The 576,716-nt window shown below is 37.4% G+C and overlaps 5 protein-coding genes across 19 annotated transcripts; 2 read left to right on the forward strand and 3 right to left on the reverse strand.

Annotated features, from left to right (window-relative positions):
• Positions 1-1,157: 1,157 nt before the first annotated feature.
• On the reverse strand, positions 1,158-22,585 carry KLF5 (Kruppel like factor 5). 4 transcript variants are annotated; one of them, XM_027589902.1, is made up of 4 exons: positions 18,005-18,613; positions 14,807-15,680; positions 13,728-13,787; positions 1,158-2,957 (listed from the first exon to the last, which is right to left on the reverse strand). In XM_027589902.1, exons 1-4 carry the CDS (start codon positions 18,263-18,265, stop codon positions 2,779-2,781), a joined length of 1,374 nt encoding a protein of 457 aa, XP_027445703.1. In that variant the 5' UTR covers positions 18,266-18,613; the 3' UTR covers positions 1,158-2,778. The 4 variants fall into 4 exon arrangements, with proteins under 4 accessions (XP_027445703.1, XP_027445704.1, XP_027445705.1 ...); XM_027589903.1 differs by lacking the exon at positions 18,005-18,613 and adding an exon at positions 22,420-22,585 and having other exon boundaries at positions 2,677-2,957; XM_027589904.1 differs by lacking the exon at positions 18,005-18,613 and adding an exon at positions 17,742-17,867 and having other exon boundaries at positions 2,677-2,957.
• A 3,348-nt stretch (positions 22,586-25,933) lies between these two features.
• Positions 25,934-257,389, reverse strand: PIBF1 (progesterone immunomodulatory binding factor 1). 8 transcript variants are annotated; one of them, XM_027589896.2, is made up of 18 exons: positions 257,200-257,389; positions 255,866-256,171; positions 249,351-249,451; positions 246,699-246,897; positions 244,319-244,438; positions 212,772-212,905; positions 207,830-207,938; positions 207,392-207,573; positions 206,175-206,300; positions 189,781-189,879; positions 136,389-136,554; positions 129,898-130,048; positions 124,476-124,566; positions 113,569-113,671; positions 89,159-89,289; positions 81,905-81,989; positions 63,295-63,468; positions 25,934-26,366 (listed from the first exon to the last, which is right to left on the reverse strand). In XM_027589896.2, exons 2-18 carry the CDS (start codon positions 256,115-256,117, stop codon positions 26,280-26,282), a joined length of 2,310 nt encoding a protein of 769 aa, XP_027445697.1. In that variant the 5' UTR covers positions 256,118-256,171; positions 257,200-257,389; the 3' UTR covers positions 25,934-26,279. The 8 variants fall into 8 exon arrangements, 5 of the variants coding, with proteins under 5 accessions (XP_027445697.1, XP_027445699.1, XP_027445700.1 ...); XM_027589898.1 differs by lacking the exon at positions 25,934-26,366 and adding an exon at positions 46,659-47,504; XM_027589899.1 differs by lacking the exon at positions 25,934-26,366 and adding an exon at positions 47,489-47,507.
• A 187-nt stretch (positions 257,390-257,576) lies between these two features.
• Positions 257,577-284,001, forward strand: DIS3 (DIS3 homolog, exosome endoribonuclease and 3'-5' exoribonuclease). Its single transcript, XM_027588673.2, has 21 exons — positions 257,577-257,955; positions 258,565-258,722; positions 260,455-260,648; positions 261,175-261,248; positions 267,454-267,621; positions 268,397-268,561; positions 269,693-269,806; positions 269,937-270,074; positions 270,618-270,764; positions 271,301-271,417; positions 271,678-271,779; positions 272,980-273,044; positions 273,132-273,216; positions 275,251-275,378; positions 278,015-278,101; positions 279,901-280,057; positions 281,551-281,765; positions 281,870-282,038; positions 282,172-282,330; positions 282,988-283,110; positions 283,761-284,001. The coding sequence occupies exons 1-21, from the start codon at positions 257,728-257,730 to the stop codon at positions 283,842-283,844; spliced, it is 2,877 nt and encodes a 958-aa protein (XP_027444474.1). The 5' UTR covers positions 257,577-257,727; the 3' UTR covers positions 283,845-284,001.
• Positions 284,002-284,159: 158 nt separating this feature from the next.
• On the reverse strand, positions 284,160-311,914 carry BORA (BORA aurora kinase A activator). 4 transcript variants are annotated; one of them, XM_027588676.2, is made up of 12 exons: positions 311,741-311,914; positions 310,643-310,810; positions 308,840-308,946; positions 307,449-307,494; positions 304,359-304,440; positions 299,142-299,207; positions 298,021-298,077; positions 297,379-297,605; positions 296,688-296,820; positions 294,316-294,929; positions 288,172-288,288; positions 284,160-287,110 (listed from the first exon to the last, which is right to left on the reverse strand). In XM_027588676.2, exons 2-12 carry the CDS (start codon positions 310,793-310,795, stop codon positions 287,084-287,086), a joined length of 1,629 nt encoding a protein of 542 aa, XP_027444477.1. In that variant the 5' UTR covers positions 310,796-310,810; positions 311,741-311,914; the 3' UTR covers positions 284,160-287,083. The 4 variants fall into 4 exon arrangements, with proteins under 4 accessions (XP_027444477.1, XP_027444478.1, XP_027444475.1 ...); XM_027588677.1 differs by lacking the exon at positions 284,160-287,110 and adding an exon at positions 287,123-287,690 and having other exon boundaries at positions 294,703-294,929; XM_027588674.1 differs by lacking the exon at positions 284,160-287,110 and adding an exon at positions 287,123-287,690.
• A 93-nt stretch (positions 311,915-312,007) lies between these two features.
• MZT1 (mitotic spindle organizing protein 1) lies at positions 312,008-331,796 on the forward strand. Of its 2 annotated transcripts, XM_027588679.2 has the most exons (4): positions 312,008-312,232; positions 322,092-322,237; positions 328,612-328,670; positions 330,071-331,796. In XM_027588679.2, exons 1-3 carry the CDS (start codon positions 312,157-312,159, stop codon positions 328,624-328,626), a joined length of 237 nt encoding a protein of 78 aa, XP_027444480.1. In that variant the 5' UTR covers positions 312,008-312,156; the 3' UTR covers positions 328,627-328,670; positions 330,071-331,796. The 2 variants fall into 2 exon arrangements, with proteins under 2 accessions (XP_027444480.1, XP_027444479.1); XM_027588678.2 differs by lacking the exon at positions 328,612-328,670 and having other exon boundaries at positions 312,026-312,232.
• The last annotated feature ends 244,920 nt before the right edge of the window (positions 331,797-576,716 follow it).

The following is a 576,716-nucleotide window of genomic DNA, read 5'->3' on the forward strand; positions in this document are numbered from 1 at the left end:
CACAGTTTTCAAGACCTTGACAATTCTGAGTATTGGTGTTTTGTAGGTCCCTCAACTGGGCTTTGTCTGGACTGGACTGAGGTTATGTTTCCAAGAGGAAGATGGTGGAGGCAAAGTTCCATTCTCGTCACATTACGTACAATCAACATGACTTGTCACTGCCAGTGTGGACCTTGACCACCTGGCTGAGGCTGTTGGGTGGGGTTGGGCAGGTTCTGCACTATACTTTCCCTCCACTCTTGGCCATACTGCCTTCTGTGCAACATGCACTTTAAGGAGTGGGGAGTTATGTTCTACCGTTCAGGGTAAAGTGTCTGCAAAAACTGGAGTTCTGCGGATTTATCTCCTCTCCCCTATTTACTCAGTTATTTCAGTATGGGCTCATGGCTGTTTTATACTCTGGGTTGTAATTCATTCCTGCTTTTTATTGTTGCTCTGACATACCGCTATCATTGTGGGATTTGAATGACTTCCTTACTTTCTGGTGCTGTCAAACGCTCCCGACTTATTTTGTCTACTTCCTAACCCAGTCCTAGAATCAGCCATCTAAGGAGCCCCATCCTTTTTACTGTTAAATGGTATTAAAAACCAACCCCTAGTTGTGCTTGCTGCTACTACATTAAACTTTTTGACAAATTTTTTTTTCCTTGGTTGAAAGCCCAATTCGTTTTATTTACCTCAGACAATAAAACTAGCATATGCGGGGACCTGGGTGGCTCAGTCAGTTGAGCGTCTGCATTCTACCTTCTGTTCAGGTCCGGGCTTCCTGCTCAGTGGGCGAGTCGGCTTCTCCATCTCCCTCTGCCCCTCCCTTTGCTCCTTCTCTCTCAAACAAATAAAAAATAAAGTTAAAAAAAAACCTAGCATATACAAGTTTCCTCTACGGTCTTGAAAAGGTTAATGCAATGTGTGTCTGTATAGTGACCAGGAAAAAAAAAAATCAACATTCATGAACTATGTGTGTGTATCTTCCTTTATACTTGTAATCATGTTTCTAAAACAAACCCCTTTTTTGTTTTAAACAAAGGTAGCTTTGGTTCAATGTGGGAATTGTTTTTTTATTAACTGCCCTGATTAGACAGACCCTTTTAAATAGTTTTGGGAATGGAATTTGCTGTTTTTGCTATTGTAGGTGAAGAAGGAAGGCAAAACATGAATCTTTTAGGCACTTTTTATTTTCCAAAAAAAATTGTCGTTAATATATAAACATCTCATTCTCTCAAAAAATTCTACAACTATACAGCTGTTTGCTCCATTATTTGCATAGGAAATGACCACAATACAAAAATAAGAGGGGAAAAGAAGCAAAACAGCAACGAATTTATGCTTTGTATGTAGGCATGTTTCCACGTATAAACATTTTGAAGCCTTACAAAATATTTACACCGTTTGTCATCTATTTACACGTTTTAAGAGCAACTTTTCTAACAAACAAAACTATAATTTATCAAGTTATGAAAATTTTCTAAAAAAACTTACTATATTACCACAAAATAAATAAAGATAAACAATATTTTAAAAACAAACTTAAATTTTCATTTTCAATTAAGACCCCTTTTGGCATTTTGCTTATTTATTCTGCCCTTTGGTTAACAGCATCAGCATCACGTTACTATTATATTGCATATATGTAGCACTTGCTTCCTTATGCTTTCAACATGTCATTTATAATTAAAGGCAGACACTGAGTCAGTATTAACAATGATTAACTAAACTGCACTGTAATTTAGGTAAAATTACTGTGTCTCACTGTATATTACATGCAAAATCCATATAAATTGTCGTTCAACCAACAGTACTGCACGAGCAACATTTCGGTATGTGAAAACTGCATCATAAATTCAACACTGCCACATGAGAGCTCAAGTAGTCCTTTTTTAAAATGATACTGTTCAGTTTATTGTTAGCCATTTAACTTTTATGTATGGTATCTTTAAGCTCTTGCGTTCACAATTCATATAAAACGTCTTTCATATTTAAAACAATCCTATTTTAATCAGTGCATGGAATCTGCTTTTTAAGTTTCATTTGAATGATGATTTCTTCCTCCTAAAGAAATGAATTTGGTGAGGTTTGTAGAGGTATTTTACCACAAATTCTAACTGTAAATGTCTTCATGGTTATTTTCAAACAGAATTATTTATGATTTTCCCCCAAAAGAATCTTAGAAAACTTGTAATAAACCTATAAAGCTGATCTGCATATTTACAAAATTTTGAATAGCAAATATAGGCAACTCATATAAAAACAAACAAAAAACACATTTGTTCAATGGCTATTTGTGAATTGCCAGGTACACTGCGCACCTCTAAGGAATTATCTAATATTGAAAAAAAAAAAAGCAAAAACAACCTACTCCATGTCAAGTAAAATCTTGACATACAATCCAGCCTTCTTCCTGTGCCTGCCAACTGACTTGTTTACTAAACACTGTCACGTTAAATGATGGTGCTTAGGTAGAAACACTGCAAACACACCCTGCACCCCCACCCACCTACCCACACTGAGATGTGGCTGCCTGTCAGGAGATGAAATCTGCTTGAGTAAAGCCATATACATTACAGCAAGCATTCCAGATTCTCAAAAGGACCAAACACTTTGGTATTCATACAATGTATTCCCTGTTTTCTCAAATATACAAAATATACATTTCCAGTTTTTTGTTTTCTTTTTTTTATATATATAGGTTAAGTTTGTAGTTGAAAACTTTGCCATTGCCAAAGGAACTGCAGAAGGTCAGTGTGAATTGCATAGGCACGGCAGGCCGCAGCGGGGCTCTTAGTTCTGGTGCCTCTTCATGTGCAGGGCCAGGTGGTCGGAGCGGGAGAAGCTGCGGTTGCACACCCCGCACTGGAACGGCTTGGCCCCGGTGTGCTTCCGGTAGTGGCGGGTCAGCTCGTCCGAGCGCGCGAACCTCCAGTCACAGCCCTCCCAGGTGCACTTGTACGGCTTCTCACCTGTGACAACAGACCAAGAGGTGGTGAGGGGGCCTGCTTGCAAGACAAACGTCGCAGACACTGCCTGTCTTAAAAAAAAAAAAATCATGGTCCAAGAGAAGGTTGGTTCATAAATTCCATTAGGACCTACATTTCCTTGAAGAATCTAGTGAAGAGTCACTGCTTCATAGGTAGTATTTGACCTAATTACAGAAAGCAGAAATCTGGAGTCCTTCTGAAGAGTGGGAAAATGGCAATTTCGAATGTGCAAGACGAATGGGTGCGTATACTGTTCCCCAACATGTAAACCCAGGAAATGACTAGATGAGCTCTGGGGGCTCTATCACTGCGATGGGAATACAACTTCTACACCAACAAACCCAAATTAAACCAGTACAGGACTAATGGCCGTCAGACGGCCGAGGGAGGGAAAAACCTTCTGCTCAAATCACCAATGCGCCCAACTGAACGTACCACAATCAAACCGGTCCTGTTTCCAGATTAGCCAGTCTAACCTTCACATAAACGAGTTAGCTCGTTTAAACATAGGGCCTCCAAAAGGCATTAAGGGGCACTCACTCTTCGAAATTCACACTAGCACACACACATTCACATCTTCCCATTTTTCAGTCAGATTAAAGCAAAACAAAGCTAGAAAAATATTGAAATTGGTGTTGAAGCTTTATGTATTTGGTATTTGATAAATTCCTCAACCACATTAGAAAGTCTGATACCACTAACTTTAGTGAAGAATCATGAAACAACTGTAGTACTTCTAACATTTGCTGATATAGACGTGTATCTGCCACATGTGTATTACCTGCCAGGCACCGTCCTGAGTGCTTGTGACACAATGGTCAACAAACAATGCCTGGCCTCATGGAGCTTACACACATTATACCTTAAGTCTCTAATCATTCAATCTCCCTATTCTTTCACAGCACTTTTTCACTTTAGAATAACATTTAGGCCACAGCCCCACTACAATTTGTATTATTCTTAATGTTGTCTGGAGTTTGCTAGTTGCTCATCTTTCAAATCCACTTAATATTGATAATGCAGTCTCAACTCCTTAATTAGCCCTAGCCCTATTTAACTGAGATCAGGTATTCCCCTAAATGAATTCCAAAACCTGAGGATGTTTCACTGAGCATTAACTAGTAACTTCCTGTATTTATGCTTCATTATTTTAGAATTTTCTATGAATTTGTTAGTTTGAAAGTTTGTGAGATAAATTTGCTTATTAAAGTACTACTGTTGGCTTACTGCTCAGTTTTATATGGGTATCTTTTAAAACTCTGAATAGTCAAACTCCTAAATTCCTTAAAACGTGTTTTCTTGTGAAAAAGAAGAGCCTCCAAGTCACTTTGAACACTCTACTTAGTACCAAAATGAAACCCAACCATCTTCGTCTGATTTAGCAGCATCATATTCAGGAAGTTGTAAGATTACTCAACTAAGTCCAAATTTTAAGACACTGTCCACATCAACTGAGATTTCTATAGCTTGTGGTTAATTTTTGCTGTCTTGATAACTACTCTTACTCTTAAACAAAATCCCGTCTTAAGGACAAAGAAGAAAGGGCCAGAATAGCTCTTGGAAATTTGTACCTATTATCTCCTAGGAGATTTTTCTTTCAACTTTTATGGTATGCATCCCCAAACCTCCTTTCCTCTGGCTCTGAACCAAGACACAATTTTTTTTTTAAATTTCCATTTAAAAAATATATCGTTTTAATTTTCTTCATTATAAATTCTAAGAATTTAAGCTAACACAAATATTTTAAGTAACATAAACCTTTTCTCTCCATTTATATTCACATATATTTAATACTAAGAGTAAATCTAGCTCTCAGTCTTGTAAATGTAAATCAAAGAGAAAAAATTAACTTTTTGCCCAAGCATTTGTTTTTGTTCCTCATGAAAAATAAATCGCAAAAACAAACATGTTGGTTAAATACTTCACTGTCAATTAATGGAAAGAGAAAGTTATTTCTGATGTCTGAGGCAAGGAAGAAAATTCCTACAGTGCTTCAATTATTAAAGAAATCATTCTAGTCTTTTGCATTTAATAATTAAATAGCAAGAGAACTGAATTTTCAGAGTTTATTTAAGAAACAAGGGACACTAGACTCTTTTTGTTGTTCACTATTTTTATTGGCTATGAAGCAATAAACTGCACCATATTTTTTTAAAAGTTTACTTTACTGATTGGTTGAAAAACGGTAGCCATTAAAGTTCCTAAAACATTTGGGGTTTTGCTCTCAATTTATGCACATCTATAGATTATTCAGCCAAGAATACTAGCAGTGTCTGGGACGTTAGTTATGGGGCCAAGTCTTTACTATAAAAGCAAGGACAACTATTCCCTACTTGGAGCAGTTTCTATGGGATTTGTTCAAGTGTCAACACCGCTCAAGTAAAACATCATAGAGGAAGCTGGTACCCAATTTCTGGCCAAATAGTAGATTTGAGCCTTTCTTCCTAAGCCAGAAACACTATGCACAGTACTTCTGGGAAACCAAACTGACTTCCTTTAAGTTATTTCAACAGGACAGAGCTTTCAAAAGTTTAATTGGATTTTTACAGAATCTCTTTCCAATACCACCAATTTAAAATATTTAGTTAAGCTCTTTCAACATCAACTGTATTTTTAAGTTCTCATGCTGTTAATGTGAAACTTTCCGAAGGCTAAAAGAAAAAAAGTGACAAGTTTGAACAGCATGGAAAACAAGCTTCAACTTTATCTCAAAAAAAGTATGTATTTTCTTATTCTACTTTAAAATTAACTAGGCGTATTCTGCTAGGAATCCCTTATCTTTTTAAAAATTGTTCAAGTTAAACATACACACTATCGGTACTGATAAAGCCAATTAAAGTATTTCATAAAAACGTGAAGCAAAAGCATTACCAGTAAGAGGAGGGAGCAGGCACAAACATTTGTTGAGTACCAACTCCAGAACCAGGTACTTCTCATTATTTCACTTAATCCTCACAGTAACTCCATGAGTTAAGACAGAAGTGAAAGAAACAATGAGCTCCAGATTTAAGAATCTGAGCCTGCCACTTTTCCTTAGTGTCCTCCTTACGTCCTCCATTAGCAACACTCATTCACTCTATATGAACGATTTAAGGAACACCTATTGTTCAAATTTATTTAAAGATTCTAAAGCCACTTGAGAAGGTCAGTTATGGAACAGCTTAATGGACTCAGAGCAGGCCTTAAACTGCAGACAGTGTGAAGCACAGGGCATATCTGAGCCAGCCTTCAGTGGATCCAGGACCCATAGGGTCCTGAAAACATGTTCTAACAATCCCCAAATATCCCTTAATGATTGTTTCCCTTTACCCCAGGCTAAATGAATTTCAGGTTAGGAGAACATGTTTACAACGTATTTGAAAATCTAAAAAATTTTTTTTCCTCTGATAAACAGGTAAAAAATGACTTCTGAACCTACCATAACAGAATGGGAGGTTTCTCTGCTCTGCTGAACATATTCAATAGACTCATACCAAGGCCTTTCCCTAGAATGTTCCACACAGATTCTTCTAACAAAAGAAGACTATCATAGATGGAAATATTTCTCAGAATAGTTGTTTTAGGTAACTTTCTATAAAAGTTTATTACAGCAAATTTGTACATTTGATCCCCTGCCTGATACCTAAAAGGTACTTCAATTATATCTAATACAGACTAAAAACCATCATGAATTAAAACCAATGTTTAGTAAATGAGAGTGTAATCTGCACTGAATGACTTGAAAAACACAACTAAGACTTAAAATTTTCTCCTTTAAAAAAAAAAGTCACTGGCCTCAAAGAACTTAAAATCCCTTTCCCATTCTGAAAAAAAACAAAACAATGCAAACAGTTAAAGTGGAATAAATTATTTCAATAGTTGGTATTTCTTATTTAAGTCCTTGCAGCTCAAATCAGCTCTTATTTCAGAAGGAAAATGTTTTTATGTAATTTAATGATAGACTTTTTTCCATCAGTAGAGACTGAGGGAATTTAGTCTGATGAAACAGTCTCTATATATTATAGTAAAAGGTCAAAAAAAAACCGGGAAACAATCACAAGATTAAAGTTTAAATATCTAAAAAAAGGTAAGGGAGGATGATTTGGGCTCCTTATTTTTATGTATCTATGCCAGTAAATTTTCCATTTAAAAAATCTTTTTATTAAAGTCATCTTATTATTAAAGCACATCTATACTTGGAACAGAAGGGTAGGCAGTTCATTTCAAAAATAGTATGTATTTGTATTTGCAAAATGCAACTAATATTAGTACCCTCTTTCAGGAAACTGATTGATTAAAAGGGTATATTAAAATTAAGAAATTCCTTCTTTCTCCCTGCCAATTTGTGGTCAGTTCATATGCTTATCCCTTTCTTTGAAATTCGATTCACCTTAACGCTTCCAGGGGAAGGAAGAGTCCAGGAGAGATTACTCCACTTCTCCGTATCCCCAGCACCACTTATATTTGTTTTGAATGACTGGTTTGCACTTGGACATACTTTGCTCTAAGAGTGTTCAAACAGCTGTGTTTTGCCTCCTTAACTAGCTTTGGAAGTTCCTCAAGGACAGAGACTATCTTCTATTCCAGCTGCAATGCCACACTTCTCATAATGCATCTTTGGATGTTTGGCCCAAGTCTGACTAATTCTGTTATTTTCATTAATGAAAAGAAGGGAAGGGATAAGAGACAGGAAAGCATATGCTGGAGTCTACCAGATTGTCTCTCTTTTCCCCCACTTGCAGCAGGGCTTTGCCTGGTTCTATTCTGCCTAGGACCACTGAGCATACTCTCACTAAATGTGTGTTCAGGTGAGAACCATGCTTTTAGGACATGTTCAGAATCCACTTAGCAAGGAACCCATTTATTATCCTATCCATCATATGAAGTTGTACAAGGATAAACAAACTCTATGTAAACAAGTTTTCCCTTACAGAATTGGACTAGAATTGATGAAAACCAAGGAGTTCTGAAGCTCCTACTGCTGGTTTCAAACACCAAAGGGACTTATGGGGCCACAGAACCTGATAAATTCAAAGGAGAACAGGTGGGGACATGCAGTCAGGGGTTACATTTGCAGTCTCCTTCCTGAGTGAATCTCTAGGCTCCTAAGTTTCTGCCACTTCCTCGCTCATTAATGGTGTTAATGAAATACCAATTCTTGAGTCTCGTGACAAAAAGAGGACACCCAGATTCACTTTATTGTAGTAAGAACCTAAACTGATTTTTTTTAAACCGCTCAATGAAAGATTTTACCTTTGCTTTTTTAACCAAAATAGAGAAATTCTGTATTTTAACTTTTCTAGCACTGAGTGACTACTAGATAATCTTTCCTCTAACTTGCACTTACTGTGGTTACCTTGACAAGATTTCTCCCAACTCTTTTAAAGGGTTTATATTTATAAAGTAGTCAAAAAGAAACACTCTTCTGCCTATTTTTTACTGAAAGTTACCTAAAGTGCACTTCTAAAACAGTTAACTCCCCCTAATCAGAGTTAAAGATCCTTGAATATAAATAATACAGGTTGACAGAACAGGATTACTGCTACAGATATACTTTTACTCAAGTAGGCCTTTACTTTTGTTTCTAATCTTCCACCAGAAAACAATGTAAAAAGTCATCCAGTAAACAGCTGCCGCATTCTATATAACTAAAAATACCTGCCGAAGTAAAAATCTTGGGTGATTATTTCATTTAAAAAAGGCGCATTACAGTCTACCTTCACAGCTGATTATTTATATCCGAGCTTCAGCAATTCCATTTAATCTGCTTAAGAACTACCTTCTCCCACTGGGGAGAAAAAAACAGAAGGGAAGAAAAAGATTCTCTGGATTCTCCACAAGATCAGTCAAAATGTTTGCTTAATCAAATTATACTTCTTAACCTTCGATAAGCTTTATCATCTCAAAGCAATGTTTAATCAATTTCCTATGTAAATGTTTTTCAGATGAAAGTCCTAGAAGCAAAGCTTAATTTTCCCAGTGAGTCATTAAAAAGAAATTGTTTCTAAGCTTTCAAGCTCATAAATACCTTTCCAGGGGTCTGAACTAGCAAGTCTCTTAAGCCACTACTTTTCTTACATAAGCTTGCAATTGTCAATATAGAGAATAAATTTCAAAGCTGCAAATAAAAATAACTAGTTAATTATCTGTATAGTATATATAGTATAAGCTAAATGTGGTACTTTTTCCTGCATGTTTTCAAATATAGACTCAAAAAATACACTGGATACTAAGTAATTTCATCCTGCACAACTTTTCCACCTCTACCAGTAACACAGGTTACCAAGTTACCCAGCAATGTACTAACCTCTAGATCCAAACTGTAGGATCTCCACTAAGGCCATCTATTTACCCACCTACCTACTATCTAGAGAGGAAAATAGACTTACGCTGATTTTTGCTCTAAATAATTTTCCAAGGAAGATTGTTTGAAGACTTTCCCTCCCTTCCACAATTCCACAAAAAAAGGAGTAACTCCTGTTCTGAACATTCTGAATGTTTCTTTTAGTGGCAAAGTACCATGAATGAAAATCGATTGTCAACACTGTCAATATTTTTAGGTGCAAATCTATACCTAATACATTAAATAGATTAAGTGTAGAACAAAGAACTAGGTAAGAAAATTATACATAAGGTGTTTAGTACCTAAACTGAAACTAAAATCACCTCGAGCAGAGATTATGCATTTTAAAGTACACATAGTAACAGCTTAATATAAATGTCATTAGGAAATGAAGTGTTCTAACATAAGCAATTAAGACAGAATATGGGAATTTACCTCCTTAAAACTAAGCTTGGCCTAAAAATCTTTCCAAAACTTACTGTGGATTTTTCTTAATTAAACAAAGCATCGCAAACAGCTCACTGTAAAATGCAGCACCAACAGTACAGTGCTTCCCTGAATCCATTTTGTGTTCCTATGTTATTGTAGGTTTCCATTTTCTTTTGTGGGGGTGTTTCCAATTGTCCTTTCCTTGTCAACCCTTGGCAAGTCGTTCTGCGATTTAGTGCCCACGTAACGGCCTGTGCATACAGTCTCGGTCTAAGGGATACTTGAGCCAAGTATGTGTGCTGCTCAAAGACTTTCTCTGTACAATTGCTCATTTTCTGCCCTGTTCCAGGTAGCTAAGACTGATAAATCATCTAAAAATGTTTCCATACCCTAATTTCTCAACCACTTTCGGGTATTCTTTAGGGTTAAGTACTATCTCACACATGTGACTAAAACCACTAAGATTTTAAACACCTGTACTGAGTTCACTAGTTTTCAGAACTTTCTCTTTGGCAAGTACTTTCTACTAAACCATAAATACCATTTTCAAAGGAATTTCCAAACTTAAAGTAAAAGCAGTATTTCATAGGCACACCAAGAAACCAGTAGTGGTAAATAAGAAAAATTTTCAATTTCTTGCAAATTTTTCCTTGTATATACAGCCTTAATCTTTTTTCCTACTGCATTTTACTTTTGGCCTCAAGCCCATGCTTAGAATTACTTTAAATCTTCAATACAATTAAAGAAAAGACAGCAAAGTGTATGAGCAGAAACAACTATCCTGCCGGTTGCAGATTATTCTACTAGATTATGAATCAGTTTAACAATCATGTTGATTTGTAAGGGCCAAGTGGCATGTGAATCTTTTCCTTAAAAGTGCTCAGGAGCAACTTTTATATGATGGCAATGGGTATAGTCCCTTATATACATCAAAAGGCATACACAAATGTCAGTAGAATGTTTGCATTTACATGCTTTTTTTGAAAGTACAATATACCAGTTGACACTGCATAATTATTTCTAACCAGAGGCATGATATGTATATACACACACATTACAAATAACACAAACACCCACACACCCATATAAGGGGTACCTCTACAGACCTATAAATATGTATCATGTATATATAGACATGTTTTTAAGTTATATATAACCATTTCCTAAAATACAGGAAAAGTACATTTCAGGTATTTTGTGTGACCATACAAAGACAGAACTTTGTACTACTTGTGTACGAATAAAGAAATCGAGTGTATGAGCTTAGAAAAATGCTTAGAAGAATGCTATGGGACTTCTGGTTCAAGAAACTGGTATCTTCTACTTTCATTCTAAATTTTTTGGAAAAGGCCTTGTTTTGGAAAGACCGTTCCTTTATGTTCAATTTGCAAGTCAAGAAGTACTTACTGTCTAAAAATCCAGAATAAGCAATTAAATAGAATTCAGATGTAGTTTTAATTGCTTAAATCATTTTTAAAACATAAGGTAACCTGACATTTTAAAGCAATTACAATTATATTCCATGGAAATGCTAGGGTGGCTTTTCACATTCTGCCTGCAAGATGGCAATCACTTAAAAAGTAATTTTTTATCAAATACAAGATCTATCCCATAGATTTTTTTAAAAATCTCCTAATAAATTGTATAGGGTGGGGGCGGATGGAGGGCACAGTAGGGAACATGTATACAAAACAAACGAGAAACAGCTATTAAATAAGAGAAGTTATTTAGAAATACCTGGGCCTTAAAGGGAAAAAGAGGAAAAACAAAAACAAGGATTTTCTGGCTTCAGATACATTCACTAAAAAACAACAAGCAGGGGAGGATGCAATGAGAGAGCACAGGTAATTTTAAAAGACATTGTCTAGAAACTAGAAATGAGGAGAAAACAACCTCAATGCTCTGTGATTACCCAAGAACGGGTTTAGCCAGATGAACAAGTCAGCTACAAACCCTCCCCAAGGCATTTGAGAGACTATCAAACAAAACTTTATTAAACTGGATTACACGGTCTCATTCATTAGATGTCGATGGCCACACATTTATGGTCAGGTGAAAAAGGTGATGCATGGGACTCAAACTAGGCCTGGGTCGTCTTTTTAGTTTGATTTTATTAGTATGATCATTGTTAAGACAGCCCGCTATTAAATTTCTTTGCCAGCAGTTCAAGTTCCAGAATCCCGGCTATAAGCATTCAGAGCACTAACTCCCGACAGGGGTTGCAAGGCCATTCAGATATGCTCTGACTACATCCCTGCAATAAGCAGTTGATTACAGTGTGATATGCAATTGCACTCTTTTTATTAGGAGACTTTAACCTCATGAAAAACATGTTCCCTCCTTCCTATCTCCCATTTGAAGGACTTTCAAAGAAGAAAAAACAATCATTCAAATGTTTCAAATTAATTTCTATTCCCATTAGTCAAAATTGAGGTAAAAAGCCATTTTCAATGTTTCCTTCCCTCAGAGAATATTTATTCTATAAATGGCTATTTTACTATTTCTATATGGAATGTTTTCATGGCCATCATTTACTTTAGACTGCGTTTATTATATACTTAATGGTTGTTTAACTATAAATGTAATTCCTACTCTGAGTTGCTTATACAGGATCTTGCCTTTCATATAAATCACTTTGTCTATATCTAAAAACATCAGGCCAAAACAACCGATTCATTTCATTGATAAATACATGAGCTGTCTTTTCTTTAAAAGCAATTTCTCAGAAAGTCCTGAAATCTACCATTGACGCAAATACTATTTAGATTTTAATAAGTAGTGTTTATCACTGAGATATCAAGTAATACTTTCTTACATGCATACAAAATGTCTGCAGCCATATTCCTCCTAGTGTTCTATCTCAGCACTGACCTTTGTTCAAAGGCTTTTACTTTTTAATGCAGCAGTTAGAGATAACTACTTCATTTATCAAAACTCAATTTCCATAGTAACATCTAGCCTGGGGAGATTCAAGTCCTCACACTAATCCAACAACCCATTCAAAGGAACCGTTGAATACTTTGGTTTCCATAGCAATGATGGAATAAAACATTTTGCTAGGTCATTGCTTTTATTAGCAAACTTATTCTTTGAACTTTAGGTAAGGCTGAATTTACTGAGAAAAAAACCCACACAATCGTTTCATATAAGTTCTTTCCTTTAGGGCTGGCCTTTTAAGAAAATCACACACAGTAACCATCTATATATTTGAAAATATTTTGGGTCTTTTTGGAAGCCTTTTATAATGCATGCCATGTAGTTTTGTCCTAAAATGGTTTCTAATATACAGTTTTAAAATTAAAAAGCATTCAAAAGTGGATGTATGGAGTTGACAAAATATTTATAAAATTAAAGTGACTCCATGTAAAGGCACATTCTAAACAAGGACTAGATATAAGCTAGAATAAAGATAGTCTTAAATACCTCAAATCCGGGCTGGCACAGGGTATAGAGTAACTTTTAAACCATGACCCCATCTTTGCCTGATTTTAATAGTCTGCAATTTCGGCCCTACCTTTCATCAGCCACAGAAAATATGCTGAACAGAGATTTTAGGTTAAAGGTGAAATTAAAGATGATGTATTAAGCGGTTATGCTTTACATCCTAAATGGAAAAGTTTTAGCATTTAATATACCTTACAGAAGCCAAATGATTTGTTATGGAAGAAAGAAAATGAGTTACATTTTTTCCCCTTCGAGATAGGAATAGCAGTGCCATTAAAGTTTTAAATCCATTAGTAAACATTGTTGTTTACATTTTTGGGTAATTCATTCTACGTGAGGTGACAGGGAAAGGCCTTGGTAAGGGAATATCAGCCTTCCTGGAACCAGACTTTTTCGCTGAACTGAATTTTGAGCCAAGCCAGTGCTGAAAAGGTAGGCCATTAAAAAATAAAGGTTGACAGAAGAAAGAAGAGATCAAACACGTGTTGGCTTTTAAAAGGATGAATACCACTTACACTATTTACACAACTCACAGAATTAACCAGAAAATTACATACCAGTATGAGTCCTCAGGTGAGCTTTTAAATGAGAAGACTTTGTATAAACTTTTGTGCAGCCTGAAATAAAGGAGAGGAAGAACAGCTTGTCATTTTGGAGATCCTTTTGAAATCTTTACATTTGATGATTCAGTGTTTAAAATCTGGCTTTAAAGAAGAAATCTCTCATGCTAGATATTTGAAGCGTCAAAGAGTGCTCCCCGGTTAACTTATTAAAGGTATAAAGTGATTTACTTTATGTACCACTTTAGCAGAAAAAGCAGATAAGCAAGGAAGCTACAAATGGGAAATGTGTGTTTATATTACAGTAGGTGCTTTATACTAGTAACACATACTTCAGTGATTTAAAACTTTTAATGGCTCTAGAGCTGACAGTGTTAAACCATTACCCAAGATGACTGCAATTTTCTGTACTACTACATTGGTTTTTTCATTTAGTGTTATCATGCTGTACCATGTACCATAGTCAATAAATTATACCCTGTATTAATCATAAACTAGCTTATGCCAGTAGATAGTCATCACCATCATCAGTTTAGATTTTGAGCCACATCTCATTTCAAGAATGAACATATGCTCATATGCTAGCAGAACTATCCTTAAATCTATTCTGTACGGAGTCTTGTAATAATCTACCATGAGAGCAGCCTACTCAATCCCCACTTCATTACCACACCTTATTTTCCCTACCTTACCCTCTTTTCAGGGCACTTAATTTAGAATTAAAAACCCCAATTTAGACGTTAAACAAAGTAACTCTGGCATAACTCAAAATTCTAATTTTTATTCAGTATTAAAAATAAAGACGTCCAAAGTAACTTTTCTCCAGAATATTCTAGCCATTTTTTTTTTTTAATACATAAAACCAGCGATAGACAAACAGTTACATTCCAGGGTACAGTACAGAGATCGAGATATGAAAAGAACAAAGTAGGTGGTTTTTTCATTGTCAAGTATTACTTTCCTATGTAAATTTAAAACCCGAGATTTAAAAAGGCATACACACATACATACATACATACATACACACACACACACACACACACACACACTTGCTTCAACCGGGTTAAATCACGTACCAGGGTAATCGCAGTAGTGGATGCGACGTTTCTCCAAATCAGGGTTACTCCTTCTATTGTATCTGACAGGTTGGATGCTTTGTGAATTAACTGGCAGGGTGGCAGGTAAATTTGGATTGTGAATTGCCAGTTTAGAAGCAATTGTAGCAGCATAGGATGGAGGTGGGGTCAAATTCTGGAGCAGCTCTGCTTGTCTATCTGGACTTCCCGGCTCTGAGCTTGGTGGTGACGGGGGAAAGTAAGTGGCCTGCTGTGGCAGAAACTGACTTGGCATTGTGTATGTGCAAGGGGGCATGCCCTGGAACTGTTTCATTGCAGTCTGCGGAACGGCAGAGGTGTGTGTGCTAAGGCCGGCCATGGCAGCTGACATAGAAACATTAAGAGTGTCCATTACTGCTGTCTGGTTTGTAGAAGTGGGCATATCTAGATCCGGTGTATTCAGTAGCTGGTACAGGTGGCCCTGCTGGGGAGGGACAGAAAGATGAAGATCTGGTGTAGGAAGTTCTTGTTTGATGAAAATATTGTTCACCTCTGGAGCTGCGGTCTGGTGGGAGCTGAATATACTGGTGAACTCAGGGAGGGCCTGGGTCGGGGCCGGAGGAGGGGCAGTCGTTTCACTCTGGTGGCTGAAAATGGTAACAGGCTCTGTCTTGATGTGTGTTACGCACGGTCTCTGGGATTTGTAGAGGCCAGTTCTCAGGTGAGTGATGTCAGGGAGGAAGACGTTCATGTTGATACTGTAAGGTAACCCTTCACTGTCAGTGAAGAACTGGTCTACGACTGAGGCACTGTCTCGTCTATACTTTTTATGCTCTGGAATTATAGAAACTGGAGGAAGCTGAGGTGTCAGATACTTCTCCATTTCACATCTTGTCTAAAAAAAGAAGAGATACAAACATGCATAATCCACCCATTTCATCATCTGAGTAAGGACGAACTTACTAAAAATTCCCAACAATACCTGTGAAAAGTACTAGGGCAAACTCCTAAGTGTCGCTTCTAAACATATCAAGTTTGTCAACTGTGTAATAACTGGTTTACCAAAAGCCTTATGAAACTCTCTATAACGTGTTATTTGGTAAAATCGCTCGCACAATCAGCCCCGGACAAAAGGTGAAAGAGGCAAATCAAGAAAAAGCAGCAGCACACAGAAAACATTCCTTTCTAATCAATAATACATATTCCTTTCTAATCAATAATATACTTTTCTTAGAGCTCACATACAAGCAGGATTCTCTGCCCCATTACAGTCGAGTTTGCAACTTAAAAACAGTATTGTAATGCTGCCAAACCACTTCATTTCTGTTCATGCCATATTTATATTAATATAGGTATGTTTAAACAAAACCTAAGCAAACCAACCTTAAAAATATCACAAAGTTCTCTCTTGTTTTGTTTGCTTAGACAGATATCATTGAAATATTTAATATAAAACATATTCCTTGGCTATTCCAGTGCCTTTTCTCATTTATAGGTCACTGGACACTTAAATACAACGTCTTGAGCAAAACATAGTATCCACTGAGAGAACAAAACAACTTCACTTTCAACATTTGATCTAAATGTTGATTTTAATCAGCAGATTCTGTAATTGGTTAATATGATAATGAAATGTTCCTATTCATATCCCTATCTAAAACAGATCTTTAATTACCTAGGGGAAAATCACTCCCTTGGTAGAGTGGTGCTAAGGAGTCCGTGGGTGGGGAGAGGCTGCTGTATCCCCAGCACAGTCATCAGCAAAACATTTATCATGTCCTCCTCAGTGGGCCAACGCTACATTCCCCCTTACTCTGTAAAAACCTCAATCATCCCTTATCCTCTTGGTGTCTCTTAAGCAGAAAAGTGACAAACCTGAAATAACCAAATCGTTTTCAAGTGGTGATTTTTTTTTTTAGATAATCCAGCTTGTAACTAGTCTCCCTCAGTCTTTTTACAGCTATCTTCTATTCTACTGCAACATAAACGTATTTAATTTTTAACACTGAAAAGTAAATTTTAAAAAAGAAAAACCCACCCCAATCAAATGGCTCATGGAACTATTAACCGTGGCACCGAAACTGGTGAATACTACAGTCATTTTTTGCTACTAAATTTCCAAAGCGTTTCATATCGGACCTCGTATCATTCGGGCTGGATGCAGATCGACACGATTTAAAAATAAAAATTAACGCTCTCGTCATGTGAGTCACATCTCTGACAAATGCCACTGCCCTTCCACAGCACGACGAAACTCGCAGACCACCCGGGCTAGGAGCTGAGGAGCAAATACGCAATATACCAAGGGGCTATTAAATGAAGCGTCTCGAAATAAACCGAACTTAAACCCTTTCGTGCACTTCGCTCCCGTGGTGGTTAGTGGTTTCTGATTTTAGCTCTTCCAGCTGTTTGCATGTGGGTATGTTTCCAATTTTTTTTTTTCCTTGGGACAGGCTAAAAGTCCCGGGAAGTTTTTTCTGGGCTATATGACTCCCTGCGTGGGCGAAAGAAACAGGCGGTTGCTCTAATTCGGCTGCCGGGCAAGTGTAAAAGCCAACTGCCAGCTTTCAACACGGCTCCGGGAGCAAATTTACGCGCACATGAAGAAAACACCACCCCCGGTCTTTTTTGGTCTTTCTTTTTAAGGAAAAACAAACGCTCCAATACAACCTTAGCTTTCCTAACTCTCGTTTCCCAAAGGCAGCCCCAAGATCACGTCTAAAGCAGGCTCAGCCAAGAGATATGAAACCAGCACCCGGAGGCGCCTCTCGCCGGCACCCCGATTTGCGTTTCCACTGAACCCGAGACGACGTGGGGGAACCTCCAAGGGCAGAGCACTGCGGGGGGTGGCGTGGGGGTTAAGGTGAAAGGCGGAATTTAAGGTTGGACGTGAGGTACGCGGTCTCATCCCCCAAACTAAGAAAACACTTAAGGTGCGTTGTGAGCAGCCACTTGCCTCTAACCTTTCCCGGACGGACACGTCTGGGGAGATTCATCTGGGACCCCACCTCTTCCGGTGCCCCCTACTTTCTCCCTGCGGATTGCGGGTGCCCAGGCCAGAAGGGCAGGGCGGGGAGGGGCTGCCCACCCAGCTCCGGCTCCCGGAGCGCCCCGACGCACGTCCCAGCCTGGAGCGGCCCCTGTCGCCCGCGCGTCGCAGCGGCGGGACACGCCCGAGCTCCGGGAGGGGGGCGGAGGGAGGGGAGCGGCTCTTCCTACCTGGACCAGCTCCTCAGGGGGCAGCCGCGGGCCCGCGGCGGGCGGCGGCGCCGGCTGCGGCGGCTGCGGGGGCGCGGGCTGCGCCTGCGGGTGGTGGTGCGGGTGCTTCAGCTCCTCGCCGGGGAAGAGCGCCGCGTCGCGGGCCGGGTTCGCGGCGCCCAGCACAGGCTTGAGCTGCGCGAACACGGGCTCGTCCTGCGGGGCCGGCGGCTGGGGCACGGGTCCCAGGCGGGCGCTCATTGTCAGCACCCGCGTGGCCATTGGCACTCAGGGGGCGGCTCCGGGCGCGGGACGCGGGTCGGAAGCGCTTCCCACCTCGCCCACGCTGATTCGGGCCGGCGAGCTCGGCGCGGGGCCGCGGGCGGAGAAGGGGAGGCTCCGGGCGGACCCCCTCAGCCAACAGCAGGCGCGGTTTTCGAAGGCGCGCACGAAAAGCAAAACTCTTCCGCTCCGCCACGCGTAAACGCCAACGTCCTCCGGACGGCCACTTTCCCCCGCCCCGCCCCACCGCGCTCTCTCACTCGCCGGAGCCCGCTCCCGCCACCGCCGGTCTCCGCGAGCGAGGTGCGAGCGCGCGTACCTGCCCCGCGACTACTGACACTTGACGCCCGCCTCTATTTTACCCAACTCCGGGTGGGCGGGGCCCGCCAACCTGACTGGCAGCGCTAGGGCGAATCCCGTAGCCCTGAGGCCGGCCTGGCTGGAGTGAGCAGCCTATGAGAAGGGAGAAGTTCTCCCAGGCCCCGCCTTCGCCGGGCTGACCCGCCCTCTCGGGCCACGAGCTTTCGCGCGCAGGGCGGCCGCGCAGTTTGTACACAACTTCTCTGACAGATTGGGCTGACGGAGCCGGGGGCGGAGGAAAGGAGAGAAGCGGGTGGAATCTAGGAAGAGAGGGAATTAGGGTGGAGACGTGGAGGGAGATCTCTTCGGACTGTTCTCTACCAGGATTAGGGAGAAAAAGAGTTTTGCACGTCTTAGGTGTTGTGCAAGGACCTGAAACTCAAAAGCTGAAACCCAGAAGGCAGCTAGGTGGGGGCGCCACGGATTTTAGAGACTTGTTTCATGAGTGTATATTTTTAAATATACAAAATGTACTTTTCTTTAGCGGAAAACTAGGGGCGGTGTGATAAACAAATTTAAAAACAGCTCTTGTGTTTGTATCTTTAGCAGTGAACATGTCCATTTAGCAAAGCAAATCCGGAATGTCCTGAATAAAAGGTTTAATGGCAAAAATTTTTTGAAGTCCTTGCCTAAAAGCTTGTTTTTCCCTACAGCATTTAAATGGTTAGAAGAAGTTTTCTCACACATTTCTACCTCGTATCCCTGTATGGAGAGGAGGGGGATGGGCCATACGAATTTTGAAGGTTTTTATATTTACACTTTTGATTGTAGCCGAAGCATGGAATCTAATTTAAGCACTAACGACTGACTACTTCCAATGTATTTACATAGAGATTACATCTTTGACTTGTTTTTGCTAGCACTGTATGTTCAAAAAAAATGGAGTTTTTTAATATTTACAAAACACAACGTAGCACATTTACCTAACACTATGGCACCTTTTCCTACGAAAAGACAATCAAAGCAGCCACAAACACTAGACGCGCAGCAGCTCTGAAAACTGGGAATCCAAATTTGTAGGAAAGTAATAGTCAAATATATGACCATCCATTAACCACATTATAATGGGAAGGTGAAGTTTTGCCAGCAATCACCTAAGGAAACCACTTCTCTAATCCTTAATGTTCTTGTATATGATTTTATCTGGCTTATTGAGAAGCCGGAACAATAAACTGCAATAAAAATGCCTGGTATATTACTACATATGTATATATGTTGACAGCACACTATACAATTAGACAATTTTACATATACAATAGCCTACTCATCACTTCACAGTAAAACAGCCTAAAAAAAAACGAGCTTAGAAAAATGTTCACTTCAAAGAGGTGGACCTATTAAAAGTATGGATCTCATTTCAGTGTGTAGATTAAAAAAATATACATATGAAATATTAGAGGTATTTATTATTAGAAAACAAAATTATGCTATAAATTTTTTTCTCCTTTTCATTTCCTTTTTGTTAATAAATGATTCATCTTTATAGCTGTGATCACTTCTTTCAGAGAATGGTTGACGACTACTTTCACGTTACCTAAGTAGTATTTAATAAGTGTTTTTGCAAATTTTTTTCTAAGCAAACAATTCCATAGTATCCACCGCCACCTTTTAAAAAGCTGTCCTGATTTTCTCTAAGATTGAACCCAAGGATGTAATTAAATAACTTAAAAACAGATTATAGAATTGGTATGGGATTTAATTACCTTTTAAAAAATTGAACTTTGACAGATTTTTAGTTATAATGCTGAAAACATGATCAAACCTGAGTGTGATATAAAGTCCTAACAGAAGTTTCATATTCTTTTTAACTTAGGTTTAATATAATTTAGTATCTATTTATATTTTAATTTGCCTCTCAGCCCATCTACACCTTTTCTTTTGTCTTTGTTTTATCAGAGCATCAGTGGCCTGTTATTTCAACCTGTTTTCACTACAATAAAATCCAGTTATTTTACTGGAAATGTTTCTATATTTCACACCATTTTTTAACATGCTTTCATTTACAAATGCTTTCCGAATAGCTAAACAAAATAAAACCCAACTGTTGGATAAGTTTTTAATAAAATACTTGTATAGTCCTGTTCTTTTTTTTCACGTTTCCATTTTTTTGTAATGAATAAAGATATGAACCTAGCTATGGTTGGGCTCCCAGTACATTTACATTAGAAAAGCGGAATTCAATTGGGTTTTTTTTTGTTGTTCAAATATAGTAGCATTTATTTAAATTTCATTTCTGACATAAGGATTCATAAAACAGGGCTGCTACTTTTAAGTAATGGTTTCTCTGAAACGCCCAGCTCTGCAATCTCACAGAAAATAACTAGCTTAGCACTGTACAATAGTACGGAAATTGGAAAGTAATCCTTTTCTGAGACATTTGCCATGCTATTCTGAACATAGAAAGAACATGTTCAACCAAGCTTACTTGCTGTTAGCACACATGCTACAGCTGCAAAGCTGATTCACCGACTTAACAAAAAGGGTTAAAACTTGATAAATATTTTTCAAATGTTCCAGGTTCTACATTGGCATGATGCCAGACAGTGTGAATGGACAGATCCTCAATTACTTTGAACTTTCTAGTTCTTTGCATTCTTTCCTGCTTAGTAGTGCTGTACCATTAGGGAAGATAGGAGAAAACAAAAAACAAATGTCAGGTTTCAGAAATCAATTAGTGGCCTGGCAGTGGTATGTTAACTGAACTGTGCCAAAACAGAGAAATCTGAGGGAAAGAAATAAAGTTGAGTAGTCAAGTTAGGTAGGAGGGTAAGCGTAGAAGCAGTGTGCATGCTTAAGTCCTTAGTCACTGGGCAACACAGATTTAGTCTTAGAATAAACCATAAGTGTCACTATCTTTACGGGAATAAATACGCCTGAATGTGTGGGGGCTGAACAGGCATTCAGTGATGGGGGGGGCAGGGAGGAGGCTTAAAGGAGGCAGTGGAAAAAAATGGATAAATAGCTTCTGAATGATGAGATGAGAGAAATATGAAGCTATCACTCGGGCAATGTTCACACGAAGACACGGCAAAAGAAGTATCTGTATTCAGTTGTTCAGCCAAAATGTCAGGGAGAGCTTGAAATTAAGACAATTTTGACAGGATTTTGTTCACTTTGGAAAATATTTGTGGAATATTCTATTTCTGTAAAGTCAGAATCAAATTACCGAGTGATATCGGACTACAGAAGAAGCACGAGAATGAGTAAAAATACTTTTTTATAAGGGAGTACACTCTTCTCTAGGGTAAAATTATTCCATTTAAAGTGACTTTCTTGATATTAACTGATTGTCTACCTAGTGTTAAACTTTGTATCAACAGAAACATAAAAAACATAATTATTGTCCTCTAAAACATTTCACATTTTTAACGTTTAATTTTTTCATTAATGGCAACTGCTTTAAACCACACTTCAAATTAAAAAAAAAAAAGTCATCGAGGAAAGAACACAGTAAATAGAAGCTTCAATTGAGATTAGTCAAACCATTTTGACTCAAAGGTTAACAGACATGAGAAAAGATTTCATCCCTTTTTGTTGAAAAAATATATAATTTAATAGGACTAATATACCTCTTATTTGTATAAATTAAAATGCTGTCTTAAGAAAAAAGTTAATACTCTATTTTTGTACTATCTCCCACTGTAGTTCTTAAGAAATTAAATTTTATATTAAGTTTGGATTTAAATGTGTTCTTCATAAAACTCTCAATGTGCACTTATTCCTAAATGTACTATAATTTATCTAACCTATTTTTAAAACTCTAGCAATAGACCAAAAAAACCCCAGAATTTTACCTTTTGGGGAGGACTGGGATAGCTTTTTCCACCTCGTTAGTATAATAAGCAGACAAAAATGACATAAATATAAATGCCTTGAACCAAGTTATAGGCCAGGCATACTGTAGCTTAAACTGTACAGCATTTGAATTCTGACTCTAAACATGATAGGAAAGATCAGAGAAAAATCCTGAACTGAAGCAGTTATACCAAACAATCTTTTAGAACACTAGGGAGGCCACATCACCAGGCCACATCATCATCACAATGAGAAGTGTTTTGAGCCAATTGCTGTTCATGTGATGACAAAAGCACTAATGGTCCTAGGGTGTGGGGCATGCACAATGAGTGCTCAAGTGGACTGCACAGGGGTCACAAAGGAAGACCCTTTTGGAGGTTAATTTGTAAATGAAATGTGTAAAAGTAGTGCTGAGACCAATTGGCCCTTCATACCTTAACTTCTATCCACTGGTGATAGGTGTGAAAACTCGTATAACTTTTGAGGAGGACAATTTGACAATAAGTATGAGGAAGGCTAAAAATGCAAATAACCTTGGGGCTCCTGGCTGGTTCAGTCAGTAGAGCATGTGACCCTTGAACTTGAGGGTCATGAGTTCAAGCCCGACACTGGGTGTAGAAATTACTTAAAAAAAAAATACAAAATAAAAAGATTTATAGGGGCGCCCGGGGGGCTCAGTCGTTAAGCGTCTGCTTCGGCTCAGGTCCTGCTCCCAGGATCCTGGGATCGAGCCCCTCATCGGGCTCCCTGCTCTGAGGGAAGCCTGCTTCTCCCTCTCCCACTCCCCCTGCTTGTGTTCCCTCTCTCGCTGTGTATCTCTCTATCAAATAAATAAATAAAATCTTAAAAAAATGGAAATAACCTTTAACATGATAGATAATTCCCCCTCTAGGAAATATATATATATAATCAAATAAAATTGGAAATATCCCAAGTGACCAACAACAGAATAGTTCAACAATATATCTATACAGTGGCTATAGTTCTGCCATCAGAAATTACATTATTTAAAATTTTTAGTCACATAATATGTCAAGTAAAAAAATTAAGAGGTTTTATAAACACACACACATAAAGACAAAAAGAAAATGCAAAAGGTATGTTTTTGGTGGCTACCATGGGATGGTCAAAGGATTGGTAGTTTTTCATTGTTTTTCAATATTTTCTAAATTTTCCACAATTTCCATGTGTTTCATTCATAATCAGAATAAATGTTTTCTTTTTTTTTTTTTTTAGATTTTATTTATTTATTTGACAGAAAGAGAGAGAGCCCAAGTAGGCAGAGGGAGAGGAAGAGGGAGAAGCAGGCTCCCTGCTGAGCAAGGAGCCCAGTGCGGGGCTGGATCCCAGGACCCTGAGATCATGACCTGAGCTGAAGGCAGACACTTGACTGAGCCACCCAGTTGCCACTAGAATAAATGTTTTCAATAAAAATGTAAGTAAATGTTGCCTTTACACAGATAAATGTTCATTGGGCCTGCAGATAATGACCAAGATTTTCCATTTGAGGGGCATCTGGCTGGCTCTGTGGGTAGAGCATGTGACTCTTGATCTTAGGGTTGTGAGTTCAAGCGCCAGCTGGGGGTAGAGATCACTTAAAAATTTTTTTTTGAATCTTAAAAAAAAAAATGATTTTCCATTTGAAAGCAACAAGTAAAGCCACAACTTGTGATCACCCTGTGCTGTGAAGATATGTAAACTTTCTTAACCAAACTTTTAGATTTTCAAGACTCACTGCAGAATAAATAAGCTGGAGATTACAAAGTTTGAACTTGGAAAGGGACAACCTGGGGAATGTTTGAAATATAAATATAAGTATGTTTCATTTCCTAAGTGATCAGTAAGACTTCTACAGTGATTTTTACTGAGGTCTTTTGGGTATCTCATTTTCTTGCTTTGTTTTCCTCTATTAAAGCTTATTTACAGTGTTTTGACAAAATGCATAGACTCTTAAAGCTAGATAAAATTTATAGACATCTTTAAAGAGCTGTTTGTGTTGTTTTTTTTAATTCTAAAATATTCATAGAGGAGATATAGAATGAAATAGTTTCTAATGAGATGTTTATACTTCCTTCTTCCTTGTTCTCCTTCCCAGCACCCAAAGTTGTTCAAAAGTAATTTCCAAGGGGCGCCTGGGTGGCTCAGTCGGCTAAGCCTTGGATTCTTGGTTTCCTCTCAGGTCATGATCTCAGGGTCCTGGGATCAGGCCTTATGGAGTCAGGCTCTGTGCTCCGTGGAGAGTCGCTAGAGATTCTCTCCCTCTCCCTCTGCCCCTCCTGCTGATTACGCATGCTCTCTCTCTCACTCTCAGTCTCTCTCTCAAATAAATAAATAAATCTTAAAAAATAAACAAGTAATTCCCAAATTTGCTTACTGGGAATTGAAAATTAATGCTGGGCGAGGGTGGCGTTGGTGGTCTAGGAACTTGATTTTTTTTTTTAAAGATTTTTATTTTTTTATTTGAGAGAGAAAGAGAGAAAGCATGAGCAGGGGGGTGGGCAGAGGGAGAAGTAGGCTCCCCACTGAGCAGGGAGCCCAACTCAGGGCTCAATCCCAGGACCTGGGATCACGATCTGAGCCAAAGGCAAACACTTAACCAACTGAGCCACCCAGGTACCCCTAGGAACTTGATATTTAAAACATTTTCTATAAACTATTCAACAGAGAGCTGATTTCTGAATTAAGGGCCCCCCTTTTTTCCCCAACTCCTGATCATGGTATCAACCCACATGTAAAACACACACAGACACACACGCGCACACACACACACACACACACACACACCAGTCCCTATTTTAAATCATCCTGTACATTGGTGCCTGCAAACATGTATCCAACACACTCCATGTGCTGAGCACTAGTATAGGCCTTGGATCTATGAAGAAGAATTAGACACGATCCCTGCCCTCGGCATCATCTGAAAAGTAACCCCCCCCCAAATATTTCATTACTTCTCACAATCAGTAGACGAGTCAAAACTCTTCTGAGTGGGACTTTGAGCTGGCCCCCATCTGACCTTTCCAACCTGGAATCCCACTATGCCCCCCTCCCAAGAAACTTAGGCTCTAACCGTGGGGCTTATTTGTCATTTCCCAAATATCGCTGCTGTTCCCTCCAACTCTAATGTCTTTCTTTGACCAAAAAACCACATTATCACAAGCCCAACTAAAATCCCACCTCTCTCCCAATGTCACTCCATATGTTCCAGTAAGAATTACCCTCTTCTGGGGCACTTGGCTGGCTCAGTGGGTGGAGCATGTGATTTTTGATCTTCGGGTTGTGAGTTTGAGCCCCACATTGAGATTACTTAAAATGACTTAAAATTAAATCTTAAAAAAAAAAAGAATTACTCTCTTTTGGTTTCTTCCCCTTCCCATTAGCTTTGTTTCTCCAGTAAAGCATTTCTTACTATCTGCCTTGTATCCATCTCAACCAACAAATCATATGTTCCTGCAGGACCCAAATGGTCTTGTCTTTGAGTTGTATGATGTCTCCTACCACAGTGTCCCATACAAAATAGGCAACTGATGTTCGGTGAACTCAATTTTATTCATTATATACATAAAAGGTAAAATTAAGAAAAAAAAGTTTGATAGAATGCCTTCTAAAAATGTAGAAGAAATAAGAGAAACATCTCCATTTATAACATTTACAACCAATATCATATTAATTGATTCAGGCAAGAATTAATGAAAGCTAAAATAATTGGGTGAAATTCTGATGAGCAATAAGATACTTACATAGTCATAAAGTATTTCCCCATAGATGAGGTATTAATTACCTCGTGGGAAAAATGGTAACTTACCAGTAGAAAAACTTGACAGATACTACCTTAAGCAAATGATCAAAATTAATATCATCAGGGGTTTCTGGCTAGCTCAGTAGAGCATGAGACTCCTAATATCACAGTAGTGAGTTCAAGTCCCACATTGGGGGTAGAGGTTACCTAAAAAAAAAAAAATAACATCATCATTAATGGGACAAACTGACTTCATGTCCTTCCTGATGCGATGAATTGAGAAGGATGAAACATTACTTATCTTGCATTCCTACCAAAAATTCATACCCTGAATTCAACCAGGAGGAAAGATCAGACAAATTCATATTCAGGAACTTTCTACAAACCCACCCTACTGTACTCTTCAAAAATGTAAATATCATGAAAGATCAAATTGATCTTGATCTGTTTGAAACAGATGTGGTGGGGGAGATTGTTATAGGGAACATTATTGAGGTAATTAGCAAAATTTGACTATGGACTGTAAATTAGCAAAATTTCAGTGTGGACTGTAAGTAAAACTTTCATACACTTTGAAATTCCATTTTTAGGAATTTATTTCTCAAAATCACTTAAATGTGCACAAAGACAGACTTACCAGAATGTTTATTGCAGCATTGTTTGTAATGAACATTCTTGGGGAAATTAGCAAAATTTGAGTATGGACAATGGTACATTCTAAACTTTATAATGTAACTCTCTATTAAGAGAATGTTTTTGGGGCACCTGGCTGGTTCAGTCAGTGGAACATGCAACTCCTGATCTTGGGGTTGTAAGTATGAGACCCCCATTGGGTGCAGAGATTACTTTAAAATAAAATCTTTAAAAAAAGAGAGAGAGAGAATATCCTTGTTCTTAGAACATGCATCCTAAATATTTATGGATAAAAGGTCAAGATGTTTGTAACAGTTGAATGAATCAAGCCCCCCCTCCCGCAAATATGTGTGTGTGTGTGTGTGTGTGTGTGTGTGTGTGTGTGTGTGTGTGTGTGTAGAGAGAGAGAGAGAGAGAGAGAAACAGAGCAAATGTGGCAAAATGGTGATCTGGGTAAAAGGTATATGGCAATTCTTTGTTTATTTTTGCAACTTTTTATGTAATTTTGAAAGGATTTTGAAATTAAAAGAATAAAATTTGGGGAAATATTTGATTTACTTCAAAAGTTAAGATCCTACTTTCTGGGACTGGTTTTCACAGACTTGTATTTGTAGCAGTCTTAAGAGTTAAATCCAAGCGAACCCATCACAAACCCACAAAGTAACTCCATTTTAGCTAAAACACATCCCTTCCCTCAGCCTTCATGGACCTAACATTTCTCTGTCACGACGCCTCTGATGTCCTGGGTACCATCACCATCACTGCACTTATCAAATTTGCTTTTATTATATTCCATGTTGCATTCATATTTGTTTCCCCAGCCTGGTCTCTGCCAAGTAGAGCAGTAAAAGAAAATGTATGACTGAATGAAGAACGCATGCGTGCACACACACACACGGTGAGCATTGAGTGAAGGTATGAATGAAAGATTGACTTTGAGTTAATAATGGTTGAAGCAATGAAATCTCAATCTTATTTTAATTTGGTTTAGATTCAGTTTTGCCTTTTCATTTTGAAAAACAAACAAATAGACCAAAAAACTGCTGCAAGGTCAGGGTTCCTCTTTAGTGGGCCCATGTTAGATCCCAACGAGCACTGTCATTGTGTTTCAGAAAACAGATCTCTTGTAGCATGAAATAAAGACCTATACCAGGGAATTAGTTGGGCTTTAGAGATGTGTCTTTCAAATTTGAAAACTACTAGATTCTTCTTTGTGCCACCAGAGAATTTTGAGAAAATCAGACCCTTAATATTGTTCACAACTTTATTTTTGAGGTTTTAAAATGTAGACATTAGAAGCAGGTGTAGCGGGTGCCTGGGTGGCTCAGATGGTTAAGCGTCTGCCTTCGGCTCAGGTCATGATCCCAGAGTCCTGGGATCGAGTCCCGCATCGGGCTCCCTGCTCCTTGGGAGCCTGCTTCTCCCTCTGCCTCTCTTTCTCTCTCTCTCTCCCCCTCTCTCTGTCTCTCATGAATAAATAAATAAAATAAAAAAAAAAAGCTAAAAAAAAAAAGAAGCAGGTGTAGCCTAATGACAAAGTGTAACAAAAGACCAATTACACAAAGAAAATGAAGAAATGCATAGGCAAATTCTCCACAGTGTGTATGTATAGGGGGTAGAGGGCAGATTCAATATTTCTTTATAAAAAATTTTTTTTAAAGCAACCAACAAATATTTACTAGATTCCTACCATGTGTAAAACATGAGAAGTTATGGTGAAAGCAAGGTCCTTTAGTGGAATAGCTTCCCAATAGCTTCCCACCGGTTGAAGTTACAATAGATGCACACACAAGATAAATGCATCATGTGCAAATGAATGGTAAACAAGGAAAAAAGAGATCACAGAGATCACCGTGGAAGTTGATTCTTGGATTGTCCCTTAAAGAAAAGACAAGATTCTCTGAAACAGTAGCTAGAAGGAAGGGGGAGGGAATTCCAGGCAAGAACTGGCATGGCACTTAGGGTTTAAATTACAAATTGGATCTACCGGTGAGAGCACCGGGCACATGGATTAATCAAATCCAGTTTCTACACGCTATATAAAGAATTTATGTAATACAGTCTAGGAGAATGTCTAACACAGTGGAGAGTCTCATGAAATCAATGTGACCATAATATTAAAAGACAAGTGACCCCTCAACTTCCAACCACCCAAAATAGTAAGAGACTATCTGGGAGAAAATGTTTGCAACAAAGGATTAATATCCACTATCATAAAAGAGATCTTGAAAAATCTATAAGGCAAAGAGAACCCAAGAGAAAATTAGGCAAGCATGGTAAATAAGCAATTCACAAAAGAAGATATACAAGTGGCTGACAAACATACAAGAAGAGCCTCAACCTCACTACTAGGGAGAAATGCAAATCAAAACAGCAATGGAATACCATTTTTGCTCAACTGATGTACAAAAATGAAAAAGATTCAGTGAGACTGGGGGAAAACTGTAAGTCTCATAGTGTTAGTAAAAATATAACTTCGTATGATTTTGTAAAATGTTTATCTGTACAGAAATCTAGAGCATCTATCAAAAGGTTCAATTTTCATACACTCTGAAATTCCACTTTTAGGAATTCATTCCTCAAAATCACTTAAATGCACAAAGATAGATAGACATATCAGAATGTTTACTGAAGTATTGTTTGTAATGATGAAAAATTGGCAACCATCTAAATATTCAACAATAAGTAACATAATGACCAAGTAAATGATTAAGTAAATTCTAATATATCCACATCATGGGATCCTATCCAACAATTTTAACGAACAAAGTAACTATATCTGTAGTGACATGAAAAGATTTCTAAAGGCATGACAATTTTTAAAAATGTCACTGGTTAATACTATTTCATGGTGCCATTCACATAAATAATTTATATGAAATATATGTTGTCTAAAATGGCTAACATGGGGCGCCTGGGTGGCTCAGTCAGTTAAGCATCACACTCTTGACCTCAGCTCAGGTTTTGATCTCAGGGTTGTGAGTTCAAGTGCTGCACTGGGCTCCATGCTGAGCATGGAGCCTACCTAAAAATAAAATAAATTAAATAAATAAATTAACAATAAAATAAAATAAAATAGCTAACACAAAATTACCAATAGTTTTCTTCTGGGAAGAAGCAAGAGATCGGAGATCATGGATGGCAGGAAGTGAGGGAGGTGCTACCTATGTCCTGATAGTAATTAAGACATCAATATTGTTATTCTTAAGCACTGGCAATTCCATGCATGAAGTAGCCTACCTTCATGAATGTTCTAATACTAGGGAGATAAGCCCGGATTCATGGAATTTATTGGTCTGAAAAGAACCAAAGGATTTATCTATCCTAAAAAAACAAAAACAAAACAAGACAATTTTTGGGAGCTTGGGTGGCTCAGTCGGTTAAGCATCTGCCTTCAGCTCAGGTCATGATCCCAGGGTCCTGGGATGGAGTCCCGAATCCAGCTCCCTGCTCTGTGGGGAGTCTGCCCCTCCTCCCACTTGTTCTTTCCCTCTCAAATAAATAAAATCTTAAAAAAAAAAACAACCTTTCAATTTAGAAGAAATGAAAAATCCATTATTAAATAAACATTTACTGAGTGACACAAACTGTGCTAATGAGCACTGGGAATCCAAAGACCAAAAGCATTATTAAATGTTAACCATAAAATACTATAAAAACCCAGAAGATAAAGTATTATCTGGGCCAGCTAGTCAAGGAAGGCTTCTTGGAGGAAGAGACCTATGAGAAGGGCCCTGAAGAATTTGAACTCAGTTGCTTGATGCAAGTCGAGTAATCTTCCACTGCATGACCCTTAGGCTTCTATGATAGGAACATAGAAAGTAAGAAGTAATTAAAATAATTTCATATTTCTAAAGGGAAGTCATCCATAAAAAGAGAGGCCTTGTGTCTACCCATTTAAAAATATATATTTGAGGGGCACCTGGCTGGTTCAGTTGGAAGAGCATGTGACTCTTGATCTTGGGGTTGTGAATTCAAGCCCCATGTTGGGTGTAGAAATTACTTAAAAAAAAATCTAAAAAATATATATGTATATATTTACATATATATATGAAACTAAGTATAGTTTCTCAATATACTGTACATATACTGTAAGATATAATGCTACTGGAAGTGGCTCCTGGAAAGATACCAGCAGAATCATCAGTTATTATGCTTGCTAGAGTCTTTTGCTAAGTCAATTTAGGAGATCTAATCCTTTCAATTTTCCTGCTTCATTATTTTAGGTTGATAATATCCCTGAAAAATCTCTCTCTTATTACAGATATTTGTTCATGTATAGTCACTTTTCCCCCCACAAAGCATCCTTTTATGCTTTTCCTTGTTTATTTGGTGAACTGGTTAAATGTGTTTAATTGTATGCCTCTAGTAATATGTCATCATTGGAATTACTGGGTGACTTTTCGGGGAATTTGGTGCCACGTCAGCCCTGTGACATTTGATCTACATAGGCTGTCCTGACATGTTAGCAGCACATACGTTGCACTCGTATGGGATGCTAAGCTGCAGCCTCATTCGTTTAATTAAGGAGGCAAGTCACCTCTCAGGAGTTCATGTTTTGCAAAGAGCCATAGTACATTTTTATGATAGCTTGGTAAATCTCTTAAAGAAACGAGAGAGGTTTATGGCAGAAATGGTGATAAAGCTTTAATGACATGTGTGTGGTTAACTCTGTTTTAGCCATTCAAGTTAACTTCTACCTATATTTATGGGCTCGATTGCATAATAATGAAGTTTGCCGGACGTACCCAGAAGATAAGGTTACAGAGACAAGTTATTTAAGTTTGAAAGCAAACCACAGCTCCTGCTGGGAAACTAGTTTATAGACAATTTTGTGACACAAGTGAATACGTCATTCATTTTCTTTATTTTTTTCTTATCTTATAGTTAACAGTAGGCTATTAATCATTGTTTGAATGGGCAGCATCATGAGTTAACCAAAGAATGCAGCTTCAGGGATTGATTAGCTGAAAAGTTAGCAAATTATATTATAAAAATGAAGATAAACATTTGATGATATTCAAACCACCCCAAGCAAAGGGATGGTTTGCACTTATCCTGATGTCCTACTAGACAATGGTTTCCTTCATGAGCTGCATTCAGTAATGAGACTCATTTCTACTGACAAATATTACTTGATCAATAGACCTTGCATTTGCCACAAGAAATGACCTTTTGTGGTTAATGTATAACTGATTATTGTTCTTCCTCTGTAGTAGCCTACATTTTACAGTACAGAAATACACTATGTACGTTAAGCACACTAAAACACTAAAACATGTCAAATGCTGGTAGTACACCGTCCTAGTGTGATTACGTTTGACATTCTACAACACTGGTGATACATTTGCACTGTGCTCACCTAGCATTTCAGTCTTTGCTGAATGCAATAAAACTTTTGCCATAATATTTAGACACTCAGAAAAATCAAGGATATTCTTCTTACACATTAGGGCGGGGGGTGGGGGGGGAGAACTCTAATGGTGACAACAGAGGGGCTGAATGATAATGTGTGTAGGAGAGAGACTACTCAGTGAAAGCAAATTACCCTAAAATCTTTGTTGTGGAAAATTAAAACTAATGACCTGTTCGTGTTGTAATGCAGAATCGCCTATAACCGAATTTCCCAGTGTGAGATGCAGTTTATTTTCAAACGTAAATAACTTGTCCATTTAATAATTTGCTTTTCCCCATTACTGGCGAGAGAGAGCCATTTACAACAGCCACCTTCCTATTCCATTAATTGTCAACAACAATTCAAAGGAGTTCCATTATTTTCCCTCTGATAATTTTAATAGATTAAGTGATTAAAAAAAAAAAGTGTTCCTATATTTGAGGTCTCTACCTTCCAAATAAATGTAAATAAAATGTGCCACTTTATTAAGTTTGAAATGGCCTGTTACCTGTTTTTCCTTGACCTTGTAGAGGTTTTCAGTGACAACTGAATTAACCAGGCGAGGGAGGTTCCTTGAGGGGGGCCAGTAACACTCTATTGTGTGGGATGGCACCTAGCAAGCATTTAAGATTAGGCTGTGGAGGGAACAAAGCTAGGTGTACTCTCTCCAGCTTCGGGTAAACAAGATTATTGTTCCCCATTCCTGCTGCTTGGAATGAATGCAATGCTGCAAACCTAATTGCTGCCATAATTAGGAAACACACACACACACACACACACACACAACTTGGAATGTGCTAATTTAATATGGCTTAGATCTCAGAGACATTTGCCCTCCTATACAGGTGTGATTGGCTCTATTCATAGTTTTTAAATGATAAGTTTAAATGTTATCGCGATCCCGGAAAAAAATCCTCCACATTCGAAGTAGCAGCTAGCCCCAGGTACAAGTGCTTCACTGTCACGAGCAGCCTAGCCAGGTGAGGAGAAAATCCCATTTTGGGATTTAATACGATGTATGATCACAAGTACAATCAGTGGAAACATTCTCTTCTCAGACCAGGCCTTGCTTGGCACGCAGGCTTTGCCTCACACCGTTTCATAAAATACGCAACTTTCAAACCACCTCCACATAAGGAAATTTCACTCTGCTGTTGAGAAATCCTTCCTCCTATCTAACTAAATCGCCCCATCTGCACTGTAGCAATCCCATTTCCTCACATCTTCAGCAACATCTAACATTCTATATTAACATGTATTTTCTTCCAACATCAACAAAATTAAAATGGAACAACTTAAAAAAAAAGTATTTCCTTCTCTCCCTACTGCACTCCTATACTGTGATGGGATTATTTAGTTGGTTTCAAATTAAAATGAAACATTTTAGGAATCAAACATTAAGTGGTGGATTCCCGCGGGGTGTGTCTAAAGGTGGAGACTGGAGAAAACAGATTTCTGAGTGAACAGAATTACGATTAACAGGTTAGCAAGTGCATCTCAGTTAAGGCTTTACCTTTTATTCCGTGCTTTATAGGAAAAATAGGACATTTTAAAGATTTAGATCTTGCTCTTCAATAAGATAACTATTTTGACCAATGGGAACATTAATCCACACACTAATAATTACAGCTTTTTACTGCTTGGCCTAAAATAATCTTTCTACTGTAATTAGATTTGAAGGGGAACCAGAAAAGACCGTCAGTAAAATGCTGTCACAAATTCCCTCCAAAACTGCTCGCCTGTAATTAAGGTGCATTTACAGATCTGATATTCCTTAAAAGAAGCATTAACATTACAAAGACCAATTATTCACGGTCAAACAAAAGAGATTCAGATTCTCTGATCAAAGCAGTAATCTCTTTTACAATTGTTATTTTTGAAGTATCTTCAAACAGAACAAACACACATCGACTATGTAAACAGGGATAGCTGTGGGCTAATCTGCTGTTTCCAGGATCCCAAGGGTTTCCCACATGGCTCAAATTTAGTAGGCTATACCCCACTTTCCATTCCAAACCCCAAGCTGACCGTGCTGAGGAACAGTAACTTTATATAAGGGAAAAATTCCAAATACCGTTTTGAGGACTGAAACTGTCATAATGTCAAGGTCGTCTGACATTTTTAATGTCACCTTGTTCATTTTTCCAAAGTTGCTTGTTTTGAGCACGTCAACAAGCTCGTTAAATGATCAAAGGCAGAGAAACAAAGATACTCGTGGAGTGTGAGAGTACTGACTTTGGTGTGAGAAATTCTGAATTGGAGTTTGGCCTCTTCTCTTGCTGTACAGCATTGAGGGAATTTCCTTAACAACTCCAGACCTTTCTCTGCAAATGAAAAATAAGGATCCCAGCACAACCCTAACCTCGGTGGTTATGAAGGCCAAAGGATCCCTCAGGCAGGAGGAAGCTTTCGGTGAACCTTAAAACACTTCCCAAAGACGAGGAATATTCGTTGAAATAAGAATATATGTTGAAACCTCATTGTATCTTTGGATAGACATCCTTGGAGTCCCAAAGAGTAAAAACTTAAAAAGACAACAACAACAACAACAACAACAACAAAACCCTAACATTTATGACAGTTTAAGCCAAATCTTTTTCATCAAACTCTAGCTCTGTGGTTCAAGAGAGTTAAAGGGAGTTCTTTTCTAAAGGGCCCCTTAGAACCTTTTGAATCTCCAAGAGAATGGCTGTAGTACGAGACGTATGTCAAACATTTGACAGAACTACTTTATCCTCAGGCTGCTGGAGGGACTGAGTGTTCCTTCGAAAACACTTTGGGAATTGTTGCCTTCTGGTGTGCTGCTGATTTAGTTGGGTAGGAGGTGCTTAGATGCTCAAGTAAATCTACTTTTTAGTCTATACCATTTGGTACAAATGAACAGTTAGTAGCAGCAGAATGTCCTAAAATAAATCACAGCAGAAGGAGTTTGCAACAAACTGCCACTTTGAGACAGTATAGCTCCCAGTTCCCCCATTTATAACCTGAGCGACTTTAGGTAGGTTTGCAAATCTCTCCAAGTCTTATTAGTTTCATCTGTAAGACAGAGATAATATTTACTGCATTAAGTTGTGGCCCAAATCAAATAAATCCCTTTAAAGAATAATAAATGGTAGGTTTAATGTTCTCATTCTCTTTTCGGAAATGTCTAGGTTAAAAGAGTGACCTTCTCTAGGTCACATAGCAACTCGATGACATTGTTAGAAAGGGACCAGAATTTTGGATACTACTCTCGTTTGGATTCACCTCTCTCGAAATTCTAGAATGGTTCATTAAAGAGAAGATTTGTAAGAAGAAAAGGAATAGTCACTAGGGACCAATATTATTTCAGTATAAACAAGTTGGGCCAAACTAAGACGAGCATTTTTTCTTTCCCAGAGGTGCTATTAGATTCATAGCCAGGGGGGATGCCAGAGGCAGGAGAAAAAAAATATCTTTAGTTGTTCTTGTGAATAAGATGGTTATAGGTAAAGTAGCCCACAATCCAGCAAGATTTATTTATAGCTATTTGAAAAAACTGTACCAAAAGAGTGACTTATTTCAACCTAGAAGGAAATGTGAGCATTTATCACAGGGCTCTCTCTTGAACAACATTTTAATCAGTGACTTGGAGGAAAACAGGGGAGTCACACAAGATCTCAGTTGGGAGGAAAAGCTTATACGCTGGATGGCAAAATCAGGAATCATAAAGGTTCCAACAGGCTAGAGTGATGAGTAGAATTAAAAATGATAGTTAATACAGAAAGATTTCACTTATGTCCTGAAAATTCAATTTGGGACTGCATCCCAGCTCTCTCACTTATGTAAGTCCTGTGACGTAAGTACTTTGAATCTGTTTCCCCATCTCAAAAATGCAGATAATAACTACCTCATGAGTTGGGAGAATTACATAATACAAAGGGCCCGCTTAAGGAGGTATCCAGTGCAGATCCTGACACACTCAGCTGGTCAGGTCAATAAGTACTAGCACTAGTAGTATCAAGAGACTAATAATACTAGTAATAGTAAAAAAAGTTACACAGAAAAAAGCTTAGGGGTTTTAACTGACTACAGGTTCAATAGTAGTGAATACTTTGATGAGGATGACAACTATTTAGGTGAGTTCTAAGTAGTTCTAGAACCCCATTTTTAGAGACCCATGGGCAGATGAGAATGCATCTATGCATTCGTGGCCAGGTGATAAAGAGTTGAGAAATCAAATCACATGAAAAGCAAATGACTTTGCGACGCGCCTTGGGTAAATTCCTTAAAAACAAAAACAAATACTTTATCAAAGTATGATTGGTGTACAAAAAGTTGTATATACCTAATGTATATAACTTGATGAGTTTAGAAGGAATTCCTCTTAAATATATCACTTCCTTTAATCCTCTCTGTAACTCATTAGGTACATATAATTATCCCAGTTTTCAGTTTATTTTATTTATTTATTTTTTATTATCCCAGCTTAAAGATGAGGAACTAAGGCTCAGGGAGGTTAAGTGGTCACACATCTAGGAAGAAGTGGCACTGGAATAGGAAGCTGGAATATGGGCATAGAAAATGTTCATAAAATGTCCAAGGGATAAAATCAAATTAGGATTCAATTGAAGGACAGTCTATAAAATAACTGACATGTACTCTTTGAAAAAAACCATCAATGTCATAAAAGACAAAGAATGATTGAGGAACTATTCTAGATTAAAGGAGATTTAAGAGATAGAACAAGTGAATGCAATGAATAATTGGAGATTTTCTTGGCATAAAGGCCATGATTGGGACAATTGCTGAGATCTGAATAAGGTCTTTAGATTAGATAATTGTGTTGTATCAATGTTAATTTCCTGATTTTGATAATTATCCTGTGCTTCTGTGAAAGAATGTTGTTTTTAGGAGATGTTCATTGAAACATTTGGCAGGGAAAGGAAATCATATCTTCAAAAGTATTCTCAAAGGTTCAGAACAGCAACACCCCCACCAACAAAAAGAGGTGGGGGAAGGATAAAGCAAATGTGATGAAATGTTAACATTTGGAGAATCTGGGTAAGGGATAAATGAGAATTATTTGCATTATTCTTGCAACTTCTCTGTAAATTCAAAAAGTTTCAAAGAATTAAAAAATAGGTAGGGTGATGAAAAAATAATAAATTTAGGAGGAAATACTCCGTGGACAATTGGTAAAGTGGGATTGAAAGTAGAAGACTCCAAGTATTTATAGAGGCTACAGAATTTGAAAGTCATATGTGATAACAATTGTTTCATTCCTTTTGTCCATTTTCTCAGAAAAATACTTATCATCCTTTAGAATGTTTAAAAAATATATAGTTGTACTAACTTAGATTTTACCAACACCTTTTTCCCAAAGTGATGAAGACTTTTCAAATAAATTTATTGTTTTTTAAATTTTATTTACTTTTTATTTCATCATCATCATTGTTATTATTTAAAGATTTTATTTATTTATTTATTTGAAAGAGAGCACAAGTGCAGGGAGGGGCGAGCGTGAGGAAGAAGCAGACTCCCCGCTGAACAGGGAGCCTGATGTGGGGCTCGATTCCAGGACCCCAGGACCACGACCTGAGCTGAAGGCAGACTCTTAACCAGCTGAGCCACCCAGGTGCCCCTATTTTATTATTTTTTTTCCAAAGTAGGCTCCATGCCCAATGTGGGGCTCAAACTCATGACCCCAAGATCATGAGTTGCACATTCTACCGACTGAGCCAGCCAGGCCCCCATGATCAAATTAAAACTTAGTTTTCACTGATTTGGGAGAAACAAGTTCTATACATTTGAACAGAGACCAGAAAGGTATCTCAGGAGGAGAAAGGATAAAAAAAGGGGATTTCACACTGTATCACATATGAATATACAGATCTCCTTAAAAAATAAAAAAATCTGGGGTGCCTGGCTGGCTCAGTTGGTAGAGCATGTGACTCTTGATCTCAGAGTCAGGAGTTCAAGCCCCGTGTTGGGCAGAGAGCTTCCTTAAAATAAATAAAATACACACATAGATAAATCTTTAATGCTGTGGAGATGTGAGGGGCTCAATGAATAGCTTCTTTCTTCCCAGGCAGGGTCTGAACAAATAGGTTAGGAAAACAAAAGTGGTGGGCAGAGATTTAAAATATCATCTTTCTTATTATTAAATGCTATATTGGAGGAAGTCTTTCAACGTGAAGGCCAAGTGAGGCTTCAGCCCTTACCTCTCTCCCTACTGGGTCTGACTTACCCGTTCAGCCACAAGGTGATGATTGTGACTTAGAAGAGGTACAGGGAACTGTTCTGGGAATAGGCTGGTTCTTCTGTAGGAAAAAAAAAATGGAAAGGGGGAGGAAAGGGATACAAGCACTGTCCCTTGAATAAAACGTACCAATCAGGAGGTGGAAAGAGGCAAGACTCCTTGAGGAAATTCCTCCTTGTGAAAGACATGGAGATGGGGTGGCAGGAGGGCAAGGGAAGATACATTTATTTCTCTGTGACGCTTTTTTCCTCAAAGAAGAACAGAGAAAAACAAAACAAAACAGGAGGCTCATGATTGAACATTGAGGAATGACTATCCAAGGGGCAGAGGGTTTAGACGGAAGTAGTGAGAGATGAAAGCTTAGAAATTCAGTCATAGGAGGTGTAGTAAGCACTTTTTGGGAAGAGAGTCTTAATTTGGTGGTTTAGGCAGAAACCAGATGGCAAGGGGTAACTGAGAATGAAGGAGGTTCTCCTTTCGGGTTTTCCCTTCCTTTGTCCTATCCTCACATGTGGGTATTCGTCAGTATCTTGCCTCTGGCGCTCTGCATTTTGTACTCTGCATTCCTCTGGACCCTCACACGCCTACCCATGGACCTTGATATAAAGTAAAGAGTGCAAGTATAATGGTGCTAGTTTGGAAGGGAGAAACACCTCTTCTTTTGAGATCAGGACAGAAAGAAGATGTAAAGATAAAGGGATTGAATAATGACCTTGTTTTTCTGGGTAACACGGGAGAAAGAGTATCCAATTAGTTAATAATTTTTTTTTTTTCTGCCACAGACTTTGTTTTCCCCAAAATTCCTATGTTGAAACCCAATTCCCAGTGTTTTGGTATTTAGAGGTGGGGCTTTGGGGAGGTGACTAGGTCATGAGGGTCAAACTTTCATGTATATGGTTAGTGCCCTTATAAAAGAGACACCAGAGAGCTCCCTAAACCCTTCTGCTGGTGAGGACACAGCAACAACACACAGCTACCCATGAACCAAGAAGTGGGACTCCACCAGACTTTGAATTTCCTGGTGCCTTGATCTTGGACTTCCCAGCCGCCAGAACGGAAAAATAAATTTCTGGTATTTATAAGCCAGTGTGGATGGTATTTTGTTATAGCAGCCCAAATGGACTAAGGCATTTTTCCAAACAAAATGCAATATGAAGGAAAAAAATTGGAAAGCAAATGCCATGTTCCCTCTTTCCTTCCTTTCTTCCTACCATTCAACACAATTTGCAGGGGCAATTTTTCTGTGCCTGGCACTGTGCTAGGTGCTGGGGATACAGCAGTGTCAGATAAGATTGTCTGCTTTCACGGTATGTATATTCTATTTAGGAGGGACAGGCTATGAACAAATAAAAAAATAAATAAGAATTTCCGATATTGCTCTAAAGTAAAACAGAGATGGAATATAGAGTGGCAGGTATGTATGTGAGGAGGAAGGGACTGAACCCTAAGCTTCAAAATAGGAATTTAAGGAATTATATGTCTACATATTGAGTAAATTAAAAAACTGGGTGGCTCAGTTGGTTAAGCGACTGCCTGCGGCTCAGGTCATGATTCCGGAGTCCGGGGATCGAGTCCCGCGTCGGGCTGCCTGCTCAGCAGGAAGTCTGCTTCTCCCTCTGACCCTCCCCCCTCTCATGCTCTCTCTCTCTCTCTCAAATAAATAAATAAATAAATAAAATCTTTAAAAAAAACCTTGTATTTAAAAAATTAAATGCAAGACTATTTATAAGAGCAAAGAAAATCATATCAACATCTGAATAGTTCTGCCAAAACCACTTCCTCCTGATTCTGTAAAACCAAAACAAATCAGTATCAGGGTTTTTCTTAAACACTCAATTCACCTGTCTGCATGAATATTTGCTAGAACAATCACATGCTAAATTTTATTTCACCTTTATTGAAACAACAGGTACACAATGAACCTGTGACTTAGGAACCCACGTGGAGATGTGGGGTATTTGGCCATATAATTTATTTTGATCAATGCATACACTTTAATCAAACTAGATGGAAACTGGACTGTTAATTCTACAATTAATTAAAATACATACATATTTGGGGGACCTGGCTGGCTTAGCAGAGCATGTGACTCTTGATCTTGGGGTTGTGAGTTCAAGCCACCCATTGGGTAGAGAGATTACTTAAAAATAAAGTCTTAAAAAAAAGGAAATACATATGTATTTGTGAGCATTCAGCACCACATGAGTAAAGACATGGCTGTTTTCCCTGCCTGTCCACAGATTCATTGATAAAACCATCCTCTATTAAGTATTCACGTGTAAGGTGTTGACCTACGCTCTGAGGATACCAGCAGTAAATATGCCACCCTAAAGATTTTTGCCCTCCTCGAGTTTGCTCTAATGGACATAGTGTCTTATCTTTTAGTCACCAAAGGTAATAGGAATGAGATAAATGTTTTCATTATTTGTTCTAGGTCCTTACGGTCATAGCTCTGTTCTAGCTCCAGGTGAAGGCCTTTTGGGGGGAAAGCGCTTTTTAAAACTTATAAAACACTAGAAAGAAGAAAATAAAAGTGGAGTTCACATTTTACGGAGCAGACAGTATGTTCCTGGAACTGTACTAGTAACCAGTAATGATAATGATCCAATCACACCAATAATAGCAAATCAAGATGATCGTACCAGAAATAAATGGAAAGAACTGGGAATAAAAGAGGCAGAAGATTTATGACTCTGAGTGCAGTACTGCAGAGAAGTGAGGAGAGTAATGAGAGAGAAGTCATCAGCAGTGTAGAATGTCTAAACACATTTAAGAGCACAATTTTTAATGTTAGTGACATTTCAGCTATATAACATGAACCACTTGCTAATGAAAGCACTCACAGATGGTGTTTAAGGAATTACAAATGTTATGAACTTTGAAGGTTTAGGGGATAGGTATTTAATTTTAGATTCTCAATAAATGTTTTAATTGTTCTATAGTTATTAAACAGAGGATAAAGCATGATTAGATAGAGAAAACATATATTCAATAAATACCAGATACAAAGTAACAGAGCAAAGAAGATACAAACACCGACTCATTCTTACTCAGGTACCAATTTATTAACAAAAGGAAATAAAAAAGAGAAATTTCTTAAGAAAAAGAAAGGGCAAAAAAAAAAAAGGCAAGATGAAGGAGGGAGGAAGGAAGGGAAGGAGAGAGAGGAGAAAACTTAATAGCCCCATGGAGTATTTTGTAGTACGTTCCTGAAAATGATGTCAATGGGAATATATACTGGTATAAATAAATCCCATTACTATGAAGACAATGTTTGTAAGATGATTAAAATGACTTATACTTCCATTGTGTTTAGTTTTTTAAATTCTTTAAAGATTTTTTAGTTTGGGGCGCCTGGGTGGCTCAGTTGGTTAAGCGACTGCCTTCGGCTCAGGTCGTGATCCTGGAGTCCAGGGATCAAGTCCCACATCGGGCTCCCTGCTCAGCGGGGAGTCTGCTTCTCCCTCTGACCCTCTTCCCTCTCGTGCTTTCTATCTCTCATTCTCTCTCTCTCAAATAAATAAAATCTAAAAAAAAAGATTTTTTAGTTTTTTTTTTTTTCGAGAGAGGCGTGCGCACTAGTTGGGGAGGGGCAGGGAGGGAAGAAGACTCCCCACTGAGCAGGGAGCCTGATGTGGGACTCCATTCCAGGACCCTGCGATCATGACCTGAGCTGAAGGCGGACGCATTTCCATTGTATTTAAATGATATAGGGAAGAAATGAGGTACACTCTTCTTTTTTTTTTTTTAAGTAGGCCCCACACCAAGAGTGTAGCCTGACAGGGCGCTTGAGCTCACAATTCTGAGATGGAGACCTGAGCAGAGATCATGAGTCCAATGCTTAACAAACTGAGCCATCTAGGCACCCTCCACTCTTCTTTTTTAAGAGGGTTGTTAGATCATTAGAAGTCTCATGACAAAATCACGTTACAATAGGAACATTGGAAATAAATGAAATACCCCTTGTGTAGCTGGCTGGTATGGGGAGTGAAGCTTTGTGGCCCATAAGAATAAAGTAGTCCTCTGCCAGTGAAACTATAAAATCACCAATTACTGGATTAGAGCTGATATGCAAAATCTGCTGGAAGGCAGGTTCACGGGTTCACAGGCTCCCAGAACAGAAGGACTAGAATGTAAACGGATGTGAGAAATTAGCCCAGCTAAGGAGATGTAGTAATGGCAGCGATGGGGTCAGGACTGGCAATCTGAGACCTATAAAATAATCTGTATGTCAATGCCCATCCTAGTATGTGGAGGGCAATGGTTTGGAAAGATTTTTTTTTTTTTCTTTTTAAAGAACTACATTTAGGGGCGCCTGGGTGACTCAGTCGGTTAAGCATCTGCCTTCTGCTCTAGTTGTAATCCCGGGGTCCTGGGACCCAGCCCCATATCCGGGTCCCCGCTCAGAGGGGACTCTGCTTCCCCCTTTTCCTCTGCCCCTCTCCCCAGTTCGTCCTCCCTCTCTCTCAGATGAATAAATAAAATCTTTAAAAAAAAAAAGACCTACATTTAAAAAAACAAAGGAAAAACCAAAAAACCAACCAAACAAAAACAAAAACCCCTGAGAACTAAAAACAAAGAAACTCCTACACTTTGTGTCATGACCCGAGGTCTCTTGTAATGCGTGTGTATAGCGGAAGCCTGAGATCTAAAGCACGAGGAGGAGCACCCCGGGACTGGAGGATGCAGTTTTCTGGGCAGAGAAAGCAAAGCAGCATGTGGTGAAAACCCTGAGAAATGAAAGAGCTGGGAGAGAATAAGGAACTGTGAAAAGGTCACGGAGTAACGTAGGGAGTAGCTCAAGAGGAGTTTGAAAGCACGCGGGCTTTGCACTCTTGGGGCGTCAGCAGGGGCGCTGGAATCAGTCGGCTCGCGCCTTGCAGCCCACCGAGCGCGTCTCTGCGCCTCTGTCGGGGTGTGATGCTGGCCCCCGTGGGAATATTTACTGCAGCCCACCGTGGAAATCTGGGTCTTACCAAATTCCGGTCTTCCCCCCTCCCCCAGAAGCCGCCTGTTAAACATTCACGACCACACCATTCATACTGTAACAGACACTTAAAAATTAAAAGGGTAAACTTCTCTTGCGTTTTTTTCTACAATTAAAAAAAAAATGTCGAAGACCTGGCCGAGGTTTTACCATTGCACATGCTAAGTACAGGGTGATAGAGTAAAATTAGAGTGTTTAATAAATCGTATGGTAGCAAGAGTATAATACAAGTTTTTACAAATATTTAGAAGTCATGACCAACAATCTTCCCACCATCCCTGGCTTTACATGGAAGGAAACTGTAGTGATAAATTAACTGAAGGGTTTTTAACGCATTTCCCTAAAAGGGCGAAGCTGATAGTCAAGGTTTTTGATCAACTTCTAACATTTCTTTTCATTTTTGGGAGTTCATGTTTTGATTATTCGTGTGTGTGTTAAGATTTCATTTACTTATTTGACAGAGTGTGAGAGAGCACGAACAGGGGGAGCGGCAGGCAGAGGGAGAAGCGGACTCCCCTGCCAAGCAGGGAGCCCAATGCGGGACTCGATCCCAGGATGCTGGGATCATGACCTGAGCCAAGGGCAGATGCTCAACCGGCTGAGCCACCCAAGCGCCCCCTGTTTTGATTATTTGAAGGACAGATTGCAATTAATATTTTCTCTGCTCTTAATCCATTTATCCACAGGAGAGGGCATTTTAGAAACTTAAAAACAATATCTACACCTTTACTCTTTTTCTGTGCTTGAAACTACTTAATAGTTTTTATGAAGCTGTCAGCAATAAGGAATACAACTGCTACATGCTGTGGAATTGGATGATTTATCAGAGCTTAAAACTTTCCCCCCTAGTAAGCAGTACATAAGCATTTCCATTATTAAAAGAAAAGGAACACTTTATATTGTATCTGGGTTAAAAGGATGGTCATTTTTATTCTATTCCACCTCATTCCATTTAGGACAATATGTTAGATTCTAAACTGCTTCATACAGTTTGGAGACTATTAGTCACAGAATTGAATGTATTAGGTAGTGTTACGTGTTTGAATTGGGAAGTGCTCAACTATAAAATAAGAAAAATAAAAGTAAAGCGCAAAAGACAAAATAATGTATCAACATGTGCTTAAAAGAAATTTATGAAGATTTTTCTAAACTACAGATATTCTCCTTCCACATAACGGAAGCATGACCTACTTCTTGTATAAGAACTAAAACTGGCTAAATTTAGGAATAGTTTTGAGATCTATAGAGTGGGGGTAATAAAATATATATTTTTATCCATCTACTTAGAAGTATTTACCTTAATAATGTTATGCCAACACAGCAGTCTTTTTAATTTAAATGTATTTTTATTTATTATTGAAGTATGACATACAATGTTCTATTAGTTTCAGGTGTACGACACAGTGATTTGACATTTCTCTATCTTACTTGATGTTCACCATCTGTCACCATACGATGTTATTACAATATTATTGACTAGGTTTCCTTTGCTGTACTTTTCATCTTCATGACTTATTTATTTCATAACTGGAAGTTTGTACCTCTTAATCCCCTTCACCTATTTTACCCAGCCCTCAACCTACCTCCTCCCTGGCAGCCACCAGTTTGTCCTCTGTATTTAAAAGTCTGTTTGTTCATTTGTTTTGTTTTATATTCCACATGTAAGAGACATCGTATGGTATTTGCCTTTCTCTGACTTATTTCACTTAGCCTAATAGGTCCATCCATGTTGCTGCAAATAGCAGGCTTTCATTCTTTTCTATGGCTGAGTAATATTCCCTTATATATGTATACACCACATCTTTACCCATTCATCTATCAATGGACACTTGGGCTGCTTCCATATCTTGGCTATTGTAAATAATGCTGCAATAAACATAGGGGTGTGTATACCTTTTTGAATCAGATTTTTTTGTTTTTTTTGGGGGGGTAAAAACCCCATTGTGGAGTTACTGAGTCAAATGGTATTTCTATTTTTTAATTAATTCTTTGGTATTTCTATTTTTAATTTTTTGAGGAGCCTCTATATTGTTTTCCACAGTGGTTGCACCAATTTGTATTCCCACCAAAAGTGCACGAGGGTCCCCTTTTCTCTACAACCTACCCAACACTTGTTATTTCTTTTTTTTTTTTTTTGACAATAGCCATTCTGACAGGTGTGAGGTGATATCTCATTGTGGTTTTGATTTGCATTTTCCTGATGATTAATGATGTTGAGCATCTTTTCATGTGTTTTTGGCCATCTTATGTCTTTTTTTGAAAAATGTCTACTCAGGTCTTCTGCCCAATTTTTAATTGGAATTTTTTTGTGTGTGTTGAATTGTAAAAGTTGTTTTTTGTTTTTTTTTAGGTAGGTTCTATGCCCAGCATGGAGCCCAACTCGGGGATTGAACTCATAACCCTGAGATCAAGACTTAAACTGAGATCACAAGTTGTACACTTAACTGACTGAGCCATCCAGGCACCCTGAGCTGTGTAATGTTCTTTAAAAAAGAATTGGATGTCAACCCCTTCCATGGTAGTCTTTACAGTTAAGATAATTGCCAGGGGTAACTGAGTGGCTCAGTTGGTTAAGCATCCAACTCTTCATCTCAGCTCACATCTTGATCTTGGGGTCATGAGTTCAAGTCCCATGTTGGGTTCCACGTTGGGTGAGGAGACTACTTAAAAAAAAAAAAAGTTAAGATAATTCTGGGAACTTGCCTATGGTTCACCATAGTTTTCTAGTCCTAAATTGCAATTTATCTGCTATTCCAGATAAACTCATTTTGTTGGTTTTAAAAAAAAAAAGAAAGAAAATATAATTCTGAACTTCTAGTCTATGAAGGCAACAAGTGAAACACCTTTGGCAACTACTGCAAAAAATTTTTTAAATTATGATCAATATAGTCAATAACTTAAAAATTTGCCAATGATGTACAATTTTATGATTAAAATGGTCATGATTGCATTAAATGAAAAATAAAATTATTCTCTATCTCATATGAAACCAATATTTAACATGGGTTTAGTAAAAAACAAGGCTCATCTATCTGGTTATTTAAAAATTTTGAATTAGGGGTGCCTGGGTGGCTCAGTCGGTTAGGCATCTGCCTTTGGCTAAGGTCATGATCCCGGAGTCCTGGGATTGAGCCCACCTTGGGCTTCCTGCTCAGTGGGGAGTCTGCTCCTCCCTTTCCCTCTGCCCCTTATCCCCACCTGTGCTCTCTCTCAAATAAATAAATCTCTTTAAAGAAATCAATACTCTGTCTCTCATGAATAAATAAATAAAAAGTTTAAAAAAAAATAAAAATTTTGAATTAAATTTATTGAAACATGGCATTATGTTTCATTAAATTATGTATCATTATGTGCTCTTAGCTTATACCTCAATTGCATTTTGTTCTGTTTTCAAGTTCATGACTTGTAAGTACTGTATATAAACTGTAGATTAAATTTTAAATAAAAAATCACAGTGTAAAGAAAAAGATTATTGTTCTGTGGAGAATGGTTTGGAGAGAGGCATGAGTAGATTTATGGAGGACAGTTAGAAGACTATTGACATAACTTAGGGAAGAGGGTACGAGGGCTTAAACTAAGGTTGACAGAAATTCACACACAGGAAATGAAATACAAAATATAAAATCAAAGAAGTTGAAATCGTCACAAAATCTTAAATTAGATTGAATATATCAGAGCTCATGATTTCCCCCCTCCATTTAAGAACACTTATTTCATAGCTCTGTCAATCAAAAAAGCCTACGAATAAGAAAGACCTAGAAACATTGGACATTTCCAATGGCCAGAATGTTCTACATTTTGGATTTAGTCAATTCCTTCTTCATGGTGTCATTCAGCTTGATCTATTTCTTGTTTTGCTTGTAGACTGACGTTAGATCTGAAGACTTGATTTGATTCAGGCTACATTTTTTTCCCCAAGGATACTGCAAAGGTGGTGTTTTCTACTTCACATTACATCACATCAATAGGCACGTAATTTTTGCTCACCCCACTTTTAGTGATGCTAAGGTTGATTAGAAAATTTAGGGGGTGCCTGGCTGGCTCAGACTGTAGAGAATATGACTCTTGATCTCAGGGTTGTGAGTTCGAGCCCCACGCTGGGTGTAGAGCCTACTTAAAAAATAAAAAAAATAAATAAAATTTAGGTGGTTATGGCTGATAGTAAGTTCCCTATTATCCTTGTATCTCATTGCTTTAGCATTCATTGGTGTTTGATGCCTGAATCATTTATTTCATCAGGGGTTACTAAGTAGTGATTTCCTGATTGTTTTTCTTTTTTTCTAAAATTAAAAAGGGGCGCCTGGGTGGCTCAGTTGTTGAGCATCTGCCTTCGGCTCAGGTCATGATTCCAGGGTCCTGGGATCGAGCCCCACATCGGGCTCCTCACTCTGCGGGAGGCCTGTTTCTCCCTCTCCCATTCCCCCTGCTTGTGTTCCCTCTCTCGCTGTGTCTATCTCTGTCAAGTGAAAAATAAAACCTTTAAAAAAACTAAAAAATAATAAAATTAAAACAAATTTTATTTATTTTTTAAGAGAGAGAGCAAGCTCACACGTGGTGGGGAGAGGGCAGAAGGAGAGGAGAGAGAGAATCCCAAGTAGGCTCCATGCTCAGGTCAGTGCAGAGACCATTGTGGGGCTTGATCCCATGATGATGAGATCATGACCTGAGCCAAAACCAAGAGTCTGATGTGGAACCAGATGCTTAACTGATTGAGCCACCCAGGTGCCCTTCTTTGTTCTTTTTAGACATCTTTATTAAACTACAATTGACATATAATAAACTGCACATTTAAAAAATGTGCAGTTTGGGGCACCTGGGTGGCTTGGTCGGTTAAGCGTCTGCCTTTGGCTCAGGTCATGATCCCAGCATCCTGGGATTGAGCCCTGCGTCGGGCTCTCCACTCAATGGGGAGTCTGCTTCTCCCTCTGTCCCTTCCCCCTGCTTGTGTTCTCTCTTGCTCTGTGCATACACTCTCTCAAATAAATAAAATCTTTTAAAAAAATGTACAATTTGATAAACATTGACACATGTAAACACCCATTAAACCATTACCACAAACAGTGAACATGTCTGTCTCCTCCTTTGTACCACCACTGTTTATTCTGCTCTTTTGTATATCTGGAAATTTTCATAATCAAAATTTTTGTAAAAAGGGGAAATATTTATGAGGCAGATCAACAAGGCTTGGTGACCGAATGCTTGGGAGTTAATGAAAGAAGGGTCTAGAATGATTCCTAGGTTCATGAGAGGAGTCACTGAGTAGGTGGTGGTACCATTTATTGAAACTGAGGGACTAGAGAAGAAACTTGAACTCATTTTTGTATATGTCAAGTTTGAGGTCACAGTAGGACATCCAAGTAGAGATGTCAAGTAAGCAGGTGTTAAATTAAAAGGAACAGTTTGGCCTAGAGGTAAAAATTTGGGAATATTGGCACATAGTAACTAAAGCCAGGGAGTAGAAATTATCAAGACATTAAGTACAGAATAGGAAAAAGATTTAAGGGGAAAAAGAAACTGAAAAATTCTCATGTTTTACGATCAGCTAGAAGAGGAGGAAGGAGGAAAATGATGAGTATACAGTATAGCAGAAGCCAAGGAGGAACAGGGAGAGAATCCTCCATCTGCACTGATCCTAGGGTCATAGTCTGTAGTTTTACTTTTTGTTCAAAATACATGATTTATACACCAGTAAGTGGGGGTATACTCTTGAAAGATGTCACCTTCAATGCATTAATAAAATTAAGTTTCTGAGCCTATAGAGCTGAGGTCTGGACTATGGACTCTTGTAAATCAACCAAAGTAAATGATATCTAGTGAGGACTCTTTGATAGCTAACTGGCTGGCTTTGTCGGGTGACCTCCAAGCCTCAGGAAATCTTTCCTTGAAGCATTTATAGTACTTACTACTTTCTAAAATAAGTGAGATTAAACTATATTTTTTCTCCCACCCTCCCCCCTTTTCTTTTTGCATATTCTTAGCCTCTCAAGATTTTAGAGTAAAAGGGCATCTGTCTCATTAATAGCTTCAACCTTCTCTAAGTGTGGGAATCTTGCTTTAAAATTTCTGATGGGTGATTATCCATTCACTGTCGGTGCAAGATAGTGAATTTGGAGTACTCTGAAATTCTTGTATCGAGGTTGATAAGAATAAACCTCTCCTCTGGTGTTTGAGACATCATAGAGTTCTTTTTCAAAGCCCCTTGAGAAAAGGGTGAGGACAAACAATTCAAAGTTTAAATGCCTTATACATTTTAGATTTTTCATGCTTGTTGAATGAATGCGTGAATTAACGCATAGAACATTCAGCTGGTTCTGCAAAGTTGACTATATACTATTAACTTAGAAAAGACTATTAGAAGAACATGGAATTCTTTCATGTCAGAATCCTTTATCACTGCAACATTATTATCTTTAGGAATAGATCTTATATCCATGGATTTTTCTTGAATGAAAATCCAACTATGCTAAGTCCTATATATATATATATATATATATATATATATATATATATATAGTTCACCCCCCCCCAAGAAAGCTGATAAATCAAGATTTTTCCCCATCCTTTCTATCTCACTGGGGTGGGGAGTGGGGATAGAAGCAGTAGAGTATACTGGAAAGAGCATGGCCGTTAGAATTAGTCTTGGTTCAGATCTACTTCTACTGTTTATTATGTGTCTGATCTTGGGCCATTAAGTTACTCTGAATCTCAGTTTCTTCATTGTAAAAATGAAGATAATGCTTACTTGGCAAAGTTACTGCGAAGATTAAGTTAATTAAGGAGTAGAAAGCATGTAATGCAGCAACTGGCTGATAGAATGAGCTTGATAATGGTAGCTATTACTCTAAATTTGGACGACATTTCATAAAACATTTAGCAAGGAAAAAAAGAATTTTATGTTAATTTTGTTTTTATTTATTTTTTAGTAAGAAAATGCCAAAGCCAGGAAAGGATATGATAAAGTTAGGAAGCAAGGAGATTCACAATAGCCAAGAGGTGGAAGCGACCCAGATATCCATCAAAGAATGAATGGCTAAGCAAAATGTGGTATACACATACCATGGACTATTATTCAGTCTTAAGTAAGATGGAAATTTTGACATATGCTACAACATGGATGAACCCTGAGGACATTATGCTAAGCGTAATAAGCCAGTCACCAAAAGGCAAATACTGTATGATTCCACTTACATGAAATCTAAAGTAGTCAAATTCATAGAAATAGAAGTATTTCCAGGGAGGGAAAAAGAGGAAAACAGAAGCTCCTGAATGAGTGTAGTTTCAGATTTGAAAGATGAAAAAGTCTGGAGATTTGCTGCACAATTACGTGAATATACTCAATACTACTGAACTGCATACTTAAAAATGAGTAAGACAGTAAATTTTATGTTATGTGTTTTTTACCATAAAAAAAAAGGAAGTGGTAAGGAGAAAAAAAAGTGAAAAAGTAAAGGTCTGGAAATTTGGAGAAAAGGCAAGGGTTGTAGTGACGTTAAGAAATGAGCTACAATAGATTGCATGATACTAAAACAAGCCCCATCTCTAATTTTTAAGACATTAATAAAATAAAAATTTATAGGTCAAATTCATCAAGTAAACATTTACTGCTTAAGTTCAAGGCACAGTGCTAGATACTAAGGACCAAAAAAAAGCGTTAAGAAACAATTCTTGCCTTCAAAGAAATGGACAAGTATAAACAATTATTGTAAAATATGGTAAACAGAATTAAAGAGATATAAAGTACAGAGAACTTAACACAGATTATTATGGTAGAACAGATAAAGCTTTCTGGAAGGAGTGACATCTGAATTAGAAACCCACAAAGGTCTTCCAAGAAGCTTTCATATCACAATCTATCAGGAGATAAAGGGTTGGGTGAAGGAGGCAACGGGATTAAGATGTACAAACTTCCAGTTATAAAATAAATACGTCCCTGGGATGTAATGTACAGCCGGGGAATATAGTCAATAATGCTGTATTAACTTCATATGGTGACAGAGGGTAACTAGACCTATCGAGGTGGTCATTTCATAACATATAAAAACATCAACTCACTATGTTGTACATCCGAAACTATTATGGTATGTCAAATATAATTCAATAAAAAAACAATCTAACTCTGAGATTTATTAATAGCTATTATGGTAAGAAATGATAGTAGGAACTTTTTTTTTTAACGTAATTACATCTAGAAATGAAAGGAAGAGGGAAGAAAATTAAGGATTTGGAGCGAGGAAGACTTCCTCAATTTCTTCATCACTGTAGTTTCTATTTCTTAAATGAGCTCCTAATTTTCCTACTTCTGTGCCCTTGTCCACACCATTACTTTAACCTGGATAATCAATCAGTATTCCTTTATATTAAAATATCATATAATAATGAACCGACTAAAGTAAATCATAAAATGCTTTCAGTTTTATAATTAGAGTTGAAAGTAAAATAAGACATTTTCTTCTATCATTTTAGAAGGAAACAAATTATGTCTACAAGTTAATTTAGTTTTAATGAATTATACACACATTCTGGATTTAAAATGCATGCCTAAGAAAGGTCATATTCACAAACCTTTGTTGCAGAAAATCATATGTTAGAAGATACTTAGCTAAATGGAACAAGGAGGGGGAATGGGATTAGGGTCTTCAGGCCAACGACAGATTTACAAGTATATATTACTATCAAAGGGGGAGATATTACTTATTACTTTTTCTGTTCTCTCACTCAACTAATAGTTCTGTACTATTGTGATTTTCAAAGAACACACTGAACAGATGGTATTCTTGTTTTGTATCTGCAAGGATAATCATCGATATCACTGGTTCTTCATTAGGATGCAGGGGGTGATTTTGCTACCCCAGGGGACAGGAGACATTTCTGGGTTATCACAACTGGGGGGGGTGCTACTGTCATCTAGTGGTGGAGGCCAGAGATGCTGGTAAACATCCTGCAATGCAAAGGGCTGCTCCCCACTCCCACCTGGAACAAAGGAATTACCCAGCCACTATGTTCAACAGTAGTTGAGAAAACCTGATACAGAAAAGTATATTTCTTTTTCTTTTCTTACTCTGTTTCCCTCCTTCCTCCTCTTCTTTAACTTTTATCTCTTGAATGAGAAATGGAATGTATTTTATGTTGAGAAAAAGAGAAAATGCTACTTTTTTTCCTCATTGACTAGAAATTTGGTCCATCCTGCTGCATCTGAATCAGCATTGTTTTCACCAATGTAATGAGAGACTTTCCACCAAATTTTTACTTGGCCAATAAAATAAGATTTTCTCCTCGATTTTATTGATTAATGATCATCTGAAGTATAAGGAAAAACAGCCCAAAGAAACAATCAGCAGGGGCGCTTGGGTGGCTCAGTTGTTAAGCAACTGTCTTCGGCTCAGGTCATGATCCCAGGACCCTGGGATCGAGCCCTGCATTGAGCCCCGCATTGGGCTCCCTGCTCTGTGGGAAGCCTGCTTCTCCCTCTCCCACTCCCCACTGCTTCTGTTCTCTCTCTCACTGTCTCTCTCTGTCAAATAAATAAATAAAATAAAATCTTGAACAAAAAAGAAACAATCAGCAATTCATATCCACCTACTTATGTGATATCTGACCAACATTACTGGGCATTTGTAGTGTCTTCTACTAGATTTCACAAATGATTCTAAATTTTAAAAAATGTACAGTGTCTTGGTATTTCTGTTATGACTTTTAAACCTAGTATTTATATAGTTAGAAAATATACTCACCAATATGACAATATTTAGCCAAATATTTATAAGCCACATACTTTAAAAATGCATTGAGAATTATGAAAGCTCTAAAATTTAAATCAGAAGAGTATATATTTATTTTGTAACAAAACAGATAAAACCAAATACAAAGCATACTACTGTTTGCACTTCATACATTTTGATTATCATGCTGAAATCTGTTAATTTAACATTCAGTTAAAATAAACTTTAGTCATTTAAAAAAATGCCAAGTACATGATTATGACAAACTTTCTGTTCATCAGAGAAAGAACTTCGGGAGTAAATAATGATAGAGCAAATCCATCCAAAACACTAGGTCTTCATATTTTCTTTCTTAGACCACTCTGGTGCTTCTTTTTTGGTCTGTTAAAAAAAAAAAGAAAAAAGAAAAAAGAAAAAAACCCCACAAAAATCAAGTAAAATGCTTATAAGGAAAATAAGAGAGGCAGTTCAGAGAACTAAGTACCTATATAATATTGGGGCTTTGTATGTAAAATTACAGTAAATAATTGCTTTTCTTAATTCAGAAAGATACTTTAGGGCAAAGGTTCTTCCTTTTGTCAGAAATAATCTCCCACCTGGTATGTCTGTAGAAAAAATATACATCTGTGTTTTCTGGCTCAAAGCCTGTATTTAACATATCATACATAGGTAAGTATTTATGAATTGATTTTATTTTCAAAGAGAATTATAAAAAAAATTGAAGACGTGGATCTTTTCATTTGTCTTATCTGTCTATATATGGATATTTATTCATGCAATGGATATTTACTAAAAAATTACTAGATCCAAATCACTGTACTTTGAGCTTCTGAATTGCTAAGTATTTACCAGAGAACTTCTTAGCTTTACTGCTCAATCATTTCAATCTAAAGAGAGCCTTGCTGTACATAGTAACAAAAAAGAGGGGAGGTGGACTGTTACAGAGATAGCACTCAGAACTTCTCACAGAAGGCACTGATTCCTATCAAAACGTCCTATTTTAATACAATATATTACAATAAATAAGCAGTTTACTTCTTTCCCACTTAGATCTGCTTCAAACTATGAAGGACCATATTTCTAAATATATGTATGTGTAGGCATATAGATAAGTATGACAGCTTGTAATTTTATCTTTTTTATATTGTTTTATAGTTGATCGTTGATGTACAAACTGTAGGAAGTGACTTCAATGATCAGCTCCTCTTGACCTTATTCATGGTTTGGCCAACTCCAATTACCACTAACTAAGCTGGTAGACTCTCCTCCACTCCCGAATCTTTACACTATGGCTCTAACTTGAGCTATAGATTCTTTCACAGGATGGTCTCCACGGGTGACTGAAATTCAGTATGTCAAATGAACTCTCCCAAACCTCCATAGTCTCTGTCTCGGTGAATAGTATCACACTTTATTCAGTAATCTCAACCAGAAATATTTGATTCTTCTTCATCTTAGATTTCTTCTTTTCACTTACTACATTCATTCTAAGCAGTCTAAAACTTAGCTTTTATTGAAATATCTTCTTAACTCATTCTGTTCCTATCTTGACAGCACTGGGCCTTCATTGTTTCTGGTTTGATTCCTGCAAGAGCTTCCTAATTCTGATCTGGCTCTCTCTTCAATTAATCATCCACAATTCTTCCAAGCTTATCTTTCTAAAGTGAAAATCTGTATTAAAACACTTCATATTTCCTTCTTAAAAAGAAAGTTCAAAGTCCTTAGTATTAAAGGGAAAAGAAAGGCTCCTGGCTGGTTCAGTCAGTGGAGCATGCAACTCTTGACCTCAGGGTGGAGCCTACTTAAAAAAAAAAGGTGGGGCACCTGGGCGGCTCAGTTGTTTAAGCGTCTGCCTTCGGCTCAGGTCATGATCCCAGGATCCTGGGATCGAGTCCCACTTCGGGCTCCCTGCTCAGTGGGGAGTCTGCTTCTCCCTCTACCTTTACCCCCTGCTCATGATCTCTCTCTCTCTCACTCTCTAATAAATAAATAAAATCTTAAAAAAAAAAAAAGAGGGACACCTGGGTGGCTCAGTTGGTTAAGCGCTTAAACATCTGCCTTCAGCTTAGATCATGATCCCAGGGTCCGGAGATTGAGTCCCACATCGGACTGCCTGCTGAGCAGGCAGTCTGCTTCTCCCTCTCCCTCTGCTGCTCTCTCTGTCAAATAAATAAAATCTTAAAAAAAAAATAAAATGCATAATATTAAAAAAAAAAGTCAAAGAAGCTTCCATGGCAAAATCAAGAAATCACTGGGAAGGCCAGATGCTGTCTGCTAAGAGAACTGAAAATTGGCAGAGGCCGGGCTCCTGGCTAGCTTAGAAGGTGGATCATGCAACTCTTGATCTTGGGGTTGTGAGTTCGAGCCCCATGTTGGGTGTAGAGATGACTTAAAAAAAAAAGTGGCGGGGTGCCTGGATGGCTCAGTTGGTTGAGTGTCTGTCTGAATCTTGGTTTCAGCTGAGGTCATGATCTCGGGGTCACGGGATGGAGCCCAGAGTTGGGCTTTGTGCTCAGCAGGGAGTCTGCCTGGGATTCTCTTCTCTCCCTCTTCCTCTGCTGTGAGCGCATGAATGCTCTCTCTCTCTCTCTCTAATGGATGAGTAAGTCTTTAAAAAAAAAAGGTGACCGAGGCTAACTAAATCCAGAAGAAACCAAAGTACAAATCAGAATGCTATTAATTGGTAATGAGACATATAATTGTCATTTGGCCAGGAATGCCTGCTAATTTTACCAGCATTCTTTCCTTTTTTTTTTAAACAGTCACAGACCATAAGAAGCCACAGTAAAACTGAAAAATTGCGTGGTTCTCAGATAAACAGATGGCGAGGTTTTGGGTGACCGGAAAAGGTGAGCCAGCTAAAAGTCTAAGGTTCGCACAGTCTCAGAAGCACATCTATGTCAGTGTTTTTGAAACTGTAGGCCTCTTCAATTATATCTCAATAAAACTGGAAGGAAAAAAAATGAAACTTTGGGTCCCCACCCATAAGTATGAAAATCAATTAAACGGCTAAAGACCAGAATTGAGAAAAAAAAGTCAACAGACTAGAATAGATAGAAAACGTCAGAGTTGGGTGCCTGGGTGGCTCAGTTGGTTAAGCGACTGCCTTCGGCTCAGGTCATGATCCTGGAGTCCCAGGATCGAGTCCCGCATCGGGCTCCCTGCTCAGCAGGGAGTCTGCTTCTCCCTCTGACCTTCCTCCCTCTTATGCTCTCTACCATTCTCTCTCTCTCTCTCTCAATAAATAAATAAAAATCTTAAAAAAAAAAAAGAAAACGTCAGAGTACCTGCCATAGCTGGGGTAAATTCTGTTTTGAGAAAGTGTGTAATCATCACTAGGTCACAATGCGAACTGGTTTTTTAACTGTGGCTCCTGGACAAAAAAAAATCTGAAAGTAGCTTCTACAGACCAAGCTACAGACCTTCAAGCTTATAGTCAAGGGTAGAGAATTTGTACATCTGTGTTTTCTCATTTGACTGATACAAAAAATATTATTGCTCTGTGTACATGGGAAGAAGATAAATAAAACTTTCGATATTAAAAAGGAATCTTAAGATCCAAAAAGGACAGTACAAGAATTTCAGTAGCAGACAATTCTTCCTGACTCCTTTTATCTGTGTTTGGTCCACAGCAGACCACCTCCCCCCTCCCCTCCCCACCAATACATTCTTTATCAGATGTGTTAATGAGGTAGATTTGCCACAGTCAAGTGTGCCTCTTTCCAGGGATTAGCTGCTTTTCCACTGCACAAACTGACTTTTGAGATATTTGATCTCTCATAGGTTCCATTACATGAAACCCTTTTTATATGTATATATGGCATATAGCTCTAATTTTTATGTGCTGGTTTAGGTTAATTGTATTTGTGATTTTACAAAGAAACAGTACGAATTAGTGAAAACTTTGGATTATCAGTTGAGTGTTAACAAACCTTAAGTAAACTGTACTCCAGATTTAGGGAAGCGCTCAGAGGGCTGTGGCAGAAACAAATGACAGGATTAACTGGAAACCTACCAGGACTAATCTACCTTGTTACAATGTGATTCTGGAGATAAATAACTGATAAGATAGGTACCTTTGTGTCATCGACAAGCAGTCAACTAAAACATTAATATATTCCTTGGGGATTCTAACACACTGAGAAAGTATTTTAAAAATGAGAAAGAATGATGATGATACAGATATCATACACCTGGTGGATTATTCCTGGAATCTAGAAAAAAAGCTAGAAATTAAGAATCTATTTGTGTTCAACCACCAGAAAAGTGCCACTTTTCTAAAGAAAAGAAAGATGCTGTCTAGTAGATATAGTAACTTTGTTTTCCAGAAAAAGATATAAGCTGGGAATCCCAGAAATAAATATTTAAAGAGTCTTCACAGGCAGGGCCCAACCTAAGTGAGTCTAGGACAGCTGACCTGGCTTTCCTACCAACTAAATGAGAGACTGTCCTGTATCATTCAACCTTCACTGCCCTACTTCCATTCTCACAAAGAAATTCCTTATTTCTAAACTAGCTTACCAGCTAAAGTACATCAGGAAGACGTTGCAATTAGAATTCATGATGCTAGGAACTGAAAAGTCATTTTTTTGAAATGTAAATGTGCATAGCTACATATCTTGAGGTCTGAGCATACTTTGGTGAGATAAATCTAGATTCATCATCAAAAAAAGTTGAGTCCAGAGTCTCAGTACAAATGTCACAAGGAAGCGTCATAGGTATGATGAACTGTTGATCCCCTCAGCCTCCAGAGATGGAGGCTTCAATCCACCAGCAAAGTTCTTTAACCTGGAGTGCCACACAAATGTGTGGTTATGTCTTGAGAAAGGTTGGGAGGTACAGAGTTAGCACACAACCCTGTAGTAAGGCTACCCCAGCGCGGCATCCTGTGTCACTTGTCTTAATACATCCAGTTGTATTCATTATATTACCATATTACAAGTAACTGCCAAATTCATTTGTGATGCGTGATGAGAAAAACTGCTTTTATAACCTATCTACTTAGAAAAAATAATTTTTAAATTGTGGTTAAAATACACGTAACAGAAAATTTGCCACCATTATCATTTTTAAGTGTACAGGTCATTTTAAGTATATTGACATTGTTGTGCGACCATCATCACCATCCATCCACAACACCCTTTTCCTCATGTGTAACTGAAATTCTGTCCCCGTTGAACAGTAGCTCTCCACGCCCCCAGTTCCTAGCAGCCACTGGTCCATTTTCTGCTTCTATGAATCTGACTACTGTAGGTATATCCCATCTACTTTTTTTTTTAAAAGACTTATTTATTTATTTGTTTGACAGAGAGAGAGAGAGAGAGAGAGAGAAAGAGAGAGCTAGAGAGGGAACACAAGCAGGGGGAGCGGGAGAGGAGGGGCAGGCTTCCCGTGGAGCAGGGAGCCCCGTGTGGGGGTCAATCCCAGGACCCTGGGACCATGACCTGAGCCAAAGGCAGACACTTAACGACTGAGCCACCCAGGCGCCCCTATGCCATCTACTTTTATTTCCCCTTTTGTCCTAAGGAAAGTGTTAATGGGTCATGAAGTGACTGAAGTCAGGGATAAGAATGTAGTAAGAAAGGAATAAAGTCCTGGGGCGCCTGGGTGGCTCAGTTGGTTAAGCATCCACCTTCGGCTCAGGTCACAATTTCAGGCTCCTGGGATCGAGTCCCAAGTTGGCCTCCTTGCTCAGTGGGGAGTCTGCTTCTCCCTCTCCTTCTGCCTGCCACTCCCCCTGCGTATGCTCTCTCTACTTCTGTCAAATAAATAAATAAATCTTAAAAAAAAGAAAGGAATAAACTCTAGATATAAAAAGTACATATTAGACATCCTATTACTGAATAATGGAAAGAAGCACAAATCAGAAAATAATTTGTGAATATTGTACTTTTTCTGCCTTTGAAATTTCTCACTCTCTAACCCTCATTTTCACCTGTCAAAATCTTACACATTCTTCAAGGCCTGAATCTCAAATACTTTCTTTCTGCAGGAGCACATCAACATCATAGTATCTCTTCTTTCTTTAAATTTCCATAGCACTTAGCATTTTATTTTACTTTAAAGTAGTCCACCCAATTTCATCTGTATCAAAATGATCAAATATTCTATAATGTTTAGCAAGGGTTCCTACATGTAGTCAGGACAAACCTGTTGAACTAAGTTGTACTTATTTGAACATTTTTTGTCTTCCAGATGACCACATGTAGCCTTCTAAATCACTTCTACAGAGTCATGTGGTGATATAGCCATTTACATTACATAAACGTAATTTACCTGTCCAAGAGATGCTAGCCATTGAGATAACCAATTGAAATTAAGGTCTGAACCCTATCATAAACTCACTGTCATCTGGAACCTCATACACAAAGTACTGGTGCTACTATTCTTGTGATGTTCCCTGCCCTCCCTGGAGCCTAAGGTTTTTTATTGTTTCAATGCTGACAATCTGCTTGGAGAAAAGACTAAGAGCAGGATTGCTAACATCTGCATTTTTTTTAAGATTTTATTTATTTATTCGACAGGGAGAGACACAGCAAGAGAGGGGACACAAGCAGGGGCAGAGGGAGAGGGAGAACCGGACTCCCCACTGAGCAAGGAGGCCAATGTGGAACTCGATCCCAGGACCCTGGGACCATGACCTGAGCCCAAGGCAGACGCTTAACGACTGAGCCACCCAGGCGCCCAACATCTGCACCTTTATTAAGAAAATAGTGACAATGATATGAATTCTGAGTAAAAATGCTGGTTTGGAAAAGGATGGTAGCAGAATACTAGCAAAAGTTAGTTCCATGCTGCTCTGGAAGGAAAAAGGAAAGTTGCTCCAAAGAGCATTAGAACAGCTCCAATTTTTTTTCTAGAAAGGAGCAAGGTAAGCCTAGAGAAAAGGGCTAGCACAGCTAAAAGCTACCTTGAGAGAGAAAGTAGGTGATTAGCGGGAATGAACTGGGTGATTATGAATGAAAGGGACCGAGTTGGTGCTGTCCATTGTAGAAGTAGCACTAACCATAGTCTTGGGCACTAACCACACAGCCTTGGGAGTTGCTGCTTTTCACTGTCCCTGTCCTTTTAGTGTTAACACTTAAGTACCCCACCCAGCAGAGTTTTAACAGCTAAGAAGATAAGTAAATCAGGAAGGCACCTAACCATTTCTTTTTTAAGTCCTCAATTCCAAATATTTATTGAGTATCAACTTTGTTCCTGGGCTGTGCAAGGCAGTGGAAACACAGCTCCTACACTTAACAGCACTTACATTCCATGGCTCAATCTAGTCTTTGTTGGGGCATTCAATGCCTGAAAAACAACTCTGCCCTATCTGTGATTTTAATGGCCAGAATTTGAGAAAGGTGTCTATCAAATGCACCTTTTGGGGTTCCCTTCATACATAAATTATCACATGGGTACTGTAAAAGGCTCATATGAATATAAAAGCATATAAAGACAAGTATCTCAAGTTCTTCTACATCACAGCTCTACCTCTACCCTATCGCCCCATTGACAGCAGTTGTGTTTTCCTCATCTTTTCAATGCATATATGAACACACATCCATCCATCTATTCAGCATTAAATTTGGTATCAGGGAAAAATATCAATAGCAAATAATTTCAGCCAAAGGATCTGGAAGCAAATTAGAAATGTTTCCATTTTAGTTATAAAACTGTAAGACTGGGGCACCTGGGTGGCTCAGTCATTGGGTGTCTGCCTTCAGCTCAGGTCGTAATCCCAGGGTCCTGGGATAGAGCCCCACATCGGGCTCCCTGCTTGGCAAGAGGCCTGCTTCTCCCTCTCCCACTGCCCCCCTGCTTGTGTTCCTGCTCTCACTATCTCTCTCTGTCAAATAAATAAATAAAATCTTAAAAAAAAACTAAGATTATAAAATAACTAGATCTTATTTTCAAATATGTGCATCATAAATTCCTTATTAACAAGATTAGATGAGATGTAAGAAAAATGTTGCTATGGAAAATTGAAAATATTCAAAATAGTAACTATAAAAATTATAATGCCTGAAAAGAATAATAGCATATTAGTATAAAAGATGTCTGGACCTCATTTCATATGATCCCCCCCCCCCCATTTTACAGATTAGAACCAGCTTAGAGTGTTTAAATGACTCCCTCCAGGTCACCCAGTCAATTCACATTAACAATTTTGCATTAGCACAGTCTTGGTTTGACTGGTTTACAGTATTAGCTCTCACTTTTCATTAGGGTATAGCTGAGCTCATGCTTTTTTTTTTTTTTTTTTTAAAGTAGGCTCCACACCCAACATGGGACTTGAACTCATGGCCCTGAGATTAAGAGCTATATGCTCTACTGACTGAACCAGCCAGGCACTCCTGAGCTCATACCTCTTTTGAAAAATTTTCCCTTATTATAAAAGAAATTAAGTTTATTATAGAAAAAAAAAAAAACAGAAAACACACATAGGCAAAAAGAAGGAAATAAAAACCACCCAATTAATACTTTATATTTTGAATCTTCTTAATTTTATTCTCACTGAATAACATTTTGAGGCACTGGAGAAATTTTACTGTTAATTATATACTGGTTGTAGTCAAGATATCAGAATCAGGTTACCAGACAAAGTCAGAAATGCAGGAGGTCAGGGTCAGAAGGAATAGTTCACTGCTTGGAACAGAGAAGGGTCAGAAAGGCAGATCAGACGGTGTGACAGGCTTTAAGTAATTGGCTGTATCTTGTGGTTTTCATCTGACCTTACTTATCCTATCAACATCTATGTATTAGATTATAATATAATAGACATATCATATTGTCTGCCATCATCTTAGCCCAGTTTCTGAGCCATGGTCCTTTGGAATAAATAGCTGTAGGCAGCTTATTTGGTACCATGCGATTTCTGCTCACTAGTAAGAGCGGCCATTCAGTAGCCCGACTAATAAATAACCTTACCAAGACTTGCCACAAAGGCGTATCACCCAACAAAAAGAAGCTGCGCCAATTAGATTCTTGTTTTTGGAAAATACACAGAGAACTAGGTTATAAGAGAGTAGATGTGGGAAGGAAGCATGTCTCAAGACAAGGGGCCAAGAGCAAGTTAATGAGGAAGTGGAAACTATGAGTAAGCAGAAACTGGGAGAGAAACAAAGAGAAGCTGGTGTACCACCAGAGGAAAAGATCCCAGGACACAGCTGCGGAAATCCGGAAATCCGTATAGCTGCCTTGTTTCCTGGCTGGTCAATCTAGGCTTCCTGTTTTCTCTCTCCTGTCAGCTCAGTCTCCATTACCGCCACATGGATCCTTACAGTAATTATCCCTTATTCTATCTAAATTGTAACTCTCTGTCATTTTTAAAAAAAGGATGTTGAACCATGTAATAATCACCAAGCAATCTCTCATAACACATTGATCTCGAGCAGCATTATCTGAATGTATAATGAAGTAGCTTAGATCAGAAGCTCCCATACTCGACCAATTATTATAATCATCTTGGAAGTTTTAAAAAACTACGATTCTGGGGTTTCACTAAATCAGAGTATCACAGAGAAAAATCTGTCTGGTTTTAAGTGTCTGGTCAGATGGTAAAAATCACATTTCTTCTGGAAAATTAAAGCAAGGATGGGAAACCATGTTAAAGTGTAATATTTAATAATGTTACTATTTTGATTCTGTTGCCTTTTATTTTTATTCTTATTTGTTAAAACATCATTTTCAGTATTTTCTCTTTTAATCCAAATTTTTCTAATTTTCTGTTTTTTGAATAATTACATGTACATTTCTACCTAAAAATGCATTTTAGTTTATGTTAATATGATTGGTTTTGTACTTTATGAAGAGCCTCTTAGAGCAAAATATACTAATTACAAGTAAGAGGGGGAAGGAGATATTTTGCATGTCTTTTTATTCTTAGGTAAATTAAAAACTCGTATCTTATACAAAATGTCCCTCTGAGTCCCCTACAAGTCCTGAAGACCAGAGGAGGTAAATGCTACATTAAGGCTCATTTCTGGGCAAGCCCAATATGTTAACTAAAAACCAACTATCAGTTGTAAGGTAGGTAATACATACATTCAGAAAAGGGATTAATAATAGATCTCTCAAGGCCTTTTAATAAAACTGAAAAGTAGTTTAAAGCCAATATGAATAAGAGGTAAGAAACTTAAATATACTTATGAAAATCAGAGATATTAAAATTTTAAGTTAATATTGGTTGTACTTACAAAGAGTGTTGGTTTGGGTATAAATATATTGTCTTCATGTTCCCTAGGCACATTTAAAGTCTTTGATTTATGATTCTCTGTCATATTTTTTGCATCTGTTTTAGTAAGAAGTAACTGGTCCTCAGAGTGCTTACTACGCATATTGGTGACAATCTGTTTAATTGCTGCCAATTCCTGTTGATAGATGAAAACAGAAGATAATGGCAAGTGTGATTTTAGCAAGCAGACTAAAAATGATGGATGGTAAAACATTTATTTTTACTCTTGAAGTAGAAGAAACATTTGAAGCAATCACTATATGAATGAGGTGAGCTATGAAACTAACAACATGTCAATGTACAATGCTGCACATAATTATCGATTCATACCATTAGTATTTTTAGGATGGTAAGTGATAAATATATCATTCCATGCTCTAGTGGGCCCCTGATTTTTCTGCATATTGGGATCACCTGTGGCACTTCAAAAACTACTGATGTCTGTGTCCCACCAGCAGAGATTGTGAGTAACTGGGCAAGGAGATGGCCTTGGCTTTGGAATTTTCTAAAGATCTCCAAGTGATTCTAACTGGACAAACCTCGGAACCACTGGCAGAGCTACTTTCCGCCGAAGCTTTTCTACACCTGTTTGTTGAGTCGATGATTTAGGCACTTCATTTTTTCTCTTCCTCCTCTTCAATTATCAAAATTTCCTTTTGAAGTTTTATAAGAAGATGGTAGGGAAAAAGAGTCCAAAACTCTTTTTCTTGACTACTAATCACCAGTTCAAACCTTAAGTTTAATACAACTTCAGGATTTCTTCAATCATGTCATTCCCTATTCTTTTACAAATGAAAACTGGAGTTGGCTTTAGCAGTTGCTGTTTGAACTAAGAATTAATTTTGCTGAACTTGTTAAAGAGCTCAGATCACAATTTTCAGTCATTCCCCTTCTCAGTCTATTTTGTCTTTTATTTCTCCCCACAGTCAAACTGTTAGCATCTAACACTACTTAGTGGATATTTATGATTAATTACTAAATTCATTCAGTCAAATACAAGCATGTGGAGAGAGGGCAGATTAAACTCTCCTTTACCTTATTATCTGTAGGACAGTGGTGGGCTAGGTTGGAAGTCATTTTTCCCCTATTATTTTATTTCATTTTCATGCCAAGACACCAAAGTTATGGTGGCAGAGAGCTATTCTGCTCCCTTCTACTAATCTGTTTATAGACATCAGCTCTGGGTCACAGCAAGTTCCTACAGGCCTTTTTTTTTTTTTTTTCCCCCCTGGCTGTCATTAGTTCTATTTAGAACCATCTCGCTTGAGTGGGTATTTTAACACAGAGCTGTTGAGTTCAAGCCACCAAGCCTTAATAAATCTTAGGGCCAACAGAGGAGCTGGATGAAATGCTGCTGGAATCGTTCTTCTCCTTTCTGAAGTCCTGGGGTTGGCTTGGTGGAGGCACATGAGAATGTGTGCACCTTCAGACACTGCCAATCTGATATAATATCATTTGAGCCTTTTGAGGGATCCTTCTGCTTTCAAGATTATGTTATGTCATTTATATGCTCTCCATAGTGAAGTACATAATCACTGATTTGATTTTAAACATGTCTGGTAAAACACGGCAGATTTTAGCTCCTGTTCTAGTTACCACTGTAAGGAGAAGGGGAAGGGGAGATGATGGGCTCTCAGGCTATCGAAAGAAAACTTTCTCTCTGAAAGAACCTACGTTTACTTGCCGTAACTTTTGTATCTTGGCATGAAGATAAAATAATAGGAAAAACTAACCTCTAACACAACCTACTACTAATCTACAGATTAGTAAGGTAAAGGGGATCATATTTGTTGGCGAAGGGGACGGGTGGGGCAATAAAGATGAGGAGGGAGAGGAGGAAGGAGGTGCAGGTACATTAGGCAGAGGGCTTTGGCCCCTAAGTGCTGGGGAGGAGGCCACCATTTTGTTTCTCTTTGCCTTCCTTCTCCTGCTGGTAGAGGAGCAGTTACAGGAAACAGCTCATTCCTGACGCTGGTCAGGAGACAGAAGGGAAATTCATAGGTCTTTGCTTCATCCAGACTAGGATCACCTCAATTTAGGGTGTTGGCACAGTCTACTTTCATTCTTCTGGCTGCATTAGACAATGTTAGCATGGTTTCTGAAATGCAGGTAAAGAACACTGTACAAGTAACACAGTTCTATAAAATTCCCACTACAAAAATGCAGCTACAGTGGATACCAAGAGAACATGTAGAAAAGTTTTGCTCAGTTTTATTATGTTTGGTTACATAAATGATCCATCCCTTTTATGCCAATGGTAAATGTGGGGAATGAAAATTCCCCTTTAACATCAAATAGTATCCACAATACCATCATGTACTGAACACACAGAAAGCCAAGCACATGTACTGGAAATATTTTGGCATTAGGTTAGAAGTCAAAGACACATCTATTCCTGACTCTGTTATTCACTATGTAAACTTAGGCAATCTACTCTGGTTCAATGAGCTTCAGTTTCCTAATTGATAAAACGTATGCTTGTGTTACCTTTTTGGATATTTGCCAGTCTGATAAGTGAGTATGTTTATTTTGCATTTCTTCTATGGAGAGGTTGAGCAGCTTTTCATATATTTAAGGGTATTTGATATTCTTGGCCCATTTTTCTCCTGGGTGATTGGTCATTTTCTTGCACATGTCAAGAAGCTCTTTATATGTTAGAGATTTTAGCCCTTTGTAATATGAGTGGGAGACCCCCCTTTATCTTTTATCTATGTTTATGCTTTTTTTTTTTGGCTATGCCGAACTTTCTGATTCTGATGTAGCTGAATATGTCAGTCTCTCATTTTACAGCCTTCTCTGTGTTTTCTTCTTCCATTTTCCTCAAGTTACTTTTATGCTTTCTTTTACTTTTCCTTTTCAAACGTTTAGACCTCTGATCTGTTTGAAGTTTATCCTGGATTATGGTGAAGGGTGTGGATTCCACATCTTTCCCCCAAAGCTATTCTGTGATAACATTATGTACTCACCCATTTCAGATGCTTATCTTTATCATACACTAAACTTCCATAAGTAGATGATTTATTCCTGGACTTTTAAACTCTATTCCAATAGTCTGCCAATTCATACACTCATGTCACACTGTTGTAATGTTTAATGATTTGGATATATTTTTGGCTCTATTCTTAGAGATAGGGGTGGACTTATATTAAATTAAAAGAAAAACTTAGAAGAACTGACTTTTATGATATTGAGTCTTTCTATCCATGACAATATTTTAATAGATCTTTCACCTACATTTTTGGCATAAATTGTCATGCCCTTATTGGTATTATAATTATAAACAGAATGGTTGTAATTATGAGATCTCAATTCTCAGACTGACAAAACAAAAATAAATAAACCAACATTAACATATACGAGCTAGAAAACTTGTCACTACAAAACAGAATCGTTTGGTAAGATGAAGTCACCTGGAGATCTTCTGGTTCGTTCCTGATCTGGTTTGGTTCTTACCATGTTCTTGTCTGGCTCTTGATTATTGGCTCCATCTCCTATTTAAGATTCTGCTCTTATTGTTTGGACTTGACTTTTGCATTTCATTTCCCTAGCTTTTGATTCTGCTTTTCTCTGGTTTTAAACCATCCTTTTCTGATTGGTCAGTAGGGTTATTTGTGCTTATATTTGATGACTTATAAATACTGTTCACTGTAGAGCAGAGAATGTGATTAGATGCACAAGAAAGGAACCTCTGATGTTCAAAGGAGAATGTTTCAAGTATCATGTTCAATTGAATTCTTTTTCTTACATTGCATCTATTGCTTAAAATCATGCAATTTACCTGGGTTCCTATTTGTACTCTGACTTTCTAAAAGAGATTTCCCTCCTCCTTAGAGTTCCTGCCTTTTATTTTTTTTTTTCTCATTGATGGAAACAATACATGCCTTTTCCCATATTACCTAAGATTATCTAGCTTCTTAATCATGCTATTTATTAGTTGGGTTCCATTTTGTAGACTGCTTTTAAGACTGATGCCCAGTTATTATTTTGAAATTTCTTTTTATTACTTTATTTCTTCATCATTTATCTTGGCAAGTTTTATTATTTCTGAGAGGGTATTGTGGAAGAAAGTATTGTGCTTTTCTTCAGGACTTTGATGGTATTACTTCGTTGTTTCCTAAAGTCAAATTTCTGAGAACTACGATGCCAAGCTGATTCTTATTTCATTTGTTTTTTTCTTTCCCAAAGTTTTTTCTTTTTTATTATTATGTTCAGTTAGCCACTGTATAGTACATAATTAGTTTTTGATGTAGTGTTCAATGATTCATTAGGGAAGTATGACACCCAGTGCTTATCACAACACGTGCCCTCCTCAATACCCATCACCCAGTTACCTCCTCCCCCGACTCTCCTACTCTCTGTACCCTTTTCCTGGCATTTTTACTTACTTACAAGAATTTCATGATTTTTATTTTAGCAATTTTTGGAAATAAAATATCACCAATGTTTTTTTTTTTTTGTTCTCTGTTTCTTATTTTATGGAAATACTACTTTCTCATATTTTTCTGAAAAAACGAATTACACCTTATAAGTTCTTTTCTGCTATGGAGTTTTGTTTTTGTTTTCTTTGGAGACCAGGGTCAGTTTCTCTGTTGTGATTTTTTTTCCCTTTTGTGTTACTAATTTTCTTCTAGTTTCTGACAGTCTTTGGTGTGTGTTCCAAATTATGAACAAAGAACCAGATTAAAAGTTTTCTTTCTGTTTTTCATTTCATTCATGTGAATGAAACAACGGAGTACTCTCTCTGAATACGTGGACGAGAAAATGTGTTGAGTAGGCTTCACTGTAGGGTTCATGCAGAAAGCAGGCTCTCTTCTCCAAAATGTCAAAATGTAGATTGCCCTAATCTGGAGTCCTTTATTTTGGCTGTTTTAGCCTATTCTTGGCAAATTCTCCATTAATTTCTCAAAATATTTTTAAAAATTCCCATTTTTTAAAATTATACAAGCATTACTTATTCATTGTAAAATTCAAATACCGTAAAAGTGACATGCCCCAATCCTCTTTCCCTTTAACCACTAGTTTGAGATATTTAAATACTATTCTACATACATAGTGTGATTTACAATAACAGTCATTAATTCTGACACTTTTATGCTGCTTTTCAAAAAGCTAGTAGTATATATGTTATAATCTAGTATTTCAAATACATAAAAAAATTACAGTTTCAAGAATGATGAACCATTCATTAAAATTAACAACTCTAGAATTGCATCTGGCTATACAATTGAGACTTAGGACAAAACTGAAATAAAATGAAACAAAACCACATTGCAGTAAAATAATTACTATCAAAATGGAAGAATTAAGGGCAAGGACATTCTTATGAAACTTGCAGATGATGATGAGGAGGAGGAGGATGACTCTCATTGCATAAATAATCTCTCTAAAAGAGATAAACTGCTCTCCTGGATCCCAAATCACATATCTTGGCCATTTAATATAAACTATTTGCACAGAGTGGTGGTATATTAAAACAGCTCAACTGCAGAGCAGCTGCTTAACACTATTGCAGAGCTGATGCCAATAAATTGCTGAAAGTTGTAAACTCTGCAAAGATGCTGGCAAGGGGACACATAGATGGCATTTCTTGATGAAAATAGCTCTGACAAGTATAATGCAAAGTATGTGCTCCACGGGAGGTCAAATGTAAGTGTTTCTGCATAGGAATAACAACGTTCTGGTTAACAAGTCTGGAAATTCTGTGCATCTTTCCCACTTGAGGTACACAGGAGGTAAAAACCAACCTTGTTTTAAACCAAGTACGTGCATATTTTGGATATTTAAATTTCATCTGAAAGGGTATTTAAAAAACATTTTATTATGGAAACTTTCTAATATGCAAAGAATATATGAAGCTCTCAGTTCTACTGCCCAACTGTAACAATGGTCAACATTTTGTCCATATTGTTTTTTAAAACAGCTTTAGTGAGATATAATTCATAACCATACAATCATCCATTTAAACTGTATAATTCAATGGTTTTAAGTATATTCATGGATATGTGCACATTACATCATAGTCAATTTTAAAACTTTTTTATCACCTCAAAAAGAAACCTGGATTCCTTTAGGAATTACTCCTCGATCTCATCTTCCTCTCAACTTCCCAGCTCTAAGCAACCACTAATCTACTTTCTGCCTCCATAGATTGCCCTGTTCTAGACATCTCATATAAATGGAATCATAATATATGTAGTCTTTTGGTACTGGCTTCTTTCACTCAGCATAATGTTTTCAAGGTTCATCCGTGTTATAACATATATCAGTACCTCATTTCTTTTTATGGCCAAATAATACTCTACTGTATGGCTATACCATATTTTGTTTATCCATTCATCAGCTGATGGACATTTGGGTTGTTTCCACTTCTTAGCTGTTGTGAATAATGCTGCTATAAACATTCATGCACAAGTTTTTGTGCGGACATGCTTCATTTCTCCTGGGTATATACCTAGGAGTAGATTGCTGGGTCATATGGATCTCTGTTAAGTTGTTTGAGGGACTGCCAGACTGTTCTGTCAACAATGTTTTATCTATTTCCTTACCAGTTTTTCTGAAATATTTCAAAGCAGATTTCAGACCTGTAGATGATTTCACTTACAAATACTTTAGTAGAGATTTTTAATACATGATTTTTGAGGATGTTAAAATATACCTTGAATGTCAATGCCACTACACTCTCAACAATGGACAAAGCAGATTTTGTATGGCAGAACTGTGAGAGAATTGTTATCAGTATCTACAACTGCAAACTCCTATTTTTCAGTCCCTCCCTCAGTCTTCCCTTCGAAATACTTGCTCCCATTTGTAGGATAACCTTTCCCTGGGGTTGTCCCTTTGCCTCAAGGGGAGAATATAAGGTTTTTAGGTGTGGGGAGAGGAAGAGAGAGGACAAGAGCTAACATTCACTGAGTATCTACTATGTGCTAGGCTTTGTGCTACGTATTTTATATAATAATTTAATCCTCTTCCAGGGGCGTCTGGGTGGTGCTTTTGGTCGGGTGTCTGACTCTTGATCTCAGGGTCATGAGATTAAGCCCCATATCGGGCTCTGCTGCTTAAGACTCTCTCTCTCTCTCTCTCTCTCCCTCCCTCTTCCCCCGCTGCACTCACTCTCTCTCTCAAATAAATCTTTGAAAAAAATAATAATTTAATGCTCTTCCAAATACCAAGAGGTAAATATTACTTCAGTTTTGAAGATGAAGAAACGAGCTTAGAAGGTTTTAAGAAATTTAGCCAAGTCCATTAGTTACTAATAAATGAAACCAGTTTTCAAATGTAGGTCTTTCTGCATTCAAAGCTGTTATTATTTATAAAATAGTGCATCTATCTTCTATCAAAGGCTTTGATACACACATACAAATTCAGGTTTGGAAGGGATCTTCAAGTTATTTAACCTGGCCTCTATACAAAACAAAACAAAACAAAACAAAACAACAGCAATAACAACAAAAAAACAAAGCAAAACAAAACAAATAAAACATGTCTCCTTATAATTTCTACTCTTAGGTTTTAATTCTAGCCTTTGGAGACGTGTATAACAAGTCTATTATTGCCTCTTTCACATGCTTACTTTGAATTTCTTAGATTTCTCTAAATCATTTCTTCTGTAAACACCCCCAGTTCACTCGTGTCTATTATGACTAAAAAGAATTCTTGAATTCTTTCACCATCCTGATTGTTCTCCTCAGAATACCTTCTAGTATTGAGAAGTTTTGGGCCTAGAACAGAACAAAGAAAGGAGTCTTGGCCAGAGCAGAGCAGAGCAGAGTAAGATCTAGCTTAGCAACTCCTTATTCTAAAGCATTTAAGATGACATTCACATTTTTGGAACCATACCTTATCTATGACTGAAAGCTTAGCAAGAGCTCAAGTATATACATGAATGAGAGACAACTGTGCTGTCATAGCCTAAGGGACATAACTAATCACCTGGTACATTCTTTCCTGAACTTGGATATAATCTAAGGTCATGCTCAACAGTGATCCAAGTAGAGGAAGCTAGTATTAACACAATAAAGTAGGCCCCTGAGTTGAAATCACTGCCATGGTTGACAAAACAGAAGTGTGGGCCCTTTGATTCTGTTCTCATTGGCTTGTACACACCCTTTACGTCCTCTGATTGCTGGATAGTGTATCTTGGACTTCTGACTGCTCTGCCTTCCGGTATTCACGCTCTCTTGGTGCCCCGCTCTCCCTCTGTAACAGTCTTCATCTAGTTGCTGTCTAGTTTCTGGCCTTTACTATCTCAGTATAATCTGACAGGTTTTGATGCATATTCTAGCTGATTTCCATCATCGACATCAGACTCTAAACACTGTGCTCTACTTTGAGGACCTGTTTCCAGAGTACTGCTCACTCCAGTGCCTGTACTTTCTCCATGTTGTATTCCCAGCCTTCTTGCAGTGTTAGCTCCCTGATACGTGATCAGTGACTTAAGTTTATATTAAAATACTGCCAATATGGTACCTGACGGGATTATGATATAATTACCTCATATCGTTAATCTCTCCTGGCCACCACACGTTTCCAGAGACCTATTTTATAGCTTTGCAGTTTTGTGTGTCTCCTCATGTTCTAGAATTGTTTGGTTTCTTAAAAACCTCTACAATTCTAAGAGAATCATAAAAACACAGGGATAGAAATGATAGCAAGAGGTCTTTACTTGTTCCTCACTGATTAAAAAAAAGTCAGAGAAGTGTACTTACTATTTTTTTTTTTTAAAGATTTTCATTTATTTGACAGAGAGAGGGAGAGAGCGCACAAGCAGGGGGAGCGGCAGGCAGAGGGAGAAGCAGGCTCTCCCCGCTGAGCCAGGAGCCCGATATGGGGCTTGATCCCAGGACCCTGGGATCATGATCTGAGCTGAAGGCAGACGCTTAACCGACTGAGCCACCCAAGCGCCCCTGTACTTACTTATTTAAAAGAAAATATGCCAAACTTCTAAAATACAGTGGGAAAAAATATTTCATTCTAAAATACAAAATCAAAAAACTAGGTAATAACAAGCCTATACGATACCTAAGAGATGTGAAAATGTGATGTGAAAAAAGTTAAAAGGGCATTATACACAGATAAAATACTTTTATGATCAGATATTATATTGCTTCACATAAGTGTTTCACTTGCAAGGTACAACAAAGATATTTGTAATTTTAAAGATGATGAAAAAGATTAAAGCAGCCAAAATACTTATGAAAATCAAAATAATTTAACCTAGTTCTACTAAGTTCTGTACAAGTCCACATAAACATAGAGGCCCACAGAGTACAATCTAAGAGAAATTCATGTGTCTTTTATGCAACTCAAAATCAAGGAGAGTTAACATTCCACGAGATGGACTGAGATTTAGCTGCTCCTTCTGTGAAATGGGTATAAGACCCTCACAGGTTTCTGTGAGGCTTAAAAAAAAGGGTATTAAAAAATTCCAAAGTCACGGGGCGCCTGGGTGGCTCAGTCGTTAAGCGTCTGCCTTCAGCTCAGGTCATGATCCCAGGGTCCTGGAATCGAGAGCCCCACATCGGGCTCCCTGCTCAGCAGAGGGCCTGCTTCTCCCTCTCCCACTCCCTCTGCTGGTGTTCCCTCTCTCGCTGTGTCTCTCTCAATCAAAATAAACAAATAAAATCTTAAAAAAAAATTCCAAAGTCACATATAAATATTAAACATTCTTATTATTAACTGAAAATTCTAGAAGGCAGAAGCATGGAGGAATAATTTAAAACTTTTCCTTTCTTTGATTCCTTAGTTTCTAGATATACTCGGTTGAAAGCAATCTATAACTGATTTGTAAGTATGTTAGTCTATCATAATTGATCTGAAAATGTTTTAAACATTTTGGAAGAAAGAAGCTATAAAAACTCAAGATATTATTATTGATATATAATAGGCTTGGTTCTGGCATACTTTTATTTCTTACTTAAAAAATTTTTTTTAAAGATTTTATTTATTTGAGAGAGAGAAAGAGAGTGAGCGAGAGACAGCACAAGCAGGGGCGGGGTGCGGGGTGGGGAGAGGCAGAGGGAAAGGGAGAAGCAGACTCTCCGCTGAGCAGGGAGCCCAACGCAGGGCTCTATCCCAGGACCCTGGGATCATGACCTGAGCCGAAGGCAGACGCTTAACCCACTGAGCCACCCAGGAGGCCCTGGTTCTGGCATACTTTTAAAAGTATGTGTAAACTTGGGCGCCTGGGTGGCTCAGTCGTTAAGTGTCTGCCTTCGGCTCAGGTCATGATCCCAGGGTCCTGGGATCGAGCCCTGCATCGGGCTCCCTGCCCCGCAGGAAGTCTGCTTCTCCCTCTCCCACTCCCCCTGCTTGTGTTCCCTCTCTCGCTGTCTCTCTCTCTCTGTCAAAAAATAAAATCTTAAAAAAAAAAAGTATATGTAAATTCGACATTAGCAATGAGTTATTTTTTGCAATATTTTAGTCCCCGAATTTCCTTGGACCTGAATTCACATACCTTTATGTGGAAAAAATAAGCATTCTAAAACTTTACAGAGAAAATATGACTTCCCTTGTTATGTGTGTTTTAGGTTTTCACTACAATAATTGTCCTTCTTTAAAATACTCACTTAAGGGGCGCCTGGGTGGCACAGTGGATTAAGCATCCAACTCTTGGTTTTGGCTCAGGTCGTGATTTCAGGGTTGTGATCTTAGGGCCCTGATCTTAGGGTCATGAGATCGAGCCCTGTGTTGGGTTTATGCTCAGTGCAGAGTCTCCTAGGTCTTCTCTCTCCCTCTGCCCTCTGCACCCCCCAACCCACACGAACGGGCACTCTCTCTCTCTCTCAAATAATAAATCTTAAAAGAGAATTCACTTAAACTCACTAAATCAAAACAAATTTTAACTGGCAGAGCATCACTAAGATGAGAAACGTATGAATCTGAGGATAATTACAACTTCATCTAAAGAAAAATTAACTTACTCAGTATTTTTTTTAGTCATGCTGATGTAAAATTTAACTACATAGGTATATAAGAAAAACATGTAAAAGGTATTCTTAAGAAAATGTCAAAACAGTTAAGTATGAACCAAAAGGCATGACACACATATAGAAATATGTAATTTGTTTGAACCCTTTATGAAGTGGATTGCCTAAGGGGCACTTGTGGTGCTGAAACGTCCCTGAAACTTTCCGAGAAATCACAAAGAACATACAAGTTAGAATCTGGGAACATAAACATACCATAAAAGAATGATAATTATACTGTGACTTCACTTTTAGGAAACCTGGCTAACTGCAGGTTTGTTTTCTTGTTAAGTGATACACACTGCAGTAAGAGGCAAGTATTCTGGGCTAATGGGAGTCCAACATTCAGGCAAGAATAGGGCTCTGCATATTCTAGGAACCTTAGTAAGGAGTGGTTAGTTAATTCTGGTTACATACTAACTGAAATGCCAGTAGACCCTGAAAGACATTATTGGTAGAAGCACTAACTAAAAGGGTAGAAGAATCTCAGGTCTTAGAAATATGTATCATTTTTGATACAGATATGATACAAATTTTGATACAAATATGTATCATTTTTAAGAGGCTTGATACCCATAAGGTTGCTTGTGGGTACAGGTACCATGTCCAGGGTTTTAGGAGTAGCTTTATTTTAGACAAACTTTACAGATATGACTTCCTAGCGGCTACTTTTAGATAATTCTCTGAAACTGTTCTTGGGTGTAGGAGAGCTTCTTCAGTTAAAATGATATCAGTTGTCAGTGTATTTTACTATCTGAGGGAAGGGGATGAGGCTATATTAAAGGTTAGTTTCTGAAGTTTTCTATTTGACTATTCTATTTGACAGTTTCAAGTGCAATTACAATTGAAGAGATAAAGGACCATAACAAACATTCAACTGAGTACTTATTATGTGCTAAATACTGTGCTTAAGGCTAATATATTAGGAAAAATGAGGCACTTTACTGGCCAAGTCATATGCGTAATTATATAGTGATGTGAACATTAATAGAAATATTTTAAAAATTACTGGAAAGAAGTAGAAAAAAGGGATAAATTTTTCTTTGTCAAACTGAGAGAACTTCAAAGAATATGTAACATTTGGATTGACTCTTGACACAGAAGGAAAATAGAAAAAGGAACCACATTCATTGAGTCACGTGCCTGTTACACGCCGGGAATGTTACTACAGTATTTAATTCTCATATAGTCCTGCAAGGTAGACATTACCTTTACACACGAGGAAAGGGAGCTTAGAGGGGTTAAATTACTGTCACAAGAATCCACAGCTATCAAGTGGTAGAGCTGTGATAGGAACTCATATCTTGTCTGACTTTGGCTTTTTCCACAGTAGTTTAAAATGTAGGTGACATAAAGAATATAAAGGTAATTCCAACCTTACCTTACAATTCTAACAAGAGATCTGAACACATATATACGCATGTACACTAGAAGGTAGAATGTAATTCTGGACCAATCCCATTGTCCATCTTCTCCATGTTTATACCTACCATGCTGAACGCTATGAGAGAAAAATTGCGCAGAATGGTACTACTATAAACACATGGTGTTTCAACTTGGCAATTATTTGGTGTTTCCATAATACATATTGCTCATTTACTGTGTAGCTATTTGAAAATTCTATTTTCCTCAAAATTCTGACGCTAGCAAATCTCCTGCCATTAGAGCACAGCCATTGGATGGGAACTGCCTATATTCTTACCACCAAACCCACAAACTCATTTTTATCTTTACATAATCTTTATTTCTATCTTCAAAATAGAAAAGGTGCCCCTCCTGTCTAAAGTTGAATCCCATCACTTGTGCTCTGGATCTCCTTCTTCCCCAACACTTTGCTCAACTGATTCTCTTGTTTGTACCTACAATGTCTCTCTCTACCTGGCTCCTTCCCATCACCATTTAAACTGGATACTTTCTGGCTGTGAGAGGTAAAAGCCCTTGACCTCATGCCCCTCCACCCCCATCATCCTATATTCTCTGATTTAAATATCTTAATGGTTGTCTATTTTTCCTACGACCATTTTTCAACTTCTGCTCATTCATCAATTCACTGCAGTCTGCTTTTTGGCTCCACTGAAACTGATGTACCATTTTGTTAAATTCAATCGATGCTTTCTTTTCATCTTTGTTTGATTTGGCCCCTTGACAGCCCATTGTCACTGGTCAGATTCTACTCTCTTTCTGATGTTCCTGTCATTTCTCTGGTTACCCCGCCTTCTAACTTGTGTAAACTCTTTTTCCTCTGCCCATCCCTTAAATGTTGGTGCTCTTCAAGATTCTGGCCTAGGCCTTTTTCTGCTCTCATTCTATGTAGTTCATTTACCAGGTCATTTAAACCCTTCCATATAAAGCACCATCTTTACTGGACATATCCACTTAGGTATTTCCTTGAGCTTTTCTTCTCCAAATCTATTTCTCCCATGTGTTTTGTGGCACCACCATAAACCCAGGACAAAAGCCAAAACCTTGGGCATCAATTCTCATACCTCCTCTCTTCAACATTTCCTGGATCCAATCACCAAACCCTATGATTCTGCTTTCTTTCTTTTCTGTTTCTTTTTTGGATTTATTTATTTATTTATTTGAGAAAGAGCGAGAGAGAGCACAGAGGCAGAGGGAGAAGCAGGCTCCCCACCGAGCAGAGAGCCTGACGTGGGGCTCGATCCCAGGACCCTGAGATCATGGCCTGAGCTGAAGGCAGATACTTAACGACTGAGCCACCCAGGCGCCCCATGATTCTGCTTTCTAAATAGCTTTCAAATTAGTCCATTCTTGTTGGACACCATCATCGCCAGTCTGGTTCTAGACACCCTCATAACTCACTGAAATACTGGAAAAGCTTCCTAATCGGGGTTCTAACCACTACCCTTAATACAGTTACAGAAGAAATCACAAAGGGGTTTTACATCAGCTTCTTAAAATTATGCACAGTATTCTAGTAGACATTTGGCTTATTAAAGATGCTTTTCCTACCCTTGAAAACTTATATTCTGAGGGCACATGATGAAATATATACTCAGAAAAGCAGAATGAGAATTTCCAAGTCAGCAAATCTTATTTTAAAAAGCAAAGATGAGTGGGTAAAAATGGATGAAAAATGAAAGCCACTTAAGAAACGATTCCTGAGAAGTACACTCAACAAGAAAGAAGATATTCTAGGGGCGCCTGGGTGGCTCAGTCATTAAGTGTCTGCCTTCGGCTCAGGTCATGATCCCAGGGTCCTGGGATCGAGCCCCACATCGGGCTCCCTGCTCATTCTAACATTCTAAGGAATTACATTTCTTATACTCAACTGAATGTTGAACTTGAAGCCCTGCTACCCTTCTCCAAGAATGAGATCCTATCAGTTGCTCTTTGCCTTTACCTCTTTTTTCTCATTATTTAAGATTTATATTATTTTATATTTTTATACCTAAGATGTGTTAGCACAAGTGAAAACATTTAAGGGTAAAAAAGATCACAACCCACTTAAAGGAAACTGAAAAAGTTATTCGGAGGCATCAAAAGTGAAAGAGGAAAAAAAGAGATCATAACACCTGGATAAGATATTCAGCTCTGAGTTTTTTGGCACCTAAGACAAAAAGGAAACACATTAAATTACACAGTTTTCACTTTCTGACAAAAAGAAAGAATATAACTTCATCTACAGAGGCAAAAACTTTCCTGGAACTAATGCAAGCAGTAATTCATCGTGAGATTTTTGTCTAAATGGGACTAAGGAAAAAGATCATAAACTTTTGTTTCAGGAAAAAAAAGTATTTGCTTTTAGTTTTGACAGTAAGTAGGTAATCATGGTTCAGGTCCGTAACTCTTATCAGCCTCAGTTTCATCTGTAAAAGTGGGGACAATGAGATTTAATTCTGTGATATTTAACTTAGCTACTTTTAAAGTGAATCATTTTGATCTAACACTAATATAGAAAATAAAACCCTTTATGGCCATGCCCCAATGTCCTAGAACTGTCAACCTAGAATTATCTCATCTGTTTTCTTTCTTCATCTAACACATACTTGCCTACTGTAAATGAGTGGATGATCTCATTTTATATTACACGACCGTCTAAAGTCTTATTGGAACTAAATGACACTGCTTAAAAAGTTAGAGCTAGAGGTGTCCAGTGTAAAAAAGACAATGAAAAATTTAAAATGTGCATTTGATCACATGTGGATTTAAACTCAGAAAATTTAGCTGATTAAAGCAGTGACTCATATTAGACAATTTTCCCAGGGTCCTGCCTAGTGTGGGGCAAGCTCTCATGTGCACTGTGCATGACTCTGGGAATGGGCCTCTCCTACATTTTGTGCCCTAGGGCCTTGCTGGCCTCACCTTAGTCTTAACCCTGATTTTCACTTTCAAAAAATTTTATTTATCAGAGGTATTCTTATCCAACTGTTATTTATTGGCTATTTTAAGAACTTGACTCTCATAGCCTTAAAACGAATATATCAATCCTGCAGACTCTGTTTCTTCTTCTTCTTTTTTTAAAGATTTTATTTATTTGAGAGAGAGAGAGAGAGAGAAAGGGAGGGAGCACGAGCAGGGGGAGGGGCAGAGGGAGAGGAAGAAGAAGACTCCCCGCTGAGCGCGCAGCCCAAAGCAGGGCTCAATCCCAGAACCCTGAGATCATGACCTGAGCCCAAAGACAGATGCTTAACGGACTGAGCTCACTCAGGTGCCCCGACTCTCTGTTTCATCAGGTAAATATTTAAGTGAATAGTCAAGCACTGCCCTGGGTCACCTACCATTCTCTTTCCATATAAGCAGTTTACACTTGCTTCTGTATCTGCATGCTCTATACAAGTTGGAATTAAACTGTTTCTTGGAAAAAGATGAAAAATTTGTATCACGTTTGTTTTATTAAACTTTAATTTTTATTTTGCTTTGAAAAGAAAAAAGCTCCTTTTCTTTTGATGTATGGCATTAAGAAAAATCACAATGTTGGATTATTAAAATATAATTGTCAAAATAAAGATACTATCAAATGCATGAAAATTACCTGATAATTAGATATGCATCCATGCAAATTTCATTGATGCCACATTGCAGTTTCATCTTGCTAGTACTTAACTTCTATGTTTAAACATATTTCCTTCTAAACTCACATAATTTTCAACCCACTAAGTAGAACTTTTAGTTTTTATTTGGACTCATGAATAATGTGATTCCAAGCATGATGTACAAAATATATAAAGTTGCTCATATATTTTTCAGAGTCTAGCATAATCTTCTAAAAACAAATGAGAATTGCCCTTCCAAAAAAATACTTGTTATGCAGCTTTGTGAAAAAAAAGTTGGTATGCCTGAATGGACATCTGCAATTACTATTTCTTCCTTCCTCCCTCCCTCACTCCCTCACTCCCTTCCTTTCTTGTTTTTGAGAGAGTATGCGTGAGTATGCCTGCAAGTGGTGGGCGGGGGAGGGGGGAGAGGCAGAGGGAGAAAGAAAATCTTAAGCAGGCTCCATGCCTAGCATGGAGCCCAAGGCAGGGCTCAATCTCATATCCTGAGATCATGACCTGAGCAGAAATCGAGTCAGATGCTTGGCTGAATGAGCCACCCAGGCAACCCTGTAGTTACTATTTCTTAAATATTCAAGTTTTAAAACATTTGTGAAAATCCACATAGTGAATGAATCAGGCTTCCACAGTGAAGAAACAATTACTTGAGGGCAGAATCTTAGGACACAAAAGGGAACAGATAAGGCCTGGAAGTCAGAGAAAAAGAATAAAATATCTTCACAGAAGCTCTTCCAAGTCTATATAACCTGTTGTTAGATCTAGTTATCTACGCAAAAGTCATCTCTGAAATCTAGTCCAGGGACACCTTCTTATCCCTTTCGCCTGTCAAATAAAATACACCTTTAAGAAAACCTACTTCAAAGGGCATTTCTAAGACAGAGACAACCCTGCAATTCCCTTGACACCATTTCTAGGATATGCACCTTTGAACTGCTTCCAGGAATATTCCCCAGTTCATCTCTCTCAATAATATCCTTCCAATAATTTCTTCCCAAATACCTGATATATCTTTCCCCGACTAGGAAACAATGTCTTCAGGATACTCATGAACCAATGATCTGTTTTTTCTCTGTATTTCTTTCTCTGTTAGGATAACAAAATGGTAAAAACATGGCCAAGACAAGGCACTGATAGTTCAGTGGAAAAATGCACTGGATTAAAAAACTAGGCTTCACAGTACCAACTGTGGGTGAGGATGCAGAGCAACTGGAACAATCATTCATTGCTGATGGGAATGCAAAAGGTACAGTCACTTTGGAAAAGAGTTTGGTAGTGTCTTATCAAGTTAAACATACACTCCCCATAGGACCCAGAAATCCTGCTCCTGGGGTATTTACCAAGAGAAAAGGAAACTTACATTTACACCAAAACATGTATACAAATCATTTACAGCAGCTTTATTACTTATAGAGGCCCCCAAATGGAAACAACTCAAATGTCCATCAACTGGTGAATGGATTAACAAACTCTGGTACATCCATACAATAGAATATTCCTCAGCAACAAAATGGAATAAATGACTAATATTTGCAACAACATGGGTGAATCTTTTTTATTTTTATATAATTTTTATTGTTATGTTAATCACCATACATTACACATCCTTAGTTTTTGATGTAGTGTTCCATGATTCATTGTTTGTGCATAACACCCAGTGCTCCACGCAGAATGTGGCCTCTTTAATACCCATCACCAGGCTAACCCATCCCCCCACCCCCCCTGGGTGAATCTTTTTTATGGTAAGTGAAAAAAACTGGTCTCAAAGACTGGTAATTTCATTTATACAACATTCTGGGAAAATGTAATACGTTTTGTTGGAAAAGACAGAACTACAGGGATAGAAAACAGATCAGTGGTTGCTAGGACTGGAGTTGAGGAAAAGGGTCAATATAAAAGGGGCATGAAGGAATTTTCTGAAGTGATGAAACTATTTTATATATTGACTGTGGTGATGGTTACAAACTGGGTGTGTAGGTCAAAAATCAGAAATGTTTGCTAAACAGCGCATGAATTTTACTGTACGTATGTTGTATTTCAGTAAGTCTGCCTCAAAAAATAAGAAAAATGGGGTTATCTCTTAGTTACTAACTGGCTTTACACAAGCCACTTGAAACTCATTTCTCCTTTTATAAAATGAGGAATTTTATATTAGCTCTGAAAGATTTTTGAGAGGAACAGCAACAAAAAATACTTTATGGACTCTAGGCATACATGGAGCATACGGGCAATACAATGATGAATTAAGACAGAGATACACTAAAGAAATTTACTGTCTAGTGAGATAAAGAGGTAAAACAAATCATTATTAAATAATGTGGAAATTCAATGACAGAGACTGAACAAGGCAATAAGGCGTCAACAAGAAGGGGCATTCCAGGAATAAGAATTAACACAAAGAATAAAGTATGAATTAATTCATAAAGAATAATAAAGTGTATCACACATTCAATATAAAGGACCAGATCACAGTCAGATGCAAATATGAGAAGTCATTAATGCACACGGATGACTGGGATCCAGTAATCTTAATGCAACATGGACTTTGAAAAAGCTTAAAGTAAAAATTATGACAAAATGGAAAAAGTACCTCACGATGATTTAGAAGTTGTTCTAAATCTAATGCCATTTGATTCTTCATCTGTAGTAAAGCTGACTTTTCTTTATTTAAATTGCTGGAAAAAAAATCAAGTTCTAAAGTCATCATATTGGTGTAAATTTAATTAACAAATAGTATATAGCAAAAGACTAATCTGACAAATCTCTTTGAATTAAAGAGAAATTAAATTTATAGTCCATAAGGATATCAGACCAGTCACTGTAATGTTTGATATAATCAACAGCTAACTATTTTCTAAGAAGACTTTTTCTTTTAATAATCATTTGACAGTGCAAATGAGATGTGTTCTGAGAATCCTTTCCTGCCTAGTAGGGGCATAAAAATTAGTGTTTTAAAGATGACTATTTACTCCTGAAATGTAAAAAAGATGAAGTGGGATTTATATAAAAGATAAAAAGCATGTTTGGGCAAAATATTAAAACTCAAGACACCTGAAGTCAAATTAAAACATTTATCCTTAAAACTAAAAGTAGCATTTTATAATTTACCATGTCCTAAATTACCAGGTATATAATTAAGTTAGATAAATGAATCAGATATTCAGTCTGTGATAAACTTGGGCAAACAATTTTTGCCTCCAAATTCTTAGTTCAGTCTTTAATTTCTAAGTCTGCATTGTGAATTTGCCCTTTGACAGGACCTATTTTCTGACAGGAAAGGGTGAGAAGTCTAAATGGAAGAACATATTAAGGTTTTAAGAGATAAATATTTGAGGCCTGTTTTGTATTGTCTGGAGTTTTATTATTCAACATATAAAAATTAATTAGAACCATTAAGTGAGATACTCTTTGAAAACCACTGGAATGAATCTACTCAGCACCACATCATGAATTAAGAAAAGCAACAATGAATTAAAACAACATAATTCCATAAATATCAAAACAAAATCTGTGAAGGTAAAATTAGTGAGGACTGTTTTGCTGAATAGGTAAGATGTTTTCAATTATCCTTTAAGAAAATGGAAAGCCACCAATTTTAAAAACATCAGACAGAAGTTTTTTCAATATTCAAGGAATAGTAGTAGGTATTCTGAAAGAACAGGTAATTCCAAGGACTTAAGAGGAAACAACTCACATTCCCCTTTTTCCTAGTAAATGAACTTCCCCAAGGAAGCACCATAGTTTGTCCTCTGAGAGAAAAACAAGATGCAATTCTGACTTCTGTTTCCAACTGTGACATTGACTCAAGTGTGTGGTATAGAGCACAACACACACCACCCTACTAAGCCCCAGTTTTCACATCTGTAAAAGTGTAAAACAATACTCATGTATGTCAAAGGGATATATGAATTACCTAATGAATGAGAATCGAACATATAAAACACAACATAAATGCCATATGGTATTACTAATTTAGATGAAAAACAGGTATCCCAGAAAAACAGTAATTAAATGCCATACAGGTTAGCCGCTCAGCAGCAAAACAGACTGACCTTCAGAATTAGGCATCAGAGATCCTAATGAGCCTTGGAGTTGAAAAGAACTAAATGATATAAAGGTAACTGAGTGTCAGATTCTGCCAGAGTTCTCCAAAGCATGGTAAAGATCAGATGTTTCTGTAACTGTAAAATTCGAATCTATCTTTAGCTAGAATCACCTTGAAGATGAAATATTTTTTAAAATTAAAATAAACATCCAGTAACACAGGAATAGGATTTTTCGAGGAACAGAAATGTGTTAATGTTCACATGCATGTATACATGTTAATGTTCATATACATGTTTTAGACACACACTATGTAAACATACACCCACGGGAAGTATACACATGTACACACACACATACTCTCAAATACCAACAGGCCCTTAAATAAAATGTATGCAATAGGAATGGAATGTTGATGTAATAAAGGATTTTGACTGGGTAATTCGTTAGAAATGTTTTATATGTAGGTGCTTAATTTTTTCCGGAATGAAGGAAGTATTCCATATTCAAATAGCAAAAATAATAGTATAATATAGAATAAAAGGTGGGTAGATAAAACTGGTTCACAGAGCAACTCTGTTCTATCTGCAAGACGTGCATTTATCACAAACAGTACAGGCTCCTCAGACAACACTTGGGTATATATTTTCAAAGTCTCAGCCTTCTCTATAATATACTCTTAAACCACAAGGGAGACCATCTTCAACACATGGGTCTCTAAAACTGCATATGATGATTTTTATACTCTGTGTTCTTCCAGTATGTAGGTAATTACTCAATTGAAGTTTAGTCTCCATAAGACACATTTCATAACAGTGGAAATTTACCTTTAAAAATACAAAGCTTCCATGCGTGACTCATAAAGCAACTACAAAACAAATCTCCTTATAAGCATATCTATCTTGAATGGTATATTACACCCATAACTGTTCAATTCACTGTTAATTATTACTCAGAAATTCATGTTTATGGCTCTGTGTCACCTGCTATATGAAAACATATTCCTGATATACTGTTCTTTAACTTCCTGGATCAATATACCCTGGCTTAGCCTTACAAGGCTAAGTAGTCTTTTCTTCTTAAACTACTAGTTAAGAATAAACTAAGAACTGACAATGGGGAAAGGAAATTTATGCTAATTATTCTCTTTCTGTGCTTCCTTCAGTTCTGGGCCATAGATCAAACTATATAACCCAGACTGTCTCTTGTGGCTTGGTAGAGGAGAGTTTAACAGTACTACCTCTAGAATGGATTATTACTTTAATGATAGGGGAATTTAAAGTGGTTAATAGTGATATCTCAAAATGCTAGCTTTTAATGTGTTTATAATGATTTCATTTTGTACATATTTACTCTAACCTTTCTAGACATTGAATATAAATAGCTAAATTTTCAAGTGGGGGTTGCTATAGTGGTATTGTTTTATTTTCTAAGAAAATGATAAAATTATTCAGTTCCTTAGAGAGCTTTCATTGTATAAGCTAGAGACATACTTAAAAAGGTAACCATTTAGGGGCACCTGGGTGGCTCAGTTGGTTAAGCGACTGCCTTCGGCTCAGGTCATGATCCTGGAGTCCCGGGATCGAGTCCCGCATTGGGCTCCCTGCTCAGCAGGGAGTCTGCTTCTCCCTCTGACCCTCCCCCCTCTCATGCTATCTCATTCTCTCTCTCAAAAAAAAAAAAAATCTAAAAAAGTAACCATTTAACTGAAACCATAAAACTCCTAAAAGAAAACATAGGCAATAAACTCTTGGACATCGGTCTTAGCGATTATTTTTTTGGATCTGTCTCCTCAGGTAAGGGCAGCTAAAACAGACATAAATAATTAGAACTACATCAAACCAAGTGTGTACACACACACACACACACACACACACACACACACACACACGGGAATATTAGTCTGCTATAAATAACATGGATGGACCTAGAGGTATTATACTAAATGAAATAAGTAAGATAGAGAAGGACAAACACTGCAGGATTTCACTTTCACGTGGAATCTACAAAACAAAACAAACGAACAAACAAAACAAAACAGAAAGACTCATAAATACAGAGAAATGGTAGGTGCCAGAGATACGTGAAGGGGATTAAGCGGTAAAAACTTCCAGCTATAAGATAAGTAAGTCATGGGGATGAAAAGTACAGCATGGGGAATACAGTCAATAATATTGTAATAAGTTTGTATGGTGACAGATGGTAACCACACCATGGTGAGCATTTTGTAATACATATAAATGTTTAAACCCTATGCTGCACACCTGAAATTAATATAATATGGCATGTCAACTATACTTCAATTTAAAAAGTAATCAATTCATGTAAATATTCCTTTCAATTAAAATCAACACCTAGCAAAAAGGATAGGCCTTTTTAAGGTATACTCACTTGTTAATTGTTTTGAATGGGACATTTGATGTTTAAATTTCAAATTAATGAAGGACAGAAGGAAGGGAAGTACTATTTACTGAGTTTCTCCCATGTGCCAGAAGCTTTATATACGTTATTTCATTTAATTTTCACATCTAACCCTTGGTATTCACATCAGTATCTGTATTTTACAGGCACATCTACCATGACAAAAGAAACCAGGCTGATACGTATTCAAAGCCCAGGATAATTCCTCTACATTTGAAATGTCATCGGCTCCAAGTAAGAGTGATGGCAGACAGACTGCTGGATCTGACTTGTCGACTGGGCTGTTTTTTATGGTATTTCATTCATGTCATGAGGGTACATTCAACAGCATCTCAAAGGCCATAATTAAACTACTGAAAGCACCTTAATTTTTCATGTTCGAAGGTAGTTGTTTCAATTAAGAGCAAGGTTTCATATCCTGTGAAATACTAGTTCAGAATCTATTACAATATTTATACAGTAAATTCATGAAACATAGCTTTAAAGGACTCAGATTTTAGCATAAAAATATTTTTTATAGTTAATTTCATAATTGACATAGTTTTTATGATGATGCTGTTATTAAGGGAGTCCTAATTTTTGTCAAATTCAAAATATTTTGAGAAATGTTATTTCTCATTTTTAAGGTAATTTTCAACATAAAAATTTGTTTCATGTAAGATATGCTAATAATAGCAAAAATTTACCCAGTATTCATAATGTGTAGGAACAGTGGTATATATATATATTACAAAGATTATATCCTTTAATCCTCAGAATAACTATATGAATTAGGTGTTGCTAGTTACTAGAGTACTACTCTCATTTCACAGATAAGAAAACTGGCTATACTGTCCAATAACATAGCCATTAACTGGCCACAGGTGGCAGTTAAAATTAATTAAAATAAAAAATGTAGTTCCTCATATGGGTAGTGGCTACCATACTGGACAGTGCAGAAACAGAGTATTTTTACCATTACAGAAAGTTCTATTGGACAATGGAGGTTTAGAGAGTTTAACTGACCGGCTCCAATTCAAAACTAAGTTTTGTTTTGAGTAAGTCATGGGGTTGCATGCTTTAAACCCATGCAACCTACCTACAGAGCCTGTACTCCCTTTTAAAATTTGTTTTTTAAAGACAACTTTATTTGGATTATTTCGAAAGAAGAAAGAAAATGTAACAAACCCTAAGTATCTATCACCTAGCTTCAACAATTATCAATTCATTAAAGCTCCACTTTTAACCACTCTTCTACATTATTTTTTTTTTACTTCTCTTCCTTAATTATATTAGTTAATGAAAAATTATCCCTTATTCAGACTAGAACATAGGGAGGCAGTATAACATAATGTTTAAGAGTACAGAATTAGAAAGCAGACAGATCTGGATTCAAATTTTGACCCTACCACAAAGCTGTACGTTCTTAGATAACAAGGTGCTTAATTTCTTTAGGGCTGAACTTGTCCATCTTAATAGTTTCCTCTTACAGCTATTATTTTTCTCTATATTAAATCTTTTCAGCTATTAATTTTTAGTAAAATAAATAACTCAAATAAATTTATTTGAAGGTAACTGTGAAAGGTAATTTTTCCACAGGCCTTTTATGTTCCTGCTCCAAGATTAAAAAGGTAAAAGGAGATTCTATACAAAATTTCAAATATAATATAGGAAGAAATATATAATACAGGAAGAAAAATTTATATTTAGGGTTCTTCCCTCAATTTCCTTAAGATAATCAAGTGCCCAGTGAGTGATAAAACATAATTTCTATTGCCCCCAACAGCTATTTACAGAAGAATGGCTTAATTGATTCACTGACTTATTTTAATTAATAATTTCTTAATTTGGTTTATTATTTAATAAGTTTAATTAATGTAGGTTATATATATTCAAAATATAATTTTTACCTTTAAAATTAATCCAGAACTAAATTATTATTTATATTAACATTTTAAAGCATAAGTGTGATTTAAAATTATTTTATCATATCATCCTGAGCCAATTTTTTGGTGGGGTTGAGATAAGAGAAGGTAATTATTCTGATTCATCAAAAAAAAACCCACCCATACTTTAGAGTTAATTCCCGCTAGTTTTATACTTTTGATTATATACCTTAGGAAATCTGAATTTAATAACTATATTCTCCTTATTGTTTTCCAATTCCTTAATTTAACAGTTTCTATTCCCATCTAATTCTCTGCTTCTACATTTATGAATTGGTTAATAATTTATCTAAATTATTCTAACAATCTTAAAATCCAGTAATAACTAAGCCAACTAATCAACCATCCATGAGTTAAAACATCTTTCTGTGTAACATCATTCTTTTACTTCAACTTAAAAAGACTAAAATGATTACACAGATGAACAGGTAAATAACTTCAATGATTATTAAATGGAGCAAGTCTTTTGGTTATGTAAGGCGTCATGTCAGAAAACAATTTCAATTTAAGGAAGTGAAAGGGATTTATTTACATTTAGGTAATTCATAGGTTACTTCATGTAGAGTCAGGGGAAGAAAAGTCTAAAAAATTGCTTGGCAATTTTAGATTCAAAAGAATCTTATAAGCAAATGTGTATATTTTGTTGGTTTAAAAAGCCATTTTTGGGGGGAGGTGCCTGGGTGGCCTAGCTGGTCAAGTGTCCAACTCTTGGTTTTGGCTCAGGTCGTGATCTCGGGATCCCCGTTCAATGCAGGGACTGCTTGAGACTCTCTTTCCCTCTCTCTCTGCTCCTCCCCCCTGCTTGCTCTCTCTCTAAAATAAAGAAATAAATTAAAAAAAAAATGTCTCTGATACTTCCTACAAAGTTCCCTAAATGATCCTGATGTATCCTCCCTCTGCACCTTCCCCCACCCAACGCTCCTTCTCTCTCTAAATAAATAAATCTTAAAAAAAAACCCGTCACTTTGGGGGTGGCTGGGTGGCTCAACTGGTTAAGTGACCAACTCTTAAACTCAGCTCAGGGCTTGATCTCAGGCTCGTGAGTTTGAGCCCCGCCGTGATGGGCTCCACAATGGGCATGGAACCCACTTAAAAAAAAAAAAAAAGTCATTTTGACTCCACAAATGGCATCTGATTATATTCTTCTTCTCCCTTCTCCCTTTGGTCAAGCACCAACCTATTAAAGAATTCTCGGGAAACAAGGACAGAACAGCTGCTCCAGTCCTCGGGTTGGTGGGGCGCTTGGCCGCCAGCGCAGCGTTGCTCGTTCCCGGCCAAGACCGCTGATCCTAAGGGGGAATGCGGATGCCTAATGTCATGTGACCCAGGCTCTCTAAGATAAATTACATTTAAGACCATGTTCACTAGGTACGTTTTTTCTTCACAGTGTACACACTTAATTCATGGATAGCACTGCCTTTGTTATTCAAATAAAAGATTTATAGATGATTTACCTGACATCTTTCTCAAGTTGTATAATACAGTCCTTCAGCGAATCAATCTTAGAATCTCTCTGACGCACTGATTCAATGAGGTATCTGTAAGGTTGCTGCGTCTGGTTTAACAGAGAATTGGCCCTGTTAAGCTAAAGAAAAACAGATTTCGTGAAAATCTAAAAAATTTTACAAGAAAGCAAGATTATTCAAAATGCTGTGGCATAGACACAGTACACCAAAACCCCCTTACGTGAATTACTCAGAAAAGTTTTTCTTGTGTAACTTTGAAGGTTTTAAAAATTATTAATCAATATAACTATTCTTTATAATAATAATAATAAGTAATACATAAATAGGAAAGAAAAATTTTTAATAAAATATGAATTGTTACCAATTTTAGGGATGGGTCACCTAAATGTTTTGCCATTTGTTGGTTTGAAAAGATATGTGACATAAAATTTATCTTCTTTTAATAAATACCCTTTAGCTAAAATAAAAATCTTTTATCTGAGCTTTATTTCTATTCAAAATAACATAATGACATTACAATTTAGCATTTTTCTCATGTCTTCATATACCCTTCCGTCTTTATTAAATGTAAAATTGATGAGCTGTAGCTAAATCATTATGTATAATGAAGTTTTTAAAAAAATTAGAGGTAAAATATAAATAACATAAAATTTATCATTTTAACCATTTTACAGTGTAGAACTCAGTGGCATCAAGCACATTCACAATGTTGTGTAACCATCACTAGTATTTCTGGAATATTTTTATCAATCCCAACAGAAGTATCCATTAAGTAAAAACATTCCCCACAATGCCCCCGCTACTGGAAACCTCTTTTCTACTATCTGTCTCTATGAATTTGCCTATTCTAGATACATAAGGGGAATCTTAGAATATTTGTCATTTTGTGTCTGCTTAGTTCATTAATATAATGTTTTCAAGGTTCATCCATGCTGTACCATGTATCAGAACTTCATTCCTTTCTATGGCTAAATAATATTCCATTGTGTGTTTATTCACCTGTTGATGAATATTTGGGTTGTTTTCACTTTTGGCTATTGTTAACTAATGTTGCTACAAATAGTGGTGTATTAATAAATATCTGTTTGAGTTCCCACTTTCAGTTCCTTTGGGTATCTACCTAGGAGTGCAGTGAAACTGCCAGGTTATATGGTAATTACATATTTAACTTCTTAAAAAATTACATTTTTTCCCCTTTATTTAACTTTTTGAGGAACTGGCAACTGCTTTCCACAGAGGCTGCATCATTTGACATGCCTATTAACAATGCACTTGATTCTACTTTCTCCACATCCTCACCAACACTGTTATTTCATGTGCCTATTGGCCATTGTATATCTTCTTTTGAGAAATATCTATTCAAGTCTTTCACCTATATTTTAATTAGGTTGTCTGCTTTTTTGTTGTTGAGTTGTAGTAGTTCTTTTACGTTCTGGATATTAAACCCTTATTAGACATATGATTTGCAAATATTTTTTTCTCATTCTGTGGGTCTTCTGAATCACAAAAGTCTTTAATTTTCATGAAGTCCAACCTCCCTAGTTTTTGTTTTGTTGCCTATGCTTTTGGTTCATTTTTTAAAAAGATCTTATTCATTTATTTGAGAGACAGACAGAGAGAGAGAGAGAGAGCACGCATGAGCGGGGGAGAAGGGCAGAGGGAGAGGGAGAAGCAGACTCCCCGCTGAGCAGGGAGCCCAATCATGACCTGAGCCAAGGCAAACGCTCAATGGACTGATCCCCCCAGGTACCCTCCTTAAGGATTTTACTAACTTCTGTACTCAACCAACCTTAGTTTTTTTGTTTATTGTGTTTGCTCTTTTCCTAAGCAAATATAAAATGTACGTCAGTATAGAACTAAACACAGCACTGTCAGTATCAGCAAGCCCATACTTTGGTACCTAAATGAGTTCTCAGAAAAAGTATTCTAAAGTTGGATATGCAAAAACTGAACAATCACTACAAAAGTGGTGGATACCTATTGTAAGACTGAGGGGTGGGGAAGGGAGTATTTTATTACACAGAACAAAAATACTACAAAATTCCTACTTTATGACCTTAAAATGTTCTTTGACAATAAAATTCTAACCTTTTATATGTTTAAATGTTTTTTCTTCTTTCCTTCATAGTCTCTAACGAGTTCAATGGAGGCTAAAGATTTGCTCGCTCTTTCTGGGACAAGAAATGATTTATATTTTTTTCTCAGGTGAATTACATTTACAAGATTTATATATATTTTATTTATTAAGATCTAAACATAGAGTTTATTTTGGTACTGCAATTTTTTGGTTTTCTACTCACATAAAATAAATGAGTGATTAGCAGCCTAGAAGCTGAAGGTGTAGAGAACAGTAGGAAGGGTATAGTGGAAGGTAGAGTGGAAGGCAGAAAGAATCAAAGGCAGAAACAATCATTGTTAAAATGATCAGTCATGTGATCTAGGTGTGTAAGGAGGAAAGAGAATGCAAAAGGTGCTTGACCAGGTAGCTGTTAGAGAATATCTGCTTGCAGATTGAAGACTACTTTATAAAAGTTATTTAAATGATTCAACTAAATTAGAAAATTTCCCTTTGGTTACATTAGCCCAGGAAAAAATTCCTCAAAGAAAATTCCTCAATGAACAGTGAAAGAAAAGAAGACTTCATTTTTTGGACATGATTCATTACAGTAAAAGCAAAGCCATAAAGAAAAAAAAAATACCATGAATATTTTCTATGGTTTGGGTTTTAGTTCCTTTTTCCTTGCTTTGATAATCATTCTTTTAAATCTATTACAATGTCACTGGAATCTTATTACTTACTTTACTAAGTTATTTTATTAACATTCAAATATGCAGCCGGACAAAAATAAAACTAAGTTCTACTTACCTGTATAACCAGTTTCACTAGTCAATTAAATCAAACAATTGCCTCGACTTTGTTTTCACGGAACTGACCTTAACTGAATAAACTGAACTGACAAGTTGCTTTGTGTTTCAAAGTGCAGAATAGTTGGGGGTGGAGGGGGGTGGTGGTGGTTGGGGTGCAACGTCAGGGAAGCACTAAGGGCATTTACAAATTGTAGTTAGCTGTAGTCTAGAATGAGCTATGCTTGAAACTTATCAGATCTAAATTCAACTGCCTAAAAAGTGTAACAGCAGTCATTAGTCTTAATTATTTTAGTTCCATTTTTTTTCCTCACAGCAATTACATGTTAGGTTTTAGTATTATAAACAAAATTAAGTTTCCCCAAAGCCTTAGTTTCAAAAGGTATCTCTAATATACAACCTACAAACTCCTCCTCCTCTGGATAAGAACTACTAAAGTGCTGTCAGTTTTACAAATGTATTTCTTTATAAACTTGTAAGATTTTAAATCCTAAAGTTTAATTTCTTAGGGAAAATACATGTCTGTCAATGAAAAGTGATGCTAATACCTATTTTTGAAATAATTGTAATTTGACAGAATTTAATTCCTCCAGTACGGTTTAAAAAAGCCTTTCTGTAACTATAATACTTAGTGTTCAAAAAGTTACACAATCACTCACTTTGCCTATTGTTAGTAATCTTTTCCTTATAGGAAAGCCTTAGTAATTAGTGACTCAAGAATCATATACGTAATAAATGACTCAGGAGCAAACCCATGACACAACATTTTACAGAATTGTTATCTTGCCTTTGTTTCAATAAATTGTACATATGATTCAGAGAAATGTAAGACCTGATTAAAACATAATTACATATTTTGATTCAAATTCTAACTTACTTTTGGATGATAATCTAAAATGATATATTTTCTCTTAAAATTAAAAAATATATATAAAGGTGACCACATTTTGTTGTGATTTTCCTAAATGTGGGATTTTTTTTCTTGTGGTTTATTTTTAAAGAAACTCCTGGAAATGGAGCTCTTTCTTGCCAGAGACAAAATGCATTTTGTTGAACAGAATTTAACACTGAATTAGTTTCTGTGGATAAAATATATACAAGTGATACTTTCTAGTACTGGTGGTAGTTTTTTTTTTCTTTAAGATTTTATTTACTTATTTGACAGAGAGAGAGAGAGACAGCGTGAGCACAAGCAGGGGGAGCAGCAGGGAGAGGGAGAGGGAGAAGCAGGCTCCCCAAGGAGTAGGGAGTCCGATGCTGGGCTGGATCCCAGAACCCTGGGTCCATGCCCTACGCCTTAGGCAGACGCTTAACCAACTGAGCCCCTGGTGGTAGTTTTTGAAGAAATTCCACATATTGTTATCTAATCTTCTTGATTGTGCCATGGAATGTAAAATGCCTATTTGAGGTCCAGTATGGAACAACACTTTGGTACCAATTCTCTGTGTTCTCAATCTATAGGAGTAGTTCTCAAATCTAGTTAAATCATCAGATCACTGGGGAAAATGTTAAAAAACAGTGATTTCTGGGCCCCACCCCAGTCCCAATGAATCAAAATGTCTCAGGGCTAGTCTTAGATTCTATCAGTCAAATCTGGAAAGCACAGCTCTTGTGATCTTGGACTTGCTGCAGGCCACTCCATCCAACTATTTTAGTAGATTTAACACTACACATAAATCATCTTATATCCTGAACTTACCATCCTTTCCACTAAAACCACTTTCTTATCCCTGTGTCTCACATGGTGAATAATACCATCATCTTTAAGAGGAGTGACATTTAACTGATACAATTCAACTAATTAAGATGCCAGTTTTGCATGGGAGCAGGTTCCTGGAGAAACTGTGTGGTCCCAGGTATTACTTCTTTGTTGGTAGACGGGGAGGAGATCCAGGGGGTTTCAGGAGAGGCACCAGGACAGACAGGAATGATATGCAGGGGCTTAGAACAACAGCTGTGTACAGGGTTCTTGCAAATATATATATATATTAGATTTTATTTATTTATTTGAGAGCAAGAGAGGGAGCATGTGCTCAGGCACGTGTGTGTGGGGGCAGATGGGCTGGGAAAGAGACAAGCAGACTCTGCATTGAGTGTGGAATCTGATGCAGGGCTCGATCCCAGGACCCCAAGATCCTGACCTGAGCTGAAACCAAGAGCTGGATGCTCAACCAACTAAGCCACCCAGGCGCCCCCAAATATTTTATTTTAATAACCAAAAGCAAGTGCATGCTAGTTGATCATCAGCCCTGCTCTGATCCTGATCATCAAAGTATGGTAATAAGGAGATATTAACAAGATAAAAGGAGAAATAATAGATAACAAGATGAAATTCTTGAGTAGAATGTTAAATATTTCAGAGTAATCAGCATGGATGTGATGGCCTATTTACTCATAAGTCACAGAGCACACAGGACTGTAGAGTATTATTTTTTTTCAAAGTGTGGCCATGCATCACTTTTATTAGAGTCACAAGAAGAGCTAGTTAAAAATGCAGATTCATTGGTTTCATTCCAGACCTACTTAATCACGATCTCTGAGGGCAGGATCTAGAAGCCTACATATTAAACAAGAATCTTTGGTGATTCTTATAGTCACCACCATTTGAGAATCATTAGTGACGTGTAAGAACAGAGCGAAGCGGCGGACACGCAAGCGACACCTACATGCCAGTGTTGTAAGAAGATGAAGACATCTGAGGGGTAATGGTGTCGTCAAGCAAAGGGAAATCAGAATTTCTAGATTATCTATAAAATCTATAATGTCATGCCATAAATCAGGAGACCGAGAAGAGAATAATGACAATTAGGAAGTCATTGGTGATCACTAAGGAAGGGCATAGCTGAACGGATGATCAGGGAGGACAGCAGAAGGGATTAGGTACACCGAGATGGGTGACTTTTGGAAAGTTACCCATGTCCACCCACACACAGACCTACCCACACACAGTCTCTTTCTCTCTCTCTCATTTTTTTTTTTTTGAAGCGGGACCAAAAGGGGGAAAAAGAGTAAGTGAAGATACTAAAAAATCCTCGGGTGAAAGAGGCTCAAGGAAAAGAAATTTAGATGACCTAATTATAATGACAGAGCTACAGATGATGGCAGATGATGGAACTGATGGTTCTGAGGAGTGGAAGTGACCTGCAATGGGGAAAGTGGGTAACAGGACAGATGCAGAAAAATAAAAACAGGGCAGCAGGAATGAGGGCCTGGTTGATGTTCAACAACATGAATTTGGAATACTTTCAAGCAGCAAAAGTAACAGGTTTCCACAAGAGATCTTCAGCACATTACCACAAAACCAAAGAATTTTCTCTCCCTCTCTCTCTCCTTCCTCCCATTCCGCATTTACAGGGTAACTCTCATATTGTAAGGGAATATGCGAAAGGTAGGGAATGTCAAGAAGAGCCTGATGGGTGACTTAGTGACCCAACAAGCTAGTGAATGGAGTGCTCAGATGGTTGGTAAGGTTGGTAGGAAGAAAAGTGAAGCCAAGAGGGGCTTGACGGATTGGGAAATACGAAGAATTTATGAATGCGGAACACACCATGCGTCAAATACAGCACAGATTTGGTAGGAACGAAAGGACGGGGAGAGCTGGAAGGACGGGAGATTAGAGTCAGAGAATGGAACTGTCAAGGTCAAGTGTTTTAGATTTCTTGCCCCTGAGAAATTCATTTTAATGTGGTTCAATTGTATAACAATCCTGACAGCAGTGGGGAGGGTGTTGCTGTGTAAGTTGTTAATAGTTCTTAAATAAAAAAACATAGTCATTCATGAGTTATCAAGGCAAACCAGTAAGGTAAACAGTTTAAACAATTTGTTTGATGTGTAAACAGGATACACTTTATAGATAAACCACTGTCTTCCCTTACTTCAGTGGTGGCCGGCATTTGGTACACGAACACACACACACACACTCACACTCACACACTCACATGAGCTGGTATGTGAACATACAAAATGCACGCTTACAGAACAAATTCTAGTATATTGTCCCGAACTCATGTAATTGAGTTTTTTTCCAGAATGAACCATAACAAAGACTTCTTGGCTTAAGCACTTGGCAAGGTTAGACACAGATCTGTTAGAAAAATGAAAGTGAATGTTTTGTCCATAAAACAAATTGGTCATTCATATGGTAGATAAATACATGTTTACCATTAAAATAAAAAGGTTAACCTTTATATAATTCCACATCAGAACCTCAAAAAATAAGAGACAGAATGGCAATAATCAGCCTCCTCACATTAGGTCTTCTCCATGGAACTTTATCATGGATCAACAATTTAATTATCCCTTATGTCCAGTTACACTGTATCTCGAGCATCCACAAAATACAGGAGAACACTAACTCCCAAGGGGTGAAGCACCACATGAAAAAGACACACAGAGAAAATGCAGTATCCCCCAAATTCTTTAACATTACAAAAAAGTAAATTGTCACCTATGTCAAAAAGCTAACTTCTCATTAGACCAAGAGACTTTCCAGGGGGCATTTTCCTGCTACCAACAAAACCAGCTGCAAGGACTGCCAAATTGTACAAGTGGCAAAAGGTGGCCACAGTTACCTTCATAGAAAAGGAGCCCCTGACATTTTCTCCCTCCTTTTCCTTTTCATCTCTCTCTTCTCCGTGGTACTCATATTTCATTCCCTTTCTTATCTTGTTTTTTAAGACTCCGTTACAGCAGTTTTTGGGTTCACAGCAAAACTGACTGGAAACACAGGGGGTTCTCATATACTCCCTGCTCCCCCATCCCACAACCTCCCCCAGCATCAGCGTTTGTGACAACTGACGAACATACACTGACACCCCATTGTCACCCAGAGTCCAGAGTTTACATGAGGGTTCACTCTTGGTGCTGTGCATTTTATGGGTTTGCACAAATGGGTAAGGACATGTGTCCGCAGGTACAATATCATAAGCAAAAGTTTACCGTAGGAGTCCCGTTGCTCTATCCATGCATCCCTCCCGCCCTCCTAACCCCAGCCTTTTCAGATTGTCGTTGCCTGTTTTCAAAAGCTATTTTTTCACCTTCTGTTTTTTCTCTACCAAATGTTACAAAACATTCTGTTGTACGTACGTATGTATGTATGTATGTATTTCAGAGAGCGAGAGAGAAAGAGAGAGAGAGAGAGAGAGAGAAGGAGCAGGAAGGGCAGAGGGAGAGAGAGAATCCCAAGACGACTCTGTGCTGAGCGCAGAGCCAACGCAGGGCTCAATCACACAACCCTGAGATCATGACCTGAGCCAAATGCTTAACCGATCTCGCCACCCAGTGCCCCAAACATACTGTTTTAAAAACTAAAAGTAATCCACTCATTTGCTTGGAAAATATTTCAGTGCAAATTATTTTATTTGGAACTTAATAATTTACAACTGAGAGTACTGAGGCACAGAGAGGTTAAACAACTTATCCAAGTTTACACAGCAAGTAATTACCAGAAATGACATTTTAACCCAGTGAGTCTGGCTCCAGAATCATGTCCTTAATAGCCAATATTCATTACTGCCTCAGAGTAGCAGAAAAGAAAGCAATAATATGTTAAGAGTAGCACAAAATGTGAAGAGCTAAGCATTTCTCTCCCCTACTACCTCAAAATAAAGAATGTGCACTAAAGGCATGGGTGTGCACAACGCACAAACACTAAAGAAACGTGACCAGTTATCCACACAGAAAAATGCTTCATAGCTCTTCTTCCATATTAAAGCTATCTAATTGTCTCTACTGAGGTGCCATGCTCCTGTGGGACTTACGGGTTCTATGCCCCTTCCCTTGCTGCTCTGGCCATTTCCAGAGGAGATGTAAGAACCATGGTGCTCACTCTGTGCCTTCTGTGGGTCCATTTGGCTGGGAATTACAGGCAGTGATAACTGGCTGTTATCCTCTTCCCTGCTTCACTTCTTTCATAAAACTTATCAAGTTCTAATTGAATATATATCTTACTTGAAAAAAACCTTTGTTTCCCCCGATTAGAATATAAGCTCCAAAGGGTAGGAATTCATGTCTGTCTTATTCAATGATTATCCCAAGAACCTAGAACAACACCTGACACACTGGTAGTGAATAAATATTTACTGAAAGACTGAATTATGTATCAGTACTACCTAACACTTAACAAAATTCCTTTTCTTAATATACTTTATTTCTTATGCTGAGTTAAATGGCACAGAATGGACTAAAACATTTTTTAATAACATTACCTTTATAAATTATTCTTACATAAGTTCCTCCTGTGTAAAGAGCCAATAAGGAAATAAATTTATTTGGGGAAAAGCGACACAGTTTCTACAATAGGAAATCTTGCTGTTTACTGGAGTTCCTCAAGAATAAGTCTATGTAACTAAGTGATAAAAATGTTAACACATAGATCTGAAACTCAATACAGTTCAAAGAAACTCAATACAGTTCAAAACAAGATTTACTTAAAAAAAGGAATCAATACAGGGTGCCTGGGTGGCTCAGTCAGTTAAGCGAATGCCTCTTGATTTTAGCTCACATCATGATCTCAGGGTCGTGAGACTGAGTTCTGCGTAGGGCTCTGCGCTCAACACGGAATCTGCCTGAGATTCTCTCATTCCCTTTGCCCCTCCCCCTGCTTGCAAAGGCTCTCTCAAATAAGTAAGTAAATAAATAAAATCCAAAAAAAAAAAAAAGGAATCACTACAGAACTAGAGGGATTTTTTTTTTTTGTGAAGATGAAGCCTAAACACTTTCTATAAATAAAGAAGAAAAGAGTAGGGTTCTCAGATTCTTATTCATATGTACATATTGTAAATAACTGGCAGGATCACAGTTAAAGACTAAAATTATGCAAATCTGTAAAAGGTACTAATTCCAAACAATGGGAGAAACCACAGTAAATTTGTTCAGAATTGTTCAGTGGAACAGAAAAAAGGCAGGACAAAAATATGGGAAATAGTAACATTTGCTTCAGCAGCATACTGTGTTAATTCAAAATGATATAGAGGTTAGATTAGCATTGCTCCTATATATGGTAGACACATAAACTGGGAAGCATTATAGGTTTTCACATGATAGTCACACCAGAGGTCCCTGTATTTCTTGAATAGGCTTCACCTTTTTTCTCTTCTCGATCTCTATGCTGATTTCTCAAGAAGGCTTCCGTAAGGAGAGGAAAATGTGTCACCTATTTGTCCAGATGAGTGTTTTCACACAGTGGGTTGCAAGCAGTATTAAAAAAGGAAGAGAAAAGAAACAGAACAGAATGGCAACTAATAGAATACGCTACATGTCATAAGGGTATTCATTCCTGTGGAAATTATTTCAAATACACACATGTGTATGTTTCTACCCACATACACACAAATACACACACATGTATACACTGGGATGCTAAGTAAGGTGTACTTCTTACTATAGGTAATGGCCAAAGAAAAGTACAAAAGCTGTTTGTCCAGGTGATAGCTAACATTTTAAATTATTATTATTATTTTTAAAGATTTTATTTATTTATTTGAGAGACAGAGAATGAGAGATAGCACGAGAGGAAAAAGGGTCAGAGGGAGAAGCAGACTCCCTGCCGAGCAGGGAGCCTGATGTGGGACTCAATCCCGGGACTCCAGGATCATGATCTGAGCGGAAGGCAGTCACTTAACTAACTGAGCCACCCAGGCGCCCTAACATTTTTAATTATAAAGGACAAAATTTACATTAAAAGCAGTCCAAATCCAAATCAGTCTCAGGTCAATTTTGTGGCAAGTTTTCTGTGGGTTTCATCACCTGCTGAAAATTTCAGATCTGAAGGGTGGAGGTGTTATATATTATAGCATTCGATATGTTACGGCATATCCATCAAAAACCTAAGAGCAGACTGAGCAGAATTTGCATCTGAGTCATTTTTCTCCTTTGATTCCTCTCTGATAAACATGCCAATCTAATGGAAGCCCACTCAGACAAAAGAGCTTCTTTAGTCCTCAGGAAGCCTGGGAAGCTGGTAAACCCAGGGATCTCACACTCTTAAGATCCCAGTTAGCCCTAGCAACACTCCTATGGTTTCATAAAGTAGTATGACTGGTATTAAGTAAGCACTCAAAATTGCTAGCCATTATTAATATCATTTATTCATGTAATAATTTTGATTTTAATGAAATATTTACTCAAAAATTTTGAGACTATGTTATCATTGCTATTAAATAATGTTTATCTTCATCATCTTATTGCATATTATTATTGCTTACTTTTTGCTTTTCTATACAGATCCAATAAATTTGTTGAATTTTATCAGTAATTCCTGTTCTCTAATTTAAATATAACAATTCTGGTTAATTCGAAGTTTTTATTAGTTTTTTTTTTTTAAAGATTTTATTTATTTATTTGACAGAGAGAGACACAGCAAGAGAGGGAACACAAGCAGGGGGAGTGGGAGAGGGAGAAACAAGCTTCCCGCGGAGCAGGGAGCCTGATGTGGGGCTCAATCCCAGGACATGGGAGTGGGAGAGGGAGAAGCAGGCTTCCTGTGGGGCAGAGAGCCCGATGCGGGGCTCGATCCCTGGGATCATGACCTGAGCCGAAGGCAGACGCTTAACGACTGGACCACCCAGACGCCCCTGAAGTTTTTATTAGTCTTAAAATATCCAGTTTTCCATACTTTTCCTAAAATGCTTCGTTTGTATGTGATTAAATATACTTTTACATTTGAAAGGAGCAGGTGATTACTCTCCAGAATTGCAGTTTTACTATCATGTACCTCTTCATAAAAATTACTTAAATTGCACAAAATCTTACTATACTGTGTTAAAATTCATTTGAATAGTTCATTCTGAATATTTCCACATAAGCAGAATAAGCATTATTTACTCCAATTCTGAACCTATTTCTTTAAAATGCCAAGTTTATTAATAAAAATTCTTATTGATACTATTGCCATTAGCAGAAAAATAAATGAAACACAGGACCAAAAAAACCCATCTGCATTTACTGAGTGATTAGTATATGCCAGTTAGTATGGTAAGTGCGTATCTTAGATTAAGATATCTCTAATTCTTGAGGTAAGCATGTATATAATATTATTACTCCCACTGCACAGGTTGAAAATTGAAGCCCACAGAGGGTAAAGGACTTGCCTAAAATCATACAAGCCAGTTGTCTGCCTAACTTGAAAATCTAGTTTCATATCCCAATGGTTAATGAATAAAGTTAACATACGATTAAGTGCTACACACATCTAAAGTGTTACCTTTATCATCTCCTTTTATTACTCAACTTTGTTCTTAGTTTCTTCCCTTTACACTGAAATAAATTCAAACGAAAGAACTCTAGTGTTTTCAGTAAAGGTTGATGGATCCTACTGATTCCATGTAATTGGAATATTTTTTTCATGGTGGTGGTGGGTGGAGCTGATATATACCCTGCTTTGGTTCCAGATGTGACATAAAGCATATGACTGAGTCTCTGACACTTAGAAACTAAAGCTTTCTTTCTAATTAGTGGGTCTGATTTCTTCCTCATCCTCTGCTCCTCTTGGTTGGGACTTCCAATCTGCTTCAGGTTCATTCTCGTATCCCCCACTCTCATAGACTTTGACCTATCACAAACAGAAGTTATTCCTTCAACAACATCTATTTACTATGTATTAGAAACAGGCACTGTGCTAAGCAGTGAGGATATATAGAACAATAAAAAAGAATCCTTCCTTTTAAGAAGCATCTAGATAGCTATGTCAACAACATCTCCACCTATCTAAATATATCTCGGTATATATGGTATCATGGGGATACATAAGTCATTTTTTTTAAAAGATTTTATTTATTTATTTGCCAGAGAGAGACAGAGGGAGAACACAAGCAGGGGGAGTGGCAGGCAGAGGGAGAAGCAGGCTCCTTGTGGGACTCGATCCCAGGAGATCATGACCTGAGCTGAAGGCAGACGCTCAGCAATCTGAGCCACCCAGGCACCCCACGTAAGTCATTTTTGCCTGGGGTTCAAAATAGGCTTAAGAGAGTAAATCACACTTGATATTAAACAGACAAGCACCTCTGATGCAAACGTGGGTACACTGGGAAAAATGATCAGAGTGCGCAGAAGCACAGAGGCATGAAAAACATAGAGTGCTTGGAGAATTCAAGTAATGCCCAAGAAGTTACATACGTGGGGAGAAGCACAAGTAGTTGTATACATGGCCGTGTGTGTGTGTGTGTGTGTGTGCGTCCGCGCGCACATGCGTGCACACAGTATAATGTAAGATGGAACTGGATATATAGGCAGGGGTAGGATAATAGATGGTCTTATTCTCTAATACCATACACAAAGATAAACTCAAAATGGATGAAAGACCTCAGTGTGAGACAGGAATCCATCAAAATCCTAGAGAACACAGGCAATAATCTCTTCGACATCGGCCACAGCAACTTTTTTCAAGATACATCTCCAAAGGCAAATGAAACAAAAGCAAAAATGAACTTTTGAGACTTCATCAAGATAAAAAGCTTCTGCACAGCAAAGGAAACAGTCAACAAAACAAAGAGGCAACCCACAGAATGGGAGAAGATATTTGCAAATGACACTACAAAGGGCTGATATCCAAGAGCTATAAAGAACTTCTCAAACTCAACGCCCAAAAAACAAATAATCAAGTCAAAAAATGGGCAGAAGACATGAACAGAAACTTCTCCAAAGAAGACATACAAATGGCCAACAGACACATGAAAAAATGTTCATCATCATTAGCCATCATGGAAATCCAAGTCAAAACCACATTGAGATACCACCTTACACCAGTTAGAATGGTAAAAATTGACAAGGCAAGAAACAACAAATGTTGGAGAGGTTGTGGAGAAAGGGGAACCCTCTTACCCTGTTGGTGGGAATGGAAGCTGATACAGCCACTTTGGAAAACGGTGTGGAGTTTCCTCAAAAAATTAAAAATAGAGCTACCCTATGACCCAGCAATTGCACTCCTGGGTATTTACCCCAAAGACACAGATGTAGTGAAAAGAAGGGCCATATGCATCTCAATGTCTGCAATAGCCAAACTGTGGAAAGAGCTGAGATGCCCTTCAACAGAGGAATGGATAAAGAAGATGTGGTCCATATATACAATGGAATATTACTCAGCCATCAGAAAGGATGAATACCCGACTTTTACATCAACATGGATGGGACTGGAGGAGATTATGCTAAGTGAAATAAGTCAAGCAGAGAAAGTCAATTATCCTATGGTTTCACTTATTTGTGGAACATAAGGGATAGCATGGAGGACATTAGGAGAAGGAAGGGAAAAATGAAGGGGGGGAATCAGAGGGGGAGACGAACCATGAGAGACTATGGACTCTGAGAAACAGACTGAGGGTTCTAGAGGGGAGGGGGGTGGGGGGATGGGTTAGCCTGGTGATGGGTATTAAGGAGGGCACATTCTGCGTGGAGCACTGGGTGTTATGCACAAACAATGAATCACAGAACACTACATCAAAAACTAACGATGTACTGTATGGTGACTAACATAACATAATAAAATTAAATTAAAAAAAGGATAATAGAAGGTCTTATGTTATTAGTCTTAGCAAACAGAGACAAGTCTAACTGTGGGAGAAACAAAAACAGATTTGTATTTAGAGAGAGTATTTTGGCAACAAGGTGGAGGACTAAATAGAGATGATGCCAGTCAGCTGGTTCCTAATTTAATTCACATGATAGATAAGAGGTTGTACCAAGTCAGTACCACTAAAGCAGGAGACTGAGTAAAGATGTTCAGAAGGTGGTATGAAGACAGTAGGGAGCACCTGGTACTTGCTGAACACTCCTTTTGCACTCTTTGAATTCTGATGATAGACATGCTTACCACATGAATCTTGGACTTACTCAAGAAAGGCGACAATGAAAAGCTACTGTAGCTGGTAGCTGAAGCCATGGAACAAGATGAAGTAAGACGCAGTAAGAAGAGAAGAGTGCCAAGACAGATGTCTGGGGCATGTCCACATTTATGGAACAATCAGAAACCAGTCAACAAAGGAGACTGAGAAGTAGGAGGGTAACAAAGTGGTGGACAGGAGCAAAAGACACACTACTTGGTGTAGGAGGGGCTGCAAATGAGGACCCGGGGAGAGGGGGTAGAAGATGAGGACGAGAAGTAGGTTAGGATCAAACTGGCCTTCTCTGCCATGGCATTGTCTGGTAGGCAGCAGACCTTTTTTTTTTTTTTTTTTTTTTAAAGATTTTATTATTTATTTGAGAGAGAGAGAATGAGAGAGAGAGAGCACGAGAGGGAAGAGGGTCAGAGGGAGAAGCAGACTCCCCGCTGAGCAGGGAGCCCGACGTGGGACTCGATTGCGGGACTCCAGGATCATGACCTGAGCCGAAGGCAGTCACCTAACCAAATGAGCCACCCAGGCGCCCGGCAGCAGACCTTTTAAAATGAAATCATGATCCACAGTATGAAGGACAGTTTGGGCTAGAAGAAAGAATTGTGATGGGCTGATAAACCTTGCCAAATTTCAAAACTGTCAGGCAGTGTAGTATCCTATGTGTTTATGTTTTAAGCCTTGTACTTTTAACGGTGAAATAAAAGCACTGTTCCTTATTAAAAGAATTTAAGCATCAACAAACTTTCAGGAAAACACTTTGGGAGGCAAAGGGACCCCGCAATCATACTATTTTTCATATTTTCTATGAAAATGGATGCATCTTACAATTGCTGTTGGTCAAGTTTACACATGTAAATTTGATCTCAGCTGTTTATATTTTGATTTCAGTTGAGTTCTCAGTATGGCTTATCTGTCACTGGTTCAGTTTAATTGCCATTTAAAACATCTCCAAAAAGATTCCAATGGGATTTGGCACATTCAGCACAGTTTGTGTTAGAAGGATAGAAACTGAGTTATGTAATAAATGATAAAAATCATTGCCTAAGGTCTAAAAGAATGTGTGCTTAAAACTAAAAAATTTGAAGTGATAAAGCATTGTATCATAGTTTAATTGGAAGCATCTCCTACTCTTTTACTCCTTGATGGTACATAAAATAGTGGATTTTTTTTCACATCAATGAAGGCTTAGAAATATGGAAAAAAAAATTGGCTTTGAAGTTTAGAGAGATTTAGTTCTTCTAGGGGTGTGGCTGGCAAGTGAGTCTCTTTAAAATACCGAGATGGGAGTTGTAGGAGTTGTGGGCTACAGAGTCCTTCCAAGAGACGGTACACTGAGGGTGCTGACAGAACACCCCCAGCAGTTGCTCAGGTCAGATAACTCAAAGGACGAAGGCACACGTTTTACTCATCTAGATACTTCTACTATGTTTGTAGAAATCATGTATCCCAGTATTATTGGTATACAGAACATACTGGCAAATATTTCAAAGACTCCATCAAGCAGAAAGTCCTGCCACATCTTTTCCTTGCCTGCGCATACATTAGACATCCTTCCTGTTTGCTTTTCTTAGTCCTAAAACTTTCAAATGCATGTCATGTTTTTAGAGGCTTCTGAGTTTTTCCTATAGCAAATCCTTTCCCTGATATTCTGAAACACTTCCATATCCTTTCAAATACTTGCTCTTGATAATGAAATGGAAGGAGGGAGATGAGGAAGAAAGTGAAGGGCGAAGGGAATAGCACACGCACATACTAAGTAATTTAAACTACAGAGAGGGAACATAGACTGAAAGGATCTCTTCCTTCCATTTAGAACTTCAGTGCCCCCTCCACAATGATAATCAGCAACAACGAATGATTTCTTTTGGTTTTTATTATTCCAGATACTTCTATGCATGTATCAAAGCATACATATAGATCTATGTATGGGTATCCAAGTATATATATGTCTGCATTTCCTTGGCAATAAAGTTTTGGGTACAATGAATATTGCTGGAATGTAATCTCTGTTTATAGATTTGTTTTAAAAAGTAGAATTTTGCCTCTTACTTCCATCTTTATAATCTACCTAAGTTTGGTGGAGCAGCTAGGTCAATGATCTATCTAATGATTCAACATTTACTTTATACCTATTATGAGTCAGATACTCTGTTGATCACCAAATCTATGCCTTAAAAAAAAAAATCTCATTTGAGTTGGAATAAATTCAAGGAATTCAAAAATGCATAAGGCAAAAATTAGTCATTCTGTTCTTCCCCACTCCCAATCTCAGAGGTAAGCACTGTTTGATGTTAGAGAGATAAATATGGATGGTCCTGGGGGCTCATTTTCTGTTCTACTAGAACAAGCTAATAGAGATTATAACCTACAAAGGCTCCTGCTCCCATTATGACTTAGGCAACTAGATGTTCCTTAACCTTCTCTTTAGATGTGTACAATGTTTTGGTGTGGAGTCCCTCTATCAGATCCCTTTCTGTGGCACATCTAGAGTACCTATGCCAGACCTAAGCATACTTTTCCGTGGAAAGAAAACTTGGGGATGGTATATACTCTGTTAATTCTTTGCCTGTAAGGTTACTCCAACCAAACATTTTTATATTCATATGGCAAATACTAATGGTATTTGTGTGCCCTTGGCATGACAGTTGTATATTATGTAAAGTTTTTTCTCTATGCTTAGACAGAAACACAATCCCATCCCTAGAAAGACAGACACATACACACTCAAGGTCAATATAGAGAAATACAATACAAATTATCCTGCAATTTTCTTTTTTGGAAAAAAATTATCAATATAGTTTAGATGTCTTTTAAGGTTAGTACACAGAATTCTACTTTATTCTACCCATGCATCCTATAGTCTTTTTCAAATCTGGCAATCTAAAGTTTTGTAACGAATGACCTGGATTCTGCTAAATGCCTCCTAGGTAGAGAATTTCAAGTAACTAAAACCTTGCCATTTGGTCACTTGAGATCGTGCATATCCCATTTTCTAGATAAGATTTCTAAAATTAAGTTATAACAGATAAATCTCTAAGTGGTTAGATTAGAAGACAAGGCCTTTGTGAACAAGGCTGTACATGTTAAAAGGGCAAGAGCATGCCTCTTTTGTTCATCAGTGGTTGAAGACAGTAGGAGTCTGAGAAATATTTACTGAATGACTAGAAAGAGAAAGCAAACACCAAGATTCAAGGTAGCTAAGGCGCAGCAATTCTGGTGGTAACATGGTATGCTTTATGATGTAGCCTAGATTTTCGACCCCACATCAGCACCCCTCTTCTTCCCCTTTTCCTTTTTTAAAACTGAGATATAACTGACATACAATATTATATTAGCTTTAGGTATACAACGTAATGTTTTGACACGTGTATATATTTTGAAATGATCACAATAAGTCTCGTTACCATCTGTTACCATAAAAAGTTAAATTTTTTTTCTTTTGTGATGAGAATTTTCAAGATTCACTGTCCTGGCAACCTTCAAATATGCACGACAATACTACTGACTATAGTTACCATGTTGCACACCACATCCCCACAACCTATTCATTTTGTAGGTAGAAGTCTGTACCTCCTGACCTCCTTCATCTATTTCATCCATCCCCAACTCCCTTCTGCTGCCAACCAACATTCTTTTCCATGACCATGTGTTTTGTTTGTTCATTTGTTTTGTTTTTTTAGATTCCACATATAAGTGAGATCATATGGTATTTGTCTTTCTCTGCCTGATTTATTTCACTTAGCATAATACCCTCTAGCTCCATCCGTTGTTGCAAGTGGCAAGATTTCATTCTTTTTTTATGGCTGAGCGGTATTCCATTGTAAACATACCACATCTTCTTTATCCATTCACCCATTGATCAACACTTAGGTTGTTTCTATATCTCGGCTATTATCAATAATGTACAATGAATACTGCACTGTTTGTCCCTCTCCCTCTGCTCCTCCCCCTGCTCACACTCTCTAAAATAAATAAATAAATACATAAATAAATCTTTTTAAAAGCTATTTTATTTATGTATTTATTTATTTATCTATTTATTTACTTAAGGAGAGGGGTTGAGTGAGCTGGGGGAGAGAGAGAGGGAGAAAGAATCTTCAAGCAGACTCCCCGCTGAGCGCAGAGCCTGATGTGGGGCCTGATCCCATGACTCATGAGATCGTGACTTGAGCCTAAATCAAGAGTCAGATATTTAACCAATTGAGCGACCCAGGTGCCCCTAAATCTTAAAAAAAAAAAAAAAAAAAAAAAATTTGCTCTTTAAAAAAAAGATTTCAACTTTCCCCTCTTGATCTATAGATTCAATGCAATCCAATCAAAACCACAGCAGCTTTTTAAAAAACTTTTTGTAGAAATGATTACAGAATTCATACAGAAATGCAAAGGACACAAAATAGCCAAATTTGAAAATGAACAGAGTTGGAGGACCAACAGTATCTAATTTCAAGACATTATAAGGTTTCAGTAATCAAGAGAATGTAGTATTGGCATAAAGATAAACATATTAGATAACTGGAAACAGAGAGTCCAGAAACAGACTCGCACATTTATGACTGATTTCCAACAAGGTCTTTTCAACAAATGATGCAAGAATAATTTGATTTCAATAAGCAAATAAACGAATTTCAATCTATACCTTGCATATAATACACAAATTAACTAAAAGTGGATTACAGACTTGAAACTATGAAACATCAAGACAAAAACCCTGTGACCTTGGGTCAGGCAAAGATAATTTAGATACAACACTAAAAACAAAATCCATAAAAGAACAAACTGATAAACTGGATTTGATAAAAACTGCTCTTCAAACAGTGCTAAGAGATGGGAAAACAAGCCAAAGAGTGGGAGAAAATATTTGCAAATCATATATCTGATAAGGGACCTGTACCTAGAATATATAAGTAATACTCAAAACTCAATAATGGGAAAACAATGTGATAAAATGGGCAAAAATTTTGAAGATGCTTCCCCCAATAAGAAGAGCAGAGGGCAAAGAAGCACATGAAAAGATGCTCAGTATCATTAGTCATTAGGGAAATGCAAATTAAAACCATAATGAGAGACCACTATATACCCATAAGACTGGCTAAAATTAAAAACACTGACTATATCAAGTCTTTTGCAAGGCGGTAGAAGAACTAGAACTTTCCTACGCTGCTGGTGGAAATGTAAAATGGCAAAAACGTTCAGAAAACAGTCTGGCAGTTTCCCAAAATGTTAAGTAGATACCTAACCATTTGCATTAGATCCACCTAGTCGACTCCCAGGTATTTACTCAAAAGAAATAAAAAGCTTCTGTTCATAAAAGGACTGTACATGGATATTCAGATCACCTTTACTCGTAGTAGGCAAAAACTGCAAACTACCCAAATGTCCATCAACAGGTGAATGAATGAACAACAGTGGTATATCCATAAATGGAATGTTCCTCAGTAATGAAAAGGAAAGAAGTATGGATGAATCTTGAAATAATTATGCAGAGTGAAAGAAGTCAGATAAAAAAAGAGAGTGTGTATATATATATATATACTGCATGATTCTGTTTATATAAAATGTAAAACATGGCCAGTCTACAGTGACAGAATGCTTGAGAACTATCTGGGGATAGGGATGGTTGGGAGAGATTCCAAAGGGGCAAAAGGAAACTTTTAGGCTGATGTATATGTCATTATCTTCATTTTGGTAATGATTTCGGAGGTATACATATGTGTCAAAAGTTATCATATTGTACACTTTAAATATGTGCGGCTTACTGTATGTCAATTATACTTCAATAAAGCTACTATAAAAGGAATGGTTCTTTTGAATATTTTTTAGCGTTCTCATTTTGGCACTTCATTTATGTTTAATTTCAGATATATTCTCAACAACATATATAATTCAATGGTTATTGCTTTAGTTATTTGTTTCATCCATGTGTTATTCTTAAAACTCCAAGCTAGTTTATTTTTTTCTTAAAGATTTTATTTATTTATTTATTTAGAGAGCATGAGCGGGGGGGGGGAGGTGCAGAGGGAGAAGGAGAGAGAATCTCAGGCAGACTCTGTATTGAGCACGTGGGGCTCGATTTCACCACCCTGAGATCATGACCTGAGCTGAAATAAAGAGTTGGACAGGCTTAACAGACTGAGCCACCCAGGCACCCCTCAAAACTCCAAGCTAGTTTAAATAAACTACTTAAAGACTATAGATCCTGAGAGAATTTCCTTCTCAATTATTTTCACCATGTATCACGCATAGTCAGTTGTTATAGAAGCATTCTAATACTATCATCTTTTAGCTAATTAGTTTATATAATTATTTTCAACTTAAACAACATAATTTTTGTTAGACAGAAAACAGATTTTTAAATCCATGGAATATTTCAAACTATAATACTTTATTTTCAATCTTAAGGGAAAGGTTATACACTATGATAGCCATAAAAATTTTAATATAAGGTTACTAATTGTTTCTTCCAATGTCTTATGAAAGATTTTCAAACATACACAAAAGTACAGAACTGAATAACAAACCCATATGTAACCTTTACCCAGCTTCAAACATGATCAATATTTTGAAATTCTTCTTTTAACTATGAGTCCTTCCCCCACTTTTTATGGGATATTTAAAAGCAAATTCTAGGCTTCGTATCATTTCATATCACATATATTTCAGTATTTATTTATTTATCTATCTATTTTAAAGATCTTATTTATTTATTTGACAAAGAGAGACACAGCGAGAGAGGGAACACAAGCAGGGGGAGAGGGGGAGGGAGAGGGAGAGGCAGGCCTCCCGCTGAGCAGGGAGCCCAATGTGGGGCTTGATCCTAGGACCCTGAGATCATGACCTGAGCCGAAGGCAGACGCTTAACGACTGAGCCACCCAGGCGCCCCAGTATTTATTTATTTATTAATTTGGGAGACAGAGAGCGATGGAGAGCGAGAGCATGAGCAGGCGGAGGGGCAGAGGGAGAAGCAGGCTCCCTGCTGAGCAGCGAGCCCAAGGCGGGGCTCCTCCTGGGACTCCAGGATCATGACCTGAGCTGAAGGCAGACCCTTAACTGACTGAACCACCCAGGTGCCCCTATAATTCAGTTTTTAAATCTTTTTCTCAATATAAGCCAACAGCTTGTTTTAAAATTGTTTCATAAAAAGTTAAAAAGTTAATTATACTTCATTACAAGAATACTTAATTTCTTACATTTCACCCATACAATTTGGGGCTGTGTGCTGTTTAGAAACTCCTATTTCAAAGGAAAAGAAATTCCTACTTTAATTAACTGATGTACTCAGGAAGTTTTATTTTTTTTAAGTAATATTATGACACACATATCCAACACAAATGTGTATGTAGTTTAGCTTTTTTTAGAAATATTTTTGATAGGTCATTCTGAAGTTAAAAGAAACATGAGGGATGTATAAAATATTAGCAAACAGATGTTTCTTTAACCTCTCATTTGTTTCTTTAATCATTTATTTATTTATCCTTCCATGCTGTGCTGGAGCTGGCTTCCTGCAGTTTGTGATGGCGAACTGTTAGTAAATTTTTAGGAATTCTGCGAGCCGGATGTTAAACACAACCATTATTAAAAATTATTTAAATGTATGATAAAATCAATTTTATTTAAAAAAGGGAACAGATATTCAAACTCACTGATTTTTAATTGTTTTACTATTTGCTGTGCTCTTGAGTTTATCTGTGTCTACCGTATCTGTGTAGTGGAAACATTATGTAGTGGTGCGCTACTGAACATCTTTACTCTGTGTTCAGGAACATGATGTTGGCAGCTCAGAGTTAGTCACAGGGGGGACACAAGCAAATGCTACCAATCAGAGCTTCTCTCATGCTCCCGCCTGGAGAGCTGGTGGTTAACATCTGCCAGCACCACATTGCTTCCATCCTGAGTGTAACTACATGTCAGGCACTGGAGTGATAGGAAGTATTTCTGGTCTTTTGGAATTTGAGTATAAAAATCCTCCTAATGTTACATTATTAAAAGTACTTTAATAGAGGGCACTATCACTATAAAGATAAATATGAACAGGTCCTTCAGAAAACAGACTACATCATATATATTAATAGTTTTTAATATATGTCTTTAAAAATCCCTTTATTGTAAGATCCACGTTTTAAAACATTAACATAATAAAGCTGTTATGCTGAAACTCAGGAAGTAAAAGGAATCCTAATGAGTTGGCATCTTTGGTTTTAACTGTTTTATTATTTGAATTTCAGAAGGACAGAAAAATGTAATTAGATGTTAAATAAAAGAATTAAAAACACCATGTAAAAATATATACGTTTTTTTAAATGATGTAATGTAAGGCTGAAGAAAATAAATATGAATCTGATTTTTAAAAGATAATTTGGGACTATCATCTACCAAATAATGTGAGAGCTTGAGAATACCAAGTTAAGGGGCACCTGGGTGGCTCAGTCGTTAAGCGTCTGCCTCAGCGGGAAGCCTGCTTCTCCCTCTCCCACTCCCCCTGCTTGTGTTCCCTCTCTCACTGTCTCTCTCTCTCTGTCAAATAAATAAATAAAAATCTTAAAAAAAAGTTTAAAAAAAAGAATACCAAGTTAAGTATGTTTAATAGAAAAATAATTTTTCATCAAAAAAGTCAAAAAGCAAACCAATTTTAAAAATGAGGTTTTAAAATGTAGTGACCTGAAGGGGCATGGGCACCCCAATGTTTACAGCAGCAATGTCCACAATAGCCAAACTACTGAAAGAGCCTAGATGTCCATCAACAGACAAGTGGATAAAGATGTGATATATATATACACAATAGAATATTATGCAGCCATCAAAAAATGAAATCTTACCATTTGCAATGACGTGGATGGAACTAGAGGGTATTAGCTAAGTGAAGTAAGTCAGTCAGAGAAAGACAATTATCATATGATCTCACTGATATGAGGAATTGGAGAAACAAGGCAGAGGATCAGAGGGGAAGGGAGGGAAAAATGAAACAAGATGAAACCAGAGAGGGAGACAAACCATAAGAGACTCTTAATCTCAGGAAACAAAGTGAGGGTTGCTGGAGTGGAGGGGGTGGGAGGGATGGGGTGGCTGGGTGATGGACACTGGGGAGGGTACGTGTTGTATGAGTGCTGTGTATTGTGTAAGACTGATGAATCACAGACCTGTACCCCTGAAACAAATAATACATTATATGTTAATAAACGAACAAACAAAAATGAGGTTTTAAACAGATGGTTACCAAAGGGGAGGTGGGTGGGAGGATGGGTGAAATAGGTGATAGGCATTAAGAACACACTTATGATGAGCACTGAGTAATATGTGGAACTGTTGAATCACTATATTGTACCCTGGAAACTAATATAACACTGTATGTTAACAATGCTGGAATTAAAATAAAATAAAAAAAAATGAGGTTTTATTTAAAAACTCAAAATGCTACCTGAAATTGCCAAACTTGTTTTGCCAGTTGATATTCTCAGAAATCAAAGCTTTGTCTGTCTAGTCTGCATTTATATTTAGTCTGGGCATTTAATCTCTTTTTTTGATCTTAGTTTTGCCATACACTATGAGTTGTTTTATAAGGCTTTAACATTAAGTTAGTTTCGTAAGTTGTAAAATCATTTTCTACTAGCAAACAGCTTATTTTAAAACTGCTCAGAAAATATACAAAGGAGTGACAAAGAATTAAAATGAACACCATGATTCTTAATATGTGTTTCTTTTAAGTTATTTACCTCTTCTGAAAGCTGTGTTACTTGCTCCTTTTGATGTTCCAGGTCTTTTAAAACCAACGAGTTTTGTTTTTCTAACTGAAGCACTCTTCTTGCCAAGTGGACACTAGGTGAATGAAATAAGAAAATTAATGCTTAAAAAAGAGGAATGTTTTCTAAAATATTAAAAATGTGTTTGTATGCCTGAAAACTGACTTGCCATTTCCTAGTAACACTTAAATATTTAAAGAAAAAATATGGAGTCAAATATTTTCAGGTGTCAACAGTGGAAGACCAATATCCCAACAGCTCAGAATTTTGAAAGTAACATTAAAATCTCCATAATAATATAATTGTGATGTATTGATTACTGCAGTAATGGTTTCTAGCCCTTGCTATAAAAGTAGAGAGCTACATTATACTTGCTTGAAAAGACCACAAGATAGCAATTTACAGCTTTTCGCCATTTTTATAAAAATTTCCCATTTACAAACAAATCAGGCAATTAGTTGAAACAATAATAAGTCTGTACTTTGAAAAGCTTCAGTGTTTACCTCAGACAACAAAATGCATTTTATACAAAAAACAACTGAATAGATTTTCTATTGAAAGTAGAGATGGAAAAGATGCATGAAAAGTGGAAATGTCTATAGTAAAGGAAGATTCTGTACTAAAAGATCACACTTTGACCATCACATGATGATCACAACTTGTACTGAGTGTATGTAACCTTTAGTATTTAATATCACATTAAATGTGAAATGCCCCAATTCCACTTTTAAGACACAATTAAAAAAAGGCTCAACTATAAAATCATTTCTCCTACCTACTAGGGAAAAAAACATGGTATAATTCTTTAAAGAACTGCTAATAATGTTGGGAAGACATGTTGCTCCGAAGACCTTCTCTGTGATTCCAAAAAACTAAAAATTTCCTATTTATCATATTTTCACGTTCAGAGGAGTTATCTATTATTGAACTGCAAAATCTGTGGAATCTGAGAAGACGAGATGTTATACAATGACATGGAATAAAATATTTTCACTTTAAATAAAATTATTTTATTTATTTATGGAACAGAAATAATTCTATTATATTTTTAATATTTCCTAACATTGGATAAAGGAATGCAGACAAAACTCTGAAAATAATGCTAAACATCTTCCTACACATCCATTTCTAAGAACTTGTTATCCCAAATGAAAAAGATGAGTTGTGGTAAAAGTTTATATAGTGAATTGTGCAGCTTGTTTAGATATGCTCATATCTAAGTTTCTACTGGCATAAGATTTTGCCTTAATAATCAGCTGAAGTTAGAGAGGGAAAAGACAGTCCTTATTTTTTGACAATCATTTTCTATAAAAAATAGCTTTAAAAATGATACAGAATTTTACTGCTATGTAATTTATATGCCACAAAGCCTACCCATTTAAAGTGTCCAATTAAATGTTTTTAGTACGTTTACAATTATGCAACTATATTCCAATTTTAGAATATTTTCATCACAAAAAAAAAATCTTCCCCATTAGCTTTGTTCCCCATCCTCCTGCCCATCTGTAGGGAATCACTAAGCTACTTTCTTCTATAGGTTTTTAAGATATTTACAGTTATGGCTACACAATTTTCTATCCCCCAATCTAAAACATGCTAAGTTCTCTCAAATTTGACCCTAAAATAAGATCTCTACAAATAAGTCTTAATGCTTATTTTATGTTATGTTTACAGTTTTAATCTGTTGGATTTATTATATGTTTGCAAATATCTGTACTTTATATCATTAACTCTGTTTTTTATGAAGTTAATATAAAATTCTTTGAGTTATCTTCATTCATATTTTCATTTTCTCTCCCATCCTTCATATATGTTAGGAATAAGTCTTTCCATCTTTCTGTCTCTCACAGAACTCAGCATGAGGTTCTTTTCGTACATGGTAATTTCTCAGTAAATGCATGTTGAAGGTACAGACCATATCTGTGTAATGCTCAGTATGGAACAATGAACACAATCAAATGCTATTACACAGAAAACAGTTGCGGATGATATGAAATGGAAGAAAAAGGGATGCAAGAAAATAATCAGATGCAAAGGTCACCCATTACCAACATTTTGAGGAAGATAATGACTTGAAGACAACACGTTTAATAAAAGTAAGTAGCTCATTTGGTTTGGGTGCTTTTTGTTTTGTTTGGACACTGCATAATGCTCTTATGCAGATATGGTGTGATACCACTTATCAATGCAAAATATCACATGACATAAAGTAGTGAATTCAAGAAATTCTTGGTATGCTGGTGCTTATGCCCTAATACCAGGGCTACCTCCTTCTACTAAGAATTGGCCTGATTTTAGTTGAGGATTCTAAGAGAGGAAAATCAACTCTAAAGAGAAGGAAGTTACCTTGATGCCTTGAAAGCTCATAATGTGTTTTACAGTGTTCTACTTACTAGTATAGAACCATTTTATTTAGAAAAACTTTCTAGGAACTGATGCTGACAGAAATGACTGTGACTTTTACTATGAATGTTGATCTCACTTACGACACATAATGCTTATAATGTAGAAGACACTGTTGTACAACTGGTCTCCAACTGATGCACGGATCACATTTAAAACATTTACTTTTAGGGCGCCTGGGTGGCTCAGTCAGTTAAGCGGCTGCCTTCGGCTCAGGTCATGATCCCAGGGTCCTGGGATCGAGTCCCACATTGGGCTCCCTGCTCAGCGGGAAGCCTGCTTCTTCCTCTCCCTCTGCCTGCTTCTCTGCCTACTTGTGTTCTCTATCTCTCTGTCAAATAAATAAATAAAATCTTTAAAAAAAATAAAACATTTACTTTTACTCCTAAAGTCATTGTAAAGACAGCAGAACACTTCAGAAATGGTATTAAGACATTTCAGAAATGGTATTAAGATTCTCAGGTTGTCCTAAATGACCCATTTAGTCCATGGATTACAGATGTTACAGAAAAAAAAAAGGAAAAAAGAAAGAAGAAAAAGAAAACAAAATATTGTGAAATCTAGAACACACAGGAAAAACAAGACATACAATTTTTCATCATTATCATACCTGCAATTAAACAAAAATGCTTATAATATTAGCATTTTTTTCTTCCTCACAAATATCAATGACTGTAGAAAAGCAGGTTGAATTAGAAGAAACATTATTTATTAATTCATCCAATAAGACATTCAAGAACATTCTCTTTTAACAAAATTTATAAAAAGCCTGTAATCTAAATAGGCACTGGGAATACACAGTGCCTACCTGGAGGATCTAATAGTCTGCTGAGGAAGATGAGCAAATAAATTACCATAGTGTGTTAAATGCTAAGAAGGGGCACACTGAGGGATGAAAACTAAGACTGACTAATCTGGTGAGGAAGCAAATAGCATTCTGGGTAGAGGGAAAAGCATAGGTAAAGGATGATGTGCGGGGGTATGATATGGATTGAGAAAACACATGGCGTGTGGTGAGAGCTGAAGCTAGAGAGACAAAGGAAGGGATATATGATGAAAGGCCTTAAATGTTAAGCTGAGTTTGGATTTTATCCTTAAATTGGTTAGGCATGACATGCTCAGATTTGCACTTGAGACAGTTCTCTGTCAACACTGTGGAGAAGGAAGAAGACTTGAGCCAATTATAAAGTTAAGATCACAGTCTAGACTGGTGGTCTCCAAAAGCAATTATGTGCAAAATAATCCATTGAAGTGTGGGAAATTTTTCTTACACTTATTTTAATATTAAATGTCTTTAAAATTTTATTACTTTTTTAAAGATTTTATTTATTTGACAGAGACAGAGAGAGAGAGAGAGAGAGAGGAAGAGAGAGACAGTGAGCACAAGCAGGGGAAGCGGCAGAAGCAGAGTCTCCACCAAGCAGGGAGCCTGATGTGGGGCTCGATCCCAGGACCCTGGGATTATGACCTGAGCCAAAGGCAGACACTTAACCGACTGAACCACCGAGTTCCAAGTGTCTTTAAAATTTTAATTTTCTATGTAGGTTTTATATTTTAATGTACATGTTATTCATGTGATAATACATGTATGTAATTGATAAGTAAATATATATAAATGTATTGGTAGGTGAACGCTCAATTATTTTTTTCCCAATAGGGAATTGTATCAAAAAGTCTGGAGACCATTGGTCTAGGCCAGTTTTGTCCAATAGAAACATAATGCAAGCCACACATGTAATTTAAAAGTTTTTAGGAGCCACATTAAAAATATTACAAAATGCTTACCTCACATGATATCAAAAATTAACTCAAAATGGATCAAAGACCTAAATGTAAAAGCTAAAATATTAACTCTCAGAAGAAAACACAGGAGTAAATCTTCCTGACCTTGGATTTGGCAAAGGATTCTCAGATATTGCACTAAAAGCACAAGCAACAAAAGAAAAATTAGATAAACTGCACTGCATCAAATTTAAACAGTTTTGTGCTTCAAAAGACACCATCAAGAAAGTGAAAAGACAACACATGAAACGGAAGGGAACATTCCAAAATATGTATCGGATAAGGGACTTGTATCTAGAAAATATAAAGAACTCCTTTTTTTTTTAAGATTTTATTTATTTATTTGAGAGAGAGCAAATGTGAGAGAGCACAAGTGGTGGTGGGGGGAGTGCAGAAGGAGGGGGAGAAGCAGGCTCCTTGCTGAACACGGAGCCTGATGCGGGACTCGATCCCAGGACATTGGGATCGTGACCTGAGCTGAAGGCAGACGCTTAACCAACTGAGCCACCCAGGCGCCCCTAAAGAACTCTTATAACTCAATAATAAAAAGACAATCCAATTACAGCATTCACAACAGTGCCTTATGCTGCAGAAAGTTCTAAATAATTACGTAAATATATCTTTGCACTCCTCATGCTTCCATGTCCTCAGAAAGCATAATGATAGGGTCAAACACACATGTATTACAGATTTTCTTTTTTTTTTTTAAGATTTTATTTATTTATTTGACAGAGAGAGAGACAGTGAGAGAGGGAACACAAGCAGGGGGTAGTGGGAGAGGGAGAAGCAGGCTTCCCGCCAAGCAGGGAGCCTGATGCAGGGCTCGATCCCAGGACCCTGGGATCATGACCTGGGCCGAAGGCAGACGCTTAACGACTGAGCCACCCAGGTGCCCCTGTATTACAGATTTTCAAACATTCCCCTTGAAAGGCTGGTATAAATTTAAATTCCCATGAACTAGAATGAAAGTTCTCCAAGGACTAGGATTTTTATTTATTTTGTTCTTGAATGTAGTCAAAGTACGTTGAATAATACCTGGTACAAAGGAGGTGTTCAGTAATAAACTGTTGAATGACTGAACTTTATATAAGACCTCCTGTTTCTTCATACCCTAGCTCACAATGGGCATAATCAATCTTTAAAAGTTTTGCTAATAACCTTATATAAACAATAGAATCTTACTTTAAATTTCTTCACTTGTGAGGTTAAACATCTTTTCATATGTCAGTCAGACATTGTATTTCTTATTTAATGAAGTGATATTTATGTCCTTTTCTCACCCACTTCAAATCTTACCTACATGGTTAATTCTACTCTGTCTAAATTATTTAAAAATATCAAGGCCTTCTGTAATCTCAACTGAACCAACTTATTTTCCATTAACGTCTACTCTTCTTAATGTCCCATAAACATGTTTTGTATATTCCTTCCACTATACCTCTGTTGGTCCCCCAGTCTGAAGAAGACAGGTTATTTCCTTGCTTGACAGATCCAACGTTTTTTTTTTGAAGTAGGCTCCACACCCAGCGTGGAGCCCAATCAGGACCCTGAGATCAAGACCTGAGCTGAGATCAAGAGTCAGATGCCTAACTGAGCCACCTAGGCGACCCAGACCCAACTTTTTCTTAAATTTCCCTTCAAGTTCCACTTCCTCTATTTCTGACCATGCTAGTCTTCACTGATCTCTGTTTCTCTGACACAGTCTAGCATACAATATGGCACTAAATTATATATTTTTCAATGTTTCTTGATATTCTTTCATGTGTGTTAATCTTTTCTTTCCCAACAGATGCAACTTACATGAAGATACGGTCTTATGGTGTGTGCTAAACAGTGGCATGTGCTAAACAGAGTACACACTTAAATCTTTCTGGATTGATTTTGTTCTAAGTGAATTTTGTTCATATGAACACACTGGTAGAAACCATATTCTTAGGCTGCAGAGTTTCAATATTAAAGCATGACTAATGCTCAGCATCTAAGCACTGAACTTGAAATAAAAATGTGCATAAAGTTAGTAAAAGCAGGCAAATATTACAGGTATCAGTTTATGTCTTCTATACTTTAATCTCCTGTATCTTTAAATGCGGCATATTGCTGTGGTCAATGATTTGGTGTCATAAGTGGATTCTGTGTAGAAATCTGGGGTGTTAGAAGTGGGAAGAAAGAAATTCACTTTAACTGAAATTCAAAGCAAGACAAATGAAGAATTTCTCATCTATATAGCTGAGTTTATGTTTCTTTAAGCACAATGCACATAGAATGAAAACAAGTCCTTCCCAAGTTCTTTACAAAAAGTAACTATGGATACAGTCAGGAAAAATGACTCCTGCTAAAGGTTATTATTTTTTTTGTACAGAATGTACTGAACTCAAGAAAGCACGCTTTTACAGGCTATGTGTTGGGACATTAACATAGGTACAACTTAACAATACTTCTTTGTAATTATATTCATTGCCATGTGATTTTTACCTGCACCAAGATTAAGTTCAACATCAGCTAGAAACTACTACAAGAGTACAGTTTTGTATCTAAATATTAAACAAAAATTTCAGCTGTTAGCTGGTAAAATTTTCTCATCAGGGTTATCTCCTAGCTCCCTTATCACTTCTTGACTCCAAATGAAAGTTATTCTCTTAGAGCTGTCAATGGCAGTAGCACTGCTGGTTATTACATATAATTTCATAATAGTGTAGCCCAGCCAATGTGGACATGGAGGATCTTCATCTATATCTGAGATGTCAAAGCACAATGGAGGACTGATGTTCTGTCCCAATTCCTTCAATCTTGGTATGATTTTCTTAGTATTGTCAAAACTCCAAATAAGTAAGTGCATTTATTTAGTGACTTGCTAATTAGTTACTTGTCTGAAATAACATTTGGCTTTTTGGTCTTTTTCAAGTTTAGCAGGTCAGAGGTCTGTCTCTTATTAGTATGGCATAAAAAATAAATTGTTCAATAAAAGGGCACCAATGCCAGAATGATTCCAGCTTCAGAACTCTTCAGGTTGGTGCCTGTACTTACTGCTCTGCTGGTAAATTCTTGAGAACCAAACAGCGGTCTCATGCTGACTATCTATAGTCATACGATACTTTCCCTAGTTTCTTCTACAGGTTTAAACTCTCCAGTTAACAATGAATAGAACATCAGTACTTTTTAAAGGACTATTCCTAAAACCAACCCAAATGAAGTAAGTACAACTTTCCCCAAGGACAAAAATGAGAACTCATCTACATGAGAATAAAGAGAGAAAACCAAATTTTCATTATACACCAAAGTTTGCTAGAGGAAAAAAAGTTTCGTCTGCTTTAATTTTTTCCTTTATTATAAAGCTCAATCTACTGTGAGAGTTTCAACTTAAAGTTTTATAAAACTAGACGGAAACTAAAACAAAAGGTCTACAGTATGCAGTAAATCTTGCCATTTGAAAGTTTAGAACCTTCAGAAAAGGCTATCCATTCAGATCTGCCAAAGCAAACAGAGAAGCACACACTGAGACCACGTTACTGCCTGGGTGTTACCCATTTAAGCTGCAGGTTAAAGAGCATAACCAAAACATGTAACCAGAAAATCTTGTTTGCTATTTTCAAAACAATCATGACCGAAACAAAAACATTACTTCAGATTTTCAAGTTTAGTCAAGTCAAGAAGAGCCCATTTCATTTTAATTTACTCTCATTGTATAAGCCCTTTTAACCTACCACAACTTTGTCCCAGCAAGAGTTTGATGTGATATCTTGTTATTGTTGATTATCTCCATTGAAACTTCAAAATATGAGTAAGCCTGATTTGAGAATTATAATAAAGTCAACTGTGCAATTTACTCTAGGAAACCTTAATGAGTCTAACTAACCTTTACTGAATAACCCACTATATGCCAGGCACTGTGTGATGAACTCTGCATCCATTTTCTCATTTTAATTTCATAATATACCTTGAGTAGCAACAGGCAACCTGTGAAAATTTTCAGTGACTATCGAATTTATTAACAACATGAAACTCAAAAACCAAAGGCCTAAAAATTAAAGTTTTGGATAACCATTAAAAATTATCTTTTTGGAGACTATTCAATGATACAAGAAAATGTTCAAGATGGAATTATAAGATAAATTAAACTTCCACGTTACATACCATAATATCTTAAATATGCAAGAAAATATGTGTCTATATAAATTTTGAATCGTTATCTTTGGATGGTAGGATTACCAGCAATTTTCTAAAATAAACGTATTATTTTTATAATCAGAAATTTACTCCAATTAAGCGTTACCCTAACATACCTAAATCTGGTTGCTGAATGTATGAGATTTTACATCAAACACAGTATGAATGGAATGTATTGTATAGCAGTTGAAAATAAGTTCCTTTGAAATTTTAATATATTTTGGTATAGACTAATGTATAATGAAAACTATTACGCAAACATTTCATTTGTGGCTCTGATTGAGTTGTTTTATAATGTACCTTCAGTTTCCACTGCTTTAATTTTAAATGTGAAGAATTAAATACAGATTCTCTTAAAAGCTACATTGCTTTCATCTTAAATAAGTTAAACAGAGCATAAAGTCACTGACTTCTTTACAAATATCTACTAAAAAATGAAATATAGACTTTGCAAACTTTGGAAATGTGTCAGATCCTAAAAGAGCGACCCTCTTTGCCACTGCTCAGTTTTGTGCATACAGTAGACACTCAATAAAAGATGTTGAATGAATGGGCAAAGGAATGCATAAATGTCCTCTTTGGATATCTAGACTTACTTTCCCTTCACTCAGTTTAGATGACCTGAGAAGCACTTCCTCAAAATAACCCTCTGGTTCACCATGAGATGAATGCCTGGCACCAGCTGGTAGGAGATATTAATAGTATGCCCATTAGGCACTTGTTCAAGGCACATAGATAGCTCAGTGATAAAATCTTTAGAAATATTTGGATAGTTAAGATTATTCAGAATATGAATCAGTTGTGGTTCCTTAAATCTTCACTCTAATTATTAAGAAATCAACATCTGCTTTTGGAAATTCTTTAAAAAAAAGTAAGGTAACAGCAATAATTGCTTTCCATTTTAGAAGAACCCAGCATTTAGGGCTGAAGAAAAAAGCTTGCAACAGCAAAATTCCTTTTTCTTCCCCCCCTTGTGACAAAGATTCTTTTGAAGGATTCATATGCTAAAAAAAGAAGAGAATAGACCTTTTCCTTCAAATTTCAATTTTTAGTATTTACCAATCATTTCCCACTGACAAAGAAGTCTCTTACTCACAAAAGTACATTTCTACTCCTCCCTAGGCAACATGATGCTCCAAAACAGTGATATGCTGATAATTACAAAATAGCCGAGGTCACTCTTAGTGACCTATGGAGGGAGTGGGCAGAGAATGCGAATGGAACAGGGCTTTAACTGATTTTTCAAATAATATATAATTTAGAAATACGTGCATCTTCACCAGACAGAATTAACCATTCCAACTACAAAATGACACTTGACAGTCACCTATCCTTGATCTAAAATTTTTCCAGATATTTTCTTTAACCAGTAAGGGACACAAATTCAAAGCATCCATTTGTTTTGTTATAAAATGGCCTATATCTTACATCACGGCCTTAAAGACATTCTATTCTCTGAGCCATCACTTCAAAGTTTCTACAAAAGTATTAGAGTTGGGATGAATTGTTTTTCTTACTCAGCGTGTAATGTCTCTAAATGTTTCAATCAACTCATATAAAAATAAAAGATAAGCAGCTTTGAATCCTCAAATACTCAGATGAAGAGACAATTCTACTAGGTATCTTACATCATGCTACATAAAGAAAGAGAATAAACAAGAATAAGATACAGTTGCTGACCTTGAGGAACCTTCCAAATGGCTGGGGAAATGACATGGGAAACAAGAGTTAATGAGGTAAGAGAGATGCTCTGTTGTGTCCTATGGAGAAAATAGATGTTTATAAGCACAGAGATATACTGCCCTCATTTTGGGTAGAGAAGCAAATGGGGCTGGAGAGGTGGGGCCAGGTGGAGGGGGGGCCTGGAGGTCTGGCAGAAATATTTACATTTGATATGGTAGAAAATGGGGCAGTGAGATGTTTTTGCACAGAAGGATGAATTAAAAAGTGAGAGAAAGGAGTTAGGTAAAAAAAAATCAGCTAGGTCAACCAGAAAACTGATTAATATAATTTTTCTCTTAGTGTACTTTAAGTAGTATCTTGAGTGGATCTCCCCCGAATTTTCTGGGCTTCACAGTCTTTTACATTTTCAATCATAATACACATTCTATCTCATCTCTTTCTCTCCCTGCTTCCCTCTTTCTTTTTCTCAAAAATATGTCAAAGAATATACACAGCTGAATAAAAAACAAGAGGAACAGGAAGCATAATTAATTAATTTTAACCTGAAAACTGTTGGTACAAAAGCATTTGTAACTCACTTGAAATTAATGTGAAAATAAAATTAAAATGGTGTCATTACCACTGAATCTAATTCTAGGAAAATTCTAATGTACACTTCTATTTTACTGACCATTAAACTCACTTAAAAATACATGAAATGCATGATTATAACTTACTCTGCTTTATTCTGTGAGCAATTTAATATTTATGCATACTAAGAATAAAGTAACTTTGCACATTATCAAAAAGCATAATGTAATTACATTTAGCTTGAGTAGATAAGTAAAACAAATATATATTGATTTTACCTTTGCTTTAGTCGTCTTTTGGCCGTTGTGGGAACATTAGCACCATAGCCATAGGAAAAAAGAACCCTTTCAGCCTCATCTTCATTTTCAACTGAAAAGTATTAAAGTGTATGATGTAAAATAAGTCTTTTTTTTTTCTTAAAAAGCACAGCAGAAGTGAAAATTAAAAAAAGGGGTCATATTAATGAATCAGGGAGCATAAGAACATTAGAAAGGGCTAACGCATAATCTCAAACAGTCCATTTGTAAGTAGAAGCATATTTCTTAAAGTATATGGTTGCTTAAATTTGTTCCATTTATTTTTAAAAGGTGTAAGGGCTTGCATCATATGACATGTTAAAGTTTCTTGTTATAAAGCATAATAATATAGACACTGGTTATTCTGAATGATTCTAAGGCTTTTTACATGGAATGTATGTTATATAATTATAAATAAGAAATGATAACATCAATTTGACTACTTCTCGATAAAAGAAATGACTATTTTTAATTAGGAAAGATGTGCATTATTTTATCAGAACAACTTTATCTTAACTAGTAATAATGAAACTGTGCATTTAAGTAGGCTAATCTGAGAAAAATGTGCAGTACTAACAATGTATTGATGGCCTTTTTTTTAATTAGAAAAAAATTCAGCAAAACCATTTACTTCTAAATTCTGCCACAGTCACCCCACTCTTTTTCAGAAGGAATTTTAACTGACAGGTTAACATTTCATTGTTAAAAAGTTTAAAGGCAATGGCAATTTTACTGTCAGTTGGGATTAAAAAATAAAGTCCATAAAAACTAAAGGTTTACTAGCTCAAATTAAAGCAGTCAATGATATATAACAATTTTTATAACATCATTAACAACAACCATTATTCTAACATTAAAAAGAGAAATCTTTTTTTTTTTAAAGACTTTATTTATTTATTTGTTAGAAAGAGAGAGGGAGAGAGCACAAGCAGGGGGAGTGGCAGGCAGAAGGGGGAAGCAGGGAGCCCGATGTGGGACTCGATCCCAGGACCCTGGGATCATGACCTGAGCCGAAGGCAGCCGCTTTAACTGACTGAGCCACGCAGGCTTCCAGCAAAACCTTTCAGAAGTGTTCCAGATTTAAAGCAAAGTCACATAGTTCACATTATTAAGTGAAGCTATTTGCAGGTCCATTACTGTAATATGCATATATTTGTTGACTGATCTTTTTATGGCACACTAAGAATTTTAAATTTTTTCAGTTTTCCTTCAATTTTATCCCTATTTTTCATGGCGAACAAGGGTCAGTTCTCAGAGGCAGAATTATTAGTTGTCAGGGAAATGTGGAAGCAAGAGATGACATATGCCATTGCCAATACTGTTATCGGCTGTCATGGCTTCAGATCCAAGATGAGTTCTCCAATTCAGCTCTATCAGAATGGCAGAATGGCTCTGTTAGAGCTGGCATTTAGATACCTATCTGACTCTTGTCTCTAAATTCAGAAGGAAGAAGGTAAATGTAGTTAACATCTCAAAAACCCATCAGTTAGATATTAATGGACATCTTAAATTTGAGTTTAATACCTAATGGATTGATAACTCATGGGATAACTAATCTAGTGGTGATTTAAGTACAGAAACAATGTACTATACAACATGGTAAATGGTACTAAAGCGATATGAATGTGTCTTAATAGTACAGAGCACTGAGCAACTATATCTGAGTGCCACCATTTTTCTTAAGCTAGAAACATTAGGAGGACAATGTGTGGGGAGACTAACATTCATAGAGAAGGCACAGGAAGGCCTGTGCATGTGTAAAGGCACAGAGCTGTGAATTTTAGTAACTGTGAGATAAGTGGATGGGGTTAGCTTAGAGAACAATAGTAGTAGAGAGGTAGGTTCAGTTCCAACTGGGAATGGAACTAAAGTCTTATTTGCTAGGCTAAGGAGTTTGGATTTTATTCCACAGTCAACAAGGAACTAATAGGAAGGTGACATGACCAAAAGATTGTTGTTGTTGATGCTGACATTGTAGAAAAATAACTTCTAATAATGGGGAAAAGAATCGCCTATATTGGCACAGAGAACCCCTCACAAGTTATAGTAATAATCCAGTTGAGACATGGTCCCTAAGAGCAATGGAGGATGAAGAAAAGAAGCTAGATTCTAGACAAATGAATAGGTGTGGAGGTGAGATAAGGCACTAGATAAAGGTTGACAAAAGCTGGATGGTGATTAGACTTTAATTAACAGATCAGGAATACAAGAAAATTAGTTAAGTTTCATGGACAGAAGAAAAAATGTAAGAAATGTTACACTTTTAATGACTGCAAGAACTCTTTACAGATCTACAGAATCATTAGCCTACAGACAGTAAATGAAATTGTGGAAAGGGATAAGATTATCCAGAGAGAAGGTAAGTAAGAATTAAAGAGTTGTTGAGGAGGAAAACCCCCGGTGAACAATTAGCTAACTCTTTAGCTCGAAGAAGAGACAACAAAATCAATGGAGAAGAAAGAAAGGCAGGTGACTCTGGAGAAGCAAGAGCAGTGTCTCAAGAAATGTGACAAATGCCTTGCAGAGGTTACAAGTAGTATGAGATGGATAGCAGGTTTCCAAAATCTGGTTTTCTTTTTATATTGGAATTTATTTAGCTTCTGGGCAACACTCTCTTTCTTTCTTTTTTTTTTTTTCTTTCTCTTTCTTTTAGTAGGCTCCATGCCCAGCATGGAACCCAATGTGGGATTTGAACTCACAACCCTGAGATCAAGAGTTCAACATTTAACCAACTGGGCCACCCAGGCACCCCACAATACATCTAACAACTGGATGAGCTTTTTGAAAACTAAACTCCTCAAATATCCAAATAATACACTTATTTAATTATAAAGAGCAATTCAAGTATAAATAGGCTATGTCATTTGCCACGATTACACCCTAATAAATAAAGTCTAACCATCTTCATATCAGCTGAAATTTGCTGTATTAGATGGTGATCCTTTGAAAATTGTACACAATGTAGTACTAAAAAAGAATGTTTTGTACTACATCTTTGAAATTTTTGTTACTAAGTATTCTTTAAGGATAGGAATATTCTAATTTCCATTGTGAACGGATAGAGATGAACCTAGTTTCTTATCTTCCAAGTAAAATATATTTTATTCTAAGATGATTTTAAGGTGGTTTAAACAATAGCAAAGCAAAAATGTATTTCTGTATTTTTTCTAAAGATTTTATTAAGAGGGATGCCTGGGTGGCTCAGTCAGTTAAGTGTCTGACTCTTGATTTTGGTTCAGGTCATGACCTCAGGGTGGTGAGACTGAGCCCTGCATCCAGCTCTGTGCTGGGCATAGAGCCTGTTTAGGATTCTCTCTCTCCTTCTCCCTCTGCCAGCAACCCCCTCCTACTCTGCTTGGTTTGCATGTTCACTCTCTCTCTCTCAAAAAAAAAAAAAAAATTTTATTAAGAAAATATTTACACATCTGGAAAAGCTGAAAGATGTTTATAGTGTACACTCGTATAGCTCAACATCTGGATTCTAAGTTAAACACTGCATTGTACATAATTTATCACACATCTATCACTATATACATTTATAAATCTATCTTACATTTCTAATGTATTTCCAAGTAAGTTGTAGATATTTGTCCTTCACTTCTCAACAGTTCAACATGTAAATTATCAACTATAGTTCAATATTTATTTATAGTTCTTTTTTAAAAGAATTAAGTTTACATATGTTAAGAGGTACAAATCTTAAGTCTACCATTCAGTGAGTTCTGAGAAATATACACATGTGTAACACAAACCCTATTAAGATATAGAATTCCAACACCCTGGGAAGTTCCTTAATATCTCTTTTCCCATTTAATTTTTGGTGACAACCATCCTTAGATACAACCACTGTTCTGCATTTTTTTTTTTACTATAGATTAGTTTCTCCTCTTCTAGATTTTTATGTAAATTTAGTCATACAAGGCTTCTAGGACTAAGCATAAAGTTTTTCAGATTCATCCATTTGCTGAAGACATCAGTAGTTTGTTTCTTTTTATTGAGGAGTAGTAGTCTACAATATAAAATGTATTATGGTTTGATTAGCCATTTTCCTGTGATAGTCTCCTGGGTTGTTGCTAGTTTTTGACTATCATGAATACAGCTCCTAATAGTATCCAGGTAGAACTCTTTTTGTATGCATATGCTTTCTTTTCTCTTGGGCAAAATACATAGGAATAGAATTGCTGTGTTATTGGATAGGTTGTTTGGTTTTATACCAAATTGCAGTTGTTCTATATTCTCACTAACATTGTTATAACCAGTCTTTCTAACTTCAGCCATTTTGGTAGGTACAATCAAATCTGTATTTTATAGAGATTCCTCTGACTCCAGGGAAGACACTGAAGACAAATTTGGAAACTTGCAGTTATCAGATATTGACCCTAGAAGTGGAAGAAAGATACTGATAGGAATGAAACAAAAGTTTTCCTTAAATGGGCCTACAAATATAACATACCCTTTACAAGAAAATGTGCACAAAATGGATTTGAATTCAACTTCAAATGAAGTTTAAACCCACTTGATAAGAATGTCCCTGATATTTCTGACTTTCGAACAAAAATAATGTGCTGTAGCAAACATCTCAGTCGATGGTGAAAGGTTAATTTAAAATATTCCTTAACACCAAGGATAACACAGGAAGATTGTGTAGTTAGAGGAAACAGAAGAAGTAGAAATTGAAGGTCCAGGATTATAACCAGGTATATTCAAGGAATTTGTTTTCTACGACTCATTCAAAGCATCACCTCCCCTCTTAGGTACTGTATTCCTCAACACCAAGGTGGAATTAACTTACAACCTCTTCTGTATTTCCACTGAGAAATGCCTATTTCTTGCTAATAGCATGTATCTTGCTACTTTATCTTCAATATGTTTGTCTTTTTTTTTTTTTAAGATTTTTTATTTATTTGACAGAGAGAGACAGCGAGAGAGGGAACACAAACAGGGGGAGTGGGAGAGGGAGAAAGAGGCTTCCCGCTGAGCAGGGAGCCTGATGCGGGGCTCCACCCCAGGACCCTGAGATCATGACCTGAGCTGAAGGCAGACGCTTAACGACTGAGCCACCCAGGCGCCCCAATATGTTTGTTTCTTCCAGTGGTCTAGGTTAGGAACTCTCATCAGGAAGAATTACCATGTGAACTCCAAAGCCCCAGATCCTGGCACATGTAAACTTTTAACTGTTCGATGAGGAACTGTATAAATGAAAAGATAAAATCTGTCATAGTTAACTGATTTTTTAAGTGCCAACTACTGAAATTAAGATTAATTTTTAAAATGTAAGATATATATTTTTTGAAAGTCACCAACTGGATTTTAAAGAAACATACCAAAGCGGTTTTAGAAACAATACCAGGTTCCTTGTGCTGCCAGAAAAAGAGTTGTGTGTGTGAGATAGTGGGAGACTTACTTTCTGCAGTTTGCATTATTATTTCATCGAGCTCTCTTTCCAATCTCTCATAAATGTCTAGCCTTGCCTGATGCTCAGAGTTTCGTGACTGAAGTTCAGTAATGCGTTTTTCAGAAGAAGCTTGGAGACTGTAAAATTCTTTAGTTAAAACCTAACAGTGGAAGAAAAAAAATTGCAAAGGCAGAATTAAACAAGGTTAACAGTTAAAGACAAATATGTGACACAAAAATACTTTCACATTTTTTCCCCTCTAATGATTTTAATATGAGAAAGTAGCTCGATTGAGATGACTGAGGACGTAGGATACATTTATTTCTAAGGCAAATAATTCATTCATCTGTAACTGAAAATTATCAAGCACGTTATTGTATGAAGTGAATAAAAAACAAATTTAAAACTTTGAAATAGTTATAGGAGTAAGATTAGCATTTACTTGTTAGAACTAAGAAAATGCAGGAGTGCCATACTTACCAGAAGGTCATTTATTTGGCAATTTTAGCCACTGGAGAAAGGCTTGCAGGCTTACAAAGCTGTGTGTAAAAATGATATACTCATCCTTCAGTTTTCCATCAGAGCTTATTTCATCTATGCTTACCATGGTTTTAATGAGATTTCTGGTTTCTTGAACAATCATAAATTCAAAGCAACAAATTAAAATGATAAATATGAAGTGCACTTGGGGCAGTAACAAAAAATGCCTTTGTATAGAAAGGAAGGAGTTAAAAAATTATAAAAAAAAGAGATATGGAAATTGGAGTTATTTTGTATAAGAACAAAAAATCCTACATTCTTCAATGGTGATATGTTGAAGGAATCACTATGATGATAATGAATTCACTAAAAAAAAAGGAGATATTTCTAGTGGCACAGGAAATGTTTTAATGCTTAAATTATACTCCAATTATCTAGAGAGTTGACTAACTAGAACAGACTAAATTATGCAGTGGTATTACACTTGCTTCCCAGTACAGCATAAGCAATGTAGTACTTCCTTAGAAGCAACAGAATATTATGGTTAAGAGTATGGGTTTGTATCCAGAAAGAGCTGTATTTCAATGCTGGCTTTGACACTTATTAGTTGTGGATCTTAGGCAATTATTCTGTCTAGGCCTACCTCAAAACATTGTTGGAAGGATTACATAAGATGATATATTCGCAGAGCTAATTATTAGCACAGTGCCTAGAATACAAGTCTGTATGTAAGTCTGAAAAATACAATTACTACTGTAAGAATTATGAGAACGTTGTATTAAATGGCTCGCAGACATAGAGATCCACCTGCTTAATTGCTTGGAATTCTCTATAATGAAACAATTTTTAACACAACTTATTTTCTCTCATGACATAAAGTTCCCTTAACAAATGTATGTGATTGTATGCTTCCAAGATGTGGAAAAAGGAAAAGATGCAGATCTATTTCCAGGTTTTACAAACAGAAATTACAGTTTCCTTAACCTATTCTATCTTATTTTCCTTTAATTATTTCCATCAAAACTTCTCCCCAAAGTAAATTAAACATTATCCCCCACCTTCCACATTTACTCCTTTGGAGGATAAAGAAAGAATAACACGGGAATAATGATGATTATGATGATAATTATAATGATGATGATGGGATGATTTTAGTGTCCCTGACTGGATCAGAAAAAGAAAATTCATCTTTTAGTATTATTTCTTCTTTATTCTTGCCAGCTGGGAATATGTTTTCTAGAGACTTATTAATTCATTATAACTAAATTGCTAGTCAGTGAAATAATCTAGAGCTTTCATATAATTTATTATATTGAGATGTAATTCATTAAGACTTTGGTGGCTGATGACACTAATTCCACGGTCAAAAGAGAGGATCAGTAAGGACACTGCTAAATGATTATTCTCACAGCACAGCTGATACTTTTCATTTGTACCCCACCTCCCTCAGTAAAAACACCACACAATGAAAAACTGCAGAAGTGGATCTCTAAAGAGATAAACAATCAAAATGTTGAAGATGGGGTATTTCATAAAGTATTATTTTAATAAGAGATTTTAAAAGTAGTATTAAATTGAGAGATACAATTTAAAATTCTCTCTTCATAACACAGAGGAGAGATCGCCAGAAACACCTGACACCTCTGTACTCTATGGTGGAGAATTCCCTTTTACTGTGGATTTGTCTGAGTGGTTGCTATAAATACATTTATTACTGAAAAGCCAAAGAAGATCTTGATTATTAGACCTATGGAAGGTTATCATAGGAAAGATTCTTTAGGAAAAACCAATACATGAACATTTGAGTTTGAACATGAATGCATAAAATAGATCATCAGCTGCTTTTAGAAATCCATTAGATATTAAGATTTCACAGTGGATATTTCCTTCCTTTAAAAACAGAATGATAATACAAAACTATAGGTCAATAATTGCTTTAAAAAGAGATAAAAATATAAAGCCAGTGTTCTGGGAGACTTTGCCAATTGATAATTAAAGTACAATAAATTGTCTCCAAGCTATAAATCAATGAGAATATTGGGTAAAAGACACAGAAAAGTATATAAATACAACAAACTTTATCCTTCACAAATTTATTTCTCTCTAAATTCATTATAAAAAAGAACTGTTTTAGAAATACTTTCCAGTATTACAGAAAAATGGATTAGAACAATAGTACAGTTTAGTAAAACTTGTCAAACCATTCATTCATTCATTCTTTACTGAGCGTCTACCATCAGCAAAGCACTGTGTTAGGTATTGGTGACACAATGATAAATGATTAGTCCCTGTCCCCTCAAGGCTCCCAGTTTAATGGAAGAAAAAATGTAAAGAAATTCCCCTAAAGCCTCAGTTTTATCAATCAGTTTTCAGAATCATAGTATGTTTTACAAAGTTGTTTCTCCATAACCTTTACACACAAAAAACCCCACAATAATTGCTAGTCAACTCATTCACTAACCAAGTGGGTAGGTCTATGGGAGAGTGGTTTTCATACTGCAAGTTGTAACCTAAGAGATCATGAAATCAATATGGACTGCAACCATCTAAAAATAGTAAAATAGAATGGTTCAGGAAACATCAGTACCGTGTGTTGTAAAGTATTATTTAGTGAAATGTCTGTGTCAGAAGTACAGAGAAGGAAGTGCTGCCCTGTCTTCCTATCTATACCTCCCATCCCCCTTCTACCTACCCTGAGACACACCCTCAAGCACAGTCATCCAATTTGGGGAAAAAAAAAACAACAAAAAAGGGAAGGCATTTTGCTAGGAATTATGAAATCTGAACCATGGAAAATATAACTTGTAAAAGATGAATTTCAAATTAGAGCCGATCAAATAGTCTAATTGAAAATGTGTGGGAGAATCTGCTGTTGCAGATTATGACTACAGTAGGTTCCAGAAGAAGGTATTTGAAAAAGTTTTAAATGCTGAACACTGGTTTGCTTTAGAAGTATACACCACCTACAATTTTTGCTTCTGTTTTTTTAAATATATATGTATTTAATATCATCTTTATTTTTTTTCCTAAGGCTTTATTTTCTGTGAGAACCTTTATCTTGTTAATCCTAGTTTTACCTATTACTTTTCAGAAATGTAATCTCTGAGAGATTATTGTAATGAAAACTTACATCATTAGCTAATTAATCATGCTAATGACATTATTACATCTTTCAATTTTTTAAATGAGTATTTCCCACAAATCTAAAATATTCAGGAACATGACTACATGTAACCATAGAATACATGAATATAGCAAAAAATTTGGTTCAAAATATACTAACTGAAAATTGTTTAATTATCAACTATTTAAATAAATTCCAATTTTTACTATAATAAATAATGCCATGATATAGTCCATTAATATAAACCTTTACAAGCATCTCTTATTATTTCTTCAGGTAAAATTCCTTTAAAATTACTGGATCAAATTTTTTTTAAGGATTTTATTTATTTATTTGAGACAGAGAGAGGGGAGAGGGTGTGCACGAGCAGGGTGAAGGGCAGAGGGAGAAGCAGACTCCCTGCTGAGTGGGGAGCCCAATGTGGGGCTCAACGTGGGGCTCGATCCCGGGACTCCAGGATCATGACCTGAGCTGAGGGCAGCTGCTTAATGGACTGAGCTACCTAGGTGCCCCTACTGGATCGATTTTTTAAGGACTTTAACATAGGTCACCATATTGTCCTCCAGAAGAGATGTTCTGTTTTCTAACTGCTTGAGGTTTCCCTTTTAAGGGTACTCTTGCCAGCAGTTTGAAAACAACAAACAGACCCATGTAAAAGTAGAAAAGAGTTTAATTTTACATTTCTGTAGTGCTTAGGGAGAATACATGTTTTTGTCTATTTCTCGGCAATTTGCATGTCTTTTCTTGGAAACAGTTCATTCCTTCTTCCCACCTATTCTCTAGAAGAGGAAGGTATGTCCTTTTGATAAGAGATCTTTTAAAAGTAAGGAGACAAGCCTTTTCTCTTACATAACATGAATATTACTTTTCAGTCTTCATTTTGCCCTTTAATATTATTCAAACTTTTTTTTAAACACGGAAGCATTAAAGATTTTATTTTTCCTATATGATTTCTTCCTGTTTTTAATCAACAGATCAACAGAATTAATCCCCAAACTGACATAATATAAAATTTCATCTGTATTTACCTTTTTTAAAAAGATTTTTAAAATTTTTATTTATTTGACAGCACAAGTAGGCAGAGCGGCAGGCAGAGGGAGAGGGAGAAGCAGGCTCCTCGCTGAGCAGGGAGCCCAATTGGACTCAATCCCAGGATCCTGGGATCGTGACCTGAGCTGAAGGTAGTTGCTTAACCGACTGAACCACCCAGGCGCCCCTGTATTTACTTTTAATAGTTTTACAGTTCTGTATTTACATTTAGCTAGGATCCATCTGAGTTTTACTTTGATATGCAATGTGAAGCATACAAGTAACTATTTTCTTTAAATACTAAAATGATCACAGCACTATTTGTTGTCCAATCCACTTTTCCCCCAATTTGTAATATAACCTTTACAATGAATACATTCTTTTTTTTTTAAAGATTTTATTTATTTGAGAGAGAGAATGAGAGATAGAGAGCACGAGAGGGAAAAGGGTCAGAGGGAGAAGCAGACTCCCCGCTGAGCAGGGAGCCCGATGCAGGACTCGATCCCGGGACTCCAGGATCATGACCTGAGCTGAAGGCAGTTGCTGAACCAACTGAGCCACCCAGGTGCCCTCAGAATGAATTTTAAAATGTGATACATATTTCTTATTTCTTTTTAACAATCTTCTTCAAAAACTGATTATTCTTGGGGCACCTGGGTGGCTCAGTCGGTTGAGCATCCAACTCTTGGTTTTGGCTCAGGTCATCATCTCAGTGTTGAAAGACTGAGCCCCACTTTCAGTGGGGAGTCTGCTTGAAGATTCTCCCCTTTTGCCCCTCCCACCATATGCACACGTGCTCTTTCTAATAAATAAGTAAACCTGAAAAATTGATTATTTGTTTTTTCTTCTACTTATACTACAAATTACTTTGTTCAGTTAAAAAAGAGCATGCTAGCATTTGATTAAAAATATATCACTTGAGGGCGCCTGGGTGGCTCAGTTGGTTAAGCGACTGCCTTCGGCTCAGGTCATGATCCTGGAGTCCCGGGATCGAGTCCCGCATCAGGCTCCCTGCTCGGCAGGGAGTCTGCTTCTCCCTCTGACCCTCCCCCCTCTCATGTGCTCTCTCTCTCTCAAATAAATAAATAAATCTTAAAAAAAAATATATCACTTGATAAAAATAGAAAAATATGTAATATTGCATATTACCTTTCAGATAGTATTTCTTATATATTAGTGAAGTTGTATGCTTTTCTTGATATAGGCTCTGCACTATTCCAAGTAATTATATATTTTTAGTTGCTATTGTGAATGATCTTTTTCTTTCTTTCTTTTTCCTAGCAATTCTAGTCCTTTTTGTTACACGTCTTTCTGAAATATACATATTTTGTGTGTGTGTGTGCACATGTACACATGCAGGGCAGTGCTAGGTCTTACAGGTAAAATAAAACTAAATATGATTTTGACCTTGTACTTATTAAGCTTACGTGTTAAGCTAATTTTATTACATTTTTAAATTATTTTTTAAAATTAAACTCTATGCCCAAAGTGAGGCTCTAACTCCTGACCCCGAGATCAAGAGATGCATGTTCCACTAACTGAGCCAGCCAGGAGCCCCATGTTATGCTACTTTTTTTTTTTCTTAAGATTTTTTTTTTTCTTAAGATTTTTTTTTTTTTTATGAGAGAGAGAGAAAGGGAGGAGGGGGTGAGTGTGTGAGCAGGGGTGGGGAACAAAGGGGAGATGGAGAGGGTGGGGAAAAGAATCTCAAGCAGACTACATGCGGAGCATGGAGTCCAACATGGAGCTCAACCTCACCAACCTGAGATCAGGACCTGGGCTGAAACCAAGAGTTGGACGCTTAGCCTATGGAGACACCCAGGTGCCCCTGTTCTGCTAATTTTAAAAGAAAAGTCTATATATGTACCTCTAATTTTTTCTGATATTTTTCACATTCCAATTGACACTGTGTGAGATTTCTTGCAGTTTCCTCTTGGATAAGTTGAACACGCTCACTTTCAAAAGATTTTAATTTACTTTGATGGAGATATTCTGTTACTTTGCTTTCTGTACTAAGTTGCAGTTCTCTGTACCTGAAAGAAGCAGAATGATTATGAGACTCTACAGAAATCTCAATGATTTATATAAACATAAACATTACTTCTACTTTTTCTACACCCCCATATTATTATGTAGTTAATAACTTATATTTATACAGCAAAGCTTTTGTAAATAATTTAGAAGGGCATATGTATGGAAATATGCTAAGTCTGGAGAAGAAAACATACTAACTAAACTACTTCTATTGCTCCCTTATTTTTATTCCTTCCATCCCCAAATAATTATTGCCTATTATTTTGTAAGACATTTAAAATAAAAAATAGTAAGAGCAAGTTTCAGTTATATTGCTTAAAATGATTTAATTTCTATACATTTCAAAGGCCTTCTTAAATCTATAGCAAAACTGATTCCAAGCTTGCTGTTTCTAAGTAATGTCAGATGGAGGATGGCAGGAAATATGCACATTGGACTGCAAATTCTTAGGACTTTTGTAAAATAAATTTTTAAGTTAGTAAATATATATATTTGGATATTACAAGAAAACATAATGCACAGATTACTGAGATAAATATATAACAAGTAGTAATATTACAACACAGATAAGGAACGTTTTCTTCATTCCATAGGTCTAACTAGTAATAAAACCCTTTCCATATATAAATCACCACCTATTATAAATTTGAAAATTTTTTAGGATGATTATGTTCTAGAGAGAAAAACACAGAAACATTATACTGTTTTAGGAGCCTATTATGAGCCCAATAGAATGCTAGATTATGTTATTAAAATTCATTTATTCAAATATTTAGCTAGTCACTATGCTAGGTAAATGTATATATAATGGTAGACAAGATGGTTTCCCTCCTCTTAAACAAGTTAGTTTTCTGGGGAAGATAGGCAAATAAACATGAAAATTCAATAGAGTATGGCAAGTGCTTCAATAGGGTAGTCCCTAGGTTCAATGGGAACATAGAGGAAGGAGAGACATAATTTGGTTTGTATGGATGTACGTGTGTGGTGGGGAGTGTATGAGGAGGTTTGGGGTGGGAAGTGCTGTAGAGAGAAGAAACAAGAGTATGTGTACAGCAGGGAAGCAGCACAGTGTATTTTATCCAGGGTATCTCATGTAATCCTTATCACAACTCTATTAGGGATTTTTCAGATGAAGAACCAAAGGCTCAGGTGATGTCAGAGAATTTCCTTAACAGGAAGAAGCTGCCAGTAAATTTCAGGTTGGGTCTCAAATCCAGCTCTATTTAGACTCTACAGCAATGATCTTTCCATGACTATGTGATATTCTTAACTGAGATTTCTGAGGTCAGATAAGCTTTTTAAAGGTCATTTCGCTATGTGACAATAACAAAAACATTCAAAGTACAGTCAGAGAAGATATGGATTAGGTATTTGCTCTTGGCTACTTCACTCTTGATACTTTTTTGTCTTTGATAAAAACATTTCACATTCAGATTGGTGGAAGTTCAATGTATATTGGTACACATGATTTAAGATATAGCAAGGCTTTTAAATAAATGCCAGCTTGTGTGTTTAACTTTTTGGAAAGTCCTGCCAGTAATTATATATATATATGTGATATATATATATATATAAAACTTTCCACAATTTTATTTTAAAAATATCTTTTTATACAGATAAGCAAACAATGACAATAATTTTTTATTGAGACATAATATATACACTGTAAAATTAACCCTTAAAAGTATATAATTCACTTTTTATAGTTTTTGGTATATTCACAAAGTTGTGCATCACCATTATCTAATTACAAACTGTTTCTATCACCCCAAACAGGAAACTCGTGTTCATTTAGCAATCAATCCCTCTCCATCCCCCTCTCCCCCCAGGCCCTGGCAACCACTACTCTACTTTCTTACTGTATGGATTGGCTTACTCTGGACAACGCATATAAATGGAATCATATAATATGTGGCTTTTTGATGTTTTCAAGGTTCATCCATGTTGTACCATGAATTAGTACTCCATTCCTTTTTATGGCTGAATAATATTCCACTGCATGGATATACCATAATTTGTTTATCCATTCATCAGCTCTTGGACATATGGGTCGTTTCTACCTTTTTGGCTATTACGAATAATGTTACCATGAACATTTGTGTAGAAGTTTTTGTGTAAACATGTTTTTGTTTCTCTTAGTTATATACCTAGGAAAAGAATTGCTAGGTCAAATGGTCATTCTATTTTTTTTTTTTTTAAAAACTTCAACCTCTTTTTTTAAAAAACTTTTTTTAAGATTTTATTTATTTATTTGAGAGAGAGAGTGAGATAGAGAGAGAGCATGAGAAGGGAGAGGGTCTGAGGGAGAAGCAGGGAGTCCGATGCGGGACTTGATCCCGGGACTCCCGGATCATGACCTGAGCCAAAGGCAGTCACTTAACCAACTGAGCCACTCAGGCGCCCCGGTCATTCTATTTTTTAACTTCTGAGGAACCACCAAACTGCTTTCCAATGTGGCTGGACTATTTTACATTCCCACCAGCAGTTATGAGGGTGCTGATTTCTCCACATCCTTATCAACACTTGCTATCGTCTGTTTTTCTTTTATTATAGCCATTCTCGTGGGTGTGAAGTGGCAAAAAAAAAAAAAAAATTCTTACTCAAACATTTATTAATTCAACATTTTACTGACATGAAAGTGTCTCTGGGGTAGGTTGTTTTATAAATATAAATGTATAAAACATGTGTGAAAACAATATCTATTTTGTGTGCTACACTAGGGAACACACTAGACTGCATTAGCAAAATAAATTCTAAATAAGTCATTTAGAAGGTGATATTGATCTTTAAAATTGCTTTGAAAAGATTAAACTGCGAAGTTTGCCTTCTTATGGATTCAAGACATTGTTGGGTAATCAATGCCAACTCCAAATGGGAAATTACATGCTCAGCTTTTAGCTCCACTTGTTCTTATTCATTACACAGCACTTGAAAGTTACTTTTAGCACTATTACTCTTCCCTATATTGAAAAGTTAAATAACGATAGTTATCTCCTAGAAATTTGAGAACACTAGGTTTACTAAATTGACACTTCTAGAAAAGTCAAGTGATAATTCTAAAGGACGACTCTATTCCTGCATTGTTTATCCAATGAAAGACTCTGTCTCCAGTCATGATGCCTGTGTAAAAATTCTGAATTTGTTCAAGTGAGCTGCGATGATGCTGAAGAAACATTAGAGCGGCAAAAGCAGTTCCAGCATGAGGACTGGACAATAAGAGCGAGCACCGCCATCCCAGGAAATTCCCGCTTGCTTGCTTTGCTAATCTAACCTGTCACATTTTACTTTGTTGATTCTGACTTCTCATCTTATTCTCATAATGTAAATATCTTATTTGAACGAAGTCATTATTATTCACATGTTAACAACTGTATGTTTCACATTCCAATAGGGTAGTAACCCTAAGAGGTCAAATTTCCTATAAAGTTAAAAGTATAATCAGAATCTCCAACTATCCTCACAATGATCTCATCCCAGGCCCCAATTTAGTTAGATTATGCTACATCTGTAACTGGGTTTTTAGTTTTTGTAAGACTCACCCATATATCACATAGTGCTTTAAAAATAGTAATATAAAATTCTAGAATTAATTGTTTGCTCTTAAAGAATACACTACAACAGATTTTTAAGCTGGAGATATAAGGAGACAGGTTAAAAGGTGAAAACCACCTATTAAACAGAGAGCTACAGACATGCTGACCATAAGAAACGCTCTCAGGCTATGGCGAAGTAACTCCAAGTAGCATAGTATGTTCTGCAATGCTAAGAAATAACTGAAGGAGAAAGATCAACATGGCATTCAATTCTCAGAAATGGTAGAACTCATCGGAACAAAAGCACTGCATAAAATACTAAATAACAACAGGTTTTTGTTTTTTTTATAAATAAGGTTTATTTATTTATTTTAGAGAGTCAGAGACAGAACATGAGTGGTGGGCCAGAGGGAGAGGGAGAGAGAATCTCAAACAGACTCTGTGCTGAGTGAGCATGGAACTGGAAGCCGGGCTTGATCTCATGACCCTGGAATCACAACCTGAACGGAAACCAAGAGTCGGATGCTTAACTGACTGCGCCTCAATAACAACAGGTTTTTATAACAATATTTATATGAGCAGTCTTTATATATACACTATGGTGAAAGTCTTGCTCATTACACTCTGATTATTAAGCCAAGAAATGTATATGGTTTATTTCCAACTCTATCAACAAGGTTATCATCGGGTAAAAAGGTGAAGGACCTATATAATTATTAACCGTTTATTTAATCTCAGTTTTTTTTTTATTCCAACAAGTAACAGCAACTAATCTTTGAATTTTGTCCACAAAATGTTCATGGCTATCCCAATATTAAAACTGGATATTTAGATACCCAAGCAGATTATATTCAGGAGTGACGTTTCTGTAATCACCAGGACCAGGAAGTGGTCCTTCTGTTAAGAAACTGTAAGAGCTGGTCCAATCTGGAAGGAAGGAAGCGCAGCAGTGGAGGCAAGGCGTTTGTCTGGGTGCCAGAGGACAGCCGCGTGTGGACAGAGTATAGGAAGCAAAACCTGCACAAGAAGAATGGCAGAGAAGCTAAGCAGAGTAACAGGATTTCCAGTGACCGGCAAAGGTTCAGGGGATCTTTAGTAGTCAGGCATTAGGTAGATTAACTGAGAGAAAGGATTGAAAGGTATTCTGGGTCAATACAGCGAAAACACTGTGGGACTCAGAAAAATACAAAACAGTCACAGTTGGACCACTACATCCTTTGTGTGAGGAGGATTATCTAATTCTAAATTTCAAAATCAATGGGGCAGAGGCTGCTGATAAACTTGCCACATGTAAAAGAAGTGCTTTGAAACGGAGATGCACCTGAGTCTCCAGATAGGAAGCCTTTGGTGGATTTTGCTGTGGGAAATCGGAGTTGACGAGGGCTGACATCTCTAATCAACTGAGAATCAGTCTTACCTAGGTGGGCTACCAATCTCATTTTACTTTGCTGTCTGCAACTCCTCTTCCTCCTTATTCTTTTTTTTTTTTTTTGAAAGATTTTATTTACTCATGAGAGAGAGAGAGACCCCAGCAGACTCCTCAATGAGCTTGGAACCCAATGCTGGTGGGGGGAGGTGCCGCCAATCCCATGACCCCGAGATCACCACCTGAGCTGAAACCAAGAGTCGGTTCCTCAACCGACTGCGCTGCCCAGGGGCTCCTTCTTCCTTATTCTTTTTAAAGATTTTATTTACTTATTTGACAGAGAGAGAGGCAGTGCGAGAGGGAACACAAGTAGGGGGGGAGTGGGAGAGGGAGAAGCAGGCTTCCCGCTGAGCAGGGAGCACGATGCGGGGCTCGATCCCAGGATCCTGGGATCATGACCTGAGCCGAAGGGAGACGCCCAACGACTGAGCCACCCAGGTGCCCCCCTTATTCTTTTAATAAGGCCTCACTGAGTTGATGTTCCTTTTCAAATTATTCATTTTGGTTAAGCTAATAACTAATCCACACCTCAACTAATCTGTGCGCCTGCTATTTCTAATTCCTATGGGATAAGGCTCATTTTTCATTCTTTTTACAGAGAATTTTGATTGTGTTTCTAGACTTATACCACATGTATTTCTAAACTTTTTTTTTTAAGGATTTTATTTATTTATTCATGAGAGACAGAGGGAGAGAGAGAGAGAGAAGCAGAGGGAGAAGCAGGCTCCCAAGGAGCAGGGAGCCCGATGCGGGACTCGATCCCAGGACTCTGGGATCATGACCTGAGCCGAAGGCAGACGCTTAACCATCTGAGCTACCCAGGCACCCTGTATTTCTAAACTTGTATCACATGTTCAAAATGTCTCTAGATAAATTACTGAATAATTAACCAAACCCTAAGATTCACTTACTCCAACTAAGAATTGAGAAAAAAATCTCCTGTTCATTTGGATTTTCTGCTTCTGTGGCTGAGAAAAACCTAATTGTTGCAGGTTAAAGAAACAAAACCACTGAGTTTTTAATTATGTCTAAAGCTTTTTTTTTTCTGGTTCTCAACAGTATATATTTATCTGTATATTTATAGCTATAGATCTATATCTAATAGTACATTAACTAGTATTCTACCAACTACATATTTAAAGCATACTCAGAGTGAGGCACAAGAAGACACAATACTTTTTACAAAAGTATATTTTTAATTTCTTCTTTTAAAATTGCTATTTTCTATAGGGCTAACTTTCCATTAACCAAAATATTTCATTCATCAACATCTAATTCATTTAAAAATACTTATTGGACACCTATGTTAGGTATTACTTATTAGATACCAGTGAAACACAAACTGCATCACTACTCTCCAAGGAACTCACATTATAACGGTGGGAGATAAACAAATGTAAGGTGATAATGCTAATAAATTCTAATAAAAATGCGCAGAGTACGGGAACAGAGAATGATAGAGATAGTCATGGTGCTATTTTAAAGACGCTGGGCAGCAGTCAGTTAAGCGTCTGCCTTTGGCTCAGGTCATGATCCCAGGGTCCTGAGATTGAGTCCCACATCGGGTCCCTGCTCAGAAGGGAGCCTGCTTCTCCCTCTGCCTGCCGCTCCCCCGGCTTGTGCTCTCTCTTTTTCTGACAAATAAGTAAATAAAATCTTAAAAAAAAAAAAGACCTTGGGCAGGGAAGGCATTTCTGTTAAGGTGATATTTCAGTAAAGACAAGTATATGAGCGTTTACTAAAACTTGTATTTTAGAACTTAACTAATTGATTGGTAAGAAAACACCTGTGGGCCATGTATCATATTTAAGATTTATATAATATAGACACTTTAAGATTTTATTTATTTTATTTGACAGATTTTATTTATTTATTTAGAGACACAGAGAGAGGGTCATGACCTCAGCCGAAGGCAGATGCTTAAGGACTGAGCGACCCAGGCGCCCCCAGACACTTTCTGTTTAAAGAGATACAATATCAAATATAGGAAGGCAAAAGTCCTTCACACTTATTTGAAACTTGGTTCCTTAAACCAGTAGTTAAAATTATGTGCCAAAACTATACTAATGGATTTACTAGACTCTAATCTACATGAATTACATGAACTGCAACTAAAAGAAAGAGGACTGAATTTTTAACGAATGCACCGGTGGTATCAGGACGAGTGCAACTATTTTACAGGACTGGGAAACAGATACTTACTTGAACAAATAATTCTGTTATTATTTAAAAAATAATTTTGAGGGGCACCTGGATGGCTCAGTGGGTTAAGTGTCTGGCTCCTGGTTTCGTCCTCAGGTCATAATCTCATGGGTCCTGAGCTCGATCCTTGTGACATGTCAGCCTCTGTGCTCAGTGGGGAGTCTGCCTTAAGATTCTCTCCCTGTGCTCCTCCTCCCACTCGTGCACACTCTCTCGCTCTCAGATACATACATAAATCTTTTAAAATAAACAATTTTGATTCATTTTTATGCTGAGGTAATTATAAGCCACATAAGAATTTTCTTTTCACCATTTACAATGTGTCTTTTTTAAAAAAAAGTCTTTTTAATGTTTGTACTGATTATATAATAGAAGAAAACTATCATTCATAAGCTCATAATAACTGCTGTTTATATCTTTATATATTTCCTTCTTGTTTTCTCTGCACAAGTAAACATTTTCAAATTTATTTTCAATTCTGTAAGGGTAAAAATTTCAAATATCACAAATAAAGATTAAAGGTCTCTTCATCACTACTCTCAACTTCATTTCTCCTTTTAAAGATAAACACTGTTATCAATTTTCTGTATATTTCTAGATTTTTTTTAAACAATGTGCATGTATTATACACAGATGGATATATTGGTCTCTTTTTTCTTTTTTTTCAAAAATGGCATCATGTCACAAATACTCTGTAAATTCTTTTTTTCACTTACGAATATGTTTTGGGATCTTTCCCTGTCTGTACCTCGTTCCTTTCATTTGCTGCACAGGAGATCACTATGCAAACAGAATTATTTAATTGATTTCAATCCATTTATTTAATTCTAGCTGATGAATATTCAGATTATTTCCAATTTTTTATTACATACAGTGCTTCCAAGACCATCCCAAATAATGCCTCCCATGCACAAGTGAATGTTTCTCTGAGATACCATGAAATGGAATTGCTGAGTCAAAAGATTTTAAATTTTAGTAGATTCTGCCCAACTTTCCTCCCAAATAGCAATATAAATTTAAAATATTACCAGAAGTATATGAAATATGGTTTCTCTACATCCTCACCAATCTTTGATATTATATATAAAATGTTTACTATGCACATTATATATGTAAATCATACCTTCATACAGAATTTGCTATCCTTGTTTTTGCGGATATAACTTAAAAAGCTTTTATACTATTACACCCCTTTCAGAAGTATTATTATTGGCCCTGTAATTGTCCATTAAGTATTTCTCTATTGTTAGACATTTAGCCTCTCCCCAATTTCTTAACCGCATTTTTCACACCAAATAGTAGCACCCAGTTTATTCACCCACACAATGCAATGGGTTTTACTCTGAATAAAGTCTGAATTTTCGAACCAAAATATGTCTTCGAAGGAATAAGGCCTTTACAATTGAGGGCTGCTCCAAGGACTGCTATGAAGCAACCCTACTGAGCACTGCCAAGACGGTAGGGAGAAGTGTATGAGCCCCAAATGTGCCTGCTTTAGTGGAGGATATTTTCGTTTGGATCCATGTATTCTGATCTGTTCTTTAAAAAATATAAACTTGACTCATTACTTACGTATATATCTAGACATGTGTTATGGATATATCTAATATCACGTAAGGATATTTACATTAACACAAAAAGAAAAGAAAAAGTGTAAATTCTAAAAAAATGTTATTACTATAGGTAAAGATATCTGGGAAAAGGGAAGCTGGAGAAAAAAGTTGTTTTTGTTACATGATTTCACTTAAAAGTATTTTCCTAAAGACACCTCAAAGTCTTTGAAATAGGCAAATTAAAAAATGAAACATTACTTTCGATATAAATAATTCTGGCTCAAATATATTTTACTTCTAACAATAAAAGTGTTATTACCCAAATAAGGGACGAAGTACATATCATCAATGTCCAGTAGAGTAAGTCTTAGCTGGTTTTTTAATATCCTGAAAATGTTTGAAAGATCTCTGATTCTAAGAATAGGCACTGGTGTTCTACCATACCCAGTCTACAATTTCTAATCGGTACTTCACAAAGCAAAAACAAAACAAAAGCAAAAAAAATCAACTCCCCCCCAAGTCCCTGAAGCAGACCAAAAAAAAAACCCAAACAAAAAAACCTCAGAACAATGTATATTAGAGTATATATCTGAAATTGTTTTCTTTTCAGTGATATTAAAATAGAAAATGTTATTTTTGACATTTTATTTTTTTGCATTATTACCTGTTTTGTCAAATGTTTTCTCAGTTTTTATCATCTTGATATTATCATACTTTAAAATATATACACTGATATTGAATGAAAACTATTTTTAATGAAAATTAGGAGAGCACTTAAGTTCAAAAATATGAATAATAAAATTACAGAGAATCAGAGTTCTGATCTTTTCCTTTCAGTTGTGAAATTTTCTAAATTGAAGAGAAACCAGATAGAGAAGAGTTATAAAAACAACCATCAATGTTGCAACAGTGGTTACTACAGGACAAAAGACAGGAATTTAAAAGGTACTGGGGTATTTCTCCAAATGTTTCTGCCATTTCAATTTCTTCAACAAGTTCACTTCTCAGCTGTAAGACTACATCTGTCATTTCTGGCTTACAGACTAATTCTTAAATGAATGTGAGAAATCTTATTTTGCTGGGTTAAAAACGCTGAGTATGTTTAACAACTGCACCATGGATTTATAAGAATTTCAAGCATCCGTTTAGAGTAATTCAATGCATCTATCATATCATGATCAAATAAAATATGTAATGTCATTAATAAATAATATGTAGTAATATTTGGCCATCTTATAAAGGCTGCAGGTATGTGAGGATAAAAGTACTTAAGTGAAATAAATGAGAAGAATGTTGCCTTAAAATAAATCAAAGCATGCATGAGATAAAATTAGAGTGAAATATTTTATAATAGTGTTTGAATGGATAGCTGTTTTCCCTTATGTGGCAACGTGACAACACTTAAAATTCAGCTTGAATCATCCTCTGAACCAAGAGTATTTATTATACCAGTGCTTTACAGCACTCAAACTATTTCCTGCTGCCTTTAATATATACTGCAGAGTGCTGGGATGCATCTAAAAAAATCAAAATATAGAAAACAATCCAAAATAGTCATAAGAGCTCTGTATTTTCCTCTTGATTTTGCTGTGAACCTAAAAACTGCTCTTAGAAAAAAAAAAGTCACAAGAAAAAGCACTTTTAGAGGATATTTTTATGGAGTAATGTCAAGTATGAACAGTAGTGGGATGGAGGCTAATCATAGTTTTGTCTTATTTTTCCATAATATATAGCTCAAAGAAAGGAAATCAATTTACTACAGTTAACACACAAAGTACTGAACAAGACAAAAAGGGATGTAAAAGATACTTACTTAGACCAACTTCCTATTAGCAGGCAAATGCTATAAATCTTAACACAGAACTGTTCTGAGAATGGGCTACAGAATTCCACGAGGACTCTAGGAAACTCCTGAACAGGGATCTAGAAACCACAGTCCTAGGTCTTCAAACCCAGATGTCTGGTAATAGAGCTGGATCATCAGCAATAATTTTTTCTTTTCTAAGGGTGAGGATGACCCCTAAGCTTAACTTTATCTAGCCCAACCCCTTGTGGAACTTCTAAGAACTCTAGATGCCATGGCTCCACTTTAGACCTACTGAATCAAAATTCCTGAGGACAGACTTGGGGATGTTGAGTTCTGAGTGATTAAATGGGCTAATATAAGTAAAACGCTCACACAGTGCCTTGTACCATTAAAAAAACAAGTTACCTGAGTGCTAGAATGTTGTTTAATGCATCTTTGGATTCTTAGGATTTATCTATCACCTGGTATATCATAAGCTTTTAATGAATATTTACTGAACTAAAGAATGCAGTCCTATTAACCATTTTTAGATGTTACACAATTTAAATTACTAAATAGGTTCAAGCCTGGGTAAAAAACACTAAAGTATCATAAATTAATTTGATGAAGGGCAATCTTTTCTGAAGTATGACAAAACCAGTGAATTAACATGATTACTTCCAGGATTAGGTGTCAGTGTAAGAGGAGAACAAATTATAGGGAGTGAAGAAAAAAGAAACCAAAATGATTACAGGATAGGTATGGCTGAGCTACAAAAAAGGTTAAAGTTTCTAAAAATGTACAGTTTGGTTAATGACTAAGGTGTAGAAGGAGAAATGACAACATCTTAAAAGCATTTTAAATACAGAAGTGCAAAAGAGGAAGCCAAGTTAGTATGATATGACGGTGTGAAATACCTAAGCTCTGTAATGAGTTAGAGTAGTTGCAAAATGTACACACAATTTTAGGAATGTAAGTGCAATTCACTAGCCTACCCACAAGAATGTAATGAAGTCTATCATGAGGGCATATAAATAAAACAGAAATGAAGAAGAAAAACATAAGACAATAATGAGAAGAACTAAATCACTTTGTTAGGTATACTTCCCTATCTTTAAACAACTAAATAACTACTTACTAGTTTTTCTGTAAACCACTATTTGAGGTTTTCAAACAAGCAGATATAAAATGTAATATTATGCCAGTTTACAGTTAACACATCATGTATAATCAATTTTTATTTTCTACAGCTATTTATCAAATGAGAAAGCTTATAAAATTCCAGAAAATGTCTATATCTCTAGGTATTTATTTAACAATGTTTATGGCTATAAATTTTATTCAGAATAAAAATGAAACAATAAATATAATAAAAGAAACTCAATAAATATTAATTGAATAAAAAAACAAACATTTTAAGAACTTCCAACTATTATTTTGAAGAAATGCCTTTTCTTAAATATTTTCTTAGCCCTCACTCTTCTCCCTATACTTTCCCTATGCTTCCACATCCCAGAAAGCGTTGCTCCTCTTCTCCAGGCTGGTAGAAAGTTGGGTGCTTTTATTATTGCCCTGCCTCCTCTTCCTTTTCTCTCACTTGCTTTTGTAACCAAGACCCAAAGAAGTGGCTGTGAGAGGCTTGTGATCAAACGTCAGAGATGAACCCTAGAGGCATTTACGAAGAGAAACGTGAATTGGCATGACTTGTCAGCATGTGAGGAGACCAACACAAAGGAAAAGAGCCTAACATTTTGGTGCCTTCGGTTTATATTTGCTTTCCATGTATATTTATTTTTTCAATTAACCATCTTCAAAACTCTAACACAGAATTTAGTATTATGCTTTTTTTAGAGATAAACTGAGACTCAGAAAAGTTAATGATGTGCCCAAGTAAGTAGCAGTGCTGGAATCTGCATCCAAGACTGCCTCAAATTTCTGGGCTCTTACCCTTCAACATATATGTATCCAAGAGAGAAAAAAACATTTTTAAAAAGTTAAAATAAAGCATGTGCCCAAAATACACACAAAATGTTCACTGACACACCACTGGCAGAGACAATTTAAAGGAGAAACAGACTAGAGACAACATGACTGAAAGGTGAACAAAGAAGAGGAAAACCAGTCCAAGGCTCTCCACAAAAAGAATAAAACACACAAAGGCTCTACATGGGCAGAGGAAAAGCTTTGTTTTAGGTCAGAGGTTTAAGGAGGTTGAAGGTCATTAAGGGTGTTAAGGTTGTCACAAAAGGAAATCGAGAGATGTTATTTCCCTTTGCTTTGGCTCCGTGTCTTACTGATACTTAAAGAGTTGGGTGTGAACAGAAGATAAGGCTTTTCCTTCAAAATTATCCTTAGGACAAAAAAGGTGTCACTTTTTTGAGTTCTTATAAAATCTCTCTCACTGAGTATTCTCTCAACTACTTTATCTCGAAATATAAAATACTATTTAGGGAAGACAAATTGGCTTGCCAAAACCATAATCAGTGCAAATTTTGAATGCTGATATTGTTCATTTGAAGGAATCTATGAACATGAAAACAAAGACATTTAACACAGATTTAACAAATATTTCTAGGATGCAGCTTCACAACTACACTGAAAACAGGTTTAGAGATTATTTTTAAAAATATATCTAAATCAGTCACATTTTGAAGATCACAAACATGCCAAAAGAAGAAAGAGAAAAAAAAATTTTCCCCCTATTATTTGAATGGATACTTGTGCCTAAAGATAAAAATCCAGTGACAGTATTATCAAGGGATTCAAACAGTGAAAAAATTCAAAAAGCAGTAAAGGTGATGTATTTTTGAAAACTGTGTATGTAGGATAATTCAGAAAGTGCCTCCGCTGGTCGTGAAGGTTCATGTGATGAGACTGAAGAGTATTTGTTTACATAATATAATTTTAGATGTTTATATATAACTATATTAAACAAGGATTCTGAAGCCAGATGTGTGGGTTCAAATTCTACACCTGCCCCTTACTACCTGTCTGTCTCAGTTTCCCTATCTATACCATGTGAATAATAACAATCTCATCATATGAAGATTAAATGAATATTAGTAAAATGCTTAAAACTGCTGGTACAGTAAATAGTACTATGTTAGTGGCTGCTGAATAAAATTAAATATTCGAGATTGCCAAATCCTTAAAAAAAAAAAAAAAAAAGCCTGTTGTGGGAAAAATGATAGGTGACCTTACATGCTCTCCTGGCCAAGCAGTTCCATTTTTCAGTCTGGCCAAGAAGTCTCATCATGTTTCATATGTTTTCCTATGAACAGTGGCGTGTTCTAATTGTTTAAAATATGGACATTTTGGAAGCACAGAGTTTTGTTTTTCTTCCAGTCAGTGGAATGTTAACAACTTAACCTTACAGAGAAATAGAACTAAGTCTTCAAAGTCAGATAACTTCCCATTTACTCAGCCAAAGAGATAAATGAGAAAATCACTGCTGATATCCAGGAAGGAATCTATAAATGGTGACCTATCTACTCAGGTTTGTGAACGGCTGTAGAGAAAGAGATTGATAACTGCTTAGTGACCACTGCTACTTAATTTAAGCTGTTGAAAAGCTGGCATAAATGCTTTAGATAAATGGGTCAGCAAACTTTTTCCGTAAAGGGTCAGAGAGTAAAAATTTTAGGCTTTGCAGGCCATATGGTCTCTGTTGCAACAATCTACCTGAGCAATTATTAGCACAAAAGCAGGCATGTATAATATTTAACCAAAGGGTGTAGTTCTGTTCCAATAAAACTTTATTCATGGACACTAACATTTGGATTTAATATAATTTTCATGTGCTGTAACATATTATTCTTTTGATTTTTTTCTAATAATTAAAAAATATAAAAACCATTCTTAGCTTGCAGGTTGCAGAAAAACAGATGGCAGGCTGGATTTGGTCTGCCTCTGGTTTTAATTGTCAACTTATGATTTGAGTTAAGAGAAGCTGTAGAACATTAGTGACAGCATGCTGACCAAGACCATGACCTGGCTCTTACTGCTGCTTAGAATAAACTTGTTCAAATCTATTAGACCATTATATTCTCTGTAGTGATTGTTCCAAAAGTCGTCTTGTCTTAAGGCTCTCAGATCATTCAGAGCCCAATCATTCGCATTTGATGACTTTTGTCTTTACTAAGATCGGTATCTATCCAGCAAAGGCTTTTTCTGGTTCCCTCGTCTCTACCTCAAAAGTTCATTTTACCCTAATTTTCTTTCTTTTCCAACACTCCTATCTGATAACGTTCCTTCTCTGGTTCAAGATCACAGTTCTCCATTTAACCTTCTAATACTAAAATACTCTAACTTCCTCAGTGATCACTTTCTGATTACATTTTCAAGTGTTTCCTTTTCAAAGTGCCTCTCTTCTGCTCACAAACACGCTTAGGGCTCCCGAGTCCAAAAGAAGGGAAAAAAGCTCAACTTTCACCTAACTCTGTCATCCCCTTAAGCTAATGATTCCTCCCCCTCTCCCATTTGTTTACAGTTGCTGCTTCTGTATCTTCACAACTTAACCTCTTAGAAGCTAGTTTCCACTTCCAAATGTCATCCAAAAATAGAAATCTTAAATTTTCAATGACTGTTTGGTCTGGCCCTACCACCGCTGCCATAGAAGTAGAGAAAGAGATTTGATTATTGGCACAACCATCCACTGCTATTCCTTTTTTCCCCACTTAAAAGCTTTATTGGGATATGAGGTACACATGTAAAATTCACACTTTTACATGTGCAGGTCTATGAATTTTGACAAATGTCTACAGTCATGTAACCATAACCACCATCATGATGCACAGCATTTCCATCATCCCAAATTTTCTGTGCTGCTTTGAACTCAATTCTGTCAACCTACCTCCGGTTCCTGGCAACCTCTGATATGCTTTGTCATTAGTTTTACCTTTTCTAGAATGTCACATAAATGGAATCAAACAGTATGTAGTCTTTTGTAGCTTCCTTCATTCATTTAACAAAGTACTTTTTAAAAGATTAACCATGTTGTTGCACATAGTACTTCATTCTTTATTGCTGAGTAGTAGTCCACAGTGATATGTAGGTGCCAAAATTTGTTCGTTCATTCACTAGCGGGATGTACATTGGGTTGTTTTCACAGTTTTGAGCCATTATGAATAAAGCTGCTAAAGCAGTTTTATACAATTCCTGTGTGGACATGTTTTTCTCTTGGGTAAGTAACTTGAAGAAGAATTGCTGGATCATACAGTAAGTGTAACACTATTTATGAGAAACTACCAAACTGCTTTCCAAAGTGACTGTATAAATTATGCATTTATATCAGCAATGGATGGTCCAGCTGACCCAAAATCTTGACAACATCTGGTAATATCAGTCTTTTAAAAGCTAGTCATTATGGGGTTGTAGTAGTATCTAATTGTGATTTTAGTTTCACTTTCCTTAATAATGATGTTGGGCATTTTTTCTTTTATAAAGTATCTATTCAAACCCTTGGCCATTAAGAATTTTTTTTAAAGCGGGCAGTTTGTCTTATGTTGTAAGAGTTCTGGATATTTATTATCTGTATTTGGCAGATATTTTCAAGTCTGTGGCTTGTCTTTTCCTTTCTTATCAGAAGAACATTTTCTTATTTTGATGAAGTCCAATGTAACAAGTTTTTTCTTTATGGTTCATGCTCTTTGTGTCCTATTTATATAATCTTTGATCAACCAAAGGTTACTAAGATTTTCTCTTATGCCTTTTCTAGTTTTCTAGTGTTACATCTTATATTTAGATCTATAAATGATTACAAATTAGTTTTTGTATTTTGTGTGAGGTAAGGGTTGAGGTTCAATTTCTTGCATATGGATATAAAAATGTTCCAGCATGTTGGATTCAACAATTCCTTGTTGAATTATCCTGGCACTTTCATTCTTAAAAACTGTTTTGGATATTCTGCGTCCTGTGAATTTCCATGCATATTTTAGGTTAGTTTGTCAATTCAACAACAACAAAAAAACTCACAACACAACAAAACAAAGAAAAAAACTTGCGGATTTTTCATCAGGATTGCACTGACTCTGTTAATCAGTTTGGGCACAACTGATACTTTACCAATACTGAGTGTTCCAATCTATAAACATGATTTCTCTAATTTAGGTTGGCCTTACCTTTTCTCAGCAATATTTATGACTTTTCAGTGTATAATAACTTGTGCTTGCTTTTTATCTGTTAATATTGTCTTTAAGTAGTTAATATTTTTGATACTACTACAAATGATATTTTTAAGAACTTTCACTTTACAGTTTTCAACTGCTTATTGCTAGTATGCAGAAATACAATTGGCTTCTTTTATAATGACCCTATATCCTGCAATCTTGCTGAAGTCACTTATCAGTTTTAGTAGTATGCTTGTAGACTCCAGCTAAGACATTTTAAGAAAACAACCCCCTTCAGCCTTAATTTCCTCATTAAAAAAATAGCATCTGTGAAAAATAAAATTGAGAATAGAATAAAATTACTCAAAGAAGGAAAATAAAACCCTCAAAATACTTAGCATAGTATCTGACCCACAGCAAATATTCAGTACTTACTATTTCTTCCCAAATCTCAGAGTTCTTACTATAAGTTTAATCAATGTGAACATATACCAAATCTTTATCTCCTAGGCCTGATCTTCAAACCAGGCTTGAGGTTCTTATTTGCATTTATCAACTATATTTTTATATGTGAATGGTGCTTTAAAATTCAAGTCCTAAATCAAAATCATAACCTTCATTCACCCATGAATCACTTCTGCTTTCTGGAGAAATGATTCTTCTTTTGAGTTGTCATCTCAACTACTCAGTAAATTCTGTAGGAATCACTAATAACTCTCCAAAGACACACTCAAATCTAGTCAGTTATCAAATCTTTTAATAACCACAATAGCTAATATTTAATGCTTATGTAACAAACACTATATCAAACACCCATTTTGTCCTCACAACAATTATATTAGTTACTATTATCTTTATTTTACACATGAGGAAATTGAGGCACATAGAGGCTAAAAAACTTTCCTAAAGTCAATCACCTGGTAACAAAAGAGCCAGTATCATAATCTAGGCAATCTACTTCCAGGAAAAGTAATTTTTTTTTTAAAGATTTTATTTATTTATTTGACGGAGAGAGAGAGAAGGAGGGAGCATAAGCAGTGGGGAGTGGCAGGCAGAGGGAGAGGGAGAAGCAGACTCCCCGCAGAGCAGGGAGCCCGATGTGGGGCTCAATCTCAGGACTCTGGGATCATGACCTGAGCTGAAAGCAGAAGCTCAACCAGCTGAGCCACCCAGGTGCCCCCAGGAAAAGTAATCTTAAACTATATTGCCTCTAATGCATGCAGACTGTAGATTCCCCTTGTTTGTGATGATTAGTGGGATTGAGTGCTATTATGCGGTATTTAGGGAAATCCTCAAAATGTATAATGCTTCATTAAAATAAGCATCCCTCACACCAAGATGTTCCTGAAAAGACAGGTAGAAAGGGGTCAGTAGCAAATGGGAAATATGATTATGTTAATAGCTGGGCTTATAGTGAAAACCCCAATTCAGAGGTCTCTGGTAGACAGGGATAGAGGATGTGATAGGTTTAAGAGAGCCTGTTAAGCCCCAATCCCATCTTAACACCGGTTGGCTCCTGGAGACTACATTAGAGTATACATATTGCAGAAGACTGAAAAGAGGTACAAGTGAGCTTCAACCTTCTGTTTTGTTCCAGTCACAACAAGGTGTACTCATGATTGTGACTTTTCAGTTAGAGACTACCCAACTAGAAACTTGGCCCAAACTACGTCTTGGAATATGGCCCAAACATACCATTTTTTTTTTCTAAGAGAGGGGTGGGTGAGTACAGAGGGGGCAGCAAAAGATCCATCATTCATCATCCCATAGTTGTATTTCTAAAACCAAATCTCCCATCTATTCCCTATGCCATCATACCAATTGAGGCCACTGTTACTTACCTCTCATCTAGACATTAGGAACTCCTATTCAGAGTATCTTATATTACTCTGAATCTATATCATATATTACTACCAAGTTAACTCTCTGGGATCTTTGACATGATTTTTATCATGTTACCTCTTATTTCTCACTGGAATAAACATCAGTTCTTTTTTCCTGACATTCCAGGCCTATCAAAATATGAAACCACACCTCCCCCTACTTGTAGACTCCAAATCAGCTGACTGAATTATCTGCTGCTTCCTGACAATCCTTTAATTTTTTGCCTCCTATATTTAGGTTTATGAAGTTTTTGGAATGCTCTTCTCTCAGATCTGTGTATCAAATGGTTGGAACAGACAAAGGGAATTAAGAGTACACTTATCGTGATGAGCACTGAGTAATATATAGAATTGTTGAATCATTCTGTTGTACACCTGAAATATAACATGTATTGTTAATTAAACTTCAACTTAAAAAATATTAAAATTCATACCTCAGATGCTTGTATCATATACCACCTGCTCTAAAAGGTCATTCCTGATACTCCCTTAACATAGATAGAGACATTCATAGATCAGTATGGACACTGCAAGACATAATAACATTTTGCTTTAAAATACAAATATGTATACATGTTTATTCTTTCAGCTCTTTGGACAAATTTTTTTTATTCTTCTATAGTATCATGAACAAAGGTTCAATGAATTTTGAGTTGAATAACTTCTAGCTCATGATTGGGAAAATTTAGAGAGATATTTTAGTTCCTGTTACTCTTATCATAGTCCACCCTCCATCAAGGAGAAATCTGAACACACTACATATTTTTCTCTATAATGCTGAAACTATGGGGAAAGCTAGGTTTCCTTGTTGCCTTTTGATGTAGTTCATAAAGTGCAGAGTTCATAATGTTGGCTCTCATTTATAATAAAAGGAAATTAGGCAACTAATGTTAAACATTTGGAATTCATAGGAAGGAAACCTTAGGTTCATCCACCCACCCGTTAATGAATTAAGGAAAGCAGGGAACGGTTCATAGAACTGAGCTATAGAGTCAATTCTGACAGGGAAGTCAGTCATGGTAATTGATTTCCATTAGGTTCAGCTATAAAATGATAAAGGAAAATCAGCTTATCTATATGGAATTTTACTTTATGTACAATTATGTAGGTACAAATCTATATTCAGATCGTATCTATAGTCAAAAATTCGTGTTTATAAAATTAAATCATAATTTAAAAAATAAAATTCAGAGGGGTGCCTGGCTGGCTCAGTTGGTGGAGCATGTGACCCTTGATCTTGGGGTTGTGAGTCTGAGCCCCATATTGGGTGTAAAGATTACTTAAAAATAAAATCTTCAAAAAATAAAATTCATAAAAAGAAAAAAGTTAGGTATATTTTTCATAGTCTTACCAAATGAACCCCAAGAAGTACTATTGCTATTCTTTTTATTGAAAGTTCATGAAAAGTTTGAGCCATTTAAAACACTGCTCTAGTGCCATCATTAAAGAAATATGTATGGCTTAAGAAGCCATAAACTTTAGCTTTACCTTGGTATAAATTATAATTTGTAAATGTAATACTGTCTAAAATTTGTAGGATAAATACATAAGCCTGCAGAAAAGCAGAGCTTACAAATTTCTTATAAGTGGAATGCTTAGGAAGTCTACTGATAGTGATGGGAAGGGGATGTTTCTATAATGAAGAGAGGCATTATTGGCTATACTGAATACCAAGTGGAAGAATACAGCTGCCAGAGATATGGAAAACTGGCTAACACATTATTTTTCTTTAGAAGCACTCAGTTAATATTTTTCCATTTTCAAAAATTAGACATCCGTGCTTTAGTTAAAGAAACTAATTTACTTTGCAAATGCTTTAACTTTGGACTAACAAAATCTGTGTTTACTATATATGAATGATTGAATTTCACAACACATATTTCTCATTTAAACATCTGTTGACTTATTTCTGGATCAAATGCACAGTTTAACCAATGGCAAAAGATGACAAATGAATAAGAATAGACATGTTTGTGGCACAAGCATACAGAACATTCCATTCTCATAAACCATACCTTGATTTTCCTGTAAAGTACTTTAAACAATTGTTTCAAAGCTAACATTTCATTGTCATTTACAGGTACATGAGTTCTTTTACAGGTTTACATATGAACAGCCTATCTGACTAGAATGATCTGGGTGCACTCTTGCCTGGAGGTAGGGAGATGTATTCTTTTGGTCATTTTCCATCACTGGACAAAAACAATTTTAAAAATGATAGGTATCATTACATTTGGAGTACCTATGCATAACCTAGCCATAGAAACTCACATTTGGGGTCCCAGTGAATTAAAAGAAAACATGTGAGTTCTAATAATAGATATGTGGATGTCACTTAAGTTTTGTGGTTTAAAGATGCATTAATTCATTCCTTACTTTTTTACAAATATATAGACTTCTCATTTTAAAAAGGGAAAAACAGGGGTGCACTGGTGGCTCAGTCAGTTAAGCATCTGACCCTTGGTTTCTGCTATGGTCACGATCTCAGGGTGGTGCGATTGAGCCCTGGGGCTCAGGCTCCCGCTCAGCACGGAGTCTGCTGAAATTCTTTCCCTCTTTCTCCCCCTTGCCCATCCCCTTGCGCTAGCATGGAGTATGCTCTCTCTCTCTCTTTCTCTCAAATAAATAAATTTTTAAAAAAGGCAAAAAACATTTAAGTTAAAAAAACACATCCATTTAAAATACGTGGATATATATTTTTTAAACTTACAAAAAATGCAAAGAAAATTTCAATAGTATAAATTACTAATAATTAAAATAAATAATAAGATGAAGAAAGGGCCCTCCTTCTTTAGAGAGCTTTGTAACAGTGAAGGTTATGCATTTGCATGAAATAGTTTTACCAAGTCTGGTCAGAGCCTGCTCCTAACCGTTTATCTTTATGATGCTAAAAGAGAACATAGGCATATCTTACTTTAAAAATCAACTAACTGGATGATGATAATAAATAATAGTTAACATTTATTGAAAACTTAAAATTGTATATGGAATTTCATTTAATACTAGCAAGGAATTATATAATATATTGGTTATGTTTCTTTCTTTTACAGTAAACACTTTGATGGCTAAAAGGAATTGAGAATATCTTCCCATCTAGTAATAATGACTTCTACAGAAGAAACTAAATGATCACATATCTGGCACATACCATAGAAATACACAGGTTATACATAAACATTTATTAAAACTAGAAAGGGCTAAAAGTTTGATGAAAAAAGTAAGTAGAACAAAGATAAAATCTGAAATAGTCATTATTGAAGCATTCGAGGTCTTATTTAATGAATCTCAAATACAGTAAAGCAAAATTTAATTGCTATATAAAAAAAGCAATTAAATAGTATAACTGAAGTTAATATAGCTTACCTTAGAGCTATATTCTTATACTGTGTCTTAAAAATGTCCAATTCTGTTTCTTTAACCCTTAATGTCACTGCCATGATGTTCTTAAAAAAATCTTACTAAAAATCATGTCAGATGACTTTTTATTCATAATATATGTCATATATCATATGGTACAGAGTCTAGAATCTCTAAGGAGCTATTTGTTGAAGAGCTGGTAATTTGCTTAATGTCACGTTAGAAAGTTAAAATAGTAACCTAACTTTATAGAATTTTAACAACTTCTAAAATTAGCTGACACCTTATAAAATTCTGGTTGGAAAATGTAAAAATAAAATGTTACTCATATTGAAGAACCTGAATAAATACTAACTCAGGTGACTTAAAGGCAAATTTTTTTTTTTTTAATGTAGTGGGTTGAATGGTAGCCCCTCCCCAAGATACGTGTCCATGTAGTAGTCTCTAGAACCTGTGAATATTATGTTATTTGGAAAAAGGAGCCTTGCAGATTTGATTAAGTTAAGCACCTTGAGAGGAAGACCCTGGATTATCTGGATGGACCCTAAATGCAATCATGTGCATGCATATGAGACCTACAGACGAGAAGGTAATGTAAAGACAGAGGCAGAGACGGTGTGGTGTGGCCACAAGCCAAGGAATCCAATGAAGCCAAGGAACTCCTGGAGCCCCCAGAAGACGGAAGAAGTAAGGAACAGATCGCTCCTAGAGTTTCTGGAGGGTGTATGGCCTTGCAGATACCTACCTGAGGATGTTATATAACCTCTTTGGATTTGTTAACTCATTTGCAAAATGAGTTGAATGTTTTCAATGATCTCAAAGGTTTTCCCAACTCTAAACTTTTCGGAACTTTCAAAGTGTTAAAAGTAGTAAGGCACAGTATAAAAATCATAACAGAAATAAAGAATATTAAAATAGTAACGATGGACAGGTTTGTTAACTGAAATCTGTCAGAAGATTCATAGGGTTGCACAAATTTATAAATGGTAATTATTAAATACTTGAAGAGTTGGCAATATGTAAAATTCTCCATAAAGTCATTAGCTTTTAGATATGGTCATACAGCTCTAGTTGTATGTCCAGAAATGTGCCATGCTCCATGTATCATAATAGAAACAAAACCTGAATGATTTACAGAACATAAACAATACTCATTATGTGGGCATTAAAAAAGTTAATACATAAAAAACACTTAAATAGTGCTAGGCATAGTAAAAGATCAATAAATATTAGCTTTACTGTCTGGGATAAATGTTATCTTTTCTTCCTTTAAGTATCTTCTATCCACAAAAATGATCTCATAACTACAGGTAATGTTAAAAGAGTTTATATAGTAATGAAGTTTTTAAAAGCTTAACTATCTGACTTTTATTCAGTGCTAACCATTTTTTTGCTCCTCTAAAACACACACTTCCAATCAATCCTGTTTCCTTTTCACTGAAAGAACTTTTTATGATGACTGCAACACTGAAGTATAATTTAGAAGCAGTCTCTAAAACTGGAAGTAATGTTCATCTAAATATGCCTGCCAAGTTTAAAAATGTATTAGGAGTTAAATTGAAACATGTTGAAAATGACTCATTGTGGACCAGAATATACACTGTAGGAAATAAGAGCTCATTTACAAGTGGGAGAAATACACTCACACTTCATCTGTGGTAATTCTCTGGACTTTCCTTCCAGTAAACATCATATTTTAAAATAATCGTGGAAAATATCTTACTTTTAACTGAAGTTTTTATGAGTTGAGTTAGTTAGCTAGCATTCCAATTTTTATACATATCTTTTTTTGGACGTGGGTATATTTACCAAATGTAAATCTATGAAAATTTCCCCCAAAGCAACACAGAGCAGCAGCCTATTAAAAAAAAAAAAAAAAGTCTACATAAACACACACACACACACACACACACACACACACACTCTCTCTCTCTCTCTCTCTCTCTCTCTCTGGTTCAGTTCACATGCATAATGACCAACTATGACTCTAGACTTCTAAGAAAGCATCCTAAAAATTGTGTAAACATATAATAATAGTGTGCTTTTCTTCACTTACAAACATGATGTTATTGATAAGTCACCAGGAGGGCATGTACTTGAGTTTTTTTGTAGTAGTACTTACATATTTGTACTGATTCTATCTACCGTCTCCACTTTTTACATATATCAGAGGCAGCTGGCTAGACTTAAAAAAGGCCATGGAACTCACCCGTCCTTCCACCCCTGCCACTGTACCAAAGGTCTATAAGATGAATGAATCTGAAATCTTGGGCTTACTACAAACATTCTCTTTAAGCTAGTTAATGAGACACACACTTAAATATATCTTTGATCATTAACTTTAATGTGCCCTCAAGATGAATTCAATGAAATGAAATGTGCCCTTAAGATGAATTCAATGAAAAAGTGCTTATGAATAGCAGTTTGTTTAAATTTTCTGAGCTTTGTTTCCTTATTTTATCAATTATTCATTGATTACTATAGAAAATAATTCATTGTAGTATCTGTTCAGCACCCTTTTATCTAGGAATTTTATCTAGAAACTACCCTTACACACTACGGTTTTAAAATGTGACCATCACCTCTGGCAACAATAGAGCAGTCTGGGCATGAACACGTAACCCAAATCGGGAAACAGCACTTTCCCTTTGGGAAATTCGATACATAAAGGCTCTTGAGCTATCTTCATTGTGTACACACTGTCATTACAGATTTATTCTCAAGATGCTGAATTCTTACTTTAAAACATTTAAAACAATTTTTAATAAATTTATTGTAGAATAGTTTTAGATTCTGTGTTATTTTTCCTTTTTCTTTTTATTCATTTTTTTAAAGATTTTATTTATTTGAGAAGAGAGTGAGCGAGAGCAGGGTGAAGGGCAGAGGGAGAAGCAGACTCCCCACTGAGTAAGGAGCCCGATGTGGGACTCGATCCCGAGACTCCAAGATCATGACCTGAGCCAAAGGCAGTCGCTTAACCGACTGAGCCACCCAGGCAACCCTCTTTTTATCTTTTCCATTTTTAAACATCCTTAATCACTTATTGGTGTGATTTTGACCCAAACTGTATTTCTTTTCTTATAGTGTTTATTACATTTATAATTATTGTCAGAAAACAACATTCAGTCTTCTGCCATCTTACTAATTTGTCCTTTTTTTTTTCTTCCTCTGCTTTGTCAACTATCTTTGGTTATAAGGTCTGTGCTTTCTTGTTGCCATAGGAATGTACATTCTATTGAAATGGGAGACCCCTTTGTCTTGCAGAATGTCACAAAAATGTGGTTACAAAATCTTCAATTTTAGAAGTCCTCCATTAACTTAACATTTCAGAATTCTTTTGAATTCTTTTAAAGGCAAATTCCTCTTTAAACCATAGGTCAGAGTTTCCTAGACTATTATTTTATGCAAAACTAGCTAGCTAACTTAGTATTCCCCTGTTAATCATTGGGAATGGGAGGAGGGACATCAAAATAGGGTATGAGACAGGTACAAGGTACTCAATTTATTATATTTATTAACTAAATGAAAGTGTGTTTAAAGTGTAAAATTTGTAAAGAATTACCCACTGGGCTCAATGTGAAATCTAGGTTTAACCAATCTGATTTAACCAATTACTGGTTAAAAAATAAGTAAAAAGCCTGAAAGCATTTAATCAGTAATGTTCCTCGAGGTTGAACTACTAATCAACATTCTTTGAAACTGATATTCAAACTGCTTTCAATTCATCATTTATTTACAGTGTTGTTATTTTCACATTTTTCCATGTGTCTACAAAGATATTCTTAATCTTGATAAAATGTTTTGCTGAAATTGGATACCTTCTGTCATTGACATTCTCCTCTAGAGGTTCTAGTAAATACTTCAAGGAAGAAATAAAAGTAGTTTGTCAAGACTTTAACAGTAACTAAAGGTGGCTTATAGTTTTCACCATCTCCTTTTCTAAATGCTCACTATCTTTTCAATTATTTTAGAATGTTTATGGTGGATTGTACTCAACTTTATTGGTGTATAGTTTCTGAAATCTCTCCTCCTCAACCATTCAGAGAATGAGGACATTTGCTTGTTTCCAGACTTCTGGTACTCAGTCTGATAACAATATTTGAATAAGATAACCAACACTTCCTCAAGTTCTTTCAAACCTTAGGGTACTAAAGCATTAGTCTTTGAGAAAAAGTTAACATCTTTGATATTTCTGGTTAAGGCACCAAGAAGGGCACAATGAAAAATGGTAATAACTAACATTTCTTTAATATTTACAGTTTACCAAGTGTTTTCAGAGACTATTACAGAGTACGTGTTTGAGGAAAGGATACATCAGGATCATTTAGGGAACTTCATGGAAGTATAAATTCCTGGGCCCTCTCTACAGAGATGTTTACTTTTTTAAAGATTTATTTGAGAGACAGAGAGAGAGAGAGAGAGAAAGCGCACGACAGCAAGTGGGGGATGGGAGGGGCAGTGGGAGAGAATCTTAAGCAGACTCCATGCCCAGCACAAAACCTGACGTGGGGCTCAATCTCACCACCCTGAGATCATGACCTGAGCCAAAACCAAGAGCCAGACACTTAACCGACTGCACCACCCAGGTGTCCCTACAGAGATATTTATTTACTAAGAGTAGAGGGAGGCAAAGGATTATGTCTTCCAGAAAAAAAAAGAAATTCTGTAGGTGACTGAAATTTATCTGTATTTGGGAACCACTGATGTAGTTAAATGAGGAAGAGCACTGGGCACTCTTCAGCATTCAAACTGCTTTCACACTGGAAAATCTTAAGTTCAAACGAATACAGAAAACTCTAATCAATTGTAGTTGATAGACATTTATTGAGAATTGCTTATCAAAGACAATGAATAGAGGTTCTTCTAGAGAAGCAAGGATGGAGAAGGAAAAAAAAAAATCTCTGACCTCAAAAAAAACCCCCAATACTTCACAGGGAGAAATTAGTAAATAAACTAACAATATAATGGGTAGAAAACAGAAGAGACTTCAATATTTCTGAAGGTTGCTCAGAAGACGTGATCACTGAGTTCAGTCCTACCAAATGAATGGGTATCTACCTAGTAGATGAATGGTAAGACATGTGAACAAGGGAAGAGAAAAGGCCATTCCTAGGAAAGAACACATATATAGGGGTTAAAAGAGAAAGCACCATACACTTATAAAACTACAAGAGATCAATTTGTCTGAAGTATATGGAGGAGAATAAGAAAAAGACCTGAGTCTGGGAAGATAGGCAGGGTGTCTGTGAATAACTTTAAGTGCTAAGCTGTGCAGTCTGGATGACACCCTGTTGAATGACAGGATCAGAGTTCTCAGTTTTAGAACAATTACTCTGGAAGAGTGAGTGATGAAACAAAAAGGACTAACCTAAAAGCAGAGAGATAGTTCTGAGACTACCATAAATAGTTCAGGCAGAGAAAATACAGACTGGACTAAAGTGGTGGCACCTGGGATTAAGAGAAGGAAAATGATTAGCTACACTTAGAAATGGAAAATAACAGGGGTGCCTGGGTGGTGCAGTTGTTGCATGTTGGACTCTTGGTCTCGGCTCAGGTCGTGATCTCAGGATCATGGGATCGAGCCCCATGTTGGGGTCTGTGCTCAGTGCAGAGTCTGCTTAAGACTCTCTCTCCCTCTCCCTCTGCCCCTCCTCACTGTGTGCTCTCTCTAAAAAAATCAAAAATCTTAAAAAAAAAATGGAATATAATATGACATTTGCTTATCTTAAGTGTCAGAGAGGCCTTTCTTGATTGTTGTATCATGCCCAGGCCATTATTCTTCCTCACAATACCTAGTTCATAACAATCATGAAAGCATAATTATAATACAGTAATTAATATCTAATTGCTTGTTTACTTTCTGTCTTCCTCAATTGACTCTCAGCAGGGGCAAGCTCTAGTTTTTTTTTTTTTTTCAAGATTTTATTTATTTGACAGAGAGAGACACAGTGAGCGAGGGAACACAAGCAGGGGGAGTGGGAGAGGGAGAAGCAGGCTCCCCGCAGAGCAGGGAGCCCGATGTGGGGCTCAATCCCAAGGACCCCGGGATCATGACCTGAGCCAAAGGCAGACGCTTAATGACTGAGCCACTCAGGTGCCCCAGGGGCAAGCTCTAGTTTATTCACTAATATATACCAGCATCTACCACAGTGACTGGCATATGGTAGTTATCACTAAATATTTATTAGTTGAATAAATGGGAAGTGGGGTGAAGTGAGGGGAAAAAAAAGTAGTTGTGAATCACCAGCTTTCTTGTTCAAGTGCCTGGGCAAATGATGATGTTAGTCAGAATGCAAAATTATGGGAGGAAGAACAGGTCTGAGCAAGAGGATTAACTGAGTGGGGAGAGATGGAGCAACCAATTAGGAGTTTACTGTACACAATTTCAACATGACACCAGTCAAGAAGTAATGAGAAGCTGATCCAGTATGTGGCAACAAGAGTGAAGAGGATTTTAGGGGGTACCTGGGTGGCTCAGTCATTAAGCGTCTGCCTTCGGCTCGGGTCATGATCCCGGGGTCCTGGGATCGAGCCCCGCATCGGGCTCCCTGCTCCGCTGGAACCCTGTTTCTTCCTCTCCCACTCCCCCTGCTTGTGTTCCCTCTCTCACCGTGTGTCTCTCTCTGTCAAATAAATAATAAATAAAATCTTATATAAAAAAAAAGAGTGAAGAGGATTTTAGATATATATAGGGGAGCAGAATGTAGTAGGGGTAGAATGACAAGCAATTACCCATAGGAGCAAGGGGAAAGGATTATTATTCTGAAGGCTCAAACAGAAATGGCTTTAAAATGGTGCAATCACAGAAGTGAAGTCAGCTGAAGCAAATTTTTGTTTCGGGAGGAATGAATGTGGGAGGGAGCTGAGTCTGTTTCAAAAATACTGAGTTTAAAGTTCCAGAAAGACATTCAGATAAAAATGTCAACAGGTAGCTGGAAATCTGAGACACCAAAAAAGGTATGGTTTGAGCTGAAAAACACTGGTGGTCATTTCCTAAGGTTACAGTTTAAGTTGAGTAGGAGATGAGATCTCAAAAGTTAGATATATATGGTTGACCCTTGAACAATGTGGAGGTTTGGGGTGCTCATCCCCCGTATTGTTGAAAATCCGTGCATAACTTCTGACTCCCCAAAACCATAACTACAAATAGCCTACTGCCGACTGGAAACCCTACTGATAACATGAACAGTTGACTAACAGTTGATTCTATATGTTATATGTATTATATAGTGCCTTCTTACAATAAAGCCAGAGAAAAACAAATGTTATCAAGAAAATCATAAAGAGAAAATACACTTTAGGTACTATACTGTATTTATTGAAAAAAATCTGCATTTAAGTGGACCTGTGTAGTTCAAACTCATGTTGTTCAAGGGTCATCTGTGGGTGTGTGTGTGTGTATAAAATTAAAAGAGGACCAAATGTCATGAAAACAAACAAAAAAAACAAAACAAAACCCTGAAGACTGTTTCAGATTAAAGGAGACTGAAAATATATAACTAACAGTAATGCATGAATCTGAATTGGATCCTGTGTCAGAAAAAAAAACTGTTACAAAGATATATTACTGGGACAACTGACAAAAATGGATAAAAGTATTGCTATCAATGTTATGGTGCATTTGATAAGTGTACTGTGGTTATATAAGAGAATATTCTTATTCCTAGGAAATAAGCTGTGAAGAAGTAAAAGTATACAATCCATTTAGTCTATTAAACCATTCAGAAAAGAAATTATGTGTGTGTGTGTGTGTGTGTGTATGGGTTTGGTGGGAGAAGAAAGAGAGAATAAGAAAGATAAATAAATGTAGCAAAACATTAAAAAGGGATGAATCTGGATAAAAGAAATGCAGTTGACCTTTGAACAACACAGAGGTCAGGGGTACCTACCGTCTGTGCAGTTGAAAATCGGCATGTGTGTTTTGACTTCCCCAAAACTTTACTAAATGCCTACTATTACTGGAAGCCTTACTGGTAACAAACAGTTGATTAACACATTATTTTGCGTGTTATATGTATTAAATACTGTATTCCTACAATAAAGTAAGCTAGAGAAAACATGTTATTAAAAACTTCATAAGGAAGAGAAAATACATTTATGGTACTGTTCTGTATTTATTGGAAAACATCAGCATATAAATTGACTTGTGCAGTTCAAACCCTTGTTGTTCAAGGGTCAACTATATTCAAGTTCTTTGTACCATTCATGTAGCTTCTGTGCTAAAGAAGACGCTAAAAAAGAATATGAACCAAGAAAGAATGTGAGAGCACAGTGTTGATTTTATAAGATACAAAGGGAATCAATGCTCTGAAAGTGACAATCATTCAATTACTCAGGACTGAGAAGAGGTTTACGTTGGCAGGTATGGAAAGAGCACTTCTCTATAGCAATTCTTCCATTTACACAACAAAATATGCTGATAATTCTAGTCCATTACTATATAAAGATGTTCTGTCCCACAAAATTTCAGATAACAACATTGGCATTCATCATTAATTCTCCTGATATAGAGTACATATCCTTTTTGACCACCAAAGCGGCCAGTTCTTCTTTAAGAGAAAAGAATGACAGAAAACAGTATCGAATTGCTTAGTGTGTGTGTGTGTGTGTGTGTGTGTGTGTATGTGTGTGTGTGTGTATGTTTGACTTGCTGCACAAAAATATTCAAGATATGTTCTTTTGAGGTGAAGAATTGGCATATCACTTTAGAATAGTACCTTTTAAACTAATTATAAAAAATAAATTATCCATGAATGGTGAAAGGATTCCCTAGGCCACTGTTCCCGGTGGGAGACGGAATATTAGATCATACCAATACCTAATAAAGAAAAAGGAAGACAGAGGAAAGGTGGCATAAAATAAAATTCATACATTGTGATGTGACTATGAGAGTTTCTTATCAGTTCCTTTCAGAGCCTTTAGTCTAGATTAAAAAGGAATAGATATTTTACATCTCAACAATAAATTTCTTAATGCTTTCATGAACACTATATTACCACTAATTCCAAAGCCTTTACTAGAAAAAAAAACAGAATTACTTAACATGTAATGAGTCCCACTTGAGTTATAATCCCATGCAAGTGGCCGAATATATGTCAGATGGAATAGCGGCTTAGAAGCAAAGAGAAAATTTTAGAACAACATAGGGCTAGATTATTTCAATATAAACAAAGCAAATCTATGGGCAAAAAGAACACTGCAAGGAATAAAAGAAATTAAGTAACAAAGAAAAGATAATTTTTAAATTTTGGAAAATCATTAGAGAAGTCCATTAATGAGAATATTCTGCAAATTATCAAACAAAAAAATCAGATACTAAAAAATTTCATTTTAAAAGTAGAAACCTGGGGCACCTAGGGTGGCTCAGTCGGTTAGGTGTCTGACTCCTTTTTTTTTTTATCTTAAGATTTCATTGATTTATTTTAGAGAGAGAGCGTGTGTGTGTGTGCACGCACGAGAGAGAGGGTGGGGCAGAGGGAAAGGGAGAGAGAGAACCTCAAACAGACTCCACACTGAGCATGGAGCCCAACATGGGGCATGGAGCCTACATTAAAGAAAAAAAAAAAAGAAAAATTTATTGTATTATTCTTTCCTTCATAAAGACAAAAGAGTAACTTATTTTAGGATTGAGAATTAGGAATTTCTCCATTCAAATAACAAGTATGATGTGAATTATTTTGTGTAACCATGAAACTAAGAATAATATGAATGAAGTTATTGTAATTTATTAAGAAAAATAGAGTTTAAGTACAATACCATAGCTTTTATTTCAATCTTAGTAACTTTACTTCATTAAGTTTATTTTGCAAATGACATAAACATTACTTGCTTGCTGAAAAAGCCAATAGCAGATTAAAAGGCAGATAACCAAAGATAAAACAATATATGAATATGAAAAAAGGCAGAATAAGGGAGACATGTCAAAACTGGTCTACTCTTGGGGATAAAGCACTGAATGGAAATTCTGGACAGCTGGCTACTGTATTAAGGTTTAAGCTAGCCCAGTATGACACAAAAATCACAAACTCTACCCAACAGATCTCCTATTCTCTCCTATCTTCTATGAGTAAAAGAGTGAGGACAAAATCCTGCTATTACCAGAGAAATTGTAGGGACTGATAATAATTTCAGGTAATATTCATTTAAAAATGCTTATGGACTGAAAATGATTCCAAATATATTTCAAAATATGGAATACATATTTTAAAACAGTTAAAATGACCATAACTGGGGGTACCTGGGGGCTCAGCTGGTTAAGCATTGGCCTTTGGCTCAGGTCATGATCCCAGCATCCTGGGATTGAGCCCCATATCAGGCTCCTGGCTCAGCAGGGAGTCTGCTTCTCCCTCTGCCTCTCCTCCTGCTCATGCTCTCTCTCTCTCTGTGTCTGTCTCAAATAAATAAAATCCTTAAAAGAATTGTTTTTTTTTTTAAAACCATAACTGAAAAGACTATTAAAATTAATTCTGGATTGCAAGCTTTCTATTTAGGTTCATATATAGACCTCTCTTGTAGGATCCCAAAGTTAACAATATATTCAACTTATTCTACTGTTCACATTGAGTTTTTAAAATTTCCCCATTTTGGTAGAAAGAATCCCAGAGTGCATGCAGATTCAAAAGCAACAAAACACGAGATAATAACTGTTTATGTATACGAAAGATGGATATTTGTTACTTATTATTAAACTGGTGAACTTGAATTGTTAGACACATAGGTCTTTTCTATGCCTGAGAAAAGTACATTTTTTTTTGTAGAAAATTAAAGTCCTTGAGTGAAAACCCTTCTTTCGTTCATGTCTGAAAGTGGCATACTACTTCCTTACATTTTTCTTTATAAAAACACAGGACATTTAACCATGAAAGGAATCTGATAAAGAAAGACTTTAACATAAATGAAGTTGAGGTTAACTACACTTGACTAGAAAATTGTGTATAGGCATGTCTGAAGCTTTACTTGATTAAGCATGACTCAGGGAAATCACAATCCATGTAAAGATTGAAACACGTTATTCTATTTTTGATACAAAGGTAGTCAGAATCACATATTTGAGTATTAAAAACTCAATCTCTGAAAAATAAAGAAATTTTTCCTTGGGTTTCACTATATACCAAAAATTTATACAATACTCTTACAATATATATGAGTTCAAATATTCCTAGGCAATTTGAACTTAAAAGAATTTTAGTGGATATATAGTAGTCCTAGGTTTTTATTTTGAAAAAACAGGAACTGCAGAGATTTAAAAAATAATACTCTCAAAAATACGTTGGGTTCACCATTCCTTTTGTAAGTTAACAAAACCAGTGTATTAGTTCTTTTGAGCTGTTGTCACAGATAATTTCAGAATCCAAAGGGACTTCAAACTCATCGAGCTACCCACTTGATGTTTCAATACTTATGAGCATATTCCTGCTGAACACTTGGCCAGCTGATACCTAAACACGTTTTTTTTTTTTTTTTTTTTGATGCCTAAATACTTCTGGTGGAAAACATATTAGATGCTAAGGCATTCCGAAAAGTCCTACTAGAAAGTTTACTTTTACTCCTTTTTGTAATGTTTATCCAGTGGTCCCAGTTCCACTATGAGAGGTCTTACCAAGTAAGAAAATCAGATCATTCATATGAGAACCTTTCAAATACTTGTAGACCGAGCACTAAAAGGACTTTTAAAAATTTTCCACCATTTTGGTCATTTTCTTTTTAAGCTCTTGGGTTTAAAGCTTGGGTGCCCAGCACCCAGCATGATTTTATAGATAAGGTAATCACAGACCACATTCTAGATATAGGCATACCTTAGAGGTACTGTGGGTCCAGTTCCAGACTGCTGCAATAATGTACCATAATAAAGCAAGCCAAGTCAAATTTTTGGCTTCCCAGTGCATATAAAAGTTATGTTTATACTATACTGTAGGCTACAAAGTGTGCAATAGCATTGTGTCTAAAAAACACAATGTGCATACCTTAATTAAAAAAATACTTTATTGCTAAAAAAATGTTAATGGTCATCTGAGCTTTCACTGAGTGGAACCCTTTTGCTTGTGGGAGGTCTTTCCTCAAAGTTGATGGCTGCTGACTGAGGAGGCTGGTGGAAGCTGAAGGTTGGGGTGGCTGGGCAATATCTTACAATAAGACAAGTTTGCTGCATTGACTGACTCTGCCTTTCACGAATGATTTCTCTGTAGTACGTGATGCTGTTTGATACCATTTCACCCACAGCAGAACTTCTTTCAAAACTGGAGTCAATCCTCTCAAACCCCACCACTGCTTTGTCAAGTTGATGTAAAATTCTAAAATCTTTGTTAATTGTTTATAATATTCACAGTTATCTTCAGCAGGAGTAGAGTCAAACTGAAGAAACCACTTCTTTGAGGAGCCATAAAAACTCCTCTTCTGTGAAAGTTTTACCATGAGATGGCAGCAATTCAGTCACATCTTCTGGCTCTGCTTCTATTTCTAGTTCTCCTGAAGTCTTGAACACCTCTAAGTCATCCATGAGAGTTGTAATCAACTTTTTCCAAACTCCTGTAAATGTTGATATTTTGACCTCTTCCCATGAATGATGAATGTTCCTAATGGCATCTAGAATGGTGAATCCCTTCCAGGTTTTCAATTTACTTTACCCAGATCCATCAGAAGAACCACTATCTATGGCAGTTTTAAGCCTTACAAAATAAATGTATTTCTTAAATAAGAAGACTTGCAACAAAAGGACTCCTTGATCCATGGGCTGCAGAATGGATTTTGTGTTAGCAGGCATGAAAACAGCATTAATCTCATTGTGCATCTCCATCAAAGCTCTTGGGTGGCCAGGTGCACTGTCAATGAACAATAATATTTTGAAAGCAATCTTTTTTTCTGAGCAGAAGGTTTCAAGAATGCGGTTAAAATATTCAGTAAAATCATCTGTAAGTAGATGTGCTATTATCCAGGCTCTGTTTTTCCATTTATACAGCACAGACAGAGTAGATTTAGCTTAATTCTTTAGGGTGTTAGGATTTTTGGAAAGGTAAATGAGTACTGGGGCTTCAACTTAAAAATCACCAGCTGCATTAGCTCCTAACAAGAGAGTCAGCCTATCCTTTGAAACTTTGAAGCCGGACACTGACTTCTCTTCTCCAGCTATGAAAGTGCCAGACGGCATCTTCTTCCATTAGAAGGCTATATCATCTACATCAAAAATCTGTTGTTTAGTGTAGCCACCTTCATTAATGATCTTGGCGAGATTTTCTGGATAACTTGCTGTAGCTTCTACATCAGCACTTACTGCTTCATCTTGCACTTTTATGTCACGGAGACAGCTTCTTTCTTTATACCTCATAAACCAACCTCTACTAGCTTCAAACTTTTCTTTTGTAGGTTCCTTACCTCTTCTAGCTTTGAAGAATTGAAGAGAGTTAGGGCCTTGCTGTGGATCAGGCTTTGGCTTAAGGGAAATGTTATGGCTGGTTTGATCTTCTATACAGACCACTCAACCTCTCCCCATAAAAGCAATAAGGCTGTTTGCTTTCTTACCATTTGTGTGTTCACCGGAGTAGCATTTTTAATTTCCTTCAAGAACTTTTCCTTAGCACTCACAATTTGGCTGTTTGGTGCAAGAGGCCCAACTTTCAATCTATCTCGGCCTTAGATATTCCTTCCTCACTAAGCTTACTCATTTCTAGCTTCTGATTTAAATTGAGAAACATGTGACTCTCTTCCTTTCACCTGAACACTTGGAGGCCATTACAGGATATCAACTAGCCTAATTCCAGTACTGTTATATCGCAGGGAATAGGGAAGCCCAAGGGCAAGAGATGAGGGACTGGTTGGTTGGAGGAGTCAGAACACACATGGTATTTATCAGTTAAGTTTGCTGTCCTATATAGGTGCAGTTCATGGTGCCCCAAAACAATTACAATAGTAACATCAAAGTCACTGATCACAGATACCATGACAAATATAATAATAATAAAAAAGTTTGAAATATTGCAAGAATTACCAAATTGTGACACACAGACACAAAGTGAACAAATGCTGTTGAAAAGATGGTGCTGACAGAAATGCTTGATGCAGGGCTGCCACAAACATCCAGTTTGGAAAAAAAACACAATATTTGTGAAGTGCAATAAAGTAAAGTGCAACAAAAGGAGTTATGTCCTTTGTATAACTGCATTATACATGGAAGTATAACTTCCATTTGTGTGGATAATATCTCCATATTGAAATCTCCCAAGTCATTTTCACATTTCAATTCGGAGCCTATACTAAAAGCACATGTTTTCTTGTACATGATCTTATTATGTTTATTCATTAATTTTCATTCAGCTCATTAATTCTGCCTGAAAAGATCTACTGGGATCCTCATTCTGTAATACAATTTACTTGTAATTCTTCTGTTTTATATATCAAACTTGTTTTATAGTATGTTTTCATTTTTACCCAAGTTAATGACAAAAATCATTCTTTGTTTATATATTTCATTAAAAACATTAAAAAAATAAGGAACATATTCACAAATTTGAATATTGAGAAGTACAAAAGAATATATTGTAAAAAAATCTATATCCAACATCTGTCCACCAGACACCTAATTTCCTGTTCTGCAAGCAATAAGTGTTTATATATACATAGGCAAATATATACAAACATGTACTGTTTTGTTCTTAATTTAAATACAAACAACTGCCTTTTATTTATAAATGTGTGTGTATATGTACATAAGTCCGTGTGTACATTTACACATACATGTATATGTGATAAATAGCCTGGGTGAAAAAAGTTGGTGTGTGTATACATACATACATATATATATATATATATATATATATATATATATATATATGTTGGTACTGTCATATATATACATACCTTTGCTTTCTTCCACCTAATAACATATCTTGAAGATTTTTCCTCATCAGGATATACAATACTTCATTCCTTTTATATAGCTACACATTATATTCTACATACTATAACTTATTTAACCACTGCCTAAATGTCAATGGACATTTGGGGTATTTTCAGCTTTTGTAATTGTAACCTCTGCTATAAATAATAAGTTGGAGGAGTCCAAGATGGTAGTGGAGTAGACCACCTTAGTCTTGTCTGGTCCCAGGAATTCAGCTAGATAGCTATCAAATCATTCTGAACACCTGCAAACTCAACCAGAGATCTAAGAAAAGAATAGCTGAAACTCTATAAATAGAAAAGTGACCACTTTCTACAAGGTAGGAGGTGTGGCGAAGTTAATCCGAGGGGATATATGGGAAGATAAACCGTGGGGGGAGGGAGCCTCCATCAGCTGGCTACAGAAAAGTGATAATAGCAGCAGAGCACAAAATCAGACCTTTTAGAAGGCTGCCCTGGTGAGGGACTTCCCTGCCTGAAAGGTGCTCAGGTGGCAAAGTGGGGTGGAATTCTAGGTGGGACAGTGTGGTCTCAGGATCCCTGGGGTTCAGGAAGGCCTGGGGTACCTGAGTGAGGCAGAGCTCCCAGGCATTGGAGTTGCAATCAGTGAGCCCAGGAGTGGACGTTCAGCTCAGTGTTGCCATAAACCATGAACCGTGGCATGACTGGGTGACCACTCTCTGACCAGGGGCCCAGCAAATGGCAGAACCGTGGTGAGACCCCTCCCCCAACCCTGGAAGGAGCGGCACGGGTGCATGCTGCAGGAGTCTGCAGGGTGTGGAGACTAGAAATGGGGTTGCATGGATGAGAAAGAAATGCTCGGTCACAGACTGGGTGAGCATGGAGCATGGACCAGAGAGACAAGAGTGACTGACAGCTTTTCCCTAAGGATGCACTGAGGAGTGGGGGGGGCGTGAGCTTTCCGCTCCGGGGCTGGAGATTAGGAGGCTGACATTTTCATTCTCATCCTTGAAAGCAGCTCAGAAAGCTTCAGGGAACAAAAGCCACATAGAGCAATCTGGAGCAGATTACTTAGCCTGGCCCCCTGGTAAGGGTAGTGCAATCCTGCCTGGGGAAAAGACACCTGAGATTCAGCACAACAGTCCCCTTCTCCAGATGATCAGCAACAACATCCAGCTAAGACCAAGTTTACTGATCACATAGAACTGCAAAACTTCAGTGCTAGGGGAAAATACAGTTCTTGTTTTTTTTCACATGATTCTTTAGTCTTTCAGTTTTAATTTTTTTTCTCTTCCCTTTCTCAATTTCTTATTTTATCAACTCTTTTTTGAAAGTCTTTTAATTTTCATTTTTACAGTAACATTCTATCCTTTCATTGTATTTAATTTTATTTTTGTGTATACATACGTTTCTCTTTCTTTACAATTTTGGGATGCAGTTTCCTCCAGTAAAAAGAACAAAATACACCCAGGATATAGTGTGCTGCTCTGTTCTCCTCATCTGTCTAATATTCTCTCATTTTTTCCTCTTTTTTTTTTTTAGTAAAGTCGTTTTTAAATTTTCATCTTTACAGTTGCATTCTATCCTGTCAATGTATTTAATTTTATTTTTGTGTATATATATTTTTCTTTCTTTACACTGGGATGCAGTTTCTTCTAACAAACAGACCAAAATATACCTGGGATATAGTATATTGCTCTGTTCTGTTCACCTGTCTTTTATATTCCTTCTTTACATTTTTTTGTCTTTTAATTTTCATTTTTACAGTTACAGTCTATCCTTTCATTGTATTTAATTTTATTTTTGTATATATATGTTTTTCTTTCACTGCAATTTTGGGATCTAGTTTTCTAACAGACTAAAATACACACATGATCCAGTCTATTGCTCTGTTCTGTTCACCTGTCTGCCTGTCTGATTATATATATATTTTTTAATTTCTTTTTTCTGGTTTCATGTCTCTTCTGATTTGTTTAGTGTATATTTCTCTGGGGTCGTTATTGCCATTTTAGTATTTGGTTCTTTTGTTCACCTATCCTTCTCTGGACAGAATGACAAGAGGGAAAAACTCACCTCAAGAAAGATAATGAGAGGCAGTACTGACTGCCATGGACCTAATCAGTATAGACATATGTAAGATGTCAGAACTAGAGTTCAAAATAACGATTTTAAAGATATTAGCTAGGCTTCAAAAAGCATATAAGACACTAGAGAATCCCTTTCTGGAGAAATAAAAGAACTAAAACCTAATCAAGTTGAAATAAAAAAGGCTATTAATGAGACACAATCAAAAAAGGAGACTAACAGCTAGGATAAATGAGGCAGACAAGAGATTTAGTGATATAGAAAACAAAATGATGAGGAATAAAGAAGCTGAGAAAAAGAGAGATAAACAACTACAGGATCATGAGGGGAAATTCAAGAAATAAGTGATACCACAAAGCAAAACAATATTAGAATAATTGGGATCCCAGAAGAAGAGGAGAGGGAAAGAGAGAGAGGTATAAGGTATATTGAGCAAATTGTAGTGAAGAATATCCCTAATGTGGGGAAGGATACACGCATTCAAGTTCAAGAGGCACAGAGAATGAGTCTCAAAATCAGTAAAGTTAGGTCAACACCTCGACATATAATAGTGAAACTTGCAAATCTCAGAGACAAATAGAAAATCATGAAAGCAGCTCGGGACAAGAGGTCTTTAACCTACAAGGGCAGAAACATTAGACTGGCGGAAGACATAGCCACAGAGACCTGGCAGGCCAGAAGAGACAGGCATGATATATCCAGGGTGTTAAATGAGAAAAATATGGAGCCAAAAATACTTTATCCAGCAAGGATGTCATTCAAAATAGAAGGAGAGATAAAAAGCTTCCAGGACAAACAGAAACTAAAAGAATTTGTAATCACTAAACCATCCCTACAAGAAATTTTAAAGGGGTCCTCTAAGGGAAAAGAGAGCCCAAAAGTAACACACACCAGAAAGGAACAGAGACAATATACAGAAACAGTGACTTTAAAGGTAATACAATACCACTAAATTAATATCTTTCAATAGTTACTCTGAATGTAAATGGGCTAAATGCCCCAATCAAAAGACACAGGGTATCAGACTGGATAAAAAAGCAAGATCTATCGGTATGCTATCTGCAAGAGACTTATTTTAGACCCCAAAACACCTCCAGATTTAAAGTGAGGGGGTGGAAAACCATTTATCATGCTAATGGACATCAAAAGAAAGCTGGGGTGGTGGCAATCCTTAGACAAATTCTATTTTAAACCAAACACTATAATAAGAGATGAGGAAGGACACTGTATCATACTTAAAGGATCTATCCAACAAGATCTAACAATTGTAAATATTTGTGCCCCTAACATGGGAGCAGCCAATTATAAAAGCCAATTAACAACAAAATTTAAGAAACACATCGAGGGGCACCTGGGTGGCTCAGTTGTTAAGCGCCTGCCTTCAGCTCAGGTCATGATCTCAGGGTCCCGGGATCGAGCCCCACATCGGGCTCCCTGCTCAGCGGGGAGTCTGCTTCTCCCTCTCCCTCTGCCTGCCGCTCTGCCTACCTGTGCTCTCTCTCTCTCTCTGTCAAATAAATAAATAAAATCTTAAAAAAAAAGAAACACATCGATAATAATACAATAATAGTAGGAGACTTAAACCCCTCACTCACTGCAAGCATAGACAGATTACCTAAGTAGAAGATCAACATGGAAATAAGGGCTTTGAATGACACACTGGATCAGATGGACTTCACAGATATATTCAGAGCATTTCATCCTAAAGCAACAAGAATACACATTCTTCTCAAGTGCACATGGAACATTCTCCAGAAGAGATCACATATTGGGTCGCAAATCAGGTCTCAACTGGTACCAAAAGACTGGGATCATTCCCAGCATATTTTCAGACCATGATGCTTTGAAACTGTAACTCAATCACAACAGGAAATTTGGAAAGAACTCAAATACATGGAGGCTAAAGAATATTCTACTAAAGAATGAATGGATCAACCAGGAAACTAAAGAAAAAAATTCATGGAAACAAATGAAAATGAAAACACAACTGTTCAAAACCTGTGGGATGCAACAAAGGCGGTCCTAAGAGGGAAGTTTATAGCAATATGAGCCTTTCTCAAGAAACAAGAAAGATCTCAAATACACAACCTAACCCTATACCAAAAGGAGCTGGAGAAAGAACAGCAAATAAACCCTAAACCCAGCAGGAAAAGAGAATAATAAAGATCAGAGCCAAAATCAATGAAACAGAAACAAAAAGAACAGCAGAACAGATCAACGAAATTAGGAGCTGGTTCTTTGAAAGAATTAACAAGATTGATAAACCCCTGGCCAGACTTTTAAAAAAGAAAAGAGAAAGGACCCAAATAAATAAAATCATGAATGAAATAGAAGAGATCACAACCAACACTGAAGAAATACAAACAATTATAAGAACATATTATGAGTGAGTATGTGCCAACAAATTAGGCAATCTGGAAAAATGGATGCATTCCTAGAGACTTGTAACTACCAAAACTGAGCCAGGAAGAAACAGAAAACCTGAACAGACCCATAACCAGCATGGAAATTAAAGCAGTAATCAAAAATCTCCCAAGAAACAGGAGTCCAGGGCCAGATGGCTTCCCAGGGGAATTTTACCAAACATTTAAAGAAGAATTAATACCTATTCTTCTGAAGCTGTTTCAAAAAATAGAAATGGAAGGAAAACTTTCAAACTCTTTCCATGAGGCCAGCATTACCTTGATCCCAAAACCAGACGAGGAGACCAATATCCCTGATGAACATGGATGCAAAAATTCTCACCAAAATACTAGCCAATAAGATCCAACAGTATATTAAAAGGATTATTCACCACCACCAAGTGGGATTTATTCCTGGGCTACAAGGGTGGTTCAATACCTGCAAATCAATCAATGTGATACATTACATTAATAAAAGAAAGGACAAGAACCATATGATTCTCTCAGTAGATGCAGAGAAAGCCTCTGACAAAGTACAGCATCCTTCCTTGATTAAAACTCTTCACAGTGCAGGGACAGAGGGAACATACCTCAATATCTTTATAAAAGCCATATATGAAAAGCCCACAGCGGATATCATTCTCAATGGGGAAAAACTGAGAGCTTTTCCCCTAAGGTCAGGAACATGGCAGGGATGTCCATTATCACCACTGTTGTTCAACATCGTATCCAAAGTCTATAAAGAACTTATCAAACTCAACACCCAAAGAAGAAATAATCCAGTCAAGAAATGGGCAGAAGACACGAACAGACATTTCTCCAAAGAAGACATACAAATGGCTAACAGACACATGAAAAAATGCTCAACGTCACTTGGCATCAGGGAAATACACAATGAGATACCACCTCATACTGGTCAGAATGGCTAAAATTAACAAGTCAGGAAACGACAGATGTTGGCGAGGATGCAGAGAAAGGGGAACCCTGTTACACTGTTGGTGGGAATGCAAACTGACGCAGCCACTCTGGAAAACAGTATGGAGGTTCCTCAAAAAGTTGAAAATAGAGCTACCCTACAATGCAGCAATTGCACTACTAGGTATCTACCCAAAGGATTCAAATGTAGTGATCCGAAGGGGCACCTGCATTCCAAAGTTTATAACAGCAATGTCCAAAATAGCCAAACTATGGAAAGAGCCCAGATGTCCATAGACAGATGAATGGATAAATAAGATGTGGTGTATATATAATGGAATAACACTCAGCCATCAAAAAAAAAAAAAAAAACAAACAAAAAAACAAGAAATCTTGCCATTTGCAATGACGTGGATGGAGCTAGAGGGTATTATGCTAAGAGAAATAAGTCAATCAGAGAAAGACAATTATATGATCTCACTCATATCTGGAATTTAAGAAACAAAACAGAGGCTCATAGAGGAAGAGAGGGAAAAATAAAACAAGATGAAACCAGAGAGGGAGACAAACCATAAGAGACTAATCTCAGGAAACAAACTGAGGGTTGCTGGATGGGAGGGGGGTGGGGGGATTGAGTAATAAGGTGATGGACATTAAGGAGGGCATGTGATATAATGAGCACTGGGTATTATATAAGACTGATGAATCACTGAACTCTACATCTAAAACTAATAATACATTATATGTTAATTAATTGAATTTAAATAAAAAAAGAGAATAAGTTGGTGTATATGTAATTTTGTAGCCAGCAAGAATATCTGCAGGATAATGTACTAGAAGTGAACTCCTGGATCCAGACCAATGTGCATTTGTATTTTTGATTGGTGTTACTAAATAACTCTCCCTAGGAGTTGTATCACCTTAAAATCCCGCTAACAGGGGTGCCTGGGTGGCTTGGTCAGCTAAGTGTCTGCATTCAGCTCAGATCATGATCTCAGGGTCCTGAGATTGAGCCCCATGCTGAGCTGTGTGCTCAGCGGGAGTCTGCTTCTCCCTCTCCCTCTGTGCTCTCTCGCTCCTGGCTGTCTCACTCTCCCTCAAGCAAATAAATAAAAACCTAAAAAAAAAAAAAAAAAAAAAATCCCACTAACAATGTATAAATTCCCAGTTTTTCCATATCCACAAAAAGTGTATTGTCAACCTTTCTGTTTTTTTCAGAAACATCAGTGTACTTTTAATGTGAAACTAATTTTCACTTATTATTGACTTGAAAGAGGGTCTTCTTAGAGGGAAATTAGTTACATGACTGTGATAGGAGATGCAAATCCTTTTCCCAGATTGCATTTCTTTTGACTTTCTTTATGGTAGTAATGCTACATCAACATTTTTCATTTGTAGGTAGTCACATTAATTCTTTTACAACTTTTGAGTTTCAAAAGACTTCTTCAATCCAAGATTATGAAAATATTCTCCTATAGTTTCTCTACTACTCTATTTTCATTTAAATTTCTCATCTAGGGCGCCTGGGTGGCTCAGTTGGTTAAGCGACTGCCTTTGGCTCAGGTCATGATCCAGGAGTCCCTGGATCGAGTCCCACATGAGGTTCCCTGCTCGGCAGAAAGTCTGCTTCTCCCTCTGACCCTCCCCCCTCTCATGTGCTCTCTCTCTCTCTCTCATTCTCTCTGTCTCAAATAAATGAATAAATAAATAAATAAAAAGAAAACCCTTTAAAAAAAAATAAATTTCTCATCTATTTGGAATTTACCCTGTTAAAATGTGAGAAATAGGTCCAAAGTTTCCTTTTTACCTGTCTGGTTACTATAGTGATTAGATGAAATTTGTAGGTTCTTATTCAGACACTCATTTATTTAATTTTTCCACATAAACCATAGATTTAATATGTCTGTTTTAAAAAAACTTGCTGTAAGATTATATAAAGTCTGAGGATCTAATGTATAATGTGGTGACTATAGTTGCTAACACTATATTGTGTAATTGAAAGTTGCTGAGAGTAAGACTTAAAAAATCTCACCGAGGGGCACCTGGGTGGCTCAGTTGTTAAGCGTCTGCCTTTGGCTCAGGTCATGATCCTGGGGTCCCGGGATCAAGCCCCATATCGGGCTCCCTGCTCGGCGGGAAGCCTGCTTCTCCCTCTCCCACACCGCCTGCTTGTGTTCCTGCTTTCACTCTCTCTCTCTCTCTCTCTCTCTGTCAAATAAATAAGTAAAATCTTAAAAAAAAAAAAAAAAAAACTCACCAAAAGAAAGAAAATGGTAACATGTAAGGTGAGAAAGGTATTAATTAACTTGATGGGGGGAAATCTCTCCATAATGTATACCTATAACAAACCATCAGTTTGTATACTTTCAGCATCTTACAGTTCTGTCAACTATACTTCAATAAAGCTGGAAGAAAAAAAAAAATCTATGAGATTCAGGAACCCATCACATATGTAACCCAATGTCTGACAAATGCCAGGGAATCTCCTCAAAAATAAGTTATTATTGCATCTTGCATATCCTCCATAAAGAAAGAAGGCAACAATGCCTCATTCCAGTAATGGGTACCTAAGACATATTCCTGGTTCTCACCACTTATGGGGGTTGGATAGACAACAAGAGTTGTCCTGGAAGTCACCGCTAGTAAGAAATGGCTAGCAATAATTTTACTATAAACAGAAATGAATGTAGAGCACTTAATCCAAATGCATGCCTAATCTACTTTCCCTTATCAAGATCCCAAAAAACCTGTGCTTACTCTAACACCAACCAACACAAGAGGAAGTTAGAGTCTATACTTAAAAACAAACAAACAAACAACCTGCTGATATTTCTACTTGGATCCCATCAAATGTATAGTTTAACTTAAGGAAACTGACATTTTCATGAAAAAACAAATTAGTTCTCTATCTACACCATACCCACAAATGAACTTTGGATGGATGAAAGGTACAATGTAAAAAATATAACTATAAAAATTCACATGGAAAAATGAAGGTACAAGAATAGGCAGGAACAAGAATAGCCACAACAACTCTGAAAAAGAATCTTAGTCATTTTGTCAAGTTTCACTAAAAAGTCTTTTGAAATTTTTGACATGAATCACACTGAATTTATAGATTAATTAAGAATTAAATTGCAGGGACATCAAGAATCCTTTTTTTACTTCATCCAAGAATATTTTAAGCCTTTGCAGGGGAATTCTTCCAGCTGCTGTTGTGCCACAACAGATGGGTGCACACCACACTTGGTCTGGTGAGCGGTGGGGGGGGGGGGGGGGGGGGGGCGGAGGAGAGACTGCAGTTCTGGGCCCCAGTGGACATCTATACAAAGTCACTCCCTGAAGACAAGGAGAGGTAGCCAATTTGCCTAATACATAGAAACAAACACACAAAATCAGGCAAAATGAGGAGACAGAAGAACATAATTCCAAATGAAAAAACAAGACAAAAACTCAGAAAAAGACCTTAATGAAACAGAGATAAATAATCTACCTGATAAAGGGTTCAAAGTAATGGTCATAAAGAGGATCAGCAAACTTGGGAGAAGAATGGATGAACACAGGGTGAACTTTAACAAAGAGAAAACATAAGAATATACCAACCAGAGCTGGTATATATAAAAACAACCAGAAAACAATGAACAAAATGGCAATATTTGCCTACCTACTAACAATTGCTTTAAATGTAAATGAAAAACAGAGGAGGGAATCAATAGCAGATTAGATGATAAGGAAAAATAGAAGACCAGTGGTGCAAATCACCCCAACAGAAAAAAATTAAAATAAAATTAAAAAAATGGGAATAGTTAAAGGGACCTCTGGGATAAAATCAAGTGTACTAATGTTTGCATTATAGGGGTCCCAGAAGGAGAAAAGAGAGAGAAAGGTGCAGAAAGCTTATTTGAAGAAATAATGTCTGAAAACTTTTCTAACCTGATGAAGGAAACAAATACCGAAGTCCATGAAGCCCAGAGAGTCCAAAACAAGACGAACCCAAAGAGTCCAAAACAAGACGAACCCAAAGAGTCCAAAACAAGACGAACCCAAAGAGATCTACACCAAGACACATGATAATTAAAATGTCAAAAATTAGATAAGAAGATAATCTTAAAAGCAGCAAGAGAAAAACAACTAGTTACATACAAGGGAACCTCCAAAAGACTATCAGCTGATTTTTCAGCAGAAACTTTGCAGGCCAGAAGAAAGTGACATGATATATTCAAAGTGTTGGAAGGAAAAAACTTACAATGAAGAATACTCCACGCAGTAAGGTTATCATTTAGAATTGAAGGAGAGAGAGTTTTCCAGACAAGGAAAGCTAAAGGAATTCCCCACCACTTAATCAGTCTTATAAGAAATGTTGAAGATTCGGACTTCTTTAAGCAGAGAAGAAAAGGCCATAACTAGAAATAAGAAAATATATGAAAGAAAAAAATCTCACTAATAAAGGTAATTATAAAGATAGACTAACCAGTTATAAAGCTAGTATGAAGGTTAAGAAAAAGAAGTAAAATCAAGTACAACTACAATAATTAGCTGAAGAATATACAAAATAAAAAGATGTAAAATATGATATTAAAATATAAAACGTGGTAGGGGGCAGAGTAAAAATATGCTTTTAGAATGCATTTGAACCTAAGCGGCCATTGACTTAAAACAGACTGTTATAAATATATGTAGAGAAAGATGGTAACCACAAACCAAAACCCTATAATAGATACAAGGAAAATAAAGTGAAAGGAATACAAACATGATCCCAAACAAAGGCATCACACCATAAAGGAAAAAGAGCAAGAAAAGAAGAAAAAAATGGAGAGAAACTATAAAAATAATCAGAAAACAATGAACAAAATGGTATAAGTGAACACCTACTAACAACTGCTTTAAATGTAAATGGACATAGTTCTCGAATCAAAAGACACAGGGTGGCTAATGGAAACAAAACAAAACAATAAACCAAAAAAAACAAGACCCATCTACACACTGCCTATATGAGACTCACTTCAAATCTAAAGATATACAAAACTGAAAGTGAAGGGATAGAAAAAGATATACCATACAAATGGAAACAAAAGCTGGAGTAGCAATACTTCTTTCAGACAAAATAGACTTTAAAACAAACTATATAACAAAGAGAAAGAAGAGAATCACACAAGGATAAAAGGGTCACTCCAACAAGGGGATATAACATTTGTAAATATTTATGCACCCTATATAGGAGGCACCTAAATATAAATATTAACAGACATAAAGGGGGAAATTGACAGCAACACAATAATAGTGGAAGACTTTAATACTATCAATGAACAGATCATCCATACAGTAAATCAGCAAGGAAATACTAGCCTTCCTTTAAACAATATACTAGACCAGATGGACTTTACAAAATCAGTTATGGGAAGAAAACTGGAAAAAAACCACAAACACGTGGAAACTAAACACATGCTATTAAGGAACCAAAGGGTCAACAAAGAAATCAAAGAGAAGATAAAAAAAATGCCTTGAGACAAATGAAAATGGAAAAACAATGTTCCAAAACCTACAGGATACAGCAAAAGCAGTTCTAAGAGGGAAGTTTATATCAATAAGGGCTTACCTCAAGAAACAACAAAAATCTCAAATAAACAATCTAACTTTACACTTAAATGAACCAGAAAAATAAGGATAAAACAAAGCCCAAAGTTCAAGAAGGAAGTAAATAATAAAGATCAGAGTGAAAATAAATGAAAGAGAACCCCCCCAAAAAAAGGAAGAAGAAAAAAAAAAAATCAATGAAATTAAGAGCTGGTTCTTTTAAAAAAGATAAACAAAATGGATAAACCTTTAGGTAGACTCATCCAGAAACAGAGAGAAGGTCCAAATAAATAAAATAAAAAATGAAAGAGAAATTGCAACCAATACCACAGAAATACAAAGGATCACAAGAGACTAACTACTATGAACAATTATACACTAACAAATTGGACAACCTAGAAGAAATGGGTAAATTCCTAAAAACATACAATTTCCAAGATTAAATCATGATGAAATAGAAAATCTGAATAGACCAATTACTTACTAGTAAGGAAACTGAATTAGTAATAAAAGAAACTCTTAACAAAAGTCCAGGGTCAGATGGCTCCTTAGGTAAATTCTACCAAACATTTAAAAGAGTTAATACCTATCCTTCTCAAATTATTCCAGGAAATTGAAGAGGAAGGATGTTCCCAAACTCATTTTATGAGGGCAGTATTAACCTGACACCAAAACCAGACAAAGACACCACAGAAGAAGAAAATTACAGGTCAGTATCCCTGATGAACACAGATGCAAAAATCCTCAAAAAATATTAGCACACCAAATTCAACAAGACATTAAAAGGATCATACACCACAAGCAAGGATTTATTCCAGGGATACAAAGATGGTTCAACATCCACAAATCAATCAACACAATATACTACAACAAGAAAATGAAGAATAAAAATCATATGATCTTGATAGATACAGAAAAAGCATTCAACAAAGTTCAACATCCATTTATGATAAAAACTCCCAACAGAGTGAGTATAGAGGCAAGGTACCTCAATATAATAAAGGCTATATATGACAAACTCACAGCTAATATACTCAATGGTGAAAAGCTAAAAGCATTTTCTCTAAGATCAAGACAAGGATGTTCACTCTCACCACTTTTATCCAATACAGTACTAGAAGTCCTAGCTACAGCAATTAGACTGAAAAAGAAATAAAAGGCATCCATACTGGAAAGGAAGAAATAAAACTGTCACTATTTGCAGATGATGTGATACTATACAGAGAAAACCCTAAAGACTCCACCAAACTATCAGAATAAATGAATTCAGTAAACCTGCAGGATACAACATTAATATACATAAATTTGTTGCATTTCTGTACACAAATAAACTATCAGAAGGAGAAATTAAGAAAACTATCTACAACTGCATCATAAAGAATAAAATATCTAGGAATAAATTTAACCAAGGGGTTAAAGAGCTGTACTCTGAAAATTGTAACACACTGATGCAAGAAACTGAAAACAAATAAGTGGAAGGATATACAATGTTCACGAATTGGAAGAATTAATGTTGGTAAAATGTCCATACTACTTAAAGCAATCTACAAATTCAATGCAATTCCTATCAAAATATCTAGGGCATTTTTCACAGAACTAGAACAAATAATACCAAAATTTGTATGGAACCACAAAAGACCCCGAATACCCAAGCAATCTTGAGAAAGAAGAACAAAGCCTCAATTATCATAACCATATTTCAAACTATACCATAAACCTAAAGTAATCAAACAGTATTACACTGGCAAAGAAACAGACATAGGTCAATGGAACAGACTAGAGAGCCCAGAAATAAACCCATGCATACATGGTCAATCAACGTATGATGAAGAAAGCAAGGGTATATAATGGGAAAAAAAGAGTCTCTTAGTAAATGGTATTGGGAAAACTGATAAGCCACGTACAAAAGATTGAAACTGGATTGCTTTCTTACACCATACACAAAAATAAACTCAAAACAGATTAAAGACCTAAATTTAAGACCTGAAACCGTAACTCCTAGAAGAAAACATAGGCAGTAAGTTGTTTGACATTGATCTTAACCCTTTTTGGATCCGTCCCCTCAGACAAGGACACAGCAGCAAAAATAAAAAAAAATGGGACTATAGCAAACTAAAAAGTTTTTACACAGCAAAGAAAATCATCAACAAAACAAAAAGGCAACATACTGAATGGGAGAGATATTTGCAGATGACATATACAATTAGAGGTTAATATCTATATATAAAAAAAACTCACACAACTCAATATTAAGGAAACAATCTGATTAAAGGGCAGAGGACCTGAAATAACATTTTTCCAAAGACATACAGATGGCCAACAGGCACTTGAAAAAATGTTCAGCATCACTAATCATCAGGGAAATGCAAATCAAAACCACCAAGAGGTATCACCTAACAGCTGTCAGAATGGCTACTATTGAAAAGACAAGAAATAAATGTTGGTGAGGATGTAGAGAAAAGGGAACTCTTGTGCACTGTTGGTAGGAATGTAAACTGATATAGCAACTATGGAAAATAGTTTGGAGCTTCCTTTAAAAAATTAAAAATAGAATGACCATATGATCCAACAATTCCACTTCTGGTTATTTATCCATAGAAAACAAAAGCACTAATTTGAAAATATACAAGCACTCCTATGCTCATCACAGCATCATTTACAACAGTCAAAATACCGAAGCAACCCAAGTGTCCATAGATAGCTGAAGGGATAAAGAAGATGTAGCGTGTATGCATGTGTGTAAATGTACGTAGATATGTGTATACACGCACACCAGAATATTAGTTCTAAAAAAGAATAAAATCTTGCTATTTATGACAACATGGATAGACCTAGAGCGCATTTTTTTTTAAGATTTTATTTATTTGACAGAGAGAGAGAGAGAGAGAGAGAGCGCACAAGTAGGCAGAGCAGCAGGTAGAGGGAGAAGCAGATTCCCCGCTAAGCAGGGAGCCCGATGCAGGACTTGATCCCAGGACCGTGGGATCATGACATGAGCCGAAGGCAGACGCTTCACCTACTGAGCCACCCAGGTGCCCCGACCTACAGCGTTATTATGGTAAGTGAAATAAATCAGAGAAAGACAAATACCTTATGATTTCACTTACATGTGGAATTTAAGAAGCAAAACAAATGAACAAACAAAAAGCAGAAACAGACTCAAATACACTGATGGTTGCCAGTGCAGAAGGAGGGTAGAGGGATGGAGGAAATAGGTGAGGGGGATTAAGAGGTACAATCTTCTAGTTATAAAATAAATAATACATGGGGATGTAATGTACAGCATAAGGAATATAGCCAACAACATTTTAAAAACTTTACATGGTGGGGTGCCTGGGTGGCTCAGTCGTTAAGTGTCTGCCTTCGGCTCAGGTCATGATCCCAGGGTCCTGAGATCGAGCCCCGCATCGGGTTCCCTGCTCTGCGGGAGGCCTGCTTCTCCCTCCCCCACTCCCCCTGCTTGTGTTCCTGCTCTATCTCTCTCTCTGCCAAATAAATAAATAAAATCTTTAAAAAAAAAAAACAAAACTTTTCAGGGTGACAGATGCTAACTAGACTTATTGTAGTGATCATTTTGTAATGTGTATAAGTACTGAATCACTATGTAGTACACCTGAAACTAATATAATATTGTATATCAATTAAACCCTAATGAAAAAAATGAGCTGTTCCATTTTATTCAAAATTCTAGTGGAAAATTATTTTGAAAGATCAACTTTTAAATAGCAAAAGTTCAGTTAGTAAACAGAACTAATTGAACAATTATTTTATAATAACAATAACAAACGTTTCTATATTACTACTTATGTGCAAGACACTGTTCTACACACTTCACAAACATTAAATTCTCAATAATTCAAAAGATCCCTTTAAGTACTAGGGCATCCCATGGCCTTTAGGATAAATACCAGTTGCTAGTATACGGACAAGTAAGATTAAGAAGGATTTTAAAGTGCCAGAGTTTAGGACATAACAGATATGAGTATAAATATTAAACAGCCAATTTTAAGGTCAGATTTACTATTCTCTTTTCTCCAAATTCACAAAAACATACCGAGGCTAGTAAGTTATGAAATTCTGCCCAAATATAATAGTTCTGGTGTACTACCTAAAATCTTGCACTTTCTTTTAAAGTTTGTTAGTTTGTCCATAAATATTATTCTAGAGCCATTCCTAAATAAATCACATTAAAAAACAACATCAACAAAAAGCCAAATAAATCTTTTGCGTACACCATATAGTTTTATAAATGGAAAGGTTAAACATAATAAAAGATTTTACAGCAGGTTTTAACAGCACTCCAATAAAAACAGCTGATTTATAAATTTATATTAAAACGTTTAGACTTAGATATACTTTCACATTACAGAAGAGACTTCTCTAATATTATTTTTATTAATGTACCAAGTTTATAAAGTTGATGTGAATTCAGAAGTATAACAATTTGAGCCATTTCTGAGAGATTTTGGTAATAGGTTAATTATATGAAGACTTACCTCAATTTTTAGTGTGAGGTATTGCTTAAATCACAAATGGATATGCAAGTCTTCATTTAATAATTAAAAGCTCCACTGAGTTATTTTCAAAGTTTATCAGTATGTGAAAGGTGTATGGAAACCTGATGTACTAGTTTAGCAACTTTTCTGTCTGAAATTATTTTCAAAATAAAAGTTAAAAAAAAAAAAGGTAATGATTCTGTTTACTCCGACTGTAGTCAAACCACTGAAAATCTAGGGTGTGCAATAGCACTTACCTTAATAATCATCAGTGATTTTACTATTAGCTAGGCTACTAAAAATAAATATAGTTTTCTATTGATAAATTAAAGACAAATAATTTTCTCTCTTCCCCTTCCTCCAACACACATGAACCAGAACATATAGGTTTTTAAGAAATGAACTGGGGAGCACATAATGGTATTAACACTTTGGACTCAAGTTTAGTAGTTTCTTTTAAAGTAAAAGTCCTTCTACTTTATGATTAGCAATTCCACTCCTAGAGAAAATTTATCCAACATAAATAAAAATCATATACCCAAAAAAGACTTTATAAAAAAGTTCATAGCAGCTTCATTCATGATAGCTCCAAAATGGAAACAACCTAAACGTCCACTGATATAGGTAAAGGAATAAACAAACTTGTGGTATATTCATACCCAGCAACACTAAGGAATGAACTACTGATGTAACAACAAAATGGATGAAAATATAATGTTGAGTGAAAGAAACTAGACACAAAAGAATACATACTGTACAATTCCATTTATTTTCAATCCAGTACAAGCAAAACTAAGCTCTAGTGACAGTAATGAGAGAGTGTCTGCCTCTTGAGGAGTAGTGATTGAGATGGAGAAAAGGCATATAAGAAAACTGTAGGGTGACTGCATGTGCTATATCTTCCTTTAGTATATGCAATAATTACATATTACAAAAATAATGCATGTAACTGAATTGAATTATACTTCTATTAAAAATATTTTTTTCTAAAAGAAAAAGTTACAGCAACAAAAATCAAAAGAGTTTTTAACATTTCCAGATTTTTAGAATGCTTACCTGTCTAAGAGCTGATCATGTTTTTCTAAAGCATTCTTTTCAGCCATCACTGCTCGGTCCTTTTCAGCCACAGCATTGTCCCTCGCTTCTCGGAGATTTCTAAAATTTAAACATGTACTCCATTATTCCAAATACAAAGTATCTATCTTTTAAAGTTTCATAAATGTGTTTGCTTAGAATTGGACTATCTGACAATCTTAAGGACCCACTGGAGGTTGGTGACCCAAGGTGTCTACTATATGAATTTACCTGGCTTGGTGTTTCTGTAGCAGCACAGTAATGTAGGTGCAAACATGGTCTATCTCTAAATGTCACATTACCTTTCTCTATAACTTATCTCCACACGGGTTGAAGGTAGGCTCAACAGTTTATATATACAGTAACTTGTTTAATCCTTACCATAATCTAGTGAAGTAGGTATGATTACACAGTATCCAGAAGAAAACCAAGGTCTTGAGAAGTTAATAAATGTTCTCTAAAACATTTTAAATGAAGCGTATAATATAGAGATCACAAGTGTCAAAATGGGAACAACGTCTGGGATACGAGCAACTTGAAGTGATGGCCCTTGGGATCTCACTTACAGAGGAATGGAAAAGAAGAGAACTCAAGAACTCAGGGCTGACAAAATAGAAGGGGCAAAGGACATGAAGTCTGGATAAGATGACAAACAAATTTAAGTAGTGTACAAGCAGGATGGAAGACTAGAGATTGCTGTTAAAGGATAGTGATGTGGAGGTAGAATAGTACTTTTAGTGACACCATTTTAGTTGATACCAAGATCAAGGGTGTGACCAGTAAAGTAGCTAAGTGAAGGAGAGATGAGATAAAGGTCAATATTCACGTAGGGCTCCAGAAAGTATGGAGCCAGAGTATTAGGTAAGTCATCCACTTACAGTACTGATGACAGCAGGAACTGAAACTGAGAGAAAGATACATTTAGTGACGGTTAAGGGTAACGTCCAAAAGGCAGAAGGTAACAAGAGTGCCACAACAAGATATGAGCCTTTAAAGATCAAATCTCATTTGTTTTTTGAATCAAAGCAGAAGTCTGGGTCAAGAAAAATACCAACAGGAAGCTTCTTTCAGAGAGCCACTTAATTTTTAAAAAAATCCTCTTCTCTAATATAGTTATAAATAAATGTAGAGTGCAACATAAATGATTTTGCTCACCTAATTTCTACAAATCCCTTATGTTGTATTTTCCAACCTGTCTTACAGTGAAGTAAACCGAAGTTCAAGAGCTTAAGTAACCTAGTTCAAAGTCACAGCCCATGTTAAAGCCATAATTTGAGCCCAGCTATGTCTTTACTGCAAAGCAAATGTTTTTTATATCATATAACCACATCTCCCATAAAGAACTGGATTGGGTATTAGAATTTTGTGTTTATTATTCATGGAGAATGTCAGTAGAAAGTCATGAAACCCCACATCGTTTGAATAAATCTATGTAATAACTATTGGATAGGAATGCTTACTTGCTGTGCCAGTATGAAATGTCATCTTTTACACTGTGATGCTAACAACAAAGTTAAAATTTAAAACATATCAACCAATGGAGATTCATCAGTCAAATGGTTATGAGGCAGAAATAAAATAGTTTAAAAAAACTGTAGTACAGATAACTTATTAAAAAGAAAATAGCTTTTGTATACTATTATCTAAGTGGAAGTGCATTTTAAAATAGATATCACAAAATGTCATGTCATTATTTTCTGACATCATCCTGACTGCAATGACCCTCTATCATCAAACTGAAATATGAAAAAAAAATTTTTTTTTGAAGATTTTATTTATTTATTTGACAGAGAGAGACACAGTGAGAGGGAATACAAGTAGGGGGAGTGAGAGGGAGAAGCAGGCTTCCCGCTGAGCAGGGAGCCTGATGGGGGCTCCATCCCAGGACCCTGGGATCATAACCTGAGCTGAAGGCAGACGCTTAACGACTGAGCCACCCAGGCGCCCCTGAAACATGAAAATTTAGTTTTATAGATAGAATTAAATTCTTCAGGCATATTAAACATTTATATATTTTTCATTCCTAGGTGATCTATATATTTCAGTCAGTAAATCATCACAAATTGGTTGTAATTTTCATTTCTCAAAGATAGCCTCATTATTCTATAAGTTATTTCAAAAGCAAAATTCCAAGTAGATTGCACTTACGCTTACTTAGTAAGCAGAGAAGCTTCAGTCCCTAACTATATTTCCTTTCTGGCAATAATGGGCATTAGAAATAAAAGCAGTCACAGAGAATGAAATGAAACCCAGAAAAAACTAACAATAGGGGCCTGTGAGCGGAGGTATGATTAGAAGGTTCCTGTGCATTCATGATGCTACAATCTGTACCACCCAGCTAACTATAATTAGTGCTATATTAAGGCATAAAAAAATTTCAAGGCCACAAAGAAGAGGAGTTGATTATGCTTTAACTGGAGGAAGAGAGATAAGAGTGAATGAAGGGAGGATATGTAAGTTGGACCTTGAAGGACAAATAAGTAAAGGCAATTAAAAAAAAAAAAACTAAAATGAATCGGAGAAAGTGCTAGAAGTTGAGGCTTCTATGTACAGGTCCTCTCACAGATGTCTTCTGGTAAGATTTCTGTGTGAACCTAACCTCGTTATCAGTTACCATACCTTCCATATCTCTACCCACAACCTGCATACAAGAAGTCACACAATTCCTTTTAACATAAAGATAGAGATACTTCCTTTCATATTATCAATCGACCTTTAAGGTTTCAAATTAAGTCTGAGATAAACTGAATGTATTCCACTGACAATAATAGCAATAACAAACATATATAGAGTGCCTGCCATGTGCTAGGAACTACTTTAGGCTCTTGCATATAATAATTCACTTAATTTTCACAACAACCCCACAAAATAGGTGGGGTTGCCATGTGCTAGGAACTATTTTAGGCTCTTGCATATAATAATTCACTTAATTTTCACAACAACCCCATCATTATCTCTATTTTACAAAGGAGAAGATGGAAACAGAGAAGTATTTATCTAAGGTTACAAGTTTAAGTAAGCTATGGAGCCCAAACCATCTGGTTCTGGAGTCCATGCTCTTCATCAAACTATGCCTTTCTTAAGATTCCTTTTGTTTCACAGTTTTCTCCTTGAGAAAACTTGTTGCAGCCATCTTGTTACAGGATTTTTTTCCTCCATCAGTTCCAGTGGTTCTTGGTCATGCCACTTGGAAAAATGAAGAGGTAGACTAGACAGAGTGGTGCGCAGCAAAGCAAGGTTTACTGAGCGATAGCAAAGTGATAGCACAAAGCTCCCAAGGAGGGAGGGGACCCGAGGGGTTTGCCATGGGAGTTTCTAAGTCTAGGGGTTTTTATGGGCTTGTTGGCGGGGCTGTTTTAATCTGATTAACCCCCCCACCCCGTGCTTGTCATCCAGTCAGATTTTTGTCATATGGGAAAGAGTGGAGGGCTCCTTCCAGGGTGGTACAAAATCCTTTTAAGGGTGGTTTCCTCTTAGGGCAGGGGCCCCTGGTCCTTGCCTGTGTGCCTTCCAATTATCCTTCATCAATCTCATAGCACAAATGTTAAATCAAAAATAAGCCTTGAAAGAACTGACTATATTATATATACAATTGTTTTTATAGCCCATGCTCCCTCAGACTTAAGACTCGTTTGATAAAACAACAGATGGAGTATATTCCGGCCACAGACAAAACCCTAACTGCCATATAACTAATAAATTATCCATTTTTAAAAAGTTAAATGCATTATAAAATGTAACAACACAATTATGGCAGAGCAGGAATTCTAATGTTCTTCAAAAGAAGAAACTCGAAAAATTGATAGACTATCCGCAGCATGTACAAGCTAATGAAGCTAATGTTTTAAAAGTCCAAATTGAATATATAATCAAATGTAATTATAATAACAGAGAATGATGTTGGGAGTTGGCCAACTGGTCAGCATTATAACAAATGTTTTAAATATAAAACTAAAATATTTCAACCTTAAAAATGCTTTTAAAAAGCTAACATTTGAGGGATACCTGGGTGGCTCAGTCAGTTAAGTGCCTGACTCTTGACTTTCGGTTCAGGTCATGATCTCAGGGTTGTGAGATCAAGCCCTGTGTTGGGCTCTGCACTGAGTTTGCTTGTCCCTCTCCCTCTGTTCCTCCCCCAGCTCATGTTCTTTCTCTCTCTCTCTCAAAATCTTTAAAAAGCTCACATTTGATTTCAAAACTGTTTTTCATGATTCTTTCATGTCGTTTCCTATAAACCCCGTCCCCCATATACACATACATCTCTCTCCTATCCATCCTGTATTTGTGCATGGGAGGTAGAGAGGAAAGATGGCAGAAAAGGGAAAAGAAATCTGATCAATCCTATGTAAAGTGCAAAAGTAAAGTGACCTAGGATATATTATAACTCGTATCCAAAAAACATATTTTTCAACTTGAGGCATTCTTATGAGTGAAAGGGGGTGTTATTAATAGTCATGTTAGAGAAATAGGCATAAACCAGGACTTAAGGGGACAAACAAATGGGAGATACTGTTATTTAAATTACAACATTCAAACAAGAAACTTAAGTTTTATTTCTCTAAATAAAAGGATTTCAATATTATAATATAATAGATGTATTTCATATGCAAACTAATGTATCTGTGCAGAGATGACTTCATGTATATAAAGTTTAGCCAGAAGTATCTTACAACCAAAACCTGAAGCCTCAGTACAAAACGTACCAATAGATTTCTGTACATGGAATGTATCTTCCTACGACTAGAAGATCAATATGCCCAATCTAAATTTATACCTGAAAAGAGGCAAGAAAAATGTTGGAAGAATGAGAAAAACCTTGGGAACCTTTGAAATTCTAGTAGGAACAAATCAGTGTTTGGGAATGCCAAAGGCATGCTTAGCCTGAATAAACATCACTAACAACTCAAAACTTGAAATTGACCAAGAATAAATAGTGAAAAACCATGGTTGTCAGAAAAGCTCAGCAGGCACAACTAAGCAACCATCCTCCTTCTGCCTCCATGTAAAAATATTTTTGGTTAATAAAACATTTTTTCCAGTTGTAACAAAAAGGGACTGAAACAGGCTCTTTATATGACAAGCTTATTTATAGGGAAAATGTTCGAATTAATCACTTCTACCTCTAGATTATTCTCCTGGACAACATATAAAACTGCTCATTTCCATATCTGATGCCTTTGTTTTTAAGATGGCATGAACAAGAAGGGTTGCAAGTGGATTATCTACTGTTTATAATCAAATTACCAATAATTGTTCCTTTAATTAACATAGTTGTTGAAAATGAATGAACAGGACATAGCAAAAAAGCAAAGTGGAAATTTTAGGTAACATAATTTCTTGGGAGAAGCTATGCATTTTCAGAGGAGAAACTTTTTGAGATTACTGTTGACTGAACATACTGTATTTTCCTAACCTTTTATTTTAGCTGGTGCTTAAGCAGATTATTTTTTTCATTTTATAGATGTGAAAACTTTATCCCAGAGTAGATATCTAGCGAAACCATGGTTTAAAACAAATTATGAAGAATTTAAGCATCAAAATGCAAAAACTTATTTAAAATCTTTTCACTTTAAATTAAAATTAAATTAAAATCTAACTTTTTAAACCTGTTGAGGTTTAAAAAGTAGCTGATAAAACACAATGTAATATATTAAAATGAAACTGGGTGAATCTTTTTTAAATTTTATTTTTAATTCAATTAATTAGCATAAAATGATTATTGGTTTCGGAGGTACAGGTCTGTGATTCATCAGTCTTATATAATACGCAGTGCTCATTACATCACATGCCCTCCTTAATGTCCATCACCCAGTTACCCCATCCCTCCATCCCCCTCCACTCCAGCAACCTTCAGTTTGAAACTGGGTGAATCTTGTGGATGGTTAACTGAGTGACTACTCTATTAAATCCATCTCATTATAAGTCTTTGTATAGGTTTTCATCTAAACCAATAGTTACCTGATTTCTCAAAAGTAGTTCCAACTAATTCTTTCATTCAACAAATACTTATTGAGCTCTTACTATGTACCAGGTACTGATACCTGGGAATGCAGCACTGAAAAACAGACGAAATCTCTACTTACATGGAGATTACATGCCAGTATGAAAGAAACCAAAGTATGTTAGTAGGTGCTAAGTGCTCTGGAGAAGAAAAAGCAAAGAAGGGGCTAGTGGGCAACAGGCATGGCAATTTCACAATTTTAAACGGGGTGGTCAGGAAAGACATCAGAAAGCAGGTGACATCTGAAGACATGGAGAGAGTAGGGAAACCAGACTCTAAGGTATCCAGGAGTGGAGGGTTAAGCAGTGGAAACGGTAAATACAAAGGACCTGAGGAGTATGCATGCCAGTTAAGGGAACAGGAGGCAGTGTGACTGGATGAGGGACTAGAACAGAGCTGTAAAAATGAGGATGGGACAACTGGGTGCAGATCATGTCGTGTAACAGGGCATTATAGTCAATCAAACTTTACTGAGTTGGATGGGAGCCTTTTCAGTTGAGCAGAGGAATGACTGACAAGAGACCTGGGAGGGCAAGGAAGGAAGCAGGGGGACCACTTAAGAGAATCTTGCAGTAATTCAGACAAAAGATAATGGTAGCTTGGACCAAGGTGGTGTCTCTGAGATGGTAAGAGAATCCTAAGTTTTGAAGACACAACCAAAAGCATCTGCTGATGAACAGAATACGGAATGTGAAAAAAAGAGAAGAGGTTTATGACTTCAAGGTTTTTGGTCTGAGCAAGTAGAACAGAGTTATCTGTAACTGATCTGGGGTCATAGTGACAGTGGAGCAGAAGTGTGCTTCTGCACACATTAAATTTAAGATGCTTACTAGATAACCAAATAGAAATGCCATGAAGCGGCTGCAAAAGATGACAAGGACAGGAAGAGGACCAATAAAAGGAGCAGGTGCAGCCAGTAAGAAAGGGGCAAAGTCAAAGTGTAGTGTCCTGAAAGTCAGTTACAGATGAATTTCCAGGAGTAGGCAGTGATCAACTGTATTAAATACTGCTAACAGGTCCAGTCAGACAGGAACTGACACCATGACCACCAAATTTTCGGCAACATGAAGATCTCTGGGGGTTTTGATATTAAGAACTTTGCTGGAGTGGTACGGGGAAGTAAAAGCTTTGTAACAGATTTCTAAAAATGAGGGTAAAGAATGAATATTTAAAACTCTACAGGAATTTGGCTACAATGGAAAATAAAGAAATGGAGCAACGGCTAGAAGGGGAAGTGGCAATAAAAAAGGCTTTTTAATGATGGGAGAAATGGTATGTTTGCTAGTAACAACAGTTGGGGATTATCTGGTAGAAAAGGAAAACCAGCAATACAGGAGACCGGGGGGACTTGCTGGAGATGTGTCCCTGAGCAGGAGAAAGAGGACAGTCTAGTCACAGGTGAAGAATCTGGCCTTACGGACATAGTGTAGAGAGACAGGTTCTGTCAAAAAATTATACCACTTTATGGAAAAATAAAGGCCTATTTATTAACTTTCAAAATTATAAATGTTTTTGTGAAGTTCTAATGATCCAGACTCAGCCCTAAAGTAGGAGTGGGGTTTGCAAACTCTTTTAAAAGAACCAAACTTCTTAGGGCACCTGGGTGGTTCGGTCAGTTGGGTGTCCGACTCTTGGTTTCAGCTCAGGTCATGCTCTCGTGGGTCCTGGGATGGGGTCAGGCTCCATGCTCAGTGGGGAGTCTGCTTAGGAGTCGCTCCCTCTGCCCCTCCCCCTACTCACTCTCGCATGCGTACGTGCATCTGTGCACACACTCTCTCTCCAGGATAAATAAATAAATCTTTAAAAAGAAATCATTTTTCCCAAATAAGTTACCACGAAAATTACAGTTTTGATAAGAAATCTCTTACCAATTTTCATAACCTTGACCAGTAACACAGGAATCTACATTGCACTGTAGAATCAGATGTATTTAGTTTCATCATTTAAAAAACCTATAATCATAGGCAAATCACACCCTCTGTGTCTGATTCCTCATTTGTAAAGCAGGGAAACTAATACCTACAACCTCATAAAATGTCCCATTTAATTCTCTCTACAACGTATGTCAAGTGTTGACTACAACACCTGATGTGTAACAGGCACTCAATAAATAGTAGATATTGTTAGTATGTTATCTAAATATGAAAGTCTACATTAAAAATTATGAAGGTAGTTGTTTAGAGAATGGTAATTGGGGGAGTGCTTCCCAAGATTTTTTATTATATAAAAAGAAAAAGACAATATATATAAGAGCATCCTAGGTAAACAGAGAAGACTGCAGGAGGGACATCAGCAGCTTAATGCCCTTCTGGCACCCTAAGGCTAAAGGTAGTGACATCTGGGGTGCAAGTAGAGAAAAATTTGTTGTTGTTGTTTTTTTTTAATTTTTCTCAACAGATTTTTTTTTTTAAAGATTTATTTATTTATTTATTTGAGATAATGACAATGGAGAGAGAGCACATGAGAGGGGGGCGGGTCAGAGGGAGAAGCAGACTCCCTGCTGAGCAGGGAGCCTGATGTGGGACTCGATCCAGGGACTCCAGGATCATGACCTGAGCTGAAGGCAGTCGCTTAACCAACTGAGCCACCCAGGTGCCCAAAATTTCTGGTATTAAATGTCATCTTACACAAGTACTTTTAGGCTTGGTCAGAGCTGCTGTATCTGTAAAAGATCAGGAATTAATAGTCATCTTCCTTTCTAAGTCTTGTCTGCAACCTTGGGTTAACGGCCATGCCCGATGACCCATCTCTCTGAGACCAGTAAAATAGACAAGCTGGAGTCATTTTTGATGTTCACTTACTGTCCATCATCAGGTCATCCCAATTCTTTCACCTACATATTATTTAAAATCAGCTTTTATTCTCTCCTTCCATTTCTCATCTTCCCTTAAACTTCGCAATACTCTCCTAACCAATCTCCCTACCTCCAGGCCCTCTTCAATTATAATCCTCCCCACATTGCAACCAGTTACAAAAAATGAATATATCATGTTACTCTTTTACTGTGAAACTTCCAAGAATTCCCCACTGACATCAGGGCCTTTTAAAATCTGACCCTGTCATGAATGTGACTACCTCCCTTACCACCCTATGAGCTACACAATAGTTAAATTTAAGTTCCTGCATAACCTGAACTCACCTCGCTTCATACTGGAACACCATATATACCTTGAAATAATTAAATATTATTAACTAAGCAGTGAACACATATGGTAATCACCTATAGGTATAAAGGATATAGCTAATAATAAAATATAGCTAACAATAAAATTTCATTTATAATTATTTGATAAGTTAATATATTGAAAGAGTTATCTGTAAAGCCATATACATTCAGAATAATTGAACTGAAAAGACAAAGTTGAATATTCTTAAGTTTTTCCATATAAGAACTGAAAAAATTATACAGATACCTAATCAGACATGAACGAAAAAAGTATAAGCACTAATGAGGACATACACTATTAAAAGGATGAATGGAGCCTCCATACACTAGTCCAGTCATCTATTCTAATGCATTATGTATACTAAACTAACCTTCATAAATAAACTTAGATTGAAGATTGAAAGGTGTTTAATATCCTCCAAGTTTATGTCATTAAGGTTTCTTCTTGAGTACTTTGGGAAGATGACAAATTCTGATCAAGATGGTTTTTATTGACATGGTGGGAAAATAAAATCACTAAAGCAATACTGCCACATTTAAAAGCGTATTTTCGATCTCCTTTTCCCCACTGCCTTGTCTTTTTCAAAAGCATAATATACCTCTAAAAACTCATTCTTCTCCTTTTTACAGTATCACTATGAGAATGGTTCTTTCTGGGTTCACAATACCTTAGGTAAAGATAGTTTTACTTTCTGGAAAAACTTATTCAGCTGAATTTATCTCCCCTTTATTATCTCATAGTGTTAATTAGGAACAACTCAGTTAGCATTTTATGTAGAAATTTAGACTGAAACAAATGACATTCAGATCCTTGATGTCTATATTGTGTCATTTAAGAAAAAACGATTCAATGCTATGGAGATCAATACTTAAGAATAATCACATATGTTGTAGTAGTGCCTTTTAATGATAAACAATTTCATAATGTCCTCAGTTGGCTTTTTTTTTTAAGTTTTATTTATTTAAGTAATCTTTACAACCAATGTGGGGCTCGAACTCATGGCCCCAACATCAAGCACTGCACACTCTCTTGACTGAGCCAGCCAGGTGCCCCTTGGTTGACTTTTACGGCATGTGCATTTTACTTATACTGTGAACAAATCAATAAAAGAAAAAATTTTAACATACTGCATACAGATAAAAGGTATCAAAAGAACTACCATTTATACATAGCTTAATAATTTATAATGTACTTTTCACATACATGATCTCATTTAGATCTTACAGACCACCTTGTGAAATAGTATTATTGGCTCATTTTATAAAAGAGGAAATCACACTTCTGGGATATTAAGTAATACATTCACTCAGCTAGTTTAGTGGCAGAGGCAGAATTTAAGTTTAGTCTTTTGATCCAAATCCCTTTCATAGTATACTCCCTGTTCAGGGAATAATGCTCTTTTTCCAAATGTGTAAGAGGGTCTGTACATTTCAGTTACAAAATATCTACTAAGCAAGAAGTTATTTATATAACAAATCTCACCACTAGAGTGAATTTCACTCATTATTTCCCACAGCTCCAAACTGGATTTTAAAGCAAATATAAAGTACAGAAGAAGACAAGAAACGTAACTCACAGATTGAGCAAAAGCATATATAACATGTTATAATCCCAACTACAGTATTTTTGATGTACCCAAATACCCAAGTTCTTTCTTTGCTTATCTGTGCCTTTTCTTAAGTCTTTATCTCTTCCCCTTCCTCTCAACCCCTTAACTTCACAAACTACTGGTATGATTACAGGGGCAGATGCCAAGATCAGATGGCATGAGTTCCATCTTTCTTTTCCACATCTAAGAGGAGAAAATAAAAGGCATTCTCTTAATATCCCCCCCAGTGTACAGAAAGCCAACCAAAGGCATAACATTTCTCTAATCTCACCATTTAATTTTCTTCTAAATATGTTAATTGAGGGAGAGGTAAGGAGACTAAGTACAAATATACAAGTGTAAATACTTCATCTGTTTAACTCATACTGTGAAATTTCAAAAGAAATAATTTATAGTTTATTTTTACTTTGTAAAAGACTAGTGAGATATAAGTTCTAAGTACAGTTAAATCTTGCCATAATGCAGAAAATGTGATTCAAAAAGTTTCAGTCATATAAAATACAGGGTTGGATTACTGTGAGGTTAATAAAATGACAAAGGTGAGCCTATGCTCACTAGCTGGCTAGGGGTCTCTGTGCAATTCAAATCCATTTGGATCTGTGCTGCAGTTTGGCACCATCTGGTGGCAACTGCCCACTCTAGTTTCAATATCCATGGGGTAATTCTGCGTCCCGGGGCTGGGTGAGGCTTCCAGGGCAGCAGCCCCAGTCCCAGGAATTTCCTGGTTAGGTGGTATCCATTTTGATGCACATATGGAGTCAGAACAACACCGGGGAAAAGGAAACCTGCTTTCAGTTTCCCTGCTTCCAGAAATGGTTCTGTCAGCTGTTTTCCCAACCCGACCTGTATCAAGCATCCTACAGAATACGGGCTAATTTGTCTAAATCTATGTTACCATGCATTTTAAAGGATTTTTTTTTTTAAAGAAAGCTAAAAAAAATCAAGAAATTCTCAAAATGATTATTATACCAAAGTTTATGTGGCTATGTAGATTGTTTGGAAGTAATTATGCATGTTATCATAGAAATAATCCCATGAATTTTAAGGTTATTAAGTCAGTCAATAAAAGCCTATAAAATCCCTAACAGAATTGAGTCACAGGACTAAAAGTACTTATTTGTAAAATAGAAATAATATCCCTTATGCCACAGTTCTATCTTATGTCCAAAACTTTCTCTTGAGATTTAGAACCTTATACAATTTTTCAATTGCCTACTACACAGAAACCTCAAATAAAGCTAAATTTATCATGTTTTCTTACTAAAGCCTTGTTTTTTCTAATTCTTAAAAACTACATCACCATCCACATTAGCTACCCAATCCAGAAACCTGATAACATACTTTACATCTTCTCATTTTTTTTCAAAAAATAAATACATTAAAAAAATAAAAATAAAATATATTGAGAAAAAAAAGATTGTCAGAGTAGAGGCACATTTAAAATATGAACATTTGTAAGTTAAAAGTAAAAACATAGGAAAAGGAATGTATAACAGGTGAATATCAACCAAAGAAAATGGCAAAGCTAATTTCAGCATAAAATAGATTTTAAAGCAAGCACATTACTAGAGATAATTCTAAACTTACATGCATCTAATATGAAGTTCAATTACAGAAAAAAAAATTTGCAAATCCAAGACCATATTGAGACTTTTAAACACATCTCTACCAGTAATTCGTATACCCAGCTAAAATAACTGAGTAAAAATACAAAGATTTGAAAGAACACTAGGGTTGTCAGTTAGCATTTGAAGTCAGTTGGTGTTAATACAGCAGGGATGGTTATTTAGTAGTAAAACTTTAACCAGAAGCCCTTTTTTATAAATGGTTACCAAAGGCTTTAGGTACCTTTATGTTTGATTATCAAGGAAGGATTCATTGATGGTTATTAGAAATGATCTCTTAAGTGAAATGGATTCAGAATACGTGGGTTGGTTGGTAGTACTGTACAGGCATCTTCTCACTTCTTAATCCAATCTAGTCACTGAATCCTCCAATCTAGGAGGTGAATCCACCTCCTAGGCAGGTTTCCAATCTGGCCCATTACTCTCCATCTCTACTGATACTAACCCAGTTTCATCATCACTTCTCATTCTGGTAACAGAAACAACCGCAAAAAGTAGTCTCTATGTCTACAGCTATATAGTCCAGTTCTCTAATCTCTCCACAACGCAGAGCAGTCTCTCTCTAAAAGAGAGAGAGCGCGCGCGTGCACACATGTGAGGGGTGTGTGTCTGTGTGTGTGTGTGTGTGTGTGTAGGGGGAGAGGAGGGGCAGAGGGAAAGAGACAGACAGAATCTCAAGCAGGCTCCACACCAAGCATTGAGCCGGACACAGGGCTCGATCTCACAACCCTGAAATCATGACCTGGTCCAAGATCAAGAGTCAGATGTTTAAACAACCGAGGCACCCAGGCACCCTTAGCAGTCTCTTTTTTATATAAAACCAAATCATATCGCACATATCCTTAAAATCTTTCAGTTGTTCCCTGCTGGTCTTACCGAGACAACGGTCCAAATGTATGATCTGGACCTCTGTTTCCCCCTTTTAACTCGTAGAACTCTGCCTTTCAGTCTACACTCTAGCCATACTGAATTATTTTCAATTTGTTCAAAAAGCTTCATATTGTCTAATCTCCAGGTTTTATCCATGCTGGACATTCATTCCCCTAATTCCCTTCCCTCCCCTAACTCAGTCTTAGTCATCACACAGGTATCAGCATGGGTATTTCTTCTGTCATGGAAGTCTTCCTTGCTTCTATATGGTCTCATCCTGTGTTTCCTGTCATCTTCTCCATTATCATCATACTTATAATTATTGTTTCTCTACTGTCTTTATGTCTATTAGACAACCAACTGTGTGAAGACAGGTCACTGCTATATCTATGGCATGTATCTGGCATCTGGTGGATCTCAATAAATATTTGCTCAGTTAGTGGATATGCTGCTTGGAGAGCTCAAATGTAAACTTTCTGAACATCAACCTTAGTGTGCATTTTGAACCTTAAGAGCAAGTAACCACAAGGTCCAGGGTCGTTCCTACCTAATACAGGGTTGGGACTAACCAAAATTCTGAAAAACATGGAAGAATTTCTTTGTCATTTTTTAATCTCTCTGTATGCATGTCTCTCTAATCTTCTAATGTCTCTGCTGTTCTAAGCATGAATTCATAAAAATGGTATACTTCAGTTATGACCGTGAAGAGCTAAATGCCAACAGCATATGAATCTTAAAATCATAAGGCTATATGAAGAATCACATAAAGCCACAAAAGAATATATATGGCATGATCCCATTTATGTGACACTAATATAATATGAAAAACTAAACTACATTTCTCAGAGGTACGTATTTATTGGTAATTTAGATAATAAAAATATAAGGAAAAGCAAGAAAGTTATTAGCACAAAAATCAAAACAGTAGTTATTTTTATGGAAGGAAGAAGTTAAGCAGGAAGCTCTCAAGGACATTTCTATGGTGCTCACACTGACTTCTTGATTTGGATGGTGGTTAAACAGGTATTTAATTTGTAATTACTTATAAATGTACATTTAAATATATACTTCTTTAATTGACTGAAGAAAATAAAGACACAAATAAATGGAAAGATATTCCATGATCATGGATTAGAAGGACTGGTGAAGTATCCATACTACCCAAAGCAATCTACAGATTCAATGCAATCCCTATAAAAATCCCCATGGCATTTTTCACAGAACTAGAACAAAACTCCTAAATTTGTACAGAACCACAAAAGTACCTGAATAACCACAGCAATCTTGAGAAAGAAGGCGGCATTGTGTTCCCTGATTTCAAATTATATTACAAAGCTAAAATAATCAAAACAGTATTGGCACTGGCATAAAAATAGACACAGATAAATGGAACAGAGTGGAAAGCCCAAAAATAAAGGAGTCTTTTCAGTAAATGTTGGGAAAACTGGACAGCCAGCTTTGCTTTTGTTGCCTGTGCTTTGGGTGTCAGATTAAAAAAAATCATTGCCAAGACTGGTGTTGAGGACCTTACTGCTGATGTTTTCTTCTAGGAGTTTTATGGTTTTAGGTCTTACATTAAAGTATTTAATTAATTAATTAATTAAATTTTTAAAGATTTTATTTATTTATTTGACAGAGAGAAACACAGCGAGAGAGGGAACACAAGCAGGGGGAGTGGGAGAAGGAGAAGCAGGCTTCCCGCGGAGCAGGGAGCCCGATGCGGGACCCAATCCCAGGACCCTGGGATCATGACCTGAGCTGAAGGCAGATGCTTAACGACTGAGCCACCCAGGCGCCCCAAGTCTTTAATTTATTTTGAGTTAATTTTTATGTATAGTGTAAGATAGTGGTCCAATTTCATTTTTTTCCATGTGGTTGTCCAGTTATTTAACTGCTCAAAAGTATTTCAGCATTATCATAAAAATCTCTCTCAATCTGTTTTATTAAAGTAACAATTTAACAACAACAACAAAAAAGTAACAATTTAACAATGATTTAAAAGTTACCTTTGCTGGTTTTCTACCCAAAGGATAATTCCGCACATGTAGTTCTTACATATTTTCCCCAGTAGAGGCCAAGGACATTGAGATTTTCCCCACAGAATCGAAGGGTGTAACTCTCAAAGTTTTTGCTACTGTACTTCTAATCGAATAACATGTTACAGTGATAACTACAGAATTAAGTCTGATTTAAAGTCTTGCTTGCTGCCAAACTTCAGAATATCATATACTTAAATCAGTACTGATAAACTAGTATGACAATTAAGTCAATTTCAAATTTTTCCCCTAAAATATAAACTTTCAAAAGTCATATGAAGTATAATGATAGTATATAAAAATAAATGCTATCGAAATAAGTAGTATTTATTTGCCCCTAATACTACTGATCACCAACTAAGGGAACCTAATATATACTAATCTAAAAGTGATTAAAATGAAGAAAAATGATCATCTCCAAGATTATCTAATATATGGGGCGCCTGGGTGGCTCAGTCATTAAGCGTCTGCCTTCGGTTCAGGTCATGATCCCAGGGTCCTGGGATCGAGCCCCACATCGGGCTCCCTGCTCCGCAGGAAGCCTGCTTCTCCCTCTCCCACTCCCCCTGCTTGTGTTCCCTCTCTCGCTGTGTTTCTCTCTGTCAAATAAATAAATAAAATCTTAAAAAAAAAAAGATTATCTAATATAATGAGGGCCACCAGATAAATGAGGTATATTTCATAGTATTATTCCAGTTTTTAAGAATTCCTTGGAGAAATCACTGGCATGTTACAGGAAGAACTACTGGTATCTCTTATTTCCTTTTATCTCTGTCCTCAATCTGAACTGCCATAAAGGCAAAAAGAAAAGTTACCAGGGTAATGAAGAGATAATGGGAATACCAGAGTGAAGACGCTTAACTTAAGGTCTGATAAACCTTGTTCTGAGCTAGTTACCAAAAATCTTAGAACTTTAATGTTCCATTATATTTTGATTTAGATTTGACAAATTTTCTTTAATGAATTGAAAAAGAGATTGTCATAGAAATAGTTTAATTTCAATAAAATATAAGTTTCAAGCAAAGAGAAACAAATTTCCTACTTTTACCTACAAATTTCTTTTAATACCTGTTTTCCCGTTCATACATTTCCCGAGAGGCACTTCGAAGTTGATCAATTTCTTGATTAGTTTTCAATCTGATTTGTTCCAATTCATCATGTAGCTTATTTTCATATTCTGTTTTATAACGATCTCTGCAAGGAGTCAAAAGTAACATCCATGAATTTTGCTTTTGTAAAAGAAACATTTTTGCCCTTCATGTAAGATTTATTATCTTATGTTGAATATGTTCTATATTCAATGTTATTTGAAAAGCACAGCTGTTGGATATATTGCCCAAAAGGCTTAATTACTATATAAAAGGTTAATTCATGTTGAATAACCATTAATCTTCAAAAATATTTTACTAGTTTTTAATGCATATGACCAGAGACTTGAAAACTGATGCACATGGAATGCCCTTCATTTAAAAATAATCTGGTGTGATACATGTTGAGATACAAATAAAATTAAAAACAAAACCAAAATAACTCTAATCAACTCCTTATAAATCCTCTCCTTCTAAGCACAACAACCATAACCACTGTAATCTCTTACCAAAGTCACAAAACATTACCTAGGCCATTAGCAGGAGCAAAAACTGATGTATTATACCATAGGCTAGGGAATAAGTTATGAATGTGTGAAGTGTTGAAGAATAAAATTTTAAATTTGTTTTAGTTTTTGATGTGCTGATAAAAATAAAAATCTCAAGGATTATAAGGGGTATTGGCATAAAGGAACTCTAATAGCTTATACATCTAGTTGAAGAGAGAAGACAGGATTGAAATGCAGGAGTCTGATTCCAGAGCTCCTATGCAGTGCTGTCTCCTCTCTTTTCTTACGTTTTACATACAGTCAGGAAAAGGTCAGCTTAGCTAGGCTCTGCACGGTTAGATTTTTTTCAAAAAGATACTTCTACAGAGATACTTACGTACTTTCTTTCAAAAAACACTTATACAGAGATCTTAGTTGTAGGGAATTAAAAAGTTTATGTCATAAGAAAACACAGTAGTTATAGCATATATACATTGACCTAAAAGAAATAGGCTTTACATTATTGGGAAAAAACCCCACTATGTCTTAAGAAAAAACCAACTAGAATAAGAATATATTACAAGGAAACAAAATGAACTATTTTCTTAATACAGTCCTATTTATCTTAAAAAAAAAAATCATTGTTCTTCCCTCAGAGAAGCTGGTGTTTATTTATATCTGTTTATGTGAAAAATAATGTAAATCTTGCCTCGATGTTACATATTTTTCATACATCTCTTCTCTAGCCTTTTTGGTTTCTTCAAGTTGAACCTGAAGTCTTTCAAGGCGATCTTCTTCATGGGCACAGCGAACACTAAGCTCCATGTTTTGGCGATTGAGATAGTCTTTATCTTTTTGCAGTAAAGTAACAGTCTGCTGTAAGGTGGTTACCTACATAGGTGCAGAGAGAGACAGTGTCCAAAGCAACTTCCTCTTACTTTTCAAGGTTTACTTTATTTTCTTTCACTTGGGCTTTGAAACATAAAAAGGGCTAATTCTTACTTTGCAATTTTCCATCCAAACAGAGCTACCAAAGTCCCTTTTTCTGTTAACTACATCAGAAAGGAAAACTGTCCCTCCCACAATTCTGCCCTAGGCTATGTCCACAATCACTGTAGATAAAATACACGTGACTCTATAAGCTTACCTCTTTCGATAATTCACTTCTTTCTTTAGCTTGAGTTATGTGAGAGGCTTCAAGTATTTCATGTTTTCTCCTTAACTCAATTATTTCCTGTTCAAGGGCATCACGTTCACTATAAAATTAAAATACATTTGTTTATTTTTACTAAAATAAAATTCAAATACATATGTATATTTTATATCCCATTTTATTTTTTCTTATATCTCATTTTACAATGAACATTTAAAATGCACTGACTATGTTTCAGGAAGCTGGACAGAGATACCAGCAGTTGGGCTTTAGTGTCATTCTAAGAACAATAAAGTATCTGCTTTTCAAATTTAGGAGACTATTCAAGACTGCTCAGATATATAAATATAAATTTATTATCTTTAAAAAGTCAGTATGTATACTACACTGGCCAGTAAAATACTTAATAAAACCTACTAAGGTACACTCTGGTATCTTTTCACTAATCATCATCAATCTTATCTTGAAGCCAAACTTTTAAAGAATTTATATATGGCTCTAGGCTTTCAGTTCAGTTAGCGGCAAAAAGCCCTTAACTCATCACTCAGATTGCATAGCAGATACACAAGGAGGCATTCTTGTGACTATTTCATTCACAAATTGTTTTTGATTACCCAGAGAGTCTAATTTCCATTTGCAGATAAGCTCTTAACCCAAAACAGTGAAACCAAGAATTGGAACAAACCTACACCAGCTATCTTAAAAAAGTGAGCAGAGAAACAGACTTACCAACTCTAAATTTATCCTGTCCAGTCAGAATCAGTTTCTTTGTACTTTATGTCATCTACCTACCTGGTGTTTCCATGCTGATGGCTGTTAAGAATTGTTTTTCTTTTAGTTAGATTTTCAATAATTGTTTAGAAAAATATTTTTCTCCTGGTTAACAAAGTTATGTTTATTGAAGAAAAGTGAGCAAAGCACAAATTATAAAATAACAATCACCCATAAACCCACTAACTAAAGATGACTGACAGTACCAGTATCTCGGTACATATTACTTTTAAGTGTTTTGTGTGTTTACACGCATATGTTCATATTCTCACATGGTAATGATCATACTCTGCTATGATTTTTAAAGCATGATATAGCAAAACATCCATGATCTTGCTATCCACAGCTGACAAGAGTTAACACTGGTATATATTTGCATTAAAGTTTTGTTTTGCTTTCTTAAAAAGATAAGACACTACCGGTAAAGTTGCCTACATTTTCCTCACTGTTCCTATATCATCCCCTAGATATAATGACAAATTTAGTGTTTCCATATTGTTTTTTAAAAATACTTTACTCAAGTGTTAACATTTTGTCATATTTACTTTGTAATATTTAATAAATAATACTTTGTCATATTTATTCTCTCTGTTGTTGATACAGATGAATGAATATATATACACATACACATACATAACGTGCAATTTTCCCCTTAACTATTTAAGAGATATATGCAGACAATAAGTCCCTTTATCCCTAAATAATTTGGTGTGAATTTTCTAAGATTAAAGATATTCTCTTATATAACCACAGTATTATGAGCCCTAATACAGTATCTAATAAATAATCCATTTTCCAATTTTGTCAATTGTCCCAATTGGCATTTTTCCTGCCTGGTTTAGGATCCAATGTATTATCATCCATTGCATTTGGATGTCATGTATCTTTAGTCTTCTTTAACTCTGAGTAGTTCCTTAGTCAACGTTGTAAAAGACATAGAAAGTCTATCTGTAGGGAGGAAAAAAAGGCTATTTGTAGAGCACTGGCCAATTGTTTTAGGGAATGTCACTCAATTTTCATTTGTCTGATGTTTCCCTATAATTGGATTTCAGGTTAAGCATTTGGGGCAGAGATACTACACAAGTGACAATGTGTCCTCAGTACGTCACATAAAGAGTACATAAAGTCTCAGTATGTCACTATCTCCCATGATTGGTGAAAATAACCCTGGTGACCTGATTAAGGTGGTATCTGCCAAAAAACTCAAATACAAAAGTTCTGTTTTGCCCTCTGCAATTAATAAGTAATCATGGGAGACATACTTTGAGATTGTATAAATATGTTGTTCTCTAATATCTTTTTACTCAATGGTTTTAGCTTCCATCAATAATTCTTAATCAAATAATATTACAAGGTTACAAGAGGATAACTAATATGCACGTATATTTATTGGTTGGCATTCTACTGTAAAAATCCCCTTCTATTATTAGCATGCACTCAGGGTTCTTATTCTAGTCAACAGATTATAACTCCTTTTGATACTCAAGTTGTACCATATCCGGACAGCTGAAGCCCCTTCAACTAGCTACTACGGCACTGAACTGGAATTGGAGGTATCAGTGCGATCTTACCCGGTGTGTTAAGCCATCTTCCCTATTCCCTCTCCGTTACCTCTCTTCACTGAAAGAGCCTAGAAATGATGACCAGTGTAGCAATGGCCGGCATCCAAATATTAATTTCTAAATAGTATTCCCCATTAAAAGGAACCAGGACTCATTAAAGAAGGGGCTAAGGCAATGAAATTAGAAAATAAACCTGAGAAAATTATGTTATGCCAGAAAGTAATGAACTGCTTAAAAAAAAAAAAAGATGGACACATCTTTTTAAAACAAAAAATTTAAAAAAGATGGACAAGCTTTTTAAAATATGTGTCTAATTTATCCATATAGATACAATCAGATCTAATTTAATGATTTTAACTACCACATTGAATTATACTGTAGAAATAAATTATAACTGATTTCCCATTCTGCTGTTGAAAGCATCTGAAATCTTCCTAATAATGATACAATTAACATCCATGTACCTATTTCCTTATGCACATTTATAAGAATTTATCAGGGACGTAAAAGTGATCTTTCCCCCCAGTTTATCATATATATTTGTAAACAGAACATCTCTTTAATTTATTTATTCTATTGAGTGCGCCAAACAGTTTGGTTTGAGCCCCTCTTGCTTGTTTTTCTGTTCTGTATCTAGCACATAAAGATGTTTATCATGTTTTTGATTAGGGCTCTGTTTTTCCTTCCTAGGTTTTTATTATAGAAAATAAAACATATATATAAATAGAGATGATATAATGAACCCCTTGCTCTCATCACCCAGCCTGAATAATTACCAACTCATGACTCATCTTGGTTCATTTATCCTTCATTCATGGCCATGCTGATTATTCTGATGATTAGGCTTTTTAGTTTTCCCTTTTCACGTTTTAGCTATTACTGCTACAGATTTATAGTGGTAGAGAGGACATCAAAACACCAACTCAAAATATTATCTTACCATCACAGTCTACTTACTTTTGAACTGATTCTTTTGAAACCCAGCTTATTTAAGAGCCACGGATTTCAAGCTCCAATAATTAACATACTTTGACATTAATACATACATAATAACATATACTGCACGTCAGTCATGCTGGGAGTTGGAGTACCAATCTGCTCCTTGAAATTTACTTATGTTGTTATATAATTTTTAAAGTGTCCATTCATTTAATAAATATTCATTAAGTGACTAGTATATTTCAAGAATTATTTTAGGTGCAGGTAGAAACAGCAGTGAACAATTAGAATAATGTCTCTATAAATACTTTCATAAATATTCCTTTATTTGATCTTCTTTATTTTTATAGTACATTTATTGGTATTAGCACCCTCTCATGGATACAAATTTTGGCTTAGAATAGTAAGAGATGTACCTAGGGACATATAGCTAAGTAGTGGCTCAACGTACAAACAACAGAAAAGTATACTCCAATAAAAGGAAAATTGTTTCCAATAGCTACTTAGTAGCACTGAGAAACATTCTCAGAAAGTATTATTTTTTGAAAGTGTGTATGCCCTTTGTCAGAAAGGAATAGCTAAAAAAACCTTCAGATAATACAAGGATTTACGTTGATTCCATAAAACAAAAATAATCATCAAGTGAGATTTAAAAAATATTTACACTCACGGGACTTTACTGGGTCTCTATCTTCTAAGATACTACATTTTAAAAGACAGCAGCAACTTCCAAATAAAATAAAAGCCGATATAAAAATACAATCTAACCCAACAAACTGCCAAAACTACATGCTTTTTGTACAATGCAGAATAAGGTATATGTCAAGAGAATGAAAAGACAAGCCATAGACTGGGAGAAAATACTTTCCAAAGACATATCTGATAAGGACTGTTATCCAAAATATACAAAGAATCTTAGAACTCAACAGTAAGAAAACAAATAACCCAATTAAAAAATGGGCCAAAGATCTTAACAGACACCTCACCAAAGAAGATATACAGATTGCAAATAAGCACATGAAAAGATGTTCCACATCATGTCATCAGAAAAATGCAAATTAAAACAACAGTGAGATACCCCCACACCCTTATTGGAATGGCCAAAATCCAGAATGCCAAATACTAGCAAAGACATGGAACAACAGGAATTCTCAATCATTGCTCATGGAAATACAAATTGGTACAGGCACTTTGGGACAGAAAGTTTGGTGGTTTCCTACAAAACCAAAAATAATCTTACCATACAATTGTGCTCCTTGGTATTTACCCAAAGGAGTTAAAAACTTATGTCCATACAAAAATCTGCACATGGATGTTTACAGCAGCCTTACACAGAATTACCAAAACTTGAAAGCAACCAATATGTCCTTCATCAGGTGAATGGATACATGAATGGCGGTAACAATGAAATATATTATTCAGCAGCAAAAAGAAATGAGCTATCAAGCCATGAAAAGACATAGAGAAAACTTAAATGTACAACACTAAGTGAAAGAAGCCCATCTTAAAAGGTCCCATACTGTAGGATTCCACCTATATGACATTCTGGAAAAGTCAAACTACGGACACAGAAAAGGAGTAAGATACAAAGTGGAATTAACGACGTCGACAGTAAGAATTCAGGTGACTTTGATGCATGTGAAAAAGCCATCTTAACAGCTTACCTTTTGACTCTATCATAGTTTTCTTGACGGTAGTCCCCTTGCTGAATTAACTGTTTTGTGTCTGCTAATTCTAAGGCCAAACGTTGACATCTAATTTGAAGCTCAGAGTAATTTCTTCGATCTTCCTCATAAGTCTAAAATCAAAACAATAAAACATTGCAAGCTAAACATAGTTGACCAAATTTTTTATTGAGTTCTTCTGTTACGCTGTGAATATCCTTGTAATTAAACAAAAACAACCTTCAATTCTTTTGTGTAGTAATTTTCCCTACTCGAAGACAGATGATCTTAAACTGACAGTAGTTTGTAAATTCATTTAAAACTTGAGCTCTGTTTTTCATAGAAAAAAGAGGGCAGCTATGCTTTGGTTATTAGAATGATCCATAAAATGACTATCAATGTTAAAAAGCTTTTTTGTTTGAGTTAACTATTAGATGCTAAAGACACAGAGATGAATAAAACAGAGCCCCTGTTCTTGAGGAGTTCACAACTTAGAGATGAAGGGCCACCTGAATATCAAATATCCACAGTGAAAAACAGTTACTGAAGAGATTAATCATGTAGTTTCAGTATGGTAGTCAGCAAAAAAAAAAAAAAAAAAAAGGAATTTTGTGGCACTTGGAACATATTTCTCCATTGATCGTCCTTCTACTCACCAGACCCGTAGAAAGGAACTATGGAGATGTAGGGGAGGGGTAGAAGGGAGCACTGTCAAAAACCACAACCTGGCCTGGCTTACCACAAACCTCATTTCTCACCATTTCTCATATTCACATACACCCTGTAACCCTAATGAAGATCTAAAGTTCTTGAACATACCATACTTCCTCTATCTTGTTCTCACTGCCTGAATAGCTGTGTATTATCTGAATATTTGCTTACTATCAGATTAGTTTTCTATATGCCTCACCAGAGTGTAAACATCTTAAGGGCAGGGACTATGTCTTAGTCACCACTGGATCTCCATCAGTTTATACAGCACTTGGTATACACAGGAAGAGTTAAATAAATGCTTTTGTATAAATTAAGGAGTAAATAAATATGGAAATGGGGAAGAAAAACAGGACACAGGGACAGAGTTCCTCCTTATTTCTGCCTTTAGAACTCACCAGATCTTGCAAGCAACTGTCAACTTCACCCTCAGAATGTTTAATACATCCTGTTCCAAGTCATTCTTTCTTTAGTAGCAGACCAGGTAAGTGCGGCCACACTCATTCGACAAATACTGACTGAATTATTCCTACGTGACTGGTCCTGGATTAGATAGTGTAGATAGAAAGATGAGTAAGATATTGATTTTGTCCTTTTAAACTATTAAACATAACTTTGAAATGTTAGCTCCCAAATTTCTATCCAAGGGCTGTTTGAAAAATGCAATTATGGAAAAACTACATATACATATATATATATATATATATATATAGACACACACACACATATATATGTATACATGGTGTATTTTATTTTGGTTTAATACTATGTTCTCCTACTGAGAAGTTCCTCATAAGAATGCAATGGTACTATGGTATTTGTTATAGGATCATAACAGGATACTCTATCATCTCCCCAAAGGATCATCAAATACATCATTTCAGACCTAAGTCCCAGAAGACTCTTTAGTTCCCCTGAAGAATGCTTTGCCTTTCTAAATACTACTAATCATGTAGTAGTTCTGGAACAGTGTACAGTGTTATAGTTAGGAGGCAAGCTCCAGAATTCAACTGTCTAGAATTGAATTATCTGCAGTAAGACTTTGGGCAGGTTTACCTCTCAGTAGTCAGTGCCCTCATCTACCTCACAGAGTGCTGATTATATCAAGTAATACAGTAAAGTGCTTATAAAAATGCCTAAGACATAGTAAATAATCATTAACTATAAATTAGTATCATAATGCTTCTTCTTTACTTTGGCTTCTTGAGAGATTAGAGCCAAATTGATGGCTCAACTTTAATAACTGCACAAAGACCAAGACAGAATCCTGAGGAATAGAAATATTTAAAGGGTGGCCACAGGACAAAGAGCATAAGGCACCCGATGGAGTATTCTCTGAAACAAGGGGTAAGCTGGGGGTGTGTGTCAGAAACAACTGCAGAAGAGAGTGCTTTGGGGAGACTAAGTCAGTGGTACTGAGTTCTACTGAGAAAAAAACCCAGTCAACAAACCCATTAAGTATTCAGGGATAGGGACAGAAAAAGACTGCCATGGACTAAAGCAAATATATCTGAATACTCATCTAAATATGTCCTTGTTTTATGCTATTTTATATGCATTCTCTCACTTAATACTATTATGACTGGGTACAAATACTACCCACATTTTCACAGTTGAGGAAACTGAGGCTTAGAGACGACAGCAGAAGTCTCAAAGCTCATAAACAGTAGCGTAAGGACTCCAATCGAACTTTGTCAAACACCAAACCTTCAGGCAAGCCTCTCTTTAGTTAAAATACAAAAGTGAGAAAGTACAGTAGCTAGAAAAGAAAATAGGGATAAACAAAGGTTTTAAAATATAGAACAAGCTTGAAAATGTTCAAATATTAGCGGGGAAGAACAAATAGCAAAAGTGGGATGGACACGGGAGAAAACAGGCATATTCAGGTAGGTAAAGTCCTAAAAAGGCCACAGGGAACAGCCTCCAGAGCTCGAATGTGGAGATTAGTCTTGGATCACCAGACATGCTCATCGTGACAGGCTTTATTCCAGCTGATAAGAGTATTAAAAACTGAAATTTGATGTACTTAGCTCTTATCAATTTGTTATAAGCAACAGAATTACTCCTTACCCTACTGCTTCATAAAATGAAATTATCCACTTGGTTTCTAAAGGCATGTGATTTTCCCACTCCTTGAAAGCAAGAAGACTTCTGCTATCAAAAGTAAGAACAAATAAACAAAACAGAGTGAGTGCAAGTTTGTATGTTTTGTGGCAGGAACTGCGGGGGTTGGGTTCTCATCTGAGGATTTCCAATTTCTCTGTGAAATGAAATACCAAGTCATCTGCTGAGAGTGGAAGGTTAGAGATGTGAGGGGAGCAGTGAATGTCTAAAACAATTGTGTAAAAAATGAGAGGACCAGAAAAAAGAGATTTATAGCACAACTGTGTGGGCCCATTTGAGGTTGGTAACAATAAACTTGTATACTTGTTATTCCCTATGGGATTTTTTTTTTTTTTTAATCCAGTAGTGCTCAGTTGGAAAATGCAGAGTTAACATTTTGTCAGGTGGGTTTGATAAAAAGAGAGTTGGGAGGAATTAAGAGAACCTTGGCAAGAGAAACGTTTAAGACGGATAACATGATGAAGAGGCAAAAAAAATAAATTTAGGAAGGGATTGATAAAGAAATTATATGAATTGGAAATTCTGTTGAAGATAAATTGGAAGCAAAGGATTAAGATATATGAAATAGAGGAAGTAGTATGTTCAATGATCAACCTGAATTGGTAACTTCAGAAGTAATGAGTTCTGGGTGACAAGGAACAGAATGTGGGCCATGAGACTGAGTGCTAAAGTGGAAAAAAGTCAGTCACTAAAGATGAGAAAATCAATAAGATGTCAAGGCCACGGCTATGGATAAATCACAGAAGTAACCCAGGCAAGAGCAAGGATTCCACTAGAAAAGGAAGAATATCCTTAATGGTCTGCAAATGAGGAAGGTTATGAGGTGTGGTGCCCAGATTACATGAATGCCCAAAGTAGCAGGGGTTTTGGTGAGTGGAAGTGCCAAGATCTTCTCTAAAGATCTAGAGAAGACATCAGCAACTAGCCCTGAAATATATGGAGCAAAGAATCCTGGTCCAGAGAGCAATTCCATGGGTGCTATATAAATTTTCTTTAAATATAAACACCATATGACCAAGAATAAGCAGAAGTTCAGTATAGGAATGTATATATTCTACCAACACTTTCTTCAGGGCTTTTCAACTGAAAAATTTCCCCTTACCTCAAATTAATACTTTATATTTTGAAAAAATATGTTCCCTTACTATTAACAACTAAAATAGGTTAAGGTAGAGCACTGGAAAATAGGAAAAGTAGCATCTTCCTTCAAAATGAATGAAACCCCATGACTGTGTGGAACTACCAGGTTAAGGCTGAAGAGAACAGAAAAGATTACTTTGTATTATCCCTATACATCCTTCTCTGTTTTGAACTCAAGATCAACTTATTTGGGAAGACTCAAGCCCCAAATCTGAGTTTGATGTTTGTCTTATATTTTGCCACAGCACCTGGTTCTTTCTGTCAGAAAACGTATCACATGTGCTGTGAGCAGCCATTACTTGCTTCCTACATTGTAAGAAAAAAACTTGAGGTTTTCTATAATCCTAGTACCTAGCTAGTACTCTGCCTATTATACGAAGGTTTGCAATTAATGTCTGTGGAAAAGAAGGAGCAAAAGAGGACATTAAATTGACTAAAACCTTTTCAAACATAAAGAAAGGGACACACATAAAACTTCCAGTCACCAGCCCTAACAGAAAATTTCTACATAACAGTAAACAGGTTCACAGCAAGAAAAAAAATTACATTGGGACAATAAAGACAATCCAAGTCATTGAGAAGATTTCAACTGTTTGCCCAGTTTTCTACATATCTAGAATGGAAATGACTGACCGCCAGTGTTAATGTTATCTTTTCCATCTCCTAAATTATACATATGAGGAAATAATAGAAGGCTATCTCCAGTCTGAAAAAAGTAAATGTTATTGTAATTGCATGTTTTCTTGTCTTGCCCATAACCCTCATCTTTCCCCATACCCACCTAAGACCTGGAGTTCCTTGAAGACCTGCTTTATCTCTGTACACCCAGTAACCCTTACATAGTGGTTACGTTGGAAATGTTTGCAGAAGGAACTACTGTTGAAATACAAATGGACTATGCAGCACTGGCATTTAAAATAACTAGCTCCAAATGTAGAAAAAGTGACTTTAAAAATTAAGTATTTCATACATTATCAGTTTTCCAACTGAAATTAAAGAATACTATCATAAGTCTGTAAATAAAACACATCATCTGAAACAAGGGTATCTGTGTAACATACATGCAGAATTTTCTCAAAGATTTTGAGAAAGACAGCATGAAAGGGGCTTTTTATTTTTGCTTTGGGTGATGGGTGTGTTCACTTTGTGAAAATCCACTTAAGACTTTTTTATGTATGTTATACACTTTTAAAAAGTGAAACGAGGCTTCAAGCAGGAAAATGTTAACTGGGGAGAAGTTCTGGCAGGGATGCTTGTAATAGGAACAGAAAGGGGGAGATGTGATAATCACATCAAAGTGGAAAGAGAGCAGGATGAAAGTGGGTAGTGAAGAGACACTTTTTTACTCTATTTCTCTATAGTTTGTTTGACATAAGAAACTGAAAATTTCATATTATACACTGTTTTGGAAAAGTTATTAGCTATTAGAACTTTCATATTTATAATGAGATGTCCTTTTTCTTCCAAGCTTCTTGTTTCCAAACACAGCAGCTAAACATTTTAGATTTATAGAATTTCAGAGATGAAAGATACCCTGGAGATAATCTACTACAATCTTCTTATTTTCAAGATAAGAACCTTAAAGCCTAGAGGGTTTAGATGATGTGTCCAGGATTCTAGGGCTAGCAGAGATAGAACCAGAATCTAGGTTCTCGAATTCATACACAGTTCATACTTTTCTTAATTTCAAGTTCCTGTTTTTTTAAGAATCAATTATGTGGAAACTATAAAACCATTGTTGGAAGTTAATAATATTATTTACTGTTCAAATCCAGGGTGTTAAAAGCATTTTAATTACAAATTTTATGGGTTCAAATATGGCACATACATAAATCACAGTTAATTTTGGACTCCTTTCCTTTAAAACAATTACTATAGTTATTCTTTAAGTACATAATAAGAAAAATAATTTGAGAAAATAACATCGAATCTAAATTTTTCTACAAAAAGTTAAAAAGTATTCAAAGATGCAATTAAATAGGCACATTTTAAACAGTCAGCAGCTGTGTAAACCAAAAGGCAATTATTTTAGGTATAATGAATTTCTAAGCATCATTTAAATCTTTCATCTCTCACACCATGTAAACTGAGAAGAGAGTGGTAACCTATGTGTCAAAATAAATCTTTAATAAATGAGGTGATCTCCTGCCTGTGGGGAGATAGGGCAGCTAAGGAAATTGGAAAGGTGATATAGTGACATTTACCTTAAGGTCAGTAGTTCAAATCAGAAGCCGTTTACAATGGATAGCAATTTAGTGAATGAGAAGAAATGGCATGGTTAGCTATTCAGCGAAAGTGAGAATTCACTCCTCAGAATTCTCACAAGTTTCACGTTATCTATAATCTAGTCCAAGCAACTAAATACAGAAAAGAAGAAGAAACCTAATGAACCTTTGATTGCTATAAACTGACCTTTAAGTAATAACAGAGTCTGTTTTGCTGCCAAAGGCTGCTCTTTGTTGTTGTTAAGATCCTCAAGAAATATTATTTAAGGGGTGCCTGGATGGCTCAGTCGGTTAAGCGTCTGCCTTCGGCTCAGGTCATGATCCCAGGGTCCTGGAATCAAGTCCTGCATTAGGCTTCCTGCTCAGTAGGGAGTCTGCTTCTCCCTCTCCCTCTGCCCCTCCCACCCTCATGTTCTCTCTTGCTAGTTCTGCGCTCTCTCTCAAATAAATAAGTAAATAATCTTTTAAAAAAAGGAAATATTATTGAAAATTTTTTTACTTCTAAAGTCTTAAAAAAAGAAAGACAAAAAAAGTATTATAAGTCTACTCTTGGTTAAAAAGAAAACAAGAAAATTTTAGTTTTTTTGGTATTACATGAAAATTTTCAATAATACCTATTTCAGTCAGTTAATGTGAATTCAAACATAAAAATTTAACCTTTTCTAAAAGGAAAAATTAAAAAAATTAGAGGAATGGAAGGAAAGATTCAGAGGAATGAAGAAAGGTAACTTTCATTAAGTGTGGTGGACATTAGAACACCCAGAAATGGACCCTCAACTTTATGGTCAACTAATCTTCAACAAAGCAGGAAAGAATGTCCAATGGAAAAAAGACAGTCTCTTCAACAAATGGTGTTGGGAAAATTGGACAGCCACATGCAGAAGAATGAAACTGGACCACTTTCTTATACCATACACAAAAATAAATTCAAAATGGATCAAAGACCTAAATGTGAGACAGGAATCCATCAAAATCCTAGAGAACACAGGCAGCAACCTCTTTGACCTTGGCCACAGCAATTTCTTACTAGATACATCTCCAGAGGCAGGGGAAACAAAAACAAAAACAAACTATTGGCACTTCATCAAGATAAAAAGCTTCTGCACAGCAAAGGAAACAATCAACAAAACTAAAAGGCAACCCAAGGAATGGGAGAAGGTATCTGCAAATGACATATCAGATAAAGGGTTAGTATCCAAAATATATAAAGAACTTATCAAACTCAACATCCAAAAAACAATAAATCCAGTGAAGAAATGGGCAGAAGACATGAACAGACATTTGAGTCTTCCAATGGCCAACAGATACATGAAAAAATGCTCAACATCACTCATCATCAGGGAAATACAAATCAAAACCACAATGAGATACTACCTCACACCAGTCAGAATGGCTAAAATTAACAAGTCAGGAATCAACAGATGTTGGTGAGGATGTGGAGAAGCAGAACCCTCTTACACTGCTGGTGGGAATGCAAACTGGTGCAGCCACTCTGGAAAAGAGTATGAAGGTTCCTCAAAAAGTTAAAAATAGAACTACCCTATAACCCAGCAATGGCACTACTAGGTATTTATCCAAAAGATACAAAAACAGTGATTTGAAGGGACACCTGCACACCAGTGTTTATAGCAGCAATGTCTACAATAGTCAAAATATGAAAAGAGCCCAGATGTTCATCAATGGATGAATGGATAAAGATGTAATATATGTATACAATGGAATACTACTCAGCCATCAAAAGAATGAAATCTTGCCATCTGCAATGATGTGGATGGAACTAGAGTGTATTATGCTAACTGAAATAAATCAGAGAAAGACAAATACAACATGATTTCACTCATGTGTGGAATTTAAGAAACAAAACATGAACAGAGGGGAAAGGAAGGAAAAATAAGATTAAAAACAGAGAGAGAGAGGCATACTCTAAGAGACTCTTAACTATAGAGAACAAACTGAGAGTGGCTAGAGGGGAGGTGGGTGGGAGGATGGGGTAACTGGGTGACGGACATTAAGGAGGGCACTTGATGTAATGAGCACTGGCTGTTATAGGCAACTGATGAATAATTAAATTCTACCCCTGAAACTAATAATATGCCATATGTTACCTAACTTGAATTTATTTATTTATTTATTTTTAAAGATTTTATTTACTTATTTCAGACAGAGAGAGAGCACGAGTGTGGGAGAGAGGCAGAGAGAGAAGCAGGCTCCCGGCTGAGCAGGGAGCCTGATGCAGGGCTCGATCCCAGGACCCTGGGATCATGACCCAAGATGAAGGCAGATGCTCAACTGACTGAGCCACCCAGGCGCCCCCCCAACTTGAATTTAAATAAAAATCTTAAAAAAAAAAAAGTGTGGTGGACATTAGACTGGGATAAAGAGATATGGGTTCAAATCCGTCTCTGCTCTGAACTGTTCTAGCAAGTCAGCTTCTCTGAATCTTAACTGCTGCCTCTGCAAAGTGAGTACACTAACTCATTCAATGGCTCATTTATTTTTATGTGCCTACAACTGTAGTACACCTTATATTACTATTGTTCATAACTAGCTCATGGATCTAGCAGAACCCTCCAATGCTAAACAATATGTTGTGTTGGGAAGCAATTTTTATAGCTTATATTTTATTTAGCAAACTACTGAGACAAATTTGAAATATTGGTCTTTCTGTAGGTATTGACCAAATACAATTGTACCAAACAAATTTAAATCCTAACATTCTAAATGAAAACAAGTTGCTAAATTATCTTTAAAATCTCACTTATTATTCAAAGAATTTAAGTTTATCAATGTAAGAAAATATAGCTTCCCATGCCCTTCAAGGGATTTAAATAAGCATTAAAAGTATAAACAAATGTGGATAAGAAGGATAAAAGATTAAAGTCGATTCACCCAATTTATAGTCAGGTTTCAGCTCTTGAAACACATGAGGAAGTATGGTGAACAAGTGACTTATTAATGGCAAAAGAATGTCATTTTTGTTTCACTGGTAAATTATTCCAATTTGATAGTATTTAAAATATTTTTATACTTTAAACACACACCAGCACAATTTTATATAAACAAAAGATATATGTATGTATGTATGTATATAAATATATACTGGAATTACCATATACAGACAGGTTTAAGAGCAGATTTTTATAATTTTTTATCTCTTTCCTCCCTCTTTGAAACATCCCATGTAACTCATATTAGTAATACATATCTTTATTTTTCTCCATATACTTCTCCATATGAACTGATATACTCATGTACACACACAAAGGGAAGGAGTTGTTGGTCATTCTTTTTCCTGATCCAAAAAAAAAAAAAAAAAAAAAAGACTCAGGGCACCTGTGTGGCTCAGTTGGTTAAGCAAATGACTTTTGGTTACTGCTCAGATCATGATCTCAGGGATGAGATTGAGCTCCATGACGGGTTCTGTGCTCAGCTCAGAATCTGCTTGAGATTCTCTCCCTCTCCTTCCCCATCTGTCCCTCCCCCACCACATGCACACACGTGTGCACACACACACACTCTCTCTCTCAAAAAAAAAGTCATGTTGAATATTTTTGTATCTAGTTTTACTCACTTAGTAATTTATCTTGTGGAAATACTAAATTGATATTCTCCAATTCATTCTATAAGTGCCTGCACAATAATCCATGGTATAGCTTGTATGATGGTTTATGCAACCATTTCCTTGCCATTGTATTGATGGCCATTTACTTTGTTTCCAGTCCATCTTTTCCCCTTTCAGAGCCTGTTGCCAGAAACACTGCTGCTATAAACCTTCTTGTACAAATATCTGTATGTACTTGTATTTTACTCTACCAGACAGAGTCTCAGTAGTGCAGTTGCTGTGTGTTGAAGGATGCTTACTTTCCATTTTAAATGATGTTGCTAGATTTCTTCCTTTCTTTTTTTTGAAAGATTTTATTTATTTTTGAGAGAGAAAGAGGGAGAGAGCACGAGCAGAGGGGAGGGGCAGGGAGAAAGGGAGACAGACAAGCAGACTACCTGCTGAGTGCAGAGCTTGACTTGGGCTGGATCCCGGGACCCTGAGATCATGATCTGAGCCCAGTGAAGTCAGACGTTTAACTGACTGAGCCACCCAGGTGCCCCGCTAGATTTCTTTCCAAAAGGCTGCAGTAGTTCACTTTTCCACCAGCAATGTGTATCTTTTTCCTTAGAAAATAATTACTTATTAGATCTTTTCCATTTTTGTCAACCTGAGTTCTACTGTTATTTTAATTGTATTTCCCCAAATGCTAGCTAGTTTGAGCACCTGGCTATTTCGATTTATATTTTTTTGTGAAACGCCTATTTATGTCTTTGCCCATGTTTCTTTGGAGTTGTCTTTTTCCTATTAATTTATAAGAGCTTCAAAAAGTGCTAGTATTAACTTTTGATCATCTGCACTCCAATTTTTTTTCCCCAAACGCATACTTTATATATTGAGCTTTGCCTGTGATTTTTTTTTTTTTTCGGTCTTTTTGTTTTAAAGCTTTTTGTTTCCCTGTCTTGGCTGAGATTACCCCAACCTCTTGGACAGCACCGTCCTATTCAATAGAACTCCTCTCCAATGATGAAAATGTTCTATGTCTCTACTGTCCAATACGATAGTCACTAATCACCTGTAACTATTAAGACTAAGGAACTGAATTTTAATTAACTTAAACTTAAATTGAAATAGCCACACATGACTGTGACTACTGTACTGGAAAAGTCACTTCCAGAGCTTAGCTACTCACAGTTCAGTCTGTGAACTGGCACAGGCCAAGGAGCACTAGTAACATCTGGGAATGTGCTAACTGTGAACAGTCTTAGGCCTTATCCCAGAATTACTGTGTCATTTCATTTTAACAAGATCCCCAGGTGATTTGTATTTACATTAAAGTTTGAGAAGCACTGTTAATAATCATGTAAATTAGGGACTGTTAAAACTTTTTTGTGCCATGGACCCCACTGGAATCTGCTGATGTCTGTGAACCCTTTCTGAGCCTAATATTTCTTAAAAGCAAAAATTAAATATACAGATTTATGAAACAAATTATACTGAAATAAAGCTATCAAAATATTTTAAAGACTTATACATGTCCTTCTTTATGAATGCATTAAAGATAAGCTCAGTGAGGGGCCTAATAACTACAGTAATGTTGAAGTAGTGATGAGCACAACTCTGATGTTGACAAGGCATTCGTGGCAGTCCTACTGTGGTGTTTGCCTACATCTGTTATGGAAGAAAGTGCTAAATTTTATTTAGAAGTGAAAATTTTTTTCCATACCACCTAGAGGTAATGTTGACCCTAAAAATCTGTGTTATTGTTCAAGTGATGGCCTAGATTTTCCTCTAAAAATTTTAATCAAATGGAATTGGTATTTGTGTAAGGTATAAAATGTGAGGACAAAATTTTTTTTTTTAAATAGAGGAATATCTAGTTGTTCTAGGACCCTTAGACGAAATAACTATTCTTTTTTAACTGAATTGAACTACCACTATTGTGGTACATAATTAGATCTAGTTTTACATTCTGTTCCATTGATGTTTGTTTCTATGCCAATATCTCATTTAGTTGATATATTAATTTTGAAATATATAGTGGGATCTTGGTTGGACCAGTACAACTTTCCCCACCTTGCATCTTTTTCTCTTTCCCACATTTTTCTTGGCAATTCTGAGACATTTATTTTTTCATATAGACTAAAATAATTTATCCAACCCCAATCCTTGTACAAAACTTCTCTTCACCAAAAACTAAAAACAAAAAACAAGTGTGGGGATATAAAATAACTGTATTTAATATATTAATATAGAGAAAATTGCTAGTTTTTTTCTTGTCTCTCTCCTAAAATATGGCGTTTCCAAGTTCAACACTAAGATTTTTATAGTTTTCTTCACAGAAGTCCATTACCTTCCTTATAAATTAAATATTTTTCTCCCATGTCCCTCTACAGCAGTTAGTGAGCAGTTATTTCTCTAAGCCTAGAGAAATGCTACTGATTATATATTTATCCTGTATTCAGTCACAATATCAAAATTAATTTTAGCTGTTTTTCAAACATAACATAGAAAAAAATTTAAAAATCTCCTTTCTAATTTTTATATGGACAGTTTTTTTCTTACTGTATCTGCTAAGACCCTCCGAGACCATGTTAGTAAATAATGAGCGACCCAGTCTGTGTCTGGTTACTTAACAGAAAAAGGTTTTATTGTTTTCCCATTTAGAATAATTTTTTTTGGTTAACATCTTATTTGTAAATATTTAAATGTCTTTAATAGGAAGAGTTGCCAGATTTTATTTTATCATCTTTTATCATCTACTGATATAATCATACAGTTTTTCTCCTTCAGCTTGCTGATATACTGGATTATCCTTTCTATTCTAGAATATACTTTAATCATAAAGTATGACTCTTTTGCTACAATGCTACAATTCATTTTTGAACATTTTAGTTAGAATTTTTGCATGTGTAGTAATAAGTAAAACTGACCTATAGAATTTGTTTTGTTTTGCTTTTGCATTTTCTCATAGCTTTCCATCTTTTTCAATAGTTTGGTGTAGTTTAATTAACTGTAATCAGCTCTCCTTGTGGAAATCAGCTATGAACCCATCTGGGTAATCCATCTGTGAACCTAATAACTTCATAAGTAGTACATCTTTATTCACTTTATAATACCCCTATGGTTATTATTCTATTCAAGTTCTCCACTTCTGTCATCTATACTTTGTTGGGACATTTCACTTTTCTTTCAGTTTTCAAGCTTGCTACCATAGAGCTGTATTTCCTTAACATCTAATAATTCTATACTCCTTATTTTTATTGTTCCTTTTCCTGCTTTCTTAAAATAACTACTGCATGTCTTTATTTTTCATCTTTCTCTTTAGTAAAGGCATTTTAAGGCTATAGATATTCCTCTGGCACAGCTTTAAATGTCTCAAGGATTTTGATATAAAACATTCTCATTTTCATTGCTTTCTTGTTTATTTTTAGTTTCTCTTTGATCTAAAAGACATATTTCTTAATTTCTCAGTAAGTTTATTTCACTCACCTCTTAATTATCTCTAGTTTTACTAAATTATAACAAAAAAGTAACTATAAAATCTATACTTAAAAATTTATTATGGGGCATCTGGGTGGCTCAGTTGGTTAAGCATCCGACTCTTGATTTCTGCTCAGGTCATGATCTCAGGATCGTGAGATCAAGCCCCACAGCAGGCTCTGCACTGAACATGGAACCTGCTTGAGTCTCTCTCTCTCTCTCCCTCTCCCCCTGCGCGCCCCACATCCCCTGCCTGCCCCCCCTCCATTACTATTTTACTATGTGGTCAAGTTTATAATGATTGTTTTGGAAACTTCCCATTGACATATAAAAATATTCTCTGGTTAAAGAACGTTAAACTTTGTATATGGCAACTAAATCAAAATTATTCACTGAATTAATTCTTCTAGTCCTTACTTACTTTTTTTTATCTATTAAATCCATCCAGTTCTGAAGGAATTAGATTATAAACTTTCATTACAATTTCATTAAGTTCTTCTTGCTCTTCTAAAAATTTTTTCTTTACAATTATTGTCATTTGATATGTAGAAGTTGGTGACTATATCCGGATTTAAGCTCAGGTAAGGTCTCTCATGAGTAAAACTCTCATGAGTAATACCATCTTGGCCACTGGGGTCAAAATTGTATCTCAGATACATGAAGCTGCCACACTAGAATCCTAGGCTGTTTATTAAAATTGAGATTCTTAGTTCTATCTTGGACCAAAAGAACCTATGGAGGTATCCATGAATCTAAATTTTAAGAAGTGCTTATTTACTTTAAATTTAGTATAAAGAGACACACTTATTGTTGTTTACTAATGAATTTCTTAGTCTAATTATAATTGATGAATATCATCATAAACATGTACCTTAAAGAGGAACTTAAAACTCATCAGTTAGGTAGGCTAAAAAAAGAAATTTCAGAAAACAGTTAATATCCCTTTTTTTTTTTTAAGATTTTTACTTATTTGAGAGAGAGAATGAGATAGAGAGAGAGAGAGCATGAGAGGGGGGAGGGTCAGAGGGAGAAGCAGACTCCCGGCTGAGCAGGGAGCCCGATGCGGGACTCGATCTCGGGACTCCAGGATCATGACCTGAGCCAAAGGCAGTCGCTTAACCAACTGAGTCACCCAGGCGCCCAACAGTTAATATCCTTGACATATAAAAACCTGAATAACAAATATGTGTCATACTTCATTTTCATATAGTTAAAATCAACCGGATTACTCACGTATGAATACCTAACATGAGCCTCAAGGTAATCTTGCAGAATTTTTCTCAACAAAAGTAACTATGTTTCTAAACAAGGAAGTTATCTTAAACAAAACACTCTTCTTGCTTCCTAGTTACCAAAGTTCTCATAAGAAAAAAATATTTCACCATTTCCTCATGAAACTTTATAGCTTCATTAAGGGCAAACTCATTAATGCCCTACATAGTACTGTCAACATTTCTTTTCTTTTGAAATGAAAGAAACATACTAAAAAAATTCTACAATAGCAAAACAGCTGCACACAGTTTAGCTATATGCATTGGACCAAAATTCTGACCTGCTATAAAGAGATTTAATAAGTAGAATATAAAAGTACAGTACACATGAAAACACTAAGTATTGTACACAAGTTTATGCACATAATCCAACTCAAAATATGCTAAAATTAGACTAATTATTGACACTTATAAAAAACTCTAAGCTTGGAGAGGATGAGGCCTATTTTCCAATGTTAGTATCTAGATATTATTTCCAAATTTAATTGCAGATATGGAAAAAATTATGAAGAAAGATCTCAGAAATCCATTAAAACTGGCACATCAAGAAGAGTGACTTCTTGGGGGCGCCTGGGTGGCTCAGTTGTTAAGCGTCTGCCTTCGGCTCAGGTCATGATCCCAGGGTCCTGGGATCGAGTCCCACATCGGGCTCCCTGGTCCGCGGGAAGCCTGCTTCTCCCTCTCCCACTCCCCCTGCGTCTCTCTCTGTCAAATAAATAAATAAAATCTTTAAAAAAAAAAAAGAGTGACTTCTTTTTTAAAGATCAAAAATGACTTTCTGCTAAATTTCTAAAGTAGTTTTTACATGGTATCTGCCATGAATCAGATTATATAAACAAAAACAGAGTTAACTGCATACTTATGGGGCTTTAACATCTCTGAATATTTTTGTTAGGTATAATTATGAAATCAGCGTAATAGTTGAGATACCCTTGATCTAAAGAATACAGGTTACGCCAGAAAAGTTTGTTTTTATAAATTCTTTCTCCCAGTTATAAATCTGAATTTTATTAGGAAAAATAGTATTTGATTGATTTTAGGCAGTGGATATGAAGTAAGGAATATAAAGGAAAACAAGGTAACAATGTAACACTTTGGCCTTTAGGTCAAAAACGACAAGATTTTCTGAGTAGACCAAAACTGGTTAAAGAAATAGATGGATATATGCTGCCACCATGTGGTGAAAAAAATTAAGACCATTTTGGAGAATACTAACTCAGTCTAGGAAAGTCTTACTCTAAAGTAGAAAATGTCTTCCGAGCTGTCAGTCTCAAACTCAGAGACATTACTAAAGAATATCTTAGTTTCTCTTAGTAAACCACAATGGAGTTGTCATTCTTGCTGCCATTTTTGAAGCACCTACATTTGTTGGCTACTGTTTCCTTTTTTAAGTTTCTATTAATTTACTACTTGTTCTGACAGAGCACTTTCCTGCATTTGTCTCAAGTTTATACTTTTGCAACTCAATCCTCATCTGTATTGTGATTTTTATAAACTTCAATCACATTGTTTTCCTGTTAGTGTTTATTCGACACATTCTAGTTTTTATATATCTTTAAAGAGAAAACTCAGCTCCCTCATTGCCCGAATTTCTAAGCTCCAAACTCTATGGTTTTACCAGGAATTCAATAATTATTAATAAGTAAGAAGTACAAACAACCAAAGTTACAGTGTTCAAAACTGCACATTTCGTTCAAGGTCTAGTAATATGTTTGATTTTGCTTCTAATATTTTTCTTAATATTTTAGTAATGCCTGACATGTCACCATCCATGTCAGCACAAAGCCAAATATGTTGAAAAAAGTCTCCCATGGAGCTAAGACCCTTTTTAAAAAAAGTAAGGGGATCTCAAAGTCAAATATTCTAAATGCATAGACTAGATTTTCTCTTTCTTCACTTATGCTTAAAACAAAATTTAAGGTGGTCCTGCTTCTGGAAATGGCTCTGTAAGTTCCCATCTGACCAATTCTACTGCAGAACAACTATAAATTCTGGACAAAATATAAAACAACTACTTGAAGGTACAGGAAAGTGACCCAGGTCAGGCAAATTCTGGAGGGGAGTCCATCTGCACAAGGAAAAGGGAACAGCACTGGATGTGTCTCCTGATCTTAACTGATTTTTTTTTTAAATGACTTTTAGCTTCAGGGTAGCCCTACTCTGTGCCAAGTTGGATGTATAAAGATGCAATAGAAAATCCTTCATTCTTTTTAGCTTGAGGAACTAGAAGACAAGTTTGGTACAACTCAGAAGAGAATTCCAGACAACCAGAGAAGGGAACCTTGAGTCCTATGGATAATCTCTGCCAAATCTCTGGCTGACTTCTAAACAACATTAAGTGTAGGAGAGACCCAAGAAACCATATACTAATGCCAAAAAAACTGAACTGAAATTTGCAATGCTGCCCAAGAGACAAGAGTATGCACTTTGAGTACAACCAAGTTAATTTCTTGCTAAAGCAAAAACAATGGCACTGTCTAGAGGAACATAAAACTAGTCTCTGCAACATAACAGTCACAATGTTATGATCTAAATTTACTCTAAAATAAACAATTTAAAATTACTCCACTTCTGAAGAAACAGGAAAATGTGACCCATTTTTAAAAGACAACTAACAGAGATCAACTTTGAGGTGACCCAGATTTTGGAATCAGCAACAAGGCTTTAAAGCAGTGATTTAACTATTCTCAATGGTGTAAAGAAAAATATGCTCCCAATGAATACAGAAATAGCAGAGAAATAAAAACTATAATAAACTGAATGGAAATCTAGAAGTGAAAAATTCCACTTTTATTATTTTTTAATTAATTTATTTATTTGAGAAAGAGAGCACATGCACACAGTCAAGTTGTGGGGAGGAGCAGAGGGCGAGGGAGAGAGAATCCCAGACTCCCCCTGGAGCCCAACTCAGGGCTCAATCCCATTACCCTGAGATCATGACCTGAGCTGAAATCAAGAGTCTGACACTTAAATGACTGAGCCACCCAGGTACCCTGAAAAATTCCACTTTTAAACATTTACCAAAGAGAAAACGTGCCCACACAAAAGCCCATATACAAATGTTTGTGGCAGCTTTATTTATAATGTCTATAAGGTGGAAATAACTCAAATGCCCATCAACTGGTTAGGAAAATACCCATACAATGGAATATTACTCAGGATTAAAAAGGAAAAAACTATTGATACATGGAAAAAATGGTCTAATATAACGTGTTTTTTGTTTTGTTTTGTTTAAGGAGTAAGTTTTTTTTTTAAGATTTTATTTATTTTAGAGAGAGAATTTCAAGCAGACTCCTGCTGAGCACAGAGCCCAATGTGGGGTTTGGCCCCAAGACCCTGAGATCATGACCTGAGCTGAAATCAAGAGTCTGACACTCAATGAACCAAATGAACCACCCAGGTACACCTCTAATATGATGTTTTAAAAGGTTAAGTACTGAGGGGCACCTGGGTGGCTCAGTTGGTTAACCATTCGACTCTTGGTTTGGGCTCAGGTCATGATCTCAGGGTCGTGAAATTGAACCCCATGCCAGGCTCTGATCTTAGTGAGGGAGTCTGCCTGCCCTTCCCTCTCCCTCCCTCTCTGCCCACCCCTTCCCCCCTTTGCACACACGCTCTCTCTCTAAATACATAAATAAAATCTTAAAATGTTAAGTATTGAATAAGATTGGACTTAATAGTTATCTCTGAACAATACTCCTATTTTCATTTCTCAAAAAGTTTCTTTTATTCCTACTTTCTGGCTCTCATCTTTCAAATACTGAAGAGAAAGCAATTCCCCAAGACCTCATGATAATAATTCTTAAGAAGTCTTGTCAAAATTTTTAGAACATTTTTTAGAAGTCTGTGAATGGCTTTTTGGAAGTCTACATATTCCATTTCCTATTTCCTCTTTAAAAACATGTACCAGTTATCACCCAAGTGAAATACTATAATATAGTTTGTTCATTTATATCCATTTGTAAACTTTTTAAAAAAAAATTTTATTTATTTATTTGAGAGAGAGAATTAGAGAGAGAGAGAGAGAGAGAGAGCACATGAGAGGGGGGAGGGTCAGAGGGAGAAGCAGACTCCCCGCTGAGCAGGGAGCCCGATGCGGGACTTGGTCCTGGGACTCCAGGATCATGACCTGAGCCAAAGGCAGTCGCTTAACCAACTGAGCCACCCAGGCGCCCTCCATTTATAAACTTTTTGTTTTGACCTTCTCCTATAGGTTTACACTTACATAAATACTCAGTATCCTAATCTTCATAAATTCCACAAGCTCATTAAAAACAGAAGTGTGGTTGATCAGTTTGTAGTTATCGAGGTCCTTAGTTTCTAAGGACAGGTAGACAATTTACTATGTCTCTAACTTCTCTATTTGGATAATAAGATTACACATTTGCTGCACTGTGAAGTGCATCCTTGAGGTCCTTTAAAATTCTTGGGTGAATACCACCTAGTAATGTTTTTATTTCTAAGTTTACATTTTATTCCTCTTTAAAATTACATAGCATTGTGTATAAGATTCATGTTACTTCCCGTAAAATATCCAACCCTAAATATATATATAAAGACTAAGATGTCTGCTGAATTACTATATGAAGACATCAAATAGTATAAATTTTGAATCATGACTTACTGAAAATCAGTAACTTCATAGTGATTGCAGCCATTAACACCATGACCTTGTTCCAAGGCTTACTGTGGCATCGTATCTTAGTGCTTAACACTTCCTTTCTTTGTCAAATTTAGGAGACCTTAGAATCAATGGACACTATCTTTCACTGGATGTATTTTCAACGTGTCCACTAAAAAACAAAATACTTATCCCCCTTAGGAAGGAATCCAAGTTTTCTCTCACAACAGTCCAAAAGAATACTTAGATTTTTGGATTGAGACCTAAATTAATGACACTATTAAAAGAGTAAAAAAAAAAATTCACTACTCCATTTGTATGTGATTGGCATTTTTGAGTTTCTCATTGCCTGCCTCTGGCCACCAACAATATATACTCTACATGTAGCAAACATAACGAAGAAGAAAGAAATATGATATGCCACTGGGTAAAAAGCACCAAAAGGAGAACATTTCAAGTGACAGAACCAAGAACAGAAATCTGCACTGAAAAACAATTTCATTTAGTGCTTTAATAAACTAGGTGCTTGTGCATACTTAAAATTTAAGTCCTAGAGAAAATGACTCTCAGTCCAGTAACCTGGCAATTTTTATTACCTCTTCAACCCACCTCATAATTCAATAATTTTTTTGATCAACTTTCTTTTTATAAACCTTCTTTTAATGATCATAATCTTCTCTACCTTCCTTATATGTGCTTACAATCACATTCTTCAGTTGTTTTTTAAACTGAGTCCTGCCTTTTGGTGAAAAGATCATATAAAATTAAACTCAAGCCATCAAGAGATAAATGACCTCACTTACTATAAAATTATTATTATTTTAAAAGCTATTATGTATGATATGAAGATAAAGTTCTTTAAAACTAACCAGGAGTAATTAAATCAACAAACACCTCTGTGTTCTAATATTGTCCCTCAAATATATAATTACAGAAGCCTGTATTACTGGCTATGCCCCAAACACAGAAGACTCTTTTTATCATATGGATCACACTGAAGTGGTAAGCCTTAAACACAAGTATACCCCAGTGTCCAACAGCACTGCTTACACTGCTTGTTAGCAACTAGATGAATGTCTTTCTACTGTTCCTGACAATGAAAAAATTGCTGTGGTTTACAATGTAATTTTATGTATATTAGTTGTGATTTCTCTCACCTTAAAAACAAAACAAACCCTGGGGCACCTGGGTGGCTCAGTCAGTTAAGTGTCTGCCTTCGGCTCAGGTCACGATCCCGGGGTCCTGGGTTTGAGCCACGCATCAGGCTCCCCGCTTAGTGAGGAATCTGCTTCTTCTTCTCAATCTGTGTGCTCACTCTCTTTTCCTCTCTCTAATAAATAAATCTTTAAAAACAAAAACAAACCCCTTCCCTTCACCCTACTTCCCATCATCTTCAACCCTAGCCCTTTGTTCCCCTATGCAATCAAAATCCCACAGAAAGAGCTGCCTGGACTTTTTTCCAATTGCTTTCCTTCCATTCACTCTTAAGCACACTGTGTAACCAAGCTTTCGATCTCACCAACTCCAAAAGAACTACTCTTGACAAGGTTATCAATGACCCTATTAAATATAATGTGAATTCCCAGACTACTTCTACACCTATGGACAGCATTTGAAATGACTCTCTTCCTTGACAAACTTTTCTCCTTTGGCTTCTGGGACTGAAATTCTCTTGGTTTCCTCATCTCACTGATAAATCCTCCTTTATTCTATGGTTTAATATTAAAGTGCCCTAGAGCTCAGGCCTTGGCCCTCTTTGTATTCATTCATCTCTGGTGATCTCATCCTGGCTTTTAAATATTATCTTTATGTTAACAACTTCCAAATATATAGCTTCCAAAGTACAGACTTGTACAATCCAAGTATTTCCAATTGTACATCCAACAGATCTCTAAAACTCAATATGGCTAAAACTTGAACTTTCTTTTAACCCTAAATCTGCCTCACCAAACCCTACCCATCTCAACTGAATGCAAATCCATCTTTCCAGTTATTCAGTCCCAAACCTTGGAGTTAATTTGACTCCTATCTTTCTTTCATGTCCTCCATCCAATTCATCAGGACATACTAATGGCTCTACTTTTATTTTATTTTTTTAAATAGTCAGCTAAGGTATTGTTTATTAATTATTTATTAAATTTATTTTGTTATGTTAGTCACCATACAACACATCATTAGTTTTTGATGTAATGATCCACGATTCATTGTCTTCATATAACACCCAGTGCTCCATGCACTACATCCCTCCTTAATACCCATCATCGGGCTAGCCCATACCCCCACCCCCCACCTCTAAAACCCTCAGTTTGTTTCTCAGAGTCCATAATCTCTCATGCTTCATCTCTCCCTCCGATTTCCCCCCCTTCATTTTTCCCTTCCTCCTCCTAATGTCCTCCATGCTTTTCTTTATGTTCCACAAATAAGTGAAACCATATGATAATTGACTTTCTCTACTGGACTTATTTCACTTAGCATCATCTCCTCCAGTCCCATCCATGTTGATGTAAAAGTTGGGTATTCATCCTTTCTGATGGCTGAGTAATATTCCATTGTATATAAGGACCACATCTTCTTTATCCATTCGTCTGTGGAAGGGCATCTCAGCTCTTTCCACAGTTTGGCTATTGCCTATTGCGGACATTGCTGCTATGAACACTGGGGTGCATAAGGCCCTTCTTTTCACTACATCTGTGTCTTTGACCTAAATATCCAGTAGTGCAACTGCTGGGTCATAGGGTAGCTCTATTTTTAATTTTCTGAGGAACTTCCACACTGTTTTCCAAAGTGGCTATACCAACTTGCATTCCCACCAACAGTATAAGAGGGTTCCCTTCTCCACAACCTCTCCAACGTTTGTTGTTTCTTGCCTTGTCAATTTTTGCCATTCTAACTGGTGAAAGGTGGTATCTCAATGTGGTTTTGATTTGGATTTCCATGATGGCTAATGATGATGAACATTTTTTTCATGTGTCTGTTAGCCATTTGTTTGTCTTCTTTGGAGAAGTGTCTGTTCATGTCTACTGCCCATTTTTTGATGTGGCTGTTTTTTGGGTGTTGAGTTTGAGAAGTTCTAGATCCTGGATACCAGCCCTTTATCTGTAGTGTCACTTGCAAATATCTTCTCCCATTCTGTGGGTTGCCTCTTTGTTTTGTTGACTATTTCCTTTGCTGTGCAGAAGCTTTTTATCTTGATGAAGGCCCAACAGTTCATTTTTGCTTTTTGTTTCACTAGCCTTTGGAAATGAATCTTGAAAGAAGTTGCTGTGACCAATGTCAAAGAGATTACGGCCTGTGTTCTCCTCTAGGATTTTGATGGATTTCTGTCCCACATTGAAGTCTTTCATCCATTTTGAGTTTATCTTTGTGAATGGTGTTAGAGAATGGTTGAGTTTCATTCTTCTGTATATAGCTGTCCAATTTTCCCAGCACCATTTATTGAAGAGACTGTCTTTTTTCTATTGCATATTTTTTCCTGCTTTGTCGAAGATTATTTGACCACAGAGTTGAGGGTCCATATCTGGGCTTTCTATTCTGTTCCATTGGTGTATATGTCTTTGTGCCAGTACCATGCTGTCTTGGTGATCACTGCTTTGTAATATAGCTTGAAATCAGGCAATGTGATGACCCCACCTTTGTTTTTCTTTTTCAACATTTCCTTGGCGATTCTGGGTCTTTTCTGATTCCATACAAATTTTAGGATTGTTTGTTCCAGCACTTTGAAAAAGTGGAATTTTGATTGGGATGGCACTGAAGTTATAGATTGCTCTGGGTACCACAGACATTTTAACAATGTTTATTCTTCCGATCCATGAGCATGGAATGTTTTTCCATCTTTTTGTGTCTTCTCCAATCTCTTTCATGAGTGTTCTGTAGTTCCTAGAGTATAGATCCTTTACCTCTTTGGTTAGGTTATTTCGAGGTATCTTATGGTTTTTGGTGCTATTGTAAATGGAATTGTTTCTCTAATTTCTCTTTCTACAGCTGCATTGTTAGTGTATAAGAAAGCAAACTGATTTCTGTGCATTGACTTTGTATCCCGCCACATTACTGAATTGCTGTATGAGTTCTAGTAATTTGGGGGTGGAGTCTTTTGGATTTTCCACATAAAGTATCATGTCATCTGCGAAGAGAGAGAATTTGACTTCTTCTTTGCCAATCTGAATACCTTTTATTTCTTTTTGTCATCTGATTGCTGTTGCTAGGACTTCTAGTACTATGTTGAACAATAGTGGCGAGAGTGGGCATCCTTGTCGTGTTCCTGATCTTAAGGGAAAGGCTCTCAGCTTTTCCCCACTGAGGATGATATTTGCTGTGGGTTTTCCGTAGTTGGATTTTATGAACTTGGGGAATGTTCCCTCTATCCATATACTCTGAAGAGTTTTAATCAGGAAAGGATGCTGTATTTGGTCAAATGCTTTTTCTGCATCAATTGAGAGGACCATATGGTTCTTCTCTCTCCTCTTATTAATGGGTTCTATCACACTGATTAATTTGTGAATGTTGAACCACCTTTGCATCCCGGGGATAAATCCTAATTGGTTGTGATGGGTGATCCTTTTAATGTATTGTTGGATCCCATTAGCTAGGATTTTGTTGAGGATTTGGGAATCCATATTCATCAGGGATATCAGTCTGAAATTCTCCTTTTTGATGGGGTCTTTGCCTGGTTTGGGGATTAAGGTAATGCTGGCCTCATATAATGAGTCTGGAAGCTTTCCTTCTTTTCTATTTTTTGAAACAGCTTCAGGAGAATAGGCACTATTTCTTCTTTGAATGTTTGGTAGAATTCCCAGGGAATCCATCAGGCCCTGGACTCTTGTTTTTTGGGAGGTTTTTGATCACTGCTTCAATCTCGTTACTGGTTATTGGCCTATTTGGGTTGTCAATTTCTCCCTGTTTCAGTCTTGGGAGTTTATAGGTTTCCAGGAAGGCATCCATTTCATCCAGGTTGCTCAGTTTATTGGCATATAGTTGATAATAATTTCCAATAACTATTTCTATTTCCTTGGTGTTAGTCATGCTCTCTCCCCTTTCATTCATAATTTTATTAATTTGGGTCCTTTCTCTTTTCTTTTGGAAAGTCTGGCCAGTGGTTTATCAATCTTACTAATTCTTTCAAAGAACCAGCTTCTAGTTTCATTGATCTGATCTGTGTTTCTGGTCTAATTCATTGATCTCTGCTCTAATCTTAATTATTTCTCTTCTAGTGCGTGGCTTAGGTATTGTTTGTTGCTTTTTCTCTAGTTCTTTATGGTGCAGAGTTAGTTGGTGAATTCAGGATTTTTCTATTTTTTTGAGTGAGGCTTGGATGGCTATGTATTTCCCCCTTAAGACTGCCTTTGCAGTATCCCACTGGTTTTGGACTGATGTGTTTTCATTCTCATTGGTTTCCATGAATTGTTTAAGTTCTTCTTTGATATCCTGGTTGACCCAAACATTCTTGAGCAGAGTGATCTTTAGCTTCCAAGTGTTTGAATTTTTCCAAATTTTTTCTTGTGATTGAGTTCCAGTTTTAAAGCATTATGGTCTGAGAATATGCAGGGAATAATCTCAATCTTTTGGTATCGGTTGAGACCTGATTTGTGACCCAGTATGTGGTCTATCCTGGAGAAAGTTCCATGTGTGCTCGAGAAGAATGAGTATTCTGTTGTTTTAGGGTGGAATGTTCTGTATATATCTATGAGGTCCATTTGGTCCCCTGTGTCATTCAAAGCTCTTGTTTCTTTGTTGATTTTCTGCTTAGATGATCTGTCTATTGCTGAGAGTGGAGTATTGAGGTCTCCTATAATTAACGTATTGTTATCAATATGACTCTTATTTTGGTTAACAGTTGGTTTATGTAGATGGCTGTTCCCATGTTGGGGGCGTAGATATTTACAATTGTTAAATCTTCTTGTTGGATAGACCCTTTAAGAATGATATAGTGTCTTTCTGCTCTCTAACTACAGTCTTTAGTTTAAAATCTAATTTGTCTGATGTAAGAATTGCTACCCCAGCTTTCTTTTGAGGTCCGTTGGCATGGAAGATGGATTTCCATCCCTTCACTTTCAGTCTGGATATATCTTTAGGTTCAAAATGAGTCTCTTATAGACGGCATAAGGATGGGTCCTTTTTATACAGTCTGCAACCCTGTGCTGTTTTATGGGAGCATTTAGGCCATTCACGTTGAGAGTGATTATTGAAAGATATGAATTTATTGTCATCATGTTGCCTGTGAAGACCTTCTTTTTATGGATTGTCCCTGTAAATTTCTGGAACCCCCCTTAATATTTCTTGCAGGGCCAGCTTAGTGGTCACATATTTCAATTTCTGCCAGTCTTGGAAGCTCTGCATCTCTCCATCCATTCTAAATGACAGCCTTGCCGGATAAAGTATTCTTGGCTGCATGTTCTTCTCGTTTAGTACCCTGAATATGTCTTGCCAGCCCTTTCTGGCTTGCCAGGTCTCTGTGGATAGGTCTGATGTTATTCTGATGTTTTCCCTCTGTATGTAAGGAATCTCTTCCCCCTAACTGCTCTTAAGATGGTTTCCTTGGTTCTAAGATTTGCGAGCTTTAATATTACATGCCGGGCTGTTGGCCTGTTTTCCTTGATCTTGGGAGGGGTCCTCTCTGCCTCTAGGACACGAATGTTTGTTTCATTCCCCAGATTAGGGAAGTTCTCAGCTATGATTTGCTCAAATATATCTTCTAGTTCTCTCTCTCTCCACCCCCTCAGGGATCCCAATAATTCTGACATTGGAACATTTCATGGTGTCACTTATTTCTCTGATTCTGTTTTCATGGATTCTGAGTTGTTTTTCCCTGGCCTCCTCTTTTCCCTTCTTGTCTATTAATTGGTCTTCTAAATCACTAATTCGTTCTTCTGCCTTGCTTACCCTGTTAGATTATCTAGATTAGATTGGATCTCACTGATAGCATTTTTAAGTTCTGCCAATTCAGCTTTCATTTCTGCCTTTAGAGACTCTACGTTGCCATTAATCCATTTCTCCATTCTAGCTATTGTCTTCACAATTGCTACCCTGAATTCCATCTGTGACATCTTGGTTATATCTGTATCCATTTGTAAATCTGTGGCATAAGTTATAGGCTCTGCGTCTTTCCTATTTTGGGGGTTCCTCCTCCTAGTCATTCTGTTGAGGGGTGGTTGAGGGAATGTACAGAGTCCAAATTATTGACCACAACCCAAGCAAGATGCACCTGTTTTCTAGGGACCTTAGGGTTGCTGGCCTCGTTTTCCTAGCCTGTCTTCTGGGGGAGGGGCCTGGTGCGCTGTTACTCAGGCAACCCTACTTGGGGAGAGTTGCCCTGCTCCCTGTGGCAGGGGATGGGCTCAGTGGGAACCAATTCTTTGGGGCTTTTGTTCTCTGGCGGCTTTCCGCATCTCTTCCCAGAGTCAGAGCAGAAGAGATCGTTTCCAACCCTCTGCCTCAGAGTAGAGAGATCGCAGTCTGTTCTTCAGTGAGCTCTCCAGGCCACGCTATCTCCATTTCTGTCTGTGCTGCTATAAACTGCAGCATCCTAGGTTGTGCGCCCCTCACCAGTGCTCCCAGTCCTCGCCTCCAGGTTGGGGCTTGTCTCTGCCCTTTGTGCTTCTAAAACTGCCAGCTGCCCCCAGTTCACATGCACGGTCCCGCCACTCTGGGTTTCTGCCCAGGGGGCTGCCCTAAAGTCCTTTCCCTGTTGCTACCGGTCTGCAAGTCTGTGCCCTGTCCCCAGCGTGGGAGGCTATTGCTCACCGGTGGTGTAGGATCCTGATGGTTTGGCTCCCTCCCCCTTCCATTTATCCTCTGGTATCTGCCTGTGGAATCACGGCTCCCCACTTCGTACCTCAAAACCAATTGCCTGTGATATTGTTTGTAGAGATCCAGATCTATCTTCTTACATCTCAGGCTGATTTCGTGGGTGTTCAGAGTGGCCTGGCAGATATCCAGCTCAATTCCGGGGACTGGCTAGAATAGGGTCCCCTACTCCTCCGCCATATTTTTCCCAACCATGGCTCTACTTTGAAATATATCCAAGATCTAACCAGTTTGTAGCACTTACACTGCCATTACCCTGATCTGAAGTACTATCACCTCTTACCTAGATTACTACAACAGTCTCATAACAAGTCTCTCTGGTTCCATCCTTATAGCTCTATAGCCTATTCTCAGCAAAACAAAATAAAACAAAACAAACAAAGGAACAAAAAAAGAAAAACATCTGGGACATTAACAAAGCTCTTTAATACTCTCTGAAGGTCTACTATATACCGGCCAGAATAACCCTTTTACAATATGTCACATCATGTCACATCTCTTCCCAAAATCCTGCAATACTTCCTTTCACTAAGAGTTAAAATCAAAGTCCTTATGGTGACTTCAACAAACCTATTACCTCTCTGATCTTACCTAACTATTCTCTCTCTTCAGTATTTCCAGTCATATTGGCTTCCTCATTGCTCCACGAACATCAAAGCACCCTCTTGCCTTTGCACTGACTGTTCCCTCTGCCTGGGAGTTCTTCCTTGAGAACTTTGCTGTCTCCCTCACCTCCAAGTCTTTGTAAACTTCTAACCTCCTCAATGAGGTCTACTGGCTGACCCTATACAATTCTGAATATGCTTTCTTCCCTGTTCTCCATGCAGCACTAATATTTTTTCTTTTATCCTTTGCAGTTATCACTTTCTTCCTCTATGATTTGCTTATCTGTAACATTTGTATTTGTTTCCCTGTACTCTTTTTAAGATTTATTTATTCTAGAGAGAGAGAAAGAGTGTGTGTGCATGAGTGTGGGGGAGGGGAAGTGGGAGAGAGAATCCTCACAGAGTCCCCGATGAGTATAGAGCCCAACTCAGGGCTCGATCCCAGGACCCTGAGATCATGCCTGACCTGAAATCCAGAGTCGGACACCCAACTGATTGAGCTACCAAGTGCCCCTCCCTGTACTCTTTTTAAAAATATAAAGTCCATGAGGCCAGAGATCATTGTTTTGTTCACTGTAGTATCCCAAGCACCTAGAACAATGCCTGCTACATTAACAGATGTACAACAAATATTTACTGAACGAATTTCATTCTCATAATAATGACCATATGAGGAAGGTGTTATATATTCTCATCCTATTTTGTAGATGGAGAAGTTGTAAGACTAGGGGCAGAGAGAGTAGGGAAGACTAAGTTTTTTATCCAATATTATCACACCACTGTCAAAATGCAGAGATAAAACTTGAACTAGTATCTGTGAATTTTCCAAACACTAGAACAGTAAATAACAAACCATTTCAAAAAATAAATCCCCACACACATAAAAATCCTCACAGTACACAGTTAGGCAAAATTTCTTTTAATACTAAATATTATATTTATTGTTCACTATACCCTTATAAGGAAATCTTTTAATTTAAAAATATTCAGTTGATTTTTCCTCAGTGTTGGGCAAGTTGGCCTGTACTAGCATTTGACACACCAGAGGAATCAAACTTTATGGGCAACTTTAATATAAAAGTAATTCTATTCTGTCTAAATCATATTCCTGAATTTCTAAGACCTTTTATTAAGTAGACAACACACTGCTTAATTTCTTTTTTCCTGATTGTGGTTCAATTCTCTGTTTATATTATTATTAAATTTATGAAAAGGTTTAAGACAGAGAATTACATTTTCAGCTGAGAGGTGATGAACCTTTAAGAAACAAACTTGCACATGGAAGGGTTCTGTGATGGCTAATTTCTTTCTCTTTTTTAAAGATTTATTTATTTGAGAGAGAGAGAGAGCACACATGCAGGCAAGCTGGGGGAGGGGCAGGTGGAGAGAAGGAGTGAGAGAAGCTGACTCTGCTCAGAGGACGGAGCCCAAGGCGGGGCTCAATCTCATGACCCTGAGATCATGACCTGAGCCAAAATCAAGAGTCAGATGCTTAGCCAAAACTAAGCCACCCAGGTGCCCCTGTGCTGGTTAACTTCATGTGTCAATTGGCTAGGCCACAATACTCAAACATTTGGTCAAATACTATTTTATTTTATTTTTATTTTGGTCAGACACTATGTTAGATCTTTCTGTAAAGGTATTTTTTAGATGAGATTAACATTTCTTTAAAAAGATTTTATTTATTTGAGAGAGAGAGAGCATGAGCAGTGGGGAGGGGCAGAGGGAGAGGGAGAAGCAGACTCCCCACTGAGTAGGGAGCCCAACATGGGGCTCAATCCCAGGACCCTGGGATCATGACCTGAGCAGAAGGCAAATGTTTAACCAACTGAGCCACCCAGGCACCCCAGAGATTAACATTTAATAAAAAAAAAGGGGGGGGAGGCAAACCACAAGAGACAATTATTAACGATAGAAAATAAACTTAGGGCTGCTGGAGGGGTGATGGGTGGGGGATGGGCATTAAGGAGGGCACTTGTGATGAGCATTGGGTGTTACACGTAAGTGAAGAATCACTGAATTCTACTCCTGAAACCAATATTACACTATATGTTAACTAACTAGAAATAAAAACTTGAAATAAACGAAAAAACAAGTAACATTTAAATCAGTAGGCTTTGAGTAAAGCCAATTAACCTGAATAATGTAAAGGTCACATCTAATCAGCGGAAAGCCATACTAGACCAAAGACTGACTGCCTCTGAATAAGAAGAATTCTGTCAGCAGACTGTCTCTGTACTTAACTACAACTCTCCCCTGAATCTCCAGCCTGCCAGCCTATCCCATCAGATTTTGGACTCATCAAGCCTCCACAATCATGTGAGCCAATTCCTTAAAACAAATCTCTCTTTCTCCCTCCAGATATCCTATTGGTTCTATTTCTCTGAAGAATCCTAATACAGGTTTACAAACAAAACTGTTTCTTTGTTCAAGAGCTATTAGTTCATTAAAAACACTCAGGAATGCAATGAGTCAAACCAGTGTTAATTATCTATGTTTTCCTATCAACAAAATACTGACAGTGTTATGAGCAAGGTTGAAACAAACAAACAAAAATCTGGGATACAATGCCATTACTGACCCTTGAAGAGTCAAGAGATTTGCTTTATGGCACAGGAAAACTATTATCACATACTATTGGTAATTCTAGAGTTGCAAAAGCTTTTTTCTCTTTGGCCCAAGGAATCCTTTGTTCAAGAGAAACCAGTCTTAGAATCCCCAAATGTTAAAGTCATTAAAAAAGAGATAGTTTGATATAAACAAGGTTAGGAAACTTTTCCAGCCCTCCTCCTAAAAAATAAGAAGTCCTTGAGGGAAACTGAGATACCATGACGTGCTACAGAGCCAAGTCTGAAAACTCATTTCATTGCTTTGTCCCCAATAAACCCAGTGAACCCTGTGTTGCCATGACTATCACCATCCTGGGCATTTTGCAGAAATAGAAATTAAATGATTTGGCCAAGGCTACAAAATTAGCTACTAGCCACGCTGAGGCCTTCTAACTTTGTCTTTTATTTTTTTGCAAATTTTATAAAAATTCAAAGCTATCTTTCTAAAACATGCAAACACTTGACCTGCACAATGTGGCAGGTCAGCAGAAGACACAAAAACTCACAACAGAACCTTGTAGTAGGGTTCCTATAGGTACATCTGCCTCTTTGGCAATCACTCCTGCTGACTTTATCACTCCTATGAGGAGAGGAAGATGAGGCTTTATTTGCCTGTAATATTGGCTCTACACTAATGACCTAAATAGATTTTGTCCAGCACTAACAGAGCAGCAAATTAGGGCATCGAAATGTAAATTAAATTATAATTATTTATTTCTGGATAATAGATCTTTGGTAAAAGCTGCCTTCTTGAAATAAGGACAAAAATATTTATATGCAACTTTGCTAAAAATGACATTTTTACTTTGAAACAGAAACGAGCAATTCAATGAAATGAACGGACAAGCAGGATTATTTCCTCCATTTGACAGAGCAGGAAACATTAAATGACTTATTCAGTGTCACACAGAAAAATGGGAGTGTCAAAACATCATCTAAGGTCCTAAGTCTAATCTATTAGAGTTTGAACTCTAGAAGGGCAGACACTCTCTCCTTTGAGTTCACTGCTGCCAGCACATGGCACAGCACCATGCATATCACTGGGGCTGATGCTTACTTATATCAGTGCTCATGCTCCAAACAAACATTAGGAAAACTAAGGTACTTAATGAAGAGGCAAAATGATAAATGGATAGCAGCTCCCTTTCATATCACAAACAAGGCTAATCCGTAATAAGAACCAAGAATGAAAGAGTTACAACAAAACAGTCAACAATGGATTACAGGCCAATATCACAGACTTACCCTGTCAACCTTTAAGATGACTATTTCCAATTTAACCTTCCCACTGCTTGAATAATTGTGTAGTCAGCATTTTTTCTATCATTGACTTTTTTATTCCTGCTCACAAATCTTGAGGAACTCCCTAGAAAAAAACATGGAGCTTCTTCCCACCAGCGATCAAAATCATACAAACCTCTGTCAGTTGTTTCAACTGTCTCTTGTTTTCACTTAATTCTTCTGATAGGTCACTCTTTTTCACTTGCAGTTCAGAGATTTCCTTTCTTAATGGATTCACTAGTTCATAGAACCGAATCTTTAAAAACAAAAATCAAATTAGGCAATTTTAGAATCCCTGTTACAATTAAAATTTATTAATTTATAGTACCCTCAATTATGAGTAATAAAAACATTCAGGTAACAAAAGGAAAGCATTGAGTTTTGCATTATATGCCTGTATAATCAAGTTTTGTTTGTACAAACAGTTATTAACTGACCCTGACCACTAATACTTTATTAAGGCTTAATGTTCAATTAAGTTTCCTCAAGGCCCAGATTCTCTATAATTCTCTACCCCGACACAGTCTCTTTCTTCTCTTCTATCTGTACTCCATGTACTACTTACTCCTCATCTCCCACCACTGCTGATTCCACCCTATCTGCTTGTTACTTCCTGAACACATTAAGTGCTTAAGTTTTGGTCGTATTTCCTCTGATAGAAGAATTCTTCCTACATACAAATGCATGGCTCATGCTTTCACTCCCTTCAGGTCACCCTATCAGTAAAGCCCTAATTCCTCTAATCTGATTTAAAATAGTACCCCCACCTGATGGCAGCTCCTAGTCTCATTCCTGCTCTTTTCTCCATAGCATTTATGACAAACATTCTGTATATTACTTTTAATTTATTGTCTGTGTTGCTCTGCTTGAATGAATGTAAGCTCACAAAGGCAGGAATTTTTGCCCGATTTGCACACTGCTCTCTCTTGCCTAAACACATGATAAGCCTACATCCCAGGTCCCTGGTGAAGCCCTACTGCTACCACTGCCAGGTAAGAGATAATCAGGAGGAATCTGGAGGGATCTTTCATATCACTACTTCCATTCAGTTCAGACCTCTTTTCTCACTCATGATTCTCTCAGAGGAATTTGTCTGCCCTAATCTAGTAAAGTGTTCCATTTGACAAATTCCTATAAGCTTAAGAAGCCATGAACAAATTAGGAGAGGGTAATTATGCCTATTTATTATATAGGCATGCAATCTGCAATTCCTTAATATGTTGCTGAACTGCAAGAGTACCACATCTGGTAAGAGGCTAGTCCTCAACACAATGAATTTGTGTATGACTAGTTAGGATAATACCATCTGCAAAAACAGAAGATGACAAAGAACATTAACAAACCAGAGAACAAAAATATGTGTAACTCCCACTTGTGGGATACTTGATACCTACTACGGATAAAGTCAAAACGACAGCCTGTGAGAGATTTGATATGTCTTGGACAGTACACTTTAGATAGAAAAAAATATATTTGAGCTACTTAAATAAAAAATGGACAAAAAGGAACACTTTGTTTTATGAGATCATTAATCCAGAAACGTTATGCAAATGAAAACCAAGAGTAGCAATCACCACTCCTGCAAAAATAATAGGTATATTTACTATATGTTTACTATGTTCTAAGCACTATGCTAAGCATTTCACACACATATTCACAGTTAATCTTCACATTACCTCAACAGAAAGGTACTATTATTATTATCAATCCTTTTACATATGAAAAAGTTCAAGCCTCTAAAGGTGAAATGACATCTATATATCACAAACCAGCAGTTCTCAATGTGTGGTTTGGGAACCCCTGGTTACCACCCCATCACTCTGAGACCCTTTCAGGTAATTCATAAGATTAAAATTATTTTCCTAATAATACTAAGATTTTTTCTGCTTGTTTTACTCTCATTGTCTTATGCCTGTTCAGTGGTGTTTGCCAGTGGCTACCTAATGTGTGGTGAGATCATCGCCTTTAAGGCTAATGGAATGTGTGCTTATGTATTCTTGTGTTTTAAAAATGTCTTAGTGTTAATTTCCAATATGGTAAATACTAATAGATAGGGCCCATATAAACAAAAGCTCCTTGGACGTAAAGGGATGCTGACATCAAAAAAATTGAGACTACGGCCATAGATGAATCCTATGTGTAGATCTGTATAACCAACACCGCAACAGATCCGAGCTAGATGACCAAGATCCCCTTCATCCTACCCCCTTCACAATCACACCAAGTCCTCTCTCCTCTACTACCCCCAGCCCCTGGCAACCACTAATCTGTTATCTCTATAAATTTCTCATTTTGGGTGAAAATATTATAAACCACCGGTTTATGATACAATGATTCATTTCTATGGACTGTGCAGCCATTAACTTCATTCACTATTTCCAGATCAAGGCCATAAAATAACAAAATAATTTATTAATTGGGTACTTGGAAGATTAAGGCTATTACATAAATAGCAAGTTCTAATTTGAAAATATATGCAGTTTGTTTTTTTTTTTTAAATGATGCAACACACTTACAGATACATATTCAGGAATAGAAAGCTGATCTTCAGGAAAACTTTTTAGTTTCATATATTGCTCTTCTGTCAACTCAAAGTCACGCAGGTTTCGACGAACATCTCCCGCCTTCTCTCTTAGCTGAGTATTTGTCTCTTCTAGTTGTTTCTGTCTCAATAAAATAGTTTCCATTTCTTGTTTCATTAGTTCTTGATATTTTCTACATTAGGAAAGAATTTATGGCAAGCTTAAAGAAAACGTTCAGATTTAATTTTCTCAAAGTTACCTTTTACAGTAACATAAAAACAGGAAATGAGAAGCTCTCTGATGTTTTTGGCCCCAGCTGAATGCTTATTTATTTAAGCAGTTAAACATGAAATGACAATTCTATACTCATTACTACATGTGCAGCCACATAAACTGTTAAATAGAAAATTGATATTCTTAAAGAATAATTTTCAAAATTCAAATTATAAAATCATATATTTCCTTTGCTTAAGATTTAAATTTATATATCTGTTTTAGACCCTACTCATCAAAATAATTTTCATTTCTTTCTGTCCAGGTACTTTAAAGTATACTGCTTGAAGATGGCAACACTGAACCACTGTAAAGCATTCATTCAACCAGTGAGGTGATGAAAGGAGTAATCTGTACATAATCATTCTCAAAGAATACATGTAGCAGACGTTGCCATCATTAGCTGCCTATTCGAAGATTCTGAGCAGGAAGGGACAATTGATTCTCTCCCCTTCCTACTGTATCACACCCATCAACATACAAACATGCTGTTACTTCTTCTATCTTAAAAAAAATGAACATTTCACTGCCCCCTTTGTTTGCTCCTCCATACAGCAAAACTTCTCAAAAGTTGTCTCTACTCACTGTCTGGTGCCCTTCCTCTTAAACCCATGCCAATTAGGTTTTTATCCTTCCTAATGAAATCTCAAGGTTGCCAATGACATCCAGATTGCTAATGATCAATTCTCAATTCTTCTCATCCATGACCAAAGATTACTTGACACAACTGATCTCTCCCTGTACACACTTTCTTCACCTGTCTTCCAAGTCACTATACTCTTGTCATTTTTCTCCCATTTTTCCATTGGTGTTTTCTCAGTCTCCTTTCTGGTTTGTCTTAATGTTAGGAGTACTTGGCTCTCTTCTCTCTCTGTATTTACTACCTTGGGGAATTCATCCAATCTTATGACTTAAATGTGTACTGTCTATATCCTAATGATTCCCAGATTTATATCTCTAGACCAAACTCTTCCAATACCTACACATGGATTTCTAATAAGACAACTCTAACAGAAGATGTCCCAAACTGAACTCTTGCTCTTCATTCATAAACCTCTTCCACTGTGGTTTTCCTATCTTAGTTGACAGCAACTCCACCCTTTCATTTATTCGAACCAAAAATGTTGCCACAATCCCACCAGCTCAACCTTCAAAATATATTCAAAATCCAACAACCACTTTTTACTAATGTCAGCCATCAAGAGGATTAGTGCAATAGCCCCTCAACTGCCCTCTCAGCATCATGTAATCTGAGAAATGCCTCAAGAATTAGAGTAGAAGCCCTACCACTGAATGGAGTGGTTCCCAAAGTACTGTCGCCAGACCAGCAGCATCAGCATCACCTGAGAACTTGGTAGAAATACAGATTCTCAGGGCTCACCCCAAATCACAATATCAGAGGGTGAGACCCAACAATCCTTTTTAACAAGACCTCCAGATGGGTCTGATACATACTAAAGTTTCAGAACCAATGATCTAATGTTATAGTGCCTGGTAACTGGTGAGATAATTTTTTTTAAGTATCAGTTAAATAGTGAAATCTTACAAAGAGAGAAGATAAGCACTTTAACACATTTACTTCTAATTAACACATAGAAAGAAGCAGTCACTTGTCAAATTTTCTACATAGGGTTCAGATTTTTTAAATACAAAGGTATACTTTGTTTTTTGTGTAAATCATTGTTCATGATTGCCAAGTTCAATTTCTTTACCTTAAAGACACTTGGGAAGAAATATGAGAGGATGCTTTTTATGGACTTATTTGATTTTTGCTCCCAACTTTTAAATCTGTCTTGCTTTCACTTAATTTGATGACAGTTTTTTTTAATCACTTACTTCTATTAAATTGTTTCAAAGAATTCATTATAGTTTTCATAAAGCAGCACATCTTTTTTTCATTCATATTTCATTGTTTACATAATTCTAAGGACAACTGTCAAGGCATATTTGAGAGTAAACACAGTGGAATCTTCCTAAGTACACAACTGAATTGGGAGAAAGAATGCAGGCAAAAAAGAAGATAATTTAAACTTGCAGAGTTAAATGGGCCATGAGATTTAGTGTGCTTTATAAAGCAAATGAAGAAAGGTTAATCCAGACAACAGGTTAAATGGTGGTGAGTTTAGAGAACTTCCATTGTCACTTATGGATCACTTACATCAGCAATGTTTGTTGAATGAATGCTGAATTTTGACTTTTTGTATTTTGTGTATTGTATCAAGTAACCTACTTTTTTGTTGGTATGGATGTAAAAATTATTACCATCGCTCACTTAAAATTTCTCTCTTTTAGCTACAATTGCATGCATAAACAGGTAACGAAATTACTTTTAATGGCTAAATAGGTATTACTGTTTCTTAAAAACTTTCTTACCTGGCATCCTTTTGTTGAAAAGTCAACTGATTGTCTAATCTCAGTGTCAGTAGCTGCTTCTGGTGAAGTGCATCATTAAGTTTCTCCTCCAATTCTTCAATCTTAATGAAGAGAAAGAGGTAAATTATATGGTCAACTTTCAAATTTATCACTACAAAATGTCTGAAAAATACTCAATGTTAAAAAAAAAAAGAGAGAGAGAAAGCTTGGATAGAGGTTCTTCTGCAATGTTGTATTAACAAATTACAGTCTGTTCATACAAATGGTTTAAACTGCTGCCACATACATGGATTTTTTGCCAGGCTGTCATTAAGACTACTTTTTCCCCTTGGGTGCCTGGGTGGCTCAGTTGGTTAAGCGACTGCCTTCGGCTCAGGTCATGATCCTGGAGTTCTGGGATGGAGTCCCGCTTTGGGCTCCCTGCTCAGCGGGGAGTCTGCTTCTCCCTCTGACCCTCCCCACTCTCATACTCTCTGTCTCTCATTCTCTCTCTCACAAATAAATACAAAATCTTAAATAAATAAATAAATAAATAATAAATAAAAGTTCTTAAAAAAAAAGAGACTACTTTTCCCCCTTCACTCACTCTCACTGAGAAGCCCCTTAACATCTGGGATTTTATTTTGGTGCCTTGCCCAGGTGATTTTTTCCTTGCTAGACCCTGCATTTGTCCTTTTGATCCATAGATCTCCAAACGAATACTCCATGAGTGATGTCACAAATGTCCAAAAGAAAACGAGGCCTCAGCCTCACCTACTCGTACACTCCCTGGACCTCCCTAGTCTCCAACGCAAAAAACACCTGAGTCATGGTTGAGGTCTACTTCTCCCTCACAGCTTATTCTGACCAGACTCCATTTTGTTGTGGTTCTTGTTAAGTTCACTTCATAAATAGCTCTCAAAACTGCTCCATCCTCTTTGATACCCACTGACAAATCTTGTTAGACCCCCACCATCTCTCACCAGGAGTGTTTCCTTGTGTCCAGTTTTGTCAACCTCCAAATTTATCTTCCTTTAGCTTCCTTTTAAAAAATGTTAACAAAAATTTATTTCCCCAGTTTTAAATCCTTCAGAGGATCTTCACTGTTTTCGAAATCAATTTCAAACTTATGGCATAATGTACCAGTACTTCTTGATCTGGCCCTTACCAGCTCCTTCCTTCTCTGGTCACTAGCTTAAAAGTACACTCTGTTCCAGGAAAAATAAGTGCTTGCCTTTCTTCAAGTATGCTGTGGTCTCTCTTAAGCCTCTATGGACTTGGGTTTTGCTCTTAGTCTAATTAAAAAATTCTTTTCTCTTTTCCTTTCAACCCAGGTAATTCTTATTCATCTTTTAAAATAGATTAATTTAACAGCCAATCTTTAATATATTCAAGTGGATTCCTCTTGCATCAGCAAATTCCCCATCTCTACTGGATCATTCCTATCATTAAGCAAACTACTTCTATCATCCACTAAAAAGAACAACGAACAATATTCCCTTGATCACACCACTCCCTTTGCTAATGTACCGTTTCTCTGCTTACCATCAGAGCAAAAATTCAATATTTTTCCCATAATATTCCAGGAAAAGTATTCTGAATCACTTCTTTTAATAACCAGTCCCCTAATAATTTCAGCATATTTATCTTACTTGACAGCATGATTTGACACAGCAGATGACTGTTGTCGTAGTTCAAATTCCATGTTATTCCTCTTTGGTCTTCCTCCTAACCCACTAGCCACTCGTAGGCTTCTCAGGCTCCTTTGCTAGATTCTCTTCCTCTACCCTATTTCTAGATGTTGGACTCCACTTCACATGGCTTGGGGCCCTCTGCTCTCACCAGGTAATGTCATCTAATCCCATAGCTTTAAGTGCCATCTATATGCTGATGTATATTTTACATACACACCACACAGACACACACACAAACACACATACAAAGTCATGGACTCGCCCCTAAACTCTAATTGACAATTCTGTTTTGGGGTCTAACAGGAATCTAAAGTTTAACATGTTCAAAACAGAACTTACATCTTACCTCCCAGAACAGTCTTCTCCCAGCCTTCCATTTCTCAATAAATGGCTCCAGTGGATGAAGCCAAAAACTTAAGTCTTACATAAGGCAATAACCCAATTAACTGTCTTCTGCTTCTACCTTATCTGTCCTTGGTCTATTACTTCAGTGCCCTTTTGAATACAAAAATCAGGACATGTAATTCTAATTGCCTAAAATCTACCGGTGGCTTCTCTGATTACACAGTCTAAAGCAAGAGTTAATAAACGATGGCAATGGGTCAAATCAAGCCCATGCCCTGTTTCTGTACAGCCCATGAGCTAACAGATTTTGCATTTGTAAAGGAGTAAAAAAAACAACAAAGAATATGTGACAGACCACACATGGCCTGCAAAGCAAAAAATATTTACTGTCTGGGTCTTTACAGAAAAAATTTGCTGACTCCTTATCTAAAGTAGAAAACTCCCGTTGCTAAGTGATGCTGTGTCACATGATCTTGAAGAGCTCCCATTTGTTTCTTGATCATGTGTCTCACTTGAATGTGATCTACATAAAAAAGGGACCCTGCCATGTTCAGTTATATTCCTAGCAACAGGCTTCAATAAATGTCTTAAATCAACAAAAGACAACCACATTCCTCATAATTATTATTTTGCAAATCAAGAATACTGTTACCACAAGGACAGAAAGTTCTACTCTTTCCAGGGTTACAACTTTCACAATTTTAACTGACTTCTAACTTAGGTTCCTTAACTCAAAGACAATCAAGCTGGGAAGATGCACCCCTTCATTTAATTCCCCAGCAATAAGGAACCCACAGATCTCAAGTGAAAGATAAAAAGACTGTCATTTAAAAATTAACAGGCATGAAGACTGAAGAGGAAAGGAATGAAGGAATAAGGAAGGAGATTTAGGCATCAATGGGCAGGGATAAAAATGGAAAGCCAACAATTCTCTAGAATCAGGATGTTTGGCCTAAGCCATTACCCTTTTAAGTTCTCTCAGTGAGCAAGAGGGAAGTGGGACTAATGATTTTGAGTTCCCTTGGAGAAATGTGTTCTTGTTTTTAGACATGGAAAAGTCAAATCAACATGGATCAAGACATTCATAGTAAAAAACTGTAACGTTAGTAATAAACTGTAACAAATGTAAAAATTGTATTGCCACCATACTGGTGTAGAAAAAACGTTAGATTCACAGACTTTCTAACTTAAAAAGACTGTGATGGGGACGCCTGCGTGGCTCAGTCGTTAAGCGTCTGCCTTCAGCTCAGGTCATGATCCAGGGTCCTGGGATCGAGCCCCACATTGAGCCCCGCACCGGGCTCCCTGCTCTTTGGGAAGCCTGCTTCTCCCTCTCCCACTCCCCCTGCTTCTGTTCCCTCTTTCACTGTGTCTCTCTCTGTCAAATAAATAAAATCTTTAAAAAAAATAACAAAAAATAAAAAGACTGTGATGAATAGAACAAAAAAAATTGCTACTCGTCTCCCAACACTGTCTTCTCTTCTATCTAATGTAACTCTGATTTTTATTAGTGACAATAATGTATCCAGTTAAATATTCACATTTCCCAGCTTTCCACTCCTTGCAGCTAAGGTGGTCATGCTATATAGTTCTAGTTTACTGAGGCCACTGGCTTGAGCTTCTGAGAAAGCTCTTTAAAAGGGAATGAGTCCTGGGGCTTCTGGGTGGCTCAGCTGGTTAAGTGTCTGACTCTTGGTTTCGGCTCAGGTCCTGATCTGACAATAGTGAGATCTAGCCCCGCGTGGAGCTCTGCACTTAGCCGGTAGTCTGCTTCAGATTCTCTCTCCCTCTCCTGCTCCTTCCCCCTCTGACCCTCCCCCTGGTAGCATGCGCACTCTCTCTCTCCTTCAAATAAATAAATAAATAAATAAAATCTTAAAAAAATAGAAGTACATAAAAGAGAATGAGTCTTTTGGCATGTGTCCCATTTTCCCATTATCCTTCTCCTCATCCTCTGCCTGTAACATGGATACAATACTGGAGGTAGATCAGCCATCTCTGACTTTGAGATGAAAAGCACATGCTTAAAACAGCTGTGCAGAAGGTTAAAAGGAGCCTGGGTTCCTAACAATATCAAGGAGTAACCACCCCAAATCTAAATTACCTACTTTCAGATTCCTGTTACACAAGAGAAATAAAATCCTTCTCCTGTGTTACAGGCAGCCACCATTTTCTAAGTCTTTGGTACTAGCAACTGAACTTCATCCCCAGAACACTGCACAGCTAGTTCAACCTCTTTCCACAGCAAAAATACCTATAATGTATCATGACACTTGACCACTCAGGACTATAGAATGCTTCCAATGACAGGAAGCTAAGTAACTTAAATCAGGCCATTTAAATGTTAATAGCAAGAAAGGTTTATAGTCAGCAGAAATCTACTTTTCCTGTGACTTTTATTATCTATAGTCGAGTAAGGGAAATTTATTTTTAATAATGCCACATGTGGCACACACACAATGGAATATTACTCAGCCATCAAAAAATGAAATCTTGCCATTTGCAATGATGTGGAAGGAACCAGAGGGTATTATGCTAAGTGAAATAAATCAATCCAAGAAAGACAATTATCATATGATTTCACTCATATGTGGAATTTAAGAAACAAAACAGGATTACAGTGGAAGGGAGGGAAAAATAAAATAAAGTGAAAACAGAAAGGGAGGCAAACCATAAGAGACTCCTAACTATAGGAAACAAACTAAGGGTTGCTGGAGGGGGAGGTAGGTGGGGGAATGGGGTAACTGGGTGATGGACATTAAGGAGGGCACTTGATGTAATGAGCACTTGGTGTTATATGCAACGGATGAATCACTAAACTCTACCTCTGAAACTAATAAAAAAATAATGCTAGAAAATGATATTTTCATCTTTGTACCCCCAATGCTCAATATACTGGTAAGCTCTGGAAAATAAATGTCTAAAAATTCTGTTCCTTCACTGATCCCAGACTCTCACTTTTTCACATTTTACATCTCTGAAACTGGAATGCATCTTACAATCTATAGCACATAACAGTTTAACTTGGCAGTTTTTAATCTCAGTGATACAAGTAATGGTCCACTTTACAATCAAGCTGCCTTCGATTTGATGAATTATGAAAGACTAATCCTTTACTGTATAATATTCCTCCATATATCTGACAGCAAACATCTTACTCCCAAGGGGTCTCTAAGCAAAACAACCCTAGTGCTCATGGACCAAAAACCATGGGAATGTAGAGTACGCAGCTATTCTGGAGAGTAATTTGACAGTACACTCAGTTTAATTAAGTATGCATATACCCTATGAGCCAGAAATTCTATTCCTGAGTATACATGTCAAAGAAGATGTCCACACAGGTCCAAAAGAGAAATGCCTACAGAAGGCCCATGTTGCATGTGGTGGCAGAGAACTGGGAGGCAATCTAGGTGCCTACCTCTGCGGTAGTGGATGAATAGATTGGTAGACGTAGACACACACACACACACACACACACACACACACACACACACACACACACAGAGAATTACATAGAAGTTAGAAGCAGAAGATGAGACATACACAGTAACATTAATGATTTCAAAAACATCCCGGAGATGGGGAAAAAAAACAGCTATAAAAGAGATAAACTCTAAAACAAAACATGCAATTTACATTTATGTAAAGGAAAAAAATAAGAAAAATACCCATTTTCAAGAACAAATGTAAAAAAAAAAAATTTAAAATAGTTAATAGAAGGGCGCCTGGGTGGCTCAGTTGGTTAAGTGTCTGCCTTTGGCTCAGGTCCTGATCCCCGGGTCCTGGGACTGAGCCCCGTGTTGGGCTCCCTGCTCAGTGGAGAGTTTGCTTCTCCCTCTCCCTCTGCATCCCAACCCCGCTCGTGTTCTCTTTCTCCTCCCTCTCTCTCAAATAAATAAATAAAATCTTAAAAAAAAATAGTTGATAGAGAGAAGAAGGGAAATGAGCTACGGGAATAAAAAGAATAAATATACAAAATAAAAAGTGGCCGTGGCAAGGATCAATGATGATTAGGTGTCATAAACTCAGGAATACGAATAACTGTCAAACAGAGATACCAAAGAAACTGAATCTCCAGGGCAGAGGACTATACAGACTAATAATATAATTATGATCTTGATTCTCCCTATCAAACTAGTCACATCAGGGTTAATTCCCAATGAAGCAGAACACATCTTGGCTGGAAAAAAAACACCTAAAAAGATTATCTCACACATGCTAGATTTTAAAAACTGAGCCTACAGAAGCAATTCATCCCTGCCCAACTTCAAATCATTGCCTCTTTCAGGACTTTTTATTTAATACACAGAAGTATAATTCACTCCTCCTCTCCTTCCAAAAAGTTTTTTTCAACTATGCAAGAAAATATAATTTTCTTTTTGAAATGATAAACGTATCATTCAAGTTCAGATTACATATATATAATTTTAAGTCTTATTTATCTGCAGTTTGGAGACAATAAAGCATAAAAGTAACAAAAATTACACCTAATCTTACCTTCGTAAGATAATCCACTTTCAAGTTGTCTATCATCATATCTTTCTGGGATAGCTCTATTTTCAGTAACTGAATATTATGAAGAAGTTCTTTACGTTCGATTAGTTGCTGGGTGATTTTGATTTTACCATCTCGCTCTTCTGATGATGAAATATCATCCGTAGGAACTGTTGTTTCTAAACTAATATCTTCAGATTCCAGAGAGCTAGAGATATTCACTTTTTTTGATGCCCTGGCAATTTTTCGAGACATTTTTTTTTTTTTTTGTTATGGCTCAGTTTTCTTCTCCAATTCAATTTCAATTTTCTGTGGGTTAAAAATATTAAATGTATTCAAACATTCTCTATGGAAAGCATAAGTATGTTAAAGAGATACTAATGAATGCCTAAGTAGTTATCAGACAATCTGGAGGACCCCTCGTCTAGGACAGATTAGTAAATTACTGCTCAAATCAGACATATTAAATCAAGCTCATTAAATCCTACTATGAATTTGCCCTTGATGAATAAAAAGCCCAGTTCCTGGGGACAGGAATCTTACTTGTGGGAAACAAAGAAATTGTTCGAGGTAAAGGATAAAAGCCCTAGTCAGTAGTATCCAGGAACGAAAAGCAGCACGTGTTCGAGCTTAGAGAAATCAATTCTGAGTTGATCACAAGGTTTTGTCTACTTAGAATCTTGAAGGATTTAGAGTAGCAACAAGAAAAAAGCATGCAAGAATTAGGGTTGGTACAGAGGTGGTGAAAATGCACAACAGCAGAAGATAGTTGTAGTCCCGCTGGGGCCAAGCCTTCGTGATTTTGAGTAGGACTCGCCCTATCCCTCATACACATACACACATACAACCTTAATAATCAAGACTTCGAGAGCCTTGAATGTCAAAATGCGTTCGAAATTTATTCTACGGGCAATGAGGCATCACTGAAGATTTTTTAAAAAGGTAAACAGTGAAATAAAAATGTTCCAATGGACTTCCAGATAAAATGAAAACAAGAACGTAGAAGAAATAAACTCAAGTATTCTAAATCGAACTTCTTACCCTTTCACAAGAATTTTAACAATTCTCTTCTTTTAATACTACATGACATAATAAGTTATTTGCGGTATTGCAGATACCAGCTTTTCCAAACTAAATTATTAGAAAGGCGTGTGGAGGGGAAACGGCATCCCTCTCAAAGGGAAAAGGTAAAGAAAGGTGAAATCAGAGAGAGGCAACATCTGGATTACAAAGGATCGGGGGCTGGGGCTGCCCACACGTGCGGAGTGAAGAAGCCAAACTCGGCAGTGTAGGAGTCCCTGCCCTGCGTGGGAAAGGAAGGGATAGCCGCGAGCTACCTCGAAAGCTTCAACTACTCCACGTCTAAGGCTGGACCAGCCACCACCGTCGCTTCTCCATGGAGTTGAAAGCATCCCCAAACGGAAGCTCAGGTTGTAGCTCCTCAACAATTTCAGATCGGGGACCGTTAGGAACCCGTAACCAAGACAACCACTTCCGCACCCGCGGGAGGACGGCGGAAGCGGCAGCGTGCAATCGCCCACGCCGCCGGAACTCAGCCTGGATCCACCCCCAACGCAGGAAGCAGTGCATGCTGGGAGCTGTAGTCCAGAGGCGAGCCCCGCCCCGGTCCTGGATGGAACTAGCTCTGGGCTCCGCCCATCCGCCTCATTTTCGCCCAATACTCGCAGCCCTCAGAGAGCCAACAAACGTCAGCCTCGACGTTTTCCCGCGCAAGGTATTTATTAATATCTTGGAGCTGGAAAGGGTGAACTTCGGGGTAAAGTATAGTTGTGCCGCAGGGCTTCTACTTGGCACTTTTCACCGGAAGAGCGCGGTCAGGGTCGGGATTCCGCACTGCAAGCAAGATGCTCAAGTCCAAGACTTTCTTAAAAAAAACGCGGGCGGGCGGCGTGATGAAGATCGTACGCGAGCATTACCTGCGGGACGACATCGGCTGCGGCGCGCCCGGGTGCGCGGCGTGCGACGGTGCGCACGAGGGGCCGGTCCTCGAGCCGCAGCCCCTGGATCCTGCGAGCAGCCTGTGCCCGCAGCCGCATTACTTGCTTCCCGACACCAACGTGCTGTTGCACCAGGTGCGTCGGTGGAGGGGCTGTCCGTGGTCATCTTGGCACTACCGGGAGAAGGGGGTGTGACAGAATAGGGAAACTGAGGCCCACGGAGGAGAGTCTTGGACGTACTTAGGGAGAGGCAAACCCCATCTCGGGACCCTTGCCTCCTGTCTTCCAGGCCAAGTTTCTTTTCTTTGTTTGTTTGTTTGTTTGTTTGTTGTTTTTTTTTTGAGTTCTTGGAGTCATAAGAATTTTAGATTAGTTTTCTAACTCCTGGTGTCTCTTCTGCCTTAGATTTAAGTGTCTGGAGGCCGGGGACCTGGGCTTCTGTGGCCTCCAGCCTGCGACTCCCAGGCAGCTTGTAAGTGCCTACGAATGAAAACTGTGTGGGCCAACGTATTTCATTATTAGTGGACTTAACTCTACGAAGTTTTGTAATTAGTCTGTTTATATGTACTCTTCTCTAATAGACCTGAAGGGTTTTCTGTAGCAAAATAGCTCCTTAGTTTAATGTATACGAGGTGTTGGTTCTTTTTTTTTTTTAAATCGACAGGGTTTTGTTTGGCAGAAACAATTTATCAGTGAACATAGGAAAATTTAAGTTTTCTTTCCTTATTATTATTATTTTTTAAGATCGATGTTCTTGAGGACCCTGCCATCAGGAATGTGATTGTACTACAAACAGTTCTGCAAGAAGTGAGAAATCGGAGTGCTCCGGTATATAAACGAATCAGAGATGTGACTAATAACCAGGAGAAGCATTTCTACACCTTCACTAATGAGCACCATAGGTAGGGGGAAAATTATGGTAATTACCGGAAAACCATAGAATTAGCTAAATTTGGGGAAGGGTTCCTGGCAATAATTGTGACATTATCAGAAGGTGCAAGGTAAGTTTCGTACCTATGGGAGGATTATTTGGTTGTTACACAGTTCTACAGACATAATCCTCAGTGTACCTAAGGTACATAGGCATTGATTAGATCAAACCTAGAACCAAGGTCTCCAGACCCTTAGGCTACTGTGGGTACTTTTGTTTCTAAAATGTTTTCATTTTGAATTCCTTTCAGCATGAGTTGAGCAATAACATTTTGGAAAAAGATTTCCCTAGGTTCCTGGAATACCATATTATTTGATGACCAACATAAATTGATAAAATGTAAGAGTTTATGAAAGAGGTTTAAAAATATAAAGCAGATTTATTATTAATGGGCTTTTAAAAGCTAAACAATACTTTGTAACTGATCATATTGAAGAAGATAGGGTTAAGAAATAGAATTCTTTGTTGTGTTTCAGATTGACACCCTTTGAACATAATGTGTGGTCTTAGAAAATATATTGCTATTTCACGTGTTACATAAATTATCTCTGTTGAGTTCTAGTATATCTTTATTATATTAAATTAGGGCTTCTCAACTTTGGTACTATTTACATTTTGGAATGAATAATAATTTGTTGTGGGCAGGCTGTCTTATACATCATAGGATGTTTAGCAGCATCTTGTTCTTCTACTCACTACATGCCCTTAGCAACCCCATCTTCCCCCATCCACAGAGTTGTAACAACCCAAAATGTCTCCAGACATTGTCAAATGTTCCTGAGCAGTAAATCACCCCCAGTGGATTAGACAGTAGAATTCTGGTAATGAAATCTCATTGGAATATGCATATTTAAAAATACTTAATTTTTTAAGTATTCTCATTTCTATAGCCCAAATTTAAATATTATTCTTGTAAAAATCATTGGTAAAGCACTTGTCATCTTATTCCTAGCTTCTTGAAATTCAGAAACAGAAACTTATTTTTCAGTGCAGAAAGACCAAGTTTTTGTGGAGCATTATCATCAGAGTTTTAATGAGAGGTTAGCAATTTTTCTGCTTAAGTGCAATGAATAGAGCTTAGCAATACTGGCGTTGAAGGACACTTGGGCAAATCTCATCCAAGATTGTATTGCTCAAGTCACTGCTAAAACCAATTCAAAATTTAATGATAGTGTCTGACTATTAAGCTTAAAGCATTAGCGAAGGCATTTAATGGTGAGGAATGAAGCTGTTCTAAAAACTATTAGTATAAATAAGTGTGAGATTCTAAAGTTGAATCTCTTAAGCGCTAAAAGTTTTTGTACCGAATTTTGTTAATTTTACTTAAATTTGGCTTTGAAAAATCAATTTAAGGAAGTAAGTATGCTGACATATTCAGGACTTCAGAGTGGATAGACTATGAAGGAATATGCAGTCATTATTTGTATGTGGTCTTTCAGTCTCTAGATAAGTTTTGTCATTTACTGAGTGTTTACCACTGCTGATTTACACGTATTGTGTATTTGATAACTATAGAATCATATCATTAATCATTCTATTTGTAGCTTTTGGGAATTACCATTAATCTTCAGTTCAAATAAAATCTTACTATCAAGCCTGTGAAGTTTTATTATAGTTTAGTGGTTGTTAAGCATTTATGTTCAAAGACTTTTTATATATTCTTATTTCTATTGATTTTTATTTATTACTTTTTTTATATTTAGAGAAACTTATGTAGAACAAGAACAGGGAGAAAATGCTAATGACAGGAATGATCGAGCCATTCGAGTAGCAGCAAAATGGTACAATGAACATTTGAAGAAAATGTCAGCAGAAAATCATCTCCAAGTCATCTTCATAACAAATGACAAAAAAAACAAAGAAAAAGCCATAGAAGAAGGAATACCAGCTTTCACTTGTAAGTCTAAATGTAAAAGCTGTTAATTTTTATATGCTTCCGCACATAGGAACTGCCATTAGGCCCTTGGTCAGATGTTCACTTGAACATTTAATACTTTCATATTCCTATATAACGCCATCTGATGTTTGCATTTTTAAATTTCTCAGCATTTCTCAGCCAAGTAAGTTGTGGTTCCCTGTGGCTGTTAATTGAAATTGGCTTAGCAATAAAAACTCATAGAAGGACGCCTGGGTGGCTAGACGGTTAAGCATCTGCCTTTGGCTCAGGTCATGATCTCATAGTCCTGGGATCGAGCCCCGCATCAGCCTTCTTGCTCAGCAGGGATCCTGCTTCTCCCTCTGACTGCTCCTCCCCTTGCTTGTGCTCTCTCTCTCTCTGTCAAACAAATAAAATCTTAAAAAAAAAACCCAAAAAACTCATAGGTATGCTTGACCCAATACTTCTGCTTTGACGTGACCACATCAACAGATACGGGTTTAAAAAAAAAGAAAACACTTTATCAAGAACAAAACTTATTTTTCAGGTGAAGAATATGTAAAGAGCCTGACTGCTAACCCAGAACTCATAGATCGTCTTGCTTGTTTGTCTGAAGAAGGGGTATGTTTGAGTTAGTTTTATTTTGTTTTTGAAAAGTGAAAATATTAAAATGGCCAGTTTGGGATCTAAAGTTTATAGTTTATCAAATTTAAAAATTGGAATTTTGGTAGGTAAGTTGGAATTGAATAGGAGTTGGGTTATAAACAACAAGAGTGGCTGTAATAGGCTTATCAAAATGCCGTTCCTAAAAGACTTGACTTTCTAAAATAGCACTGTTCACTGATAGACCCTCAGCAACCTGAGTTGGGCCTGTCACATGGTGGCACCATTTGTTTGATGAATGAATAAAGGAATCTGTGGCTGGTTTGTGAATAAGGTATAAGTATTTGACAAAAAAAGACGTGGGCATTGCAGACAGCATAAAGCTGTAGCATTAATCCTGAAGGAAGAAGGGAGGGAGTCATAAGAAGTAGAACCCGAAGGGTAGGGGCCAGCTAACGAAGATCTAGAATTTATTCTGTCGGTCAATAATTTTTAAACTACCTTATTCTAAAGGGCTGCTGTGAAGAGAAGGTAGCCGGTAGGATTCTGGGCTCCCTACTTTATAATGGCAAGTTAAAGGAAATTAAAGGTTGGTGAGAGTAGGCCTGGGAGGAATGGGGGAGAATGATCGGAAATGTTTATTTGAAAGACCACTCTAATTCCAATTTGTGAGCTGATGCATTGTGTCAAGGACAAAGTTAGAGGCGGAAGGAGGAGTAAAGGGATCCATGCAGTAGCGGAGATGGGGGGCATGCTAAGTGCGTCATAAAACCTCATGGGCACTCACTTCCTTACATGTGAAGTGTATTTAACAGTAATGACTTCAAAGCATTGTTATGAAGATCAAATAAAGTAATAACAGTAGTATTAATGAAATTCTTATCTCAATGCCTGGCATGTAGCTATGGTAAATGTAAATGGCAGCTATCATTATAGAAACAGGTTTTATGTGATAGAACATTAGATATCCAGTCTTTACAACATTTTCTTCATCCCTGCTTATTTTCAATCAACTACTTCACAAAATTGAAGTGAGAAAATAAGAGCTGGGCTTGATTTTTGGAATAGATTTAGGGACTACTCTAACAGGTAGCCACTAGTTGCCTCTGGCTTTTTAGATTTAATTCAGATTAAAAATTCAGTTTCTCAGTTGCATTAGTCACCTTTCAAGTGCTCAAGAGCCACTTGTGCCCAGTGGCTACCATACTGGAGACCACAAAATCAATATTTCCATCACCTCAAAGTTGTTTTGGATAGCACTGGTTTAGAGGAGGAAAGAAAAAAATAGCTTAGCAATTAAAACATTACTAATGTTAACTGGTAATACATAATGTTTGATTGAGGACTGTGGTAGGGTAAGTGTAGGACATGGCGAAATTATAGCCGGTGCTGTTGTAATACAACATGTATGTTCTTCAGATTCACCGTGTCCTGCAAAATCATGTAGTAAAAGCAGCAGAGCTAATGGGAAAATGTGGTTGGGGCACACTCAGAAGTTTTGTGTAGTGGTGGAAATAGGGTTATCCAAATTTGGAGGAAAAGTTGTTACAGAAAGTGAAGATGGTGTGGCTCATAAAACATATGGTAGTCTGGGGTAACAGATGTTTGAGAGGTGACTGTTTTGTGGATTCCTCTGCAGCTTTGTTCAGCTAGTTGCAGTTTTCTGAATTCACCCAGTATTTTTTAATATAGCAGTTGCATTGGAACCAGTTCATGTTTTCAAAACAAGCATTATGGGAGGACTGACTGTACTTAGCACCTAACCCAGATTTCGGATGTCAAGGCAGAGATGTGAAGGATGTTAACTAAGCAAATTTGCTTCAAGACAGGGACATTTTAGTTGAGTTTTGTGAGGGAGCTAACCATCGTAATAATTAGGGGAAGAGCATTTTATGCAGAGGAATCAGCAAGTGAGGGCTCTGAGATTAGAATAAGTTGGCAAGGGGCGCCTGGGTGGCTCAGTCGTTAAGTATCTGCCTTCAGCTTGGGTCATGATCCCAGGGTCCTGGGATCGAGCCTCGCATCAGGCTCCCTGCTCTGCGGGGAGCCTGCTTCTCCCTCTCCCACTCCCCCTGCTTGTGTTCCCTCTCTCGCTGTGTCTCTCTCTGTCAAATAAATAAAATCTTAAAAAAACAAACAAACAAACAAACAAAAAATAGAATAAGTTGGCAAGATCATGGAATAGCTGGAAGAGTGCCTGGGATGGCGTAAGCAAGGGAGAAGATGTTACACAGGAAGTCAGAAATATAGTCAGGGACCAGATCGTGTAGGATATAATGAGTCATGGTGAAAAAATTGGATTTTAGTCCATGAGTGCTGGGCAGATGTTGAGTGGGAGAATAAGATCCATTGGCTGCTCTAAGAGAATAGATTAGAAGCAGGGTCCTCCAGTTAGGAGGATATTTTAGAGCTCCATGGGAGACAAGACAGAAAAGTGGACCATCGTAGGAGCAGTTAAGGTAGTGGGAAGTAGTTAGATATTGGTATTATTTTGTACATTGATGTTTTAGGGCTTGGTGTTAGATGGATGGGGCTGTGAGGAATATGGATGACCTTAGGTGTTTTGCCTGAGCAACCATATGAGTAGTATTGCTTCATTTACATAGGATGAAGGCAGGGAGCAGGATTGAGTGGAAAATCAAAAGTATGATTTTAGACATTTAAGTTTGAGGTAACTGTTAGAGCTCTCGGTGGCTTTATGGTATGAGTAGTTGGATATGCAAATCTGTAGCTCATGAGGGAGTTTAGGACTAGAGATATAGATATATTAGAGATAAAAATTTGGATCTCATCAACATATAGGTAGGGATTGGCAGACTTTTTTAAAAAAAAGAGGTTTATTGAAGTATAATTCACATACCATACAACCCACCTATTTGAAATGTACAATTTTTTGTATAATCACAGAATAATGCAGTCATCACCACAATCTAATTTTAGAACATTTTCTTCCCTTTCAAAATAAATCCATATCCATTACCATTCAATCCCAATCTGTCCCTGAAATGCCCTTGCTTTAGCCCCAAGCAACTACTGATCTATCTTTGTAAACTTGCCTATTCTGCACATTTCATATAAGTGTGATAATGTAATATGTGGTCTTTTTTGACTGTTTTTGTTTCTCTTTGATACATACTTAGGTATGTGCGAGAGCACTTGCTCCATCATACGGTAATTTTAAATTTAACTTTTTGAGGAACTGCCAAACTATTTCCCAAAGTGTGTGCAGCAGTTTTCATTCCCCCCAGCAAGGTATGAGGGTCCCAGTTCCTCACCAATGTATGAGAGTTCCAGTTTCTCACCAATGCATGTTGTCTGTCTTTTTCATTGTAATCATTTTAATGAGTGTCAGGTGATATCTCAATGTTGTTTGGATTTGATTTGCATTTCCCTAATGGCTAATGGTATTGAGCATTTTTTCATGAGCTTATTGGCCATGTGTATGTTATATGTAATATATAGATGTGTATTTTAACTTATGCGTATGTGTGCATACGTCTCTTCAAATCCTTTGGTTTTTAATTGGGTTGTCTTTTTATTATTGAGTTATAAGAGTTCTTTTTGTATTCTGGATACAAGTTCCTTATCAGATAAGTGATTTGCAAATATTTTCTCCTAGGCAAACTTTTTTTTTTTTTTGGTAAGGAATCAGATTGTAAACTTTTTTTTTTTTTAGCTTTGCAGGCTATATGGTCTCTATTACAAGTACTCATCCCTGCTATTGTAGCATGAAAGCAATCACCAACAATAGATAAGTGAAGGAGAATGGAATGTAAAACTTAACTTACCAAATACAGGCAGCAGGTTGGACTTGGTGTGTGGACCTTAGTTTGCCTAACCCTGATGTAGGGAAATGGATATAGATAGAAAAGAGAAGAGGTCTGAGGGCTCAGCCCGTGGGTACTTCAGGAGAAGTCAGAAGCATGAGGGGAACCAGCAAATGCGATCTAAAAGGAAAAACAGGTGTGAAGTTCTTGGAAGCCAAGTACAGAAAATGTTTCGAAGAGGAAGGGGTGATCATCTGGGTCAAATGTTGCTAAGTCAAAAGTAATGAGGGGAACTGATGGTTGGATTTAGCATTATGACATTTGCAGGGGGTGGGTACTATCCAGAGTAGTTTTGATGGTAGGGAGGCAAAAGTCTGAATAGAATAGATGAAAAAAATGGGAAGAGAAAATTTACAGCATGGTAACACTTCAAACGCTGGGGTGGGAAAAAGAGAGAAATGAGGTGATTGTTGGAAAGCAAGAGAGATCAAGAGGTTTTGTTGTTGTTTTAAGTGGGAGGAAATGACACAAGAGTAAACATAGGTAAAGAAAAGGGCCTATAACCAAGTCTTGGGACACTGCAACATTTAAAGATCAGGAAAAGGAGAATGGGCAGAGGAACCTAAAGGAGGAGCTGCCAGTGAAGTAGGACAGAAACCCAAGGAATGATGATTTGGATGCGAAAGTGTCTCAGGGAAGGAAAGGTCATTTTAAAAAATCTTGATAAGACCGAGAATGGTGCAGTGAAGTTGCTGAGATAATATGTTATTAGTGGCTTCAATAACAATAGCTTTGATGACTGACAATGAAACTTGCTTATTGTGCATTCCAGAAAGAGTGCGGGTGAACACATAGACACACAGCAATTATAGACAATATTTTTGTGGCATGTTGGTGTGAAGCGGAACAGAGGATCAGGCCAGGAGACCCAAAATTAATTAACTATATTTATTTATTTTAATAGGTCATGTTATTGCAAATTTATATGATGGTGTGAATGTTGTAATAAGTGGTGTGGGGTGGGGGGAAATTTGACTCTAGAGAGAGAGAGAAGATCATTACAGGACAAAGTTCTTGAATGGAGGAGAGGAGATGGTAGGTAGGTAGTGCCCAGCTGAAAGAAAAGAAACGTTCTATTCATTGTTGCAGGAAAGAAGGCTGAGGTTTTGATAGAGATGCAGGTGGGTGGGCAGATTCAGTGGCAGGAAGATGAAGTAGGTCTCCAAGTGACTGCTTTTGAGTCTCAGTATGGAGATTGCAGTCCCTCATGTGAGGCAGGGAGAGGGAAATGGGAGAGTTAAGGAAAAAAAGGACTAAAGTAATCTCCCTGGAAGGTAGAAGATGGTGGGAAATGAAAAAGGCAGGCAATTAAAGGAGCCAAAGCAGTAAGGATTTTGGATGTTGAGGCCTCTAAAAATCCTGGCAGGTGTGGTAGACCTGAGGTAGTCCCTAGCTTACTTCTATCTTCTATTCTTAACTGTGTAATATATCCAAAATAAAAATAGCTTTTCTTGTACTTTCTGTAGCCACACTCTACTCATGGAATTGAAGCTTCAGTATACCCTTTACTTACCTACCCATCTGTTTAACTGACCTCCTTAACCACACACCTTCATTCTGGGAGGCCTGGGGTGGGAAGAGGGGTTGTGCAGCGTTTATTAGTGACGTATCTGTGGCTAAATGCCGAAATGTACTGAAATTGAAATATTTATGTAAGTTGCCCTAAGAATAGAAAGCGTTTTTTCCTACTGTGCCGTATTCTCAAACTCACAGAGTTGTATGTACCATACATGGATGGTTTTTCAAAAAATTTTTTATTTAAATTCAATTTAATTAACGTATACTGTATTGTTAGTTTCAGAGGTAGAATTTAGTGATTCATCAGTTGCATACAGCACCCAGTGCTCATTACTTCAAGTGTCCTACTTAATGCCCATCACCCAATTACCTCATCCCCTTACCCACCTCCCCTTCAGCAACCCCCAGTTCATTTCCTGTACTGAAGAGTCTCTTATGGTTTGTCTCTCTCTCTCTCTCTCTCTCTCTCTCTGTTTTTATCTTACTTTATTTTTCCTTCCCTTCCCATATGTTCATCTGTTTGGTTTCTTAAATTCCACATGAGTGCAATCGTACGATGATTTGTCTTTTTTTTTTTTTTTTTTTTTTAATTTATTTATTTGAGAGAGAGCATGTGTGTGCAGGGGTGGGGAGGGACAGATGGAGAGGGAGTGGGAGAATCTCAAGCAGACTCCCTGCTGAGTGCAGAGCCGAATGTGGGGCGTGATCCCGGGACCCTGAGATCATGACCTGAGCCGAAATCAAGAGTTGAACAGTTAAACCAGGTGCTCTGTGGATTTTTTTTTTTTTAAATACCTGATAGTGATAATAATAGTTGTCTACTGAGTGTAAGGAAGATTTACATACTAACTACATCTTGTGGTTTGCTCATTTCACAGAATGAAATAGAAAGTGGAAGAATAATATTTTCAGAGCATCTCCCTTTAAGTAAGCTACAACAAGGCATAAAATCTGGTACATACCTTCAAGGAACATTTAGAGCAAGCAGGGAAAATTACTTAGAAGCTACAGTATGGGTTCATGGAGACCCTGAAGAAGATAAAGAGGCAAGTGTTGTGTTCATAAATTCCATATACAGTGAAACGCTTTCTATTCATGAGTTTCTGTTCATGATTTTCTTTCATAAGTGTTTAAAATTTTGTAGGAGAATTTAAACTTACTCTACCCTTCTACTTTATCAGCTTAAAGGCAGTTATGTGAGAGGTCATAGATAATAGAATGAATCACTTTCTTAGAGAGCTGCTTATGGAAGAAAAGAACTTTTTATTTACCCCACTTTTAAGAAAATAAAAATCTAATCAAACAAAATCATAGGATGCCTCTATTTTCTATATTATAGCTAGTTATGGAAAGTGCTATTTACATAACATATAAGTGCTCCACTGGGCTTCACACACTTTAAAGCAAATAGGAATCATTTTTGGGTGCTCACTATTTGCCAGATACTCTTCTATCTGCTTTGAATGCTGCATTCCATTTAATCTTCACCTGTGACTATGAAAGTGGGTACTCTTTTTCATTCTACCCAATTAGGACCCTGAGATTTAGAGAGAAGTTTTCCCAAAGTCTTTTTGGTGCTAATGTAAGAGTTACGGTGGAGCCATGAATACAACCCATATTTTCTGACATATTTTCTCTACTTGATATTGAGAAATTAAGAGGATGGGGTAAAGGGACACTATAGAAGAAGAAAAAATATAAAGGAGAAATAGAGATACATAGACACACTCAGAATATATCTTTCCTTCTGTTAGGTAATCTTCCCCTTATTATATTGCCATTAAAAATATCTGAGCATGTGCCATTTGCTGTTTTACACAGATAATCTTACAGGGACTTAAAAATTTAAACCGAGCTGTTCATGAAGATATTGTGGCTATAGAACTTCTTCCCAAGAATCAGTGGGTGGCACCATCTTCTGTGGTTTTACACGATGAAGGTCAAAATGAAGATGATGTGGAAAAAGAAGAGGAGAGAGAACGCATTGTATGAAACCAAACAGGTTTATCTTTTGTCTGTGTAGCTTTGTAGAATTCATTAGTGTTTTAGCTTTAGAGCAAATTAAACAAATTTCCCTGCTTTCAGACTTACTGAATGAGATTATAGTTCTCTGGGTTTAATACATTTCATACACATAGTTGATTATTTTCCCTCAAATATTTAAAGTCTTCTTTTAAATTATAACTTTGCTCAATAAACAGGTTTAAATATAGAAAGACTGTAACTTGAGTATGAAACTTGAATTCTGACGTTCAGGTACATGATCTGTCTGAATTAGGTTTGTCTGAATTAGTGAGGTTAGGTAAATACAAATTGGAAATTTTATGTATTATTTTTATGTAATGTTAAAATTCCATCAGCATAGTAGATGTACTTTGGGGCCCTTACATAAGGGTCAATTCTCTGTTACCATATTTATTATGAAGAGAATGCCTTCAGTCGTTTCTTAAGATCTAAAGTCTACCTGCCATGACCCATTTATTTCTAAATTTTAGGATTATAAGAACAATACAAATAGTTGGAATTCAAACATTAGTAGTTCTCCTATTTATAAGAATTCTGTTCATTGTGCTCTGGAGTCTTACTATAGTATTATCCTTGTAGAGTCTAAGCCATAGGAGAGTGTTGAAATGAAATACCATAAAGTCCTTCAGCTATTTCTAATAAATACTCTTTTTATTTGGGTTTTTGTTTTGGATAAGGAAGAACTTTTAAAGATAGAAGTATTTCTAATGAATTAATAAATGCCACATGATATTGAAGGCAAACTACTACTAAAATCCTAGTCTACTAATTCCTAGATGTGTGTGTGTGTGTGTACATTCTCATATTTAAACTGAACAGTTGCGTTCTGACATATTTATTCAGTTATACTTTTCCTTTGTTTTTTGATTATCTGTTTTTGTAGTGTATTATTATAATGGAACTATTTCCATGGCTTGGTTTGGCATATTATGATGTAGAATTTTGAAAGCATCAGGATTCTGTAACTATGTCATAATTTACTGCATGGAAGTATTAGTATCCATATTCATATTCTGATTTTAAAGAGAAATTGTCTCATTATACCTAGAGGAAAAATAACTGAAGATTTTTCTTTTTCTTTTTAAATCTCAGCTTAAGACTGCTATAAATGAAAAGATGTTAAAGCCCACAGGTAGAGTTGTAGGAATAATAAAAAGAAATTGGAGACCATATTGTGGCATGCTTTCCAAGTCTGATATTAAAGAGGTGAGTAGAGAGTGTGTTGCTGTGTAAATAAAAAATGATACCCATTAAATAGAACTTAGAGCCCTCCTCATGCCCCCAACCTCAGATTTGTGTGTCTGTGTGTAAAATCTTCTCTCCTAATTTTCTTTAGTCAAGAAGACATCTCTTTACCCCTGCTGATAGGAGAATCCCTAGAATTCGAATAGAAACCAGACAGGCTTCTGCATTAGAAGGACGGAGGATTATTGTTGCTATTGATGGTTGGCCCAGAAATTCCAGATATCCAAATGTAAGTTTGAATGATTTATATTTTTTTAGAATATCAAATTAAGAATTAGATATAAAATTGCTTCTTTTAGTGAAAATAAAATCTGCTTTTGTAATAAAATTTGTACTGAAGTATAGGAATATTTCACAAACTTACCTGATAAGTAGTACATCTTATTTGAAAATTAATCTTATGAAATTCCAGTGGAAATCATTTGATTATTTTTACTCAAGTTTCCTAACAAATAACTCTTGATAGTGGTTACAAAAATAGTGTTTGAAACCCAAGCAGATTCTACTAATTCTGAAGCCACTATATTTGAAGTAACATTTTAAAGTTAAAAGGTCATAGGAAATAGACAACACTTCGCTATGTAAGAACTGAGCTCTCAGGAAATCTCCATCATAAATCACTTGAGCTTTATGGACTCATTTTTAAGAAGTTTTGGAAACATTTAGAAATACCAAAGTGATATATAAATGTCTAAAAATTTAATGTCATAATAACATGTACCAAACAAAAAGCTGTAAAATTCACCTTTCTAATAATACCTTTTGGTTTTAGGGACACTTTGTAAAAAACTTAGGTGACGTTGGAGATAAAGAGACTGAAACAGAAGTTTTGTTGCTTGAGCATGACGTTCCCCATCAGCCTTTTTCACAGGCTGTTCTTAGCTTTCTTCCAAAGATGCCCTGGAGCATTACTGAAAAGGTACATTGAAAAGAATGTAGTCACGTTATAAATTACTATATCTGAGCTAACTTGGTTTCTGTATGTGTTTTTAAGTATGTAGAAACTGGGGCGCCTGGGTGGCTCAGTTAGTTAAGCAGCATCCAACTCTTGAACTCAGCTCAGGTCTTGATCTCAGGGTTGAGTTCAAGCCCCACACTGGGCTCCAGGTTGGGCTTGACACTGGGCATGGAGCCTACAAATAATTAATTAGATAAGCAGAAACCATAGTCCTCTCCTCCCCTGCATTTAAGTTAGGTACAGAACTCTTAGGTATTACAAAAATCATTTATTTTACTGAAAGATGCATTTTTCTGGGGAATCAACACTAGCTTACGTCAAATTATTCAAAGGTGAAGAAACCACAAGTTACAAATCATAATGTGTGGTTATTATTAACAAATAAAACAAAGTTCCTTTTAAAATATATAGAGAGAAATTGTTGATTTCCTAAGGGCTGTGTTTCACTTGTACTACCAAAATAGTTTTTTATTTCTTAACAATGTGGCATTTTCTAGGATATGAAAAACCGAGAAGACCTGAGACATCTGTGTGTTTGTAGTGTGGACCCTCCGGGATGTACTGACATAGATGACGCTCTACACTACAGAGAACTGGAAAGTGGAAATGTGGAGGTATCCTTGTTGTAGTGATGTTCGTGTCCAAATATATAGTTCTGCTTTTGAGTTTATTTTCTTTGGACCCATTATAGAATTTGTGAATTATTCATGCCTAGCCACTTGCAACTACAGAGACTAATGGGCGTGTGTCAGAAATTGAAATGGGAAATGTGGCCATCCTTTTTCAGTTTTGCTCCGTTTCTTCTCATTAGAACTCCATTAGTACCTTTACCCAGTTAAACATGTTGACATCCTCTTATTTTTATCTTTTTCAGGTTGGTGTTCACATTGCAGATGTTAGCCATTTTATTAGGCCAGGAAATGCTTTGGATCAAGAGTCAGCCAGAAGGGGAACAACTGTGTATCTTTGTGAAAAGGTACATGGGTCAAATTTAAAATGGAATTTTGACACATGCTTGTAACTTTTCCCTCATCCATTTTATTTATTTATTTATTTATTTATTTATTTATTTATTTATTTATTTATTTATTTTAAAGATTTTATTTATTTATTTGACAGAGAGAGCAAGAGAGCACAAGCAGGGTAACCGTAGAACTAGAGGGAGAAGCAGGCTCGCTGCCAAGCAGGGAGCCCAATGCAGGGCTCAATCCCAGGACCCTGGGATTATGACCTGAGCCAAAGGCAGACGCTTAACCATCTGAGCCACCCAGGCGCTCCGTCCATTTTATTTTTAATAATAAAATCGTCTGAGGTGTTTTCCTGCGAAAGGTGTTTCCAGCCTCAGTATTGAGGTGAAATATGAGGAATAACTGTTATGTGAATTTTGCATTCTTAGATTGTAAAAACCATGGGCACTTTTGCATTCTTGAATAGTCTGGAATAGTACATGAATTAGCAATAAAAGACCAACATAGAAGAAGGTGGTCATAAATCAGTGAAAATAATGCAGTGTGTTTGGTTATTAAGTGGCCCAAATAACAAGTAGACTTGGTTGATATAAATTGTTGTGTAGCATTTAACTTCCTAGCTCTGGGTAACTAGGGTATTTACTGTTGCTTCAAAGATTTAGTCATGAGAGTGTTTTGTCATCATTTACCATTTCTTCTTTTTAAAGTAATCTTCCATTAACTTACAGAGAAAAGTTGTGAGAATAGGAGGGAATGTTAAACTTAGTCTACACTGTCAGTGTTCTTCCATGTAGCTTTTTTCTGTAAAAGTTTTGTGGCTCTCTTTTTCAGTATGTTTAAAACACCATGTAGTTTGCGTTAGGCATTAGAGAAGGATCCAGTCATAGAACTGTTAAAGCTTATGTCTGTTATCTAGTACAAACTTATTATATAGGGCAGAGATTGCAGACTTGGAGGACAGCTTGGTGGCTGTGGAGAGAACGCACACTTAGATTCACTGACATGAAGTCCGGTTTCCTCTCGTTGTGTCCTGTTTGTAACAGTTGTGTGGAAATACTTTTCTAGAAATAGACTTGTTTCTTATTTTCTCAGTTCTGTTCACAAAGACCTTTTTCCCCCTTGTTAAATTAATGCTACTGAGAACGAAACATCAAATAAATGTATGGATATGGTTAAGTAATCTGCCACTCTATTTTTTTCTGTTCCAGAGGATTGACATGGTTCCAGAGTTGCTTAGCTCTAATTTATGTTCATTAAGATGTAATGTTGACAGGTATTTATGCATGTTTTTTCCTAAGAACATAGTATCTACTATTTTAACGGACTCCCATTAACAAACACTGTCTACTTTCCCCCATAGGTTGGCATTTTCATGTATTTGGGAAATGAATCACAATGCTGAAATCTTAAAAGTGAGGTTTACCAAAAGTGCCATTAATTCAAAGGTTGGTTTCATGGTTAATACTAAATGTTTAAGATCTTTTGTACTTTTAACAGTGTTACTAGATGGTTTTGAAAAAGTTAGGTTTACTAAATTAAATTTTTCCCAAATGTTTTAGCAAGATCTAGTTTTTTCCAGTTATCTGCTTAATTTTTGATACAGTTGCCTTGTATTCAGAAACTCACAAAGCCTGGATACTTGGAAAGACTAAATAGATGACTTTTTGCCCTAATTCAGGGACACTACTATTTGAAATTATTCCAATGTATAAACTGGTCAGAATTTTCAAAGTTGGCATGTATACCATCTTGTGATACTCACAAATTTTCAGGGAAATGATGTCATAAATTTTCCTTGGATTTCAACAAAACTAGCCTGAGGTCTCAGGTCAGAGAGAATGGAACCAGGCTAACATTCTCATCCTTCTCTTAACGGAATCTTCCCAGATTCCATTATGTTCTCACTTTGCCTTTGGTCTTTCTCAGAGGTTTGCCATCATCTAGTTGCTTTCAACAGTTTTGGATGAACTAGTGGTTGGAAAGGAAAGCAGTGTTGGACTGACAGATAGTGATGTATGAATGATTTAAGCCTTCCTCGATTTGTATTTTTAAAAATGATAAGTTTATTTTTCTCCCAGACTTGGTCAGTGTAACAAAGTTATATGAAAAAAAGTTCAGTGCACATACAACAGAAAACATTTTTAGAAGGGGACCTCTTAGTCCCTAGTAGATAACTTTGCTGTCCTAAGAATCTGACCTGGCCTCCTGCATCATCTAACCCTCTTATGCTATTCCTGATTTTTACTTGGGAAGCTACTTTTTTTTTTTTTTTTAAGATTTATTGATTTATTTCAGATAGAGAGTGCAAGGGGGAGGGCAGAGGGAGAGAGAGTCTCAAGCAGACTCGGTGCTGAGCACGGAGTTGGACGTGGGGCTTGAGCTCACAACCTGGAGATCACGACCTGAGCCGAAACCTGATGCTTAACCAGCTGTACCACATAGGTGCCCCTACTTTTTTTTTTTGATAAGCTAAAAAATGGTAGTTTTCCATAAGGTATGAAATAGAAACAGAAGCACTATTTGTATATTTGGATTATAATTGGAAATTACTTGGGATCTTTTTTACTGTGATTGGTCTCATTTTTAGTTACTTAATTTGGGATATTTCATAGATTTTTCGGTAAAACATGATGTCTAGGCTATTAGAGTATTCTTAATTATTTGCCATTGAGTAAGGAAGTAATGATCATCTGGAGAGGATTTCACTTTACAGTCATTGTCAGAGAATAATATAACTTTCCTTTTTATTTTAGTATTACCTAAGTATTTGTTAACTATGAAAGTAAAGTTTAGGCAATTTGTTCACCAACAAATGCTACCATTTTGTTTGTTTTAAAAGATTAATTTATTTTTAGAGGGAGAGTGTGGGGTTGGGAGTAGAAGCAGAGGGAGACGGAGAGAGAGAATCCCAAGCAGACTCCCTGCTGAGTGCAGAGCCGGATCCCATGACCCTGAGATCATAATCTGAGGCCAAACCAAGAGTTAGATGCCCAACAGACTGAGCCATCCAGGCACCCCCATTTTGTTTTGTTTTAACGTAAGTTTGCTTATGTTGTGTAATGCATCAGATACAAATTAATGAACCAAAAACCATAGGTCTGCAGTATAAATATTATAGCTAGGACACTCTCTCTTCTTAATGATTTTAGGTTTTCTGAAATCATAGATTTTATGTAGTGCAAATATGAAATTACACTAAACCAGTTTTTTTTTACTTTTTTTTAGAATTTTTTTAAATTTTAAATTTTTTTTAAAGAGTGCAAGAGTGGGGGGCAGGGAGGGGAAAAGAGAGAAGGAAAGAGAGAATCTTAGGTAGGCTTCACACCTAGCATGGAGTCCCATGTAGGGCTTGAGCTTACAACCCTAAGATAATGACCTGAGCCAAAATCAAGAGTGGGCCACTTAACCGACTGAGCCACCCAGGTGCCCTATAAACCAGTTTTTATAAGAATTATATTAACATACGGTTTTCCTTTTAGGCTTCCCTTACATATGCTGAAGCTCAGATGAGAATTGATTCTGCAGCCATGAATGATGATATTACCACTAGTCTCCGTGGACTAAATAAACTAGCTAAAATTTTGAAAGAAAGAAGAATCGAAAAAGGGTATATTTCAAAAATATTTATTAAGAAGTGTCTTTATTGTGGTAATAAGATAACCTGTGAACTCTTCAAAGTGTTTTATCCTGGACAATGACAGATTATTTAATGAGCTGAATAGAAAGGCAGGCAGAGACATTCTTTTTCTTCTAGCTCTGTCTATGTAATTTATTATGCTAAGGAGTTAAAGATCTTAGAGAAAATTTCAAGGGAGGCAAGAGCTCCTTAAGATTTCTATGGATTGTTTCTAATTTTAGTTAGAATATTGAACATTGGTTTTCAGACATTTAATAAATGTAGATGAACTTCTTCTTCCACTTGAGAGTTTGAAGCGATTTTAGACACCTTCATTTTTTAAATGATTCAAAGTTACACAGAAGCAGTCCTCCCAAAGGTCTGATATCTGACAGCTAGTAGCGACGGGTGTCTTTTAGCTATGATATCATGGGGTTTGCCTGGCTACAATAGTAGAAGATAAGGAATATCCAAGTCCCCAAACTTGTTGAAGTAAAGTAGTTAAAAGAAATTTGGATTTTTAAAAGACATCGTCAACTATCAGAGCAAAGCAAGTACATGAACCTTTCAGATGTTGGTCTTGGGTTCCCATGTCCATCCAGGGTAGGGTCACAGGTGGTTACTAAAAGTGCTTTTGTTGGGGAGTACAAACTCTAGATCTGTGCTCTTTGAGAAGATGTGCCTATTGTCTATTTAAATTAAAATTCATTAAAATGAAAGAAAATAAAGAATTTAGTTCCTGAGTCACACTAGCCACATTTCAAATGCTCAGTAGCCACTTGCGGCTAGTGACTACCATATCGGACAGTGTAGAGATAGAGAACATTTCCATCACTGCAGAAAGTTCCACTGGACCGCGTTCTTCCAGGTAGTTACGCTGAGCCATCTTTATCTCTACCCACAGGTCAGTTTTCTGGGAATATTCAATGTGATCCTAAATATAAAACTTGCAGCTGTGTAAGGATAATTTGGATGCGTTAAACCCAAAGAAACTAAAAAGGACACAAAACATTTTTCAGCAAGTGTTTGTTCATCAAAGGTTTACAGTATGCAAGACATCAGAAGAAAGTTTGTGGAAGATATTTTTAGAAAGTTTGTTTTAAAAACAAAATGAATAAAATGCAAATTGAAAACATTTTTATTTTGGTAGTTTTAAATGGTAAGAGAAATTTGCATTAGTAACTAGCCTCTCCTGATTAGTAAGGGAAAGATAATTTTTAACTTCAAAAACTGTCTCTACTTTTAATTTTGTAACTAGATAGTCGTGTACTGGTAAAGACAGGTCATTGAGTCTTCTCAGCCGTAGGTGAAATTTGAGAAAACAATCAGTAAGAAAATTGGTATTTTTTACTTTCTTAAAGGATATGTTCTGTTTTACATTTATTTTATGTCTATCTTAAAGGATAAATGTTAGGTCATGGTTAGATGTAACATTTTAAGTGTTTTATGAAGAAAAAAATCAAAATGTGATTACTATACCTTGCTTTTTAGGTCAGATGTATTGATAAACAGACTAAATCTAGTGTAGAATCTTGTAAAGACTGCATGGCAAGAAAGGAATATTTGTCAAGATTCTCTGTCTAGTATTCCTTTGGTAGTTCTAATAGAGCTGAAGAATTGAGGGAAAAGGTGAAGAATTAGCTTGCACCATCTCATCTTTTTTTTCTCCACTTTCCCCCCTTCTCCATGATTGTTTAGGGTTACCCAACTTCATTAAAATTCTTTAAGTTGGTTTGAAGCTAACCTGATGAAAATAGCATGGAGGTGTGAAGAAACCTCAGACTTGCCTTGTTGGAATTTACTTTTCACAGGAGAACTTGGGAACTCATTAAGTGAACCATTCCTGTAAAGCACGTAGTCTAGTATGTTATCTGACACGTAGCACTCCATATCAGTAGCCTCAGTGTGTGTACATACCAGGGTAGTAGTTTATCAGTCTCTTTGCTGGCTCAGCGAATGTGGACGTACTTTTGAACTGTGGATCTTCTGATGCTACTTACCTACGTGTGGCAGCTTCCCTTTTGCCTCTCTCTCCATCATCCCTCACCCCAATACATTGTTTTCTGTAATAAGTAAAACTCTGCCAAGTTACCTTCTTTATTTATAAAAGTGATTACAAACCCATGTAGTTCAGTAAAAACTCAGTTTGGGTACAGAGCATACTCAAATTCTCAGAAGTACAAGGACTCATATTTTGTTGTGTTAACACCTGTTGTCCCCCCCTTTTCTTTTTTTTAAAGATTTTATTTATTTGAGAGAGAGAGAGCACGAGCGGAGGGGAGAGGCAGAGGGAGAAGGAGAAGCATAGTCCCCGCTAAACAGGGAGCCTGACGCAAGGCTCGATCCCAGGACCGTGGGATCATGACCTGAGCTGAAGGCAGACACTTAATTGACTGAGCCACCCAGGTGCCCCTGTTGTCCTCTCTTTTTAAATGCATTTTAGATGTGTAAGATGCAAAGCTGTCAATGAAAATGGAACATAAAACTTAGCAGATGGTCTTAAAGCCTTCAGAAGAAAAACTATTACTCACTTGCTATCATCATTTTTTCTTTTAAAAGCATCACTTCCAGAATGATATCTGTTATTCGCTCACTTCACTAAATTTACATCTTTAATTTTTATTTAGGGCTTTGACTCTTTCTTCTCCAGAAGTTCGATTCCACATGGACAGTGAAACTCATGATCCTATAGATTTGCAGACCAAAGAACTTAGGTATGTAAATTTTTGCTGGGCTGTAGATAGGATTTTTATTTTAAATGTAATATTCAGTATATATATTAATAAACAAAACATATTTGTACCCCAAATACCTATTTCTAATAGGGTTATGGTGTCTGTAGATCTTTTTGAGTTAGGATATACAGAGAGAAGTAAATGTGATTTTGTTTTTTAGTTTTTCTTATATAAAACTGAGAAGTATTATAATTTCCAATTTGAATTGGTCTTGATGTGTGGTGTATTAGAACTTGACTAGTAATAGTTGTGGTAAATAAGAGATTGCCCTGGTTAATTTCTTAAGTATTTAATATAGAAGAGCGTAGTGTACAAATATGTACAAGACCTTGTGCTTTAAAGCCAGACTGCCTTGGTTTGGATCCCATTTCCAATAACTCCAGACAAGTAATTTGACTTTTTTACACCTCAGTTTGTTTGTTTGTAAAATAGGACTGATAATGGTACCTACGTCACTGGGTGTTGTGAAGAGTGCTCAGATGAGTTATTGTTGTACCATTGTATTGATTTGGTTGAGATTTAGGAAGCAGGGCTGTTTTTGGTTAAATCAGTTAGGCCTCTTTTCCATGCCTTTTATAAGGTAATTCTAAAATGAATGTGCATTTACACTTTTCTTAGTAGATGACCAAGAGCTAAAAATGAGAATATACTCAAATTTCTTAGGACCAGTGTGTGCTTCATAATAGAGCTATTAGAGCTAAAATTAAAAAATACTTTTGGGAGAACTTTTATATAAATAAAAATAATGTTAATGTGAACAGTGAGCCTAATACGAAGAGGTTTTTTGAGGAAAATGTCGAATCTGACTTTGTCAAAGTAGAACAGCGCCCCTTCTTACCAAGAAGAAGACAACACATTTCTAAGATTGTCTTTAGTCTTAAAGGTATGATTGGAGGTCTTCCTAATATTTAAAAAATTAATGTACTTTAGGAATCTAGTCAAGAAGTTTATAAGATGAATGAAACTTAAATTAAAGATTAATATAATGCCCATTCAGTGACTTGGGAAAAAGAAAGTACAATTTACAACAGAATACAGATCATTGACTAACCTAAGTTTTAAATAGACATAGACTATAGAGAATAAAGAGCAGTGTCAAATTGGTTAAGAGTTTTGAAGTCAATTATGTGGGCTTGGGTCTTGTTACTACTAACTCCAACTTTGAGCAAGAGAATAATGTTACACATTCTTAGTTTTCTCATCTGCAAAACAGGACTAACATACATCTTTCTCTATATGGATACAGATCAATATTTTACGGCATAGTGCAATGCCAGGCCAATAATAAATACCTAGAATAGCTATTGCAAATATAATTTCTTCATTTTGGTGATTTATTGGTGAAAATTTTAATTTTTTAAGCCCAAATTTGTATGACCTAAGTAGCTTTTCATTCTTATTAGTAAACTTTATTTTTATGGATTTATAGTTAAGTAAAAATCTCTTTAGATTTAATAAAAGAAGGTGAAAATTCTTTTGGTTTAGATTTTATATATTATTAGAGTTAGTAAAGGTTCTATTATTTAAATGCAATTTAAAAGTCTCCCGCATGAGATTTACTCATGCAGTAGATGCATAGTGAGAGATTGTCAGCATAGCAGCTGAGAAATGAAAGAGTGTTAGGTTATGAAAAATATACGCATGCACACACGCATACAGATGTTTACGTAGGAAATACTTTTATTGTTTCGTTGGTAGCAAAGGTAGCCTGGGAATAAATGTGATCTATAAGAGTCTCAGAATCTTTTTTCATTATTTAATGATTTCTCCCTTGGCAGGGAAACAAATTCTATGGTGGAAGAATTTATGTTACTGGCGAATATCTCTGTTGCAAAAAAAATTCATGAAGAATTTTCAGAACATGCCTTGCTTCGAAAACACCCAGCTCCCCCTCCGTCAAATTACGAAATTCTGGTTAAGGCAGCTAAATCCAAAGTAAGGTTGCATAGTTTGCAAAATCATCTCTATTTGAATTGTGATCTGTCCACTGTACTAAACAATCTATATTTGCATCTGCATGAAAGTTTCCGTTGTTTTTTGATGCAAAAATATGCTAGTAGTACTTTTGATTAAGAAAAAAAAATCAACTTGGATACAGTCATTGAAATCATTTGCTGAATAAAATCCTTTAATGTCTTTGGAGAGCACCCTGTGCTACAACCAGAAGTTCCACACTAAGGTATTTGCAGTATCCTAAACATATGAAGCTCTTCCACACCTCTTTGCCTTTATACATGTTCTTTCATGCGTCCTCTGAACTGCCTTACTTCAGAGACTTAGAAATATTTTAATTTAACTTTAACTCAGTTAAGCCCTCTTTCTATCATGTCCCTAAGAAAGAAGTCCATTTATTGCATACATTGGGGAAAAGGAACAACATAGGAAGGCTACCGTATCCTCCCCCTCATTTAGGCATAATTACCCGTACCCTTGTGGTGACTGTGGCTTACATTGGTTTTCTTTGGATCACTCGTTCAGGTCCCATCTCTCCTGTCCAGATGAGGAGCTGGAAGTAGTGTGGGGTCTCAGGGTATTATTCTACCAGAATGATGTTGGTTTCTGATTTTTCAGATCTTTATGGTGGGCCTACTACCCCTATCCATCAGAACAGAATCAACTTCTCCTCTGCTCTAAGGCTTAACACTGTAAATTGGGGAATTTTCTCCTACTATCTTATTTCTTCCTAAGATCTGGGTAGAGCAAGGAGGATCTAGGTATATTTGCCTCATCTCCCAAAATAGAACCAATTGGTCAATAGTGACCAATAGAGTTTTATTTTGCCTCTGGCCTTTACTTCTACCTTGAATGGAAGGTAAAGAAATACCTGCAGAGAGGGGCGCCTGGGTGGCTCAGTTGTTCAGCGTCTGCCTTCGGCTCAGGTCGTGATCCCAGGGTCCTGGGATCGAGCCCCGCATCAGGCTCCCTGCTCAGCGGGAGGCCTGCTTCTCCCTCTCCCACTCCCCCTGCTTGTGTTCCCTCTCAAGCTGTGTCTCTCTCTGTCAAATAAATAAATAAAATCTTTAAAAAAAAAAAAATATCTGCAGAGGAAAACCACACATGCTAGAAAGAACCCAGATCTGCTTTGATTTTTTTTCTGTACCCCAGCAAAGAACAGGCAAGCACATATTGGACTTTGAGAATTGCACTACAGCTACCACCATCCTTTCCCCTTGGAAACTTCTTCAGAATGTTACTTCAGTACCTTTAGACACATTCAGAAAATATTAAGCTTTGATGTTACACAAAACAATCATGACTTTTTATAAGCTGTTTTTAGTTCTCCTAGGTTAAGGACAAAAGATGTAAATACTTATTACCTGGTCAAAAACACCATATTTGTTCTGTTTGATTTGTTGTATTTTGAAGACACCATGGTACTGATTTTAAAATGTTTAATAGGGTGCTCTTTCCTTCTTCTTTACTCTCAGAATTTGGAAATTAAAACTGATACAGCCAAGTCCTTGGCTGACTCTTTGGACCGGGCAGATTCTCGGACTTTTCCGTATGTCAACACTCTCTTAAGGATCTTAGCCACTCGCTGTATGATGCAGGCCGTGTACTTCTGCTCTGGAATGGACAATGATTTTCATCACTACGGCTTAGCATCGCCCATATACACACATTTTACTTCACCCATCAGAAGGTATTTTTTCCTTATAAAATGATAGGAGATAGAAAATAATTTTGAATTGTAAAAAGCTATTTTAATGCCAACATAGTATGATTATTTGTCCTTCATGTATCTAGATATGCAGACATCATCGTGCATCGGTTGTTGGCTGTGGCTATTGGGGCCGACTGTACGTATCCAGAGTTGACAGACAAACACAAGCTTGCAGATTTATGTAAAAATCTCAACTTCCGGCACAAAATGGCTCAGTATGCCCAACGTGCATCAGTGGCTTTTCATACCCAGGTATTTGCCTTCCGTCAGTAATGTTAGGGGAGATGACGTTTTGTTCACTTTCAGTTTAATTTCAAAATACTTTTTGTTAATTTCAGAAATATTGTTAAGACAATCCTTGATAAGGCTATCTGTTATTTTACAGTTGTTTTTCAAAAGCAAAGGAATAGTAAGTGAAGAAGCCTATATTCTATTTGTAAGAAAGAATGCTATTGTGGTGTTAATTCCAAAGTATGGTTTAGAAGGTACCGTCTTTTTTGAAGAAAAGGACAAACCAAAGCCAAGGCTTATTTATGATGATGAGGTACAGTATTTTTAATGGTTTTATTTGGGGTTTTTTTGGAAGGGGTACTTTTTCTTTGATGGTGCGTAGAAAGGATAAAATTATTTTTTGCATCCTACAGAACTTAATTGCACAGACTAATAAGCTTATTCTGTTCATAATTTCTCACTTCAGTGTATCTTCCCACATACAGATGTTGTCCTTGATTTGTTTTACACCATGTAGTTTCCTCTTCTAAGGAAAACTTGAATTATGCTTTGCACAACTGGACAGATGCATGAAAGTAAAGGAATAAATGGCTGCTTAGAGCTCAGAGGAATTTTTTAAGCCTCTTTCCAACGTTTCTTGTCTGACACAATCTCTACTTCCCTAACTTTAATAGAACTACAAAACAGCAAACTTTGCCCACAGTACCTTTTCCTCTGGTAGACCAACAATTTGCTAATTAATGGGGTGAGAATCTTGAGATTAATGAACATATATATTGGGACCATCTTACTGAACGGAGGAAGTATACACATAAATAGGTCATATATTAGTGAAGTTACTAGGTAAATGGTTTTTGTAATACTGCACACCTAGATGCTTATTAAATATGGAAATAATTTTTTAAACTTAAGACTTTTAATGTGAAACCTCAAGACAGCAGTTTAAAATTGTAAAATGTGTTTTGTTTAGATACCTTCCCTTAAAATAGAGGATACAGTGTTTCATATATTTGATAAAGTTAAAGTGAAAATCATGCTAGACTCATCCAATCTTCAGCATCAGAAAATCCGAATGTCCCTGGTAGAACCACAGGTAAGACCAAACTTCACTGTCCATGTTGTAATGGTCTAAAAAAAGGTATATATTGTGTGAAAGAGAAGGATATAAGTTTTTTCTGTTCAAGAGTAGAGAAATCTTGTAAGTAGTGTGGGAGCCAGATATTTGCATAGCAAATTCTATTTTCTCACCAATTTCCCTAGGCTGTGGGATCCCAGACATTTGGGATTTTTTGGAAAAGGTCCTCAGTACCAAAGGCAGAGAGCTGTCTGAGATCTCCTCCCTGGTCCCTTTTCACTTTTATCAGTTTTGAAATCTGTACGTTTAAAGATTAAGTATGTTTCACCCTAAGTATTAGTTCTTAACCTTCTGCCCCAACACACTGAGGCCCCTGATGCTGACTGTCACAGTGGCTCAGCTAGGATAAACTGGGCGTGTTCTGGTTAAACCACACTTTCCAAATGACATGCTTCCCACCCATCGAGACTGTGTCTTTTACATTTTTGAACCACTATTTATGTGTGAAGTATGTATACTTTGTGTGGAAGACGTTTACTAACCTCCTTTCCCCTTCTCTCCCTCGACATCATTTTAAACTTGAAAGTGTCAGTGGGGACGGAGAAGATGAGATTTATTCTTTATTTTATGCTTTTACTCATCTTATCTTTCTGTTTGCATTACTTTAGATACCAGGAATAAGCATTTCGGCTGATAATCCAAACATGGACATTGATGAACCAGAGAGAAAGAAGAAGAAACGTGAGAAATAGCTACAGTCAACAAAAAAACTTCGAAGAGTGGTTTCCTTAAAAAAAAAAAAACGAAAAAAAAAAAAAACCCAAAACAAAAAACCTTGAGAGAAGCTTTTAAACCTAGGAAGTGTGTGATAGTTTGTTACTTTTAAATACATTGTAACGGTTTTAAAAATTTGCATTTTTATTGACCTGTTTGTTGACTGTGTCTGTCCCATCATGGTACTTCATTTCTAGATTGAACTGAACTAATTATGCATAAAAATTCAATTGAATATCCATCACTGAAATAGTGACAAGATAGCAACCTCAGGGATCTGTAAAGATCGTTTAAATGGAGCATTCATCTGCTCACTAAAGAACAGTTAATTTAAGTAATTTGATTATTTAATATTGATAGAAAAAAACTATCATTTTCCTGTGGAGGAAAATAGAACATTTTTAAAAGTCAGGAACAGTGTGTTTTTTCTAAATCTTGAAAGCTGTCCATGTTTGATACAGTAGTTTATAGATTTCAAGACAATGACATCAAGATTTGTCAAAGAATATTCAGTCCTTTGCCATCTTTAATTTACCTAATTGGTATGAAGTGTTCCCTGTTGAAAGCTTCCTGCATTTTTTATTAAGTGGTCCTTCAACAGCTGTGTTTGGGAATTGAATGTTGCAGGAAGGCAAGAAGGATATTTGAGCTGACTATAAAGTTTTTTTTACTACCAGATAATAAGTATGATCATCATCATCCTTGACCTTTAAGCTCACATCTCCCCCAAAATAAGGCATTAGGGCTCAAAGAGCAAATAGAGATGGCACTTTTTTAAACGTCTGCATCATGTTATTTATAAAAAGTAGGTCATGAACGGCTTTTAAACTGTGTATGTATCAGGTTTTGTAGGAAAGGGGGGATTCTGTAAGGACATATTAAAGGGAATAGATTGAAGTAAATATTATGATTTGGTATGCCTTGTTCATCACAAAGATTAGTAATTATTGTTTTTTAAGAATATTTTGAGATAGTTACATTTTACTTTGCTTATTCATTTTCTAAAGTACTTGCAATGTACCAGGCTCATCACGGAGTCAAGTAAACTATCTCTACCTTGAAGGAGCTTGCAGTCCAGTGAGAAAGGACCAGCAAATAAATAAACAGGTCTACTGAGTGGGAATAATGACCATGTGTCCAGTCATTTAGGCCCTCAGAGATCAAGTGATTGTTCCAGTTTCCTACTACTGAGGAAAACATCCGTATCTTGAGGCAGAACTTGTTCCAGTTGAACGAAGATAACTTTGGTCTTGGGACCAAGTAACGGGCTACCACGCCAGAGCAAGCGTCAGCAAGCCTTTTCTGTGAAGGACCAGCCATGTTAGACTCAGCAGTCTCGGTTACAACCGTAGTACTCAACTCTCCTTGTACAGCGTGAAAGCAGCCACAGACGGGATGGAAGCAAGCATGGCTCCATTCCAATTCAAATTTGAGAACTTTGATGCGTCACAAAACCCATTTGATTTCTACCTCCCCGCCATTTAAAAATCCTTTGCTGACAGCCCAGAGTTTACTGGCAACAGAAGGAAAGGGAGGTTTCTTGGTTCAACAAGGCAGTGGCTAACCTATCTTTCCATGTTTGTTTTCTTGTCTCTCATTTATGAGGAAGGTCTAATTCAGGCAAGGTCAAGATGACCAGAATCCTTATTTTTACCCAGAGCCTCAGTCCTCAGTAATCTAAAATGCTTCTAATGCCAGTTTTTATGCTAAGCAGCGTACATGGACTATTACACTCAAAAAGCCCTGTTGGGTAAGACTCTCTCCACCCCCACCCATTTACTAGATGAGAAGATTAAGGTTTTATGGCCCAGATCAAGTAGTAGGTGACAGGATGGATTTGAATCCAAACTATAATCACTACTTTCTTGTTTCTTGACTTGTGCTATCAAAAAGACATAGCCAGGGAAGCTCCTACCTTTAGGAACTAGAATTCCTCTTATAGCATAGCAGTTATTTAAGTTTATATTGATCCTGAAGCCTGTGTGATTAGGGACTCACTCAACTTCATAATGGAGTGTCTTTAGCAGTGGACCTAGTGACTAACAGGTTTAATGGTTAGTGCGCTGGGGGAGATGATGAGTCAGGTACACAGGAAGAAAAGGTCTTTACAGACTAGCAGTAAAGTTATAAGGTGCAAAAAAGGAAGAAAATGACACAATGATAGTATGTTATTATTTCCTAGGGCTGCATATGAATTACTCCTCCCTTTTGAAGGAGATAATTTTTAAAAGGTGGTTTGTAAATACGAATATGCATTCTCTAGGGGTAAAGAATATTTCTAAAAAATGTATTTATCACTTATACTCCCAACATGAACATAAACATTTTAAAAAACTAGTTTTGTGTCTGCCCAACCCTAACTTTATAAAAGGCCTAAATTTAGCCCTACAGACACTCTGTCGCCTGGTCCCCACTGGTTTTCTTAGTTCTCCCAGGTGCTTATTCCTCTCCCCAGCCAAATTTGAGCTGGAAAAGGATGTCCCTACCCTAGGGGTGGAGATATATCCTGGGCATCCCATGCTTACCCCACTAATAATATGTGATATTAAGATGCTGTGAGTACTACTTTTCTAGTATTTACATTTTTAAAAGTAGTAATTAGAAGAGTTACCATTGGAGCTAAGAATTTGTACACAGAAATGAACGAATCAAGAATGAAAAATTCTGGAAACCTGCTTAATCTCCTTCCTACCTCTTTAATGTTTTATATCCAAGATTTATTTCTTTCACAAAGGTTATAAATTAAATTCATCTGTATAGTCACATTTTTATGTAAAATAAAATAGTACCCTCACAATTCCACATATTCTTAAAACTACTAACTTCAGTGCTGTTGATAAGGTTTACTAATAGGCAGTTCACTGACCCTGTGGGATAGGAGCAAAGTCCTTGTTCTCAAACTTGTTATTGTTAAACACATCAATCCAGGTAAGTACAAAAATATTTATTAATAAAAAATACAGTTGTACTTCAATGAGTTGAAAGTTCTAGGAGCTTTTCTGTTGTTGCCATGTCACTAAATTAAGCCCTTGATTTTTCACATTAAGTGGGGAAAGAAAAAAAGCTAAGCACGTTAGTTGAAGCAACTTTTTCCCAATCACAATCACATTATTGATCCTGTGCATAAAAAATTATGTGAGGAGCCACTGAGTGATGGTCTTTGGTTCTGAGAGGTATTCTATAGACTGTTGCTTTGAGGAGGAGTTGCTGTTTTCATTCAACACCTCTGTGTTACACGGTCTTCCTGTGGGGAAAAAAGAAAATAGTTGCTGCTTGAATAGGACTATTCAAGGGTGCAGCTACCATGTTTTAAAACCTGAATGCAGATTTCCTTATGAATTCTAAAGGGACAGTGAAGATAGGGTTTTCTATAAATCAATATTCTGCATTGAAAAGTCCTTTTCCTATACCCTAATGCTTGCTTACTTTTAAATGAACTATAATCCCACCTCAACAAAATGGAGGAAAAGGAAATTAAGGTGGCCTTCATATTATATCTTATATTCACCTGGAGAGAGTTCTGTTCAGTTGTACACTAGCTGCTGTTTATTGTGTTTATAAACAGATTGGCATATAAAAATCAAAGATTCTCCTGATTACTGCCTAAAATTATGACCGGTTTTCCTCAAATATGCATATATAGTTATAACCATCCTACCTGGAAGGTACAGTAAATGTCCTAGTCAAAAGTATACCTCTGTACAAATACTTAGTAGGTAAGGTATGTTATTCATAGTCTTAAAAGGCTTTTGGATTTTAAGAAAAGAGCCCTTACCTTTGAGAGTTCTTACTTTGATGTGTGGTCTCTCAGTTGTATCATTTTCCTAATAATTAAAATTCTTTAATTTTAACTTTGAAACAATGTTAGAGGCAAAAAAAAAAAAAAACGGTCTTGGCACCCCTATTCCTATTCCCCTTTAGCTGTAAGAAAAGGAGTTCAGGTGCCTGTTCCAAAGTAGGACTAGCTCTCCCTCTCCAAACTCTTAACCTGTCCCATAGCCAAAGAGTTATTTAGGAAAAAGAAGTGTTTTGATTTAAAAACCACCATCTGCTAACTGAAAATAGGATGAGGCATAAACATAATTAAAATTTTAAGCAAAATGGGTGGAAAAAATACTGGGGAAAAAAAACATTTTTAAAGATTTTATTTTTAAGTAATCTTTACACCCAAGGTGGGGCTCGAACTCACAACCCTGAGATCAATTCACATGCTCCACCAACTGAGCCATCCAGGTGCCCATGAAAAAAGTCATATTAAATAAATACTTAGACAACCATATCAAGCTTTCTCTGTTTTTTCCATACCTTTGTATTAAAAACTTGAGATTTATTCTCAACTTCCAAGGTTTGTGCATCACTATCTGCTCCAACCGTATCCATAATATTGCTTCCACAATTATGTGTGTTATAGCCACTATCCATCTGACAGGGAAGATGAAAAAAAAAAACCAAGGATAACATTGCAAATGAATTCACTTATCCACAAAATCTGAGGAACTTTGATGTTTAAGTAAAATTAAAAATACTTATATAAAATGTATTTCTGAAATTATATATTCATATAAAATATATAACAAATATAAAATATTTAAGTGAATCACTACATACTTTTTTTTTAAAGATTTTATTTATTTATTTATTTGACAGAGAGAGACACAGTGAGAGAGGGAACACAAGCAGGAGGAGTGGGAGAGGGAGAAGCAGGCTTCCCGCGGAGCAGGGAGCCCAATGCGGGGCTCGATCCCAGGACCCTGGGATCATGACCTGAGCCGAAGGCAGACGCTTAACGACTGAGCCACCCAGGTGCCCCTATATACGATTCACAAGTGAACAATACAATGTATTATTTAATATTGATCATACTGAATTAAATTTAAAATACAGAAATATAAGAGGTAGTTCTATATAGAACTGGTTGTTCTTCAAAGTAGTCACTGTATTACACCATTCCTTTGGATAAAATACGTCTTGTAGTTTCCTTTAGAATCTGAACAAGGCACTATGAACCTGCTTTCCTGTTACTGTGTGATCACACCCAGCAGATAAAAGTGAGGATTATAATCAACTTCTTCCAATTCAAGCTTTACCAAGTTTGTCTCTGAATAGCTTGGTTTTATCTCTAAGTAGGATTTACCTAAAAGGCATGCTATCTTTAAGAGTATTCAAGATAATTCACATTTTTTAAAAGGTCAGTTACATTATACTCACACCCATTGTTGAAATACAAACTTAGTTTCATAATAATACCACATATATAATGGCTCTAGATGTTAGTTCAACTTTTCATTTAATTAATTGTAGCATTCTCTAGGACGTACTGTTGCAAGCCCTAAGTGAAAAAAGGGATTCTGACAAACTTCAGTTTTGGTACATAGAGAATAAATACTTATTGAGGTCCTAAAAAGGTGCCCCGGCCTGTCTGGCACTCTCCATCTTACCATCCTTACTTTGTCCTTACAGCAATCCTATAGACTTCACAGCTGAGGAAGCAGAGGTTCAGAAAGGTGGCCTTTCACAGGGTTGGACAGAATGAGGTGATAAAGAGCTGAGGCTCCCACGCCCCTGTCCATGACACACACTACATCTACCTGCACAGTGCTGAGCACCAAATGACACCAAACCCCGTGAGGGACTCACTCTGCACTTAAACTCTTTCCTGCCAATTAGGGTCAGAGGAAAGGAAAGGACTGTACTTTTGTCTCCATCACAAACAGTAGAATAGCCTAGAAAGTGCATTCTACCATAATCTTCAGAAAAATGTTTCCAGTTTTCAGGGAAGAATGCATATGTGTTCACTACTGGGAGTCATGTTCTATTTGAACAAAAACCCTTGTGACACGTAAAAGAAGAATCTCCCACTATGTTCCAGAGGGAAACACCTGGCTCTGTTACCATTCCACAGCTATTTGATCAAAAACGAATTATCAGATAGCTCCCAGAAAATCTGACAATTACTTTTCCTTTTATCACCAGTGCCAAACAACTGGTTTATACAACTCAACAGTAATGCATAACTGAATATATCAAGGGAAAAGTTAATACAGCAGGGAGCAGGACACAGGAAGAGAAGAATCAATGGGCGGCCCCATAAGATGGCGGCTGACCCCACTGGCTCTCATGTAGACCACTACTTAGGGGGATGCCTACCATGAACCAACCAGACAATATACATCATCTCGTAACTCCTCACAGGCATCGAAATTGGCATCAGCAACATTTTAGAGCTGAGAAAGATGAGGGCTATAAAAGATTAAAAAGTCATGCTCGGCTTGCTGTGAAGTGGACCTTGCCTTAAGATCCACGGCCTGTAAATGACAGAATTCTAATTCAAGTTTAGTTCTGAATGCAATGTAGAGCTTCTTCCACCTGGACTACACTACCTATAAATGGTGTTTTTACTGCCAATCATCCTACACACTGTTACTGTATTTTTCTCCCACATAAATCAGATGTGGTCTTTCAGAAACATTCCAGGCTCAGGTTCACGACTGGCAAGCACTGTGGCTTATAATGCATTCCCATGCAACCAGGCCTCAGCACTTCTCGCCCTTCGCTCACCACCTGCATCCGCCTCGTCCTCTGTGCCTCTTGCTTGCCACCTGTCACAGAAGTCTTTGTCGCCCATTACCTAAGGGAGTGTTTAGGAATTGTAAGTATACTCACATGGACTCGACTCACAATGATCAAACTATTATCCTACAATCCTCTTATTATCCCCATTTTAAATAAGAGGGAACAAACTCAAAGAAGCTCTCACTTCCTGAAACTGATAAAACTGAGCTAGGAAATAAACTGAAAGCTGCCGCTTTGCTTTCTCAAGCCCAAGCTCTTTTTTTTTTTTTTTTTTTAAGATTTTATTTATTTGACAGAGAGAGAGACACAGCGAGAGAGGGAACACAAGCAGGGGGAATGGGAGAGGGAGAAGCAGGCTCCCCACCAAGCAGGGAGCCCGATGCGGGGCTCGATCCCAGGACCCCGGGATCGTGACCTGAGCCGAAGGCAGACGCTTAACGACTGAGCCACCCAGGCGCCCTAAGCCCAACCTCCTTAAAGCCATGTTAGCCCCCAGCTACAAATATATGTACCCACATCCATCCCAGCCCCCTACCCTTGTCCCCCTATGAAAATGGAAGGGTTACTTGTGCTAATCCTCCTCCCAGAGCTCTAGATTCTATCCCATCTCGCACACCTCAGTTCCTTCATGTATAAAATGAATCACTATTTTACAGATTTTATTTATTGCATCTGCTGTAAAGCATCATGGGGATTAGATTCTAACTGTAAAATACTTGCCCTGATCTCTGGTATGTGAAAAGGATACATAATTGATACCTATTATTAATAATTATCCTGCCCAATTTTTAGTTTTGTTCTTTTTACTCTTCTCCCTCTCAACTTAAAATATGCTAGTTTCTCCCATCTAAAGTAAAAACAAAGTTAAAAAAGAAACTACAAAAAGATCTTGGACTTTAATGTTCTTCTCTAGCTATGACAACCCTTCCCTTTACAACAAAGGTTCTTCAAAGAGTTATCTACACAGAGTTTTTCAGGACTTCACCTTCTTTACCCTCTTTCCATTCACTTTTCACCACCCCACCTTGAGGCTGCTCACTCACCAAATTACTTCCGTTATTAATTCAACAGCCACTCTTCAAGCCCTCTATTCCTTGCTTTTACTTTAACAGCACTAACTAACCATTCTTTCCTTAAAATGCTCCATGACACTATGCTTTCCTCATGTCCCTCTCTCCCCTCTGGTTGGCCCTTCTGTCTCCTCTGGGGGCTCTGCTTTCTTTACCAAACCCTTGACTTTTCCTCAGGGTTCCAAACACTGATGGGCTCACTGTTCTCACTTCATACAGTCCCTCTGGTTGAACTTACCTATACATTCATTGTTATTATTCCACAAATATTTAACAAGCAGCTATTACACATAAGCTCTGGGATAAACAAAAACATCCATGACTACTCGATAAATGGTCTGAATGGAAACAATGCAAAGTGTACATGGAATTATGAAACCATATAATGAGATCTGGCTTGGCTAGTGTGATCAGGGAGGGCTCCTTTTAGGATGTGATCATTAAGTTGTGAACTAAGAAACGAATAGGAGTTAAACAGGTCAAGTGGGAGAGATAGGAATTCTAAGCAGAGTGAGGAAAGGCTCTTTTTAACAAGAAGGAAGATGGTTATTTAAAACTCTGGAAAGCTAATGTGACTGAAACAAAGAGAATGAAGGGAAACAAAATGAAGCTGACGAGTAAGGCAAAGGTCAGACCACTGGATGCTTTGCCAGCCATGCTACAGATTTTTAAATGAATACCAAAAGCCAAAACAAAGCCCCTCCACCCCCAAAAAGCCTTAGAAGTTAATGATACGCAAACAAAAATGAAATAAAAAATATAGAGGAAAGATTTTTAAAAATTGTAGAATTAAAAGGAAATTCCAGAAAGAAAAGTGAAAGTGAGAGAGGAGAAATCCAAGATATTATTCAAAAAAAGATCCAAGAAGGGAAGGGCACTCTCCTGAGTGCCCAGTAGTATGGACGAAAAGATACCCACGCCAAAGAATCACTGAAATTGCTGAACACTGTTGACAAAGAGAAGATCCTATACATGTCCAGGGGTGGGTAGAAAAAGATCATATACAAAAGATTAAGTATTAAAATGGTTTCAGATCTCTCACCAGCAATAATGAAGTAGAATCAATGAAACAATGCCTTCAAAGTCTGAAGGACAATTATTTCCAAACTTTCATGTGAGAGAATGAAGAATACATGATTAGACATGCAGTATCTAAAAATGTACTCCACCTCACAAAGCTACCAGAAAATGTGTTCCAGTAAAGTGAGAGGTAAACCAGGAAAGACAAGAATGTAATACAGAAAACAGGAGAGAGAACATAGGAGAGGTGAAGGGAATTCCCAGTCTGAAGGGATATTCTGGGATGACAGCTTATACCACACATGGAAGCCAACCAGTCCACAATAAAGCAAGTCAAAAGGCCCTGGGAAAATATGGCTGTCTTCAAGTGGTTAGAAGCTGCCTTTGTGGTAGGAAAATAAGAATGTCTGAAGTTTTTAAACTATTAAATGTTCTACCAAAGGTAAATATTATTATGATACGGCCCAAAGGGTCAAACTGAAGCTGACTGGTAGATATCAGACAGAACCATATTTTAGTTCAATATAAGGAAGAGGCTTGTGATGATAAGAGAAGCCCGAAAATGGATTAGAATACCCCTGCAGACACTCAAGCATAGATTGGATGACAATTTAGTAGTGAAATAGGCTTCCAATTGGTAGTTGAGTTAGATGATTAAAGTGTATTTCAACGAAAGCATTTTGATTCTTCTATAAATGCTCTGGGAAAAAAAAGGCAGTGAGGAAAAAGGAGAGGAAAAGAAGTTAACAATACCTTGAAGGCTAAGTTTGATGTAAGTGCTTTCTCTCTTAGGAACCAAATTTAGAAGCTAACACATATAAAAGTGATTCTAGTGTATTTTTTCTGAACAAAGATCCTAGAAGTCAGGAGAGACAATACAGACTAAAAACATGAGCAGATGATTATATTTAATTTTGGGTCATTTAGAAACCCTCTGTGAGTTTTAAATTTTAGCATTCCAAAACTGACAGCACTAAAACATTATAGGGTGGTGGGAGAATTAAATGAATGACTACATATAAAGTGGCTGAAAAAGCACCTGACACACTGAAACACTGTGTACATGTTAGCTATTACCATGAGTCAGCACAAACTCGGATTCAAGAACGTGAACTCTAAAGCCATACTGCCAGGATTCAAATCTTGGCACCACTGCTTGCTACCAATGGAGGTAATTTACTTAACCTCTCTGACCCTCAGTTTCCTCATCTGTAAAATGAGGATAATAGTTCACCTATTTCACAACAACCCTGTGAAGATTCAATAAATTAACACATGTAAAGTGTTACTCAGAATAATACTCAGAATAATGCCTGGAAAAAGGTAAGAGCTACATAAGTGCTAGATGTTGTTACTATAAAATGGCAGGTAAGAATTGCCTTTCTGACTATTTTAAAGTTCTTTCAAAATTCTCAGCTCAAAGACTATGGCAATTAATGAATGAGAGAGAGATGAATCCTGAGAAGTTGCCTGACCCTAGCACTCTATAAAAACAGAGCAGCTTAATTTTTCTGCTCTCATCTTTCCCTATTCCAAATAAGTACCAGTGAATGTGAATATTAAATATGTAACATCAGTCCCAATTAAAAGAAACTAACCCTCTCAGTGTCACCATGGATTGATATTTTTAAAAAATATTATATTATATACATACACACACACATACATATAAATTATATTATATAATACTACAGTCCTCACAGTTAACCTATTTTCTTAGTACAATCTCAGAAAAACACAGAATAAGGGACAAAGTAAAGGACTCTAGACTATTAAAATTTCTTACCTGAATGTTACTGTTTTCACAAGGAATGACACTACTTTCTGCAAGAGGTGACATGCATATATGAGAGTTTTCAATACTGAAGGCAATCCCACTCACAAAATCAGTCATGGGCAAACTCCCATTATCAACCGGCTCCTTAATCCAAGTGTTCTCATCTGCTATTTCTATAGGATCAACCATATCCACAGTGTTGTTCTCCTTCTCACTTTCAACATCCTGCAACAGTGCTAACTCTTTCTCAGAAGTACTGGATTGATTCTGTGTAATAGACATGGCAGTCACTACCAAATGTGTGCCATGTGCAGAAGTGTCACTGGTCACCTGCCGCAGGTGTACTCCACCCGTGTCCATGGCTGGTGATGAGGAATCTGTGGAAGGAAGATTCACCTGATCTTCTTCATCTTCCCCATGAGCCTCGAGAGCGAAAGGTATCCGAATCAGGGAGGTCCGATACTGAGTACCGCCTGTGCACATCTCGAGTCTCATAGGAGACCAATTCTTAATTGGTGAGCAGCCATCTATATAAGGACTTCTGATACATGGGTTAGTAATTCCATTAGAATTTGTTGTTCCAGCCGAATTATCAGGAGAATGAAAAGTAAACTTCCTTTGTTCTAAAAGATTGGAAGGGAAAAATTCTATCATAAAAACATGCAAATGGAAAAGACATTATTAAGTGTTTTAATGCCAGAAAAATTGGATTTCTGGAACACTGTACTGTTTACTGAAGTGAAATTTTGGTGTTACAAACAACAGCACAAATGAATGTGTCTCAGTAAGCAGCATAAGACTCTTCAAAAAGAATTCCTCTGGCATTTCCTTCTAATTAAACAAAATAATTTACTTCCTGAGAATTATTTCCTCATAAACATATTGCTCCTATAGTAATAGTGTTCATATATGAAGAAGATACTGGACAATCAGTCGAGAGCTACAAATTAATAGTTGTACCCAGTAAATGAAAGCAGCTAAAAACCTTGTAAAATACTATAAGCAATGTTAAAAGGCAAGCAAAAAATTGTAAAATAATATTTGCAATAACAAAGAGCTTAACAATGGTAATCAAAACGATAAAAGTGCTTTAAAATATAATACTTTTTATAACTTCACCGGCTTAACAAAAAACAGAAGTTTAAAAAAATGGGCAAGAGCCCATAAACAATCCTCCCAATGGCAAATAAACATATGAAGTGGTCAGCCACATAAATAATAAAAAATATGGAAGTTGAAGCAATAAAAAAGCATTTGTTTAACGAAAACAGTGAAGTACAAACTAAGAATCCCTCCGCCAAAATAAAGGACCAATAAATATCTGGAAAGAGTTCAACACCATCATAATCAAAGATACAAAAATTAAAGCAGTAAGAGACATCTTTGTAATATAACAAATTAAGAAACACCACAAAGAATGGTGATACCAGTGCTTCTATATGGGAGAAACTGACTTTCTTACGTACTACTGACGAAAATTTCAATTGGTACAACCTTTTATAAAGAAAATTTGATAAAATTCATCAAGATCCTTAAAAACATTCACCTCCTTTGACCAAATAATTCCACTTCTGAGAATTTAACCTAAAATACGTACAATATATACACAAAAATAATTTTGATAAAAAAATAGAAACAATCTAAATGTTCATCAATGGTTGAAAACAAATGATACATTCATGATCAATGATTCAAAATCATTGTTTCATACAATAATAAAGGATTTGAATGACCTATGAAAATATTCATAATACAGTACTTTGTGAAAAAAGCAGACCACAGAACTACGGTGTGTGCGTGTCTATCTCCAAACAAAAGTACATACGTATTTATGCAAAAGTACATATACATAAATAAACACTAACAAAAGTAGTTTTCAGGTTTCCAATTTTATTATGAATAGCTTTTTATTGTAATTTTTTCAAAAGGAGTTAAAATTTTATTCCAGAGAAACTAACATACTGCAAAGAGGAATATGTAAATTTCCACACACTAAATTTACCTTAAAAGTCTTACTGAAACAACCGTATCTTTACAAAATAGGAATATCTGATTACAAAGTCTGAACCTACAGGTCAGAAGGCACACAGAAACCAACTTAACTCTAAAACTGCCATCTTTCTTTGATTCCCTTTACAAGAATGCTTGATATAAATAACTGCTAATCAGATGACTGGTGTTTAATACTAGCGTAGAACTTTGTCAAGAATCCAGGTTTTGAAGGTAAATTGTTCCTTTTGTAAAAAAGCCAGTTTTTAAATTTTAGAAGATTAGTGGTCATTTAGAACTCTACAGTTAGAACAAGCTAAAAAAGAACCTCTTTAGTAACAAATGTTGGTAAATATAGAAACTGAAATTAGGTACTTTCTTATGAGACATACCCGAGAGTGGAGTCTTTCCTATCTGAAATGCAATTGGTGAGAAAGTGGGTGAAGAAAGAGGTGAAGGGCTGGTTCTACTTCCCAAGCTGTATTTTTTTGCACTGCCCTGAATAGGGCTGGAAGAAAACTGCCCCTGTGATAAAAATAAATAAAATTATACGGTTCTCTTTCTCAATTTGTTACACCATATGCTATTTATTTTCATCTTCAAAACACGTTTACCAAGTAGGTCATATAAACTTTGGTCATTCACCAAAAGGCAAGGCATCTTGTAACAAGAACAATTAAGACTGTTGGAAAAATTTTGAAATAGAGTATGTTAGTCAAAATAAAGTATAAATGCAGTGCTTAAACACACCATTCTATCTCAGATACGCAGCTGTTTATGAACAACTTTCAATTACATTACTCCATTAATGTCAATCCAGCTGTGGTGTACTGAAAACCTTACACAGCTCGGAAAACAACTCACGCGGAAAGTCCTTGAGACTCATGATTAATCTGGCCGTCCTGGACACCTCTAACTACAAAAATGGAGTCTAACCAAAGCATTCCTGACTAATAACAAAATGTGAACCGGTCTCACCCCTCATGAAATATAAAACCCCAAAGCAACCATTCCTTGCGGACAAAACGAGCCTCGAGACCCATCTCTAGCAAAACTACAGTACACTTTTCATACACTTCTTACCGAACTCGGAGTCTGCACAGGGCTCCTACACCGCACTGGAGATAAATCTATTGAATAAAAAACCTCAAGGGAGGCTTGAGCACCACTGCGAGGACTTCTGGGAGAAGCTGGAGGTAAGGAGTCAGAAATACTCCCATTGCCATCTAAAAACAGCTTTCTTCTGAGGGACGAAGAACTGAGGTTTCCAGGAGACTGATCTGAAAATTCATCAGCTCTAAAATAGTCACCTATATTTATTAACAGAATAAAAGGCAAAGCTAGTCATTTTGAAGAGCAATTACGCTTCAGTTACATGATTTTAAAAAAAAAAAAAAGCATGTACTATTAGGATTTTGTTCGAAAAGAGGGCAAAGTTTAATTGCATATGTAACGTCTGAAATCTGAAATTATTCCTTCTTTTTTGAGTACTTCAGTGTTAGTGTAGGTAAAATCAATAAGATGTGCTGATGAATAGTTCGTGTCTATAGCAAAATTCATTATGACAAAAATGCTCATCAGGCCAAGTTATAGAAAAAGAAATTTTAGGACGGTTTTCCCACTTCTTTAGAAAGAGACATTGCCACCTATTTCCATTTACAAAAAGCCATCAAAACAAAACCTTCTATCTAAGTTATTAAAGGTTTAAACAAATACGATACTTACCTAATACATTTTCTAAATTAAAATCCACAGGAAGAGACAGCAATGTCTGACAAGCAGCTGGAAGCAAGCAGATAAATAAATACAAACGTGGATAAATCAATGCAAGCATATTACATGCAATTTAGCATGTGCTTCCCAATCAACCATCTCCCCATGATGTTCCAGCCAAATTGAATTATTTCATTTATGCATTCTATTAAAAACATGCCACCCTTCTATAAACAGTTTCCCATACCTTCCAGCTCTGATATAAACCTGTTAACGGTAAGAGTTAACTTCTGGTTGTACTGCTGGCGCTGGAATCAGAAAAGCCAGCCTCTACAGCTGACCCCTGAACAAGATGGATTTAAACTGCATGTGCATGTTTTTCAATATCTACAGTACAGTACTATAAATTTAGTTTCTCTTCCTGAGAATTTTAACGTTTTCTTCTAACTTACTGTAAGAATACACTACATAGTACATGTAACATACAAAATACATGTTAATTGACTATGTTATCAGTAAGGCTTCCAGTCAACAGTAGGCCATTAGCAGTTAATTCTGCAGGAGTAAAAAGTTGTATATGGATTTTTGAGTGCATAGGGGGCTGGTACCCTTAGCCCCCATGTTGTTCAAGGGTCAACTCTATTTGGGGATGGATTTCCTAATTATTCACAAATTTTCAGAAAAATGCTTTCCAAAACCAGAAATTGACTCATGCTTCAAACAACAACAACAACAACAACAACAACACACACACTACTGCTATTTCTAAAACATGGAGGGACATATCTAATTGTTTTTAAAAATTAGCTCTCCATGGAGTGCTTGGGTGGCTCAGTCGTTAAGTGTCTGCCTTCGGCTTAGGTCATGATCCCAGGGTCCTGGGATCGAGTCCCACATCAGGCTCCCTGCTCTGCGGGAAGCTTGCTTCTCCCCCTCCAACTCCCCCTGCTTGTGTTCCCTCTCTCACTGTGTCTCTCTCTGTCAAATAAATTAAAAAAAAAAAAATTAGCTCTCCTATAGCTCATTCATAATTAAACAATTTCAACTCCAGAGTGTTATCACAAAAACTGAATTTAAAATCAAATGTAGTTTAATGTGGAACAGGCTTCATTTCAGAGTATATTTATACTCACCATTGCTTTTCTCAGAATGGATGGTCAGTTTTCTTCCAATTGGAGATTCACTAGTTATATTAATACCTATAAAACATTTTAAGTGTCAAATCTTATATTTTATTTTTTTATTTTAATTTTTTTTAAAGATTTTATTTATTTATTTGACAGAGACACAGTGAGAGAGGGAACACAAGCAGGGGAAGTGGGAGAGGGAGAAGCAGGCTTCACGCGTAGCAGGGAGCCCGATGCGGGGCTCGATCCCAGGACCCTGGGATCATGACCTGAGCTGAAGGCAGACGCTTAACAACTGAGCCACCCAGGCGCCCCTGAAATCTTACATTTTATATTCTCCATTTACTTTAAGGGTGACCTTTTCCAGAGTAAAAAAATAAACAAAGTGAAAACTTTCATTTTATAACACTTTTAAAATAAGTATCTGCATATATAATAATTTGGCATGTTTCTGTTAGTTTTTTAATTTTGAAGGAGCACAGAGATAAAACTTGAAGGATTACCACAGCAAATAAAGGGGCACCAACTAACAGTTTTTAAGGAAAGTATGGTTACTCTGTATTATGTCAATCTTAAAAGACTGAGGTTGCATGGTAGTCAACCTCAAAGTCCTCAAACAGATCCTCTGTTGCTTAATGCTTTTGCAAAATGGGTTATATAAATTGTCTGAATTAAAATGGCAGATCATTTCAACAGAACCTAAAATTTGATAAAACTATGTTCAGTTTCTTTTCATAACAGGAACCAAAAGTAGGGCTGCAAATATTTTTTTTAATTGAAAATTAATGACTACTAAGTTTTGTAACTTGAAAATCCATGAGATAAAAAAACACAAATGAGGGAGAGAAGAACCATGAGAGACTATGGACTCTGAAAAACAAACTGAGGGTTCTAAAGGGGAGGGGGGTGGGGGGATGGGTTAGCCTGGTGATGGGTATTAAGGAGGGCACGTTCTGCATGGAGCACTGGATGTTATACGCAAACAATGCATCATGGAACACTACATCAAAAACTAATGATGTAATGTATGGTGATTAACATATAATAAAAAAAAGAAAAAAACACGCACAATGACAAAAAATGACCAATATAAACAAAATAAAAGGAAGGAGAGGCAAGGAGACAAAAAACAAACAAACAAAAAGGCCAGAAAGCTTAAAGAACATTACAGAATAAAGACTAGTAATCTAATAAACTTAAATAAATAGGTGAATGAGTAAGTGGGTGGATGGGTAAATAAAGTCACCTAGTAAATATTGTCAGCATGAGTAAAAAAATAAAAAAGAAAATTCTACGTTTGAATGCTTTCTTTGCTGTAAGCACTGTGACCTTCTATAAAGCAAATGTAATCAAGGTACTCTGCTTCAGAAAACCCTGTAACGTCCTTGGTCTTCAGGCTAGAGTCCATAGACCTTAGCATCGTAGAAAGCCCTTTAAAACCTTGTCTGTCTCTAGCACAGTTGCCCTCCAACTAAACACTATTTATTTGAGCACCTAAAAAAAACCAGGTTCTCTCTCACGTTTAGGTATTTCTCATACTATTCTGACTTTTCTCCCTCATTTGCTGAGTCTGGCTAATTAGGTCTCAGCTTAAATTATCTTCTACCAGGATGCCTTCCCTGACCTCCTTAGATCAGAAAGACACCGAATGCAGCACTATTATGCTTTTCAACTCTATTGCAAGTGTTTCCTTGGTTGCTTCCCCCAGAAGGACTTCTTAAATAAACTTAGAACACAATCAAAGGAGAAAAAAAAAAATTGATGGATTTGATTACATCAAAATTAGAATTTCTGTGCAACCAAAGACATCAAGAACAAAAACAGCATACATATGACAGGATGGGAGATGGTATATGAAATGTTTAGAACCAATATAACTTTGTTAAACAAGGTGTCTTAGAAATTACCAAGAAAAAAAAACTCCAATAAAAATATAGCCAATAAATTATAAATAGGTATTTTATAAGAAAGGAAATTTCAAAGACCATTAGTATATAAAGAAACGAAAATTTTAACAATCATTTAGAATGTGAAACAACCCATTAGGAATGACAAACATTTTTTATCAGATAAAGGGCTAGTATCCAAAATCTGTAAAGAACTTATCAAACTCAACATCCAAAAGCAATAAATCCAGTCAAGAAATGGGCAGAAGACATAAACAGACATTTCTTTTTTTTTTTAAAGATTTTATTTATTTATTTGAGAGAGAGAGAATGAGAGATAGAGAGCACGAGAGGGAAGAGGGTCAGAGGGAGAAGCAGACTCCCTGCCTAGCAGGGAGCCCGATGTGGGACTCGATCACGGGACTCCAGGATCATGACCTGAGCCGAAGGCAGTCGCTTAACCAAGTGAGCCACCCAGGTGCCCATGAACAGACATTTCTTCAAAGAGGATATACAAATGGCCAACAGACACATGAAAAAATGCTCAACATCACTCATCATCAGGGCAATACAAATCAAAACCACAACGAGATACCACCTCACACCAGTCAAAGTGGCTAAAATTAACAAGTCAGGAAACGACAGATGTTGGTGAGGATGTGGAGAAAGGGTAACCCTCCTACACTGTTGGTGGGAATGCAAGCTGGGGCAGCCACTCTGGAAAACAGGATGGACGTTCCTCAAAAAGTTAAAAATAGAGCTACCCTACAACCCAGCAATGGTACTACTAGGTATTTATCCCAAAGATACAAATGTAGTGATCCGAAGGGGCACCTGCACACCAATGTTTATAGCAGCAATGTCCACAATAGCCAAACTATGGAAAGAGTCCAGATGTCCATCAACAGATGAATGGATAAAGAAGATGTGGTGTATATATATACAATGGAATATCACTCAGCCATCAAAAAAATGAAATCTTGCCATTTGCAACGACATGGATGGAACCAGAGGGTATTATGCTAAGTGAAATAAGTCAATCAGAGAAAGACAATTATCATACATTATCACTCATATGTGGAATTTAAGAAACAAAACAGAGGAGCATAGAGGAAGGGAGGAAAAAATAAAACAAGACAAAATTACAAAATCAGAGGAGACAAACCAAAAGGGACTCTTAATCAGAAGAGACAAACTGAGGGTCGCTGGAGGGGAAGTGGGTAGGGGGGGTGAGGTAACTGGGTGTTGGGCATTAAAGAGGGCATGTGATGTAATGAGCCTCGGTGTTATATACAACAGATGAATTACGGAACTCTCTCTTTTTTAAGATTTTATTTATTTATTTGACAGAAAGAGATATAGCGAGAGCAGAAACACCAGCAGGGGGAGTGGGAGAGGGGGAAGCAGGCTTCCCGCGGAGCAGGGAGCCCGATGTGGGGCTTGATCCCAGGATCCTGGGATCATGACCTGAGCCAAAGGTAGATGCTTAATGACTAAGCCACCCAGGTGCCCCTGAACTGTACCTCTGATACTAACAATACCCTATATGTTAATTAACTGAATATAAATAAAATTAAATTTAAAAAAAAAAGGAAAGGCAAACATTTGAAAGGTGGATAATGCCAAGTGCTGGCAGGGATGTGGGGACACAGGAATCCTAGGCACTGCTGGTGGTCATGTAGACTGTGCAGTCATTCTGGAGAAGGGGGCCACTGCATAGTCAAAACAGGTAAACACACAGTCTATACGCTAGCAATTCTCAGCCTATGTGTATATTCCAAAGAAATTCTCACTCAAGTCCATAAATAAAAACACATGAGGATATTCATTGAAGTACCTTGCTGCACAAGTATTAAAAATAGTAAAAGTTAACAGTATAAGCCAATGTGAATAAACAAAACCATTTTTGCCTGTGCCCACCTGTAAAAAGACCATATAAGAAGGTTGATTCACCTTGTCAAAAATCAACATGAAGAGTTAGGGGGAAAAAAACTAGTGTCTATGAAAATGTCACCCTGGACAGAAATTTTAGAGCTGGGAGAGACAACTATGTAGTTCACCTCCTTTATTTTATAAATAAAAAGCTGAGGTCTAAAGAGACCGAATAATTTGATCAAGATCACCCTGTAGGTTTATACTAGCAGGAGGTCTCCAGCTCAGGTCTCCACCCACTACTGCATGCTACCTTCAGTTTGTCACGGCTGAGTATACAGACTCCAACTGAAAACGTCTAGTTGTGACTCCAGGTTCTACCACTTTTATCCTCTTTGTAATCCTGAACAAGTGCTGTAAGCTTTCTAAAACTAGGTTTTCTCATCAAATGAGGCCAATAATAGTACCTCCCTCAGGTGAGCTGTTGTAAGGAATTACTGAAAGCACTTAGCACTGTCTGGCACATGGAGAGTGCTCAATCCATTTTACCTATTATTGTGTTTTTGATAAAGGATGGAACAGTCCTTCTTATACTGAGGGCATAATTAATGAACGCTATATAGAAGAGTAGGCAATTTCACTGAAATGAGCCTATATATACAAGTGATTCTCGAACATGGCTCATAACTCAAAGGACAGTGAGAGCGAATAAAAGATAACCATTTCCTGAAGGCAGAAAAATAAAAGATTACTGGTTTGTCCTTCAATTTCCTTATTAATTTTGCATATAATCAGCTATATAATACTGCCCTAGAGGTCAAGTGTCCATACTTCCTCTACCTTTATAAGAAATCAGCAAATTAGCAAAAAGCAAAGCAATTTAAGAATTTCATTTTAAATTTTAACCTTGAAAATTAGGCAGAAATTACCAGCAACTCAGTTCTTGATTCAATACCAACTATTTCTGCATCAATGGATCCTCTATAACCATAACTGATATTCACAACGGTCATGAGGAAGTTTAATTCAGAACAAAATGGCCAAAAATAAGAATTCAGTACATTTTAGTCACATTTTCAATTGTAAACTCTAAACAGCTTTTTTGCCGTTGACACACGTTACATTAGTTTTATGTGCACAACATAGTGATCTGACAACTCTACACAACTCTGTATGTTATGCTCTGTTTACAAGTATAGCTACCATCGGTCACCACACAGCGCTATTACAACATCACTGACTATATTCTCTATGCTGTGCCTTTTATTCTCATGACTTGTTCATTCCTTACCTGGAAACCTGACCCTTAAAAGGTTAAATCGTCCAGTATCCAGAAATCTAACATGTATCAAGCTCCTACCAAAGCAGATAAGCTGACACTTCACTATATATTGCTTTATATTCACTGAGTTTTATGATTCTATAATTTAATAATTTTTATTCATATGATTTTTAGTACACTCACATTTACTGGAATGATACTCTGAAAGCTGTTTCCCTTCATGATCAGTCCAGGGAGAGGGTACAATGACATCTTTTGTGAAAAACTAGAAAAATTAAAGTCATACAATTAGGTATAATTCCCCCCCCAATACAAACAAGTACCCATGTTATTTTCAAATAATCATCAAACATGTTACATAGACTTTATAGTTAGTTACATTTAAAAATTTTAATACTTAAAAGCACAAATGACTAAAGGTAAAATAGAAGAAATGTAAAGTACATATAAAGAGAAATGTTAATACTTCAGCCACTAAAATTTAAAACTTGCAAATTAATCTAAGGGCATTAATCATAGAAATACTTTTAATTCCTCCCAATTTTTTTGGGGGGGGAGGGTGCAGATGACAAAAGGGAGGAAGAATAAGGAAGAAATAAATGGAAATAGATGTATACAAGTAAGCTAGTATGAATGGTGTGCTGGCACAGGCTTATCCTGGCTCTCAAGACCGAATTATTAAATTTTCTGGAATTTTGTGCATCAGTTGTTAAAGCCAATGTTAAAAACTTGTAAACTTACAAATAAATATATAAAACAGAAAGGTAACAAAAGCCCCAACTCATGACTCGCTAATTATTGGGCACTCCCCAGTATCGGTGCTCCTGAGATTGATCATGTCTTCTGCATCAGCATGGTGGCCCTCCCACACACACTACTCTCCCACTTGCCCTCCTTTTACCATCCGGTAACATCACAGCAGTAACTTGAAACTGGCCATGGCTGGAGTACTTACATTAGAGAAAACAGCAGTCACTAAAAACCGTGCTCCTCCCGCACCCAGAGAGCCAGCTGTTAAACATTTACAGTACACCACTGGCCAGTACACTCAAACGGAGATAAGAGCATTTGGATACAGGTCTTTCCTTTTTTCATTCCAGATATAAAATAAAGTCTAATACAGGATTTTTCCCTTCCCTCTCTCTGTTTTGGGACGAATTCAAAACATTTACTTTTCTTTCTTTCTTTCCTTTTAAAGACTTTTCTTTTCTTAAGTAATCTCTACATCCAATGTGGGGCTCAAACTCACAATTCTGAGATCAAGAGTCTTAGTCTTATGTTGTAAGGACTGAAGCAGCCAGGCATCCCCAAAACATTTTCTTTATATTTTGCTATACATATGGTAAAGAACAATTTCCTCGACATGAGGAAAGATGTAAAAAAAAAAAAAGAGGGGGAGGGGGCAGGAATTACGGTAAGTATAATTTCCAGAAAAAATATAAAGGACCCACCAACTAACGAAGCAACGTATTTAGTTCACTCAAAATGAAAAACACATAAATCCAAATTAACAAGATGAAATTTTTTAAGTGATAATACAAATTAAGGAGCTGAATAATAACCAGTATTGCAGACATGAGAAAACAGCAAGTGTCATAATGTGGCCAGGAGTAAAAATTGCTATCACCTTTTGGGAGGGCAGCATGGCAAAATTTACCGAAACTGAAAACACAAAGCCTCTGACTTAGCAAGTATGTTGCAATTACATAAAGATATATGTACAAGTGTGTTCACTGAAGCATTATTTGTGACAGAAAAACACCAAACACAACCTAAATATCTATCAGTAGGGGCTGAGTTAGGTTATGACACATTCATAAAAGGAATCCTATGCTGTTACTAAAAATCAGTATGCGCTAATAAAAAAATCTAAGAAACATTATTAAGCAAAAAAGCAAGATGCAAAACAATATGAGAATGGTGATCCTATTTGTTAAAGGTCATTTGCTGTTATATACATAAAATTAATCTGAAAGTATAAATGTCACATAGTTATTTTTAGGAAGATGGGAAACAAGCAGCTCTTCATTTTCATTTTATAATTTTTCTTTGAAGTCCAAATTTTGTTTTGTTTTGACTATCTGCATGTATTTATTCTTTCAAAAATTTATACATTTGAAAATATTTCATTTGTTTCTGATATATTAACTTGTTTCTGATACACTGACCCTAATTTTCGCTCCGACCTCATCTTCTTAAATTTTCTGCTGAATTTCCCTTTAAAACTGAGGATTCTAAAGGGAAAGCATATTTTCTATTTTTAGTATATGTGCTGCCGAAGTGAGCACAAGCATATTTTCTAAAATGTTGGGAAAGGGGAGCCAGTCTGGAGAATATTCAACTGTGGTGGAATCAAGTGATTGGATCAGAATGAGAATTCTGAAGTTACTACATAAAGAAGTATAATGTCTGGGAGGAGTAAAGTACATGCAATGGTTTTTGAAGAAATATGCTGTATCTGAAACACAAGAAGACAATACCAACACTAGAAAAATAAGTGTAGGAGGGGCCAGAGCATCACTTAATCTCTACACAGCATAGCTGAAGTCTTCTGGGGTGCAGAAGAGCCAAATGTAGCTAAGGAATAGAGGTGGGTAGAGGGGGGCTAGCGAGGGAAAAAGGAAAAAGAGATGTTGCCATGACATAAAGACTCTCTGGGAAATAACTAGATAGATAACCCTGGCTTGCACTCTAAGAGGAGATCATCAAACAAAGCTGCAAAAAGTGAAAAACGTAGTTTATTATTTTTATTTAAAAAAAACCCTACATTTGTAATCTACTTTTTTCTATGTTTTAGTAAGGTATTTTATTTCAAAAATTCAGAGCATTAACAATAGACGATAAAACCATTGCCAATGCCAATCTAGAATTTCAAGGTCTGAAAATATTCAACTTTCTCTACATAAACTCAAAGTTGAAAGAGAAGTTTGTACTCATTGGTACGCTGAAGGCACAAGGAAGACAAACTGGCTAGGCCCTGAGAATGAAAAGATAAATGAAGTACAATATTGGCCAAAAAAAGAATGTAGTCTAGGGGAGAGAAGCACTAAACCAGTCATTACAGTATCATAAGAGCACTATGACAGGCACCGGCGTAGCGGAACAACACTGGTCTTACGGGAGCACAGAGGGGCGCCAGACACAGCCGGGGACAGGCCAGATTGGTGGCGATGGGGGATAGTAAAGGATTTGAAGGAAGTCATCCTAAAAGGGGTGACTGGCGCGCAGAGTTGATGCTTAACTGGCTTATGATCAGTAACGGTTTTAAGTTACCTCTTCAATGGCTTTTTGTCTTTTGTCTTCCACATCTTTATCTATTCTATACAGAGATAAAGAAGAAACATAACCATGCCATTACTTCAGCTGATTGAACATTTAAAATAATAAGCTTTCAAAGAAATAATTTCCTCCTGTTGAAAACTGGCAAATGTTAGGCTCATTTTAAGAGAAAAATTGATGTCTTAGCACATTTAGTAAATGACAGCATTTAGGTATTTGGCATTGTGCTGGTAGGCTTACTTCCCTCTTTTCCGTTCAGTTTGAATGGAACAGTATTTTCTGTTCAAGGGCTTACGTTGATATTAATTTTTAAATTACTATTAACAACATAAAGTAATTTGAATAAACTTTGTCCTTTAACCATCATAAATTAAGAAGTATTTCATTCCACAGGAATCTAAAAATTGTCCAGATTCTCTTTCTTCTGTTATAGCAAGCTTATCATAGCTATAATTTTAGAATCAACTTACTCTGAAATAGAAGAAACTATCATCCTTACAGTTCTGAACAAAGAAGCAAAAATATTAATTATGAAATAAAATAATGACAATATAGAATTCTGTCCAAATGATTTTTTTTCACTTTGATACAATATGCAATTACAGCAACACAAATTCATCAGCTACAGGTTTAACACAAAATGTCGGGTCTCGAGCACAAGGCATAGACTTGCCAAGGACTAAGCAGCTAGCCTTAGAGGACCACTTTAATCTGTCCCAAGGGAGAGTATTTGCTTTCTGTTAATAAATTGGTAAAACACTTCTTTTTACAACAATTTAAATGACTGTCTCTCAAAATTTTTCACGTACATTATTTGTGGCTTTAACAAACCTTATATAAAAATGTACGTTTCACAAATTAAAATCAAGTGAATTTTTCAAGTAAGGGAACGATAAGAAAATAGACTACAATGATAATCCACATATCTCAGTTTCAACAATAGCCATTCTGGGGACAAATAACTCAGTTCTCTTTATCTTCTCATGCACATAAGCCAGGTCAAAATGACAGTGCATAATAATAACAGCATATAGTATTTAGTAAGCTCTGATTTAATATCACCTCATTCAGAAACATTTTCTGCTTCATCAGAGGGCCTTTAAGAACCTGAAATATTCAGGCAATTGCTAGAAGCAGTGAATTGCTTAGTTTAGGCAAATATTGTAGAACCTAATCAAGGAAGGTTCTCAGAAGTCATACAGAACAGAGTATCCTGACCACTACACCAAAGAACACCAGCATGATGCATGTAGGTTACAGGAATATCCTGAACGGATCCTGAGTAGGGGATCTTTACCTATAAGTATATTCAACCTTTGGAGTTTCCTATCTCTCTTCACTTAAGAACATGTTATTATACTTAAATACAAAAAAGGAAAACTTACCGAGAATGACTTAAGTATAAAGCTTGACGATGAATGTCTTCTGGGTCTATTTCTACAGGATTTATTACAGCTAGTTGATCAATAGACCATCTAAATTTCCCTGGAGTCTTAACAAAAGAAAGTGAACCTATGAGTAAAAGCAAACTAAAATAGTTCATCAAAATTCTAACCAATGTCAGCTTCAAAAATAATGTGAATGGTTATAATGCAAAAGTATTTCAAAGCTTGTATTTTAAAATTTGGCTTTACCACTAAATTAAATGGCAAATGGTAATCAAATCACACTAAATCAACTGACTGGACTATATTTTAAAATATCCAAATCTTCCATCTGGGTGATTTTTAAAATTGCATAATAATGGGGAAAAAATCACAGTAGAGTAATAAAGGTATAGAAATTCCATAATTAATACTCATCAGTGATGCAACATACCCACATAAAGGTAAAAATCTCTTACTAGAGTTATCAGAGGTCTTTACTTTCACTAAGAATGAACTGAAATGAAATGAAGTCCTAACTACAAAATTGCCTGCAAAAGCTCATAAAATAGTTCATCCTTAAAATAATTATGAATGGTAATCACTGCTGCTTTTCTGCATTCAACTATCCAACTGAACCAAAAATTTACCCAAATCCTAATCTGTAATTCCGAATGCATTTTTGACGAAATCAGGCTTAAAAATCCAACATCCCACACATTCTGGTTTTGAGGATTAAGTTGCAGCTAATCTCTTATTTATTCTAGATTAACAGAGAACTAAAATTTAATACAGTTCAATCAAAAATCATGAGGTCAGATTTACAACTCAATATAAACTGCATAACTGTAAAACTTTACTTGCTCGTAGTTTTAGTGGATATGAAGTATAGCATAAACAGCAATGTACTTTGCCATTTTTCTAGGTAATTTACTAGGTTAAAAGATCATACTTCAAAAGAACTCCAGTGTAGCAAATAAAAGTAAAAATAAGCTAAAGCGATAAAGTCTTCCCTAATCTCCAAAACAGCACTTTCCTTTCCATATCACCCTTAATCACCTTAGCCACTAATAGCACATATATTGTTTTGAAGTTGCTAGATTAGTTATGAGTTTTCCTTTAGAGTAGATGTTGGCTTCTTTTTATACAATCTGCAAGCTAAAAATGGTTGGAAAATTTTTTAAATTATTATTTTATGACATGTGAAAATTACATGAAATTCAAATGTCCATAAAGAAAGCTTTATTGAAACACAGCCATGTTTCATTGTTTACATATTGCCTATGGCTGCTTTTGTGATACAAGGCAGAGGTGACTAGTTCTAACAGCAACAAGATGACCTGCAAAGCCTGAAATATTTACTGTCTGGCCCTTGACAGAAAAAGTTTGCTGACTCCTGCATCAGAATACAAGCTCCTTGACAGTTTGTGTCTAATGACCCTGACTTCTTCTCTATGCCTAGTACTTTATCTAACACAGCAGCATTCAGATAGATTTGCTGAATAAATGAGAATAGATAATTAGATGATACAGTGTCTCCTCGAATACAGTATTAGTAAATATGTCATCAATCATAGTATCTAGCTACACCCAGTTGCAGGAAGCCAACACATTATCCACTGAAAGAAAAAAAAGAGAAATTTTAACTAAAAAAAAAAAAAAAAAACTACCTAACTTATTTTTAGCTCAATCACTACACTATAGTGAACATTACAACTAAAAAAGCACATTCCAGGCATATGTGCTCCAGGATAAATTTCTCCCTTCTAAAGAAAGATGTGTACATTTAAAATAATTTGTATATACTAGTCAAGAATAACTTACTGGTAATTTCGCTGATTTAAAAACAGAAGGACTGGAGAGAGTTTGTTCATGGAGATTAGAATAATCACCAGGACTTTCGAAAGGATTCAAAACCGGGATCCTTCCTGGAGTTTCCGGTGTTATTTGCATTCTTGATTCTTTGACATCTCCCATAGCACAGAGAGAAAACTAAAAAAAAAAAATAAGTATGAAAAATAACACCACAAAGTTCCACATTCATTTTGACAACTAAAATGTATTCAACAAACATATTTCGCAAAAAGAACTCAAAATCTAACGCTCTTGGGTCTTTTTTTTTTTTTTTTTTTACAGTTTACAAAGAGGCATCACATATATTTTCTAAAGTGATCCTCCAAATAACCTTTAAAGCTAGAGAGATACGGTATTAGTGATAATCATTTTGCAGAAGATTTCGGCTCAGAGAAGTTAAGTGGCACATAAGTAGCAGTCAATCACATATGAATGAGTTCAGGTCCGCTTTCGGGCAACTAAACGTTATAGCAGACACAAAACTCTTTTCAACTAAAAGACTTCTACCTATAGTTTCCTTATTCATTATTTCAAGTCTCTAAAGACTCTGAACATCCTTCGGATATCCCAGCAATTGCCTATTAAACTACAGTTGCTAAACAACAATTATTTGTAGCAAGAAAATACGTGACGACGAAGCTTGTGCACGGGTGTCTTTCTTCCACTTTAGCCCCCCTCAAAGAAGTATGACTGATTAGGACTAGGAAATTAACCGCCTCCTTTGGTTGCCTCTCCTCAAACATCCTCGTTTTCGCCAAGAAGCCCAGGGAAGAAGGCCAGACTGCATTACTTTCAGTCAAAGGGGGATACGACTAGGGAGAAAGAATCTACTTCTTGAAAGGCTGAAGCAGCTGGCTTTCCCTGGGTGAACTGCAGAGGTGGACACTCCCGCCAGTGTCACTCCCAACCCTACACGATCACTGCTTGGCGCCCCCCCCACCCCGTCGCACCTAGTCCCTCGCTGCGCCCATTCACCCCGGGCACAGTGGGCAGGTGGGTCGGGAGAAAGGAAAAGTGAGCTCTCCAATTCAAGACAGGAGGAAAGGCCAGGGACTACAAAGAACGTACCTAGTGGTGTGCATAAAAAGGAAGCCCCCCCAATAGGCGACTCCAGGGCGCTCCCGAGGGGCCAGGTCAGCTCCCACGACAGGCATAGACTCTTTAACTCCCCGCTTCCGCGCTGTCTTAGGCCAACCAGGGCACGGGCCCTGTGGGGAACTGGCCAATCGCGTCGTACCGCTGTCCGCGAACCAACCAATCGCATCGAGGCCGCGTAGTAAATTCGAATGGCAACTCCTCGCTTCGCATTCCGCGCAGAGTAACGAGGCTCCAAATTTAAATCAACGCAGCCTCACGCTGGCGACGAGCGCGAGGGGCGGAGCCTGCCCGGCGTGAGCGGGGGACGCGTGGTGTGATTGCCCAGGAGAAAGGAAGGCGCTCCAGTTCCGGGTCAGGCCCTTCTCCCGCCTCCCTCGGCCTCCGTCATGGCGAGTAGCAGCGGTGCCGGGGCGGCGGCGGCAGCGGCGGCGAATCTGAACGCGGTGAGGGAGACCATGGACGGTGAGTGCCCGTTTGTTCCCCTTTACCGTGTAGCCAAGGCCCCCAGGCGACGGGTAAGCCAAGGAGGACTTTAGGTCCACTTCCTGCCCCAAAGGGCATCTTTGAGGGCCCTCCCAGGGGACCCGCCAGGGCCATAGTGCTGATGATCCCATCCTTTGAGAGTTGTCTTTTCGCTCTTGCGTAGTTTGTCGCGCGCTCGACGTTCCAGCCCCCACGTCAGTCCGGCGCGCGCCTCGTGCCTCCCGCGCCGGACCCGTGGGGCTCCCGCTCCCCGCGCGCCACGCCCCTCCGCTGCGGCTGGCGGCTGGCGTCCTTTCCTGTGGGGCCGGCTTCACGTGCCGCTGCCACCCCCCGCAATCCCTGCCGCGCCGCGTGCGGAGCGCCCTTTTCTCCTAGTCCTGAGCGGGAACAGTCTTCAAGACTGTAAGCCTCGTGCGGACAGCGAGCGGCCTTGTGTGTTTGGTCACCGCCCTGTCCTTTGGCTCTGGCCCTGGAGTAGGCGTTTTTCAAATAAGCGGCCAGTGAGCAGGTCGCCCCTGTCTTCAGAATTTCTCTACTTCATCTTGGAGCGGGCGACGCGGTTGTTCTGAGGCTGTAGGTGTATTTACCGGTTTTGTACCTCGGGGCCCGCGGGCGTCGAGCCTGCGCACACGTGCTAGAAGACGAAGTGTCTTGCAGTTATCCTCTCTCTCTTATGCCGGGTCTGCCACTTGATACTCCTGGGGGTGAGTTTAGACATCTTTGAGCCTGTGTCTTTTTCTATAAAATGAGGTCACTTCCTCCTAAGGTTCTTGTGAATATTTAAGATGAGGTAAAGGCATATCGAAGGTGAAGAATCAAAAGATAATTGTTACTACTTTTGTGTTATGTTGCATGTATGGCCCACTTGCAGACTCCTTTGTCTCCATTTTGTTCACATCCATTTGTATGTGTTTGATGGATGTTAAATATTGCTTTTTTTTTTTTTTGCATTTTCCAGGGGATATTGACATTAGTCTCCGTCTTTATTGAAACATAACTGCAATTCTCACTCGGTAGTGTCGGCCTCCCCACTGTGTCTCCCTGTCTACTTCACACAGTAGGCTCCACTTACTGATTCAGCCACTCCTTAAGGGACTTCTAATGAGACTTCTTGTTTTTTCTGCAAGGGTTGCTGCTTTCTTTTTCAAGACCTACTTATATTACTAGAACATTTGCATCTCATTTTTTATTTACCAAGTATCTATTTTGCTGTTTTTCTGAAAAATAGAATCTTATTCTTTAAAGATTTTATTTACTTACTTGAGAGGTGGGGGCGGGGGGAGGGGAGGAGAGGTGAGAAACAGAGGGAGAGGGACAGACAGACTCCAGGCTTAGGGGGCAGGGCTCCATCCCACCACCCTGAGATACGACCTGAGCTGAAATCAGGAGTTGGATGTTCAACCGACTGAGCCACCCAGGCGCCCCAGATTTTATTCTGAACACCATATTCAGCCTATTTTTCATTCCTTCTTAATGTACTACATTACAGGTTTCCCCCGTATCTGAAAGCAGAGCATTCCCATGAAACCTTTCCTAAAGCTGAAACGGTGTATAGTGAAGAAGCAGTTGATTTATATGGAAAATTTTTTTGAGTGTTCTCAGACCCAAAAAATAACCTTTCTTAGGCTTTTCTGATGCCTTAGGACCTGTCTTAACAGATGCATAAAATAAATAGAGATAAAGCACAAATGCTCCCAGACACAGTTCAAAGCTCTCGCAGCTTGATGGTGAGATGTTGAATGTAGTTCTTGGGGAAGGAGCTTGGCAGTGACACTCTAAATGCTGGGTTGCGTGCTGTAATGGCTTTCTGCAAACAAACACTGAACGCTATTTTCATTTTTGCCTTTTTTCATAAAAGCGAAAACTTGGACTTCTTTTGGTAAGCAAAAATAGCTACTAATGTAGGTCTTCTGTAACAGCAGAGTGGAGTAAGACAAACTTTCAAAAAGTGGGTGATGGTTGTATTGATTTACACCTTTGCTTGGAAGCCAGTGGGTTTTTTGTTGTTGTTGTGTTTTTTTTTTTGTTTTTTTTTTTTTAACAGAATGGAGAGTGTGAGGCCTCATTTCTGTCAGTTTATGTTAGCTGTGCTTAGGTTCCTTATTGATATGGCCATAGAATCCCATTTGGATGGAAACTCCCATTTTATCTCTGGTGGAACTCATGATTTACAAATAAGAACTGATTGTATTGGTTGCATCAAGATTTTTACTGAGAGAAGTGTGTGTAAAATGAAGATTATTGAGTGTAAGAACATGAAAAAGTGAAGAAATAACAGATTTTTTAAAAAATTGAATGAGAGGCTGTGTGACATAGAGAACACTGTTCCTCTACTGCACAAACCTCAAGATAGGAAGGCCCCAGGTTGGCAATGAATCACCGTTAGTTAAATGTGGCAGCTAGGGACTATCATGTCTGTTAGAATTCTGAACTTACAGAAAATCCCTATCATGCCATAATTGGAGTCCAAGACAGTCATATATAATGTGAAGTTGAATGTTGTCATTTTATTTTATTTCTTTTTTAAAGATTTTATTTATTAGCACATGTGCAGCCACACATTAGCGGGATGGTGCACAGAGGAGAGGCAGACTCCCTGCTGAGCGCGGAGCCCTTCTCTCGCTGGATCCCACAACCCTGAGATCATGACCTGAGCCTAAGTCAGACGCTTAACCAACTGAGCCATCCAGGTGCCTCATGTTATCATTTTATAGTCCCACGTTCCTCCACATTCATTCCCAGAAATAAAACTTTAGCTTGCCCAAGGGGCTGGACTGAACTACCCAAATAACATTATTATTATTTGAAACTTTGTTAATGTGGGGTTTCACTGTATTTAAATCTAGCCATGAGAATCAAAAGTTTGAGTCTGACTATGCACTTTCAAGATTATTTCCCCTCATCTTCTTACTACTTCCCTCCCATCAGTACTAGAATCAGCCCTCAGTAATTTAATCTTTTTTTTTTTTTAAGATTTTATTTCAGAGAGAGGAAGAGAGAGAGAGAGCAAGTGAGCACAAGCATAAATGGGGTGAGTGGCAGAGGGAGAATCAGACACACCGCTGAGCAGGGAGCCCGATGCCGGGCTTGATCCTAGGACCTTGGGATCATGACCCGAGCTGAAGGCAGACGCTTAACTGACTGAGCCACCCAGGTGCCCCAGTAACTTAATTTTTTAATGGATCTGAGTGATTTCAGGGTTGTAGAACTAGGCTATAAACATTTTTATTTTTGTTGTGAATTGAAAGCATTTTGATAATGATACTTCAAAAGCAGGTAGACTTTGTAATTTATCTTTGTGGCTCACGTTGAAAGGAACCTGACTCATCCTGGTCCTGATTTAGTATAAGCTCTTGTATCCCCTACTCTCATTTTTAGATCCTCAACATTCTCTTCCAGATTCCTTCTTTAAAATGTCAGTCTTTTCTATCTCTCTCTCTGTCCTCCAGTGTACTCACTTGCCTCTTTTGCTTTTCAAGGTTTTGAAATTTTAGATACTGTATTGATAGTTTCGTGCTTTATTTTCGTATATTTTAAAATTTTCCTTATGCCTCCAGTTACTACTAGTAATTATGTTCTTTATAATAGTGATAAAAATGAACCTCTTCCTTACCAGAGGGTTTCAGTGTAGTGCTACTTTATTATATATCAGGTAGTAGGCTAGAAGGAGGAGTTAAGAGAGTTCACAGTGTACAAAGTAGTGTCCGTGAAACAAATGTATGGTCCCTAGGCTATCATTCTAGTTACTCATTGGAGAAAGAGACTTAGGAATCATTCTTGCTTTCTTTTACCTCCCCTAACTTCTGTTCTTCACTAAGCCCTTTCAGTTCTTCCTTCGTCTCAGATTTAACTACTTGTCTTGATCTCTCCTGTCCGTGCCAAGATGGCAGTAACTTAACTGGACTCCCTGTCCGCGGGTGTTCTGTCTCTTTCCAAGATCCATTCCCTATTATGCAGCCAGAGTCTTTTAAAAATGAAAATTTGATTGTCATACTCCCATTTTTATGTTTTTTAATAGCTTCCCAAAGTTCTGAAATCTTCAAGAGAGCCTTAGTGGGTGTTCATGTCTGTCTTTTCTCATATTTTACACCTCTGCTCCCCCTGTAATTACATTGCCTTCACCTGAAGAACCTTTCAGATCTATGAAAGGTTCTTTACCAAGTTCTCTTTAGTGCAGGAACTTTTGCACAAGCTGTTTCTTTCACTCTCTCTTAGCACTTCTTCCTACCTCTGCATTAGTTAGGTTGATTTCTTTTCACCCTTGAAGTGTAAGCTTACTTGTCACTTCTTCACACAAGTCTTTCCTAAACACTATCTTTCACAACTATGTAAGATGCCCTTCTAATTTGTTTTGGAGGTATGCTTTTCTTGTCCCTCTTTCACTTTTAACTAGAATCAGTTATTACTTTAATATCAATGTCTCATAGATGTAATTCCATGAGGATTGGGACCATATCTGTCTTTTTCACGACTATATTTCCAGCAGTAGTGTAGTAGGCACAAAATACACCTAAGGACCAATTATACAGTAGGCACTACCGAAGTACTTATTATAGATGGGTTATGAAGTTAGGAGGTAAAGATCAACATACATTTTACAAGAAAGCTTAAAGGAAAGAAATATTAGTCCTGAGATGGACCTGAAAAAGAGCATGGAGTTACATGGAGAGAAGAGAAAAGGCAGAGGAGAAAAGCATGAACTAAGGCATGAAGTCAGGAATAAGCAGAGAATTAATAGATAGGGGTCTACCATGAAGAGAAAACTGGAGAGGAGAATTTTTAGCAACAGGTGATGGTGATGATGGTATTGTTGGAGAGTTGGAGTAGGGTCAGAGAGTACGTGTTTTCATTTGCTGCTGCATAACAAACCATCCCAAACTTACTGGCATAAAACAGCAGTTACTTGTCTTTCACAGTTCTGGGTGTTGGCCGGGCTTATCTGGGTAATTCTCATTGAGGGTCTCTAATGCATAGCAGTTAGTGCTGAATCTGGAGTCATCCCAAAGCTTCCTCACTCACACATCTTCTAGTTGACACTGCCTGTTAGCTAGGCCTGCAGCAGGGGCTATTGTCTGGAACATGTGGGTTTCTTCCCACTTGGTGGCTGGGTTGCAAGGGCGAGTGCCTCAAGAGAGAGCCAGGAGGAAGCTATATTACCTTTTTAAGTCTAGTGTCAGAAGTCATGCAGTGTCACTGTTGGGAGATGCAGCCTGTGAGCCCTGAGCATACCTGTACATTCTTGCTCAGTAGGCCAAGAAAGCAAGACCCTGACTGCTCTTTCTTCCTGCTGTTTCTCAGGGGTGTATTTACAATGAACAACATGAGGGATGAGGTAACATCTACTTCCAGATAATGAGCAAGTTTGCTAACTGCTACTATAAAAGTAGGGATTTCCCAAGCTCACTGTTCTTCAGCTATGAATATAGTCTGTCAATATAATGTATTCTCTCACTATGTCAAAGGGAAAAAGCTGCCTGGTTATTTCAGTGTTTGATGAAAAGGTATTTATAAGACACAGCACTTTTTCCCTAATTTTAAAGTCTTAGCAAAGGAAAACAGTACATTGTTAACACGCCAAGGATAGCTATATGAGATTACCGTCATCCTTAACGCTAGTGTTAAAAGCATTCCAAATAAAATTAGAAACACTCAATTTTTTTTTTAACCACTGATACGAAAGTTTAAGCAAATAATGCAGGATAAGAAAAGGAAAAGTCTGTTAGGAAGGACATGAAATTACTATTTGTAGGTAAAATGATTATCTAACTAGAAAACAAGAGAATTAACTGAAAAACTTCAGTAGAATTTGTTAAGGTGGCTGGCTACAAAATAAAAATAGGTAATATTCTAGAATATTTGCACTGATCACCTAGAATATACCAAAGCAAATTGAATGCAATTATGAAGACAAAACTAAAAATTAAAGAGATTGGTGATTCACTACCAAAATTGATGATGATGGAGCACTTGGCTAAAACTTTCTGCTCCAAGCATATAAAAATGACAGGAAATAATACTAAAATGCAATCATCAGCACAGCCATGTTCAGAAACAAGAAAGGAAAATCTGCTGGTTAGAAAGAGATTTTCCCCAAAGAGGAGCAGATGGGAACCACAGCAAGAGACTGGGAATGGAACCTGATGAAGCATGCTGCCCTGCCTGAGTGAAGCTGGGGGCCAGGAATGTGCCATCTGCCACGGCCAGGGATTGGGAAGTATCATCCATGTGTCCTCTGGCTCTGGAGCCACTCTGCTTCCACTAGGGCTGCTCCAAAAGGCCGAGGCCAGCGTGAGACTACCCATCCAAGGATGCTTCACCAGTTCAAGACATCAAGAAAAATCTCCTGTTGAAGATGAGCTTCCAATCAGAAATCACTAAGTACCCCGGGTAGATGAAAAACATAAACAACTCACATGAAAATTGAAAAAAGAGAAGATAGTAATAATAGCTCTTTTTTTGAGCACTAGATGCCAATGGACACAGCATTCTGAGTGTGTCTTGTAATTCTCACAATGATCCTGTAAAGTAAGTACCATTACCCCTATTTTGCAGAAAAGTTACCTTGCGGGACACCTGCATGGCTCAGTCGGTTAAGCGTCTGCCTTTGGCTCATGTCATGATCCCAGTGTCCTGGGATCGAGTCCCGCATTGGCTCCCTGCTCAGCCAGGAGCCTGCTTCTCCCTCTGCCTGCTGCTCTCTCTTTTTCTCCCTGACAATAAATAAAGTCTTAAAAAAAAAAAAGAAAGAAAGGTTACCTTGCCTACTAAGTAATGAAGGTAAAATTTGAACTCAGGTACTTTGGCTGTAGAGAGCAGACCCTTAACCGTTCTCCTTTGGTGCTTGCTTATACTTGAAGAAACAGGAAACGCAAATCTCAAAAATGGCCAAAGATAAGAATATAGCTTCAGATAGGTAAGGGCAGAAACAATAGCCACAAAATGAGTGGTTATAAAAAAACATTTTTTATAAAAAAACATTTAACTATGAAATAAGGACAAGCAATTAATGGGGGGGAATTTGAAATCTTAAAATAGAGTTATTGAAATAAATTCAGCGGATAACATGAACTGCAGCCTGCATACAACTGAAGAGCAATACTGGTATGTTGGCATATCAAAACTGAAGAAATGAAACAGAAAGGGCTGTCAGCTTCCAGCCAAGATGGAGTAACAAAAACTGGATTTACCCTCCTACCTGGAAGAAAAAAAAAAAAAAAACCCAGACAGAACAACGGACATTGGGTAGTAAAGGACAGTGATCCCAGAGACAGTAAATGAAGAGAGCCCAATAGTTGCCTGTTCTTGGTACCTTCAGAGAGTTCCCAGCCGCAATGCAACTGTGGGGTAGTATGGACCCCCTAAGTTAGCAAAAGGAGTTTAGAGTCCAGGGAGACCAAAGCAGGTAGAGTTTGCAGGACAGAATATGTGAGAGGAAAGAGTTTAGAGAGAATTCTGGAGACCGGTAGGAAGGTCCCCCTCAAGTATTCAGAGCATTGATTAGCACGTGTGTGAGGAAAGTACCCACAAAGCTAGGAAAGGCATTCAAAAGAACTAGAGGGAACAGTACACCGTGCTCACAGAAGGCTGAAAATAGGGCTTATATCTACCAGCCAGAATGGAAAACTTCATAATTCACGAGGCATTTAGTAGAGCACTCATGAGGGTCTTACCTCAGTGATGAGGAACAATTAGCCATACACCAAACAGGGCTCTGATCCTGACTATATAAATCTTAAAAGACTCAAAAGGATCAAACTTTTTAGATAACTGCATCTCATTGCAAAGCCCAAGAACATGTGTAAAAATATTTTTAAAAGTAACATGTATAGAAATATAAAAATAACAACCAACAAGGTAAAATTTACAATGTCCAGCATCTAATTAAAAGTTATTAAATACGCAAAGCTGAAAAATACAACCCAGGATGGAAAAATTCAGCCAGTTGAAATAGACCTGAAACTGACACAGATGTTTCAATTTGCAAACAAGGACATTAAAACTATATTCCATGTGTTCAAAAAGTTAAGTATAGGCACGAAAGACGTTTAAAAAAAAAAAAACCTTGAAATTCTAGAGATGAAAATGAATGTCTGGTACAAAAAGGTGTTTCGGGCCCATCTTATGAACATGATGAATACTGTTAGTTTTTTGAAGGAGTTAGACTTCATGTAACCCTCAATATTGTTAACTTGTCCATTCATCCCAAAATACTGTAGTTTTTATGCAATTCAAGTCAGAATCCAAACGGAATTTGTATTTGGAATTGATCAAGAGTTTTTTAGAGAGGGAAAGAGGCAGGGGGAGGGGCAGAAGGAGAAGGAGACAGAGAATCTTAAGGCTTCACGCCCAGCGAGGAAACACAGGGCTAGATCTCACAACCCTGAGATCATAACCCGACCTAAGTCAAGAGTCTGATGCATAACCAACTGAGCCACCCAGGTGCTCCTTGATCAAGATTTTTAAGTTCACTGGAAGAACGAAAGAGGTTATGAAAAGGAAAGATAACAAAATCTTCAACCTTCTGTATGTTGATAAGAGTTAGTAATTAAAATTGTGGTTCTGACATAAGATAAAGAGATGCAACAAATGGGTAAATGGGAATTTACTATGTGATAAAGGTGGCATCTTTTTTTTTTTTAAGATTTTACTTATTTATTTGAGAGAGGGAATAAGATAGAGCATGAGAGGGGGGAGGGTCAGAGGGAGAAGCAGACTCCCTGCTGAGCAGGGAGCCCGATGCAGAACTCGATCCCAGAACTCCAGGATCATGACCTGAGCCAAAGGCAGTCGCCCAACCAACTGAGCCACCCAGGTGCCCTAAAGGTGGCATCTTAATTGAGCAGTAGGAGAGATCACTCAATAAATAGTATTGAGGAAATGGGCTTATTTCAGGGAGGTAAAGTTAGATCCTATCTTCAACCCAAACTCCAGGGAGTTAAGTATTTAAATGTTTGTAGGCAGGCAGGAAATAAACTTTGAAGTGATGGAAGGGAATACTGGTGGGTGGTTATATAATCTTTGCATGGGGAATAACTAAGTAATGCCAAGGGAAAATAATACAGGAAGCCATAGATAACATGTTGACCATTGACTTTAACAAATTCTAAACATGCTCTGGGAAACAACCACCATAAAACAAAATTTAATGAAGCCAGTGTATTTATATTCTGTGCTTCTCTTTGCTAGTGTTTCTTATGTCAACTACTTTTATAAACTACAATAAAATGAAGTACTATATAAAAGTTAAAAAATGGGCTTTCATTTTTTTACTATTAGATGTTAATGGACATGATTACCCTGTCAAATTGTAGAAGTTTCTAAGTACTTTTAAAGCCTTAAATATGTATATTACTGAGCAGTTCCACTTTTAGGAATTTATCCTAATGAAATAAAATGAAGTTAGTATGTACAGATGCTTATCATAGGATTATTTCAGTGGGGAAAACATGAGACCCACTTAACTCTTAAAATAGTAGAGTAGTTAAGTAATGTATGGTGTTTTCATAAAATGGGATGTCATGAGACTAAATTACATTGTAAAAGCATACTAAAAATGGGGAAATGTTCTGAAAAATCCTGATTATGATGCATATATTTAAGATATTGAATGAGTGGTGGAATATAAATCAAAGTATAAAAAGCAGTTACGTGGAGGGAGGGTATAAGTGTATTTCTGGTTCTAGGCTAAGTAAGAACAAGACAGTATTGCATGACAATTTCAAAATCTAGGGATGCTGTGCTAGTTCTTTGGTACTGTGCATATTATATGAATTAAAAACAGTATTGGGTACACATTTTTTAATGTAATTGTTTCTGAAGTTTTCTCTGTCTTTTTCAGTTCTGCTGGAAATTTCAAGAATTTTGAATACTGGCTTAGATATGGAAACTCTGTCTATTTGTGTTCGGCTTTGTGAACAAGGAATTAACCCAGAAGCTTTATCGTCCGTTATTAAGGAACTTCGCAAGGCCACTGAAGCACTAAAGGTTAGTGGTCTGTATGTTCATTCTAAAGAAAGATGCTTTTGTTTAGAAAATGGTTAATGACTTTATGTGAAAGATCCTACTTAAATATGATTAAACTAGCTTTTGTCACCATCAGAAATTCTGAAAACCGGGATCTCAGTAGCATATGTTCAGTTACAAAATTGCTACTATCATGGACCACATTTTCTCTTCTCAGTAGTCTCCAGCTGTGTTTAGAATTTTCCTTGTGTTGTGAGTAAAATTGTGTCTGTGCCCAAAAAGGTAAGTTCAAGGCCAATACCTGGGAATGTGACCTTATTTGGAAATTGTGTATCCGTAAGTATAATCAGGTTGAGATAAGATCATAATGGATTAATGACTGATGTCCTTATAAGACAAGGGAAATTTGGACAGAGCAACACCAAGAGAACACCATGTGGAGACACAGACACTGCCTTGTGACAGTGGAGGCAGAGAGTGCAGTGGTGGCCTAGGATTGTTGGCAGCCATCAGAAACTATGGAGAGGCAAGGATCTTCTGCTAGAGCCTTCTGACTTCTTGGTTTTGGTCTTCAAGCCTTTAGAACTATGAGAAAATAAATTTCTGTTGTTTCAAGCCACCCAGTTTATGGTACCTGGTAATGGCAGCCGTAGAAAGCTAATACAGATTTCACTATTAGAAAGTGGGGTGCTGTTGTAACAAAGACCTACAAGTCATGAAGTGGCTTTGGAATTGGGTGATGGGTAGAAGTTGGAAAATTTTACACACTTAATAGGGCCCAGATTTCCTTGAAGAAAGTGTTGGTAGAACTATAGACATTGAAGGCAATTCTGGTAAGGGCTCAGAAAGGAGAGGAGAGCAGTAGAGAAAGCTTTAATTGTCCTAGAGAATACATATGTCATGATGAGCAGAATGTTGCTGGAAATAATGGACTTTAAAGGGGCTTCTGGTGAGATCTCATAAGGAACATATTATTGAACACTGGAGGGAAGGTTGTCCTTGCTACAAAGTGACAGCACCTGGCTGAATTATGTTTTATTATTGGAAGAAAAATAAAACTTGTAAGTGATGAACTTGGATATTTAGCTGAGGAAATTTCCTAGCAAAGTGTGGAAAGTGCAGGAGCAAGATTTCTGCTTGCTACTCATAATAAAATGTAAGAGGAATGAGAAATCAAGGAACTGGTAAGCGAAAAGGAGCCAGCACTTGATTTAGAAAACTCTGAGCCTTACCCAGACAGCATGCTCTGGAGAGGAAGCCCAGAGTGTGGCTCTGGTGAGGAGATTGGGTGTATGATTCATAAATGTAGTCCACCATCTCGGACTTGACTGCAGAGGACCCAGACAAAATAAAGGAAGGCTGGGATTCTGTACTTCCGGATTCTGCAGGAAGGAAACTGGCCACTAGGCCTCCCTGGCTGCGGTCATGTGTTTCTCCTTCAAGAGAAGGGAAGAATGACAAACAGCAGCTCTGAGAGGAAGGGATTGCCGAGGCCAGTTGGCTGCACTGCCACTATGGGCCCAAGGGCCACCTTTTTTCAAATACAAACTCGCCACTTTTAGTTGCTCACATTGGGAACAGGAAAGGTATATTCCCTTTCTGACTTCTGTAGTGGTTTAAAATCTTGGGTGATTTTATTTCCATGTTTATATAACAGTAACTCACCACAGATACCGATATTCAAGTTAGTCCCTCTGAAAACTTGTCCAAGAACAAAGTGACTTTTCTCTAGCTTTTTTCTTTCTTTGAGAAAACAAAACTATATAATACATGTAATTTACCCATCTCAAATTTAGTCAGTCTCTAGTAAATTCCAGTGATTTGGGTTGTTTCTGAGATTTTTTAAAACTTTAAACACAAAAAGGTAAACAGAAGATATTTCCAGAGCAAAAATTTATCATAAAGAGAATATCTGTACAATTCTCATTGCTTGAGCCCTACGAGTTCCCTTGAGCTCCCCTATCACTAACCGCTCCTGCTCCCCCTTCCAGTAACTACTGTCCTGATTTTTATGGTAGAAGCTTTCTTATTTTTAACAGTTTTACTGACTAAACATGGGTCTTCAAACACTGCAGTTTAATTTTGTAAAATTTTTGAATGTGATATAAACTGGAATCTTACAGCAGTCTTTACTAGGTTCTTCATGTTAACATTATGTTTGAGAGGGTGTTTTTTGTTTTTTTGAGTATAGTTGACACACGAGTGTTATATCAGTTTCAGGTGTACAACTTAGTGACTTGACAGGTTTATACTTTTTTTTTTTAAGATTTTTTATTTATTTATTTGACAGCGAGAGAGACAGAGAGGGAACACAAGCAGGGGGAGTGGGAGAAGCAGGCTCTCGGCCGAGCAGGGAGCCCGATGCGGAGCTCGATCCCAGGACCCCCGGATCATGACCTGAGCTGAAGGCAGACGCCCAACGACTGAGCCACCCAGGCGCCCCGTTTTTAAGATTTTTATTTATTTATTAGAGAGAGCCAGCGAGAGGAGGGGTAGAGGGAAAAGCAGGCTCCCCACTGAGCAGGGAGCCTGACACAGGGCTCAATCCCAGGACCCTGAGATCATGACCTGAGCTGAAGGCAGACGCTTAACTGACTGAGCCACCAGCTGCCCCAACAGATTTGCTGCCGTCTGTCCCATGACATCACTATTAAAATATTACTGACTGTTGCTTATGCTGTGACTTTTATTCCAGTTACAGAATGAATAAGTCACAGCCTAAGGAAGGAAGCCTATCTCTCCCTCTCCCCTTTACCCATTTTGTCCATCCCCCTCTCTGCAAATCATCAGTTTTTTTCTCTTTTTATAGGTCTGATTCTGCTTTTTGTTTATTCATTTTTTATTTTTAGATTCCATTTAGGAGCAGAATTGTGAGGTTCGTTTGTTTGTTTGTTTGAGTTTATTTGAGGGGCGCCTGGGTGGCTCAGTCGTTAAGCGTCTGCCTTCGGCTCAGGTCATGATCCCAGGGTCCTGGAATCGAGCCCCGCATCAGGCTCCCTGCTCAGCAGGAAGCCTGCTTCGCCTTCTTCCACTCCCCCTGCTTGTGTTCCTGCTCTCGCTATCTCTCTCTCTGCTGTCAAATAAATAAAATATTTAAAAAAAAAAAAAAGACTTTATTTGAGTGAGAGTAAGAGTGCCTGCAACTGCATGCAGGAGCAGGAGGAGGGACAGAGGAAGAGGGAGAAAGAGAATGTCAAGCAGATTCTACATGCAGAACCCAGGCACCCCGGAGGTTCATTTATGTTGTGTGTAGCTGTAATACAGTCCTATTCACTGAAATAATCATGCTTTGTTGCACAGATAGACTACTATTCAGTTATTCTTTCTACTGTGAATGGATATTTGATTGCTTCCAGCGTGGGGCTATTAGGAGTATGCTGCTATGAGCCTAGTTGTGCATGTCTCATGATGCATATGTGCATGCATTTCTTTTGGGTGGTGTATATCTACAAGTCACGTTGCTTGGTTTTTAGGATATGTTTATCTTCAACTTGAATAGATAATGCCAAACTTTTCTAAAGTAGTTGTGTTTCTGTTTCCATGAGCAGCATACGAGTTTCCCTTCCTTGCTCCACATATATGCCAATACTTATTGTGTTTTTAATTTTAGTCATTTTGGTGGGTGTGTATGGGTTTCTTATGTGGTTTTATTTGCATTTCTCCTAGAACCAATGAGGTTGAATGTGTTTTTACATGTTTTTTTGGCCATTTCCTTTTCAAGTAGTTTGCCCATTTTTTTTTTCTGGGGTGTCTTTTTCCTTTTGTATTGGTAGTCTTAAATAAATATTCTGAATGTGAACCCTTTGTTAAATGTGCATGTAAGTTACTAATTTCTTTTAGTCAGATGTTTAAATCTTTAAAAAAACTATTCAGACTTTCTTTTTAAACTCACAACTGTGCTTTCATATGACAGAAAGAAAAATAACAAAATAATACCGTAAGAATAACTAATGTTTATGAGTACTTTGAGTCACAGCAGTCATGTGTACTGGTACTGCTGTTAGTAGTTTACTGCTAAGGAAACTGAAGCTTATGGTGGCCAGCTTCTCCCAAGGACTTATTGAGAAGTAGTTGAGCTGAGATTTGAACTTGGACTCTGACTTCAGAGTTGTTACCTACTAAGTTTTCAACTACAATAAGTTCTAAAAAATATCTGAGCCTGCTTTTTGAGAAAGGGTGAAATGTGATTAGAAGTGAGTTAATGGACTGTAGCATGGGAACATTCCCTGGTTTAGTATTCTCTCATAACCCTGCTGTTAAAAATAAAATGCAGTATCATAGTCTTTGATCAGTAAATTTCTGAAATTCTAGTGGAAGAGAATTTATTTAATAAACATCATCCACAACTGTGTGAATTTTTGTTGTTTATGTTGGAATTTGACACAGAATAGGGAGGCGAAAGAGCATGAAGGTTTCATACTGTAATGCAGTTTGAGTGCCATAAAGGAACCAGAGACAAATAACCTAGTCCACGGGGTACAAGAGGAACTGACAAGTGTTTGGCATAGCACTTTCTTAGGCAAAATAAACCCAAGGTATTAGGATAGAATTGCTTTTTTAGCTTTGACCATGCTGGTTATTCCATAGTGAGAATAGTGGACCATAGTGAGATATAAGAGGCAAAATCCATATTTAAGATAAACAAAATCAGAAAGCATTGCCCTTTGAATGGAAGATCAGACACACACACACACACACAGCCTCTTAAAACATATTTCTCCATAAACAATAACCAGTATGCCAGTTTCTCATTAAAACTAGGCGGAGAGGAGAATCCTGAAAAGTGTCTAGCAAAGAAGAAAAATGTTAATTAGAACTTTTTTCTTTAAAGGAATTTTTGAAATCTGTATGTAATTTTTATTAAGAAATGCTCATAATTTTAAAATATTTAAATATCAAAATACAAAGAAGGAAACAAATCATTCAGAACCACCCAAGAGGTAATCAGCAATATTTGGTGAACACCATTCTAGATAGTAGCATGCCACTTTAAAAATAAAAATATTACATTTAACTTTATGGATTAAAGAACAACCTTTCACAGGTTGCTTCTCTTTAGATTATAAAGTCTACTTACTCTCTTACCTGCTGCTGTTGGGTTGGGATTGGGAGCTGGTTAGCTCTGAGCTGCACTGTGAGCCATACCTGGTTGCCATGCTTTACAGACTTTTAAAGCATATGGTGGTTTTCTCCTTTTTGGGTGGTTGCTGCTACTTAATTTCTTTCTTATTTTTTGTCTGTTTCTTTCAGAACTAATAATAGAGTAAGGAAAACCTGTTCCTGTTATGTTTTACTGCCTTTACCTAGAGATCCTAGTGATTAGAATTTCCTTCTATGATACTTACCTCTATTTTAGAATGTGTAAAATATAAATCAAAGACATCCTGAAATGTTGCAAGGAGCTGTTGGTCTACAAACATCCAGTTTTTCCTTTTGTTCTTTAGTTAACTATGTAGACAATTGCAACAATTTTTCATTAATTGTTTTTACTTTCTCACAGATTCGTATATTTAAATCATTTACAGTAAAAGTAGTTGGTTGTGTGTCACACAGGTCAGTTTCTTCGCATCAGTAGATGTGTCACGTTTTTTTATCTCCCACAGCATAAGTAGGACTGTTAATTAAGGCACGGTTTTTAAAAAGTTTTGTGTTTTTTTTTTCAGTTTCCATACCTTTTAATGAATGCATTTACAAGTAAAATAGACTTTATTTTTATGAGTGATTCTACCAAGCACTGAACTTTAGTATTGCCTCTTCAGGGCTAATTATAAGCAATCATTTACATATTGTGATTTCAGAAATTCTGGGCAAAGCTACTTCCTGTATCTTCTACTTTAGTACCAAGGTGCCTCGAATTGGATTATTATTGATGCACTTTGCACTAATAAGCCTTGCCCTTTCTCTTGCAGCTGTCCTGTATGATCACTAATACCTTGGGAGTGATGTGTCTCCTCACTGTAGGAAGGTTTTGTATGGCATGAGGACATTGGAGCTGTAGAAATAAAGGATTCAATAAGTCTTATTTCCCCACCCATCCTCCTGAAGGAGGAAATAAACTTACACCAAAGTGTGGAAGACAAGGCTGCTAAAGTTGGTTTTTCCCAGGGCCAATGCTTATGAAATTTTGGAGTCTTCTAATGGCAGTCTGGTAACTGGAGCTCTTTAGGATGCCATTGCTGTCCTTTCAAACAGAGTAGTACTATATTCATATAACAGGAATGCTATACAAGATTGTTGGCTTGCTTAATTTAGGTGAAAAAACTTGTTCCATTGTCTTTTTCTTGGAAGAGAACCTCAAAAATTAGTATAAAAATGGAATGGGACTAGACAAATTGCATTACAGTTAAGGTACTTTAATTTTTTACAAATTCTAAAATTGTTTATATTATTTCAAGTGTTCCTTGAAGTAAATGATGCTGAGAATGGGGTTAGGAAGAAGACAGAGTGCCTAAAGGTATGCACCTAAAGCTAATGTAAGAACCTTTAAGGGTAGAAATAAATAAGAAATCTTTTATTTTTTATTTTATTTTTTTTTTTTTTAAAGATTTTTATTTATTTATTTGAGAGAGACTGAGAGAGAGCACGAGAGGGAAGAGGGTCAGAGGGAGAAGCAGACTCCCTGCTGAGCAGGGAGCCCGATGTGGGACTCGATCCCGGGACTCCAGGATCATGACCTGAGCCGAAGGCAGTCGCTTAACCAACTGAGCCACCCAGGCGCCCATAAGAAATCTTTTAGAACAAGGGAGATTTTTTTCAAACTAGTTTCTAATCCTTGTGAATAATAAACTCAAAGAAATGAAAGGCTAATTAGAATAGCCAGCTATATGGACAAACAAGGTAGGTTCTGCTGATTGCAAAGAGAATGTTTCAGATTGAGTTAACTACAATTTTCCCAGCATGTTAAGGGATTTTCGTGAAAGGCCTCTGAACTTAGACTAAACTTAAAAGCAGGTTTTAGTTAAGAAGTTGAAACGTAAATGATTTAAAAGTTTACTGTGTGTTTCTAAAATTAAACTTAGTTAAAATCATCATATTCATATTTGGCATTAAGAAATTATTTAAATCCTTATCTTTTAGAAATATGTTATCAAGGGGCACCTGGGTGGCCCAGTCAGTTAAGCATCTGACTCTTGATTTCAGCTCAGGTCATGATCTCAGTGTTGTGAGGTCAAGCCTCCATCTGGCTCTGCACTAAGCTAACTAAGCTAAGCAAGGAGCCTGATTCTCTCCCTCTGCCCCTCCCTGAGCGCATGTGTGCACACTCACCCTCTTTCTCTCTAAAATAAATAAATAAATCTTTAAAAAGGAAAAAGAAATGTCTCAAAATCATTTACTGATGACTTATATGATGCATGGAAATTTCTGCAGAATAATCAGGGAAAGTATAATAGTTGGTGGTATAGGTGAGGCAGGATTAGCCATGTGTTCATTATTCCCTTTTGCCCTTTTTTTCCTCTGCTTTCTAACAGAAAGGTCTTTTTCATTCATAATCCCCTTTTCATACTATAATGAAACATGCAGAAACAGACAAACCAATAAAGACTGGATAAGGTGGGTACAGTATGTGGATAAGGTCTGTTGGGTCAGTTTTTCAAGTAGCAGTATATTTTTACCTTAACTGTATTATTTAAGATGATTTAACAATTTTCCACTGTTAGCCTAGCGGTCAGTTCAAGAAATAGTCCTAATGTACTGCAAAAAGTAAAAACCCCACTGCATTATCCTGATAAAAGTGGTTCAGGATATGTGGAGGAGGAATTGTTTGTTAATGACAATGCAGTATTGACAAATATATCTCTATGGTGTCTCTTTTTTTGTGGTTTTATTATAATGAAACTTACTTTCTTGTTCTAGGCTGCTGAAAATACGACAAGCTGACTTTCTGGAGAAATTCTGATGAGATATGTCAAGCTCTTCAAGAGGATTTGAAGATTGCTATGTAGTCAAGAATGTATAATGAAATTACTGCATGCAGCAGTGTAGAAACATTTTCCCTTTTAAAAGAATTATAAAACCATAGCTTTATAAATCAGTGGAAAATGGCTTACAGAGAGAACTATCAGATGTGTTTACATCACATCTTTTTTTTAACAGCTCTAATGCATTGGCATTGCTGTGTTCATATTTATGTATTCCTTATTTATAGCTGATAGCTTTAATTTTCTAAGCAGTCTGTCTATCAGATGTGCACATCTGCTGTGCCTGGTTGAAGTATAGTGGAACCCATCAGAAGTAATGTAGTAGTTATGACTTGTTGACATTTCCATTATAAAATTTAATTTTGAATTGTTTATGCAAAATAACCGTGAATTTGTGTTGTATTGGGCTAAAAGTTGACAGAATTTCAGCCACCATTTGTGAATTTTGATTTAGAATTACAACATAGAATCTTTTTTATAAGAGCACAGAAACCATTTGTTTTAACCTGCTCTTCTTTAACAAAGAGTATTTAGTTTTTTAAACATGAAAGTTTTTCTGGCAGTTAACAGTATGAACCAGATCATTTTTGTATTGATCGAAAAATAAAACTTAGAAACTTAGATTTTAAAAGTAATGATAGTGCTAAGTATTGTCATTTGAGTCATTTAAATTTAATGAAACTATTGACAATATTTTTCTAAGTTTTATACTCTATAAATGGCCTAAAAAATAGTGCATAATGAAATACTTCCAACATGCAAAATGCTTTAATTTTATTATGTAAAAATAGTTTGGTTACCTAATAAATCTCTAAATAGGAAGTATCTGTCAACAAATACGGTGTTTTCTGAAGGACTAAAGATTTCCAGTCATTAAACAAAAACTAAATAATCAAGTGTTCTGTATCAGGAATTATAAGTATTCCTTTCCAAGGTCACTTTGTGTGTCATTATTTTTTCCCTGAAAGTTTTAACTAATCAAAGTGATGGTTCAAACTAAATTTTAGAAAACGTAGGATAGTGTTAATTCCGTTCCTGTAGCAAAATCTGAATGGAATATTTTTCCCAAGAGTGATAGGATTTTAATATGATTTTATTAGCTTCCATTTAAATGATAATACAAGTATTTACTCTTTAGCAGCATTTTTGTTCTTCAAAGTAAGGCTTAGTAATTAAGTGACAACCTTCTGTGTAAAATCTAGTCTTGATTATTTTGACTTCGTAAGCACCTAGCATCTTTACCAAGGACACTGGAAGGTGTATTATTGGCAGACTCGGTTGGGAGACAATAACGACTTGTGATAAGTCATTTATTTGATAGTAATCACTGCAAGTCCTGCATGTTGTTACCCATAAAATCATAAAGACAACATTTTTGTCAAGCTCCAAAGTTGGTATATACTCTTAGGCCACAAGAGTTAATAGTTTTATTTATGATTTTATAGATTAAGTTATTTATGTTTGATACAAAGCAGGAAAATATATTGAGAAGGCGTTATGTTTAACGCCTTAAAGAGAACTTCTTTAAGTGTTAAATTTAAATGTAAACATATTTTTAATGCATACTTCAGTACTGTTTAACAAAATCAAAACAAACTGTAGTGATACAATTGGCTGTGTTATGCATGTTGTCAGTGACAAAAAATAAAACCATTTTGGTGGTATTGGCATGTACTTTTGATTTAATATATGCTTTGTGAACACAACTTGTGTTTCTGCAGGTATGTAGAATGAAGGTATTTAAAGGCTATATAATTTACAATGTAAAATTAGGCTTAGGTGTAAAATGTGATAGTTTTCTCCTGATAGTGAAAGGAGATAGCTGTATTAACGTTGCCCCAGGCTTGAAAACAAAGTTGGCATTTCAAATATGTGTGAGATTTTATTTTTCTTTACTTCAAGTAAGAGATTCTTTACATAGTGGGAGATTACAAAACTTCATACATGTTTCAAGCATATTTAAACGTTTTCTAATAACTGAATCAAATATTGGTTTTTAAACATATTTAAATTAATTGTACTTAAAAATTCAATTCCTCACACTAGCCACATTTTTTATTGTAAAATAGACACAACATAAAATTTACCATTTTAACCGTTTTTAAGTCGTACAGATCAGTAACAATAAGAACATTCACACTGTTGTGCTGCCATCACTACTATCTAGAACTTTTTCATCATCCAATAAACAGTGACTCCCCACTCTCTTCCTTCAGCCCATTTTTCTAGGTAAACATTTTTCTCCTTTGTTTCTATGAATTTTACTGTTCTAGGTAACTCATATAAGTAGAATCATACAGTATTTGTCCTTTAGTGCCTTTTTTCACTTAACATGTCTTCAGGATTCATCCATATTATAACATGTATCAGAATTTCATTCCTTTTTAGAGCTGAATAATACTCCATAGCATGTATTTACCACATTGATCCATTCACCCAATGAATATTTGGGGTCTTTTGGCTATTGTGAATAATGCTGCTTTTAATATTGGTATATAAATATCCGTTCAAGTGCCTGCTTTTGATACCTTTTGGTATGTTCCCAGAAGTGGAATTGCAGTTCGCCTGGTCTCACCAGAGAAAAACACAGGAGACCACACTGCTGAGTAGCTGGGCTCTGGTTCTGGCTCAACAATTTGGGGCAAGTTACTACTGAGATCCAGTGTCCTTCTCTGGAAGTTGGGGAAATTCATCCCTACTAAACAGACTGTGTGTGGAAAATACTTTGTCCAAGACCTGAAACACAATAAATGCTTATTTTTGCACACACATGCCATTGGGTCAAGAGTGAAGGGCTATTTAAGAATTATGCATAAAACTAGGATAGAGCAAACTAGGTGCCCATGAACAAATGTCTGATTTCCAGGCAAACTTTGCATGTGGACTCTTTTACCTCATGTGATCTATAGGAGTTTCATTCATATACTGACGAAGCTAATTTAACACCTTTCCCAAAGATAGAGCCAAAATCTTTTAAGACATCGTAAATGATAGTTTGGCTTTTTTTTTTTTTTTTTAAGATTTTATTTATTTGAGAGAGTGAGACAGCAGAGAGAGAGCACAGATGGTGGGGAGGGGTAGAGGGAGAAACAGACTTCCCACTGAGCAAGGAGCCCCGATGCGGGGCTCGATCCCAGGACCCTGGGATCATGACCTGAGCCAAAGGTAGACGCTTAGCCAGCTGAGCCACCCAGGCGTCCGGTTTGGCTCTCTTTTGTTAGGAAACTGTTAAGGGGCTGATTCTCTTTTCCCAAAATCCGTATGTTGAAGCCCTAACTCCAGTACTTTGGAATGTGAGTATATTTGGAGAGCCTTTAAAAAGGTGATTAAATTAAAATGAGTCCTTTAGGGTGAGTCCTAATCCAAACTGACTGCTATCCATATAAGAGGAAATTAGGACACGCAGACCTGAAGGATGCACAAGCATGGAGGAAAGACTGAAGGAGCCCAGGGCAGCCGTCTGCAAGCCAAGGAGAGAGGGCTCAGAAGAAAACCTCAAAAAACATTGATCTTGGACTTCTGACCTCCAGAAACGTGAAAAAATAAAGCTGTTGATTTGATTAAGCCAACCAGTCTGTGGTTCTTCGTTATAGCAGCAATAGCAAACTAATATATAAGAATAAATATAAAGTTCTTATAGACAAAACATTATAGTTAACACTTGGCTTAGTAACCCCTGTAGACTATGTAATTTGGGAAGATGAAATAGGCTGGAAGTTTTGTTTTTAAAGAACTTGATGGGCTGCCTTAACTCCTCATTGGTAAAGAGGTTCTGTGTTCAGTCCCACTCAGAACTGAGCTGAGAATAACCCACCCAGGGATCAGGCATTTAACTTGGGAAGCCAGAAATCTGAAAGAATAAGGATTTTGGTTGGTGATCCTTCTGAAATAATGTATTTCTCATTTTTTAGGTATATGGACCTGTAGTTCTAGATACTGACCCATTGAAGGTTACCATCTAAATTAGTAGAAATCTTTGGGAAAATCTCCATCTTACGTGGCAGAAACGTGTATCTCACTAGCACTGAAATCCATATAAATAGATACTGGTTGAATCATTTATATGCAAGTGACTTTGAGTCAGAAGTGAATTGTATCACTGGAAAAATGGTAGCCTGCTGTGGATTAGGACATCACAGAAGGAAATGGATTAATATAAAAGTGCTTTGCTACTCACCAATGGCAAGAGTACTTATACATAAATTCCATAAAATGAACAGTTGGGCTCTTTAATATAAAAACAAAATGGATTTACTTTTCCAACAACTTTAATCATGAGTCAATAAAACATTTGTAAATGTAAACAAAATTGTTTCTGGGCCTATTTTAAAAACTGGGCCTTCAGTTATTTTTACATTAATTACTGTCACAAGAGGGAATCCTTGACAGAATTAAGGAACAAAGGGGAGAAAGAATTTGTAAGTGGGCTGAAAAGGCTGGCAGTCTAGAAAAAGTAAATCTTGTTTGCACGTTTTTGGCGGTGAACTAATTAGTTGCTATTCTGTCTTGAGTTGGCTTGGTAGTATCAAATAAACCCATTTTAGTTGTTCGTGGATTCTCCAGAAAGCCGTAAGTCCTTCAGTCAGCACCTCCACCTTGTTGAGATCAGGTCTACATGGTTTCCCTCATGAGGATGTCTCACTGTATGGAATTTTGTAAATTCTATAGGGAATTTTAATGAAATTTCTAACACTTCTACAAAGAGAAGGAGAAAACTAACAATTCAGTGTTAGAAAAGAAACCAATGTATTGTGTAGGTGCAGGAAGGAAATCACAGTAGATTATTTTGGCTGAAATGGAAAGTTCTATTTAAGGAAAAGTAGCAGAGGGCTTGGAAAGGCAGGCTGAGGCCAGATTATGAACATCCCTGAACAAGTTTGACTTTTATTCCATAGATACCAAAGAAAGGAAGAGACACGGATTCAAACGTAGGTAAACTGGCTGTAGAGCCCATGCACGATAGCGCCTCTCGCTGTACATCAGCACCTCTGGGGCGAAGGGGCAAAATAGGAGAAGGGACTGAAAGAGCCTGGGAATCAGATGCCCAAAGGTAGTGGTTGCCTCTATGGAAGTAGATTGTGAAAGCATAACAAAAGGCTAATGATAGATGCTTACCTTGCCCAGGATTGCCCCATTCTTTTCCTAACCATGCTACTGCTGATGTTAGTGGGCTGGTGAATTTTTGTGGCATCTCTGCAGATCAAATAAAAATAAATAACAGATTAAAACCATTCATTTTCCAGAAGTACTGTACTGGGGGAACCCAGTACTAACAAAAAATAAATCTTGTTTTATGAAATTCAGTGTTGGACTCATATACACCAGAAGATGGTACATCTGACAGCCCTAAATAGCAGCCACAGGAGGTACATCGGTTAATAAATAACACCATGTCCTTTACAATAGAGCAGAACACTGGGGTATCTTGTGGGTCTCCTGTAGCTGAATGAAAAATACAGGCATGTTATGTCGGAAAGAGTCCACATTATCACCTCTAGCTACTAAAAGCAATAAATTGCCAGATACATACTTGGTGAGTTACATCAAAACCCTTTAAAAAGATTGTTCTGACAAGCTGAGGGTTGATGGAGGGAGGTGAGTGGGGGATGGGATAAATGGGTGGTGGGTGTTAAGGAGGACACTTGTTATTAATGAGCACTAGGTGTTATATGTATATAAGTGTTGAATCACAAGTTAAAAAAAAGATTGTTCTGATAGTTATGCTTTCAAGAACTAGTGTTGGAAAACTGTTTAATTTGTTAAATTTTTTAGAGTCCACCTGCTCTCCCACCAACAAATGGCCTTTTTATTGTAACAACTACACTTTATACTTGAATTTGCTGACAGCTATGCGTGGAAATATCTAAATAAACTAAAGTGATTTCATAAAAACGACTGCTCTGGAAGGAAACAATTTCTAGTTTCTTTAGTTCTAATTTGTATTTACTAGTCAGAGATATCTGATGCCCCACCAGGAAAAACAAGGAGAACAACAATGGAAATTGACCTGCTGGTGGGAAGATCATGGCATGTTTCAAGAGGTAGATGATCATGTTTCAGCAATTCAGGAAACTTGTAGGTCAAGGACACTTAACTGCATCTCTCTAGGTGTGCATTTCTTCAATTGTACCATGTGATTTTTGGTCTAGAATCTCCAGATCTGTGCCCCCAAAGTCTGCATTTCCTATAACATCTTCATGATTTTTACCACATGTATATGCCACTGAACTATGTTTTATAATAATAGTTTATTTAAATAGGCTTACTTAAAATCCAGATACACTTATTTTCAAAATAAAACTCTACATGGCTACTAGCATGGAAACAGCATCATTTGCCATAGCTAGAAATTATCTATGAAAATAATTACAATGAAAAATAAACATAGGCTTACAACTTTGCTAAATATTGTCTTTAAAATCTGTGATTCTGAGACCTGCTCTTTCTTTGATAGATAAGATGAGCAACTGTTAGCAACATAGAACTGAGTTACCAGGATTACTTACAAGAGCTTTGAAAAGAAACTGACTTCCTCACTATGGCATTTATTGCATTTTGAATGTAATGTCCCATGTCCCACCCCCTCTGGTACCCATCTTACACTTTGGAAAACCACTATCCTAGAACATCCCCAAGATTCCTTTTTGCTCTACTATCCATATGGTTTAATAGAAAGCTCAGGCTTTAGGGTCAGGCAGGCTTGATTTGTGTGCCCTCTCCAAATCTCAGTTTTCTTATCTGTAGGATAAAGATAGGATATATATATAGCTCACAGTGTTATGAAGATTAAGTGGAGGGATGTAAATCCATAGCATACCACCTGGCACATGGTAGGAGCTCCATAAACATTAATCTTCACTTCATATTTTGTATTAATTGGACTTATCAAACCACTTAATTTCTGGAATGGCCCAATGATTCTGAAAAGACTTCAATTCAAAATGCACTTTTTTCTCACCAATGGAATCAGACCTCATGCGTTCATAAATTTTTATATACTCTTTTTTGAAACATAGACAAAATGTATTTAAATATAAGTTTATATTGTGTTTATGTTGACCTTAGAAGAACAAAAGAGCCAGTTATTTTATCAGCAAAATGAGTTTTCCGCAATAACAGAGGAATTGCAATTCAGGACAAGCAAACTATGGTGAACGATAGGCAAGTCTGGAGAACAGGAGAGAGGAGTTTGCAATTTATTTATAGGGAAAAGGAGGAAGTTGGGAGGGACTCACGTGGCTTCTCCTTGGTTGAAGTTGGCAATTTCTCACTGGCTATGCTGTTGTTGGGCAAGGAGAAATTCTTCCTTCCTCCTGCTGGGGTATATAAAGTAAGCTCCCTGTTTGGGAATGCAAGGTATGCTTCCTACGGCAAGTGGTAGTGTGAGAAAGCTCTCCCTTTTGGACTTCCTGACTCCATTTTAAATTGTTTTCTCTCTTTCTCTTTTTTTTAAGATTTTATTTATTTATTTGAGAAACACAGCCATAGAGGGAACACAAGCAGGGGGAGGGAGAGAGGGAGAAGCAGACTCCCTGCTGAGAAGGGCTTGATCCCAGGACCCTGGGACCATGACCTGAGCCAAAGGCAGATGCTTAATGACTGAGCCACCCAGGCGCCCCCCTCCCTTTTTTTTAAGATCTTATTTTTAAGTAATCTCTACATGCAATGTGGGGCTCGAACTCACAAGCCTGGGATCAAGAGCCGCATGCTCTGCTGACTGAGTCAGCTGGGTACCCCTTAAATGAAGTTTTCTTTCTTTATTTTCACATTTATACAGGGATGAAAATCAAGACATCCTACCAATAAAAACACAAGACTAATATGTAGCTAAATTTTAGTGTAAAGACTTGCATAGCTAATTAATGAAAGGACCCCATGGGGATGAGGATGTGTTGGGAGAAGAAGCATGGATTATGAATAATTTTAAAATCTCTATTTTCAACATAAAAAGAGTTCATTGTTGCTTCTGATAAACCCAATGAGAATATCAGTGATCTTTGTTCCTGCCGAACACTGAGACCCCTCCTGCTAAATCAGCACAAACAGCTAGCTAGAGGAAACCTTCCTGGGAAGTCTGCTCACAGAACATTGTGGGGGAGCTTGCTAAGGTTTAACTCCAGCCCTGCCTGTTCACCGTCCCCACTCTCATCTGGCTTCACCTAAGAGACACAGAAGGGACTTTATCAATTAGGGCCAAGTTCAGAGAGAAAGGGACAGACACATGTCTTGAGTGGAAGAAAGACCATAGTGCTTTGATGTCACCAAAATGACACTCTATCTACCGCGCTGCTCTTAGGCTGAAAGGCTACTGCACAGGGACCTGGGGGGTCGGGGAGGGGGCTGCGGTCTCAGGAAAACTGGTGTGGGCCTGACCTTTCAAGGCCGCAGCCGCTAGTGAGACTCAGAGAGGAAGAGGGCTGTTGTGATGGATTGTTCTGACTCCTGCACTGTCACTTTCATTGGTTCAGAAAGGTTCGAGAACCTATGCTGGGATTTAGCAGTAAATCAGGTTAACAAGGGAGCCCCTAAGGAAAACAATGTGTGGCGGAGAGATGTTTCTCCCCTGGGATTTCTCCCGTCTTTTCTCCTCTCACTTGCAGCATTTTGCGCCGTCTTTCTTGTTTCTCTCACGCACTCAGGGCGCAACAAAGGAATTCATACTAAAAGGTTGCGAATAATGTGTCCCCCCTCTCTGGGGAAAGGCAGGTCCTAGAAGTATGTGGCCAGCTAGGTAGCACAGGGCACCAGGGGAGCAGTGAGATTGGCAGCTGGAGAGTTCTGAAGGTCTTCTGAATCATTTGACCTCAGGACCCAACATTCCCCTCAGCCATCCACTACACGGCCAACTCAGCACTGGTGCAGGCCCGCCGCATGACCCCTGAAGAATAAAAACTGAACATGGAACACTGCTCCCTTTGGCTCTGCTTTCATACCTTGTCCTCAGCTTCTCATTTCAAATGTAATTTACTTCTCCTCCCGGTTAGCCCCCAACACTCAACTCTCAAACAGCGTGAGCATTTTTCACACTGCAGTCGAGCAGGTAGATTCTAAACAAATAAGTGGAATCCAGTCTGCACTGCCCTGGAAACAAGGTAGGAATGAAGTACTATCACTTCTAGTACCAAAATCCACTGGAGATGTCTTTTCATATACTATTCTAACGCATCCAACAGACTTCACATCGTGGTTGAATTATCAAGCCCAACCCCCAAAGTAGGGATGATTGTTATAACTTTCATCTCTCAAAAAATTATTTTTATTTATTTATATGACAGAAAGGGAGAGAGCACAAGTGAAGGGGGGTTGCAGGCAGGCAGAGGGAGAAGCAGGCTCCCCGCTGAGCAGGGAGCCCGACTCAGGGCTCAATCCCAGGACCCTGGGATCATGACCCGAGCCGAAGGCAGATGCTTAACCGACTGAACCACACAGGCGCCCCTCAAAAATTATTTTATTACCATTAAATATTTGATGCATATAGTCTATAACAAATAATTGTGTACCTTCTCAACAGATAAAGACATTTTAACAACTTCCTTCTCTCCTAATCAAGGTCTAATTTAGGATTGTTCAATGAATCAATAACCTTATTATCTTTAAGTTGAATACCTTATTCATGGAATCTCTGAGATTCTCACAATTTTCTCCATCTCTATATAGATAAATGTTGACACCAACTCATGAAAAATCGATCCCTTGTCTCTCGGGGGCCATCTCACTCTCAAGAAAATTCCTGTTCTTGGTCCTTGAATTCTAGCACCTATCACTATACATAGCATGTAGTGAATGCTCAGTACGTATTTACCAAGTGAATGACTGAACAATCATACATTGGTGATAGTAATGTCCACATGAAATCTTTCTGCTACAGTTATTAGTATTTTTTCCAAAAAGATCCTGAAAAAGCCTGTTGTTGAATGGTGTGTGCCATCATTGAACTTTGACATTTCATTGCTCTTATTTTAGGTTTATGCTCCTTCTATGTCTCAATAATTAATTCCCTGGCTTCATGGTCAGATGGAATTACCATAAAATTTTAGAGGTATACCTTCTACAAGCTTGTTTGGTGGAAGCAAGATAATTCTACTCTCCTCTGTCTATTTCCTCCTTGAAGCAGACTGTAAGGTTCAAGAGAGCAGGCATGGTCTCTAGTCTGCCACCTGGAACATCATAGATGCTCAATAAAAAGTTTGCAAATGGAACGATTAAATGCTTCCATTTACCCCTTTCTTAATGTCAGGGCAGGCTACAGAGTCATGTCCTATACATTCTGGGTGAAATGGAAAAGAGTTAACAGTTTGGGACCTGCTGTGTGTCATTCATTAGGCTGTATGCCATATAGAGATTACTTCATGTAATTTTTACAGCAACCTTGTGAAGAAGGTATTCCAATTTTACAGATATAGAAACTGAGGCCCAAAGGAATCTGTCATGAAAGAAATATATGCACATGAAATTCTTTTTTCTCCTAGAATATCTGTTTTCTTCCTATTGCTTAATCAAATCACACCCAACCTTCGAGAACCAAATTAAGACTGTTCAAAGTTCATTCTCCATGGGCATCTTGTGTTTCTGTCCATCTTCTGAGTAAAGGCACTGACAACCTTTGGTCTGGGCTATTTTTCAAGGATGTCTGTATAGCATACACCCTTGAACAAAGAGATAGTAACTCTCTCTGGGAGAGGACATACTTGTTTTCTGACCAGGTTAATAAGGATAATGTCTCCTTCCAGGGCAAAGACTGATCAGGTTTGCTAACAGCCCCTTTAGAAGATTGGGGTTTCCTTACCTCGGGTTTCCTCAGCTGTGATACAAACCCATAGAGTGTGCAGTGCCACTCTGGGCCACTCTGTCAGCCCTACGGGATTTGGAGGACCCGTTTACCAAGGTGAACACAAAGTTCCTATGGCTTGCTATACTGTGAGGAAGAAAGTTACTGTGAGGAAGAAAGTCCGTTGTCTCTGACCTAGGAATTTTGTGCCCTCTTCAAGTACCTATGAAAATGTAATAGACTTTCAGCTTGCAAATAGGGTAAAACTTTAGCCTTTTCACAGTTCTTGACAAAGATCTTCCTTTGGGAAGCCTTTTCTAAGCGTTCCAGCTTCTAGTGATATCTCTAAGACACATTTTGCAGGAAACCCAACCTGCTGAGTAATATATTTATGAACATTTTTATTACCTCACACTTGATTATTCTCTCTTAGAGGACAGAAACAGCCATTTATACCTCTTGATAAGTATTTAGCATTTTTCTTGAATATAGAAATTGGCTCTCGTTTCATTAACTGTAATTCATTAAAATGTATTGAATGTCTATTAAGTGTAGGACATTATGGTCAGAATGTTTAGGTAATTATTTCCCTAACTGGTGCATAAGTGCCTTGAAGATGGTCATAATATCTAATAGTTCTTTATCCATTTTAATTCTTTCTGTCTCTCATTCTCATGCAACAAATATTTATTGAATGTCTGCTATTGCAGGTGGTATGTTAGTTGCTGAGTGTACAAATGAGTAAGAGAAGTCTATCCACAATGAACTCATGGAAACACATACACGCAGTACAAGAAGGAAATCCAGTGACAGAAAAAAAACATAGATCATTATGGGAACATGGAAAAGGGCCACTCAACAGGACTTTCCATTTTGCGGGGGCAGTTGCTTTTCCTCTTCTTGGTATTTTCAGCAGCACATAGTGCTTAGCAGATATTGAAACAAAGTAGTTTCTTCCCCCCACCCCCTGCACTGTAGAGCCCCCTTCAGGGCTCACAGCCCACCGGTGAAGAGTATGGGCAATGGCTCCGGGCTGCACACTCCTCTGGCATGGGTGTAGTAGGAGAGGTCCACAGAGAAGGATCTTCCATCAATGCATCACCATTTGCTGAAACAAAGTGTCGATGTGGGGACTGATAATTCAAACTAGAAATCTTGGTCAAATCCCTGCTCTGAAACTTGTGTATATACTCCAAAATAGCCCATCTAAGGTTGGCTGGCCTATATTAAAAAGGATTGCCAGCAGGCTCACACTCTAGTTCTACCTATTTAAAAAGATAAATGCAACAAGTGTGTTTAAGTAAATGAACCTGTATCTAACACCTAGAATATTACTAGGGACTAGAAGATGCACAAAGCATGTTCCTTGCCCTCGAGATGTTCATAATGAAGTGAGACAGACACAGAGAACCATCATCTAAAACTGTGCAGGAGAGCATAAGCTTTGAATAGAAACTAGGGGTTATTATCAACAAGCTGTGGGAACTTATTCCACTGGCGACCAAGAGAATTTCTTGCAAAGGGATGGCATCTGAGTTGGTGTTTAAAGGGTGAAAAGAATTTCCCCAGGCAGAAAACAGAGAGTAAGGCAGCCCAGGAAAAAGCTCAAGCAAATGCACATTCTTTAAAAGTAAATAAACAAATGAACTAACTAATTAATAAAAGGAGAGTTCAGGGAATGGTTAGTAGGACAGCAACTGGAATGTAGGGTGTGCACAAAACTGAAGGTCAGAAAGGAAGTTCCGTTCAACACCTTCCACAAATATTTATTAAGCACCTGCTGAGGCAAATATAGTATGCTTAAAAAGAGATAAAGATAAAGACCGAGCTCACAACCTAATGAGCAGATCATTTAATCTAATATAGTAAATGCCAACAAAGCACTAAACAGGGAGGATCTTGAATGTCACCCTAAGTCACTCGGGTGTTACTCCTTAGGAAGAGAATGCAGTGAATGATTTTATCTGACCTGGGAGGAGGAGGGTAAGTCTTGGCAACTGTGTGAAGGAAGGTTCAGAGGGGCGAGAGATGAAGTCAGGGAGAACAGTATGGAAGCTTGTGTAATCATCCAGGGGAAAAACACAAAGGGTCTATACCAAATGAAGATGAAAAGAGCAAAGACAGAAGACTCATGAGGACAGAATCCACAGAACTTGACGAACAGGTGTTTATGAAGATGAGTCCAAGCCTTCTATTCTGGGAGAAGGAGCGGATGATGCTGGTAATAATAGAGAACACTCATCAGATAAAATATCCAGAACTGATAAGATCTCAAAGGTAAAATAACCGATCTCCATATCTTTTTTCATTTAACTTTTTACTTGATCATAATTTTAGATGCAGCATCACATATTTTTTAAGCAGTAAAAGTAAACACCTAGGACTTCTTAGGAGACACATCTTACCAGGGTTTTTCAAGCTTCAGGAACATTAGTGGATCATGAAGTCAATTTAAAATGTTATGAAATAATACCAAAAAAAAAAAAGTGAAATAGAATAAAGCAGAACAGGACAGAAAATACAGCGATCACATAGAAAGGTTATTATTTCATGGAACTTTGACTTCTGTTTTATGTACACAGACTAGGTTGCAATATCAAGTACATGTCTTAGTGTGAGTTGCAGTTTAAAAAGTTTGAAAGCTGCTGATCCAGACAGTGTCCAACAAGCCATCTCTCTCAACCCTCCTTCCTCCAGTTTACAGGATTTGAGTATTGGCATATAGGGGCTTGAGACATCTTTTGTCCCTTTGATAATGGATGACAATCCAATTATGTAAAACAATGGTGCCAGTATTTTGTCTGGAGCCACTGGCCTCCACCATTTTTATAGAAAGCCAGAAGCACCCTCTACATCATTGTCTGTAGCCCCTTTGGCATCATGGGGAATGCTCAGGATTACCCACATCTGGTCCACCTTGCAGATCAAATCAGAAACAGGGAGAGAATACATTATTTTGTTTTCTTTTCTTGAGATTTCAAATAAACTTTTGCTAAATATTTTAAGACAATAGAATTAAAAATATAAATTGTGAATCCTCACAGATTTCATTTTTTCCACTAGATGGCAGAAAAAGCACTTGTAATGGACATTACATTGTCATCTACTCAATCAGTTCTGCAGACTTTTTTAATAAAGGGAGGTATATTTCATTTCAGTTTAAACAGTAGAATATAATTATAAGACATTTGATTATTTTTTAACTAATTTAATCATATTAAGCTTAAAATTAAAGAGAAACTTTAAATTAGTTTGTGTTTAGGTAGGTACATACATGCCCACATGTCTCAATTCAGATGTTCATGGTGGAATTTTATTGGCTTTGGAATACTGCCATGCTCTCTTTTAATACAAATTTAAAAATAAAAGGTAACATTTAGAAACAGTCTTAAATTAATACAGAAACATTTTTCATGTTACACCTGGGCATAATTAGATGTACGGTTGAGATATACTTAATTATGATATATTGCAAATAATGATAATAATACAAGTAAAAAGACTGATGATACATCCATGGTTATGAACCCCAAATACATTTTTTATAAAGAGATTAAAAGCTATGTGAGCTAAGGAAATATAATACAACAGTTAAACAGGGTATGTCCTTTTCTTTCTGTGTTAATAATTCTAATATGACTTTTTTTTTTTTTTACCCTGAATTGATGTATCAGGTGGCCATTTATCAACAATAAGCCTTCGGGGGCATTTGTAATTAGAACACTTTACTATGCACCTGTGAAGAGTTTCACAGACCCTTGCTCTGGTATACTTATCTTCAAAGAGAAAATTATTTTAATGGATTGGCAAAAAGCAAAATGGTTAATAGGTGAGTTATACCAAAGAAAATGTTTTAGGGAACACAGACATAATTTGATAAAGTACTATCAAACTATCAAATAAAAACCAGTTCAAAGAGGCTAAGTATTTGGCCCCGATTTCAGTCACTACTTTTGCTACTGTTTATCTTACAACTGGCCTTGGGAAAGAGGAGAAAAAAGAAAGGATCTGAAAAGAGGAGGTGATGAAAAGAGTCAAGTCCAATCATTCATGCAGCTCAGGGACTTCTGCCAAGGGCATGTTCTGGGTCAGGCCCTGCGTGGGAATTGGGATGTGGCTTCTTCAATCAAAATGAGAGCAAAGGACAGAGAGGAGGGAAGATGTTAGGGGGGCCAACAGGAAGAAGTACAAGAATGGCTAGGATTATGTAATAATTGCCACAGTGGCGTTGCCTTACCCCGGCTCTCTCCTCCCCCCGCTTTGCTGACCACCTCTTCCTCAACAAAACAAAAACAAAAGGGAACCCCAGGAGCATGCCGGCTATGCTCACAGTTCTCAGGAACCGAGAGAGGGGCCTCTGGTGGTAGGAGAGGGGCGGAGAGGGGAGCCCCAGTGGGCCCCAGGCAGCATGCTATCTGTGCGACATAGGTTATAACCAGCCCCAGAATCTCTAGCCGAGAAACCCCGTGCTGTGTGTGACAAAGATGCCTGATCTTGTTTTGAGTCAAGGGGAATAAGCAATTCACAAGGTGCCGTAAGCTGGTTTCTAAGACAATGGAATATCAGAGTAAAGGATCTCCCCTGCAATATTGAGTGGAAGGCTATTTTTATGTCAGTTTCTTCGTAAAGGTAACTGTGGGTTAAAAGCAAATAAAACAAGTTTAGAAATAAAAGGAAATATGATTGGGGTATTTTTTTAAATCAAGAAACTTTACATTAGATTTTCAGGAAACTTGGGGCGCCTGGGTGGCTTGGTCAGTTAAGCATCTGCCTTCGGCTCAGGTCATGATCCCAGGGTCCTGGGATTGAGTCCCATGTTGTCGGGCTCCCTGCTCAACCAGGAGCCTGCTTCTCCTCTCCCTCTGCCTGCTGTTCCCCCTGCTTGTGTTCTCTCTCTGTCAAATAAATAAATAAAATCCTAAAAAATGTCCTTAAAAAAGAAAAAAAAGATTTGCAGGAGCTTTCCCTTACAAAACCAAACTTTAAGAAAGTCCCACTGCCCCTAATCCTGGCACCATGGATCCTGCTGCCTGCTAAATTTGGGGGCCTAGTCAAGTCACTTCGCACTTCTGGGTCCTATTTCTTAAATCACATATCACAGAGAGGGAGCTAGACTCCCAGCTCTAACATTCTCTACATGAGAAGAATAAAAATTGTAACAGCCTACTGTTTAATTGAAATGAACTGAAAAGAACTCCATGTCCAAGGTCTCAATATTAACCTCCTACCCCAACTTTTTAGGTCTTTAGCTCCCCTCATGCTCTCCCATTAAAGAAATAGAAATCCGAGTTTTCTCTCTATACTCTCTTGTGTTCTGCCCTTCCCAATTGCGTCACTGCAAATGTCTTTATAAATCTACAACCTGAGCTATAGAATAACTCCTTTAGGCTGTATGAATGGCTCTCTTTTGCCCACCCAGCTCTGAGGAGACTCTGCCCCCCAAAACGTTGAGTGTTTTTTGTTTTCCTGCTAAAACCAGGAAGAATGTGTAGCGAGAGCCCTCGGAGCAGACAACCCTGTAGATCTCCACTCAGCACATCTCTAATGGGCTCAGCACAGTGACAGCTGTGACGAATACCATGGCAATTTCCCAGATAAGATTGTATCCGAGTAGGGGCTACATTTCCTTCAGAGTTGCAGAGGCCATTATTATTCTTTGGAGAGGAATTCTGAGGAGGAAATAGCTGATTTAAATGCCGGCTGTCAGTTGCCAAAGAAATTGTTACAAAATACTGCTATAATGATGTGGAAAACTGCCCATTGTTTTGGATCCCACGTTTTCTGTGCTCCTTCCATTCATCATTCAAGATTTGCCTTCTAGCCAACCAGGTACATCAAGACTTGTGTGCTCTAAAACCTCGTAACTTGGAGTCTCAGGTTGGGATTCTTCGGCATTTCACATTATGGTTGCTCGATCATTTCTTGTTACCCCTTAACCTCTCACAAGATCGTCTAAGAAACTGTGTGTAGCCTAGAAATACCAACCCAGCTAGTCTATATATTTCATTCATTCAACCAGTACTTACTGAGTGCCCATTATTTTTCCACACAGGAGAAGGCAGCATAGAGTAGTTGTCTCACATAGGGTTTCTGGAGTTGAACTGGCTAGATCCTAATCCTGGCTCCATCAGGATTCCTAGTAGTGTGACCTTGTTGTGTGATAGTGGGACAAGTTACCTTAGTTTCTACATCTGCATAACGGGATCCGTAGTCTAATCATAGTACCCTCCACAAAGGTAGAAATGAGGATTAAATGAATTAATATTAGTAAGGTGCTAAAAACAATAATAGCTCATAATAAGTGTTCATTAATATGTTCATTACACCTATAAAGAAGATAACATTATTACCATTAAGGAACTTAGAGTCTAAGGTCTAAGAGGAGACATGTACAAGAATAACATAAAACAAGATAGACTGCACCCTGCAGTGACCCACAAACTTGAGCCAAAAAAAAGCTTGAAGCAAAAAAGAAAAAGTAAAGGTTGATAATATTTTTTTTTAAAGTAGACTCCGCGGGGCTTGAACTCATGATCCTGAGATCAAGACCTCAGCTGAGATCAAGAGTCAGTCACTTAACCGACCGAGCTACAGAGGCACCCCAACAAATTTAACAATATAAATGTTTCAAACTTTCAAACACACACAAAAATACCCTAAAAATCCATTGACAACGAAACAGAGGAGAAAATGCTTACCATGCCTTTGGTTGACAACGGATTAATATCCCTCTTCTATAGCACAGCTGGGAGGAGGATGTGTACATGTGAAAGCTCACCAGAGGAATTTCAGAGCTTGAGAGGAGGAGATTGATTGAAAGCTAAACTGTTTGAGTTAAATTTGATTGAAAAGAGTCACTAAAGTTTTCTAGCAACAGAATTGTTCCTAAGGAAGATTAATCTGGTGGCAGCATGTTGGGTGGCTGGGAGAGCAAAGAAGAGTTAGGATACTGAAAATAGTGGGTGGAAGGTAGTGTCAGCCTCCCCCCGGAACACAAAGGAAAGAGTGGTCCTGAATGTTCACAATGACTGAGGTTTCCTAAGGTTTGGGAGCCCACATAATTGGAAAAATGGTGGTTAGTAAAGTTAAGGAAGACGGATGTTGAAACAGGTTTGACGGGAAGCCGTTGGGTTTGTTTCTGAAACTGCGTTTAAGTGTAAGGCATAGCTTTAAAATTAGAGAAAGAGGTTAACAATTGCTTGGAAATGCAAATTTTGGCCCTGAACGAAAATGTAAACTGACAAATATAAAATTAGGGTTCATCCCAATGGAAGTTGAGGCCAGGGACATAGATAAGGTCACTGTTGGAGGAGATAATCAAGAGGATGTGACTGCCAATTGACCCTCGAACTGACTCCATGCAATCAGAAGCTCTTCACCCCCTCCCCATCCTGGGAATGTACACCCTGCTGACCAGTCCCACAGTGGGAGCTATTTCAAGGACATGGCCTGGAGAGAATAAGGTGATACTGAGACCATCTGGACTGATAACATGATTGAACCCAGTTGTGGCCTCCATATAAACTTTTAAGATTCCGTTGGGCAGGTACAGTGATCTACGGGACTTGAGGCAACCCAGGACAAGCCTCATATGTAAGTTCCCTTGTTGATGAAACCTGTCACTTACCATTCTGGGGTGGTCTTCCTCTTTCTTTCCTCTCCCTGCCCCTCTGTGTGTGGGGCTATTTTGTGAACCGACAGTCACAGAGTATATCCCCTGAGTGAGACTGAAGGCCTGAGAACCACGGCAGGAAAGGGCTTGTTGAAAATACCAATGCCCAGCCCCGTTCATTCCTACTTAATCAGCATTTGGGGATAGCATTAAGAACTCTATATTTTTAACAAGTTGTCAACGTTTTTCTTATAAACATCAAAGTTTGAGACCCTATGCCTCAGGGGGTGAAGGACGATGAGAAAAACTGAAGATGGTTAAAAGATAACAAGTAAGTCTGGGTGGTATAGTTAAGGAAAAAGGAAGTCATGAGGAGTGGGTATCAAATCTTCAATTGAACAAAGAAGAAATGGGAAGAGGCTATTTGTATAATTGGAAATAATTAAAGACTTTCCTTCTCCCCTAGGGTGAGTTATTTCAACTATGGCAGTCATGAAACCAAGTGTATATATATATATATATATATATATATATATATATAAACCAAGTATATATATATATATATATAAATAAACAAAACCCTCAGAATCATCTGATTTTGCTTTAACCTGAAGATTACCATATTTTGTCTACACAGTGGCTCCAATAAACTTGAGAATGAAGCCTCTGCTGTGAGGAACCCCTGTCAGTGCTTATACTGTAGATCCCCCTCCTGCCTCCTCACAGGGCACCTTAAATGCTGGCCATGTCGTGTGATACCTCACATGTAGACTGAGGAAGGTACTGCTGTCAATTCATGCACAAAATACTGGTGAAAATAATTTTTTGGATTAAAATAAATATTAAAAATTTCTATTTTTAATTCCCACATGCCATTTGATTGTCTAGAGCATCTTCAGGAATACAGTCATTCCACTTTGGTGATCAATGAGTGTCGTGGTTGATTTTAAGTGTCACCTTGTCCATGTTATGGTTAGGTTACCCAGTTATTTGGTCAAATACCGATCTAGATGTTGCTGTGAAGGTATTCTTTAGATGTGATAAATATTTAATCAGTTGACTTTGAGTAAGACAGATTACCTTCCATAATGCAAGTGGGTCTCATCCAATCAGTTGAAGGCCTTAGAGAAAAGACTGAAGTTCCCCAAAGAGGAAAGAATTTTACCTCCAGGATGCTTTTGGACTCAAGACTCCAACATCAACTTCTGCCAGAATTTCCAGTCTGTTAGCTTGCCCTGAGGATTTCAGATTTCCCAAGCCCCACAATTGTGTGAGCCAATTCCTTAAAATAAATCTCTCTGTCTCTCCATATATATAGGTGGTGTGTGGCCTCTTCCAAATATGTACACACATGCACACACACACACACATACACACACATGCACACTTTCTGTTGTTTCTCTGGAGAACTCTGATTAATACAATGAATTAAAGAAGCACTTTCAACCTGCAGCAAGGCATGATTTGAGGCATTATAATAAATCCCAGGTTCAAGGATGATATTAATACATTTAGAATCCCAAAGTAAAATAAAATCTAGACTCACTTATGCTTGCTCTAACATGGTTCTGCCTTTTATCAAGTGAATCTGAAATATGGATTCAGCAGGAAGAGAGGCCTCAATTCTGGCAAAATACCTAAAATATCACAGGTATTGGGAGTGGAGAAGATCTAAGGGGTTTTCTAATTTATCACTCTAAATGATCTTACTGGCTTTAAGTATTAGAAACCAGTTGATATCAATGTTATAAATACCATATTTCCTTTCATACAACTGCTTTATAACAATTAATTAAAACTTTAAAAGCTTTGATATTAAGAAAAGAGAACCCATGGCTCACTGGCTTCTGGAATTGAATTCGACATTCATAGTAACATCGCATTGTTTCAAGGAAGAAAGCAAGAAGAATGACATTTGAAATCATGGGAGGAGTATGAACAGGAATAATATAATTGCTTAGCTTGGAATTTTGCCAAAAGACAAGTGCTAATAATATTTGCCATAAAAAGTGCCAAGGATGCTCTTTAATGAAAATCACTGTTGTGAATTTCTGGGTCTCCATCTCATCCAAAAGTGATATTGCTATTCAAAAGAATCTACTTATATTTGAGCAGCTGTTAAATATTGACTCATAAGTGGTTTTCTGGATCTTTGCAACCAGTGGAAATATGAGCAAAAAAAAAAATTATGCTCTATTCCTTTAAAATGAAAGATGAGAAAAATATATGTAAAACAGACACTTTGTGATTTTTCTAGAGCACTTTGCTTTCTTTGGGCCAGCACATATATTGTTTCTAACTTTTTTGCTGTGTCCAGAGGTGAGATTGGGGGCAGGAGGGAGAAAAAGGAAGTGTAGACAGGGGGACTGAGCATAAGGAGGAAGAGGGCTTTCATGATTTCACGTATTTCATTAAGCGGCCCAGGCTGAAAGGCAGCATCCATCTGGAGCATATTTTCTCATAGCAGATGACCAGAATGCAAATGGCTAGCCAAACCCATGAAGCACATTTAAGACCTTTGCTCACATCATGTCCATTAACATTACATGGACTCAGGAAGTTGTATGGCCAAGTCCAATATCAAGAACGCAGGGCAGTCTACTCTGCACAGAATGGGAAGGGGAGAGGGTGTTTGCTGAATAATAATCTATACATCCTACCTGTACTTGAATAAATGGCTTAATCTCAACCAGTTTCAGTGTTCTCATGTCTTGTCCAGAAACGATAACAATAGTAGTTACTTTTAGGATTATTGGGAAGAAGATACAATCTCTAAAATATTAGTGCCACTTCTAGAATGTAAAGAGCATTCAACAGATATTGGCTCTTATTACTGTTTTCCCTTGAATGCATATAAGGATACAAGAAAATGGAAGAAGCAAGATAAAGGGGCTTAGAGAAGAAATTCAGTCTTGATGGCAAAGGTAGTAAGATTAATTTAAATTCTAAATTCATAAAAATGGTACAGGAGGAGGGATGGTTTGTGTTTATCTAAATGGTCAATTCACAGTTATGGTCACCAATGTTATTATTAGTTGTTGGCCATTTGCTCCTACTGTTATGCTATGTTGAGAGCTGTATGCACATCACACCATATAAAAGGATAGAGAAAATGTAGCTAAAGTCTGACAGCTTGCTTATTAGGCAATTGGGCAAACATGGTAAAACTATATACTTGAAGAAAAATACATAACATGGGAAAATGTCCGTAATTAAAAACATGAACCATAGTGAATATGTTTAAGTAATAACTAATTTCTAGAAAGCATTTGTGGTTTGCAGAAATCCTACATTTTGAATATTTTTAAAATCTTTGAGAGAAGTTTTGGCCAGTTTAACTGAATCATGTTTCCTTATAAAATTTTATTTTATTTTAAAGATTTTATTTATTTATTTGAGAGAGACTGAAAGCGAGAGAGAACACAGAGGGAGAGGGAGAAGCAGACTCTCCAGTGAGGAGAGAGCCCGACGCAGGGCTCGATTCCAGGACCGTGGGATCATGACCTGAGCCTAAGGCAGATGCTTAACTGACTGAGCCACCCGGGCACTCCCTCCTTATAAAATTCTGAAAGGAAGACCAGAGACTCTCAATTTAGGATTATAACCTAAGTCACAGTACTGTAAAGCTGAATCGGCTGTTTCTTACAGACTGAGTTAGATCACACCACAGTTGACACGGCTGATCCTTGCACCTTCATCATGGAGGTCACAAAGTATATTGATTTCACTCCACTTTGGCCGTTGTGATTGCTATATGTAGATACAGCCTTAGTCTTGACGTTTAATCTCCCGATTCTCCGACACTACTTCCTTCCATCTGATAAACCCGAGTTTAAAAGCTAAGAATTCTTTAGTCCTATTGAGGTAGAAAATTATTTCTTTGAGTGGCATTTAACTTCTCAGCTCTGATCTCCATAACTGGAATAGAGTGGTATTTGCTTCTCTTTAAGTCTGAGATGAACTACTTCCCTTAATATACTGAATAACCTAAAGCTATTTTAGCAGCAGTAAGGCCAGTAACTTGCATATTTCCCCAGGCAGAGCTTACAGATGGCCCACCTAGCAGGTGAGAGAGGACTTACCCAGAGCGCCCAGCTCCCTTTCTTGTAATTAGGCTCTCTCCTTCCTTATTCCCAATTCACACTTACCTAGTGTGTGTCAGTAAAGGACAGACCTGCCCTGTGTAGCAGTGAGCTTTAATTGAGTGGCCACTGTTGGAATTTTCATTCTTCTATTTGATCAATACCTGTTCATTGGCCTAGTTCTATGCTTGCATTCCTTAAAGACACAGGAGGCAGAGGTTACTATAACTGGATGTCAGCTTTTTCCCAGTTAGGGATTTTGCTCTGACACTTCTGATTTCTTGCTCCTGTCAATTTGCTTGGATAGCATGGAAACCACCATACTTGCTCCCTCTCTCCTCTTTGCTGCCTGGACGGAACTAGCTCTTATCAGCCAGCTCTCTGTAATTCTTACTCTGGACCTTAAAGTAGCTCCAGTTTATTCTACAAGAACAAAGGATACGGTTCACAGTCAAAACAAAACAAAAGAGCATGAAAGGACTGAAGAATCATCTTTCCACCTCCCCGAAATTCCTGCTTTTGTTCATCCATTCATTTCAGCAGTATTTGATGAGTCGTCCCTAAGTGAAAGTCACCACATATGGCGCCGCAGAGACAAAGATGAGTAAGACACTTTCTCAGCTCTCAAGGAGCTCACAAACGAATCAAGGCCTTATTTCTAAGAAAGACCTGAAGCCCAAGTCCAGCCATATCCATAAATGATTTGGTTTGAAAAAAGAATCCAGGCAGAGGAGACAGCATGTGCAAAGGCCCAGTTGTTTTTTCATTTCCCTGCTGCATCGTATGTCCTTCTGGTCTGCTGTGGCTCCTTCCTGACATGGTTGGAGAGAAACGGAGCAGACAAAGGTGTGGTCTTCAGGTACAATGCCCAGGACAACAACTACTCGCAATCTCAGGTGGCAGGGTGCCAAACCCAGAAGGTCCTCAGCCTCTCTCTGCTCTTCCTTTCATTCAGGATACTGTTTCAAGACTCGTTGCCCTCGGAGAAAACATGATCCTCCCACCATTACTCATGCAGATCCACTTTTTAACCAGAATGGAAAATAGTTTTGAGCGGGTCTTTTGGCATTTACTTTTCTCATCTTGAACACTATAATGCTGGAACACAGCTGAGTAAATTCCATCTAAAAATCACTGAATATGTTACCATACTTGCAACCTGCAATCTTTCCTTGCAACTGCCATTCTTGAAGTCTTGAGCCTTGAGCCTTCTTCAAGCATCAGAAAGAAGAGTTCTCTCACATCCTTTATTGGAGCTAGGTTGCCCCTCACAACCTCCTCCTACACCTTTTCCATAACCTCTTGGTGTTCCCTGATGTGGCTGGGGACATCCACAGTTCCTGCCATACTTTGTAACTTGCTCCCCAGAACTCAGAGGGGCTCAGGACTGGGGTTGGGAGTACAGTGCAATCTCAACTATATCATGAGTGAAAGGGACATATGTGGGCTTCTGTGGATTCCTGTTCACCACTGGCAATACTATTTCTTTGAGACAATGCATTCTAATTTGCAAACAAACCTTTGGAAACCGGCCCTGTCCTCAAGTTAACTCCGCTTATGTTAGCCTTCCTTGTAAGTTTGCTATAAAGAATGACGGTACTGATAACGTCTGTCAACTATTGAGGGATTACAACATGCAAGGTGTTATTCTAAGAGTTTAGTGGGTGTTAAATCATTTAATCCTTACGAAAATCTTATGCGGCTATATACCATTATTATAATCACTCCCATGTTCTGAATGAGAAAACTGACAAAGAGAGGTAAAATCATTTGCCTAAGGTAAATGGCTGGGCTGGGATTTGAACCCAGGCAATCTGGATTAGAATCTATGTTCGCAAATACCACACTGAACCTCCTCTCCAGAGAAGCCGATACAGACAATTTTAAAGAATAGTATCTTGATAAAATATTATATTGATAAAAACACCAAGTAAAAAGAAAAACCTCCAGTAGGCACAGGGAAGATTAAATATTAAATGTTTCTAAATTCCCAGAAAGATGAAAATTTCTGTTTGTGTGTTATTACAGCCCTAATAATAATCACTAATAATACTGTACATTTCTTGTTGTAGTTAAAATGATTACAAAGTCTCTCCTGAATTGATTTATGCATATATATCACTCATTACTTACTAGATATTCATTCATCTCAATTTGCCCTGGAGTAATGGAAACTGCTTACTAAAAATATTATCAATCTAACTATTTGGGAATTACACAAAATATTTGCATAAGATATATATCAATTGGTGGAGAATTTTTTAAAATCCTCTATAAGTATACAAGACGAGTTGCCCATCACTTGCTTTTTTGTTTTTTTAAAGACCACTATGGTATATGTAAGTGTGCTTGTTTCTTCATCTGTAAAATAGGACTAATAATGACTACCCCATTGTGAATGGTTTATAAACTATAAAGCATTATGAGGTGCTGCCTTCTTTTGCTCAAAAGCTTGAAAAATAGTCTTTGTTTTTGATATTTGAAAATTATCCTCTCCCTCCTGCTCAATTGAAATGAAAATATATTCATAATGTTCAATATTGGACAATATCTAAAACTTTTGCATTCGTTGAAACCCTTGCAGAGGTAAGCAAAAGGGTCATGCTTAAGTTACTCAAGTTTTAGGCTTTTGTTGTGAAGCCACGGGGAGTAGGAGGAAAAACAGCCCTATCAGAAGCCGGCTGTGGTTTGTCAGCATCCAGCGGCTGCCCTGGTGACTCCATAACTCGTCTCCCTAGTGGTTGTTCTCTGGCCAACGTGTTCATCCTGCTGCTTCCTCTGGGGCTCACCATTTTGAGGCGGAGAACTCTCTGTCTCACTTTTGCAGCCAACTAATTAACCAAGAGACTGCCTCTCTTCGCCATCTCCTGGTTTTTCTGCACTGTGGGTACTGTCTCAGTTTTCTGCTTTCTGCCTTTTCAACTGCGTTCCTCTGTGCTTCCCAGCTCTCAAACACTGCGTGTGGGGTAAGAAGTGAGCTGGTCGGGCAGCCGCCTGGGGCACCGATCTTTAAGGGTTACAATTACAGCTCTGGGATAAATCATAGGTGTGCTGCCAGTTAATTCAGCTTTTCACAAGAGACTTCTTTTTTTTTTTAATTTTTTAAAAAAGATTTCATTTATTTATTTGGGGGCGCCTGTGTGGCTCAGTCCGTTGGGCGCCTGCCTTTGGCTCGGGTCATGGTCCCCCGGTCCTGGGGTCGAGTTCTGCATCAGGCTCTCTGCTCAGTGGGGAGCCTGCTTCTGCCTCTCCCTCTGCCTGACGTTCTGCCTACTTGTGCTCTGTCTGTCTCAAATAAATAAATAAAATCTTTTATTTGAGAGAGAGAGAGAGCGTGAGCATGAGCAGAGGGAGTGGCAGAGAGAGAGGGAATTGCAAGCCGACTTACCACTTAGACTCACAACAACATTCCTCTTCAGTGCGGACACTACTTGAAAGATAGTCACGCTTCACCTTACACAGTGTATACCTGTTCATTTGAGCAACTCTAAAGAAGCGATAGGAAGAAGCAGATGGCTGTACCCGTCTCTGAGGCTGATATTTACACAATTGGTGGATACCACCACAATCCTACTTTAAACCCAGACCGTTATTGGTAGAGCAATGTTCTGTGATTTTCCTTCTCCCTCACAATTCCTTTTGAAGATGGCTTTACCCATTTAAGCTTGCACTGATTTTAAATTTATTTATGTATTTTTTATTGAAATATAGTTGACACACAATGTTGCATTAGTTTGACATGTACAATACAGTGATTCAACAAATGTATGTGTTATGCTGTGCTCACTGCAAGTGTAGCTACCAACTGTCACTATACAACGCTGTTACAACACCATAGACTATATTCTCTATGTTTCCTATACATAGGAAACATATGTTCCTATATAATTCCTATACATAGGAAACATTATATTCCTATATAATAAAGGTTAAAAAGGTCAAATTTATAGCTTAATACATATTTATGTGTTGATTTATATACTTCCAGGGTCCTTGTATGCTAATTAGCAACATATTCCTGTTCATTTTTTTTACTTGGAATATAATTTTATATTTTAAATTACTGTAGCGGTCATGGTTATGATTCTAAAGAAATTTGCTCATAGTTATAATTTGTTCAGCAAAGTTCTGTGGAACAAATATATATTTTCCTGTCTGTTGCCCCCGAACACAGTTATAATAAATAGATCATGAAATATGGTCTGCTTTATGAGGACACAATTGGAATGCATTTCCTAGAAATGCACAGCTTTGGAAAGTAAGGATTACTTATATTGAATGTAATTTGGTATTTCCTTGAAAAACCAGGCCATTGCTTCTACCAGTGCTGTTTTTGAGTTCTTGTGTATGCTTCGACCATTTGTTCTTTCTTTTTCCTCATTGTGAGAAGTTGCTATTTCCAACAACCGAAATCATTAGTTTCATTAAATAATCACGAATTTCACTCCTTTACAAAAAACCAGTTCATGCTTATGGAAGAAAAAGTAGAAATTAAGCAAAAGCAAAAATGAGTCACATGGAAAATTAATATCACTCTTAAAAGTAATCTTTGCTAAGTTTTTTTTCATATTTGTAAGTCCCTATATGGATTCACATGTGTATATGTGTAGGCACATACACATACAACCCTTTCTTTTTTATGAAAAGAAACATCTTACTTTGTACTGTGCTTTTCCCCCTTAAATATCTGATTGGTATGCTACTAGATTTATTTGGTTATCAGTGTCTCTATTTCTTTTTTTAAAAAAGCGCACATGTACTTGTTTATTGCAAAAACCCAAATAATTTTGAAAGGTGTATCACAGGAAGTAAATATCATTAAATCTCCTATAATGTCACTGTAATCCTATTCCCCGGAGAAAACTGCTTATATTTTGCCAAAAATATCTAATCTGAATGTCTAGTCCAGATTTCAAATTTAATTTTCAGTTACAGAAAACACAAGGGATAGATGAATCAGGTATATAATACCACAGCTTCAATGACCCAGAGGTGGGGCCTTCGAAAGGACAAGAGGGGCAGGTCTCCTCAACCAGCGTCATGGGAGAAGAAAGGAGACTGCTCTAGTCGGAAGGAACTGAACCTACATAATCATGATGCCGATTCCCAGAGATAACCACTGCTACCAGATTGGTGTATGTTCTTCCAGGCCCTTCTATGTATCTGTAACATTTCTTCCACTTCATTTTTATAAAACCATAATTTTAAACATTTTTTTATGCATTTATTTGAGAGAGAGAAAGAGAGTGTGAGAGACAGCATGGGCAGGAGGAGGGGCAGGAGGAGAGGGAGAAGCAGACTCCACGCTGAGTGCGCAGCCCGATGGGATGCGGGGGCTCCCTCCAAGACCTGAGCCAAAGGCAGACGCTTAATGGACTGAGCCACCTAGGCGCCCCTAAAACCATAATTTTGATCAGGCTGTCTATACTGTTCTATAACCTTCTTCTCCCTTGCTCCCCATTAAATAATAGGCTTTGGAGATATTTGTATTTATTTGTTTCCTGACTCTTTTAATGATTACATATAATTTCATTGCGGTTTGTATTGTGATTTTTTTTCACCAACATAGCTGCAAAGGACATCTGACTAGAGGATCAATTACTAAAAATAGACTGCTAGGTCACAGAAGGGTCATGTTTTTAAAGATTTGTAACCATATTTATTTCTTTTGAAATGTGTTTATTCTTGTTTTAATTGTCTTTCATATAGCTTGCAAACATTTCTCCCAGATTTTAATTTTGTAATTTATTTTCTAAGTTTGTTGAGGATATCTTTTGTCCAACAAAAATTTTATGTTTTTATCTACGAAAATAAGCCATTCTTTCTCTTTTTTTGGTTTCTGGGTTTTGTGTTCGTATATTTTCTTATACAGATATTCCCTGACTTACGGTTTGACTTAAGATTTTTCGACTTTACAATGGTTTGCAAATGATACACATTCAGTAGAAATTGAACTTCAAATTTTGAATTTGGATTTTTTTTGGGGGGCTAGCAATATATAGTATGATCCTTTCTCGTTTGTTTGTTTGTTTGTTTACAGGTTTTACTTCTTTATTTGAGAGAATGAGAGAGGGGCAAAGGGAGAGGAAGAGAATCTTAAGCAGACTCCCCACTGAGTGTGGAGCCTGACTCCAGGCTCCATCTCATGACCCTGAGATCATGACCGGAGCCGAAAGCAAGAGTCCTGTGCTTAACGGCATGAGTTACTGAGGTGCCCTAATCCCTTCTTGTGATGCTGAGCAGGGCTGGCAGCCACAGCTCCCAGTCAGCCACGTGATCATGAGGGTGAACAACCAATATGCTTAAAACGATTTTGTTTTTCACTTTCAGTACAGTATTCAATAAATTACATGAGATATTCAACACTTTGCTATAAAATAGGTTTTCTGTTAGATGATTTGTCCAACTCTAGGTTACTGTAAGTGTTCTGAACACGTTTAGGCTAAGCTAAGCTATGATGTTCTGTAAGTTAGATGTATCAAATGCATTTTCGACTTACGACATTTTCAGCCTGTGATGGGTTTATCCAGATGTAAACCTGTTGTAAGTTGAGAAAGATCTGTAATTCAAAAATTAATCTGTGATTATAGATTGTCTGATTTTTAACATATTTGTTTTTTCCTTTTCCCCTTTTTTTTTCTTAAATAGACTTGCCAAAGTATTATCTATTTTATTGATCTTTTCCAAGTATAAGCTTTTGGGTGAAGTTATCAATTCCAAAATTTTCTGTTTTCATTTATTAACTTCAAAATTTATGTTTATTAATTCCTTTTTGTACTTTTTGACATTTTTTTTCCTTTTCCTCTAACTTCTTTGGTTGAGAGCTCATTTAATTTAAATTCATTTTTTAAAAATTTCTTGGAGTATGGCTGTCTTGTGAAAATCCTCTTTGAAGATATCTCATGAGTTTTGACCCATGATGGTATCATTAGTTTCTTTTTTGAAATAGGATTTACTTGGGGAGTCTTTTAGAATTTCTTACTTATTGAGGGTTTATGTAAATTTTATTATTCATTTCTAATTTTCTTATATTTTTACCAGGTAATATATATTAAAATTTTTCTGCTTTTATGACTTCATGGAGATTTACTTCACTGTTTAATTCAGAATAATTTTTGTAAAGTGTAGGGAAAAATGGAAAACTTTATTTTTTTAGACTATAAATATTGATATTTACATAGTAACTGTTATTACTTACATGATTTGTTTGTTTTTTAAGATTGTAGAAGGCTTTGAATGCATAGGAAATGAAAGAATATCTGTGATAAATATATACATTCTGTATAATAGAAAAACGCCCCAAATAACTTCTTCCTAATTATATTTTAATAAAAAATACATACTTTGAAAAAAGTTTATTAAATGAAACTCTGAAGTTTACAATCATACAGATTCCAGAGCCCTGAAATCTATGAATGTAAGAATTTTTATGCTGTCTTCATAAATTTCTAAATGAGAATGTTTCTAACCTAATCCAGAAAATATCCCACATAACTAAGTCAAAATTCATCTTTTGTTAGATCTGTACACAATCCTGATTGTCCTCTATTGGTTTCATTAGACCTCACCACATTCAACAAACCTGAATATTTCGTGGGTTAAAGAAAGAAGTACATTTATAAAGCGTGTATACTGATGTAGTTATTCCCAGCGAAGTATTCTAAGAGGACAGGTTGACTTTGTGTTTGTTTTCTCCTATGATTTTTTTCCATCACTAAATATCTCAAGTGGAATTGGACTTGAAGTGTTTCGTACTTTAAAATGTTAGTGGATGTCACTGAGCAGTGAATTTCTATGAAAAGCTACCGCCTTTCATGATAAATGAAAGTGAAAAACTTAATTGTGAAAATACGTTATTAAGAAGCAGCATTTATTTCAAAAAGGTTATTATTTTATAGTCCTGGAAATTGTATAAATCAAAATTGAAGTAAAAGTAGAAACATAAATTTACAAGAGTTAATATCATCTAAATACTTATCTTCTATTACTACCCTGACACACTGAAGTTTCTTCAATGTTTCTAAATAACCGACTGAGAGTCTTAAATAAAAAGGAAACCACCAATCTAGAAAATAATTTAAAACTGGGACTATGTTGATTTTGTAATGGAAACAGCACTAAAATTCAATTTGCTTTTTCTGGACTTTTTCCCAGTTTTATTTTGTTTGAGAGGAAATAACATTTTTCTTAATACTAACAAAGCCATTTTTTTTTTACTAACAAAGATAATTATAAATAAATGTCAGAACAGTTTGTTGATGTAAAAATCTCATTAGACAGGAAACATGTGGATTCTTATAAAACTTACTTTGTATCTCAGATACATTTAGATCCTTAAAACTTCTTTGCCAATGAACTTCTTCAGAGAGTTCATATATCATAATATTTCAACATACAAATAATTTTCATTTAGTTCTATTAAGCTTTTACTTCAAAGTTTTAATTTGTTTCTTGAAGTAGAAAAATAAAAGCCCTTATGTTTGTCTCTCCAAATAAAAAGTGTGCTTGTAAATTATGGAAACGTCTTAATCTCCTTTGGTTTTCTTCCTTAAATATCTCATTTGGAACTAATAAGAGAAAAATTGGAAATTAAAACAAACTTAAAAACCTTGTTTGTACAAAGAAACAGAACAAAAGTAAAAATCCCCCAAAGTACCTCACCATTCAGTCAGTGTTCCAAGTCAAGTGAAATATGTTATGTGAAAAAGAAATGTGGGGAAACGTGCCTAGAAACTGAATGGAATGATACAGAAAAAGTTTAAAGACGAAGTAAAATGGAAACTGCTCTTTAACTGTTGCTTTTGTGTCTGGATGTTGGAAATAAGGAGTTATGTAACTCTGTTTTTCTAGCCCTCTCTCCCTTCCTCTGATCTTTGAAGTGTGTCACTCTTTCATTTTGCCATTCAACAGTCTGACATGCAAAAGCTTTGTTCAGACAGTTTAATTTAATCACTGCCACTGGTTCAACAAGATGATAAAATCCCCTATGCTGTACAACAGCCAGCAACCACCTCACTGTTATCTGATACTGTTTGAAGCTTCTCTCGTGAATGCATGCTGATAACACAAGAACTCCAAACATGTCATAAACAATATATTAATGCTCCAGTTGGAATTCCATTAGAATAAGTATATGAAGTTTAGGCCATTTAAGTGGGCCAATGTAATAAAATGTAATTTGGACTAATCTTCCCAAAGAATGTCTTGTGTTTGAAGCTGACAGTCTCCTATCACATGCAAAAGTAATTGCTTGTTGACTGCACCGCAGACTTTTGAATCATGGCCTTTGTGCTTCCAGCACCTTCCAGGTGTCTCAGCTAGAAGACAATCTGTCTCTTTGTTTGAATGGAAAGACATCTAAACAATAAATAATAAAACAAGCAGTGAGTATTTTAATGAATATTGCTCATCTAGACTGGAATTTGTGGAAATCTGAGACAGGAGTAGTTTAAAGTCAAAACACAACAGAATACTTTGTCTTTGAAGTGTTCGTTTCAATGATCATGTCTTTAAATTTCACGAATTTAAAAGGTATGACAATACCACAGGTATTTATGGATAAAATTGAGAAAATGCAAAACTCTTGGAGGAAAGATGAAATTGTAATTTTGCAATTTAATACAGTATCCATGAAATGTTTTTTCTTCTTTTAGTATTAAAAATATTATGCATGAAAGATTGATGATCTGATTAAATTAAGTGCTATTTATTCAAGAAACTATTGAAAGAACCAGAAAGCACAGTAAGTTACAATATTGAAATGCATATGTAGTGCTTACTCTTCCAGGCACTGTTCTAAATGTTTTACTTGTTCCAACCCTTTAAGCCCTACAACAACTTTTTTTTTTTTTTTGGAGGTGAGATAAAGAGAGGCTGAATAATTTGCTCAAGATTCTAGAGCTATTGGTAATCTGTTCCAGAGTCTGTGCTCTAAACAGTTATGTCTCTCTTTGCATTCAGGAAGGGCCATGTTTATGACAACATAAAAAAACTATTTTAAAATTTTATTTTGGTGATCATTGAAAGTTGGAGATGGCTGATCCACACTACTGCAAGAGTGATCTAATATGCAAATATTATCACATTAATTCTATGTGTAAATCTTATCAGCGGTTTCTCGCTTGTGAGCACTCTTTAGCAGGGCATGGAAGTACCTTCTACAACTCAAATTTTGCCTTCTGCATTCATGCCCCATGTCTCTAATGTTCTAGTGACACTGATCATTTGCAGATTATGGAATGCTTTTTTTTCTCATCTCAATGGGCCTTTCATTCATTAGAAGAAAAAAGTAAACATTTATGATGTAATAGGCACTGTATCTAGGTGTACATCAATGAAGAGAACAAAGATCTGTACCATCATGGAGCTTACTTTCTAGTGCAGAAAGACCAACTATCAACAAGCATCTGCTCTAAGTAAATTATAGTATGTTAGAAGGTGATAAATACCATGGGGGAAAGGTTAGAGCTAAGCAAGGGGAATTGAGAATGTGAGGTGGTAGTCTGGGGAGAAGGGAGAGATGCACTTTCATCCAGAGTGTTTGGATAGGTGACATTTGAGTAAGAGCTGAAAAGGTACAGAAATTAGCCATGTGGAGATTTGGAAGAAGAGTTCCAGCACAGGAACAGCTGGTGCAAAGACTCTAATATGGAAATTTGCCTTTCTTGTTCTAGGAATAACAAAAAAATGAGTGCAGCTGGGAAGCAGTGAATAGGGTGAAGGGTCTGACAGATAATGGTGCCGGGGAAAGGAGAGAGGGCAATCGAGGGTCTAAAGTGTGGAGGCCTTCTAGACCGTCGTACAACTTAGCTTTATGCTAAGTGAAAGGGAGGCTCCTGCAGGGGACTACCATGACCTGAATGGCATTGTAAAACACTGATGTGGGACACTGTGTTGAGAAGGGACTGTAGAGGGGAGCAAAATCAGAAGCAGCATGACTAGGCAGGAAGGAGTCTATTGTAGGTGGGAGATGATGTTAGCTTAGAACAGCGCAGGTGGTGGAAAGTGAACAGATTGTAGATAGATTTTGAAGGTAGAGAGAAGAGCCTTTCCCGATGGGCTGGATAGAGGTATGAGAGAAAGAGGAGTCAGGAATGCCTCTTAAGTATTCCGTTCTGAGCCACTGGATGCGGAGAGAGCAGCTGGTGGAGCAGATTTGGGGGAAAGAATGGAGTTTGGTTTTGAGTGAATCGACGTTGCACATTCTGAAACACTCTTTCCAATTTTTGTCATCTGGCAAACTTCTATTTGTCTTTTAAGAATCACTTCAGGCTTTCCTTGATCATCACCCCCTTTCCTGAGTAGGGTCATTTGTTTTCTTTGGGACCTAGTAGCATTCTCTGTAAATCTCCTGATATACTTGATGGACATTGCCTTTCCTCTACACTGTCATGGTTTAACCCTGTATCCCCAGTAGCCAGCACTTAGTACATGGTTTAACTGGTATTTATAGAATAAATATGTCCAAATAGGGATCTTATAATTTGTGAAAATCAGAAAATTGTAAAGAAAACGAGGGCTTTGATTTAAGTGAAGAAAACTGCACGTGACGCTCTTTTCCTAAGACTTCCCAGATAATTGATTGATTGCAAGGTCATTCTTATAGTTTTGTGGATCCACAAGAGATTCTACCAATGTAGAATAAGGAAGATAAGGTAGATAAGGAAGGTACTCATCGTTACAAGGCAAGTCACAGTTTTCCCACATCCACCTGTTACCTACCTGTTATGGGTTGAATTATGTTTCTCCAAATAGAAATGTTGAAGTCCTAACCTCCCAATACCTCAGAAAGTGACCTTATTTAGAAACAGGATCCTTACAGAGGTAATCAAGTTAAAATGAGGTCATTGGGGTGAGTCTTATCCAATGTGGCAGGTGTCCTTACACAAAAAGGAGATGTGGACACAGAAGACATTACATAGAGGGAAGATGATATGAAGGGATACAAGACAGTCGTGTGGCTGGAGTAATGCCTCCCAAGCCCAGGAATGCCAGGGATTGCTGGTAAATGCTAGAAGATAGAAGAGGCAAGGAAGGACTCCCTTCAAGCTATCAGAGAGAGTGTGGCCCTGCTGACACCTTAATTTTGGACTTCTAGCCTCCAGAACTGGGAGACAAGAAATTTCTGTTGCTTTAAACTATTGAGGTTTTGATTCACTGTTAGGACAGACCTAAGAAACTATTACGCCTCTTCTTCACATTTTCCCAGTGGCAGATAAATTATCACACGACCAAACACTTTTGTTCTACAGTGAAGCAATATAGCTTATGTTTAGGAATCTGTACTCTAGTTTCTGACTGTTTGAGATCAAATCTAGACTCTAGGACTTACTGGCTGTGTGACCTTAAAAAATTTCCTTAACCCCCCTGAGCCTCAATTTCCTCTGTTGTAAAACAGAAATAATAATGACATATACCTTCAGGCATTATTGTAAGACTTAAGTGGAGTAGTGCATATTAAGCATTTGAAGTATGCTTGGTTTATAGTTCACATAGAACGAAGATTAATCTGCTAAGGTCTCCAGATGCACAGAGAAGAACTGTAAAATCCACTTGGGAATGTGGGACCGGTAATGGGGTGCCCCCTTCACAAAAAAAGTTTGAAAGTAAGATGTTGGGAATTCAGATTCCATTAACAAACTGGACTCAGTAGTTTATGATAAAAGGATTTTTTTTACTTATTTGTATTTTCCTTTTTCTAGAGGATTCCAGTAAAATAAAAGGGGGCTACACAATTTTTTAAAAATGACTTTATTAAGGTATGATTGACATGCAAAAATTACATATATTTTAAGTGTACTATTTGAAGTTTTGACCCATGAAACCATCACCACAATCAAGATGCTGAACATGTCAGTCATGCCCAAACATTTCTTCATCCTTCTTTGTAGGTTCTCTCCAAAACTCCCATTGCCCCACCCCTGGTCCAGGCAATCACTGCTCTCTGCCTTCTGTCACTACAGGTTAGTTTGCATTTTCTAGAGTTTTATATAAATGAATCGCACAGCATGTACTCCATTTGTCTGGCTGCTTTTACTCAGTACAATTATCTTGAGATTCATCTACGTTGTTGCGTGTATTGGTACCATGTCTGTTTGTTGCTGATTAGTGTTCCATTGTACAGATAGATGACCATTTGTTGAGGGGCACTTGGGTTGTTCTGAGTTTTGACTTTTACAAATAACACTACTATAAACAGTCATGTACAGATTTTTTATGGACGTATGTTTTTCATTTCTCTTGAGTCAAGAGCTAGGCATGGAATGGCTGGATCGTATGGCAAGTGTCTATTTAACATTTTAAGAAACTGCCAAAGGGCTGCGCCATCTTACATTGCCGTCAAAAGTGTATAAAAGTTCCAGTTGCTCCACATTCTTGTCAATGCTTGGTATGGCTAGTTTATAAAGTTTTAGCCATTCTAATAGGTATGTATATATTAGAGTTAAGCCATTCTAATAGGTATGTTTCTCATTGTGGTTTTAGTTTGCATTTCCTTAATAACTAATAATGTTTGGCACCATTTCATGTGCTTATTTGGAATCAGTATATCTTTGGTGGTCTAGTCAAATCTTTTGCTTACTTAAAAAATTAGGTTGTTTTTTAAAGTTTTTAACTGAAGGATAGTTGACATATATTGTTAGTTTCAGGTGTGCAATATAGCAATTCAATATTTATATGCATTATGAAATGCTCACCATAAGTGCTGTTACCATCTGTCACCATGCAAAGTTATTACAATATTGTTGACTATATATCCTATGATGTATTTTTCGTGCCCGTGACTTACTTGTTTTATAGCTGGACGTTTGTACCTCTTAATCCCCTTCACCTATTTTGCCTATCCCCCTACCCCCTTTGCCTCTGGCAATCACCAATTTGTTCTCTGTATTTATGAATCTGTTTCTCTTTGTCATGAAAGGCAATATTTCATTCTTTTTTATGGCTGAGTAATACCTTATTGTGTACATAAACCACATCTTCTTTATCCATTTATCTATTGGTGAACACTTAGGTTGCTTCGATATCTTGGCTGGTGTAAATAATGTTGCGATAAACAGAGGGGTGTATATATTTTTTCAAAATAGTGTTTTTGTTTGTTAGATAAATACCTAGAAGTGGAATTACTGAGTCATATGGTATATTTTTGTTTTTAATTTTTTGAGGAATCATTACTGAACCCAAGTTCAGCTGCCCGTTGCTCAAAAAACAATACTCAGGAGACAAGTTTTGATTGGAAAGGAGTTTGAACTTTATTCAGGAGCATGACAACCTGGGGAGAAGGTGGACTCTTCTCCAAAGGCAACTCTGGCCCAGGGGTTTTAAAAAGTTTTAATCAGTTAAGGGAATGCTGTGGTCTGTGACATTTCTTGAATAAGTACAGACTCCATCATGCCAGCTACCGAGTTATCTTGGTGCTCAGAAGTTGTGCAAGAAGTTCTAGTTCCTTGGAAGGGGAGGGTGTGGAGGTGTGGGGGTGTGGGGGTGGGGAGGCTGTGCAAGAGGGTCTGGTTCTTTAGTACCCAGGGGTCATGCAAGAGTTCTCTGTTCTTTCTGCGAAGGAGGGCAAGGTCTACAGATGTGCAAAGGGAGGTCAGTAAAATCATTTGTGCGACCTTAAAAAAGAAAAACATTTTGCTAAAAAAAATTGCTGGGCTAATCAGAAAGCTGAGGCTGCCTCAGATGGACTTGCTGGCCTCTGTGGCCTGGGAAAGTTCCAGTCCTTCATTCCCCGAGGCCAGTGGTCTGCAAATATCAAAGAAAGTAAATTAGTTCTGTTACAGATCAAGGGCCTTAGGTCAGCCAGCAAGTTAACCCTTAAGACTGGCTGGAGTGCTGTTATAGAACCTCCATACTGTGTTCCATAGTGGCTGTATCAAGGTACTTTCCCACCAGTTGTTCATGAGGGCCTGTCTTCTCCACATCCTCACCAACACTTGTTATTTCTTGTCTTTTTGGTACTAGCCACTCTGACTGGCATGAGGTGATATTTCATTGTGTTTTGATTTACATTTCCCTGGTGATTGAGCATCTTTCATGTGTCCATTGGCCATCTGTATGTCTTCTTTAGAAAAATGTCTGTTCAGGTCCTCTGCCCATTTTTATTGGATATTAACCCCTTATCAGAGATATCATTTGCAAATATCTTCTCCCATTTATAAGACTGCTTTTTTGTCTTGATGGTTTCCTTTGTTGTGCAAAATTGGGTTGTTTTCTTATTATTGTTTTAAGAATTTTTTATATATTCTAGATTAAAAGTCCTTTATCAAATATATATTTTGCAAATATTTTCTCCAGCTCTATGATTTGTTTTTTCCTTCTCTTAATAGTGTCTATCAAAGAGCAGAAGATTTTAATTCTGATGAAATCAAATTTATCAATTTTTTCTTTTATAAATCATGCTTTTGGTGTCATATCTAAGAAATATTTGTGACCTAACCCAATATTATATATTATATGTTATATGTATTATATATTATAGTTTTGGTTTTCACACTTAGGTCTATGATTCATTTTTAGTAACATTTTTCATATGATGATAAAAAGACATACTAATTTGAATAACTAATTTACTAATTTGAATTTTCCTTTTTGTCTATGAGACCAGGTAAAGCAAAAAAGGGTGGAATCCTCCTTTTATTTTATTTTATTTTTACTTTTTATTTTTTATTTATTTATTTAGACAGAGAGAGAGAAAGAGAGAGAGTGGGGAGGAGTAGAGGGAGGGGGAAAGAAAATCCCAAATAGGCACCATACTCAGCACAGAGCTTGATGCAGAACTCAATCTCATGACCGTGAGATCACAACCTGAGTCAAAATCGAGAGTGCTTAACCCGCTGAACCACCCAGGTGTCCCTTTCCTTTTATTTTTAAGACCTACTTTTACATAGGTGAGCCAATTGTAACTACTTTTTTCAACCACTGATCTTTCACCTAAGTGACTATTCTGTTTAAGGTTTCAGTTCTGTGTATAATATGACCAAACTCAAACTGTCGTCAAACAGTATTTTCTCCAGAGAAAGCATGCCTTAGAGGAATTCTCATTGGCCAAAGCACTTCTGGGCTCCAAGTTTTTGGGTTTAAGTGGTGCCTTAACTGTTACCGTAATGTTTCTGCAATGGCCTAAGTGGTTGTGCCTTGGAAGAGTTTAGGTTGCTTTCAAAAAGTTTGAATGATGACTGGGAAATAGCCAGGGAGAATCAGGCTCAGATTTGTTTCCCCAAAGTTCATTGTATTTTCTCCAGCAAGTTAGTTACTGTGAATTTCATTGGTGTGCTGAGTACACCTGTCTTTAATTCATTGCATTCTCATAATGGATGAATGGCAAAATTGGGTTAGATGGAAAATAGTTCTAACTTGCTCTGTATATTTCCTTGAGTCTAAGACTTCCCTTGGCTATCTTACTGTTCAGTTATTCTTTGCCCTTACTACTGTCCCTTGAGCATAAGAAAGCTTTAGTGTTACTAATTTCAGCAATTTTGAGTAATCAGAATTAGTGTTACATATAAAGTCATTAGAATGGCACTGTTTTGCATAATTTTAGCTTCCCTGGACTTTATCAGCAAGATTATTACTTTGTTATATCTTAGTGAACAAAACAAACTACCTAATATATGTGGCTTCCGTCTTCTGAAATTAATAACGTATCAGCAGCTATAAAAATACTTTTAAGGAAAGGATTTCATGAGATTGTTTCACTTTCTCTCTTAGGAAAATGGCCAAAAAAAGAAAATCAATCACAATCGCTTTATAAATATGCCTACTATGCACCAATTTCTCCCTTCCTCTTTTAACAAAATTTATCCATCCATTAAGTCATAGATAAGTAAACAAAAATGAATTGTCATTTGCGTTATTTTATTAGTGTCATATGAGATTATGGCATATTATTGACTTCTCCAAGAATATTTTACTCGAGGAGGCACAGTTTAACATTCACAAATCAAGATCAATATTGGATATGCATTAATTTTTCCAAAAATGCTGCAAGGCAATTTTTCTCTACAAATCCTTCGTTGATATTTATAGTTCTATAAAAAATTATCATTGTGGCCAGATGATAGTTTAGCTAAGCTTTAATTATAAGAAATGGATTGTTATTTGTATTGCTACTTTGTATCCCAGATTTATTTACTGACCACTTAATTCATTTGCTCATGCTTTCCCAAAATAAGTCTGGAGTGTTTGAAGCATTTTTGCCGACACAGTTTATTTTTTAATATCATCCATTTTTTTTCATTAGAGGTTCTTAGTAGTTTACCTTCAGTAGATATGTAAGTTTCACTGATGTACTCTAAAGTCCGGTCAATTGTGTGAAATGAACAGTCATTGCTAGCTCTTAGGTTATTTAAATTATTGCAGAGGATTGTACTTTAAATATAAATATCCTAATATTCCCAAATCATATTTTAGGTTTCATGATTCTATGCAACTGGATGTTCAATTAGTTAATTAGTTTCTATGTCATAGATCAAATGCTCTCATGACAGTAGATGCTCATGATATTGCTTTTGCTATTGTTAATGATGAAAATAGGAGAACAACAATTAAGTCAAGCTAATGTAGCATATACATCCTTTAAAATTCCTTTGTGTGTCTCATCTAGCTCAGGTAAGACTTTTCACTTTTAAAGGGGCCCACTCTCATCTTTATCGCAAATGTGTTCTTGAATTCTGCTTGGATGACAATATTTTTTTTTTAAATCTGTTTTCTCTTTGATTCAATTTCTCAATTTAAAGTTTTGGTATCATATTTAAAGACCTTCATTTTGCTAATTATAAACATTCTTTTTTTTAAATTGAGGTATAACTGACATACAACATTATATTAGTTTCTGGTGTACAACATATTGATTTGATATTTGTATGTATATATATCGCAAAATGATCACCACAAGTCTAGTTAAATTCCATCACTACACTTAGTTTTAGAATGTTTTTCTTGTGATGAGAACTTTTAAGATTTATTCTTTCAACAACATTCAAATCTGCAATACAGTATTATTAACTATAATCACCATGCTGCACATTATATCACCCTGACTTATTTATTTTATAAGTAGAAGTTTGTAATTTTGGCCCCCTTCACCCATTTCACCCAACGCCTGCCTCTGACAACCACCAACTTTTTCTCTCCTTGTATCTATGAACTTGGTTTAACACATTCCTTCCCTAATTAGATAATAAATTTCCCAAGGGCAGAGGCCACTTTTTATTCTAATTAAAAAAAAACGTGCTTTATTGAGGTATGAATGACATACAAAAAACTGTAGGTATTTGATGTATACAACTTGATGAATTGAGAGAAAAGTTTATATCTGTGAAACCATCACCACAATCAATGCCATAAATATATGCAGCATCTCTAAAAGTCTCTTCTTGCCCTTTTAATTTATTTTTGTAGTAAAAATGCTTATAATATCTACCCTTTAAGCAAATGTTTTAAGCATACAATACACTACTATTAACGATAAGCCTATAATGTACTGCTGATCTTTAGGACTTATTCACCTTCCATAACTGAAACTTACCTTTTGACCAACACTTACTCATTCCTCTTCTGTCCCCCCAACCCTTGGTAACCACCATTCTACTCTCTGCTTTTATGAGTTTGTCTCATTTAGATGCTTTATACAAGTGGGATCATGTAGTATTTGTCCTTCTATGTCTGACTTATTTCACTTAGCGTAATATTCTCCAGAATTACTTATGTTGTTGCAAATGATAGGATTTCCTTCTTTTTCAAGGCTGAGTAATACTCCATTATGTGTAATGGAGTACCATAGTTTCTTTATCCATTTATTCACTGATGGTCATAGGTTGCTTCCATGTCTTGGGTTATTGTGAATAATGCTGCAATAAACATGGGAATGCTTAAGTTATATCTCTTCAAGATCCTGATTTCAATTCCTTTGGATATATAGCCAGAAATGCGATTGGTGGATCACGTGGTGGTTCTATTTTTAATTTTTTTGAGGAAACTCCATACTGTTTTTCATACTAGTTACACTAATTTATATTTCTACCAATAGTGTATAAGGGTTCTCTTTTCTCCACAAACTCACCAACACTTGTCATCTTTTCTTTATCTTTTTTTCCTTCCATCTTTCTTTTCTTTTCTTTTCCTTTCTTTTCTTTTCTTTTCTTTTCTTTTCTTTTCTTTTCTTTTCTTTTCTTTCTTTCTTTCTTTCTTTCTTTCTTTCTTTTTTTTTTTTTTTTTTTTTGGTAATAGCCACCTAAACAGGTGTGAGGTATTATCTCACTCCCATTTGTCTATTTTTGCTTTTGATGTCTATGCTTTTCAATAAATAATTGCCAAGGCCAATGTCAAGATAAGAAAGATTTTTTTCCCTTATCTTTTCTTCTAGGAGTTTTACAGTTTAAGTCTTTAATCCATTTGGAATTGATTTTTGCCTTAAGGGTCCAATTTTATTCTTTTGCATGTGGATATCCAGATTTTCCAACACCATTTATTGAAGAGGTTATCCTTTCCCCATTGTGTATTATTGGCACCCTTGTTGAAAATCAGTTGACCATATATGTGAGGGTTTATTTCTGGCTCCTTTGGTTTAAATGTCACTTTTATGCCAGTATCATATTGCTTTGATTACTGTAGCTTTGTAATATATTTTGAAGTCAGGAATTATGATGCTTTCAACTTTGTTCTTGCTCAAAATTTCTTTGGCTATTCAGGGTCTTTTGTCATTCCCTATAAATTTTAAGATTGTTTCTTTCTATTTCTAAAAACAGCCCATTGGGTTTTTGATAGAGATTTCACTGAATCTGTGAATTGCTTTGGGTAGTTTAAGCATTTTGACATTGTAATTTTTCCGATTCATGAGCATGGGATGTCTTCCCATTTATTTGTATCTTTTAAAATTTCTTTCATTACTGCTTTGTAGTTTTCCTCATTTGGACATTTGTTCAAATCTCATGGTTTCAAACAACTTCATCTTTCACAGTGATTTAGAAATGCATATGTCCAAGTGCCAACTCTTCTGAGCTCTAGTCCTGTCCATTAGGTATCCCCACTTGATAGTCTCTGCCCCACAGAATGTAGCATGTCCAGACATGAAGGTCATCCTTCCCCTTGAGCTTTATTTTGCTATTGTGTTTTCTATCTTAAATAAAACCATCAATAGTCTCAAGACCAGAAACAGTTTAAAGTCTGAGTGTTTTCTCACAACATGTAATTTGTAATGAGTCTTAATAGCTTCTTTTTCATAGTGTCTTCTGAATTTGTCCTTTTCACCCAATTCCTTTTAAGACCCAATTATCTATCAGTTTGATTGCCATAGCCTCACAATTTCTAATCTCTAGCTTCTCTCTTCTTCCTTCTATTTGGCATTTTTGCAAGAAAATATCTTCCTGAAACCTTCACTGATTTCTCAATTCCTAAAGAATTCCATTCAACTCCTTAGCCCCTATAAATGGGTCTCAAAGAACATCTTTTCTTGCTTTGCAGTCCTCCTCTTTACACATTCTCCATTCATCAGCCTGCCTGAATGGCTCTGTTTCCACTCTTTTGTCCTTGGCCAGATTTGCATTTTCCTTATTAGAACTTGTTGAAATTCTCCTCCTACTTCAAATTCTAACTCAAATTCTACTTGTTTCACTAAGTTGAAATACTCTCTCCCTCTCTTAGTTCATTTAGCTCTTCTCTGTATGTCTTACATGGCATGCACATTCTTCTCTCGTGCGTTCTAGTTATTTATTTCCCTTACTGGACTATAAGGCCTTTGAAGACAAAGTACTGTCTGTACTTGTGTATGTGATCTGTGAATAGCCATAATTTTAGGTGATCAACAAATAATAAAATTGATTATGAGGTCTTGGGCCTCCTGAACCTCTTATATAAACTCTGTTAGGTCCATCAGTTAGTGAAAGTCTTCAGCAATATGAATAATGAAGCAGGAGTAAAAATGAAAGCACTTTACAAATCTACTTTTTCACACCCAGACTGGAGGAGGGGGTGATTCATTTTGCCAAAGCATCATAGGGATATGCAGTTAGGCTCAAAGGCGATGTGTGAGGTCCTCTTGTTACCCCATAATACTCTCATAGCCCAAATACAGGTTACTTTCATTCTTTTCATTCTTATTAGTTTGTTTGGAAGTATAGATATCAATATGTAAAACATCATCTCCTCCAAAATACTCTACAAGATGAAAACAGTCTTCATGTCTTGTTTCCACTAGTTGTGTGGCCTTAAATAAGTGACTTAATCTCAGAGGGCCTCAGTTTCCTCATTTGTCAAAGAAGCATAATAAGAACACATAGCCTCATAGAGTTGGTGTGAGGAGTACATGAGCTACTTCATGTAAAACATGAAAATAGAGATTGCTATAGATAATGATTGTTGCATATCTTTCAACCATTATTATTGTGTTATTATTATTTGTCAGGTGATTTTCAAACCCTGTAGGAAACTACAAAAGAAAAAGGAAAGGTTGGAAGTGTCATGCTTTGAGATTATGTTTTCAGTCTTGAAATTTAAGTTTTGAAATAAAAAGTTTAGGAGAAAATATCATTTTAAGCCTCACTTTGGAGCTTTAATTTTCTATAATATATATCTACTCATACATATATGAGAGAAATAAATAATGAATTAAGAAATATAATATGAATGGGATCGCATAACTCACAAATTGAATCTTTCATTAGGAAGTTATTAAGAAGGGACAGAATGTCCTTCGTTCAAAAATAAAAAATTAATAATTTGGGGGACCAAATTTTTAATGGTGATAAAATGTGAATAACAAAACCTACATCATTCATTCATTCTCTCAGAAACATTTGCTGAGCACTTATTGTGTGCCAGACACTTAGCTAGGTGCTGTGGATAGAGACTAAGAGTAATTTTTTTTTTAAGATTTTATTTATTTACTTGATAGAAAGAGAGAGAGCACAGTAGGCAGAGCCGCAGGCAGAGGGAGAGGAGAAGCAGGCTCCCTGCTGAGCAGAGACCCCCCCCCCCCGATGTGGGGCTCCATCCCAGGGCCCTGGGATCATGACCTGAGCCGAAGGCAGATGCTTAGCCGACTGAGCCACCCAGGTGCCCCAAGACTAAGAGTAATGTTGATCCTCAAGCAGCCCTGCAGGAATGAGAGAGAGAGACAGAGACAGAGACAGAGACAGGCAGAGAGTGTTGCCAACAGTTAGGGCCCAGGGTGGTCCATATTACAGTAGAGACATGCAGGAAGCAGTGAGTGCTGAGGAAGGCGTTCACTGTGGGGATGTGAGAAGAGAGGGTGCCAGGGTTGACATGTGACCAACAAGCAGGGGTGAACTGGGCAAATAAAATGAAGAAGGGTTTTTCCACATAAGGGAATAACAGGCTAAGCATGTGTTTACCTCATAGATACAAGTCATTTAGTGTATGGTGAAAAAGGTAGGAAAAGTTGCTCGAGGTTAAGTCTGTTTGTGGGACCAAGGGACTTTTCACTTAAACGGGGATCAAGAAGCACAGTGGTTAAGTGTACAAATCTAGAATCCAACTGTCCAGCTGTGGTAGGTTCTTACACTGCTGGTTCTATCACTTACTAGCTGTGTAAAAATTTGGGCTTACTCCTGAGGCCAAGCCTTAATTTCCTCATTTGTAAAAGGGGCATAATAATAATAGCTACCTCATAGGCCTTTGGTGGAAATTGAGTAAAACCATCTACGTAGAAAGAGCTTAAATGCCTGACAAAAAGGCAGTTCTCAATAAATATTAGTTATTATTATTATTAGAGCAGATAAATTTGCAGAGCTTGAGCAAAAAGTGGATTCATTCTGCCCAATTTGTGCCAGGAGGTGCTTCATCATAGCCGTTTGCCAAAGCAGAGAAAGGGAAGGGGAGAGCGCCATCACGTCAGAGGGAACAAAAAGATACTAAGCCACCAGGGTGTGAAAAGTTTGGGGTGTTCAAGGAAAGATGACAAGTTTTCTGTGGTGAACACAAAGGGAGGGGTTGTAGGAAACAAGATGGAAAAGTAAGCTGTGGAATGGTTTCAGGCAGGAGCGCAGCCATGTTAGTTTTGAGCTTAAGGAAGACAGCCTAGCGGGCACTGGGGAGGATTGATGTGTAGGGTAGTGGAGGGAAGGAGAAATCTGAAGGCAGGGAGCCCAGTTAGGCTATTATAATTGTCTCAGTTTGAGGCAGGACTTCGCTCACCAGGGACTGTGGGGAGGATGCTTTTATTCATCCTTTGGATACTCCTTAAAGGTTTTCTGCTCTGAGAAGCTTCAGTCGATTCATGAAAAGTATGATCTCTTCTTCTGTGCCACTGCTGTTCCAACTTCTGTTCCTGCACCCAATCTCATTGTGTTCAAACAATTTTTTTTCTGTTTCATCCACGAAAATGTGAGCTTCCATCTTATTTATCGTTGTGTTCTTGGTGCTTAGAACATAGTCGAATTTAGTAGAACAATAACAGAACTTAGAATAGTAGTAGAGAAGCGAAATAAATGTGTGGGTTGATTGGATGTGGGGAAGAGACAAGACGGAGAAATTGAGAATCGCTCTGAGTGATCTAGCTTGTAAGACAGAGTACCATCAAGATTGGCTAGGCTTTGCGGCAGTAACAAATCTTAAAATGCTAGTGACAAAACACAACAAGGTTTATTTCTTCTTTTGGCAAATTATGAAGTGGGTCAGGTTGATGTTCCAGAGCAGCCTTTCTCCATGCTGTGACCCAGGGATCCAGGGTTCTTCTGTTTTGTGTCTCTGCCACCTCAGCTGTGGCTTTTGTGATCACTGTTGATGAGGAAAGACAGCTTGGAGATTGCACACCTGCTCCTATTGCCTTCAAGTGGAAGGAACACATGTCTCTTATATCCATCATGGTCATAATTTTCAAATCCAGTCAAACAGCAAACATGAGATATAAAAAATTGTCCTAAAAAAAGAAATGTATGTAATACCTACTGAAAGATTAAAATATGATTTTTTAGAAAATATCACATCTTAAGAATAGTTTGTTTTTCAAAAGGTTAGACTTGTTTTCAGATCCTTAGCTTACTCTTTCTCCTTTCTAAATTAGCAACATTTGATGGTTCTAAAAATGCTTTTAATATTGACAAAAGTTGAAATGACTTTTTCTCCCCCTGGCTTGTTCAGATTTCTATCGATATATCTCAGAAGCTTCTCTCCCTTTGCAAGATTTCTTGTGTCTTCTTGAGTGTCAGGCAGGATTTTTGCTTGTTAGCTCTTGACTTTCAAGGACTAAGTATTTTGAATATTTTATTGTTCATCGCTAGGGTAATAGATAGGTAAGTAATATTCAAAGATCATATAGTAAAGAAATAATTTGGCAATTTAATAAAAGTTTATTAATTTAGAATACGTGAGAGAAAAGCAAATCTGTCTTATTGAATAGTCTTAACACAGAATATTCTAGCTGAAATGCGGTTTTAATATCTTATGGACACAGTATATATAATAAACCAAACTACAAATGGATTATAATGAATCATGGAAGTTAAAGAAAAAATTATAATTTGCAATATATCTTTAATGTAGTATATAGTAATGTACCAAAATATGTCTTTCAAAAATTTCTAAAGCACACTAAGATTATTGTGAAATTTGTGAGACTTTGGTTTAAAAACATGCAGTGCTAGGATGTATAAAGAAAAATTATTTTAGGGACACCTGGTGGGCTCTGTTGGTAGAGCGTGTGACTCTTTATCTAGGGTTTGGGAGTTCAAGCTCCACATTGGGCATAGGCCTACTGAAAAAAAGAAAAATTATTTTATAATGTTTGTTAAATTAGTATCACATGCTTCATATTAGAACTATTACAGATTACAAGGAAGTAGACAGTTTTACTCTATTTGATCATTCTTTCAGTTACATTCAGGATATTAAGTTATGTCTCATTTTGAGAAATCCAATGTCTCATTCCTTTCATATTAAAATAATTTTGAAATAAGAAAGATTTTTTATTAAGACAAACAGATGAATAATGTATATCTCATATGACACAGATATTTTATTTCAGCCTTTTGGAGTATACCACTGATGATTCTTACTGCAGCTAAAGTACGTGTGAAATAGTTATTCAACACGGTAATTTTTTGATCTCTTGTATAAATTTGAGCATTTTCAGAAGTGATTTTTATAGCACAATATCAACAGATGGAAATTGGAACTTGGTCTGATTCTTTTAGGAAATTAACCAATAAGAACAGTGTCTACACATAGAAAATCATGTGTAATGTTGAGGCACTTCTCAAGATAACTTAAACTGAGTTTATTATTCTAAAGTCTAATCTGGATTACCCAAATTTCTTTCTTATGTTGATCCGATTCACCACATATTGCTCTATTTTCCTTTTAATAAAACTACCACTGTCGCTTTTGAAACACGTTAAGTTTTAGACAACCTCAGAAAATGAAGGTGAATCATAAGAAATGGAAAGTTTAAATGGCCTTTTAGCTTTTAAAAATGGGAACTTTATATGGTTGAACTCAAATGCTAGAGATTAACCAAAGATGAGCGAATTTGTCTTTTGTCTTGGACTCAGGTCAGCACCTTGACTCAAAATTCCCAAAAGGTAGAGCCAGAGTGAATTTCTATCTGTTATTTTAATGGGACAGACAGCAATATTGGCTCTGTAGTTCACCAAGACAACATTGCAATTATAGCAGTAAATGGTGTACGACATTAAAGAAACAAGGAGTAAGGCATAGTCATCCTTCACACTTCATATTTGCTAAGAGTAATCTGGGTGCCCTCCCCAACATTAATACTGAATTTAGGTAGGAAAGAATCTGTCAAGCAGGCTCACTCCTCTGCTGCGCGCAAGCCAGTGAGTGTTCATCAGTTGTGGGCGGGGTGCGTCCTAAGAGCAAACCTCTCATGGCCAGTCGGAACTCATCTAGAAAGTGAGCCCAGGCAGTTCCAGCCTGATTCCTTTTAATGTCACAGTTCATTTGCAGAACCATAACTGGAATCAAGAATTAAAAAGCCTTGTATAAAAGTCAGTAACATTAAACCTTTAAGACTCATGTTTCATGTGTCATAAAAAGTCTATGAAAGGATTTTATATTCTGTACAGTGTTTTAGCACTTTCAATCACTTTTTTTCAACATAACTTTTGTGAACACTTTTATAGCCTCTAAATGAAAAACTAAACTATGTGTCATTCAAAAAAAGCGTTTTATGGATCACAGATTTTAATAAAAGTTCTGCACCATAACAAGCGCCTGATAAACCTTTATTAAAATTCATTAAAAATATTGAAAAATATTTTAACAGAAATTAGACCTCACGTTTTAGTAAACATGGGGAATCATTCTTCAAGGAGTCTACTTATTGGTTTATCACATATGTAGGTTCTTCAGTGGTGAAATGAAGAATTTGAGGAATAAATAATCTATTTACCATTAGGAAACATTTCTTTTTATATTGTGGGGATAATCCTCCCAGCTTCTTGTCTGCAAAAATCTTCAATAATTATGATAAGATGAGTTTATTATATACAAATAAAAACAAAAACAATGGAAAACATTTATGAAAATATATTTTATATAATCTGATATCTCCCTGTATTATAACCACATCAGGGGCCTTGTCCTTTTGAAGTTCTAAGGGACCAGAGAGCAGATATGACTAAACTTTTCAGATACATTTAGGAATTCATGCTCTTAAATACATTTTCTTTATAACATTTTTTCTTTTTTATTAATTTTATAATGGCTGCATAATAATTCACATAGTCTATAGTTGTTGCTTCCATTTCATCTTGTAAATAATATTACAGCAAAAATACTCATGCCCATGTGTTTTTCTTATGTTTTATTTTCTCCTTAGGATATTGCCATGAATAATTTTACCGGGTCAAATTGTGTGAACTTGTTTTTCTCATAAAACACATTGCCAAATTACTTTTCAGGAGGGTTTGGTAGATTCAAATTGCCCCCCTCTGTGTATTGGCTACTAGTTTAAAAATATTTTGGCCAAGATTAGAGATTTTCACTTAAATATTTGTTAATGTGGCATGTAAAAAACGATAGTTTCTTTTTTTCATTTTTTGACACACAAAAAGCGGCATATATTTAATGTGTACACTTGATGAATTTGGAGATAAGTATATACCCATGAGACCATTATCACAATCTATGCCATAAACTTATTCATCACCTCCAATAGTTTCCTCCCGTTTTCTTATTTACTATTTAATAGTTATTTTTTTGTGATAATATACAATTTTATTGTCTTTGTAAGATCATGTGTATATAAAAGCTCTGATACATTGATAAATTGGTGTGCATAATTTTATTTATCCATATACCTATTTAGACATATATAGATATGTAAAATACTCAACAATCTAAACAATCTAAAAATTTAGACATATATAGGTATGTAAAATACTCAACAATCTAAAAATATAAATATATGCATACGTCTTAAATATTCTCTGCATGCATATAGATAGATATAGATGAGTAGATACAGACACACACATACAAAGGAAAACACAGTCTTGGGGGGACCGGTTGTTATCATTTTGGAGTGTCAAAGTTTTCAGGGTGTGTGTGTGTGTGTGTGTGTGTGTGTGTGTGTGTGTGTTTGTAGATTTGGAAACTCTGAGCTGTGGTAATCTTATAGCTCATCTATTCTAGCCCCTCAAAATAATCCTGGATTTCCACTGCAGCACCCCCAGGGGAGGAGCCAAGCACCCTCTGCTTGTACATAACTCATCCGTTGTGGATCTCTATTGATGAGGCCCATCCTTTCAAGCAGAAGCATGTCTGCTAAAAATTCCCAGGGCTGAAATTGTACCCAAGCTTCTTTTCTCTAAGCACACTGTTCTTGGACACCTATGCTGAAATTTCGGTTTCGAATTTGAAGTCTTGAACCATACTGGCAACGGAGGAACGGCTTTCTGAAGCTCAGCGTTAGGCTGGCTTGAGAGGATGATGTGTAAATAGAAGCAGGACTGCTTCTCCATCTCACGATATTAAAGGATTGATGCAGCTGTGATTTCACTTAGCAGATGGTAGTTGGTTCATCCTATTTTTTACATGTTGGGTAAGATCTCTTAGAGTTTGTACAAGATTAGAGATTTTGCTTAGTGCATATATTCGTAATTTCGTTGGTTTTTTATGACATCTAGTTTATAGTCATATCTTTCTCAATGTTCTTTTTTTTTTGAGAGAGAGAGAGAGAAAGAGGGAACATGAGCAAGCAGGGTGGCGGGCGGTGGGGAAGCAGGAGGAAGAGGGAGAGAGAGACACGAGGTCTCTATCTCACAACCCTGAGCTGAAGCCAAGAGTCAACTGTTTAACTGACTGAGTCACCCAGGTGCTCCCCTTTCAGTGTTCTTGATATATTCTTATAACACCTCTTAATACCAGTGTGGCGTGTATCAAGAGAAGAAACAGACCTGGAAAAGAGGCAATCTAGGGTGATTCACCTCATTTCCTTGTTTATAAAAATGTAATAACTTTTGGGTGGATTATTTGTAGAGAGAGCATTCAAGGTTCCCAATGATTTCGGGTAGCATAAACCTAAACTATCTCTGCATTATGTTCTAAGTTTCAGTGTTAATGTCTGTTGTCTTGACAGCAGCCATAATTTATGCTTTTAATTATACTTTTTTCAGCTGTAAACTCATATTGTTTCTGTACAGTAATGAAGTCACTGTGCAGCAATGTCATTGTCATAAAGTGATGGGACATAATGAGAACATGATGGGAAAAAGATCATGGGCAGAGAATGATAGCATATTTAAAGGTGAGTGGGGAAAATTCTGTAACCAAATAAAAACAAGGTAAGAAGATGTGATGATAAAATATATATATGATTAAAACCTTAAAAATATTATATATTATTTCTGTACACTCTAGTGTTTGCTTTTTGGTTCTCTGGAAATCATTGCATCAAAAGAGTGGGATCAACTTTCGACCAAGCCCCAGCCTTCAGCTACCAAACAGATGGCTCCATCTCATTTCTAAAAACTTCCAGGAAAGGAGATTGTGTGATCTTTCTTGGTAAACCAGTTATAAACATATTTGTAACAAAGTCTCTCTTAAGCTTAAAGTACTCATGTTGCATTTTCTTTCACTCAGTTTTCTTCTTTTTTAAAATTACTTAACAGCTCTGCCAATTTTTTCTCCCAAATACCTTCCCAATCTGCTACCTCCTTTCTATTGTTCTGCCTTTTCAAAATTCTTCCCATTTTGTTCTTCATACTGCTATGAGAGAGGTCTCTTTTTTATTTTATTTTATTTTATTTTATTTTATTTTATTTTATTTTATTTTATTTTATTTTATTTTATTTTATTTTATGAGAGAGAGAGAGAGTGCAGGCGCCTGCATGTGTGGGGCTAGGGGGTAGAGACAGAGGGAGAGAGAATCTTAAGCAGGCTCTTTGCCCAGCAGGGAGCCCCACATGGGGCTTGATCTCATGACCCCGAGATCATGACCTGAGCCAAAATCAAGAGCCAGATCTTCAACCGACTGAGCGCCCAGGCGCCTGAGAGAGAAGTCTCTTTAAAATGTAACACATACCGGGCACCTGGGTGGCTCAGTCGTTAAGCATCTGCCTGTGGCTCAGGTCATGATCCCAGGGTCCTGGGATCGAGTCCCACGTCAGGGGAAGCCTGCTTCTCCTTCTCCCCCTGCTTGTGTTCCTGCTCTTGCTATCTCTCTGTCAAATAAATAAATAAAATCTTTTTTAAAAAATGTAACACATACCATTTATTCTTTTGCTTAAGATTCTCTGAAGTTTTATCTTGCCTTTAGATAAAATTTAAACATCTCAATATGGCACAGAGGTCCTTCATAATCTGGCTGCTACATGCTTAAGATTTTGTTTTCTAGAAAATAAATTTTTGTTGTTCTTATTTTTTAAATAATAGCAGCTGACCTGTGCTGACCACTATGTGGCAGGCATTCTGCTAAGCAATTTTATATCTTCTTGGACTTTTCTATGGTATTACGAGTTGTTACTAATCTCCAAAATGAAAGGAAGTGGAATTGTCTTTTTTTTCTTAGCAATATATCTTGTCCGACTGCTCTCTGTCAAGCAGCTGGGGTAAGATAGTGAATAACAGAAATGAAATTCCTGCCCTGATGGGGCTTACGTTCTGCTTTTGTTCTCAATCAAAGAAGTTTTGTAGTTATCAGTCTGCAAATGAACAAGGATATTTTCTCTGGGGGGAAGGATGCACAATAAGGAAGACGGATTTGAGTGAAGGTACTGGGGGGGTAATGGGTGGAGAGAAGTGGAAAGAAGAATCATGTGGCTCAATGACTCAGTCTGAACAAGACTTATCTGAAAAGGTCTGTGAACTCAGAGAAGCTGTGAATCTCCACCTTACCCTGGCACGTATGTCATGCTCAAATTGCACAGAACATATGCAGTTGCTCAAACTCCAAAGATCTCTTGAGCCTCCCTGCCTCTCTCTGCATCACACTATTTATGTCCATCAAAACTTGCCTCACAGGGTGCTGTCACCAATTTCTTCAGCCTGTCGTACTAATGGGTTAAGAGCAACATTAATCCGTCCCTAAGTCCACAGGAGTCCAGTAACCCATGCACAGGCTCACCAAAGATTCTCTAGGTACGTCTGACATCTGCTTATGTGCAGGGACCTCCCATCTGGCCTCACCTATGTCTGTTGCTCAATCAGTTCTTTGATACTCATTTGAGGCCCTACCACCGCCACTTGGAGATGCAAAATATTATTCCCTGGACCTCCTCACGCTGTAAACCCTAGAGGTCTAGAAGTGGTAGAGAGGTCCTTGGAACTTTTGCCACCTGAATGCTGAAGCTGGGCTACCCAATCCTGCACTCATCACACGGCCTCCTATTCACCAAAGCAGCATGCCGACCCCTGAAGGTCACAGAGTGCCTTATGAAGACAAGTCTCTGCTTTTGCCAGCAGCACAGGATCAGGGAGATGATATTAGGCTCCTTGCTGTCCTTTCCAACCCTTCTCCCACCCCCCCGTCTGAGCTTCCCCTCCCCTCCACGTCAAACCCTTGTGCCAATTTCCTAAGCTACTTATCCACCCATTGACCACCCACACTCACATGAGTCCAAATCCATGTTTAGAGTCCAGACGTGAGCCCATTTACAACTGTGACTTTTCTGTTGGCTTATCTGTTTCTCTTAGTAGATTATAAACAACTTAAGGGAAGAAGAGCATGCATTCATCTCCAGAATCCCCCCAGCTTACTGTTGCTGTGTCCCTTAGTCGTCTCCTCTTTCTTTCTTTCCCTCCTTCTCATTCATTTACTCAGATTTGATAGTTAATTTTATGTGTCAACTTGGCTAGGCCGTGGTGCCCAGATATTTGGTCAAACACCAATCTAGATGTCCCTGTGAAGGTAGCTTTTAGATGAGACTAACATTAAATCAGTAGACTGAGTCAAGCAGATTCCTCTGCACAACGTGGGTGGGCCTCATCCAATCAGTTGAAGACCTTAAGAGAAAACGAATGAGATACCCCAAGAAAGAAGGAATTTTGCTGCCAGACTGCCTCAGAGTCAGCTTTGCAGCATCAGCTCTTCCCTGCTGGCCTTCCATGTAGAATCCAGACTTGCCAGTCCCCACAATTATGTGAACCAATTTTTAAAAAACAAATCTTTATACACACATGCATGTGCACACACACACACACACACACACTCTATTGCTTCTGTTCTGGGGAATCTGGACTAATATACCAGATTCCTTCCCATGGCCCACCTTTTTAATATCATTTGGACTACAAAAACTTAACCTCGCACATCTCTCCCTTCCTTCTCTCCCACACATTTCATTCCCTTTCCAGCCTCTGCAATAGTTTTTGGACTTCAAGTATTAACTTGATAGGACTAGTTTTTGCCATGGACAAGATACATTTTCCTTGTAAGGAGGCAGTACAAGAATTAAGTAGTCACAAGGAGGCAGCAGAACATAGGACTTGGAGTACAAATCCGAGCTCTAGGCTGCTGGGATTTGAGTGATGGCTCCAAACATGTGATCTGGGGTGAGTTATTTAACTCCTTTGTTGTTCAGTTTCCTCATCTGTGAGGCTAAGACTAATTCTTGTCTCATAGAATTATCATGAGGACTGGGGGTTAATAGCTGCAAAGCACTCAGGACAGGGCCTGAGATGTAGAGTAAGTGTGAGCAACAAATGTTTGTGACATAAGTAGTCATTTTATAGCCCTCATTATAAGCTCTTTAACTATGGCTCAGAACCAAACTGGATTTCGTAATAACCACTCGTCATTTTAGTATATTCCCAGAACAACGGAAAAGAACAAAATTATTTATTTACCTTTTTCTCTGACTATATTTTTATCTGCCCAGAAAATAGAAAATGCAGAGATATAGGAGGAAATTAAAACATCTGTAACTGAACTCTTGTTGAACAAGGACAAGCAAATTTTTGCTGTTAAGGGTGAGATATTAAGTATTTTAGGTTTATAGGCTGTATAGTCTCTGTTTAGGTTTGTGGGTCATATAGTCGACAGGCCCAACTCTGTTGTCATATTGCAAAAGCAGCCACCCAAGGGTGCATGGCTGTGTTCTGGTAAAATTTTACAGAAAAAACCTTTGGTCAGATTTGGCAGCCCGGGCCATAGTTTACTGGCCCCTGCTCTCAACTTTTGCCAACACATTAATAAATTTCTTTGTCTATCTTTTTTTCTGTGTGCACCTATGTCTCATTCATTGGAAATACAAGTTGTAATCCTGCCTCTCACCAAATATTTCTACTATAAATAGAAATGATGAATAACTTTATCATATATTTGGTTTTGATTTCTGCTAATTCCCTAGGATAGATGCAGAGTACCACTGTGAGTTCTCTCAGAGAACACTCAGAAGGGGAAAGGCAGACAGAGTGCTCATGGGGGTGTCATTGTGTGCTGAGCTCCCCCTGCTCAGGGGGCATGCAAGGGACCAGCCCGGTCCTGCTTCATGCTCCAGTGCCATAGCCCAGCCACCTGTCAGCACTGAGGACAGCTCCCTGGGCTGGGGCCTCTGGGTGCGGGGTCCCTGCATCACTGGCTGAGATGGGTGTGGGTTCTCTGGTGTAGGATATTCAGGTGGTAGTTCTGCCACACCCACAGCAGAGAGCCTGCTGGGAGCTGGGCTTTCTGTCACCACAGCCAAGAGCATGCTGGGAGTTGGGCTTTCGCACACCCTCATGACTGGTAGTAAACCAATCTGACGCCATGGACCTTGATCTAGATAAGATTCTGAGATCAACCATGCTGGGACTCTTCCCTCAATAACCTTAACTTCTTTCTGTTCTTTGCTCAAACGCCACCTTCACAGTGAAGCTACCCTTAACTGTTCTATTTAGAATAGCCATTCACCTTTGCTCTCTTCCCTGCAAATTAAAATAATTTTTCCATCGCTCTTACCCACATCTGATATACTGGCTATTGAATCATTTGCTTGTTTATTGTCTATCTCATTCCACCAAAACATCAGTTCCTTGAAAGCAGGGATTTTTTTTTTTTTTTTTTTTTTGGCTGTCTGTTCACTGTTAGGCACAAACTAAGCACTCATAGACATTTGTTGAGTGAAAGAATGAATGGATCATGCTGCCAAATTCTTTACGAGACTCCTGCTATCTGGAATAATTTTCCAGAAAACCAAAGAAATGTACACTTCCCTCAGAGTATGGGAATGTTCTTACTACACCTTTGTGAGCAATGTGTGCTATTGTCTCAAACATTTTTTTTGTGGGGGGGTTGATGTTCTTTCCATTGTGTTCTTTCAATTACTATACATTTTTTCTCTTTAAATTGTTTCTTTATGTTCTTTGCCCTTTTTGAACAAGTTTATTTCAGCATTGAAAGTTTCACTTTAGATCTCCATACTCCCCTCAGTTTGTCTAATGAGTTCTATGCAGCATTTGTCGGGAGCAAGAACACAGGTGTTCAGCTGCTGTGGGGGGCAGGGTTCATTCTCCCCAGCTTTGAAAGTCCATTTTGGATCTGGCTATAAAGGTTATGAATATTTTGTTTAATTTTATGTATATGTATTAAAAGGGTAGGATTTGGGCAATTTTCCAGAACTTTCAAATACGAAAACTCTACTGGCTTCAATTTTTTTTACTCGTGGGGTGCCTCTTAATGATCTGGACAAAATTTCCACTTCACTTTGTGACTATTGACTGGTGCCATATGTATGTGCTGACAGAACCATTATAGAATACGTTGGTTGTTTAAGTGACCACAGTCTTTCTCTAAGCATTTTCAAGTTATAAGACAAATACTATTTAAACTGATAAATCCATTCAATTATTTCTCAAATAGAGTCTCAATCCCTACCCGAAGATTCATTGCCAAACCAAGGGGTGTGTATAAAATAACCACTTACAATGTATATTTTAAGGGCACATCTTCAATAGCATTGCAAAAACTTATCAGGGACCTATCTGGATTCACACCAGAAACTCTAAAGGTGAACATTTCTGCTTCTATTTTCATTTTGCTGTGTCTTAAGTTAATACACTCTTGCAGAATAGGGACACAAGGTGGATGGAAATGAAAACAGTATTTATGTGGGGGTTGCATTTTTTTTAATCCCCGAGGTCTACCTTATTTGTGAGCAAATCTCTTTTCCTTCCCTTGCTAATAGACATGCTCCTATAATAGAGACTTGTAATTGAAGTTTGCAAATAACATTGCAAAATAAATAAATGTTTTAGTTTTAATAGCAACTATCATATTTCTATAACTCAGATACTATATATTTTTATAATAGCTCACTCACTCATCCATGCTTAAATTTCCATGCCTGTTGAATTTTTCCTTAAAGATAATCAGATAAGGCTCTTTGCCTATAAATTATACATTATCTTACAACTAATTAAAATGATTCCATCCTATATCCTAGAACGTTAGTTGTTTCTTTCTTATTCTTTTTACATATTCGGGAGATGATTTCAGTCAATCACTAATGTGTTTTTCTTTGTTTAACCACAAAATATTCATTTGGAAAGCTATTTCTAACCTGAGCATTACTTTTAAAGTGACTTGTACACATGCCAGTTTTTCTGCATGTTTTGACAAATGACACATTTCCTTTGGTGCTTCCTTGTGGGTAGCAGTGTGTGAGGATGTGGTGTTGGAAAAATTTATTACAGTTATTTTGTAGTTGATATTAAAGAATGTGATGTATTATACCAGGTGTCTGACCTTTAAAGATCTTAGGACCTAATTCATTACAACATAAAATTTACATATTATTCAACTTTGCTGCAGATCTTTTATGAACAAGTCATGGTGTGTATGTATATCAGGACGGAGGGGAAAAAGTCAAAGCTCATGCAAAGTGTTGAGGTCTGAATCCCAGGCTTGAATCTGTTTGTGGTATTTCTGTGGATTTAAATGAGAGCAAGGAAGCCATCTAATGGACTAAATTAAATCGAGGAGGAAAGAGCATGGAGTACAAAGTAGAAATTTTTGTGAATTAGTGAAGCACATCTTCTTATATCTCTAACCTAGTCTGCCCTAGTCTGAGTTGCAATGAAAACAAAATGTAAGAGACTGAAGAAAGACAGCCCTAGGAAGGTATCTTTAAGTAGTAAAGTCTGCGATACAGCCAACAAAATGATACTTACATGATTATTTTTCATGTCTGATTTAAAAATACAAGATGAGAAGTGGAAACAAAGAATTGTTATGAAATACCTCACAAAGAAAAGAAACATATTTAAAAGAGTGTATTTCTAGCAGTTTTTAAAAGAACAAAAATTTGCTGCACATTGTAGCAAATTAAGAATGCACATTAAAAGATTATGGGTTATTAGAAGTCAAATAAAATTATTTTAATCCTTTTTAAAAAAATATTCATTATTTCCTTTTCAATAACTGCTGGAATATCCTCTTGCTCATAATTTACTTTTGAATTTTTGACTTTTGGATCAAATAAATATCCACTAAAGCAGAAAGTCCCACTTTAAAAAAAATGCATATATCTACACGATGGCAGTAAGAATATTCGTTTTAACGTCCTGGTCCACTATGGTTTCATGTCACTCAAGGATTCACAAAATAATTGGTAATATTATCTTTCCTTGAGGACACCCACAATATTATGGCAGAAAAATAAGTCTAAATCCCCCTTTTTAAATAGAGACTATAAAATAATTTGAGTTAATGCAGATGGATTATTAATATCAATATAATCCAAACACTATTTAAAGATTCAGTTTGCTATCAAAGATAATGTTTCCTTATTCTGCAGTTTAATTAGCAAGGAGGAAGCATTTTATCTGAAATACTGATTTTCTAAATTAGTTTGCTGGAAGGTATAGAAATATGCTTGAAGTTTTTTTTTGAATTTTGCTAATTTTTAATAAATGTGTGGAGGCAATTGAAACAGGACGAAATTTAAAAAGCCATAATTATCGCAAGGGTGAGTTGCTTCTAGCAAATGCAAACCAATCACTCAGACTGATGGCACGCTAAGAGGAAATGCTGTGTGTTCGCAGTAGAGGGCGCTGTCTTCTAGGTCTATCACAAGCTAAAATAGAAGGTCACTCAGTCTATTGATAAATCACACTGCCGTGATTCCTAACTGACAGCTCAAACTAACATCAAGCTGGATGAGGGAGAACAAAAGGCCATCAAGCAGCCATTTTCTTGACACTTTTATTCAATCACCAGCAGATTGCTTACGACAGCAATAGCGGCTGTTTTGTCTTCATCTTTCCACATTTGATAAAAGGTGTCAACTCAAATTTTTGTAAATAATTCACTTACCCCTACTGCACACACCAGCACTGTTCAGCATATGTATTTTTTGTGAGCAGATCATTGAGGCAGGGCAGAGCTCAATGACATCAGCGGAAGGTCATCTGTGATCTAAAAGGCAGCCTCGATAAAGCTATACCATCCCTCAAGGTCAGAGATAAGAACTACCGCGGAGATATTTGTGATGGGAACAAAAGGTTAAACAATAGGGAGAAAAAGTATGAAAATGCTTCCTTTAATATACGAGTGCTTTTCTTTGTTTAAGAAATCTTATTCATAGCTCCTTGGTCAATTATCAATGTAGGGTGTTTGTAAACCCACCTAAGAGATTAAACATCTAAATTGTTCTTTCAAAAGTTTGAAAAAAGATATTATTTGTAGTGTGCTATTATTCATCATGGCCGTACAGCAGCCAGGGTTGCAATCCGTTTCTATGTTCATTTTAAAAGAATCATAAAAAGAGTGTCAAAAATTAATACAGTTAGATAGAATTTCATTTATCTAGTTCATTTAAAATTCTACCCTGAAATGCATTTAGGCTTGAGAGCTGAGAAAAAAATATAGAAAGAAGCTGTTTTATATCATAAGAGCTTCATTTGCTTTAAGGGCTTAGAGAAACTAATAGAGAAATCCTTGAATTATTGCAATAAGATACTCTATCTGGTGTTGGCAGTAGCTAAAAGTGCTGAGATTAAAAATAGTACATCCTTCAATGCTGGGTTATTTTTTCAGTTACATTACTCACAAAATAAATCTAAACAACAAATAGTCACTATTTGGTTTCTATTTTCTAATAGGAAAAGTCCATGTGCTTTTGAGATCCTGTCTTAGCTCCAACTGCAGGGGGATTTATTACCTGGAATTGATGTGCATGGAGATCAAAGAGCAGCTTCCTTACATTTTCTCCTATTCTTTCTACCTCAGAAATGGGGGGTGGGGAGCAATAAGTCTTTCAGTTGTGTTCAATAAGTCTTCAATTACACAATTTCAGTATGTGTACAAGAATGGAATGAGCCTGGGTAAATACTGCCACAGTCATGCAGGGCATTGAGAACATTTTAAAAACCCAAATAGGTGATCCAATTTCTGGTTGAGAGTTGATTGCCACAGGAAGAATAAGTATTTCACAATTTGAACATTAATGAAATAGGGGACAAACTAAGATTTGGAATAATGTTTTAAGCTTCCAAATTTTAAAGCACAATATTGCCTTTCACATTTTCTCTCTCCACCTTCTCACACTTAGCACAGGTCATTTTATATTATAACTTGTCTTCTAACTGACATTTCTTATCTTCTCAACTAAATTGTAGAATTGCAAGGGCAAGAACCATCACTTTTTATTTTATTTTATTATTTGATTTTTATTTGTTTATTAACATATAACGTATTATTTGTTTCAAGGGTTCAGGTCTGTGATTCATCAGTCTTACACAATTCACAGCGCTCACCATAGCACAGACCCTCCCCAATGTCCATCACCCAGCCACCCCATCCCTCCCACCCCCCTCCACTGCAGCAACCCTCAGTTTGTCTCCCTCTCTGGTTTTGTCTTGTTTCATTTCTCCCTCCCTTCCCCCATGATCCTCTGTCTTCTTTCTCAAATTCCTCATATCAGTGAGATTGTATGATAATTGTCTTTCTCTGATTGACTTACTTCGCTTAGCATAATAACCTCCAGTTCCATCCATGTCGTTGCAAAAGGAACCATCTTTTAATAAATGTATACCATTGGGTCTTTAATATTTTTATAAAGCATATAAAGCACTGGCCTATCTTATTTGGTCTTCATACTCTCATGCGGTGGTCAGATTAGAGATGATCTCCTTGTTGTAGATAAGGAAACTCGGTTCCAGAAATGCACAAGATAGCTCTGCATGTATACTAGCAGAGGCAGCACTTGACTCTGGCCTTTAGGTGTGTAATCCAGTGCTCTTTCACATAACCTGTGCGTAGACAGAGGAACAAAGAGGGCCTAGCCAGGGGTCTCAAGATAGAGCATAATGCCAGCACACAGCAGACATTCAGCGTACTGTTAAATAAGTAAATGATAACCATATGTGTTACCCAGAGATATGTACAAGGTATTCAGAAGTGTTTGCTATTTTTATTGGTAGCAGTGATTTGGGCAGTAGATCAATTCCAGGGTAAATAAGGTTTGTGGGCAAGAAAACTAAACTAGGAGAAGCTTATAATGTCTTTGGTCTGGAGGAGCTTCGTTTTAGGCAGAAACCAGATGTGTTTTCACGATGAAGAGTTCATTTCCGGTAAAATGGGGATAATAATCACAGCTTTACTATCTCATCAGATCGCTGTGGGGATCAAAGAGACACTATATGTGAAAGCGTTTTGCAAGCTGTTAAGTGCCTTATATACGGGAACTGCCTTATGATGAAGTCAGTGCATGATGACTGCCAGGTGAGGGCGATACTGAGTCCAGAGGTGAAAGATGGCTTTCCCTAGAGGAGTGAGGGAAGATTTGAAAGCAATGATGGAAAAAGGTACTCCAAGAAAGCAGGGAGGTCTAAGCCCAAAGTCAGAGACAGAGAAGAACAAGACACATTGAAAGGAGAATGAATAGCCTCATAGGTACGTTTATAGACAGGAGCAAAAGGACTTATTTATGTTTGGAAAGATAGATTAGGGTGTATTTGGGGAAGCTTTGTCGTCTTGGAACCAGGTGAGGGAGGCTGATCTCAAACCGAGACGTGGTTTCTTGTGAAAATGGCGATTACTTTCCATGCCGCTACTTGCATCTGAGGAAATCGGAGAAGACTTTAAGGGAGTTAACCCAATTTCTCAAGAGAAAAATAACTTCCCTACACACAAGCGAACACGTAATGATTGGGAGCGAAAAGGTTCTCCAGATATTGTTCAATAATACACCCTTATTGGGTGTATGCAGTAGGTCTCACATGATTCTAAGTAAATTATTTACATGAACTCAGTCTTTACAATTGGGGAAACCGTTACCATTCAGCAGGTAAGATAACTGAGCTCTAGAGAGGTCAAATAACTTATCCCAGCTCCTATCACCAGGAAATGGCAGAGCAGGAATCAACCTCAGGCAGTCTCGCCCGGCAACCCCGCCGCGGTCCTGATGCATTGGGAAATCCAGAAGCACATCCAAAGCAGTGATATCGCGTGTTTTCACTTTGTGAAAATTTACAATTTATGTACTTTTCCGGGTATGTATGCTACACTTCAGTAATGAGTTAAGTTAGTGATATAATAAAAAAAAATTCGGTATTCTGTGTACCTGTAGAAGGAAAGATTGGAAAGATAGACACAAACTGTTAACCTGATTATCTCTGGTTATGAGGAATAAGAATAATTGAAGTTTTCTTCATTTGATTTATCTCTACTTTCTAGATTTTTGACAACTATCCTGTGAAACTTTTGGAAAAAGAAATATTGTTTTAAGCAAACAAGGAAAATTTCTAGTGAGGAAGGAGTGCAACTAACATTGATTTAACAATTACTGTGAGCAGTATTTTTTATTTCTCTAATTCTCAAAATAAGCACTTGAAGAGTTTTCGTGCCATTTGTTGCTATTTAAGCGTAAAATGAATTTTAGAGTGGTGAATCTTGGGTCCAAGTCACACATAGCACTCAGCATATAATTAAAAGAGATAGAATTTGAATCCAGGACTGATTCCCAAACCCCAGGGAAAAAAATAAAGGAGAGAATTCAGGGAGAAAAATTCTAGAACGTAAATTTTAAATTGACATAGTAAGGCAAGAGTCAGAAGCAATCATCTTGAAAAATTGCCAAAAGGAAGGAAAAAATAAGATTTTCTCTCACACAGAGGTCAGTATAGTTTGAAGTGTAACGAGTAGCCTATGGATTCTTTAATATAACTTACTGGGAAGAGGTTATATCTCGATTTTTTAACTCATCACTGGATGTCTTCCCCAAACAAAGATGAATAAATCAACATTTTGTACAAGATCCTGGGAAGTCTGGTTTAAAGATATTATTTACTCTGCATAAAGTTTTTTTTTTTTTTAAGATTTTATTTATTTATTTGACCAAGAGAGGCACAGCGAGAGAGGGAACACAAGCAGGGGGAGTGGGAGAGGGAGAAGCAGGCTTCTGCGGAGCAGGGAGCCCGATGTGGGGCTCGATCCCAGGACGTTGGGATCATGACCTGAGCTGAAGGCAGATGCTTAACCAGCTGAGTCGCGCAGGTGCCCCTGTATAAAGTTTTTAAATTTGTTTTTGCTTTTATTGATTGATTTATTTGTTTATTTATTATTTATTGCTTCATCTAGTATCCCCACAATATTTCCCCCCACTTACCCCTAACAATGATGCCCCATTGTTTTGGACATTTTACAGTAACTAATTATATTGGACATGAAGCAATTTGTGTAACTGCCAAATTTGGAAGAATTAAAATGACCAAAAGCACTTAAAGATTTTAAGTGTCTTCTGCAGAATTGAGCAGAGAAGTTTAGAAGGGGAGAGTGGATTCTGATGAATACAAGAAGAAAGGTAAGGTGTTAAGTACTTCAGTTTTAATATAGACAAAACTAGAAACCATTGGCACATGACTTTGGCCAAATGACTTGAACTTGTTTCTGTGTGAACCAAGTGTGAAGTGGTATAAAAAGACATCTATTGGACAATGCAGACTCTATACTGGACTTAAGGTGCTTTGGATAAATAAATGATGTCTTTATTAGTCTGGGCTGGGACAAAAAGGATTCAGTTGGTTGCAAAAAAATGTTTTAAAGGTTCATCCTGTTTTTTCTCCCACAATTTTTCTTTTCTACCCATGTGGCCATTTCACAGTTTGTTGCTGAGTTCTTAGGGGCTTGTGAAGCTGGCTTTTAATAATAATAATAATAATAAACACTGATATTTTTCTTTCAGTAGAAAAGGGCATAAAGGGGAAAAACATGCTTCCTAAATAGTAACTTCCATGGTATTTTTCCTTGTTGGAAAACAAATAGTTCTGCAGATGTGGCATTGCCTTTTCTATCTATTTTTATATATACACCAGTATTTGTTGTTTCCTTCCTGGTATCTCTGAAATTACTGATTCTGGGAAAACAGGGTAAATTCAGGAAAATATAATTTATAAGATTGACGTTAACTTCTAGAAAATTCCAGAATTCCAGTATGGTTAAACAAATGGATTTTGAGTAATCTAAAATTGGATGGGTTTTGGTGATTCTTAGAAATCAACAAGACTATCAAAGAATTAGTGATGTCAAACAAATGTTGGTTTAGCAAAATGTAAGATGTGTTCAAGTATCTCAAGATATTTAAATGTTCCCTTCTTAATGAGCCTCTATTGGTCACCCTATTTGAAATTGTAACTTTTCTTAACATTTCATATTCTCCACTTCTGCTTCATTGTTCTTTGTAGCACTTACTGCCCTCAGACACATTATCTGATTAGTTTGTGTGTTCCTCTAGAATGTAAGCTCCACGAGGGAAGGTTCTTTCCCTTCTCCCACCCCATTCTCTTAACTACCATATCCTCAGCACCTAGAACAGTCCATGGTACATATGAGGTGCTGAAAGAAGGCATATCATTGTGAAGATATTAAAATAGAGTGAATGATAATACTATTACTTGGATTGAACCGTCGGAACCAATGTCTGATGAGAGCCTCAAGGAAGGTCTCAGGTGTACTGAGTGTCTTAGAACTCTGACCATTCTCAACAGAGTCTGGTTGAAAATACAAAGGGCAGACTTAAGAAATTTTTGGTGAACCTAAGCTAGGAAGCATAGCCATATAATGACAAAACCAACTTTAACTTGATTTTGAGGGGCTAAAATGATGGACTCAAGCAAGAAAGATATGCATAATAGAAAAAAATAGGATCTTATTTATTTTAACTGAAAGAGCTGTATAGCAAGTGAATAGTTTATTTAACTTACTCCAACCTGAGTTTTTTTTTTTTTTTTTTTGTCTTCTGTATTAGATGGACCTAGACTTTAAGGCTCTTGTAGGTACTGAGATTACCTGGTCTTTTGAAGCTAAGGGAACAAGCAGCCAAATTAGCAGACAATGTGGACATCTCGGCAGGTAAAGGGTGGAGGGAAGAGGGGCAGAGCTGGCAGTTATGGGAGCTGAATGTACAGGGGCCTTATAGGCAGCACTTAGGGGAGGCAAGGGCCAGCGCTGGTTGAAGGGATGGTTTTGGCTGAGCAAGCTGGGATGGAGCCACAGGAGGAAGAAGCAGAAGAGGAAGAGGAAGGGGAAGGCAAAGGAGATGTTTCTTGTCCTACTTATGCTCTTGAGATGGTTCCTACCCCTCCTGGTCATTTCTACCTTGGTAGGAAAACTCACTATCTGTCAAGAATACAGCAAAACAAAACAAAACCCCCAAATCACAAATAAAGATAGGAATGGACTCCACTAGCAAATTGAAACAATGGCTGTCAGGAAAGTTTGGCGCTACTGCTTCAAAATTTAGGTCAGAAAACACATTCACCTAAGTTGGCATTTCTGTATAAGATAAAGAACCATCACTCAGGGGGAGCCCTCTCAGATTTTATTAAGGTAGCCATGGTACATATAGGTTGTGTAGAGCAGTTGTTCTTGAACTTGAGTGGGCAGTAGTCACCTGAAGGGCTTGTTAGCACAGAATGGCGCCCCACTTTCAGATCTAGGAGGCCTGGGAAAGGACCCAAGGATGTGCATTTCTAACAAGTTCTCTGTTGATATTGATGCTGCTGGTCTGGAGACCACAGTTTGAGACCATTGTTTAAGCTGTGTTCTGCTAGGGCACCTGGCCATGGGAGTGAGTGCGGGAGGAAATCCAGAGGCTGCCTTGGCTGGAGGTCACACAAAGGGGCGCCTGCAATCTTGCTTTGAGGGTTAAAGACTTTGCTGTGCTTAAGTATGGAAAACGATACTGAACTCATTGTTGCTATAACCCCTGACCTCTTTTCAATTGGGAGAAAGGGGCTCAATGAGGAAAATATAGGCTTTGGTCAAAATTCTCTTTGGAAACTGCTACCATTTCTCAGTGAAGAGAAAGGGAGAAATAGTGTTGGCCCTCAAGTCGCGACTTAGATTCTAGACCCTGCGTTGACTCTAACCAGTTGTATGGTCATAGACAAATCACTTAATCTCATGGATTCTGTCTTCCCATCTGTAAAATGAAAATGTCAGGCTAGATGATGTTTAAGATCTCTTCCTGCTCTCAACTTCATTTTGTATGATTCTAAGTCAGAGGAGGCATTTAATATCACAATGGCACATTGACCAGTTTATCTTTGTGGTAATTGAACTGCTTTGGAGAGTTCTTTCTTGGTGAAGGCCTCAGTGACCCCAATTTTCTATGAAATTATATGCAAGGTCTCTAAAATACTAACACAGTATTCAATGATATTCTACCTTTTTCCTTTCTTTTTTCCCCCTCTGATGTTAATCATTCTTTGGAAAAATTTAAATAGTTTGTTTTTAGTGCAGATTAGAAAATCTGTCATTTTTTTTTGCAGAATGTAATACAAATTAGACCCATTCATTGGTACTCACAATCCCACCACCTGCTCTTGTTGTTTATGTGTTTTGCCACCAGATAGCAGAATTACTCTTGTTATAATCTTCCTATGACTTAGTTGGGTTTACTTTTTGGAAACTCTTTAATAGAGAAATGTGGGAGAGGAAGTCCTCCTTACTTTGTTAACTGAGAATAATTAGTACTGGTGGAAAAGGCTTCTTCAAGTGAATCCACATAAAAATGCTGGCCAAAATGTGATCAGGTAAAAACAGCCTGAGGGGGCTTTTATCATGACCAATAAAATTAAGAATCATAAAAAGGGACACCAAGGTGGCTCAGTTGGTTAAGCTTCTGCCTTCAGCTCAGGTCATGATCCCAGGGTCCTGGGATCGAGCCCCACCTCGGGCTCCCTGCTCAGCGGGGCGTCTGCTTCTCCTTTTACCTGCCGCTCCCCCTGCTTCTGCTCTCTCTCTCTCTGACAGATAAATAAATAAAATCTTAAAAAAAGGAATTATAAAAATATGTTCAGCTGCTCATATTTTTAACCAAATTTAGATTTTATTTTCAACTATATACCAAGAAATGTATCCAGTATTTTTCTTTATCTTTTGGGCAGAATCCAGCTTGCATTCTTGCATTCAGCTCTGTCTCCTGGAGGAGGAGTTGCTGTCTTGGCTTACTTGCATAGTATGATCATAAAAGATATCATTTTTTTTAGAGTTATTTAAAGACTATCAGTTTCTATAAGGGAATCCCTTAATTCTTTGATACTCGAATCGATCTCTTTGAAAACACTTATTGTGTCATCACACTTGTTGATATTTCTCTTCTCTGATGGTCGACTGGCTTAACTCTGATTGTTTTGCTTGTTGGTATTGCCTGTCCTATAGTCTTATGATAGCACTTTCTTTGACTTCATGGAATCTTGGATCTTTCGTAAAATTAGCAATTTCATTTTGTTGTTGTTTATAAAAGCACATTAACCCGAAATATGGGGAAATGTAGTGTTAAGGAAAAAAGGACTGTTTTTCTAGGAGAAGCTTTATTCATGCTGCATTTAAACAATCAGACTAAAATCATTGTGTGTGGGGGGTGGGGTGGGGTGGGGTGTAGTCAAAGAAAATATACAGGATTTCAACATAGCTTTGTTTCATAGTTTAAAAGTGTTTTCAAGGGGCTCCTGGGTGGCTCAGTTGATTAAGTGTCTGCCTTTGGCTCAGATTGTGATCCCAGCGTCTTGGGATCAAGCGCCATGTCAGGCTCCCTGCTCAGAAGCGAGTCTGCTTGTCCTTCTTCCTCAGCTCCTCCCCCTCCTTGTGTTCTCTCTCTCTCAAATAAATAAATAAAGTATTTTAAAAAAATAAAAGCATTTTCAAATTTGGGGTTGTTGCCATTTATCGAAAGCATACAAAAAGCCTCTATCAGTGAGCTTTTGTTATACTATAATAGAAGCCATACCAAAACTCAGTGACTTAAGGCAACATTCATTCTCATGGATTTGCAGGTTGTCTGGGTGTTAGCTGATACAGAGTGAGTTTGGCTAGGGTAGGAGGGATTTTTGAATGAGGATTAGTTCAGGAAATTTCTTGTGGTGTGATATATTTTCTTTCTAGGAAGCAAACCTCAACACCATCTGGGTTCTAATCCAGGTTCTGCTCCATGTTAACTGTGTTATCTCGGACAATTTACTTAACCTTTATTTGTTAAATGGAGGTAACAATAACACCAATTTCACTGGTTTCTATGAGGATTGAATGAAGTAATTAAATTAGCACGTGTGGAGTGGTCACTAAACTTTAGCTTTTCTTGTTATTAAGAGAAAAAGTACTTCTGACTATGATTAAAAGGCTAATGAGTTGGGCAGAGGGGGAGGAGAAAATATGTGGAGTTGGAGCAAGAGGTAGGGTTTGAAGTCATCTCTAGTTCTCTGATGGTATAAATCAAGGAAGCTGGTTGAACCAAGATTTTACTTTATTTAACAAATACTTACACAGTGTCATTTACTGTGTGTCAGACTCCTTCCAGGAACTTAACAAATATTAACTCATTTAAACCTCATATTAACTCTAGGAGACAAATATAATTATTATCTCCCTTTTATAGATGAGAATACCCAGACCCAGAGAGGTTGTGTAACTTCCCCAAGGTCACACAGCTAGTAAGGAACAGAGCTGGGATTCAGTTGTATGACAGTGTGGCTGTAGAGTCTATGGTCTTAAGGCCGGTGGTGCTTTTCTGTTCCCTGGAACAGCAATGCAAAGGAGGCCAGGCTGAGGTGAGATATAGTCCTGAATATAGATAATTTAATTTATATACTATGTTTTGAGGATTTGACTTTATTGTTTCCCTCTGACCTGGCAGGTTTGAAGCAGAACAGTCTTCTGTGGCCATTTTGTCTTGAGTTCTCTCTTGAGCTTATTCCTGGATGGAAGGATGTTCCATGAGTGCTAACCGTGGGCTGCTGGAGAATCACTTCATAAAGATGTGAAGCCTTCCTGGGCTTGCCCACTTCTCATTCTCCTTTCTAAGAAGGAGAGAAGCAGGATCACTCCATCAGGTTGTTTCTGCTCTTCAGTAATAGGATTTTTATTGCTAACTTAAAAGATATAGGATGAGTGAAAACAAACTGGGTTTTTACATCTAGCTCTATCCTGTGCAAAGATAACTCCGCCATGCTAATAAATCTTCCATACTAAAAATATATCCACACAGGGCAAAGGATGATGTTTGTAAATCTAATTGAATTGAATTTCACTTTTGTGCTTTTGGGGGCATAGTTCAAGCATGAGGAGTATGCAGTTCTGAAACATGATCCTGTGGGGTCAGCATTACAAGTAATTGCCCATTTTAGCTCTAAGATGATGACTTATAATAAACTTAACTGAAGCTCTGAAATGCTCAGTCACATAAAACTGCAATCGTCACGGGCAGGCTGGTCACCATGCGTTGCAACGCTCCGTATTTGGAATTATGTATTTTTCTTTGGTTTTGTTTGTATCTCAGCTCAAGCAGCTCTCTGATCCAACAAAGATAAGGTGATTTTATTAAAAATTTAACATGTATCTCATAGCAATATTTACTTTAATGTGGTAAATCAAGAAATTCTTCCTTTTCTGAATGAGATATGTTGGTAAGATAAACTCAATGCTCTAAGATAAATATTAACTTTATAATGAAAACTAGAGAACGCCTTGTCTGGTACACTGTAGCTGTATTTCTCTAAGGAGATGGAAGCCATCTGTGCTTCTTGCTCTACCTTGTGTGAGAGGTAATGGTTTAGATTTTAATCCTTAATTATCTGTCCTAGCTCCCTTTATAGTGACATCTCATCCTGTGTGTTCTTCAACTTCTAATTTTAAAAATATTGAATATGTTTGCTCATGCAAAAGACTAGCTGATTCGAGAATTACAAAAGTACAACCAGGCACTTTTTCACGCAGTAGTCCACTGAGGAAAGGTTAACTTTCGTAGGCAAAATTCATTAGTGAGAAGGAGATTTTGCAAGTCTCGAAGTTAAAAAGAAGAAGAAGAAGAAGAAGAAGAAGAAGAAGAAGAAGAAGAAGAAGAAGAAGCAGCAGCAGCAGCAGCTCTTCTAGGGACTTTGGTGAACACAACCTAAAATCCAATTAGAAAATGCTTGAGTAGAGTTCAAAGGACACCTGTGATAGTTTTGATAAAGTTACTGCCCTGGAAAGAACTGAGATATACTACTTTTCGCCACGGTGATTGTCCATGTATGGGTGCCTTCATGCAGTGGCACTAGTCATGAATCCTGTAAGTGACCTATTAATAACTGCAATATGAATGAAATGTGCTGCCTAGAAAATGAGGTTGCCTGGCTCTCATAAAATACCATTTTCTTTTCATAATTTACGGGATGTGTTGTCCAAGGAGATGAAGTATTTCATGTTGGTCCGTTTGGGCTCTGCATAGGCCCAATACCATGTGGAATATTTTTAATGGTTGACTGATAAAACATTGTTTCCTGCAACTCAGCCATTTTCTGATTACAAACATCAAGGCTACAAACACAATTTCTTACTCGGTTTATCTCCTGAGTAGTTACAAATACTACCAGAGACCTAAATAAAGCAACCAAGCAACTTTTTTTTTTTTTTTTTTTTTGCTGTGTGCTATTTAACCTGTGCAAAATTCAGAATTAAAGGTGCGGTCTTTGCTTTCAACAGGCTGATAGTCTTGGAAGCAAAAGGTTAATTCCCTGTAAACATAATTTTAATTAACCAGTTTCATCACTTTTCTCGTCCTTAATCATACTCAGAGATAAATAAGTTTCTAATCTTCCCACAAGGCTCATGCATGTTGAGTTACTGGTGGAATCCATGGAGTGGGAAGGGTGGAGGTGAGGTGTTTGGATTATTTGGAGCTCATCCGCTGTGCACAATAGAAGAGAGAAATTTTCCATCTTTTAAAAAATCACTTATATATTGTCAAGGACATGTGGATGCTCATATTATATCCATTCTTTCAGATTTGCAACGTGAGTTACAGAACATAAGTCATACACTCACATTTATAAATAATCTATGTGAAAGAATGTTGCAAAAATCCATTCGACATCCTCCGTGTACTTGGCCTTGGTCTTCTTTGGTACACAACCAGGTCCGCTCTGTCCAGGCTAGTTGCTTCTGCTTCTGGGGCAGGGCAAATATTGGCAAATTTTTTTTTTCTTTCAGTTATGATGAGAGTGGTTGGGGTCTCAGTCAGAATGAGATAAAGATATCTGTGCTGGATAGGTGGCCACAAGAAGTAAAGAGATTTGGGCTTACAGGCAAGGGCACAGAACTGTGACTGGCAAGGTTGGGAGGGGGCTGGGCATGCTCACCCGGTGATGTGGGGAATCATCATCCAGCAAATCATCTCTTATTTTGATTTCTGTCTGTCTTTGTTTTCACCATCATACCCTGAGCTCTCTTCAGGAAAAACCTATGGGTCACTTTGTAGGTCAAACAATGGTCCAACATCAGCAATTTCAGATGGTTCCAATGGAATATAATGTGCTGCTTGAACTAGACACAGGATGAATTTTTTCCCCCCATTGCTACCCCTCTCCAGCAGTGTGACCTTGGATGAGTCTTATCATCTTGATTAGCCTTACTTTCCATGTAAAGTGGCGCAAAGCATACCCTTCCTTATAGGGCTGCTGGGAATATGAAATTATTAATAAATAATGCATAAGTATTTGTGCATGTAATAAATATGCTTTAAGTGGTGTCTATGACATTTCTTATTTATTGCTTAGATTTCTGAGTCTAGCACCATCCATGCTTGCACTAGTCACTCAATAATGTTTGTAGAATAAAAAACAGCCAAGTTGAAGCCTATGTTATGGTAAATGCCCAACAAATATTTACTGCATGAGCGAGTGGTTCTTGTCCCAGATCAAATGGCCCAGAGAACCACCTGGGAGTTACTCATCTCAGAGTTAGCTCTGAGAATTCTAGCCTGCGGGAGCTCTACTTCAAACAGGGATTCTCATGAAAAGCAAATCAAAAGTGAATTTGAAGGAGAGGCAAAATACATTGTTTCTTATTAGGCCTGCTGTTTGATTTTCATTAGGCATCCTGCCTGATTCTTATTAGGACTGCCCCAATTTCTTTTAGGTCCTGGTCATTGAGGGTCAATGCTCATGTGCTATATAATGATGTCATTATTTGACTTTATTACATACATGATGTAGGTAATGATTCAGGGTTTATTCCAGAAAATAATCCTAAGCACCTAATGCTGATTGGTTTAATGATACAAAAACTAATTTGGAAAGAATGGAAGGTTTCCTGGGGCACAGCTGATGATGTGAATGTGAAAAGGCTTCATTTCCCACATTTAAAGAATGGAAACAACATGCAATTACGTGTTCTTCGATGAGGTGTTTTCTTTGAAATGGTAGAACTTGGAAACTGTCCATATGAGAAAGGTGGAAAAATTTAAGCAACTGTGCCAAGGTCAGTTTTCCTTTTTTATTTCCTTTATTATTGTTATATTTATTCTTGGCTATAAACATATGCTTTCTCAATTTTTTTCTCTCTTTCTTTTAATATGAAAACCTAATGGGGAGACTGATGAGATTGGCCAAGTCTGTGAAATTAAAATGAACTTTGTAATTTTGTTTATCAGCTTGGGGTCAATGACATAGAAATTCTGTAAGTTATAAATGTAAATATGAACATGAATTTCATGTGCTGAATTCATTCATGCAGAAGGCAGGCCCATTCCACTCCTTGCCATCACCCACCTCCTACCAGTTAACAATTAGCTAGTTAAATAAGCCACGTTGGGGTTCTTTGTGTCTGTTTTACTCGGCACACTGTGGTGCTTATCCAAGCTCTTTAAGAGAGATTTGTGCTTGGATCTGATCCTTGTGATGCATTAAGAAAGGTGAGGAACTGGCCATTTCTTCCTTGTAATGCTTTTCCTTAGGATGGAATGGAATAGGAGCACACACAGAGTGACCCCTGTTACTCACTCCTAGACATCATTTCAAGTACCACCTTCACTGCCTTGAGCTTTTAAACTGGCCTTAATTCGGTGAGTAAATTCCCCACTCTCTCTTTCATTTTGATTTTCTGAATCACCCTAATCTCACAATGCCTGATTTCTACCCACTCACTTATCCACTGCCCGTGGTTATATACTCTTGACTGTCTTACTGGATGTTTAATAAACAGGAAAAAGACTAACCCTTTTGACATTTAATCTCATTAGTTCCTTGTTGTTACCAGTTCTTCCATTTTTTTCCCAATGGAAATTTCTCTCATCAAGGTTATTTTTATACCTGAGAGGGGAGATTGTAAATATGACAGCTGAACCTAAGGACGTGAGTTATTTCTTCTCTTCACTTCTTTTCCTCCTCTGAGGAGGCGTGATCTGCATCTACTCTCTCATATCTTTTAGCAGATGCCACAGTGGCTTATTCCTCAAACTTGATCAATTCCCTCTCGCTGGTTTTTCAGCTTGGCTTTCTGTCTCTATTTGTGTTGTCAAAAATTCGTTTTATCCAATTTCTATGTCTGTTCTTAAGTGCTGTAGGACAGAAAGCCAAAGGGCCAAATGAACCCAGTGGAGAGAAAGGAGAACAGAGTCAGGAAGTTCTGGGGTCAAGCCCTGACCTCACTGATTCGCTGGATGCCCTTGGGCCAGACCAGACCACTTATGCCTCATGGTCATCACATGTACAATGAGGGGCTCAAAATGGAGCATCCAGGGGGTCATCTCTGTTGAAGAGTGGATCACTTCCTCACCCGTAAAATGGCCATACGAATAGCACCTGCCTTATAGAGACTTAGGATTAGATCAGATTTTATGTATATGTTTTACATGGTGTCTGTCATAGAGTAAGAGCTCACTAACTCAATGACAGCAAACCCTGCAATGGAGCTAATTAGATCCATTCCTCCGTCTAGCCCCTGTTCGCGATGAAAGTTCTTTTCTTCTATGAGAGGGAGTGAGGGGAAGGGAGAGGGGGGCTGGGTGGGGGAAAGAGGTCTCAAGAAGGCCCCTGACAGAGTGGCCCCTGGGTGCCCCGTATCCTTCTAGCCTAATCACCTTGGATCAGACAGCTTCCAACTAAGCCGCAGAGTCCTAGAATCACTGCCGCTTGTCCTGGGAGCTCCAACCAGCCAGAGGAAGGAGAGTCAACGTGTAAGACAAAGTGGGCCACTCCTTGCAGACGGCAGCGAGCAGCTGCTGAAGCAGGTTGGGTGTGCATTAGGCAGCCGAACCTGGAATTACCCAGCTGGCTTTGCAGACTCATCCCAGTCGCTTGGCTCATCTTGCAATGACGTGACTCTGCATTTTGCATATTTCAAGTTTTTGGACCCCATGTATCATATTTACTTTATTTCTGGGTGAAATGTATCTACTAATATATTTCATATTAGTTTTTTTTCTTGTTGTCATGTTTGTGTCTTAGACTTAGAACCATTTAAGAACATTTTGGTTCCAAGTAATAGAAATCTATCTCAAACTGGCTTAAGCCTCAGAGGATTTGTTAGGTTAGATATTTGAAAAGTCAGGCCTAGCTGCATCCCAGGGACTCAAAAAAAGTCAGTTAGGGCTTGGTCTTTCTCTCTTGTCCTCTCCCACACCCCTTGTCTAAACTTCTCTCTTCTCTGTTGCTTAAAGTCTCAGACAAACTCTGTCATGGCCTGGTAATTCCAGGCCTTCACTCAACCAGCTTCAAATTTGGCAGATATAGAACTTTTCTCTGATAATTGTGTCTCACTGTAGTGCCTGGGGTCACGTGACTCTCCCCCACCCTCTCAGTTCATCCAAGGGGATGGAATATATTGATTGTTCCATCCAGTCACTGCCCCACTTCTGGTCTGAGGTCATCCCTACCTGAAGCAAATGGGCAGGTAGGGACAGGCTGGTATTCCAAAAGGCAAGAGGATTCTTCTACCACAGTCCTCTGAAGAAGGGGGAATGAATGCTGGACAGGCAAAAAGAACAGATACTCCTCACAGATCTTACTGGAATTTGGAGAATCACAAAAAGAAAAACAGTGCTTTCAATTGTTCACTTGAATCTTTAGCACAAATCCTAGTTTCTAGGTTTGAATACCCTGCAGATGCTAGCCTTGAAAGTGGTAATTACAAACATAGAAACCTGCTTATGGTATAATGATAAGTAGAAAAGCATAGAATACAAACCTTATGTTCACAGAGGTCACAGTTACATAGGTAAAGTCTGGAAGGGAAGTTTAAAATGAAATTAATTAATTAATTTTTAAAAAAGATTTTATTTATTTATTTGAGAGAGAGCGAGAATGAGAGATAGAAAGCACGAGAGGGAAGAGGGTCAGAGGGAGAAGCAGACTCCCCGCTGAGCAGGAAGTCCGATGTGGGACTCGATCCCGGGACTCCAGGATCATGACCTGAGCCGAAGGCAGTCGCTTAACCAACTGAGCCACCCAGGCGCCTGAAAATAGTTAATTTAGATTCAAATGTTTATGGCTACCTTTTCCTTTAAAAATATCTTGAGTTTGTTTACATGACTTTTGGTTAAAGAAAAGAGAAAACTCAGTGAATGAATGAAAATTGACTTCATTAGATTGGAATGTGGTGCAGGCATGTGTGTGTGTGTGTGTGTGTGTGTGTGTGTGTGTGTGTGTGCAGTTTTCCTTGACATCATGACAACTGCCTTCAGCATATTAGTAGTAGTTTTGAGAAAGATTCCCGTGTCCTTCATACCATCGTGCCTGGGTCAAATGTTCCACTTTCTCTTTTACCGAAGACTGACCCTGCATTTCACTGATTTTATACATTACCAAGATAAGACACTTTTATTCAATCTTACTAGGTATTAATCCTTCACATTTTCTAACCTTGATATCCCTCACTTTGATTTCTGTTTTCTCCCATAGCCTAGAATTAAATTAGCCAATTGCTTCCTTCTGCCCTTGCTTCAAAGTTGCACTCTCTGAGTGAGTCCTGTGTTCGGAGCTGTTGGGGATTAGCAACTCAGGCTCAGAATGGTACCCCAGCAACGCCCCCAGGTTCCTGAGATCTTTACACTTTCCATTCTGCCATCTTCACTTAAGAATGATCCTCGAAGGCCTTCCTAGTATTTTTTGATCATTTGGCTATTTATTTTTATTTAGGTAGCTAAATGGGTCATTACTTATTTTGAAGAAAAAAGAAGACAAGTCAACTGATTTTATAAGTAAGCCATATTTAAGAACTAAATTGCAGGGATATATAATATATATATATATATATCTTCAAGCTATTTTTGTGAAGTAGTCTACGTCATTTTTTTTCTTCTGTTCTCCCTTGGTTAGAGGGACGAGACCTAAAGAAACCTAGTTTGTCATTATTTGTTATTTCTATATATTATCATCTTCATGTTGAATCTTAGTCTGTATTCTTTACCCACAGTTACTCTCATGAGTTCCTCTCTACCCTCATCTGTCCTCAAAATCTATCTCCACGTATATGGACGTGACAGTGGCACTTGGGTGGCTGTTCACAAACTGGGCTCCAGCACTTTCCCACGTGTCTAACTGTGGCCTAATTACCATCACTCTGAGTCTCAGTTTTCTCAGCTGTAAAAAAGGGATGATCATGTCTACTTTTCATGGTCGTTGAGGATTGTTGAATGAAAAAATATTAGATTGATCACAGGGAATTGCCTGTGTCTTTTCATGTGGCTCAAGCTAATGCTTGTAAGTTCTAATCCCAGTGCCATAGGTGGTGGCTCCATAAATAGTATTTGTTATAGTGATAGGGGTAGGGGTTTCATACAATTTAGGAAAATAAGATGTTTACTTGGCAGTTGCAATACACAGAGCATTTATATAGTTCCAGTCAAGTTAAATAGGACAGTTAAATAGGTCAGATTGAGGCAATATTCGGCGGCAAGGAGCTCTTAGCAATTTAGCAAGGTGGAGGGTGCAGGGGGAGCCTTGTCTTGGATGAAAGACATACAAGGCTTCAGTCTTGGATGAAAACCTTGAGTGGTAGATGAACCGCTCATGAGCTATTCCTCATCAGACCTAAAGCTATAGAGTTCTCCCAAATTTTCTCACCCTAGCAATAACAAGGTCAAAGGTATTTTAAGGGTCATTTATGGGTATGTGTGCATTGAAGGAGTCACGTGTGCATGTGTGTGTGTGTGTGTGTGTGTGTGTGTGAAACTTTTATGGTTCTTGCTCTGCACAGATTCTTTTGATTGAGTTAACACAGAAGTAGTGAATGAGATGCAATTAGTAACTCTGTTCAGAGAGAAAAATTGTGCTTACAGTTTGAATATTTGCAGACAGAACACTGACACCTCTTCAACGTTAGAACATTGGCATCAACTTGGAAGGGAGTTGGCTGTCATGAGATGAAGAAGGGAACTGTGACAGATAAAAAAGGGAAGGCAGGACGTGGGAAAAGAGTATCAGATCCAAAAACAGAGATGCAACCTGAGTGTCTGCTGGTTAGTGTTTCAGTAGCTCCCCAAGTCTGAAGGGTTGGTCATTAACATCAAACCTACACTGCAGTGATGCTTGAGTAGCTTGTAATTATATACACATTTAAAATTAACTGTTAGGTAAGCTCTTTGTGGGTTTTTGTTCTAAATGACTTTATAGCTTTTTTTCTCAAGGTTCTATTTTGAAAGAGGTGTATACTCTACAGATATACCCAGCCCACATTTGCAGTTCATATTCAGGTGTATGCTCAATTTGCACTCCTCTGTCTCTTCAAAGGACTCCTCAATTCATTGATTAATGTCAGTGATCAGAGGCTAAAGTCAAGAGTTGTAACAATGATTGAGTGAAACCCTATAAACAATCATCAATAAAAGTTGACAGTCTAGTTGCAGGGGTGTACTGGGGCATAGACTTAGGCACCCAAGAGGAAAAGGGATGGATGTTGGACATGGATAAGGAACAGAGGTGATGGAAACTGAGAGTCTCTTTTCTTGCCACCTCTTTTTATCCACAAAGCATTGTCAAGAAAAAACTTTGAAAATAGAAGAAGAGGAACCCAGAAAAGAATATCCTTTTCCCTCCACCCCTAAACTGATCTGTTTGGTAAAGAGTTTTTTAACCAATACTTCATTTTACCCATATTAACAACCTAAAAACATAGACTGAATAAAAATCATTGAGTTCATGTGACAGACGAATAACTAAGCCTCGAGAAAATTTAGTGATTTGCCTAGTTTGAGCTTAGATGGTAACTTGGGTCTTCCATCTCCTAGTATGCTTCTGGTTTCACCAAGGCTTTTTATTCCTTGTGCATTATTTGACATTGAACTACTCTTTTTGTTATTTTGTGCTATTAATGTCTATTAAAAGGAAAATTGGAATCTGGGCAGTGGAGCAGTATAGGATTAGAAATCAAACAATATATGTCTAATTAATTCAATGAATACAATGATTAATATTTGGCAGTTGCATTTTCATTACAATATAATTAATTAGAATTTCTAGATAAACAACTTCATGCAGTTGCTGTGAGAATTAAATGTGATAATGTATGTGAAAGTGTTTACCACACTGACTGGCAGTTAGAAGGGACTCAATTAGTTGAATTTAAATCTTATCAAGACTAATTTTCATGAAGATTTCTTTGAGGTAAAACTTTACTTTATGATAGAGCACTAAAAATGGAGAAATACCATTTAATGCTATCATTAGTTAACAACTAACTTCTGAAAGTGAACCTCAGGTTTTCAATTTGGAATTTATATCTGTATACCTCACCACCACCTCAAAATCAGCATCTCCAAATTGTCACTTCTTTTTCTCCCATGTCATTTTTTCTCTCTCTCAATCTTTCCTTTTGCTAGTGGTCAACCAGGCTCAAAGCCAGGACTCACTCCTTTCTTCATTTCAAATGCCAGTCACCAAATTTTTTCACCAAAAATTTCTCTGAAATAGTGTTTTGTCTTTTTTCTTCTCCATTTCTACTACTATTAATTCACCTAGGTTTATGTCAGCTCATAGGTAGTTTGCAATCTCTGAAATGGTCTTCATCTCCTTGATCTTGTTCACATTGAAAACTTTCTTGGACTAGTTTTCCGAAAATCCCATTTTTATTATGTTAATCCTGTGATTAAGAAATTCCCAGGCTTCCTAATACCTCATGTACCAAGTCAAACATCCTCTTGATTTTCAATTACCTTTATTAAGTAGCCTCTTCTAATTTTTCTAAACACTATCTCAAGTCTCACTTCATCCAGAAACACAAAAATCCAAGCCTATATTTGGTTCCTTTTCTTCTTTTTCTTTTAGGTTTTGTGTTTACTTAAACGTTGTTCTATATTATTTAAGAATTGTCCCCCCAAGCTTTACTGAGGTATAATTGACAAATAAAAGTTGTATATAGTAAAAGTATGCAATTTGATATTTTGATATACATGTACATTGTAAACTGATCAATCAAGCTAATTAACATTTCCATCAACTCACATAGTTGCCATTTTCTTTTGTGTGTGTGTGTTGAGAACACTTAAGATCTACTCTCTTAGTAAATTTGAAGTACAAAGTACAGTATTGTTAACTATAGTCACATTAATCTACAGAATTTATTCATCTTCCATAACGGAACATTTGTACCTTTTGACCAACATCTCCTCATTTCCCTATCTTTCCACCCCTGGCAACCACCATTTTACTCTCTGCTTCTATGTGTTTGGCTACTTTAGATTTCACATCTATGTGAGATCATACAGGATCTGTCTTTGTGTCTCACTTATTTCACTTAGCAAAATGTCCTCCAAGTTCATCCATGCTGTTACAAAGGGTAGGAGTTCCTTCTTTTTTTCATGGCTGAATGTATGTATATATATAATGGAATATTATCTATCTATCTATCTATCTATCTATCTATCTATCTATCTATCTATCTATCTATCTATCTATCTTCTTTATCCACCTGTCTGTTGACAGACATTTAGGTTGTTTCTGTGTCTTGGAGAACAATGCTTTCATAAACATGGGAGTGCATATATCTCTTTAAGATACTGAATCCATTTCTTTTGAACATATACCTAGAAGTGGGATTCCTAGACCATAAGGTAGTTCTATTTTTAATTTTTTGGGGCACCTCTGACCTGGTTTCCATAATGGTTGTACAAATTTGTGTTACCACCAACAGTATACAAAGGTATACATCCTCCACATTTTCTCCACATCCTCATGAACACCAGTTCTTTGTCTTTATGATAATAACCATAAGAATTACTGCTTTTACTTGTTTGCTTTTCCATCTCAATTGTAAGCATCTTTAAGATAGAGTCCTTGTGCTATACTTTTGTGTTCCTAACATGACTTAGACCAGTCCTAAAAATATAGTAGTAATTCAATAGATGTTTATTGAATTAAATTGAATTGAACCAGACTTTACTAATGGAATTTTATTTCGGAGGGTTTATAGTAAACTCACACAGAGCTGTCACCAGGTGGCGGTAAACATGGAAAAACTGCCTAATGCCTGACTTGCTCAATTAAAGAAAAAAATGCTTTTTACATAATTTGTACATAATTTTAAATTATGATTTTATGCTGTAGTTTTTTTTAACCTCTCCAGTTTTTTTTAATTGAAGTACATTCTAAATGATATGAGTGCATTAGCAATTGTGTAATTGTTATGGTTGGGAAAGGTATTATATCATCTTTTGAAAATTAGAGATGCCTCAAGGGCATGATTTTAAATAAATGTATTTTGGGTTTAAAATGGAAAAAGAATGCCAATTTTTGTTGATGTTTTAAAAGGGGGAGTGTGCCTCAAATAGTCAAAACTCTGTGAAATTGGGAGCCATGTAAGTTTTGTTATAAGTTATGTAGAAACCTTACCATGGTGTGATTTTTGGCGAAATTTCTGTCATTGGTCCTTTTCATGAATATTTATTTAAATCCCAATGGAAATCATTGCTCATCTGAAAGGGAGTTAACAATCCTTAATAGCTTCTTCTGATTTGATTGATGTTTTTGTCACTTTCCTTGAAGTAAATAGGTTCCATTAGCATACCAAATATGCTATCTGTCCTCTTACCTCCACAGGCACTTAGCTGACCACTCACTTAAGATTTAAACATCCCACCTAGGGTTTTGTTGTCAGTTCAGGGTCAATCTTTACAGGAAGGAAAGGAAAGCTTTAACTACTTAGCTGGTGAGTAGTTTCAAAATGGAGGAAAAATAGTTTTCTCATAATAAGATTTACTCCATTTGGACTACTTATTTATTCTGCCTTCAAAGTGTCTACAATCCTGACATAGCTAAGATCAGTGAAATCAGTGTGTATTGAGCAAAAAAAAAAAAAAAAAAAAAAAAAATTGGGATGATTAGGAAGTGGTTAAAATGTTCAAGAAAGAGTCTCCAATCAAAGAGATGAAGATAATTTTTGAAACTAAGATGTGGCATAGAGAAATCAGTAAGTCTGAGTAAGGGACCCATTCATACATACTCTTCCAGCATATGAATGAATTCCAGGGAGACATATGTGGGGCTGTGGTTACTTTCTCAGGCCACTAAAGTTCATAGTTCATTAACTGATGTGGAGTGCCCTACAAAGCATCCCCTGAGACAACCCTAGTTCTTCCAAGGCACTTGGGTACCTTCAGATGTGTTCAGGGCCAGTAAGGAACTGGAAGTGTTTTACAACCTCAGTTTAATATATTTCACCCTTTCCTCCCACACTTCCTTTTTTGATCAAATTGCATGGAGAATCTGAGGATCTTTGCCATGGTCACATATTTGTGATCCCCGGCCTTGATACAGCTTTTAGGAAGGGACTGTGGATGGGTGTGAGGAAAGGCTAGGGGGAGTTCAGATGGGCCCAATAAAATACTGGTGCAAGAGAGAGACTTTTGACAGATCTGATACTTTGGGGTGTGGAGAAATAAGGGCAAGTTCATTTATTTGAACAATTATTTACAAAAAGTATTCCTTAATAGTGTAAAACTCTTAAAATGCCTCAAAGCAATGAATAATTTTTTAATTACACAGAAGCAGAATGGTCTGCGGAACAAATAAGCCTGTGCTTCAGGTTGGAAGCCTTTGACTCCCAGTTCTGATGCCTTAACAGTGGAGGCAATTTCTTCTTCTTCTTCTTTTTTTTTTTTTTTTTAAAGATTTTATGTATTTGTCAGAGAGAGAGAGAGAGAGAGAGAAAACAGAAGCAGGGGGAGCGGCAGGCACCCTGCTGAGCAGGGGCCCTGAAGCGGGGCTCGATCCCAGGACCCGGGATCATGACCTGAGCCTAAAGCAGACGCTTAACCCACTGAGCCACCCAGGCCTCCCTACTGTAGACAATTTCTGAGTTAGTTTCTTTTTTAGAGAAAAAAGAAAAAAGAAAACCCAAAAGCTGTGAGGACAATTCAGTGAGATAATCTAGTAACTTTATAAATCATAAATTACGAATCAAATAAAGGCTGCTGTTGAAGTAAGTTTCTAGGCCCAAGATGGAGTTGCTTCCGCCTGGGTTGCCACGTCAGCAAACAGAAATTTAGATCACTCTCACGTACCTGTAAATGCTCCACTTGACTAGACATGCAGTATATCTGGTCAACCAATCCACCAATGCCAAGCCAGCTCTGGGTTCTATACTTATTTCCTTATTCCTTCTCACCACAACAAGGTTGACTATATGCAGCCTTAGCCAATCAGATAGCTTCTATTTTTCTTATCTGTGTTCTTTATTTTTTATCCTGTAAAAGCTCCCTGTCTTCCTGTTCTCCAAACAGAGACTGCCTACCTCATCAAGGGGTAAATAAAGTTTGTTCGTATCATCTAAATTGTCCTCTTTAATAACTTTTTAACACTACCATTTAAAAAATTCTTTATTTTGAAATAATGAATAACTTCAGATTGCATGAAAGTTGCATACATTAGTACAAAGAATTCTTATGTACCTTTCCCTCTGATTCCCCAAATGTTAACATTTTACTACATTTGCTTAATCACTGTCTCTCTTCTCTGTCTCTGTTTCTCTCTGTCTCTCTCTCTGGATACTTTTTTCTCAACTATTTGAGAATAAGTTATAGGCACAATGCCTCTTCCCCCTAAATACTTCAGCATGTATTTCCTAAAACTAAGAACATTATCTTACATAATCACAAAACACAATAAGGAAATTAACAGGTAATACTGTACTACTATCCCATTTATGGAGTTTATTCAGATTTCACCAATTGCTTTCTAATATCTGAGATTTACTACTATCAAAAGGCCAACAACTTAGAAATGTACATTGGAACACATTTGATTCCTAGGAGTCAGAGAAAATGGGAAGGAAAAATAATGAAGAAAACAAGTGTAGTAGTTTTATTCTGAATAAAAGCCAACTTTTTTTTTTTTTAAATTCCTTCTAAAAATACTGTCTCCATCTTTGCATAGATTTCCAGCAATGGGGAAGTGATCATGAATTATTCACTAATTTGTACTTCATGAATTCAGTGAGTGTGTTGAATAACTAGTCTAGGCCAGATACTCTGCTAAGTGTTAGAAAAACTAAAATATGGTTTTTGCCTGAAAGGAGCTCCAAATCTAATTAGGAAGATATTGTTTTCAATATGGATGAATAATTGAGATTCAGGAGATCATGAAGGAGAGAGAAGAAAAGGCAAAAAGAAATCTCTCCATCACATGATTTTAGATGCAAAGGAGAGAATATAACTTCATGAGTTGTGTTGTTGACACACAGTTGGGACATGGGTGAAAGATCTTTTGTTTCCCTGGAAGAAGGAACATATGCTTTTGAAGCCTATAAATCCAGAAATCATGTATTAGCTCATTTTTTATTTCTCTATTTATTATTGAGAATTATGTACTTATCTGAATTAACAGATTTAGATTTTTAAAACATTTAGATAAATATTATTTTAAAAATCACAATAAACAACTTAAAAGACATAGAAGGCAAATTTTTAAACAAAATTTCACAGTTTCCTTTCGTTGTTGAAACTAAGATAATCATTTCTTCTAATTAAATTTTCTTAGTCCAAATATTAATTTAGGTAGAGTATAGTATAACAGGAGAAACATGCAAAATAATTTTGACAATATATGCATTCCCACCAGTGATATCTACTTTGGGAAATAAAATATTCCAAAATAATCCATTTTTACAAAGAACAAGCAAGAAACATGATACTGAAATGAAAATTAAAGTAAAAACAAAACCAAATTCAACTTGCATACTTTACTGATGTGGATTACTGTAAATTTATTATAATGGTAGACAAGTGATGTATGAAAACGGACAACTGTTTTTTGTCAGATTTGAGGGAATCATGATTATCTTCCAGGTATGAAGTATATTTGTGCCTGGCTAAGCATCTATGGGGTGCTGGTAAATAGCAAATCACATACACACGGGCAGAATGAGAAATATATAAAAAGGAAATATCCAGATATGATTTAAGCCTAGAGTACAGTGTTAGACTTTAGGTATTTCAGAACCAATAATTTGAAGAATAATTGGAGCTGGGCCAGGAGAAAGCAATTGCAATGATTAAGAGAAGGAAGGGATTAGTTTATAAGAAAAGATTTAAGTAGACAAAGATATGGCTAGGCAGGTAATGACTGCAGGGTATATTATAAGATTCTACAAATATTTGAAAGTTAAAAAGGTGGGAGTAGAATTATTTAAAATGATACAAAAGAGTAAGTTACCAGGAGTAATTTAGTAAGAAGAACTCTTTGACATTGAAAATAGTTAGTTTTTAGAAAATTCTTCTTCTTCTTCTTTTTTTTTTTTAGATTTTATTTATTTATTTGACAGAGAGAGACACAGTGAGAAAGGGAACACAAGCAGGGGGAGCGGGAGAGGGAGAAGCAGGCTTCCCGCGGAGCAGGGAGCCCAATGCGGGGCTCAATCCCAGGACCCTGGGATCATGACCTGAGCCAAAGACAGATGCTTAACGACTGAGCCACCCAGGTGCCCCTAGAAAATTCTTCTAATAGAAAAAAGTAATCTATTCTTTCTGAAGATTTGAAACTAGACAGGAAATGATTCTTGATTGTGAGTAGTTGTTTTCTGGCAAGTGGAAAAACTGATCAAGTCATTTGACCCTCCATCTTTTTCTATGAATAAAAAGTCTAAGATGGGTTAATATAGTGTCTGGTGTCTAGCAATTGCTCAAGAGTTCATGTTAGTCGCTAGTGCCTCAATTACATTTGTAGATGGTACTATGTAATTAAACTCTGTATTATATATTGACTTCAGCAGCTTATTATCTTTTATTTTGGGGGGTTAATAATTGTCTTAGGGCTTTATAGTTTCATCCCAAACAGAGCCTGGCAATGCTGGACTCCCATTATGACCTCAACACATACTTATATTAAGTAGAAAGCTGCATTTACTTTGCAAGGGTGTTTATGTTTGAATTGATTCCAGAAAAAACCTGAGGTACTTAGCTGTTCCACTTCTGATTTGGAAGATTTGTTTACGTGTGTCAATAGATCTTTCCATCGCTCCATGCTCTGCAGATTGGTTGCCACAAAAAAGGTCTATCTCCGCCATTCCAGCTTCTCAGTTTCTATTTCTGCTCTTTTCCTTTAGACCATTTTCATTTCCCAGGAGACTGATGCAAGAGCTCACCCCTCATTCTAACTTCATTGTTTTCTTATTTCCATTCTTCCTACACCTTGCTGCCAGAGACATCTTTCTAATCCGAATCTGATAGTTCATTTTGTTGGCCCCAAACTCAAAATTAGTCAGTGGATCACAATGACCTACAGGATAAAGTTTAAACATATTCATTCACATCCTTCCAGGATCTGTCCTCAATTTATTTTTTCAGCCCATCTCCAGCTACCTCCTGTGCTTTGGATCCCACAGAGACTACACAGCCCTTCTCCCACTCACTTCTGCTCATGCTGTTCTTTCTGCCTAAATCCTTCTCATTTGCCATAGTGGCACTCAGATGTCACTTTCTTTATGGAGCTTCTCTTAATGCTTTAGATGAAATTAATTATTCAACTTTCTGTAGTTTGGGTAACATTTATGTCACTTACATGGCTCAAGTTCGTTTTGAGTCTCCTTTGACCATGACAGCATATTTCTTTGAGGACAAAATCTCACTCTTACTCACCACATATGTTCCTGAACATATGGCCTTGTGTGTAGTTAAGTCCTCAATAGATTTTTTTAAATTTTATTTTATTATGTTAGTCACCATACATTATATCATTCGTTTTTGATGCAGTGTTCCATGATTTCTTGTTTGCATATAACATCCAGTGCTCCATGCAGTACATGCCCTCCTTAATACCCATCACCGGGCTAATCCATCCCCCCACCCCCTCCCCTCTAAAACCCTCAGTTTGTTTCTCAGTGTCCATAGTCTGTCATAGTCTCAGAGGGGGTTCGTCTCCTCCTCTGATTGCCCCCTTCATTTTTCCTTTCCTACTATCTTTTTTTTTTTTTAGCATATAATGTATTATTTGTTTCAGAGGTACAGGTCTGTGATTCATCAGTCTTACACAATTCACAGCGCTCACCATAGCACATACCCTCCCCAATGCCCATCTTCCAGCCACCCCATCCCTCCCATCCCCCACCAGCAACCCTCAGTTTGTTTCCTGAGATTAAGAATTCCTCATATCAGTGAGATCATATGGTACTTGTCCTTCTCTGATTGACTTATTTCGCTTAGCATAATACCCTCCAGTTCCATCCACGTCATTGCAAATGGCAAGATCCTCAATAGATTTTTATGGAATGAATGAAAAGACAGGATGCCCATCATCTTCATGTGGAATAAATCCCAGAAATTACCAATGTGAAAAAGCAGATATGTTTTTCCAACCATATCGGATTTTTCCTGGACTCTCTAATAGTGCAAGGTATAATATACAGTTTTTTTCTTTTTAGGTAGTTTCCAGATTTGACTTAACTCAAGCAACACAAAGATATAATGTTCAACTGCACATTTCATCCTCCACTACACTTTGAGTCCTCAGCAGTTTGCTTTTTTTTTTTTTTTAAAGAGAGAGAAAGAGAGAGAGCGCCCGAGCAGGTGAATGGAAGGGGAGGGGCATAGAGAGAGGAGAGAGAATCTTAAGCAGACTCCATGCTCCGCTCAGAGCCCGACACAGTGCTCAGTCTCATGACCCTGAGATCGTGACCTGAGCCGAAATCAAGAGTCAGATGCTTAACCTACCACGCCACCCTGGTGCCCCAGCAGTTTACTTTTCTTTTCAACCAGACATATTACATATTATAATTATTTAATTATTATGAATTACGTTCTATCTTCTCACCAGGAAAGCAGTGTTTTTTGTTCATTGCTTTATCCCCATTGCTCCCAACAATGCTTGACACATAGCAAGTGTTTAATAAATGTTTGTTCCATAAATATGTAAACTTACCTTGTGCTAATAAAAGAACTACTTTTTTGTTAGTGTCAATTTTGGGATTACTAGATTTGGCATTTTATGAAACACAAAGCATAATAGCAGTAATTCAAGTCTTTCAGAAAATTCTCACTGATTATTCAGAATTTAAACCGTTGCTTAGGAAATGGTGGACCATTGTCCATGAGTGGTACTAGTGGTTATTAGTGGCAGTCCTGCAGCACAGGAAAACATCTTATAAAGAAGAACATCTTACAAGGCCGTATACTTGCTATGGAAAATGGTATAAACGTGATTGCAACTTAGCTTCCCAAATAACTGTCTGTCTTTGGGGCTAATGATGAATCTGATCTGATCTAATTTTTGGCACATTGCTGTACATCATTTGTTTTTCATCATCTTTGTTCTTTTCGTGGATTGTCATTGAAAAAGCTGTGCCAGTTCCTTTTTGAACTGGAATATCCTGCCAAATTGTGGTAGAATTTCTAAAAGGCTTTACCCTTTTTAAGAGCAGAGTATGTGCAACTTAAGAAGGAAAAGTCAAATACATACCTGCCTTAAATTGTGTAAGCCCGTGATTGAGCCTTTGATCTTAGATTGGTTTACTGAATATAGTACCACTTGTAGCCTGTACTGGGTTCTGCCCCCCAGTGCACATACGGATTTTGTTAAAGGACCCTGACAGTGAATATAGTCTATTAGCTCTTTTTAAAAAAATTAAGTCAACACGTTTTCTGCCTTTTTTCTCTCTTTTTAAGACCTGAACCTCTAAGGATATGATTATAAACTAATTTTGCTTTGCATTTGTAGAGAAGTGAGATAAAAATGAGATAGAACTGCTAGTTAATATATAGATGGGAGCAGTCACATATTTTGAGTTTTAAAATATTTCCCAAGATTGAAAGGTGTTGTTGTTTGTCCTTTTAGTATCAGGAGAAAGTACTGAATTTTCTTTAAGGCGATCGCTTGATTTTTTGCTGTGTTACCACCACCTGTGCGTGTATGTATGTGTGTGTTGTCGTTTTAAAAAATAACTTATTGATAATTTGGGGCTTCTCTATACTAAAGTTTCTCCAAGTAAAAGACAGCATTTTCTCAGAATTTACAGAATTTATATACTTATCAAAACTTTAGGGTTGAAGCCAGGCGTTTGTAAATGCCTAATTGAGGAGGAGAGTTTTATTTGTTTATTTAAAGAACAAAGCATTGATTTTTACCATTTTATAGATTTTCTCAATTAAAAAAATGCCCAATGCATGATGCATACTTCTCAGGAAATACTAGATTATACCATGGTTCTCAGTAGGCTAATTTATAGATAAATTGGCCAAAAGTTGAGACAAATTTGAGACATATTATTAAGAAGAGATTGGAGAGGATATTGAACTAAGGAAAGCACAAGTTCTGCACCTAGTTTTGCTACAGGGGTTTCTATGATCTTGGCAAGTCACCATCCATTTGTCTTAGTGTTCCCATCTGTAAAATTGTAGTCATTATACCTGACACTTCCTTTCTTAAAAGGGGATGTTATGAGGATGAATAAGGTAATGCGTTGTGGTAAAATGCTTTGAGCTCCTTAGAAGAAAGGTGCTACATAAATACGGAGTATTATGTCACATGAAAAATAGCTGCAATGCTTTAAATATAGCTACTAAGAGGCACAATCAACTCCTAATCTATTTTTTTCTCAATGTGGAAAATTCCTTACATTAAAAGAAATGATGTTCCTATATTGATTGGCAAATACATCATCACCTCTCTCTATTACTGTGTCACTAATACACTTTTAAAACTGAAATAGTTACCAAACACACTATCAATCCTTCCTGTTCCTTATGCTGGAAACTTCAGATTCGTCTTCCCTTCCTTTCTCTCTTTGCCCCCTAAATCCTTGCAGCTCTTCCTTGGTAAGTTTTATTACCTCTCTTCTCTTTCCCTTTATGTCCCTAGGCACCCCTAGTGAGTGACAGTGGCTGAGAGACCAGGTTCATTAGCCAACGTGCTTGGATTCAGATCTCAGTTTCTTTATATGAATTGCAAACTTGGCCATATAATTTAACCAGGTTCTGCCTCAATCTCTTCATCTTTAAAATGGGTATAGTAATATCTATCTAGACAGGTCGTAGGGAGAAATAAGTAAGTTAATACATGTTAAGCTACTTATAATTATGCTCAGCACATAGTAAGTGCTCACTAAACTTTAGTTATTTTTATTATATGGACAACTGCAATAGTCTTAAATCATTTATTATTCTTCAGATTTACTGAGGCACTTAACATCCTTTACAATGCTATTCAACTTTCTTTTTTAAGTAATTCCTTTTCCAATTTAGCACAAAATCCCCCCTCTCAAAGCCCCCAGTGATCATCTTCAAGTTCCTAATCGTGAGCTTAAAATGAAACCTCTAATGTTTCTCATGAGCCACTGCATCTGTCCAAACTATCTGACTTCACTGTCAATAACACTCAGGCGGGCATGCTCTTCAATCAGGTAAATAACCCTGCCATTCCTCGCCAAGGTAGCATCAGTTTCCACACTAAACTCTTCCATTTCTACTTAAAAATATATGCCCATCCTTTCCCCGCTTCAAACCTCTGCCTCTCTGTGGAGCTTGTTCCGACGATTCCCCTTTTCTTCTGATCCGTCTAATCACTTCAACAATAATAACACATCAGCAAATTGTGGAGATCACAGATGTATAACTGAACTTGATTATGTAATTGGTGTGTTTATGTTTTTATGTATAGTGTAAGTTTATATTGCTTTCTGAATCAGGGTGAGGCATTATCCATACCAAAGAGAGGAGTCAGGAGACCTTTTCTCCCCTGCTATGGGTACTGTAAATTAAGCTGCAATGGGTATTCTATGTATAGAGTTCTCTGACAAGCTTCTGAAATTATCCTTTGTTGATTTAGCAGTTCCAAAGCAGACAGCTCCTCTGACTTCCTGTTTAGTCTCTTAGGTCCCCAAATTTTAAATGCACTGCTTACTCCTGCAAGTTTCGAGCCGAGCGGATATCATATGTAAATACATTGTTTTAGGGAGCCTTAGAGAAAAGTTTTAAGCAAACAGTAATAACTACCCATAGAATCACAGAAGCTCAGGGATAAAAAGGTCCTAAAATGTCATCTATTTTTCAAGACCAGGAAATCACAGTCGCCCCTGTTTCTATTAACTTAATAAGGGAGAATTCTGGAGAATGATGTGATATTTCCATGTCTCTACAAAACAGTAATTTTAAATATCACTCATTTCTTCTTTAAATATATTGCATGATATAATCGCAGCAAAACTTAGAATCAATAAAATTTCTCACTCATTCACAAGAATGGGGCACATGGTGCCTAGTGCTGAATTTGAAGTTAATTCTATTTTACAACATCTGCTCTTCTTTGTCTCAATTCTTCCCCTGGCAACTTCAGTAAAATCTATTCTATTTATTAATGCGCTCTCTCTCTCTCTCTCTCTCTCTCTCTCTCTCTGTGTGTGTGTGTGTGTGTGTGTGTGTGTGTGTAGAACAGGATGGTAGGGGACGGAGGTTCACATCATAGTAAAAATTGTGCAGTATCTATAGAAGCAGGTATCTGAGAGGCAGCGTTATGAGCATAAGACTGAAAATTTGCTTCCTCAGAATACACAGAAATCTTTAAGATATTTTCAGACTTCAATATGGCCAGGTTTTGGAATTTGTGCCAAGTGATCTGGCTTTCAAAGGGATAGGCCAACCCCACCTTATATCTGGGTTAGACATATATCATTGTAAGTAAATAAGGATAATTTTCATTCAGTACATTTAAAAGTATCATTATTTAGAGCCACAGACTGTCTTCAATAGAATAACATGGAATTTTGTTAAAATAGTAGGCCCCTGACCAGACTTTATCAAAAGAATCTCTAGGGTTGAGTACAGAGATTCTTACCCATGTTAAAGTTTAAGAACCAATGCCTTCGAAGCATATCTCCTATTTTGTGTATATTTCCCCTTTAGACTATAGGTATCTTGAGAGCCATAATATTTTATATTTTTGCAAAATTTATGGGATTTCTATTTAATTTGTAAGTCCCCCGGCAATCATCCCATCACAAACGCTCAATAAATATTGTTAAAATGGAATGAAATTACAACAAATGTATTTGCCATTTTATACACTTCCAGAAATCCCACAAGATGTCAGAAAGAATGTAACTGTATAAAAACGCCTGTTCTCTTTTGAGGTTCCTGAACACCAATACATTAGGTGACGGTTGCACTAGGACTTGAATTGACAAAGTCATTATGGTTTAAGATGACTCAGGTATCCTTCCACGTCTCCAAGTTTTAAGCAACTGTAAGCTTTCTGACCCTAGGGAATTACCTTTGCCCCAGGCACAGCAGTAAAATTTTAAGACAAGTGAGATGCCACAGAGCTTCATGTCCAATAATCTTCTTGGTGACCGGTGCCTCCCTCCACTCCAGACCCATATGTCCAGATGCCTTCTCCTTTACTTGATGTCTAATAAGCCCCTCAGACTCAACCTTCCTTGGTGCTCAGATCAAAGTCCTTGAACTCATTCTCAACTCCTTTCTCTCTGTTGGACCTCATCTTCTCCTTGAGCAAATATTTTGGCACTACCTTCAAAAAGTGTGTGTAGAGGGGTGCCTGGGTAACGCAGTTGGTTAAGCCTCTGATCTTGGTTTTGCCTCAGGTCATGATCTTAGGGTCGTGAGATCGAGGCTCCCGTGTGGTTTCCACTTGGCTCAGAGTCTGCTTGAGAGTCTCTCTTCCTCTTCCTTTGCCCCTCCCGCTTGCACACACACACACACACTCTCTCTCTAGAAGAAATAAGTCTTAAAGAAAAAACCCAGCCTCTTTTTAATTCCTTCACTCCATCTCTGGTCCAAGGCTCCATGATCTTTGGCCAAGATTCTATTAGCCTCCTAAGTGATCTCTCTGCTTCCATGTGTGTGTCCTTCAGGCAGTTCTCAACACAGCCACCACAGTGAAAAGCATTGACCAGAGGATATCATTACTTGGCTCAAACTCCCCAAGGCTTCCCATTTCACTGAGAGTAAAAGCCAAAGTCCTTATAACAAAAACCAATTTTATTTCAGCAACATAACCAATTTTATTTTAGCAACATAATTTAATTCTATTTGAGGAAAGCAAATGTTGAATCTAGACAACCAATACTTGTTAACCTTCTTTAAGTTAGCTCTTACTATTTGCATTTTAAAAAGAATTGCTTGCTATATAGAAGCTTTCACTGCACTCTGTTAATATTTATCAAGCACAATATGTATTTATTAGTATTTATTTATCAAGCATGGGCTCAGTACTGGTCCAAGCACTATCAATATCCAAGAGGCTGTGAAAGACATGGTTTATTGCTAATCTATGGAAAATTTGGGTAGAATTGGCACAGTCTACCATTGTAATTGCAGAAAGATCTTTATTTCATTTAGTATTTATTATTTATTGCCCAGAGATTGCCATCTTTGGTGATTTTTTCTTTAGAAAGAAAAGATTTTTTTCTCTTTTAGTATAGCTTTAGATATTTCCCTTTCCCATAAGGTAGTACCTTTTGAACTTGTTACAATTTTAATGGTAGGTACTACTGTAGATGAGATTAGAAAAGGGTTGAAATTTGGACAATGTCTTCATAATTTTTATATCACTTTGTGATTATTCCCCATCCCATACACGGAGGAGAAACTGAATCCTGAAATTAAAAGAAAGCCTGCCAATTTCAACAGATTGAATATTTGAAAACAAGTAGAAAAATTATGTTTTATTTATCTAAAAAATTATCTTCTCTGTCAGTCGAGTTAGTGTCAAAAAGATAAAAACCCAACTTTCTGTCTAATAAAATTCATAGCCTCCTTGGAAATGGCTGTTAATTTTAAATTTGGCATAAGTGTCTATTGTAATATGCAATAATGTAAAATAATATGTGACCAGTAACCAAAATACTGGCTTTCATGAAATCTTTGCAAACATCACCCACTCTTTGTTTAATGATGAAAAAATTCTTGATTTCCTAAATTAGTGCTAAAAAAAAATAAGAAGTGAACCCAGAGCCATGGGAAATAAAAACTTTTACATCTTTTTTTTTTTTTTTTAAATCCAGAACTCTCTCTGGGGCCTGCTAGCCTAGAGAAAATGTTTCACTACCGTATGCCTTCCAATAACCGGAAGTACTGCAGCCAGCCAGTCATGCTCTGCTGTATTAATGCTACAGCCGTGCGGTCATAGTTTGTAGCATGCTATTTTCTTTTCAAGGGAAACATTGGAAAGTGGTACTTAGACTAAAATATAATCCTATCAGTTTTACATAAAATATTGATAAGAAATAAAAATTTAGCATCTCTGGTGTGAATTCACTGGGCTGCACAAAATACAAATATATAGATTAAGGAAAGTTAACATAATCCTTTTATGGGAACTAAAATCAATTACATGTCAGCTTTGTAGTATTATAAATGTATTTAGTCAGCATAGAATTTTTCCAGCAGTGTTTCCTGCAGATTGAAATTGACTAACCAGATGTTAAATATTAAATAGAACTAATCAAAGCATGGTTCAAGAGACTTTAAAAACAATGATCAAAGGGAGCTATTTATTACCTGATTCATGGTACTGTTGAAATATTGGGCCTGTGATATTATATTTAAGCTAAGTATTTTCAAGATCCCATTTTCTAGCTTTACATGAACAATAATTAATGTTAATAAATTAACTCATAAACTATGTAATTGGATCATTGGGCATAATCATGGTTGGAGACTTGACCAAGAGGTTTAAAGCTCAATATATAGAAATAAAACTTTAGTTGGATATTTAGCACATATGTAACTTTTAGTAATAATCTAAATATTGAAAAATACTAGGATTTGTTTGGTCCATGTCCACACACACACACACACATATGCACACACAAATAAAAACAAAAAGGAGATAGTAGCAAATTCATTTCTGAGAGCTCTTAGAACAATCATTTGGTTAGACCTTTTACTTTCAGAAAAGTAATTATCTAGTTAAAAAAAATTGGGGGAGAAGATTTCCAGAAAAGGTATATCATAACCTCTTACAAGTTCATTCCATTATTTTTCCATGGTGCCAACATTTTTTTGCCTATATTCAACAAGAATCTTTTATAAGATCTTATTTGAGCCCATTTTCTCTTGATATATATTTGGGAAGACAGAGTTGATAGATGTCTCAGAACTTGATGTTATTAATTTTACTATTATCACCATATTTTATAGAAATCATTTATATAATTTAAGAAAACATCTCTCAAAGTTTAAAGGCTCCAATAAACAATTAAATTCACAACTATTCAGGTACCAATAAATACTTTTTACTGATACACAAAGATTTTTTGTTGTTATTTTATGTTGGAGGAAAAAAAGGAAATGAGGTCATTCTAGTAAAGCTGTTTTAAAATGTTCTGCTTTATTCTTAAATTTCTGTGCTTCTACTAAGATGTTTTTTTAACCAATTTTCAGTAGATTTCTGCTTGTTTTAAATAATTATATCCAGTTTAACAAATTTTCCAAGAAAAAATCTGTTTTGATATAGATGGTATTGATTATTCTACAGAAACAAGGATTTACTATAAGACATGCTGACTTCTGTGCCTTGAACATGTTAAGTTTTGTTATAGTCTTAATAACAAATCAGGAAAAATTTATTAATTGGAGAAAAGAGCGTACATTCAAAAACCCAGCCATACACGTCTTTGCCTTTAAGTTTCATTCATATACTGTCAGATGGTTTTCTTCAGCGGATTCAAGACCTAAAAAAAAAGTCTCCTCCAGACTGGTCATATCTGACTCTTGGAGCTCCCTTAAATTTTTTGTGTCAGTAATTTGGGATACATGATTATACATCAGTTTTTGTTCACTGGTTGTATCATTTATGTTAGCTTCCAATCATTATAATAAACATTGCTGAACAAAAAATTTTCAAATGCCTTGACGTCACGATACTCCTTTGTAAGCACGAACAAATGCCTGAGCAGGTCATTCTGGGATCCTGTATACTTTCTTTCCTGCTATTTAGTGTTCTAGTCTCAACCACTTACAGTTCTCAGGCTGGGTTATGCCTTCTTGGGCCACCTTGTCTTTATTCACGCTGTTCTTCTCTTAGAATGCTCTTCTCTTGCTTCTTTACCTGTTTGACACACTCTCAAATTACAAATTAAATAGAAATCCCACAAATTTTGCAAAAATATAAAATATTATGGCTCTCAAGATACCTATAGTGTAAAGGGGAAATATACACAAAATAGGAGATATGCTTCGAAGGCATTGGTTCTTAAACTTTAACACGGGTAAGAATCTCTGTACTCAACCCTAGAGATTCTTTTGATAAAGTCTGGTCAGGGGCCTACTATTTTAACAAAATTCCATGTTATTCTATTGAAGACAGTCTGTGGCTCTAAATAATGATACTTCTTGAAAAAGTATCACCTTCCCTTGGAAGTTGCCTTTGGTCTGGATGGGATCTCTTTCCTGGGTGCTCCCAGGTCACTTCTCACCATGTACGGCTCAAACTGTTGTATTTTCCTGTCTCTGCAATTTAGTGCCTCTGTAAAAATAAGAATTCGATACATTTTGGGCTACCTTCAAGAAGTCCCTTAACTTCTTCTGTGTGTCATTTTTCTTATGTATAAAATAGGGATGATAACAGATCAATTGAGAGAGTAGCCTGCTTGACCCAGTGTCTGACATGTGATAAGAATTGTGAAATGTTAGCTATTGATGGTTCTTGCATGAATTAAATGATCTAAACTTCTCAGGAACCTCATTTGTTTTCATTTCGTTTTCCCCTCTTGGTGTAGGATTTCACAGCTCAGCGCCTGCTGGGAGGGGGGCTTACTTCTGCCCCGAGGAAATGCACCTCTCCAAGTTTTGAACTTTCTCACTTGAACATTCCAGGAAAGTTTAGTTTTGAAATAAATTTGGATCATAATTCTACTCGTATGTATCTATCTAAAATATTTCCAGTTTTGTCAGCATTTCATAATGCATTTCTCTATGCTTCTTAATGTTCAATCTATTTTTGATGTTTGAACCCATCAATCAATCAATCCATCTTTATTATTGATCACTCTTATAGATGCTGCAATATTATGGTGAATATGCAAACCTAAGAGAGATACTTACAGTCTAACTGGGGTGATAATACTACATATATATAGAATCAGCAAATAAGCAATATTTTCCTATATGTTAATTGTGTGGTTTACTCTCGCATTTTTGAGCAGGAGAGAAGAAATGTATAAATAAAAACTGAAATAATTATGAATGATTACATGAAGGAAATGACGTTAGCTGGATAGTAAAGGACAAGAAAAGATATAGCAAGGAGTGGAAAATGCAATATAGACAAGGGGATTAATAAGGTAAAAGCAGGGGTACAGCAAGAGTCTTCAATAATTAGAGGACAAAAATTATCTTTGGTTCATAGATGTGCAGGGATGGTACTAAGACTGCTTACTATCTAAAATGATAAGAGAATGTGTTTATAAAAAGGGAATGTTGGCCTCTAAAGAAAGATTGTTAAAGTAGAAATCATTGCTTAAATAAAGCAACATAAAATTTTTAACCTTGAGTATTTGTAAGTTTTGCTTCCTTAATACTGGGAACAAGGGGTGTCTGGGTGGCTCAGACAGTCAAGTGTCTGCCTTTGGCTCAGGTCATATGTCAGGGTCCTGGGACAGAGCCCCACATAGGGCTCTGAGCTCAGCGGGGAGTCTGCTTCTCCCTCTTCCTCTGCCCCTCCCCTGCTCATGTGTGTGCGCGTTCTCTCTTTCTCTCAAATAAATAAAGTCTTTTAAAAAAATACTGGGTGCAAAATGATTAAATAGAAGCATCCCTCAAACAACAAGAACAGGGGCCAAGGACAGAGTGTGGGGTGGTGGGAAGATATTTTATATTAGAATATTTCATGCTGTCTGCATTTCTCCCCATTATGAGGTAGCCAGGCTTTTTTTTTTTTTTTTGACTTTTTTTGCTTTGCAGTTGGGACTTTAATTAGAATTCCTGCTAAAAGGATATTAAAACTGCCTTCTTTGCTTCAGGAGGCATTAAGGTGAAGAATGCAGAAAGTATGGATGGGGACACCAAGTCTCAGAAAGGCTCTAGAAAGCAGAGGTGATGAGTAGAAGGAATTCAGCAAAGCCTGTTTGAGGAATTCGTTCGTTTAAAACCTGAACATTGAGAAAGGAAACAAAGACTAAAGAGTAAATGTTCTGACACTATGATGACACGAATTTGCAAGTGACATGTGGGGGAGAGAAACAGTCTGGACACCAAGACCATCAGTAGAACTAGAATAACACAAGATAAATAAATCTTCAAAAAAAAAAAAAAGAAGAAAGAAATAGAGAAGGTGTGCCTAGGTGATGCAGTAGGTTATGTGTCCGACTCTTGGTTTCAGCTCAGGTAATGATCTCAGGGTCATGAGATCCAGCCCTACACTCAGCGTGGAGTCTGCTTGGGTTTCTCTCTCCCTCTCTCTCTCTCTGTCTCTCTCCCAATCCCTCTCTCTCTCTTTCTCCCCTTCTCTCTCTCTCAAATAAATAAATCTCAAAAAAATAAAAATAAAAAAATAAAACAACACAAGATGACAAATCCAGATCCGACTTAAAGCAGGTTTATTTTATTATCCATTTTGGGCTAAGAGATTTACCGGGTCTTTAATGGGGAGAAGTTATAAGCACAATTAGAACCTCACTTTTCAGCATTTATAGTTTTGTGCATATAATTAAGCTTTAATTAACTGTAGGATAACGTATATACAATTCTCATGTTAAAAGGTTGTTACCATTCTTAGCAAATCCTTTTTCTGTCTTCATGAAATTGTCTCAAATTGGGAAAAAAATCATTTGAACTCTGCATAGGATTTATTTTCAAATTTTGGAATTTATTTCATGAATAACGCAAGAAGGATTTTTCTTTTTCTGAGAACGGCAATGTTACTAAATGAATATTTTTTCATTGTTATAATTAAGATTCTCTTGTCCAGAGCAGGGAAAACTGGGTAGGTGATACCACGTGGAGAACTTTGCGTTAGAAAGGTTTTTTTCTCACTGGACATGCTACAAATTACAGAGGGAATCTAGATTTCCTGAGTGGCAGTTTTCTATATAGTAGAGTTTGTGTGTTTAACGGATTAACTGCTTTTTATGTTATTCTTTCTCCCAGGACTCGGGAAAGAAAATGACATAATAGATTTTTTTCCCTAGGACCACAGTAAACCTCCTTAGTCAAACCCAATTGCTCCTTGGGAGGTAAAGAGCGAACTAACCTATGTTTCTACAAGTTACAAAATCATTTACATTTATTACCCATGCACAGTGAAGCCCCAAAGCCTCAGAGCTATGATTCTCCAAATCACTGCATTCTAAGCTTGACTGATTGGTTTAAAAGCTTGTGAGAGATTTATAATGATTCACTGTGTAAGCCAATGATTTTATATTTAAGGCAGGAGACTGCTTATAAATGACAGAAAACTTGAGATTCTCCTTGGACTCAGCATGTGACCAACTGTTTTCATAGGTTTAGATAGAAGTAGCATTTTCTTTGCACTGTTTGAACTCAAAATTAGTGAAGTGCACACATGTTAAAATGTATACAAGCATCATAATATTGGCATCCCATTTATAGTGCTCCCTTCAGATTATTTGGCTTTATTAATATCTGTGTATATTTACCACAGGAACTTAGAAGTTCTGTTGCTTTTTGAGAATAAACTTTAATTGCTTCCCCAAATTCCAGGTTTGTTATTTAACAGCAGATATTGCTGTGCTTTACCTTTGGAACAATTACTAGGCTTAGTTCACTGTGGTGTTTGATGACAACATATAATAACTACCTTTTACTGTTTAAAAGTTTAAACAAATAAATTGCCATTATTTAAATATGGTATTGGTATAAATGAAAGAAATAGGATTAATGGGGTATCCATGTAAAAAATATTAAACTTTATATGACGTGTTGCCTTGTTTGATCAATGAAGGAAATTTGAAATTTGTGAGGAAGATCAAATATTTTAATTAGGAAGTTATTAAGAGTAATAAAGTTATTATGGGTAATTGAAGGAAAGGACCACAGAAATATCTATTATATCAGCACTCTAAGAGTCTCTATCAACCAGTTTGTTTATTTCCCACCAGCAATACTAAAGGCACCGATTCATGGACTATGAGAGCGCATAGAGGTGTACTTTCTAGTGTCCTTATTAGAAGAAAATTAAGTCACACCATCATTCTAGTTTGCCTCATTACCCATAATTCAAAGCACCTCATTCTCTCTCCATCTTCACAGCCAAGTCCCTCTAGTTGGTCTCCTGGTCCCTTGCCCCCCTCAGTCCTCCCACCATCCTTTCTGCCTGATTCCCAGGCAGCATTCTCTGGCTCCCTCTTTCTCCAGGCTCCTGCCTCTTCACATCGGGCCTGCATTGGTCTTCCACATGGCCCAGGGCTGCTCTGTCTCATTTACATAAATGCCCAGCATTATCCCAAGTATAGCACGGTATTTAAGAACACAGCCCTTACACTCGGATCTGGCTTCTAATCCCTGTTCTTTCACATGCCAGCTGTATGACTCTGGCCAGGTTATTTAACTGCTCCGAGCCTCAGTTTCCTTGTTTATAAAGGCAAAAATAAGATCTATCTGGAAAGATTTGTGATGAAGACTACAAAGGCTAATCTGTGGAAAGTGCTAAGTGCCATATCTGGCATGTAGTAAGTGCTAAGGAAATCATTATTACTATTAAGGAAATCATTGCTAATATAATAATATTGCTATTATTATTATTAAGCTTATTCCAATAAACTTAGATTATTATTAGATTAAAATGAGATGATTATGATTATTAGATTAGGTTATTATTACTGGATTAAAATTAGACTGCCCTCAATTTCTTACCCTAATTGAGTAACCTCTTCCCATACCAAGGTAATTTTTCTGACATCTTTTTGTTATAGGGACCACTCTTTCTCTCCAATTTCTATAGTCCCTGTTTCTGGAAGTTCTTATTCTCCACTTAATTAGTTCATTTTTCTCTATATTGTGCACCTAGATATCATGAAAGACTTGCTAAAGTTCAAATATACCATGTGGACAGATCTTACTGACCTACTAATATATCCTATTCAAGAAAGAAATGAGGCAAGTCATTCTTGGTTACCTCACATTGTCTCAGAAACACCCTTTTAGTCCCCCTGAGATCTTGCTGTGTTGATAGCTGTCTGTTCTCTGTGTCATGTCCAGCAACTCTAGGGACTAGCTCTGGGCTTGGTGTGTAGTAGGTGCTCAATAAATGCTAACTGATTTGATGAATAAATAAAATCGGTCCCAGGTTCAGAATTCTCCAACAATGAACCTTTAAATGCAGAGACCACCAATTATAAGTGTATTTCCCTGTCCAGGCAGAGTCCGTGCTCCACGGGGGTTGAAATGGAGTGAGTCAGCTGCTAGGAAACGCCTCATTTCCTATTTACAAAGAATATTCTTTAGAGTGTACTCTGTTTGAGGAGGCTTGTGCTTGTGCTTTCATCGCCGCATTCAGTGCGTGTACCGTCCTCTCGAGGGTGGGTCACGGGTAAACACCATTTCATCCATGGACCCTGCCCCCGGGATCTCCGTCATCTGGTTTCTTCTCTCATAGTTCTGCTGATCTGTTCTCTCCCCCACTTTTAAAAATGTAAAATGCATGTAACATAAAATCTACCTGTTTAAACATTTGAAAGTGTACAATTCAAGGTACTTCATGTCATTAAGTACATTAGCTATGTTGTGCAACCATCAACACCATCTATCTCCAGAACTTTTTGTCTTCCCCAACAGAACTCTGTACCCATTAAACATTCCCTATTCACCCCCTGCCCCCAATCCTGCAGCCTCTAGTCTACTTTCTGTCTCTGTGAATTTGCCTATTCTAGATACCTCATGTAAGTGAAATAATACAATATTTGTCCACAAATGAATCTGGCTTATTTCAGTTAACATAATGTCCCCAGTGTTCATCCATATTGTAGCATGTGCCAGAGTTTCCTTCCTTTCTAAGGCTAAGTGATATTCCATTGTATGTTCATGCTACATTTGGTTTAGGCATTCATCTATTGATGGACATTTGTCTTTTCCACTTTTGGGCTATTGTGAATAATGTTGTTACAAACATCAGTGTACAAATACTTGTTCAAATCCCTGCTCTCAATTCTTTTTGGTATATACCGGGTAGCAGAATTGTTGGATCATATGGGGATTGTATGTTTTGCATTCCTGCCAGCCATGCATAAGTGTTCCAATTTCTCCACATCCTCTCCAGTACTTGTTCTGTTCCGTTTCCCTTTCTTCTTCCCCTTCTTCTTCATCCCTTCCTTCTCCTCCTTCCCCCTCACCTTCTCCCCCATTCCTCTTCCTCCTCTTTCTTCTTTTGGGTAATAGCCTTCCTAACGGGTGTGAGTGGTATCTGGTTGTGGTTTTGATTTTTCACCTTCCTAATGATTACTTGTGTTGAGGATGTTTTCATGTGCTTATTGGCCATTTGTACATCTTTTTGGATGATCTGTTGTTAAAGCCATTAGCATTTTCCGAGGCAGACTCAGTAGTTGTCTCTTAGCTGCTAGCCTTCTTGATATCTATTGCTATTTATTTGTGCATCAGGACTTTATTTCCTAATTCAGTATCACCTCTCAGTACCTTGACCGAACAGGTTACCATGCCTTCCTTCCTCAACAATCACTTTTTGTCCTCTTTCGCCTGTGTCTTTTCTTTTTTGTCTTTACTAAACAGATGTGAGTGACCAAAACTCGGGGTTGTATGGTTCCACTCCTGGTACTTCCTTACTCGCTGTACATTTGAAGACAATCTTTTAGAACTCTCGAGTTCTGGACAAATACCTTCAGCTGCCTCTACTTCCTCTGTCCTTGGGTATCTGACGGCTACTTCTAGCTCAGCGTATATGCTCCTTACATTGTTATCCTGGTCTCCCCCACACTCTCCCAGTCCTGTCACTGTGATGGTTTTTATCTTCGCTTTATCTTTGGTTTGGTCTTTGTTTCATCCATCTTTGTTCTCCATATTCAACTTGTCATCAGCTCTGGTTTATCCTTCCTTCATAGTTTTCAACTTTATCCTGAGGAGATGCAAACTAAGACATTCCCATGATTGGTGGACACACCTTCTATTTACTGGTTAATTCTTTTGTGAAAGGATTAATTAAACTGTTTATATCTGAAGTGAGAAGCGCTATTGTGTTTTTCAGCACAATGCCACGCACATGGGGCATTCAATAAATATTTGCTGAATGCTTTGAGTTCTCTTTGACTATTGAATCTTAGTCAGCATACAAGTCTGTGGTAATTTATGGTTACATTTCATCTTAACATGTATTAGACTTAGGGGGAAAAAGTGTGGGTTTCAGAAAAATACGAAGAATGTACAATGAACTTTTCCTGGGATGTGCCACATACTAATGTCTTAAAAATGTAAATTACATTCTGTGCTTTTTAAATGTTATATTTAAAAGGTTTTTAAAATTTAAAATGTGTCTAGTAGTGCTTACATTTGGTATCAAATCTAAGTGATTAATAATTCCATGTGAATTCTTGATTTGTTTCCTGTGTCAGATATTTGAGACTATTAAGAAGCGATTAGGGAGGGTATCCTTGAAGTCTCCTTCACACCAAGAATCTCCCTTTTTTTTGGTTCACTTCACTTAATGTGGGAGTTGCTTGTGATATTTTCTACATTTCACCTTCTGAGGTTATGGGCCCCATTCATATGCCATATCTCCCTCTCAGATGAGTAAGTATGACTTTCATGAATTTTTCTTCACTTGTAGAATTTAATTTACATGAATAATTAGGAAAGAACCAACTGAAATTTCCCTCTCCCTAGGCAAACAATCTCGTTAAGAAAATCAACTGCAAACTTTTCCTTTAATATTTTTCTTTTTGCATCTTGAAATTTATTGCTTGCTACAAAGAAGCAAAATAAAAAGAAATATAAGGTACTACAACATACTGCTCTTTTGCATATTGATATCTGAATAATTACCTTAGGGCATATTGAGTTATAATACGACACACTATTCTCTCAGGACATTATCTTAAAATATTTTACTTATTTAGCATACAGTTCAATATTTTAGAATTAGTAAAGAGTATAGTTGCTAATCGACATGGGGTGTGCTGGCAGAAACATAAAATGAAAAGGACTTAACAGGCAAAGGAGCTTGTTCTTAGCATGTTTTGGTATTTAAATACTGGGGCAATACTGCTGGTCAATTACAGCAGTCAACCTAGTAAAAGCGAAGAAAGCTATAATTCTGTAGAGACGGTTAATATGTGCATATTTTCCCCTCACAGTGTATTTCACATGGAATTCTGTTTGCTATTCATACCTGTGATCTTGTCTAAGTCCCATAAGCTTGCAGTTAGCAGGCGTATTCTTTTGCAGTGTAAAGGCCTCAAGTAGATATCAAAAGAGTAGTGCCTGATACTAAGAGCTACAAATGTTCATAATCCGAGTCAATGGCCAGCCGAGGAATTGAACACAACAAAACCCGGGTGTGCAATAAAGCCTGACTCAGGCTAGGTTATTACTATTGTTGTAATGAGACCAGGTTACCTGTTTCTTAGAACATGCTCCAAGGTCCGGTTGGGATGTGTGTTAGTCCCCTGGGGCTGCTATAACACAAGCTACAGCCTGGGTGTCCTATAAACAACAGAAATTTATTTCTCACAGTTCTGGAGGCTCAGAAGTGCAAGATCAAGGCACTATAGCATGGTCACATTCTCCTGAAGTCTCTCCTTCTGGCTCGTTGCCGGTGCCTTCTCCCTGGAGCCTCACATGGCGCAAGGATCTAGGGCCCCCTGGTGCCATTTTTATAAGGCACTAATCCTATTGATGAACTTTTACCCTCATGGCTTAAGCACCTCACAAAGGCCCCCATCTACTAATACCATCACATCGGGAGTTAGGATTTCAACATATGGATTTTGGGGGACACAAACAGTCAGACCATATGTGTTTCCTAACAACCCTAAGGCAAAAGGAAAGCCCACGAATGCCAGAAATACTGTGGCAAAGGTGAACACAATGAGGCTTTGAGTTTTGCCATTCCACTGGCTGTGTGACTCTCTAACTAAGTTACTTAAATTCTCTGACTCCCAGTTTCCTCACCTATAAAATTAACCGTGTCAATTAAATGAGGTCATTACTATTGTTGTTGTTTTGTAGTAAGACCAGACCTTACGTTCATAGAAGAAAATTACTGCCAGTAGACTATTAATTGCAACTGCCAAAATAATAGCATGCATTGCACACAAGAGGGTAAAATGAAGGGAAACAAAAACAAAAATGAGCTCCTGGGACTACATCCAAATAAAAACTTCTGCTCAGGAAAAGGAAACAATCAACAAAACTAAACGGAAACCTACTGAATAGGAGAAAATACTTCTCCTATAAAGGGTTAGTATCCAAAATACATAAAGAATGGATATAATTCAACATCCAAAAACCAAATGATCCAATTAAAAATGGGCAGAAGACATTGAAAGACATTTCCACAAAGAAGTCATCCAGACGGCCAGCAGACACATGAAAAGATGCCCGTCATCACTTATCATCAGGGAAATGCAAATCAAAACCACAAGGAGATATCACCTCACACCAGCCAGAATGGCAAAAATCAAAAACACAAGAAACAACAAGTGCTGGCGAAGAAATGGGAAAAAAAACAGAACCCTCATGCACGATTGGTGGGAATGCAAACTGGTACAGCCACTGTGGAAAATAGTATGGATGTTCCTAAAAAATTAAAAATAGAACTACCCTACAATTCAGTAATTGTGCTACTGGGTATTTACTCCAAGAACACAAAAACACTAATTTGAAAGGATGTATGCATTCCTATTTTATTGCAGCATTATTTACAATAGGCAAATTATGGAAGCAGCTCAATGTCCATCTATAAATGAATGGATAAAGAAGAGGTGGTAGATAAATACAATGGCATACTATTCACCATAAGAAAAGAATGAAATCTTGCCATTTGCAACAACATGGATGAAGGTAGGGAGTACAATGCTAAGTGAAATAAGTCAGAGAAAGATAAATACCATATGACCTCACTCATATGTGGAATTTAAGAAACAAAACAAATGAGAAAAGGATAAGAGAGAGAGAGAGAGAGAGACAAACCAAGAAACAGACTCTTAACTCTAGAGAACAAACTGATGCTTGCCAGAGGGAGGTGGGTGGGAGGATGGGTGACGTAGGTGATGGAGATTGAGGGCACTTGTCCTGATGAGCACTGAGTAATGATGTACAGGATTGTTGCATCACTATATTGTACCCCTGAAACTAATACAACACTGTATGGTAGCTATACTGGAATTAAAAAAAAACTTAATAAAATTTTAAAAAAGAGTAAATTGAAAAAAAAACCTGTGTTTTATATCTGAGGTCATGAAGTATGTCTGCTTTTAAAAGTGTTTTTGATACATTTTCTTGTGTATGAGAAATTAAAGATGATTATACATATTTGTTTATAAAATAATTTTCACTGGGAGGCCATTTTGTGACCAAGGATATATTTTATTCACCTCGTTTATTATAAGATGGGTTGAATTCTAGGCTTAATGCCCTGAAATAGTTAGTTCTTATTTTCTGCTCTTTGAAGGGGTAGCATTATTATACTAACTGTATAGATGGAAAAACCAACATGCAGGTTATACAATGTGATTGATGTTACATTCCAGACTCAGTGGCAAAACAAAAATAAAGTTGAGCTACTTTTTCCCCTTGATCTCACAAGCTTTGCTACTTTTTGCTGCTATAAAAAAAAAAAAAAAGGCTGTTTGTCCCAATGGTAACTAAGTGATGCGTTTTTAGCATCTCTTGTGCCAACTGACCAAAACCTAAATTGACTTCCACTACATTATCAAGTCATTTTTATGAAATGGTTCTATTGGACTTTTTCACCTATGAATGCTTCAACAAGTGCCTTCTCAATTGTAGCAGCAAGATGGCAAAAGGAAATGTAAGTTGTCATGTTTAAAAATCAATCGAAATAACATTTCAACCTTCAGTTACAGCAAATGAAATGAAATCCTGGTGATATCAGTGATAGTGATGTTGGTTGCTGCTTTTCTCATCAATTAAATGCATGATTCTTAAGGCCTGCCAAATTTATATTTTGCTACCTGGATGTCCCCTTCCTCTGCCCGTTCCTTTCTTTTCTATACTTCATTCTTATGGACCTGCTTCTTTCATGGCTTAGTTCCTCTCGTCACAGAAGAAATGTACCCCAAATTAATTTGCACTCAGGTTACTTAAACACTTTGATATTAATAGGAGACCAAGTAATGCCGAACCCAAAGAAATAAATCCCTAATGGTGTGGGGCACTATTCAGGCCCCGCAGTTCTTGGGTGGGAAGAACGCTTTTCTGCGGGCACGGTCTTTAGCCACGCCTGTATCTTATCCACTTTTTTTCTCTCTCAGCCTGTTTCTGGGTAGACATGTCTAGCTGTGATTCTGCAGGAATCCTAATTTGGCAAATGCTGACAATGTAATGAGGAACGAGAACTGGTTGGCTACTATTTTAGAAGGGTCACTGAAGTGCTAAGTTGGACAGAGGAGGGGGTGATGAAATCTGTCTGTGGATAGATGGAGAAGGCTTGATGGATGATAGAAATGGGTTGAAAGCCATGCTCATGTGAGAGTAATATGAAGAGAAGCATGAAATGGGGGATGTGTGTGTGGGTTGTTCAAAGTCTGATGGGGTGGTATGTGGGAGAGACATAGGAATGACTGATTGGAACCAGATTGTGGAGGGTTTAGAATGCCAGGCCAAGGAGTTTGGACTTGGGTCTGTAGGCAACGAGTCTCTCCAGAATTTCTCACTCTGTGTCTCCAGAGCCACCTGACTTCCTCACAGGAGCTCTGTGCTGTCTCCGTACAATGGGAAAAGCGAAAAGCATAGTAGCTGGTATTAGAATGCTTGTGTTCAAAATCTCTTAAGGGTCTTGTAGGATCTTGGGCAAATCCCTGAAACAAAAATTGGTGACCTAGTTCTTTTGCTTAAAAAAACAGAGGTGGGTGTTGGAGTTCAACCTGATATGGTCCTGTTAAATAGAGTGTGACAGGCACACTAGGTCTGGGCTTGGAATGAATTCTTTTCACTAGGGTGAGCCACAAGCAGAGCACAGGTGCTAGAGGAAGCTCTTTGGTGGGAAGACCAGGTTAATCTAGAAGATATGGCAATAGATACAAACCCAAAGGTCATCTCCTCTGAAAAGCAATCTCCAGGTCAGTTATTTGTAGCCACCTCTTGTCTTCCAAAGCTTGTTCTGTATGCCTTTGTTATAGTAGTCATTGTCTTAGGCTGGTATTCAATATATGAATATCGTACGTTGAAAGTGTTCTTTTCGTTGGAAGTAATGAAAACCACAGTGGGGACTGTGAAGGGAAAAGGCACCGTTTTAAGTCTACTGGGGTGGGAGGAGAAGGGAATCGAGGACCTTAAGAGATGGAAATGAACCTAAGCTCAGGCAGGGACTTGAAAAAAGTAATAAAGTCATCGGAAATCCAGGCCTCTTTTTCCTTGTCAGATTCATTCCTCTTACTCTACAGACCAGTGTCTCTGCTTCCCTGCCCCCACTGAGACATGTAGCAACTCAGAATTTACATGAGCTGCACTGCAGTTCTAATCACCTATGGAGACTAACTGGCTGAAACGGAATCTGTTTCAAATTCTCTGCAGAAGCACATCTGGTGGTTTGATCTTATTTCAGTTGTCTGTCCCCATGCAATTCCCTGCGTCCAGGGCAATGGAACCACACACTCTGTGTCTAGCTGTCCGGGCCCCCTCTGTGAATGGGAGGGGGTGAGCCAGGGCCTGGACTGGGTGGACACTCGGGAGGGTTTTCACTACATCAGTTCTGTGCTCTTTCAAGACTAGAGACCATGTTTCATTGATATTTTTGTCACTAGCCCTTTGCATCCTATTTTACACACACCTAAGAAGCATCGATACATTTTTGTTGAATAAATAAGTCATTCCTGGCCAAGATCAGAAGTCTTTCTAGCAGTAAGGAATACTTGCTGAGTTCTATATTTTTAAGAATTCTTTTCATCATCAATTCATTTCTATCTTTTCAATAATCTTGTGAGTGATTAGATTTACAATCCATTTTTGAGAGGAGGAAACCGAGACTCTAGACCATGCACTCTTAGGGGCAATGAGGAATGGACCAGAGCTGAATAATAGTGGAGTCTGGAGAACCAGTTAGAAGGACACTCAAGTAGTTCAACTGATAAACTGAGATGGGTTTGATGAAGATGAGGGAAATCATGGACTCTGATTTGTTTGGAATCCTCAGTGTGTGCACACACGTGGTTTTGTGTGTCCCAACAAGAACAACAGCAGTAATATGTACTGGGTACTTCCTATGGACCAGACTCTGCACTAACCACCTGCACAGGCTTCCCCCTTTCATCTACCCAACACACTCCAAGGCTGGTGCTTGTGTTATTCTCATTGTACAGACCAGGAAGCTGAGGCTCAGAGAGGTTAAGTGACTTAATCGGTGTATAACTGGCATGGCCAGAATTTAAAGTAGATTAATGACCTCCTTCTTTTATTCATCAGAACCCAACATGTGTGGATTTAGTCTCTCTTCATGACAAATTGGTCATATTTGGACCATCCATTAATGAAAACGGAACCTTTCCCACGGAGGCAATTATCTAAATGATTGCAACTCTCCTTGAGTAATGTTTTTGTTTTGTTTAGATTGCTTTCATCAGAGGTGATGGGAACAATAGGACTTTCTGGGTAATTCACTGAACTTTTAATTACATTTATGGAATGCTAACTGTGATAAAATAAATAACAAAATATATGTTGTGATTTTTAGACACAATTTTGGAACAAAAGATTTTTAAAATCACGGCTTTCTTTGCATACTTTGAGTTTGAATAATCATTTACAATCAACTTGTAAAGTCTTAAAAATAAACAAAACATTGATTTAGAGGAGAATATTAATATTATTTATCAACTGACTACTGATTATCTTTTGATGAAGAAGAAAAATTAAATTGCTATCTCATAATGATAATTAAATAAAGGTTGCTGAGTCCAGTCTTTGGGAGCTTCCGTGGAGTAAAGTTAGGAAAGTTTACAATAAAATGCAAATATTTAAAAGGCATTTTGACCATTTTCCCCAGGAAATAAGACAATAACTATGAAGTAGAGAACACATATAAACAATGATAAAATAATCATTTGTTTGCCCTGATCACTTGTTTGCTTTTAGTAATTTTTAAAAGATTTATGAGTCTCTATCTTTGTACTTCAGTGACAAGTAGATTCATTATGATCATTAGTTTCCTGTGGCGCTGTTCTATCAGGTATATTTTCATCAGGACTGCTGGTGAAATTATCAACCATAATATTAAGATTAGAATAAACAAGAGATTCTTTCCTTATATAATCAATTCAAATTTTCATTTCATTAATGTGTAAGATGGCAATGTCACTAAATTGCTATTTAGACTATTACCAGTCTGTATTAATAATCTTAATTTATCAACATTTATTTTAACCTTTGCTGTAAAGCGTTGCAAATAAAGGTGATCATTATTAATTTTTAGGTAAAAACAAAACTACTACTTTGTGCCTGAGTTATTGTGTCAGTCTGTTCTTAGCAAAAGGTGAAGTTCTTGAAATTCCTTTTCCCTATGTGTCTTACACCAAAGTCTAATCAATGTATATGTATATTTATATATGTACATAACTTTGTAATAAAAAATCTGATAGGGCACCTGGGTGGTTCAGTCGGTTAAGTGTCTGCCTTTGGCTCAGGTCATGATCCCAGGGTCCTGGGATTGAGCCCCGCATCAGGCTCCCTGCTCAGTGGAGAGTCTGCTTCTCCCTCTATGCCTCCCCCGTGCTCGTGCTCTCTCTCATGCTCTCTCTCACACACACACTCTCTCTCTAATAAATGAATAAAATCTTAAAAAAAAAAACTCTGATAAAGTGCTATGCTATGTAATGAAGTAGAATTCTGGAAGGAATCTGGGCTTTGGATATAGAAGACCTAAGTTTGAATACTGGCTCTGCCCATTACAAGTCAAATAACTTTGGCTAACTTAACCTTCCTCAGTCACTTTCCTCATCTGTGCAATGGGATAATAACATCTGTCTTGTAGGCGCTCAAAAAAATGGCAATACTTATAACTTACCATTTAAATGCAATAGCTAAAGGGAACATGTACTGTAATTTTTTTTTGAGGTCAGTTTATTTCTTTACGTGTGAGTAATTCAGTGCAAAGACTCTGATTTTTTTTTGCAGGATTAGTATACCACTGTCATCCTGCCACACTGGTTCATCAGTCAAAAATAAGAAGATTGAAATGTTAAGTTTTTTGATGCCATAATATTAATTATAAGTCTCCATTTCAGTTTACACTCAGCTATGAAAAACTGGAGGTCAGTTGTCATATAATATTTTCTTTAGTCCCTTGTTAATATGGACCCTATTACCTTAACACACTATCAACTCTTTTATGGAGAAATAGATGAATACATAAGGGTGTGGGTGGCAGAATCTTAATGTAGGTACTGGGTCCATCTGGTGAAGTGTTTCATCCAAACCTTCCTTGGAAGCCATTAAGCTCCATGGGGAGAGGGGCTTTCTAGCCAAAATGATTAATTAGTGTCCTGTGAAGCCTAAAGCTGTTTTACTGTTTCTCTGGGCTTCCTCCCACAATTTTACCCATGTCTTCTGATTGGTCAGTGGTTATAGTGTGTCTTATTTTATGATAGTTGAGTGATCATGTTTATGAGATATGTGTAACAGATAAAAACTTTAAATGTCTTTACAAGGAAGATCTCTTTAGTGGATCCTGGCTCTCTGTGCCTCTTTTTGGATAGATGAAGTGGTTTTTTTTTGTTTTTTGTTTTTTTGGTTGTTTGTTTTAATATTTACCTATTTATTTCAGGGAGAGAGAGAGAGAAAGAGTGAGAGGAAGGGCAGAGGGAGAGGGAGAGAGAGAATCTCAAGCAGTCTCCCTGATGAGCACTGAGCCCAATGTGGGGCTTGATCCCAGGACCCTGAGATCATGACTTGAGCCGAAATCAAGAGCTGGCTGCTTAACTCACTGAGCTGCCCAGTCACCCTGGACAGGATGAAGTCTTACACTCACCTTGCAGCCTGACATAGAAATGTTTGTAAGACAGGAAATCAGGCACAATAGTAGAGACAAAAGATAGTGTTGATTTCTAATCATATTTTTACCCTTCACAACTATTTTAAATGTGCATTTATGTCGAAGGCATTCAAAAGATATTTGAAAAGTGTTCTTTCATTAAAAAAATGTATTGAGCATCTATTATATGCTAGACCCCAGGCTGGGCCCTGTAAATGATAATGATTTTATTTTCAAATGTAATAAAAATACATAATTATGTGATAATAATACTAATGTTAAAAATAATGCACAATAAGGTATAGAATTTTATATGTTATAAGAGAGAAGCAGATAAAGAGCTCTGGGAGTTCATGGACAAAGTACCACACACCATGCCAGGCACATGCAAGGGGGGATATTCAATAAATTTTAGTTTCTTTCCCTTCCTTTTGTTAGTGAGAAGGATTACTTTGTGTGCATTATTGGTGCATGTTTGTGCACGTGTATGTATATGTATGTGAAGGAGCAATGAAATACTTTATAAAAAAATGATCTACTGGATCTGGATTTTAGAAAATGGTGAGTAGAAGACATTCTAGGCAAAGGACACAGAACATATTAAGAAATGGAGGCAGGAGATTGCACAAGGGAAAATCTGCTTGTTTGCTTTCTTGGAGCACAGAATTTGTGGTTGGTGTTGGGAGGAATAAGGTCAGAGGGAAGTTTAAGGATTGTGGGAGTGTTAAGAGGAGTGCTACTCAGATCACCTTACAACAGTATTTATTTTGGCAATATTTCTAAGTTTGTATGTCTGAGAAAAGCTTATGTGTTAAGGGCTTATGCATTAAAAAAAAAAAAAAAAGCTGGTTTCCAATTTTTGTTTGCCAAAAATCCAGGGTACTAAATATCTGCTGAAAAACAATAAAATATTTAACAAGCTTGATGTCTACATCACTGGGCAATTTCTTCTGAGACAGGGATGCTGACCATTGTATCAGTCAGGATAAGTTATGTTTTGCTGCAGTGACAAACCTTCAATCTCCATGGCCTAATTCACTATAGTTTCTTTCTCACTTACACAAAGTGTGTTATCCTATAAGAGTTGGCCTAAACTTCCAGATCACTTTGACATTATGAGTTTTCCCTATTTAAATATTCTTCCATGGCTTCCATATCAGGGAACAAGCAGGCTGGACAATGAAGCACCAGTAATTAACTATCTCGATGTGGACACATATCACAAGTCACTTCCACCTAAATTGGATTGACCAAAGCAAATCATTTGGTCTTGCCTATCTTTATTTCATGTTGTTTATTTCTGGAAGGCACAGACTTCATTTTGTTTATATTTTCCCCCCAATGGCTAGCATATGGTAAGCATTTGATACATGCTTTTTTTTTCTTTTTACCATTTTATTACATAAATACTTCATAATCAATAAGAGTATTAAGATAACACAAAGGTGAATAAAATGGAAAGTGAAAGTACTCCTTTCTCAAAATGTTTCAAGAATAAGTGAATGCAAGATCAGTTCTGAACTCTTTATAAAAACATGTAAGATCTTTTACTATCTGGCCCCAATTTATCTTTTTAGTCCATCTTCCAGCATTTACTCACATGGATCATTTTCTATTAAATATATTTTCAAATGTGTACTTTCATACTATTGGGTCCTTTGCTGTTTTCTTTCTTTATTTTATTTTATTTTTTATTGTAGTAAAATGCACACAACATAAAATTGATTATCTTAACCATTTTTAAGTGTACAACTTGCTATTTTCTTTGCCTGGAATTTTCATTCACTTTTTCTAAACTTGTTAAACTTCCTTTGGGAAGAATTTAAAACTCTTTTTAAAAAAATGTTTTATGTACTTAAGTCATCTCTACACCCAACGTGGGGCTCAAACTCACAACCCTGAGACCAAGAGTTGCACCTCTTCCAACTGAGCCAACCAGGGGCCCCTAAAACTCTTCTTGACTGTCCTATCCCCTCCACGCTCTTGGAACACTTCATACAGAACCATCTTATCTGTTGCAATTTTAATCCCATTGGCTCCTCAAAGACAGGGAGGGTCTCATTCATCTTAAATATCCAGTACCCATCCCAGGGATTGGTGCAGAGGAAGTGCACCAACTGACCACCCCTCCCATATATCTTCAGTATTTCTCTCCCTGTTTACCTCTTCCCATCAGCCCATATACACACTCAATGCTTGTCTGTTCGCAAAAAGTCCTCCCTTGATTTTCTAGACAGTTTTGGCTCTTTCTTCTGCCTTGCCCCCAAAGTTGTGAAACAGTTGCCCATATTTGTTTTCCCTACTTCCTCAATTCTCATTCAAACTTTGACATCCTGTTACGTGGTTTATGCTCTTAAGCCTCATAGAAATGATCTAGGAGATTTCATAAATAATCTAAGATTTTATTTATTTATTTGACACAGAGAGACAAAACAAGAGAAGGAACACAAGCAGGGGGAGTGGGAGAGGGAGAAGCAGGCTTCCCGCTGAGCAGGGAGCCCGATATGGGGCTCGATCCCGGGACCCCGGGATCATGACCCGAGCCGAAGGCAGACACTTAACGACTGAGCCACCCAGGCGCCCCTCACAAATAATCTAAATCCTGAATCCAACTGTAATGTTTCTGTTCTTATTTTAAATGACCCATCTAATATATTTTAAAAAAATTGAATTAAAGGAATATTTGTGCATGGTACAATAGTTCTCTACCTTATTCCTTCCTTTCAAGCTTAATTCCTTTTTTCAAAAAGGTGCTGACTTCAAATTTTTCAACAATTTCTTCTAGTGATAACTTCTGTATCTAAAAATAATATGCATAAATTGCTATTCCTTGTTGCATAATTTAGAAATATAACCAACTAAATTTCTCTAGGACATATGTATATTTAGCTCTTCTACTTTCCAATTCTTCTCATATTTCTCTCAAAGTAGTTATATTTTTACTCTTGGTTATATTATTTTTTGGTTCTTTGTTACTTTTATAACTTTAAGAAATATACTTTTACTTGTTGGTCCACCCACAATAGTTATTCCATACTTCTACTTTGTTATATATCAATATTTTCTTATTTTCTTTTCTACTTGCTAATTTTTGACACATGCATTTTTAGTTTTTCTTTTCTTTTTTTATTTTTATTTTTCTGTGTCACGTGTGCAATGGACATTTTCTTTTTATTTTCTTGTATTTATTTATAATTTAAATTCAATTAATTAACAAATAATGTATTATTTGTTTCAGGGGTACAGGTCTGTGATTCATCAGTCTTATATAATACCCAGTGCTCATTACAACACATACTCTCCCTAATGGCAATGGACATTTTCATGCACGCCTCCTTGTACACATATGTGAGAATTTCTTCCAGATATCTATCTATCATCTATCTATCTATCTATCTATCTATCTATCTATCTATCTATTTCTAGGTTTTTTCTTTTTTTGCATGAATACCTTCAACTTTAGCTGATATTGTTCTCCAAAGTGGTTGAACTATTTTTCACTTCCAACAGCAGAATATGAGAATTCTCATTCCTTCATATCCTTCCCTTACTATTAATTTTTGCCAAAATGATGGGTTTATAATCAAATTTCAGTGTCTCAATTAAATTACTATTATTTCCAAATTTGTAGGCATCCTTTGTCCAGTTTTTCTCCTTTCCCATTCTCTTTGACCTTGTATTTTTATACCTTAAAAAATTCTTTTACTGTCATTTTTGTGGTGGTTTGGGAAGAAATTGAAAATGACATTATGTGTTAAATCTACCATGTTTTACTGGAAATATTCTTGGTTAATTTTATTTCATTGTGATATCAGCTCTCTAGATGCACAGGATTCTGTTTATCAAGGACTACCTGTCCATGACATGCTCTCATTTACTTCATGCTTATATTGGATCTACTATGATCTAAAAATTGAGAATTTTCCATGAGTATGCTTTGCTCTGCTGTTGTTTTCTCCTTTATAACACAAAGGATTAGATTTGATATCTTTTCTAATATTCTGCAGGTCAACAGATCCATTGATCTTTAATTCCCTCTGAGATTTAGGGGAGCAAAAACAAAATCATAAGCTATCTTTACTTTGACAAATTTCACTAATAATCACTAATGACCTCTATTTCCAATGACTTTTTCTTAGTTTTCATAATTTCTGTCCTCTTCACAGCATTTGATAGTGTTTACTATTTTATCTTTAAAATTTTCTCATCTCTTATCTTTTCTGTGGCACAGTGAACAGTGGACAAATAACATACTGATTCATTCATTTATTTATTCATTTCATGTATCAAATGTCCTCTACATGCGAGGAAAGCATCTTGATTTAGATGAGGCAATATTTTGTCCCTCTGATATAGCTCAGTATCTTTTTTGTTTTGATGATTTGTTGAATTATACAGAAACAGAGTAAAACTTTTTTTCTGGGCCATATATACGATTTGCATATAGATTTTAGATTAGGTATTTAAAGTTATTTCCTTAATTTTCAAACCCTTGATGCTTATCAAATGCTGGGATTTGAGGGAAACATTGCTGGCAAGTTACAACACAAGAAGAACTAATATCTAAATGTAATGTGTCAAGTTTATAAAAACAAATAAACAAAGACAGAATAAATAGATAAGGAAAAACCTAAGGTTTATGTGAAATCAGGAAAAATGAACAAATATGAGCTGCTTGCAAGTATATCTAATATTTAGAGAACTTGACTAAGTTAAATAATAGCTTATTATTATAATGGCTTATTATTTAGCTATTACTAGTAATAGCTAAACTCAGCTTTGGTTCTTTTGGAGTGGGGAGTTTGGTAGTGAGAAAAGAAAATAGTTAGGGTACAGAGAATCTTATGAACAGTATTCAAAATGGAGCAGAAGACATTCGCCCTTTAGATTGCTCGGGTGTCATTCCATGACCATGTGAATTCCCCATTGGTATTACAAGGAATAACATTTATGAAGAAAATGGAGTTGATACACAGCATGAAATTGAGACAAAAAATCTGCACTTTAAAGAATGAACCTAGAGCAACTGACGACAGAGAGACTGAGAGCTGTCATGTTGTTGTGACAGACAAAATGGACTAGGGTTGGTCTGTGGACTTGGAACAATGTGATTAACAAACAGGCAAGGTCAACTGAAGAAGATTCATACTGACATTTCCCAATGCCTCCTGGAAGTCAGATAGAACATTCTGGTCTTATATTCCCCTGCTATGCTCTTATGCTTCATTGCTCTAGCCAAACTGGGCAGTAAAACTTGTAGCTTTACTATGGATGTGATATTCTGAAAATTTCAGAGCCTTCTTTCGTTTAAATTTATTACCATCTTAGTGTTTTCATATTTTTAGAAAATTGGAGTAAACTTAAAAGTAATTGTAGTTTCGTGTCTCTGTCATTTTCTGGATGATAATTTGTCTTTGTTTGCTAACTCTTCTTCTTGGATTTTAAGAATTAGTTACTTAGTCATTATTATCATTGTCATTTCCTGTGCTTTCATTTGTTTCTTTACCACTGACTGTTTCCTCAATTTCATTATTATCAAATAGCCCTTCTGTGATAGACTGCTGTTCCCCATCTTCATATTGATTAATTTCATTTTCACATGCATCATTCTGATTTCCAACATCTTCAGAGCAGTCTTCAGAAGATGAGTCATTTGCAAAGACAGATTTTCATTAGTGGAGTCATCCTCAGAGTCAGAATGTGATGGTCTGTTCGCAGGAATATTGTTTGCTCCTCTGTGTCTTTCATTATCTCTTGGAAGGGATGTGCCTGATGTACTTGCTTAGTCATTATCCAAGTAATTAAAATCAAATGTACTTATTTTGTAGATTAAACAAGAACATTCTTTATTATGATTGTTTGCAATTGAAGCTTCAGGGACACTTTAGGCTAGATATTACATTAAATATTATTTTCCATTTAAATTAAAACATTTAATCAGAAATTCTGAAAAGCAAGATATGTAAGTTAATGCCTCATATGAAGATGAAGCATTAAGATGCAGTTCCACTGCGATACTCTTTTGTGAAGTTGATATGCAACAAATAAAATGTTTAAGAGATTATCAACACTGGTGATAGATTCCAGTCATTGGCATTGTTACTGTTCTCTGTGTGTGAGTGTGTGTGCGCACGTGTGCGTGCACACATAAGTTGTCAAATAGATTATAAACTGTTTAGAACTGGGATTCTTTAAATTTCTAATGGATATTTTCCCCCACTGTAAGGAGGGGGGAAGTAAGGACATTTTGGATAATTAATTCATTAAAATCCCTATGTAAAAATGTGCTATCTGATAACTAAATTCATATGTTAGGTTTCAGTTAGTACTGGAAGGAAACAAGAAGAGAAATTACCTGGTGTACTCCGGAGCTATGACATCTATGAAGTGTACAGTGTGTGTCTGCCTTCTTGTCTCAGGTGATTGGGGGGTTGGTGGCTGGACACTCTGGAGATCATACAAAAATATATTTTAGGAGCCAGGAAAGTTTAGGGGTCTGTTACAGAAAGCCAAAGGCGCCTGGTACTCCGATAACATGAGGAAAGACTTGTCCTTATTGAAAATAGGTTGGCAAAGATCATTATCTGAGGAATTTAAGAGCCAGAAGAAGTCAGAGGGTGAATTTGTATATGCAGGTCCTGCTGAGCTGTTCTCCTGCCACTGCCTTTGAGGCAGTGAACCCCCTTGGCTGGGCACAAAGAAGGCGGGGCTACTGAGGATTCTGCCTTCTTGAGGTGGATCAGAAGAAGACGAGACAAAGAGGGAGCTGAGAAAGTGTACAATTTCACTGGAGTCAGCACAAAAGGCAAACACTATAGAGGTGTCTCCACTCCCCTGTGATGTGGCAAGGGTTATGCCAGGAACCTTCCAGGTCTGCTAACTGCAAGGCAGGAAGGTAGTGTTGTTTCAGAGGAATCACTGTGAGATACTACCGTGTGGAGTTGAGACAACTTGAGCAAGCCCAAATTTGAGCCTAGAGAGGAGACGGGCAAACCCTGATTCTCAGCCTTCAGCCCCATGAACACCAGAAGCCCTACAGGTCCGGCAGCTGTGAGGAGGGGAGTTTCAGCCAGTGTTTGCAAAAGCACTGGCAGAGGAGGATACTGTAGACGTGTGGGAAATGTGCCCAGTGCCGGTGTGTCAAACCAAGTGTCTTAGCTCAAGCTGCTACAACCCAAATCCCATAGACTTGTTGGCTTAAACAGTAACATTCATTTCTCATAGATCTGAAGGCTAGAAATTTGAGATAAGGGTGCCTGCGCCATCAACTTCTGGTGAGGGTTCTCTTCCCGGCTGGTAGACAACAATCTTCTTGCTTCGTCCTCACGTGGCAGAGAGAGAGAGAGAGAGAGAGAGAGAGAGAGAGAGCTCTGTTTCTTCTTATAAAGGCACTAATCCCATAATGAGGGCACCACTCTCATGACCCAATTACCTCCAAATACCATCATATTGTGGATTGGCATTTCAACATAGGAATTTTGAGGGGACATGAACATTCAGTCCATAGCACTGGGTAATATGTCTTCTGACTGGCAGTTCTGGAAGGATTTGTTTAATGGAGAAGAGTTTCTATAGCCCCCCCAAAAGGAAACGAATATGTTTTTTTCTATCCTGGGGCAGATAAACAGAGTGGACCATAATCCTAGAGCCTGACTTGGTCATACTATGTCTGAAAAGTTGGGCTTAGCTCTCGTGCCATGGGTGAGGTAGGGTCCTGACACTGCCCAGGTCTGGTGCTCACTCAAGTAACGGAAAACCAATGTGACTTATTTCATTTAGCATAATATCCTCCAGTTCCATCCACTTTGATGTAAAACAAACAAATAAACAAAAAAGAAAACCAATGTGAACTTGAAAATCACAGGGCTTTGGGGGCCTGTTTGATATTGATGACTCATTTCTGAGTTATCTGTTGGATTTGAGTCTGTTTGGTAGAATGTTTTGGGATCTAATTTGCCTTTTTAAAACTAATTTTTTTCACTTAATTTCCTTTTGTGCTATTCACTAGATTTATCCCTTCAGTCCGTGTGTGTGTGTGTGTGTGTGTGTGTGTGTGTGTGTGTGTGCATATATGCAGCATAATATGTATTTCAAAATATGTTAAAAATTCTTTTGGAACTATACTATCTTAAGTTTTGTATTTAGATTTAAGGAAACCTCTTTAAACTATAATTCTCCAGTGCATAATAATTTCATGCCTATCACACAGCTCAGGCCATGTATGAGTTTACTTGGAGTTATTTACTTTAATAGTAGACAAAAGCAAAACAAATACTTTTTGCTGTTACATCAAGTATGATACCCTTTCTCTTCTCTAAGCAAGTTAAATTTATTAGAATAATTTATGAGTGACCATTGTAGGACCATGGCTTTCTCTTGCTTCCATTGTTAATGTGTGATTCCATTGTTCATTAATGAGAAAAATGAAGTTCACAAAGGTCAGTATTCAAGTTCTGCATAGAGACTATTAAAATAAATGGAAGAAGTCCAGAAATATCCCAAAGAATACTCTCCATACAACCCAGACATGCACTTAAAAAAAGTGTTAGCTGATTTACTTCAAATTATAATAATTTGGGGATATAAGAAGGGAAATGCAGGCAATATTGGAAAAATTGAAATCAGCCACTGCTACAAATATTATCTCCTTACCACCATTCTCAGTCATTTTACGATAAAATTTAGAACATATATGCTGGTAAAATACTATCTCCTTATTCTTAAAAATTACACAGAACTGATAGTAAAGCACTAGTTTTATCACCCATCCCTCCTCACCATCTATTAAAGACTGTGTTCTTTGTTTCAAGGTCTTGTTGAAATAAAACAGAATGAAATTAGTGACCTTCATACTGACTTCCCTAACCAGCTTCTGGCAACCGACCCAGCCATCAGTCTGTCAATAGCTTGTGCAGTTTCAGGTTTCATTTGCAAAAAAAAAAAAAAAAAAGAAAGAAAGAAAGAAAAAGAAAAAGATTCTAGTTCTTTTCCATAAACATCATATTTCAATTGCTTCTTTAAAAAAGTGCTGATTACAATTTACACATGTTATATACTAATAAAGACCTACTTTGTGGGTAGGCTTTCTGCAGAAGTAGGGCTTGATTGGAAATGTTTTATTTGAGGCATATGGATAAAGCTGCAATAGTGAAGCAAAATATTTATAATTCTTCCCTGTTTGGTTTCAGTTCATCAGTCTTTTCTCTTCTTTACATAAAACAACATCTTGCATACAAACTGTTTGAAAGTTGAAATAGTGACATTCCAAATGTAGTCAGAGAAAGGAAATTATAGTTAATTCTAGAAAAAAAAAACAGGTAAGGAAGAAAAATGCTGTCAGCTCAGATGTGGAAGCATGGGAAGAGCTTCAAGGCATTAAAAGATGAAGAATTGTAGTTCCCACGCAGAGAACATAGGGCCATTCACACACAATGTGATCTGTACCTTTAAATCTTGTCCTAAATTTAAGCTGGTTCGTTCAGTACCTTATTTCCTCTTTTCCTCCTTCTTGCTGTTCTCATCTTCTCATTACGTTCTTTAAAAAAAAAAAATTCCTGTCCTCATGTTTCTCCTTGTTTCCTATATGTATTTTTTTCTGTCTGGATGCAACAGTAGAACATTGAAACGCTTGTCCCTCTCAAAGAGAGACTCAGTTGTTTCTGCAGAACACTTGTCAGAAATTCGGGCCGTTGTGTCCCATGTAAGTCTTCCCCAGAATCAGAAGCTATTTCTTTTCAGCTGTCCCAACAAATCGTGCCTACTTTCCAATTGTGGATTTTCTATTAGTGAATTCCTCAGGGTAGGACACATTTCCTCAAAGTCAGATTTCCTGAAGTCACAAACATTTTATTATTTCCTTTAATGTTTCATGACTTTGCATTTCAACCCCTGTAATATTTATTATCCCTGGATCCTAGATGTTTTCTCATTGTGACCTTAAAATTGCTTATCATCCAGGCTCATTTCCTTGTGTTTGGTCCAGAATGGTCTCATACTGCCACGGTTCTCTGCCCTCTCAAGATCCGTGACATCAGGGGTTAGAATTTAGTCCTAAGGAGAAATGCATCTCCAGGTTTATTTCTAATGTTTCATGTAAAGAAAATTCTGTGTCTGAGCCTGTCTACCATGGTAGGAGGGAGAGCGCCATATGTATTTTTCAAAAGCCAGTGACCACTGTGTCTTTGAGAGTTTCTTCTGTATTATAGGCAAAACTGTTGTAGTTACTATTTGAAAAGCAGGGCGAAGATAGAAGAAGATTGCTTTTATTTATTTATTTTTTAGACTTCTATAGTCTGTCTGCTGTGTACACTGATCTAATTTTTTCCAGTCTTCTCTCAAATTTGGAAATGTCTTCGCCATTTAAAATACCCTACCAAGATAAAGGGTCATCTCAAGATATTTTTGATACTTTCAGAAATATTTGTCCACACATTCTTCCACCTGTTATCCCCTGGAGGCAAGAATAGTTTTAGTCTATTTAGACTAGTCTATTTAGAAATACCCTCCCAGGACCCTCTTCCCCTTCCCCCAGCAAATCAATGCTGAAAACCATGAGACCAAACATCTTAATGAGGAACAGCTGTGAGAAAGAACTTCTGGCTTTGGAGTTTGAGAGTCCTGGGTACAGATGGTAGCTCAAGCTTGGTGCATTTGGGCAACTAGCTGAACTTTGTTGAGCTTCACTTTATTCATGCAATAAATGGGATAATAACACTCATGGTGAGGATTACATAGTATATAATGTACTGAAAGCTCGCAGCAGACTTCAGTGAATGGTCACTAGTGATAGTAATAAAATTGTTATTTTTTTTAAATTTAAAGTCTTATTAGATGGTGCCCTTTGGGATTCACATTCTTGGAGTGTTAAAGAAAAAGCACTTCCTGCATCTTATCTCCCAATCTCTTTTTATGGCATCAGCATCACTGAGCAAGAATGGAAACCATGGTGTTTTCTGCCACCTTTATTGAGAATGGGATGCTGACTGTCGAGGTTTACTCTATGGTAACTTAAAGTGACTTGAAATCTCAAAGATTCATAGACTGCCTGAGGATCTTGCATAGCAAATTGAATTGGCCTTAGGAACCCTGACCTATTTCTTGAATAAATCTCCATAGGACTAAGGTCATATGATAGAGTTGACTGGTTACGCTCTTTGGAACCAGCGATGTTTGGGTTCCAGTCCTGGTTCTGCCACTTAGACACTGTGTAGTCTTAAGCAGTTTGCTTTATCTTCCCAGAGCTTCCCTTTCTTTGTCCACAAAATGGTGCTAATCGTATTTCCTGTTCAGGGTGCCATTGCGTGGAATTGTGTATGGGTAGCACCCAGAGGAGGTTGCAGGGATTGAAAGCATAAATGGCCTCAAAAAAGAGTGAAATAAAACCTTGGGTTTGAGTTTTAACCTTAATTTTGCCACCACCTCAGGAGGTGACTAGGATAGATTATTGAACCTTGATCTCTAAATTTGATGTGTTGGAATGAAGCCTTTTGAAAGGCATCACCATTTTGGGGGAAGCATATCATGGATGTAAAGGAGTGAAGTGAAATTCCAGGCTCTTTTTTCACAAATTGTCTTTTGGTGCCACTTGCAGAGAAAAAGTCGAGTTGGAAGTGTGATACATTCTACCGTTTGGTTGTTCTTTTGTCCTTTTGATGCATGAGGAATGTGGAGCAACGGCTGGGTCTGCATTCGAGCTCCTGGGAAGGCAGAATGAAGGGCTTAGTCACAATGTCTTCCTCGTAAGTTTTTTTCCCCAAAACCCAGGAATAATTCAAACTTGAAAGAAATATTCCTGACTGCTGCAGGCTGATGTGCATTCTGAGAGCTAAGTGGGGTGAGTCTCTGGGTCTCTGAAAACATAACTCCACAGGCAGATGGCAGACAGCGACTGGCCATTCGGCAGTTTGCACCCCCAGCTGGGATTTAACCCCAAATTGTGTTTTCAAATGATACTCAAGAAAAGAAGGGTTACGATGTGTGTTTCACAAAAGGAACTTGACACTTTTCTCTCACTGAGAGTGTTTGTTGTGTTGAACTCGCGTTCCCTTTCCCAGACCGAGAAGAAGTGCATTTCCAGATGAATCTGCAGCATATTAATTGTATGGGGAGTTTGTGTCTCATAAGGCTAGATGAAATAATGAGCAGATAAGAAAGGCTTCATGGCAGCATCTGCATAGAGGTCCGTGACACATTTATCTGCATAAGAATGCTCTCCTTACTTCTGAGGAGTCATAAAGACAAATAAAAAAATACACTCGGTTGAATGACAAAGGCAACAGTAGTGCCCCCTGAAGGTTTGCGCTGACCCCGGCGGCCTGAGGGCTGTGACAGGGACCGCTAAGTGGCAGGCAGGAGCGGCACTTCTGCTGTCACGGCTTCAGCAATCGTCACTGTCAAAATGGAGCACATTCATTATTCAGGTACAAAACTATAATTAAGCACATTGGCCAAGAAAGGGGGAGGGGAATTGGACGGTTCAGGGAGTTGGAAGTAGGATAAAGGGCAGTTCTCCTCTAGGTCACTAGTTCAAACTTCGCCCATATTGGTAATGACTGACAGTCATTAATATATGATGGCTGTTTGATGGCCTATAGGAGTAGGTGCCCATATCAGAAAAGTCACCATTGTAATTGGCATTAATTGGCACTTCTGTTGGCAGCGTCAGCTGAGAGGCTGAAGATTGAATGGGCTATAGCGAGTGAATTATCCTCTCATCCTGAGCAGTGGGCCTCCCAGGGCAGAGATGAAGCACCAGCGAGGTGCACGGTGGGAAAGTGCCTGCTGGCCCCACCACTCGGGCTCTGCAAACAGAGGACATCAGTCTGTAGTGCTTTCTCTCTGGCACCTGGCTTGATGAGCGAGCGCACTGAATCTACTTAAAATCTGGCCTCACTGAAATGAACGATGGGCCCACGAAAAGCGAAGGGCCCAATCTCTGTGAGATAATGAGGGGGTCCCTCCAGGGCATCGTAGTCTTCTGGTTTGCTTCCTGTTAAACCACACTTGGTCAGAGAGCTGAGCAGCTTCCTCTGTGGTCTGTAGCAGGGACTGATTGTAACTTATGTTTTGTTTTGTTTGTTTTGTTTTTAAACCAAACCCCTACTCTTTTTGCAAATGAAAAAGCAAAAGGCTCTCTTAACAGCCTGCAGTAAAAAACTGTTGAACAAGCCACCATGTTGACTTTTTAATAGTTGAAAATTAAAGGTCCACTGTAATCATTTTTTGCTCTTCATTGATTTAAAGACCCAGTCGAATAATAACTTAGACTCAACTTTTCATCTCTGCATAGATTCATGATTTGTAAGCTGTTTCTGGCAACTATCTCTATAATACCAATGAAATTTCTTTTTATTCATCTCACTTTTTGGCTCAACTCCCTCATAATTAGCTTCTAGGTCAAAGTAACAAGTATTTAAGACTAAATTTCTGTGGATATCAACTCCTAAAGGACATTTCACAGCAGCGGTACCAGCCCCAATTTCCTTTGCATTCTTCATTTATCTCCTATTTATGCTGAAGGAAGGTATGTGGACAACGTGTTTTCTGAAAAATGAAACATCACAAAGAAGTTTACTTTTTTGTACTTTGAACGGCTATTGTTTTCAGGCTTTGGAAAGGCAGATTGCCAAAAGTACAGTTAACAGGAAAGCAAATTAGAAGAATGTTTAAAGAAGAGCAAAAAATGTAATGGTTTTGTTTAAATTATTGCTTAAATTATTATTTAATTTACAAGAAAAGCTATTTGTGTGGTTTAAAATATCTGCAAAATCAGAGCACTTTTTCTTTCAAGAGAAAAAGTGATGCCTTAAAATACTTGTATTTTTATTAGAATAAGTTCTACACAACTTAATTTTTGAGGTGGTTTGGACTTATAAACGAAACATCTCATTTCCTCCATATTTTCTTTAAGTTTTCTCCTGCAAAACCTAGTAATTTTCCGGCTTTTCAGTGTTGCAAAATAAATGTGGAAGTTTTCCTATAGGTGGCGCTCTTGCACACATCTTGCTTTCAGAAACGTCCCTCTAGATAGAACGAGTTTGGCAGGCAAGTTTAATGGAAGCTGCTTAATAGTATACATTATATATCATAAATTCTACTTAATGATTCTGCCCAGATAAAGAGCCATGAGCCCATTCTTCAATGATTGATATGCTTGTTTCATCCAAATTACCACCATTTGGTATATTATGACTTTTATTAGCAATCCAAGAATTTTAACAAGTAGATCATGGCTCACACACATTAAAATGTGAGAGAAATTTGGACCTTCCCGTGTTCTCCCCAATTGCAGAGATGACACCTTTATGTTTCCCGTTTTCAGAATAAAAATTTCAGGACATGATTAAAGGAAGGTGGACAGTGTACTGAAAGAGTAAGTTCACTCTCTTGGAGGGAAGAGAATGGATGCAGGGTTCTCATGCTGGCCCAAAGTAAGGGAGTGCTTACCATCAAGATGTTACCCCATGAGCTGACAAAAGTCAGTACTCGAGAAAACATTACATATTATACATATTGTCATTTATTTTAGGTGGGGGGAAGATACCATGAAATTTTAATTTTTGATGAAGAGATGGATTGGATTAAGAAAGATGAGATCCTGGGGGTCTGCCTGTGTGCCTGAGAGAGGGGACAGGAAGAAAGAGGAGGAAACTAAGGATAGAAGGGCGTGGAAAGAGGATCAAGACTGTTTTCCCAAGGAGTGAGTGGGCTGGGCTTTCACTGGGATGGAAGACTCCTTCCTTGGGGCTACAGTTCTTCTCTGGAACTAGACGGATGCTGGTCTTCTCCCCAGAGGGACCTTGTAATCAGATTCACATCTAGTTTCCAGGGGTGATATTTTGTTAATTGGTTAAATCTGTACTGTGGTTTAGCCGCACACAAATATTCCACTTACAAAGTATCTCAAAGGAGATGTTTAGGAAAATACATCATTCCCATTCTGTAAATCTTTTTATGCTATTTTGGAAAATTTTGGGATAAATTAATTCTCTCTGATCCATACATATATCACCTTAGTACACTAAGAATGTACAAAAACCTCTTTCTGTTTGACGTTTTGTACTCAGAGATCTCCTTGATTTTTTTTTCCCAAAGCCTTTACATAACAAGTTAAAAATAACCTTCCTTGATGATTTAGTGGCATGAACCGAGATTAGAACTTCAAAGACAGTTGCACACAAGATGCACTTATTGTTCTTGTGGTCCCTTTAAATATTCCAAAATGTCATGTTTAAAATGTCATTGCCATTTATTTACCTCTTCTTGTTCTATATTGGTTTGTATGGAATGAAAATTCTTTATTGTGTCATTTTTAAGACCTTCACATTTCCACTTAAAATAACAACTTATATTTACACGAAACCAAACTTTCTGGTGTACAGAGGGGAAGGTCATAACTCACCAATCAGAATTGCATAATTTTTGAGAAGGAAAATTAGCAGTTTGATGTTAAATCTTGAGCAGAGCAGAAAATGCTCATTTACTAATCAATGAGATCTAATACATCAAATTATTCTGAAATAGTTTTCTTTTTTAATGTGTGAATAAATTAACATCTCTTCGCCCTCCTGCTAACCAGTTTATAAAAACAAACTAGAAATCATATATAGGCTCTGAAAAAATGTGCTATTCATTATCTACGTATTTCCCTTAATGTCAGTATTTTAGCAATAATGCAGTTAACATTGGCAACTCAGGGAGATGGTGTCCACATTTGCTAGGAAAGTTGGTTCATCAGCAAACCTTGATCAAACGTCCATGGGCCAGGCCCCAAATCTTCCGAGGTAGGTGTTATCACCCTCTTCTTATAGATGGAAAGCTGAGACACAGAGAGGTCTAATAACCAAGGCAAGGGCCCCTAAGTCAGGGGCCAACACCTCCAGGATTAGGTGACTCCCATCTGACCAGCATATACCCCCTTACGCCCGGCATATGTGGCTTCTTAGGTGCTGCCTAGAAATTCTCTGGGCTCCCAGTGAATTTCTCTGTTTTCCAAACACGTGGCTACAGTAGATTTTTAACTAGGACTTGAGGCTCAGAGCTAAAGAGAAACAAAGCGAGTTTCAAGTGACTGTGAAATAAAAAAAGGGAATTACAGATTTTGCATATAAGACAAATTTTGGAAATGAGACAAGGACTTTGGAATCCCACCTTTATGTTCATGTGGGATTTTACACATTTCCAACAAGTTTACCTGCATTTTCTCACTTGCTGGGAAGCCATGAACCCACTTTAAGAAGTGGAAGGAAGTGAGTGAAGGTAAGGCAGGGAAGTGTGAACCAAATACGTTATTTTTCTGCTTTGTACTTGTTGCACTACAAGGACGGAGACAAAAACTAAGAGACATCCAGTAGGAGTTCAGGCTGGGGAGATTTCCCCATTCTTCATCAATATTGTTACATTATTTGCTTTGAGTGCTTAAGAATTCTCAGAACATCAGATACACAGAGAGTTGAAATCAGAACATGGAGTCGGGAGATCTTCTCTCTGGGTCTCTGTATTTCTGCACTTGTTGCAGGCAGAGGTACTGACTGTTTTCGCTCTGGACTGTCTTTCCAGGCATGTGTACACAGTGAACAGCCCTGGAAGCTAGAGCTAGGTTTTTTTCCCTTGGGAGAAAAGAGCAGATGTGCTTGCTGTCCATTACAACAAACCATTCAGGATTCCTAAGCTCAGGGTTTCTCTCTTCTCCGCCACCTACTGTGCACGCACACATCACCTGGCCCTCTGTGCGTCACCCTGTGGGAACTGGGGCTGGGGAAACCAAAGCAAAAGTAATGGTATCATCTGGCTGCCGCTGTTGCTGGTAGTAATAACATCCTCTCTCTCTGAGCTAGGAGTATCGTGTCTTTGGCCAGTCCCCATGACACTATGGGGGGCTGACTTGTTAGCTTGCAAATGGGGTAAAACCTTCGGCCCTTTATAGTTCTTGATAAGTGCATATGTTATTGAAAGCTATTTCAACTTTTTCTCGGATGATAATCTCATTTCACTGATACATATAATCAAATGTTAGCTATAATTTCTATATATTAATATAGATTATACAGTTTATTCTCTGAAAATTTTCCATTGCAAATTTAATTATTTCTACCCCAGACTATCTTCTTACTTTTTCTATGCACATTCTATAGTACTCTCTTACTTTAGCAGGTTCATATTTTGATATTCATACCAGAAAAGAGAAACTATGCATGGGGATATGTTAAGAACTGAGAGAAACCACCTGGAATGTGATATGGGCCACAATTTGGAAATCATTGTTTTAAACCATTACATCTCTGCAAGATGATCAAACTACATTCCCCCCCCCGCCATGAGCACAGAATATTTTATTCATTAGAGACCTTCCATTTAGTTTAGTAGCAAAGTGGTTTAACAGAGTTCTTGATTAGTATCAGGACACCTAACTTCTTGTCTTTACTTGGTCAAGAGTGCTGTGTCAGCCAAGTGTCTCATTGTCTCCTTTTTTTAAAAAATGGGGATAATAAACCTTGCCACCTGCCTGCCTCACAGCAATATTGAGAATACTAATGAGAGTCTCTTGAGAGATTTTGAAATCTGCAGAAGGAATATGCTATATAAATACACAGCACCAAATCATACCATTTTAGAACTGAAGAGCTCATAGAAGGCACTTGGGCCAATCCCCTCATTTTATAGGTAACAAAATGCAGGACCAGAAGGGTTCAATGGCGAGTCTAAGGTCATATAATTGATGAGTGAGTAACAAGGTACAAGAAGCTCACTCACCCAGTTTTCCTTTTCAAAAGAGTTGCCTACTGGCAAAAAAGATGAATAATCCCAGATATTTCTGGATATACAGTGATATTACTCCCTTAGTGGCTTGGAATAAGGCAGGTTGCTCCACAGAGGCAAGTCAATTTGGTAATTGTGGTTTATTAAAGATTTTTCTTGCATCAAATGCGTATTTGGCTCTTGGCACTTGTACCGACTTCCCCTGGGTGAGCGATATTCCTGAAGATACCCTTGGAATAGCTGGAACCTCAGGTAAGTGTGGAAGGAGTTGATGTACTCTTTCAAACCACTGGAATAATAACTCCGGCTCAACATGAAGCATATTTATGCAAGTGTGTTGCCATATCCAGACTCCATATTTTTCCTTTAGTAGTTTAGTTGGTACGATTGGATTTCCCCAACTGCTTTGAATGTTTACTAATGTACACTTGCCAAGGAGTGTCAGCACCTTCCCTGGGCTCTGTAATGCCAATGACAGCTGAGAGCTGTCAGAGAGCCAAGACTCGCTAGAAACTGTTTACCCATATCCAGGTACAAACACTGGGGCCAGAACATGCATCGCTTATCGTGTTGATGCTCTTAATTAGGTACTGATGAAATTCTGTGGCTGGAAACTTCCCTTTCCTATGGTATAGAAGACAAGTTGGAAGCAAATGTATGACCCAAAACATGAGAAATTTTTAGGTGTCTTATGCCCTAAAGGGATCCTTATCCGATGTGTAGGGATACGCAGGTTGCAGTAAGTTTGGGAATATGTCCTTATTCTTGCTTTTTTCCATTTAGGTTACCAGAATTTAGGTCTTTATTTATCTTTTAATTCAGGAAATTTTAAAAAAGATCATAGGATTTGTTGAGACCAGCCGAAACCGCGTTCTGAAGCATAACACATGTGTTTTTACTGAATATACAACAGACACTAAAGGAAATACAGTGGGTGCTGACATCAATTTCTAGTCCCTCTACTATAAAGAACAGATAGGACCCTTCACCCTTATCCGGCATGGCAAGGGGATGAGTCTCTGCTCTGTTCCAGCCTGGAGTCCCTTCGTGGAGCCCAGCGTGGCTCCTGCTTCATTCCAGCCACCCCAGCTCACCAATTCCTGCTCCATTTGCAGAAATTTCCCTTTAAAACTGGACTTTTTCCCAGTTGCTCTAAAAGTCTTAGCTGCCAGACCCATTTGCTCCTGGGCTGTCTCGGTGCTGCTGCCGTGCTGTCTCCTCATCTTGAGTGTCTCTGTTCTCTGTCTTGTGTTCTCCCTCTTTCACGCCTAGCAATGCACTTGGTGTGAGAAAAAACGTTTTAATACACTTTGGTATGGAGACCAGTGGACCACTCCCTCCCTGCTTCCACTCCTGATTCCCCCTGGAGAGTAGCCATGGCATTTCTAGGGGGACACCATTAATCATCTCCTGCAACCTAGAGCTCAAAACCATTATGTGTTTCCTCACTTGGGTTCCAGTATCAGATAGATACATATGTACTGCTTATTTACTGGGACACATAGGCAATAGTCTTCTGCCTCTAAAGTCTTCCTGCCTTATTTGGATGAAATAAGAGACATAATAGTGATATTATAATAATGATAACAACTCACATTTATTGAACGCTTAAATAGGGCGCTCAGACTGTTTTAAATGATAATTCATCTAAACCTCAAAATATAGAGAATAGATATTCTTCTAAGTTCTTACCATACTGTCTTTCTGGCATCAAGAGGAGGACAAATATACAAAGCAATTTTTTTAAGCTAAAATATGACAATTCTATTGTGCGTCCTACATTATAATAGAGGCAATTCACGACATGTTTTGTGTTGAAATTATACATCAGTTAGTGATAACTGCCACAGGGACCCTTGTACTCTAAGGAAGCTTATCTCAGATAGGAAATCCTTTTCCAGTACTTCTTCAGAGACTTCAGAGACTTTTTAAGATGTCAGGAATAAATGTGTGGTTTACTGGCATGATGAAATAAGACTATACCTGGATATCTTGTGATTCAGTAGGTTTACATTGCTATATACTTGTTAATACAGAATTCATCATCTATGGGCTATAGGTGGGTGCTTATTTGCAAGAACTGAGAAAATAGAGCAGTTTTCAAAAAATATCAGGTATGCAGTTATCATGGGGTCAAGGATCCATCCTGTATTGAGATAGCTGAGGTACTGTTAAATAACATTTTAGGCAATGGTAGTAAGTTAAAAGCCCTTCTTTCAAATGAAAAAAAATGCTATAAAAATGATACCAGTTTGTGGTTTGACTTTCAACATTATGCACGTTAAAAAAAAATCCTACAGAAAATGTAAATTTTACATGGTCAAACAGATACTTTGATTGCACTTATGATTTCCATTTGTCGTGACATGTTTAAAAGACTTCTTCTATTTTAAAATTGTATTACAGCTCATCATAGTTTTTTTTTTCTAAAAATTTAATAGGTTTCTTCTAGAAATTCAAATATTCGATTCATCTGGAATTTGTTATAGTGTAAGGACTGGGGTCATAATCGAGCTTTAATATATATGTATTTTTTAGAAACAATGACAATTTGTCCTAGTGCTATTTATTGAATAGTTCAGATTTTATTTAAAATGATACCTTATCATATGAGAAATCACTTATGTACTTCCTGGAATATGCATTCTGTTTCATTGATCTCATCATGTACTTCTCTGCTAGTGCCATGTTGTTTTAATTTAGATAGCTATATAATACAGTCCAATATCTTTCTTTTTTTTTTAAGATTTTATTTATTTATTTGACAGAGAGAGAGACACAGAGAGGGAACACAAGCAGGGGGAGAGGGAGAGGAGAAGCAGGCTCCCCACTGAGCAGGGAGCCCGATGTGGGGCTCGATCCCAGGACGCTGGGATCATGACCTGAGCTGAAGGCAGACACTTAACTACTGAGCCACCCAGGCGTCCCAGTCCAATATCTTTCAATGCACCTTCCTTCTCCTCCTCCTCCTTCTTGTTCTTCTCCCCCCAGTGTCTTCCTAGTTTTTTCTAGAATTCTCCTGATTTTTCTTAATATTCTTGCATACTTATTAATTAGAAAACATTTAGAAACATTAAAAAAATCCTCTAAGATCTTAAATGGGATTGCACTAAATATACGAATTCATTTAGGGAGAACTACCTTTATTACAACATTAAATCTTTATATCTAAGGCAAGGTTTATCTTTCTATTTATTCAAATGTTGTCTTTGTCCTTTAGTAGAGTTTATAGTTTTTTTTTATTATAGGACCTACATATTTCCTTATCTATGTTTTTGGAAATAAAAACATTTTAAATATGTATTAATGTACAACATGTTAAATGCTTAAATTGCTTACAAATGGGCATCTTTTTTTAGAAATTTTTTTATTTCTTAAAAAATGTTTTTTCATTGGCTAGAAGGATTGCCAGAGGGAGAAGGTACCCATGTTCTGTAAAATGATTACATGCGAATGGTGTAAGTGTTCACACTGATGGACAAGGTAAAATTTGCTAATATGTGTTAGTGAATACAATATGGCAATGAAAATGATGATATAGATCCACATTTACAGAGATAAAAAGGATGACCACAGCATATTGTTGACATAAAAACACATTAAGGAATGCCATTTGGCATGATGTAATTAATATAACACCATATGTACGTAATTCATATGTGTATATAGGTTTGGAGAGAGGTCTAACATATTTTCTGAAGTATTAACAGAGATTATTTCTGAGTAGCAGGTTTTTGGATGATTTTTATCCTCTTTTGTACATTAGTTAGTTTTTCAATAACTTTCACCATTTTACTGAAACAGTAATGCAGTAAACTACAAATAGAAAACATGAGAAATTTTATAAGGTTTAAAAAGAAACAGATAAAATTCATGCTTAGCATCTTTTTTTTCCTCCAAAGAAATTCTACGCATTTGATATATATATGAGTAGCCTTGAAAAGAGTTTAAAATTTAATTTGGTCTACTGAAATCTATTCAGCCTGCAAAATTGTTAGTAATTCTGTTTACTTAGGCTGCACCAATCACACAGGTAATGACACCCATAGAAACATCTTTACATCTGAAGGACAGGGTGACTTGAACTAGGTTTCCATTGTGGAGCAACTCCATGGCTGTCCGTCCCTGAGTTATTAATAATGCACTGCTTCCCTCAAACTCAAAACTACATCATCTAATGCTTTATTAGTTATTTAAAAAAATTCCATGTGAAAACTTTAAAGTTGTGGGTATTTCAATAAAACATTTTTTTAAAGCTTTTATTTATTTGACAGAGAGAGAGAGTGAGAGCACACAAGAAGGCAGAGTGTCAGGGAGAAGCAGGCCCCCCCTGAGCAGGAAGCCCGACCTGGGGCTCGATCCCAGGACTGGGATCATGAACTGAGCTGAAATCAGATGCTTAAATGACTGAGCCACCCAGGTGTCCTCAATAAAACATTTTTAAATGAAAGAGATAAATTTGATGGAAAATTATTTTTTCTTTCACATTTTTTTTATAAATTAAATACAGTACACCTGACCACTAAAAGAAGGAGTGAAGTTGAGCTGAGTCTCACACCGTACATTTAATATAATATTTGTAGTTCATAATAATTGTGTGAACTGATAGGAGAGTTAGTTATAAAATTCCTAAAATTCCTCACGGACATTGTGCTCATCATTAGCCCCATCGCCCCCAGAACACTGCTTATTACATTCTCACTTGGTGCCAGACCCCTGTTTTATGTGCGCTGTCTCATTACCCACTACTTGTGAAGGGGGGACTGCTATTAAACCATATCGAGATGGGGATTGTGAGGCTCAGAGATGGCTAAGGACGCCATCAGGGTCACACTGGTAAGGGAGAAGCTGGGATTTGCCAAGGTCCAAGCGCCTCCAAAGTTCAAACTTGGAAGCACCACGATCCCACTAGCAGTTTCCGGGGATCTAATTCCCAAGGAGCCTGTTTTTTTTTTTGTTGTTGTTTGTTTGTTTGTTTTTTCCCCAATAGCTGCCTCTCTTCTGGTATTATGCAGTTTCCTGTTCAAACTGTCTTCAAAAGGAGGGACTCAAAATCCACGTATGCTGGAATCAAACCTTGCCGACCTATTTTAAAGTAGGTATTGTAGTTTTAAGCGTTTGACTCATCAAACCTTAAAGTGGAGTTTAGAGGTTGTGCAATTGCTTCATATTATAGGGAAGGTAATCAAGTCCCAGACAAGTGAAGCATCTTGTCCAAATTCACAGTTTGTTTCACTGACAAAAAGTTATCCAGTATGTCCTTTGGGCCAAGCATGGTTTTATGTGCTTTATAAGCATCAGTTTAATCCTGATGATAACTCTATGAGGTATGTGCATTGTAATTATCCTCATTTAAGAGATGAGGAAAGTGGCATGAAATTTGGTGACAGGGCCACTGTCACCTAGCTAGTAAGTGGTAGAGTCAGATTAGAACACAGGATGCTGATGATGCCTTTGTTCTTATTACTCTATCATGTTGCCTGGAACAGGGACCCAGGACTCTCGGTTTTCATCCATTTTTCTCTCTACTGCATTGGCCAATAACTTTAATTTGTGAATAAGTAGAAAGTTCTCTGGAATCTGGCATTGAAAAATTATTAAGTTTCTTCCTTTTTTTCAAGTTATTATTTATTTACTTTTTCACCCATCCCCCCATCCACCTCCCCTCCTGCAACCATGAGTTTGTTCTCTCTATTTGAGTCAGTTTCTTTGAGTGAATCTTTTCATTTTAAAATTATTTTATTTTAAATATTTTATCATTGTTTATAATTTTATTTAAAAATTCTTAGTTTTGTACACTTTAGAAAAATGAACTTAATGAATATGGTTAAAAAATAACTAAATGAGTCTAAATGAGGGGCTGTGTGTATTTTTAAAACAATACTCTGAAGCTGTGTTTATAGTTATATGGGACTTTCTTATTGATGATGGCTTTTTTGCCCTATACCTGCTGATCTTCCATAATGCTAATATACACCCAATGTTGACACTTGCTAGACTGTCTTTGCAAGCATAAATATTAGACATACTGAAATTTGATTTTGGCTCATCCTTTACTTTGAATAAAGAGATCTAAAAATCAATCCTTACAGCTGCCTTTCATTTTCTATGAATAGAGGTCAAATATATCAGGGCAAGGGTAGTATTAAAAGTAATCTCTGATGTCAAGGTAAATGTATTAGATAAGCAGTTTTTAAGATCCTGAGTTTAATAGGATATACAAAGCTTGTATATTTTGTTTATTTTCCATCATCTCTTACACAGACCTATATGAAATTAGCATTAATTCCTCCAAGAGTAATTTCATGTCTCTTGTAAATGGGAGCCCTAGAGAAAAAGAGCTTGTAGTTCTGAGATCTGAGTTCAAGTTTAATACTTACTAACTGTGTAACTTTGGGCGAATTACTTTTTCCCATAAGCTTTAGTTTCCTCATCTGTACAGTGGGAATCTTATTGTTTTTTTGATGTAAATACAAAAAGTTTAATTTTTTAAAAAATTTTATTTTATTTTGTTATGTTAGTCCCCATACAGTACATCATTAGTTTTTGATGCAGTGTTCCATGATTCATTGTTTTCGTATAACACCCAGTGTTCCATGCAATATATGCCCTCCTTAATACCCATCACCCACACCCCCTCCCCTCTAAAACCCTCAGTTTGTTTCTCAGAGTCCATAGTCTCTCATGGCTCGTCTCCCCCTCCAATGTCCTCCCCTTCATTTTTCCCTTCCTTCTCCTAATGTCCTCCATGCTGTTCCTTATGTTCCACAAATAAGTGAAACCATGATAATTGACTTTCTGTGCTTGACTTATTTCACTTAGCATAATCTCCTCCAGTCCCATCCATGTTGATGTAAAAGTCAGGTATTCATCCTTTCTGATGGCTGAGTAATATTCCATTGTATATATGGACCACATCTTCCTTTATCCATTCGTCTGTTGAAGGGTATCTCGGCTCTTTCCACAGTTTGGTTATTGCGGACATTGCTGCTATGAACGTTGGGGTGCATATGGCTCTTCTTTTCATTACATCTGTGTCTTTGGGGTAAATACCCAAGAGTGCAATTGCTGGGTCATAGAGTAGCTCTATTTTTAACTTTTTGAGGAAACTCCACACTGTTTTCTAAAGTGGCTGTACCAACTTGCGGGAATCTTACTCTTTTCTTTTCTTCTTTTTCTTTTTTTGAGAGAGAGAGAGAGAGAGAAAATGAGCTGGGGGGAGGGGCAAAGGGAGAGGGAGAGAGAGAAACTTAAGCAGGCTCCACCCCCAGTGTGGAGCCATGGTGGGGTTCCACCTCCCGGCCCTGAGATCATGACCTGAGCTGAAATCAAGAGTTGGTTGCTTAACCTTCTGAGCCACCCAGGCGCCCCGGAATCTTCTTAATTCATGGAGTGTGAGGATTGAATAGGATAATACATTTAGTCTATTTTGTTAATGGAAAATGCAATTTATTTTCAGAGTGTCAGTGAACGTTAACAATTCTACTGCCCGATTCTACTGCATGAAATGGTGAGGCAGAATGTGGCAGTGGGCCATATGCTACATGAGAATTTCTTCGGTCGGATTCTAATCTGGGTTCTGTTAGTCCAGTCGCTGTGCCAGCTGAGACAGAAATGTCCAGGACTCAGATTCTTGTTCAGTCAAAGGGTTGGAGTAGGAGAACTTTAAGATTCTTACCAGGTCAACAATTCAGTGTTCATGATGTTCTGTACCACATGTGATCTAGTTACCTGAGCACATGCTGGGATCACAAGACTTAGAGGGAAAGTGATCATATTTGATACTGATTCGGTATAAGGATGAAAAATCACATACCTTTATAAGTTCAGTTTTCCCCTTTTAAAAATGAGAATGGCATAACTATCCAAAGACTCTCATTCAAATCCAGAAGTTCACAATCTATTTTAAAAGCAACAGAATCATTTTATAAATATCATTATGGGGTACCCCAATATGTAAAAATAAGTGTTTCAAATATACAAAATATGTAAAAATGCTGATTCTTCCCTAAAAATAAAGCCCTAGCAATTGAACTATCTTCCTCTTGAAAGCCATCCTTCTTTATTCCTTATTACCTTAGGGCTGAATACCTGTGAATGATCTTGGACTCTCATTCACACATAATGTGATAAGCCACTGATCACCAAGATAATTTTACTTCCGAAATAATTCTTGATTCCTTTTTTACCCTGTCCACCTCCACTGCTACTCTGCTTCATTAACCCCCTTGCTTGGACTATTATAATAATCATCAGGTTGGTCTTCCTACTGATCATTATACTGCTACCAAGCGATCCCTCAGATCTGCGAACTTGAACGCACCCATTTTTCCTCCTACTTACCCACCACAGGTACTCCTAAAGCCTCCTGATAAAACACAAGGGCTCTGATAAAAAATGTTCTAAAAAGACTTAGAGTCATGGTCATCTGCATCCATTCCACTTCATTTTCATAGAGTCTTCAAACGGGAAGGAACATCAGAAATCCACCCCCAGGACAAATTTCTACCATCGAAGCAGTCCAGTTTATAGCATTTTTTCCTTTAGCTAAACTCGACTTTTGTCAGTGTTCCCTTTACTCTTTTGAAACTGCAGTCGAAGTTTACAGGAGCTTTTTGTTGCCAGCCAGATATTAACTTGTGTCATAGTGTGCGATTGTGGTCCATTGAACTCATGTAATTCTTTTGGCTTTAACAGTAGCTTTACAAAAATACATTTAATATCTGCCACGGCAAATTCCTATGCAGTTTTCTTTCTAAAAATGTTCTTGGTTAGATGGGCACATTATTCTTCCAGATGAACTTTAGATTCGTTTTGTCAAAAAACTCTATTGGAGTTTTCAATGGAAAAATCTTGACTTTGTAGATTAAGAAAGAAGTGACATTTATGCAGTATTAAATCATCTCCATAACTTGCTCTGCTTCTTTATTTTCTTTGTTCAAAAACATTTTGTATTTTTCTGCATATAGACCTATATACTTTGTGCTTAATTTACTCCTTGATATTTTATACAGTCTGAAGCAACTATGAGTTATATTTTTAGCTGAATATTGCTGATATTTAGGAAATATACTGTTTTTAGTGTATTCCTTTATCTGATCATTTGTAGAAAACTACTATTAGTTCAAATACAAATGGGTCCTTGATTTCATATCAAAGGCTTATTGATTAAAACATCTTTCCTTCTTTTTCAGGATCAATCATTACTGTTGGGCAGTGAAATAAATTTTATTTTTCAGGGTTTCTTCACTCTGAGTTTATTTTCCCAGTCAGAATCCACGCCTATTTGATCATAACTGTATTTTCCCTGAACTTTCTGAACGTAGGACTTAACATTTAGCTCTCTTAATTTTCTTTTTCTTTGAGTCTAGTGTACTCAGAGGATATATATGATGCCTCTTTCATACAGTAAAAATGCCAAATTCCGTGATTGTTACTATAACAGTGAATTTGATCTTTTCCTCTTGATGTTTATCAGCCTCCCGATGGATGTGACTTATACAACATATCTAAGCTTCGAAGAGTTTTTGTTGGATATTCCTTTAATATCCCTTTTCCTTTACCAGAAAGGTACTTGTTCTCACACAAAATGAGGTGAACTTTATCATTTGTATATATCCAGCTAAATCATTTCTTTTTTAAAAAATTTTAATTTTAATTATTGTAATTATTATTTTTTTAAAGAGAGAGAGATAGAGCATGAGTGCAAGGTGAGGGGCAGAGGGAGAGGAAGAGAGAGTCTCAAACAGGCTCCATGCCCAGCCCAGAACCCAACATGGGGCTCAATGCCATGACCCTGTGAGCATGAGCTGAAATCAAAAGCTGGATGCTCAACTGATTGAGCCACTCAGGCACCCCTAAATCATTTCTATAAAGAGTATAATCTCAGTGATTCATCATTGTCAGGAAATGAGCTATTTGGGTAAGTAAATTTTCTGAGGACATTATATTTTCAAGGGTCAGAACTTTCATTTATTTTAGATTGACATCTTTCCAAAATATATGCAATACTATATATGATACTTATTTTCCAACCATTGTGGCTAACTTCTTTAAAAACACTGCATTGGAGGAATTTAACCATTAAATTTAATAGAGAATGGTAGAGAACTGATGTTGGAAGTAAATCTATTGAGGCTCTTTAAACATTTTTACACTAGAACTGGGTATTTAAACAGTGAGGAATATATTCACTAAACCAGTAGAGAGCTATTAAATTAAAAGAATATTGATGATGTTTTAGAAAATGTTAAGTAACAGGTAATTCATAGTAATTTTTACTTACTAACCTTTGTTACTGGGATATCTGCCTTCTTTCAAAGAGAAGGGTAAATAATAATTTAGTTTTATTTTGTTGCAGATAACATGTGTTCTAGGTGGTGGCACTTATTTTTCTAACTAGTTGTTATGGGTTGAATTGTGTTCATCTCCCCCATCCCCACCCCCACCCCACCACCCGACCCCAACTCACCAAATTCATGTTGAAGTCCCAACCCCCAGTATCTCAGATAGGGTCTTTATGGGTAATAAAGCTAAAATGAGGTCACTCAAGTAGGCTCTAACCCAATATGACTGGAGTCCTTATAAAAAGGGAAAATGTGGAGACAGACAGACAGACAGACACACACACACACACACACACACACACACACACACACGGAGAATGCCATAGGAACATTAAGGCGGAGATCAGGGTGACACATCTAAGGCCAAGGAAAGCCAATGATTGCCAACAAACCACCAGAAGAGGAGAGAGGCACACGGAACAGAATCTTCTTCATAGTCCTCAGAAGGAACCGATAGCTTGATCTCAGACGTAGAATTTCCAGAACTTTGAAACAATAAATTTCTGTTGTTTTAGCCACTCATTTTGTGGCACTTTTCTGGGCAGGACTCGTGAATTAATATACTGGTCTTCCATCAACATTTAAAACCTTACCTATTTTATGAAGAGGATTACCAATCTCTGCCTTGTAGGTCCCTTCTTCCATAACTCACCATGGTTTCAGAGACTTAGAACAGTTTGGCTCTTGAAGATGAAAAGAAGTCAGAATATTTTGTAGGTATGTCTCTGTCTATCCCTCAAATATCTGAGACCATCCATCCATCCATCCATCCGTCCGTCCATCCAGTGTTTACTGGGTGGCTACCATGTGCCACGCTCTGTGCTAGGCTCTGGGGATACAGTAGGAAGCAGACATTAACTTTGCTGTTGTGAAACTTGCTTTCCAGCCAGTATATACAGTGTTCATGAAATTTGCCCAGATTATGTTAGTGTAGTTTATGAAAACTACAAAAGGACATGATTCCATCTACATGCCCTCCTTCTTCACTGATACAGCTACTAGCAGGTACTAGACCGCAATTGTAATGCCTAAGTCTACTTTTTCTCATTATATTTTATTTTTCCTAAGGCATTTGCTTGCAAAATCCTTTACTATTCTGTCATCGACTTTTCCATCATCTTCTCTTTTGATATCCATAAGAATGTAGTTTATAGTTTAACTACTCCTGAAAGAAAATGATGTTGATTCCAGAAAAAGGACTATCCAGATAAACTCTCATATAATAGGGAACTTTCCATTCAGCAAGCAAATATATTTTAACCTTTTCCGATCAATGGTAGTAGCTATGGTGAAAATGTCCATGTGAGTGGGCACATGGAACCCAGACATGGCCGAGTACTGAGCCTACCAGGGGTGCTTAAGCACAGTTTCTGAAAAAGAACACCCTACCTTCAGTCTGCCTTTAGGTCATTTGTTTCTTTCTCGTAAAAAGATGGAGTGAGGCATATGCAGTTGCAGACCTCTTGGGCAGCTGCCTTTCTACAAATTTAATTAATGAGTCAAAGGTGAGTTCTGTCTGTCTCAGGTGTTTTCTTGCCCTCTAAATCACCTCCCTCACTGCTCTCATCATTGTGCTCTGCCTCACCAGCTATAAACAAAACATCAGGCATTCCTGCGGGCCAACAGCGTTCGTCAGTGAGTTTCCTCACCCTCTCCTCTTTGGTTTGAACAAGGTGTGCTTGTGGAGAGCAAGGGGAGATGTTGTCCCTCTCTACTGAACTGGCTCAGTCAATTTTTCCTAGATTTGCCTGGGGATAGATACTGAATCAGAATCTGCAGGAAGAGTCTTGGGAACTTTTATTTTTAATAAATACACCAGGTGATTTCTATACTCAGACATATTTGGAAAGCTCCACACTATAGCGTTTTGAGGTAAGTCAGTACCTCGGTTGACTTATCTTGCTCCATACAGGCTTACATTTTCTAAACATTAAAAACAAAACAGGCTAAAAACAGAGGAAGTCCGAATGTGATATAAGGAGAAAAATCTAGAGAGTCTGAGTTTTAGTTTCTGTTTCCTAGGAGTCCAGGACAAATTTGTTGGATTTTGGGGGTCTTCTCTGTAAAATGAAGAGGTTGAAAACAGATTCACTCATTTGTTCATTTATTTATTCATTTATCAACTATGTGCCAAGATCTTACTATGGTAGGTATTGTCCAGTTCCTGGGAAAACAGTAGAGAATGAGTCACTCATTGATTGACTTTAAAGCTGGCCAATTTCTCAGGGCACTGAATGTCTATCCAACAGTATCACCCCCTGACATCCAGTACGCAGTGGAAGAGTATTATTGACACCAAATTATTACTATAGTACCCTTTCTTCCTCCCAAAGGAAACTTGTAATTCCAGAAAGCTCTGGCTGTTAAATAAAATTCTGTAATTTATTCTCCTGAAAAGAATGTTTTCCTAACAGAGGTATGATTCACGTTATCCTAAAGACCTCAGTGGAATTATCCTAACTCCAAGCAGTTTCTACCTGGCTTTCAGAACAGAATGAATTGGGAACTTAATATTAGATAATTCTATTGTGAAGCCAAGATGGATAAGTTTACTTATGCTTATTCTGAAATCAAATCATAAGGGGAGGCTTGCAAATACCTTGGTCGAGTGTCCTCCATTTTTCAGGTGAGGTACTAAAGCACCCACAAAGCAATGAGTATCCGGTCTTAGTCTTGAGTCATTGGCAGGGTTGAAGCTAGGGTAGGCACTAACTTTATCTCACTCACTTCAGTATTTGGTTCCCCCTCAACATGACTTCCAACATTGAATCTCATCACAAGTTTAGACCATTTTGTCTTCAAGATTAAGTCTGTACCAAAATCACACAGAGGGAGGGGTTCTCCATGTCTGACCCTTCCTTAATGTCTTCTGAGGTTGTAATGCAGATTTTTTGAGATATCTGGCTAATTTTAGAAAGTTCTAGAGGTTCAAGACCCTAGATTTTCAACAATTAAATTCTTTAAGGACTGAAAAGTCCTTGAGATGAGAGAGCAACACTTTTCCTATAGCTTTCCTAACCTGTCTTTGGATCTGGATTTATTGCTATTTTGTGGGAAACTTTAAATTCATAACTTGACTGAATTATGAAGAACAGTGGTTTTAGGTGTCTCACTCCCACAGAGCATCATCTTTAAGGTCAAGAGGATAATTTAAAATTGGAATGGAGATCTATTAGGAGAGGTCAGAATCAATTTGAGGGCTAATTGTCCCTTGTTGGAGTGCCGGCTTATCCTTAGGCCTCTTAGCCATATGCTGTTACTTCATTTGCTAAAGACTTAGGAAAAGAAAATCTTGAGAATCATAAAATGTTGTGAATTCATAAAATGAATGTGAAAAAAGTGAATACGGGTAGGAAAATAACCACAGTTTCTATTGTTTTAACAAAAGACAAATCCACTGTCTGAAAAAGTTGGGAGAAATGTGGCCCAAAGCTGACAGGCTTGACTGAGATCTCCTGGATGTGAGATCCTGAATCAGAGCTCTGGGATGAGAGAGAAAGCACCCAGGGCTCTGGGGCTCCAAGCTGGGGCAGAAGCTGCCATCTTTCAGTGCTGCACCTGCCATCGGACCTACCAGATTAGGGGAGAAAAAGCATTCTTCTGATACATGTCATTTTGGGAAGTCACTTAACTTCCCTGATCCTTATTTTGTCGCCTACGAACAGGAGATAACAGCACGTAGAGCAGAGCACGGCTGTGAGGATCAAATGGAAAACTCTAGGAGAATGGTCTTGGGCAAGCCTGGCACAGAGTAGGTGGTTGAATAATATTTCCTGGATCTACGGCCATGTACAATAGAACCTGTAAGGGCATATTTCTTAAACATAGAATATAAGGTCTGAATTTACAGGTTATTTAGACTTAAGATGTGTCTTGTTAGAACCAAAGAAATATTGTCAAAAATACATTGGGTCCATCTCTGACGATACGGGAGTATATCACAGGAGCCTTGGCAGGCTTGGATTAGAGGTACTCAGAGGCTAGCCCATGGAATGATTTGAGGTTCCCACCTGTAGAAATGAAAATGCATAAATGTCGTAACTCTTCCTGTGTGCTACTGGGCAGGCAACTCCTGTTCCATACCTCACTCTGCCACCTGCTATCTGATGTATTGTCACCTCCTCAATTATCTAATCCTTTGCTTTGATTCATTCCCTTACAGTGTGTTTGTCCTCTTGTAAAAGCTACCTGTCGGGCACAGGGTTGGTTATAGACCTCATATCAGATTTCGAGGACTGCAAGATTTGATTCCTCCCTTCTCCTCAGTATTTTATGATGATTTGACATTGGTGAAAAAACAGGCAGCCGTCGTTTTATTACAGATGTTCCCACGCTGCAATCGCTCTCTGAGGTTAACACAGCAAACAATTGTCCTTTTGTCTCGCGGGGCTTCCATCTTTGATAGATGTTTTTGGTGCCTAAGATCACAAAAAATTAGGGAAAATTGCAAGAGAGTGGATAACAGGGCTAGTTGTTGTTTTTAATACTTTCCCTTGTCTCTTATCTGTGTTGTATCTGCAAACCATGCAGCTACCTGGTAAATCTATGAAAGTAAATAATTGGACATGAAAGCAAGAAGTTGGAGTGAATATTTTGTTCTGGTATCTGTCAAATTGAGAATTTTCTACCTTTATGGTTCTTGCTAATTGATACTTTTATCCTATTTGTTTATGCTCTGATCCCTTCATCTATTATAGCAATTGTCATTATTTATATTTTAGTCAGATTTGGTCCGAATTCTAATTTGTCTGCATTCTTTGTGTGTTCTTATTACATACAGATTAAGAATAAATATCCTCTATCGAGAACGTTTCTGTCAATGGAGATGGAAAATAATATTTATTGAATACCTACTATTTGCCAGGTGCTTTATATAAATTATTTCGATTAATCTTTATGGCAACCTTCTAGTTATTATCTTCATTCCACAGCTGAGGCACAGTGGCTCACAGAAGGGACAGACCGGAAGTCGAACTCATCTCTGTCCAACTATAGCCTGTGCGCTTTGCAACGTATCACGTGACTCTCAGATGCTAAGTCAGGTGTGGGGACTCAAGTTGAATGTGCACAGGAGGGAAGCTGCCCCCATGTGGTTTCCAGTACCTCCCTTCCTGTTAAAGTGATTTTGGAAAAAGCCTATTTTCTCACTTTTGTGTGTTGGGTATTGGAGAATGTGTCACCGAGGAGGTAATCTCTAGATTGTATATAATTTTTAAGGAAACTTTATGTTCCAGAGTGAGACCTTGGCATATATAGTGATTGGTGCACAGAACGTGTGGGGATTCCCAGTATTTGTAGAGATTGGAAGGGATGTTGATACCGATCGGCCGTGGTTGGCCCACAAAGGAGAGAACAAGAGCTGAGTGTCCCTTCTTATGTCTCTTACACATCTTCAGGAAAGCACTGGGCTGGCCTTGCCTTACAAAACAGTGAAGGGAGCAACAAGCACCTTACGCTGTGTCAAGAACAACCAGTAAAATGAGATTGGCTACGGGTTATTCTAGACCTGAGTTCCAAGTATAGCTCTTCAATGTGATGGCTGTCTAATCTTGGGAATATCCCCTGTCCTCTCTGAATCTCCGTTTCATTACCTGAAAAAGTGGGTTGATGATACTTTGCAGGACTGTTACAAGGCTTAATTGAGATACCACAATTTCAAAATACACAGTGACGACCTCACACATTATAAGCGCTCTATCAGTGTTAGCCTCCTTCCTTCATCTCCTATCAGCCTTATTTCGGTCTGGAACAGTAACAAAATAATTTCATGAAGCTTTTGGAACAATTAGAGCAGTCCTGTTGCTATCTATATGAGATGAGTTTTAAAAAATGCTTTAATCCATACATAATGTTATATGTTGATTATGTATTAATTAAAAAAGAAGAAATGCTTGGGGTGCCTGGGTGCCTCAGTGGGTTAAGCATCTGCCTTTGCCTTGGGTCATGTTCTCAGGATCCTGGGATCGAGCCCCACGTCAGGCTCTGGGCTCAGAGAAGAGTCTGCTTCTCCCTCTCCCCTTGCCCCTCCCCGCACTCGTGCTCTCTCTCTTTCTCTCTCCTCTCTCTCTCAAGTAAATAAATAAAATCTTTTAAAAAAATAAAAAAGAAGAAATGCTTTAATCCACATTAAGTTCAAGATTTATTTGTATAAGATCCTTTATTACTATCTCTGTTTCTTTATTATTCCTGATTGTCTTTTGTCCAGTTAACCATTCAAACAAGGACTTAATGATACCATTATATAGCCAGCACGATGTTACCGAGAAGGGACACACAAGATGCTTCTCTGTCTTTGAGGTACTTGTACTCTAATGGGGAAAAATTGAATACATGAAAAAAATTTAAGAACCAGTAACTGCTAAATGGTAATATTTATTATAACTGTAAAAGAAGTTCAGAGAAGTTTCAGAGTCAAGGATATGAGCTGGGCTTGAGAGAAGGAAAAAATTTGGACAGAGAAGAGTAAAGGCATTTGTGGGGGGTGGGGTGGGAGTGGGGTCAGGATTAGATTGACAAATGACTGGAGGTAAGAATGAACATTGAGTGTAAGAGGACACTGAAGAAATTTTCTTCCCTGGAACTTGGGGCAGGGGTGGAGGGCAATTTGGAATGAATATTAAGTTGGACCCCTGAGGAGGAATGGATTCAGTGCTTGTAGAATCTCATCATTATAACTTCTTTCTTCTTTTTGCCTCTTAATTATGTAAGAGTTGAGGCATCTGTGGACTGACCTGGATCCACACAAACCTTAACCAAATCACTTATTTTCTGTTTCTCCATTTCCTGTAAAATTGCTACAATAGTATCTATCTTCATCAGGTTTCTCTGAGGTTTAAATAAGTTAATGCGTATAGACACTTAGAACCTTTCACAGAAAACATTAACACATGCTAGATATTACTCTTTAAACAAAGGAGAGGTTAATAGATGTGTGTGTGCATGTGCTGTATGTATGTGCTTAAAGCTCTCTATTTGGCCAATGAGAAATGCTGAAAGACTGGGGCACCTGGGTGGTTTAGTTGGTTAGGTGACCAATTCTTGCTTTTGGCTCAGGCCATGAGCTCAAGGCCATGGGATCAAGCCCCATGTTGGGCTCTGCCCTCAGTGGGGAGTCTGCTTAAGATTCCCTCTCTCCCTCTGCCTCTCCCTCTGCCCTTCTCCCTCGAGTGTGCACACACACACTCTCTCTCTCTCTCTCCCCCCAAATAAATAAATAAATCTTTTAAAAAGAAGAAATCCTGAAAGACCAATGAGAGAAAGTGGATAGTTACCCCAAGCTTTTTTTAAATAAAGATTTTTATTTATTTATTTGAAAGAGAGAGAGAAACTGCACACCCACAAGCAGTGGGGAGGGACAGAGGGTGAGGGAGAAGCAGATTCCCAGCTGAGCAGGGAGCCCGATGCAGGGCTTGATCCCAGGAACCTGAGATCATGATCTGAGCCGAAGGCAGACGCTAAACTGACTGAGCCACCCAGGTGCCCCACCCCAAGTGTTTTGTGGTGGCACCCAATACTCATGGGATTGCTAATTTGGGTAATATTTCTATAACTTAGTCCCTGGAACTCAAAGGGTATCCTGAAAGGAAAGACAAATTTCTATGGGGATAGGAAAACAGTTATATTTTGATTTTACATTTGGATTTTTGGATTCTTTTTTGGGGTGGTTGATTTTTGGATTCTTGAGCAAAGGAAAAATACCCTAGTAACAGAGAAAAACTTATACATGAGAAAATCTCATTTACAGAGTAAAACAATTGTCCCCCATAGGTCTGAACCCACAGCCTTGATTTTATGCTTTACTTCACTGGTCTCCAAACCTTTTTGATCATGCACTCTAATCAATAAAATTATTATTTATGCTTGAATCAAACACACACACACACATACACACACTTAGATTTTTGTAGTAGTGTACTATGTCCTTTCATCCTAATCAGAACATCTTATATAATTCCTTGGTGTGTGTTGTTTTACAGACCATCTCTCTGACTAATAGATCAGATTAATCTAGATGAGGCATGCTCTTTCTTCCCTTTTTGTGTCTTCTCTTAAGAATATGTTGTAGCCTATTGACAGATGTTCTATAAGTAGATAGGTATAATGTTGTGAGCTGTTCCACAGGGAGTCAGATATGATGGTTCTGACTTGAGGAGGGAGCTCTGTGCTGGAGACTGATGGGGAATGGTGATAGCCATGAGAATGATGACTCATCCCCAAAGGAAGGTATGTACAGTGAATAGAGAACTTTCAGGAACTCAACCTCTAAAGGTAGGTAAGGAAGCAGAGTCCACCAAAAAGCCTGAGAGATAGAAGGTGTACAAGTAAATTTGAGTGTGTATCAAAGTCAAGGAAATGAAGAGCTTTTAAAATGAGGGCATAAACAAAAGTTTTAGATGCAAGAGTGGTCCAGTGAGATAAGGATGGAAAAGGATGCTTTGATTTGACATCTGGGGGGTCAGTTATCTTTTAAGCAGGGGCAAATGGTAAGCTGAGAAAGAAAAGGGAGGGCAAAAACATAGACTAGTCTTTCAAGGATTTTGCAAGAGATGAGGAGATAGATGGGAGCAAGAGGAAGAGAGTCAGAAAGTCAGAAGATTCTCCCTCTCTCTGTGTCTGTCTCTCTCTATCTATCTATCTATCATCATCATCTGTCATCTATCTATAATCTATGTACCCATTTGAAGGAAAGGGTGACTCTGTGTGTTTATTATTTGCTCTGTCTGGATAACCTTTCCCTTCCTGGTAAGATTTGGCATGGTTCAGCCTGATGTCTTCTCCTGAGGAGGTATTAATAACAACTCCAACTGAGTACCTACTACACGTTGTGACTATGTATGTGCAGATTTGTTCTAGCACTTACCTCTCTGCTAGTTATTTTTGTGTCTGTCTCTCTGGATAGATTTGAACTATTTAAATGAAGACACCTTGGTTCTTCATCTTTAACTTCCCAGTCCTTACCATGATGCCCAGCATGTATGAATTTCTCAGACATGCTCCTTGAATGTGTGAATGAGCTAAAAAGACAAACAGGCAGTCAAGGAGTCCTGTGGGAAAGTTTTGTGGGATGGTAAGTCTGGCAGGAGCAAACAGATGTACCAGAGGGGATCAGGGTGAGGCTGGGGGCAATGGAATCCACTTGAGTGCTGAGAATTCCTAGTCAGAAGGACTTCGTGTCCTAAAGCAGGAACAAAGAAGGGGCCGTCCTAAGAAACACTTTAAAGGGAGACATGCCAAAGTTTGATAAAAAAGGAGGAAGAATTAAAGATAATAACAGATGTCTAATCTTTAAAACAAGAGGAATAACGAGGAAAGCAAAATCTGGGTCATGGTGGTTGGAGGAAGGGAAAGGGCACAGTAATGGGAGACGAGCTTGAGTTTGGTTCGTTGGGTGGTCTCCTGAGAAGTCTTTTATTTTTGTCTCCATGTCTTGTTCTTGGATCTTTCCCAGAAACATGCAGTCTCCTCTTTTTTTTTTTTTTTTTGTATGTGTGTCAAGCAGCCACCTCTTCTTTAGTCATTTCCTTCTGAAAGAAAAAAAATACACATTTCTTCCATAAAGACTTTCAGCAGTGATCCTCCACTTACATCACAAACATGTCAGAACAAAGCGAAACTTCCAGCTACCAAGATTTAACAAGCACGTCATGACGTGACCGAAATTGGAACATCTGCCTCTGGAATATTTAGTGCTTTTTTGATCAGAAATGATAAATTATGTGGAACATCAAATGTATCCATCTTCATTTACATATTTATTTTTAAACAAACGTCCACGTCGGGGTCCTTACCATCCCTCAGTGGTAGAAGGTGGATTCTTCCTTCTAGGTTCGATTAACTTCACATTTTTTTTTTAATCAGCACTTGAACTTATAGAAATATTTTAAGAAGCGTTAGAAACTACTCTGAGGCCTCTGTTAATTTGAAGAATAAAAAAGCTGGAAAGAAAGGCATTCTGAGGAAGGCGGTGGCTGAGTTTTTGGAAGGAAGGGTGAACGATTGTTCAGCGTTCCTCGCCATCCATTTCCTGAACCAGTCTTCTGTCTGAAGGCCACCTTCACTTCTTTTTTTCTCTTTCCTTGCTATGCCAGTAAAATCAGTCATCCCCTCAGCAATAAGCATGTAAAATGACTTCTTTTGTAGAACAAACCCTTTGTGTGTAAATAATTTGTAACCCCCTCCTCCCTCCAAGCATTGTGTTGGAAAAAATATCCAACATAAATTGATTGTATAGATAGCCTGATTGTAAAGCAAGATTAATATGAAAACACAAGGAGTCTGCAATAAAACCTACTAACTTAAATCATTCACATTTGTGTACAAGCATTCATATTTAGCAACAGTCCCAAGGCTGAGATTAAAGCTGTTTGGTAGGTTACTTCAAGGCCTTTTTATTGCTAAATCTTATTATGTCTCTAAAATGTAGAAATTAATCACCTGTCATCAAAGCTGCAGTGGATTATTGACTTCTAAATGTCTCTACAAATTGATTCATGACAGAATGAAACAGGAGACTGAACTAGCATTGAAATTCTTTTGCATGTGATAAAAAAGGTCTATTAAAAGCATTTCAACAAATGCTGCCTATTAGGTAATCATCACAAAGTACTTTCCTATCAAAATGAGGTGCTTCTGGAATAGTTTTGATGAGATACATTTTTTTTTTTTGCCTACATTGATATGGTAACATGAAATTATTCTGAAACCCCAGGAAGCTGATTTGGAAATCCATTTAATTTTTATATTACAGAATGCACAACTTATTTCTTAGTATTAACACAATATAAAGATGGTTAGGAAAAACCCACTCCATTCGTGTGTGTGTGTGTGTGTGTGTGTGTGTGTGTATGTGCGTGTGTGTCAAATAGACCCTAAAGATTATTCAGGTTAGGAATTGTGGGGAACATTTACGATCTGCGGTAGGGGGATTACAATAATATTTGCCATAAGGATCCTTTCCATTATCTCATTGAATTCTTTTGATTATGTTCTGTTTCCTCGTACCCATTAAGTCAGTGGTTCTTGAAGTAAGTCAGTTTTGCTCTCCTTGGGACATTAGACAATGTTTGGAGACATTTTTGTTTGTCACAACTGGAGTGTTTTGGGGGGCTGCTCCTGGCATGCAGTGGATAGAGGCCAAGGATGCTGTTAAATCTTCTACAATGCACAGAACGGCCCCCATGATACCTGTCCAGCCCTAAATGTAAATCATGCCAAAGTTGAGAAACTTTGGTTTAAAATAAGATTTAGGGGCACCCGTGTGGCTTAGCTGGTTAACCTTTCGACTCTTGATTTCGGCTCAGGTCCTGATCTCAGGGTCATGGGATCGAGCCCTGTATTGTCTTTGCATTCAGCACAGAGTCTGCTTAAGATTCTCTCCCTCTTCCTCTGCTCCCTCCCCTCTACACACATGTGCACGTGCTCTCTCTCTCTCTAAAATAAATGAATGAATCTTAAAAAATAAAATAAGATTTCAAGAAAACATTCCTTGGTTGGGGGTTAGGTTAGGAGAGGTTTTAAGTAGAATCCAGAACATTTCTTTTTAGTCAAATTTGCCTCCTGACAATTGTCCACTAGTTGTTTTCTTCTCAGTAAACATTTAATTGCCAGAGATAGTGTCTGTCCTTTTCAGAATTTTCTCACAGGGAGTTTCTTCCTACAGCCCATTCCTTGCCATGTGCATCCTCTACCCACTTCAGTCTTCTCTCCAACTCAGTTCAGCTATCTGTCTTTTTAGCTCTGTAGAGACTCTCAAAGGTCAAAAGAAGGAACAGTCATTGATCTAATCACTGACCGAAATACATTTTGGTTTTCAATTAACATTCAAGGATAGGAATTACTATTTTTTTTTAAATTTTATTATGTTACATTAATCACCATTGAAAGACCTACATGTGAGACAGGAGTCCATCAAAATCCTAAAGGAGAACACAGGCAGCAACCTCTTCAACCTCAGCCACAGCAACTTCTTCCTAGAAACAACTAGGAAGGCAAGGCAAAAGCAAGGGCAGCAAGGGCAAAAATGGACTATTGGGACTTCATCAAGATAAAAACTTTTGCACAGCAAAGGAAATAGTCAACAAAACCAAAAGACAACCGACAGAATGGGAGAAGATATTTGCAAATGACATATCAGATAAGGGGCTAGTATCCAAAATCTATAAAGAATTATCAAACTCAACACCCAAAGAACAAATGATCCAATCAGGAAATGGGCAGAAGACATGAACAGACATTTTTCCAAAGAAGACATCCAAATGGCCAACAGATATGAAAAAGTGCCCAACATCGCTCGGCATCAGGGAAATCCAAATCAAAAGCTCAATGAGATACCATTGGCTAAATGGTATCTAAAATTAACAAGTCAGGAAATGACAGATGTTGGCTACTTTTGATTACTATTACTATTTTTGATTAAGTGGAGAAAGAACATTACAAGTAGAAGCAGGAGACTTCTATTTTGGGTGTCTGTCTCGTAAGACTATTTACTCAACTCAATTACTCAAAATAATTTCAAACCTCTTCACTTAACTTAATAACCAGCATTACTATTTGATCATGTTGCTTTGGACAACATGCAAGTTTAAAAAAATAGTGCCTCCGCCGGACTGTGAGTCCCATAAAGCCACAATGACATTTTATCTTCTTTGTATCTCAGTGCTTACATCACTGAATAAGCGAGCACATCTTATTTTCATCTTTAATATTCAAGTATAACTTAAACATAAGCACATAGTTTTGTAAAGATGTGTAAACGACAACCTCACTCACATGTCTTATATGCAGGGGATATTAACAAACCCTTGTTCCTACCCACCTTATGTTCTATGTGGTTCCAGGAATATATCATGTTCTCCCCGCTTTGGTCTTATATTTTAAAGTTATTTCCTTTGCTTGGGAGGCATTCTGTTGTTGCCTGCTTACTTGCCTATTACTTGGTTCTCTCAGACATCAGATCCTCTAGGACCTTCTTTACAGGGTTGGAGCCCTTTTTATGAACTCTCGTCCTAATCAGGATGGACTTCACCTGCCAGTGTAGTTGAGATTTTGCTCTAGATAATCGGCTCCTGGAAGAGAGGTGTTGTGTCTTAATCACCATAGATGCCCATGAACTTAGCATAGGACATGAAACAGACATATAAATGTCACCCACCAAACGTATGTGGAATGAATAGAGGATCAGTGGAATGCATCATCTGTATTAAATTTAAAAACCTCTTGCATCAGTTAGAGGTAACATGATTGACGTGTGGGAAACCTCCAAAGGGACCCACAGGGATGGGCTTCTACCACGTCACGCCACAGAGTCCCCAGACCTCGGTGCCCAGGCAGGGGCCTCGGCTCACATCCTAGACACTGTCTCTTCTCCTAACCTGAAAAGAATGGAGGCGAAAAGGCTCCCAAAGTCACACACACCTGCTGGCTCTATCCTGACTTCTGCTTTGTATTTCAGGAAGAGGGGATTGCATTTCTTCTTTAGGATATCAGGAAATAAAAATATCCTTATTAAGAAATAAAACGAATGCCGAGGGTTATTCAGAAAAATCAGTTTTGCAGAGTTAGAACTCTCCAAAATTGAAAGGGAGGCCTGGGGGCCAGGGCGTTCCCTGTCTCCATCTGTTCAGGCTGTGTGCGACTTGAGTAGACGCACTGGAGATGGGATATGTGCATTCAAGTAGAGGTCGAATCGGTTCCCAGGGAAGGCCCCCTATTGGTGTGAGATTCTGTGGTGGTGTGATAAGCGCCTACACATGCGTCGCACAAGAACCAAGTCACTGATCCGATAAACCCTTAGCAAACCCTTCCTGGATGCCAGGAAGGGTATTTATAACTCTCACCCGGAGCAAGAGGTGGGATCCCTGGATGATACTAGAAACCCTACCCAGCCTCTTCTCACGGGAGGAAGTCATGCCTCTCCTGTCCATAGGAGCTCTCCACACACAAAGGGCTTCCTTCGTGGGAGGAGCTACTCTTTACCTTCTGCTTTATTGTTGATGCAAGGCAGGCATGAACATTAAGGGAGTTCCTTACCTAAGGACACCCAGCAGCCTCCATGAGGAACTCTTGCCTCTCGCTTCTAGCTGAATGTCTAGTACAATGTGTGACAATGATGAAGAGATGTAATGAAACTAACACTGTCTCTACGGAAGATTCACATACAAGCAATTAATTGTTAGGCAACTGAGGCAAAAGATTTGAAATGGAATTTATAGAGATGACCCTGCTATATAGAGAGGGTTTCAGACTTTGAGCCTGATTTCTCAAAGAGCCCGGGCTAAGCCTCAATTCAGGCATAACAGCGTGTGGGAGATATTTACCTGCACTGTGGTTGTGAGGACAGCGAGCACTTATCATTGCTTCATGCATAATTATTCTATTACAGTCCTCTTCAAGCCTTCTGAGAAGTCTCTCTGGAGACATTCTTGGGAAGGTGGTGGCAATAACAATGAACTCTCAGCCCCTTGGAGTCTGTTTGCCACCAACCATTTCAGGGTTGTTTTCTCTGTGTATTTATGCCATGGAGCTCTCTCTAGTTTTAGTTTTTCTTGCAAAACTCTGAGATTATTTCTGGCACTCACATGACATTTACAGGGAACCAGTTAAAATTTAACGGATACTTGGGGAAAACTCTTGTTAGCAAAGATTGTTTATGCGAAACTACATCTAATAAAGAATCTTGTCTTTTTGAAGCCAGAGAACTTAAAAGTCAGCTTTTGGGCTGAATTTATATATCTTTGTCTCTCTTTCAGTTGATCTTGGCAACACCTCACATATAACCCAAGACCAAAATAAAGTTACATTCGGAAGGCTGTCACGATTCAGTGATCTTATCCTGCAGAACGCCTTCTCTTGGCGTTTACATCATATAATTTGGTAAGCGGTTTACACGTTTTCTCCTGTGATTTTCAAGGGGCTTTTATGATCTGCCAAGTGGACAAATGTCAACAGGCTTTAAGGATTGATTTACCAGGATTTCTGTCTCTTGTGAACAGATTACTGTAGCTCAGAGTAAAACACATGTAAACAAGCCCAGCAATCTTCGAGGAAAATGCAGTTCCCACCGGACGGGGCGGCTTGATCAGGGATCCTAGTGGAGTTGCTTCTGTCGCTATTCAGTCTTGGAGGAGAAGCCGCTTTCCCTTTCACACGACTGCCCTGGAAATGTTCCCCGAGTCTGTCCTGCCTGTGTGCTGCCAGAGAATCGAAGTGGCAAGGTGTCAGCACCTAGGAACCTAATAGCCCGCACACTGCAGGTTTCACTAAGAACTCCTGCTCTGCTTTCTCCTGACCCTCACCCAATGGGTCTGACCCTCAGGACCTTGAACCTGTCTGCGTCATCAGAGGTGATGCCCACCTGCGGGCAAGAAGACTCAGTACCAGGGCAGCAGACCTGGAGTTTTCAACTACAAGTGGGAACTGAGTTGAATGCCTCCGCAAAGCTGTTGGAATTTCCAATGTATTGTTCTTTGTAAGAGAAAATGTAATGTCATATCATGGCGCTTATGTCTTTTAATTACCAGGCTTGAAAGTCTTTGAGCCTTTATTCTGATCCTTTTTTTTTTTTTTAACCTTATCCATGATGAAGATTGAAAGGAAGACAAGGAGAAAGACAAGGTCCCTGGTCTCTCCAGCCTTGCTCTGTCATGTTCCTCACCACTTGGTCCGGGGAGGTGGACCACGTTCTCCGTGGCCTCGGAGGACCACGACTCTGTTGTGGAGACTGGTGGGGAGGAACTGGAGAAGCAATTCGTGGAGATTCCCCTAGAACTACACTTGGGTTGTTTTTAGCCTCTCCACCGCTGTCCCCAGAAGGAGGGAATGACTAGGAGAGCCTAACTGGCTTCTTCGTTGCCATCTTGGCTCTGTGTCCTGAGTCAAGCCAGGCCGAGAAATCCACAGTTCTCAAGGGTGAGATGAATGCAGATCTCCCTAAAATTTCCATTTGCTTCAGATTTGCATTCAATATTTATATCTTCCACTTATTGGCTTTTTAATCTTAAGGAAATGGCTTAATGTCTGTTTGAAAGGGGGAGGCTAATACTAAAATCTATCCTATAAGTTTATTGTAAAAATGAATTAAGAAACCTACATAAAAAGCCTTGCACAGTGCTGGCACACACGAGACGCTCAGAAACCCTCAACCTTGCTTCCCGTTCCAGTGAACCTGAGGCATCAGCCCCTGCCTGTGTGGGCCACCGGCAATGCACATTGGCTCCTTTACATTCGAAGCCCGCTGGACTGGCCCCAGACATGTGACATGGGCTGACTGGATTGAATTGGAACTTTCAGTTCTTTCTTGAATTGGTTCCCCTATGTAGACAGTCTGTGTGATATCAGCCCTCCAGTTCAGGGAGAAAGAGGCTGTTTGGGCATGGGTGTTATTTTCTTAAATGCAGAATAAAACGGGATCAGCAGGATGTTTCAGTGAAATATCTCGTTTGAACTTTCCTATTCATTTGCTCTTTTATGCATTCGCAGCTAGGGGTTTCCAGCTGATCCATTTGATTGCTCTCATGTACAGAGTATAGAGACAGCAAAGAGGGGATTCCTGTAGATTCTTAACTTGTTAACAAAGGCTGCTATGACTGTGGCAAGCCCCAGAGCTGACAGCCAGTTTCAGTCCTTTGTAGGGGTTAAGAGAGGGAGACAAGGCAGGGAAAGAGGAGTAGGAAGTTTTAATAGAGATACTGAATCTAAAAAGCACCAGGGCGTAGAGAAGGGCCAGGAGGAGGGAAGCCGTGAGTCCTGGAAACGCCACCAGCAGGACTCTGGACTTGGAGCCCCTCCGCTTGGTCCTGCTTTAGACTCCCGTGGAGCAGATATTCTGTGAATCGGCTGCCTCCCTCGTGACCGGAGGGCCAGACCAAGCCTCAGGACACCTCAGGGCTAGGCTCAGGATGTGTCAGCCGTCCTGCATGGGCACATCTCACAGCTTTCCCGTGGCTGTTTATTTTTTTAATTTGTAAAAGTCATTTCCCCAGAGTCATAAATGGGATTGCTGTGAGGTTCAGTGGCAAAAAGAGATCCTATAAATAAAGTGCTATTAAATAAATGGTAGCACCATCGGTTATATTCATGCAACATCTATAACGTGAAGATTCTTACCGTTAGTTTCTTACTGGGGAACATAAGTGGAGGAGAGGGGAGAGGGGATGGAAAGGAGGACGTGTTGAAGCTAACCCTACAGTACTTTTAGCTTAAAAATAGGCCGTGAAGTTGGCTTGGCTTTCGCTGTCATGTGTTCGGTCTAAAAGGCTCGTGTAAGGGGGACGTAGCAGAATATTCCAGCCCATATGCCTTTCCGCCGCTCGGCCTCAGAGCTAACGAGAGGGAACCCCGGTTCCTCTCTGCTCCTTCGCCTCTCAGCCCACCCAGTGTAGCAGCACAGAGCTACTTACCAGGGCTTTGTTTTCAGGTTTGAAAGGCTTTCACCTGGGGTGGCATATGGGGTTTTGACGCATTGAATCGACGCTTGTGGAAATCACCAGTGGCCTTTGGCACTTTCTGAGGCTGTTGTGAACCTGCTTAAGATGCCTGTCGTCTGCTTTTCTCTTTACTTACCCTGAAGCCATTTCTTAACAGCAAATCGCCCCCTCCGCTAACCAAGTCTTTGACAAGTGTGGATAACTGGGAAAGGTAAACCAACAATGAAATGAGTTAGTTTGCAAAATGCACTTTTTCTTCTTTCTTTCTTTTTTTTTTTTTTGGTATGCCCTTAGGACTTCCAGTCGGCAATCTCTAGGCTGTTTTATAGTTTGCTTTAATTTATCTAACTAATGACATGAAAGATGTAAAATTGGTGAAACTATAGTGTTTGGCTTGCTTAAATTAAGTTTATGAGTTTTGCTTAAGCCTGCCAAACAAGTTAAATATTTCATGGCTTTCACAGGCTACAGTTCTAATATTTATAACTCTTGTGTACAGATTTCAAAAAATTATAATTACAACTCCCAGGATCCCAGATATAGCAGATGTTCAATATTTTCTACAATGTTGGCAGAAATGCTTCTCATGCTCTTTTTGATCCCCAACCCATGTATTGTATCTGTTGGAACAAGCTGTTGATAAGAAAGTCTACTGTCATTCTTTCATTTTAACGACCTTGGAAAAAACTCTAACGTGAAAATAGGAAGAGTGATGGAAAAGGTGATTTCTACTCTCCTAAAAATATATTACTGCATGGAAATAATGTTTTACCTAAAGGAGAATGACATAAAAGTGCATTTTGCCATGAGCAGCATTTTATTTACTTTACGACCACAATATTTTTCTGTATGATTTCCATCTTTCTTTAATTAAAAATGCAAATTCCCTTTTTGGCTGCGACTGACTTTCCTTGACCTCTTTAACAAAATATCTTCCCCATTTTCCCTCTGGAAAATTTTGAAAACCCTCTATCAGTCACTTTTTAAGATTTTGAAGGTCTCCATAAAATGGAATTGTGCTATGAGCACTGGTTATCATTAATTCTGGTACACAAATGTATTAATTCTTTTTTTTTTTTTTTTTGGTGTTACAGAGAGGAATTAATGGGCACAGGAAAAATTAATTTTGTGTTTGGAAGTTTCTGTCCAATGGGTTCTAGACTACCTTCTGGCAGGATGCAGGTTTGAAAGGCTCTGAAATATTCAACTTCCTCTACTTCCCAATTTGCCTAAGGCCTGCCTTGGATACAAGGAAGACATGCTAATTCTACAATGAAATAGAACTGATTCTATCCCTCACTCAGCTTATGCACACAATTAATAACAAAGAGAGACATACAAAATGCGACTTATATTTTAGTTGATTTTCTTAGTGTTTATATTTAAATATTTGAAAGACTTCAAAACTTAACACTCTTCGTAACATTATTTGTACACATAATCTATGAAACATATTCTAAAATATAAAAATTTTCTCGAACCTAGAAACCTCAAATGCAGATTCATGTATTTCTCTTCCCAAGGCACAGGTGACTTCTCTGTCTTCACCCTCAGAATCAAACTTTAAAAATCCTTTGTGATGAAATGAGATATGACTTCCAGCGGAGCTTCTAGCCTGAGGAGATGCCGGAGGACTATGTCCGAAAGAGGCATAACTACCGGAAGTGGATGTTTGAGCAGATGCACTTTTAAGAAACCAGGAGTTATCAAATGCACTTGGTATGATGCTGTGATACTCAGGAAGGTGAGCTCGTCTTCAGGAGGCCCGCAGGTAAGGAACAAATGTCTTCTGAATGTCACAGTTGGGCCATCCAGGCACATGGAGGCTTCCCATGACATCTTTGTCGAGCGCACACGGGAACATCCGAGGTGGGAGATCTAAGCTGAACTTCAAGGGTGCCGGCTGAGAGGTCTCCATCAGCTTTCCCCCACCTCCTCGCACTCTTCAAGGGGTTCATCTCTGCCACTCTCATTTCCTTCCCCCCTGGACCTCTTTAAGTGACATTGAAGGGACGATATGAAAAAATGTCAGCTCTGTATCTATGTTGCTGTTGAGGATAAAGGAAACTGAAAGAAGCTCCAGATGCTGTAAGTTTTCCTCAGGCGTGGCCCTGATGAATGTTCTAAGCCCGCTGACGACATGTGCTAATGCTCTGGCCACTCTGTAGGTATAAATATGGGAAAAGGGCCTGGACCACAGGCCTAGAGGAGGGTACATTTGAAGCCCCAAGGACATTACATAAGGGATTTTAGCGAGTTCATCGATGGAACAGGGAAACTAATCATTCTGCAGAGTTGTAGGGTTCTGATGAGTACACAAAGTGCCAGGCAACTAGCAGATGCTCAACACTTGTTTCCCAGAATTCTCTTCTCCGCAGAGTTCAAGGACCACGAGAGACATCTGTAGTGACATTGGGAAGATGCTGGTGAAACTGCAGCCATATTTCTTCGAGTTGGAAAATCTGTACAGGGCACGTGGTGCCACTGGAGTTCATGTAAGTTGTCACCCATCTATCTGTTGGCTCACCTGGTTGGCATGGGACAGCATCTAGGCCTGCTGGATCTCCTCCTTCAGCTTCTCACACCCCTGGGCCAGGTGTCTGTTTAGCTCCCTGATGAAGAACCTAAGCTTCACCTGTAGAACATCCTCATTGTCAGAGGTGGGGTCTCAGACGGGGTAAAGCACTGAAGCAGGTTCTGGTCCACCTTTGCAGATTCTAATGATCCTGCGTGGTTCCATCTTGTCCTCCTTTCCCCTCTTCATGGCCATGACTGCCGGCCCTGCTGACTTCAGCCTTCAGCACCAAACACAAAAGCCACAGCCTTCATGTACTGTTTAACCAGCTCCCACAATTGAGCAGAGCCAAAGCCCTATGATAAATCCCTTCCTACATATATATTTCCTGGTGGTTCTGCTTCTCTGTTTGAACTCTAACTCATATATCTGTCAAAATGCTTAACAGAGGCCTCTGCCTATAGCAGATATCTCATTCATTTCACTCCATTCACAGGTATTTGGTGAGGGTTAACTCTGCTGGACACTTGGGATGCAGAAATGAACAAAGCAGGATCCGGGCCCACATTGCACACAATCTGGTGAAAGAGAGTAAAGCTTCTACATTAATGTTATTAGCTCCTGGCAACTCTGCTCTTGTGGACTTCACTGCAAAGAAATTGGATTGGATAATTCTCCCAAGCTGGTGGAGGAGTTTGCGCATCCAGATTCTGGTCATGAGTTGATTTCGACATAGAGGAAATTCTGTGTGGTCATGATGATTTCCCAGGTATTAATAATGCTGACATGTTACATGTCTAAAGCGCTCACACTTCACAATCTCTTCCCAAAGCATTATCTCATTGAACCTCACAAAGACATTATGAAGGGGGCAAGGCAGGTATTATCATACTGTTTTATAGATTAAGAAACTGGGGTCTGGAACAGGATTTGAATCCCAAATTTCTGACTCCTAGCTCTTTCCATGATGGTACAGATTTTCTCCTCAACAATCCCAGATTAGGATCTTGCTTAGTAAAATGAAAAGCCCAGAGGCTTTGAGGACTTATGGATCATCCTATAAAATGTGTGGTTAACTGTAGGATCACATATGTGCCATATTTTCAGTTTTGAGTAATGCCTACAGCCAAATCTGGGGCCTGGAGAGATCAGTGTTTAAATCCTTAAATGTATTTCTTTTGGATATCACCTAGAATTCATAAATAATAGCCCATTTCTCAAAACCCAGCACCCTACATTCTCATTAGGCATGCCTTATGTGTGCTTTCCATAACAAAATCCACTTAATAGCCCACAGAGATTTGTCACATTGGATTTATCTTGCTGCCAGCTTCCAGAAATGTGTAAATGCTACTATCTCTCTTTTTCCTTTTTGGATTAAATCTGATTCACTTTCTCAAAGTTGAAATAATTTATAAAATGTTTTTAGGCTAGGCAACCTGAAGCAAAGATCACTGTTGTTGGAGAGAAAGAAGAAAAAGAGACATCCTTAGGGGAACATTAAGGGCTCTGTTTTACTTTCTAATACACAGTATGCGTTATCAGGCATTTTGGAAAAATCAGTGTTAGGCATGTGCTTGCAAGTTTTCGTAGGTGATTGTTCAAATTATGTACCACTTTGCACCAACTGCTCAAAGAACAGAACAGCACCCTGAGTTGTAGAATTGATTTGCAAACTCACAATGCCTGAGATGATCTGCTTGTAGTATTCTCTCATTTAAACTTAACATGACGTATTACCTGAGAAATCTCGGGTTCCTAAAAAATATCCAAAGACAAGTGAATGCTCATCGAATGCCTACACGATGGTGGCTTCTGGTCAAAGCCAGCATTACGGATGGGTGTCAAAGAGACAGACACAATATGGAACATTTCATAATTCTTCATAGGATACGTTTGTCATGGTCTCCAAAATGCATTTTTTAATGTTAACTCTTTTCCTTCCTTAAAATCATTTCAGAGTAAAGGTTGCTCAACATATCAAAAATGTTAGAGAATGTCTCCGAAGTCACTAGAATGTAATGTAAAATCACAAAGGGTGTAGTAAGGTTACTGTTTTCCTATAGAGCCAAAACGCATTTCTCGTTTGCGTTTATGTAGCACACAAGAACATACATTTTCGGGGTGCCTGGGTGGCTCAGTTGGTTAAGCGGCTGCCTTCGGCTCAAGTCATGATCCCAGGGTCCTGGGATCGAGCCCCGCGTCAGGCTCCCTTCTCAGCAGGGAGCCTGCTTCTCCCTCTCCCTCTGCCTGCCTCTCTGCCTACTTGTGCTCTCTCTCTTGCTCTCTCTCTCTCTCTCGCTCTCTAATAAATAAATAAATAAATCTTTAAAAAAAAAAAGAACATACATTTTCTTCTGTGCTGTAGTGAAGTTACTATGCTCCTATATATAAGTGAAAAGTCCATGTCACCTCACAAAACAAAGCAAAGCAAAGCCGAACAAGCAAAAAACAAGAGTGGGAGAGTTGACACGTCGGGAAATGCTATAGTATAAATGCTCTGTGGATCTTAATCCTCAATCTTTATTCTTACTCGGAGTGGTTTATCTCTACCCACCGGATGAGAAAAAGCTGCAATCTCCTCGCTGCTTTCTTAAAACTACGGCTTGACTGTTGGAATATCTTTGAGAAATAACCTTGGAAATGCAGAACCCCTTCGATGCAGACTTGGGTCACAGGTGATACAGGTAAGAGCTGCCCTTGACGGTGCTGTTGGCAAGGTGACTCTTGAGGCCAGCAAAGGGGGAAAGCACAGGGGGGCCCTTGGGTCTCAGGCGGATGGCTTTTAGACTGGCTACCACCAGCCTTACTAATACTGTGTGCGGATTTCAGGTGGCGTCCTGGGTTTTATTTATCTTACAGGAGAAATTATTTTCCAGATCTGAAAAGGCCAAGAACAAGTGGGGGATTAAAGTGCCAAAGGAAAAAGCATTTCTTTTCCGGTGGTACTTAAAAAGAACCACCACCAGCAAATACTTGCTTTTATAAAAAGGTCAGTGTTCAGCTTTTCCTTCCCACGATGAGTGCTGAGTACCTGCAAGTCAGAGCGGGAGGCCTACTCCTCACTGGATGGCCTTTTATAACTTTCTGAATTTTGTATCTGCATGCGTTACCTCGTCAAAAAAAAAAAAAAAACCTTACCATAAAATTTGCAAGGAAGGTTTGAAATAGGATGATTCTAATGAGTAAGCTTTAGAGCGGTGCGTTAATGTATTTATTTTCGTCAACACTAAATGACTTTTACTAAGTCAATTCAATTTAATTTAACAAACAACTACTATGTGCCAAGCTCCGGGTGAGGCCCGGTGGGGTTTACAAAGGACCTGCCTTCAGAAAGCTAAATGTCCTAGCCCACGTTAACAGAAGCAAAAGTTAACAGATCCAAAGTTCAGAACCTCTTGTTGCTTGGACAAGGGTCTCATCCAGCGACCATTTTGTACATTACTAGCAAGAAGCAACTCTGTTCTTCGTGGAACAAAGTGGTTTATAGACTGGGGAGGAGGTTATACACAGCAGTTACAGGTGGAACGAGTTCTGCCCGCCCACTCCATCCACGCAACAAGCAGAGTGTTTACTGTTGCAGGTCCTGGCAGCTGATGATGGCAAGCGTGCAGGACTCCTGCCCTCAAGCTGTTACCATCTAGTTGCAGTGTAGACTCAGTTCTGAACTTCCCTTGTCTCCAGATGCCTGAGAAAAGACACTTGGGCTACTGTATTAAAAAAAAAAAAAATGTGGCCTAGGAGATTTTGTTTGTTAGGGCAATACAAATTCAACAACATTTAACATTCCTACATTCTTCCTGGAGGACTCCCTGGGGGAAACACCAATGCGTCATTCCTAAAGCCTCGGTTTAATGCATAAAAAGGAGTATTTTCAAATGTATGGTATCTTTTAGATAAATTATTCCTTGATGCAGGGATAAATGGGTCGAACCCAAATCGGATAACTGAGCTGCTAAGTTCTACACATGGCTCAGTTGGAAGGACCACACCTTTTTCCACAGGTAGGTGGTGGGTTCTGCAATGCTATTTGTTAATAAAGGCAAGCCTGAAAGGAGAGAGCAGAAAAATTTCCATCACTTGCAAAAGAAAAATGAATTCTTTAAGTCCTCAAAAGCTAAGAGAAATCTAAATGTAGCAGCAAACTAGCATCAAGGAAAAAAAAAAGGACAGAAATGTTTTATTAGTGAAGGTAGCACTATTGGAAGAAGAAGGCATTCTCCTGCGAGGGAGACAGTGCTTTGAGTTCTGATTTATTCGTGTGAGAGAGATACTATCTTTTCTCTTTTTAAAGTTGAAAAGAAGGAAGATAGACTGTAAGGCTGAAAAATAATTTTGTCCAAAACATCTCCTAGGTTCTAATGGTTTACTTATTCATTTTTCACTATGTCTTCACCTTTACAAAAGAAATCATATATGAAAACTTAAAAAGTCCGTATGTTTTTATGTTTACACTGTTAATATATATATATTATTGCTATACTATTTACATTATTAATATCACTTGTGAGGGGTAGTTCTGAAAATCAGAATATTTTCTCATTGATTTCACTGTAAAAACTTATCATTGAAATGATATCTCCTGCCTTGCTTGGTTGTGGACTAAAATAAAGTCGTAATTCTAAGTCTCCAGCAAGGTTAGGCCTTATATGGCAGAATAGACAAATTGAATCTTAAAAGATTTAATCTTCATTGCCTTTTTCTTTTGGTAGCTATTCTTTTCCAAAAGCTAATATAAAGCTTTTGGAGCTTGAATTGTTTTATGTTGTATATTTGTCTTTGTTTTTATAAATTTAATAGTCTGTAAGTTCATCCTCAAACACTAAACCACTGCATAGTAGAGATGAAATCTGATTTGAACCATTCAGTTTTGTATTGCCAGTGATGTTATCAGAGGAACTACAAGAAGAATTTCTCTAAATGGTCGTATAAATCTCACAAATGTGAAGCTGGCGCTCCGATTTGTATTCCTGGTAATGGGAAGCCTTCTTTGAATGAAGGGGTTGTTGTGATGCTGGGTTGATATTAGATCATTGACACTTAACCCACTGACTCTTTAGCCTAAAGGAACTTCTTAATGGAAATGCACTTGGCGTTCGCAGCTTGCTTTGCTTCTGACCAAAATTCATATCACCACCAAGTTCATAGATAGGAAACAAGCACCTCTGTGGGAAATACAAGGAAAGTCTCCTTGGGTTGGTAGGAAAAAGAACAAGGAAGGACCGAAGAGATCATCCTCTAAGGAACCAAAATCCGTGTTAATAGTGGAAAGATACTGTAGCATTGTTCACCCCTGCCTCCCCCGAGGGTCCGGCACCCAGCCGTCTGGCACCTGCAGCCGTGGGAGTAAGCCTGATGAGAACAGCTGCTTCCAAGGGGTGTATGTTGTCAGTTTCACAAACAGGACTTCTTGGGGGGGAAATGTCAATGCCAAGAACCTGAATTTCTTTTTGTTTCTATTGGGGGGGCTCTTCTTAAAGCACCCTCTGGCAGATTTGCACTCTCTTTTAATGGATCCATTACCTTCGAAGATGCTCTAGAGCAGAGCTTCTCAAACTTTAATGGGCATACAAATTGCCTGGAGAGCTTGTGAAATGCCAGTTCTGGTTTAGCAGGATGGACCAGCCTTGCCAGCAAAGTCTCAGTGGGTCTCCATGACTAATATGCTCCGGGGTGATGCTGACCCTGCTGGTATGTGGACCACGGAATCACGACGCTTGATTGGAAGTTCTCAAAAGTAACTCCCATACCAGCTGCATCAGAATTCCCTGGTTAACTGTTAGAAATACAAATTCTCCTCCTCTACCCCAGATCTACTGATTCAGAAACTCGAAGGGTGGGGCTCAGCCTTTGGTGTTTTAACAAACTCTTGCAGATCCAGATGCACCCTCAAGTCTAAGAAGCAAAGCTCTTGACCAATGGTTTTGAATCATACCGAGGAGCTGGGGTCTTTAAAAATACCGAGGCTGGGGTCTCACTCCAAGGCATCATTATTACTGTGCTCTCCATCTTGCAAATGAAGAAAAGCAGGGCAGGTGAAGTACTTGTCTAAGTGTGCACAGTTAACGAGTCAGGGTGCTGGGAATGAAACCTAAGACTTTTTATCCAGAGTTCCTGTTCTTTCGCTCCCCTACCGTGTCTGCTGAGGGCATTTACAGGATGGAATCCAAAAGTGGAGACTGCTCTCGTTTGTACTGTTCTGCCTACAGTCTGGGCTGAAAAGCCCATCAATCTAACTTCTTTCAAGAGAACTCTATTCTATGAGGTCCTTCACATCACTTGGCATTTCTCCCAATCAGTCACCAAGTATACACTTAATTTCTTTTTAAAAGCCACCTGGTTTTGTTTTTTGTTCCTGCGTATGCCTTTTTGTTAAGTGGGTGAGGGATGTGTAATCTATCTCATGCATAATTTGTTTAAGACAAGTCATTAAAAATGCACTAAAGTTTAATATGCTGTATATATATGTTCCTGCTAGAATTCTTTTTCCCCATGTAAATGATTTTGAAAGTTTTAAAAATAGTTTTTCGGGTTTTATTGCATGCCATTGTTTGTAATGCCTCGTTTTAAAACTCTAAAATTAACATTTCTTTCCTATCAATTTTATCTTCTGTTTGCCTGTTATTGATTTTTTTTTTTACCCTCTGCATGTCTAATGGAAACAGAGCTAATGGGTCTTTGCTTTGTTTATTCCCTTGCTTATGCAGCAGCATTGTTTTGATGCGGTCAGCATAGCTCTAGGAATAGGGCTTTGAGTGGCAGTGAAGGGAATTCACCAACATACTCCCATTTTATTTGCGGAGACTCTCAGAGAATCCTTCTGTTGTCTTCCTCTTCTACGGCCTCTATTCCTTTTTGTTTGTCTCATTTCATTGGGTTCTGGTGAGGCGGCCTCATTTTCCTTCAAGGATATCCTTGTGAGTGATAATCACAAAAGATATATAACCTCCCAGAGTGGCCGGGAAGATCAAACCGAGTGGCACCTGTGAGCAGCTTCACCCTGATTCATGAGGCAATCACGACTTCTTACTAATCTGCCCCCACCAGCACTGGCTCTTTAAGCAGGGGGAATCCTTGACGGGGGTGGGGGGGGGGGTGGTGGTGGCGGGCTGCTGATGGCTATATTTTATCTACTGACCCGCAGAGAACACAGAACAAGCACACCTTTCATTTATTCCTTAATACATGGAAGCTGTATTTAGTGAGGTTTCTTTACTAGGGGGGGAAAAGCAGAGTTTAAAAACGTGAACGTTGCCAAAATCCATCATACCAATGACTGTGTCTTTTGTCAAATTTCAATTATCTGTGATAATAAGCATCAAGTATAGAATTAGAGACAAGTAGATATGCAGAGTCAAAGACAAAAAGGAGTGGACCTTCCCTTGACAAATGAGCGACGGTATCATTTGTTATTGAGTTCAACTGCCTAGTCTAATATGGGTGGATTAAACCTTAAGAGAAGCACTACGTTTTACACACAATGCCATGGTTTCTGTCTCTTTGTCCACCAAATCTCTCACTAGACTCACCAGCATAGAAAAGCAGCGGATCTAGCCTCTGATGCAAATATTAATGAGCAGTGAAATGGCCCAAAGGCAGGAAGCAGGGAGAAGAAAGGGTCCTTGATAACCACAAATGGATAATTACTCTCCAGATAACTAAAAACTGACGCCATGAGAGGGATACAGCTCAAAATACTGATAATATGACAAAACAAAACAAAACAAAAAACAAAAAAAACATTTCTTGTGGAATTCTCTTCTGAACTTTGCAGATATTTCACTTGTGGAGTTCTCTTTTGAACATTCCGGAAATGATCAGAATGAGGCCCTCTTTATCAAGTGATTTGCAACTCCCGAACATCGGCTTATGGCTCTTCTCGGCAGCATGCGCAGCACAGGCTCCCGCGGCCCAGGGCGGGGGTGGGACCTTGAGCTCCATCTCTTTCCCTGATTTGTTGCAAGGCTTTAAACAAGTCACCTTATCACCAGCTCTCCATTTTCTTATCTGTTTAGGCAGGATGATGTTGGCTGCTCACCCAGCAAATATATTTAAAAGATTAATGGAAGAGTGCTTGCATAGTAACTTTGAACTCTTTATGTCAAAGTGATACACCATTCTTGTTATACCATTAAAATAATAAAGAAATATTGAACTCACTTTTATCTAAATGCAGAACACCACCAACCTAAGGGCTGCATTTAAAAGACCTAAGCATTTGGTTTCAATATTTGCTAGAGGTAAGAAACAGGGATGGTTAAGCAGAGCTTCTGGCCAGTATTTTCTCTCAGATGCCTATTGCACACACCACACATCTTTAGGATTTTCTCCAGATCAGTTGATTGGACTTTAAAAAAAATGTTTTGTTTACTCCCTTTCCTGTGTCCAACCCGGCACCCTTGTTCCTGGCTGTTCAGACCTGAGAACTGGGAGGGTCTTCCTTGGCCCATCAGCTGTCCCTGTCCCCTGGTGGCTACTCTTTTGGGTAATTTCAGTGATCAATGACAAGCGAGCACAAGTTACCTTAATTTGGTCCCCCTAAGGTCTATAAGGAGTTAACACAGGAAATAAAAGACTAAGAGAAAAAATAGATAAAATGGTTGTGATCATGGATGACTAATATTGTTTATCAGGGCTAAAAAAATAATTCAACTGTGCCGGTGGCTTTTCAAGCAAGATTCCTCAAATATGAAAATACATAAGCGTGCATCGTACTACAAGTTCGTAAATATAAATTGGGGACTTACAGCGTCAGCAGCATTGACTGGGCCCTAGATAAGATGCAAAATGGCTAGGAGGCATTATCATCAGGAAGATTACAGTCTCACGGAATAGATGAAATTACCTGAAATTTAGAAATGTACCGATCTCTTCAGTAATTAAAATGTCAACTAAAAAGCATGGCAAGAGGAGATTTAAAGTAAAAAATATATGAAGTAAGTCCTTGTTAATTAATGCTTGCCTTCTCATATTTAAAGTATTTTTTAAGCCTGATTTATTCCAAATGTGGTATAAACCTCACTAATTATATGTACATACTGAATATCAGACCATATTAAGTTAGCACTAAGGTGCAGCTAGCTCTGAAAGAGAAGGGGACAAGTATTTAAAAGTTCTTCATGATTTGAAAGAGCCTTTTAGGTCAGGAAATGAGGACTATAACATCTGGTTAAAACTAAAAGAGAATTTTAACTAATTGTTCAAGCTGGACAATAGCCAAAACCCTGGAGTTAACACACCTGGATAATATCCATATAATGTTTCTAGAGAAATACATTCTGGTAAGGAAGCAAATAATGGAACTTTAAAGACTAATGAGGGGAATGGAGAAATTTCAGGAAACAAATTTATGGAATGATGTTTTATAATCATGCTTGAAGCTGTAGAAGACAACCAGGGTTATACACAGAACAAAAGAAGAGAGAAACACTATAGGATCTGTGTTGTTTAAAAAAAGAAATCTTTAAAGTCCCGCTTACATAAACAGACTAAGGAGGTTTGATACTTCAGTTTTCTTCACAGATGACATATAGTCGCCATCTAGTGAGGTAGATTTATCTTTCATTTCAATTTTGATAAATATTTCAATTCCCCTAAAAACCAAAGAGAGTGCATTATGTTTGAGGGAGTCACAGTTAGTGAAGACAAAAGAGAAACAGGAGAAATTTCAAGTTTTAGATTACAAGTAAGAAAAATGAAAATCCTTAGAAAATGTGTTTAGTAACACTTTGGCACTCCCGTTGCTCAGCCCACCACCCTCCCCATGCCCTCAAAAAAGCCAAAGTATTTAAAAATAAGCCAGTGAGTGACTGAAGTAATAAACTCTAACTTTCATGGCACAATGACTGCACGAATGGATTTCATATTCTTGTATGGTAGTAAGAGGTCCAATGTTGCTAATGGTAGGGTTCATGACCTTGTTGATAAGACCGTCTCTGGTTCTTTGGCTCCATTCTCATCAGTATACACAATGATCTGCTCAGACTGAATTCTTTGGTTTCACACTGGAAATTTGGAGACAGAACCAAAGCAAATTGGAAAAGAAGACTGACCCTAGGAATAGTAAACCAAAGACCACAGTTGCCACCACTGAAATCACAGTGTTAATGAAGGGAGGGATGACACAGCTCTAATTACAGACACTAACTTGCCCATCTGTATAGATGCCCAAGCAGTAGAACTATTGAGCCAATACAGATTGGGTTTGAAGAACCAGCATGAAACTTTAGATTTCTAAGTATAAATTAAAAAGCAAAGTATTATGGGTTTATAAGATGAAAGAGTCAAGTAATTCTAGGTACTAGATTTAATTAGTTTAATTTCAACTAGAACATTAAAATAAATATGGAGGGGGGAGAATTACTAACCAACCTCTAGATAATAATAGCAGAATGATGAGCACTAACTATTTAAAAAAGAATAAATAATGATAAAATCTGATTACTTTCTTGATAGGATTCTGGAAGATTAAGTCAATGAAATTGCTATATTATACTTTGATTTTGGTTTTACAGATCATGAAATTATATTTGCAAATTTTATGCAAATTTACTAAGAGATTAATGTTGTCATGTTCTATAGACTTAGGACAAAGAAAATCCTGCTAAGACCATTGGTTCAAAAATGTATAAAGAGATTCCAAGGTCACGGATTCTGTGTCTAGAAGAGCTGGGTAGTTTCATTCTCTTTTTATGGCCACGTTTCTCACCCTTTTTTGGATTGCATATATTCTGTAAATGCTTGCAATCGATCACAACAATGGGTCAGAGAAGTCAGCATACCCAACAACAAAGGCTTATGTGGTATTGTCATCATATCATTCATTCTTTCAATGACTACTTTTTTGAATACTCACTGTATCGCCCAGGCACTGTTTGAAATACGTGGGTTATACCACTGAACAAAACAAATAAAATCCTTTCCCTAGTGGAGTTTGCATTATGGTGGCTGGAGGCAAACAATAAACATGATGAATATGCAAATTATATAGTATGTTGGAAGGTGATTTGTGTTACAGAAAAAAGAAAAATTAGAACAGAGTAAGTGTATTGAGTATGTGGAGAAGGAGTACAGTCTTAAATAGAGTGGTCAGGGTAGGTCTAATTGGGAAGATGACATTTGAACAGACTTGAATGCCATCAGTGAGTCAGTCACATCAGGCAGAAAAGTGTTCCAGGTGGAGGGAACAGACAACACAGAAATCCCAAGGAGGGAATTTGGAACTGGGGAACTCAGTAGCAAATAAGGTCAGAGAGTTAACAGTGGACCCAAGTATATTAAGTCCTTTTGGCCTTTGTAAGCCACTTTAGCTTTTAATCTGAGTGACAAGGGAGTCATCAGACAGATTTGCACAGGGGAGTGAAATGATCTGACTTATGATTTGAAACGATCATTCGGGCAGATGTTGAAAATAGACTCTGAGTGGACAAGGATAGAAGTAGCATGACCTATTAGGAGGCTCTTACTATTATAGGGTTAACTTTATAGACTATAATTATTTTAGGAATTGCAGCCTTCAATTTTATAGCCTGAATTCTATGAATACAAATATTTTTATTTCAGTTATATATTTAAGATGAAATTATTTCCAAGAGTCATTTATTGAAACAATATTTGATCCTCAAATTTTCAAGAACATAAATCAAATACATAATTTAATTAGTGTAATGATTTATGTGTGCAATATTTTACAGGATTCTATACGCTTTCACAGGCAGGAACTTATTTCAACCCTTGTAAAGGCCCTGTGAGACTGGAGAGCTGATGATCATCATCTCATCCAAGGCAAAGATAGTTCATTCAACTAGTTAGTGGCAGAACCAGGATGGGAAGGCAGGCATTCTTACTCCAAGCCAAAAGCTCTTTCCATTCTATCACTTTGTCCAGACAAGTCTTTGGAATTTGTTATAATAAGACATGACCTACATTAAAACTACTGTTAATGACCTACAACTGAAGGAAATTTTCAGAAAGTATTAAATCAGAGGGGAAGGGGTAGTGCACAGGCAATTAATGGAAAATAAATAATAAAAATCAATCCTGATAACTCGGGTACTTTATTTCCTGATCTCTTACTTTCACCTAAAAGTCACTTATTCAAATGCTACCAGAAATTGGAGTGCACTCAAGGTCAAAACTTATGGTGGTGTGGCTACTAGCCAAAGCTAACTTTCTGTCAAAAGTATCTTTAAAAGAGGCTAAGCTGAAGGTGCCTTCTAGGTCAAATGTAAAGGTATTTCAAAAACCTTGGGTCAAACACACTTCTTAAAAAATTAAATGATGTGAGATTTGTCAAAATTTAGTAAGGTCTGTGTAACTCCATTTAAGAACTTAAACTACCATAGATCATCATGATGCTTGCCAGCCTTTTAAGCTTTAAAACTCTTTTTCCAAATCAGGTTGAAAAAACAGTCATATTATTACTTTAAATTTCACTGCCAATGGCTTTTCTTTCCCTATCCTCTTTGCATCTCAAAAACTGAGCAACCACTCTTATATTTGCCGAATATGAAATATTTCTTGATAATATGATTTCAAACTCTCCAACATATTTGATCTCGAGTAAGGGTTTTTTTTAACTTTGCCCTAAATCTCTGGGATTGTACCACCATCATGTAACACTGATCAGTCTTAGAAGCTGCACTTCTTAGGTTGACCAGTAGGCTCACTTTGTTGGGCTCGGCTATGATTCCAGAGAATTTAACTTCTTTGTGTTTCCTTTGCTTGAGAGGGGAAAGCAGTGTGAAGAACAAAGTTAAGAAAGTTGGGGTGCAGAATCTTTCCTTAGATAAAGTGACCTAATAAACCTAGATTGGGAGTAAAATAACTTTTATTGAGCTCCTACAGTGTGTCAGGGCCTGGGTTGGATGCTTTCACATTCATTATTTTGTTTGCAAGGGAGATGTAAAATGTATTTATATTTTATTGATACAGAAATTGAGTTTCAGAGAGTGTAAGTAACTTCTCTGAGAAAGAAGATGCCAACCAGAGGTTGTTTGACTCCAAATCTCACAGAGTATTTTTTTGTTTTTTGGCCATACTGACTCTCAAAATTAATCTAACCCCAGATCTTACACACAGTTGTCTGAGCCCCACTGCTTGCAAATCTTTCACATTGAATATAGATGTGAATGCCTTCAGGTGTCTGGAGATGCCATGTTCACACATATTGTGGCTACAGATTAAATTCATTCAGTCATTGGGAAAATATTCATGGCTTGAGGACAACTCAGTCCATAAAAACTGTAGTGAAAATTAAAGTTAATTAGCTGAGATAGGTATACATCTTAGGACCAAACATTAGTCAATGACATCTACCCTATTAATTCTTCTTTGTACAAAATCGAAGACTCCACTTGACATCAATAATGATGACATAGTTAAAAGTCAGAATCCAAGTTCGGAGAGCCTCTTTTTTCAATTTTTGGTTTGGTTAAATATAATCATGAAAATGCAATATTATTAAAACCAGAATAAAGTCACAAGAGAAAGTAAAAAGATTATGGTATATTCATCCAAGGAAAATATTGATGATTTCTGAAAGGAATGTTGACAGACCATAGGTGAAATCTGCTTAGAAAATTAATGTCAGATATATTAGCCAGAGATGATCTCTCCATATTGATTTAAATCACATCACTCAAAAGAAGGACTCAGTATTCTTTCAGCTAAACTGACCTAGATTCAGAGCAATAATACCCCATTTTCCTCTTCATTCTCCTCAAGAAGATATCCTAGAACCTACTTGTCTTTCCTTCCCGAAAGTCCAAAAGTTTGCTCCTTCAAGATCATTATGCTTTCTTCAAATGAAAAAGAAAACGACTTAATTTTTCTCCACTGATAAAAATCATACTATAACATGTGTGATTTACATTGTTTTAGAGATACACGATCAATTCTTGAGATGTGCCTGGCTGTCAGTAAGACTGCCTTGCAGAAGTTTCACAAAATGAATTTATGAGGAATATTATAACATAAAACCTTCCCAATTTTATTTTTTCTAATTGTTTAATATTTGAACTCAATTTCATGGTGGAAAGACATTACACTTAACCCACAAACTGTCAGATGGAGGCAATCTTTTCCAGGTTTGTGAGTTAAAATTTGGAAGAATAAGGAGAAAAAAATTAGAATGTGACCAAATGATAGTGTGCTTCTCTCCCTCCTTAATTTTCCTTTCCTCTCTTCTTTTTCTTCCCCTTCAGCTCTCTCCCCTTTGTTCTATCCATTAACCTCCTAGGCAATAACCTGAATAGATACAGCAGAATAAGCACGTAAGACCCTGTAGTACCATAGCACAAAAAAGATATCAACACTGATAAATACATATGTTGTGATCCACACAGATACTTCAGCAATTCTCTGTAACAACTGGGTATTATTTCATGAGAAATATGCACTGCTTATGATTTTAAATAAAGATGTTTTAACTAAATACATGTTAGTGTTTATCATTGTTCTTTCTACTGCTTTCCTTAATCCAAAGGATTATATCTTTTGTTATTCAGTTAATCAAAATGTTCTGGGAATCAGTTTCTTTATATGTGAAATGTTATAGTTGGACAGATGAGGTCTAAAGTTGTTTTCTGTTTTAAAATACTGTGACAAGAAAATATCTTATGAAACATCTGGTTTGGTTGTCTATACATGCTGCTTTTTTTTTTTTTTTTGCATCGTGACTCCATCTTTTAGCTCACAGAAGAATTTCTTTTACCCCCAAATCTTAGGGTTTTCAATTTCTGTTTCCTCAGGGATGACTAGGTGTAGAATCTCTCAGCTTTAGGTCTTCCAGGTTTCACTGAAGATATACAAAGTGCCTAATTCTTGGTGGATCTTTATGTTTTATTGATAGATGACAATGAGCCTAAATTCTGCTATTAGAGACCCAGTGTCCCATTTCTCTCCACTGAAGACCGCTCATGGAGATGTGTGAATTTGGCTTAAACAATCGGGCAACTTTATCCGATATTAGATTTAGGATGGCTTTGGGCCATCTTGCATTCACCCGATGGGAAATAAAACAGGGAAACAGGCTTACCACAGTAGAGAAGGCTACCTCAAAAGAGATTTAAGAGACATAGTTGCGTTTTCCTTCTGTACTATGTTTATGAATTCCTTTAAACTTCTAAGCAAATAGCATACAGCATGGATAATAAAACCTAACCTTGCCTCTTTCAAACACACTCAAGATCCTTTACAGAGTTTTAGATTCAGCAAAACAAAAAGAAATTCCAGTAAGCATTTTTCTCTTAATTGTTAAGCATAGGTATCCACGAAATTTTTTGTTCACTTAGACTAACTCATCAAAATTTGCTTAGCAGGACCCCTTTAAAATCTAAGAAGGTTTGTGAGTTCGTTTTCCCAATACAAATGAAATATTTTCATTTAGAAGCTGAAACACAATATTTTTCCAAGAAATTAATTCTATACTTAGAAAGTCCCGCTGAAAACAAACTATGGTTTTAATAAGGGCCCTGAAATTCAATGACGGCGAATGTTGCCATATTAGAGTACCTCTTACATTCATTAGGTGTGTGAGTGAGCTTCCTGTTTAATTTTAGGTTAATGAAATAAATACTTTAATATAGCCCTCTCTCTATTTTTTCTAATCCTAATATTTTATGAATGAACAGGGCAACCATCCAAGTTCTGGGCTCAGTTACTGCTCTCACACAGGGTCAGAAGGCTGGAAGGACTTAATCGGCTATCTCTCCCACTCGAGGACAAAGGAAGGTGTAGGAAATCTTTTGATAATAACAAAAATGCAACGAAGAATTCGTGCAAGATGATGGCAGCGTTCTCTCCAGTGAAGGGGTATTTCACCATAAAACCCAAGAGGAGGCTGCCAGATGGGTGTAGTCATCTTTTGGGGGGACTTGAGAATTAGTGGCCTCACTAAGTTCCCAGCGCAAAGCGAACGATACCTTTACAGTTTCCAACAGCTCCGAAAACTCCGCTCTGACATTTCATTTTACCTTGGCAAACAACCACAATGAAAAATAGCCCAGACGCATTATAGGATATGCCCTTATGCATGATATTTTGTATCAGATATATCAGTCACATTGCAAAGGACTTAGATCAACTTAAAAAAATAAAACCCAATAGAATGATTACAGCCGCTGCCTAGAATGACAAGTATTATCAACAAAAATTAATCAGGCGCATCTTTTAGTGAACTCAATTAATAATGTGCAACAACAGGGTCTCTTTTCTTAAGATGAAAATTAATTAGTGGAGGGAAGGTCACTTGGAGATGCTGACATCACTCATCAGAATGCTCTGGCAGCTCTAATTATTTGTCTTCCAGGCTTGGGTGATCAGAAATTATTGCAATACCTGAGCAACATTTTGAAAAAGCTTTGTGCATGGCTCTTTTAATTAGACCTGGTATTTGATTAATGCAGTGGAAGCGTTTAGATCAGCCTCTTATCATTGAGTGACTTAGAAGTTTTAGGGAATTATACTGTGTGAGACAGGGTCACTGCAGAGGTTTTGAATCTATATATTTTTATTATTAAAAGAGTTATAATGTTAAATTAGATTTATCCTTCTCTTATAAGCACTCCTTTCATTGCCAAGTAGGATAATATATGGGATAGAATTTTATTAATTCATCCTTCAAGCATTTTTTGCCTCTCAACTAAAATAATCATGCTTGGAGTTTTAGAATTGAACAAGTTAATTTGAAAATCTTTAAGGACTCCATGTAGGACAACATCTCAAAAGATGAATATAATCATTATGTCAAAATTCAATGTTAAAAAACGCAATTAGGCTTTTTTATGTACAGACATTGCAAGCTCATAATGTGAATAGAGAGACAAATTATCTTGGAAAACTAGACCAGGAAAAAGACTAGCACGATTGAGAATGTTGATATAAATGTATTTATTTCATAAGTTGAATAATTGCATGTTCAGTTTTTTGAGGATTGAAATAATTAGCTGTGATAAAATTTGTGTTAAATATGCAATAGTTCATGTATATCTTTCGGTTTTTCATGCAATTTACATGCTAGTCATACCAACAATACCTTTTTAGCTGACGTTCAGATACTATATTAAATGACAGCTAAGGTTTAGCTACAGGTTTCTTCAAAGACCATGGGGTGAAGTGGACCTAGGGTGAATTCCATAACTTTTTTATCTGCAGTGGGACAAGTTCAAATCTTTAAAACTAGAGAACACATGTAGCATTGTATCTAATTTTTGGTGGTTGAGGATCCATTTACCTGCAATTTTCTCTTTTAGCCTAGGTTTGTAGGGGACCCGTAAGGCTCAGCGGTGTTGATGCCTCTGCAGGGACCCTGTGCGGGAGTCGCGGGCAGAGAGGCAACCTGGGCCTGGTGCTTCCAGCCTAAGACAGTGAAGGTGAAGTACACCCATCTTTCCTCCTCTGCTAACCCTGGGGAGGCACTCCTGTGTCAGAAACTTTCCAAAGGGTGATATGTGTTTTCAGGACTCTCATAACAATGGAAAGTGGTACTTCATACTATGAGAGGAAACCTCCCCAACATTCTATGTCTCATATTTGCCCCTCTGTATTTATTTATTGCAAATCTCTGCATGTTTGTGATCCCTTTGGATGCCTGGGATTTGCAATAGAAAATCTAAGGCAGATAAAAGACTATCTAGAAGGCAAAACTCCCTCCACTCACCATCTCATTGAACCCCAAAATGCCAAAAGTCCTGGCCGGAGGAAAGAATTATAATGTTGTAAATATTTGCAAGGGGCTGGTTGAACTTGCTGAACAAAGAAGGAGTAAGTAGCTAATAGACTTCAGATTTAGGCCTTAACCTTTTGCTGCCCTTTTAGTCACTGACCTACTAGCATGGGTATTAATACACATGCAACTCTTTTCAAGTATATGGCTTGTTTTATATATAATTGTTAACCGGATTAGAGAAGTAGAGTGGGGCAATCAAAGCAATTTGATTTTAGATCCAAGAAACATGGGATGAAATCTTGACCCTACCGTTTAATATCTGGGTGCTCATGAGTGAGTTCCTCCATCTCTCTGGACCTCAGCACCTTCCCCAGTAAATGGAGAAAACAGTGCTAATCTCACGGATGACTGGGAATATTAAATGAGATAGTGCTTACTATAGTGATCAAAATATTGCAGAAGCTCAGTAAATGTTAATTCTCATTCATAACCTTCAGCACCAATATTTTGGTTATCTTTCAGCTAAATGGTTTGCATTATTTTCAGTTTTATAGATCAACCTTAAAACTAGATGGACTATACTTTTAAGACAATAAATAGATCCTAAAATCAACAACTTATTGATATTTATTTATCTTAAATATATAGCTTATATAGTCCAAACGATCATATTGGAATTGTCTGTGATAGAGCTACAATTCAGATATTAATGAAAAATAAAGTAACTTGTCCTACACTCACTGGTAAAACATTTTGGATACTTATTTCTATTGATGAATTATGCATACAAAGGCTGAATGGGGCGCACTGATTTATTTTCCCTCTTTTATGCCTTGATTTTCAGGCTGCGTGCAAAGCAGTGTATATTTTTTCTGTCCTGTACTCCCACTGACTATATTATGCTCATGGGGCTCTTCAAGTGGAGGAGACACGCAGCTATGCTCACGGATGGCAGGTCAGCCTATAAAGCCAAGGTAGTGAGCGGGTGTTTGGGAGAAAAGATTTTAAAATTAGTGTCAGATGTGGAATTGTTACACTGAAGTAGAACATCTCCACTTAGATGTCAATTCCATTCACACTCCTACTTCTCAAAATCCCACCATTTAAGAAATCTATGCACAAAAATCTTAAAAACCTAAAATTATGGCCGTCTAGTGGACATGTAAAATAATGAACCTGTGTAACTTTGAAATTTTAACACATATTTATGTCACACTTATTATGTGCCAGGCTCAATTCTAGGTCATTATAAGTATGAACAAGAAAGAAAACCAGAAATTGAGAAGTGTGCCGTTCTCCAAAGACAATGGAGAGCAATAAATAAGAAAAAAAAAGCCTTAAAAACATGTATATGACTACCTTATGTATTGATCGGTATCACGCCTCCAAAAGATGAGAAACACCTGGTCCTTAGTCGCTGCCCCCCCCGCCCCCCTTTCAGATTTTCTGCATAGGAGACCACAATCCATAGTGAAATTGGCTGCACCTGGTGTCAGATGTGGACTTGTTGGATGCTCATGCATGGATTGGGAGGGCGCCCAGATACATGGGGGGCTGTCTCTGGCATCCTGCCTCTCTGGTTCCCATTCACTGCCAGAGCTACGGATCCAGGCGGGATGTGGGTGGCACAATGGTGGAGAAGCCAGGCCACAGGATTAGGAGTCTGGAGAAGTGGCTTCCAGTCCTGCTCCTGTCACAAATCCTCTACGAACTCCTTAAGGACACGTCTAGCCCTGTGGTACTAGGGGATGTGTCCCAAATGGATTGGGAGTTGACCAACATCACCTACTACATCTACTCCATGTTCGTATCTCTAGTCACAAAGGAAGGAAGGGTAGGAGATAAAATTTCTCACATGTGATGAAGTTTCCTCCTTCCTTTTCTCACCCTACTTACTTGATGTAGAACCAGCTTTGTTTTCAAAGGGCAGATAGTTCCCTGAATTATGACAACAGACTCATTTTATTGTCAGAGAAATTAGTACAAAGAGATCATCAGTCTATGGTACCATGACTAACCCCCCTTTAAATATGGTGACTGAAACTGTTCCCAACATTCTGTTAAGTAATTTTCCTAAAATATGACCTCCGTGTCTTAAAAGTAGTGAACATATTTTGTTAGCCAGCATTTTAGTCATTTCATCGTAGAAATCACATCTGATACTTGCTAACTGTATGAAAACATATATGGCACTCTTGTAACTGCCAGCAATTGATTGGCTCCTAAGAGTATGAATTGCAAGTTCTAAGTACTGTTAAAGGTAGAAAAGTTTGAAGTTTTTGTCGGGACGAAAAATTGTCCTGCTGTATTTACAGATGAGTAACCTTCTCTTCCATTCCCTCCCTACACATGGGAACGACAATTAGGAAGAACTATTCCCCTAGGATTATTTACCTAACGGACCTACATTTATCCACCTAACTTGCCTGCTAAGTTTTAAATACATTATTTAAAGTTGGATAGACTTGAGGTGTTTTCAGGTTTGAAGTAAAATATCGTACTTTTGAAAAGATTTCTATTATCAGTTGCCTGCTGGAATTTGTATTAATTTATAGCATTTGAAGCAAATTATAATAAACAAGCCCTTTACTTCTTAGCATCATACATCTTATTGTCTACATGATCTGATGAGTAACTGGCTAAATTAGCACAACCTTCCTCTGCATTGAGACACCGTGTGTTATTGGCAATAGTATATATCATTTCTTAACAAATTCCTCTGTGTTTTTCTTAAGCCTGTTAGTTTGGTTCTATTCAATCAATAAAAAATGTTCATAAGAAAAATATTGCTAGTAAATTCTTATTCTTTCTCAGGACACATCATAGTTTAACTTGTCAGAAATATTTCCACGTATACACAACAAAACCTTTCTGTTTGATAAATTTATAAGGATGCTGAAGTTGTCATTGTCAAATGCATCACCTGAAGCTATATAGCTAATGATACGCATTTGATCAACTTGCCAACTGTTTTATATCTGAGAAACAAAGGAAACTACACATGTATATTAAAACTGATTAGCATTGTACCCTAAAGCAATTAAATAAATATTAGAAGAAACTCCCACAGCCCTTTGTTTTGCTATAAGGGGCTCAGCTGTGCTCCTTCTAACCCTAACTACATCACTTCAAATTACCAGTAAATTAACAGAGGAACACTTTCAACCTCAGAGCAGATTTGATCCAAATAGTCTTTAAATGCCATTTCTGTTCCTATTAACCTAAAGATCGGCATAGCAGATATTTTCGCGAGGCTGCCCAGCAGTCCAGGGCATTAACAGGGAAGTTGTGACAGCACTTTTCATGATGATTTATGATTCCGTGTTTAACTTGATTACGCCAATGCTGACTCTGGATACTATTTCAATTAGTGCACAGAAGGTCACATCACAAATATTCCTCTATAATCTATTCCTATTAACACTAATACACAGAGTAACCAAATCTTTTCACCCTTGTTGATTCACATCATCCATAGCCCTAACTGCAGGCTTGTTTACCAGTTTACTGCTTTGGACACTTCCGAAATGGTAATTTTCACTCCTTTGAGTATCATTAATAGCTGTACTATGACATGGGGAATAAAGCATCTCTCTGCCGGCGTTTGTGCATTAATAATTATCAAAGTCTCAGATTTATTAAACAGGAGGTAGGCTTTCTAAAATGCCTGTCTAAAGCATTATTTCACGACCAATTACTGAATAAATATACAAAAGATTTTTTAGGGAAATGAAACTGGCTTCCACCTAAAATCAATTTTAGCAACAACTTTCTCTCATTATTGCTTCCTTAACGACTTCAGGGAATTATTCCTATAGATGTGTAACCAATCATAATCCAGTTGCCTTTTTGTTTTCTTTTTCTTTTCTTCTTCTTCTTCTTTTTTTTTTTTTGACTACTTTCTACATCTAATCATTGGGGAAAACAGAGAATATTGGGTCATCAGGTCTTTCTTTTCTACCTGCAAACTGCTTATTAAACAGTCCCTGTGGTGCAAAATTAAGACTACAAAGAGGAATGGAGTTTTACGGAAAAAAAAAAGTTTTCAATTTGTCCAAAGGTTAAAGTGAAACCAACTGCTAGAGACAAAATCCACACGTCATTTAAACAATTAGTGAGGAATGTTCAAAGACTATGTTCAAAGTGCACACAATTTGTATTTTAAGTTGTATGTGGATGGGATCTAGACTTCGAGTTAATTAACAATAAACCAAGAGGGCTGCATCGCAGACGTTTAACTCTGCACGGAGAGGCTGGCGTCCAGCCGGGACTGTGGTGGGAAGTGGGGGTGGGAAGGTGGAATGTCACCATGCTCAGTGGGTCCCCAATAAATGCCTTATTAACAATGATGATGTCAGCCCTTGCAAAATATTAAAGGGGCCTCGTCTCTGTGGCTTGATTTTTTTCTTATTTTTAGAGACCTGAAAAAAATCTTTTATAACAAGGTATTTACAGAAGGAAAAAAAAAAAGCAAAAAGAGTATTGTTTCACAAGCCACTGTTGCCCACTCCTTGGCAGTCTGGCTTTGAGGGATTCTCCAGCAAGCAAAAGTCATATTCATATTCCTCTCACTGCTGATTTTACTGATTTTTCATGAAATAGTTGATATAAGCTAAGTGCCTATTGGAGCAAGAAACTGTGTTCCTTTTTTTGGTGGGAGAGACTGAATTTGCATGCATGATTAGGGCACTTTTTAAAAGTCAAAATAGCCAATAGAATTTATAAAAATATCTATCGACATGGCCTTATTTCTTTTCAGCGTTTTTATACAATTCCTCCATAGGCCACTTCGGCAAAATGTAGACAACTAGCCAATACTGATTACGTATCAACGCATGCCTTTGCCCGCACACAACCAGCACACCTACTTCTCTTTAGAGTTCCTTTCTGGCCATCCACCCTTTTCCTAGACTGGATTCCTAGGTCATCTCTCAGACTCTCGTCCCAAATTTCAAAGGAACCCACTATCTCCCATTAATCCTTGCTAGACTATTAACTGACAGGTAAAATAGTAGCCAATACTGAATCAACACGCGACCCCCTCTATAGATTGGAGAAGGGAATCTTGGAGAATATAACAACAAAACTACAGTCGTAAAGTGATGTGTGGTGGGGTTACACTTTGTGGACGATGGTGCTGCTAAATACAAGTTTTCTTGAACACAGCAGAGAAGAAGGTATCTCTTTCATTTGTAAAGTTATGGATTTGGTTTTTCTGCTCATTGGGGTGCTAGAGAACACGAGCTCTGGCCCGTGGAGATGCAAGGTCTAAGAAGATCAGTCCCTGTCTCTGAGATGGGCACGTCTACTCTCACATTTAGAGGCTCCCGAAGCTGAAAGGAAATTTGACTCCAAGCTCATAAATTCCCAGCTGTCTGTTGTTTTCATGTTACAAAGCAACCTCCAAACCCCAAGAAGCTGGGAGGGAGTCGTCCCTTATGATAATATATGTGAACGTACCATGTACAGTGCCTGACCATAGTAGGTACTCGAGGAAAATGAGTTTTCTTCCTCCCTTCCTCTCTGTCACTTCCTACTCCCTCGCTCACCACCCCCCCCGCCGCCGCCCTGAACTCGACTTTCAAAGGTGAATTGACCAGAAGATGGAAATCAATTATTCTGGATGTGTGCACTGTATACCCCACCCCCCAACCTGACTGCAACTGATGTCAAAAGAGTTGGAACAAACAGCTATTTGCAAAGATTTTCACATAAATAATGGATTAATTTTCCATTCCAATTCTGGAATGCTGATTGAAAATTTATTTAGTAGAGGGAAAATCCAGAAGAGGGAGAGTGGGGATAGAATTTCGTGCCAGGATAGCAAAGGGAAAGAGAGAATCATCTAATCTCTCTTAGTTGCCTGAAGACACACTTAAGGGGGCTTAAATATGGACTGACAAAGACGAATGAATCTCCTTATTGTGGCGTTAATAGGATAGTTAGAGTTCAGCATCAGTGAACATTTATTCTTATAATAAAAGCTTTCTTTAGTTTTCCATATAAATGTTCTTCTTTGTATAATAGTATCTGTGTAGTAATCATAAGTGATGCTTAGCCTACACGTCTGAGTGATTAGGGAATAGTTATAAATTTTTATATGCATATATCTATATCTCCACGTGGAGCCTTCCTTCCTTTTACAGGTGGTTCATAAAAGGGTTGTAATAGAAAAGATCCACTTCAAGTGAAAGGTTGAGCTGTTAGTCTAGATTGAGAGCGATCACAGAGATTAGCCCCTTGCCCTGAGTAATTTATAAAAAGCAAATGAGGGACTGGTGGCCATGAAAATAAATATAATTAACCCACTTAGAAAAACCTTCACCCTTGTTACGGATAGTTTCTGCTTGATCAGGCTGACTCGAGTAACACACAAATAAATTAAGAAAAAGATTTCAAGATTTTAAAGTTTCTCTCTAATTTCTTCATGAATAATTGGACTGTAGAAGAATAGGCCCATTTTTCAAACCCTGAATAAGCACCTCATGTATATGAGTCAGTTCATAATTTTTGCACAGATGTCACACTCCACAGGATATAAAAACAAACTAAAGATAGCTGGCCATATAATGTGTAGATACATCATTGTTACAGATGCTCAGTAGAGCTTTGTGCATTTTTTTTTCCAAAACAAATCTCAAATCTACATATTTTGAAGATATAAATTTCTCATTTGTTATTCTTGGACATGCTTTTTATTTTTTTTTTTTTTAAGTGAATTTTTAAAAAGTTGCAGGCCCACCAAGCTGGCATGAAACTAACACGGCTGGAAAGGCTTCCCGTTTCTACACAAAGAAGATACAACAAAGACAGTGTGTTTTTCTGACACCCGCTAGAGATCTTGCTTAGTGAAAATGAACAGCATTCTCTCCAATTAATTCCAGCTTTTGGCTCAGTCTTTTGGGGTCCTGGACCCCGACAAAGAGCCCGCAAATGTTACTGACACGTGTAATATGCTGCAAATCTTTTAGGGCCCGGAACACACAATAGTGCGTCCCCTAGAACTGGGGGGAAGAGGGGAAAATCTTTCCCAGACGGTTTCTCCAGTCTGTGCCCACCAATGGTTCATCTGAGCAGAACCCCTCTGTCAGTGGGCTGATGAAATTGTGTGACTGTTGTTCCCTTGGTTTCTACAACCCCCTAAACAGAAAGTTGAATAAGATGAGGGTGGTTGTCTGGGGATGCTGGGGACAGCTGCTTTGTGAAAGGGAGAATGCCAAATATCGATCGTAATGCTTTCTTCAGTCAATACCCTCAGAGGGAAATGCCCAAGTGGAGGTTTCATTTTGGTGGCGGAATATTGTTCTTATGGTGGTGGGGAGGGGGGATGTTGATAGTCTGAGTTTGAATCCTGACTCTGTTGTATCTCTGTGTGTGGCCTTCATTGAGTTACTTAACTTGCAAAGTCTTTGTTTTTTGCATCTGTAAAATCGAACGATAAGAGGGTAAGAAAGAGTCCCTAGCTTTAAGTTACCCGTGAGGATCTCTTTTTCTTTCTTTCTTTCTTTCTTTTTCTTTCTTTCTTTCTTTCTTTCTTTCTTTCTTTCTTTCTTTCTTTCTTTCTTTCTTTCTTTCTTTCTTTCTTTCTTTCTTTCTTTCTTTCTTTCTTTCTTTCTCTTTCTTTCTTTCTTTCTTTCTTTCTTTCTTTCTTTCTTTCTTTCTTTCTTTCTTTCTTTCTTTCTTTCTTTCTTTCTTTCTTTCTTCCTTCCTTTCTTTCTTCCTTCCTTCCTTCCTTCCTTCCTTCCTTCCTTCCTTCCTTCCTTCCTTCCTTCCTTCCTTCCTTCCTTTCTTTCTTTCTTTCTTTATTTCTTTCTTTCTTTCTTTCTCTGTGAGGATTAAATAAAATAATGTCTGAAAAGTGCCTGGCACATAGATCTTAATCTTTGTATTTATTGTTGCCCTCCTATGCATTAGATGAAAGGAATTGCCCTGAAATATCCTGTCATCCTCCTCTGTGGTTGGCTGGCTGGAGTGTTCTCAGTATGTGTGATAGTTGAGGGACTTAGATCTGATCTCTGAGAATGTTCTTTCCTGTCCTGGTAGCCTGAGGGATAAGAAAAGGGCACATTGATGCAGTAGTAAGGTCTATTGTAAGCAATTTTTCTCCTCATCTTTTGCTACCTTCTTCTAAGTTTTCCTTTCTCTTTTCCACTTTTAGGTATAACTATCAAGTGTCTACATCTGCAGTATAAATGTACCACAAAAACTATATACCTACATTAGGGAGGAAGCCCTGCTAAGATAGTGACAATGATCGATGGTGTGTGTGGTCAGGGGGCAGAGGAGTGCCATCTGAAGACAGACCAGGAAGATTGAAACAATTCTCAAGCCTGGCAAAGGTAAAATCTTCTTCTTCTAAAAGTGGGATGGACAGAGATGCAAATTCAGATAACACCTGAGCTGGAAGGGGTGGGGCACAGGGTGGGAGGATCTGCATCTTCAGTTACTCCTCCACATTCTGGCAATATGACCTTGGACAGGTCATTTATCCCTTGTGATGTTTCATCTTCTCATGTACACGACCTCAATACCTCCCTCACACTTTTGTTGTGAGCGTCTAAGAAATGATTTTATTCTGCATGAGAGTCTTTGAAGGTTATGAACACCACCCACATGACACTTACCAGTAATAATAATTTAATAATGTATATTAAAGGTCTCCAAAACTGTGGAAGAATTAGGTGATGATGGGCAAGAATGAGAGAGTATCCTTTGAAGCTTGAAATGATATAAATATTGAAGCAGCCAACTAACTTAACAATTTGGGTTTAGAACCCTTATCCTACAAGGTCTGCAGGAAATACAAGAAATAATAAGGGGAAGAATTATTTCAAATGGAAGGAAGTAAACCCAGGGAGCTCATTCTTCCAGGGGAGACATAGTTCGGAGAAAATAGTAAATTTCTTGGCAATAACAATGATAATCACGGCAACAATAACAATATAGTCATGGCAATAACAGTAGCTAACATCTTCACAATCTCATTTGCTTATTAAACTAAAGTAGAATTTTGTGGAATGACTCCACTATTGAAATGAAAAATGAACACTTTAGTGATGAAAAATCTTTGCAAGCATTCTTGTCTGATAACAATGTTGGTGGAGTTGGGAGGGGCAGGGAGAACTCTAGAATGATCACCTTCAGAGCTGAATTCCATCTTCTGGACAATTATTGTTAGCAAGTTAAATCCAGAGGAGGGAGAGGGAGTGAGGGAGGTAGGAGAAAGAGCTAGCATTGAAGGGACGGAGAGACTGATATTTCTTAGGCACCTACTATGTGCCAGTACTTACAAAGTACGTTATGTGCGCATGTATGTTGTAAGGGATAAAGAGAGATTTCTTAGGTCTTTGGGGTCCAGTTTGCAACATGAAAGTAATAGACAGAAATTGAAGATAAATAGGGGCGCCTGGGTGGCTCAGTCACTTAAGCACCCAACTCTTGATTTCTGCTCAGGTCATGATCTCAGGGTCTTGAGTTCGAGCCCCACATCGAGCCCTGTGTCAGGCTCCATGCTGGGTGTGGAGCCTGCTTAAGATCCTCTCTCTCCCTCTGCTCCTCCCTGCACACTCTCTCCTTCTCTAAAAAAAAAAAAAAAAAGAAAGAAAGAAATGAAAGACAAGTAAAACAAGGATTTCCCAATACGAGTCCTAAGTTACTTCTATAATTTCGAATATTGGGCTGGGGAGACTAGAAATCCAACCCATTATGGTAATTCTTCTGTACTTTCTTCCCATACTGCAATTCTCACAGAAGTTTGTGAGTAAATGAACCTCTTTACCATCTCTGTTCGGGAGCGTGCTTTCTCTGATGTTAAGAGTTGTGGTTTTTTTATGTTATTATAAATGATAGATCAGGAGGAACATCACGAAACATGGCTGCATTGAAACGAATCATCATGTATTCGAGTGCACAAGGCCCTTATATCCTATATGTTCTTTCTCCTCTTCTCTTTTTCTTTTCCTTCCTTCCTCCCCTCTCCCTTCCTGTCTTTCTCTTTCCTTCCTCACTCCCTCCCTTGTTTTTCCTTTCTTTTTCTCTTCTTCTTTCCTTTCCTTCAAGTTCTTCTTTCTCTGTTCACAGCAATTACAAATGAGATAAAATGCTTTCTATGTCACACCCTTCACTGTGTATATCACGCTTCTCGCAAAACTTGATCTTTAGTAAATAGTCATTATTTCTTCTTATTATACTAGAAGTATACGTTCCTAATCAGATTCAGTTCAGGGATACTGAAACAGCATTGGCAGAAACAGAATTATGAATGTGATGGTCCCATTGATAGTTTCCTATGCAGACTCCTTCCTCTGGCGCAGCGTCTGGAAAGACACATACACAAAATGACTGCAGTGGGACCTCATTTCTGAGGCGAAGTTCATTTCTAATAACCGTATCACTTCAAGATATAGAATCTTATTTAAATTAAAGATTCCCCAAAGTGAACTATTTCTCCCAAACAAGTTTTGTCCACTATACCCCTGATAGACTCGTTAGTTAGACATATTTTTCTCTTTATAGTATAAATTTCTTGGAATATAGGAGTTAAGCTTAATGGTTCATCTTAAACCTTGAATTTGGGAAAACAACTCTAGATTTCTTTTGCCTAAGCTGACTTTACCCTCCTTGAATACTTCCTATAAAAAGTGACAATGCTTATGGTGTCAACAGCTAGAGAGCCTCTTGGGGCTGCACCAGGCTGCAATAAATGAAAAGCTCTTTTCAGACGGAATTTCAGTTGTGTATTGTTATTTGTCTTAGAATCCATTTATTAGTCCAGAGATAATGTGACAGTTGACTCTTACAGTAACACAGTACTCATTAGCTAGCTTGACAGGGAGGTGCCAACATCGGCTGGAGATTGTATTTTATTAATCTTCATGGCTCATTTGGAAGCCTGGCTGGCTATCTTGTAATGTGCCCTCATGCTGACTGGGACAGGGATGTGTAACCATCCTTACGACTAAAGAATATCAACTTGCATGATAGGATCTTTTCCTTTCCTTGACCTGAAATGCAGAAATCTAGGGAAGCCCGAGTGGAATGCCTCAGTATCCAGTGAAAACTTGTTTCCTAGGAATCTGTAACATTCCTTCTAGATGCTAAGAACCATTTGAATTTAAAACTGCTCAGCGCTTGGTTGGTATATATGTTCAAATCGGAGAATAGATTTAATTTTAAGTTTAAGGTGAATGTTGACATGCCTTGAAATAGTATAGTTCACCATCATATCTTTGTTTCCTTGTTTCATTTTTGTGTGGTAATAAAAAATAGTCTCCTGAGCTCATGTGGTATTTTTTTTCCCCCAGCTTATTGAATTTGCATATATTGTGCTCTTTGGGTCTGAAAAATCTTAGCTTGTGTTTGAACAAACTAAACTGAACACCACGACTCATAGCTTCCAATGCTCTTATTCATTTGACTTTTTGTTTTCAGTTGGATTTTTGTTTTGAGTACATTTGTTTGGGATTTTATTGAGTCCTTTACCAATCCACAGAAATTTCTTAAAAGGTAGTTGCTTATTTTCAAAAAAATTATTTTGATAATAAATATTTTATAAGAAGGTTGAAGAATCTCCAAGTCATCACATTTTTGGTGACTTTCTGGACAAATAAGCTATTTGATTTCTAAACTTCTACATACAATATCCTGACTATATTTCTATTCTAAAAGAATTTTCACTTATTTCTTACCAATTCAAGCATGTTTTACTCCATATTAACTGAAAATAGATTTGATTTGGATGTTTTCTTTGGCACTACACTAATAAGGCTAATCAAGATGAGATTCCAAGCCTTAAAAAAAAGTGAAATCAACATGTGGTTTAATTCTCACTACTAATACTACCCTGAAAGACTGTTAAGCTTCTGATAGAAAACAATAAAAAACAAGGAAATTCACTGTTAAAACGGCAACATACCATATGTCCTTTAATACCTAATTACAACACGGGCACAATAAGAAAGTCATTAAACCTGCACCCTATTGTGCATAGGTATCAGAGGACATATGGTGCATTTCAACCATTAGTATGAATTTGATTGCATCTGTGATTTTCTGTTACAAGTTTGACTGTATTTTCCAGAAGAAAATGTTGGTAGACATATTGGTCATTGAGAAGAATTGCCAACAATGAGAAACGGGACCATTTTTACCCCCTCCAGAGGTAGGTGATTATAAATTGCATAAAGGCCTACTAATAACCTTGTTTTCTCTTCTGACTTTCAGTGTCTTTTGGTGCATTATTTCCCTCACTGAAAATTTCTCATTCAAGCAAATTATTTTTACTTGCCAGATAAGGAAATTGACCTAAGTCCTTGTAAAATATGCATTTCTCACTAAATATTCCCTGAAATATTATACATTTTATAACCATGTACCAAAAACATAGATGATGAAAGGGAGTACAATGTCTGTGCTTCTTCTTCTTTCTCTTACAGAGATGGAATTAATATTCAAAATTGGTAATATTTTCCTGAGGGCTTGGCTTGTGTGTATATGTATGTATATGTATATATATATGAGAGAGACAGAGAGAGAAATATACACACACACATCTTTATAGCAAATATCAGGCACGAGGATGTAGAAAGAAGGCACCAGTTCTCACCCTTAATCTTTGTATCTCTCATCCTTAACTTATAGCAGCCTAATCATACAAGTTCCTGACACCCTTAAAAACATGATAAATATAACTTGATTTAAATTCAATTCATAGTATTTCTTGGGTTTCATTCATTCATTCACTCCTATGTTTATTGAGCACCTGTTATTGGCTATGAGCCACTTAGTGCTTTTTAAGTGCTTTTAAGTGCTTTTCACAACAATGTGAAAAAGAGACAAGCCCTCACTAACCACACATTCTAGTGGAGAGAAACAGTGAGACAAATGCAAACATAGTTTTTCAGATGATGATAAATGCTATGAAGAAAAACAAAGCAGTGAAGGGGAGTGTACCAGGGTTTTGTTGCTTCTCTACTCATGAGCCATACAGTGGTTGGAATGCAGGGGACAAGGGACTAGTTGGGAGCCCTGGGCTTCATGTGACCGATGTCAACAATAATAGAGGGCAGAGACTCATCCCCCTGATCTCAGGTAGATAGGCGGGGAGGTGGTGGGTGTTGAGGTAAAAGTGTAGGGTCTTGCCATTGGGTCCCCTCTCCCTCCCACTCCTGAGAGAGGGTGAGCTTACCTGGAGCTCCTGGAGCCCCTGGGCTTTCACTTCTCCCCCTGGAGTTGTCGGGGCTGAGCCAGGCTCGGGGACTCTTATGTCTAACACATGTTCTTTAACTCTTGTATTGCCCCAGACCCAGATTAGAGACTTGACAAGAGATGACAAAAATCCTGAGGATATTTACTACTGTTCAGATTTACTTTTAAGTATATTTTTCCTATAGCTGGTAAATCTTCATTTACTTAGAAAGCTTGAAAAAATCCTAAAAGTAAATTTTCATGTTCCATAAAGTTTTAGTAATTAAGAATGCTATCATGTGTTAAAAATTTATCTTAGAACACTGCAATGGATTGTTTAGACTGTAAATATTACATATTGTCTTTGCCATAAAATACTAGTTTCATCACTATTTACACATGTCGGCTTAATTGGAACACATGCTTTTTTCAAAGGAGTTCTTCCATTTTGGTTTAAGGAACTTTATCCATGAAGCTTGCTGCGTGTTAGGGACTGGAATGAGATTAGAGTCTGGCCCTAAACCCAGAATAACTAGAATTTAACTCCTTGAGTTTGGGAAATGACTACAATAAATGGTATGCAAGGAAGTGAACACAGTGAACACACGACTCTTGAAGATCGAGGTTTCACTATTATGCAATTAACAGGAAGTCTTGTCACCCTAAGTTTATGTACCTCTTATAGAGCTTTTCAAGCTTAGGATTTTTAGAAGAGGGAAGAGGGGTGGAGGGGAATCTTTCTTAAAAACTGATGTTAGTGGGTAAAAAAGAGAGGATTATACAATGGGAAAGGGTCACTATTCATCCTAATAGATGTGTAACATAGTAGCCTAATTAGTGACATTTAAATATCGTTTCATTTTTCTTGATCTTCATCTCACCAAAAGCATTAAAGGCCAACCCACTGGGACATAATTACAAGTTTAAGATATATGAAGTCAAATACCCATCTTATCACTAAAATAGAGTTAAATTACTACTTTAAGTTTTTTAAGGGACTGACTTTTAACAAGCATTAAAAGGAGTTCATTTTACTAAATTTTTAGTGTGATTATAAACTGAGAAGTTTTCTAATGTGTATCACTGGACATAGGTCTTTATTTTTCACATTTGTTTAAACCTGTGAAATTTCCCAAACTGGCCATTACATCTGGGGCCATCACGCCAAGATGTTAATGAGTCTGGTGATAATGGACTGAAGTTCTTTTTCTCAGGTTTAAGCATTTCCATGAGCAGAGTAGAACTTAATAAATTAAGAGTTGAGATTTAACATTTTGAACTGAATTGGAGGGCCTGACCCAGCCATTTTTTTCCTCTGCACTAATTTTCTATCTATAGCATTGTGAATATAATTTTTGCTGCTTACTTCCCAAGGCAGTAGTCAATTGGTTGTGGATAGTGTTCAGTGAACTAGAATAAAAATACAAAAATATTGGTAACATAATTAACATAACTGAGACATTACATTTAATCTACGTTGCACTGGTCACTTAACAACTCATGGTGATTCCTTAGCACCTTATGGACATAATCCTATGCCATTTAAGTTATGATGGATTATTCATCTGTCTCTGTTCTATAGCCCCCTCCTATTATAAATACTACCACCTACCTCCCCCCCACAACCAACTAGACTGTGAGTGCTCCAGTGACAGGAACTGTGGTAACTGCATCTGGCTCTTAGTAGGTGCTCAATAAATGTTTGTGAGTCATAGGAGTGAGGACAGTAAATACTCAGTCAATGCTGTTATGATTGATCTGTCTGACAGGATAATTATTCACTAAGAAATTAAATTTTAATCTGTTTTCCCCTGTCTTTTATGCCAAGAAATTTACCAGAACTTTTGTTCCCTTATCCTTAGGCTATTGTTTTGCAGAGCAAAAAAATGGAATTTGCTTGAAGATATTGCCAAACTGCTTCTCCTGCATCCGACTCATATTCACTACTGTTCTTGGAGGACATTATGGCAGACACTTTACCAGAGGGCACAAGAGGAGAGAAAAATGCTTGGAGATGGGGGGGGCGGAATAAGGCTGCATCTGGGTTAGGGGGTAGGTCCTCAAGACTAAGAAGGAATATAGTTTACTCTTGGGGCACTCTAGAAGATGTAGGACTTGGCAGGCAGGTTCATGATGCACTCTAAGGGCTGAACTTTTGCAAGGGCTCCATGCCCTGGCAGCCAAGCATGAATCTCTCCTACCCCCCAATGGAAAACATTCAGGTTGAGACAATTGCAAAGAGCGACCAATGGTGTTGAAGACCAGAAGACATCTCTTACAATGACTCTGCTTGCTGAAGACCTCTGGGATCCTCGGAACAAGTGGGTGATGAAGAAAACCCTGGAGCAAAACAAAGAAAGTGTTTTTTTTTTTTTTTTTAAAGATTTTATTTATTTATTTGAGAGAGAGAGAGAGAATGCGAGATAGGAAGCATGAGAGGGAAGAGGGTCAGAGGGAGAAGCAGACTCCCTGCTGAGCAGGGAGCCCGATGCGGGACTCGATCCCGGGACTCCAGGATCATGACCTGAGCCGAAGGTAGTCGCTTAATCAACTGAGCCACCCAGGCGCCCAAAGAAAGTGTTTTTTAAAGGCTTCTCTAAAACATGGCACCAAGACTGGATCTGTACAGACCATGTGATAGAGAAAAAAATAGGCGCTATGGAGATGGGATCAAGAGAGACATTCCCATAAGGAGATGTTGGGATCTAAGTCCAGATCCCTTCCAGACTTTCTCGACGTTTTTCCTGAAACACATTCCACAGTTTTTCTTTGGGGCATTGTTTGGTTGCCACAAGCTGACCTTAATCTCTGTTTGAAGCTTTATTTCCAGTTATATTCTTCCCACATTTGGCCACATCGAAATTTGGGTATTCTCCAACATCTTCCCGTGTAAGTTAGGATCTTTGAGTGACCACACTGCGATTGTGTGGCTTTGAGGGTTTTTGTACCTTGATGATATTGTGGTAAATCTCAATCAAGTGTTTGACTACACAGATGTGAAGCGGAAGAGTAATTGTCTTTATTTTTGAAGTTATTAGTAATTCTGAAAAACGTAGTACCATTCGCGTAAAATGTAAGCATTTGACTGAATGGTTAGAAAGAGGAGGAAGCAATGCGAGGAAGTAGGGATAAACAGAACACTAGGCTGGCCCACCATGCACTGCTTGGCGAGCCCCTTTCTTCTGGCTTTTTATTCATATGTGCTCATACTCAAGTATGAACCCCTCCAAAGGAGACAGCAGCTGAAGCCCAAATAAGAGAAAAAACAACAACAGAGCCTCTCTGGACAGAGATGATTAAAATGCCCTAAGGTGCTAGGGTCCCTAAGGGCATATGACAGCCACTGTCCCAGTTGGGCACCCAGGGCCCTCTCGATAGTCAGTGTCTCTAGTGACTTTTGTGACCTCTTCTACCTGAGAAGAGGGAATTTTATTTTATTATTTTTTTAAAGATTTATTTATTTATTTTAGAGAGAGAGAGCACCCATGAGTGGGGGAGGGGAGGGGCAGGAAGAGAGAGAGAGAGAGTCCTGAGCAGACTCTACATTGAGCTCAGAGCCCAATGTGGGGCTCGATCCCATGACCCTGAGATCATGACCTGAGCCGAAGTCAAGAGTCGGCTGCTTAACGAACTGAGCCACCCACCCAGATTCCTCAAAAAGAGGGGATTTTAAAACCTCTCTTCCCATACCCTGAGCTTTTCAATATAAATACCAGAACAAGACATGCGGTGCTTCCTGATGCACAGAAATATCTTGAAGTGGCTGTTCTATTTTTCTATTTCAGTCCTTAGTGGATTGAGGTCTCAGTGTGAATTTAGAGATTAGACTCCATACTTCTTTGTGACTTTAAAGTTCATGTAGCTTGTTGTTTCTATTGAAAACATGGGTCTATTTAAATTAGGTACTTGATTTCGCTGTGGCTCTTCTCAGGTTTTTTTTTTTTTTTTAAATATGCATTATTCAGCACGAGCAGGAAATAAATTCTACATCATCTATGGGTGTAGCCCTTTGAATAACATTTGCTTAGGTCAAGGAACTACTTTTAGCAATTATACTTAACTCCCCATGCAGACTGTAAAAAATTCAGTTTTGGTGTACCTTATGAACTTACTATTGTTATTATGCTTGTTAGAACTAAGTTTTTAAAACCATAACTTAATACAGGGTGAATCAGGCCACTACGCAGACACGCTTATCAATGATGCAGAGGGAGCTGAAATATAAAACCTAAAATCAGAAATTTATTTTGCAGACGTAGTAAGAATATACCGGTATGTTACTCTTCCATTTTGAAGGGAATGGAGGGGGAGGCGAGTTGGGCTTTCAGGAATGTGCATTTGTTTCTTGACATCACAGAACAGCTACGTGACAGTGGCCTCAGAACTGTAAGCTCTCTTCGCCTCAGTTTCCTTTTCTGACAACTAAAAAATGAGCACTAAGTGAATTCTAGTTGTAGACTTTATTGCCAATCCATTATTGCTAACCAATGTATTTTTTTGAGGCCAAATGTTATTTTAAGGAAAAGTTCTGACTAAGGGTTTGATATGATATAGATGAACTGTAGTTGGAATTTTAATTCGATTTCATTTAGAATGTTAACTTTTATTTCCATGGAAGAAAAAGCATAATTGTTGAAGGCCATGGACTTTTATCAAATGGAAAAGATGAGAGAGGCATGCCATCACCACTGTTTCTCTTCTGCATTCATAATCTGTCCTGGTAATGAAAGATAAGTTATAAAGCAATTTAGTTTATGAATGGTAAGATGAATATATAACATCAAAGATAATAAAACCATATAAAAGTTTGCAATTATTTATGAGATCTTTGAGTGGAGCAAACTTGACACTGAAAGAGTCTAAGGTGGTTTAAGGTGTTGCTGGTCACTTTCATTCTTAGGGTCATTTTAATATTATGCTAATGAAAAGAAAATGGAATAAAGCATTATTCTGTTAACGAACTTAAAAGTAGACCCTGGTAGAAATATACGATAAATAAATACAATGTCAAGTTAGAAAAAATGTTGTAGTTTCATGTTGTTGGTTTGCAAATTGAATTTTTACATAAAATTTACACTAAATGGAACCTCATTATATAGTGATGAGGTCCAGTATGATCCAAATCATTAAAATCACTGTACTGCTTAATGATTCACTAAGTGGTACTGCAGTGCCATAAATTTAGCACTAGTTTCATGATTCAAAACACCAGACTGAGACACCAGCAAATCGTATGTGGATCATTAAATTTACAATGAATGTCAGAGATGAAATAAGGGGGAAAAAACACTTTGAGAGATAGGGATAATATGTGCTCTAAGGTGACATACATCAAGATAAATGATCTTATACCACTTGTGCTTGGATAATAATGGGGGGTAGTTTTTTTTGTTATTCCTCATTTCATAATTTCCAGAGGGGCTGGAAGTCTAAACTCCTACGAATTAAAGCAGCTGTCGTTTTTTTGACTACCCTGTGATCTGTTTCATTTATATTTATAATATATACATTTATATATGCCATTACATTTTAAACTTAGCTGATTTTGCCTAGACATTATGGCTCATCTAATTTCCTATCATATTAGTTCAAAATGATTTGTATGGTTGGGTGAAATTTGGACTGGAATTACATGAAAGTTACTAAGAATATAAGGTTTAATTCTGAAATCCCTAACGATGTTTTAAACACACCCTCCCTGAATTCTGAGCATTATCTTAGTATTGATTCTCCAGTATTTATTTGTGTGAAAATCTGTGTGCTGTAACTTATAAAATTGAGCATGTTAAATATATGCTAGATTCTCACAGTCCACAAGTTTTGCTGTTTGGAGAACTGAGGAATTCACACTTGAGAGCACTTTGCTTGTGCCTATGATTTGGAACGGGAGAGGCCAACATTTCCTTGGGTCACAAGTGAATCCTCTCGCAGGTCTTTTATATAGGGTAGGGTATGCAAGACATTGTGATTTTTAATGGTCAGCCTAATACTACAAAGCACAACAAATAGCCACGTGGTATCTCAGACACACTGTGTTACCCAACGGTGCCATTTCTTTGTCAGGAAGAGCCTGCATAGTGCATGATGGAGATTAGGAGATGCTGGCTTGAAGTTCTCAGACATGTTACACTAACTTCTGGATCTCGGGCCATTTATCAGTCTTGGGATGTACCTCAGCCTACTTTACTCAGTTATATCTGTCCAACCCTGTGGATTTGCAAACGAGAATTCTGCCTGAACATTCGGCATGAACAACAGCAATCAAAATCCAGAGAGGACGCAAAAGAGAACTGCAGACTCAGTGGTGGGGGTGGGGGGCCATGGGGGACCATGTCCTTTATTTCAATGATAGAGCTGTTGAAAAGTCATGTGGAAGCAAAAGCTGTGTGCGGCGAAGACAATCCATGGACATTGTACAGCAAACGCGGCTGTCTTTTTCTAGTCCAGCATGGAGGATGATGGACTTTTTCCTTAAGAGACAAGGATAGTTTGATTCTAGCTGTGGGACACTGAGAGTGGAACACTGAGAAGAGATTATTTATTCCTTCTGGTAAAAATAAAACTGCTTTTAAATTCTGCTTTTGTTTGGGGGGAAAAGTCCAATTGAAAGATAAGAAAAAAGGAAATGGGTTCCATGAAAGCATGGAAGATTGATTGGTCTACTTAACCTCTGGGGTTTTCCCCACTTACCTCAGGGATGTGGAGTTTTATTCCAGTTGGCCAAATACTTAGGATAATTTCTTCTTTAGGAAAGAGTAGTATTATTAGTAACCATCAAAAGGAATTTGTATGGCCTCCCCCTTGCCCAACATTTATGAAGGTCCTGGACTATCCAAGTCAAACACAGGACAACAAACAAATCAAACACCATGAGACCAAAGGGAACTATAAAAAAGAAATGTATTCACTTTGTCCTTGAAACTATGAAAACAATTTCTAGAATAAACAGGTTATGAAAACAGGATAGCGTATTCTGTCAGCCCAGGCTGGGCCTGTTATCTAGAAATTGCTTATAGCAGAGGGGTACAGATTGTTAGAAGAGGAGATAAAAGTGCTATTGTAGTCTTCCATAATAAGCCTTAGGACAAGACTGTAAAATGTGGCAGATTAGTAAGGTTCTGAGACAAAACAAATGGTATACAGCACTTCGCTGCTTATTTGGAAATCCACCTCTGGTCAAATGCTGGGCTCTGAAAGAATTCACCCTCGTTCTTCTCTGCCTCTGAGATTTCTGTTGAATCTGTGTAAGAAGGATAATATTCCATAAGCTGTCTTGATTTATATGCTCTTAATAAACAAATTTTCTTCTATCAAGCCTGGGTCCAGGTAAGAAGGAAAAAAGGCTATCATTCTGATAAAGAGAAAAATAGGCTATCAGGGAATGTTCTATTCAGTTAGGCAGAGAAAGCTAATCCCTCTCACTCACCCCAGCTACCCTAATCTCAGATCTGGTTATTTGGTGGGGAGATGATGAGAGGCTAGGGAAGGGAAGTTATCAGAAATGTGTTCCAACATTCTTTCTTTATGGCCTCAAAGATATGAGTGGAGAGGAGGTGAGTTAGCCAGGCTAAGATGCAAAGAGACCGTAGAAGTGCTTTTGTTCCACTGTTTTTTGCTTTCTGATTGGTGTGTGTGTGTGTGTGTGTGTGTGTGTGTGTGTGTGTGTGTGGCGGGGGGCTCTAAATAGTGCAGGGTGCCTGTGCACTCATATGGGGCAGCCCATGTATTGTAAGGTGGCAGAGCAGAGGGCTCAGGCAGATAGGGGCTTAGTTTGCAACCCCAAACTTCCACTGGTTACAGTGTGGCATGAATAATGAGAGGCAGTGGGCATCTCTGGAGCTTGACACTCCAGGGGCCTGGACACTCCAGGGGCTGACAGGGACCCTAGAGGGTAGGAGTTGGATAGAGGATTTGACAGAGACTTAAGGAGGGGGCGGTCTATAGCATCAGCAAGAGTGGAGGAGTTAAGCAGAGGTCAAGTCGATAAGAGAGGCCCCCAGGTGATGACCAAGCCAAGAAAGAATCAACCACCGGTTTATTAGCTGCAGTTATTAGCTGTGGAGTATAAAAGAATGCCCAGGGGCACCTGGGTGGCTCAGTGGGTTAAACGTCAGCCTTTGGCTCAGGTCATGATCCTAGGGTCCTGGGATTTAGCTCCAACTCAGACTCCCTGCTCAGTGGGGAGTCTGCTTCTCCCTCTGCCCCTCCCCCTGCTTCTGCTCACTCTCTCTCTCAAATAAATAAATAAAATCTTAAAAAAAAAAAGAATGCCCATAAGTGGGAATGAGTCAGCCATTCCGTAGAAGATGTCAGATAGACAATGCATAATCAAGAGCCAGTGCAAGGCGAAAGGTTCCCATTAATCCCAACACCTTCAGATTTTATGTCTCTCATCATACACCAAGACACCGTTTTGGATCATAGCAAGGGAGGCAGGGAACAATGACTGAATATCTTCCAAAGACTGATTTAAACCAATAGAGAGACTTCTAGTTATCAGTTTAGACTTCATTTTAATCCAGATTGGACTAAATTTAATTTTCCCTCCATTTCTTGATTGGTTGGAGCCTTTATGAGGAAGATCAAATCAATTACACAGGAGCCATGTTTTCCTTGCATATTTGAGTTGTAATGTGATAAACATATGTAATGGGGCAGAAAATTTAATCATCTCAAAAGTTGTTGGTTCTCTGTGGGTTGAAACTAGGAGGAGCTGCCCTTCCTTGAGCCGGAACAAAGCTGGAGAGACCAGGGGGATGGAGTCTCTACAACTAGGTCATTAGGCTGGGGGCCAACTGAATGTGCTGCCCAGACAAGGCCTCGAGGTCCCATAAAGGAACACATATGTCTAGCTTGCAGAGTATATGCAACAGCATAATTATTGAGCCACTGGTGGAAAATTTCAATCTGAAAATAAGAGCATCTGGGATGAATGACTTCTCTGTAAATGTCTGGCGTGCGTCTGAACGATCTGTTTCTTCACCATTGTGAACATTGACTATCCGTAAAAAGCTCATCATAGTCAGAAACAATGTTCGTTCAGCTGTTGGTCAACAATATAAACAGCCTTGTTTGGATTAGGTTTTCCATCTCTTTAATGTGATTCCAGTACTTAATATATTTTGCATACTAATGCCCTTTGACTAGAGAAATATCTTTGTTGTGATCTCTCTTTTGAATTGTGAGCTGTTTCTTTTGCTTAACACAAGATGTCTGCTATTTCTTTAGTTTAGGGAGGCGAGGTTGTGCTTCAATCATTTTATGGAGAATTTTAACTTAATCTGATTTTAAGTGGGTTGGTTTCCTCTCTTTTGTGAGTACAGATGAGGAATAACGAAGAGAATGAGGTAGAATGGAGAGAAAAGGCAAAGAAATGTATAATTAGTTTCCCTTTTTAGCATTGCATATCCTAATTTATGCAAGTATCTATTTTTACTCGTATCACCAAATTCCTGAACTTCATAGAACCTTGAAAATTTGTCTAAAATGAAGACATAGAAGTTTCCTTTAAGGATGTCATCTAAATAGCCACATTCTATCTAATTCTCTTTAAGATGGGAGTTCTGAAAATATCTCTGTTTTTCAGGTCCCTTTTCAGATAACCCCTATTGTAAATCATGAATCAATGTGTTCTCAATATCTATGATGTACTAAACATACACAGGGATTCCATCTCCCACCTCATGGAAGCTTCAGGCAACAAAGAACTGCAAAAATAGTTTTTTGGGGTTGGGAGCAGGGTTTGTTGTTAGGAGGAGTATGTGGGGAATGGTGGAGAAATAAAATATTCCTTTCCACACATGTGTATTGGAGTTTGAACAAGAAGTTGGATGTCCTGGGTTTCCAGCCTCACTCTGTCTTCAATGCCGTGGATGACTTTGGCCATATCCATTCTAACGTGATTACTGATTTCACAGAGTTGGTATGGGCATAAAAAGAGCTAAAACCTGTGAAAATACTTGTAGTTATAAAATACCACACAATCATGAAATATTAAGCATATTCTAATTACTGAAATTGTCTTGTGTTTTTGCATTTTATTCTCAGAGAAACTGCATCACATAACCCTCTTTGTACTCTCATTCTTTGTTCAAAATCATAGAGCTGCAGCGTTTAGGGTGTCTTCCTTATTGAGGTGAGAACTTTTGGTTTCCTCATCTTTCGTAAGTACAAGGAAACCCATATCCCCATCTACGTCGAGCGTGTGACAGTTGATTGACTGTTAATAACCTTGACAATGTTATTTTTCTTTGAGAAAAAGAAGACTTGATGACTTCTTTGTTCCATTTCACCTAAAGACTAGTCTTGCCCAGTGCACACCAAGTGTCATTGGTAGGGAATTGTCCAGGAGGCATTCAGTATGTAAATGTTCTAATTAGATCAATGTAAAAGAGCAGTCGTACATTCTGTTATAGCAGTGTGTCTGGTTCCATTAATAAAACCTCCCGAAGGCATGCACTACTAGTTTTCTCAATTAGTTTGTCCCAGATCATTTCATCTTAGGGTAGGGAGGGGAGGAAGGGTGGAATGAGAGGGTGAAGGGAGGTGGCAAATTACAGGTATTTTCTCCAGCTCAGAGAGCTGTCCCAATTTGTCCCATATTCCACCTGGTCAGTTTTAGTCTTCAGAAAAACACATCACACAGTATTTGGGAAAATGAGAAATCAGAACAACCTTTTCCCTTCCTCTTTCCCTAATGAAACAATGGCCACCACGACCAGCACCACCTTTTCCTTCTCTTCCTCCCTCGTTTCTTCCTCCTCCACTTCCTTACTTGTACTTTCCAGAGAATTTATCTCTATGTAAAATTCCTAGCACAGTGCTTGGCCCATAATAGAGATTTAATTAAGTATTTACTTCTTCTTTCCTTTTCTCAAGCATGTGTCCAGCCTCTCAAAATGCAGAACACGTATCATAACTATAGGATGTATAATAAGGGCCCCCAGTTTCTAATTTCAGAGAGGGCTGCAGTTCTTTCTCTTTACGTGGGACTAAACTGATGGGGTTATAGAGCTGTTTGTTTAGGAAGGCTCTGAAAATTTTTAATGAGAGTTGTGTGCAAGAGCTTTTGTAACCTCTGGCACTCTGGAGGAACAAAGCGAGATAAATGTGCGTAAACTCCCAGCATAGAACAAGTACTATGTTGTGTTACTGACTGTGATACTGTAGTCTTCCCCTTCCCTTTATCTTGTTTTTTCTGCAACTATTTTCCTCACCATTTGGGGGGAGGCCTTGACTGAGCATTATTTCCAAATTCCTCCCTTCCAATCTCTCCCTCAGGAGTTAAGTCATTAAGGAATATGGGGAGTAGTAAGAGGTCGGCAAGTGGAATAGAGAGCCAGGGCAAGGGCAGTGACGTTAGAAAGATTGGTAACAGAGAACAGGTGTAAATGCCTATGGGCTTTGAGAAGTCCTCGTTTTCCTAGTCTAACTGGCCTACCCAAGACACCCAAAGAATTTGCTTTCAGAGGGTGTCCTGACTCTTTTCACTTGTCCCTCCTATCTCTCCTGAAATACATAGACCAAAAAGGAGGTGAGGTGGCATGGAAGATCACAGAATTAAAATCAGAAGAAGTGAGCACTAATATGACTTTACCACTTCCTGTCTATATTATAGTCTCCTAAATGTCTGAAACTCAGTTTTCCTGACTATGAAATGGAGACATTACCTGCCTTACATAATTTGCAGGACTGTGCCTCAAGTGTGATAAAGTATGTGAAAATCTTCTGTAAATTTTATTACCTTATACACCTTCAAAACTAGATTTATTTATTTATTTGAGAGATAGAGAGAGTGCATGTGTACGAGCGGGGGTGGGGTGGGGCAGAGGGCAAGGGAGAAGGAGAGGGAGAGAATCTCAAGCCAACTCCTCGCTGAGCATGGAGCCCAATGTGGGGCTCCATTTCACCACCCATGAGATCATGACCTGAGCAGAAATCAGGAGTCGGGCGCTTAACGGATTGAGCTAGCCAGGTGCACCACCTTATATACTTCTTTGTTCATTTTGTGCAGAAGCCACCAATATGGTACAATTGGAGTCCTTTCAGAGTAGCTGTTTCAAGGAGAATGACAGACAAAAATAACTAAATAATAGTTTATCATTATCTGTAGGACTATTCTACAGAAGAGATGGAAACATCTTCTTGTTATATTGTTTTTTGAGAGAAATAGAGAGGGATAAGTTAGATATAAAAAAAAGATTTACTCATCATGAAGTAGGGAGATGGGTGACTATTTTGATTACAAAAGCTTTTTCCCTGGAAATATTAATGACCGAGAAGGGTACATTCAGTGCAGGGTTTCAATAACATTTAAGGGAAGATACGCTAGCTAGAAGTGGTTATAATGATGGTCAATTACCAGGTAGGTTTATTCAGTAATGTATTTGTTTAAGCCATATGAAATTTCTGATATTTACCAGCTCATGATCTACAAAGATGGTGATTTCATATTACTCAGCTGTTCTTTCTTTTTTTTTTTTTAAGATTTTATTTATTTATTTGACAAACAGAGACACAACGAGAGAGGGAACACAAGCAGGGGGAGTGGGAGAGGGAGAAGCAGGCTTCCTGCTGAATAGGGAGCCCGATGTGGGGCTCTATCCCAGGACCCTGGGATCATGACCTGAGCTGAAGGCAGATGCTTAACAACTGAACCACCCAGGTGCCCCTCACTCAGCTGTTGTAAGAGCAAGAGGTAATAGAGCTAATTGTGGAGGTGGTATGGAGTGTATAACTGAGAATGGCTAGGTGGGTTTAGAAAAGGTAAGGGGATCTAGGTTGCTCAAGAAGCCACATTAAAATACATAACCATGGATCCAGGATGGAAAAAGTCCAGAGTAGTTGTAAGAGGATGTTGAGCTATTAGGACAATTGGGATGGATTGAGTGTTAGTCTCTCCTCAGAATGCTCTTCTACCACCTTTCCATCTGATTCACCTCTACTCATCTCAGGTCATATCTCAGAGAATCTGTCCTCGCAGAGTCAGTTATAGTTCTCTCTCTCACATGCTTTTGTAGTGCTCTGTGATATTTCCTAACAACACGTAAGAAAATTGTGTGTGTGACAGTGTGTTTAAATTTCTGTCATGTCCACTAGACTGTGGAGCTCCACAAGGACAGGGGCCATGATTTTCTTGTTCATTATTATATCTCCAGGGTTTGGCACAGCACCTGGCATTCAGGAGTTTCAAAATGTTTAAGAGAATAAGGCTGAATAATGTCAAGGACTTTGAAGGATAATCAGTAAGAATGGTGATTTGTTAAGTGTAAAGCTGGATGGTACAGTGGAGAGGAAGAATGTGAGTCAGAGGCCAAGGAAGACAGAAGAAATAAATCTGGTGATATGAGCTATGGGCAAAGAGGCAACCAACGAGTGTGCTTTGAAGAATTTGGAAGAGAAAAATTGACTTTAAATCATTAGAACTATGAAAAGATTGTAGCTCCAGATATAGTTGTGGAAGTGTCCTTAGTAAACGAGAAAGCTACTCCCTCTCCCCGCATGGCCCTGCTCTGTAAGCTGACAGATATTGAGATAAGATCGTCTTCATGACAGAAGTCATTGGAAGACATTGTGATTTCAAGGAATGAAGTTCTTGAAGGGACAAAATGTGAGAAGTGAGGTCAGATAAAAGACAATAAACCCATAGCTGAGTTGTGATCTCAAAAGACAAGAGGTAGGAGCTGAGGGAGAGTGGGGTGTGGGGGAGGGTGGATGAGTGAGAAACCAAGTCTAGAATGGCAGGAGTTGATCGTGTAAAATGAGGAAGTCCCTGAGGAAAAAGGTGACATGAAGTAGAGGGAAAACACCCACTGTGATGAATATACCCAAGCTGGGCTGTGGAGCTGTTGCTAGAGGTCCCTGGCTGTTCAGCAGACCCATCTGCCAAGATGGCTGGTCAGGCAGTGTTTCCACAGCCTTCTTCCCCAGCTAATTTAAGATAGAAAAGGTAGAGGGGTGAAGTCCCTGCCCTAAAGTTTAGTATTGAATCAGGAGAACAAGCAAATCTCTCTCTAATTATTCAAGTTGTTTAATGATATGCTTTAACAGTTATTTTGCTGCATGGCAATTAGATTCAAATGGTAAGTCAGTCACATAAATGAATATAATTAGGAGTGTTTTTGCATAGTTAAATCAAGCATTTAGAGGCCTGTTAGGCAAATGGTGGTCCAGGGAGAAGGAGAATTTGTGGCTCTTAGCATTTCCCCTGCTAAAGGGAAGGATTGCTGCTTGCTCCAAAATTCCCTCCTTCACGTGGTCGTTAGGAAGGGGGCTGCCTGCCTTCCAGTCAGATCATCATGTGACTCTACAGTTGTCCTTCTCCTTCTCCCCAAACTGGGGCATAGAGGAAGAAGGACCGACAGAGAAGGGGTCGGGGCTGCGTGCGTAAACACCTTTCCTCCACGAGAGTACAGAAAATTCCTGATATTTTGTCATGTCTTGCCTCAGGGTTTTTTTCCTATTTTATATTTTATTATTTTGCAATATTTGAAACACAGAGAAAAGGAAAGGGAAAGAATGTAAGTGTCCCCACCTATTACGAACTTTAACACATCTTAACATTTGGTATATTTACTTTAGGATTATAAAAATGAAATAAACATTACATTGCAGGTAAAGATGAAGCTCCTTTCTGTACAACTCTCTGATCTAATTTTCCTCAACCTACAGGAGCCACTAGGTTGAAGTAGGTATGTATCATTCTTACATGTATTGTTATACTTTTACTACATATATATGTTTTCTGAAGTAAATACAAAATTTATTAGTGTTTTTAAATTTTAAATGAGTAATCTACTGTACTCATGAGCTTAAAAGGTTTTATTCGGGAGTAAATTAGAGAATACCTCAAAATCAAGCTTAAGCCCCACGACTGCAGCATTAAGAGCATTAAGAACGTGTAATTATCTTATAGATCAAGAATTCTGGAGCTGGCTGATTCCAGGTCAGGCATTGCAGTTCAGTGATATCATCCAAGGTCTGTGCTGTTTATATCCTTCTGCTTTGCCATGCTCAGAAAGTCGCATTTCTTCCTTAGGCTTGTTGCCTCAAGGTAGCAAGAATCACAGTCTCAGGACGCCTGGGTGGCTCAGTCGGTTAAGCATCTGACTTTGGCTCAGGTCATGATCCCAGAGTCCTTGGATCAAGCCCTGCATCGGGCTCTCTGCTCAAAGGAGAGCCTGCTTCTCCCTCTCCCTCTGCTCACCCCCCCCAACTCGTGCGCTCTCTCTCTCTCTATATATATATATATCTCAAATAAATAAATAAAACCTTTTAAAAAAAGAATCACAGCCTTACACAACTACATTCAGGATAGGAAAAAAAGGGCAGAGAGGAAAGCATTTCCCATATTAACTATATTAACTCCACCCCTCCAAACCCCTGCCCCATGTATGCATTCTGCATGGTCCCAAGATTGTGAATATAACGAATCTAACTCATGAATAGGTGATGTTTTATGGCACTGTTTACCTTAAAATAGATTATCTAGGGGGTTCTGAGCTAATCTCAAGAGCCCTTTTAAAGTAAAATTTTTTCCAGCTGGTCACAGAGTAGGAAGTCAGAGATTCAAAGCAGAGAACCATTCAATGCCTTTCTGCTTGTGTTAAGATGGAGGGCATCATGCGGCAAGGAATGCGAGTGGTCCTTCGGAGCAGAGATAGACCTCTGGCTGAGAGCAAGCAGGGAAATGAATACCTCAATCCTGAAATCATAAGGAACTGAATTCTGACAATAAGAATAAGCTTGGAAGCAGATTTCCCCCCGAGCTTCCAGATGGTAGCTCAGTCTAGTCAACATCTTGATTTCAACCTTGAGATACCCTAAACACAGACCCACCCAAACCATGCCAGATTTCTAACCTATAGATGGTAAACTAATTAATGGGTATTGTTTTAAGCTGCTAAATTTGTGGCAATTTGTTACACAGCAATAGAAAACTAATACTATTTAGGCAATAATACTGAGTTAAAATATAGCCAATGAATAAAATACTATACTACTTCTAGAAACTATGTTATCAAAGCATATTTAATGACATATAAAATACTCATGATCTATTAAACAAACAAAAAAGCAAGATAGAAAACTTATAACTACATGTGACTATATATAACTATATGTAGGATCCCAAATGTGTATTTGAAATTTTATTAGCCGGGGACCTTGGTAAAGTTGCTTAACCTCACTGTACTTCAGGGTCTTCATCTGTAAAGTGAAGATTTTACATTTCAAATGTAAAATAAAAATTTTATATGCCCCCAAGTCTCCTAATATAACTTTATTCACTATTTGGCTTCCCTAAAGGACAATCAAGAAAAGCAGATGAATGCTTGATTCTTTCCTTTTTTTTTTACCAAGTTTTAGAATAATAAATTGGTGCCCTATCAAACTGTAGTATTGACCAATGAGGTTTTAAAAAACATTGTTGTGGATTCATAGATTTCAAATATTTTGATTCTTTTTAACATTTTAATTCATTGTAGTTATTATTATTCTGTTTGATGCTCAAATTTTCCATCTTTGGCTAGTGGGAGTAGCTTCAAGTTGGATTTTGTGTCTTTAAACATGACTTCATTGGTCTTTAATAACTTCTTTTCTTTTAAACACAGCCACACATTCCAGATGTAGCTTAGTAGTGTCCTGCCCTAGCATGACAACCAACCATTTCTCCAAGTAGCTCTGGCTTATTTTAGTAGGAAATGGTATGGAGACACCAAAATCTAAGTGATTGAGATAATCTTTGTTACTTAGTTCACGTGGTGTCTAGGTATACACCTAGAAGAGAATCTTGTTTGACACTGGCATGAAGATAAAGCTTATTTGCTTGATTCTTCCATCTATGTAATTGTTTAAATAGTAACAATATTGCCAGTAACAACAAGACTACTGAATGTCATTTAAGATTTTTCTGCCTTTTTTTGTCCTTTTGGTATATTTAGCTAAGAATGTATAATCATAATCCTATGTTTTAAAATCTTGTGTTATAGTTATTCTCTGTGTGATTATGATTCCAATTCAATATATAACTAATTAATATTCTTTTATTTTGCTTTGCTTTTTGATAATTAGAGATTTCTTAATTTCCTTTCCTATTTTAAAAATTTATATATTATTTACTCTTTACCAAAGTCAAAATTATAAACCCAGGTGTATTCAAAGGGGTTTAGCTACTTGGTGCTATAATGATGACAATGGACTTCTTTCAATGTAAAGGATGGCAGTGATTCTTCTCATCAGAATGTTGTTGTAGAGATGGGTTTCCCTTCCTTGCCTGCACAAGATCTCCCAGCACCACCAAGCTTTGAGAAGACTTACAGAAGGCCTGATGTATATAAATTATATCCAATACCATCTATTTCAGACTAACATTATTTCAGACTAAGGAGCCCATTTTATAGCAATAAAGACATGTGAAATTAGGGACAAGACTGACTGGTCTTACCTAAACTTCATCAACCTAGCAAGATGGTGGAATGGCCCGCTAAGTGGTTGGTGAAGGCAATAGCTTAGGGATAATACTGCTGGAGTTGGAGTGCTGTCCTCCAAGAGGTGGTAAGTGCATCGGATCCCTAACTTGGTTCTGAGTCCAGTGGTTAGAATGTAAGAGTCTGGAAGCCAACAGGTAAAAGTAAAATTGGCCCTTCCCCAATTACGACCAGTGACTCATTGTGGAATTTGTACTTCCTATCCTTGTAAATCGGTTCTGCTGGATTAGAAGTTCTGATTTATGATGGGAACGGGGGAACACTTCTTTCACAGTGAACTTGAAACTACTACCACCATCTGGGTACTTGGCACTCTTTATGCCAAAGAATCAGGAGTAAAAACAAACAAACAAACAAACAAAAAACTGTTATGATATTGGTGGGAGAAATTGAATCTTATTTTCATGTAGAGTTAATTAAGGTAGCTACTACATAATAGGGCAGAGAGGAGTGTGCCTGAAAGCAAGGGTTCACTGGGGTACTGCTTTGAGCTGTCATCCCTGGTGATAACCAACAAGCAATCGGAGCAACCTTAACTAGGCTAAGGGAAGTAAGGTCTCAGACTCCATCAGGATGTTGGTCGGGCTCTCCCCCCAGGCATGCAGTCTCCAACACTGAAATGCTGCTCACGAGTGAGGAGAATTTAGAGCGGGTGGTGAAAGAAGAATTACAGATTAGGACCAGCAGCAGCAGTGGGGACTGTAGATTATTCTATACAGCTTCTTGCATTAAATGCTTACATAAAATACAGGAGACCACCACCATAAGAGAGACTGTGCCAAATTGGATTTATTTATTTTTAAAGATTTTATTTGTTTATTTGACAGAGAGAGATGAAGTGAGAGCACAAGCAGGGGGAGTGGCAGAGGGAGAGGGAGAAGCAGGCTTCCCACTGAGCAGGGAGACTGATGCGGGGCTCCATCCCAGGACCCTGGGATCATGACCTGAGCCAAAGGCAGATGCTTAATGACTGAGCCACCCAGGCGCCCCAAATTGGATTTAATGGCAGGCATAAATAGGTCCTCTAGGCCCCACATTTTACCTCAACCACTTCTGGGATGATCAATTCTGTGAATATACTAACCATCCTTGTGTAGGCTTTTGAGCAGCTTTGTGCAAGTATAATCGGCTAACACTTCATCCTGGGCTCATGTGTGTGCCTCTCACTTCAGTGGGAACTCAGTCAGTTCTCGTGCATGCTCAGCCTGGAATTGCAGGCAAGTGAATACCCTGTGGCCACTTGTGATTAAAAGGTAATGTCTTTGACCAAAAGATAATACCTTCAGTTTTTGAGAAATATTTCATAAGTCTCCTCAGATGGCCCTAAAGTATTAAGCAACAGTGGCTTTTTTTGGTGGCCAATTTGATAATGTATCCTTACACTGATTTTATCTCCTTCCCTTTCCCTTCCCCTTACATCTTACTTCTACTTCCCAGGATAATTTTCTAAACCAATATCCTGCATGCAAACCTTTGTTTTAAGCTCTGCCTTCAGAGAAACCCATGCTAAAACATGGTCACAAAGCAGGCTCACTCTTGATTCTGTTCACTGCTATCTCCCTGGTCCTAAGAACAGTTCATTTAGTAGGCACTCAATAAATATTTGTTAACTAAATGAGTGAATAAGTAAATGAGTTCCCCTTTATTTAGACTAACAGAAATATGAGTTTATATTTTAACTTCAAAAATATCTAGGAGTGAGAAGTAGAATGAAATGGAGTCAAGCAAGCTTAAAAAAATGGATTTAAAAGGCCTGCATATTTGTTACATAGATTTTTGTGTTTCTCTTCTAGTGTGTAGCAAAAAGGCTGGGAGAAAAGAGTTACTTTTAAAACATTAGGTAGCTTGTGCTTGGGGTTGAAGGTGTGTTTGGAAAATCTGTACCATAAGGACATTTAGCTTGAAGTGAGAGTGAACACAAAGAGGTGTCCTCAGGGAATGGGGCCATATTGGAAGCTTACCTTTGGTCTCGGTGGCTGGCAGATAAGACATTCAGCAGCCGCAGAAGCTGGATCAGCCTTGATGAAAGGGAATCTGTGCACTCCTCCATCTCTGTCGCCTTGACTACTCTTTCATGAGCCCAGTAGGCTGGCTCTAAAGCCCAGACTTTGGCTGATAATAACTGGCAGAGCCATAACTTTCCACTTGGTTATTTGGTGCCTACTCTGCAGTAGCTGCTCTCAGATGTGCAATCATGTTTTGGTTGATACAAAATTCTTTCCATTTTAAGGCTATTCCCCTAAGTTCACCCACAGGTTTCTTTCCCAGATCATCTTGTCCCCAGTATTTCATCTTGCCACTTCCAGGTTCCTCCTCAACCAAGCCGGCCATCAGTCACTGCCCATAAGTCAAGGCATTCCTTATCTTGGGCTACCTTTCTGCACAAAGGTAGAAGGTCAAGTATGCATTTGAAGTTCTGTCCACTGGGAGGATTTTCCTACACCACTGTCTTTCAAAACCCCTCTGTAGTTGCAACAGTCATCATTTTGGGGATTGCACCCATATCCTGAGCGCCCGTATCTCATCTGTGAGCCAAGCTCAGGTTTTTTCCTCCTCTGTCAGCGGTCATAGGGAAGTCCCTGTGAGAGCACAGTTGTGACCTGAGCGAGTGGTATCACTGCAAGAGTGGTGGGAGGCGTGAGTGTCTGTATGTCTCTCTGTGCAGCTTAGTGATGTCTTCTGAACATGCTGGAGCCCGATCCTGGTGCTTCCCTGCCCACCCAACCTGGTGACTTTGCGTGCTTGGCATAACCAGCTTATTTTGGGTAGTTATTGCTATAATATTGCTGTTTGATGTCCCAAGGTCAGATGCTCCTGCTTTACCAGGACCCAGTAATGTGGCAAGAACACTATGAACGGTGTATAGTTCTCTGCTCCAGATGCTATTGTCTTACTTTAGAACTCCAGGAACCTTCATGTGGGCTTTCTGTTGGGCTTGCTAGAGACACCACATGGTACCTTTTCCTAGTACAGATTCCAGTCTGCTGGGTCATAGGGCCCAAGTGCTAAGGCTGCTTGCAGCATGCTGGATCTGCTTTAGAACTTTTCTCTCAATTTGGGCTCCACTCAAAAAGGAACAGCCTTCAGTGTTACCCCACAAATGGGTCAGAGCATTAATCTCAAGTACCCATCTGAAATCTAATGAAGCCTAGTAAGTGTTGTGTACCTTGTACCTTGTGAGGTGCAAGGTGCAATAACTTTGCCCTTTATTCTAGGGAGGAAATGTCCTGGCATATCCTAGATCACTGGCCCCCCAAAAACTTTACCAATGAGTCAGGCTTCTGAATCTTGTAGTGTTTATCTTCCTGTCTGGAGTATATTTTACCAAGATATCCAGAGTAATTGTCACTTCTTGCTCATAGGTATATATAACAAAATGTCCTCAATATAGTGGACAAGTGTGATGCTCTGTGGTTCAGTCAGACAATATTTTAATAGGGAGTGGATTTAAAATGCTTCTGGGGCATCTCTCTACAGGAGATGAGAATTTCTTTAAAAGTTGTTGAGGAGGTCCTTTGGCCTTCACATTTTGCTTTGAATTGGTGATTGCTTAACCTAATCTGATCTTTTCTTCCTACAAAGCATCTATATCAACAACCCCCTAATTCCACAACCTTTATAATCATTTTTTCCCTTGTTTTTCTCAAACCAGTTATGTTGCATGAGCCAGTATTTCTCCTTTTGCCCACATCCTGTCCCAGTAATAACAAATATAATGTTGTTACACTATGGTAAGGACTGTCTGTATTTCACCTGCCACCAAGGTGGGATCCTCAACTACTGGTAAGTGACTCAACTTTAAAATCTTAACGTTAGACTTTGCTTCATAGGAGCACTCCCAGTAGCAACTGTTTTAGGTCACGTTTCCTAGAAGCAGGGTCTGAGACAAGATTCAGATGGATACGATTTATTTTCTCAAGAGAAAAGGCGAAAAACAGGGTAGGCAGTGGAAGGCACTTACAATAAGATGCAGGTCAAGATGGAGTCCGGCTTTAGCCTACTCCATGGGGAGCTCTAGTGTGTGAATTGCTACATCAACTTGGTTCTTGAAGGGAGCCCATCCCTGTCCCCAGGGAGTCACTGTCTATCATCTGTTCTCAGGAGTGGAGAGGTGACATAATCTCCCAGATTAGGCAACTCTTGCTTGGTTGAGGTCAATTACCTGGAAAGGTTTTAGTTCATGCCATTAGTAACCAACACCAACACCAATGAGGGGATAGGTACACCAGTCTTAGTCAAAGAAATATGGCCAGAAAACCACCAGCATTCAGTACAGCAAGAAATACATTTTCAGAGCAAGATGGAGAATTGAACCAAATGGATTGAAATACCAAGTAAGTGAAATTTTCGGGGATACTTTATTTTCTAGGTGGGCACAGTCCATACAATCTTTGCTCATGAAATTGAAGGATGCTGAGAGTGTAGACATTTGCTAGTGTAGACACATCTGGATAGTACCTCTAAAGACAGCACAGACATTAGCATGATTTGTATTCAGTAAACTCTATGAATTTCTTCTAAAATTATGATGTTATTTCCATCCATTGCAGAATTAATTAATCCTGCAATTCTTCAAAATCTTTGAATATTTTGAGCTCTGAATGTTCAGGCATGTGAAGCGAGTACCATCCCCAGTTGCCATCTGCTCAGTCCACATGTCCACATGGAATCTGCTTAGTGGTACTTTGAGCAAATCAGCAATGCTCTTTTGTTCCCCTGCAGTCTCAGGTTCAGGGTGTTTAGACGTCTTGTCATATTCACAAGGATGTACAGCTTTCTGAGCCACTGGGGGGCTGACAAGTTGGGTCTTTAGAGCCCATTAATTCCAAAAAGTCCTTCATCTGAGGTAGCAGCTCAATAAATATCTTCAAGTTTCTATGACTCAATCATCTGAACACACTACCATAAAAGAAGTCCAAATTCTTTATCTTTAAAAAGTACATAAACTTTTGATGATTTAGGACATGTGATGAGGAAAATTCAGTTTTGATCATTTCCACATCATGCAAGGAACTTGAATTGCACAGCTCATAGCACAACAGCACTTTGGAAGCAGAACATGCCATCCTTATTTTTGGACTTGAATAAATTCCTGAAACCTTTCTTTTCTTTTTCACTTCAAGTGCCTCATGGTGCTACCTGAACTTCACATTTCCTGTTTAAATTCAGTTTCTCAAATTCCTTAGACTCCCAGCCCTTAGATCTTACCAGTTTTTGAATGCTAGCTAATTAGATAAAACCTTTCTTTGTTTTCCTTTCTTCTCTCTTTTTTTTAATGCCTTTTCTTTTTTTTGTGCCCTTCCTTCCTCCCTCTCTTCCCCTTCTCTCATTTCCTCCCTCCCTGCCTCTCCCCCCTTCCTCCCTCTCTCCCTCCCTCTCTCCCTTCCTTGTTAAAATCTTTGATTGAAAGTCTCCTGGCCACTGGGTGAGGGGGAAGGGGTGGGCTGAATTTGATTTCCAGGGCTCACTTTTACTTCGGGCCCAGTGGATGACCTTTAATTTTATCCAACAGAAAGTTTCGGGAGGTGAAGAGTAATATATAACCTTCATGCTATACAGAACGAAGAAACATTGAATCTAAGATGAAATTTATTCTTTGGGAATACCATGCAAGAACTTTTAAAAACTTAAATCATTCCTTCACTTCCAGGACAAATTTCCTGGAATTCTGCAAAAAAAAATTGTATCTTCCTTTAAAAATGAGCTTTGAGGTTTGAAAAGCCAAACAAGCCAGGTAGAAAGCACTAATAACCAAACCTTCAAAGACAATATGTTGCATCAAATTCATTTATGTATGTATGCATATATGTATGTATGCATATATGTATGTATGTATGTATGTATGTATTTAGAGAAGGACTGGGGAGGAGGAGAGGGAGAGAGAGGTTCTTAAGCAGGTTCCATACCCAGCACAGAGCCCAATGCAGGCTCGATCTCACAACCCTGAGATCATGAGCTGAGCTGAAATCAAGAGTCAAACACTTCAACAACTGAGCCACCCAGGTACCCCCAAATTCATTTATTTAAAATAGTCTTGACTTTAAGAATTCAAAGTACTTAGGAAATAGAAAAGAATAAAATGTATACTATGTATTCTGCAATGTTTCTGTGATTTTTTTATTATTATTAAAAAAGAGGATCTAGAGAAGTGAAATGATTCCAGATACGTTTTTCAGATAGAATGGACGGGACTTGGTTGTGGGTATGAAAGAGAGAGAAGTGTCAAACATTTGTTTACAGAAACCAGATGGATCATAGTATCATTTCCTGACAGGAAAGGCTAAGAGTGGAACTTTTGGGGGCAGGAGAATGTGTAGAATTTCAGTCTGGGGCATACTGAATTTAGGTGCTTATGAGAAATCCAAGTGGAGAAGTGGAGATGTCACATAGGCTGAGGGCTCAAGGAGTTTGGGGCTCAGCAGAATCATCTAGACTAGAAATGAAAGTTTTAGAAGCTGTTTACATAAAGATGGCACTGGGAATCTTAATTACATAAGGAGGTATAGAAGGAAAGATGTCTCACACAGTGCCTAGTAGAATTTCAATGTTTGGAGGTCAGGAGAGCAGAAGCTGGTCCAAGACACCAAGAAGAACTTGTGGCCGTATTTCCACGAGGATCAAGTACCAACTATACTGACTGCTGGTGAGAATTCAAGACAGATGAGGCCAGAAGAGTGCCAATTAGATCTGCAACACAGAAGTTGCTTCATTGACAAAGTTAACTGCAGTGTGATTGCTGGGATGGAGAATGAATAGGTGAAGATTTTGATGTGGAGTTTAGAGTCAAGTTTTTAAAGACATTTCAGTGTGATAGGGAGCAGAGCAAAGGAGTCACAGTTGGAAAGGGTGAATGATGTATTTTTAAATATATTAGAATGCTAGAATGCATTGGTGTGCAAAAGAAGAGGTGATATGCATATATAAGAGACTATTACTCAGCCATCAAAAAGAATGAGATCTTGCCATTTGCAACAACATGGATGGACCTAGAGGGTGTCATGCTAAGTGAAATAAGTCAGTCAGAGAAAGACAAATACCATATGGTTTCACTCATGTGTGGAATGTAAGAAACAAAACAAATGAATACAGAAAAAAAAAAAGATCAGCCAAAAAGCAGACTCTTAAATACAAAAACAAACTGGTGGTTAGCAGAGGGGGAAGTGGGTGGGAGGTTGAGTGAAGAGGGTTGAGAGGGAGGACACTTTGTGATGAGCACTGAGTAATGCACAGAACTGTTGAATCCCTATGTGATAGACTTCAAACAAATATAACACTGTATATTAATTATACTGGAATTAAATAAATGAATACATAAACATTTTTTTAAAAAAAGAATGACTTGTTCTAGAAGGAGAAGTTGAAGATACAAGAAAAGGAGATACTTGAAGAATAACTTCTGTTAAGACGAGCAGGGCAGGGGTCGGGAGCTTACATGGAGGGACTGATCTTTGATAGTAGAAGAGACATTTTCTCTGACACAACAGGAGGAAAAGAAGAGTAGACACAGCTGCAGAAGATTTGTGGACTATATAAAGATTTTGCTAATCTCTTTGATGTAGAGTAACTTTTGTCTTAGGATGGAAAAGAATCATGCCCCGAATTTTCGTAGGTGTTCTTGCAGCCAAATATTGCATCAAACCTCAAAGCTCCCTCTAAGTGCTCTGCTTGTCATCATTCATAATTCCCCTTTTAACATTCACATTCTCCTCAGAAATTCTGCCAGCAGATCTCTGTGGCTTCCGGGAGTTCAACCCTCTCAACCTCTGCACTTTTAAACCTTTCCTAAAAGTTCAACGATTGGCGCATTAACACAGCTACTTGCCTTGACCTTCCACAACAGGTTAAGAGAAGGTTGCTCTTACTTCTCTTGAAGCCTACTGGGTGTGGAAAATAACATTTCTCCTTATTCTGTCTACCTTTTCTTCCAACATTCGTTTTTTTTTTTTGACCCCAGGGTAAAGAAATAAATACACAGTGACTAATATGTGCAGTAGCACATATTAGTGCAGATGTTCCAGAAATCATTTAGCCTAGAAAACATTCCTTATAATTTCTAAGGTAAAAAACAGTAGACATTACAGGGAAAAAAATCTGATCTGTGTTACAAACTTGTGAACAGTTTGTAAATTCTGACAATACTTACGTAGTAAGCCTTAGGTATTATTAAGTATGCGATTTTTTAAGAATGGTTTTTCTTAATCATTGGAATGATGTGGCAGCCCTCACATGTCACAGAAACCAGGAGATTATGACAACTGACTGCGAAGAAAGACTAGGGCAGCCTGGAATTGACATGATACTTTGTTACATTATCTGCTCTCCTCCACTCCACCTCTTACTTTTTCTTGCTTCTTTCCCAAGGTGAGTCTGTATATGATGAAAATTAGATCTCCTAAATACCTATGCTAGGTCTTTTTTTTTTTTTTTATGTCTGCTAGTAACTGTAGTATTAAAAAAAAGGAGAAATTCAGGGTCAAGTATTTTAAAGTGTGATTAAGTCTTTAATCAAAATGCAACAAATTGTAACTCCCCACCCTTGGCTTTAAGGTAAAGGAGCAAATTGCAAGACCAAGATACCATCTGAAACTTGCATGGGGAAAAAAGGAAAAAAAAAAAAAAAAATAAGCCCAAACCTGTTTGCTTAGCTTTCTTCATCCTCTTTGTTATTCTTAAATCAACTCACAATCAGTTGAATTCCTGGTCTGGCCCTCCCCAGTACTAGGAAAACTTACCTCCTTGCCTATTTCAAGGCTGTCTCCTTGCTGGGCTCTGGAAATAATTTTTTCCTGCCACCTCAGTGAGCTTGGGTGGCAGATTTTATTTCCAAAAGTGGCCATGCATATATGCCCCAAGCCACCGAGATAAGATACAATATCACAACATGCCACTGTGGTCTTTCATTAAAAGATGGGGTCTGTGTTCCCTCTTCTTGAATCTGGGTGGTCCTACGAATACTGTAGAGGTGACATTGTGTGGATTCTGAGACTAGGTTAGAAAATACAAGATATCCTCTGCCTGGTTCTTTATCTTGAGATGTTTACCTTTTGACTTAAACGCTCTGAGGACGAACCACCAGCCTGTGAAGAGAGGCCACATGGAGAGTACGGTGTGGAGAACTGAGACCCCCTCCAGACAAAAGCCAGCATCAACTGCCAGACATGTGAGGAAGTAAGATTTCGTTTGACTTTGGTCCCTAGCCTTTGAGCCATTCCAGCTGACCCCAGGTGGAGCAGGGATGAGCTGCCACTGCCAACCCTTGGACAAATGGCAGATCTGTCAACAAAATAGATGTGATCACTGAGTAAGCCACTAGGTTTTGGGAAAGTTTTCTGCACATCAATAATAACTGGAACACTTCACTACAAAAATATCACTTCTCTTTTGGTATGTTCAATTATCGACTCTTTCTCATTACCTTTGAATTTACTCAAGTGTCTGATTAAAAAAAAAAAAAACAACTCAGTACTGCCTCTTTACTCTATACCCCCCTTCCAGCTATAGCCCAAGATAGCTCCTATTCTTGAGTATTCTAGAATTTGGTGAAAAAAAATATCAATTAGGCAAAAGGCAATTTGCTGGAAACAAAATTCATGAATGTCTGAGTTGCCAAATATCCGATGTGCCACATCAGTTGTCTGGTATAGACTGTACGTCCCAGGGAAGTGGGGGGTGTCATCGTGCTCAAATTGTTCCCTGCCCCTCACCCTTCTTCACTCTTTCCTTGGCTGATTCCAGACTTGTTCTCTGGCTCTCCATTTTTCCAATTTCTTCTCCCTAACGTCGTCTGTCCATTCTACAATGTCTTCTCTCTGCCCCTTAGTCTCTGCCTGTGGTCCTCTCGAGCCTACCTTCCCTGACTCCCACTCTTCAGGAAACTCTGTCCTGGGGCAGTAGTCCGGGCTCGGCGGCTGCATGCCCCGTGCCTCCTTTCCTTCTCTCTTTTCCTGGCAGAGGCCTATTTTTTTCAGCCCCACCTCCCGATTTTTTTGTCTCCCAGCACCAGATGCAAACTGCACATTCTTTAGAATCCTGCTATAAAGTCAAAATGAAAACAAGTCAATTAGTAATTCACAAACCTATAAACTTTATAAATTTTGGCAAATTGGTAGAATCAAGATTTTAACAAATTGGTCATTTGGCAAACTGGTTACCAGCAAATTAACAGAATACTTGGGGTCCTCACTCCTGTCCTTGTCAGACCGTGTCAGTTCTTTGCTCAGTTGAGACCCTTTACTTGAAGGGCAAACTCTACACTCCTTGCAGAGCATAAGTAGCCCCATTCGACCACCGTATGCTCTTCAGCATCTTTTCTCAACCGCACCCCCTTGTATCTTATGGAAGCTCCAGGAACATGGAACTGAATTCCTGTGAACACCTCGCTGCTGTGTTCTGAGCCCTTCCACATGCCTTTTCTTCTGTTTGCAACACTCGCTCTGCTCTTGACCGCTTGGCAAATGTCTTTGGAAGTTTCAGGTCTGTGACTCCCCCTGGCAGTCTTGCATCTTTCAGTGGGGCCGTCAACCATCCCCGTTGCTGTATTTGCACAATACAGTTTGCACCAACCTGCTTTATCACCAGGAGGGTGTTTCGTGACAAATGAATTTCTCCACTGGACTGTTAAGACCTTTGAGGGCAGGAATCATAACATTCATCTCTGAATATTCGTGACCTAGTGCAGATATTGACACACAGTAGGCTCTCAATCAATCTTTCTTAAAAGAATACCATTTACCTAGAAAATATTACCCCAGCCATCTGCTGTTTAAAGATAATTCCTTCACAAAACCAATTTAAAATTACTCCCTCAGGCTATATAATAAAGACACATATAAAGAACATGTCTGCATTTTGTTTAAGACTTCTACTAAAATCAGAGTTCACTTTGTGGTTTAAAGTCCCTTGTATAAATATCCATATTACTAATTTCTCTTAGTTTTAATGGAAGGTAAAAGCTTGTATCTACTGGCCCAGGGCATGCTTCCTTTTATTAGATATTTTATCAGATAACAGGAGGTGGGTCCCCTGCCCCCCCTTCCATTTTTGCCTCTACTTGTAGGGAGCTCAGAGCTCAGTTAATTTGTGTGTGTGTGTGTGTGTGTGTGTGTGTGTTTGTGCGCGTGCGCGCGCACGCGCGCGCACTTTTTGCCATACTTGACTTCCAATCTTAGCTTTGTTCCTTCTTAGCTGCGGAATCTCTCTGGGCCTTAATTTCCTTGTATATAAAATTGGGTTATCATAGCTGGACTCACAACATTTTTGTGAGAATCCACTGAAACTTTGTAGGGAGAAATATGTTAGAAAGTCTTACCCAAATATGTTATCACTGTTACTGTTCTTCTTAAAGAACAGATAGCTTAAAAATATAACTTTTAGAATTTAATATGTTCAGTTCCTTCTCCTGCAGCCAAGAAACACAGAGAGGATTCAACTATAGTAACCATATTCACCTCCATTTCCTACACCGTAGGTTAAATTTTCCCATTTATATTTTACCACAGTGCCGAACACATATCTTTAATTGTAAATGACCTCAAATCCTCTTATGGAAGTAGATGAGGTATGTGAAATCAAGTAGAACTTCAATAAGAAGGAGTTAATCTGCTACTGAAAGGTAATTTCATAGGACACTAGAGAGATTTATTAACTTTTTCTGTGAACAGTATTAATAACATATTTATTGAATTCTTATTGTAGGCCCAACTCTCTGCTAAGTGCTTAAATGTGGGATCTCTCTAAATCCCTACAACAAACCTATGAGATAGATACTCATTATCTGCATCTTATAAGGAGAGGGAACTGGGGTAGAAAGAGGTTGAAGAACTCACACGGCTAGTTAGTGCTGAGCTGAGATTCTAACCCACGAAGCCGAACTGCTAAGCCTGTGTATTTACTTAACTTGTCTCCTATGCTACAAAATATTCAAGCACATTTCAGACTTTTAATACATTAGAATCATGAGACATTCAGAAAGGCTGGAGACAAATGATTATTTTGCAGTTTTTTTATTGCAATGATAATTTCTTTTCCAGAATTTTCTTTTTTCCTTGATATTTTCTCTAAAATGATCTATTCTATGCGTATCTCATTACTCTTTACATTTTTCCTAAAGAGTCAATTACTGTCAATTTTTACTCTTCAAGTCTGTTGCTTCTGATACTGTGTCCAGTTTGAGTATTTCTTAGCCCTATGTGCATAATTGTATTATTTTTCATCACTATATTTTGAAATTGATTCCAGTGCTTATCTTTCCATTTCCTTACTTTTTTTGTTAATTGAATTTTTAATATCTTGTGATATTCTTGAACTACAAATTGAAAGCAGCCTTTTAGATGTGATCTTACCTTTACATAAAGATTTTATTTCAAGTCATCCTGCACTGTTAAATCAATCAGACTGAATAATAATAAATTAAACTAAAATGTTTCTTTTTTTTCTTTTCTCTTTGGACTCAAATTCATTCAGTTTCTTGAGTGAAGATATTCTTTCCTTATTATAAAAGCTTCAATTTCTGAAAATAAGTAAAATCACAACATGAAAAGTTCTTTCAGTTTAATGAGTTGTTACAATTTATAGATTCACAACAGGTTTTCTTCAAAAACCATCTTCCTTGGATAGTCAAGATATCATTTGATTTATAAATAGCCGAAAAACATGCCTATTAGTGAAGTGTGAGAAACCTGACTTAATTTTGGCCAGTGTTAGGAAATACATCAAAAGATGTTTGATCTTTTTAAAAACTTATGTAAATTGTTTTGTTATACGGGAAAAATTATATATATATGTGTATATATATATACATGTATGTATAAGCTATATGTAATATATACAAGATATGCACATATCTTTTATAGATATATAAGATATACATATATGTACACGTATGTATGTATGCATGTGTGTGTGTGTGTATATCACTGACAGAAAATGGAATATGACCTGAGTCTCTAAAATCTCTAACTGAAAGTGGATATATCTGGATAGTTATTCCATCATTCTTCAAAGATATTCTTGTATGTGGAATACCTCATTGTTCATAACATGATCCTAGATTTAGCTTGACCTGTTAAGGTTTTTGCCAGTCTAAGGTCCTTTGTTTCACACTCATACATTTTACAGCACTTTGCGGTGTGCTTGGCTCTTAGTAAATACTTGATAAACCAGCTATTCATCTCCTCCTCCTTTTCATTGCACACCTCATATCTACACCATTTCGTTTTTTGTCTACTATCACCTTCTCATTCATCTCCCTTGCTACAATCCCTTCCCTCTCCATCCTATAGACAGATATCAAAATAATCGTTTAAAAATACAACTTTACATGAAACATTCTTCTACAAAGGGCTTTCGGGGGCTCTGGGGAGTCCTCCAAATGCTTTCAACTTAGCGCTTACCTACTTCCCCACCTTCTTTCCTACCATGCCCTTACGTGGATCCTCCATTGAAACATGAATGGTCTATTCATAGTGTCCCAAACCATCCGGCCAGACCTCATGGCTTCTTCCCCTTTGTCTGTAATTCCTTCCTCTTTTCTCCACATGCCTCAGTGCTCTCTTTCCTTTTGCCCCCATTTCCAAATCCTTCAGCGGTTATCGATACTCTAGTTAACTATTCAACTACTTTACATTTTAACGGAGCCTTTTTCATACATGCCTGACTCTCCAAAGAGATGATGCGTCTCTGGCAGGCAGGGATCACCTCTGACTTTGCCTTCTCCTTCTCAGGTCATCAATAAGTTGTGAGTAACAGTGATGTCACCTTCTCCCTGGGGTCAGATATATTGGGACTTACAGAGCCGTTATGACCAGCTTCTTGCATTGGCTGGCTTTCCCATGCCATTGGCTGGTTTTCCCACGCTGATGACTACCTGAGCACCCTGGCTTTATCACACTGGGATACGCAGAAGCCCCTGAAGTCCTTGCTTCCCTCTCTGAGTGGCTTAGATCAGGCTTGGGCTCTGCTCCCTAGAGACATCTTTTTACTTTGTGACCTGAACTGGATGTCAGGTTAACTGGGTCAGTAGCCACAGCTTCTTTCTGTCCCCTGTGAAGGATTCTGTCAAGAACTGCCTTTCCCTTACCTTTGTTGTCCTTGTTAAGGATTCCTACTCTTCTCTTAACTCCTAATTTAGGTTTTACTAAGCAATTAAAACAAAGTTCTTCCTTTCTTTCTGAACCACGTCAGTAATTAAAAAAGCAAAAAAAAAAAAAAAGGTCAAAATTATTTGGAGGGACTTTTGAACAATTTCATTCACAAATTATTCAAGAACATGTAGCTGAATATAAAACACAGTAAAATTTATATTTGCAATAATCCTTCCCCCTTCCCCCATCTGTTTGGTGAAACCAGACACTTTGTTAATTATATCCAGTTAGTTTACTGGGAGAAACATCCAATTTAGAAACATTTGGCTTTATTAAAAGAAACAAAATACAACTACAAGGGAAGACAAAAACTGCTTTAATATACTCATGGACTTTTATTGCTTCAGTGAGTAGGTAAGGAAGAGAAGCAATTCTCTATTTCCAAATTATAAAATATGATCAGATTTGAAGCTGTGAAAATATTGAACTTTTGCAAGAAAAAAAAATAAATGATTTGAAGCCCTGGTGATCACACAGAGAATCCAGACAATTTGACAGCTATGAATTTATCTCACTTGTGAATGAATAACCTTTGTAACTCACTTGGGACTTAAATATTCCAAACACATTTCCCTGGAAACACTTCAAAAGGCATAGTTCATTTCTGTCTTTACCAAACAGCTCCTTTGGTTACCTTTAGTTTGCTGGCTTTGTGGTTTGAGTACAGACTTGAAAGTTTGAAAATTAACATAGTTAAAGTTTGCCAGTGGGTTTTACTCCTGTAAGAATGAAACAAGATTAACTCTTTGATTATTTTATGGTGTAAACAGCTCCTTTTACCTCTGTAATAAGAGAACTTCATTGATATTACTTACAAAGTTTTGACTCTGTCTCTGAGCTAAAGTTCAATATATTTCTATTTAGAGAGGAAATATTTCCACCGAAGTACATGTAAGACCAGAATTGCCTCTGATTTAATTGAGCTCCATATAGTTCTTAGGGACTTGCTGAAAACAAAGTATTTTTTTAAAGCTAGATCCAGGGTTTCAGGTCAAGGGTACTAATAGTTTTAGAGAGTTTTGTGCATGTGTTTTTTCAGGATCAAAAAGTACAAACACACTCTCAGCTCTGTGCTAGGTTCTGAACATTGCCAGTCAAGCAGTCCTGCTTCTCCGTACTTGGAATGGGTTCATTTTTTTTTTCCTTGCCCCACTCCATGCAAGCGGGCACAATGAATACTGTTGATGGAGGAACATTCCTGTCGACTGACATGTCAAACCTGTTCCTAACTGTCAAATGGTAATACTCCAAAATATTGCAGAAAAATGCACAATTAAGACATTAGTATTCCAACGTCAAAATATGCTTTCTTGTGGTAGTCTTGAAAATTGTTTCATGTTTAGGACTGTAGACTTCACGACTTTACTCTTATCCCTGGGAAGATTTCATGGAGAAGGAGGGATTTCAGCTTAAATGAGAGAAGAGATTTGTCCATTTTAGGTTTGAAGATGTTTATAGAAATAAAAAGATTACAGTCAAAATAGAAATTTAAGCTTTAACTTTTAGAAGCTGAAATTTAACCCACGTTTACTTTTTCTGTCCTCATTAAAAACAGTATTTACTTTAACAAAATTTGTCTTGTAGGTCTCTTTGATTGCAAAGTAAATGTGCGTTGTGTCTTTAACAAAGGGTAAAAGAAAGATCTGAGGATAAGCCTGACCCTCCTCCCCTCCCAGTTCAGCTCATTTTTTAAAAGAGCCTTCACTGGAATCTGGCAATCTCTTGGACCTCCTCTACCAGGTTTTCTCCTCCTGGCAAGGGTCTCTGTCTTCTGTCACACATGCTCTCTGGAGAGAGAATTTCAGCCATCATCTTTATTTAACTGACTAAATCAACATTTCCCACCCCTGCCCTAGCTTCACTCCTGTTATTCCAGCGCTGCGTTCAATGCATAAGTGTGTTTAAAACTCTACTCCCCATCTCCTGTCTACTCCTAAAATCACCTTTTCCTCTTGGCTGTTCTATTTCAGTTTATGATACCCTGAGGTGGTAGAGCAAAATTTTCTTTGCCAGTATAATCTTGTTGTGAGGGACAGACAGCCTTTCAACCTAGCTTAAGCCAAAGGAGACACTGGAGGAAGGATACACAGCACCTGATTGACCCATAGGCAGCAGGTGCTGCTGTGTCTCATTAGGGAATCAGGAACTGGTCAGTAAGCCCAACCAAGGCAGATACTTTCTTATTCCCCTCTAGATTTTTTTTTTTAATTATTATGTTATGTTAATCACCATACATTACATCATTAGTTTTTGATGTAGTGTTCCATGATTCGTTGTTTGCGTATAACACCCAGTGCTCCATGCAGAACGTGCCCTCCTTAATACCCATCACCAGGCTGACCCATCTTCCCAACCTCCTCCCCTCTAGAACCCTCAGTTTGTTTCTCAGAGTCCATCGTCTCTCATGGTTTGTCTCCCCCTCCGATTTCCCCCCTTTTCCCTTCCTACTATCTTCCTCTTCTTCTTCTTCTTCTTTTTAACATATAATGTATTATTTGTTTCAGAGGTACAGGTCTGTGGTTCATCAGTCTTACACAATTCACAGCGCTCACCATAGCACATACCCTCCCCAATGTCCATCACCCAGCCACCCCATCCCTCCTACCCCCCACCACTCCAGCAACCTTCAGTTTGTTTCCTGAGATTAAGAATTCTTCAGTTTTTTTTTAAGATTTATTTATTTATTTGAGAGAAAGAGAGAGAGAACCACTGGGGGAGGGGCAGAGAGCAAGGGAGAGAGAGAGAGTCTCAAGCAGATTCCTCGCTGAGCGAGGAGCTGGATGTGGGGCTCGATCCCACGACCCCAGATCATGACCCCAACTGAAAGCAAGTCTGTCGCTTAACTGACTGAGTCACCCAGGTGCCCCTCTCCCCTAGTTTGAACGTGACTCGTCCTTGCTTTTTCTCTGCTTATCTGCCGATTTCTAATATGCCTCCTTTCTTCCCTGTGTCTCTGTCCTTTCCTGGAGACTGTTTCCTTCTTTATATTTGTACATGGCCACTTTGTAGATTCTTCAAAATGGGTCTCTCAGCCCTGAATTTCTATCACTTCAACATTCAGTGCCTTCAGTCGTCAGTCTTCCCAGATTTCATTTCCAAGTTTCTGGGCTTGGGTGACCCGGAATAGCTCCATGTAGTGTCTAGTGCTTAGCCCAGTTCAGTGCAAGCTTGGTCAAAAGAGGGATGGATGGTGTGACATAAGTATGATGAGTTATAAAGAGCCAGGCTCCATAGCTGTGAAGAGCCATTTTGAGCAAAGGAACCTGAGCCAAGAAGCACCCTTCAAGTATCTACTATGAAGTTCAAAGGAAAATTTTGTATCTTACTCCAAAGGGATAAAGGTTACTACAAGGGTTTCCGTTTCTTTATTTTCAATATGAAGACGTTCCGGAAATTAATTTTAGTATATGGTACAAATGTAAGGTAGTACCATCTTAGTCATCTGGCTTTAAAATCTGACGTCATAGATGCCCTTCTTTGTCTCCCAGATCTTACCAGTCACCAACTTCTGTCAGCTCTTCCTTCAAATGTCCCTTGTTCCATTTCTTTCCCCAATTCTCCCACTCGGGAACCACCATTCTTCCTGAGCTTTATCATCTTTCCTTATTTCTTCTATTTTAGAGGCTTTTTAATTTAATTATTCACCCTGCTTCCAGTCTCTGTTCTTGGCAATCCATCATTCATATTGCTGACAAATTGGTCATAAAACACTCTTTCAATCTTATCATTCCCTGACTCAAAGACTTCAGTGACTCCCCATAGCCTACCAGAGGAAGTCCAAATGGCTTATTCTGACCAGGCAAGACCTTGACAATTGAGCTGCAACCTTTGCCAACAGCTCTAACTATCCACTTCATTGGTACTGTACTCCCGCTAAACTGTGCCCCAACCTGCCTTGAACTTTCTGATTTTATGCTTTTGCTGAAACCGATCCTGCTGGCCTGGAATGCACTCTTTTCTCTCTGCCTCTTTGAGTCTTATCCATTATTCAAATCATAACGCGAGTCCCTTCTTCTTTGTGAAGTCTTCCAAATCCAGGCCAGCCCAACTAATTTTTTACTTCTCTGATTCACTACAGTTTTTCTTTCCTGCCTCATTCATTTAATTAGTCCTCTACTTCCAAAAAATAGTTTGGTTTTTTAAAATCCAATTTTAAAACTTTTCAATGGTTTTGTTTCGTCAGTTAGATTTTATAGTTCATGGGGCAGAGGAGACGTTTTTACTATTTTCCTATTCCTCCTTACAACACCAATTATCATGCCTTACACATAGTAAAAGCTCCAGAAATACTGGTAGGACACCAATGTCTGAGGACACTTTGCTACAACGCAGGATATAAATCAACCTGCTAAAGAAAGCATTGCTGATTTTCTATTTTAATTAATTCTTCTCATTACAAATAAACCAAATTGGTGAACATGTTAACTTACCAACTTGTAAAATAGGAAATGTTTTTTTATATTAACATTGAAGTTTTAGAGTTTTCGGGTTGCAGGGCAATATATTAGGTGGCCGTGTGGAAAGTGAGAGTATGAGATTGTTGAGTAACTCCAAGTATCTTATTATCCACATGATGGAAAAGGAGGTGAACAGAATTGATTTCCAGGCACAGGAGAATGTCCTGTGACTTACAGGGCTAGGCGAAATGGAAAGAGTATGTTCAATGTTGAGATGAAATTGCCTGTTTCCAAAGGAAATGCAAAACATTATGAAGGAAGCATTGGTTGACCTGAAGAGTGACCCGCCTCTTCTATACGTTCCTACTGGCTTGGGACAGGGCTTTTGTCAAAGGGAGAGGCTATCCTTTTTCTTTCTCTCATCAGAAATTCCCACGTTCCCTGGGAACTTTTTCCTGTGGGAATAGATCTTTGATAATATATTTGGAGTAAATGGAAAAATAAGATTTATTTAGAAAAAAGCTTAGCCGTCAATTTGCTTGTTTATTTAGTAAATTGAAGACTTGGTGGGCTAAATACCAATGATACAATGCAATTATAGATACAGTTTCTTATCTCTCATAGGGAGAAGAGTATAAACCAAAATAATTACAAACATAAGGCCATAGAAATCAGATATGAGAACTGAGATATTTCTGGTGCAGTTGGAGGTAGGTGGGGTTATTTTAATTTTTGATTTTTTTTTTCTTTTGCTGGAGATTTGTACCTTTTAATTCCCTTCATCTATTTTTCCCGTCCTCCCACACCCTTCCCCTCTGGCAACCACCAGTTTGTTTTCTGCATTTATGAATCTGTTTCTGTTTTTTGTTTGTTCATTTTTTTTTAGTTTCTGCAATTAAGTAAAATCTTACAGTATTTGTCTTTCTCTGTCTGACTTATTTTACTTGCAAAATACCCTCTAAGTCCATCCATGTTATTGTAAATGGCAAGATAACATTCCTTTTTATGGCTGAATAACATTCCAGTGTTCATATATATGTACACACACACCATATATATACATACTATATATACCAAATATATATGTACTAAATACATATATGTATGTATACCATATATACCAAATATATATATATGTATATGTATATACACATATATATATTCACACACACATACACACACACTAAATATATATATATCATATCTTTATTCATTCATCAATCCATTACACAGGTTGCTACCATATCTTGGCTATTGTTAATAATGCTACAATAAACATAGGAGTGTGTATATCTCTACTAATTAGTGTTTTGGTTTTCTTTAAGTAAATACCCAGTAGTGGAATTACTGGATCATATGATATTTTTATTTTTATTTTTTTGAAGAACTTCCATACTGTTTTTCATGACAATCAGACGGATTTGCATTCCCATCAGCAGTGCATGAGGATTTCCTTTTCTCCACATCCTTGCCAACACTGGTTATTTCTTTTCTCTCTGATAATAGCTATTCTGACTAGTGTGAGGTGATAGTGCCCTTGGGAACTGATTTGCCTTTTGCTGATGATTAGTGATATTGAGCATCTTTTCATGTGTTTGCTGGCCATCTGTAGTTTTCTTTGGAAAAATGTTTATCCTGGTTTTCTGCTCACTTTTAAATTGGGTTGTTTGTTGTTTTTTTTTTTTTTGGTGTGGGTTGTATGAGTTCTTTATATATTTCAGATATTAACCCTTTATCAAATATATCATTTGCAAATATCTTCTCCTATTCTAGTAGATCGCCTTTTTGTTTTGTTGATGGTTTCCTTTGTGGTGTGAAAGCTTTTTATTTTGATGTAGTCCCAATAGTTTATTTTTGCTTTTTTTCCCATTGCCTGAGGAGATAGAACCATAAATTTGTTGCTATGGATGACATTCAAGAGATTACTGCCTATGTCTTCTTTTAAGAGTTTTATTGTTTCAGGACTCATATGTAGGTCTTTAATCAATTTTGAGTTTATTTTTGTGTATGATATAAGAAAGTGGTTCAGTTTCATTCGTTTGCATGTAGTTGTCCAGTTTTCCCAACACCATTTACTGAAGAGACTGTCTTTTCCTTTTGTATATTCTTGACTCCTTTGTCAAGGTGGGGTTATTTTGAATATATCTCTGCCTACTTTGCTTAAAATTGTACATGTGGATATAGTATTTCTTTGAAAGAAACTTCTCGTGTTAAAATCATGTTTATCTTATCCAATTGAAGTTCTTCTTTTCCTCATGGAATGTGTCCTTCCTTTGAGATTCTTGTTCTAAGGGTTCTTTGACTTTCTAAACTTTAATTGTATTTGAGATCTTAATGTAACAGATTTAACATTTCTTTAAATTTGTATCTTTTTATTTTTATTTATTTATTTTTTTAAGATTTTATTTATTTATTTGAGAGAGAGAGAATGAGAGATAGAGAGCACGAGAGGGAAGAGTGTCAGAGGGAGAAGCAGACTCCCTGCCGAGCAGGGAGCCCGATGCGGGACTCGATCCCGGGACTCCAGGATCATGACCTGAGCCGAAGGCAGCCGCTTAACCAACTGAGCCACCCAGGTGCCCCAAATTTGTATCTTTTTAAAGGCATGTCGATCTGAAAATATTAATCCTGGTCATGATTTGTTCATTCTACATTCTACTGAGTGTCTGCTATGTGGTAGGCACGGTGTCAGTTCTGAGGATAGGATATAAATCACAGATTCACAGAGTTTTAGCATCAGGAGGGATTATTTTCAGTGTCGAGATTCTTCTCTTCACAATAATGGTATATGCAAAACTGAAGAGTTGGTTACGGATGGTCTTAATAGTGGACTTATTCTTCCTTGACCTTCTTGAGCCAATGAAGGCTTTAAAAGTCCTTTTGCTAGCTTTTGCCAGCCATCTCTTTGGGCTTTACTTTCTTGTTGAATATGTATCTTTAAGATTAAAGCTAGGGGGTCCTGGGTGGTTCAATCAGTTAAGCAACTGCCTTTGGCTCAGGCCGTGATCCCAGGGTCCTGGATCCCTGCTCAGCAGGGAGTCTGCTTCTCCCTCTCCCTGTGACCCTCCTCCCTGCTTGTGCTCTCTCTCTGTCTCAAATAAATAAATACAATCTTTTAAAAAAATAAAATAAAATTAGAGCTAGTCAGAAAGCTGCCTCTTCATTCATATAGATGTCTTTACATAACTGCCCTTTTTAATTCTTGTAGAAAATTAGTACAGTTTTTAAAGATGAAGCATCAAATATAATAACAAATATCCAAATGCTTAGAAGAAGATTGTGAAGACACAGAACCAGGCTTGAGAAGCTGAAACATGGCAGACAACATTATAAACAAGGGGAAGAGCCCCAGGAAAGGTGTTAGGGAGGACAAGCTGGGCAGGTTCTTGTGTTCTGCCTATTTTGTTGAACTTCCTACCTCCTCAAAAAGGAGGAAAAGGAGCTAACATTTTTTGGTAGAAATTTTGCCCTATTTTATTGACCAAGGAAAGTAACTTCTGATAAATTAAAATATGAAACTAGATCACAAAACTGGTGAGATGGCAACGTGTGTGTGTGTGTGTGTGTGTGTGTGTGTGTGTGTGTGTGTGTGTGTGTGTATTAGGATTTGACCTCAGGTTTCCTAAATACAAAGACCCATGCCTTTTCTTTTCTTTTCTTCTTTTCTTCTTTTCTTTTCTTTCTTTTCTTTTCCTTTCTTTTCTTTTGTTTTTAAAGATTTTTATTTATTTATTTGACAGAGAGAGAGAGAGACAGTGAGAGAGGGAACACAAGCAGGGGGAAATGGGAGAGGGAAAAGCAGGCTTCCTGCTGAGTAGGGAGCCCGATGCGGGGCTCGATCCCAGGACCCTGGGATCATGACCTGAGCCGAAGGCAGACGCTTATGGACTGAGCCACCCAGGCATACCAGGCCCATGCTTTTTCCCCTGGACACCGCACCTCCTGGGGAGATGCATTTGAGAATTTACCTATCAAATCACCTGTGTGCTATTTCCCCTAGGATTCTTTTATAGGCAGACCAAATGTGATAGCACATGTTCAAAATACTTAGAAGAAAATTGTGTGGACATAGGGACTGATAAGTGGTGGTAAAATGTGATCATTGTATCTAAGAAAGGAAAAAAAAAGGAAAACATCCTTCACTTAAAAAAAAGGAAATCCCTCAAAATTTATTTAGGCCTAAGGAGAATGATAGCTTTGTTTATATTCATTTAACTGATTATAGAAAATACTGTTCTGTTTTCACAGTGCAAAGAAGGCTTAGACAACTTGGCACGGAAATGATTGTTGCTAAAATTTCAGAAAAAATATACAGCATTTGCTGCCCTGCATTTAATTAATTATATATATGTATTTTGCACTTGGAAGGTGAACATTTTAAATGAAAAGTCAATGGAGGAGAGAACATTTGGCATCATTTCAAGATTTGAAGAAGCAAGTTCTTACTCTTTCTGCCAGAAAGTATTTAGGACTGATTCCAGCTCATTTTTTTCAGCCAAACACCTACATTTTGAATTTTTCAATATTTTCAATATTTCAGAGCAAGTATGAAATTACCACTTTGATAACCTGGTACATTTAACTGAAACATCTTTATATTACTCAAACAGATGTGACCCCTGTAGCAGAATGTAATTTTTTTTTCTTTTTTCTTTGCCTATCTTCTCCACAATTTGGAAAGGAAAGAACATCTTGATCAGGTTCAGAACCATGTAGAGAGTTTTTTGGTCCACAAGTGAATGAAAAAAAGACTAAAAGTGAGAAACATAAAAATGAAAGCTGTAGTTTTTTGACTCCTATATGGTTACTATATGGTTCTCCATCTACTCATCCAGGTAGAGATTATCAAGTTTTGGTACATTTGTTAGTGTTTATGGATGCTATCCTAATAAAAAAAGGCAAGAATATTCCAGTCTCATTCTATAGCAATATATCCAAAGTTAGTTATCTAAGGTAAACGAGTTTAATAAAGTATCTAGTAAAATACCTATAGCTCCTTTTAGATTCCCAAGAGACATATTGTATAATGCTGCAATTTGTAAAGCTAAAAATCTTTTCTTCTTATTCTTCAGCTTCCAAGTATTTGGGTGCATTTTCCTCTTGTAGAAACCTCAAGGGCATACAAGCTTCAGGGACCATAAAAGAAATGACTTTGGAGGGTGTTAAGAGTAAATTAGTTTTTTTTAAAAAAAGAAGTAAATTAGTTAACTTATCCAATTGATTTTTTTTAAAAGATGACTTAGAAATCTTAGAACATCATCATCCTCTTTTATTGCACTTGACTTTGTGCCAATAGTTTCTTGAGTGATCATTCTGATGGTGTAAGAATATATTTTATTTTCAGGCCTAATTAGCCCCCTTCTGTTTTGAGCACTATGAAAAGTTTTACTTAATTTTTCGTGATGTGGTTAACCTTTTACTCTCCCTTCTGATCGTTGATCCGAGAACTATTTGCTTTTACATAAAGCACCACTAAATAATATCTGTTGTCTACAGGGTGTGTCTGCCAGAAGATAACCAACATCACTAATCTACATTGCGAGAAGCTTCAATTCCTTATCCCCAAACAAAATTTCCCACGGGAACTTTCGAGTACATCCTCTAAGAACCATCCACTTTTCTGAATTGAAGAGGTCAAGAAGGAGTTTCTTAGCTACATTTTAATTTAAATTCATTTTCCTATAATTTTTGGTAATAGCTATGATGAGATATAATTTAAAAGCCATATAACTTACCCTTTTAAAGTATAAAATTCTGTTTTTTTTCGTGTATTCATTGAGGTAGGCAACCACTACCTCCGTCTAATTCCAGAACATAGCATCGCGCCAAGAAGAACCCCACCCATATAAGTACTTATTCCCAAGTCTTCCCTCCCCAGGTGCTGGCAACCGCTAATCTACTCTCTGTCTCTATGGACTTACCTGCTCTGGATATTTTCCATGGATAGAATCATAGACTACCTGACCTTTTGCATCTGACTGGTTTCTTTCACTTAGCCTAATGTTTTCCAGGTTCATCCATCTTGTAGCATTTATCAGTATTTCATTTCCTTTTATAATGACTGATATTCCATGGAATGGATATACCACATTTTGTTCATCCATTCATCAGTTGATGGACACTTTGGGCTGTTTCCACTTTTTTGGCTAGTGTAAATAATGTTGCCATGGACATTTGTATACAAGGTTTTTTGGAGACATATGTCTTCAGTTCTTTTGGTTGAATACCTAACGGTAGAATCTCTAGATCATATGGTAATTCTATGTTTAATAATTTGAGGAACTGCCAAACTGTTTTCCAAAGTGGCTGTACCATTTTATAGTCCCATCAGCAATGTGGGAGTTTTCGAATTTCCCGGTACCTTATCCAACACTTGCTATTTTTTTGTATTTATATTGTTTCTATCTGTGGGGAAGCAGCCTCAAATTACATTTATTATTTCATAGAGAAGTTCTGCTTTTCCCCATCTCTGCTTCTCTGACTCTAGTCCATTTCACTTCATCTTTTCCTTGGACAATTACAGCAGTCTCTTATTTGCTTCCCCTTGTTGTAACCTCTTTGCCTATTCAATGTCCACAGTGATCTTTTAGAAATATATGTGGCAAATATAAATGTTATTTCAAAAAGTAGAGATGCTGGAATTTGTGCTGTGGTGACTTCCATATCTGCAAAAAAACCATCAGTAAAATCTAGGTTCTTTACATGCCCTTTGAATTGAGACTTATATTTCTTTCCAACACATCTCTGTGTTTTGTTTTAATGTTGGTGAAAAGTATCATGCTTCATTTCGGTTTTATCTTTAAGATATTTAGGTTAGAACAGCAGTGAAAGTCAAGGGGCTGTAAGATGATACTCATAACCACCTTTTATTGAGTGCCTACTATGTACCAAACAGTTTTCTTAGTACTTTTCATGTTAAGTCATTTATTCATCCAACAAAACTTTTTTCTTTTAAGATTTTATTTATTTATTTGAGAGAGAGAGAACGAGAGAGCAACAGAGATAAAGAGAGAGAGCCCAAGTGGGGAGGAGAAGGAGAAGCAGATTCTCTGCTGAGCAGGGAGCCCGATGCAGGTCTAGATCCCAGGACCCTGGGATCATGACCTGAGCCGAAGGCAGACGCTTAACCAACTGAGCCACCCACGTGCCCCACAACAAAACTTCTTATAAGGTAGATATAACTATTATTAAACCCATTTTCACACTATGCAATAGAGTTGCAGAGCAGTTAAGTAACTTACCCTAGGTCACACAACTAGTAGGTGATAGAGCCAGGATTCTAACCATGGAATCTGGTTCTAGAACTCACATGTGTAGCCACGAAGCTATAGTGCCTTTCTGTCTCACTTATCATCTGAAAAATGTAAAATTTAAAATAAGAAGTTACCCATTTGGAGATGTTCAATACGGTTTAGTATAGGTTAAATAGTTTCACATTTTTATTAATTCTTGTATGGTATCATTATAGATAGTTAAAAGGTTGTATATTAAAAACTTCCTGTTTTTACTAACTAGAGGTTGACAAAATCAGTTCTGACACACTTAAAAAAGAAAAAAACAGTAACTTGGTCAAAAAAGTACTGGACTACTTAAGGGATAACTTCCAAAAGACATTCATAGAAGAATAACATTTCCGGAAGTTTTTACGATAGTCAATGTCCTATTATTATATTGCCTGCCGGTTTATGTGCTCTTTCCTCTTCTACCCCACCTCTTTTTAACCACCCAACAGAGCATTTTGTGTTTCTGAACATTTACATTCAATTTGTTAAATGTCACTGAGGAAAAATAAAACAGAGAGGACATCAGTTAATAATGTACTCTTACATTCCGTCATCCCATGATTCCATGTCTTGCCATGGTGACCTAATTTGCCATGACAGGAACATGGTCCTGGTTTCAGAATATTCCAACTGTAGCAATCACTAAACCTTATGAGGAATTTTTGTCCCCTTAGCAAACTGAACCAGACTGCTTTTCTCAGGACCATTTCAGATGGGTGTCTGAGACAAGGGGGGTGGTGTGGTGGAGAGTGGAAGGGTGGATCTTTTATATATAAACACACACTGAAGCACAATGTCAATGGGTATCATTACAGAGTGCCTGAGTTTTACTGTTAAAGTAGATTTGAGGAAACATAAAATTTAAAAGCATATTTTATTAACCCTTCCTAGCTGTGTGGCCTTGAATGAAGCTCTTAGTTTCCTCAACTCTAAGATGGAAATAATAATAATAATATCTATATAGAATAATGGTAAGATCTATATTTCAGACAATTAGATGAAGATTCACTCTAAGTAGTAGCATTTCGAAAAATACTCAGCACTCAAAAAATATTAATTCTAATTATTATAACTTCAACTTTAACACATTTGAAATAAGTGTTCATTCTGTGTTCATAGGTAATTTCAAAATTTTTGACTGGCTCAGAAACTACAATATACAGTTTATATTATATTTCTATCACAAGTTCTGGTGCACCAGTACTTGATCATAGGTATGTAATTTTAGGTCTGTCCCAGGCTTCACCAGCCCACAGGCAGAAGTGACATTTTATCAAGATTAATAGTTGACTTGTGTCTGGATCTCACATGTTTGACCCAGGGTGTCAGCTCCTACCCTTTTGCATTTCTTCTGGGGGCCCCAAGTGTTGGGGAGAGTTTTACTCTTGTTCTATTCTTTGGGCTTCCTCATCAAGAGGCCCCACCAAAGCCCCAGTCTGGGAGCCCCAGGGGGCTGCCTCCAGTGTCCCAGCAGGAGCACGCCTAGAGCAAGAATGTCGACTCACCAACTCTTGGTCTCCCTTTGTCACTGGGGCCCCTTGCTGGGACACTACCCAAGCCCCGAATCTTGGTTATTGTCTCTCTTAGCTTCTCATAGAAGAGAATCGCACATAATACCTTGCACGTGTCCAACTGGCACTTGTACAGTCTTCCCCCTTGAACCACATTATCTCCAACATTTCAACATTTCACTTTCAAGTGTGAACCACAGGCTTATGAAAGGGAGAACCCTGATGTGGCTTGGAAAAGGAGCATTCACGTTAACGTTGATTTGTTTTTGAGCTCCTAGTGAGGCTATGGCTTTGTGGAAGAGACTAGAGAAGCGGGACTCAAACTTTTGCTGTCAAGATACCTTTTCATTCTCAAAGAATAATTGAGGTTGTCCAAGAACTTTTGATTATGTAACTCATTGATATTGACTTATTAGGGCTTAAAACTAAGAAATTTTAAAGGTATTTATTTAAAAATTCATTTTTACATGTCCATAACAAACCCATTACATGTTAACCTAAATAACATAGCTTCATTTAAGAAAATGATATTATCCCAAACCAGAAAAAATAGTGAGAAGAGTGGTAGTGTTTAACATTTTAACAAACGTCTGGCTTAATAGAAGACAGCTGGAGTCATATCTCTGCTTCTGTGTTCAGTCTTTAATGGAATCACACACCACATAGCTTCTGGAAAACCACAGCGTATATTCATAAAAGAATGAGAATGAAAACAGCAAATAATATGTTAGTGTTTTGAGAATGGTTTTGATTTTGCCCCTGAGTGGAGCTCACTGGATCCCACCGGAAGAAGGCCTCAGTTACAGCTTAGGGATTTGACTTTATGGGGATATCCCAGAATAAAATGTAGACAAGAGCTGCCTTTGCCAGCCTAGGGGATTGTGGGAAGAATAAGGTGGGCAGCAAGTTAGAAGTAGGACAGGGATATATCTGATCTCCTCTTGTTGGGGCCAAGTCCTGCCTTTGTGGCTTTGGGAGCTCCCTCTACCCAGTGCTGTCCCTGGGAAGTACTTCACAGGAGGGCAGGCATGCTTTGGTGAGAGTGGTGTGAGTGTAGTTTCTCAAGTTGTACCTTGTACCCAGGTGGGCCAGACTGGATGATGAAGGGGGATGGATGAGTGGGAAACTCTCAGGGGAAATCATGGTGGTGGGATGAAGTGGCCCTGTCTCTGAGGGCTGTGGGTAGACCTCCCCCAGCCAGTACCAAGGAGAAGTCACAGCCACCTCTCAGGGCTACTCAGTATCTGTAGGAAATAAGCAAGGGCCTGATCTGCAGGGACAACTGCAGACCCTGACCAAATGACAGGAGAATTGACCACAGATACTAAGGCAGGGGCGGAAGGTAGTGCCTACCAGGCAGCCATATCTGTTGCTGGAGGACAGTGAAAAGGCCTGCGTGATTCCCCCCTACCTCTTTCTGTCACAAGCCCCTTAGACTCTACTTTCCCGCATGCCTAGTTGCCATCTAGAGAATCAGACTGTGGGGGGAAAGACCAGACATGTTGATACTTATGTAAAAAAAGGCTGTTACCTTTTTTTTTTAAATAAAAAAAGATGAAATGGATAGTTTGATAGAAATTAATGTAGTAGTATACTATTCAGTGTACTTGATTTTTCTTCCCCTGCTACCTAATTCATTGGGACCTTATAAGTGAGCTCAGGTAGGCATAGAAAATATAAAGACACTATGTTTCTCTGCAGATTTGAGTGAAGTGTGCCTAAATTAGTAAACCCACCCCAGCTCAAAAGAGAGAGGAAAAGACACTGCACTTTTTCTCTGTTACCCTCACCCTTCCCTGTGTCTCCATGTCCAAAACTTCTCACCTCCTTTTAGTCCCAGCCAAGATACTCATGCATATCGCCTTTTGTATGTAGATACTGCTCAGGTTACTGATCTGTCAATTTCCAATCAAACTTTTTGAGTTTGTAATAACTAGAATACTTTGCTATGTCTCTATGTGCAGGTATAACCTTAAGAGTATATTCTATTCAGTCTTTGAATTGTCAGTGTTGTAGGACACCAAAATATTTGTGTCAATGAAGTAAGGAGCTTGAGTTTTTTCCCCTGATATTGTTCTTTCTTCACAAATTTTCTGTTTCCCATCATGTGATCGATCTGCATGGCTAATGTGATGTTCTGGGTTTTTGCTGTTAGCTCTTCTAGACCTTCTATCTATCTCACTTAGTGGGGGACACAGAGGGAGGGTGAAAAGTGGGGTTAGGTGCTTACTGCTCTGGTTTCCTTCTTGTTGAGTTGCCCAGGGCTGGCTGCATACCTTAATTTAAGGTCATGGGTTCTTCAGGTGGCCCTCTCCTCACAGCCTCTCTTGTTTCCTTATTCCTAGACGTGGGATGTTAATAGCCAACCACTCCTACCAATCCTGGGTGCGGCATTCTCCCCATGCCTTCTCTGCATTCTGCCCACAGCTTTGTAAATAGTTTATTGAACTTTCTTCTCAGAGCTTAATGAGCCATCTGTTCCTACCAGGACTATGACTCATATATGTGGGGTCTCAGTTCATCTAGCCCAGATTTCTGAGTAGTAACATAAGTCTCTCTTATTTATAAATGTTGCATCTAGAACCCAGAATATGAAATGATCTAGAAGTGTACTGTTTGATTCCTAAATCTAGAACTTGTAGATCCTATGTCTTAGAACCAGAGAAGGGGGAAACCTTTTGGATCCTATTTCTGGAGCTTGTAAGTGCTCAGTTTCTTCCTTCCCTTGCTCCTTATCTTCTTTCCTCCCTTCCCTCCCTTTGTTCCTTCGTTCCTTCTTTCCTTCCTTCCTTCTTCCCTCCTTCCTTCCTTCTCAAATATAAGTTTCAATCAGGTAAACTCCATCTAAACAATCTTGTAGATTGGCAACAGTAAAAGGGTTTTGAGACAGTTAATGTCATAGAATAGTGGTTTCTTTTTTTATTTGAACCAAGATAGAGCTTTGAAGGCAGTTCTTTCTTATTCTGGATGATAGGAATTCAGTGGCTACAATATTTCAGAGGTCAGGCCCCATACATGGTGGAAAGCTGATGAAAATAGCTCTTGGGTTAAATTGGGGTAACACTGGTGGTGTAGAACGGTAATTGATAAGAATAGGGTTTTGGCTAGGAACATCTTACGTTTACGGTCAGTTAAAGATAGTGAAATCTGCCCAGGAGAATTCTGAGTTTGAATTGGCTCACAGCAGAGAAAGCATCAAGTCAAGTTAATCATCCCTTAAATAAAGAGCAAGCATTAGATCTCAAGCTAATATTATAACTGAGACTTTGTAAAAGCTATCTTGAATATTGCATGAAGATGGCTGTCAAGATAACTGTGAATTCAATAGCACATCAAGGATTTTCCTATTGACAGGCTAAAACACTGGGGCTAGAGCCGCTGCTGGTGTGATAAAGCTACTTTCCTTGCGCGTGCTTGGACTGAACCTACCACACGTCGTCTCATTTGCATTGAATTTCAGACAGGAATTCCTGTTTCTCCAAAGGAGGACAGTAAAAATGTTCAAAATATGGAATCTTAATTTATACTTTCTCTGCGTGTAAACACTGGGTATTTAAAAATGGGGATCGCATCTATGGAGACTATTTCACTACAAGTGATTCAGTCAAACACCAAATTACTAACGGCCACCTTACTGTGGTTATTGAAAAGTGTACTTTTCAATAGTGTATTGAAAAAATAGTGTATTCAAAAGTGTATTGAAAAAAAATGAAGCCTTGGGCTTCATTTCACATCTCCAATATCAATCCGAAGCATTTACTTTTATGAAATTTTGATCTGAGCCCACTCCTGGATTTGAGAGAGTCCTCTGGATCAGGGAGTCAGAGGCTTCTGCTTCCCTCGGATGTCCCTGATTTTCCACTTATCAAAATCCTACCAATCATTCAAACCAAACACAAATGACAAGTTCCCCCAAGTCCTAATTAATTGACCCTTGATATGTTTTTAGCATAAAATAGCACATGTACCTTGACTTAACCCTTATTTCCTTCTATTTTATAGTATAGGAACATGAAACATAAGCTTCTTTAAGGCAGTTTCTTTCTTTAAAAGGAAATCTAGTACTCATACAGTTCCTTGTGCTTTATCGGGATTGTTCATAAATGAATTAGATTTGGTAGGGCAATTATTTTTTTTATTAACGCATTCCTAAGGTCTTTGCCCAATGATACAGTTTTCTACATAAGGTACGGCTAGATCATAAGGGCTTAGCATGGCACAAATAGAGCAACTGAAAAAAGAAAGATGCTCATCTCTTGATCTAACATTAAAAGAGAAAGCTTTGGGGCCAAAACAAAAAGGAATCTCCCCTTCTAATTGGGAAAATTTCCATGCGGGTAAGAGGAATTTTGAAGTTGATAGACTATGTCTATGCAAGGGAAGATCCTTTGAATTACATTTATTTTCAACAGGTGGGGGAACTTGAAATTTGCTAATGATAATACAGATGAGAGAATTCTGACTAGCAACAGTATCCTTGTTTGAAATCGCTCTTTGGTGCAGGGTTTTCACGCACAGCATGCAAATGCGTGTCATGTTCATAAATCCAATCACAAATGATGGTTTTACGACCAAACTGTATTTCTTCCAAACAAAGTGGTGGTAATATTTTTAAAAATCTGCAAGCCCTTCGAGAGTCTTCAAAAAGAATTTCATCATCTTTTCTCATTGAAGTGAAGATATTTATAACAGAGAGGATGCTGTATTACCACTATGGGGAAGAATTGCATTCCCCACCTAAAATATAGCCACCAACAGTGTACATGTTTTGCATTTAGCATTCAAAATATATGAGGAATGAGATCCAAGTAGATGCAGTAGGATCTAGAAATTAGCCTAAGTCAGCTCTGGAGACCAGATTTAGGGAGGACTATAAATCATATCCTTAGAGTAGAACATTACTGTTCAGAATACTCTAAAATGTACCATGGATCAGAAGCCTTTTTCTCGTTGTTTGTGTTTTAGGCTTTATCAGACTCTCTGTGGTTTCATAGCGGTGAGCTACTCAGGTCTGAATGCTGTTTTAGAATTTTTCTATAACCATTGAGTCTGATAGATACAAAGTTCCCTGAGGGTCTATATCTGTTTTCATAAAGGTTACACTTAAATAAAGATTGAAGAATGTTCTTTTCCAAGAGGCATTCCTCCACCCCACTTCCTTGTAGAAGAGAAGCTTTTAAGAATGTGTTTGTTATTATTATTTTTTTTCAGTTCCATGTAAAACTAGACTGCACATTCTCAATGCAACTTTTAGGAACATTTACTTAAACATAATTTGGAAGAGCTCACAGTGATTTCAACACTCCAGTGCAGGGCACTGTGAAACAGTGTTTTGGAAGACATCTTCATTGATTTATTGACTAGCATCCCTTTAACTCTGTCTTCACCAGTAGCCTACCATTTGAGTGAACCCTGTTGTAAATGCAGTAGGGCTGTGGAGCCTCCTCTTGGGGTCCTGAGATTCACTTTAAGACAAGACTTTCTGTCATGGATTCTGTGATCCGCGTCCTGGAGTGCATGATTGGAGCACAGGTGTGAACTTCACACGCAAGACAGATATCTGAATGTCTGAACTTATGTAACCATCTTCCGGTGAGCTCAGGTTCTGTGCTCATTGCTGAGGGTCTTATTGCTGAGGGTGTCCCATCATTCATTTGTTCCAAAGATACTTTCTAAGCATCTCTTGTGGGCCAAGCATGTTCTCATGCTGTGGCTGCTACAGCCAACAAGACAAGTCCCTGTCCTCATGGGGCTGGCATCTAGGGGAACAGGGAGGCAGGACACGAGGTAACAAACACCAGATATAATTCGAGAGAATGGTAAGAGCATGGCGGGAAAGAAACAGGGCAAGGGCTAGTTTTTGGTAGGCGCTCATGGGAGTTGTGTCTGATGATATACAACATCTTTGTCATGGTCATATATTCTATTTGGGACCATTTCTTTAATTTAGGGCACGCGGGGAACATCATCTCAGTGCTGAAGGGGTTTTCTTGGTCTATTGCTGGAGGCTGGAGAGGCAGCAGGTGTCTAAGCATGCATAATATATCCAGACAGAAGATAAGACATAGGAACTTTGTAGACCCTCTCACGTTTCCTTGTCTTTCCCTTACTTCAACTTATCGGATAGCATCTTTTTGGATGGAAAGGTCCTTCTGGCACCTTCTGGTACCAAGTTCAAAAGTCATTAGTAATAGTTTCCAGAGCTCATCTTTTTCCAGATGCAAGTATCTAACCAAGATCTTTGGCCTGCAGGCCAGGACTTTTCAGTGGTCTCTAGGTTTAAGGTTCACTGAGAGAACTTTTTACTGGTTTGTTTGAACTTCATAGAGCTTCAGGGATGCAACTGGATGAACTTTTAGTGAGAGAACATTAGAATGAAGCATGAAGAAGTCTTTTTGGAATTTTTTTGGTGTATTAAAACTTCTCCGTGGTGAATAAATGAATTCATGAAGTCAGAGAGGACACAGAGCCTTGGTTCGAAGTAGTGGAGCAGAGATTCAAGACTGCTGGGTCTAGTCACAGCCTCAATTAAAGTCCAAGAGCCTTAGATTTAGCAGCCTTATGGAAGGTCATTTTCTCCTGCTGACAATGGACAAGAGTCTGAATACTGAAGATTCAGCAGGTACTGCATCTGGTATGTGCTAATTTACTGGAACTATATGATCTGATCTCATCAGGAAACTTTGGGATTTGTCACTAGGCTGATTCTGATAAGCTCATTCCCTTCAGCAAAGCAAACGAGGAAGTCATTTATAGAAGTAGGGTTTCATTTTGGACTGACCCAGTTCTCTGAGCTGAAGGTGAGACTGCAAAGATGCAATTTCCACAGAACTCAACTTGCTGAATCAGATGCTAGTGAAGCAGTGACTGGCACATAGTAGGAGCTCAAGTCAGCATTGTCAAAATTACCTCCCACTGTTGAATCACCTTTAGATCTGTTCCCAATTTTTTAGGCATTAATAACAAAATCTGTGAATTTGGTAAGATGCTAGTTGTCTCTCTGACTGCTTGTCTATGTTATGTTTTCAGTTTGTGAAGTTGAAGAGAAGTCAAAGGAGATGATGCTCCAGCCTGCCAATGTTTTATTTGCCAGCAATCTGAATTCATGACTCAGTGAGACTTGAGTTTTAAACAGTTGTTTAAAAAATGTCTTGGGTTTATAGGTGCATTGATTTTTGCAATCTCTGCTCTGTCAATGCCTGAAATAACAGATAATATATTTTGTTTGTGGTACTCTATTACTTTAATTCAGTTAAAATGTTTTGTGATCTGTGTCATTTTCATCTGTTGGAATTTTTTTTAGAGTATTTGTTTATTTCTGCCACTTCTATTTCTAGACTTTTATTATTTATTTATATTTTATGTTACATAATGAGGCTATCTATAAAAAGTTAACCACTTCATGACATAAAAGAAGTCATGCAGAAAGAAAATATACTTCTACAGAGCTCAGATGGAATCTTCTGCTCGTTATAGTCCCAAAGCATCTCTAAGTTCTCAGTTTGTAGTTGTTAATGAATACATATGTAAATCAACACGTGCCAACCATAGACCATGAGAATGACAGGTACTAGGGTAATAACTAATGGGATGCTTTCATGATAGACTTACTCTATTATTTTCCATAGAAAATATCTTTAAAGTGGAGGAAAAACATTATTGCTATGGAACTGAGATTTTTTTTACTGGGAGCCCTTCTCACACTCAGAGCCCAAAAAGATTTCTGTCTAATTCTGATGACAAAGATGAACTACAGTCACCCAGGGGAAATGAGGCTTAAATCCACCTCTGTTTTCAGCATAAATAGTGAATGTGGTCACAAATACTTTGCTTTTTAAAAGGCCAGGTGCCATTCCAATGGAAAGGTAAATATGGAATAGCACCTGTCCTCATATCGGCAACCCTATAAAGATCTCCTAAATATCCTAAATGCCTCTGCCTTAAAGTCTTACACCGTTAGAATTCATAGTAGCCATCAAGATTTACCACGAAGTAGAGTGCATAACAATGACAAGACCTCAAGGTATAAAGATATTTCTAAAGTGTAAGCCCTCACATTTCATAATTTTAATTCAAGAAAATAGAAGAAGTATATCTGAATGATCTTTGATCTTTAAGGAGTCACTGTGCAGATGGGCTCTTAAGAAAGGAAATCTTTATACTAACCCCGTCTGGTGCCAGAGAATATAACCAAGTTTCAAGCAGCTATTATGAGGATTCTTGGGAAATCTTTGAAGAATTTCTTATTCCATGACAAATGTGTAATTATTACCTGTCACGATGTTAGACGTGGGATAGAAAATGGGAACCAGTGGTATGAAAAATTAAATGGAAAGGCCAGACTGTGTGTATGAAACTGTTTGGAAAGTGCATGAAAGAACTGAGCATTCTAGAAAGCACAGTAATTTCAGAAGTTACTGAGTCATGATTAACCACGAAACAGCGACATCAATAATGCAACTGCCCAGCAACACCTCCACCACCATCATCCCAAGAAGTCATAATCACCTGGGGGATGTGATGCGGGGTTGATTGTGTGAGTTAGGTTGTGGACAGAACAGGCAGAAGGAGCCTGGGTTGTGGCTTTCCTGCTTGAATGAATTGTCGCATTCTAAACTGTTCTGTCCAGATGGCATTGAAAAAGATGATAGATAGATAGATGATAGATAGATGATAGATAAAGAGATAGTCAGCAGACATGTGTTGGCTATTAATTGTCTAGATCAGGTTCACCTGGCTTCTTTGTGCAGTAGAAATTTGATCTGTAGAAAAATCATCCTGCTTATTTCCTTGGGTGGATATCAGAAAAGACTGTGTTTAAAGAGTTCCTAGAAGTGAATAGTTCCTGCCAAGGGTGTACTTGATTTAGGACAACCTCCATCTTTGTGCCTCGTACCTCCATAGGTATAAATACCTTTGACAGTCTGAGATATTCTTCAATAATTGAGGTATTTGCCTCCTCAACATATAAGTTGTCATTGAGGATAGTCTTATTTTATATTAACTTCTTGAATTTTAGTTTATCATTTTCTTCCTCCAATAACCTGTTATAAAATATAATCATTGTCTATAATTTTAAGTGACCTTTCAGTTTAAGGTTTATAACAGTAACACTGTAACACAATGGGATAGTCCTTCATCCAGTAGAGTAGAAATTATTTCATATTATCCCATTGTAGAAGTGGTTTCCAGTAGGATAAACTGTAAAGGAAGCATTGTTATCTGCATTCACTTTAAAAGGAATTACTTAGTAAGTACAAAGCCAATTAAGCAATACGACATGACAAGCATTGCGTTTGGTGGGGTGGAATTATTATACATCTCAGATGTCTTGAGAGGTTTGGGCCAAAGGCTGAGTGGCTTCAACCACCCAAGAAGTATAATAAACCCTTAAAAACTGTACCACCTGTCATATCTTATCGCTATTATGAAATGGAAATCACAAAGCCAAAACAGGGGGAAAAGGTTAGATCTGTGCCCTTGCTGGGGATTACTTACATGCCTATGACATCACTGACAGTTCTATCTGTGTCCAGAGAATTCTAAAGCCATTGCATAATTATTGCACAAACAACACAACTCATTTGAAACTGCTGCTTCAGCATTCTGCAATGCCAACTTTGTCATATACCAGTCCCCCAATGTGCTCTTCTTGCAGAAATCATATTGGTGCTCTTAATCCCTAGCTTTCCTCTTTCACTGATCATACAGCTTCAGGGGCAGGGGAGGGTAAGTGGGAGGAGGTGGAGATTGTTATGTAGAAATAATCTTGCCCCCTAGAGGATCGGAGGCATTTGGTTCCTTGTATGCTTTGCAACACCCCAAGGTCATTATCTCATGATAATCACATCTCCTGGAGTTGCCTTATTGCTTAAGTGTAACACTAAATTTTAATTACAATGAAATAGAGCTCTTCTGGTAGTTTATACAACATCTTGTGTTCTCATTGCCAGATGGAAATAATGCAGAGCTTTTACTGTAATCGTATGTAGTGGTCCTGGGCTCCAATGCAATAAACACATATTGTTGGTTTGTTGAAAAAAGCACTTTGCTTCATGGAACCAGTTATCTACTTTCTCTTAGAGTATTTCAAGTTGACAGTTTATGAAAATTTTTCCCTTTGTTTAAAAATATTGAAACCCAGCAACACTTTTTCCTCCCAAAATTGGCTGTAATGGGCAAATGTAATTAAGAAAATCAAAACAGCGTGTTGCCCATTGATAGACGAGACAGATTGTTTTACATATAGGATTTTCTTTTCATGGTTTCTTTTTAGTTGTTTGTGCCATTTTGACAGTTGGGCCTGAATGCCTGTTTTTTTAAAAAACTGTGTATTTTCTCATGGACTTACCACGTTTTTTCTAGTTATTACGATGCATCTTTTTGTTCTAGCATTTGGTCAGCTTCTTGGGCTTCCTTATCATTCTGGCTGATGGTAAAGAAACAATTATTTAAGGCACTTGCTACAGAATGGCAAGGCAGATTTTATCCAAGTGAGGTTCATCACGATAGAAGGAGCAATCTTTGCAATGGGGTCTTGTGGTAGGGGAGAGAGATTGGACTCAACTCTGAACACAACAAGGGAAAGTGGGAATTTATAACCATGGAACAGCGAGGGGGTCAGTGGATGGAAAATGACTCAGAGGAAGTATCCGGGGAAGGCAGGATTCTGGCTAACTGACTGGATACTTGCCGAAGGCAGGTCAGTGTGATCAGACATCATGTGGGGATGGCTGAGGATAAAGAACCTGATTTGGTATCAAGAGTGATAGATCTGGAGGATGAGGGATTCTGATTAAACTGTCTTCTCAGGACTCTTGCTAAAACTGGACAAGGCAGAGGTGAAAAAGCAAGGCCAAAATTTGAGGACGGGGTTGAAAACATTCTTCCAGGAGCCAGTTAGAGGTTGGTCAAGGAGAGAATCTTTGTCATTGTCTCATGACCAGTGTTTGCTTGTCAGATAGGGGTACAGTCTTTAGCAAGACTCTGAACCAAAGCCTGAGCACTTCTGGGTTGTTGGGGAGGTGGTGATGCAATCATCCTTAAAGAATGATAATAATAATAGTAATAAATATATGAATTTTGAATAAAATAATCTTTAGAATATATTTTTATTGATTTGATTCTAAGTAAAACACCATGCTTGCTGTCAACATGCGAATTCAAAATAAGTCTCCCAGCCACAATTCCTACCTTCCATGTTGCTGC

The sequence above is a fragment of the Zalophus californianus genome, chromosome 3, assembly GCF_009762305.2.
Source record: "Zalophus californianus isolate mZalCal1 chromosome 3, mZalCal1.pri.v2, whole genome shotgun sequence".
NCBI classification, from domain to species: Eukaryota; Metazoa; Chordata; class Mammalia; order Carnivora; family Otariidae; genus Zalophus; species Zalophus californianus.

Bases quoted from the DNA above. Each gene is read 5' to 3' on its own strand.
- KLF5 (XM_027589902.1), bottom strand. From the start codon at position 18,265: ATGGCCACGCGGGTGCTGACAATGAGCGCCCGCCTGGGACCCGTGCCC. The intron at 13,788-14,806 runs GTACGTGATTTA...CCTTTATTTCAG, and splicing joins CCACTACTGCGATTACCCTG to GCTGCACAAAAGTTTATACA. The intron at 2,958-13,727 runs GTATGTAATTTT...CTGTTGTCACAG, and splicing joins TCACCTGAGGACTCATACTG to GTGAGAAGCCGTACAAGTGC.
- PIBF1 (XM_027589896.2), bottom strand. From the start codon at position 256,117: ATGTCTCGAAAAATTGCCAGGGCATCAAAAAAAGTGAATATCTCTAGC. The intron at 244,439-246,698 runs GTAAGTGTGTTG...TTGTTTTTAAAG, and splicing joins CTATTCCTGAATATGTATCT to ATTCGGTTCTATGAACTAGT. The intron at 130,049-136,388 runs GTACATATATAG...TTCCACTGTTAG, and splicing joins AATATCAGAAAAAATTAGAG to GTTTTAACTAAAGAATTTTA.
- DIS3 (XM_027588673.2), top strand. From the start codon at position 257,728: ATGCTCAAGTCCAAGACTTTCTTAAAAAAAACGCGGGCGGGCGGCGTG. The intron at 270,765-271,300 runs GTACATTGAAAA...GGCATTTTCTAG, and splicing joins CCTGGAGCATTACTGAAAAG to GATATGAAAAACCGAGAAGA. The intron at 271,780-272,979 runs GTACATGGGTCA...TTTCTGTTCCAG, and splicing joins CTGTGTATCTTTGTGAAAAG to AGGATTGACATGGTTCCAGA.
- BORA (XM_027588674.1), bottom strand. From the start codon at position 310,795: ATGGGAGATGTCAAAGAATCAAGAATGCAAATAACACCGGAAACTCCA. The intron at 304,441-307,448 runs GTAACTTAAAAC...TAATTTTTCTAG, and splicing joins GACAAAAAGCCATTGAAGAG to TTTTTCACAAAAGATGTCAT. The intron at 296,821-297,378 runs GTAAGAAGTGTA...TTTTTATCACAG, and splicing joins CTGTGCAGACTCCGAGTTCG to GGGCAGTTTTCTTCCAGCCC.
- MZT1 (XM_027588678.2), top strand. From the start codon at position 312,157: ATGGCGAGTAGCAGCGGTGCCGGGGCGGCGGCGGCAGCGGCGGCGAAT. The intron at 312,233-322,091 runs GTGAGTGCCCGT...TGTCTTTTTCAG, and splicing joins GGTGAGGGAGACCATGGACG to TTCTGCTGGAAATTTCAAGA. The intron at 322,238-330,070 runs GTTAGTGGTCTG...TTCTTGTTCTAG, and splicing joins AGGCCACTGAAGCACTAAAG to GCTGCTGAAAATACGACAAG.